At 40.2% G+C, this 426,023-nt stretch overlaps 11 protein-coding genes across 42 annotated transcripts; 6 read left to right on the forward strand and 5 right to left on the reverse strand.

The window, feature by feature from the left end:
* Window positions 1-25,438: 25,438 nt before the first annotated feature.
* Window positions 25,439-28,932, forward strand: CXCR4 (C-X-C motif chemokine receptor 4). The gene is made up of 2 exons (XM_062005248.1): window positions 25,439-25,552; window positions 27,335-28,932. The coding sequence occupies exons 1-2, from the start codon at window positions 25,514-25,516 to the stop codon at window positions 28,394-28,396; spliced, it is 1,101 nt and encodes a 366-aa protein (XP_061861232.1). The 5' UTR covers window positions 25,439-25,513; the 3' UTR covers window positions 28,397-28,932.
* Window positions 28,933-70,613: 41,681 nt separating this feature from the next.
* Window positions 70,614-112,062, forward strand: DARS1 (aspartyl-tRNA synthetase 1). Its single transcript, XM_062004680.1, has 16 exons — window positions 70,614-70,741; window positions 72,008-72,065; window positions 77,222-77,314; window positions 81,887-81,989; window positions 90,218-90,320; window positions 91,578-91,658; window positions 92,133-92,192; window positions 101,889-102,000; window positions 103,940-104,074; window positions 105,149-105,296; window positions 106,267-106,413; window positions 106,949-106,991; window positions 107,638-107,718; window positions 108,345-108,456; window positions 109,706-109,777; window positions 111,420-112,062. The coding sequence occupies exons 1-16, from the start codon at window positions 70,670-70,672 to the stop codon at window positions 111,509-111,511; spliced, it is 1,512 nt and encodes a 503-aa protein (XP_061860664.1). The 5' UTR covers window positions 70,614-70,669; the 3' UTR covers window positions 111,512-112,062.
* Window positions 112,063-115,643: 3,581 nt separating this feature from the next.
* On the forward strand, window positions 115,644-130,772 carry MCM6 (minichromosome maintenance complex component 6). The gene is made up of 17 exons (XM_062004799.1): window positions 115,644-115,777; window positions 116,656-116,802; window positions 117,211-117,321; window positions 118,006-118,255; window positions 119,195-119,360; window positions 119,447-119,592; window positions 120,466-120,616; window positions 121,411-121,552; window positions 122,566-122,707; window positions 122,856-122,963; window positions 123,569-123,724; window positions 124,774-124,902; window positions 126,527-126,688; window positions 127,799-127,934; window positions 128,170-128,337; window positions 129,203-129,342; window positions 129,894-130,772. The coding sequence occupies exons 1-17, from the start codon at window positions 115,668-115,670 to the stop codon at window positions 130,005-130,007; spliced, it is 2,478 nt and encodes an 825-aa protein (XP_061860783.1). The 5' UTR covers window positions 115,644-115,667; the 3' UTR covers window positions 130,008-130,772.
* A 3,022-nt stretch (window positions 130,773-133,794) lies between these two features.
* LCT (lactase) lies at window positions 133,795-154,689 on the forward strand. The gene is made up of 17 exons (XM_062005242.1): window positions 133,795-134,446; window positions 136,818-136,897; window positions 139,595-139,678; window positions 140,205-140,307; window positions 140,948-141,026; window positions 141,746-142,433; window positions 142,784-143,429; window positions 144,711-146,267; window positions 146,575-146,843; window positions 147,275-147,565; window positions 148,280-148,478; window positions 149,046-149,248; window positions 149,595-149,704; window positions 150,855-150,989; window positions 151,870-152,093; window positions 153,626-153,862; window positions 154,481-154,689. The coding sequence occupies exons 1-17, from the start codon at window positions 133,795-133,797 to the stop codon at window positions 154,687-154,689; spliced, it is 5,766 nt and encodes a 1,921-aa protein (XP_061861226.1).
* A 618-nt stretch (window positions 154,690-155,307) lies between these two features.
* On the reverse strand, window positions 155,308-170,904 carry UBXN4 (UBX domain protein 4). 4 transcript variants are annotated; one of them, XM_062005244.1, is made up of 14 exons: window positions 170,764-170,852; window positions 166,348-166,425; window positions 164,286-164,388; window positions 163,418-163,446; window positions 162,448-162,566; window positions 161,678-161,840; window positions 161,140-161,242; window positions 159,510-159,564; window positions 159,198-159,362; window positions 158,299-158,426; window positions 157,457-157,559; window positions 157,017-157,148; window positions 156,618-156,826; window positions 155,308-155,944 (listed from the first exon to the last, which is right to left on the reverse strand). In XM_062005244.1, the coding sequence occupies exons 3-14, from the start codon at window positions 164,363-164,365 to the stop codon at window positions 155,806-155,808; spliced, it is 1,425 nt and encodes a 474-aa protein (XP_061861228.1). In that variant the 5' UTR covers window positions 164,366-164,388; window positions 166,348-166,425; window positions 170,764-170,852; the 3' UTR covers window positions 155,308-155,805. The 4 variants fall into 4 exon arrangements, with proteins under 4 accessions (XP_061861228.1, XP_061861231.1, XP_061861227.1 ...); XM_062005247.1 differs by lacking the exon at window positions 166,348-166,425 and having other exon boundaries at window positions 156,618-156,688; window positions 170,764-170,904; XM_062005243.1 differs by lacking the exon at window positions 166,348-166,425 and having other exon boundaries at window positions 170,764-170,904.
* Window positions 170,905-175,738: 4,834 nt separating this feature from the next.
* Window positions 175,739-260,172, reverse strand: R3HDM1 (R3H domain containing 1). 10 transcript variants are annotated; one of them, XM_062004451.1, is made up of 28 exons: window positions 259,887-260,172; window positions 227,357-227,565; window positions 226,285-226,492; window positions 218,511-218,552; window positions 217,967-218,056; window positions 212,496-212,610; window positions 210,094-210,172; window positions 208,534-208,593; window positions 208,311-208,451; window positions 205,679-205,787; window positions 205,486-205,581; window positions 204,083-204,120; window positions 203,950-204,000; window positions 203,580-203,806; window positions 200,939-201,193; window positions 197,556-197,710; window positions 196,013-196,114; window positions 193,231-193,491; window positions 192,649-192,769; window positions 187,747-187,901; window positions 187,049-187,197; window positions 185,286-185,389; window positions 184,853-185,020; window positions 181,035-181,204; window positions 180,701-180,851; window positions 179,166-179,248; window positions 178,310-178,394; window positions 175,739-177,191 (listed from the first exon to the last, which is right to left on the reverse strand). In XM_062004451.1, the coding sequence occupies exons 3-28, from the start codon at window positions 226,450-226,452 to the stop codon at window positions 176,824-176,826; spliced, it is 3,543 nt and encodes a 1,180-aa protein (XP_061860435.1). In that variant the 5' UTR covers window positions 226,453-226,492; window positions 227,357-227,565; window positions 259,887-260,172; the 3' UTR covers window positions 175,739-176,823. The 10 variants fall into 10 exon arrangements, with proteins under 10 accessions (XP_061860435.1, XP_061860425.1, XP_061860424.1 ...); XM_062004441.1 differs by lacking the exon at window positions 200,939-201,193 and having other exon boundaries at window positions 181,035-181,201; window positions 259,887-260,166; XM_062004440.1 differs by lacking the exon at window positions 200,939-201,193 and having other exon boundaries at window positions 259,887-260,164.
* Window positions 260,173-260,560: 388 nt separating this feature from the next.
* ZRANB3 (zinc finger RANBP2-type containing 3) lies at window positions 260,561-310,553 on the forward strand. 9 transcript variants are annotated; one of them, XR_009819476.1, is made up of 24 exons: window positions 260,561-260,698; window positions 266,057-266,200; window positions 266,794-266,952; window positions 281,722-281,740; window positions 284,754-284,932; window positions 287,820-288,051; window positions 289,725-289,810; window positions 292,235-292,406; window positions 293,072-293,200; window positions 294,544-294,663; window positions 295,351-295,470; window positions 296,486-296,665; window positions 298,085-298,237; window positions 298,857-299,325; window positions 300,321-300,524; window positions 301,054-301,145; window positions 302,652-302,753; window positions 304,701-304,843; window positions 306,449-306,592; window positions 306,894-306,971; window positions 307,400-307,793; window positions 309,054-309,185; window positions 309,695-309,942; window positions 310,074-310,553. XR_009819476.1 is itself a non-coding variant. In XM_062005177.1 (23 exons), the coding sequence occupies exons 1-23, from the start codon at window positions 260,694-260,696 to the stop codon at window positions 309,791-309,793; spliced, it is 3,555 nt and encodes a 1,184-aa protein (XP_061861161.1). In that variant the 5' UTR covers window positions 260,561-260,693; the 3' UTR covers window positions 309,794-310,553. The 9 variants fall into 9 exon arrangements, 8 of the variants coding, with proteins under 8 accessions (XP_061861161.1, XP_061861162.1, XP_061861163.1 ...); XM_062005177.1 differs by having other exon boundaries at window positions 309,695-310,553; XM_062005178.1 differs by having other exon boundaries at window positions 298,920-299,325; window positions 309,695-310,553.
* An 855-nt stretch (window positions 310,554-311,408) lies between these two features.
* RAB3GAP1 (RAB3 GTPase activating protein catalytic subunit 1) lies at window positions 311,409-337,913 on the reverse strand. 5 transcript variants are annotated; one of them, XM_062005187.1, is made up of 24 exons: window positions 335,839-335,938; window positions 335,700-335,755; window positions 334,813-334,888; window positions 333,389-333,521; window positions 333,087-333,165; window positions 332,308-332,427; window positions 331,121-331,286; window positions 330,313-330,412; window positions 327,342-327,423; window positions 326,497-326,565; window positions 325,716-325,789; window positions 325,108-325,200; window positions 323,625-323,794; window positions 323,196-323,294; window positions 322,651-322,823; window positions 321,502-321,556; window positions 320,884-321,240; window positions 319,678-319,815; window positions 317,915-318,142; window positions 317,320-317,416; window positions 317,127-317,230; window positions 316,906-317,021; window positions 315,224-315,326; window positions 311,409-312,528 (listed from the first exon to the last, which is right to left on the reverse strand). In XM_062005187.1, the coding sequence occupies exons 1-24, from the start codon at window positions 335,854-335,856 to the stop codon at window positions 312,286-312,288; spliced, it is 2,949 nt and encodes a 982-aa protein (XP_061861171.1). In that variant the 5' UTR covers window positions 335,857-335,938; the 3' UTR covers window positions 311,409-312,285. The 5 variants fall into 5 exon arrangements, with proteins under 5 accessions (XP_061861171.1, XP_061861170.1, XP_061861175.1 ...); XM_062005186.1 differs by lacking the exons at window positions 333,389-333,521; window positions 334,813-334,888 and adding an exon at window positions 337,852-337,913 and having other exon boundaries at window positions 335,839-336,364; XM_062005191.1 differs by lacking the exons at window positions 334,813-334,888; window positions 335,839-335,938 and having other exon boundaries at window positions 335,700-335,766.
* A 568-nt stretch (window positions 337,914-338,481) lies between these two features.
* MAP3K19 (mitogen-activated protein kinase kinase kinase 19) lies at window positions 338,482-349,011 on the forward strand. Its single transcript, XM_062005151.1, has 8 exons — window positions 338,482-338,641; window positions 339,139-339,223; window positions 340,232-340,473; window positions 341,096-341,139; window positions 342,585-345,023; window positions 346,229-346,378; window positions 347,094-347,791; window positions 348,895-349,011. Exons 1-8 carry the CDS (start codon window positions 338,482-338,484, stop codon window positions 348,980-348,982), a joined length of 3,906 nt encoding a protein of 1,301 aa, XP_061861135.1. The 3' UTR covers window positions 348,983-349,011.
* Window positions 349,012-352,984: 3,973 nt separating this feature from the next.
* On the reverse strand, window positions 352,985-377,425 carry CCNT2 (cyclin T2). 8 transcript variants are annotated; one of them, XM_062004530.1, is made up of 10 exons: window positions 377,204-377,406; window positions 376,328-376,409; window positions 369,950-370,078; window positions 368,813-368,873; window positions 367,671-367,733; window positions 361,254-361,299; window positions 359,754-359,917; window positions 357,789-357,859; window positions 356,436-357,564; window positions 356,179-356,337 (listed from the first exon to the last, which is right to left on the reverse strand). In XM_062004530.1, exons 1-10 carry the CDS (start codon window positions 377,401-377,403, stop codon window positions 356,273-356,275), a joined length of 2,010 nt encoding a protein of 669 aa, XP_061860514.1. In that variant the 5' UTR covers window positions 377,404-377,406; the 3' UTR covers window positions 356,179-356,272. The 8 variants fall into 8 exon arrangements, 7 of the variants coding, with proteins under 7 accessions (XP_061860521.1, XP_061860518.1, XP_061860519.1 ...); XM_062004537.1 differs by having other exon boundaries at window positions 352,985-357,564; window positions 377,204-377,425; XM_062004534.1 differs by lacking the exons at window positions 367,671-367,733; window positions 368,813-368,873; window positions 369,950-370,078; window positions 376,328-376,409; window positions 377,204-377,406 and adding exons at window positions 362,088-362,195; window positions 362,954-363,009; window positions 364,140-367,660 and having other exon boundaries at window positions 352,985-357,564.
* Window positions 377,426-381,041: 3,616 nt separating this feature from the next.
* ACMSD (aminocarboxymuconate semialdehyde decarboxylase) lies at window positions 381,042-406,107 on the reverse strand. The gene is made up of 10 exons (XM_010201325.2): window positions 406,051-406,107; window positions 402,572-402,616; window positions 397,967-398,063; window positions 394,485-394,534; window positions 392,939-393,175; window positions 390,310-390,403; window positions 388,653-388,748; window positions 387,508-387,680; window positions 381,329-381,427; window positions 381,042-381,113 (listed from the first exon to the last, which is right to left on the reverse strand). Exons 1-10 carry the CDS (start codon window positions 406,105-406,107, stop codon window positions 381,051-381,053), a joined length of 1,011 nt encoding a protein of 336 aa, XP_010199627.2. The 3' UTR covers window positions 381,042-381,050.
* Window positions 406,108-426,023: the final 19,916 nt, after the last annotated feature.

A 426,023-nucleotide genomic window follows, 5' to 3' on the forward strand; every position in this document is an offset into this window, starting at 1 on the left:
AAAACAGATCTCCCCAGAGGAAGCAGGAGATGGCAAAACTAAAAAACAAGTGATGACTGGCAGAATATCCTTTTTTTTTCTGGGATTGATATTATTTATTATACAGTTGAACAGCTGAAAACCCTGTCTGTGTAACAACAGTTAGGAGTACCTAAAAGCACCAGCCAGAGTCCATATGACAATCCTCATAAGAGAGCACGAAAGGCTGAGGCATGGCTAGGGACAGTGCAGAGGCAAGGACCAAGGTCAGGCTGGGACATCATCCCACTGGTGGACCTTGCTCAGTGGTGCCCAAGGCCAGGCAGGACAGGGCTGTGGTGAGCACCTGACAGTGTTACCAATGCAGGGACTGATGGTCCCAGGGGAGATGGAGTCCTGTGCCATAAGTGGGGTGGCAGAGGTCTGGTGGTGGCTGGTAAGTGCCTTTCAAAGGGCTGTTAGTGGCCCTGTACCCTGACAGAAAGTCAGTAAGACCGACCTACTGAAGCAAAAAATACAGTAACGTTCACTTTCACCAACAAATTTCTATGGTAAAGAGGAGTCAGCAGTGGACAGATATAACCATTATGAGAAGATCTGTTTTGATACACCTGGTCTTGGGAAAGTTGTAACATGCTTGTTTTTTTATTTTGGAGTAAAGTGATTTAGAGGGAATTAAGCCTGGGCAGATCCTACAGCCCCACTGGAACCTGGGCATAAATGAGAACCTTGAAAAAGCTGAAACGAAAGGAATCAAAAAGCTATTTAATGTATCACTAAACAAATTAAATTGCCTCTTTTCATGGGTTTTCTCAATTAAAAAATATTCCTAGAACTTCTCTCCCTTATTAAGTCTACTCAATTCAGTAAAGTCACTGTAAATTTAAACCCATCTAAGACAGAAATGAGACATTAGTGCAAATGTTCTTGCTCTGTAAATCCGTAAATTTCCCCATCTACTAAAAGTGAGATTTCACAGTCAATTTAAGCTGATCTAAGACTGCACTGCTCCTGAACAGGGCAATCCAACTTCCTTTTATCTCCAGCTGCGTGTTCCCACCACTTCCCTTGTGTGGGCTCTAGAGATCATACAGCCAAAGGATAAACAAGATCAGCTCACTGATCCTACTGAAAACTAACACTTGAAAATACTTAGTTTTCAGCCAGTTTCTAAAGGGCTGAAAGCACCCCTTTCTGTGACAATCCACTGTTAAACCTCAGCGTTAGACAGACAACAAATTGAAAAAATATAACTCTCAATACCTGAGCAAGAAGTGAGTGCAAAAAGTCTGGCAGTCTGCTACAGACAACTACAATATTCTGAGAGATCTACCTTTTATTCTGGTTTAGAAAAAGGCCTAGTCTTCACAGGTCCTAATGTATCAGAAGTGAATAGTTAAAATGAAATAAACTACAGTAAAACACTCATTTTGAGAAATGTATTTGAAATCTACAAATCACATGAAAAACATAATCCAAGGAAAAAAAATCATCATTAAAATGCTGACACTTTCCTTCTTATTTTTCTTTATTATTTTTCTTGTCTGTTTAAAATTTCTATGTGTTTTTAACCTGGCTTCAGAGGTTATAATTTGTCATTTTTTTATCAGATATTTTTTGCTAACCCTGCTTGTAAAGCAATTAGGAAGATCTTCTTTCCCCTTTTCCAGTCTTTCATGTTTGTTAGATTTTATCTGTGTGGTACTGTGATAATAACCATACTGTTCCTTTCTGATGTTTATCTTTTGCTGCTTCTGGTTTTATCTGTCATCTAATGTGTCTTGTAACAAGAGAAAGTGCACCTTTTATGGCAGCTAATGATACAGCAATAGAATAATGTGGAAAAAATAGGTTCCTCTAATTAACTTACACCATTATCAAGAGGTTTAATGTTTACATTAGTGAACAGAGAGGTAATACAGAAAACTAACATCATCCTACAAAAAAAATCATTAATAATATTAAAATACTTGTCTGCACTCTGAGTTTTCAAAAAACATCAGGCTCATAAGTGTAATAACCAGCTTTGCCTCTGTTCTGATGCTTGCATTTTACACACATACATTTTTTTAAACCAAAGCAGACTGTTTATAAGGATTTGATGATGATAATGATGATGATCTATGTGCAGATGGAAGCCCCAAAAAAAGAGTTATTAAGAGTTTCCAAGTCTCCATGTGCAGTCTCTGGTAAATTAAGGGCATCTATGAAGTCTGCTAAGACACTATTTTTATTGCAGTGATAATTTGCATTATGTAGGCATATTAATTAAGACAAGTAAATATCTTTATCAATCAAACAGTAACATTTGGTTGATAGAGACCTGAACTTGATTTGAATTTGGGACTTCAAGGCCTTAGACAGTCTATCCCATTACTAATCTCTGTAATATTTGACTTCTTAAACTGTAATTATTTTGTAGTGTTATTAGCTGGATTAGTATCAAGTGCTCATATGTGTAGCTTTACCTAAGTGCACTGATTTGTATTTTTAATACATTAGCACCCATCCACAGATTTCAAAAGTCACCCAGTACATATAGATTATAGAAGTTCTGTGCAGGAAGCAGCAGATAAGAGTGGCTCAACATCAGTAGGAGTTGTATGCCTAAACCCTATTTAAACATTAAGTTTTGCAGGGTACCCTCCCAAATCAGCCACTGGGAAAGAAAAAACAAAAAGGTGACTCTCTTAAAAACAAGCAACAGTTATCTGCACACAAGCAGGTTACATTACTGAAAAAGGGATGAGCCTTCTTTTAGGCTAATTATGGCCAGATTGGGTTCTTGGAGATTACCCAGTGACTCAGTAAAGTCACTAAATGTGACAAGATGCTAAAACGCTAATGGTTTCTATTCTGACCTTCTCTACTCTTTATCTTTTTGTCTGGTTTTTTTATCATGTAACCTCTTAGGGAAGGAAATATTGCCTTCTTTTAAGTTGGGAAATTGCCCAGAACATTGCAGACACTACCCAAACACAGGGTAACTATAATAATAACAAAAATAAGAGGAGTAGGTTGACTTGACCTCATACCAACAGTCCCCTAAAGTCCACTTGTCAAACTCAATGGAATTGTAACCTGGCTTATTGCTTAAGTAAAATTGACCATAGTTAATTGCACCAACATAATTAATGCTATCAAAATTTACAACAGAAAGGATGCACTGCTATGCAATCAAGAGATAACTGAAATTATTTTTTAAAGAGTTTCAGATGATATTTAATGTAGCCACTTAAAAATATATAAACACATACCTTCTGGGTTGTCCTGAGATGGAGTCAGACATCTAGAGCTTCCTCTCAATTCTGCTCATGACTCCATAATCTTCAATAGTGAGCTGTTAGGTAAATCTCTGTATCTCCATCTCATAACCTGTAAAACAGAGATCATGGTTTTCTTCTAAAGCATTTGGATATATACAAATAAAATGCTACATAAGAGTTCAATACCATTAATACACTTTGATTCCACTGAATAAGGTCTCAAAGCAAAAACCTTTCCCTTTGATCTTATTTGCTGCAAGATGCCCTCTGCCAGTCCTCCACAACACACTTTAAGTAGTGTATGATAAAAAGGTCGATGTAATGAAATAAAATCTGCAAATACCTCATTTTCCCTAGATTTAATTATGATGAATCTTCTCTACTGTGATAACATTTTTTAACCTTTATAATTTAACAAAGTGCCTGTACCAGATTCTGTTAGTCCTTCGTATTTCATGATATGTAGTTCCATTTATCTCCCCCATCTATGAAATACAGCATGAGCATGACATTTCATATTTTAGAAACTTGCAGTACTACACAGGGAACACTGCCTTCCTGTATCATTAATACCAACATTATGATTCAGACCTGTGTCTTCTAAGTCTTTCTTTTAGCTTAATTTATTGCAGTAATAAACCAATTTCTTTGCTTGCTTCTAGTATTTTATATGAATATAAAGATTCAAAAAGCATATCAAGGCTTCAGTTATCCTTAAAATTCTGTTAGTACTTCCATGGTTTTACATACATAATATTGCCATCAGCTATGAAAACAGCAGCCCTGTGAGTACTGGTAGGGCACCCCACTGAAGTTTGTTTCATTTTTGTTGTTCTTTATAGATATTTGGTATACCGGATAGAAAAAGAATCTTTTTCATAGTTATCAGAATCTCTCCTCCTTAATTAAGAGGGATCTTGCTATATGTCACATAGAAAATATGTACTGCAAAAGAACATAGTCTTTACAGAAAAAAAAGAAGCTGTAAGCATAAAGAGGGAATATGTGTTAAATAAGCAATCACTACTGAAAATACTGTCATAAATTAGCAAGTAGATGCAATGCTATCTTTGGCCAAGGCTGTATTTGTAGCTCTGTTAGTGGTCTGTGGATCTCTCTCACCTCCTGCTATCCATAGAACTCTTCTTGGGGAAAATTGTCTTCATAGTTCAGCACTTAAGTATGTTTTTCATTTAGGGCCTGGGAAAAAGAGATTTGACTTCACATGACTGTTTCTCCCACGAGCCAGCTTTCAGTTTCATTTCTGCCTCTGGACAGTACCAATAACTAAAGTTTTAAAACTCTCTTAAACTAAGTGAAAGTTCCTTTGTTATAGTTGATATTTTTCTAGCTGAAAAATACTAACATTTCAAGCATGTCTCAGAAAATATAGTACTACTATAATATCATAATATAATACTAATGTTAACAATTCTAATTGCCCATATGCAGAAAATTTGAGAACAAGTTTCTCACATGAGATCAAAATCCTTGAAAGCTTCTCCTATTCAATTGGCACTGATTCAGGCTATGATATGTATGGATTTGAGCTACTGAAACATCATTTTTGTTACAAATTGTGACCTTATAGGACAATCAAGATCTGTAGCTTTAGTGATAATAATAAATGCAATTCTGAAGTCTTTAGTTGAAAATATAGTTGAATTCGGAATTACTTTGTGTTGAGCATGTTCAGCAGCAATTTTGCCTTCGTAAAGCTATCAAAAGAGGCTTAAAAAGCTGATTTTCGAAACAGAAGAAATCAGTGGAGTTTTATTCCCCAAATGATTCATTAGATAGAAGCCTTGATTAAATGAAAGTTAGTTAACGACTGCCAAAATCTCTTTCAAGAAAATACTGAGTCCATAATGAAATAACCTGGAAAGTTCCTGAGAAATTTAACCTGTGGAAAACTCAGACAAAGGCCTATGGATAGATGAAGGCCTACGGATAGATGAAGATTTCTCAATCACTCCAGTAGCACAGAAACTAGAAGCAGAACTACTAAGGAAGGAGACATTTGAAGGGCATTTGCATCTCTTCTTTACCATTAAGCTAGAGAATTATTGTTTTGTTTGACAGACATAACTTCTAAGACAAGAAATGAATGTGTTCATGTACCACGTACAGGCCATTTGGCTACCAAGGCATCTTGCTGCTTTTCTTAGTAGCCTATTTGGTTCGATGCATTAGCAATTTAAGGACTGTTTGTAACTATGCATCCATGAAGACAATTCAGTTGATGTCTGGGAAATGTTCTGGGGAAATGTCATGCCAAAGAGACTGCAGGACTAGTTTAGAAATGAAATTTTAAAATGTAGATCAAGAGCTGGAAACAGGTTTCCAAACTAAAGCATTCTGTAACACTGTGAAACTTGTGGTAAACGATATTTATAAGCACAATATAATGAAAACACAAATCATAGAATCATAGAGTCATAGAATCATAGAATGAATAATGCATTTCTATTCAGATAAAGCTATTCCACAGATGCAAGTGTATAAGTACATTCACCTAAAAAAATCTAGCTGCAGTTCCTGGGAATTCAGTCCCCTAGGCATTCTCACTTTGAGCATAGTTAATGCGTGGAAGACTGTACCTCTTTGCATTGTTTTAATGTTTGAGACAGTTGCAAGCAACTAAACTAAATATCACCTCATCAAAATGGTTAAAAAGAATGCAAAGTTTGTAAATCAAAAGAACTCAACATTTTTATTATATGTTGGAAAAAATCTAGAAAAGAAAGATGGCTCATGATACTGGATTTGTTTTTAATACCATTCTCCCACCCATTGTACTCCACTCCTGTCCATTAAAAAAACCCAACTAATATTTATGGGATCATCTATAACCTTAAGGTCATCATACAGAAATGCTGTTGTGTGGAACCTTGTAAAACTGTTGTCAGCAGTACCTCTACTGCACTCTATACTTGGCATTTCTGCCTGTCCTTTCTGCAATTAATAGCCACAGTAATAAGATTTTGGAGTTTAAATCTCTTTAAAGGAAAAAAAAAGCTGCTTTTTCATCCCTTTCTCTAAGCATACAATATGATTGGCAAAGTATCAGGAATAATAAGACAACTGGTTGACGTAAACCCAGGAGGAACAGAGCAGCTTTTGTTCTGAGCTCTCATCAAAATCTTGGAAATCTTGCAAAAGTAAATGTTGCTGGAATGTAGGTTCTTATTCAGGGTCCTGACAAGTTAGGCCTGCAGTATCTGAAATCTCCTACCTAATTCACTAATTCATTACTGTACACCATCCCATTTGCTGCCTGTATCTGGAACTGCTATAAGTTAACTATTCAAAATTTTCTGGGTGCAAAAAAATACACATTTCATTCTCCATTAATCATCTTCCTTCTTGTCCCACTGGTGCTACTATTCTGATTGTTAATGCAATAATTGCTAAAAAGCATGCAATACATGATGCAATCATCAATGCTATAGCTCATAGAACAAATGCCTTAAAAAGAAAGTGTAGCTTGAAGCACTGTACACAAGAAGAATACAGTTCCTAAACTGTATGTTACATGTAATGTTAAATGTAAAGAAGCCTTCTATAGATTAAAAATGAAGGTTGTAAAGTCAACATTGCCAAGTCAGAAGAAGTAAGACTATCGTTCAAAAAGCTGTACTATATCTACCACATAGCCGAGCTGAGTTCATAGAATCATAGAATGGTAGGGGTTGGAAGGGACCTTTAGAGATCATCTAGTCCAACCCCTCTGCAGAAGCAGGGTCACCTAGATCAGGTTGCATAAGAACATGTCCAGGCGTGTCTTGAAGACCTCCAAGGAAGGAGCTTCCACAACCCCTCTGCGCAGCCTTAATCTGAGTTATCTTAAGCTTTTAAAAAATATATGGCAATGACTTCATAAGAAAAGAAACATAACAGAAAACCATACCATTGGTTCTAAAGCCCAAACATTTGCTCCAAACACAAAGCTCTGGTAGGAATACAGAAGTTTTTCTAAAACTTGACATTTAAAAAAGTTGTCAGTTATGTAAGGATCAGTGTCACCTCTTGAATTTAATTTCTTCTTTAAATAAGAGAGAAAAAGAGAGATTTGCTTGTGGAGGTTGCATCAGATGTATACTTTGCTATGTAAGTACTCTCATCAAATCTGGTTGTAAATGTGCATTGTCATGTAGTTCAAGATCTCTAGACTTGAGTTACTTCCTTCTAATCAATATAGTAGCTTAAAGGAGAGTACTCACTCCATAAAAACTACTTGAATGGCTCTGTTTTTATTCACACTGAATCCACTTATACATGATGCTAAGATTTCTGGGAACATTTCTCACAGGTATGAAATCAGGTGTTTTGTGCAAGATGGTGTCTGCTACTTACAGCCACTCTGAAGGAACTCTAAATAAAGTACCAATCCATTCAGGTTGAAAACAAAGTTGATGAAAGCACTAGTTATCATGTAAGTTAGCTTTTTTATGTATATTCATCACTGAAATTCTACAGGAACCGAAAGGGATCAATGAATCCACTTCCCTCCTCTGTAGTCTCCATGCCAGTAAAGATGAGGCTATAGCTCAAAATATCTGCTATGACCATACAGACATGTAATTTGGTACAAAGCATTCCTAGGTAGAGTGGGGCAGGAAGGCAATATACAGTGAGGAGACTGAGCTGGGTGTGTTCTTGTAAGGAAGCAGATTGGTTTTGACTAGATGCCTCATGTCTTTGAAAAACAGAGGCAAAAAAAAGCATAGCTTTTTGGAAGAGGAAATATTATTTTAACAAAGATTTCCCTTACAGAGAACTGATGGCATGAAATTTGCTTCTACTATTGTTCAGAGAAAAAAGATTAATTTAAATACAAATTATACTGAGAAATACTCAGTTCAATGGGTAAGTCCAAATCAGTTTTCATATAAAGTCGAAACTAAACATAAGAAAGCCTAAAAGTAAGAACCAAAACAAGTAGTAGGTGTGCAGGAGGTTTGGGATCAGCTGATGTCACCAACCACCTTTTGGTTACCTCAATGAAGAAATGATGCTCCTCAGGAACCACAGAAACTGGGGTGCTGTCTGTAGCACATTGATGGGATTTTCTCCTCTCCTGGCAGACCATGTTAACACTCTGTTTTCAGAGATGAGCAAAGTCTATGGTCTGCAATTGCTAAGGACAGGAAAGTAGGACCTGCTCACTGCAGCTCTCTCTATCTTTCAAATCTCTGCTTTCAAGAATGTAACAGACCCTTTAGCAAGACAATAGCTTAAAGTTATGTCAAAGATCAGAATTATTAACTTGTATGTTTACAAAATCCAACATACTATCTACATTCTTGTCAGATGTTACTTATTTTTGTTCCATTTTAACTGTGCTCTCATTTCCGATTTGATTTACAACCTCTTAAGTTAGAAAGGTAAGATACGAGCCACCTCTCATGACTGGTGATCTGTTGTATTCAAGTTGCAGAACATTCATTAAATGGTCTTTGGTCGCATGTGGTGTGACCTTTCAAATAAAGTAACTCTCCATTACAAAATGTGCTTATGAACATCACACTCTAAAGTGTTAGTACAGGCTTCTGAGAGATACAAACACAGAAACATCACAAACAAAAGAAAACTTTGGTGTGACTCATTTCCATATTAAAAAAATCCATTTAACAATGTAGATTTATTTACTAATTACAGGAGTTTAAAAAGCATTTTGATGTAATGCATAGTTCCTTCTGCTTTCAGAATGAAACATTAAGTGGAAGGGGATTTTTCAGGACGGAGGACTGAGTAGGAGGAAGGAGGGGAGAAACAGGGGGTTTATTGTGGAGCTGCAGTGTCGGGTATTTAATGGTAGGTGGATATTGCTTTGCAGAGAAATCTTGAGCTTTGCAGCTATAGCAAGAGGAAAAGGAAAATTACTCAAAACATCAATTTCACTTCTGCGTTTTCATTCTGTTCACCCAAACCTGTACCTGCAACACCGATTCACTGATTTCAGCTTAGACTTATTGCTTTAGCCAAGAGCTCTCAGTTAAACACAGAGAGAAACATTGTATAAATAAAAGTCAGTTAAACTGTCCTCCAAATTAACTGGAGCTGTGTAGCCCAAGGCTATAAAAAATCTTGACTGGGCCAGCAAACTTTCAATCCTGCATCCTGCCTATCTTCCTGCCTCAGGGAGCCTTTGTGTAAGGCTCATTGTTACACAAAGCAGCTACTTCAGCAAAGGAATCACTTCAGGAATTTAAGCTTTATTTGAGAGGATTATCAGAAGTCATTGTTTTGATGTTTCTTAATTTTCAGGGTTTAAGAGAAGAGACATGCTAACCCATAGTCCAGTTCGTCAAACTATATTCTGAATTCATTGCTATTCACGTCAAGATAATTTACCATAACTGTAAAATGAAGTTCTATAGAGTGTATTCATTCATGCAGTGAAAATTTCCCAAGATCATTTACCCTCTGTTTAAATATAATCTCCTCTGCATCTGGGACTCATTAAGCATTCTAAATATCATCATAAATGCCTAAAGATCTGAATATTGATACCAAATATTTATTTCTAGTACTTAACTAACCACAATATATCAGAACGAGTTACAGGTTTCAGGTAAGTGAATTCAAAGTCAAGATCTCTTACTGCTTTCCCTGACTGCTGACAGCTTCTGGGAAGTGTTAAGTCTATGCACAGCAGTTACCCTGGATGACTGACATACAGTTCTAAATTCCTGTGTCAATTCATGCCAGTTAAAAACTCTCACTCTGTTTATTAGTCCTCAGGATTTTTGAATTAATTTCCATTTTCCAGCTAATAGTCCATGTTTCTTTTTAGTGAGAAGCTTCAGAATTTTCCCCTCACCGACTGATAGTTAACTCCTTTTGCAGACAGCTGCAGATGAGCACTATTAATACTGAAGTCATTCAGTTTGGATGTACACTGCAAAAAAAGGGAGTTTCTGCCTAAGCTACAAATTTATTCCCTGCTAGGTTGTTAACTTAGTGCAGGCAAACATTCCTTCAAACCCCAGATTGCAGAGTTATATACCAAAATCAAAATACAAACCTAAGCAAAAGGTGTAGTGTGTCCTATCTTTGAATTCATGGCTAGTAAAACCTCTTCAAACTTGATCACTGAAAGAATTGTTCTTCATCAATTCATTACAACTTTACTATAGAAATTCATATTTAATGACCTGAGGAGTCCAATTTTCTGTGCCTATATGTGTAATCAGTGCTCAGAATTATATTTAATTAGATCTTCAAACCAGTGCAAAGCACTGAAAGGCCTACATCATCTGTATGTTCAGTCCTCTTCACTCCTCTCATCAGTGGCATTCAGTTAGGTTAAATTTTTTTCTCCAAAACTTTCCTTCAGTGTCTTTTAAACGAGGCACCATTTCATGCTGTGTGATCTCAGTTTCCCTTGATGACAGCTCTATCCTACTGGAACTATGAAACTGTCAACATCAAGAGCAAAATTTAGATGTGCAGAAGACAGAAATGGCTCAGCAGCTATCCCACAAACTCTCTCAACAGAGGTCAACAGCCATCTATGGGGAAAACTGCAAAACTCAGTATTTCCATCAAACAGCCGAAAATAATACTGCTGGAAGTTTCTTGCTGGTTGGAAGTAAAAGAAAACTATTTTGTACATGTTACACTTTCAGAAAAGGAGTAGATAGTACCGTGACAGATATGGAATAAGGCAACAAATCACCTTGATTTAGCAGAGGTTCATGGTCAGTCTTTGGGGAGTCATGCCTTGTAGTAAACGTGAAGTAATATAAGGCAAGTTTGCATCTGTGACAGATGGCCAAGCAGGCCACACTAATATAGTTTCTCCTCCTTTCTTAAGTGTAGCACTGTCACAGTCAATGTAAGGTCATTTGAGGCCACCTTTACAACAGATTAAAACCAAAATTGGTTTGTTTTTTTATAAAAAGACACCCAACCTAACAATCTAACTTAAGAAATATTAACTTACCATGCTTATCTCCTAACCTGATCCATATGATATGAGATCATCTAATATACAAGCTTTTCTTAGATTCAAGTACACACACTGTTATCTTCCTTTTAAAAAGCATTAAGCTGACCAGTGGCAGTTAAATGGTTTGCCTGGAATCATCCAGCACATGAAGAATAGAGCCATTAAGAAAACCCTGGAGTCTCAACTGGCAAGTTCTATGTAGCAAGGATTAGAGTGTAGTTCCTCTCTAGGTAAAATAAAATGTTGTGGTTTGTGTCAATAGCAATATGGGAAATTCCACACTGCGTTAGACCCCAGCGCATATTACTCACTATCCTTCCTTTGGCAGTCACTAGCAGCAAAAAATGCAACTCCCCCTCTGCCCTGTCAACAATGTTTTGCTTTTCCATGCATGCCAGCCATTATGTTTTCCACAGACCTCTAAAAATGCTTTTTCCCATTGTTGGTAAGAAGATCTAATGGCTTGTTCCACTAATGTCAGTCTTGATCCTGGCGATATAATCCCACCACTTCCCTTGTATGGGCTCCACTTCCACAATGAACCGATTTAGGGAACTAAAACATCAAAACGTTAACCCTACCAGAAAACAAAATGGAATAGTCATCTATCCCTTTTCTGCCTGAAATGCATTACTATGGAAATAGATGTTGCTGATTGTAACAGCTCTGGATATATATCATATTCATACCAGTATTTTCTCCTTTCTGGAGTCTTTGTACATTTTTAGCTTCGGTGACCTGAAAATTGTAGCAGCACACACAACACGTCTGGCCAGTGACCTCGCTTTGCTACTGGTACTCAGGCACACCAGCTGTGTGGCTTCCTCAGCCAAAGGAGCAATAGGTCACCACTATTTTAAGTTCATTGACTGTCCCCTTATTTAAGTCTTGTAAAATTAGAAGACAATAAGCTCCTCCTCTGTTTTCTCTATGCCATTCATTATTTCATAATTTATGCCTCTTGTTATTCATGTTTGTTCAAAACCTAACAGTGTCAGTCTTTTTTTTGCCCATGCTCTTGCCATGAAACAGTCTCATTACACAGTTCTGGGTGCCTCCCCTGACAGGAATAACCAAAGAAATATTAATGGTATGTCAAAATGCACTGCATTTACACTTAGCATTTTCACTCATTTTCGTAACTGCAAATATGCACTCCAAGAGTTTGATTCTGTGTCACTTTCCTGTTCAGGAGTTAATTTAATTGTATGTAAAGTTGATACAAAACATAATTGTTCTTACTAAGTGGTATTTTACATCTGTTTTTTCCTGATATAAATGTCAATATCAAATAAACTGGAAAGGCAAATTCGGCCTAGAAAAAAAACGAGCATATTAATTAAAACATACTGTCTGTTCCTTACTAAATTATACATTTCTCAATCTTTTAGAAGCATGCCTTTCCAAACAACTCAGGGGATTTGCAGCTGCCTATCAAGCTTTCATTTCTAGGTCACTTGTTAAATACACCCCAGGTCAGCAATGACTTAAAATTATTACTGTCTGGCAGCTGTTTTGTAGTCTACATAAAATGAATTAGTGGTTTCGTTCCACTTCCTAATGGACAAGTGGCCCCATCTTACACTTCGACCTAAATGACACCCAGTTGAGTACTGCAAGGAAAGAACTAAAGAAACTCTTTTTATTCTGTAGGTAGGTCCTCATGGTTAGGATTGAGTCTGGTAGGACCCTCAGGGCTGCTCTACCAAACATAAAGACTTCCATCTATGGAATTTCTGTCATAAGAACAGATAAAATGCTATTTTGATGAGCTGTTGTGGTTATTATTTTGGTCCTCAGAGGATCTTTGTGATGTGGTTTAGTGCAAAATATGCTACAGGTTGTCCACTGTTGCAATTAAAAAGAAACTTCATACCATTTCACGTTCCAAGTGCAGAGAATGTGTGCATAACTGTATGGGTGCATGTCAACTTGCATACGCATGCAAGAAACCAGAAGAATAATCCACAAAAGCTTCCTATTTAATTGTAGTATAAAGAAAATTGCTATTTAATAGAGAAAAAACACATTCTGAATCTTTTAATAACAACATGGTGAACAAACAGATGAAGAGATTTGCTGTTTAACAGCGAGGTGGAAATTGTAACGTGAGCCGTATTTAACTTCTGCTTGTTGTGCTCTACTTGCATTAGGAATAAACCAGGTTTTCCTGCCCTGAAAGAGTCCAGTCTTATATTTTCACAAGTATTGCCTTCCTTTCTTTTTAGAGTAGGCACATGCACAAATGCAGCAACATGTATTACTGAATAACTTTCTGTCTGCCCATCTATATTTAAAATATTTCTCACAGAAATAAAGTTTAAGTCAGTCCATTATTTTGTCTACTTTCTCACATCTTTTTTATCTTGTATGACAAATAAGAGTCTGTGAACCTGGTACTATCCCTGCCCTTACTGAGTTAGGACAGATTTCCCCTAAGGCCTCCATTTTCCCCTGCATTTTCATCTGTCATTCTGCTCAGCCTGTAGCAATTCAGACCTGCTCCTTGGCAGAGAAATCTTCACCTCTTCCTATCCACCAGCATAAAGTTGCTTTTCTGTGGCTTTATGATGACTGAAAATAAAAAAGAGGGGCTACCAACTTCATCTGTCATCATCTTTTCACACTTTTGTCCTTCAATGACTCTACTGTCTCTTTTCCTATTCATTGCCTTTTCTGAACTTACTGTTCATCTTTCCTTCTCTGCTCCCCCTTGTTCTCTTCACTGTTTAACCTATTTTTCTCAAAGCAGCCCTCATTCCACAAATAAAAAGTGCTTCACTTCAAGGTGATTTCTCCACCTTGAACAACACCAGGATCCATACTCCTTTCATAATTCATCACATTACGTCTTTGAAAAGCCAAATGCATAAGTTAGACTGCTCCTAGGGACACGACAGTTCTGTTACCAGCACTTGCAACGAAATAATTGAGCTGATATTAACCCTTCTGTTATTTCATGTAAGGTATTTTTTGTTGGACAAGCTATTCTTGTACATAAGACTTTCATTTTTACATGTACAAGTATTGTCTGTGCACTCTTATTGTTACATGTTTCTCTTTTACCCTTTACCTCTAAGTTAAATGTTTTTGAAGTTTTATTCTGTGGGCCCTGCTCACAAGCTGTCTCTCTGAGAAGGAAGTTACCTGTATGGAAAGTGGTTTCCATGCAATGAGTATCACAAAGAATCATAGGCAGACTTGCCAGTGTTTTGTTACCCAGAACTAAGAGTCATTTCAGGGACCTTAGAACAAAGAATGGGCACGAGGCCAGTTAATCACTCACTGCCATTTCTTTCTATCTGTTGCCGATTGAAGTGTACAAAGCTGGGCACGTTTTCCTTTTATATCAACTAAACATTTTCTAGAAGCAGAGACAACCTGTTGTTCTTTCATATCTCTTTTTCATTGTGTATATGCCATTTGTAAGAACAGACACAAACAAGTTCAAATTCTACACAGCATTTAACACTAAAAGATATACTCTGTTAGCGTCCAAGCTACCAGTCTAACCAGTAACAAAAGCAACTTTCCAATGGATTGTGGTTGTGGTTGTATTCCCTAATATCTAACATAATGCACTCAAAGTATTTGCTGTTTAGACTGAAGCCTTTCCCTCAGTAGGGTACTAGTTTTAAAAAAATCAAAGTCTAAGAACACAATTAAACTTAGCTTTTACCATGACAGGCACTGACCTCCTCTTAACCCCTCAATTCTGGCTCTGTATGTTTACATTTTGCTTTTTACTTGCCTCTTCTTGCCTTTGATTGCTACCTTCCTTACAGAAAACTACCTTCCTTACAGAAAACCACCTTCCACTGGCAGTAAGACAGAGAGATGACGAAAAGGCCCTTTTGTCTCTGCTCGTAAGATGTGAATTCTGTTTGACTATTCAAAGACTAACACTCTGGTTATGACTGGTCAGTCTGGAATCTTCTCCACAAGAGTGGTTCTGACATAGTCAGTCAGCAACGATCAAATTAATGATTGTGGTTTTGTGATAAACAGCAGTACAGAACATGACTGACTTTATATGCTACTCTGTATTTTTAAGGTACAAAGACTCGACACAAGCAGTACAGTTGCTGTATTAGTCAACAGAGACTTGCTGACCAGCTCTGGCACAGATTCATGACTTGGACACTAAAATCTGACATTTGTGTCTGAAAATTGCTTCTCTCTTAGAGCAAAATCAGGATTTTATGAACTACTCAATATTATTTTGTCTTTAGGCTCCAGAAGGGTACTTTCTCAGCAGTTATTTCCATCTCACAAAAAATTGATCTTGATACCCTAATAGCACCTGAAATCCTAAAGAAAGAGACATAAATTCTTTTGAATTTAAGAAAGAAGCACAATATAAAAGTTGTACAAATGCTTAGATTCTGGGATCATCAGGTATGTGATATTTTAACCTTCACAGACATTGCAGCTATCAAATGAACAGAATTTCAAATCAGAATCTAGGATGATGGGACTGAACTAGGGTCAATAAATCTGTCAAAGCAGTCAATTGCTTAAAATTCTCTTGTATTGGGAAACTTCCTAGAGCTTGTTCCTCTGACAGTTGGAAACCTTTTCATGTTCTTTACAATGTGTATTCACCATGAAATTACATTGTCATTTGTGTGTTAATATACAAGTGTTTTTTTCTTTTCCAGATGTCTACTGTCCTGCTTCTTTGCCTCTTCCAACACTCATTTTGTGAACTAAGAAGCCCTTTCAGTCTTCTCTTACATGATTCTTCTCTGCACCTACTCCATTTGAATTCATTTTTCTTGTTAAGAATTACAAAAATATTTCAGAAAACCCCTTTCCAGTGCTCTGTATGGCAGCAATAGCACTTCTTTCACCCTTCAGTATACCTTATTCATAAATCCAATACTCAATGCCATTTCTTTCTCAGCTGTATATGAGAAATTCAGATTCATCATGCAACCGGCTAATCTAGTTATGTTTTTCTCTCTTCTGTCATGTCTGAGGATATCCCAGTTTCAACAGTGACACATTTTCCACTACCAGTGAATTTCAATACCTTACTACTTTTTGTCACAAAGACAGTGCTAAACAGTAACAGTAACTGGTTCCAACAATGTATCTTGACGAGCCCTACTCACATTACCTCCCTCCAGCCTACTATTTCCCTTTCAGTGTCATCATTGTTATTTCCCTTTACAAACTTCCTCATTCACATTAGATATAGTAATTCCCAGAGTCTAGCTTAACAAACTAAGTTCATCAACACTCAAATAGCATCTACTCTATTTCCTTTTCTTAGAAAACTAGTTATCAATGCAAGTTCTTAAGTAACCCTACTACAATATACCTTTATAAATTCAACTTCTTTTTCTTCTATTTTCCATTTAGTTCCACACTTTAAAATACTCTTCCCACCAGAGGCAGATCTCCAGCTTTGCATGTTAATAGGACAGCTAAAGCAACAGTAGCCCATGTTATTAAACACAGGTTATGCATTTGTCATTCCATAGTCACATGACTTTGTCCCATTTTTGACAGATTTATTAAAAACAAACTGTTTCAGGGCTTCTCATTTAACATAGTTCTTTCAGAATTTGATGGAGCTGATATGGTTCTTCTGATCTGATCACATGGCACTTTGTAAGCTTTGCTTCCACGTCCAGTGGGTCAGCTTCCATTTCTATATCCTAATTTATATTAGGTATCTTTGTCTCTGTCCACTTATTCACCACTCCCAATATTTTTGAAAGGTGAGGAGAATCTATAATTAGTTTCTCCCCTCAGATGAATAACACTACTCCTACAACAGGACTTAGATCCTTTGTAGATGTATATCAAAGCAGTGGAGGACTGATGGGCCACTTCATGGAAAATAAGTATTCTGCTTGTCACCAAAATGCATTTAGAAATCTTTCTAAGACTGGCTTGTAAGGTACAGGTTAAAAACAGATCAAATCTTTTCTAATTCCTAGGTGGATTTTGAAAAATTCCAGGAACTGGATAATGTCTTTCCAAATTCAGTAAAATGTTACATAGTTTACATTGAAGATGACGCTAGAGCAAAGTGGTTTCTTAGTATGGTTTCAGTTTCAAATCGCACAACAATCAATCCTTCCCAAAAGACTTCATTTTGGTGGAATAATTCTTATCAAGCAGCTTTGCTTTAACTTTTTTTTTTTTTGCTTAAAAAAGAAGAGGGAATAAAAAACACAGCTTTCAAACCACAGAGCAACCGTTGAACACTTAAAACCACAATACTCAAGAACAGACTGAGCCTATGATTACCTAACACAAAATGTGGTTTAAACTGGGCATCATACCAAGTTTTTCACAGAAACTCAAGAGGAAAATGGAGTATAAGTATCCATGGTTACAGTGACCCTTGCTTGGCACCTGAAGAGATCTTTCTAGAAAAAGACAGGTAGAAACGTTTATCAGGGTCTTCAGAAGTAGAAAGGCTTCTTCCTGTTTTTATAAGTTAAAAAAAAAGAGATAAAACAGCACTTAGTACAAACTGTCCTGAACACAGACTGTAACCTAGAAATATTTTTAGAATTCCCCTCCTGTATGTTTTTCACAATATTCACTCACCACTGAAAAATAACTGCAGAAATATAGAACCATCTACTTAAAATAATGGCAAATTCCAAGAATTACAAACTCATTTTTTATATAGTGAGTATTTCAAAACTGAATCTTTCTACTCATATTTAGTTGTACTGAATGCATGACTGAAAGAATAGGATCAAAGGCTACAGTTTTTAATGGGAAAAAAAATGAAGTGTAAATGAGGCTTAATTGGAACCATTGCTGCTAAGTATTGAAACTTCTGCATTCTCTGTACTTCTGCTCAGCTACACCTTGCAGGGTAATGACACAGCTAAACACTGACAACACTTTGCTGGAATGGCATTTTTTTCACTGATGTTTACTCACTTGTTCTCTGTTGTTTATATGTACATTTAGGGAAGATTCTTTTTTAAATGCATGCTGATGAATAATTAGGAACACTAAAGCATGAACGTGTGAACAAATAGTCATGACAACTGTTTTTCTAGATGCTTCTCCCATATGTGCAACAATCTGATGAGACAGTGAAGAAAGAGATGAACTGAGTTGGAATGGTAAGTTCCTCTCACCCTCCTGGCAGGGATGAACACAGCTATTGCACATTAAGGTCCATGTAGAAGCCAAATGCAGTTCTCCTTTTTGTGAAAAAGGAAAGGGCAGAAAGAGATTTTTAATGCCCTTTACTTTCTAGGATGCTCATCTTCTATTCTCTATGCTCCTTAGGGATTCTGCCTCACCTTCTGGCTCCACAGTTCCTCATAACAGACTGTTGCTTGATCACCCAACTGTATAGATCTGATCTGGATCAGGCATTAGCTTGCTCTTACTTTTCTGTCAAATCAGCTAGAGCAGATGCCAGGATGTTTGTAAAGTCTTTGTTCCAGCCATTATGGAAAAAATGTGGATGATGCATGGTTCAGCAGAAAGTTTGCCCAAAGTTGACAGTTTCACTTTCTAAACATGAATGTGAACCAGTAAGATGAAAGTCTAGTAAGTACAGTTACAAGAGTTTAGCTCTTTATACCATGTGGCTGGAGCACTCCTTATGCAGCAAGAGATACTCTGAAAATTAGGTTTACCTCCCCATTAAATCAAAACCAGAGGCTCAACATCCCAATCATTTCTTCAAGCTGTCATAAAGGTTGGTCACCTAATGACTGAGAGGAAATCATACTGTGTGACTTGAGTGATTATTTACAAAGATTAAGTCCCAAATCCTACCTATGAAATTTCCAAAACAGCAAATGTCAGTATTCATAACCAACCAGCTCAAAAATAACTGTGTGATATCATGCTCATTGCACTGGTAATTAAAGAACAGGGAAATAAACATAGCTGTCATAAATATTCCTACAGCTCTCTGTCTATATCTTTAACTATAAATAAATTGATATAGCAGGCTATGTATGTGTATTTACTCATGGTATTTAAGCAAGTACTGTATATAAAGAGCTTGATTGCAGCACTGAAAATTTGGCAGAGATCTTTTGGCTGCTTTAGAGTTGTTGTTGTTGTGTCATGTTTTCAAGAGACACCAAGCTGATGGATAGTTACTAAGTATATTACCTCGGTATATTGACTCAAAAATGGAAATTCAGTCTTACTTCTGCACCTCCTCATAGCCAAAAAGCCATATCTCAATGGCCTATGGCAAATGTGGCTTCCAGTAGTAAAAAATGCTTGGAACTCTAAGGTGAATTTACAAGGAAATAGTGGGAGGACAGATCCAAAAGAAAAAAGCCAAACCAATGGGGAATGGACACCATTGAATTTGGGTGGCCTCCCTACTTGCTGAACAACAGATTCAGTCACCAATTTTGAGAGGAAGCAGAGACAGGAGCAATCCCTGGCATGCAGATTCAAAAACAAGTATCCAAGCTGAGGTTCAGCAACCTCATTTACAGACTTTACTTCAAAGCTGTTGCAATAAAACTAAAACATTTGTGAGCTACAGACTGCTAAACTGAGCTAAACAGGAACAGTTGCTGTTCCTACTCTGCTTTCAGTGTCACTTCTTAGACACAAAATAAGTGGGAAAATGAGCTAAAGAAATTCTGTCAATAAGCAAGATCACAATACGTGAAAAAAATTGATACTTCACCACCACACTCAAAGAAAGGAATTATAAGAAATGTGTGGAAATTATAAAGAAAATGTGGCACACGCTTGCACACTTTGTTACATCTTAAGCAGATCATTCCACTGACATAATTTCAACAGAAGATTGAACAAAAACTGACAGGGTGGAAATACAACACCAAAATGCTATTTCCATTGTGTAAACAGGCTTAATGTATGCAAACTAAGTGGCTGCATTTTGATCCAGGTAACTCTGGGCACTGCAAGTAGCAGAGGTATGAGGACAATGATCAAACAGACCTGGTTTGAGTCATAGAATAGTTCAGTTTGAAAGGAACCTCTTGATTCAAAGCTAGACCAGGTCACTCAGGGCCCTGTTCAGTCTGTTAGTCTCTGAGTAGCTGTGTTGGAACTGTATCTCTAAAGCTATGTGCTAAAAAATCATGGTACTGTGAAACTGCATAGATGTATATGAGAGTGTCTGAACTAGATTTTCTAATTGTATCCATATGCTGTTAAGACAGGAATACAGCATGCTCTTATCATGGATCCACAGAACTAAATCCTGTCCTTAGTAATCCAAACTGAACTGCAAGCAAGCTTCTAATGGAATTTTACAAGATAAAAGAACATCGTAAGAAACGCACCTCATAGCTAAACAGGAATCTATCTGAATGCTATGGAAGTTAAAATCCTACTGGGCCATGGTAAAGAAGTGACTTGTGATATAATTAGGTAGGTTTTAATTTGTTTTCATAATTCTGATCTGACTGCATTTCTGGAAAAACCCAAAAACAAAACCACTTCAACATGTGTCCAGAACTGTTCTGCTATATAATCATCAAAGATAAAACCTTCAGCTTCAGTGATATGCAAATGAAGAGGCTTGTGAAAGGGATTAACAAAGTTGTTCAAAGCATGTTTTTAGTCTACTCTGCTTCCAAACAAACAATAAACTGTCCTCATGCAGTGAGATTTGCTAACCCATAAACATAACCAAATGGAGGAAGAAGATCAGAACCTTAATTAGTTTGGTCCCCTTTGAATTTTAGCTGATCAGTGTCACCAATAATTTCAACAGGCTCTAAAATAAGCACTTTCTGTCTTCAAAGTGCCTTGCAAACACCGACCAATTAATCCCTACAACTCTCCTCTGAGGTAGGTAACTAGGTATTGTTATCCCCATTTTACAGCTGAGCGAACACAGTCAGAAGGGTTAAGCGATTTGCTGCAGGCCACAGATGGAGGTGGGACTGAAACACAAGAGTGACTATGATTCCTTTTAGAGGACAGCATTTCTTTTTCCTGCTGACTTTTCTGTGCTGACTTTAGACATCTTGGCAGTACTTAAAGGAAACAAAATAAATTCTCCTTGTTAAAAGCAAGTAACCGTTTTCTTAGACTGATGTAAGGCTTTTCTTTTAATTTTGTTCTGATAATCAAGTATCATTCCTGTCATACAGAGATTTATACCTGTGGTAATGTATCTTGCAATCAGATGAAAGATATGTCCTGCTCCTTTGCAGATGTTATTTTGTCTTTCTGCCTTCAAATCAGTACATTTAGGTGGCACTCTGCCCCTAAGGTGGGCAGATACTCTCCTTCCAGGATCAGGGTAACAGTTGGTAGGCTGTTACGCTGCAGCACAGACAGAAAGAAATGAAGACAGGGAGCTTTGAGAACCAAGAGCAAACAAAGCCATTAACTGAAACCCAACTCCAGCAAGCTGCTTGTAACTGTTCTAACAGGCGTAAGATTGATACCTTTCCCACTTCAACAGAAAGATCAGATGGAAAAGGCAGAGGATATCCTTCCCCCCTCTATGTATACAACTTTGGACCACTTGAAGACCCATTTGTCATGAAGTCAATCCAGTGTATGGTAATAAACATTCCAGTTTTATAAGGAAACCACTTTTCATCTTCTGGCAATCAAGATCACAACATCAGTTCCCTAGAGTATTTTTTAGAACAGAAAAATCCACTACTAAAAGCTAACATCTTGCAAATCCTGTGCACATTTTCTGTTGGTTTGGTTTGGTTTGTTTCAGAAGACACTCCTCCCACTTTTAGAAGGCTTCCAGTAGAGGAATTGACATATACAGAGAAAATCAGTGAATATTCACTCCCTACTACATAGTACAGTAATATCAGTCATATTGCTGCTTATGTATTTTTAAGACACAATCACCTTTGTGTCCTGAAAGGACAGCTCCATTAATGTTAAAAAATAAGGAATAGTTTACTAATACATCATTGTAATTAACACACAGTGGTATTCATATATTGCATAAACCAGGCATCATGTCTCATTTGTGTTAGATGTTGCCCACTGACAATGGTGTTGTCAAAGTTTTATTAGCTAGAAGTTTGTTTTGTTAAAGATCCTTCCAATTAAGTCATTTAACACAGTTAAATAAAATGCAAATTATTTTTCTACTTCTATGGATCCTGCATGAAAAGGGTATTTGTCCCATTAGAAAGGTTTATTAGAATCTATTTTGCTCTTGCATGACCAGAACTTATGTCTCTTTTTAGAAGACAAAAAAATAGGTTAATGATTCACAACCTGAGGATAACACAACAGTGTAAGAACATTTTGAATCTTAGAGGGCATGCTTTCAGTAACAAAAATATGTATTACATGGGTTAGGAAGGGGCTGATTTCCACAGTAATTCTGTGACCAGCAAAACATATAATGCAAAACATAAGCTTGGAAATTGCTATTTGCTAGCTCTGTCTTAAGAAGATTTGTAGCTAACTCTGAATTACATGCTTGGCAGAAACAGCTCCTTTCTTTTATCACTTTGGAAATCATTAACTTGCCCTCGATGGTCCTCTGTGCAACAAAGGAAGTTTTCACATGGATTTTCTGATAGGAGAAACAAAAGAGATCACAGATAACAAAATAGCAGTGTGAATGATGGTTTTAGAGGGCCTTCATCCAAATATCTCATCAGATAGGCTATCAGTCCTCAAATTTCCCACCACTTAGAATTGCCATGCTTCAGGGCTAATCCATGGAACTAGATCATTCCCCAGTTCCGAATTTCTTACATTATCTATGAACACAAATAACTGAGTCATTGTCCCATATCCCATTCATTAACAGAATCAATTTTCACGTAATAGGCTTTGCTGCTGCAGGTCTGTCTGCACAGTAAAGTGGTGCTGTGGTAACACTTGCCTACTTGTGCTGTAATTGCATTTTGCCATTCTGTTCATTGATACTCCCACATGTCAATGCACTGCATGCTATCCACCCCAATAAATAACCAAACAGCTCTCCAAGTTGTCATACAGCTCTAGAGTTTGTGTACATATATATACAGATATATTTGCTCATCTGCAACCATTGCCACAAGCCACCCGCGCTACAAGCTTATTTAATGCCCTGCACTGCATACACACAGGAGGAGCAGCCTTTAATCTTCTATGCTCCTTTGAGATGAGAATATGTTCTTCATAAAAATACATCTGGCACCCGTATGAATTTCTGGCAAGGTAGGATCCAATTTTTCCTAAAAGTTTCTCTCCCCTGCATGCAGCTGTGTCTCGATCAGTTTTTAGCACCTGTTCAATATGCTTATTTCAGAAAATCTGGTCCACGTGTTTGCAAGTTCAGTAGGCTGGGGCAGCGTCCCCCTGCTGAAAACTGCTCAGCAATTGCTAGTGTCATGAGCTGGACATTCTCCACAAATGAAAAACTGAAAGAAGATTATGTAGACATGATCCTACTCATCCATACATAAAAACCCCTCATCTGCTCATTTATCTGCATGGCCATCTAACACTGGGCCGTAGATTACTTGGGGCATGTATCTTCCTATTTCTATGACTAGAAAGTGTTGAACATGTTCTATGGAAAATGTGGAACAAATATTGATAATTAAAATGCTGTCACAGTTATCTTTAAGTTCAGCACGGTAGTTATGGTGAGAAAAGTTTAGAATTAGTATCTAAAAATGGAGATTTGGTAGATTTTTTATTTCTATAGAATTCTAGTATGACCCTTCTCATTTTTTTTGCTGGATATAAACTCAAAGTCGATTGTGAGTTTTCTGAAAACTGCCAACTCCTGAGTTATAACAAAGCTTGCTTTTAATGCAACTTCTATGTGATATTTCAGACTTGCTAATAAAATGTGAACTACTATCAAATTATGATGCAGTTGAAGTACATAATTACATTATAGGTCATACCTTACCCAAAATGTTTCCAACAAAAAGATGATCAGTGTTCTTAATCATCACCAAACTCATACTTATGTATGAGAAGATGTTCTAAGAACTTTTAGAGGAAGAGTACAAGAGTGATGCTTGTCAAATACCTGGAAATAATCTTTCTATCTAGAACTGGTGGCTAACTTGGGGCATGTAAAACTGCTAATAGGGGCATTTAAGAATAAGGCTTTTGTCAGACTTTCATTTTATTCATCCCTTGAGGCTACCAGGGTAATTCGAGTACATTGTTATTACATTAAAAAATGCCCTTCTTCTTTCCACGCCAAATTCCAACTGTAAAGAGTAAATCTATATGACTGAATCAATTATTCCTAATATAGTTACTCACTGTGGTGTGAGTTGTGAAACTGAGGGGAGAGGACATGACAACACACTATTCTAATAAAAACCCTCTCTGCAAATTAGTTTATTCACAAGAATATCAACAGTACTGAGATCCCAGAGACAACTGTAAAGGAAATCTATGGTTTTGTTTTATTCTGCTTCTCTTTGGGTTGTTTTTCCCTTGCAAACCTATTTTATGACTGGTATTTTTATCCTACATATACAATTTCACCTTCACATTAGAGGAATTTACCAAGCCTCAGATGAAGGAGAAAGACAAGGGGCATTCTTGATATTAGTGGGCAAATAAAGAGTTCACCTTTGGCTATTATTTTTAGATTACGAGACACTGAGGATACAAATTGTTATAAATGTGGTCAGCATCATTATTTTAACAACATCTTAGTTTCTTTCTATCGTTTCCTTAACACATTTCTTGGATGTCTCAAAGCTTTTTGGCATGCTGAACCATCAGACATGCTGACAAAGCATCTGCAGCTTCTCATTAGACTTCTCACCCCAAACTGCAGACATCCAAGGGGTTCAGCAGGTAACCTATAGCCCAGTCACCCTGCAGTCCCTGAAAGGTCTGCAGAACCTCTCATCCCACAGTAAAGACATCCATCCCCTCACTCCCTGTCTCTCCCAGTACAATCTCTCCTCAGCAGGGATGAGAGACAACTCTGAGGATTGAGTTGATTGTATTTTAAAGGGTATGCAGGACCTCTCCTTTTCCCCCTCCATCGCGATTCCTGGACCTGTGACTTCACCCGGAGCCCGCTTGTACGAACACATCAATCAGGTGGCAAATGCCCCTGCGGAGCGCAACGCCCCCGCGGGCACTCGGGGCAAGTGCAGTCCCCGGGTCCGGGTGCTGCAAGACAAAGAGCGGTGCGAGGCGCCCGGCCGGAGCCCGGGGCGGCGGTGACACCCGCCGGGGAGGAGCCAGACGCGGGCTGCCCCGGGGGCGGGGGGCGGGGGGGGCAGCAGGGGAACTTATAAGAGCCGCGTCCCGCCAAAGAGCCGAGGCGTGCGTTTGGTGCAGCTGCGAGTGGTGGAGCTGAGTAAGGTGCGGCGGCAACAACTACCACAACCCGAGAGTCCAGAACCGTTGGATGGCTCAGAGCATGGACAGCAGCCTGGACAGCCTGGATGTAAGTGCGGAGAGCTGAACTGAACTGAGCCGGCCGGCGGGGCCGCCGCTGTCCCGCGGCGTGGGGCGGTACCGGCTGCTCGACGCCGCGGCTCCGCGGCAGCGGGACAGCGGCGGGACAGGAGCCCTCGCTCCCCGCCGCGCTCGCACATGTGCGCACTGTTTGCAAACAAAGGTGCCCTCGGCGGAGGCGGCGGGCGGGGATGGCCCCGAGCCGCGGGAGAGCGGGGCTGCGGGCAAGGCGCGGGATGCGGAGCTGGGCGCCGCGCCGCCTCCCGCTTCCTAACCCGCGGAACTGCCGGAGTCTGTGGGGCGAAAACGGGCAGGGCTCGGCTTCGACCTCCTGTCGCTGCTGCGTTTGGCTGCAGCGCTCCGGACCCTGCTACAGCCGCAGCCGCTTCTTCCCTCGGGCTTTGCTGCTTGGGCGGCAGTTGAAGTGACATGTGGCGCCTTTTTTGGGCGCCGGTAGAGCAGTTAAGAGCCACGGGAGTGATGAGGGAGGACACAAGTAAGAAAGTTTTGGAGTGATCCGATGCGCATCCCTCTGCTCCGGCGCCCGCCCTAACCATGGGCTGCCGATGTGCCGGAGCGCGGGGGCGGCCGTGCGGCCCCGACCCCGCGCATGGTGGGACCGGGAGCAGTGGGGAGCGGCGGCAGCGCCCAGCCCTCCCGTCCTGCCGAAACCCGTCGGGATCCCGATCTTCCGAGGGCCGCTCTTATGACACGGGGGTTTTAGAGCAGTTAAGAACAAAACAGAGATCCCGCGCAAAGTTCTGAACGCGAGCCACAGTTCATTCCCGCGTGGAGACGGTGCGTCCGCGTGGGAAGCGCCGCAAGGATCCTCAGGGCACATCCTGCGGGGAGGTGGAGGTCATGGGACACAGGGCACGCAAACTGGGCTCCGAAAATCCCAGGAATTGCGCAGAGCCAGGTGGCACCCTCCCGCCTGCATTGCTCTTCAGTGTGGTGCCCAAAACCGTTGGTGGTTTCCTGATGTGCTTTCATGCCCTCACCAGAATTTCGCTTCCTTTTTCCACTGCTGTACTCGGTTCAGTGTCTGGCTCCAGCCCAGCACCAGCCAGCGGCCCCGCAACCGCAGAGGGCGGGGAACAAAGGGAGGGGAACGTGCCTGGTGGTGTGATGACCCTCCATGGGGTTTGAGTTCACCTCTTTTCTTTATGGGATTTGGGTGGTATTTTTTTTTTTCTCCTGCCTCTGTGTGTGGAGCTGTCAATTGCTTCCCAGCAGGGAATTCTTGCTATTATTTATTCCTTTATTACATCAGCCATGGCTACCTTCTCTGTTTCTCCTTGACCCCATCCCCTTAACCAGAAGGGACTGTGGAGCAGCAGCATTTCTGTCTAGGCTTTTTTTTTAATATAGCTCTCTGTTGTAATATTTAAATGCCATGGGTAGGTCTGTGCAGACTAAACTCTTGCATCCTGCACTTCTGGGCTATTCCATTTGTAGTATGCATCCAATTAGAGCACTGAAGGGCCTAGAACCAACAGTATCTCTGGGAGCAGCCATTATCTTTCTTTTCATCCCCTGCCATTAGTTACAAGATCTTATTCCTCAGGGCAAAACAAAGGAAGGTTTTAAACTTGTTCTTATTTGCTGTATATTTTATATATGTATATTTGAAATGTGTATTTTTCCATCTAGTTTTCAGAAAGTTTGCATCATTCATGATGATGCAGCCTGTTTGGGCAACTCTTAACATACTGTCATATAGGGTGAGCTTTTGCAGAGGAGATAACATCTAATATATTTTTTCTTTCAGCTGTCCTCTGGGTTAATCATTGAATTTTCTGATAATGGCACGGATGAGATTGGTTCAGGTGACTATGGAGACTACGGAGAGCCATGCTTTCTGCAGGAGAATGCCGACTTCAACCGTATCTTCTTGCCAACAATCTACTCCATCATCTTCCTGACTGGAATAATCGGCAATGGATTGGTTATTGTTGTTATGGGCTACCAGAAGAAGCAAAGAAGCATGACTGATAAATACAGGCTGCATCTCTCCGTGGCTGACCTCCTTTTCGTCATCACCTTGCCATTCTGGTCTGTAGATGCGGCCATAAACTGGTACTTTGGAAATGTTCTGTGTAAGGCGGTTCATGTCATTTACACTGTCAACCTTTATAGCAGTGTCTTGATTTTGGCCTTCATCAGTCTAGACCGTTACCTGGCAATAGTCCATGCTACCAACAGCCAGCGACCACGAAAGCTGTTGGCTGAGAAAGTGGTGTATGTAGGTGTGTGGCTACCAGCTGTGCTTTTGACGGTGCCTGATATCATTTTTGCTGGTACTAGTGAAGTAGAAGGGAAGTATCTATGTGATCGCATGTACCCTCATGAGAACTGGCTGATTTCTTTCAGATTTCAGCATATCTTGGTAGGGCTTGTCTTGCCTGGTCTAATAATCCTGACATGCTACTGCATTATAATATCTAAGCTGTCGCACTCAAAAGGCACGCAGAAACGCAAAGCCTTGAAGACAACGGTTATCCTCATCCTCGCCTTCTTTGCCTGCTGGCTGCCATATTACATCGGTATCAGTATCGACACGTTCATGCTGCTAGGAGTCATCAGACATAGTTGCAGCTTGAACACGATCGTGCATAAATGGATCTCCATTACTGAAGCCCTGGCTTTCTTCCACTGTTGCCTGAATCCGATTCTGTATGCCTTCCTGGGTGCCAAATTCAAAAAATCCGCACAAAATGCTTTCACGTCAGTTAGCAGAGGATCAAGCCTCAAGATTCTTTCAAAAAGCAAACGTGGGGGACATTCTTCTGTTTCTACAGAGTCCGAGTCTTCAAGTTTCCATTCCAGCTAACACTGCTCCTTGCCATCATTGTATAAACAGACACTTTTAAATTGTGCAAGACTTCAGAAAAATGAGACTGACCGTAATGTACAGATTTATTTACAGTGGGAATTTTATATTGTTTCTTTTAGTCTCTGTGAACTTTAATTGACTTATTTATATAAAGAAACTTTCGTATTGATGACAAAACTGTCTAGGCAGGTCCTGTGGACAAGTGGTTACTTCACAAAAGTTTTAGTGCTTGTTGGTATGTATAGATATGTGAACTAAACAATTTGAGGTCGTAGCAAAGTGACTGTTGAAAGTTTAGGAAATATTTCTCTGTTGTCTATATGTAAATGTTTTCAGTGTTTCTGTTAAATTTGGCTGGAGATTTTTACCTTACTACAACATGTTTGGTTTACAATAGCTTCACTCTGCTGTAGAAATGGCACTTATAACCAAAGCCTCCTCTGTTACACGCTAGAGTTTTTTTTTCCTCATTCTCAGTAATTAATGGTTTGCCAAATTTTCTGTTCAAGGTAAATAAAACTATGACAAAATAATTATTTTGAGTGGTATTTTTGTTTCTGGCTAAATGTTCTCCTTAATGCCTTTATTTATAATTCACAATGCACAATACTTGCTTTAAAAAGTGCATGGCTCTTGTATGAAAAGCTGGAAAGAGTTTCAGTACACTCTTATTATTCATTTGACACCTGTGAGTTCTCCTTTGTTGGTTTTTTTTTCAGCAGAGTACATTTACTCCAGTTCACATTATCTTCACAATGACTTAAACTGTCACTTCAAACATAGAACTTTTTGATGCCAAAATATCAATGAATGAAGATTTATTTATTTAAGCAATTGCTGAAGTTTATAGCCTCTTAGGAGCCCATGACTGACATTTATGTCATGAGTATGAAGTCAACCCTATGTTCCTTCTGCCTTTTGCTATTCTTCTAAGTTTAGTTTCACATATTAATAGTAATCAAGAGTTAGCTAAATCAAAGCCATTTTGCTATTTGACATTGTGTTTGGACTAGAAGTAAAGTTATTGGTGTATATATATATATATATGTCCTCATTGGAAGAGAAGCGTGCTTTCTCTATGGAGCTTCCCCTATCCTGTCTACATCCATATTTTCTTGAGATAATATACAATCTTAACATTCTTTTTAGAAATCCAGGTTGTGTACCAGCTCTTCTGAAAAAATACTTTTTACTTGGAACCAGACAGACTAGAGCATTTCCAGTAACTTGTTGAAATCTCACTTTCCTAAGTCATCTTCGTGTTAGTGGAGTGCATTCAAAAGTAATGAATACCCAAGAGAACAGAGCCATTGAGACTATTTGTATGTTCCTACATTAAGAAAACAAACACATCTGTTACTGATCTACACATAATTAACAGTTTGGAAGTGAAAAAATAAACAATTCCCACTAGTCACACAGAACTGAAATAAGCAACATAGATACTGCAATAATATTAACCAGAAAGAAAGTGTTTTCACAAGCATAGCACCCTAGTGACTGTGGAGCATGTACCACTATGCTCAACTAGACATTAGATTGCATGTTTCACTTGAGGTATTTTCATAAATACAAGATCTTTCTGTTTTCAGCTTTCCCCCTCTCCAGTCAGGAGGCTGCAACCTTGGCTGCATTGTGCACTATTTTTCCCTTCCAATGACAGCAGTAGTCATCTGATTCTATGTTGAGCTGATTCAGTTTGCTGAACCAGCAACAAAACTAACCTGGCAGAAAAAGAAAATAATTTTCCAGCAATTTACTGAATTGAATGAGCTTAGTGAGGAATCCCAACAAGCACTACAAAAGTCCAAGACCCTGTAACCATGAGCTAGGCACAGGGAGATAAAAGTGAGATAAAAGAAAGAAGCAGCAAGTCCTCCCTTTGAGCAACTAAACTTTTAGATCAGTTCAATGTGTACCTTAACATAAATTAATAAGAGAAAAAGATTTGTCTCAAGGAAAAAAAGTTTTTCTGTCAACAGGTACTTCCTTATTAACAGAGTTGAGAAATGAGGAAAACGTGGTTTAGGAGCAGAACTTCTTAAATGGTTTGTTTTTGTTGGTCATTTGTGTGTTTTCTTAATTTAGTGAGGGTTTCCCTGTGAAGAATTTGTTGTTCTAAATGATTCTGTTTTCCACCCCAGCTCAATCAATCACTGTGATTTAATTGCACTTATAAAATACTTACTGGCTATCAACACAGTACTGCTTATTTGTCGAGGATATGTTTAGAGCCCTCTAGCATTAACTTAGATTATTCTCATTATACTCCACAGCCAGCTAACTGTTACCTCAAACAGAGAATTAGCAGGAAAAAGGGTGCAAGACAGAATGAACTCAGCAGTCCATGTTACTGCCAAAGACCACTAAAAGGACACTTTAAACAAACAACAGAAAGCATTTGTGTAGAAGATGAATTAGCAAAATTAAAACATAACCTATGCCCCAGAGGGATGAGACCTACACTGGCTGTATAAAACTGTCATTGTTTTCAGTAGAATTAGTGAAACTATGGAAAGAAGGAAAATCTTGAAAAGGTGTTGCCAGATCACTGAGGTTTTGCTCCAGCAAGGAAAACAAAGTGCCCCACATATTTATTTTAAAGTAACTTTATGTATCTATAAATATGAATATAACAAATATTTGTACTGTGGCAAATATTTTCAAATTGAACAAAGTTGTCATGAGGAAACATCTTAAAAAATGATGAATCCAATTCTATCAGAATCACAGAATTACAGAATGGTAGGGCTTGGCAGGGACCTCTAAAGATCATCTAGTCCAATCCCCTGCTAAAGCAGGTCTACCTAGATCAGATCACAAGGTCACCTCTAAGTCAGCAAAGTTTCTCACAAAGCCATAGAGCTATTCCAAATATATCATGCTGGTAATAAATATTAATTTATTCCCTTTTAAAACAAAATCACCTTTAAGTTGATTGTTATTGAGACTATGAGTTTTTTACATCTTTGTCAAGCCAAAGTAGTCTCAGTTACTGCATCACTTCAAAGTGTAAATTCAGTGACAAAGCCGAATAGACCAAATTTTGTGATTTATACATTGTGTGAGTCCGCAGATATCAAGAACTTCCCAAAGTTTTTAAAGACACTTTCCAAGTCTTTTTTCAAATTATTCATCTCATACTAGACAGGAATACAGAGCACTACAGAATAATCATAACAACATTCTTCAAGACATTCACGTAGCATTTTCTTGATATAAAGTAATAGCTGCACCCAAGTCATCTTAGATATGCAACTCAAGAAATGGAACAGAAAACAAATGTGAGTACCTGTGAGTACTGGTTACAAACCAGCTAAAAATGTTACATAGTAATTTAAAAGACTTAAATTAACTAAGACATTAAATACTATCTTTACAAAGAGTCTTCACAAAGATTCTTTCCACAGAATTCAGGCACTAAGCATTTTGCTATGGTTATTACAATGTGCTAAAAGCAACACTGGACTAAAACATGGATATTCAACTAATACTGTAACGTGCCAGTTTTGAGCCCTTAAGATTAGTTAGAAATCCTTTGGATCATGCAAGGCTAAGCCAAGAGCAGAACACATACACAAACTTAACTTTTGCTTGCTCTGAAAAGCTGTTTGGAAGTAAAGTTGGAATACTTAAAGCGGTAGGATAAAATTATGCTAGAATCCATTATTTGTGTGCTGTATTTTCACTCTGTCTAACCAGATTGCACAGAGTTCACATTAGAGGGGCATGTGAAAAGATGAGCAGTGGTAGTGACAGTGTCAGAGCTAATGAACTTGGGCTCTTCAGGGCAGTGGGTAAAGTGGAGTTTCTTAGTTTTTCTTGCCTAGTTTTATGACATAATCAGTATACAAGGGGGTTCAACTTCTATGCGTGTACATAAATCAAGACAAAATCACCATGAAAATAAAAAGGAAGCAGCAGTAATAACATGGAGCCATTCATACAAGTGAATGGTTTATCTTATGATGGTTGAGCTCTAGTTGGACAATGTACAAAGTGACCACCTCTAGATGTTTGGTTGAAAAGGCCATTTTTTATATTGTTTGGGAAAGGAAACAGCATGACGAGGAAGTACTTCCTTGATCCAGGCATGCCTCCAAAATCCTCTAACAATGAAGCATTCTCATATTCTCAGAGTGCTGAAACTTAGGAAACACTTAAGCAGATAGGGCACCAGGGTTTTTGCTCAAAGGATGCCACTCCCTCACTTTATGTTTTGAAAGAGCTATATAGACTCTTTTTCACAGACATAAATCATGTGTCAATTGAAATTACATCAGCACTGGGATTTTTTCTTATAAAGAAGGCACAGGTTTCTTAAATTGTTTTCTCTTTAGGCAACACATTTTCTGTCACTTTGACTATTCTCTGAAAACCTTTAAACAGAATGAAGTTTAAGGAACATTTGTTTTAACATCAACTCTGTTACAATCTTCCCACCATTCTTGTTCTAACAGGACATGCAATAAAACAATGCTATGCTTATTGGTTTTGAATACATATTTTAATAGCAATTGATTATAGGCATACTTTATGTACATATGCAATACACTTATATATATACATAAAACTATATAGATTATAAGCACATTTTCAATTGTTGACAGAAGTGATCCGAGCTTCAGCATAGCTCCTACCAATTTAAGAGGAGTCACGATTCATTACAGATGTAGTTGGCATTGGTTAAAATTACTATTTTCTTAAAAGGACAGGCAGCCTCAGTGCCAAAATACCATTGAATTCAAAGAAAGCAGGGTACCCGAAGAATTGTTTCCCGAAGTGGATAACTTTATAGACCAAATCAATTACAAATGAAGATTAAAAGTTCCTCTCATTTCAGCTGCAGTCAGAGATCTACAAGAAAGGAAATCTTTCAGCATGGAGCAGGTGGAATTGTTCTTCTGAATAGAAGGGAAATAAATTTTCAGCAAAATGGTTGTCTCCTACTGAAGACATGCAAGCTTTGCATACCCAGCTATCAACAGTGTGATAGCAATTTGTCTTCAGTGGCACAGTGTTTGAAAGAAATAGGTCAATATTTTAAATAACCTTATCTTTTGGAGTTCACAACAGGAACAGACTCTCACCATACAAACGTGTCAAACCAAGTAGAAATTATGAGGGACTTTATTTAAAGGGTTACATTGTGAAGAGTTTCTTTTTTGCTTCTGTTTCTGTTTGGTTTGGGTTTTTTTTTTTTGCTGTTGATGCTGCCTTTTGTTTTTACTATCCTCTTCTCACAGTTTCTATTCTACTTAACTTTTCCTTTAAAAATATACAACATTTTTAATGGCTTTGTTCTTTTAAGACTACACGCAATATCCTGGACAAGTAAGAAAAAATAAAGTTGCCTTCTCACATGCATTTCCCTTCCAACATCTGCTTTTCTTTAGTCAGAAGATAAATTACTTCTATAGCACATTAAAAGCTTAAACTCCAAGGTTGGTTTTATTCTCAAGTTCCTTACAATGCAATCACAGTACACATTTCTTCACTGTCTTGGTTCTTTCCTATTCAGTACTCTGTAATCGGGCAAATCTCTCAAAGGGGTCTGGGTAAGAGAGGTGAGGAGGTCCCTTACCTGCTTGTCAGTGTCATCACTGATGCCAACATAACTACAAGAACATGGGCTGTCTATAAATTTGCTCTCATTGTTGATGCACTCTGTCTGCAAGGCTACAATAAGACAGCAATAATTATCACTGGTAATACTCCTAATGTATCACCATGCCAAAGGTGAGCATGACACTCCTCAATAGACATCGTGCAAAATAAACCTGAAAAGTTAAAATAGAACTATTTTGTAAAGTTCTTTTTCAAATAATCATTCCTTAACTCTCCTTTCATAACCACTTGACCTTTTATTGGTTGTCCCACTTGTCACCTTTCTTGCAGTTACTCCTTTTCAATACTGCCCCACCTTAGGCTGGTATTTGCTTTCTATTCCTTGGGGAAAATATCTAAAATGTAAAGTATTTTTAGAAATACTTATTCTACCAAGTCTGTCTACATGTCTCTGCCAAAAAGAGAAATGTGTGTATGCTTGATAGTAGAAGATGAAACTGGGACTCCAGTTTCTGCAAATCAACTCTTTACCTAAAATCTGTGAAAAGAATAATTCTGGGTTTTTTACAGACATGTTGTAATATGACAGCAATAGATGTGTCTTGTCAATAATAGATTCATTGGAAGCCTTAAATCTAGAATTCCTGCCCTTTGGGGGAGGAATTACGTCTCTTATACATGTGTTAAGTGCACTGTTGGAAGTCAGAACAGGAATGCATTGCTGAGAGAAGTTAGAGTCCCTTAACACAAATAAAGGGAAGAAGAGATTATTGTACAAGGGCACAGTTTCATGTTGGATTTAACTTGACAGAGAAGTACATTTAATTTAGTAGATTTTTACCTTATCCCTCAGCGTTGACTACCTCCCTTTCAGTAGCGTTTCAGGTCATGCTTCCCAACTCTCTTTGCTTGCTATCTTTCTCCCCATCACCATTGAGGTGATTCCTGCATCTGGGTACTGGGTACTAATAATGTGCTGACACAAGACAACTTGGCTGATCTACTAATCAGCAGGACCAAAGAGGATAGTCTCACACCTCACAGTCCCCTTTCTTCTTTAAAGATTGTGCATACCCCTCAAACTCTGCTGCTCAAGTCCTTGGCAAGCAAGTTCAGCCTTGAAGACTGGAGCTTCACAGGAATTTGAAGCAATCTAACAAGCTCTACTGGGAAGCTCTCCAGCCTTCTTCCCTCCCTCTTCTAATCCTTTCATTTGGTATCTTCAATACTCACTGATTCTTAGTCCCGTGGACTTGTCTGCTACTATGCATTTTCTATTGAATCAGTTGTATTTTCTTTTGAACAGACTTAATTCTCTAAATAGACAGTATCTATTTTTTTCCTAATTTGCTTTATACCATATTAATGAAGAGGGCTGACTACATTCCAGATAAAACAAAAAGCAGTCGGGCACGTGGCTCAGCAAAGAAAGAGAAGTAGTAACACAAACATTTTTTGCACTTTTTCTTTCAGCACCACTAAGCTCTTAATTTGACTATATATTCGTGAAGCCCACCCACCACAGAAAGTGATCAAAGTGAATAGGTTTCAGACAGCACAGTGAACTGAACTGGCTCCCTAATAAGTCAAAACCGAGAGCAAATGCAAGAGTTAGGGTGGAATCATACACCTGGGAGCTGTGGGGGGAGCAAAGAAGTGGGACCTTGTGTTTTGGGAGCAGCAATTTGTTAGACTGCTTCAGCTATCTTGTCAAAACTTCCTTAAGTAAATAACCAAATGGTCAAACAAATATAAACAAGTTTTCAGGTAGAGGGGAAGAGGTTAGAAAAGTACAGAGAGAACAGATGCCCCTCTTTAAGCAAAGTGAGCCCTGCTTCCTTCATAACTAAAATATGATTATCTATTGTCTACAGGACTATGGTAATGCAGAGGGCTTTTCCCTGAAACAAGGCTCAAGAAGCAGGTCTTGAATAGCAGTACTTTAAAAGAGATCTGTAATAGTGTGATTAATCTTGTTCTTGATTATAATCTGTATTGTTTATCAGATTTAATGTAGCTATTTGTTGAGACACACTGTAAATCTGCATTCTTATATATAGTCCACAGAGCTTTTTGAACATGAAAGGTGTTTGTAGGATTTTTAAAAGCAGTGGAAAGTGAAAAGTGGAGAGCATTTTTTTTCCTATTGGTAGAAAATCTGCTCAGGAAAACACGTTAGATCCCTGCCTCAAATGCAAACTTAGCTCTAATGTAGAATCCTAGTCAGCCCAGTTATGTTAGAGCTGGACTACATATGCTCAGATCGTACAGTGTGAATATATGGAGCTATATGGTTCCTTTAATACTGCAGTCGAGAGCCTGGCAACTGCATGAATGTTCATTTCAACATACACCAACCCAACAGCCTAACCACACTTCAGCTCAGAGAATAAAGTCGATGGAGCCATGAATCCTTGAACCTACTCACTCTCACTTCTTCCTACAAGCCAATATGGAGGGAGTATTAAGAAACTTAGCCCCGTCATCAAGAACTTTGTGGGGATTCTGTAATAAAAGCTGAGACAGATGAGCGATACAAGATCCTTTGTCTGTGATATTCAAGAACCACTCAGCTACCCAGGTGTTTGAATGAGATCCTGTTCATTCACTCACCAGTTTCAGTAACAATAAAAAATCAGAACAAAGATTTTTTGCTCTCTGTAGAATATTTTCGGTTTCTAAAGGTAATCCATTTTAAAATCCTCTGTTCTTACTACCACACACTTTACATGTACTTTTTCAGTTGCCAGCCAAACTTGGAGCCATTATGCCCTCTACAAACCATGCTCTGCAAAGGAAATGAGAGTTTATCTACTTGAACTGGAACATGCAATTGAAATGCTGAGGTTACTGTGACTGAGCTGACAGAGCCACTGTTTGGTGATATTAACAGAGTTCAGAAATCAATGCAGCCAGAGAAGCAGCTGTGATTACCTGTCCCTTTATCCATCTTGGCTGTCCGGACTGCTGGACTATAGAATTAGTCTCTCTCTGACTCAGTGAATATTTATTTATGCAAAATCAAACATTTTCAAAAGGACACACAACACAAAAGCACCCCACCAAACACAATAGCGTAGCGACCAAGCACTCTCCCAGGAGAGAGCAGCTCTCTCAGGCTGCAGGGAAACTTGAGCTTTGGCACCGATGTCCCTTGACAAGAGACATTGTTTTTGCAAGAGGGCTCCTCCTCCTGCTCTTCAACCTTTTGTATAGGATTAAGTGTGCTTTTAAAAATGTACCTATAGGAGTAAGCAGCGTCCTTTGTAAAAAAGCTGAGAAGTGCTTTGTTTATGACTTCTGCTGGAGGTTAGGCAGATTGTACTTGTCATTTGAGCTATGAAGCCTAAACCAGTACATTACTTGAATAATAATTGTTGTGTACATTAGCAGCAGCAGATATTTAGGTAGTCAGATCTGCTAGAAATCGACAAAAGCTTCTTAAGATTTCTGTTTAGATTTAAGTGTCTGTATCATTTATAGAAATGTAAGTTTCTCTTGTAAATCTAGCTGTCAATAAGTGGAGTCTAGAACACTGCAGAACTCTGTCCCACATTAACATAACAGAGCTGTAGATGACAGTCCTACACCAGGAATTCAAATTCTACACCAGATATAGTACAGCTACAATATGTTTTCCTCCTTACTCGTCACAAACTCCAGAAACGAACAGACAGCTCATCGTAATTAGCTCTTCAGCCACTGAGGTACACTTAATCCTGAATCAGCAAAACTGATAATAACTCTCAGCTGCTTGAAATGGAATTATTTTCTGATGACTGGATTTAATCCAACCAAAGGTCAGAAGAAATAAAAAATGACGTCAGCTCAGGACTTAATGATATATTCTTACCTCTGTAGGCCCATAATTTCTTTAGATACCTCAGAGGTCATGTCAATCCTAATGTCTCCCAATTTTATGAATGCAACCATAAGCCTCTTTTAAATCAGATTACAAATGATTATTATAACTCTAAATCAAGAGAAGGGCCCATCATTTTCTCTAATTGAAAAGACTAATTTAATTACAATTATTTTCTTTCCAGATGCTTTGTATTTCTCCCATTACATTACAATAGATAGTCAAGGTTTATGGGAAAGGAATAGTTAATTGTTTATGATTTGGAAAGGATGAGAAATTAGTTCACATGTGCTAGTATAGCCACACTTCAGCCACATTTCTATTGTTTTTCAACTGCAGGTATCTTCATATGCAGTACATGATGGCTTTGCTTATCATTTCAAGCAGCTGAGAAGACTGTAACTGGATAGCTTATGCAGTTCTAAAGTTTTTTGAAGATTTTTCATCTAAAATAGGCAACTGATAAAATTATCAGAAGTAAAAAGATAACAATTCAAGAGTTACAAGTCAGTGGGCACAAAGTGGAAAAGGTTAATATATTCGATATTCCAGTGTGGCTTTGCACTGAATTTACATAAATCAAGATAGCCTCTAAAGTGAATTTTGTCAAGAAGCTTATTTTGCCTTATTAAAATCACTATTTTATCTAAATTATTTTTGTTTGTAAAAAATAAGTAGCTTTCCAAATACTAAATAGGCCAAATCTATATTCTGTATAGTTTTGCTGAATCCAATGTTTAATTATTTATTAGACATCAAATGCATAACATCTGTGTAGGAAGGCTGACATATGTTAGGACCTTTGACTTTGATATACAAAAACTCTGCTGAGTTAGGAATCTCTCTATAAATGAATTAGATAAACATGAATATAGCATGTATATTCTTCTAAGTCTCTTCTTCCCTAGAGATGAGAATAATGCTTATATAAAGAACACAAGACCAAATGCATGAATGGATCCCTTTTGTCTTTGAATTAACAAAGTTACACTTCATGCCTTCTTAACTTTTTAGTGGATGGCTTTCACTCTGTAAGGATTTTACAGTCTAAAGGTTAATTCTTCTCTCTTAAGCAGTTTCTGAGTCTCTGTCAATATTACAGAAAATTACACCAGTATACCTACCTAGGTTTTGTTTCATTGGTATGAATTTTGTAGGCAAGGCCTCAAGTAAGAACATTCCTCTGGAAAGATATATTGTTTGCCTTCTTCATTCACACATGCAAGCACACACTCACACATGCATAAATCCAACTGACTGTATTTCGGGTCATAATCTTATATTCTGATAGGAAAATTTCATTTATCTCCAATGCTGTGCTTTTGAGTTGGAACCCTTCTAAAACTTGCTTCTCCAGTTGCTTGTTATTCCACTATATAATAAAAAATCCTTTTGCCTAACACTCCCTAGAAAGCAGAGCCTACTGCCTGTACTGGGGCATTTCCTTTTTCTCAGCTAGATAGGAAATGTGGTATTTTGTCAAGGGAAGAATCACAGTTGATCTTCTAGTGAAAGTGCAGAGCCTTCTTTCCACAGTATCTTTTTTCCCTCTAGACATTCCTCAGTAGAGATCAAGTTTTTGTGATTTATGATTTAAGTTTCAACTTTGCAGTAGAAAAGGAGTAGTTTATAGCGAAGTATGCAGAATCATAACTTGTGCCCATTCTCACTACTGAAAAGGTATAATCTTGTTCCAAATAAGGCTGCATATAGCAATATATCTAAGGAAACTAGAGAAGTAGACATGTGCCAAGAGCATCAAATAGTGTTCCTTGCCTCAGTAGGGTCCATAGTGACATGCATGCAAAAGAACTCTTGGTTTTGCAAAAAGCAATCCTGAATAAAAACTCTTCTCATTCAAGATAGAGGCCTTAAGGAACATCCTGCATGTTAACAAACATCTTCAGATAATGCCTAGCTTGATGCTCATTTCCTAGTTATTCACAGACTCTCTTAAATGGAGCTCTTTCACTTCTGCAGCTTAGCCTAAGGAAATCCTGCAAGAACAATGTGCGACTGAAATACACACAGGTTTCCCAAATGGTAGCAAGACCCATTGATGCTGCTTCAGATAGCATCAACATAGCAAGTTATAATACAGGCTAAACAAGGAAGGGTCTTGCTTGTATAGGACTGATGTGGGTTCAAGCTTTCTTCCTTTCAATTAGCAATATATTATGTAAAGTGTCCTCCAGTGAAGATATTTAGCTGCCAAAGTACATTACCTTTCCTCAAGTATTTCAGTAGACAGAATTTCAAGACCACCTATGCAATTACTCTCCAAGTAAGCATTCCTGTTTACTCTTCTTAGTAAAGTAGCCTGAAATCTTGCAGATGATGAAGGTCTGATAACAGAAAGAGAACACTTAAATACTCTGTTTTTAGAATCAGATACCATGCCAACAGCAAGGTTTTATTAATTAAGGTTGTTTTTTGCTGTAGAAGATTCCCAGTTTGATGCTCCTGGAGCACTGAGAATGATACAACTTTCCTGAGACAACCTCTGTAGACAAGGGAAAATCTTCAGTACCCCTAGATTATCCAGCTTTCCTCCTGAAGTTATCAACAGGGTATAACTGATTCCAGTATATGGACACCTTTTCATTGTACGATACATTTAGCCCACTAATTTATTTCACGACAGTTAACAACTGACAGGTAGGTTTCAATTACTTCTAATACTGATTACTATTGGATCTGAAAGAGAAATAGGTCTTCATCCCATTACAAAATTTCTGAGACAAACAATTTTCCCTCTCCTTCATTTCTAAGGCATTATCTAGTGTCTTCTCCAGTCACAGTCTAGTTGAAGCTGTTGCTAGTACTTTTTCTAGTCAGAGCATCCCTAATGAGTTTTTATGCTATTGCATTTCTTGTGTTTTTATTGCCCTTCCTGCACAGTTTCCTGAACACAATACTTTTGTATTCACAGCAGGTATTGCACCTTACACAGCACTACATATGTGTTAGTGGCTACATCTGATTACCTGTCTTCACCAGAATATGGTATTGATCAGCCAAGCGACTCCTAAAACACCATAAAGTCTAGATTACTTTTCCCATTTTATTTGTGAAAATACATTATTTTGTTGTTGAGACACTTAATTCACATAGTTCTAGGAAAGCTGTATTTACTGAAGGAAAGACAGGAAGCAGAGCATGCCTAATATATACAAAAAATAGACATAGGAAAACAAAACTGAATAAATTTTCAACCAAAAAAAATCTTTTTTTTAAACTATATGATTTATGACACTAGCAACAAAGAAAAGAAAAACAGTCCATCCAATTACTGATTTCAGGGGTTTTATATACAGGCAAATACTGTTATAGATTCAGATATGATCTCAAATTTAGAAGCAAAAATAGGGTATAACAAATATTATATACATAAAATATATCCTATTATAACTTTTTTCACTAAAATGATTTATATTCAAGCTTTTGAGATAGAACAGTATGGTCCAAGGAAAGTATCACTTCCCATCAATCTCTAATGTAAGTACATTGTATGGTGTTTCCCTCTAGCAAATATTACCATACCAAATCATCCCAGCTACTGTACTCACACACACTTTTAAACAGAAATTAAGCACATTAGATTAGAACTTTATTCAAACACCTGCTAAAATCAGTGCAGACTCTCACTGGACTGATATGCTTTGGATCAGGACACTAACTCAAGGTCTGTCTCACACATTGACTTTATCCATTCTTTTCTACTACCATCACAGCTACCTAAGGAATTCAGATTAATTTTTGTGTCAGATAGTCAGGGCTTTTCAGAAGTCACTACAGTGGGCCCTGTGTGGTTAACCGATGTGCTGAGTAAGAGTGATATACTGCAAAGGGAAGCATTAGGCTGGAAAGCTAAAATAATGAGCTACTCACAAAACAGTTGAAATACACCATGTTTGTTCTTTGCCTTTTTATACATAAAAAATGCTTTTGAGCATATTTGTTCAAACATTAAAATGTATCCAGCTATAAATGCAACATCAAAATCTCACATTGCCAGTTGTAAGCCAGTTATATTTACAAAAAGCAACGCTCGTTTATCCATCGGGCACTTCTAAGCACATCTTTGGATGTTGTTGCTGTTGTTTTATTTATATAGTTGAGCTATTTGTCTTAAGTAAAAAAGTGGCATCTGTATGTAATTTCCATGCTTGCTTGGCATCACTACCTCCTTTTGATGACAGTCTGCACTGTTTCCCTTTCTTCTTCCAGTCACTCCAGCTGCAGGACCCAGATGTCAAACTCAGGAATGTATTTTTTCCCGGCAGTGATATCTGATTCTGTTGTTGGCACTTCTGGTGGTGGCTGTTCTGAAGCTGCCTGTGTGCAGCTTTGTAAGTGTAAACTGCAGGCAGTGCTTTTTTATTTATATGCTAAAATCTTTTCAGTTGCCTTAATTATGGGAACTGAATATCAAATATACAAACATACAGATTGCATTATTTATTATGTTGGTTTCATGAGAACTGTCATGCTTCTGTAACCAGAAACTGGGAAGCAAGAAGAAAGCTTCCAGAAGTGCTAATGAGATATCAAAAGTAGCTGCTTACTTTGAGTAAGCATCCAAACAAAGAAAAGGCAAATAAAAAGCAATCGAAGGCTGAATGAGGAAAGTAAAGAAAAAGGTAGAAAAGAAAAGGTCAGTAAAGAAATGCATCGAAAAGAGATGAACAGTAAAGAGAAAAGGGAGGAATAAAATGTTAGAACTGTCTAAAAACATTCTGCCACATCTCTTAAAAGCAAAGTTTTAAAAACAGAACCAAGGGAAAAATTTCTTTCCAATTAATATCTTTCCATAATTTCCTGTTTTTCCATCTCCTAGCTCCATGTTTCTTGGGGAACTTTTTGGTGCAGTATTTGACACTCCATCACCTACACAAGGTATTTGTCTCTGAGGGGCTTTGCTGTAGCTTACTCATGTACAGTGACTGGTCTGAATGAGTCAAGCAGCTTGCATCCTCCTACAAGAGCCAGAGAGCATCTGGGTGCTTACTCTGCTGTAAACTATGTGACAAATTAATTTTCCTATTTACAGATCCCTCAAAGAAAGCACATTCCCCTCCTGCTGCATTAATTCCTTTGTGTAATAAACATAAATTTGGGACAGCTTCTTACACAAATAAATGTTACCAGTTGCTTTATACTGATGCACATATAGTCATAACAGCTTATGGAGACAAAAGAGTGGCACATTAACAAACTGCTTAGTCAAGAAACTAACCAATCTCACAGATTAAGAGAAGGGAGGGTAATGACTGAATCCATTAATGAGATAAAGGAGTGGTAAGTGGTGAGTAATCCCAGTCGGGTAGATTGATAAAACAGAAAGTTCAGAGATAATACTTTATCAATACTCAGCAAAATTTGTATTGAGAGCCTGATTTCTGTCTCAAGATATGTGTTGGTTGTTGAACACTGAAGTGATAAACTGCATGTAATTAACATTTTACAAATTAAAGAACTATGAACAAAAAAAAAAGATTAAAATAAAAAGAATTAGCTTGAAATCTAGAAATGTAAAATGTTTACCAGGATTCAGCCATTCAATCAATTAATAGATTATATTTATTTGCTATTTTGTCTTGCAAGATGTCAACAATGTGACATCTATGGATGTAAATCCATTTTATTTTCACATTGAGAATCCACAATCAGAATATTAAGAATTTATAGGCATTTCAGGAAGGAAGAAAACAGACTATTCATCTTTAGGAAGACACATGGTAGAAAAAGCTGGCTAGCCAACCAGCTTATGGAGATTCTCCCTATTTTTCAACGTCAGAAAATCATCCATAATTATGTGGACCAGAGTCCTTGGCTGAGACTCCATATTAAGAATACATCCCTCTGGGAATATATGTCTATCAGATAGCCTTTGGAATAGCTGAAAGGAGTCTAGGTCTTACCAGAGAAGAAACAGCATGCACCAAACCTAAGAACAATTGGCATATAGCCTTTGGGTGCAGGTGGAGATGACGTGAAAGCAAGTCTGGAAACTGAGAAGAGATTTTGCATGCCTCCTCTAAGAGCTGGAACAAATTCAGGAAGAGAACAGCTTGGGTCCACCCTAGTTTATTGTAATTACTTTTCTTGCATTGTGCTTTATCTTCCAGATGATCATCAGGCAGAGATGAAGACAGAAGAAACTTTACTCCTCAGCAGCTGGAATATGCACAAGAAATCAGAAGACTGTCTGAGTCTGCCAAAGAAAAGAGTGGCTTTTCTTTTAGGTCCCAAAGGGAAGGAGATAATTTTCAAGGTACTTGCAAATCCTGGAAGAGGACTCAGAGAATTGCTCCACAGCTCTCTTTTGTAATTCATCAGACTTCAGTAGCACAAGTTGTACAGTAATATGTCTTAAACACTTGAACGGGAGAGAACAGTCAAGTCAGCTGGGTATTGAACAAGCCAGTTTCAATTTCAGAACATTTACAGGCAGAGAAGAAGGGATGCCATGCTATTTTTATAAGTTGATGCAAAATGCATCAGTAGTACTATCTGCTGTTACTATTATAACCCCTGGTGAAAAGGAGAAAAGTATTACAAATTTCATAAACTGCTGTATGTAGATTGCTGTCTTCAGGACAGACCTCGTTCCAGACTGTCCAAATGCCAGAGCCAAGAGAAGTGCACACAACTGATGACCTAGACAGTGATTGAAGATAACAGAACATTCCCTTTTAAACACTGTTTGGGTTTTTCTACTATCTAATGAAAAATTTGACTAGTCCTAGAGACTTTGTGCTCATCATGTCCATTGAAGTCATATATATATATGATAGGAATGAAAAATGTCAAGGGAAGGGAATGGTTCCCAAAGCTAAGTGGGTCTTCTGCAACCTGAAAGAACAAGCTTCCATCTTTTGAAGGACAGATCCTAACATTTGGAATTGATTCCAGGCACATAAGATGTGGTAGAAATAAGATCAAAGTGGGTTGTTACATAGACATCATAGTCTGCCCTTCAGAAGAGACTGACTGTGAGCCTTAAAGAGTTTAGAAGTACAAAATAGACTACGGAGTTTATGAAACATTACACCTGCCAGCTACCAAGGTAAGGACAGAAGATGACTTAGTATGAGCAACTGCCACTGCAAGATTCTTTGATGTTGACTCACAAGGAAAGAGAAAGATTGGACTGCACAATCCTGTAAAAACAGTGGTACCAGGCTGCAACAAGGTGAAGAAATTTCCTGTGAAATGGATTAGAATGTGGAAATAAATTGAGAGAAAACTAAATTAATTCTTTGAAATAATGGTATTATTACCACCATAATCATCATCCTGAGCTTGAATTTGACAATAAAAGCAGATAACAAAAGTCTGAGATGGATGTCTAGCCTCTCCTCTCTTTTTTTTTTCATTTTTGATACTAGAAATGAAAACTGCAGAATTTCTTTTCTCTGATATGAAAGAGAAGACTATTTGTGGCTCCTAGATTAAGTGAGCAGCTACTTATTTAGAAGGTCTATTGTGAAGGCAACAGCCGTGGAGTACACAGATTCAAATAAATACAGTGGAAAAAAGAGGCTATGTTTTAAGTATCTTACCTGAGACAGTGGAAGAAATCACGACAGTTCAGGCTACAAATGTATCCTTTCAAAATTCTATACAGTATTTTTTTAGAATTTGAACTTTGATGAGACTGTCCTAGCAAAAGCATTTTGGCACAGGAAAATCTGACTGGGTAGAACAAAACGGGAAAGGGAGAAAATTAAGTACTTTATCACAAACAGTGTTTTACCTACAATTAAAAAAATGGAAATGGCTGGAATTGCCTAAAAGAGAAAAAGAAAAGGGATACAAAATTTCCCAGTATTGCTGTATTTTTCTTTTCTTTTATTATGCTCTTGGAAAAGATTACCCAAGCACTTTTTCTGCTGACAGTCAAGCACTATATAATTAGAGATAGTCAAGTAAATTTGATATGCAAGAATACAATGAGATTTTCTTCCTATTTCAGCAACTTCTTCCAGCCAATTAAATACCCACATTGAAGAAAGAATACTGCATATTGCTAATATGCACAGATTGTAGGTCTGAATGTCTATTTCTGTCCACTAAGTTAGAACTGTGAAGACCTGCACATCTTTAACTCCAAAACTGGATACGTACTGCCACGTAATTCACAACGTGTTACTTGATGAATTTGAAATAGAAGTAGAACTGATAAGCTCATAACTCATTTTACACAGCTTTCAAAATCATCAGTATATTAGTAGTCCATATAATAGAAATATAAAATTATGATATCAGTAATCATCAGCTAGTCAATATTCAGAGAATGAAGGAATATTCTTTATTATCAATGTTCAGAATTTAAATCTTCTTGCAACATCTTTGTGACAATGGCTCCTTGCCAATGAGAAACAATTCTTGTTGTTTCATAGAATCTTTAAGACATTACAACCTAGGGATGAGTTGCACTTGGTAAAACGTACAACTGATAGAGAATTAAGACAAATGAACACTTGTTAGCTTGAGAGAAATCTTAGTGAACATGACACAATTTATGGTTTTATTTAAATTAGTAGGTCAAATATAATGAGAGAAAAACTCTGTGGAAACCACAAACTGATTTATGTCGATGAAGATTCTGTCTATCGCTGACACTAACTTTAGACCCTTTGGGCAATGAAAAACAGCATCTGTAGGGCATATGTCTGGTCGAAACAGAGACAAAAGCAATATGATAGAAGCAATCATGCCAGATGTCCAGACCAAGCAACTATTCAAAATAAAATTAATTAATAGGAGATCCAAATCTTAAGGTATTGGTTACCTTCAGCCATTTACATCCCAGCAATACTGACAGACATGAGACTATTGTGAACCATAAAAGTTAAATCTATCATGTAGGTCAATAGCTGTCCTCTCACAAAAACTAGTTTACAGCAATCACTCAAAAGGTTGCTATATCTGAGTGGCAGTTGACCAGAAAACCTGTCTACATAGAAATGTTCATAGTTTTCCTCAAAAGGTCAATCTCTTCAACATAAGAAAAAAATTAAGTTTATGCTCAAAATCCAGTATTACAGTTTTTTGGACTGTCAGTTGTTTTTTCACTGTGAAGGTGGTAACAAAAGGGAACGGTCTGAATACCTCCATACTTGGAGATATTCAAAACACAGCTGGACACAGCCCTGAGCAACTGTCCTAGTTGACTCTGTTTTGAGAAGAGACTTTGGACCTGACAATCTCAAGAGATTCCTTCCAGCATCAGCTACTCTGTGATTCCGTGAACCAGTGTTTAGGAGTTTTCTGGAATCTCCCTGTATTATCATTTCTTTTTCAACAGCACCAGATTTCTAAATATCATCTCCATATCTTGTTCGAAATTATGCTAGTTTTGATTTCCAAACATTTCTGTTTCCTCGTTTTGAAGTCATGCTGTAATTTTGATCTTACTATACTCTAAATTGCCTTATTTATGCTCTCAGCATCCTACCCTTTCTTTCCCTCCTTAAATTTCCAGAGAACAGAACTATTCTAATTTCTAGCATCTTTAATGTGGAACAGAACTGAGTTGGAGGCCTGTGACCAGTGGAGTTCCACAGGGATCGGTTCTGGGGCCAGTCTTGTTCAACATCTTCATCAATGACCTGGGTAAGGGGACAGAGCGTACCCTCAGCAAGTTCCCTGATGACACCAAACTGGGAGCACTGGCTGATTCCCCAGAGGCTGTGCTGCCATTCAACGGGATCTCAATTGGCTTGAGAGTTGGGCAGAGAGGAACCTCATGAGGCTCAATAAGGACAAGTGCAGAGTCCTGCATCTGGGAAGGAACAACCCCATGCACCAGTACAGGCTGGGGATTGACCTGCTGGAGAGCAGCTCTGCAGAGAGAGACCTGGAAGTCCTGACTGATAATAAACTAACCATGAGCCAGCAATGTGCCCTTGTGGCCAAGAAGGCCAATGGCATTCTGGGATGCATCAAGAAGAGTGTGGCCAGCAGGTCAAGGGAGGTTCTTCTGCCCCTCTATTCTGCCCTGGTGAGGTCTCATCTGGCGTCCTGTGTCCAGTTCTGGGCTGCAGCTCAAGAGGGACAGGGAACTTCTGGAGACAGTCCAGTGCAGGGCCACCAAGATGATCAGGGGACTGGAGCATCTTTCATACGAGGAAAGGCTGCGGGAACTGGGGCTGTTTAGTCTGGAGAAGAGGAGATTGAGAGGAGATCTTATTAACATTTATAAATATCTAAATGGTGGGTGTCAGGAGGTTCGGACATCACTTTTTCCTATAGTAGCTAGTAACAGGACAATGGGTAATGGGATGAAGCTGGAACACAAAAAGTTCCTTCCAAATTGGTAAGATAATTTTTTTCAGTCATTTTTTTGTAAAACTTTACTGCACATTTTATCCTAAGCACTTCTCTATGTTCTTCTTTAAAAACCACAATTACTTACAGAAATGTATATTTCACTGCTTAGAATCAAAGATGATTAGTATTTTATACCTTTTAAAAAACTGCTGTGGTTAAGGAACAGGTAGTTCAAGTATCACCTTATTCAGAAGAATACTGTTTATTCACAAGAAATTGGTTTTCAAACATGCACACAAAAAGCTTACATTTCCATTCTTGAATGTCTACTGTAAACTCAGTACATTCCATATCCAGTGTTACGAGTTTATTAAACATATAACCCTTTTATTTTCACAGAAATGCTTAAGGAATTAACAGTGCACAATTCTTACTGTCCCCACCTCCTGCTGATATTAGAAGTACTGAGCTACATAAGGAGTTGTCTTTTTAAATTATCTCCCTGAATATTTATATATTAAACCTCTTTTTCAGGTCCAGGTATGATTAGGTCACATAATTTTTTGTCTTTGCATGTGTAATTGTGCTGCATCTAAACGCTAGCACTCAATCATAATTGCCACTTCAAAAAATACTTTAGGTGTTTGGCTCTATGTTATAGTATATAATTGTCAAATAAGACCAATATTTGTCATTCTATCAATTTCATAATAAAATGTATAGTATCAGTAATGTGAGATATAACTTCTTGGAAGCGGATTTTCAGTGGCATTTTTGCTGTAATAAGTGAACAATACTAACCATAAGCCTTGTTCTCTGCTTCATAGCACAGCTGTATTCCGTTTTGGTAGGACACTTCAGGGGCAAAAAGAGAAGTTTTGTAAACATCTACATTCATTATTACTAAAAATAAAATGTATACACTAACAAAGGCATTTAATAACACTTGAGAATCATATTGTTACAGGAAACACTTCAGTAAGACTCCAACCATGTCTTTTTTTGAAATGCTACAAGATACCTTCCCTTGAAAGTATTTCAGATAAACTTGTTACGGAACAAGAAGTATTCATAATAGCAAACAACAAACTTTCTACAAAGTTCACATAACTGAGTCTTTTTAAAAATGAAGCATGTACTTTCTCTAATGTATGACAGTCACTGAATTTTTACGATAATGTAAATGCAATCAAAGCATGTTTAGCTTCATTTTGCTTTGTTAGAACTACAAAAGAAGAAGGAAGAAACAGCAATTTGCAAGGAGATGGAAAACAAGGCAATATAAATAGAAAAAAAATAGTTACACTTAATGAGATTTGTTTTCATTGGAACTGCTGCTGGGTTTCACTTTCAAACTACAGACTTATCTACTTTCATTTGATTAGAGACAATGCTATGCAATCTCTCTGAGTTGCTTTGATTCTCTCACCAAATGAAAGAACAAGTGTATCACACTTAAAGAGAGAAAACATTTAATTTAAGGAAATGAAAGAACAATGAAAGAACCTAGTTACTTTTAAATGCAAACGTGAAGACAATTACATTAAAGATAGTAAATCCCAGTCTGGCAAGGGTGCTGGTGCAGAAATTCTGTTCTGACACAAACCCACAAGGAATTACTAAAATTCACAGGGTTACTTTGGAACAGCATAGTTGTGGTTTTGTTTATACTAAACTCTCAATCTCAATAGATTAGATATTTTCTTTTTAGTACTGGCTTCTAAACTTTCCCTTTATTGTAGTTTTCCATCATCATCCTTCAGTCTCCTTGTGACTAATGACTTTTCCATCTCTCCCTGTGCCATAGCAGCACTTGCCACCTTTTCTTCTTCGCACTGTTTAACATAATTAAGTAATTTAAATCATCAAAGCAATTATTCCCAAATGCAATACAGTTTGACATTCGGTGCTTCTACTTTATGTCTCTTTCTGTCTTGCATTCTCAAAAGCTCATTGATTTCTCCACTGATACAATAAGAATATGCCTCTTCTTAGAAGCCTTGCTTTGCTGTGTTTCTACTACCAACTATGGATGTGCTTGTACTATCCATATGTTGCATCACATTATTGCATCCTTAAACAGGCATTCCTGCACCACCTAATTATTACCCATGTCTTAGAAAAAAATGTCACTTCCAATAACAAAGTCATATGTATTACACATTATAAAAGAGTAACTGGCACTACAGAGTTGCATTGCTTTAAATACCTTAGTAAGCAATGACAAAATCTAAAGCACTCTGAGATAGTAAGCCAGATGGCAAAAACCGGTACAGACAGTATGTTCTCGCTAGACTTCATGATTCAACACAACTGCTCATTCAGCCTAAATGAGGGAGTCAATTCTGTATTGGAAAAGATTGCCAGGGAACACCATTAATCTTACCATGTCTTAGAAAACTACAGAAATAGGATTTAAGACCTTATTAAAGCCTCCAGAACAGGGTTCAAAATATCAAATATTAATCATAATTGGTGCTTCCCCTTTGTGAAGACTACAAATTGTGACTTAAAACTATATCAACTTATCAAGGGTTCAGCCTTGGAGGAAAAATGTTCAGCTGTAGACTATAGCAGCAAAGTCTCCAGGAACAGTCTCTAGCAAACACTGTGACCGCAAATATGGAACATATCTAAATGAATCTGATGGTAATTCTATACAAGCTGCATCTAAGGATCTCTGTCTCAAAGCATACCACTTCTAACTCGATTGCATGGCATGTGGAACAACTATTGACTCTACGCTTTTTGCACATCAGAGTTCCCTCCCAGAAGCCACTGGCATCACCTTGTGAGGCAGAATGGAGGTTAACTAGGGAAAAAAAGCTCTTTTCATGAATATATTGTTTCTAGTAGCAACGATGCCGCAACTGTGGTAGTCTGTGCATATAACTGATTTAAGCTGTATAGCAACAGTTAATATTTTTACTAGACAGAACAATATATTCAGTAGTTGCTTTACTTCAGGCCTAAATAACAGCTTATACCCCAGAAAGTCCAGCTGTTATTTCACTTAGGTAATTTGTCTAGAAAAAAGATATTACTACTTCATGCAAGCCTTGATTTTATGTTCTCTTAGTTGCTGTTTCCAACTGTCATAAATTAACAGAGTCCACATGTTAGAAGCGTGGTTACTTTTAATACACTGAAAGATAGGTTGTTGATTTAATCTTTTATTTCACTTTTGTGTACATTATTTTTTACTGTACCTTCTGCTTTTTTAATACTTAAATACTTCAATCTCTTTGGTTTGCTAACAAAGGAAGACTACTGTCAGTGATAACATGTTAATTCAAGTACATGTTTTAATAGGATTCCCAGGCCCTAATAACCATTACTTCCTGCATTCATAATAAAACCAGTGTGAGCTGGCTATGTTCTCACATATCAAACAAAACTTCAAGACAACCCAGTTAAATGACTTGCCAACACAGAATTTGATATAGTATTAGCAATTTTTTAAGTCCTTATCAATTATTCACATGCCTGTTTAGCACATACCAGGTTAAACGCTAATCAACACTGCTGAAGTGTTTGATTTAAATCACTTCTTCCATGTTTTGAGATAACTTTGGTAAACTTAAAATAAGAGGTTGAAAGATACAAAGTATTTTTTTAAACAGTTTGCCAAACCTTAATGTGTTTCTTTACACCAACATATGGTATAGTCATTATTTAAAGGCAGGTTCTGGGCAGTATACATCTTTCACTATAGGGATTGAAACTGGGGACCCATCTGCTCCTATTTATTAAACTCTCAATACAATTTCAAACAGTTGCTGAACTGATGACACTTTCAAATATGGTAGGATTTTTATAACATAGGTGAATAATAAGAACACGATTTCACATTAACCAAAATCATCCTAAATTGTTGTCAGAGAAAAGAAAAAAGGAATAAACAGCTGCAGTACTGAATCACTTTAAACACAATGACAGGGCTGTGTAATACAGGCTCCATGTTATAAAGCTTTCTTTTTTTCCCTTAAACTAAGGAATGTGCAAATGGTAATCACAGTAACTCAACAGAAAAACACTTTACAGCACACCCAAAAACATGGAGGTGATCTCTTTTATTGGGGCAACTAAAAATATAAAGAAGTCTTTAAGAAATCTTATTTTAATTTGCTTTATCAGAGCTTGTGAGCAGTAAAAAAAAGAAAATCAAAGCGTTGCCCTGTGTGGTGCCTCTTGGTAAAATAATCAGCTTTGAAGTTATCCTTTGGACAACAGAAGACACTGGGTTAAGCAAGGGGCACCTCCTTAGGATTTACTCCCATTTGACAGCAGTACTGCCAAACATATGTAAATTTTATACCAAACTAAATGTGAAAACATGTATTATACTAAACAACCCTATAAACACTATGTTTGCTCCCTAAAAAAACCACTTTGTAGCTGAGAAAAAGCCAGAGGAAAACACATAAGAGTAACACTAAGGAAAATGTAGAGAGGAGGAAGTTACAAAATGAAAGAAACACTGAACCATTGATCCATCAATATTCTTACACTGACTGCTCCCCAGCTGGAGTAATATATCACAGTTCAACAAGTCATCAGCTATGACAACTTATACAACAAAGGATCTGTACCTATATCCAGAATAAAACAAATCCGATTTGTTCTTAATCTGATAGTCATAATATTTTGCCAGATAATTATGTTAAAGAATCACATTCCAATTCATAATTAAACTGTTTGTTATGACTGAAAATCTGTTAGTTGTTATTTGTTTCTTCAATCTGTTAATTCACTCATTTTTGTCTAAAATTGAAAATAGAGGGGGCAAGAGAAAGAAACAAACAGAAAAAAAAAGATAGACAGTAAAATGTGACAAAATACAGAGCTCCTCACAGCAGTAGTATCTGGAGTACAGTATTACAAACACACATACAACCCCAGACTTTTCTACAGAATTTTTCAATATTGTCTACCTTGTACAATAGCTTTCCATAGCAACTTGCAATAAAAACCTGCATGTACTGGAATGGCATCTTGAGAAAAGCTATGGCCTTGCCTAAACTTGCTCATACAAATAATATGCAATACATGCTCAAAGCACAACAAATTTTTAAAAAATCCCCAAATCCAAACCCTTTATGTATGGACATTCTTATTCCAGAATAAAACTATCCAAGAATGACAGTAGCAAGAAAATCCTTGCAAATTGTTTTAATACAGATATATGTCTGAACCTTATGAAAAAACATCACAGCTTCTCCTATACTGTTCAGATAGCTCAATGAACACTACATATTTTTGTTCATTGATCATTTGAAGGCATGGAACATTTGCAAAAGGTGTGACTTTTTGGTGCTGGTATGGTCATGACAGTTTCCTCCTGGTACCTCCACACAACCTCATTATTGGAGTTACCAAACTGTAGCTTTTGCTTGACATGTATTTATTACCAGTTGACTCTTTTTTATCATCACAATATACTTACTGGCTGAATATATTAAATATGTTTCTTGAGATCAAATACCATAGGAAAAAAAACATTGAAAAGAATGATTTACATTCCTGATGATATTTTGCCACTGGATTATGGTCCAGCAGTTTGAATACAGCATTGCTTTTGAGTAAAGTAATCTCAGGCAAGATGGCATGAATTTCCTCAAATTAATCTAGGTGATTCTTAAATGCCATGTAAGAATGATACCATGTCAAAATGAAGGCAAGCATAAGAGGGAGTCAAGAAAGAAAAAAAATCTAGCTGTCAAATAATATTTGTGGAATCCATGAAAGCCTCATCAAAGTGAGTAAGATTTGTATCAAAGGCATTTTTTGTGGTGTTCAAGTGAAACTGAGTAAATGTGCTTGGAAATCTACATCTGAACTAAACTAGCAACAGGACAAGGGGTAATGGGATGAAGCTGTTCCACTTAAATATAAGAAAAAACTATTTCACTGTGAGGGTGAGGGAGCCCTGGCACAGGCTGCCCAGAGGGGACCTTCCTTGGAGGTCTTCAAGACCCACCTGGACATGTTCCTATGTGATCTGATCTAGGTGAACCTGATTTTGAAGGGGGGGTTGCACTAGATGATCTCTAAAGGTCCCTTCCAACCCCCGCCATTCTATGATTCTATGATTCTATGAAATAGCTCAATGTGGGTCTCTAAAAGTTAGACTAACAATTGACAATTCAGTCTTTAAATGAGGTACTCAAGCTGTCATATATAACAGGATGATCAGAGGAGGTTTGTAAAGGGCGAAGAATTTCAGAACTGAACATAGGCTCTCAGCTTTGGATGTTGTCATCAAAGAAAAAAACCACTGATGCATTAAAACATACAGCAGTAAGTATTGCAACTAATTCATTCATTCATTTTGATATTGGCTGGGCTTATCAAGATGGAGCAGATCACTGAGGAATCATTTTGTAGAATAAAGATCATATCACAGCAGTAAAAGTTTTAGGATACTTTCAGTCCTCAGCCACAGACCCTTCATCTTTTGACAATGTTCTGCTTGTTGAGTGAAGATTTTAATGAAAGCTGTATTTCAGAACTTCCTCCCTTTGTGAGTATATGTCCTCACCTTAACCTTATTTTAACATTGTTTTTTGTGTGGGCGTTTATTGTATTGTAGAATATGGTAAATCCGATAAGAGAAAAGCAAAGACTGAGTTCAGTCATTGTATCAGAATGGCTGAAATAATCACATATCCTGGAAAAGCTGGGAATTTCTGATCCTACTTTCAGACACAGAATGGATACACGGTTTTTGATTACAGAAAATTCTCTTGCAGTCAAACACAAAGCTAAACTTCAGTTGTATTCTCTGATGAACAATCAACATGGCTCATTTCCTGGGCTTTCGGAGAAAAACTGTTTCTTGCACAGTCTAGTGAACTGAGAATAATAGGAATGATATGCTTGATGACAGCTGTAACACAGAATCTGAAAAAGACCCCAGAAGACTGCACGTTTGAATTAAAATATGAATGTCACAGGGACAGTACATAAGATGTTTGATCCCAAAAGACTTTCTTCTTTCAGTGCCAGATAAGCTACAGTTGTAACTGTGAAATGTGAGAACCACCCATTAACAGGATAGTTAACTCTCCGCAGACATTCTAACTTGTTTCTAAAAACATCAAAACAGTTATTAAAAGACAACCCAAAACCCCATGTTAATCTACATTCTGGTTCCCAAAGGAAACAAAATTATGTCCTTTATCTGTGTTTTATTTCATTATAGTTTCATGTCTTATGATGCAAAAAAGTGTAATTGTCTGGGTTTGCTACCTCATAGGACAGAATTTTTCAGATATAATGAAAATATTATTCCCAGTTCTTTGCAAATAGAGTTTCCTAATCTCTGCTCTCACCATAAATCACCAACTAATTATGTAACTGAGAGAAGATCTATGCTAAGTCTGTTAGTATCATTCCTGAAACTCAAGAATTGTTGACTGCTGCAGAACAGTGGCCTTCACACAACACGACAGTATGACAGCATATCTCTGTTCTCAAAGGGTATATTCAACACAGTCTCATGTACAATAATGACTGTCAAATTAATCTGAAGGTATTATTCACATTCAAGCTACTTGCTGGATTCCTACAAATACCTAGAAGAAAGCCAAAGAAGAATGAACACCTTAGTATGAGCAGAGGTCCTGGCAGCATGTACCATAGAAATTGTTCACTGTAGGGAATTAATTCAAACTTATAATGGATGCACTTGTCCATAGGGACTTAGAGCTCTTCTAGAGTTCTTACAATGACACCTCTCATATTGACATATAATTTCTTTAAACTTTACATTAAAAGAATAATCCTATCATCAATAGCTTTTGGTTTGAAAGAGGTTTTCTTTACAGGCAATCTTTTTCAAAATTATTCACAGTATCCTCGCTGGTGCTTCTGCTAACTGTCAGAAATTGGCATCATATCAGATGGAACAGTGATCTGATTTAATATAGCATTTCCTGTTTGGATATTTAACTAATTCCAATATTTTCTCCAGGGCTTGAGTTTTCACCAAGAAAGCATACTGTAACAGCCTCCAGGGAAGACCTTTTCAGTGCTAATTTCCTGAATCTGATCTTGATTTCTGAATTAACCATTTAGTTAACCATTAGTGAGCTGCTAACTCTTAAAACGGTCAAGATGTTCATCTTCACAACTACTTACTTTGTAATCCTGACAATAGAATTTAGTTGGAATCATTCAAAACTTGTTCCATAGGAACAAGGACTCAAAATTTCCAAATGTCAATAACTAAAATTATTTGTTAATATTTCTGCATGTAAAAATGAAAAGGAGACTTGCACAACAAACAATAAATGTAAGCTCCTTGGAAAACAGTAAGGCTTCTTAAGACTCAGCTCATTAATTTTCCCTAGGAGATATGCAATTGTAATTCATCAGGAGTTAAACACTTGACTCCCTTAGGTTCTTTACAATCCCAGATGAAGTCATATTTGACTAATTCCCACACTAATAGAAATTAGTCATTTGGCATAACGATTCAATCTAATTGTTGGTCATTATAATAGATTCAGTCCCCAGCAAAGCATTTAATGACGTCATTATAGGAGCTCACATGTCCTGTCCTGCTGAGCTCACAGCAGATGAGTTTAGTGGCCTGAAAGCCCAGTCACCTGGCATGCAATACAAAGGAAACAGTTGCATGGGAGGATGCCTCTCATTACCTGCCATAAGGTTGTGTTATGTGCATTCAGCTTTCCACAGTTTTGCTTTTCAGCAGCATACATATTCTACATACTAGAAGTAGTATGTTCTTTCGGTATGACCTTGCTCATGTGTTCTATGTATAAGTGACATTAGAACTCTCTGACACGTATGAAATAAAATTAGACATCTCCGGAGAGACTTATTCTTGAACAGCAAGCGTTTTCCTTCCTAGTTTGTTTTCCTTCTTTTATTCTTCATGTCCTGCCTTTGCTGCCAGAAATTTCTAAACTGGTGAGCTCACTCTCCCCCCTTTTCTCTCTTCTTTTCTCTACTTGCTTCTGCCCGCCGGTGGGTTTCAATGGGCTCCTGCAGTTACTCAGGCGGACAGCATTCCGTTGCCAGGCAACTCCCTGAAAAGAAGCACATGCTGCTGCTGCACAGACAGAGCTGGCCCGTCTGCTCCAGGGATGCTGTGGCCTATTTTCTGCCTCTGTTGTGTTAGATACAAAAGGGAACATCTCCAGAGTAGAGGGTTAGGGAGTACTGAATTATCTGCACTTTTTTGTTGTTTGTTTTTTCCCCCCACTCTCCTCATCGGGTGCATCCCCTTCCATCTCAGGGCCTCCAGCAGTCATGCATGTCTAATCTGCATGCATGAGTTTGGGACTGTTCCCTGGGCTTTGCAGAATACTGACAATTTTCTGTTAGCTTTTGGCTGAGTTAATAGTATTTATAGAGTTAAGCTTTCCTGTAGCTCTCCAGTATGGGCAGTTTTGCACGTAAATTCTCAAGGCCATTCATCTTCTCCTACCTGACTCTTTATTGCCCGAGTGTTTGGGGGTTTTTTAAAGCCCTCTTTAAGAATGCAAGCATAGCTTCTCTTGTTTTCCCTCCTTTCACTGTGCTTTCCTGAGAACAAAGAATAGCAAACTAAGAAATTCCTTTGGTTTTTCCACTGCCTGGAGAAAGATCACTGCTTTATCCTTGGATTTGGTTTTGGATTGCCTAATCTTCTCAAAAGACAGGCCCATACAGATTCAGATTTTGTGGTTTGAAGTCAACTCTGCAGTCACAATCCTTCACTGTCTGTTACAAACAAACAGTATTATCATTAGATGACAAACCGAAGACAGAAGCAGCAGTAAGTTGCCTTACATTTATTGCTAGTTTTCTTAAATTTGCTAGCACATTTTTAATACAAAGGTTGTTGATATTAGTTCCCTTTTGTCAGTCCTGGTACCAGCTCAGCAGCTCACTCAACCTGCAAGCAAATGTGAGCCTCGGAGAGAAGCCACACTGTATTCAGCCTGACAGAGTCCAATATTGCTCTGGTGCTCTGGGTATTCCTCCAACTCTCCTCTTACTTCTGGACCGTGTCTGAACTCCCAGTCCTAATCTACAAATCCCTAATTTGGTTAGTGCACATCTACTTTAAGGGTAGCCAAGAATCTTCATCCACTGATCCCCAGAGTCAGCACTACACATTTCTGCCAGCATAGCTATGTCAAGACAAACTGTGAAAAACATATAACCTCCCTCTGACACTGCCGCACCAGTAATGCCTGGTTCAGACTTGTTTATGACATCAGGGCAGCACATTTGTCAGCTTAGTTTGTGCTTTCAGAAATGTACTATAACTAAACAGGCAAAACCCTCAGTGGCATGGAAAAACATGAAAATTGCAGGTGCCCCGCAATGGGCAGGACCAGTGCCAGTGTCTGTGGACACATTACAAGGAAGACCATGAGACACTGAGATCCAATAGCTCTGCAGAAGAAGAGTCCCAGCTCATTATGTTCCAATTCTTCTCTGTGGCATGGTATTTATGAGACTGCAGCCACTTTTCATTCCAGTGTACTTCATGTGCATAGTGGTGTGGATAAGATTCTGCCTATCTTTTCCACAACTTTTGCTTACCTCCTCCATAAAGGATCAGAGCTCTTCAACTTTGTGCTAGCCACGGCTCTGTAACACTAAACACAAATGGAGTGCTGAAGTCTTATGCCTTTGGAGCAAAAGGATATTTCAGTCCCTAAGTGTTTGAGTCCTTGAGTGTTTCACATGCTAGGCAATCATCACATTATTTGCATAATGTTTTGAGACCTTCTGGAAAGAGAGGTGCTATATAGAGGCAGAACAATAGTTAGCACATGCATGAGTCACACATGCACAAGTTCCAGTATTGTTCAACACCTCAAACATCCTTCCTCCCCAAACATATTCTGTGTAAGATGAAACATGTCAGGTTTTTCTCACCCAAAACCACAATTTAATAGCACTAAAGAAATAACAAAATGTCTTAACATTACATTAAAAATTCACATTCTCATTCAGATTCACTCTAAAAGTGAAAACAAGGTCCCAGAACTGCTTCTGGCCATTGCAAAGCCAGTAAAAAAAATAATGACATGACCCCTGACAAACAGGTAAAGAATTGAAGAATAACAACATAAGCCAATTTGCCATATGGATACCGATTTCCTACTCACTGTCCAGAGGCAAAGTGTTTCTATCCATATTTTCGGGTCTTGCATCAACTCAAGATGACACTACAGTTTGGCCCACAGCCAGAAAGTGGCAAGTGAAATAATGTTCCAGTACTTGCACTGTGAATACACAGCTGGCTTCAAAGGGAAATGGACTAATCCTACTTCATTTCCCTTCTTCACTATGTGTTTAAAGAGCTTTGGTGCACTGAAGGAAATCAACCAGAATTCATTAGTTCCCTTCTGATTCAGCTCATTGCTGTTAGAAAGGGAAACAGTTCAGGATGGCAGAATCCTACTCCATTTCCTTTTGAAGCACATTTTTAGCCAAATCTGCTCTCAGTTGTACTCACAGATCTTCACTAATGATGTATAGATTTAAATGCAATACCTCTCCAAGCTGGCTAAAACATATCAAGACTATGAAGGGAAAAATAAATATTAAATAATATTAAAAATATATATATATAATCTATTTAACTTTGTACCCAGGAACTTTTACCTGAGAGCATTCCTGAGAAACAAACTCAAAAATTAAGAGGAACTTCTAAAAAGAGACACAGGAAAAGAGAAAGGGGAAAAAAACCCAAATGAGACTAGGAAAAGGTCACAATGAAGGAAAAAAGAATACTACTTTCAGAAACATATCATATATATTATCTGCTATTCAATGGAAAATTACAGCAAACAAAAATACTGATTATAACAGCTAAAGTAAATCCTAGGGATCATCTTGATCTTGTTTGGAGGTGGTTTTGGAAATTGAGACATTAATCTTAATTTCTTGCTCTGGAGAAAATGGTTTTCTTCCCATTCACAAATCTTTCCATTTCTTTCTTCAGAGCTCATGTTATATGTTTTTATGAGTCTTCTCAAGGTTAGTGGAAGCAATAAGATTTCAAATGATTCCAGGCTATATCCTGTTCAGTTTAAAGCCACTGCTTTTGAAACAATAAGCCAGAGCCAATAGCCTTCCAAAGCAAATGTGCAATTAACCACCTAAGCAGAAAGTGGCTTGTGACAAAGCAGAACAGAAAACTACAGAGCTCATGACAGGACCATGACTTCACTTGAATTGAATAAGCACAGCATGTAAAAATCACTTTGTGTAACAGTAGTGAAGGCATAGTATTATTGCTGTAATGAACTGCCTCTTAATCTTGAACTGTGATACGATATTATTTTCCTTGGCTATTCTATGTCAACCTCAATTCACAGCTTTAACTTTTATCACTAGACCATAACTTAATATATTATTCAACCTACTCTAGAAAAAGTTATACAACATCTAAAACTTGTAAAAGCTAAACACTTCAAGTGCTGGAATAGACACAGCAATAACATAGACAATCTATTCTCTTTGTATCTACAACTTAATTTTCTCACTCCAAAGGCAAAGGTTAAATGTCTCACCCTTCTTAAATTGTAGTGAATGGATTTTGTACAGGAAGAAATCAGTCACCACTTGTAGATAACATCACAAACAAATATATGAAACAAAGGCATTTCACAGCTCAGACATTCAAAGTCAAAACTAGTTTATTAGGCCTTTTTCCCATTTTTGTTTAATTCAAAGGACAAGACAGTAAATGATACAAAGACAATTATAGTTGAATCAGCTCAGCAAGTATAACTAACAACATTCAAACAATGCTTTCTTGTTTGATGCATTTATGTCTCTGTCTTTGTTGTTAGCTACATTGATTACACAAAAGGTTTTTCTTTTCCATCTCCTTTACAAAATTTGCCTTTGCCTTCTTCCTACCTGCTCAGTTCCAGTCTCTCATAAAGAATCACTTCCTGTTTTTATGTTGCTCACACATGACTCAAATGTCACATGATGTCACCTCAGAATTTGAATTTCCCTCCAATTTGAGATAAATTATTCCAGATAAAACAGTATTCTAAATATATCTAAGCCCTTGACAAAGATGAGAAATTCGGTTTTACTGTCAGAAACATTTCAGTCTGCAAAATGCAATCCAGAAAAACTTTCCCTTGATTCCTAATGTAAAGAGCCATAGGTTGCTTTTCTGAAAATAAAAGTGAAGTGTAGAATAAGAAATGTAGTTCAATAACCTAACCAACCATGGAGACAGAGTTACTACTTAGAAATGGGAGCTGGTGTATGCAAGAATTGGGCTCTTGAAGACATAACAGGAAAAGAAAACATCCTTTGATTTACATCAGAGATGCCTCTTAGACTTCAAATGGGAGGCAGTGAAATACTGAGGGAGAGGGATTTAATACTGTGTCAAGAGGCAGAAGACAGTGACAGAGGAACACCTGCCCCTACTCTCATTCTTTGGCAGGTACCAAATGACCGTGTTCGTCTGCAAGCAAGATTAAATACACTGTGGAGGCTGACAGAGGCTGCCCAGTGGAGGAACAAAAGCAAAAGAAAAGCAATCAGAGAGCCAGGAAATATGGAGACCTCCCATTATGTACTGCACAGAGTGCAAATGCTCGTGCAGACCACCCTGGACAACAAAGGCACTGCATGTTGTTTGAGCACCTTATCCTAGTTATGCACAACTGGGAAAGGAGGTACAGGGAATATGAATGCCACATAACCTTCCAGTGACCTTGGTAATAGGTACTCTTAACATGTATGATGGTTACTTCAAATATAGACACAGATATACCACCTGTATTCATTAACCATACCTCCTACTCCTAACACCTTGCTTAGACAACACATACTAATAAGGTTTAGATTTGATATCTACAAACTTCTTCTCACTAAGAGGTTTAAGCTATGACTTGTCAGTATTACCCCATCTCCTCGATTCTTCAAATAGAAAATGACGCAAACCACAAGTAATTAAATATTCCCTCTAAACAATACAGTCTCCCAAGCATAAGGTTCAACCTTTTGACATGTAAAAAATCCATATATTTTTAAATTCATTGACAAATGTGCTTGCTCTAGTAATTGTGCTCAAACCAAGAAAAAGGAGAGGGTCTCTTTTAACAGAAAGCCCATAGAGAAACTCTAAGTGAAGAAAGGATGTATTAAAATCTTCTGTTCAACCTTGGATTAAGCAGCTGTCTATTTACCAGGGATTTAGGAAGACTACAAATAGAACCCAGCCTATTATTATGCATTAAAAAGTGAGCTTTCTGTATGAGAATGTCCTTACTTTGTTTCACTGCACCAGTTCGAAATACATGATGTGTAGCTACTGAGAAATGTGGAGCAGTCAATCCGCTACAACTATTAGAAAATGTTGTGTTTATTACTAACCGGTCCAGCTGGCTTCTTTGCTTTCTCAACAGCCTTTGTAGTTTCCTTGAGATATTTTCTAAGGTCTTCCTTTGGTAGTCATGTTTACAACACTAGGGGAGGAAGAAACAAAGCAATTGTAAGACTTGTTAAGAAGTAGTTCATGTACTATTAAAGGTGACCTTCCCACTTCCAGTTCTATTTATTCTTCTTCCTCTCCAAGAGGGTCAAATCTTTCAATTTAAAACCTGAGCACTCTTCAACAGTCAGGTCTCTGAGAAAGGCATTGAAAGCTAAGTCCTGACATGTCCTGACCTTATGGAAAGCTTAGAGACCCGTTCTAAGAAAGTGACAAAGAATCACTCCATAGCAGGTTGAAATCTACTGACATATCAGAATACAACAGCACTCTTAAGCAGCCTTCATACTAGATAAAGTAAGTCACAGTAGTGCAGTAGGCATAGTGGTAGTCTCCAAATGCAAAAACCCCAAGATGCACATCTTCTCAGAACGATTCACACTACAGACAAACATGCCTTCACAAACAGCTGTACCATACAAGCTACAGCCCACTGGCTCTTTCTCAGTTGTTCATCATGCTACACTTGGGTGGAAATCACTAACCCTTATCTAGGCTGTCTGTTCATGAGAGTATTTCCCATTCTGTTTCACACAAGGTCACCCAGGTTAGAGTAAACACATGGCAGAGCTTTACTAACCTGGGTGACTTTGCCTGAAATGGACAGAAGTGCATTTCTAGAGGTAGTTCAGTCTGAGGATGTGTCTTCACAGTGAACTACATTTGGTGTATATGCATGTTACTACAGCATCTAACCTTTAAGACAATACTGAGGACAGACAGTCTCGATAAGCCCTCTGGTAGCAATAACTACTGTCCCTGGCTTGCTGTTAAATATTCATTAGTGAAAATTTGCAGATCCTTAGATTCTTCATCCACATAATCTTTTCTTTTTTTCTATAGCTTGATCCTTCAAGTGATTAAACCTTGCACTCAGTTCTTGAGTCTAATGCTCAACTTTGTCAACCTTTCCTTCTCAAGGAAGGCAGCTCAGGGTTTGGCTTTGTCCTAGTGTCTATCTTGACAGTCAAATTGAGCACCTCAGTCTTTATTAGATGAGCAACTACAACAAAGGCAAACCTACTGCAAACACAGGTAACTGATACAGGTATTGAAAGATGTACATTTTAAGTATACTTTGCAAGGTGTAACTTAGTATCTTTCATATCTTGTTTGCTGGTTAGATGAGTTCAAGTCTACAGATCACAGAATCTGGAATGTAGCACAAAAATCTTAAAAACTAACAGAGCGAGCTTGAAAGCCACATATTTTATCATAAACAGCAATCAAGTAAAATTAACAAGAATATCCTCAGCAAAAAAGGGTTTTCTATCAAGGTCTGGGAAACAGAATCTTCATGGGAAAAAAAACCCCACCCTGTTGTCAATTAATGCATTTAATCATTCTGAATGAAGGACAGTTAAACCAAAAACCTGTTATCATGGAGATTTGCATTTTCATTTGTAAAAAGGAGATGGGATGCGCCAGGTTCATCACCCTGATTATCTGTTTCTCTGGTACCAGCTGTGAACCATGTACTTACCATTTTATGTCTTACAAAAAGCAGCAAAATATCCAGAGGAAACCCCCACAGCAGGATAAAGAAAAAAAACCAGCAGCTTTGTATGCACTCTTCACAATTCTCAGCACCCTAAGGTTTATAAATGCCTCCAAGTCTTGCTCAATAGAAGCAAGGGGAAAGAAAATACAGTGGCGAAAATCAGGTACAGTTTGCATAGTGTGCATGTCACACTGGTGTCCCCAGATTGTACCTGGCTGTAGGTAGGCATATCACTTAATCACATTAGTTGCTCAGAGTTGAAAACTGGCATCTTATTCTTCTTACTCCCTCTAGAAGAAATTATCAAAACACATTCCTAGAACTCAGGACTGCATAACATAAAACCACGACACGTTAGGTTTGCAATGTGAGGTGTTCAACATGAAGGCCCAGATCGTAGGGAGATGTGATAATCTTGACACTGTATGTAATCCCACTACCTGAAAATCAGAGGAACTTGAATTTCTAGTTATTTAGACCATTCTGCAAATACCACTTTAATTCTGTAGAAACTAAGAAACACTGACCCCAAATGCTACACTTATTCTGTTCTGATCAAATTTAAGATTTATACTGCTTCTCACTGACATGTGGGAAGTGCCCATAAACGACCAGAAGTACAGCCATTTAAATGATAAAAGCATTTTGGTTTTTTCTCCCCAAAATGAAAATGACCATCTTTGTCTTGTTCAAAACTCAGGAAAAATACCTATAAGCTGAGAACAAATATAAGCAAAGAAAAAAATCTCCCCAAATGAAATGTTAACAATTAAAAGAAATCTAGAAGAGTATAACCTTTATAATAGAATTGTCTGAATATCTCTGTCAAAATCCTCTGTCACATGAATTTTGATTTTTCTTATGATGGTGAACGCAAAGGCTGAAGTCATACCTAATTCAAATTGCACCACTCCAGTGAGATGGAATTATCTCTGATTACAGGTGGAGTGCTTGATGCTATTGGTGTTTGTCTGAAGCTCTTAGGCAGAGAATAGTTTGAGCTATAATGACAGAGTGTGCAGAATGACCCATATCACCTTTTGGCTAAGTGCTACTTTAAGCAGGGTTTAGTAGTTTATCATCACTATATGTTAATGATGACTTTTCTTAGACACAAAGAATTATGTTTTTTATCAATGGTTCATGTCAAATCCAGGTCCTTAAAAGAAATCAGCCCAAAGCAGGTGCACAGAGCTGTCAGACCTTGAAATTTGTTTTGAAACCAACCACCTGTTAGTGTAATTGTGTAGCTGTTTTTCCTGGCTTATGGGATTTTAGTTCAGCTGTTGTTCTCATGCTAACGCTTATTTCCTCTAGGAATCAGTCTGTCCATTTACGCTAACCTACAAACTTCTCTGTGACTATCTTCCCGGTCTGATTCAATGTATACATGCAGAATGTCTGGTGTAGTACCCTTAATCAGTAACACAGTTTACAAAATAGCTCATGACTGCTGTAGGAAAATGTCTGAAAAATAGTATTTAACATCCTCTGTGTCACATTTAATCATTCAGATGACTCGTCTGTTTCTTGTTTGTTTCCTACAGTAACAAAGAACATTTACTCTTAATGGATGATTTCAAAGATCAGATTTACTGTTGGTGCCTGACTCACATTCTACTGATAACAGAACACTGTTCCTGCCACTGAAATGAAGTCTGACTCAGGATTCCCACTAAAACCTTCTGTTTCTAAAGGTTTATAACTTCACTACAAGCTGACTCTAGGTTAGAGGTTAGCAAAGATACACTCAGTTCACAGGAACACTTGATTGAAAAAATACAAAAGAAAAAACCTGCCTCTGTGTGAGATAAAAGTGTAAAATTTATCATTGGAAGGACAATGGCTTAAGATGCATGTTGTAAATGAGAAATGGCACGTAAGAAACAGCAACATGCTTGCACTTAAGGGCAACTGCACTTAAGGCAGAACTGCAGTCCCTTTACTCTCCAGATTGCTGTTTTCAATATCCTTTGGATATAAGCCACCCCAGAAAAAGAACTAGATGCTTGGGCAAGAACAATAAAACTGTTCATGAGATGTGCCCTGCAACAGTCAGTCTCGATAACCCTGCAGCTCCACACTGCCCTCCAAGGAGGGCCATCAACAAGGTTACAACTCTTCCCTCAGTTTACCTCTGACTGGAGGGTACTAGTCCTTGGGACTAAACACAGAAAGCAAGTAAGAAAAATATAGCTGACATAAACATGAACATCTTTATATTTCATGACTTAAAAATCGTAAAAGATAAATTACAAAGATTAAATATTCCATGTGTTCTTATTCATGCACAGATAGCTGCTATCGAAATGCCTTTTTCAAGCATCATTTAAAGGAAACAATAAACAATTTATGGGTAATAGTTCATAAATATATGCAGTACTATATGTCCGATGGGCACAGATATTTCATTGTGTAAGACATGATTACCAGGTTTATGCACGAGATGAAATGCGAGTTGTCTGCTGCTATTTAAATCACTTTGGGATAGAATAAACTGTTGACAAGATACATCCTATTTAAACGGATTGCCCATCCCTGACTGCAGAGCATGTTGTCTTGTGTTTATCAGAAAGAACACTTCTCAAATGCATTGAGAAACTCAATTGTTATCATTGTCTTAACTTAAAAAGACTACACCTTTGTATAGAGTTCTGTTAAAAGAAATCCTGCTGCTTATCATAAGCACGTACTTCCTCAAAGTTCCTGTTTTTTTAGAAGTTTTATTAATTGCAAACGTTGTTTACTAGAGGAAAACCAGGATTGAAGCTCTAAAACAAAGGGAATAGTTGTAACTTTAATCCTTTCAATAAGCCTTTGTTTCCCATTGACTAAAAACTTCCTAAAGGAAGTAGAGCTGCGAAAATCCAGGAAGGAATTAGATTTGCCAAATTCTGTTCCTACTTGGATTTAGATGCAAAGGATTTGTTATTCATTGTACAAATGTTTGAGTAAAAAAAAGAATGATCAATTACAAAAATACATTTTTGACAAGGTTGAAAATTATTATTAGATCTTTCCCTAGCACAGAAGGCACACCATGAACTCACATGACTTTAAAAATAAATAATATATTATTTTTTTAGCCACTCCTGCATTTTTTTCAGTGTAGAATTTGTTTTGTTTTGTTTTTCTCTTCTTGTTATCTAAGAGAAACTTGGATATCAGCCTGAAAATCACCCAAGAACCTAGATAAGTAAACAAATATGGAAAGGAAAAATCAAATGAAACTTCTTACTTAAATTAAGCATGCTTTGCAGCATCCAAAATAAGAGAAATCTTCAAAATCCCTTTCCATGACAACGAGTAATTGCACACTCGAAAGCGTACTATTGTGGCAATAAAGCTGAATTCCCTGCAGACCTTTCAGAGGCATTACCAATTTGTTTTGTTTTGTTTTCCACATGCTCCTTTTAACTCTGTACCACTTCATGCTCTCCAGGTTTTAACTAGCCAAACATGTATAGACTAAGTAACTATATTCGCACTTATTCCACAGGCCAGAGGTCTTTTTAATTTAATTTTTAAGTATTTTAACTGTTAATTTCTTGATCAATAGTACACTGGAAGATTAAAGAATATTTGAGGCACCATTTTCGTAAAGTGCTCCATAAGGATAGATTACAGAAGGTGCTAGCTACTTTCAACTTCACCTAGTTTAAGTGGAAGCATTGTTTATCACACTGTGGCACCCAACATTTAAGTATGACCAGCACTGTATTTTAACAAATGTCACAGGTTTGGCTAAGCTTAGCTGGACCACTGAGTTGAAAAAGCTATGCTACAAGTTCCAGTAGTCAACAGCAGGCAATGAAATGCAGTGGCCAACATCATATCGAGCCTCTGTGTCTTGCTAGCCCAAATCATCCAGGAGAGAGGCTGACTGGGCGTGATCTTCAGCCTAAGCAAAAGCAAATGCCTCTGGATTCCTAATGAAACATATTTATGACTCTGCTATGGAAACACACAAACATGAATACACATATGACTAAATTCTGGAATAGCTTCAGTTTAGGATATTACAGGTACTAACGCCTAAGTTTCAAGGATATATTGGATATCATTATTCACAGCTTAAAACTCACTCTAAGATTTTCCTATATGTTAATAGAGATATATGGAGTACATCCCCCAAATCACTAAAAAGTGTTTTCATTAGATCAAATTGTAACAGGAGGAGACCCAGATTTCTGTATTCCACTTTTCATCACAATAGTTGATAACCCCCTCCCTCCCTTTAAGATGGAAAAGCCAGTTTTAATTTAAACTACAAACTGTTGACCAGGCCTCAGCTTGGCTTTGCAATTCACTATATGCCTGAGGGATAAATTATTTAGCATTAGCACATGGTATGTCATGTCTTGTTACTTAAGTGGAATATGGCTTCCATCCAGCTGTCCCCCCGGGGCCCCCCAATTGGCTGCGGGTGATGTCATTTCCATTTGGTAATCCTTCAGCAAGGCCCAGGGGATAGTGCTGGCCGCCCCATAGCTCTCCCAGCCCCTCCACCTCCCACCCGGGCCCAGCACTGCCTTTGCTCCTACTTATCACTACAAGGTTCACTGCAGGTACTGCCTCAATTACATGATCTTCAATAATAGCTCAACGAAACAGAAGGTGCAGCAGATGAGCTGCATCATCTGCACATAGTGTTTTGTCTTCTTACAACTGAAGATTCATAAAAAATGGAAGATATGGAAAAGTAAATTTTTGCTGCAGACTCAAACAGGGAATTCTGAGGGGTTTATTTAACCAAACATGAAATGAAGTGTCGATAATTTTTGCTAAAATGAAATTAATGTTTCTGTTTTCCATGTATTGTAGAATTTTGTTCAGAAAAGCCTGTTTCCATATTGCAGGACAAAGGGATTCTTCACAAATTACCTGAGAGCATGAGCGCTGGAAACTTCTTCAGCTGAAAGACTGGCAATGCAATAATTAGCTATAGTGCCCTTCAAATGGTCATATTTTGTTTTCAGTTAACACCTCCATTATAGTAAAAGAGTTTTCCCTTCAGAACTACCTTCAGGTTATTTGCCCCAGAGGAAATACTCATTATGCTATTCACTACTGGAAGACTCCCAGCATAAAAACAAAGGCTACAGGGTTGGTTTGTTTTGACTCAATTTTGTAGTAAAGTCAGTGAAATGCTGAGAATTACAGAGCACTCTGTTGTACAGATGGTACTGTCTGCTCCCTGGCAAGTCACGAGATTTGCATCTGTCTGTCAGTTAAGGTTCCGCAGCGGTTCTGCTCAGCCTTGTGTTCTAATTGACAGGTAACAGAAAAGACCCAACGGATATACTGTAAGAAATCCACGTGTTCTTTTACTGTTACATTAGCTTTTGAGTACACTACATACCTTACTATCAGAACTTTGTTTCTTGTGGTGAGGAGGTATGAAAACCAACTGTGGTTTTCCTTCTGTTACTGGATCTTAATTCTTTGCATGAGTGTTTTACATGAGAAGAAAGGATTTCGTGAAAGCTACGCAGTCTTATGATGAAGTGCACAATTCTCTGACAGGGACAGAGGGGGAACTTTGCAAGGGGATTCCCACGAGAAGAGATGCTGAACTGACACAGGACTAAGTGCTGTAAACCAAACAACTGTAGGACAGGAAATGAAGAACCCTAATTGATACCACAAGAAAGATTAGTTAGTCAAATGTGAAAATTCAAACCTGCAGTTTAAATCAGTACAGCTAACTCCCTGTCCTGCACAAAATAAACAATCAACAGCTGTTTGCAACTTTGATTTCTGCCGTTTGAAAGCTGGCACCTGCAGCAAGCCCCAGCCTCTATACTGTATCGTTGATTTAAGCACTCAGCTGGAGGGAAACACCTGGATTTGCAGTAATGTTCATTCTCCCAAAACTACCAGACCTAGTTTGGGGTTTAGTTAACTACTAATAAACAGTGGGATTAGCAGGGGGGGTAGGAGACATAACTGTTATCAGGGTAAGCACTGGCAGTGAGACAGAACAAAAATGCACTTCAGTTCGGCTACCACACTGAGCCAAGTGCCTCAGACACTTCACAGTCTAACACGTTACATCAGGCCGTAACGTGCCACACTGTTAGGCAGAGTGAGAACCAAACCCCCCGCTGGCCTCAGAGCCATGTCTCACATCAGCACGGCAGCTTTCGCCTCGGCCTCAGAGCAGCGATGGAGACACTAAACCTCCTCAACACGGTACCAGTTTCGCGAAAATGACCGTTTCGGCGGCTGCTCGAAGCGACTCCTCCCTCAGCCCTGAGGCGGCTACGACGGGAGAGGTCGGGCGGGAACAGGGAAGCGCCCGCCCTGAGGGCAGCTCGCGCCCCGCCCCACCCCGCTCCGCCCCGCGGCGGCGGCGACCGTTGGGCGCGCGCGAGCCGCCCGCCTTTCGTGCACGGCCACGAGGCGACGGCTCAGCTCTCGCGATAGGACGGCTGGCGCGGGGCAGGCGCGGGCGCTCTCGCGTTGCTGCTGCGGCTCTCGCGAGAGGCAGGCGCGCGGAAGCGGTGTGGCGTGCGGGGCCGAGCCGTGCCGTGTCGTGCAGTGAGGGGCTGCAGCGAGATGCCGAGCGCCGCCAGCCGCGGCCAAGGCCAGGATCGCCGCACGGAGAGCCAAGAGTCGTCGGCGGCCGATGTGGGTCTCCGCAGGGAGGGTCGGGCGTGGTGCCGAGGCTGTCTGTCCGGAGAGGGGGAAGGGGCCTAACGCGGGGCTGGAGCCGCCCGAGGGGCTGGCGCTGAGGGAACAGGCGGCTGCGGCTCCTGCGGCGTGGGGAGACCGCGCCCGAGACGGGGTGAATGGCCAGGCCCGAGGGCAGAGCTGCCTTTTGCTTTTAGCTGGCCTTCCCACCTCCCCTTTCGCCAGGCCCCGTCAGTGCGTGAGTCGGTGAAGAGCTGTGCCCCTCTCCGATCTGCTTAGCCCCGCTGGAGGCCCGTTTCTGCGCCTGCGGGTGGAGGAAGGCCCTGCATGAGCCCTGAGAAACATCTCAGCCCTGCCCAGCCTCAGTGCCCTTTTCCCGCTGCACTTTCCTACAGAAACATCTGTGCTACTGCCCCACAGCAGGGCACTTCTGCAGGGCCAATGATGGCTCCTGCTGGCTTGGCAGGTGTTGCTGTCATGTACTTGAAGATTACAGATCAGTGCTAAAATGTGGGACAATATTCAACAGGGGGGAAAAAAAGGATTAATAACGAGTGTCAATGCATTTTGTGATAAAGTCAATTTTACTCCCTGCTGAAAGACCAAAAATGCATCAACAGTAAGGGATTCTGAGTGTAAGTGGCTTCCCTCAACTTATAGATGGGCTGTAATTCATCAAAAGTAGAGAAACAAAGACCATTCCCAAATAAAGTATTTAGAATGAACTTGAGTTCATGATATTGAATAGCATAAAACAAATAAACCAAGTGTTTTTTTTTTTAATTGGAAATGAGTGGGCTTAGTTGGGAAACTAGAATTGTGACGTTTTTGATGAAAAGGCCACATACTCCTGTGTGTTACCTAACAGATTTTGTTGGTCAGCCAAGCTTGCTTTGTCCATGCCATTTGTCATAATGACACATGATCTGTTGGATTTCTTAGTGTGCCTGAATAGGAGAGGACATATTCAGCAATGACCCTGCTTCTGTAGGACTCAAATATTTCTTTCAAGAATAAGCTCTTTATAGAGGTTTTCACCCTAAACTTCTGTGTAGCAAATAATGATGCTGGTGCATGTTTGTTGTTGGAAAATTTATTTTCCTAGAGGTCACAATTACCATCTCTCACTTGTGTATCTCTTAAGAGTCTAAACCACAGTTCTTAATATAGCTAATTATTTTGTATAACCTCAGTTAACTCTAATGATTTTGTTCCTCCTTTTATATATTCTTCTTTGATATGTGTTTCTCACCTCCATTTTAGGACTATGCTAAGGAAAGATATGGAGTGTCACCAATGATACAATCCCAAGAGAAACCAGGTCAGTTAAAAAAACCAGTTTTTAATAAAGAAAAGGGGGAAAAGAAGGAGAAAAAAAGAAATTATGTACTTGACATCTTCAGTATTTGTTTGAGAAATCATTTACCAAACTTTTTCATTCCAATCCTGCTGCCATTCTTTCCCTTTACTTGAATACATTTGGCACTTGTGAGGTTGCATTTGGAGTGCTGTGTCCAGTTTTGGGCTCTCCAGTGCAAGGAAGACATTTTGAAGCCAGTCCAATGGAGAGCTGCCAAATTGCTCAGGCAACTGCAGCACAGGATCTGTGAGGAGAGGCCCAGGGAGCTGGGCTTGTTCAGCCTGGAGAAGAGAAAGCTGTGGGGTTATCTTATTATTTCTTAAAGCTACTTAATGGGAGAGTGGAGAGAAGATAAAGACAGACTCTTGAAGGTGTGTTGTGATTGGACAGGAGGGCATGGGCACAAGTTGGAATACAGGGAGATCTGGTTAAATAGAAGGAAAAAACTCAGGAGTGTTGTTGGATATTTGAGCTAGGTCCAGAGAGGTTATGGAATCTCAGTCTTTGGCCTTGCCTGACCATGACCTACACAGCTTGTCAGTTTTTGTCTCCGTTCATCACTGTAGGCTTCGCTTTTAGGGGATTAAATTATTCTTTCTAATGTACCGAATCTTGACATGTCAGGCTTTTTTCTTTAGAGTAACTTCTGTTATGGCTTGCTGACACATTGCTGTCTCTCTCTGAGTAGGATATCTGTCTGCTTATGCAGCCTTCATTATTCCTGCATATGAGCACGAAATCCATTAATATTACATATTAATATTTATAGGTTTTATCAGTATTAATACCACTGTGAATTCAGGAAATCCTCATTTTCTACTGATGGGGAATTGGGAGTCAGAAAGACTTGTCAGCTAGAGAACAATCTCCCAGGCCAATATCCCAAGAAATATTAATCCTCATATTGTTCAGTGAATGAAACAGGAACGAGGGAAGGTAATATGCTGGCTTCTCATAACTTCTTTATAGCAAAATGTAAAATAGGAACATCATTTGTGATTTGGTGATTTTTCTCCTGTGAATGGTTGTTTTGGTTGACCTCCCTTAGGAAGGGAAATCCAGAATGTAGGGAAGAGAAGGAACCACAAAAGCAATCATAATTTGAAACCAACTGAAGCAGGACATCATGTTAAGAGTATAACAAGACAAGAAAGTCACCAGAGAGTGTATTAACAGTCATTATCAAATAAAATACATGCTAGCTGTCAAAAAGTTTCAACCAGGGTATGGAAAAGATTGAGTAGGTTTTCCATTGAGCTTAAAATACAGCTTAAAAGGCTCCTCCTGCTCCATTTTTTAGGGAGTGGTTATCCAGAATACCAAAATCAGGTAACAATAAGCCCCAAAAATGTCTATAATAAAAAAAATTTCAAGATCAGCCTAGTTTCTTCATTGAGACTAATGGCCTCTTATTTAAAAATTCAGTAGTTCTTGCCAAGGAGAGCTCTTACAAAGGAGTCGTGAGAGCGTGAAGTCATCACTCAGCATCAGTAGTGCATATCTGCTTTTCCCCGAAGTATTCTGCTTGTGCTGTGTGTCTTGGAGGAACTACTGCTTGGGGCAGAGAGTGGTGGGAAGGCACAAAGGAGCGTGTTCCTGTCTTTCTGCTCTGTTTTAATTCTGTTTGTTTCTGAATTCTGTGTGGGGACACACCATTTCTAAGTCAGAACAACAAATTGTGTGACATATACAGGTCTACATACCCTCTGGTAGCTGGAGAAAACAGTCAATAGAGACAACAAACGGGTAGGAGCCCAGTTGGGCACTTGCAATACTGTTACTCTGAGGCTTGCTGTAGTAGCTGCACTGTCCTGAGGACTCTGTCTGAACATGGGAAGTTAAAAAGCTTAGAGGGGTCATTGCAAATGATTCTCCCTTTCTGAGGCATAGGCTCACCGTCCTTATGCCATACTCACAGATTCTTTGTAGGCAAATTAAAACTCTTTTTCCACGTGTTCACAAAGTTGTCGCATAGATGCTCCACCCTACTCTATTGATCTCTCACATACTTGTGCCTCCTTCATTCTTGGCCTGCTTCAGCCTTCTGCCACTGTTGGCTGCCCTGGCTATCTGGTGTTCTCAATTCCTGTTACTTCATGTCTTTTCCGCCTGCTATGATTGCTAGTAAAGCCCCATTTGCCTTTCCATTTTAATCATTTTAGCCTTGTTTCTTTAATCTTCTCTCCCTGTAACCTGCTTTCATCTTACACTGCTTTTGGCTTTCAGGTTTGGAGGTTTTTATTAAACTTACCTTCTCTTTTTCAAAGTTATCCAGCATTGTAAAGATACTGGCACTTCAAAGAGACAGCAGAAATTTTGATCATACTGTTCAAAACTCTATGATGCAAGATCAATGAACTTACTAAACAGGCTGATGTGACAAGCAGGGAATGGAGTTCTGGGAGTGGAAAAGTGATTTTGTCTGCTGTAACCCTAACAGCTTTTTGTGGTTTTATCCTCTCCCATATTTAGAAGTTATTAGTCTGAGAGTAAGATAAGGATATTTCATGTGTTGAAAAGAGGAGATTGTGCTGTACATGAAATAAATGAAAAAATACAGTTTCCCCTTAAATATTATTCAAAATGTCACTGAAGGTGAGATAGTGTGAATGTTGAATTGGGACTGGCAGTATAATTTCAGACTTATGGAGTGTTTTGTTTGAACTTAGTTTAAAATCTTTATTCTCATGTCTATACTGAAACTGTAGCACAGTTTAAAAATATGTTTCATTTTTGCATTATTCAATTGTAAGCATTTATGGGGCAAAAAACCCTAGAAAATATGAGGTTGCATTTGTGAAAGGAAAAGTAGGTGATGGTCTGAAGAGTATGGTGGTGGTGTGTTGAAGGTGATAGCAAGAAGCTTCATTTTAGTGATGGAAGAGAGGTAAATTAATTGAGGAATTTCAGGTGAAGTGATAATGTGAGAGTACAGAGGGATGATTTGTGCTACAATATGTTGGTTGAAGGAGAGAAAATGACAAAGACAAATGATTGGTTACAGTAACAAATTTAGATACCATAAATTACTGGCATTTTAGAAATGAGAAGAAAAGAAGACTGGATTTGGTAAATGTTGATGGAGGAAAACAAAATGACATAACAATTGCTAAATCTAGCTCTTTTCAGCACAGCACATTGACATAGGCACAGTGAGAAACACAGGAGGTTTCCTCTGAACATCAAGAAATAGTTTTTTACTGTGAAGGTGACCAAGCACTGTCACAGGTCGCCAAGGGAGATTGTGGAGTTTCCCTCTGTGGGGATATTAAAAAACATCAGAGCACCATCTTGGACATCTGGCTGTAGGTGGCCCTGCTTGAGCAAGGGTTTGGACCAGGTGACGTCCAGAGGTCTCTTCTAACTCCAGCCATGCTGTGATTGTGTGATCTGCTGTTAGAAAAAAATGAAATGATGATCTCTCTCTTTGGATATTCTTTTATTACTCTTTTAATGAAAGGTGAGATAGTTCTTAGTAATTCATACCATATAAATTTTTTTGTGTTAAATGTGCCTTGTTTAGTGTTGATGGAACATGAACCATTATGTATCCAAAAGACTTTTTATGATATTTATCTAATACAGATGGTTCCTGAAACACTTAAGGATCTATAAAGAGGGTAACACCTCATTCTATCTTTACACTTGTGCCTGGAAAATGTTTTCATTTTCCAACAATACACTTTAAGTTAACTGAGATAATTTTAACTGTCTTGAGTATCAAACTCTTAGAAATACTAAAGGTTATTGATTGTGCTGGTTGCAAGTTTCTTATAGTACTATACTGATAAAGTTTCAATGTCTGAAGTTGCTGCAAGTGATAACATCTTTATCCCCCTTTGTCAGTTCCCCAGTGCAAGCATGCACACATAGACACACATTAATATATTTGAGTCACTTTCCAATCACATTTCTCTTGTGCATTTATTTCTGTTCTGGTTCTAATGTGTGTCTGTGAAGAAAAAACTGCATTGCCCTAAGCATAAGATAATGAACATTTCCCCCTGCCTAAAATTCCCAGTGCAGATTAATAGGCTTGCAGGGCAAGCTGTGGCTGGTATTCAGAGATGGAAGGAAGGGGTCCAGAACAGCAGATGGTAAGCTGGGGTAGGCAAACTTTGGAGAAATTCTGGCAGGAAAAGTTCACAGTTGAAGTGTCTTAGTAAATTTATTTTCAAACAAGAGAGACATCTGTGATGAAAGGCAGAGAGAGTGAATTTGCTTGTCTTACATATTTTAAAGTCATAGAATATCTCAACTTGGAAGAGACCCATAAGGATCAATATCTCCCTGGAATGTTTCTTTTTCATCTCATAAGGGGTGTTTTTAACCACATACAAATTGTACACGAGTAAACGTTACAACTGTAGCGGTTCTGTACAATGCTAAGTACATCCTCAAAGTGATTTTCGATACTACAAGAAATAAGTTTGAGACCATGCAAAAATGCATTAGGGAAAAAGCCTTAGGAAAAACACAATTAAGTACCTTCCAAGGAACAGTGATGTGCAGGCAGCAGTTGGCAGTTCATCATGGTTGGATACAATTTTAAGTCCTGATTTATTTAAAAATATTTTCCCTGATTTTTTTTTTTCCTTCAGTATCCAAAAATCTGTCTTTTCCAAACCACACATTCCCATTGTCATTTACCTTTCTTGAGTGCATAGAATTTGAAGGGTTCAACATGCTAAGTTTCATGTTAGTGGAACAGGGCAGACATCCTTTAGTTAGCAGAAGTTCAGACTAATAAGTGCAGGTGGTACAGTGCAGCACAGCAAAGTCCTATCAAAAATAGTGTAGTCATGCTGAGTTCTGCCATCTGTGAACTACAGTAAGCCTTGCCTTTGTTTTAGTGCGTTTGACCCTGCTATATAAGTCAAACAATAAGCTTGATTTTAGCTTTAAAACTGCTTGATCAAATGCAGTTCACTGAGAAAGGAAATGAGATCTTGTGTATTTTCTGTAGATCTATTACGCTGTTGATAGAAAAATAATGTTTTGGATTTATTATCAATTTCAGCAATGATAGAAAATGTGCATGGAGTTTAAAGTGAAAACTGTGTGCTTCAAAAAGACCAAACCCATTTTAAAATGTGGGGCTTTTTCCTGTATTTCAGATAGAGTTTTGACTCGAATAAAAGACTTGACAGCGGAGAAGGCTGATGAAGTGGTTTGGGTTCGTGGCAGAATTCATACAAGCAGAGCTAAAGGTGAGATGCCTCCAGGGTTTTTATTTTTATTTCCTCATATTGGTAGTATAACCCAAATGTTAGTCTTGCATGCAATGAAAATATAAAGAAAACTTTACCATATGGTTGACTGGTGTTCACTCCCTGTTCACTTTGACTGGTTGTCTTCTCTTTTTTCCACCTAAGACGGGAAAAGGAAACTTTGTTTTCCTCTGAGTGGAAATCATGTTTCTTACATGTAGTAGAAGTGAACTTTGGTTTTATCATATTACTAATGTGTGGACAATTGTAACTAATAGAAATTTTAAAATATTGTTATCCTTTGGATGTTCACAGTTGTGAGATAAAAGAAGCTCCTACTGTAAAATGTACTGTTATTGTAAATGTATCAGTTGTCAGATGGGTTATCTTTATTCTGCTGTGTGTGACTATCTTAACTAAAATTTTTTCTTCAACTGGAAACAAAAATCTGTCTTCAGATTTTTTAATTCCAGTTACCAGTATATGATTGTATCAATTTGAACTTAAAATTAGAAACATCATATTTCTTCAAGACAAAGGAAAAATCCTTTTCTAGGTTCTCGGTAGTGTGGGCTGTCATACTTGGCTGTCTGACAGCCATATTTCTTCCCTGGATTCAGGAGTTCTCTCTGGAGATCAGATTTGCCATATGCAAACTTAAATAGGCTTTGGCCTTTTTCAGTTGCCATCAGGTGCTGACAACTGTTGTTCTAGTTTCAGTTAGGTTTGACAGCTCTGTAGTGAGATATAAATACTTTGTCTTCCCAAGAGTTTAAATAAAAGAGCATAAAGAAATTATCTTCACAAATGAAACTTAAGAGTAGACTTAAGAATTGGTAATAATTCAAATTAGAGGCAAGAATCCAGTACAGAATATTGTCACAAATACCAGATTAATTTCCCTCTTTGAGGCTTAATTTTCTTTAAAAATATCCATTCTAATGAGGGACTGACTGTACTGCAGTCAATTAAAATAAGGAATTGCATGTAAATGTATACATATAATGCTCATTTTGATTTGTATTAGAGTCTTTAAGTTTAGGGAGTTGTCTGTGATTTCCTCAGTAGTTCAGTAGTGTAGTCTTACCTGGAGAACTCACTTTACTATATATAGAAATTGCCAACCCCAAATGCCTTGCTCATTGCAACTTGAACTTCTTCAGACAAGAGAAACATATCAATTAACAAGTAATAATATCCTTATGGTCTTTTTCAGTTTTAGGAAGAGTTCAGACTATGAACAGAATTTAATATGTTAAAGATAGGTGTCTGTGCAGACCTTTAAAACAACATAAAGTTCAATGGTTGTTACTGTTTCTATATTGCATTTATTTACAATATCTTGCATGGTGCTTCAGTCAGTAAGGTATATATAACATGGCAACATTAACTTAAAAGAAACTGTCATCCTTCACCTTGGAACTCAAGAAAAACTATAGTTTTTCATTAAATAACAGTGCTTATTTTCTAAACTTTTTAACACAACCTGAGGAATGAAAGGAAAAGGAGTTGATGATGCTCATGAAGCATTCTCAATTTATTGATTGTGCTTCTTGTTCCCTCTTGGTCTGACAACACAGAACAATTCTGACATTCAGGGAATGCTGCTACGGAATGCTATGTGCTTGTTTGCTTAAGCTTTGGGGTAAAGAATCTTACAAGACAAGCAAATGTTTAAGAGTAAAAAGTAATATTAGCCTTTCCCACACACATCGTGGCGCTATTCCTACCATTATGGAAAGGAAAATATTGCAGGAAACGGGAAAATCTTGCACAAAAATAGCTTTAGTTTTTCTCAGAAGCTCAAATTTGACTCCTAAATAATGAACATATCCTTTATTTAACCCCGTCTGGTTCTGACCAATAAACCAAAAAAAAGAATGTGAACAACTGCAGAATCCAGCTGTCTCAGATAGCAGGCCACTCATGAAGTCTGATAGAAATTAAACTGAGGATGTGTAAAGAATAGTGTTGGGAATTTCTGTGGGTTATGCTAAAATTAAAGTGCTTGAGGCCCTGTGGTTTTTATTGTAGATTGAATAAATGTTGATTCTGGCCTTAGTATAAAGGCAGCCTAAGCTACTGATCACTTTTATAATTGAAAAAGCAGTTGGGAAGTCAGTCTGGGCTCTGTCACGCATCTGGGACTTGTGCAGTTAGGCCTGAACTTGGTTTTTGTTTGTAAATGCAGAGGTTTATAAATCATTAAAATAGTATATCTGAAAATAAGAGCACTACCAAGAGCAATTTAAGTACTGGACCAAATTTTATAATAAACTATATACATTTTTCTCTTTGCTGGCAGATGTCTGTAACTAGTAATATATTAATTTATATGGCCAAACATTTTTTACTCTTTATACACTTTCCTTCCTTAAATCCTTTTCTCTCATAAAGTCTCATGTCAGCTGGTACTTACATCTAAGGAATCTGGCTGGTTTTATGTACATACTTTTGATGGCATTCTTTATGTGGTCTCTTATTTGTTCAGTGACTAAAAGTTTCTTGCATTAGACTGAGTCAGACCTTTTTAACCAAATTTGTTTAGAAACTTTTCATCTTCTTAAGCATTCTTGTGGGACACAGTGTTGGTTTGTTTTATAGAAACTTAGAGTAGTTTACCGTTGAAAGTGAGTAAAGTTGGTCTTAAATACTATGTAAATGTTTTTGGACACATGGAGAACATCCTATAATGCCACTGTTTTCTCACTGATACTTGTTTTTTCCCATCTCTTGATCTGAAAAGGCATCTAATCATGAACTTGATTTGATTGTGTCTTGTCTTTTTGATACTTTGTATACGCCTTTGTCTCTTTTGGGAAAAGTTCTGTTTCCTCCTACAATGTAACTGATGTTTTTTAGCATTCCTGTCAGTGAGGTTTGTTTGATCACTTATCTTCTGTGTGATTAGAAATTATTATATTCTACAAAACATCCTCTTTCCTCATGAAAACAACTACTGTAACTCATGACAAAAAGATTTGAGTCCTTTTATAATACAGATATTGATCAGAGTTCTAATGTTTGAGATTAAGTACAACTGACAAACTTTTGATTCTGGTTAGTATGGTAGCAGATCCCTTGGCTTCTTGGACTGTCTCCTCCTTAAACATTTACTAGTTGAGTGACTTTGTTGCTATCTTCAGCTTTGTATTTTTTGTTTGAACCTTAACACATCATTATGAAAGTTCAATCATATTTTGCTAACCCGTGGCTTAATGTTTGCCTGCACGAAGTATTTACATGCAGACTATATTAGCTTCTTTACTTGGATATTGCAGCCTCTGGAATATTAAAATAGTTGTACTCTTCTTTCTGAAAATATGGAATTGATTTGCTGGATTTCTGAAGTCACAATTGTAAGACAAAGTTAGTTATTTCCAATAACTATAATGTTAATGTTTAATGGTATTTAGTACTAGTTTGGTATGTTTGGGTTTATATCCATCAGATTGCATATCAAGTATTCTGCATTTATCTTCTGACACTCTTTAAATTATCTGCAGCTACGTGTAGGATTGACAGTCCACATAATTACAAATGAAGACTGCAACTGGCTTTTTAGTGTCTGTTCAAGTTATGTACGTGTTGATTTTAAGGTTTCATAGTCTAAGTCAACAGTAACTGAGAAGTAGCTATCTGTAACAAAGCTCTGGCTTCTTCTCACCATTTAAATGGAAATGTTATATTAGAACTTGGAATTAAAATTACATTGATGCTTTTTTTTCAGATACTGCTGAAGAAGCATTTAAAGTCACCATATTTCCTTAAGTCTAAGTTAAGGAGTAAATGATCATTAGACATGTAAGGAGAAATATGAAATGATTGTTACTGTCAGATACACAGATTAGAAGCAGCTTTTTATGCCTTGGAAATACTCATTTTAAGAGTCAACAAAGTGTATTATGTCCTTTGTAAAGTATTATTAATTCCTATTAACTTTATTTTCCCTGAGCTGTTCATGAATAAATTGCTCTTACAGGAATTTTTACTTGGGTCTTCTAGGTTCTTATCATTCACCAGAATCAATACTCCCTTTGTTCCCCTTCATTCTGAATGTGTATTATGGAATGAACATTGTTGGTTTAGTCCCTGTGGTGCAAAATCAAGCCCATTTCTCTCAGAGCAGCTTTCTAAAGTGAACTCTACACTTTGAGAGTTTGAGAAAAAACTTCTTTTAAAACAATGTAGACTTGACGTAGTTGTGAGCAAAGCAAGAAGGAAAAGTATGATTAACTTTTTGTGACTGAAGAACCATAGAACCTTAAAAAGTTATGATTTCTAGGTTTTATTTTGTCTACATAGTGTCTATCTTGAAAGTTATTTTTAGAAAAAGTCCCTTCAAGTGTTTGTAGATATGAGGCAGAATTATTTATCTCAGTGTTTGAGGAGTGTGTATATACATGCAGAGCTGACTAGTATAATGTAGCCGTATGAGAGAGGGAGAGGCACACAAACCCACCCTTAAAAGCTCTGCTTTAATATTAAAAGTAGGAAAGCATTTTTTCTCATTCACAAAGACCTCGAGTAACTTGTCCTTAATACACCTGTGTTGTTTTTCTTTGTATTCAGGGAAGCAGTGTTTCTTAGTCCTGCGTCAGCAGCAGTTTAATATCCAGGCTCTCGTGGCTGTGGGACAGCATGCAAGCAAGCAGATGGTAAAGTTTGCTGCCAAGTAAGTAAGCAATTATATCCTGTTGTCAGAGTAAACAATGGTGGGAACCAGGACTCCCAGGGGTTGAGACCATTTTCACACATTAACATCAATGCTTCGTTTGTTTTAAAATGTAGTTATTTAAATTGTCAGCTCACTATTGCCTTGAATACATTACACTGACAAAAGATAAAATAGAGAACAGGCTTGAAATTCATTCTGAACTGCTGAAGCAGCATTCTCTCGCCACAGACAACCTACATTTACTTTCAAGCTGGCTAACAAAAAGTCTGGCAAGCCAAGCTTAGTGGGACACTTCATCTTGTGTGTGGTGTTTGTGTCTGGCTGCATATGTTCAGGGTTTTTCTTCTAAGAGACTCATAGTGTAGCAATACATTTTATAGCTGAAACTGATGTGAAGAAGTTCTATATTGTATGTGAGATGAAGAAAGTGAAAGTTGCTTCTGTACACTGAATTAATCTTTACACCATATTTTTGGCACTAAAATGTTTAATGAGGGATTTAAGTTACTTTTAAAAGTATTTTTTGAGGAGTTAATAGTTAGACTTTCAATTCAACAATTGTTTGTTGCAACAATTGAAAGTCAGTTATTTGTTTGATTTTCTTATTAAAAATTCCTATGCTACTTGCCTCAAGATTGTGCTTTTAGGTTGTCCAGTACTAAATATGCTTGCATGACAAACATGTTTTTGTAGTAGACCTTTTAATCGTGTATATCTACTTGTTCCCAAATAGAAATGTGAATCAGTTTGGTGCAATAATATGGTTAACATGTGGCACTTGAGTTGCTTCTGTGAAGTTCTTGGCACTACTCTCATGCCTGGGAAGGGAGCCCCCACTAATGAGCTGCAAAAGTGCTACTGTCTTCAACCTTCAATATGTCAGGGAGAGGAGGGGATTCATTGTAGTGTAGACTTCCAGAAGCCAAGTTAAGAAGGTTAGGATAATGCTTTTGCTGATGAGGTTCAAGGCAGCGGGAAAACAGAACCAGCAGTGTTTGTTGTTTGGCGGTGCTTAGTGTTGGCAGTACTACTGTGAACCATGCTGTTTACAGGTGTTTATAAGCCAAAGTGAAGTGTTCTGTTTCTTCGTGAAATAGTTTGTTCTCTGGTGCTTAGAATCTTTGAAAAGAATGAAATTTATAATCCACTTGTTCCCCCATTCATCTCTCTTACCTAACAGTTTGCCTGTACTGTCGACAAAATTGCACTAAAGAACAGTGAAACAACTCTTGGAGTGCTCACTCTCCTGTTCTCCAGTTCTCTCCAACATCTCTCTTTGTCAGTGTTCCTTGTGGTACTTTACAACTGAATTTCTTATGTTTCACGAGTGACAGAATTCAGTAGCCTACTAAGGAGCTCCTAAGACGGCAGTTGGTCCTCACTCTTTTCTTCTATGTGCTGACCCTGCCACTTGTAAGCCTACAAAAGACTACTCTTTTTTTTATCCACTAATCTTTTCACTGGGTTAGTTTTCTGCCAGGTTAGTGATTTAAACTAGGTCATGGAGGTCTAGATTTAAAAAGGAGTGGTAAATGGTGTAAAAAGATATCTAGAAAGTGTAGAATGCAAAGCTCCTGTCTCTTCTAGCAGCAGTGAGCTGTTGAATCAGATGGAATCTCATCCTTAGGTTCTTTCCAACTCCCTGTCATCTCTCTGCTTTTCTTGACATGACTACTCTCTGAGTAGTCAAACTCATGGTGTGTGTACTGCTTTGACTTTCATTCTGCTCCTTTTGTGACAGCATTTGCTAAGTCCTGATACTTCAGTAGCATGCATGTTCTACTCATCATTTGTGCTTCTGAAATGCTTACATGCTTATCATCATGTTCTTTGATAGAACTTTCTCTGTTACAGCCTTCTGGGTTTTATTTTGGGGGGTTTGCTTTTGTTTAACAAAACCCCAAAAGTAGAAATCATCTTCTCATGATTCCTTCCCACCAATCAAACTATTTAATTAATATCCTGCCTATTCTCTCACTTTTTCCAGTGTTTTATCTTCTATAGTTTTGTCTGACGTTTCCATTGCAGCTGCTGCAGTTCCCTGGCTTGTAAGTGCACTTGTGGTCACTGTGCCAGTGACACCTGAAGCACAGCAACAGTACGTGCCTTGTTTTCAGTCACTTCCCTCCTTGTTTTCACCTGCTGTGGAATGATGCCATTATTACTGGCAGATGAGGCTGTTCTTAGGTGTCTAAAAATAACTTACACTGTTTCTCTGCCTTTCTCAGTGTCATCTCCTCTTGTCTTTGTCATCTCCTCTTGTTTCCTACACAGTGAATGAGGAAATACACGTTTATTGAAGAAAACATTTAACTGAAATACCTTCCAATTCAATTAGGTTTTTAAACTAATCTTTTTTACTGGTATTACATAAACTTTATTTTTCATGTGCTACTTCCTCATGTTTTTATACTGTGTCCAAAATTTCTTTAAAATAGGTTGTGAAATTCCAGATCTTGAATTTTTAATGAGAGCTCATCAAATAATGAGCATTTTTTTGGTACAAATTTTCATAAATAATAAACAAATCAATTCCTCTTTTAAATATTGGCACGTGGAAACCAAGAACTTTCATAAGCTTCTGTAGTCTAGCAACATTCTTAATCCTTTTGGTGAAAGATACTTAATATTGGTTTAACTCAGTTTTACAAAGAAAATTCTGTGAGTTAAACTATAAAACGTTTCTAGTTGAACTTTGAAAACATGCATAGTCAACAGCATAGAGATACTGGGTTTGCAGCTGTGAAATTCTTATGTTTTTCATCAGAAATAAGAATCAGCCTCCTCCTGCAGAGATGTTGTATGAGAGAAAGAGTTAATTGTCTTTTTCAGCCAGCAGAGGTGCCAAGTGGTGCGATTACTAATTTATCAACCCCACTTTTTTTTACATGAAGTATTGGGTGTGGTTGGTTTTGGTTTTCTTTCTCTGTTTTTAATCAGCACTAAGCCTTCCCCTGCTGCCCTCGCTACCATAGTGACATAATATGATATGGCAGTTGGGAGAGGTGGTTAACAGATTCTAATTTAGGTGCCCAAACAGTGTGCTCAGGAAGGAACACTGTGGCTGTTCATAGCAGGCTTGAGAATCCAGAAAAGAAATTAAAAATAGGAGAAAGTCCTTCACAATGTAGAAAAATATCTATAAGCTCATAACTTGGTAATACCAGGAAAACTGCTGGATATTGCAGAACTATTTTCAATATCTATTTCTGTTTAATTATTCTATCAATGATCTGTAACAAAATGTCAAACTGCAGCTGATGCAATTTGACATTTTGTGCAATTGCGGTGCAATTGCAGCTGGTGACACAGAAATTGGAATGGTAAAGTAGAGGCCAGGAGTATATAGTAACCAGAGTTCATTTAGAGTCATCACTTTGATGCTTGTCAGTGTAAATTTGTACCTTTGTGACCATTAGTCTTATGTTTAGACTTAATATGTAGAAAAGTTATGAGAAATATGAGATTGTGATAGCTAAGTGACTTAACATGCAGTTCTCTTACCTGCTATGCTAGGAGATCTCTAGACTTTTCAAAAAGAAGAATGAAATACCAGTAATGTAATATCAGTCATTAGACTATTTCTGGAATATTTTATCTGCTGTTTTCATCTTTGTGTGTGAATATATGTCAAATTGGAAAAGGCTGATGGTGAAGCTTTAAGATGAGATGATATGCAGTCAGTCAAATCTGCCTTCCTGTGAGACTGAAGAAAGTTCTGAATTCTATCCAACAGAAATTAAGTAGTCTAAATCCCAGTCTGATGGTACCTATGCAAGAAGATTTTTTGCCAATAGAGGGTTCTTTACTTTGGAGATACAGAAGTATGAGAAGATGCAGTGAACAGATGGTGAATTCAGAAGGGAAATGAAGTGGATTTTTTTCAGTGAAAATGATTAGAAATATGTAGTGGATTTTGTTACTTAAAAGCTTTAAAAGAAGGTAGGCTTCCCCTCCCCCCCAGAAGATACCCAGGTTCATCCAGGTGTTAAAATTATTATTATATTTTTAGAATTAAGAGAATAAGAGTAGGTGTCTACCTGACCTTCATGTATACAATGTCAATTAACTCCTCTTTCAGGAGGGCATAATGGATAGTCACTATTTGTGCAGACAGTATTACAGTTGCTGTTATTGAATTGGGTAAAAAATGCGTATACTCTTCAGCTGTTTACAAAGGGAACTCATTTTTTCAAAGTAAACACTATTGTCTTCAGCCATTATTGACATTGATAAAGGATCATTGAGTTCTGTGTTTTATGTCAGTTATTTCTTTTTGTTTTCATAATGTGTTACTACAATAATTTGTGCAGTCTGCTCACAGAAAATAGTGTTGAAGAAAAAGCAAGACAATATCTGAACAAGTACAGATGCTTCCATTAAGTAAAACATTTTCTATTTAAAGTGTATAAATAACCAAATTTCTTTCAATTCTTCAGACTTTTGATCAAGAAGATGTTGATTGTGATTCACTTAGGGAGGCCTGCATAGGGTTCAGCTTGCAACATGAAGCTGTTGATGAAAGATGTTGTCGTACAGACTGCAGTAATGCAATCCTGTGGTTAAAAGAGAAAGTCTTGGCTAATAGACATGCAGATAATTAAGAGCGACATAAGGCATCTAGTGGACATTTTAGTAATTATAGTATGGACTTCTTTGGAAGGAAAATGACATATGAAGAAGTAGTTTGCTATAAAGAGGAGTTTTTTAATGTTGAGTTTTATGACTGTTACTCAAATAGCTTCTTTAAAAATTAAACAATATAAAGATGCCATCTGTCTTTTAATGCATCGTACATCCTAATTTAGTTTCTAGTAATATTAAATACTTTGTAATATTAATTACAGATAGAAACATTGTTGTCTTTAATGGAAATGGTGGTGGCTGTGGCATGCTTTGCTGCTGCTTGTTCACTTTTTTTGGTAAGTTTGGGGTTTTTTGTTACCCAGGGGATTTTTATCAAGAAATCACCTAGATGACTTAGTGCTGCTGCTGCAGAGAACACTTTGTTGTAGTTACTGGCATTTAATTAAGGCATCTTGTTTCTTGTTCTAACTGGAACTGAAATTACCATTTCAGTAGCATTCTTGGAATTGCTTATTGGGATCAAAGCAGCACCTTACAATTTTCTGTAGTTTACACAGTAGATGCACAACATTAGGGACTTCAGATTCTTTCAGCAATAGGTCTTGCTGAGCATATTTCAAACAGAACACAAAACACAAGCTTTTACTTCCATATTAGATTAGATATGTAGTCTGCATTAGCAAAAGCATATTCTGTAATTATCAAATGAAAGTTTGGAGTAGAGGAGGAATGTTTTTAAATACAAAGATGGTCATATGCAGTAGAAAACATGATATTGCTGTTGTGTGTCCAGGGCATTCTATGCATATCTGGGTACAGGGATCTATATAGGTAGGAACTGAGTTAAAATTATGGCAAATTTAATGGCTAAGGGATGTTTCAGTTTCCAAGTGTAGTCCAGGCCAAAAAACATATTATTTTAATTGCAACTCCAGTTTAAAGAGAACTAAACCCACATTTAATCACAAGTGCAAAGTTAAAAGTTCTGTTGTGCAAGTTTGCAGAGCAGTATTACAATGACAGTGATGTAAAAGTCAGCTTCCTCCTATATTTTCAAACTGGTACCGTTTTGCACGTCTTGAATTCTGAGCATGTTCTGATCGAAGCTCAGTTCACTAACACCAATTCTCAGCCTTGGGATCAGTGATTCGATTACAAATCCATCATGCAACACATTTACGTTTAACTATTATTTTCTTCTTCACAGAGCAGAGAATTTTCTTTAAGAAGTTTAAAACAATGTTTTTGTTTGCAGTTATTAATGAAAGAGCTTTTATTCAGCAGATTAGAAACTTAGATTGGCAATGAAGACACTGCTATTTGTGTCATTAGTAGTGTATTCTGGGCATCTGCCAAAATGTTGACATGAAAAAGGAAGAGGAGAACTGTTTAGGAAAAAAAAGAGTTTGCACAAGACTAAAACTTTTATTCTTTTAAACATTCACTTAGTTGAAAAGGGAATTTCTAGTTATGCCTAATGCTATGTTGGCACGATACAGTCTCTCTGTATTTCTTACCATCACATTCTCCTTCATCTGAAGTGTTGCATTGCTGCCTCAGTCTTTTGAAGGAGTTTTAAACAGAACCATTTGTAGGACAGTGTACTTCTAAGCACTTAGGGTCATTTCTCCTTGTCTTTCTTGAATTTGTTGCCTCTGCTTAAATAATAGAGATGAATGGAGGCTCACCCTTAACTAGATGAATTCCTATTTAAAGCCTACCATTGGCCTCTGCTTTGTACAAATGTAGCAATTTGTTCATTGTACTAATTTGAGCAACTGTAGTTCTTTTGAAGTGGAAGTGTACCAGAAAAACATACTATTCACAAACTTTATGCAGTATGTGGAATGACCCAATGATAAGCAAGGCAAGCATATGAAGCACTATGGCCTGTGTAACTTTTAGAGCAGCTGCCAGTGTGTTCTAGCACCTGAAAGTGCTACCATCACAGAAAGAGTGTCATCAACTACAATACTCAAATTTGGCTGTTTGAGTTACTTGTAATTTCTTTATAGTGATGCTGTTAGGTTTTGAGAATTTTGATGCTTGAATTTTCCACTGTTACTTTAATCAGAGTTTTCAAAGCTTTGATAATTTTATTTAAAAAATCTGATGGCAGACTTTAGTTTGAATTCGTCTTTATAACATTAAAAAGCTTGTCCCAGATTAGACCAAAGATCTATCTAGCTTTTCTTAGGTCTGATTGGGATGCTTCAGAAGTAAGAGAAAACAGGGCAAGCAAGCAGTTGTGGTTGGCAACACTTGGCAATTTGTATCTTAGCTGCTTCTGAGTCACACCACTCACTCAGGCTTTATCAGAGGAGAAAGCTAAGTTTCCCATATCAACTAAAAAGATAAAACTTCATTGTTTAGCTGAGCAAATCCTACTTGAAAAACATGAGAGTGACTTATTCCAAACCTACATGTTTTGAAATATGAACTTCTCAATCCTAGGAAGTTTCTCGTGGTTTTACTGTAGCTGTACAAAAAGACTGTAGGACTGGAGTTACCTAGATTTTGTTCACAGCTTCGATACAGGTACAAGTGATTACAGCTAGTTACCATCAACAGTAGCTTGTACCTTCTTGTACTCTTGGTAACACCTCCTGTGCATAGAAATATTTGTCTCGCCACCCTCCAACTTAGTTACATAGGTTTTGTGGGTTGTTTTAGAGGGAGCATGTAGAGGGATCTTAATTTAAAAAAACCCCAGTGTTGTAAACTTGAACATTATTAATTTTGCTTTACTGAGATCAGTAGTTGCCAGCTTGATCAATGACATCCTTGCTCAACTCTTCTTATTTGCAGTCAAATTGTGGACACACTACTTCCTGCTTTCTGAGAGCTCCCTGCTTTCTGAAGGAAAGAAGTATTTTCTGATATTTGGCCTTCTGTAAGCAGGCTAGCAAAGAGACAGAGTGAAAATGTATTTCCAGTGGGAGTGAGAGTAACTGTAGAGAATTACCAGTTGAAAGTCTAGTGCTTTAAATACCTCAATAAAAGCTGCTCATAAAAATTGTTTTCTCACCTATGACTTTTAGGCTTTTATTATTGTTTGTTTGTAACACATAAACTTTATATCATATTTTTGGAAGACTTTCAATCTGTTATGTGGTGTTTTACTGTACTATTAATGACTGTTAGCAGAGAGTAATTAAGATATCCCCTGTCCCAGAAGAATGACTTACAAGCATCTTACGTTTTTCAGTACCAAGTCATGTAGTTTAAACAAGCTCAGTGAGTTTTGATTTTTCCTCTCCAGATCTAGGACTTCCTTTCAGTTTGTTGTTGTGCTGCTTAAGACACATCTTTCATCAGCTAACACATATAAGAGTGTATTTGGCCTAGAGCTATGCAGCTTGTCAGTTTATCCACACTAAAAGAACAAGCAAGCACTAAGCTTAAGCATAATTCTTTCTCTCCCTAAGCTTCCATCCCAGTTTTAATTTGTTGTGATTGGGAATATTTTAGCAAAGTCTTTAATTATTATATATATAATAAGTAACTACCTAAATCCTGAACTCTGTTTTGTTGTTCCAGCAGTCCACAGAGGATGTGAACATCCTAGTGCTTAGTACTAAGTCTGGTTCAGTGTGCAGCGAAATTTAATAAGCTTCCTATCCTACCTTTATTGACAGCATCAATAAAGAAAGCATTGTGGATGTTGAAGGCATTGTGAGGAAGGCATATCAGAAAATTGGAGGCTGTACTCAGCAAGATGTGGAGCTTCATGTTCAAAAGGTAAATTTTTTTATCAAATGGAGCACTGGTTAATTGTTTGAGGTTATCTGTGTAGGCTGTCTGTCTACAACATATATAAACTTTGCCAGTAAGCAGTACTATACTAGAGAAGTAAACCACTTTAAGCCACAAATTAGCAGTGTGTCATATGTAAACATGAAACATTTCTGGTTTGAAGAGATTTCATTTTTAGAATTTCATATTTTTATCTTCCTATTTTGTTTTGAATTACAGTATCAAGGAAAGTATCTCAATAGAATAATTTGATAGGTATGCTTGTAATTCTAGTTCTTGATTCTTAACTGCAGCAGGTACTGTAATGAGAAGTCTGCTTATTTTTAAGTGCGAGTTTCTTCTTTATCTGAAAGTTACAATCTTCCCCTTAGTACAATGGAATGGAATACATAGCTCTCAGCAATGTAAAGCACTGGCTTAACAGTATAGAAGCTCTTGAAATTGGAAATTCCTGTAGCTTCTGCAGTAGGGCTGGAGGAAGTGCAACTTTATAATTTGTTTAAATAGAAAGTATATTTAAACCTTGATGTAATACCCTTTTCTTATAAAGGTTTGACCCTAAACTGCATTCTTACAGTATAAACACAGTCACCTCAGGAGCAGAGTACAATGGCTATTATAGTTGTAGCAGTGAGATAAAGTTTAGCTATCAGTGTTGGGGGAAATCTGCAAACTTTGAAGGAACATATTTTAAAATGTGCAGATTACCATATGGTTGATTTTTTTTGAAAGAATATTGAATTCATGCACCTATGACTAGACTGTAAGACAAGGCAAGGTGTTTTTCATTCTCTGGTTGTATTTTAGGTATCTCATAAATTTTCAACCTGAAATAGCTTTCAGATGTAGTCAGATGGTAAATAAAATCATACATTAATAATGAGAAGAACAGGAGTTTGCTGGAATCAGAATGTAAACCTCTGTGAAATCTAGTAGTTTCAGACCTGGCGTTCATGCCAGTCCACACTTCCCTCCTGGCAGTGTGTAGTTGTTCAACTCAGTGCTTCCCAGAAGAGGAAAAGCTACTTTTAATCTTTCAAAAGGAAAATAAGAACTAAACACCTCCAGTATTGTCATGAGAATGCACCCATGTATCTCATGTTATTTGAATAAAATCACAGTCTTAATAGCTAACAGCCTATGCAAACACTGTTTCATGTTAATGCCAGAAATATCCTTCTGTAAATCACACCTCATTTTCAGCTGAGTCTCATGCTATTTCTGTTCCTGTCTCAATTTCAGATCTACGTGATCAGTGTAGCTGAACCCCGACTGCCCTTACAGCTGGATGATGCTGTTCGGCCAGAAGTGGAAGGAGAGGAGGTGAACCCTTGGAATCCTCAAATACTTTTCATTGTCTTTGTAACTGTACAAAAGCATGAGAGCCTGGCAGCTTCCTTAATGCAGTGATTTTGGGGGTTTGTTAGGCTTGTATTTTAGTTCCTTTTTATTACCCAGAACTGTGTTAGAAATCTCTATAGCTTTGATGTGTGTTGAACTACAGCAGAAGGTCAAAACCAGCAGGTTTGCAGTTTTGTATATGTGTATTCTGGATCGTCATAGTTGGATTCTGCCTGTAACCTCTGTGAGAAGTTACACCTTAAACTTTGTTATGCTGCCAATTTGTTGTATATTCTTTCTAGAATGATCTAGAAATTCTATTGAGCTTGGAAGTAGCTCTGGGCTTTTATACAAAGGAGATTTTTCTCTACTGAATTTATTTTGTTGGAGTTTGGTTGTTTGGGGAGAGTTTTGGAGGTGTATGTATTCATTATGTATTTTTGCACAACTGTTTAGGATGGAAGAGCTACTGTAAACCAAGACACAAGACTGGACAACAGAGTCATTGATCTGAGGGTAAGGAACATGATGTGTTGCATGCTTGCCTGCAAGTGTTTTTTCTTCACCTTTCTAATCCACAAAGCAATAGAAGTCATGGATTTGATGGAAGTGTATTGTTGGCCAGAGGAAAAATAAATAACATGTTTTTCTGTTTGTGAGTGGCATTGTGAAAACACAGGGCTTTTTAATTCTAAATGTTCACCTTTCCTGACATAAATCAAAGAACACATATTAGTAGTTTCAAGGTGAACATTTAGGATTTGACACGTGGCCATGTACATTTAGCTGTTTTTATTTACAGAAGTCAAAAGGGACTGAATAGGGACAATTTAGACACAACACTACTTCTAAGATGTAGTCTTTGATAGCCCAAAACTGTAGCAAGAGCTCAGTTTTGAAATGTAAGATGAAAGTTTTGAGTTTTAACATGTAATTGAGGTGCTTTAATGCATGTCTAGCAAGTGAAGTTGTACCAGACCATAATACCAATTTCATTCGATTTCTTTCTTCCTCACTCTGATTCTATTTGTTTCTTCCATAGCATTCATATATTTCTGGTGGTTTTTTCTAAGATATCTTTCTTCATGCAGATCATACAGACACAGCCTTCTATGAATTCATGTATCTCCCAAATATTTACACTTCCTGATCAGCAGCAAAAAAAATTAATCACAGAACTTTTCTTCTGTTTTTAGTGTAACAGCAACTAACTAGCTTGTATGTAAATAACCACTAACATGAGGTTTTCTTGTCATTTCCCATATTTGGCTCTCCACAATAAAATTTTAATTAAGTTCTCATTGACTGAAGAGTGAGCTTAGCTCATTTTTATGGTATACCTAGTACTGCCTTCAAAGTTCTGAGAATGGCAGTTTCTCGGTAAATCAATCTGTGGACCTGGGAAATAAAAAACTCAGTTATTTATTGGAAGATTTGGAAAAGTTCTGGCACTGAGATGCTTAAAGCATTTGAACATCTGATCTCCTTATTTCAGTAAAACTGCTTGTGCAAATTATTTTACTTGGACCAAAGTTAATTGCTTTTCACTTGACCTTATGTATAATACTGAGCAACTTCAATTTGTGATTACTTTTCATGATATTTTATATCTCATCATATTGGTCTCTTCTTCTGTGTCTTAAATTAAGGCTTTGATGAAAGAATTCTATGCTAACATTTGAAAGTGAAAATCATTTAAAGAATCATCATCTTATGGTAGTGGTAAGGCTGTGTGCTAAATTGAAGGGAGAACTCTGGGATGCTCCAAGTCCAAATTTTACTCGAACTTATGATGATGAAGAAAAAAACTCGAGTGCTACAGAGAAACTTAAGAAAATCCATTACATTAACAAAATGCCTGTAGAATCAACTAGAGGGAGCCAGGAACCCCAAAGAGAACAGAGAAGTAATACAAATGGAAATAACAGGTAAAAATACTAGCTGAAAATAATTGCATGAAAGTATCTTTGGTGATAATTCAAATTAAGGTATCTGCAGAGTAAAACCTAAGAAGGTATATGGAGCATAATTTTTTTCTGTTGTATCCAGTGACAGGACAAAGGGTAATGGAAAGAAGCTGGGACACAAAAAAATGAATTGAAACATGAAGGAAAATGTTTTCACTGTGAGGATGAGGGAGCCCTGGCACAGGCTGCCCAGGGAGGATGTGGAGTCTCCTCTGGAGGTTTTGAAAACCTGCCTCCTGTGTGACCTGATCTAGGTGGACCTGCTTTAGCAGTGGGGTTGGACTAGATGATCTCTAAAGGTCCCTTCCAACCCACACCCTTCTATGATTCTATATAGTAATGGAAAAGAAAGAAGACTGTAGTGCCAGAGTAAACAAGAGATGGAACAGAAAGGAATGGGATAAAATTCTCCTGTCCCAGTACACATTCATGAGTACAACAGGACTCTTCCAGTACTTATATCTCTCTTACAGTATAGTAGTAGAACATTATTTGTCAGTATTCTGCTTGGAGGGTACAGCTGGTGAGCTGCATGGATGCTACTGTAACCTTTTCTAACTTGTATATCCAACCATGGTCAGTACACCATTTGTTCAGCAACGTTTGGCACCTTGTTTTGAGGTCTGAACCTTAACTCTGCCTTCCACAGAAGTTGTTTGTCTCCTTAGCTCCAACAGCTGCTGCAGCATGATGCTGAATGGGAATAATTCAGGTTAACGTTCTACAGAATTGATGGAAGGGTGAAATGTGAAATCTCAGTACTTCGGTGCCTTATGTCTCATGCTCTGCATACACCTGTGGCTGAATGTGATCCACAGCTTTCCCTTCATTAGGCTTAGGTATCTTGCCTTCCTCCTATGTACAGGAAGAATTTCTGTGTGTGTGTCACATTTCTGTGTGTCTTTCTGTTGCACACTTCATTATTTGTTTCAGAACAAAAGCAGATTATTTTGGAACAGTAGGTTCATAAGTTTGCTTTGTGTGTTCTGCAGGAGCTTTGCTTGTGCAAAAGAAGATTCTAAATAATTATGTGTTACTTTGACCTGTTTTTTAAAAGGGAGAGCTGAATGAGCAGAAAAGGTGTTTAACACATAAAGAGGAAATCCCAGCAAGAATACCTGTGCTTATGTATGTGTACTCATCCTAAGCACTGTAGGCAGTGGAATCACAAGAGCAGGGACATGAAGGCAGATCATCCTTCAAAATAACTGAAGCACGCCCCCCCAGAAAGTAGTAATGAATTTTAAGTGATTTGGTTGCACAGACTGAAGCTGTAGTACAAATGGGACTTCGAAGAGCCCCCAGTGTTTCGGATGCTTTGCGTAAGCAGGCAAGGAAGACACAATGTGTTAAAATCTGAGAGATACCCGAAACCACTGTAGCCACTGGTCTCCTATACCTCTTCATTCTAGGAAACAAAATTATGGGCAGCAGAGAGGAAATATTAATAGAATAGTTTTAACAGAGGTGCTGTGATGATCTGTTCCTACAAGTATGGGAGGAAGTCCAACCACAGGTACCTGTACCATGTAGTTCTGGTTTCCTCAGTGCCCCAGTTTTTTAAGGAAGAAGGAGGTCATTGAACATACTTTTTATCTGAGAAAGATTTAACAACCTAAATGCATAGATCTTGGCTCAACTCAGAGGAAAGAAGTCTGTAGTATGGAACTAAAATGATTTTTATCCATTTAAATACAGTCTTTAAAGTAGTTAAAGTATTGATTAACCAATGAGTACATTGAATAGGGCCAAATAGTGGTAAAGTGGAGCTGTGGAATTCCTGTTATTGCATGAATGAAAGGGACTGGATTTCCAAAAATAGCATCACTCCATCTAGCTGTGATATATATCAAGGAGAGTTCGATTATAACAGAATAGAAAGAGTGCAATTAATAATCTGGAAATTACATTTGTGGAGTTGTAGTGTGCAAAGTATTCTACAAAGACTGAGAGACTTCCATTCTTGTGTACATGTGAAAGTAGGCTGAGTAGTGCACTGTATTTTAGCCTTGCATTTTGTTTGTTGACTGATATCTCCCAGATGTGTCTGGTAGGGGTTTTTTTTGAGGTTAGGAATGGGAACTAAATGCCAAGATTCTAAGGTGTTGCTTTAGTTGTTATTCTGATGCATGGAGGGAAAACAGTGATTATTTAAGGTGGAGGGGTTTTAAAAATCTTTTCCAAGGAATGATGTCTGAGGAGGAATTAATCTCGTCCTGACGGGTTAACTCATAAAATAGAGATCACATACTCGGGGAGACGAAAAATAGGGGCTGTAGAGACAAGAGAGCTGCTAAGAAGGAAGAGTCCTCGTATACACCAGATTTTCTTTCACGTAACCATAGGTGGTCCTGGAGAAACCACTGTTGACCTACTTATCTATTTTTCATGATAGCTTAATGAAAGTCTAACCAGTTGATTTTAGAGATGTTTGATTTACCATTCGTTTATCAGAAAAAATAAAAAAGGCAAATTGGAACACTGATTATGTTTTTAATTCTTTACCTTCCTGCCATCCTTGAGTTTAACTGAAGTATTCAGTCTCTAAAAATGCCTACAGAAACCATATTTCATGAACATGGATGGTAGATGAAAAACAATCAAGAAAAGATTTGTGAAACACTGATTTTGGGGGTTCATCTCTTGCTTTATCTTCCTCTGAAGAAAAAATTATTTCAGGTTCATCCAGTTTTGACAGTGGGTCTGATTGATATCTTTACTCTGGCTTAATTTTGATGTTCAGCAGGGTTTTTATCTTAATAGGATCTGTCCAAATTTGACTTGAATTAGACACATTTTGCAGTCCTGATGCCATAATTGCATCTGCTAATGCACAGCTCATTGAAACCAAAGCGTAGTCTTTTTAGAGTCAATATTATCCTTTTTAAACTACTCAGGGTAAAGGATAAACAGTAAACTGTATGTTTAATGTCAGACTATGACATATGATAATCCAGCTGTACACTGATCTTAATGCAGGTTTTTCTAAATACCTGAATACTGCAAGCTTGATTTCATTGTGTTGAATTCAATTTACTTGTTGCAAAAACTATTGTTTTTCCTGCCTGAATTGAAGCTGTAATGAGCAAGCAGATACAGAGGGAGGTTTTTGTGGGTTGTGATTTGGTAGTGAAGACATAACACAGTCCCAATCATTTAGACAGTAAACTTCATTCATGTCTTCTCCTTATACCATAAGTAATATTGAAATTTAAATAGAAGTGTCCTTCAGTCACTTTGGGGGTTAGCAAACTGTTATTTAACATAAATCCTGTTTCCTAGCAAAACCTTAATTCCTCATGTGTATAGTAGAAGAATTGCAAAGTTATTTATATTGTTTAAAATGACATTATTTTCCCTTTGCATTTAGCCAACTTTATGTATTTAGTGACTGTTCATGATGGAAGATAGGTAGTTACAGCAGGCAAACACAAAAGCAAAACTAAGGTGGGAGATGAACAAATTCTACAGCTGACATGAGAAGAAAAAGATAAGTTTACAACTTTGCAGGTCTGTGCCTCAGTCGCACCTCTTTGGGATGTGGTCACACAAGGTGTTGAGTGCCCCCAATTCCATTGAAACACATTTGTTGCTCTCTGCAACTTGCATGGCTATTATTGTAACACTGCAGCTTGTGCTGAATTACATGTGGTAATTGTTGTTATAATCCTCTAGTGTTAAAATATGCTCTGTTCTATTAGTATTTTTGTTTTGTGGCATTTAACTAATAAACACACTGGTGAAATTAGAGTGAGGTTATGACTGAAACTGCTGTTTCAGCATTATTAACTAAACATTTTTTCTGCTGCCTTTAACAAAGGGGATTTTAAAAAGAATGAGTTTTCCTGTAAAATCAATTCTGCAGACATGTTAAAACATTAACACTGTTAACTGCAACAGCATTTAGACTGTGTAAGTTTGCTTCTGTTTCTGCATAACTTTTGAGGAAATATTTACTGTCTTTGCCATAGTCTCAGGTAAATTTGTCAATATTTATATGAAAGAGTTCATATTAGAGTAAACACTACTGGAAAAGAATATCATGGCAAAGAATACCTTTTTAAGGCAAAGGTAAAAATCAATTCAACAGATGTTTCTGTCTTTAGTTTGCTGTGTTGTACCTAAGTGTGGTAGCTCAAATGGTAACTGTTACCTACCATTGTACCAAACATAGTAATATACCTTCTAGCATCTCAGCTAAAGAGAGCTTGAATTATTTCCTTCAGATAAATTCACAAAATCACAGAGTCTTAAGGGTGGGAAGGGATCTTGAAAGGTCATCTAGTCCAACCCCCCTGCCAGAGCAGGATCACCTAGAGTAGGTCACACAGGAACTGGTCAGGTGGGTTTGGAATGTCTGCAAAAAAGGAGCCTCCACAACCCATCTGGAGAGCTCGTTCTAGTGCTCCCTCACAGTAAAGAAGTTTTTCCTCAACATTATGCCAGTGCAAACGAGACAAATCTGAAAAATTTTACTCCAAATGTAGATAAAGAAGAATCTCCAAAATCTTTGGAAGGTTGTAGTGGCACATAAAACTTGTGAGGTCATCATTTGATTCCACTGCACGTTGACAGTTGCAGTTCTTTAGAAGCTTATCTCAAATGTCTTGTTGGCTGTTTAATTCTTACAAGGAGACTGCAGTATCACAAATTCCCAACAGTTACCCTTGTTGGCAGTCTCTGAATTGAGCAGGCACTGAAACTCATATGCCTTTGGTAGAGAGAAGAGTGGTCTTGTCAGATCTAATTTGAGGTTTGGAGAATTGCTGCTTGTTCTTTTCCTTGGTCTGAGGTTAAATAAAAAACTTCAGTGTCCAGATCTGTGAATTTAGGTGCTTTCATAAATACTATTTTTTAAGCATAATTTATTATTATAGATGGGATTAGGAAGACAAAGTCTTTGCTTTGCATCCTCACTAAAGCCAGGAGGAGTTTAATGTACTGCTTTGGTGTACTGTTCTTAGCTGAGAACTCTGTTAGTTATTGACTGGTTGTGTTTCTGTGCAGACTTTCAAGTCAGACCAAATAATTGCTTTCACATTGGGTTTAGCAACCATTTTTCTAGGACTGTATGACTTAGGACTGTACTTACCTGCTCTGGCATGAAACTGGTGTTGGTTTCATCAGAAGGATATAAGATGCATTGTTACTATCCTACTTTAGATAAATGTAACACCTTTTGGCTCTTAGCATTTTTAGAAATTTGTCTAGTTTATCAAAAACTGTATCAGCAAACCCAGATGTGACTGTTGAAATTGTCTTCTCTTCAAAAATCTCCTTCATCTCTCCATCGTCTTCCATAAGTCATGGAGAACAGGAGAGATGCCTCAGGACTAGAGGAAAACAAATGTCACTCCAATCTTCAAAAAGGCAAGGAGGAGCCAGGTAATAACAGACTGGTCAGCCTCATCTTCATCCCTGGAAGGGTGACGGAACGACTTATTCTGGGTACTGTCTCCAGGCATTTAAAGGACAAGAGAGTGATTAGGAGCAGTCAGCTTGGCTTTAGCAAGGGGAAGTCATGTTTGACCACCCTTGTAGCGTTTTATGAAGATGTAACCAGGTGGATAGATGGTGATAGTGCGGTGGATGTGGTTTTATCTCAATTTCAGGAAAGCGTTTTACACCGTCTCCCACAGCATCCTGGCAGCAAAACTGAGAAAGAATGGGCTAGATTATCAGGTACTGAGGTGGATTGTTAACTGGTTGAAGGGAAGAAGGCAGAGAGTAGTGATCAATGGGGCAGGGTCTAGTCTGAGGCCTGTGTCTAGCAGAGTCTCTCAGGGGTCAGTGCTGGGACCAGTACTATTCAATATATTCATTAATGACCTTGATGAGGGAACAGAGGCACTGTCAGCAAGTTTGCTGATGATACTAAACTGAGGGGAATGACTGACACCCCAGAAGGCTGTGCTGCCATTCAGCGAGACCTGGACAGGCCGGAGAGTTGGGCAGGGAGAAATCTAATGAAATACAACAAGGCCAAGTGTAGAGTCTTGCATCTGGGAAATAATAACTCCATGTACCAGTACAGGTTGGGGAAAGAATGCTTAGAGAGTAGTGTAGGGGAAAGAGACCTGGGGGTCGTGGTGGACAGCAGGATGAGCATGAGCCAGCAATGTGCCCTCACAGCCAAGATGGCCAATGGCATCCTGGGGTGGATTAGAAGGGCTGTCTGTGGGCAGCAGGTTAAGAGAGGTTCTCCTCCCCTCTACTCTGCCCTTGTGAGACTGCATCTGGAATATTGTGTCCAGTTCTGGGCCTCTGAGTTTGAGAAGGACAGGGAGCTGCTGGAGAGAGTTCAGCACAGGGCCACCAAGACGATGGAGTAGGACATCTCCCTTCTGATGAAAGGCTGAGGGAGCTGCGGCTCTTCAGTGTGGAGGAGATTGAGGGGTGACCTCATGAATGTTTACAAATATGTAAAGGATGGGTTCCAGGAGGATGGAGCCAGGCTTTTCTCAGTAATGGCCAATGATAGGAGAAGGGGCAACGGGTATAAACTGGAACACAAGAGGTTCCAAAGAAATACAAGGAAGAATTTCTTCACTGTTCAGGTGAGGGAGCACTGGCAGGGGCTGCCCAGATGGGTTGTGGAGTCTCTGTCTCTGGGGACATTCCAAACCCACCTGGATGAGTTCCTGTGTGACCTGCTCTAGGTGGTCCTGCTCTGGCAGGGGAGTTGGACTGAATGATCTTTCGAGGTCCCTTCCAGCCCTTAAGATTCTGTGAAAATGACTTTTACCTTCAAAGTACGGGATGGTTAAGAAAAAAAATCCCTTTGAATAACCTGGTCCTTTGATGTAACACTGCCAAATTATGCCCAGAACCCTGGCAAAGTCTTAGTATATATCTGGTTCAGGCAGACTGGTGTAAAAGAGGTGAAAATGTTTGAGGGTACTTTTGTAACTGTTGCTCAAAACCTCATTTCCTTCATTTTGAAAGTGGTGGGAGTAGAGGCTGTGGTTAGCGCTATCAGACAGTGAGAGCTGCTGGCTGTTATTTACTAGTCTCAGCACTTACACTCCTGAGACGTTTCATTGGTCAGCTAAAATTGTAAATAACTCCAAATGACTACAGGTCTGCAGTATTATCACAGTCTTCTTGTTTGGTTTTTCAGTCAGGTGATATCTTTACCTTGCAGACATGATGGATACAGCTTTATTTCAACACGTACCGCCTGACAGTCTGAATTTCAATGCCTATGTCATTTGTTTTGGTTGGGCTTTTTTTTTTTTGTCTTGTGGTTTGGTAGGAGTCATGTGAAAAAGCCCACAAGGTTCTTCTTAGCCTAACTGAGAAGTTGGGTACCTTTCAGAAAGAAGTAAACAGTGCTGTGACGCAGATTGTCGTAAAGAACTCTTCTCTTAGTTGTTTGCAAGAGTTCGTTAGGTTTTATATACACTTCTAAGTTGGTAACTGTCACGTTTTAAACGCTGCAGGCACAAAATCAGATATGGGTTCAGTGTTGACGTGTTGCAGTGTTTTCAGCCTTCACTGAGGTGGTTTTGTTTCTTCACGCTGAAGCCCGAGAGTGTTACAAGAACATTTAGTGTAGGTATTTGCTAACCAGATCAGTACCTTAACCGTGTCATCATGCATGTAAACAAAAAGAAGATGATCAATTCAGCTAAATCTACTTTTTGAGTAAATTTTAAAAGACAGAGAACTGCAATTAGTATGGTCAGGTGTTATGTGGACTGTTTTAAATGCTGGGAGTTTAGACCTTGGTTTTGGGATATCTTTGTGGCAGTGTTGTACATGGGTAACTTGTGGCTGTGTATATACATGAAAAATGTTGTATTTGGTAGGCTTTAATGGACACACACATTTCTAAGTCATCGAGGGCTTTGCTTTTATCATGCACTGCATATTACTGCAGCTGTTCTAGTTCAATGTGCTGAAAGCTTTTTAATAGGTTTAGTGGTTTTAATCAATTTCTTACTATAAAGCCTTTATTTGCAGAAGCACATTGCATAAATCAGTGATTCTTTCAATGCGGAATTGACCACAGTGCCTCCTTTATAACTGAGTATGTCATAAATTGAAATGAGAGTTTCTCTTGTTTCCTTTGCTATTTCTTTTTGTATAATAAACAATTACCCATTTGCACTTTTCACTGTTTAGGCAAATACAATAACAAAATGTTGCTAAGAGAAGAGATTCATCCCTCCAGCTGTCCAGAAAAAGTAACAGAGTCAGGAAAAACTAACTTAGGATTCATTATGTTATCTTCTTCTTATAGACCTCCACTAGTCAGGCAATCTTCTGCCTTCAGTCTGGTATTTGTCAGCTTTTCCGAGAAACTCTTACTCGCAAGGGATTTGTGGAAATTCAGACTCCCAAAATAATTTCAGGTATTGTATATGTGATCCAGCAGCCACAGGTCTGCATCTTTTACAGTTTCTCAGTGTACCTATCTGCCAAAAATGTAGTAAGTCTTTATGTAACCAAAAAAGCTAAAGTTCTAGTTGAGATGTGACATAGCAAACATCTTCTAGCAGCTATCAAAGTTCTTTGCTTTTCTCCTTACTTTGGATGTTAAATAATGACCAGTCAAATGTTAAATATACCTGATTTATGGCCTCTGCAGTGCATTTAAAGTTTGAATTTGGTTAAATACAGATGTCTGATCATATGTATTGTTCTTCAAATCAGTGTTCTCAGTATTGAGCACTGCCAGTTTCATTCCCAGTATCAAAAAAAACCCCTCACCTTTCTAATTTAGGTTAAGAGCAGCTTCCATCATAAACAAGTTGCAACAAACATATTATGGTATAAAAGATAATGCCATTATATACAAGATGTCACTTCTGTAGCAATGAGTATATGGCCAAATAGGAGGTAGCAGATGTTTTTCTGAAATTGTGGCATAACAGCTTCATCCCAACAAAAATTCCATAAATGTACATACATTTTGCTTCTAGCTCTGTTGTTGATTTGCTGCATTGTCTCCAAAAGTCAAATTACTTCATTTACTGATGGATGTTTTTCTTCCATGTTATCAGTGTTCTTGAGGTTTTGTTGATGTTGCTGTGACATGGGGTATGGAAAGTGTAGGGCAGAGCATTTGTATTATCCTCACTGTATGTGCGTTCATTATATGCATACATTTTGCCTGGAGAATTTTGTCCTCTATTTTTGAAGACTGTTCTTGAGGTTAAAAAAGAGCTTTTTAACAAAACAAATGTAAGCAACTATTCTTTCAAGATGGAAAGTGTCATTGAACTATAAGATTAGATAACTTTTTCCTACAAAGACTGTTGAAACATGGAGTACTAAAGGCTCCCAAGCAGTTTATTTATGTAGAACCTTTGAGGAAGTGTGCTATTCTTAATGTGCAGTGTACCATGGCAAGCAAGCAAGCAAGCATCCTATTGTTTGAATGAGGGTATATTTTGTAAAAATAACCAAGTCGATGCAATCTTTACTAAACTTCAAATTTAAAGATCATAAATGTTGTCAGATTTGAGATTTTAAAAGTGACATGTATCTAAAAATAAATACAAACTGAAACTATTCAAGTGGGGGTAATGGTAATAAAAGCAAAGAAACATTAATGTCAGTGGAATGGTTAATAATAACAATTTAGTACTTTACCTGGAGCTGCCTTAACATTAGAACTTTCAAAGATAATTAATCTTTCACTCTGGCATGCTTTTGTAAGTGTGTTAGGGAACTATAACTCTCATATCACACACTGGGAAATGAAAAGGTAAAGTGAATCAGCTGATAGTTTTGGTAGGCAGTTTGCAGTAAGGGGTTCAAATGAATGCGTTCTTGGTTCCTGTTCTCTCAAGAAAACTGCCTCAAACTGAGAAAAGCTTTATACCTTTGGCAGATGCCCTCTGGTAAATCTGATTTTGTCTCTGAGAGACACAGTCAGTTAGAGAGGATGGTCCTGGCAAAACAGAATATGCACTTTCATCTCAGTCTCTGCAGTTAACCCCTGGAAGCCTATGTCACTGATAAAAGACTGTTTTCCACAGAAATGGTGGGCTGCAAGTAGATGTGGTGGTACAAGCAGGCATTGTCTGCTGCCCTCAGTCTAAGGTGAAGGGTAGCTGGGAATAGTAATGTTTTAAACTACCCCAACTAAACATGCAGGGCAATGTGTGACAGCCCTGAGCTGTAAAAGTTCCCATAGCATTAATAGATGCAAATAGATTTTTTTTTTCCTCTAATACCCTTTGAAGAAAAATCTTCTGATCTCTAAATGTAAGACCAGTAGTCTTATCATTCTGGTTTAGTTTTTACATTTTATTTTAATAATGACTGAAAGCATTTGCTTTTCAGCTGCCAGTGAAGGAGGAGCCAATGTATTTACTGTGTCATACTTCAAAAGCAGTGCCTACCTGGCTCAGTCCCCACAGCTGTACAAGCAGATGTGTATATGTGCTGACTTTGAAAAGGTTTTCTGCATTGGGCCAGGTAAGAAAAGCATTGGTTTGTCCAAAGTTTGAAGTGTGCACTGATGGCTTCTAGCAGCTGTGGTACAAATAAGAGCACACACACACTGGAAACTTCAAATGGTTTCACTTAATGTATAGTTTCACTTACCAAACACAAATTTCAGTTGGGATGACTAATTTAGAGTAAAGTTGACAAAGAGGTTGCTGCAACAAAACTAAAATGCTGAAATAAAGGTGAAGTACTGCTGTTCTGTGAGGAGGAAGAATAGAGTTACATTGGAAATTGATAACATGATGAAGTTAGTAAAAAGTGGAGCAACACTGTTGTTACTGAAGCTATAGTTTCCTGTTAACTATGAGCAGTAGTTGCCTTTAGTTGCCCAGCAGTAAGCAGTTAAAATGGGTAAACTAGGTTTTATGTACTTCAGATTGCATATTAGTATGTATTTATCCTTTGCTTTTGTATATGTAGTAAACAACCTTACTTATAAAATGCACACTTTAAACTAAGGTGTCAGTAAGTAACAATCAAACTATTATTTTCCAGTCTCACAATATCTCTTCTCAGAAGCTGCTACGAAACAGCCTCTTTAGGTGGTAAAACAGGGGTAATAAAAAAAGATGCAAAGAATTCAGAAGGTCCTAAATTTCTTGTTACTTACTAACAAATGAGTCACAGTTTATCAGAAGACATGTTGATATTAGTCATAAGTCTGAAAAAAAACAAAGCCCAGAACACACACACACACGTGCACAAGTCCATTTCCTCTGAAAAAGACAGTTTTCAAATCTGAAACGGCTTGTCTGTTTTTTCCCCCCTCTGTCTGTTGGTCTAACAAGAGTTGGTGCCTTTCTGCAAGTCTTGTCTGTCTTGTATCCTTTGAGTACCACAACTACAATAATGCTGTCACTGTTGTTACAAATTATGCTCTGAGGCAGTTAGTTTTCTTTTTGTTTTTGAATGAAAACTGTCATGTCTAAAGACAGCATTGTCTGCCTGATCCAAATGCTGATGTGATTGATTGTCGGTGTTATTTGCCAAATGAAATGATAATCACAGATCAGCTAGAATTTCTGTTGTTTAATTTTACAGTATTTAGAGCTGAGGACTCCAATACACACAGACACCTGACTGAATTTGTTGGTCTGGATATTGAAATGGCTTTTAACTATCACTATCATGAAGTGGTAGATGAGATTGCAGATACCTTGGTACAGATATTCAAGGGACTTCAGGAAAGGTAATGAACCATTTCCCATTTCATGAGCATCTTCATACGTTATAGATCTCTTGCACTGTGGTATGAAATGGGTAAGCATTTTGTCCTCAGTTTCTCAGGTAATCTTTGGTAATCTGATTAACAATAGAACTTCAAAACAAACATTTTTGTTTTGCTCTCAACCATGTCTTTGTAAATGTAAATGTCTTTGTGCCTGTCTTTTAAAGTTCACTTAAGCTGTAAGTCAGTAAACTCTTTTTTTAGGCTGAGTTCCATCTCTAGACTATGCTAGCTTGCACCAAGAAGACTTTTTGTTTATTGTTGAAGGGACTTCTTGACAGAAATGCTCCATTATCAATTTAAAACATCCTTCTTTTTGTGCCAGGACAGGTAGACTGATTGTTCTACTTTGAAATTAATGTTTACTATCTAAGAAAGTTTTTCTGAATCAAGTTTATTGTGACAGCCTGCATCTCTGCCATGGAAACAGCAAGGATTATTTTCCATTTTTCACAGTTTAACTCATTAAAAAGCCAGGCTAGAAGTTTAGGCAGTGGTTTTCATTTGCTTACAAAATAGACTGTCTTGCCTGGAGAAGTGAAAATGTTTTCATCTATCTAGAAGGAAATTTCTCTTTTATAGTTGAAGTAGGATATTACTCAAATCAAAGAAGACCCCAGGTAAATATTACAAATCAAAGAGATGATTTCTTGATGTCTTTACAGTGGAAATTTGACCTAGTCAATTATTTCTTATGAAAGGAGTAAAAGAGAAGTAAGAGTAAAATAGTAACATGTATGTCATTGAAGTAGATGCACTAACTTACACATAGTATTTCCTAAGGACTGTACAGAATTTCTCCAGTGCCTTTGGAAGTTTTTTATGTTGCAAGAGGGACCTCTTGTGGCAAAACTGTATTGTCATTGCAAAACTATTGTACATTTCTTGATTGTTCTGTATTTTGCTTCTTTTCTTGATTCTTAATCTGTAGATTCCAAACTGAAATTCAGACGGTGAATAAACAGTTCGCATGTGAGCCATTTAAGTTTTTGGAGCCAACTCTGCGACTGGAATACTGTGAAGCTGTGGCCATGCTTAGACAGGCTGGTGTTGAGATGGGTGATGAAGAAGATCTGAGGTACTTTGGCAGCACGCAAAGGAGCCAGAGTCTCGTGAAAGTAGTAGTAAAGTGTCAGTTTTGTACTGTGCAACTGACAGCCCTCAAGAAAGAACCACAGACTTTTAGAGGAATAAACAGTACTCATATCCAGGTCTCTTGACAAATGAATGGATAAGAAAACGGTCCTTTCTTTTAAAATAGACTATAAGAAGAGATGTCTGCAAAAGGGATATGCCAATAGGAAATAGACTGCAGTTCTTCAGTAATCAGAATGTGGTGACTAGGGAATAGTTGTATTAAGAGCAAGAATATCTTCAGGTATCAGTTAATGTAAGGGATTTCTAGGACCAATACAAAATAATTAGAAAAATAAGTAAATATACTTTATTTCTGAAATTTCTATCTGCACAGTCAAAACACTCAGAAACACGAAGTCAGTCTTCTCAAGGGCAGGGTGCAGCAGGTCTGTAGCTGGAAATGTTTTTAGCTTCGTGAAGTATATAATCAGTTCAGGTTGAAATCACTGAATTTTAATGGTGATAATCTTTTTCAGCACACCTAATGAAAAGCTCCTGGGACGCCTGGTAAAGGAGAAGGTAACAATTATGTTAGAATAAAGAAATTTGTCCTTGCATCTGAAACCTGATGTCAAGGAGTCACTGGATTGGTATAAATGCCTGCTTTTTACACAGTGATTGAGAATATGTATCTTGGAACTTGCAGAAGCTGTGAAGAGTTTGTGATTAGCAGAAGCATTTTTAAGTGTCTGACTGCATTCTCATTTTGACACTGCTTATTTAATCTGCTGACAGTCTTTGTTGTTAATAACCTGGTTCAAACCATTTTGAATCTTTTCTATTTCTTTCTGGCATCTGTTATACCAAATGTACCAAACAGGATAGTACTAGGATAACTTAAAAAACCACCAAACCAGATTTTAACTAAATCTCTATGAGGAGATGAGATCTTTTGCAAAAAAGAAATCACCTTTTACTACAGCAAGACATTTTACTGCTAATCCTTTGTGATTTTACACTAGAAGTAGTGTTGGGAAACTGAAAAATAAGATACCACTTTTAGTCATAACTATGATTTTTTAAAGGATAATACTGTAAAATTTGTGAAAAGGTATCGGAAAGTCTTATTTTCTTTCAAAGATTCACTGATTGTGTATTCCTCTTGGAATTAGTTCTTTGACATCATTTTCTCTTGTACTAACTGTTTTAAATTGCCTTCTTTCAGTATGACACGGACTTCTATATTCTTGACAAATATCCTCTTGCTGTGAGGCCTTTTTATACAATGCCAGACCCAGTAAACCCTGTAAGTAAAATTCTTTGTTGTTGTCAGTGGGTTTTTGTTTTTGGTTTAAACTGTGGGCATAACATGGCAAAATACAGAAAGTACATTTATATGAGCTGCTGTTAGAAGTGAAATTTAGGTCAGTGTTACATGACTTGTAAAACGTTTACAGTTACTCTTCACTGCTGAAAACACACCAGAAAGAAACAAATCTATCTAAAATTGGGAGAGCTTTATGAAGAGATATCCATGGTCAGAGCACTGCTGCCATCACTGAAAAGAGGCAAAAACATTCTTCCAGGGCAACAGACCCTGTGACAGAAAATATGCTCTTTGACATTGTTAGAAATTTCCCCATTTTATTCCCAAGTCCAGGATAAATATCTTTAGAGCATCTTTTGCTGGGATAACTACATGCAAGTGTAATGTTTTTTCAGAGAGCGTGTGGATGAACTTCAGCTTTTTAGACTCCAGTCTAATGAGAGCAGTCAAAGGGCTGTTATTCCTGGGCAGCCTCCAAGTGCATTGTCCTCTCACTGCACGACTTTGGATCTCATAAGTGAAGTTACTGGGAGGTGCATATTTGCCACCTAAGGATGGAGCAACTGTAAGGAGGAAATAAACTCATCTTTGGTTTTTTTTTCCAGAAAAACTCTAACTCTTATGATATGTTCATGAGAGGGGAAGAGATCTTGTCTGGAGCTCAGAGAATTCACGATCCTCAGCTGCTGACAGAAAGAGCTCAGCATCACGGCATCGGTAACAAGTCCAAAAAACCACGGAGCTGGATTTAAAAGAATAAATAATGATTTGATTTGTTTCTTTTAGAGGAAGAATTTGGGGTAGAATTTATTATGTGACAAGTAGTGCTAAAATCACAGAATCTCAAGGGCTGGAGGGGACCTCGAAAGCTCATCTAGTCTAACCCCTCTGCCAGAGCAGGACCCACAGAGTAGGTCACACAGGAACTCATCCAGATGGGTTTTGAATATCTCCAGAGAAGGAGACTCCACAGCCCATCTGGGCAGCCCCTTCCAGTGCTCCCTCACCTCACACTGAAGAAATTCTTCCATGTGTTTCTTTGGAACTCTTAATGTTCCAGCTTGTACCCATTGCCCCTTGTCCTATCATTGGCCATCACTGAGAACAGCCTGGCTCCATCCTCCTGACACCTACTCTTTATGTATTTGTACATTCATGAGATCACCCCTCAGTCTGCTATCACAGTACTGTTTCATTCTTAATCCATTTAATTCTGTCTAACCATTTTAATCTAGAGTGGTGGTGTTAAGAAACGGCAATTCCTTGATGAAAAGGAATTGTTTTTGAGGACTTAGAATTTAATGCAGGAAATACTTTCAAGAGAAGGAGGGTAGACAAACAAGTCCTGTTCGATTGTGCCTTTATACTCTCACAAACTTTTCACAGAGTACTCTTGCAGTCTCGCTTGGCTGTCCTTTTTTAAATCTTGAACTAAGCAAATCATCAAGAAGTGTCCATTTGGGAAATGAAAAAAATCCCAACAGATTCAGCAATGACAAGGCCAGCCAATAGTAGAAGAGTAAAAAAGGAAATGGGGTGGAGATCAAAAGAGTAAAATGTAGACTAAAATTACGCTTTCAGTGAATGTCAAAGTGAAGTGACAAATAGGCAGTAGCCAAAAAAGAGTCGCTCCCATTGTAGCAAGATGGAAAAATCGTTGTTAAATCTTTGCTTTCTCACTGCAGTTTTTTCAAGTCACCACTTTCTGTGAGTTACAATGAATACTTGGGATAACTTCCTCAGTTCTGGAATTCCTTCCCTGTTTAAGTTATTAACAGAAGTACAAAACAACATTGTTAGAATTTCAGGAAAGTCCTGGATAATCGATATGTTTAATGAGTTAAACCCCACTGTTAGTTTGTAAGTTCAGTTGCTAAATTTTCTGTTGGCAGTCTTCTAGTCTCTTGTATGTTTGGCTTGGAATTCTTTGAGCAGATGAGAAACATAGACCTTTTTTTCTCTCTAGATTTGGAGAAAATAAAGGCTTATATCGATTCCTTTCGCTTTGGTGCACCTCCACATGCAGGTGGTGGGATAGGTAAGTACCTGTTGGGGTTTTTTTGTTGTGTATCAGCCTAAGCTAATTTTAACTGCTCAGTCTGAAGCAGAGTTCAATGTGAAATTCAGAATAGTACCCTTGTTAGCTAAATGTGTGAGGCTGTTTATCCTGGAGGATTTAAGGAGAGCAGCTAAAATGTTAGTATCATCATAACATAAACAGGAAAATATTGGTAGCACGGTCTAGCAAGTTTAAAAAGTAGATGATCACAAGAAAAAAAATGGTGATTTATTCGCCACACACATCAAATGTGACCAGTGAGGAAAACTTAAGCAAGAAAATACTGTATTATCTATGGATTTATCATGGCCTACTGTACCAGGAGCCACCTGTCTCTTATTGCATTTGATGAAGCTGTTCTGCAGTAAGGAGAAATAAGTGATCCTGTCTAGCTTATTCAGTGATTAGACTGAATGTCACTGATCAGTTTGGCTGATGCTAATTGTTTCAGCAGAGATTGAGGCTTCATGTCGTGGGTGTGAGTGTTTTACATCTTGAAAAAAAAAGATCTATTTTAGACATCTTAATAACAATTTACAGTATGCACATGGCTTTCATTAGTAGCATGAAGTCAGTTCATGCATATGGAAATAGGATGTTTTGTAGGTCCTGATCAATAGACACAATTTCTTTGATTCAGTCTTTCTGCGTTTGCTTTACCTTTTTAAAGTATATTTATTACATTCTCATCATGTTCTCAGAACAACTTAAGTATGCCTTCAGAAAATGCATATGATCTGTGATATACTATTGAGACAACTGTTCCGAAATACCTACATCAATGATCATTCAGTACTTGTGAGCAGAGGCGATGCAGCATTTGCAGATGATCCAAAATCATGTAGGCCAGTCAGAACTGAAATCAAGGAAGCTGAAGCTACATGTCTTCTGCAGCATAAATACTCCTCATGGTACATCCCAAAGGTCAGGCCAAGTACCAGCCAAAGAGGAGATGCTGTGAGAATTAAGAGTGGTTTCTAGCTGTTTCAGATGGAAACCCTAATAGGAGGGCAGTGTGTGAAAACTAGTATGCATCTGAGTTTCACCTGGGCATGGCTGGGGTGTGTAGGTAGCCCTGTGGATTAGGAAATCCTTTCATGTTCCATGGTGCACACATAACCTCTAGGAATTCAGGAAGAAAGAACACAATGAGCAGTGAAATATTTATTATCAAGATATCGGCAGATAGTTACATGGGTGTGTATTGCTGAGTCTGCATTTTTGTACTGCGGAGGGTTTGGATTAAACTTCCCCAATTGTAGGTTTTTACTGCAGTTGCTGATGGCACTCTTGTCTCTTACCCTGAAGTTGTTAATGTATTTGAGACACAGTTCTCCCCATTACCCACCTCCCATTTCAGCTTTCTACACCATCTTTCTTGAAAGTCCAAAGTGGTTCAGAAAAGGGTCTGCAGTACCATTGCTTATTGGTCCAGGTTCCAAATGAAGCAGAAGACACTGTGTGTAACGTCCCATTTTTGGTTCTAGCTCCTTTCTGTAGTAGGGACACGCTCAAGCACAACATCTCAGTCTTTGCTCACAGCACTGTGTGCGACTGCCTTTAGCTTCTCAGGAGTTCCCAACAAAAGACTTGACTAGACTGATGGTCTTTTTTGTTGTAGGGCTGGAAAGAGTAACCATGCTGTACCTCGGGCTGCATAACGTTCGGCAGACCTCCATGTTCCCACGGGATCCCAAACGACTGACACCCTGAGCTGCTTTGGGAAGTCTGAGATCATTTGCAGATATGATACAATTGCAAGCATATCCCCTGCTACTGATGAACCTGTATTGATCTGAGCATTATAGTATGCAAGTAAAAAACACCACAAAAGATCTCATGTACTGAAGTGCCACAATGATTTTTTTTTTTATCCTTAGCTTTTTATTCAAAAGAAACTATATTAACAGATCAAGACTCTTTGTATTGGCAGCTGTGGATATTTTTAATGAAAATGTGATACTTGGAGTTAGTGTTCCAGTGTCACATTGAATTGTATCATGTTTCTAAACATTTTAATAAATTATGCAATAAAAATTCTGCATTTTTAACTTCTGTCAGCAAGATGGAATATTCTGAAATACAGAACTGGCTGAAAGCTAAAATAACTGGATGCATGCAATTTAAAAACCAGGAGGAAACCAGCCAGTTGTTAATTTACATGAGTGTCAGGTAGTGAAGCAGGTGAGAAAAACAACATTCTTAACAAATGTCTTCATATGAAATTGTGAAAATAGACTGCAATAAATCTCACAAAGTAAAACAGATGCAATATCTGTCTTTTTGGTTTGTGATACCCTCCATAAGGATTGGTTTGGGGTTTATTTTTAATGATGCAATAACTGCCTAAAGTTTAAACTTTTCTGTCTTCTTCCTTTTTTTTTTCTTGGAAGTTGTATACAAGCCATAGGCCTGTTCTTTATGTAATGTTACTATTTGAGAATGGCTAGAAGGTTACACACACACATGGAATACACAAGGGATATATGTCATACCTGTAGAAAATAATGCCAGTGAAAGAAAAGCAAATCATGTACAGTGACCTATTTCAAGGTTGGTTTTTATTTAATTTATAAATGCTGTGAACAGCCCAGCTGTGGCACATTTAGAGAAATTAAGTGCTTCTGTAATTCAAAGTACTTCTAAAATTCTTACTAGACATCCCTTTTCTCAAATGAATCACTCACTTGAACCTCCTCAACTGGCACCGCTGCGCAAAGCTACTTCTGTTCCCCCACCTCCCACCCCAAAGGATGTTCCTTGCATGTGGAGAGGAACCAGTGTTTCTGAAACTTCCTTTTACAGACTGCATCTAATAGTTGTTTTTCAAATTTAAAACACTTCTCTAAGTGCAAAGGATTAAATTCCTTACTTGGGCTGTGCAATAGGGTTACTCTACCACTTATACATCTTTAATTCCTGACTTAATTTTTATTAGCATATTACATGATAAAGCTTTCAATAGGAGGTATAGTTTAGACAGTCTGTGTTATTGTTGCTACCTTGGTTTTTAAATGTCAGGGAAGTCACATATCGGTTTGGCTACAAAAAGGTCAGTGAGGCTGAGTAGAAATTGTGTAGAATTCCACAAAAGGGCAAATCATCCTTTGCAGCTGCCATTGAACAAGACTTGATTTTAATGTTTTGTGACAAGCGTTCTCCATTAGAAAACAATCACACTAAAGGTCAGTTAGGGAAAGTACTGGAAATGTGAAAGTTAAACTTTGTTCAGAAGTCACACCATTGGAGGAATAACATACTTTGCATCTTTGCTTCTGAGTCTGTAGTAATTAGTTTACACCGTGGAATCTTCCCCAAATTATTCACTTTAAAATCTTAGTGTACCCAGTTGTACTTAACAAAGCTAAGTGGATGATAAACACAGCTTACCATCACAGACTTCGTACTGATGAATCCAACTTTCAAAACAGTTGTTTATTCAGCTAAGCTCAATTGGAATTAATTGCCTTTGTTCATATGGAACTACTAATGTACTCTACATCAGAAGTGCATCTTTCTAACAAGGGGCAAAATTACTGGCTTGCATTTTAAGCCAACAAAAAATACTCCAAGAATTATGTTTCTTGGTCTAGATGTAGCAGCAAATAAATGCTTGTAACAACTGTGCTTATCCCACTTCTGAAGAGTTACTCAAGCTCATGTTGTAGTTTAATTTTTTCACAATAGCTGCACAAGAACAAGAATTCAGATGGAGCCCCGATTCCTTTGCATGCAGAGACCTTTGATGGAGTTCTTCTTAGATAACTGAAAATGATTACAATCATAAATCAAAATGCATTTGTCCTGAGTGTAAACTTAACAGGATACTTTGGTGGGAGCTGCACACTGTAAAAACTGATTTTGAACGTAGCAAACAGTAATTTCAGAACTTGGTTGCTTTGAATAGGTAGCAACTCTGCTTTGGTAGTTCTGGAAAAGTAAACCTGTATAGTCCTTTCTTTTCAGTAACTTGCTGGAAATTGAGCATTTCACATGGAGTACACATTGCTGCTTCTCCACGAGTCAAAATGGTTTTATTTCCTTTCATAATATACAGATGGTAATTAGAAGTGTTTAATGTTTTAAAAGGAAGCTTAAAGGATACAGGTAAGGAATAGCCAGGGAGTCATCTGCTCAAAACAAACATAAAGCTTCATTTTGCTTCTGAAGTTTAACTACAGCATTTCCCTGTGAAAACCCATCTGTGCTCCCTGAGCTGTCCAAATCTGCCCAGCAGGAAAGGAGGACTCAGGCTGTTCTTTTGGAAGTCCAGGACAGTTTCCCCATGGCTGCACACACGGTCAGGGTGAAGCCCAGTGAGCAGCTGAACACCACAAAGCTGCTTGCTCCTTGCCCAGTGGGCCAGGGGAAAAAAGTAAAAGCAGGAATACTTTGTGCCAGGCCAGTCGATTCCAGGTGTGCTGGACTCTCCTCCACATGAAAGCAAACTGTGGCCTGCACTCCGTTGCCAAAGGGAACGGGGAGAAGGCATGGGCAATATCTGTTGTGGCACAGCACTTGGCTGTCTTGGACTCCAGTTCATACTGGGGTCCCACCACAAACCATATGTTGGCATGACTACTCTAGCCACGAGAGTTCCCTATTAATCTCCACCCCATACACCCTGCAGCCAGGAGCATATTCCTGTGTGCCAAAAAGAGAAAGCCTGGCAAAAGGAGAGACAGCACTCAAAAAACTTTTTAACTATGTGCCAAAACACAGTCATCTGCATTAAAATACCACCAGTTTTCAGACTAACACAGCTAGAACCTGTACTCTGACCTCTACAGTAAAAAGTGAGCAAACGGTGTAGTGTTGAATCTTATTACACCCAAAAGCCCCAAATTCCTGGGCAGCCTCTACCAATTTGCAATTAAGACTGGTCTCTATCCAGGACACGGCAAGTGCACCGTAACATGAAGTAACAGTACTGCAGGATGCTTGTGCTGCTATTTAGAAGTGTTTCAGAACTGAAAAAGAGCTCTTAGCTGCCTTAATTTCAACAAAAGTGCTACTTTAGACAGAGATTAATGACTTTGCAGGTGACAGGGCAATGCTAAGCAATTTTTCATAGACACTGAAACGGTTCCTGCTGACTGGCAGTAACGGCTGTCAGCCATGGCATCCCTTGGCAAACATTACCGCCTACCATCCAGAAACGAAATGGTACAAACACATAGCCAAGTGTCTAAACTAAAGCCTGACTCTCACCTGGTTTAATTTACACCCTTTTCACCTGAGACTTGTCTTTTTGCAGCTGGAGGTGCAGTCTGCATCTACTCACCACTCGCTCAGCAGCTCCCCGGAGCTGTTTTAACTCCAGTTACTGCAGCTGCTCTGTTTCTCCGGGAAACCAGGTAGAGCTGCAGCGAGAGACTGTGCTGAGTCAACCCACAGCAGACACCTCCATGCTTACGAGGCACATTAAGTTCTCCTCAGCATTTACAAGCTTACTGACAAAACCAGTCCACCAAGCTAAGCACAAGGCCGAGGAGCGCCGCGCTGCCAGCAGCGGCCAGGGCTAGTCCCGACGCGGCCCGATACTTCCCGGCTGCCTTCAAGGCGAGTGGGGAACCTCCCCCGCCCCGCTACCCCCTCCCTCACGGGGTCCCGCAGCAGCCTCCCCTGCGTGGGCCGGGAACGCGCCTCTTGCCGCGGCACCGCGCGCCCGCCGGCGCCACGAGCCCCGCCCCCAACCTTTGGCGCGAAAATGCCCGCGAGGGAGGCGGGAGGACGAGCGGCGGCGGGGCGGGGCCCGGCGGGCGGCGGCCGCTGATTGGGCGGCGCGGCGCCACGGCTGCGCACGTGGGGCGCGCTGTGGCGCGAACCGGTCGGGGGCCGGTGAGGCGGCGGTTGGGAGGCGGCCGGCATGGACCTGGCGGTGGCAACGGGGGACGCGGGCGCATCCCAGCAGCACCAGCAGCTCCGCGATGAAGTGGCCGAGAAGTGTCAGAAGCTGTTCCAGGACTTCCTAGAGGAGTGAGTGAGAGGGGCTGGGCTTGGCGGCGAGCGGGCAGGGCCTTCAGGAGGCGGCGGGCCGCGAGCGCCTCACAGAAGGGGCCGCCATTTGGCGAGGCCGAGATCCTGTCAGAGCCTGTCGCCTCGGACCTTCTGCTGCAGTCAAAATAGCCCTCCTTATCGTTTGAGCCTACCGCTGAGGCACTGCTGTGCCGAGAGGTCTGTGCCTCTCCAGGGGCGTAGGGAGGTAGCGTGGTGCTCCCTTGGTTAGCAAAACGGGGAGAAACTTCTTTGCTATGAGGGTGAGGGAGCCTTGGCACAGGCCGCCCGGGAAGGCCCTGGAGGCTCCTTCTCGGGAGGGTTTCAAACCCACTTGGGCACGCACCTGTGCCTCCTCATCGAGGGGAACCTGCTTTGGGCTGTATGATCTCTAGAGGTCCTTTCCAACCCCCACTCTTCTGTGGGTCTGTGAAAATCGTTCCCAAGCAGTTGTCGATGGGACTTTCATTAGGTGCATCTGGCCCCTTTTAACAGAGCTTTGTAACAGCCCGGTTGAAAATCCCATCAGCAGTTTTGTTGTTATTCTTCAGTACCAACCCCCTGCAAAGAAGGAAACCCTTAACGTCACCCTGAGGAGCATGAAACAAAACCCATTTTACTGGTGCAGTCATTGTTAGACTGTGAATAAAGTGTGTGGCAAGCTGGCTGTATGACATGCAGATACAGTGCGTCTGTGCTGAGCTGTTGGGAGAACACATGTAGGAAGGGGGACAGAGGGAGAAATACTGTTGGAAAAGACATTTGCAAGGGACTTTGGGATGCTGGTGTCCTGCTGAATTCAGAAGTATTCATTTGCAGCCTGATGTGTAACTGAAACGTTTTCCTGAATCGCTTGTCAGGTTCCAGAACAGCGACGGGGAGGTCAGGTACTTGCGCGATGCCGAAGAGCTGATCCGGCCGGAGCGGAACACGTTGGTCGTAAGCTTTGCAGATTTGGAGCAGTTCAATCAGCAGCTCTCTACCACTATTCAGGAAGAATTTTACAGGTAAAACTGTAGAGATTGCCTGAGAGCTGAGGTCTTAGGCCTGTGATGTTTTACATGTTATGTAAAACACAAGAGGGTTATCTGCTTTCTGTAGCCTAACAACACATTTAAGAATTGTTTGTTGCGTTTTTAATGCATTTTATTGCATGAAGTAATTTCTGAGTGGAAAGCCATGGGTTAACTGGGCAATTGCATTTATTCTGGTAAAGAAGTAGATAGTATGGGAATGCAGAATAAACTCTAAAACTTGCCCTGAAAACATTTTATTGAGCCAGTGGCTTATTTTGAGCATTTACTTCTCGATATAGGGTTAAAAGTGTCACAAAAATGAGTAGTTTGATGTAGTCTAAAGCAAAGAAGGCATTTTGCTAGCTTCTGTGAAATTAGAGCTGATTTTCTGTATTTCAGGGTATACCCTTACCTGTGCCGAGCAGTAAAGACTTTTGCCAGAGACCATGGAAATGTTCCTTCAAACAAAGACTTTTATGTTGCATTCCAAGATCTACCTACCAGACACAAGTAAGATGATAATTAATCCCAGAAGCTTGTGCATTCTTACTACTTGCAAGAAGCCTCTGAGCATAGAATCACGGAATGGTAAGGGTTGGAAGGGACTCTGAGATCATCCAGTCCAACCCCCCTGCAGCTACTGTAAACGTTTTGGTTGTATAGTGTGAAATGCACAGTTGACCGTATAATTGTGAAGAAGTTTCTGTGTGCAGGATGTTGTTTTAATCAGCTTTTTGTTTGTTGATCAGAGACACTTGCATCCATCATATTCCACAAATAAATGTGACTTGGCTGATTAAAAGAAAAATGATTTAGAGTATGTTGCTTTGGAGGTCTTCAAGACCCACCTGGATGTGTTCCTGTGTGACCTGATCTAGGTGGACCTGCTTTAGCAGGGGGGTTGGACTGGATGATCTCTGAAGGTCCCTTCCAACCCCTACCATTCTATGATTCTATGAGGTACCAGTGGAGGAAGTTGTGCCTTGCTTTTGAGTTTTAGTATTAATCTATGAGTTTATGCAGAGTCACAAAATGAGAATGTATTGTGGTAACTTTGTTTCTTTTGTCTGTTTCAGCTGTTCTTTAGTCACTGATTGAATCAAACTAGGTTATGTCTTAGTACTTGGGTAGTACCCTGGGTCTACAAGTATCCACTAAACAATTTAATCCTTATCCATCTCTGGATTTTAACAGAATTCGAGAGCTGACATCAGCAAAAATTGGCTCACTGATGCGTATCAGTGGGCAGGTGGTACGTACCCACCCAGTCCACCCGGAGCTTGTCAGTGGAACCTTCCTGTGCCTCGACTGCCAGACGGTCATTAAGGATGTGGAACAGCAGTTCAAATACACGCAGCCAAACATCTGCAGAAACCCAGTGTGTGCCAATAGGAGGAGATTCCTGCTGGACACAAACAAGTCAAGATTTGTTGACTTCCAAAAGGTACAGTGGTGAGGCTGGGGGACGGTGACAAATAGCCATGTTCCTGTGGTAGCTGAGAGGTGGTGTTTGTGTTCCTATGGTTATGTCAGCATTAAGAAAAGCCACTGGAATTTGACATCCCTTTTTTCTATGATATCTAGCAACAGGACAAGGGGTGATGGGATGAAGCTGGAATACAAAGAGTTCTACTTAAACATAAGAAAAAACTCTTTCAGTGTGAGGTGAGGGAGCCCTGGCACAGGCTGCCCAGAGGGGCTGTGGAGACTCCTTCCTTGGAGGTCTTCAAAACCCACCTGGACACATTTCTGTGTGACCTGATCTAGGTGGACCTGCTTTGGCAGGGGTGTTGGACTGGATGATCTCTAAAGGTCCCTTCCAACCCCTACCATTCTGTGATTTATAAAAATAATTTCTGTGTGCTCATGTTTATGTGTGGGAAATGATGAATAGTATCAAAGCAGTGTTGTTGCATGGTGTTTATTGTCTTAAGTAAGCCACTGAAAAGCCACTTTCATGAGCCATTGTTAGGCTGCTGTTGCAGTTATGTCATGTGTAGTTGTTCTGTACGAGTATGAGAAGAGATGTCTTTCACTGTCTGCAGCGTTTTGCTCTTCTGGATTGATTAACTCTGACAAATCTTCAGCACTTGACATCCTGCAGTAACATTTTGTGTCAGCCACATTAACTGATCTCTTCAAGCTGCTTTTTCTAGACCTCAGAGTTGTCATTGTGGCCCCTCTTTAAGTTTCTCCAAGTCTCTGTAGACACTGACTAGTGAAGGGATTTTTGATCGATTGTCTTGTCCTAAGAGGAATTTCACGCTTGACGTGGATGGCAGCAATCAAACGCTACTTTCTGTGCTGATTAGCAGCTTATCTTTAGAATCAGTTTCAAAGTGGGTGACATCTGCTGAGTGCTTGGTGTCCTTTACCCACCCAGGTTCGGATCCAGGAGACGCAGGCGGAGCTGCCTCGTGGCAGCATCCCTCGCAGCGTGGAGGTCATCTTGCGTGCCGAAGCGGTCGAGTCTGCCCAGGCAGGTGACAAATGTGACTTCACGGGGTCGCTGATTGTCGTGCCTGACGTGTCTCAGCTCTCAACACCAGGTTCGTTGCTGCCACTGTTGGCCTCAGTGACACATCCCTGCTGCTGGCTCTGGGAGCTGCGGCTCTGACTCCCACTCTCACTGCAGGGGTGCGTGCAGAAACCGGCTCACGTGTGAGCGGGACGGAGGGCTATGAAACCGAAGGCATCCGAGGACTTCGTGCCCTTGGGGTCAGAGAGCTGGCATATAAGCTCGTCTTTCTGGCTTGTTACGTTGCACCAACAAATCCACGGGTGAGTCTGGAAAGAGAATAGATTTAAAGCTATCAGTGATTCCTATTCTGTGTGGTTTTACCTCAGATTAAGGAGCGGGACTGGGTAAAGCTTTAAATACGTGTGTAACGCCTTGACTGGTTTTATGTGCTGTTTGGATTTATCTAGCAAGAGGGTTTTTTCTTGTTTGTATTGTTTATAGCAGTTTCCACAAATGTGATTATTTACCAGTGTTACCAGTTTATTCTAAGAGCTAACTGGTCCATTTATTTCCATTCAGCCTTTATCCATCTCTGCAGCACTTCCTGTTGTTTCATGTCACATGGAAAACAGTGATCCCACTTCTGGCCTCTGGTTGATCACATACCATCTTGGGATGTTACTGCAACACAGCAGCAATGCTGGGTTGCAGCATATAGTCAGCAATGTTGCAGCATAGTCAGCAATGCTGACTATGGCTGGGTTTAGCATAGTGTGGTATTTTAATGTGTAATTCTGCAAGCAGCTTCACCATCACATAGGATAAAAATAGCATCTGTTACTTTCTGGGTGTAGAAGTTTCCTGCCTCATTCCAGAGCAGTGCAAAACCTTGTAAAGTCCACTTCATGAAGAATGCTTACAAAGGCAGATTTTAGCCAAAGGAAGCCATACTGGCTTACTTTAATCTCTGGACAAGCATCTCTCCTGGGTTTTTGCTCACCAAAGTTACATTCCATTGATTAGTCTCCTTAGGAAACTGTGTGTTGGGTTTTAGAGCTATAAGGTTGGGCTTTCTTAGCCTGAGATCACATTTTTTGAACGTGTTCCTCCTGGTTTTTTGTAACCTCCTGCCTGCAGTGCTCACATTCAGCAGTGACCATATTATAACTTTCATTGCTCTTTCTGTTGTCTAGTTTGGTGGAAAAGAGCTCCGAGATGAAGAACAGACTGCAGAAAGCATTAAAAACCAAATGTCCGTGAAAGAGTGGGAAAAGGTTTTTGAAATGAGCCAAGATAAAAACCTTTACCATAATCTGTGCACCAGCCTCTTCCCCACTATCCATGGTAAGACTCCAGTTGTTGCCTCAGAGAGGGACAGATTTCCCTTGTGAATATATTAATTCTTGCTCTCTGTGTTGTGCCATTTTTGGAAAGCTTGAAGGCCAGCTACCACAAACTGCCCTCCTGCAATCCTGTTAGAAAAGGACAATCTGTTTTCTGAGTACTTGTTGTGTTTAATCATTAAGGCCTACAAGACTAGTCACAGAATCATAGAATCTTAAGAATTGGAAGGGACCTTAAAAGCTCATCCAGTCCAGCCCCCTGCCAGAGCGGGACCACCTAGAGTAGGTCACACAGGAACTCATCCAGGTGGGTTTTGAGCATCTCCAGAGAAGGATATATTGTCAAAATGGTTGGTTTGGCTATTGGGGTATCTGCTGCTAAACCCTACAGCTGACAGTTGGATATAAGCTCTATTTTATATGGGCTTTCTCCAAGTATTTGTATGCTTTTGTACATGCCTCTGTGTGTGTGTGTATGTGTATACATTTGCAGTTGTTTCTGCCTCAGAGTCAGTTCAGGGACTTCTGTTGGTTACATATTAAAAACTTTGATCAACTGAATTTAGTCCATATTCTGAACCCCTGTGGCATAAAGGAATTCAACTGCTTTCAAGTCATTCTTCCCTGAAACTGTATCAAGCACATAAGTGCAGTTTTAGTGGATGTTTAGCAAACAGATATAGGCTGAGTGGATGTGCCCAAACACTTACAATTCTAGTGGGTTCAAAGGGGATTTTTAATAGCAGAAAAGTAAACATCCTTTGAATTTTCAGTTGAGTGTCTTTTCTTGGGTAGGTAATGATGAAGTGAAACGTGGGGTCTTGCTGATGCTTTTTGGAGGAGTTCCTAAGACCACATCAGAAGGCACCTCATTGCGTGGGGACATCAATGTTTGTGTCGTTGGTGATCCGAGTACAGCCAAGAGTCAATTTCTAAAGTAAGTATGTCACTAAAACTCAGTATTTCAATGTTGTCCAGTTTCCCTAGAGTTGTAAATGTGTACTTTGCCTTTCCTGTGATCAACAGAGGAAAGGGAAGTCAAATATTTTAAGAATATTGTCCAGGAATTGTTTGGATGTGGTTGAAGTATTTGACCAGGGCTGAAGCAAACTCTGATAGCACCTGTGGTAATAAAAAGGAATGAATTAAGGCTTTTTTTGTGTTATTTAGGTAGTTATTAAAGTTTGACTCTCCAAATATTTTCCAAAGACGTTGAATAATAACAAAAATACAAAAAGTTCTTGCACATCTTAGATGTCAGGGATAGGTGAAATAATGATGTGTTTTCTTCTGATTTTAGCTTGGTGTAAATTGGTACAACACTTTGGACTACTCTTAGCCCTGAAAAATAATGATGAGATAGTTACATTTTCTGCTCCATCTTATACTATAATGCTTTCTAATTGGAAGTTCTGTTTAATAGGGTTTTATTTTACCATAGTGTTCATTTATCTCTGCATCGCTCTCCATGAGGCTGAGGTGCATTCAGCACATGGTGCAGAGGCACCACAAAAGCTGCCTTAGGCTGCCTGTGGTCAGTCTCACTGCTTCCTGCTGTGAAGGAAGCATATGAAGGAGGCATTCCTGTGCTGTGAAGCCCATAGCCCATAGTTCTCTTGCTCTGACATCTACCTGACCTGTAAGGAGCTGTGTTAGCTTGTGGAATCAGCAGAAAACTTGTGGGAAGAGGATTGGGTTTTTTTCTGCTGGTGTAACCATGAGAGAATAACAGACCTGTGATAGACTGCAGTTAGATCAGGATGTCTTTCCAAGGCTTGCTTAAACATTATTGAGGGTAGGAGGACTTACTTAAGTATCAGTTGCTACCTGAAGGAAGGAACAAGTCCTGGCCCCAGAGGTTAAAAGCAGCACTGTATTACAGTTACCTTGTTTCTGCAGGTTTTGATCTGACTTTTCAAGTTTGTTCCTCACTGTTCCATCTCTCCACAGGCACGTGGATGAGTTCAGTCCTCGTGCTGTATACACCAGTGGAAAAGCCTCCAGTGCTGCTGGTCTAACTGCAGCTGTTGTGAAAGATGAAGAGTCTCATGAATTTGTCATTGAAGCTGGAGCACTGATGCTGGCAGATAACGTGAGTCCAGGAGTCAGAGAGGTTCCTACATCTCTGGAATGGTTTTGATTTAACAACAAAGAACCCCCAATTGTCTTAATGGTGTTGTTTTTTCCCCCCAAAGTGATTGGATTTGGGTGACTTCTTCTTTTTTATTCTTGCACTGCAGGGAGTTTGTTGCATTGATGAGTTTGACAAAATGGATGTGCGGGATCAAGTAGCCATTCATGAAGCAATGGAGCAGCAGACTATATCCATCACTAAAGCAGGAGTGAAGGTAGCTTACACTGTTCCTCTGCTTGTGTGCTCTGTACAATTAATTAACTGCCTGTTTGTCACACGTACTGATCTCGTGTCATCTGGCAGGTTTTCATGTCAGCTCTGCAGCAGCCTCGCTGTGGCAGGACAGAGATCACTTGAAAAGTTTTTGTGCCACATACCCAAAAAGGATGAGGAGACCTTACTGAAAGGGAAAAAGCTAGTGGACAGGAAACAGAAAATGGGGAAACCCTAACCTTGAGGTAACCCCTAGGCAGGGTGTAGGTTTCTGTGTGTTTGCAGAAGCAAAGCTCGTGTTTGAACTGTTTAAAAACAAGGTGTTGTGTAAAGCACTTTTAAGGGCTTGTTTCATTATTGTTGGCAAGAATGTGGCAATGTTAAACTATTGATTGATCAAACAGTGTGTTGTGGCAGAGATCTGGTTAGAAAGGGCTGGCTTAGAAGAGTTTGGGCTCTTTTGAGGAGTGATTCTTGTAACAACCCCGCTGAAACTCCATCCAAAAGATGTTATGCTGACCCATTTGAATTGAATGAGTTGGTTTAGCAAGTGAGCACAGACATAGTTCTTCTCTTTTTGAATGACTCATTTTTTTCCCTTGTCAGGCTACCCTGAATGCCAGGACATCCATTTTGGCTGCAGCAAACCCAGTTGGCGGGCGCTATGACAGATCCAAGTCACTGAAACAGAATATAAACTTGTCAGCTCCCATCATGTCTCGCTTTGATCTCTTCTTCATCCTTGTGGATGAATGTAATGAGGTAATTTTAAGGAGTTCTACAATAATTTAAGTCAGAAAAGAACTCTGGAGGTCTCTAGTCTGACCTTATGCTCAAAGCAGATTGTTGAGAACAAGACCTTGACCTGGTGAGTTTTGATTATCTCCAAGGATGGAGATTCTTCAGCCTCTCTAGGCCCCTACTGCAATGTCTGACAACTCTCAGGTGTTTTAAAAGTAATAATAACTTTTGTATCTAATCAGTGTTTCCCATGGTTCAGTTTGTGTCAGTTGCCTTATGTCAATCTGTACTTCTAAGAAAAATCTAGCTTCATCACATCTTTTCTTGCCAGGCAGGCAGTTGCTTTCTCTTGAAGCTGAATAGACCTAGCTCTTCCAGCTTCTCATGCATTGTTCTGCCCTCTGACCATCTTGGTGGCCCTCTGAAACCTTAGGGGAAACTGATCTCATGAGACAGTCTGGCATCTGCTTTGCATCTCTCTGTGAAGTCAGGAGCTGGCAGTACAAATTTGAACATGCTCTGCTGAGTACAAGGACACTGCCTTTTCATCCTGTAGTGATTTGACCTGCAAACTTAACACCATTAGTCATTTTTACAAATTGCTGGTCACTAAGGCTGAGGCTGCTACCACCTGACTGTGTGGTGTTTGCCTTGGGAACACATGAGGTACAGAGATTAATGTTGCTTTGGTGATACTGGTTTGCACAGAGTGATTTCCCAACTGGGAAGGGATGGATGAAGGAGACAATGTAGGCTGAAAAGGAGGAAAGCAATTCCCACGCTGAAAAGTGCTGCTTTCTGCCTGTTCTTTGGCTAACTTGTAACCCAGGAGAGTTCCAAGAGGTTATAAATCCTAGAACTGCCTTTTGTCTCTTCTCTGCAATGTTCCCCTGTACTAAAAACCTCTGGGGCATTCTCCTGGATCTTCTGGCAGAGACTTTGGCTTCTGGAAAGGCTAGCTCTGCCAAGAGGAGTGCAAGGGAGGGAAAGGAACGGGAAGGAAAAATGTAGCTGTTGTTTTGATACTTGGCTGATGTTGTGAGAGTGATCTGACATCGATACTGTCTCAGGTTACAGACTATGCCATTGCCAGGCGCATAGTGGATCTGCACTCCAGAGTAGAAGAATCTGTTGATCGTGTCTATTCATTAGATGATATCAGAAGATACCTGCTGTTTGCAAGACAGTTTAAACCCAAGGTAATTAATTCTACATCCTTGTACAAGTTGTTCTGTATGAGCAGGTACAAAGGAATCCTCACTCTCTATCATGGTTTTCCCCCAGCAAATACAAAGACCCTTTAGTGCAGCATTCTCTCAAGTGAGCAGCCATAAACTCATTACTTAGAAACAGCATATTTTGGAACCATGTACTCTCTTTGGTTTTTGAACTCCAGAAACCCAGCCAGCCCAGCTGAGACTCATGTTACAATCAGCAGTGTTAACTGCTTTGGTGGCAGTTCTTAACCCCTGGAATGATGGAGGGGTCATTTATATTTTTCTCATACCTCAAGGTCATGGGTTATTCATGGCTGCTGCAGAGATATTTGGGTTTTATGACTGACTTGTTGATCAAGAAGTGTGTTTTGTCTTTCTTTTAAAAGGGTATTTTTCCTCATTATTACTTTGCCTTCCTTGTGGTAAAACACATGGGAAACTGCTCTGAAGTACACATTTTGTGGTCTGTCCAAATAGCAGCCTGGCTGGTCCATTTCTTACGTGTTTCAGAAGTTCTCCTAACAGACCTCTCACATGGAAAGAGAGGACACCTTTACAGAGCTTTGAAAGCTGTTTCAGTTCCATTTGCTGGGGAGTTTGTTTTCCAGCTGGATCTGTGTATGTGCAGATAGACTCAGGTTACACAAAGCATGTACACAAAGCTGGAGTAAGTGTTAGGATGTGGAGTGTATGCTTGTGTGTGTGCACTTGCATGCAGAATGGAAGGTAAATAAACATAGAGCATTCTCATAGGGATATGCATGAATTATGCCTGAAGCATGGAAAAGAAAAATAGACATGTTAAAACAATTATGTGTTAATGCACTTCTTGTATCGCTGTAATTATTACAATGTCATTATAACGTGATTGTCATTATGTTTATGTGTAGTATGTGTGCTAGGACAGAATATTTCAGAGAACAGCAGTAGCTTGTAGAAAAAAGTCTTGGAACTGCTCACTCAATGTAAGAAGCATAAACTCCAATGGAATCATAGAATCACAGAATGGTAGGGGTTGGAAGGGACCTTTAGAGATCATCCAGTCCAATCCCCCTGCAGAAGCAGGTTCACCTAGATCAGGTTGCATAGGAACATGTCCAGGTGGGTCTTGAAGACCTCCAAGGAAGGAGCCTCCACACCGCCTCTGGGCAGCCTGTGCCAGGGCTCCCTCGCCTCAACAGTGAAGAAGTTTTTGCTTAAGTTTAAGTTGAACTTTTTGTGTTCCAGCTTCATCCCATTACCCCTTGTCCTGTTGCTAGATACCATTGAAAAAAAAAGGGATGTCCCAACCTCCTGACACCCACCACATATATACTTGTAAATATGAATAATATCCCCACTCAGTCTCCTCTTCTCCAGACTAAACAGCCCCAACTCCTGCAGCCTTTCCTTATATGAAAGATGTTCTATACCCCTGATCATTTTGGTGCCCCTGCACTGGACTCTCTCCAGCACTTCCCTGTCCCTCTTGAGCTGAGGAGCCCAGAACTGGACACAGGACTCCAGATGAGGCCTCACCAGGGCAGAGTAGAGGGGGAGAAGAACCTCCCTTGACCACACTCTTCTTTCAACGTGGCTAACTGTCACAGTGTCTTCTGTCACACAGATATCTAAGGAGTCTGAGGACTTTATAGTGGAGCAGTATAAGCGGCTACGGCAGCGCGACGGCTCTGGAGTGACAAAGTCATCCTGGAGAATCACGGTGCGGCAGCTGGAAAGCATGATTCGGCTCTCTGAAGCCATGGCCCGTATGCACTGCTGTGATGAGGTATCAGGCTTTGGGTCAAACTTTGTAGACATGTTGATGTAAATGTTGTGGGGGTTCAGGCTTTGCTCTTTGGCTGTGGTGATGTATGTGTTTAAATCTAGTGGGTGAGGAGGAGAGCTTGGATGGTGTTTTCACTTGGGATGTGGTCACACTCCAACTCAATTTGTATGCCAGAAGTACTGGTTTTAAGGTGTGTCTTGTAAAACTGGGATCAGCTGGCCCAGACTGCAAACATGCATGTTTTTGTGTTACAGTTGTGTCAGCACTCTCATCCTGTTATGTGGCAAATCATGACAAAGAGGAAGAACAGGCATTTATTAGTATCAGCCAGGGCTGTTGGTAGTTTCTCTCCTAATCTCATATAGTTTGTAATCTCACAGTTGTCTTCCATCTGCAGTTGAAAAAGCCAAAGCTCATCAAAGTATCTGAACCTCCCTGAGAACAGCTGTATTTGTGGTCTGAGCTCCTCCTCATATCAACCAGTGTTGAAATGTATATTGTGCTATGGCTGTTAACTGTAGTATGACTCCTACCCACCAGATCCCTGCTTTAAAACCCAGCAGGCCCTTTGAAATGTTGATCAGGAGTGATGTCACTGACACACACAGTGGTAGAAACTTGCTCCCTGGTTGTGTAAGAAGGACACCTGTTGGGTTTTCCTCAATTAAATTCAACTTGTATAAAGACACAGATAACTTTTAGCTCAGCTAGAGATGATTTTTCCAGTTCTTGCCTTTCAGTTCCAGAGAGGAATCTCGTTAATCACATCTATCTCTCTTTTTTCCATAGTGTTTCTGTTCAAGACCCTTTTATTTCATGTTCCTTGCTCTACTGATCATTCTTCAAAATATTCTTGGCTTAAGCAAAAATTGTATCAACTCCACATGATTCCTAAAGCCTGAAAGGTTCATCAGACTGCTTATTCTTTCTATAACCTTGTGTGAGCTCACAATACTTGCAGTAGTAGACTTGCAGAGTCTTTACCACTTAGAATTAATCAGGCAAGATGGATAAAAAAGCCCTTTGTCAGGTCAGATTCTGGAGCTGTTGTGGGGAAAAAAAGCTTCGGACACTAAGAGCCACCATGCCTCTTTTTCAAATCTTCCCCAGGTTCACCCCAAACACGTGAAGGAAGCTTTCAGGCTTTTAAATAAGTCCATCATTAGAGTTGAGACTCCTGACATCAATTTAGACCAAGATGATGAGCAGCAAATGGAGGATCAAGAGGACCAAGATGGAGTCAATGGTAAATTACTTGTGGAGAATTTTTTCAAAGGGGGAAGTGCTTTAGAGCTTACCTTGTTGGAGTATATGCTTCAGTTTCTCACCTGTTTCTCATCTAATAAGGCACCTTGAGTCCTGTTCTTAACTCTCTTACTTCTTAAGCCTCCTTTGTGGGTCCGCACACCTGGTCGGTCAGTGCATCACTTTTGGTAGCTCAGAGTATTAAGCAGATTTAACCTGGGTATCTGTCCAAACAGGTGAGGCAGAAGCTCCAGCTGGGGTCAATGGTCTTGTCAATGGGATCAATGGCCATTCTGAGGACACAAACAAGGATGCTGCACCCAAAGCTTCTCTGAGACTGGGCTTCTCTGAGTATCGGAGGATTTCTAATCTCCTGGTGCTGCACCTCAGGAAAGCAGAGGAAGGTGAGGATTTGTGTGTTGGAAAGATAACAGAGCTTAAGTTTGGAGAGCAACTGTTACTACATCTGTTGCACTTGGGATTTTCACTCCTGCTGACACAACAAACTTACTAGGCTGGGTGTGAGTCTGTACACTGTGGCTTTGCTACGTCTGACGATACAGGTATGACTTCTCAGACTTTATAGCTCTGTATCTTAGACATTTGTCAGAACTCAGTAAGTCAAAGAGCATGTTCTATGATTCTATGTAAAGGCAGCAAATCCAGAAAAGGATTTGTAGCATAAGTTGGTTCAACCTAGCTAGAAGTCAGCAGTAATGAAAACTGTAGCGAGAGCTTGAACATGTACCAGCAACCACAGCCTGAAGTGTAGAGTATGTGCCAAATAGCTGGCACCATTTCTTGGGGAGATGTTTCAGTAGCAATGAGGTTACCCCACTAATGAAATACAGCAGTTACAGCATATACCAATGCTATGGTGTTTTTGGAAGGGTGTGGAGACTACAGTGTCTGTTCAAAATGCTGAGTACATCTAGAAGGATGACTACTTCAGCTTTCTGTGACAGTGGTTTTCTTTTGCCCTTGCTAGAGGAAAGTTGTGTGAGTCCTTACAACTGCTTTTTCTTAAAGCTGAAGGCTGATGTGATTGCCAGGCTGCTCATTTAATTTGCAAGCCACTGCATAAAACTGAAAGCTTCAGTTGTCAATCTAAACATGTCCAATATGTAAACCATGATACAACAGCTTCCTGTGCAAAACATGGTGGTTTAAGAAGACATCTTTCTGTCTTCAGCATTGTGTATCCTTTTCTCTCACTGTTTGAATGGTGTCTTACTGCTGCTGTGTTAATGCAAACTGTTTTCTTTGCAGAAGAGGACGATTCATCATTAAAGAGGAGTGAACTTATTAATTGGTATCTAAAGGAGATTGAATCTGAAATAGAATCTGAAGAAGAACTAATAAATAAGAAGAGGATCATAGAGAAAGTCATTCAGCGCCTTACACATTATGTACGTATAGAGATGTGTGGTAGTGGAACAGGGTTTTAGCTGACAGCATGCAGTGATTTGGTTTTCATAGGATATATTTCTGATGAGAGAAATATCTTTGTGCTTGTTCTTGACTGATGCAGTACAAATGCCTTCCTTGCTTAGTGCCTGTTAAAGGTAATTATAGAGAAAACACTGAAGTGAATCAGAGCTGTGTGTGAGTGAAAGTTCAAAATGATGTTTTGTGTCCCTGTAGAAGTGTAAGTGAGATTTTGCTGTGGTTTTGTAGTTTTAGTTATATATTAGGGTACAGAAATACTTTAGTCAAAGGAGCACTATGGTGATTTGGAGGAAAAAGATTGAATAGTTCCCAGAAAACATATGACATATGACATCTCCACTGAGAGTAATTGTTAGGCTTAGAAACCTGTTAAAGAGGAACCCATTTAGAATTAAAAGGGTAAAACAACTCATCAGTAAGAGGTGCTACCAGTATGAAAAGGGAATGCCTTTCAAAAAGTAGAAACAAACCTTTCTGTTCTTGTTTGAACACATTTTTTTGTGTGTTGCAGGACCACATCCTGATAGAACTATCCCAGTCAGGACTGAGAGGATCCAGAGAAGAAGAGACTTTTGATGAAGATCCATACCTGGTTGTCAACCCAAACTACCTGCTGGAAGACTAAGGGCTGACTGTAAAGCTGACCAGTTACACATTGGAAAACACATTCTTCTCTTGCCAGGATTGTTGTGTAGCCAACATCTTAAGTTCCTACAAGTGCTTTGCTGTGGGACATGCCAGTGTGCCAATGTTAGTAGTATATGATTGCTCATTGGCACTGAGCGTGCCTGGGAAGCTTTTAAACAACAGACTTGTGTATTAGTTTGGTTGTTAATTCTGGGTTTCAGTGCCATCAGGCAGATGCAGAGGAGAATCAATTCAATAGCTCTTTTCATCATCAAGCTATGTAGATGCTTCTGTGAGAGGGATTTTGCATTGTTCTGTTGTATTTAGTGAACTTCTTATGCGACAGGTTTTCACTGGTTTTCTTAGTAACATAAAATAAAAGATCATTAAATGTTTGGAGATGCCTGGGGGTGGATTTGTTGTCACTTGGATGTGGAATTGCTATTTTCTATGCCTGTGCTTTTGAGGCTGAAAAAAATAGTGCTCTAAATACTCAATGTCTCAAAGCTTACATTTCCTGGATGACAGATGCTAGTTTTTAAGAAGCCTTTTTAACTTCCAGTAATGGATATTGAGAAACTCTGACTGCTTCTCTTTCTTTTTAGATGGACTAAAGATGTGTATGCCTCTCTGCATGTGTAACATAGAAAATAGCCAAGCCCAAGGCAAGGCTTTAAGTCAGGAGGTCAGACACACACATGCTGATGAAAGTCTAGACTTGTAAGTGGATTGAAAACTGCCATCATTTGTGAGAGATTTTTAAGACTGTATTTGTAAACTTGTTTATAGATTTTTCTATAAGGAAATTTCACTCACATTTCTATTCTCAATTATTTGCTGTATGCTATGGGATTATTAAATAATCTAGTAAGAATTGAAAATACTTGAATGTTTTTCTTGTCAGCCTGAGAGCAGCATTTGTAAAAACATGAAAGATACCTAAGGTATGTATTTTAAGTTTAAATAGTGGGAAATAACTGTTTCCAAAGTAGGTCCAGAAATCTAGTTGGTTTGTAAGACAGTTGTTTTGTTTTCTTAGTCTCTCCCACCTTTGGAGAGATATGCCCTTGGTCTGACTAAGCATATCATTAAGGATAACAGATTTAAGGAATGGAAGGAATCATAATAACATCACCACACCACTGGACACTAACTTGAGCTGCAGCAGCTGCTCTCCACAAATTTTTACTGAACAGCATAACCAGTGGCTGGATGAGGGGAGAGCAGCGGATGTCATCTACCCTGACTTCAGCAAGGCTTTTGACACTGTCTCCCACAGCATCCTCATCAGAAAGCTCAGGCAGTGTGGCTTGGATGAGTGGACAGTGAGGTGGATCGAGAGCTGGCTGAATGACAGAGCCCAGAGGGTGGTGATCAATGGCACAGAGTCGAGATGGAGGCCTGTGGCCAGTGGAGTTCCACAGGGATCGATTCTGGGGCCAGTCTTGTTCAACATCTTCATCAGCCACCTGGATGAGGGGACAGAGTGTACCCTCAGCAAGTTCCCTGATGACACCAAACTGGGAGCACTGGCTGATTCCCCAGAGGCTGTGCTGCCATTCAACGGGATCTCAACCGGCCTGAGAGTTGGGCAGAGAGGAACCTCATGAGGTTCAACAAGGACAAGTGCAGAGTCCTGCATCTGGGAAGGAACAACCCCATGCACCAGGACAGGCTGGGGATTGACCTGCTGGAGAGCAGCCCTGCAGAGAGAGACCTGGGAGTGTTGGTTGGTAATAAACTAACCATGAGCCAGCAATGTGCCCTCGTGGCCAAGAAGGCCAATGGCATCCTGGGATGCATCAAGAAGAGTGTGGGCAGCAGGTCGAGGGAGGTTCTTCTCCCTGTCTACTCTGCTCTGGTGAGGCCACATCTGGAGTCCTGTGTCCAGTTCTGGGCTGCAGCTCAAGAGGGACAGGGAACTTCTGGAGAGAGTCCGGCACAGGGCCACCAAGATGATCAGGGGACTGGAGCATCTTCCTTATGAGGAAAGGCTGCGGGAACTGGGGCTGTTTAGTCTGGAGGAGACTGAGGGGGATCTCATTAATAGTTACAAATATCTAAATGGTGAGTATCAGGAGGTTGAGGCAGCACTTTTTTCTGTAGTAGCTAAGCAACAGGACAAGGGGTAATGGGATGAAGCTGGAACACAAGAAGTTCCACTTAAACATAAGAAAGAGCTATTTCACCGTTGAGGTGAGGGAGCCCTGGCACAGGCTGCCCAGAGGGGTTGTGGAGCCTCCTTCCTTGGAGGTCTTCAAAACCCGCCTGGACACATTTCTGTGTGACCTGATCTAGGTGAACCTGCTTCTGCAGGGGGGTTGGACTGGATGATCTCTAAAGGTCCCTCCCAACCCCTACCATTCTATGATTCTAACATTTCATTAAAAACTGCCACCCACCTGTGACAACAGTCTCATGTTACTCCATGTCATTCATTTACTTTCAAAATAAGGACAGGAAGATGTTTATACTTCATTGTGTTTCCCCCCCCCCCCCAACCTTTGGTTTGATAATATTCTTTTTATTGGAGAAAGTATTTGTTTTGTTCTCTGCTTCCCTTTCCCTGGTTCTGTCAGCTTCATGGGCTCAGAAAGGTGTTTGCCTGTGGAGTTAACACTGCTCTACTGAAAAATAAGCAGGAGGTGGTGCTGTAAAGTTTCTCTTCAAACAGCAGGAGAAAGAAAACAAAAGTTGTTCAGAACAGTAAGCACAGTGTTTCTGCAGGATTTTCACAGCTTCCTAGAAAGAAATTGGTCACTTGGGAATCAAGCAAGGTCAAAGTACACAAATTACAATCCCTGTGGAAGCTGTGAGATTCTTTGAATAACAGCAAACGTTGCAAAGGCATTTTGTACTGTAACTTGATGTTGCTTGACAGAGCAGTAGATTACTCAGGTGATTCCAGGGCTGTCTCAGACAAAAAAGCTGGTTGTTACAGCATATAAACTCAGAGATGAAACAGATTTTTCCATGTAGTTGTGTAGAGTTTTGTGTTTAGTTGATTTAAACGTGTTCTATATTTAGGCAACAAATGTTCTCAGCTCTTTAGTTTTGCTGTGTTTGAATGTGGAAGAGTTGAATTCTCTCTTCCCTGCAGCAGTTCAGGTGATCTGTATGTGTTCACCCTGCTGAGAGAGCATGTATTTTCAAGGCTGAAGGAAGGAGTACATTGGAAAGCAATAAGATTATATTCAAATTCCTTGATGTTATCAGAAATGAGGACTCAGATTGTTCCTGCTGCTGCCTGAATTCATGACATGGCTACTTTTCCAAGTGGGTAAGATGCCAGAATTCAGATTTCCTTTATGCACCCAAGAAATGGAGCACAAATGTGCCTCTAGCTGTCCTGCATACCTTGAACTATGGTGGCACCCAGCCCTAGCAATGCAGATAATTGCTCTTATTTTGTGCATCCATAGCTCTGCCGGGTTTCCTCTTAAGCCAAAGTAAAAGGCCGAGAGGAAATGAAAAGCATTGTCCACTTCTTTTATCTTCCTCTGAAATAAAGACAGTATCAGTAAATGTCAGTTGATGTCCAAGCATAAAGGGAAACCTGAGCATCTTAGAAAATGTTTCCACAAGACCTTTTTCCAGCTAATTGAGTGGTTTTTGTGTTTGTCTCTTTGTTTGTTCATCTGTTGATTGCAAGTCCTCGTTTGTTATCATCCTAGTGTCAGCCAGTTCTGGGTATGTTTATCTGTGTAATAGATAATTTCAGTTAAATATTACTTCTACTGCAATATAAGTAGCATGGATTAGCTGTTTGAGAAGCCAGGCCAGAAATGGAGCTGATTTCCAAGACAATCATCTACTCTCTGTTGGTCTTCCCAAGCCTTGGGGTACATGGGGAATTTGCTCAGGGTTTTATCACCATTGCTGGACCTCTCCCCAGCAAGTTAATAGATAGATTGCATCTGCAGAACCAAGTCTTGCCAAGGGAAGGTGAGGGCCCTGCCGTGGCTGAAGCTCATGATTACCTGTGCCAACACCATGTGGTGCCTCCTGAGCTGCCCCAGTACTTCTCCCACCTTCGTGAGATCGGGGTGACGCATTACAAGGTCTTCCTGCCCTGGGCACGTGTTCTGCCAGAGGGGAATGCCAGCAAGCCAGATGAAGCTCAAGTGCAGTGCTACCAGGAGCTGCTCAAGACCCTGGTTGCTGCAGCCCTCAAGCCAGTGGTAGTTCTGCATCACCAGCATGTCCCCAGTGCCGTGGCCACACGGGCCGTGGGTGGCAAAGCTGACGCTTTTGCTGACCTTTTTGTGGAATATGCAGAGTTCAGCTTCCGAGTTTTTGGGGATCTGGTTGATGTGTGGCTCACTTTCAGTGACCTGCCAGGAGTCCTAAGAAGTCTGCCCCGAGCTGAGCCCCAGGCCCTAGCTGCTGCTCACCAAAGGGCCTACACCACCTACCACGAGAGATACTCACCGGCGGGTAAGGAGAACGGGGAGGGGGATTGGGTTTGATGTGACTTTTTCACTAGTGTTTTGTGATGGGATTCACACAGATGCTTCAGTGTGAGTATGCTGTCAGTGCTCTCTGAATTAGACAGGAGCTTGTTACTCAAGGATTTCTTCTAATCCCTTATTTTCATCAGTTTTATAATTTACTGGTGATCCCGTTTGACTTGATGATGGAACTAGTTGGGGATAATACATATGTGTATGTGGGCAGGTTTGGATTTAGCCTTTTAGCCATCAGCCTGCAGTTAATCTGAGCATCAGAAACTAGTACTTCAAAATCAAATAAAAGGCTTTTGTATACTTTTTCTCTAAGGGCCATTATCTGTATTATCCCACTGTTAGTTCATCAGATGCCCCTGATGAACCTTAGTCTCATGTTGTTCATACACTAAGCCTTAAATGTAGTTTTAATAGAGAGTAAAAAGAGGAACCTTTGATTCCTGCCCAGACTTCTCATTTACAAAGCCTTATTCCTTACTTCAGTGTCATTGAAAACTGGGACTGCAGTTGCTGTAAGTTTAGTTAAGAGAGGAAGACAATGCCATCAGTCAGTGGCTGTGCAGGCGTTTTCATTAAGGCATGATGATGATGGGACTGAAATACCTCTTATGAGGAAAGGCTGTGAGACATGAGGCTGTTTAGCCTAGAAAGGGGAAGAAGACTGACCTCATCAATGCTTGTAAATGCCTAAAGGGAGGGCGCCAAGAGGATGGGGCCAGTCTTGTAGCGACAGGACAAGGGGCAACAGGCACAAGCCTGGAACACAGAATGTTCCACTGGAACATAAGCAGAAGCTTCCTTGGTGTTGAGGTGAGGGAGCCCTGGCACAGGCTGCCCAGGGAGGGTGTGGATGCTCCATCTCTGAAGGTTTCCAAACCCACCTGGACATGTTCTTGTGTGACCTGATTGAGTGAAACCTGCTTTAGCAAGGGGTTGGACTAGATGATCTCTAGAGGTCCCTTCCAACCCCTACCATTCTGTGATTCTGTGCTCTCAAGGAATATGGCTTTGGAGGTGCAGATCTAGCTGAAGAATCAGGTCAAATTCAACTCTCACCTTTCCATCCAAAAGGTGGAAATCTCTGAAAATGTCTTTTAAAAAGCTGCTTGAAACTTGTGGTTTGAAATGACATTTCTCATTTAACCAAAGTAAAATGATTTAACTTAAATAAACTAACATGAAACAAAATATCAATCCAACTTCATTATCTCTATCAGTTACAAATTACTTTAAAAATTACTCAATCCAGTCTTAGTCTGTTTTTCTTCCTGTGTGCCATGACAGTCATAATCATCAAGCTATTTTGTAGATAATAGTCCTCCTGACCAACAGAGGAAAGAGTAAAAACTTCCTGAAATGTACTTGAAACTGTGAAGAGACAAGGCACAAGAAGCCTCCTGAGACATAATAGTGTGAGGAATTCTGCAGTGTCCTTTGTTTGACTTTCCTCATTGCAGACACTGGGATTTTTAAGTAATTAAACCTTAACTCTACCTGTGTTACACAGACAAAAGAGAATTTCCCCTCTTATAATGATGGGTTTTCTAAGCAGCTGTCCTCATGGGTCTGCCTTGTCTGGAATTCATCTCTCAGGCAGACAACTAGTAGAGCTGGCTGAGTTCAGAGGGGTGTTTTTGCCAATTTTTTAACCTACCTGTGTCAGAAATGTTTGGCAGTACAGTTCACACTTTAGAAGCTGCTCAGCTTCCCTCACACATAACCTGGCCCCCCAAACCTCTGGCATTTCTGCAGCATCCAGCAGAGAATGGATTTCAAAACTTAACCACTGTAGAAACACCGCTTTTGGAGCACATTTCATAGGAGGAACGGCTGAGAGATCTGGGGCTGTGTAGCCTGGAGAAAAGAAGGCTCAGGGGAGACCTTCTGGCTCTCTACAACTACCTGGAAGGAAGTTGCAGTGAGGTGAGGTTGGTCTGTTCTCCCCAGTAACAAGCAATAGAACAAGAGGAAACAGCTTCAAGTTGCACCAGGGGAGGTTCAGGCTGGATCTGAGGAGGAATTTCTTTGCTGAGAGGGTTGTCAGGCATTGGGCTGCCCAGGGAGGTGCTGGAGTCACCACACCTGGAGGGGTTTAAGAGAAGGGTAGATGTTGCACTTAGGGAAATGGTCTAGTGGTTGATAGGGCTGGAACAAAGGCTTGATATGATAAAGGTCTCTTCCAGCTGAAACTATTGTATGCTTCTGCAAACAGCTACCTAGGGCTCTATCTGATGATCCACAGCTTCAAAAATGTTCAACTGACTTTAAAAATAACTGCAATAAACTAATTTTTTTTGGTCCTTCATTCCCTACTAATAGACTGCCTATTTCTTGTTCTCAAGGTGGAAAGCTGTCCATTGCTTTAGGAGTGGGTCACATCTTGGATAGTGCTTCATCAGAATCACTTTTGGTTTCTCTTCAGGTAACTCCTTACTAGAAATTATTTCATGGGTTTGGTGTGATTAGCCTGATTTTTATGTGCAGGTTCTATAAAGCTTTATTTGATTAGTTTGATCATGTGAAGCTGACAGACTTTTAAAAATTGCTCCAGTATCCCTTCCTGGCTGGGAGGCACTGATTAGGATGGGTAGAGACATCTTTGCTCTCACCACTGGCAGTTTTAACAGTATACTTGCTTAAATGACCTTCAAAAGGTGCCTGCAAAAAGGAGTAGCCATTGTTATTTTCTTTGCAAGTCTACTTCAAGCACCGCCCAAGAAACAGATACTTTATTTGCACAGAATCACAGAATGGTGGGGGTTGGAAGGGACCTCTAGACATCATCCAGCCCAGCTCCCTGCAGAAGCAGGTTCCCCTAGATCAGGTCACACAGGAACGTGTCCAGGTGAGTTTGGAAACCTCCTGAAAAGAAGCCTCCACACTCTCCCTGACCAGCCTGTGCCAGGGCTCCCTCACTTTCACAGCAAAGAAGCTTCTGCTCATGTTCCAGTGGAACCTCCTGTATTCCAGCTTGTGCCTGTTGCCTCTTGTCCTGTCACTGGGCACTACAGAAAAGGGCCTGGCCCCATTCTCTCAACAACCACCCTTTAGGTATTTACAAGCACTGATGAGGTCTTCTCCAGGCTAAACAGCCCCAGATCCCACAGCCTTTCCTCATCAGAACAGTGCTTCAGTCCCCTCATCAACTTTGTAGCCCTTTGTTGGACTCTCTTCAGCAATTCTGTGTCTCTCTTGAACTGGGGAGCCCAGAACTGGACACAGGACTCCAGATGTGGCCATTTATTAGTTTTAAATAACTGCTTATTAGCTGCTTATCAAGGATGTTCTTATTACGTTAAAACACACAACTATGCTGCAAATGATCTAGTTGCACAGGGATGGTACCACAGGAGGAGAATATAATCTCAACAAAGATTATGGCATCTTTTGTGTTAAAGCCAAGCCCTCTATTAGTGGTTGTCTTCACCTGGAGGATGTTGATGTAGGATGTACTGAACAAATGAGAGTGCAGGTTTTATGCTTGGATTCACAAGCCTTCAACATTTAGTGGCAGTGTAAGAAATGCTGCAGGCCTGGCATTCAAGAATATAAGCGAGGTGTGGTTTGTAGGGAGAGGAAAGATGTTGTGTTAGATAAGCTGACTAAACTAGAAGAAAACCTTGGACTGAAAAATAAGCTGAAAGCTGATGAGGCTTTTTTCAGCTTCATCATCTGGTTTAATAGAAGAGTGCAATCTATTCTCTTGAGCTTGAGCACTTCCAGGGGGATAACACAAGTCGTTTGGAATGATTAAAGATTGCTGAGGTGGACACTCCTCAAAGGGTTTATTGATAAAGGCCTACCTGAACCACGTAGTTGCAAAGGTTCCTCTGATTAATCATAGACTTCTTCAGTCTTACTAGTTAAAAGGTCATCTGTTAGTCATAAGTATTAAATTCATAAAATACTCCTCCAATTTCCTTTAGCTATTAAAATCTTTGTTTAGAAGGAGAGATACAAAATGCATCTTCCCTTACAGGATCCAGTTTCTGTTCATTATATCATCCAGGGGTCCTGTATGGCTGTATGACTTTGTCCTCCAGCAATGGATCTTACTCAGTGTCATGGTTTAGCAAGGAGCAGCTTTTGCTTAGTAACAGGGGGAGGGGGTTGCAGTGAAGACCCGGTAAAGAGTTTTTGGACTCTTCCCCTGGCTCCTGGGTTCAGACCCACCTCCGGCCCGGTTGGGCCAATCTGTTGCCTCTGCCAGCACTATTTGGGGAGGGGAATTTGAAGTGCTGGCTGGAGGTGTAGGAGTGATACAAGATGGAGGCGACCACGCGGATCCTACAGCCAGAGGAGGAAGGAAGGAGAAGCAATAGACCAGAGACCCCTCTGCAAGCCGTGGCGAGAATGCAGCTGTATCCCTGCAACCCCAGCAGGGCCATGGCAGGGCTGAGAGCCACCAGCAGCTCCGTGTGAGTGAGCCCGGACGGGCGAGGCACTGTGTGGGGAGACGGCCATGACCCAGGCTGTGTTGGAGCCTGCGGGCCCAGAGCAGCCCCTCATGAGAGGCAGAGAGGAGCTGCAGCCTTGGGATGAACGCAGGTCAGAGCAGCCCGGGCAGGGCTGTGTGTGTGTGTGAGGGACCCCACGGGCTTGCAGAGCCACCTGTCCTGAGGAGGGACAAACGGCAGAAGCTATCAGGAATAGACTGCCTGAAACCCCCACTGCCTGCCCCCATGGGCCGTTCAGGGGGGAGGAGGCAAAAACCCCGGGATCAGGGCTCTGAGTCCGGGCAGAGGGGAGGGGTGGCAAGAAGGTGTTCTTAAAAGGGCTGGTTGGACTCTTCATTGTTGTACCACTCTGTGTTGTTTCATTTTGGTTATGTTTGGGCTTTTAAGGTTATGTTTTAGTTGATGTTGCATTAAATTAGTCTCTGTTTTCTTCCCCAAACCGAGTAGCCTGGTCTGTTTTGTCCTGAACCTTCAGCGGCAATTAAGCCCTCCCTGCCCTTGAGCAATTCTCAGCCTCTTCGGTACTCGAGGCTAATCGTGGTCTTTTGTTCCCTGATGGGCCTAAACCAATCAAACAGTTCAGTTTTACATACTTGTAATCAAAGACCTGCAAAAAAAAAGAGAGTACATTGTACTTCAGATGGTTCTTCTCCTGTTTCCAGGACTCGTTAGGCTTCCTGTCACTCAGCCTTCAGTACTGCTGTGGAAATGAAACAGTGTTCTACCACGAACTGAGTGAACTCCAGGTAATTTAAATGCACAGCGTTAAAATTAGAGCAGCAGACAACAGACCATAAATGGAAGGGGAATTTCATGTTTCTTGATTTTGATTTTTCAGCTCTGATTTTGCCGTGAGAGCTCTGGCAACAGCTACAGTAGGAAACAGCTGCACACTGCTCACTTCTCTGATGTTATTCTCACTTGAAAACAGGTGTTTGAAAGTGCTGGAAAGCCTCATTTTGGTCAATGCTCATTGCTGATGTCAGAACAACTGCAATGGCATCATTCTTTTGTCCAGCGCTGCAAGACCTTCTCTTTCACATCTTAAGTCAACCTTAAGCTGTCGAGCTAATCACTTGGCATTAGAAAAATAGTGGGTGGTATTTAGTGCTTACTCCGTTGATTTGTGATTTTAACTTTGAATTTTATCACCAATTCTCATTCTTCTAGCTGTTTCCTATCCTCTGTTAAAAGCAACAAATGCCAAGAGTGTGTTCTTCCTAGATGGCTGATGTTTCTTTTTAATGAAGTCTCTGACCTCTGGTTTTGCAGAATGTCTGGAAGCACACAGACATCTTGATTTTCAGTCTAAAGTTCCTTGACTGTGGTTCCATGGAGGAGAACCTTTTCACACCAGTAGCTGCCATTATCACAGGTGAGTGACTTATTTCAAGAAGGAGGAGAGTTTTTTAGCTGAGCTCTGTGTGGCAAATTACAGAGGGTGTTCAAGATTGCCCAGTCCAGACCACTGCTGTTAGATGAAATAACTTTATGGTTTCTTTCATAGCCTTCTTGGAAAATTATGGGAGGATGGTGTGTGTTGAGGGAGAGGATGAAGGAAGTCTTCCCCCAAAGCTTTTTGTCATTTTCCTCAGCTTCAAATTGGACCAGGGGAGGTTTAGATGGATATTGGGAAAAATTTCTTCACCAAAAGGGTTGTCAAGCACTGGCACAGGCTGTTCAGGGAAGTGATGGAGTCCCCATCCATGGAAGGATTTAAAAGCCACATAGATGCGAGGCTGAGGGATGTGTGTAGATGTGACAGTACTGGGTTAGTGGTTGTACTCAATGATCTCAAAAAACCTTTTCCAACTTTAATGTTACTGTGATCATTTTTAACATGAAATTGTAAATATCTAATAAAACCCCAACCTGTTTGATCTGAGCAAAACAGCTATTGGTTATGAAATTCACCTTGTTTCTAAAGGGGTAATTGCATGTACAAGTTGTGTCATGCAATTCCTGGCAGCTAAGCTGGAACTAAGTCCCATCACTTGCAACTTGTTTATTTTCAGCTCTTAATAAAGAAGAGACACGTGTCATTGGGTATGATGTTAATGAGCTCTTGGACTTCTCATCATCTCATGTTTTAAGGTACAGTTTTGGTCCCTTATATACTTAGATACTGTCATAAAATGGTGTCCTCTAGAAATTTATGTGCAGGTGGACACAAGACAGTTTCAGTGGTAAAGTCTGGTGTTACTTCCTGAAAGGAATACCTAGTCTCTTGCTATTACAGATAAGCCTTTAACCTGCTCTTACAGGCAATGTAATCCTCTTCCACTCTCTCATCCTTGGTTGCTGAGACTGCACCTTCAAGCCAACAGTAACAAGTACATTTTCCAAGAGCAAGACGGTTAAAAATACATGAAATAGAGACTTTTGTAGGAGAGAAGCCAGTTGTGCCTACAGAAATACAGATGTCATTGTGCAGGGAGATGCTAAGGATTACAGAAGCAGAGTTGAGTAGTTTTAGCTTTATCCCATGGAAAGCCATGAGAGCAGTTGTAGCATGTGAAACTGCTACACACTGCAAGGTCTTTGCAGCTTTGAGCTAGCTGTAATGAAGTATGAGAATCTACCTGCCAAGAAGTGCATCTTGTGCTGCTCTGCAGTTAGTTCATTGCACTCTCCCTTTGTCAGCTAGCTGGATGGCAGTAGGTTGGACTGATCTGGTGACAAAGGAACTGTACCCTAAGCAGCTTATGTCAGCTGAGTGGGAAGCAAACGATTCTTTCATCCTCTGAGTTTGTAAGTTGTGTGGCACTGGGATCTGCCTGGCAGGTTGTAACTTCTTTTTGTTCTGTTTCCAGCAAAACAAACACTCTCCAGGAGAACCCAGATGCTGTTCTTGCCCCTCGCTCCTCCTATCAAACAGTCTGGGAAATGTTTGCCAAACAGCCTGAATCAGAGAGGGATTCTTTTCTGCAAGATGTCTTCCCAAGTGGCTTCCTCTGGGGCACGTCCACTGCTGCCTTTAACATTGAAGGGGCTTGGGCAGAGGATGGGAAAGGAGAGAGCATCTGGGATCAGTTTGGGCACACGAGTCATGTCTACATGAACCAAACAGCAGATGTGGCATGTGACAGCTACTATAAAACCAGCTATGACCTCTACCTGCTTAGGGGGCTTCATCCCCAACTGTACAAGTTTTCTGTATCCTGGCCTAGAATTTTCCCTGCTGGCACCAATGAGACCATCAGCTCCAAGGGTGTTGATTATTACAACCAATTAATTAACCAGTTGCTAGAGTCTAACATTGAGCCCGTGGTGACTCTGTTCCACTGGGACCTCCCCCAGGCTCTTCAGGTTCTTGGTGGCTGGCAGAATGACAGTATCATTGACGCTTTTGTGAACTATGCAGACTTCTGCTTTAGCACTTTTGGGGATCGAGTCAAGACCTGGATTACTTTCCACGAGCCTTGGGTTATCAGCTACGCTGGCTACGGCACCGGAGAGCATCCTCCAGGCATCACTGACCCAGGAGTAGCATCCTACAAGGTAGGGACACAGCAATAAATAAGATCCTGCAGCTGCCATTGTTGTGTTGTTTTCCTCTAATGGGGCTTCTGAGACAACTTGTTTGCTTGTTGGGTTTATGATACTTGCAAAAAAAGATGGAGGAGTTGATGGATGCTACATGCCTTTGTTTTATTTTCCTGTTCTGAAACCTGGTGTTGAGGGACAGTCAGATTCTTTTGCTTAACCCAAAACCTGCTGCACTCTGGCTATGATGTTGTGTTTTGTCAAGATTTCTCCCTTTGGATGGGGATGACATTCTCACACGGCATTAACGTCGATGCTTCAGGGTTCTTGTGTGTGACACTTACTGCTCTGCTTGCTGTCTCCAGGTGGCTCACACCATTCTCAAGGCTCATGCCAAGGTCTGGCACCTGTACAATGACAGATACCGCTCTCAGCAGCTGGGCAAAGTGGGGCTGGTGCTGAACTCGGACTGGGCTGAACCCAAGACTCCCACCAGCTCTGAGGACGTGAGGGCAGCTGAGAGGTACCTGCAGTTCATGCTCGGCTGGTTTGCTCACCCTATATTTGTTAATGGTGATTACCCAGATATCCTGAAGGCTCAGATCTGGGAAGCAAACCAGCAGTGCTCCACAACAGTGGCCCAGCTGCCTCTGTTTACAGAGGAGGAGAAGTCATGGGTGAAAGGGACTGCTGATTTCTTTGGCCTTTCCCACTACACGTCCCGCCTGGTCAGTGCCGTGGCTAACGGGACCTGCACGCCCAGCTACGGGAGCATCGGGAACTTCTCCTGGCACGTGGATCCTTCCTGGCCACAGACAGCCTCTTCTTGGATCCACGTGGTCCCTTGGGGATTAAGGAGGCTGCTGAAGTTCGTGTCCCAGGAATATACAGGGACAGAGATCCCAATTTACATAGCAGGAAGCGGTGTGCCGACGGAAGGCGCCGGGCACCCCGCTAACGACACCCTGCGAGTGGATTATCTCCGCCGATACATCAATGAGGCTCTCAAAGGTACAGAGGCATTGTTAATTAGGTCTCTTTAATAATGGCAATTAGTTGTGCTGTCACTTTCAGGGTGATTAAGTTTAAAACATCACCACTTGCATAGGGGTACGAGGTCAGCTGCCTGTTGTGTACGTAGTGAGACGTTGGATAGCTCAGCCTGTCTGATGTCCAAAGATGGAACTCTCCATTCTGGTTAGATATGGGAATGGGTTTTTCATAGATACAGTTCAATGCAGCCTGGGCCTTAATATCATTCCCTCTGAGAGAACAGTGTCTGTGTAATTCAACTCCCCTGAAGGTGATTTCCCAGGGGGCAGGCTTTTGCCTGCAGAGATCTCATAGATCAGGACTGAATGATGTCTACACTGATGAAGCAGATCTGATGACATCCTGTACCATTTCAGGTTAGAATTGTTAGGGAGATATTTATATCTGGATCGTTTTGGGCAAGGTTCAAGGTCTGCTTGTATCTTTGCAAACTGTGTTATCGACTGACGTAGAAATAATCATAGTGAATGAGGTTCCAGACAGCTACAGAGGTTTGAGGTTTCAGATACAGACTTGACTGATGCTCTTGAGATACACAAATCAATACTTTAAGGAAAACTTTATTACATATACTATATTAAATAGCTGGGTCATCAGTGTACAGCATTTGATCCTCTTGACCTAGTTCTCAATATTCTGATAGGAGTGTTAAAAGACCTGCAGAAAACACCATTTAGCATTGCTGTTATGCCTCAGCAGAAGATGGACTGCATTTGGGAAGGCAACTTTTCTGGAATGAAAGAGATTTAATGCTTTTTTTGTAGGCAGAGTGAGGAAGGATGCTGGACTTGCCTCTGCTGGTATTGACTGTACTGTACTGCTGAGTGAAACGCTCCTGTGCTCAGGGAAGATAGGCAAGCACTAAATCCATGTAATGTCTCACTTTAACTGGAGCTTTAAATCTAAAACTGCACCATATGCCTAAATTGATGAATTATGCTTGAAAACAAGAACACTGGGAAAAAGATACCAGTGGCACAAGTATCCTGTACCCAAATACCTCTCGACTAATACTTCTTTCCTCATGCTTTTTTATCCCCAGGCATTTGACCGGCTCCTATTACAGCACTGAGCGCTTTTCTTGCCAGATACTCCCATTATATGGGGGCTTTTTTGCCTGAAAGCCCAGGCATAGGTGTTTGGCTTATCACACTGTTACCCTCAGTTGTGGTGCTCGTGTTGTGCAGCGTTCAGGAAATGTTCAGATGAGTAACAGTGTCTGTTCTGTTCCTGTGACAGCTGTAAAACTGGACACGGTGGATGTCCGGTCGTATATTGTTCGATCCCTGGTAGATGGCTTCGAAGGCCCAGAGGGGTACAGCCTAAAATTTGGGCTGCATCATGTGGATTTTGAAGATAGCAGCAGACCAAGGACTCCCAAGGCATCTGCTTATTTCTATTCCAGTGTTATTGAAAAAAATGGCTTCCCATCCAAGGTCTTGGACGGGTTTTCTGCACCGGCAGCATTTGACCTCCCCGTGCCATACAAGCTGCCAAGTTTACCAGCATCAGAAGTTCCCTCCAAGGCAAAGGTTGTCTGGCAGAAGTTCTCATCTCAAACAGACTTTGAAAGGGACATGTACTTTTATGGGACGTTCCCAGAGGACTTTACATGGGGCGTGTCTTCTTCTGCCTACCAGGTAGAGGGAGGTTGGGATGCTGATGGCAAAGGACCCAGCATTTGGGATAACTTCACCCACGTCCCAGGGAATATAAAGAATAACGATACAGGAGATACAGCTTGTGATAGCTACAACAAGGTGGAGGAAGATATTTACCTGCTGAGAGCCTTAGGGGTAAAGAATTATCGTTTCTCCCTGTCCTGGTCCCGGATTTTCCCCAGCGGAAGGAACGACTCGATAAACAGTCACGGAGTTGACTACTACAACCGCCTCATCAATGGGCTGCTTGCAAACAACATCACTCCATTTGTCACCCTGTACCACTGGGACCTGCCACAGGCTCTGCAGGATGTTGGTGGCTGGGAGAGCAGTGTGCTCATTGACCTGTTTGACAGCTTTGCGGACTTCTGCTTCCAGACCTTTGGGGACAGGGTGAAGTTCTGGGTAACGTTCAACGAACCCCAAGTGATTGCTTGGGCCGGCTATGGCTCTGGGGAGTTCCCACCCAATGTCAAGGACCCTGGCAGCGCTCCCTACAGGGTTGCCCACATCTTGCTGAAAGCTCACGCCAGGGTCTACCACACGTACGACCGCAAGTACAGAGCGAGTCAGGGAGGGGTCATCGCTCTGTGCCCCAACATCGACTGGGCTGAGCCAAAGACACCGAGCGACCCCAGGGACGTAGAAGCTGCAGACAGGTACCTGCAGTTTTTGGTGGGGTGGTTTGCACACCCCATTTTCAAAAATGGGGACTACCCTGAGGTGATGAAGTGGAAAGTGGGGAACAGGAGTGAGCTCCAGAACTTGCCGTCGTCTCGCCTGCCGGTGTTCACGGCGGAGGAGCGCGAGTACATCAGGGGCACGGCGGACGTCTTCTGCTTCAACTCCTACACCTCCAACATCGTGACCCACGCAACGACCCGCCTGAGGCCCTTCTCCTATGAGCATGACAGGGAGGTTTCAGTAGAGGTTGACAGCTCCTGGCCTTCCTCAGCTGTTGCTGCCCACAGGGCTGTGGCCTGGGGGCTGAGGAGGGTTCTGAACTGGGTTAAAGAAGAATATGGCAATCCCCCCATCTACATACTTGAGAATGGGGTGGGGACAAAGACATCAGATGTTGATGACAACAGCAGGATATTTTACTACAAAACATACATCGATGAAGCTTTAAAAGGTATCAGTGTTTGCTTGTGTCCTGTTGGGGGTGTCCCTCTCCTCTCTGCATTTCTGGTGACTTTATTCCTCTGAAGAGTAGATTTTAAAAGTAGCTGATATCAGCCTTTAGATATTCTGAACACAGTATAAACACAGGGTTTCTTTTTGTGACCTCCTTTGCATGGCCACTTGTACTTCATATCCTCTAGCTCTGAAGAGTCTCACTGATCTTAGCTGAGCAGCTCAGGCGTGCTGGCATGTGCATTCCTTCACTTCACATGTGATTCTACCACTGGGGCTCTAGCATTTGTTTTCTGGTCTTTCAGCATACAAGTTGGATGGTGTTAATCTGAGAGGATACAACGCTTGGTCTTTAATGGACAGCTTTGAATGGTTGAACGGTTACGACCCGAGGTTTGGGCTGCACCAGGTTGATTTTGACAACGCCAGCAGGCCGAGAACCCCGAGGCGCTCAGCTGTGTACTATGCAGAAATCATCCACAACAATGGCATCCCACTGCCAAAAGAAGATGGATTTTTGTATGGAGAGTTTCCAAAGAACTTCTGCTGGAGTGTAGCAACCTCAGCATATCAGGTTAGCAAACAGAGATGTACCCTTACGGCGTCTGCAGGCAGCTGATTCGTTTTGGATGAGACAGCTACAGCTTTTGTAACGTTAGATTTTACTGTAATCAAGGGTTGATGTAATGACTGCTCTGTAAGGAAGGAACTTGGAGGTACTGAAGGGCATGGTTAGGAATTGAGGGAGCAGCATGGGCTTCACAAGAGCCAGCCAATGTGGAGCTGCAGGTGAACTGACCAGGGCCACTGTGACACTGTGCTTTCCTAATACATCTCACCTTGATTCCCAGGAGGTCTCGCTAGCTTGGCACAGCAAAAACATTGCTCTTTTTAGTCTTAAGCTGATAAGACAAAATATTGTCACCACAAAGACTAAGTGGCTGAATTCTTTGCCCTAAATTTGGGATTTAACTAACAATTCTCCCCCTCCATCTTCAATTACAGATCGAGGGAGGATGGAGAGCAGATGGGAAAGGACTCAGCATTTGGGATCAGTATTCTCACACTCCCCTGAAAATCAGCAATGATGCCACTGGAGATGTAGCTTGTGACAGCTACCACAAGATCCAGGAGGATGTGGCAATGCTGAAAAGCCTCAAGGTGTCTCATTATCGCTTTTCAATCTCCTGGTCCCGCGTCCTCCCAGATGGGACCACCAGGTACATCAATGAAGTGGGACTGAACTACTACGAGAGGCTTATTGATGCTCTCCTGGCAGCTAACATTATGCCTCAGGTAAGTAAAAACAGTTACATTTCAGGCAATTAAAAAAGAGCAGGACCCAAGGCTGATGCCCAGAGCACATGTGTGTGTTTCCATCCGTGCCCTGCTTGCCAGAGAAGTTGTCCTTGTGTTCTACAGGGAGTCGTGTTTGTTGCTCCTTCAGCACTGGGGAGTGAATCTGACCTGTCTCCATAGACTTCTGGTTCTGCCTGTTGCTTCCCCACTGCTGACTGTCTCTGTCCTCCCCAAACTGCTGGTACACCAGACAGGGGGCAATCCAGGAGCAGCTACACAAGCATCAGATAGTGCCTGAGCAAAGCTGTGCCTTCCTGACCTTGCTGTAGGCTGGCCCAAGTGCTGTACCAGCCCAGAGAGGTGTCCTGTTAGACTGCAGTTACAGCTGAGAGGCAGTGCAGGTGCAGCAGTTCTGCACTGAGGAGTTCTTGCTATCACAAAGTTGTGGTTTCTGGTAAAAGCTTCATCTTCACCATCAGGCAGTCCCTAGAGTTCATTTCCCCACGTCCTGAAGCTACTCAAACACTGGCAAAAAGGTATTTTGCTTGAGTGCATGGGTGATTGCTACGAACTCAAACACCATTAGGAACAGGTAGCTGTAGATTAAAGCATATTTTATTTCTGTTCATAAATGAGGCTGGGTTTACTGTCCTTGTTTCTGCAAGTCAGAGTGACTGGCTGAGTCCTTTCTCTTGCTGGCTTTCCCCACAGGTAACTCTCTACCACTGGGACCTCCCACAGGCACTGCAGAACCTCGGTGGGTGGGAGAATGATACTATAGTTGAGAGGTTTAAGGAATATGCTGAGCTCCTTTTCCAGAGACTGGGAGATAAAGTGAAATTCTGGATAACCGTCAATGAACCCTACAACACTGCATATTGTGGCTATGGTGTGGGCACAGCAGCTCCAGGTAAGATGGCTGGGTGTAACCACAGAGCCTTCACAGAGCTGTGGGCACAACTCTTGTTCTATGCTGCAGCAGAGCTGATGCTAGGGGGTTGTAAAGGCAGAGCAAGGGAGACAGTATGGCAGGGATAAATGGGATTTGGACTGTTGTGATGTGAGGAACAGGTCCTTCTTTCACTTTGCCTGTTGCATCCTTCCACTCCTGTAATCCACCCCTCCTCTGCAACCCCCAGATTACACTTGCTGTCTGTAACAGGCCCCTTTTCCAGCTTGGCTCCAGGGACAGTGGAGAAGGGTTAGGGCTGGAGGAAAGCCAGGAGGAGTTCAGCTATAGGGTAGGTGCAAGAGAAGGGGAAGGCTGGGAGCTGATCACACAACTTTCTGCTCTCCATGCTGGCAGCAGCAACCTGCTGTGGGGCAGAGGCTGAGGGGCAGTGTGGGATCAGGCTGCAGCACGTTATCCACTGAGGGGATAGTTCTGAGTGTCCTGGGAGTGTGTCAGCCCTGGAAGGGGCTGGTGAGAGGGCTGAGAGCTGCTGCCCCAGGCCCTGAGCTGCCCCTGTCCCCGCAGGCATCGGCGCTCGGCCGGGGAGAGCCCCATACAGGGTGGGACACAACTTGCTAAAGGCCCACGCCGAAGCCTGGCACCTCTACAACGAGACCTACCGGGCAAAACAAGGAGGATCCATCTCTATCACCATCAACTCTGACTGGGCAGAGCCAAGGAACCCACACAAGCAGGAGGACATCGAGGCTGCCAGACGATACCTGCAGGTACAGGACGACCGGTCACAGGTTTGCCCTCCGGCATCCCCTCTCTGGGTGCTGGGGATGCGCAGAACACAGCTCAGCACCTCACTGAAAGAAAAGGATGAGCCAGAGGCATCATCACCCTTTTCTGGTGGCTGATCAACTGTAGGATAGAAATGAGACAAAAGATGGTTGCAGTGACAAAAGCTTATCAAATGTCCTGGCATTTTGGGGCCATCCCTGGGTATCTCCACCTGCCCATTCATTGTAAATTCAGGTACTACCTATAAAGCAGCACATGGAGGAGAAGTGGTTAAATCCCTCAGGTTTGATCCCTAATTTATCCTTCTCCCTTCCTTTCCTGGCTTAGTTTCTTCTAGGTTGGTTTGCTCATCCCATTTTCAAGAATGGCGATTACAGCGAAGTGATGAAGAGGAGGATTCGGGAGCGCAGCGTGGCTCAGGGCCTCAGCCAGTCCCGGTAAGAGCCCCAGCACCTGCCTGCTTTTGCTTCACTTGCTATGTGTGCTCAAACCTGCTTTGCTCATTGAAGTGTTAAATTGCAGGCATTCTGTTGCAATGTTACTGTAAAAATGTTAACTGTGTCCTCACAGAAAAGCTCTACTTTGCCTGTTCCTGCCTTTGCCTCTCTTGCAAACTCAATCCACTAATGTAACAAGCCAGTAAGTTGGCAGCTCAGAGTGACATAGTAAAATGTGTTAGACAGGGTGCTTTACCTGATAGCCACAGCTCATGTGGTTCTTCTTAAAACTATGTATTGAACTCAAGCACTGAGAACTCATTGGTCCTTCTGAAGTGATGCTCTTGTGGGATCGAGGGGCTGAGACAGGTCACTCACAGACACTGGAGCCCTGGGTCTCCACAGGGCTGTCAAGGTACAAAGATTTGGAGCTGACATCACCTAGAATCATAGAATGGTAGGGGTTGGAAGGGACCTTTAGAGATCATCTAGTCCAACCCCACTGCAGAAGCAGGTTCACCTAGATCAGGTCACACAGGAACATGTCCAGGCAGGTCTTGAAGACCTCCAAGGAAGGAGCCTCCACACTGTCCCTGGGCAGCCTGTGCCAGGGCTCCCTCACCTCACACTGAAATAGTTTTTTCTTATATTTAAGTGGAACTTTTTGTGTTCCAGCTTCATCCCATTACTCCTTGTCCTGTTACTAGATACCATAGAAAAAAGGGCTGTCCCAACCTCCTGACACCCACCCTTTAGATATTTGTAAATGTTAATAAGATCCCCCCTCAGTCTCCTCTTCTCCAGACTAAACAGCCCCAGTTCCCGCAGCCTTTCCTCAGCCATTGTTGATTTAAGCAGCATGACAACTAAAATGATGGTCACTGGTTCCTCCTCACGTGTTCCTGACTGGACAAATGCTGTTTCTTGTCACATAAAGCAGGGTGATGGTCAGGCTTCTTGTTTGACCATAAGCAGGACAGGACCTCTAGCCATCATGTCTCTTTTTCTGGACATTGGAGCAGGCAGCAGGAGTTACATATTCTAGCACAAGCTGTTTATACACCAGCACTGAGGAGGGGGAGAAGCAAAAGAAGGGGAAATCCTGAGAACACTGATGTTCTGAGGGGTTTGTGTTTGTTTTCTATTGCAGGCTTCCAGAATTCACTGAAAGTGAAAAGCAAAGAATTAAAGGCACATATGACTACTTTGGCCTCAATCACTACACTACAGTTTTAACATACAACTTAAACTATCCTGTGGGTGTCCTGTCGTATGACTCTGACAGGTAAGAGATGAATGCAAATCATTGCTCAAGTAAAAGGTGCCTGGGCCAACTGAGCAGCCAATACAGCCATGAAATGGGTACTGTGAGCCATTATAACCCATTGTGGGGAAAATATCCCCAAACAGTACCTGTGGTGCTGTTATTCTCACAGAAATACAGCAATAGCCTTTTTAATTACAGGCCTGGGGATAAATGTGAATGGTTAAAACAGGACAAAGACAATTAGAGAGGGATCTACTAAAGGAAGGAATGTGCAGGGAAGGAGGTGACTCCCAGTGGCTTGGGAGCAGCTGTAGACAGAATTTATTGCATTTAGTGCCCCCAGGCTAATGAAATTCAACAAGGGCAAGTGTAGAGTCTTGCATGTGGGAAAGAATCACCCCATGTACCAGTACAGGTTGGGAATGAATGCTTAGAGAGTGGTGAAAGGGACCTGGGGGTCTCGGTGGGCAGCAGGATGAGTGTGAGCCAGCAATGTGCCCTCGTGGCCAAGAAGGCCAGTGGCATCCTGGGGTGGATTAGAAGGGCTGTGGGCAGCAGGTTGAGAGAGGTTCTTCTCCCCTTCTGCTCTGCCCTTGTGAGACTGCATCTGGAATATTGTGTCCAGTTCTGGGCCCCTCAGTTCAAGCTGCTGGAGAGGTTACACGTTCAACAGTAGAAATGGTGTCAAAGATTTGGAGCTGACATCACATCCATCCCCTGCCGTTGTTGAAAGCAGCATGTGATTGTAAAGCAAAGTAGGACACAGGTGTGAGATCCAGCCACACCTGCTGTGCTTTCACCAGCTTCTGTGCTACAGGGTCATCCCTGGGGCAGGCAGTGAGGGGCAGGGCTGTGGGAGCTGGAACTGGTCCCTTGATCAGTGTGTGCTCCTCCACAGGGGTGTAGCCTCGGTGGCCGACCGCAGCTGGCTGGGCTCTGGATCCCTCTGGCTAAAAGTGGCACCCTTTGGCTTCCGAAAGCTCCTCAAGTGGATAAAGGAAGAGTACAACAACCCTCCCATTTTTGTGACTGAAAATGGCATCTCAGAAAGGGGAGACTTGGACTTGAATGACACCTGGAGAACACATTACCACCGGAGCTACATCAACCAAGCGCTGAAAGGTAAGAGTGATTATTAAGTCTGGTCATATGGATCTCTAGAGAGCAGCAGTGTGTCACCACAAGACTGATGTGTATGAAGCAAGCTGTGAAGAGCTGGAACCTCTTCCAGTTCTTGCTAAAGGTGGTTCTCCTTGATCAGGGGGCAGAGGAATGCATCCAGGTGGGTTTGGGAACTTCCAAAGGAGGAGACTCCACACCCTACCTGGGCAGCCTCAACAGGAAAGGTTTTCCTCATATTTAAGTGGAATTTTCTGTGTTCCAGCTTATGTCCCTTACCCTCAGTCCTGTTGTTGGACACTACAGAAAAAAATGTCATTCCATCCTCCTGACACCCACCCTTTAGGTACTTACAAGTGATGATGAGGTCCCCCCCTCAGTCTCCTCCAGGCTAAACAGCCCTAGATCCCACAGCCTTTCCTCATAAGAAAGATGCTCCAGTCCCCTGATCATCTTGGTAGCCTTTGGGTTTACTCTGTGTCCATTTCTGAGAGCCTCTGGGTTTAACAGGAAACCCATGGATAGCCACAGCTTTGGAGGAAAAGGTGCTGTAAAGGAAGGACAAACCCTGGGCTCAGTAGAACTGCAGCTTCACTGTGTAGCTGATTCTGACAAGAGAAGGTACTACTGCTTGCTGAATACCTAGTTTGACTGCTAGTTTGACTACTGCTGTGTCTAAAAGCTGCAGCTTTTTCAAAAACAGAAGAAAAGCAAACCCCAGGCTGGCTTCAGTGGCAGCACGGGGTCAAGCGACATGGCGGAAGGGCTTTTTCAGTTTGCTTTGCTGGCTGGGACCTGGCAGCCAGAGTTGAGACAGTGCTCATTTCCTGCCTTTTGGCAGCCAGACCCTGCAGAACTTGCTTAAGCATTGGTTGTGTGTTGCTGGTTTTCTTCTGTTTCTAAATCCTTTGCTTATTGGACAAAAGCTGTGGTGTTTGGAGCTGAGGAAGGCAGTGTGCTCAGCTACCCTGGGTGCTCATTAGCTGTAACTCAGCAGCTGCCCTCCCTCAAAGCAATGAGAGACATGGGAACAGGGGCATGGCAAAACCAATGAGGCCAAAGTGGCAATGACCTGCCTGCTGTGCCCCTGAGCATCTTCAGGCCAGTGCTGATGCCTCCTCAGCTGGGGCTCTTTCTTTAGCTTGGAGGAGACTGAGGGGTGCCCTCATTAATGTTTACAAGTACATAAAAGGTGAGTGTCAGGAGGATGGAGCCAGGCTGTTCTCAGTGATGGCCAATGGTAGGACAAGGAGCAACAGGTACAAGCTAGAACATAAGAGGTTCCAAAGAAACACAAGGAAGAATTTCTTCACTGTTCAGGTGAGGGAGCACTGGAAGGGGCTGCCCAGAGGGGCTGTGGAGTCTCCTCTGGGGACATTCAAACCCACCTGGATGAGTTCCTGTGTGCCCTACTCTAGGTGGTCCTGCTTTGGCAGGGGGGTTGCACTGGATAAGCCTTTGAGGTCCCTTCCAGCCTTTTTGATTCCGTGATCTGTGACCACACCCCCAACCTCTTCTGTCTGGTCCCCCAACAGCTGTTGTGCTCGATGGCGTCGACTTACGAGGCTACACGGCGTGGACGCTGATGGACAACTTCGAGTGGGCAGTGGGCTTTGAGGAGAGGTTTGGCTTCTACAACGTGAACTTCACTGACCCCAGCTTGCCCCGGAGCCCCAAGGCCTCTGCCAGGGCTTACTCACAGATCATCAGCTGCAATGGCTTTCCAGACCCAGCGACGGGCCCCCATCCCTGTCAGCAAGTGGAGCCTGAAGGTAAGTGATGTGTTGGAAATCGCGTGTGCACCAGACTCTAATGCCAAAAGCTTTCTGTCAGCCACGGTCTTTACAGACACCACCCTTCTCTGCAGCACACTGAAGGACAGTAGTGCACTGACTGTTCCTGTTAACAGACTGACAGGCTGGTAGAGCTGAAGACACTCCTGGGGAATGATGGCACTTGTGTATGCAGAACCAGCATGACTAAACCTTGTGTGATAGCACCTCAGTAACTGTCTCCAAAAGGCAGCAGAGGGAAATTATTCCATTCTCCTTTCCTCTGATGAACAGAGCTGCCTCAGGCGGTTTACAAACCACACACCTTAAAAAAGCCAATAGTGTGGGAATACTGAAATACCTTTGAATGTTTTATACAAATGAGGGGTTAGGAAATACCAATTCTTTTTGTCATTTACCTGTTCTAAAGCAGAGGAGCAGGCCAAGCAGCAGCCACGGGTACTGTGGGCTTTTGGGGATGATCACAGTCCCTGGTCCCACACTGTTACAGCAACCCCCACAGTAACAAACCTGGAAAGCTGTGCAGTGGGAGGAAGGGACAACACACAGAGAAGATCTCACATAGCTCCTGCTTTCTTCTTGTTTTCCCTTGGGCAGTGCCAGCCCCGGAGCCCAGGCCAGAGGCAGGTACCAGCGTGCACTTCCTGGGATTACAGTTGACATCACAAAGTGCAGAAACAGCTCTCTACATCCTTTTTGCTCTTCTGGGAGTTGGAGTGTTGGTCTTGGCTCTTTTGGCATACACATATGGGAAATTATCCAAAAGATCCCCTAAACAACCACATGTGGAACTCAGCAAACTGTAAGTCTGCGCTTGCTAAAGTGGTCCTGTGGGCTTTTTACTGGAAGAGGAACGCAGTGCTTTTGCTCCTGCCACTTTATGGCTGCCCTTAGAGCTTGTGCTGTTTGCTTACCAGCTTCAAAATGTGAAGGGAGCTGTCTCTTCTCCCCAGGCATTAGTGACTTGACTGCTTTCAAGTAAAAGTGCTTGTTCCCATCTGCACAAAGATTCTGAACTTCACCTTGCTCCTGCTTCATCATCTCATCTCCCCCTGGATGTTGCAGGTCTCCAAGGGATGGGAGAGCAGCTCCAAGGGCTCTGCTGCTTTAGTGCTTTTAAGATTGGTGTCTATACTGCTGAAAACCGAGCTAGGAGAGCCCCCTGCTCTGGTGCAGCTGCTGCACAGCTGGAACACCTCCCGGGCTCTGGAGCTGCACCACGCTGCTATGAACATTATCACAGAAAGTGGCAGAGACCCGTTGTTTTTCTTCCTGTCCCACTCTTTCCCATGTGTTGTACCAGATTTTGATGTGGGATGCTCCCAGATGAGGTCGTTTCAACTGGAACAAATGTGTCTGCTACATTTTCACCCCTTGCTTCCTTGTGGCACAGGAGGCCTTCAGAGGGACAGGAGACATTGTGTTTTCTGTAAAATAGTTTATTGAGTGCTCAGGGAATTAAAAACTACAAGGTTTTGCTTGCAGTTGCAGAAGCAAGAAAAAAAAAAGTTAAACATAAATTAGTAACCTAATTTGCTACTTACAGTGCTTCTGAAACCCTCCTTTGAATCAGTCATTGCCTACCACGACCTTTACATGAATACCTGGCCTTTATATTTATGTAGCAGAGTATTTATAGATTAAAAAGTGCCTTTCTATGGCAGTAGGGTAAAGATTATGAAAGCTGATGGAGATTTTCAGTCCTTTTTAACTCTTTGCTTCTAGGCCTCAGCTACACCCTGCTCCAGTTTTCTGACTTAGGTGACTTTATTCCATAACTCCACTGTAGGAATAAGAATGAAGTCGGTGTAAAATAAACCCCACTTTTGTCCAGAAGCTTCAATGGACTTAGATCAAATCAGGAAAAAGAAAAAACCCCACAACCCAAAAGCCAGAGAGTGATTACTGCAGTTAACTCCAAACTACATTTGCTGTGTAGAATTTCCATTCCATGTATTGTTTTCATCTTCTCCATCATCCTGAGTCCTCAGTCTATAGATTTTGCCTTCTTTTTTGAAGTCATCCCCTCGCTTTTCCACCGCTCGTTTCCTCACGGCTTGCCTGAGGGCACAAAGGACAGGGAGGTTTGAGGACAGAGCCCTGGTAAGTGAATGCAATCGATGCAAATCATGCATCCTTCCTTCCTTCCCTTAGCCCCAGTAATAGTCTTCTTCAGCCCTGTGTCAGGCAGGAGCCAGACAAACTGAGGGAATCTGCTTTCCCCTGGAGAAGCTGTTCCCGTTGGAGCAGCCCAGGGCTCTCCTGCTACAGGGGATCCCATTCCCTAGGCAATGCAAAACCTTCCCTGTCAAAATCAAGACTTCAGCTGCTTGAGGTTCTTGTACAACCACACCAATTTGACATACAGATTTTGAAAACTAGATATCTTCCAAACAATATCAGCTGAAAGGAAACCCATGTGTGGAGTCACAGCTGAATTCCCTGTTCATAGCTGACAGGGAGACAATGCTCTTTCTACCCTGTAACTAGAAAGTGAAGCCAACAACAGGCAGCTTGCTCCATCACACATATAAAAGCCAAGAAATGCTAGTTAGGCTGCCATGCAGTTTACTAGCCACCAGGTTAACTCTTTAAAGCAGATGGAAGGGTGGGGGCTAAAAACTATGAGGAGAGGGCAGCCATGAAAAGACAGACACAGTTCCGTTCCCCACGGCGAGAGCAAAACCCCAGCAAAGCAGTCTGAGAAATCATGGCAGTAGAGAGTTCTGGTTACCTGCTCTGCTCCACGCTGCTGGATGCTGAGGGACTTGGATGGTCTGGCTGGTGAGCTGTTCTCACAGGAGGCTGTGAGGGGGGAGGGCTCGTAAACAGGAAGTTGCTGATAAATCTCCAAACCGCTAAGAGAGGATAAAGTATTGTGCCCAAGAACTTCCACAGGTCCCCTCCTGAAGCCTGAACAACAGAAGTGGCAGGTCTTCCCGCCTGGGCATGGACACAGAGAGCAAGCCTGTCAGGTATTCCTGTCACCCCAAATCATTTTGCAAACTGTCTTAGAGGAAAAGACCAAAGTTCAAGCCAAATATCGTCATGGCTGAGTGACGGCAAATACCCAGCTGCAGTACTGCCGTTTGCAAGCAAAGGAGAAGCAAAGCAAGCCAGAGCCAATACCTACCGGCAGCAGCACTACTGAGGCACTGGGGGCTAACTCCAGGTCCAGTAACTTCTTTCCATAATCTTCTTTGGTGAACTCCCTTCTGGGAAACATTGTGGCCAGAGAAAAGTTGCCATAAGCGTTACCAACCGTCTGGGAAAAGGGGAAGAGAAGGTTTTCTTTGTAACTGCTCCCTTTCAAACCACCACAGCTGTCTCTGTTCATCGGGTCATAGCGACCCAAGAGCTCTACATCCAATCATCAGTCACCTTCAGGAGGAGAAATGAAGCATTTTTCATGTCTCTCTCTCTTAAGTAGGGCTACACTGCAGTGATGATACTGCAAGGGCAGTAAGAAACTAAACACACATAAAGGAAAGCAGCTGATGACAATTCCCCCACCATCAGCATCTAGGGGATGCTACACCAGCACCAAGCTGAGAAAACAAAGCAGCCCTTTACCTGTGCAGCAAACTGCCTTGCTTCTTCCAGCCGTGCTTCAGATGGGAACTGGTTAGTGAAGGAAGATCCATCTGGGAGGCGGAACTGAATCCTGGCTATTGCACTGCAGGACACGGATGGGGGTCAGTCAGCACAGCAACAGTTACACATGCTCCCAGGGATTGAGCTTAGTGGTATGGAAACATGGAAGAGGAACAGCCACCTTACTTATGGCAGTGCAGAGGGGTTGTATGTTTGATAACCACTTGCTCATGTATGTTGGTGCCTCTCCTGTTTTTCACCTGAGCCCACGACCCATCGCCATTCAAGCAAGATATTTCCATTAGTAGTACAAGAAATGAGTGAATGAAACATAAACCACAGTTCTTTGGTGTAGCCTCTACTACTTCCGTTCATCTTCTCAAGAATTCACACTATGAGGGCACAGGCATTGGAGCTGGTTTGGCAAGTAATTCCATACTCAGCACACCCAGGCTGTCTGGTGCCCTTGCTGTCAGGCTTTACTTGAGCAGCAACCCATGCAGTTCTGACATTAGCTGTCACATTCTCACCTCAGCTAATTCCCTACCTACCTCCATTATATGTGGTATTTAAATCAAAGATCAGAGAGAAAAAGCTCTTCTCTAACTAAAGTAACACACAAGGGAGGGTGACTAGTGTTTCATGATTGGGAACAGCCAAGAGCTTGTTCACTTCAGTACCAAAGCCATCCAACTTATGTCACTGTTTAAACACTCCAACACGGCACCAATTAGTAAATTAGGATCTCTTGTAAATCTCTTAGAAATACAAGCTTCTTCTCTCCCCAGAAACATTAGGCTTCTTCCTCTACAGCAACTCACCTTCGCTCCCGTTGGGAGGCCTCTTTCCTGGCCTCCATTTCAGCCTGTTTGGCCTGAAGAGCTGCAGCTTTTGCTGCTTCTGCTTCTTCCTTCGATTTTGCAAAGCGAGCTGCTCTCTCAGCACGATCCTGAGAAAGGACCAAACAGAAACCTTCCTTTTTACCACAAATTGCAAGTTAATAGGCATCAAAAGACTCAACACCCAACTCCACAGACGTGACCAGGCTATCTGGAGAAAAGGCAGCAGCGCTGCACAGAATTATTCACTGCCAAACTGCTGTGCCTCGTGTCATTAGCCAAGATGACACTTTTCATGAGTCACTCCCCACAAATAGTTGTTAATAGAGGATCTTCCCTTGCAAGTGTTAAAAGGAATAACTTCATGACAAGTCACACGATTGCAGTTCTCAATGTCCTAGCCCAAAACCTCATCATGAGGGATTTCAGTTGTTAGAAACTGTTTAGGTCCACAGATGCAGACCTATATATACAAAGAGAAAATAATCCTCACTCCCATGTGGAGATCAGTGCTCTTCTGCATGCCCCACAATGAAACAGTCCCTATGTTTCTGTTCCAGAGCTATGCTTAAACTGCAGTTACTTTGTTTAAATGGCAATTCTCCACTGGACTCAAGCAATGTGACAGAAAACTTGGCATGTTTGTTGAGATAGGGAAGATCACCACCAATATGGAAGCAGAAGCTCCATGTTGTACACAGGAAATGCTCCCTGAACCCCAAACAAATTGTTGCACCACTAGGCCCAGGGATTCCAAACAGACAACCAGGCAACCTGTCACAGTTTCACCGCATGGGAGTGTAGCCATGAAGTACAGTGGTGGCCTCTAGGAGAGAGAGAGACAGAGAAGCAGCAACTATCTTCCCAAATGAAACATGTACCATTGCAATCTGCTGCCTGATCCGCTCCCTGGCAGCCTTCTCTTCTGCCTTTTCTCTGTTCCTTTCCTCCAACATCCGTTTCGTCAGTTCCTCTTCCTGCCGCCTTTTGTACTCCAACATTTCTTTGCCAGTTTTCCTCCGTTCGATTTCTTTCTTAATTTCTTTCTGAATAAACAAGAGACACACAAAAATGAGACCAAGCATACTGCCTTGGATAAGAGGAAGACAAGACTGAAGTACATTTGAACAAAGAAGGGATTTACTTCAAGTAGGGATGGGAAAGTTAGAAGCGGTTTTGCATCTGTGCGTTACCTGCTCTTCCTCTTTCCTCTTCTCTTCTCGTCTTTCTTCAAGCTTTTTTGTTATCCTAAATGTAAGAATGAATTAAAAACAAAAAGCCTTAAAACTGCAGTGTCTTGTTATTAGCATTTTAGAGTTGTAATGAAGCATTTGCAAATCCCTGAAGAAGGGAACGTGTAACAAGGAACACGAACAGCGCCAGCACCCCGTGTAACAGCCACCATGCGTTCACACGCGGGGGCACCACCCACAAAAAGAGTTTCCAGCTAACAGGGTTTTAACCTATTCCTTCTCTCCTTTTGCCCTCAGTAAATGAAGAATCTTACATCTTACTGTCGAACCAACTGGTAAGAAGTACAATAAGCAATTACTATTTATGATCTGTGGTAACAGAAACACTGCGGTTCTATCTCTGAGCTATTTAAGCCATCTGGTTTCTTCCGCACATCACTTCCAAAAATGGAAAGCAAATAATATATAGCCCTGACGTGGATGCACATGCATCTGCCTCATCTATCCAGAAAGGTGCCTTAGAATCAGGATTGACATAAAAAAATCCTACAGTCATTTACACTGTATTTTAAATCTGGGGAAAAGGGCAGGCATGGCCAAACAACATGAGAAATCAGAGCACCAGAAGCATTTTGTTTGCCTGGTGGCTGTTCTGCCTTTTGAAAGAGAAACTGCTGATTATCACAGAACTTGTTTGAGCAGGGGAGTTGGACTGGATGGTTTTTAGAGGTCCCTTCCAACCCCTACCAGTCTGTGGTTCTGTAAATGAGCTTTGTCTCTCTTCTCCCCTGATAGAGATGCTGTAGAAAGATGCAAATATGGTTATCATTGCTGCTGGATGCACATTTCACAGAACTTTGCTATTTCTCAAATGCTGACTGCATTTTCTTACCAGCACTATGTAAAATTGATACTTATTATGCAACACCTTTCAAAGAAAACTGCCATAAATGTGATAAAAAATGGCTTTTAGCAGTATAAATCATCCTATTTACTGAGAATGTGTTACTGGTTTGAGGTAGGATATGACAAATAGTATCAGTCTTATGGATGCTGAAAAACAATGTGATGCACAAAATCTTGTACTTCAAACCCATCCATGTAATGAATGAACCGTGTACTGAATCAGATGCCTCTGCTCACCACTCTTTACCTGAACTCATCAGACCTCAGCACTGATCACTGATCAAACAAGAGTCTCAGAATAGGATTCCTTTGGCTTGAAATGTCTAGGCTACAGTCACCAAATAGACACAAAAAAATGACACAGCCTCTCTGTGCCAAACCTCCATTAGCACCTTATTACCCCAGTTTCAAGTGCTTTCAGTCCAGTGTTCAAAAATTTGCAGCAGATTGTCTCTAAGTGATCTCAAAGATTTCTAGTTTTCCAGGTGACCCTTTTCTTTCAGAGTATGTGAAAAATGAGATGAATTTAAAAGACAGTTTTGTATGAACCCAAGTGTTGTCACAGACAGCTACACAAAAATACCACATAAACGTTTGCCGGGTGCTAAAATAAAGCACCAGAATCCTGCCATTATGCCTGTTTGTTCAAAGAACCCCAAACCATCACAGAACAAAGCTGCCTCCTGAGAAATACAACACATTAGGAAGGCTACAGAAGACTTACCTTTCGACTTTGAGCGCGAGATCATTCGCGGGCTGAGAATCCCTCACTTGTTCATCTAAACAATTAGCTGCTTCCTGGCTTGCATGACCTGGATTTCCTCCATCTCCAAGCGATTTACAAGTAAAAGAATGCAGAAGAGAAAAATAAGAGGTGTATTTCTTATGCTAAAAAACCAAACTATGCTCATTGTCAGCCATCATCAAGGAGGACATCTGAAGAGAGAGAAGAGGTTCTGCTATATGGGCTTCCCCCCACAGCAGTTTGGTTTCAGGTTACTGGCTCCAAGAAACTTTTAAAATGAAATCCTGTTTCAGTGTGCCCAATTTTCTTTTGTGCCATAAAGCCACAGATTTCTCACTCATCAGAACTGAGCAGAATGACAAGTTCTGTTTCCTTCTGGCAGGGAGGATTCTGGGATACTTGAGTTTTACCTGAAAAAGTCCACTCGGTACATTGCATTTTATGTGGCATCAGACAACACTTCCAGAAAACAAAACCCATTTCAAGAGCAACTTAGCATTGTGCAACAATACATTACCAGCAGAAGGTCGTATTGTCTCAGACAGAACAGACTGGGGAGAGTCAGAACATGCTGCTGCGCTGGACTGTGTGTTTTCTGGAGCAGCGTCAGGTTGAGAGGAGGGGCAGGGAGCAGATGACTGACTGCCATTTTCCAAAGGCTGTCCTTTTACTGTGTGCATCTAAGAAAATAGGGGAAAAAAAACCCCAAGACTATGAAACTTCAAATACTTTCCACAGGTTTGAAGGTCAAGACTGAACTATTTTTGGAGAATCACAGAATGGCAGGGGTTGGAAGGGACCTGAGTCCTATTAAACAGATCAAAGTGCAATTACCTCGTGCTGCTGAGTGTGATGCAATCATACCTTCTCTGTATTTCCCAGTTTTAGTCTTACACTTGAAGCCAAACTATCTACCTCCATCTCAAGCTCTGCAGTATCATTTTATACATCTACATTACCAGAGAATGTTACAAAACCACGTATGAACTTTACTGACGGAGTGACTGAATGCCATTCCAGCCTAGAGTTCTTCACGTATTTCCTCAGTGTAGGTGTTACACAGATGACCTAAAACAATCTGTGAAACAAAACAGTAGCAGAGCACTTCCACACAGTGCTTTCCAACCTGTACAGTTCGTGTCCTGAATTGAAGTTAGCTGATTTTGTTGCTGGAAGGACACAGAACTGGTAATCTGTACTACCCCCAAGGCACGTTCTAAGGGCCAGGGACATCACGTGAGCACGCTCAGCTCCCTCTGAAAGGTGCAATCTGTCAGCAAGCATTACCTGTTTCACCTTCTGGATTCTGGTAACAAGCTCTTCGACAGAAACGCTGCCAGCGATTACTTCCAAAGGGATTCCATTGTCTCCTATAAAAAAACTCGATGGGACACACACGACAGGATCTGCACAGCAACCGTTAAGGGCCACAAACAACAAAAGCTCACAAAGGAACTTAAAGGATAAGCACAAGCCCTTCCTACAGAACCTTCTGGCCCAATATTCTATCTCCACCTGGTTGCCACTAGTCACTGTCAAGGAAGGAAGGGAAAAAACCCAAGACACTAACAAAACTGCAGGGCAACATTACATACACCTGATGAGCATTGCTTCTCCTCTCTGGAATGGTTAAAGCCAAAACATTCTCCTCCAACACAGGTGTGTGTGACAAGTGATTGTGCTCAGATTTGAAGATTTCATTTTAGTGTGAGAAACAGGTCATTCAGACAATCCTGAATTCCTCACAGCATTAAGGCAATCCGAGTCAGGGCACCAAATTCCCTTTTCAGCACCATCCAGAGTCCCTGAGCTACAGGCAGCGACCTGCTTCAGGAAGGGCAGATGCTTACCCAGCTTCATACCTGTGTCCCTGATAGAACGCAATCCACTACTTTTTCTTCCTCCTTTGCAAGTCTCGACTCCAGCTAGTAATTTAGAGCACTGCTCCTGTGCTCTCTGATGATGATTAGTAATACCAACGAGTTCTTTTGTTCACATAAAGCTTTGGATAATCCTCTATTTGCAGAGTAATGTAGGAGTAACGTTAAAAACCCGACTCGTTCACCTCTAAGAGCTGACAGTAAGTTGGATTCCTAGATGGTATCTTTAAACTACACAGTTTATTGCACGTTTTTGTGCCCCAAGGAGTACTTTTAATAACATTGCTTGTAGATACTTTTCCTAATAACAGTGTTAACTTGTAAAGAGCAATTGTGTGTAACCATAACGTGGCATCTAAAGTGATCTCAAAGGATACAAATTTGAGAAAACTGCAGGCACGCTTCGCTGTTAGGAAGAAAAGATTGGTTTAGGAGCAATCATCCCACAGCAACTTTAGGTTAAGTCTTTATCATAAAAATAACTGTCCTACTACCACACACCAAACTATTTAGATCCTTGAGAGAACACTGAAAGCAAATTTGCACCGCATCTTCTCATTAACATTTTGCATAAGTGTTGATATGGTGACAATCCCTAGTTAGCACAGTTGATGGCATTAAGATTTAGGGAAACAGTGCTAAGAAGCAGTTCAGGGAAAAGATATCCACTCTCGAGTGCAAATATATACTCTATATATATATAATATCCTAATGAAATGTCTCTAAAGCATTTCAAAATCATACCCTTGTGGGAAATGCACTTTCTGCACACCGACTGGACCCTTACACAGAACAGTTGAGTGATTTACCCAGGAACTTCATTGCTTCTCTATGCTGGGTGTTACACAACAAACACATTTTCTCTGGGGCTTTACAGGTTTTTAGCTCTCTGAATTCATGAGAGTTTGAAAAATGTGTTATGTAACTTGGCAAATCAAGAACTGCCTCAAGAGTAGTTGCATCTTGATTCCAGCTTTTTTAATGTAACTTTTGTGGCTCTTCCTGTTGAAAATGGACAACCTCGGTCATTCTTTTACACAGCCTGAAATATGCAATGAATATTCTGCAGAATACAAGAGGAAATTTTCTCAGGCTCTAGTGGCTTCAGGAGTACTGAACCCACTTATGTGCTGGAACCTTGTTTTTAGACTACCTCCAAATCAGGGCGAGGACTTCAAAAGCCTCTGACTCTCCTCACCATCAGTGAAAGGTTGTATATGAGACAGAATTAGAACAACAACAAACCTTTTGGTGTCGATTTTAATAGCAACAAAACCATCTGAGGCAGCTTCAGTCACCTTCTCATCTTCCCACCTTGCAGCCATCTCAGTAGATTGTTCATCCTCACCTGCAAGGCACAGCACACATGTGAAACTAAACACACCATAAACTGCTGCCTCTGGTTTGATTTCAACTTTGCTTCAAATGCTTGAAATTACCTTTGAAAGCCACGTTTGTGATTATTTTCAAGTTAAGGTTCTGGGTTTGGGGGGGTTCTTTTTGTAACCTGGAGACAATTCACTCCAGTTGATTTGCTGGCTCTTGAGAGCAGAAGGGACTGGACCACACAGATGGAACAGAGGCAGAGGAATTGGAGGAGATGGCGAGTCCAACGACAGGCTTGATTGCATCAGTAATTGCACAGCCACCAAAGGGCCTCACATTCACGTCACTGGGAGCATGCTTGTGCTTCACTATTGTGCTTACACTCATAATACAGAAGCAGATTCTGCAGCACAGTCAGAAGGAACCATTGCTTCTCCCTGGCACTGAGCCTGACCTGCTAACATGCTGAAACGATCCACTGCTTATCCCTCCTTATAAGTTTAATTACATATTGGTATACCTAGCTGCTAATAGGTAGAACTATAATTTCCACCCCAGACAAAGTTTCACAGTGTGATGGTGTTAAGAAAACCCAACAAACCAAAAAGCACTGATCTGCAGGATTATTTGTCACTTAGTTTTGTATTCCAGTTCCTGCACCTGAAGAGTAATAGTAGGAAGGGAGGAGGAGGCATAGGGAGCACACAGGAACATGAATAGCAGTAGAAGAGGAGCCACCTAAGGGAACCTGAAAAGGTGTTCCAGGGCCACAGATTCAGAAGTGTTATGTCAATCAGAAGAAACAACATCAATCACACTTTTATGTTCCAAAGCACTAGTTTAGCGAGGATTTGGGTTAATAAACACGTTTTGATGATTATTAACCATCTTTCAACAAGTAAACTGGCCTCCAACTGCTTGTTTATCTGCAGTCTGTGTTACCTCCTAGCAGCTTGGAATTGACTGTGCTCTTGATGAAAAAACTTGAGTCACAAGTATAGAAGCACAGTAGTCCTTTATCCCACAACAACAAATCACTCGTTTGTTTTATCCCAGTTGTCATTTCATGCAGTACTTCTCACTTATTAAAGATCAGGAGTTATGTGCCCTCCCCTGGTGAAGCTCTGCTGCCTCAAGGCCATGTCTGTCTGGCCCACAACATGCTTCTCAGAGAGATAAGGACCAAAAATGTACCAGTTTTGGAAGTGTGTTTTCCAACCACATGTATTGGTTTTTCCCTCGGAAGTACTGGAGCAAGTAATAGAGAAGAATACTTTATTAGTCTACACAGACAAGCATTTAGGGTATTTTAGGTAGGACTCTCTCCTCTTCCTTTAACTGCAGTACTGCCAACTGTGGTTGGTGGCTGCAGCTGTTCTGCCCAGGGCGGCCGGGCCTCCTCCCCCGTTCCCCAACGCTCACAGACAGCTGCTTCACCACACGCCTCTTCTAAAGGCCATTGCTCATCCGATTAGGCTACTAAAAATATCTCACCACTTGCCTAACTCTAACTTTTCCATACAAACAACTGCTGCAGACAAAGAATGCTGAGAGACACCAAGAGGTCAGAGACTGTTCCCAGCACAGGCTCTGCGAGACGCGACCCGTCGATGAAAACGCGGGTCACTCGCATTTTATAAAGCCCTGTACCGTGCAGCACAGTTCAATCTGAGACTACCCACAGAACAGTTGCTTCTATCTTTTTGTTTTGATAACCCTTAGGTTCACTTACTACAGTTTGGTAGTAGTAATTATATCCCGAAATGAAAACTACCGGGTCACAGCATCAAGACAAGAGGTTGAGCTGAACTTCTCTTAGTGGAAAGATCTACATACAATCCACAGCCCCACTTGCTCAAACTTGGTCAGGCCAATTTAGATATCTATGTAGGGAGAACATCTCCATCATTTCTCAAGTAAATCAGACAGCTGGAAGAGCCTCTTCTTCTGCAATGATTTATTTCCTATACGAGGAACTTACCCCAAAGTCATCAAAGGTTGTGAAAGGACTTTAATTCCCCTGTTCCTCAGCACACAGTCATCAAGGAATAGTGTTCTCCTGTCAGAAGAAGGATAAGCCCATCTGACTTACCAATGTCCAACATTCCATAACTACTCAGTAAGAGGAAGGATTGTCCATTCTGGAAGTGCCAGAAACCCAGGACACTAAGCTGTTCACTTTTTCCTTTGCATCACCTCATGTATTTCTCTTGGAAAGTGCTTTGACACAGCTTGGCTACAAAATACTAACAAACAGCTCGACGGCTGCAAATCAGTGCTTTGTTAGAAAAGAATCTAAAAATCAAGTTATGAACAAAAGAAGGAGTGTTTCTACAAATGTTACCAAAAAGAAACACAAACATTTTAGCTTGAAGTATTTTCTTTCCTCCCCCCCTTCATTTTTTTCCCTTCTGGAAAGCACTTTTTATGAGTGGCTTGGTATTTTCACGTCCAACTTTGGGAAAGAATAATCTTTAACATCTCAATCGATACAGAGGTGGTATCTGAGGAGATTTCACATCAAATGAGCAATTAACTTTAGATTAATAACTCAAGAGCAGAACAGCTACAAATAAGACACCAGAAATTCACCAGCATCCTGTTTCAGTACCAGCAACACTTTGTGTAGCAGAAGAACCCAGTAGCATTTTCTTGATAACACAAAGTAACCTGTCTGGTCCCCGAAGCAGCCTCTTTGCTTTGTGTGTACAGAAGCCTCTAATCACACATCTCACCTAACATTTAAAATGGAAGTTTTGTAAGGCAGACATGCTTCACCTCATGCTCCTGAAAAAGTATGCAACTTGCCATAAATGCCACAGGATCCTGAACACTCTTACACAGCTGCATCAGCAGGGTATGCTGGGAGGGTTTTAAAACCTGAACTAGAAAATGTTGGGGTTATGGCTTCAAACAAAAACGTTGAAGAAAAAACCAAAACTGGTTGAACAACATGCAACTGCAGTCATGAACACCACCTCATTGTTAAGATAAATAGCCACATTATCCCTTGCTTGACTGGAAAATATTCTAGAATCAGAGAGAATAATCCAGTTCTTCATTTTCTAGTGCTTGTTTAGACAAGTGCAGTGGAGAGGGAGAGGACAGACAGTAGCACGAACCAGAGACGAACCCACCAGAGTCCAGTCATTTTTGTCAAGGCTGTATCTAAGAGCTGTCCTCTGCAGTGGCCACACCAAAATCACAGTTCGTTCAGATGTTTAATTTCTCTCACCAATTGTTTTCCTTTATTAATTCTCTGTTCCCACATCCCTAATTGACAAAGCACACAGAACAAACCAGGACGCTTCTGGTGGTGTGTCTTCCTGCTCAGAGCACTGCTTTCCAATGCTTGTCTCTGGTGTCTGTGGGCAACTACGTGTGGTGCAAAGACTCAACGACACCATCACCACCAGCTGTGAGGTTTTAAACGGGGATTGACCCAAACAACAAACCCCATCACTACTAGCATAAAAACAGACTATTCCTTCAGCATCTTTCAGACACATCCTTGGTGAGAATCTTGGGCTTCTCAATTCCCCTTTCCAGGAGGCATAACAGAACTGCTTCTCCATCAGCTCCACCACAGATCAGCTGCCCCAATCCCACTGCTCCTGGGGTAGATCAGCACTCCCCAGCTCTTTCATTTTGGACATAAGCCTGCCCAAAGTAACACTTCTCCCTTTCTCAGGGCTCATAAGAACAAGTGTCCCGGGTTTTGGCTGGGACAGTCCATTTTCTCCCTGGCAGCTGTACAGCCTGTGTGTTGGATTACCCTGAGAAAAACGTTGATAACAGGGATGTTTTGGTTACTGCCCAGCAGTGCTCACACAGCATCAAGGCCTTTTGTGCTTCCCACCCTGCCCTGCCAGTGTGGAAGCAGGGGACCCAGAGAGTGAGCATGGCCAGGACAGCTGACTCCAACTAGCCACAGGGCTACTCCTCACCACAGAATGTCATGCCCAGTATTAAACTGGGGGGAGCTGGAGGAGAGGGGCAGATCCCCGCTCAGGCATCAGTCAGTAAGCAACTGCATTGTGCACCACAGAATCACCCCTTGGTTTTCTTTCTTTCCATCCATTTCTATTACTACTGTCATTACATTTCATGTCATTTTAGTTAGTAAACTGCTCTTACCTCAACCTAGGAGTTTTACTTTCTTCTCCTCACTGGGCTGGCAGGGGAGGCAAGCAAAGAGCAGCATGGTGCTGAGCTGCTGGCTAGTGTCAAGCCACCACAACAAGCAAAACGAAGCAAGCCAAACCCTCACAGCATGCTACAATGTCAAAACTCAGTTACAACCCTGCAATCATAAATTTGCCACCACTCTGTATATCTACATCCAGCTCACCAACATCCACATCTAAAAGAAACGGCCAGTTTTGGGTACGATATTAGTTTCAGATAAAGACACTGCAAATAAGTTACAACGTGCACTTTTCAACCCCTGATACATGTGGATCAAGTTCAAAATACTCAGAGGTACTCAGTTACTACTAACAAATATTTGTGGTGGGTTAACTTTAACCAGATGATGCCAGGTGCCCACCAAAGGCTCTCTATCATATCCCTCTTCAACTGGACAAGGGACAGAAAACATAATGAAAGGCTTGTGGGTCAAGATGAGATCTCTCAGTAATTACTATCATGGGCTTCCCACAGGGTCACAGCTCCTTTGGGCATCCCCCTGCTCCAGCGTGGGGTCCCCTGGGGCTGCAGGTGGGTCTCTGCTCCCCTGTGGCCTCCACAGCTGCAGGGCCCATCCTGCCTCACCATGGGCTGCACCACGGGCTGCAGGGGAACCTTTGCTCCAGGCCTGGAGGACCTCCTCCCTTTCCTCCTCCTCCTCTGCCCTGGGTGTCTGCACAGCTCTCACTCTCACTATTCCCTCTCCTCTCTCTGCAGTTGCTGTTGTGCAGGTTTTCCCCTTCTTATCTCTGCTCTCCCAGAGGCGCTGCCACCGTCACCAATGGGCTCGGCCTCGCCCAGCGGCAGGTCCGGCTGGGAGCCGGTTGGTGGTGGCTCTGTCAGACACTGGGCAGCTTCTGGCAGCTTCTCACAGAAGCCACCCCTGTAGCACCTCACCACTCCCTGCCAAATCTTGCCATGCAAACCCAATGCAGAGCATTTGAAACACCCAAGACATTTGGCAGAGAACTTGTAGCCCTGAGTAGCAAGTTGTGGCACACCTTGTGCTTCACAGGTGAAGATGTCAAGTGCTGAAAACACCCCTCAGGAAGTTTCTTGTTGCTTACCACCTGGCTCCCCATTTCATTTTATGCACATGCTATGATCAACTCATTACTGACTCGGAAGGCAGAGACACACTGCAGGTAAACACACTCAAGTAGGTTTATATATATCAAACAATCCAACAGTAAAAAGCTTTCCCACCATCACAGCACCCACCTGCCATCATCATCTGGGGGCTACCCCATTCCTCCCACCAACACAACACACTGTGGGCTAAGAGGACCTTGGTTTCTAGCAGTATGTTTAATATCAAGTAGAAAATGCTGTTCCTCAAGTATAAGGAGCGTTGTGTCAACAAAAGAACCAGTTTGCTCTCTGTTCACGTCCCCTTTGGGACTGCTCTTTTCCTTGCAACTAAGCAAATCCCACAGGTCAATAATCCTCACGGGATCAACACGAGCCACACGTTTAACGTGGGGTTGGGGTTTTCTTTCTGCATGAGGCACCTGAAAATCTTTAAGCCACAAGCACTTAAAGCAATAGTCACACCAAAAGAAACAACACACACAAAAACACAGGAAAAGAGATAAAAAGCCCATCTGATGTCCTCCTTTCCCTCATTTTTCCAGACAGAAAGGCAATGTACACAAGGAGTTTCTATGGGTTTCAGTTACCATGCTGTTACAGAACGGATGGTATAGGCAGGTCGAAAGAAAAAGGGCACGGGAACACACACAGCTGTGTAAGTTCCAGCAGCAACTGAATGCGGGCTTACGCAAGGACACAAGGCAGGGGGAACACCGAAGGGCAGCGCGTAGCCCAGCGGTGCGCCGTAAGCAGGGCCGGGCCGGGCTGGCGGCGGGGCCCCGGGCTGACACAGCAGAAATCCCCCCGCGGCGGGAGCGGGAGGCGGCGAAGCAGCAGCTGCCGGAGGCGCCGCGAGGCCTCCGGCGCGCTCCGCCCCGGGGCCGAGCGAACGGGCAGCGCCGGGCTGCCGGGGCCGCGGGCGGCCGGGCTCGGCCGGGGGAGCGGCGGCACGTCCCGGGGCCGCGGGGACACCGCCGGAGCCCGGGGCAGGGCTGCCCGACGGCGGGCTCGGGAGCGGCCGAGCGGCGGGCCGCTCCGGGTCGGTCCCGTGCCCCGCGCGGGGGCGGCCGGGGCCCGGCGCCCAGCACCGCTCCCCGCTCCCCGGACGCGGCCGTACCTGACACGAACACGACGAAGACCGAGCTCCGCTGCTTGGCGGCGGCGATGGCGGCCGGGATGGAGCCGCCGAACCACATCATGGTGCCGCCGGCCCCGGCCGCCGCCACACGCCGCCCCCCGCGCCTGCGCCGCCACCGCCCCCCTCAGCGGCGGCCCGTCCCGCGCCTGCCCGCGCGGCGCCTCCCGATTGGCGCCCCGAGCGCCGCCAGGTCCGCCTCAGCCCGGCGCCATCTTGCTGCCTCGGGCAGTTGGAGCGCCCGCCCGCCGCTGCCTTGGCCCTGGGCAGCGGCCCGACGCGAAACGGCTGCGGCGGCAGCGTTGGGGGCTGTGGGTTAACTGGCCCCAGCATCCACCTCGGGAAGGTCAAGGGTGCGACAGAGGGGAAAAGCGATGGAGGAAGTAACAGTTTGACAGAAAATAATGCAAAATGTGTAAAAAGCAGGCAGAGATCCTCCGTGAGAGGCAGGAGGGGAGGCCAGCACTGTGCTGCCCGGTGCGCCAGGCTGCCTGTGGCACTGGGACGGCCTTTACGGCTGCAGCCAGCAGAGACAGGCTCGCTGAGGGACACCTCACAGAACGAAGGCAGGACAGGTTCTTTCAGGTGCTCTCATGGCAGAATGACGAAAGAATGCTGGACTTAAGCTGTGGTGAAACACAATTAGGACTCTGTTCTGTTGCTGTGGCAGGATACTGACAAACATTTGAAGGACAGAAGTGAAACAGTTACTCAGTCTAGAAAATGCAGTTTCTCAGCCTGTTGTACTTTGTGTAACCGGGAGTTTAGTTATAAAAGTCACTGGATAATAAAAAAAACCCTACAAAGCTCTAGTGAAAAGAGGCAAATAAAACGTAACAAAAATACACAAGAATGGTTTTACTTCTGTCAAGTTGCAATGTGTGGAAAATGTGTCACAGTAATCCTGCTCCCTGGGCCAGCTTTGCATGCAAGTACTGTGCTTCTGCAGGGCCCTTAAAGAAGTAACTGTCAGAACACTGTAGCTGTCTTCTGAGTTGTTTTCTCATAGATTCGTAGAATAAGGTGGGGGTTGGAAGGGACTTCTAGAGCTCATCCAGCCCAACCCCCCTGCTAAAGCAGGTTCCCCTAGATCAGGTCACAGAGGAATGCATCCAGGCGGGTTTGGAAACCTCCAGAGCAGGAGACTCCACACCCTCCCTGGGCAGCCTGTGCCAGGGCTCCCTCACCCTTACACTAAAATGTTTCTCCTTATGTTTAAGTGGAAGTTAATAACTTGTTTTTAATTGCGCTGTTGCTTCACACTAATCAATGGTTCATTAACAAATTAAGTTTTATCAGTTTAAGACAAGTAAAAAGGACCACAAAGACAAGCTCTGGTGTATTTCCTACTATGTGTTAATGTGGTGGACTATTACAGCTGTTTCTTAGAGTAACTGGAAGCCATAAGACGGGTGTACCAATCTCCCTCATTAATCCTCCAGCTAGTGCAAAAGTTAGGATATAAGAAAGAAGCACAGTGCCAGTGTCTCCCTTCTCAAGTTCAAACTGAGGTCCTCCATAATTCAAGTATGATGTGCAATGCTGCTTTTTCTTTCCTTTTTCTTAAGTTAGCTGTCAAGTAATTTTGGGAATTTATGGGTGACTAACCACTTAGGGCTAAAGCTGACCCATACTGCAGCCAGCTTTGAGCACAGCTTCCACCTCTGTGGCACCTGCCTCTGAAAAATGTCACTGCTGTCAGCACGGGGTATTCTCATCAGTCCTTAGGCCAATTCAGATTCTCAGTTAACAAGGGCATGGGACCTGAACTAAGAATAAACCTCGCTGTTAAGCGTTATCCACAGCAGCACGGTTTATCATTGCTACTGGTTTCAAAAGCACACAACAATCAGCAACATATGGATTTCCCTATATAGTTCTTTGGTTTATGGCACTAGTCTTATCTGACAGCCAGGTTTCTCTTCCAAGTCCCTTGCAGTTGCATGCATCCCAGATAACAACCAAGCTTATGTGCTTTACCAGATTAAGACTGCAAAATGGGAAAAAAAAAGCAGCAAACACTAAAGTGTTTGTGCCCCGGACCAAATATTAATGCTTAATCATCTCTTCAGCAAGATCCACTTTTAACAAACAGCAAACATCTCAAAACATCAGGCAGTCACAAGGAAGAGAAACAATCAGCCTAATTAAGGGCTGCCAAAGAGAGTCATGTCTGAACCGCAGCCCTGCCAGCCTGAGCACACAAGGCAGGCACTGAACTAAAAGGAGTCTCGAAGACCCTGGGCTAGGAACATGATTGGCAACATTTCCAAGTCAACTTGGTTGATGTGGAACCTTACAGCTGAAGTTTTCAGATGGGAATGGTGACTTTGCTCTCAGGTCTTGTTTTATCTCAGGTCTCTTATTCTCCAGAAGAAGAGAAATTAAAGAGACTTGATTTTCAAAACATTCTAGAAATTAGTCCTTTCTAAGGATCCTGGTCTACACCTAAGAAATCAGGCTTCCAAAATGAAGCCACATTGACACGGTGCACTTCCAGTTTATACCTCTAACATAAAAGTAGTTTCATCAGTTTTCTGGTCACACCTTATACCAGCACAGTCCTGCTGAAACACGAGGCACATGAGGCTGCGAGTGGATTCGCTCTCCCTCAGCCCAACCCCAGGTCCACGTGGTTTTGAGTATTCCCAGAACACAGAGCTCAAATGTGGTTTAATTCTGAGTGCTCCTTTTCACTGCAGTATCACAAACAACACTGAATCCCTTCACAGTTCAGGGATGCATTTGACACAGTTCTATTACTGTATTAATTAAAAATGAGAGAAATAGTAGCCCTGGGTGGAGTAAGTAACAGCCACATTTGTTCTGCTTTCCTGGCTATTGTCCCAGAGCTTTTTCCTCAGCTTTACAAGTTATGGAACATTCCCAACCAAATCAAATGCATTAAGTTACTGCAATGGCATTTAAGTCCCCAGTTCATCCCTTTTGCCACCATTTGCTTTAAAAACGGCTGTGACAGGAAGCTCCAGCACAGCAGGGCGGCAGCAGACTTGTGAACGCTGAGGATTGCTCATTTTACACACAGCCTGTTTGGTGCGTAGATTTGCTTTCTAGAACATGATCCAAAGCCCCAGAATCAATCCAGCTCAGGGGTTTGTACAGTCTGCAGTGTGTTTAGAGGAAGCAAAAGGAGGCACAAGTGTAGAAGGCAAGAAGATGCTGTTGGTTAGATGAGCTTGCAGTCTGCCTACTACACAGTATGGAACAGCACAAAGCGAGCAAGGAGCAAGCCTAAGGAACAACTGTACAGCTGAAATACTTGAATTCTCTGCCCACTCTGGACACTGGAGGCCTCTGACACTTCCAAAGTCCTGCTAATGGTTCCTGCATGGGCATGTCCACACCAAAAAACATCACTGCCCTACTTAACACCAGGGAAAACACAGTTGGAGGGAGTGACACACCTGTAGTGATAGAGGTTAGGTATCAGATTCAGGATTAGAACACAACTCCAGTAAATGTTCTCTGTTCTAATTCTAGGGCAATTTGTGCTCAAGTTGACAACTTACTTGAGAAGAACTAAGTATTTGCTGGGCCTTGTTCCTAACCAGCGTATCCTTCCCTTAAATGGTTTGATTTGGTGTTGGATTTAATTCTTGGGTCACTCAGAACAGAGGGAAGCTCTGGGCTAGCAACTTCTCTGTATCTATGAAAGAACTTGTCCTGGAAGGCATTAGGCCCAGGAGGCAGCTGTCTCTAGGGGGCTGACACACCCTTTGGTGCAGACCTTTGATCCCCTCTGACAGGATTAACACTGGAAAGGGGTGAGAGGCAGTGAGGGAACCTGGGCCTTGGTCACATTCTCTGTGCGTCCAGGAGAGCAGTATTAGTCTGCCTAAATAGGGCTCTCACTGCTGCAGGCTTTGGGTGCAGTGGACTACAGCGATTCAGCTCACGGAGGAAGAAATACACCCCCCCATTCTAGCAGCATATTCCCTCTGCTCAGTAACCTGAACAGCAACTACCACCACACTTTTGGAAAAGGAGGGTGAGGGGATAAGGAGACTGGATGATCTCTAGAGGTCCTTTCCAACCCCCACCATTCTCTTCTTCTGTCTTTTGGCTAGGGGCTTGAAGCAGAGCCTTTTCCCCTGTTTTAGGGGGGCAGCTGAGGCAAAGTTGACCTTCAGTCACACAAACACCTGTTGCTGCAGCATTTTGCAGAACAGAGTCCCACATACCCAATTTATTAGGCTGCTTATTAGGGCACTTTTCTTCCAAGTACTTTGCTTCATCACGTGAAGAATTGAACATGCAGAGGACTCCCGCTGTTCCACGTGTTTATGTTTGGCTACTTAGGGACAGGATTTTTTGTATACAAGATGAAAATGAATGTTGGTTTAAGGCACCTTAATTTTTCACTTCTCTCTAAAATATGTTTTTAAACCTAAGTTTTACCTTGAGTTTCCACTTACAGAAGTTACAAATGTACCTTTCACAAAGGCTTAAGAATCATAGAATGGTAGGGGTTGGATGGGACCTTTAGAGATCATCTAGTCCAAGCCCCCTGCAGAAGCAGGGTCACCTAGATCAGGTCACACAGGAACATGTCGAGGTGGTGCTTGAAGACCTCCGAGGAAGGAGACTCCACAACCCCTCTGGGCAGCCTGTACCAGGGCTCCCTCATCCTCACAGTGAAATAGTTTTTTCTTATAGAAGGGAACAAGCAGTTGCTCATCTACAGAGCAAATCTGTGCCTGTGCTCAAAGTAAAAACCCAAGAGCAGCCCCTCACGGGGTCTCTCCCTCTTTCTACTTACACAGGGAAATATTTAAAAATGATCAAGAAACGCTTCAAGAACGACAGAGTGAGTGCTGCTTTGAGGAGTTCCAATCCTTGTGATATTCTGAAGTCCTTCTCTCGCATTTGAAGGGATCCAGGTATGCAGGCAGCATTCAGAAGGCTCCTAGAAGTTTAAACAGGCACACTGAAAACGTTTGTGTTTGTAAACATTTATTTTCTTGAACTGAAAAAGGCTTGCATCAGCACACATTGTACAGCCTTGCAAATTACACAAATTGAAAAAGGTTTGTTTCATTTATGTGCAATGAATCTTTTAAATGTCCAGTGAGCATCTGCAAATGAGGAAAAACTTAAACCATTAGGAAGGTTTCCAGCACTTATCAAACACAATTATCTTAGCGTGAAAAGGAAGAGAAAGAGATCCATACTGGTGGGAACACAATTAAAGTGCAAACATTTTGTCACTTGTGAAGATCCTGTTTAGTTTCTTCATACTTTTGCTAAAAAAGGAAGAAATATTAATGTGATTCAGTGAACATTCTTTGTAACCCATTCATCTTCCCCTTTTAAATCATTAAACTTTTGATCAGAAACAAATCCTTCAAGGGTACAACCGACTTGTAATTTCCTTTGACATTTCCTGAAGGAACCTCAAAAGAAAATGACCATCTAAGGAGTTAGTTGCAAAACTTACAGAGACTTTTTTTCCTTTTACTTCTTTTTCTTTTTTTTCTTTTTTAAAAACAAGACAAACAAAACCCATCAGGGACAAAGAACAGGTTCACTTGAAGCTTTGGGGTAGTTTGCTAGAAAATGAGTGTAATTCCTCGAAAATGGCTCTCTTTTTCCCCTCCACCAATCCTCAGGTTCCTGCCTTGGAATGGACAGCTGTGTGCTGGCTGTGAAAAGGGATTATAAAATACAAATCTGGATATGGATTTTTAGGAAGGTTTGCTGTACAATAGAACTTTGGATCTGATACAAGAATTCAAAAATATAAAACAAAACTACTATAAAAGTAGGGGGCATTTCAACAGCGTTCCTTGCAGAAAGCTGCCTGTCTCACAGATGGTTCCTTGCTTTGTCTGGGATTAACTCTGTATACTTTTTTCTTCATCTTGCTGGGTTCTCTGGGCTATTTATTCTTCAATAGCTAATGTCACATGAGAAAACATCCCAGGAGGCTCTATGAAGAGAACAGAAACCCCGTAACATCGAGCCGATCACAGAGAGGAGAACATGGAAGTAGTAAAGGCTGAGCGTCCACTGACGCGACTGCTACTGAGAACTCGCCCTTTCCAGAACGTGGAAGTCGTAGTGCTTCTTGCTTGTTCTCAGCCTGAACTTGTTCACTGAGGTACTACTTTGTTTCTTCAAAGCATTCTGAGCAGCTGACATCGTAGGGAACGTAGCTAGAACCGTGTAGGTGGAAGCCAAGTCACTGGGTTTGGATGGCTCGGTGTTCCCGCCACCGTCCCCGCTGCCGCAGTAGCGCCGCTGCTGCTGCTGCTGTGTCTGCAGACACTGCGAGTCCCTCAGCCACCGGATCTTGGCACCAACCTTTAAAAGTTCTCCAAAGAGTTTTTCGGCTTCCATGCGAGTGATGCCTTCTGGCAGCTCAGTAATTTCTAGAACCTTTCCCACAACTGAAACAAGAGAAACAGGGAATCAAAATTGGTCACTGCACTTAGCATGGAGCAAACCACAGAAGTTTACTCATTTCATACTTGCAACTGCAGTTGGCTGATTTTGTCCAGTGACAGGACTAGGGGTAACAGGCACAAGCTGGAACACAAGAAGTTCCACTTAAATACAAGGAAAAATTTGTTTGGTGCTGAGGTGAGGGAGCCCTGGCACAGGCTGCCCAAGGAGGGTGTGGAGGCTCCTTCTCTGGAGGTTTTCAAACCCGCCTGGACACATTCCTGTGCCTCCTGATCAAGGGGAACCTGCTTTAGCAAGCAGTTGGGCTGGATGACCTCTAGAGGTCCCTTCCAACCCTCAACATTCTGTGGTTCTATACCAAACACACAGACACTCCCTGTCTGGTACTGTAGAGAGCCTTTTGCTTTTCTCCCTATAGCATCTCATTGGCTCTGCCTGTTAACTCTTCACACGTTACCATGCTAAAAAACTAGTCTGTCTCTTCTCAAAAAATCCTCTCTGGTAAATTGTGATAAAAAAGCTCATTTCTCTGTAACTTCCTGCAATGAGTTGATGGTACGTAACACTTGCCACAAAAATTCTTTCCAGTAAAGAGAGGAAGATGGACACTGGCAGGTTCTATCTGGATGCCATCTTTACCAGCTCCAAGGAGTTAACTTGTAGATCTCCCAATACATCCCTAACTCCACATGCTTACTTACATTAGAAGAATTAAAAGAAAAAGAGTACAAACTAACTTGTTTGCATGTTCAATTTCACATGTCATGCAAATAAAAGGAGGCAGGGGTATGTATATTTAATATAACAGTATTTAATGAAACAATATAAGAGAACTTACATCCAGTAAAGTGATAAACTTGCTTTTTCTTTTTGTCCTGTGTAATCCTGATCTCTGGGCTTTTCTCCAGCCTTCAAAACTTTTCCCCTTTCCCCTCTCCAAGTCTTGCTCTCCATCCTTACATTTCCAGTGTTTGCTGTGTCCCTTTCTGTCCCTTTCCCCTTTGTTCCGGCCCTCTTCTCACGTGTGCTTTTCTTGTTACATTCCCAAACCATCACCATAAGGCACTTTTCTGGAAGCCCACGTCAATCAGCAATTCTATACCTGGTTCTCCTGCACCAAGATCTGCTGAGGCAGCCTTCTTTGCTGGTTTCTTTCCCCTGTTTCCGTGTCTGTTTCCAGGCTGACACTGGAAAGATTGACAGAAATGATGTACTTTAATGACCACGCACCAGCATCTGAAGATTTCTAAGTTAGCTCAGTGAAAAATGGTGCAGAGGAATGTCTGTGCTACCATGGCACAGAAAAGATTTTCAAGTTTAGCAATCTTGCAGTCAGGCACATTCAATCCTGGGCTTCAGAAGAAAGGGAGGAAACAACTAAAACCAAAATCGCTTTACGCCTGTCTTGGAGGAACAGCCCGCACCTCCCACCCCAAGCCATCAAATCTGGCTGATCAGGGGTAGATCCGGGCAGTGCAGTGGTAGGGCTTCTGTGTGCCTGATCCCAAAAATGAAACATGGCAAAACTTCATAGCTTTGCTAACTCTGATATTTTGGCTTTGCTTTTCTTACAAGAAACCAACTCGCTCTCGGCTTAGAAATATCCAGGTGCATTTTCCATTTTCTTATGAAAAACTGTGACTCCAATAAAATAAAACCCTTTTAGCAAGCATTCTGTGATTTTTGGGACTGCTGGTGAATTACTTTACAAAAACCCCAACTATAACCCACACTGTGCATAAAGCTACATTTCAGGAAAATGTTTCTTGCTTTTCTTTTTAACAGCACAAACAAGAACAACAGGAATTATCAGCACAGAATAAAACCATCACTGCAAAGCAAGCACTGTTCTCCCCGTTGCCTTTCCAATGCAACCCCATAGTCCCCTATCCATGTGTTACAACAGCTGTCCTGAGCTGTTCTTTGCAGCATGGCCATGAGATTGTTCTCTTTAATACCTGTTGGCTCGTTACTTGTCCACGTAACAAAGACGGTGGGTTGTACTGCAGGGGTTGGCCAAGCAATGGGTATCTGGCATCTCCTTAAAGAGAAAGGTAGTTAGAAGGGCTTGTCTGGTATATAAAATCTTCCTCCAAGTTCCTCTTTCGATGTGTTTCTTACATGGGAGAGAAAGCAGAACAACTGTGCACAGTGTATTGGGCTACAGGCTAACAAAATCAGGCTTGGCAGGATGAAATAAAGGCTAAGTCAGTCATACACTGATCACAAGGTGCAAAGGCACAGGCTTCCTTCCATTTAACAATTATGCTGAAAAAGACACGAAGACTCTTTCTTTGTTGCAGTCTTCTCTAAATCCTCTCATTCCAAAGTGAGTTTAAGGCCAAAGCTCCTCTCAGTCTACTAACTGAATAATTTCTGTGGTTCTGCTCCTAACTAGTGCCAGGTACATCTTCACATTCCTACTTGCTCCAAGGATCTACACAGTCAATGGAATGGAAGTTTTTGGCGATCATGAAAGACTAAGCTATGCTTCACAACAAACAAACTGGGATTTTTACAACCACCTCAAAACACAAAGCAATGACATAAAGGTGCAGAAGATGAGACAGACAAGAAAATGAGGTTTTCTTTATCAATAACAAAGATATATAGAATATTCTTTAAGTGTTGCTGTAATGTAAGTAATTCTGTGAAAGAGTTTGGGATCTATACCAGGGCATCTCTGCTCACTGAAAAATGGGGTTGTCTTAATCATTTGGCTTATAAATGTTATCAGCTATCATGTCTCAGTGAAAACTCCCTATTTTCTGGGTTTTTTTCTGTCAATGTGGCAGCAGAGGACTGAAATTCTTCTACAAGGAAGCTTTTCTATCTTTGGGTGAGAACTGTCTGAAATACTAATTGAAGCAGCAACAGTATTGGTTAGAGGCTCCAGACTCATCATGCTACTTTAGAGTATTTCTACAAAGGGATGAAGAATTCTCCCTTAGGCAGTGGTTTGATTCAGTGCATCATCCACAAATGAGTGAGCTTGGCAGAACATTCAGCTCAACACTGCATTTCTATATCCTTTATCCCTAAAGGAAAATATGTCCGCTTAATGTATGGAGATCAGCTAGCCCCACATGATTGATTTTATCTTTGCAGCTCTGCAATGATCTCTTTTGTGACTGTGCCAGCTAAGGTCCAAATTGATGGTTAAAATGTGAAGTTACATTATACTAAACATTTTATTAGCTTTTTCAGTGGTGAAGTGGGGATTTTCACATATGATAGAGCTGGGGGGTTATAGGAGCTCTCACAATAACAAGATGATCAAAAGCTTTTAAAAGAGAATACAGGGGCAATACCATTGCAGAGACAAGGGGAAATTTGACATGATGCTTGAGGGGATAACTTTCATCATTCTGCTTCAATGGCATTACTCTAAAGTGAGCCACAGTTCATCAGAAAATCCTCATGTAACTTGTATTTTAGAACATTCCAATAGAAAACATACACATATTTTAGTTAACTAAGAAAAAAACCATACCTTGTCCAGGGACAAAAGGTCTAGAAAATGGGGACACAATGGAGAGAGGTGTTACTGTGGGACGGACGTTCTTCATGTTTGCCAGCTGAGCTGGTGCTGGTGACTGGGCCGGTGAGGTGACAGGACTACCTAGTTGAGGACTATGCTGCAACTGGAAAAATGACAAGTTATTGTTTTAAAAACCACCTGGTTGAACATGCTAAACACCCCCTACAGCATTCAAAGACTGAAGTTAAGATTTTATTTCCCCACAAAGAACTTTTGAGGAAACATGCCACGATGCAATTCATGCCAATCTTAAGACCTCCTGGCAAACACAACCAAGCCCTCGTACCTGTGCAGCACTGTCTAAAGTGCTAAGTTCCGTGGACTTCTGCCCCCGTTGGTGCTCACAGTAATACTTGTTCTGCTTCCACTGTGGAGGTGAATGGTTGCGGGGCTGCGGGGTGTTGGGGATGTTCAGCTGCATCATGACCATCCCCCCGGCTGGCGGGGGGGCTACTGCTGCAAGGCAAAGCCAGCACCATACAGTTACTTCAGCACATGTCTCAGTTCTTATTTTAGCACAACAGACATGAATTTAAATGGAGGGGAAAAAAAAGAAGGGGGAAATAAAATAATGAATGTTTTGCTAAATGAGCTGTTGAAGCCTAGAAAACTAGGGCAGCATCTTCTGTATAATCACATTTCCACTCTGGTATATGTGTGAGATAGGGAACCACTGAAACCCCTTATGGAGAATATTTCTGAAAGAAATCATTCCATTTAATAGCAGCTGGAAGTATCCAACTGGCAGTGTGGTTACTGTCAGAGCTTCATTTCAAACCAGAAGTTATCCAGTTAGCTTTCCATGGTATGCAGCAATAGGGGCTCAAAGGGTTATCTCTGAGCTGATGGCTACATCAGAAACACCCAGAATCAGTCATAGACTCATAGAATGGTAGGGGTTGGGAGGGACCTTTAGAGATCATCTAGTCCAATCCCCCTGCAGAAGCAGGGTCACCTAGATCAGGTCACATAGGAACATGTCCAGGTGGGTCTTGAAGACCTCCAAGGAAGGAGCCTCCACAACCCCTCTGGGCAGCCTGTGCCAGGGCTCCCTCACCTCAACAGTGACATAGTTTTTTCTTATGTTTAAGTGGAACTTGTGTTCCAGCTTCATCCCATTACCCCTTGTCCTGTTACTAGCTACAATAGAGGGATGTCCCAACCTCCTGACACCCACCCTTTAGATATTTATAAATGTTAATAAGATCTCCCCTCAATCTCCTCTTCTCCAGACTAAACAGCCCCAGTTCCCGCAGCCTTTCCTCATATGAAAAATGTTCCATTCCCCTGATCATCTTGGTGGCCCTGCACTGGACTCTCTTCAGCAGTTCCCTGTCCCTCTTGAGCTGAGAAGCCCAGAACTGGACACAGTACTCCAGATGAGGCCTCACCAGGGCAGAGTAGAGGGGGAGAAGAACCTCCCTCGACCTGCTGGCCACACTCTTATTGAGTCTGTAACCTGAGGCAAAGTAACTCTCATTTACAAGTTCTATATAGGAATGCTTGTCTGGGCAGAGACTGCAAATGGATCCCCCTACAGAAATGCCAGTCAGGGGAGAAGAGCCCTCTGCCACTGCTGTGACCAGAGGCTGCCCCAGAGAGGACTTGTCCTTCCCTCAGACCTGCCTCAGTCCCACAGTCACTTGCAAATGGCTGTTTGCCATTTCCTCCTCTGCTTTGCTACTGCTACAGCATTTCTCAGAAACCATGAGTAAAACACATGGTTCAAACAGCATTTAGTCACCCACCTTTAAAGAAGGCATCTACAATCTACACTCTCAAATGAGTACCTACGCCACAGCATTGGTTAGGAGCAGTCAGATATAGACTACAGAATGCATTCATCCTGTCTCTTAAAATGGGCTTTTGTTTTCACTACCCCTGGGCTCCACAAAAAGAAACAGACTACTTTGAAAAGCATACTAAATAATGATCTAATAGTATTACAACTGTATTAGCTTTTGTAAACTCTGATGTATTTGGTCTATTGATATTGACAAGAATAAATCAAGTAATGTTAGCAATATTTTCACATCCAAACATTCTAACGGCAGAAAGTTCTGCTCGTGTGTTAGAGATGGAAACAGAAGCATCAGATGTCTGTCCAACTTTAGCAGAGAAATTTAAGAGTCCATGCTTTGTCCCTGTAAGAGCCACATTGTGCAAGCAAAATAAAACAAACCAAAATTGTTTGAGTGTCTACCATATAACCAGAATAATATATAACGTGACAGCTTTCAAGTGGTAAAGCCACCAAAGTGTGTTAATCCCTATATAGAAACCTGAGAGGTACCAGACAAACATCAGGGTAATTGGTTAATTTCAATATTTATGCATATATTTACAAAAGCTAAAAATTACCTAATTTCATCTTACTGTTTTCTAATACCATAGTATTTTATTCTGCAGCACCCTAGTGTACCTATTGTTTATCTGTGCTCTGTGGGAACTGAACACCCGACAAAAACACACTTGTCTTTCCAAACCATCTACAGCATCACTTCTAAACACGTGTCACGATTTGCAAGTACCATTTAAACTGAAGAAGAAAACTTTGTACAGACAGAAAGACTTGGTTTCTCTACTACTACAAGTTCCAGAGCATTTCAGTAAATGAAAATAAATGGAATTCTTTTCCTGAACAAGCCTCCTGACAAAATGAAGTTAAGTCAGTTTGCAGACACTTCATCACCTGTCAAAACCTTGAGAAGGGAAATGCAGATCAAATGTTTCAAAGGCTTCCCAGATTCAGTCTGGTCCTCTCTAACTTTTTGAAATGAAAACACAACCCTAATATCACTTACTCAACTCATAATTTATCCTTCCTATGTCATAGACATAAACCTCCTTAAACTGCAGTTGAACAGGCTTGACCCAGGCCTTCAAAATTGCCTAAGCAATTTTTCTATCTTCCAGGATCGAAAAGGAACACAGAAGAACAAACTAGCATCAAACTGATTTCAGACATCCCAAAATAACAGTCTTTCAGAATTAAAGCCAAACTCGCTCAAAGCAAAATGTAAACAAGCCCAAACCTGCCCATGAACTAGAACACACTCCTAGCTAACCCAGCTGCCTGGCCACGTCACTGTATGTTTTGTATTTACTCATAAATAGCCTCTAAAAATATCTCAGAAGAGAAATCTTTTTATGAAACATCAGATCAATAACAGAATCTGGGGCACTGACCTGGGGTTGTTTCATCTATTGCTTGCTTCCAAACACCCCTTTCTGATCACTCAAACCTCTAAAGGTGCCAGATTCCCTATCAGTAAAACACAGACAGTACTGCTGTGATGAGACGATTGCTGTATAACCCACTGTTTGCAGGCTAACCCCAGTGCTCTTCATTTCCTCATCAGTCCATCAGTTTCATCCTTGGGAATTCAGGGTTTTTCAAGTGTTTGAATATTAACATTGATAAACATTTCATGGCTACCACAAGCACACTCTCACCAATGTTTTGACAGGCATTGAGGCTGCTATTCATCCACCTTACAAAAATTACCCAAACATTTTGCAGATCAAAACATTAATAGAATGGTAGGGGTTGGAATGGACCTTTAGAGATCATCTAGTCCAATCCCCCTGCAGAAGCAGGGTCACCTAGATCAGGTCACATAGGAACATGTCCAGGTGGGTCTTGAAGACCTCCAAGGAAGGAGCCTCCACATCCTCCCTGGGCAGCCTGTGCCAGGGCTCCCTCACCTCACAGTAGTTTTTTCTTATATTTAAATGGAACTTTTTGTGTTCCAGCTTCATCCCATTACCCCTTGTCCTGTTGCTAGCTACTATAGAAAAAAGGGATGTCCCAACCTCCTGACATCCACCCTTTAGATACTTGTAAATGTTAATGAGATCCCCCCTCATTTAAGTGCTTCTGCTGACACTTCCTGTGAAACCAGCTGTTGCTTCACTCAAGCTCCAAATGATCACTTAAAAAGTTACATTAACAACAACTCAGATGAAGAAATATGAAAAAAGGGTCTGCAGAGACGGCACTCGTGTTGCAGTTGTTCTAGCAGTGAGCCATGAAACCAATCTGATCATGTACAACAGATTTCTAGACAGAATGGCTGAGATGAAAACCCCAATAAAATATACCTTTCATCGGCTGCATGATGGAAAGACCAGTGGGCGAACTTTTACATGATGAGGGTGAAGACACTATGCTGTAGTGCACAATGGAAGCAGCCTGGTGTGGCTTTGACTTTGATGAAGGTGGCAATAATGTAGGTGGTGATGGCTTCTGACTTGAATGGTTGCTATAAACTACGGAAGTAAAAGCAGTAAATAAGGCCACTATAAAAACCAAACACAAGTACCCCGACAGAGCTTCGGGGTATTTCACTTCAGGTCAGTTTTGAGATGTCAAGTTCACCTGCCTCTCACATAACTTCACAAATGGAACACAGAAGGAAATATAATACAGTTGTTAATTTTGCATCAAAGCCTTAATGACAAATATCCCAATCACTTGGCACAATCATCAATAGACAGTTTTGAAGTCTTTCGTTAAAAACTTGATTCCCCCAACCTGCACACTGCTGTCCTTGAAGCTGCTGCGAGTTGCACGGTGATGATGTCCTAGGAAACTGTATCTGCTCTGATCCAGGAGGCTGCAAATATCCTACTGATGCGCTGTAATAATAATAATAATGAAGAAAACATGACTAAGAGGCATTTGGGCTGCACTCTGTGATGTAACCGTGGCTGCTGCCTTTGCCATCCACACAGACTGCAAATCACCGAGATCGTGGCAATTTAAAAGTCATTCTTTTCCCACCTACCCCCAAACCTACTCGTTCTTCAGAAGACTGATGTTTCACGTCTCTTCCTTGGCAAAAAACCCATGCCCTGCATTCATTAAGAAGGTTTACTAATTCATCTATTTTGAGATGCTATTTTTGGGTCAATAATACTGTCAGTACAAAGACACATAGAGCAACAACAGACTCAGTCTCAGTGAAATGACGACTGCAGAACCTGCCACGAGGCTGAGCAGCTCCCAGAGCACACCAAGCCAGCACACCTCTGCTGCAGCCCCAAGGAACACAGCTCAGAGAGATGGCTGCCTTCCCACAGCTTTACCAAATGGGCTGTGGGACAAAAGAGGACCCAAGGAGAGAAACAACTTTCCCTTTGTTTGTAATATAAGGAAAGAGATAAAAGTTTATTATGTCAGGGATTTTTCAGGGCTTTCAGGGGAAAAATCAGCAAAGTAACAGACATAGGCAAATTCTACCCTACCACTAACTGCTCATCCTGCCAGAGCCAGAACATCCAGTTGGGAGACCATAATCAGAATGGTGCCAGTAGAACCCTGTACTTAAAACTTCTGTACTAACAGATAAAGAGAAATGCACTGAGAGAATGAGAAGAGAGTAGTTTATTACTTCAAATAGTGGAAAAAACCCAGCAGTTGTAATCCTGTCACACTTACCATTTCTAGCTATGTCATCACAAGAAGTTTGTTCCATCCTTTGTCCCACAGGTCAACTATGTAATTCTAATGTAAAGATTCCCTTCCATCAAAGCAGACAAAACCCAACGAAACCTAAACCAGAGGGGTTAATATCTGCATGGCACATGTGCTCTCACTCAGCCTCCCATCTGTCTGCTGATGACAGCTTTCAATAGCGACCTGGAGGTTTGAGACCATTCAACTCTTGCAGAACTAACTTCTGTTTTCCTTGTCCAAGTGCTGCAACATAACTACTTTGATCAAAGCAAGATGCTGTCAGTAGTTGCTGTCTGCTCCAAACTCCTAATGAATGTTACTCGGTTCAAAACCGAGGGACATTCTAACTGATGCAAAAGATCAATCAAGAAAACTTTCTTCAAAAGAAGTCTGGGATTATATCTACCTGTGACTTCACTGGACCCCAAATATAACTACAGAAGAAAAGGACAAAAAAAATCCCTTCAGATACAAAGAATAAGAACTCTACTTCTCTTCACTACACCTTATTGAAGTAGGATCTTAGCCAAAACCAGTGAATATGGATAGTCAACTGAAATGTCACTGCAGAAAGGCACTGCTGCTGTTTGGTGTGTGAAGAAAGGAATGCAGAAAACTCAACATGTGGAACTGTAGTAAAGTATTGCTGAAAGTGATGTGGAAACAATGTTTCCCAGTCTAACAAGTGTGTCCCAAGTGCCAAAGAGCAAAAATAAGTAATAAAGTAAGTGTCTAAGTCTCCCTCAAATACATTTTTATACACACAATACCATAGCAGATCCTGTCAGTTATTACATGGCACTTAAGCCCACTGGCTGAGAAATCAGAGTCCAACTCACCTTAAATTAGTCTGTTGACTTGATGGAATGACACTGTAGTAAACTGGCATTCCTGTTGTGGGCAATCCTTGATTTGACTGACTGGGAATGATGACAGGCTGTTGATATGTCTGCTGGGGCACTGCTTGCGAACCTTGAGGCACCGAAACCTGCAATTGAGAACACATTAAAGATTCCCTTCTGCAGGCATTTCTCTTTCTGCCTCTTGACCATCACTTAGTTTACAGAGGAAATAATAATGATAAAAAATCAATCAAAAGCAGAAATGGAAAGATCTGTTGTTTTCTAAATCTAGAAGACTAGTGATAACAGTAGTTGAAATAATAATGCTCTATTAAAAGCACGACTTTTTACCTTCTTCCTCCAGAATGGAAATGTTGATTCCAGGGGACTCCATCAATTAACAAGAGAGATTTTTCTCTACAATACCAAGAGGGGTGGTGGGGAGGGAAATCTCATGAGCTTTTTCTTCCCTGTCCTCTGAGTCACAATTAACACAGCACTTGGCTTTCAACAGGACTAGAACTTGTACACATTTGTGACAGATTTTCTTCTCACTTCAGCTGTGAGGGTTTTTAATTTCTGTCCCTAAAGTCTCCTTTGACACCTGCTTGCAGCTTCCTACCACTTACAAAGCAATGCACTCAAAACCCAAACACACAGAAGAGTGACTGGAGAGTTATGAACAAGTTACCCACCTGATAAGATGGCACTGAAGGATATGGAACAATCACACCTTGAATTTGATTCCCAACGTTGTTGTGTTGGCCACTGACTAGATTTTGATTCTGAGACTGCTGAACTCCAACTAAACCCTGGTAGTTTTGCTGCTGGTTAGGCAAAACCTGGTAACCTGAAATTACACATTTAAATCTTACTTTGAAATAATGAACACATTTTATACACAGTTACAGTTTCCAATGGCTTTTAAAATCTGACAGCTTCATAAGAATTGAACTTCCCATGTGTATAAAAAGCCAACATTGAAATGAACTGATTTATTCATTTGAATCCAGCAGAAATACTATACATACTACTTGCAATGCTGCTCTCACATGCTTGCAATGTTTCTTTATGCTCAGTAGCATGCATTAACGTACTCATTTGACAGGTGAAAGCTGAAAGCACGTGAACAAAGCATGCTAGATCATGTCAAAACCAATTAATTGCCTATTATTACAGACAAGGCCATTCTAGGTACTTTAGCTTTGAAATCCTAGTTATGCTCAATTCTCCTAGCAGCTCAAGTGCTCTAAAGGATGAGAGCACCTTGACTGGGATTAAAAACCAGATCACACTGCAAGGAGATTTGTGGCAGGCATGTATGCAATTCTTTTTAAAAAGGGCTATTTCTACTGAAATCTGTAATGTTAAAAACCTGGGAACTGAGAACAAGCTTCCAGGTAAAAGCCACGTTGGTGTACAATGGGAGACATTTTATATTCAAAGCTATCTTGAGGGGAAAAAAAAGATTTTCATATTTATCCCTCTATAGTACCTCTACAATAATTTATTATTGCTGATACTGGCATCCTTTGCTACCTTTCAAAAATGGCCAAAACCACCTCCAAACCAACACCAACCAAGCACGAGTCCCAGACAGCACATCTGTGCGTTTATTAGGCCCAAACTGAACTCCTGCCTCCTTTTTGTGTTAAAGCCTGTCAAGTTAACTGCTGCCATGACCCAAACACATGCAGAACACAAGGAAGGTTCTTTTTGTCAGATTCTGTTATACAGGTACATGCTACTTACCACGGCAGCAAAAGCCCACAACTATCCCTGAGTCTGACACAAAGCCAGTTATCGCTCCAGAGTAACAAAACTGGGCCTGTCGAGACGCACTGACAGCAAGAAGAGTCTGTATTTAACTTGGGTATGTTCACATCCTATTTGCCATTCCCCACACTCCCTACTTGGGTATGGAACTATAATAATGCAAATCCAGCTGCAAAAACTCACTTTGAGGGGTTTCTTTTAATTGGTGTTCAAAATGTTGCATGGTCTGTTTTGAAAATCATTCAGTAACGCTGTTTTTTAAACAAACCCCACCAATGTTCATTGTTCATACAACAAACATTGGGAAGGAACAGTCTCAGCTGGCTGTCACTAGAGAAATTGCAACAGTGAAGAGTAAAACTAGGCTGTTAATAGGATCAAATGTTGCTTCAGAAAATTAAAGGGAAGAAGGTTCAAGCTTGTTAAAACCAAGAGAGTAACCCAAGAGAAACACAGAAGACACTCTAGTTTCAGAGTACTATACAAAACTTCAGAACAAGGCATGCTTGAATTAAGATTAGTAATTAGATCTTCAAATAACTCCTAAGTTGGAACTGTGCACAAAAATCCATCTCATATCTGTAATAAACCAAGTGCTTACATGTACTTCATTACAAAATGATCTGTGGCACGTGAAGAGCAGCAGAATGTGAAGCTGAGGTGTATGACAGATAACAATAAATACATCTGCAAGCTAAACCCTTCATTTCCCAGACACTGCAGTGTAGCTGTGAATATTTTTCAGCTTTTTCTGGCACTTCCAGACAGACATGATCAATTTTGCAAGCAGAGAGAACTGGAACAATATAGATTGACTGCCAAGAAGGTTCCCCACAGCGTTCCAAAGAATGCTCTATTTTTAGCTTCACAATTTCACCTCTGCAGAGAGAGTGGTCTGACAGAAATGCAGCACTCAGCAGAAAACCCACACCTGCCACAGCAGATTGTCTCATTACACAGAAAGACTCTGAAACAGCAGATGAAAAGAGAAGCACGCTGCTTAATATTGACAGAATGTAAAAGAAACCACTGTTAAGAAAAGTTAATTTACAGAACATAGCAATACATCTTCTGAGTAACACATTAAGAGTGAGAAACAGCCTTTATTCCAGAACAGAGAAGCAAGTACCATTAGTTTGTTAAGAAGCTTTGAGCATTGCTTGGTTACAACTGCTACAACTACAGCTACTGTTACAACTATAATAGTTTAATCACCTGTGTGAGGCAGAAGCCAGTTGAAGCCCAGCTGACGTTTCCACAGTAATTATACCTCAGAAAAGACTTTTAAGGCTCATGGTAACCGGGCCCTTGGTATCACAGCAACTAGTAATATCTTTTTCTTAAAGAGAGTTTTCTTCTCCCAACATCTTTTGGGCAACCAAAGCATTTTTATTGAAAGCGAATCCCTCAAGTATTTCACCTGAAACCCCTTTAAAAAGGAAGCCAGGAAGCAGCTGAAAAAGAGACCGGTTCACTGTGAGAAATGTAAACCTCTCAGACAGTGTTACGGCCCCGAATCCAACCGCTCATACAGTCAGTCAGGCCACTCCAGAGCACTGAACCACAAGTGGCTTCAGTTGCCACACTCCCAGAAGCTGTCAGCCTTTATCTGAGTTCATGTTTGGAAAATTATTTCATAGTTAGCAACTACTTCATAAGATGAACAACACCCATGGCTTTTATGGAACGCAAGACTTGTCGATTCTCATCTTTGACCAGACACATTGCTATGTTAATTAACCAAGTAACATGCTGCCTTTTGTCTCAAAAACAGCTGTAGCTAACAGGCATCAACTACTTTGGATGTAGCTTTGTGTCAAATTAACACAAATATTTACAGCTTAAAATAAATCTACAAGAGAGAAACTTTGTGAGCATTAACAGAAAATCGGCCTACAAAGCAGTAAATGGCTGTGGAGATTGAGTTAAAAACTGCTTATGTAGTTGCTAGTAAAAGACTACCATTAGTGTTAGTAAACACCAAGTAATCAAGGATTGAATGGAAGTATTGGCTGGAGCACCCTTCACTCCTTAAGCAACATCCCTCAATGTCAGGGTTGTAAGTACAAGGTACATTATCAAAGCAGTGAAGTAGCTGTCTGCACAGCTTCCTTATTTTATGTCTTTGAGGACATGGGGAGATTTCATCTGCTGATGCTTCCCATCCTGTCCATATTACAGGCAGTGAAATTCAGTTAGAGCAAAGAGCCAAAAGCATTCCAGAAACTTACTTACCAACAGCAATTGACTCCTGCCTTTGCCCCTTGGTGCTTTCACACCAGCACCTCCAGCTTGCCAGTTCAGATTGATTTTACCTACAGACACACACTGGGTTCTCTCCCATTCTCAGGGTTTGGTGCTACTCACATAGGGCATCCCCATAAAGGAGGCAGTAACTCCAGGTGAGCCTCAGATTTTTTGCTACTGAGTAGTCTAAATATCAAAAACTCTGAGGAAGGAAAGCAGGTTGTGTGGCACAGTTGGATAACACAGCTTTAAAAGCAGTCACACAAGGGACTGATTTGTTTTCCTTTGAAAAAAATATCAATACACTACCACATCTGAAAAGTGCTGACCAATTTTACAGTAAGCAGGTACTATTTTAAAATGATCTGACAACCCTGCCATAAGTGGGCATCACATCTTGATCATTCTATGCGACCTGATCTAGGTGAACCTGCTGCTGCATGGGGGTTGGACTAGAAGATATCTACAGGTCCCTTCCAACCCCTATGATTTTATGATTCTGCAACAAAGTAATGCCCTGTAAATTTGTGAACTGAACCCTGAGTAACAACTTCAAATCTTGCTATTGGAGCACTTCCAAGAAGGGCTGCAGCTCTCACAGGCCACTACATGGAACAGCTATAAAGAAATCCAGTTAATATTTGTAAACAGCTGATCTTCCATCCTAGTTCTGTAAAGCAATACACAGTTGGGGGAAGGGGATGAATTAAAAAAATCCTTCCTCCTGAAGGAAACTCAGAAGGACACTGAGTCTAAAGTATTCAACTAAGACATGGCACAGAAGTCTGCTTTTAGGTCTGGTGTTTAAGATTCTCTTGCCTCCAAAGATCACAACTTACTTAAAGTTTTGACAACCAGTCAAGATGTTATTCAGAAGTAATTTTGTTTCAGGAATACAAATCTTATTGAAGAAGTTGCAACTATTGTTAAGAAGAGATTATCAGAATAACAGTAGCTACAGCTAGAATTCCTAAGGGAAGAAAAATGAGAGGAAAGAAAGGAGACAGAAATACAGCTTGAAAACATGGATAGAAATGTAACTCAAACAGGTGAAAAGTGTTTACTAAAACTAGGAGGAGCAGAAAACTAATGCTAAACACTGAAGACTCAGTCTATATTCTATGCAATACGCAGATGCCCTTAACCTCAGGAAAGACAGACAAAGCAGTACCATCAGTATCTTGTGTATAGCATGATCTTCATGCCACAACACCTAAAATTAGTATCTTTTGTTTAGAGCTCTCAGTTATGGTGCATCTCTGCAGTGTTATACCATTTAAAGCTACTAATTCATCTTCCTTGGTAACTAACTTTGGAATAACTTGCAAGGTTTTTAGAATTTTTCAGTCTTGACCTTAAAAAAAAATCATCCTACGATTAAAGTTACAGCATGAGCCACTCCCAGCAATGGCTCAATTCTCAAGTTTCATCAACAACTGACTTGTTTTTTTCCACATTAGCTTAGTTACACTTTACATCCCGTGGCTTGAAATTTCACAGCAAAGTAAGCTCAAGAAGCCAAACCAGGAGAAAAGGCATAGGAGGTGTGAAATGTTGAAAGAATCCAAACCAACCTGTCTGCTGTCCAGGCTGTGCCAAAGGTTGGTTTTGCTGCGTGTTGTAGTGGACAGGAACAGGTCGGTACTGTTGACTGGAGTGTGGGTACTGATTGGGGGCACAATAACAAGCTGACATCTAAAACCAAACAATTAGAGAGATTCAGTACCAGCAGGTTTATGGAAGGCAGACATCTACATGCAAAACCAATCACATCAGAAAAGAAAGATGCAAAACTTATTAAAAAGGTGTAAAGGTTCAATAGTTTTCCTTCTGCTACACGAAGTCCCTCTTTAGCAGCCCACTTCTACTCTTACTGTAGAAGTAATAGCTCCCAATTTCCAGAAAGAAGCATCTGAGACACTAGAAAACTATACAGAATGTAACTTTTACCACCCATCACCATGGGTGATGATTGCTCCTCATGTAAACTGAAGTAATTGATTTCAAAACACATAAGCCAGAAAAAACCCACCCCCAGAATAAATGCCCTGGGCTGCAATCTAACAGGCAGCCCCACACCTTTTAGGAAGCTCATGAACAGAACAGCATGACCAGTTTGTAAATACAGCTTGGAGGAGGGAGGGAACAGATGGTACCTGTGGCACAGGTTGCTGCATATATCCTTGCTGCTGGAGTACTTGCTGGTTGACAGGGTGGCTGGATGTCGAGTAGCCTGGAGCAGAAACTGGTTGCCCAGAGGGTGGTGGAGGTGGAGCAGCTGCAATGATATAGCCAGGCTGCTGTGGGGGCTGGAGGACCACAGTGGACTGGAACATGGCAGCATGAGGTTCAGCAGGCTCGGTAGGCGGCTGGCGGGCAAGACTCATATGGCTAAACTGGGATCCCAGGTTGTCTTGCTGTAGCATGTAAAAGAGGAAAAATTACATTCACAAATGTACATTCAAGGGGAAAAAAAGAATAGGCAAATCTCTCAGTAAGTTTCAAGTAAGCAGGTCTCAAGTTACTGTGCATTAGCAACATCAGCCAAAGAATAAGAGGAAAGAGCAAGATGAGACACAGTAGCAAACGATCGTCAGGGGTGACGGCAGAAGGGGACACCAGTCAGAAACTTCACTCATCTCACTACAAATACTCAACTTTTGGACTACATCTGCCTCTATTAGATGTAAGAATACACTTGTCAAAGATGACTTCAGAATTTGTGTCACTAACATTTTTTGACTGGACTGCAAAGCTTGAGTGAAAACATCTAACCCCAGGTAAAACAGCAGAAGGCAGCAGTATTGCTAAAGTAACTCTTGGTGTTAAGAGCTTAAGTTAATGAAGCTCTAATCCTGAATAACAAGGTACATTCCTCTAACTTGGTATTATACTACATGCAAGGATTAATTATTTTTAGCCTGAAATCAAGTAACAGCTGTAAGAAATATATTCTAGTGGTTATCTAACTATCTGCATTTCGTTAACATCTGAAACTAGGATGCTGATTGCACTGAGACTGCAGGAGCCCTGTAACATCTCAACCTCCTATTACTGTAACCCCACGCTCCTTTTCTTTAAAACCAATTCAGTATCAAATTATTAACATCCCAGAAATTGGAAGTGATCACTAGTATTATATTTTTTGTTTTGCTAAACAGGAAGACTTGATTCCTACTTGAGAAGTGGACTCTCTGAACACTACAAATATTTTAAGACCACTCGATCTTCTCTTAAATGATCCTGAAGAAGACAGGAGTTAATCAAGAAAGAGTAAGTGCAAGCTCTTTTTTACTGATTAGCTACATTTACATTTTATGATGAACTTTTATAGTTCTGAGGCTAAAGGTATTCTTAATTAACACTGGAAATACAAATTTGTACCTACAACGTTATTTAGAATACTTTTACAGTTTAAAAAGGCCTGTTTCCATGAATCTAACTTTGCTTTTGGCATTTCCTTCTTTAGTGATGTATTAACACAACTGTATATGCTTTTTATATTGGATTTTACATTCTGCTTTTGTTAATACCCAGTTTAGAGCAGACATACTGGTATTTAGTTATGGGTTCATATGACCTCCACATCTGTGCAAAGGACAAACCCAAGCAATATGTGTTTACTTTTGATGCACTACCAAGAGGAGTAAATTCTGATCTGGTCAGTTAGTCCTACAGTGATACAGATTAACCACTGAAATGTGGCATTACCAATAAACCATCCAGGAACTTCCCTGGTACCAACCACAGATGATGAATTTTGCCTTTAGATCCTGAAAGTAGAGCAGTACTCCTTTTTACTCTGTTACTGAAGTTCCCATCAGTAGGAATACATTTTTGAAACTTAATATTGGAACTCATTTCCTAAACATGAAATACTCTGCAATGATTATAAACCTGGAAGGAGTTTCATTCTCTGCTTTAACCACCATATGCCTAATAATGATGGTGAACCACAGCATGAGACACCTGAACTGGCTGCTGCTAACAGCAATTCAGTCACTTGCTAAACTTGCTCAGGTTGGTTAATTAACCCTTCTCATTTCATTACTAAGGGGGTGAGTTATACTGACTGCAGTCCACACAAGCTCAAACTCTAAAATAACCTGAGAAACAACATTGCCAAGAACAGAACAGCCTCCACCAAGTGCACTTCCTATTACAATTGATATCTGAAGTACAGGTAACAGTACAAAGCTGTATTATTGGAAGACACTTTGATTAAGTTGAAAATAACAAAATAAAAACTCTGAATACATGCTAAAATCATGACTGTGTGACACTGTGAGGTGCTGACCAAGTCGTTCTTGGAGCTGCCTGAAATTGGCTCTGTCCAACATAGGGGCAGCTCCTGGTTTCTTCTCCCAGAAGCTACCCCTCTCCTCCCTATCCTAACAATGGGTTTGCCATACAAACCCATCACAAACGTATTCATTCAAGTATCAGAGCAGTTTGGGAAGCCTCAATTTTTGACCTGGTCTCTAGTTCAGATTCTGCCCTGGATCTCCTCTCCTTTACTAGGTTTCAGTTTCAATTTGTGTGTTTTTTGGCTTTATTTGGTTTGTATTTGTTCAGCAGAAGAAAGAGCAGACAAGGAAACAAGAAGAAAGGATGGAAAGAGGTTAATTCAGAGACAGAAAAAAACTACTGACTGGCTAACAAAACAATCACACTGAAAGGTGGTTTCTTGACCAAGGGAAATAATATGTAGCTAAATATAGAGACAAAGCCTTAATTGCACATGTTTCTGCCAAACTTGAAAGAAACACATAAAAACCCTCAGAAAGTGTTTCCCCCCCTCAGGTAATGTTTTACTGTGACTGAAAAGCTAGCCAGTCATTACACTGCTATCACACACCACTTACAACCAACCAAGCAAAGGTCAGCACTCACTAAAGATTAACCCATGCAAGAGGAGATGAACAGAAGATATAATACCACAGAATATTGCTGTGTAGAGGAGACTGGCAGGAGCGGGGGTGGATAAGAGACTGCAGAGTACTGGACAGGCTGGGAAGAAGGCTGCAAAGGCCGCAGAGGCTGAAGGAATAACAGGTTTATAAATATGGTTAACATCAGAACAAGAGAAGTGAAAACAAAGTCAGTCTTTTGTAACACTAAAAAAAGCATCTATGCTCCATTACCAGAAAGAGAATGGATATTTCTTTGCAGTCTTGAGCTTAAAGAAAAGTATCAAAGCAGATGGAGTTTTCAATATGTCTCCCAGCAAAAATACCTTCATTTGTTACACATGGTATTAGCTGTAAGTCAACAAATCTCTTCCCTTTAGGACTTACTGTTTCTTTTAGAGAGTTTTTTTAATGACAGAAACTACATATGCATTCTAAATACAAGCTGTCTCAAAGTACCTAAAGACAGAATAAATTTACTGCTAACCACAGATTTGCTTCTATTCAACAGTACTAAAGTATTTTCTCTAGACTCTGGTTATCTGAACATCAGACAGGTGTCATTGCTGATAACAGTTTGGGCAGGTTCAACTCCAGTATTCACTGAAAAGGCAATCATAAAAGTTCTAGCCTGCTTCTCAAATTCTTTACAAATACCACACACACACACTTGGGTAAACTAAACCGGGAGCAAGAGTACAAATGAGCCTTTTCCAAAACAGGCCATCTCTACTGTGGCATACATGGGTATCCTGAACAGGAGAGTTCAACTGGGAAAGGGAACAAAGATAAAGGTTTAGGTCTGAAAAATAACTTGAATGAAATTTGAGGAAAATGTGAAAATGCCACAGGAGTCTGTAGCCAGTAGTGTGGTACCTGAAAGAGCTGCTGTGAAAAGAGGGTAGAACCCTCTCTTCTCCTGCCCATACACACTCTGCTTTGCTTTTCTTCAAGGGCTGAGGCCATCTTTAATCTGGTCTGTTTTACTAAGTTCCTCTCACGTAAGACAAGGCTAAAACACATTCCCTATTTCAGTGGGCACTTTTGTGACAAGAATAAGCCAAAGGACTATTAATGAGGTGTTCATACCCTACTCATCCTAAGCTACCTCTTTTGAGCCATTACTACTGCTTTGTGCATTACAGCCCTGGTTGAAAAAGTAACTTTAAGGCAAGGAAACAAAGACTTTGGTGGGCTTAACTCCCTTCCCAGATTGCTGACTACATTACCGTCAGTGCCAAGGGTCACCACACACTGTGACTACTGATGCAGGCAGAGTCTCTTTTCCAGAGCAATCGAGATTTGGTTTGCTCTTGGCACAATAACATTTTCATACCAAAATATCACTTATACTTTTAAGAAAAGGCTGCCTATCATGTTCAGTTATTAGCAGAACCGACAGTTCTGAGGACTGGGGGTGGCAGGGGGAAAGTCCAGTTTCCCATACTTGCGTAGCTCCTGCTTCCTCAATCTATACTTCAAGAGATCACACCTACTGTTTCCTTGTTATCAGACAGCAATATATGACAGAATCGGGCATCACTAGAGCATCATGTGTTTGACATGTGCACCTGTGAGAGGATGTGGTTAGCTGCTGGCTGCTGCTGGGATGCTGTGGGAAGAGGTGGCTGTTGCGGAGGTCCAGGCACTTGGGTCCTAACAGGTTGCTGAGGCATAGGAGGATTGTACACAACTGGAGTGCCATCTGGATTAAGGAATGGCTGACCTGAAAAGGGGAAAGAGAACAAATACAACCAAGTGCCAGTCAGTTACCAACATCTTACTTTGGAGAAAATAAAGACACATCTATTTACAGTAGGCAAAATGAATAAACTCATACACTTTGAAAGTCAGTCACCCTGTTTTACATGATAGATTTAGGCCAAATCCCCACAGCACTACACTTATGACAGCAAAGGCTAAACAGGCCTCATTTGACAAACTACAGGCAGTTAAAAATGAAAATGTGTAAGGTAAACAATGACACCTCTGTCTCCACTCAGTGAACACAGATAAGTATTTGCTGTGTCCTACTTGTCCTCAACTCATATTTAATGAAATGGATTGAAGTGATAAAGGAAAACCCTACTAAAAATACTAGTGTAAAGTTCTTTAAAAAACAATTAAATGAATTCCCTTTTAATCAGTTTGAACACCAATCAGAACACAGGACAGCTTAAAAGCAAACACTTAAAAAACATATATATATACATATATATAAAGCAGTAGCTGCAATGGTATTCCCATAACTGCTACTGAGATCACTGTTAAAAGGACTCCCTTCCCCTATTCACAGATGAATTGGCCTTTAGCTTTCAAATGACAATGTAGTACTATTCCCCTGTTTAGTCATTTGCAACTTCCATATTCCAGCAGTGGATTAACTCAACTACTTAGAATCAAATTATGTACAAGCTAGCTGCTTAACAGCATGTTTTGCTTTGGTTTATTTTGATGCTTAAGGTCCAAATACCTACGTAATTTTTCATCCAATGGAAACATTTTCTCATCTAAGATTCTTTCCAGAAATGTATAAACTGAGACTAAAGCCTTTGCACTCTAGCCAGTTAAAGTAGACTCTTTCAGACTTCTTTATCCAAATCATATTTAAATGCAAGTGTCCAATATAAAAGTGTAAAAATTACTGAAGGCTGAGGCAATTAATGCAAGAGAGAGAGAGGAAGCATGAACAGATGTGCAAAAATAAGCTACATATTATGCAGGTGGACTGCAGGACATCAAGCTGTATTCAGTTTAGCTTAATTGATTTCTTTTTAATGCTCAAGATAAAGGAATGTTCACACAAATAGAGAGTCATAATTCCTTATTTATTTCCTTCTAATGCTTTCTCATAATCACAGGAGGTTAACCTATTTCATGGAGTGGCTGAATAAGAACTATCTTTTCCTGATTATTGCCTTCAGCTACTGAGAAGAATGGCTCTGTTGACCTTAGGTCACAAGATCCTCTGTCAGAATGCTGAGGAACTAACAGATTTTTGAACTCTTGGCTGTTATTTGGAACACTAAAGGCAGAACAACTAACAGAATATGATGAATGGAACACATTGTAAGTAGAAAATGTATCTGAGTTTTGTTTTGGAAACATACTTTCTCTTCCATTGGGTGCTCATTAGACATTAACATAATATTTGCTTATGAATTACTATTAATGACTAGTTTAAATTCATTAATTCATTAAAATGTAGGAAGAATCCCTTTTTGGAAATCAAGCTAACTTTAATGAATATCAAGCCAAGCCTACAGTTCTGCTGCCTTTTCTGAGTAGGGTACAAGATGTTTGCAGATGAAAAACTTCCACAACCACATTTATTTCTCTGCTCTTTCCTGTTGCTATGCCCAAGTCCCACTGACAAGAAAAGGAAAGCCATCACCAATACAAGGGGAAGGTGTTGACACTCATCACATGTAAAATATTGACACACAACTGAAATGAAGATGACTCAAAGCCTGCTATTATTTAAATAACAAAAGTGTACCATGATTTACACGAAATCACTTTCAAGCTGATGGTTCTGTTTTGGTGCCTGCAGTATCTGTTTTGCTTGTGCAGTAACTCAATATTTTAGCACGGTGATGCTAGAAACTCACAATGTGAAAAATGACAGCCAACATTCTTCATATTTCATTGTAGTATCTCAAGTACTCTGCTTACAAACACTAAACACACTTATTTTGGAAGCAAAACTTATTTGCCGATTATCACGTTTGCCTTCAGATGGCCAATGGACACAATGGAAAACTGCTGAGTAAGATGTACAACTATCACATTAGAACTAGAAAAACTAATAGACAGTGTCTAGAACACCTAGATCTAAGAGGGCAAACACATCCTCCTCTAAATCCAATGGCTCTTAGAAAATTAAGAGCTATAGCCCTAATTTGTAACCAACTTTTTAGCAGGCTTGGCTTAAACCATTTATAGAGTAGGGCATTTAAGAGCAACCTCAGACAGCATATCATTATGTGGAAACATTAATTAAAAAACCCCTAATTTTCAATGCAACCACAAATGATTTAGATTAAGGAAAAAGAGAAGTAATTTAAGAATTGACCATTTTAGTGATTCAAATGAGAGAAAATTAGTTGAAAATACCAGGTGCATTTTACATTCAAACATAATAAAGTCCACCTACAGAATGATAGGAAATACTTCCTGAAGTATTTTCTTTTTTACAAGAAAAATAGATCCTTAAACTAAAAAATCATTTAAAAGCACAATGTGTTACATAAAAGGTATTAAAAAAAAATATGTCAGGACGTTTCAACAATGAATTTGTGCCCAGAGAATGCTAACTACTCATTTAATCCAGAGAATGCTAACCAGTCATTTAACCCACACAAGCAGTTTCATGGCTCCTGGTATGTATATTTTGTACTACTTCTTTAAATATTGTATTGGCCAATTGCAATAACACTGATTTCATCCTGTTTTGAACAGGCAAACACAAGTTCAGAAATATCATGTCACCTCATGCTTATTTCTTTCACTTGTGTTAGGTCAGTTGTGACAAACGAAATGAAGGATGATAAACTCTTTCAAGTACTTCTTCAGGCTCTCTCCCCTTACTGAAACTGGTTTGTAGTAGCACCAGAGAAGACTTTTCCCTCTCTCCAAAACAGTCAAAGCAATTAGTGTTATTCTGTGTTCTGAGTAATAAATCATAGGTAATATTTTATGCAAATTGCTCATTAAAATTTTACATACAAGCTAAAACCCTAGTAGAGAAAACCAAGTGAGTTCTCTTATCCCTTTGATCCTAGAATCATGCTTTCTTTTTAAATTAAGCACACTGAACAAACACAACCACAGAAAAGAAACCACAAGGAGAAAAAGAAAGGACAACATTGACAGGCAGCCTGATGTAAATATTCATGCATTTCCCTCCACAGTTCTCAATTGTTAACAAAAACATCCACAAGCATGTACCAACCTGTTTGAGGGTTGATCAGAACACTGCCAGGTGGTATGCCTGCAGCTTCCAAGGGAAGCAAAAAGAAGCTACTGCTAGTAGGTGCCACTTGCCCACTTATGCCACCATCAAAGGAAAGAGAGTTACTAGTGCTGACAGTTGGATAGCCGGCAGGCGTGCCGTGAGCAGGCTGGCTTAGAGCTGGCACTGGAAGAGGCTGCTGGGTGTGAGAAAGAGAACCCGTGGATGACCCTACACTACTAGAAGACTCTGAACCTAGGAAAGGAGTAATGAGAAATTGTTTTTACCTAGAGACAGAAACATCATGCTCACTTAAAATAAATATTTGTAAATGCTTACTCTTAAAGCTCTGCATTAAGCACATCATTAAACAGCAGCCTTTTCAACCAGATCCCCCTTCAGCTCCCCTGGAATACCGTTACAAGATTCTTTCTGTGAACCAAGGGTCAACTCAGCACTGCTTTGCACCGTGAAGTGAGGTTTTCAGATCTAGCTCTCATTTTCTGGCCAGGAAATACACGCCTGTACACATGCACATCTGATGCTCACTTCATCCACAATTCACTGAAGTGACTGGTCACTTACTCCAAAGGGATGCGTGCACGTGGCATGGATTGGACAGGCCATGTGCACAGGCCATGGAGCCTGCTGACTGAATGCCATCGGCATTACACAGGTATCAATGACTAGAAACATTGCAAGGCAGTGCAGAACCAGACCCTGAGCTTCCTGAAAGCCAATGCATGCAGCTGAAAGCAACACTCTAGAAGTCCAATATGGAGAAGTGTGTAGAACTGCACTGTTCCTAGATCTCTAGGTATACAGCTTGTCATACTTATGTATCATCCTATGATACTTGTAGTACTCTGAAACAGAATGTAGCTGTTTAAATTTAAGAACTCTTCATTAGCAGTCTCTATACAATCTAGAAGAGGAAGCAAGGCTCAAAAAGGGCTGTGACAAAGTTTGTTTACTGTTTGAAGTCACTTTGCTGTCCTTGACAAAAATTCCTAATTGTAACCCTTTTCCTTGTGTGTATAGCTTGAAGTATTTGCTGATGCTGACTATTAACCTTTTTTCTCTTGCTAGATGAAGTGAAATACAAAATACAATTGCTATTTATTGTAAACTGGGAAAAATAGCATATCCCAACTCTGTAAAGCAACCTTCACCTGATCAGAGCGATTGGGATTAGATTTGTTTATCAGTATATCCACTTCTAGATTATGTAGAGAGATTGGGCTGAGGCCATCATAATTAAAGCCATCTACATCCTTCACCAAAATGAACACACAAAACCAGTCTCAACACATGCAAAATCATCACAACCAGCAACTGCAGTAAAGCAATAACCATCAAGACAGGCATTCTGAACTTTAAGTGTTAACTCTTAGAATAGCAAAATAAAGTTTCCAGCCAAATTTCAAGAACTCATTTATGTTCTTGCAATTCAGAGTAAGAGTTATAAGGATATATTTTATCTCTACACCATTGTAAGATTTTAGATCCTTTTCAAGCTATGCCAAATAGCATCACAACATTGGTGACTGAAATAACTTGATGTGAGGGCACAGTGTCACAGCATATGCAGAAGCACCCTGGAATGTATTTTTTTTAATACAAGTACACAATGTACAGCAGAATTTGTAACTGTTTTACTGCAATAAGGTACAAAAGCATAGTGATATACCTATAAGGTAGTGGTGGTTTAAGGGAAAGCAAAAAACATAAAACAGATCATTAGAAACAAGTTTTATAAACCAAACATAGAACAGGTAAGCAATAATACTCTTTTCAAGTTCTGCTTCAAATTGTCACGTAATGCATCCATAAAACTTATCCATGACAAGCCTCAATGTTCTCCATAACTATCTATTGGATCAAATCACACTGTCATTTGGAATACAAACATTTACTAAATTACATTTTTGACCCACAGAAGATCTATATCTGTATTTTCTGAGATTTCATTTTGACATCAGTCACAAGCTAACACACTTTTGAAACCCAGACATTTATGTTTTCCCTCCCAATAGTTCTGAACCTTAAAATTTAACCACACACTTTGTTCCACTGATCTGATTTTTCAGCAGTCGAAGAATTAAGTAAGCTTTTTAGCCATATTCATTTTTAACAGGGGAACTGAAAGACAACACAATATATAGAACTATCAGTTCATAGGCTTTAATGCTGGGCTTTTCCCCAGCTATAAGGGATAGCAGTGCAGAGTTCCCTGAGACTGCACAGTGTAGCTTTGCCACACTGAAACTGAAGCATTGAACTCTGAGCTTTTATTTTGTATGAAGTACTTATGTTGATAAATGCTATTAAATCCTTTGTACAAGAATAAATGCACTTAGCTTAAAGCCATCTCTAATGCCCTTTCAACTCCTACTTCCAAAGTCAAAAGCCTTCATATAATTTGTTATCTGAAGTCTAGATCTCAAAGGCAGTTCTGCCCTACAGGTCTGTAGTGCTTCTATATATGCAGCACTCACTGCATGCAGAGGGAGCTGTATGCACGGGGCAGCTATGAGAAGGAGGCCTCTATGTATGTACACATCTGCAACACGCATCGAGTATCAAACCATCAGGTACTTCACTGCTATGTAACTATGTATGTGTACAGATTTTATTATACCTGTCTTCGACAGCCTGCCTGTGCTTTTGCTGCTTCCAGAGCTATCTCCTCTTGTCAGAACTGATATCCCACTGAAGCTGCTGGCTTTCGTCACAGCTGGCTTCAGATTGCGGATGGAGCTATCAGAGTCGGTGCTGCTCCAGGGACGGGGTTCACAATACTTCAGCTCATTCTCAGTACTGCTCTGATGGCTGTTGGCTGATCTCCCTGATGCTTCCTTATTGATTCTGTAAGTTACAAACTAAACTTTTAGCACAAGCATCAATTGCAAAATAAGGAAAAATAAAAAAGGAAAAAACAGAAAGAAAAAGTAAAATGCATGCAGAATACTTTGGGAGGTTTTTGGTTGGTTAAAGAAAGCATCAAATACCTAAGTATCTGTCGTCTTTGTTGTGTACTATTAGTTTCTTCCTCCTGGATTCTGTTGACATTTTAATAAGATAGCTTAATATTTATTAAGAAAATAGGAAAATGAAACAGAATTAAATGGCAAATTTTCTTACCTTTTATCAGTGAAATAATTCTCTTGGGGACACAGAGACTGAGGGACAAAGAAGTGTAGAAATTAATATGAATGGCATCTAAACCTCCCACTACAGCGCAGTAACAAACACACTGCAGCTGGGAGACTTTTGTACTATTACACATAGACTTTTACAGCATCCTCTTTATATTAAGCTTCCTGAAGGTTTAACCTCTTTGGTGGATAATTTCCAAAAAGAAAGAAGACAATATAAAGAGGCTCATCTGCAGGAAACAAAAGTTAGCATTAGCATAGTGACAGTGCTGATCATTTTTGTTTTATCAGTGTTTTTCTGAAGTTACAAATCCTCCATTTGGCCTTGGCTGCATTATCTAAAGCTTCCAGCTGAGGTGTGACTTCCCAAGTTTGGTAACACCACCTGAGTGGCCTCATCTTCAGCTTCAAAGTGCACGGTAGAAGACGATGCTGGCTACTGCACTAATTGCACTGTATGTGCATACGCTAAAAAGCAGACAGAACATATAATCAAAAAGGCTATTATTGACTTCAGTTACTTTGTCCTGGACTGTGGCTTCTAACATTTGGTTCAGCTTCTAGTGGTACAATACATAGCAAAATGAGTATGCAAAAGAAAAGGTCATTTTATATCCATATGTCCATTCTTCTTGTTTGTAACCAAGGTGAACAAAAAAGCCTAGGGAAAATATGTGGATACAGCAAATTAGCCTCTCAGAGCTCATTACTCTTGCTTCAGGACAAGAATCTGGGTTTCGATGTGTGAGAGTTAAAGGTGAGGAAAAGTGCATGATTACAAGTAATGTGTCTTTCTGAAGACATATTAGCTCTGTTTCACTCAATATAATTAAATATAATTGCTACTTGTGATTTGATTATAGTTCACAATGTTGTCCTGCTTGATAACTCGGCTCAAGACAGACATAGACTTCTGACTGACATTTCACATAAGGGAATTAAACTCATTTTACTGTGACCAGCCATGAGACAGGCACAAGTGAGAAAACCCAACATTTTAGGGGTTGGTTTTGTTTGTTTTTTTCCCACTTCATCTTGTTTTTTTAAGTTATTATTGCTCTGAGCAAAAACTGAAATCACTGCAGTATCAACACTCTGTAAGTTAAATTTCAATAAGGTGCAAATTAATATCTTGAATTAAGTCATGTTAGACAATGCACCAAATAATTCCTGAAGGTTCCTCAAGTTTCACACAGTAGCTATTAGATAAAACAGAAAGTTTCTCAGTAACTTCAATATCATGTACAACTCCCTCAGGCCACATTCATCATCTGCTCAACTCCCTCCAGAAACAGAAAGTTTCCTGGAAAGAAGTATCCTTCAACATATGCGTGTGTGTGTGTGTGAAGTATTTACACAAAAGACCATAAGATTTTCTTTGATACATACATCTTGTGCAAATATTCTTTCTCTAGCTCTCTGATATTCTTCTTCACGTTCTTCTATGGATTTACTTCTTCTGTCATCTTTTAATCGTATTCTCATCTAAATTAAGTGATACAGTGTCAGCTTCTACAGGAAAACAGTATCAATACTCAGTCAAATGCAGCAAGTGGAAGGAAATAATCCATATGTATTTTACCTGGTTGTCATCTTTGTCTAAACTAGAGTTATCCCTTTTAAGGATGTACCGTTTCTGGAAATCATCACTCTTCTCATCCTTTATATGCTCACAAAACTTTTGGTCAGGTCTGTGAAAAGTTGTTAGAAAGAAAAGATTTATGTTTTTGTAAACATACACTTGACACAGTGGAACAATCTGGAATGTACTCAAGATTAATGTTAAACATACTTCACATTCTAACTGAAGTGACAGATTTTGCTTGTCCAGGCAATGGAAAAGGTACCAAAACCATAGGATGATGTGTATCCCCGACATGTCCTATTCCTGAGGCATAACAAACCTGCTTTTAAAATCTCTTCCTCCTTCAAAGTTTTTGCTTCAATTTCCAATTAGGGTGGAAAGCAAACCACATGCCCTTGGGGAATCAGAAGTGCTCTCAAATCCAGACTGGTGCCATGTAATGGATACTGGGCATGCATGGAAGTGAAGATAGGTGCTTTCTGCTAGAGCTGTAATACCTCAGAACTCATTTCAAGGGAAAACAGAAGATAAGAAGATAGAGGAGAAAGCACTGAAACTTCCAACACAAAGTTAAGTAGAAATAAGGAAAAGAAGAACAGTTCAATGCAGGCAAGCAGAGCTTCACAAGATCACAGAGAGAGGATGAAGCAATAGATTATGTATATTGTTTTGGTATTTTATCTATTTTGTGAAAAAAAAAATGAGATATTTTGCAAACTCTTGTTATTAAAAACAGATACAAATTACCTAGACAATAAAACTACTACTATTGCAAGAGTTCTCAGTCAATTCAGAAATATTGGTCTAATAAGAGACAAAACAGATGTATACTCCTCTCTATTTCTTTTTCTTTACTCATTACCCAGGACATCAGCATAGAGTCAGGAGATTGTTTTCTATAAACAACCAAAGAAACCCCTAACTATTAATTACTGGATGCCCAGACATAATTAGCAGGCATTTCAGAGAACCTTTAGACTGTCTTACCTCTTTCTTTTAAAGGTCCCTGAATTTACTGCCCTGCAATCACCAACTTCCCACTCCACTGAGACGTCCCAGTATGCACTGGGTTGTTGATGTCAGTAACATCACTGATCGGCGATGGAGCCGGGAATCTGCCTATGAGGAAAAGGTAAGTTTGGTTTTATTCAACATGGAGCATATCTCCAAGGTTTTCTTTCTAAATTCTTATTTTATATCCAAAGTGATTTAAAATAAGAATACTGAAAACACTAAGAAACTTAACGTCTGTAGGTTAGATGAAATGCCTGCTAATTAGTAACTACACCTATAGGGGGCTTCCAGAGGCCATAATCTATTTAAACATGTTCAAGAGGAAAAAAAAAAGCATTAAAAATGTAGAAATAATCTTTTAATAGTTCTTATTCCACACTTGAAGTGCTACACTGAAGCTTCAGTCTGGAGATGCTGGTGGATGCAAAGGGAACAGATTTGAAATGTATGGCTTTATAAGGCAATTTAGACAGAGAATGTCTACGGAAAGTCACATCCACGAGTACACAAGTTATTTAACATATTTAGGCTGTATGTATTTTTCTAGAAAGTCTTGAGGAAGAAACTGTTTACTTAAGTGAAAAGTCATTGTGACATTTTATTTCAGTCCAGCTGACTAATATTAGGGTGGATAATCAGACTCCTTTCTCTCAATGCTACGGAGAGTGAACACAGAGACTGGGACTTGGATGCAGGAGCTGTAAACTCCTATTTTCATGTTCAAATCAAAGTACTAAAAAACACCCAAACCACAACAAAACCCCAACCAAACAACACGGGTGTCAGGCAAACGTTCTATGTTAAACTAGAAATCAGGTGGCATAAACATGTTAATCCTTTGCCTCCCAGAGAGAAAATAAGAAGACAGAGTAAGTGCAGAGGACAGAGAGAACAGCTGGGTCCCTCACATGAAAACACCAACTACACGTGGGGTTTTTGAGTTGCTTTGGCCCCAGAGCTACTTTATTTTTGTAATACACATTTGCCTAATGGTTTTTCAAAAACATCCTCAGCCCTCACAGGAAAGTAGCATGCCATGACTTGTTAACCTGGTTGACACTTCCACTGATGAGATGTTGGTCTTTCCTGCCACGTTTATTTTGTAAGGGCACTTATTCCAACAAACAACTTCAGTGCCTGAATTTTCCCAGCAGATTTTTACAGTGCAAAAGCCAAAGTAGCGCAATTCTTGTCCCTTCCCTTTACCAAAACAGAAATTGTCCTGTTCCAAGTTAAGGGCTGGTTCTGCTTTCCGAGAGAAACAATGTACTTTGTACACTTTACTGGTAGAAATCTTTAAACAGATAAAATAGTTGATACAAATTCATAGTTCATGGAAAGAAAGTTAGCAATCCCTTTCTGTAAGAAAAGCAACAAAGTTTTTAAAACTCACAGATAATATCCTTTATTCTCCAAACAAGTCTGAACATGAAACATTGCACTATTAAACAGCATTGGAAGATGAAGAGTAAAAATCTTGCCACTACTTCTCCTTGTTGCATGGTTCTCAATGAGCAGACAGACTCCTGCTGCTATGAATGCACCACCATCACATAATATATCCCAGGTGTTAAATCTATGCATTAAAAAGTTTGTTAAAGACTTTTACACTTACATTCTTGTATTGCTAGTTTTGTTTACTATGACTGACTTCCCACTCTGGTCCACGTTGTGCTCTAATCCAAAGTAAGCAGCTACCCTGTGCAACAGCATTCTATGGTAAGATGTCATTGGGGGAAACTTTTTTCTTGGAACTCTGGAAAAAAAGAATAGGAGCTTTATTCAATCAACAGGAACACTCTTGAATTCTTTTTTTCCTATAGGAGTACAGTACTTACTCATTATTACCAATGAAATCTAAAATTTCCTGTTCTAATTTCAGCAGCGTCAATCTGTCCCTGAAAATAAAAACACAGCAACTCATATATGAGATACTCCAATAACTACAGTTGTATTCATCTCAAGAATGCACAGATAAGATCTGTGACCAAGGCATGAGGGCAGACTGTAAACAGGACCACCACAGATCAAATGCAGTGTTTTTAAGAAAAAAATATTCATTTTTCACTAAGTTATGCTGTATTGAACCCAACTAGTGAAACATACTGTTCTCATCTCAGAAATCAGAAGACAAAGATCTTTCAAGCAGTCTCTGCCCAGCAGGCTCAAGAGAAAGAACAGTCATTGAGACGACTGTCTCAAGAAGAAGGAAAAGCAGCAACTCAGTTGTTTCTTGTTGGTGAGTATGGGCAGTAACATTTACAGAGGCCTGAACTTGCCTTTAGATCATGAAGCACATCATAAGAACACTAAGATGCAGAGCAACAGCGTACTGATATAATGGGAGGCACTACTGCAATGTACCAACAACCAAGTGGTTAAGCACTGGCACATGCTGCAACGTGGTAAGATATTAGAAGAATATGAAGAAGCTAAAAAGCAAGGTGACAGAAGTGACAATTAGTCTGAAAAATGCTTATGTCAGTTCTAATAAATCACTGACATGCAATGAAATTAACTGTTGCACTGTTAATAAGGTTTACAAATCAGAACTAAGCTTCCTAGTTATTGCACATGTAAATCCTCAGCTGACTTCACCTACAGTTTCTTTTCTTATTTTCACTGGGATGCTTTATGGCTTCAGATAAGAAAACCACAAAAGTTTAGCAGGTCTGTGCTTTCTAATTTCACTCCATAGGATAAAATGGTGTCCCCTTTTAGCTCATTCTACATTTTCTGCCAATAAAATGGAAAAAAATTATGACACTGGAAATTGTAATACTAATATGAATAACAAAAAGCAGTGGAAGAGCTTTTGTGATTGACAGCAGCACAACTCCATCGAGTTAATTTCTTGCCTTGCACATGTAGCCACATGAAATCCCACTGGGGAAAAGAACATACAAGACAGAGAGCAACCTACTCAGAAAAACTCCACCACAAAACCATGGCATCTGTCTTGCTAACAAATGATTGCCTTGAATTAGATTCAAATCAGATTTGGCTCCTGACATGCAGAGTGAAGATGTCTTTGTCTAATTATGATTACATGGTACAGCTGAAAAAGTTTCCTTTGCCTACAAGTTCAGTGCAAGGAAGACTTAAAGTAAGAGAAGGCAGTTTAGTCTCTAAGGCAGAAACTAAGAGAGCACAAGTTTTATAGACATAGTATTAGAGTCTCCTCAGGGAGAAAACTGCACAAAGATAGATCTGTAAACATTAAAAGCATTTAAACCATTTCAATGTCCTAAACCTCAGTTTGTAGAACACATAAACCAGTGTTTACATTTAGGAGGGGGAAAAAAAGCCTGACACTCAACCAAAAAAACCCAAGTGTTATGACCCCTCAGGCAAAGAAGAAGAAAGAAAATCAGAAAGGTGATGTTACTGATGCTTACCTGGGATTGTTTTTTAATGTATTTACTAAAAACTCATGAAGATCTATACCAGTGGAATCTGTATACTCTTGGCTGGAATCTAGGGGTAAGAGGGAAAAGAGTAAAATTACACTTTGAAAAAAACACTGTTTTTTTCCCAACTACTGCTGAACACAGTATTTATGGATCAATACTATATAACTATCAGCCATGTTATTCCCAAAACCAAACACTCCCAGCTTCCACGGAAAAGGCTCATGAGTAAAAAACAAAATAGAAAAACCACAATCCCACCCCCAATCCCCTAACTGAAGCTATTACAAAAGCAACAGTATCAGCAACACTGCCAATCTGTTAACAAATTACTATTTTGAAGCACCGTAGTACCCCGAGTCACCTGATTCCCAGTTTTCTCAATGCACTACATTGCACTGTTGTATACACCTCTGTGAGCCAGCAGCTGATCTAAAGAGTTATTGGATGTTGACTGAAGAAATACTGTCATTTAGAATTTACCCTTCATAAGGGTTATTTTGCATTACCAAAAATCCTTGTTTTGTTGGGCTTTGTCTCACCGAAACCAGAAAGGAGGCAGAAGGTTGAGAGCTCTTTTTAAAAGCTTCTAAACGTTACGTGAAAACAAAGTATTCAAAGTTACATTTTGTTCTCTAAAATTTGTCACTGAAAGAAAGGGCTTAACACCAAATCTTCCCCATATGGGAGGCATCTGACAGAGTTCCAGGTCTTAGAATTCAAAGCTATAGGTGTTTGTAAGAGCAAGTGAGCTTCTATTAGCAACACGGTAACTCAAGCACAAAGGGTAGGATTCAAGTGGAGACAGAACCTACGTAAGCTACGATCAGAAGTAGCAGTGGCAGAGCAGACTCTTGGCATAGTGGGAAACTGGGTGAGCCAAATGTCCAGGCTTCAAAAATGAGACTGAAATTTTCCTAGAGAAGATCCCTGAGAACAAGGAATGTCTGCTTCCCTAAAGGCGAACAATAGTGGGCTCCTTATTTGAAGAGCCTGTTGTGCTATCAAACCTGCACACTTATTATCAAGAGAGTATAAATTAAACCAAGCAAGTTTGAGTGCTTAGGGTTTGAGATTGCTTTTGATTCAGGGTGGGGTGAAGAAGGGTAAAAAACTTTTAAGGTTGAATAATTATTTTCATTTTCTTCATTTGCAAGTGAGCAATGATTTAGTTATAATTACTAGAAGCCATCATTTTCTATTTTAGCACATCCTGAACCGAGAACAAATTAGTGGGCGAGTTTAGAACAGCTACCTCTATCTTAAGCATTTTGTCACTTTGCTCTCAACTCCTCTCCTCATCATTACCTAACACTTTGGGTATTTTTTTTTAAGGAGTGGGGTGTGGTTTTTTTTTTCCTCCTGTTCTTAATTTTAGAAGGTGGGCATGTACTTTAAAGGCTGAGCAAGTCAGCTCTGAAAAAACGTGCTATTTAAGGCATCAATTTGAAGACTGAGATTTATAAATGCAGTGAAGGTCTCCACCCCAGTGCCTTTTTTTTTTTTTCCCCATAAAAACTTGTCTGCCAGTTGAGGCAAGATGCACTGAAATGCCCCTTAAGGAAGATACTATGAGATTGAGGGACACAGGATCTCAGAATCTCAAAGGCTGAAAAGGACTTTGGAAGATCACCTATTCCAACTCCCCTGCCAGAGCAGGACCACCAGAGTAGGTCATGCAGGAACTCATCCAGGTGGGTTTTGAATGTCTCCAGAGGAGGAGACTCCACAAGCCATCTGGACAACTTGTTTCAGCGCTCCCTCACCTTCATAGTGAAAAAATTCTTCCTTGTCTTAAAGGGTTGGATTTGCTTTTCATCATTGTACCACTCTGCATTGTTTTCTGTTCATTATATTTTGGGGTTTTATGTTTTTCATTGGTGGTAGATTGAATTAACCCCCATTTTCTTCCCCAAGTTGAGCAGTATTGTCTGTTTTGCCTGGGCCCATAAGTGCTAACTGAGCCCTTCCTGTCCTCAGGGCTTTCCAAAGGCCCTCCCTTACTTATGGTTGATCATGGTCCTTTGTTCCTAGTATGGGTCTAAACCAAGACATCCTGTAACAACAAAGTCTAAGAATAAGGTAATAAGTTCTACTGGCTAATAAAGTCACTTGGACACATCCAGGCAACACAATTGCACTTATGCTGGTCTGGATAGCTAAATGGGTGAGAAAGGAAAAGCATTTGCTGGAATACATGTGTTCGACAAGTCTCAAAAGCACAGTATTCTCTGGGACCAATTCCTTCTCCAGCTCAGAGACATCTGACCTATTTGCTTCAAGAAAACCAAGCATTGTTTATGCAATGATGACCTGGAAGCAAACTGTATTTTCTCTAAATATTCTTTCTCTCCACAATACATTTAAAAGCACAGTGACAGATAGCAAACCTCTTGATAACATTTTTCTGGACAGCTTATCGCTGGATTTTTCCTTTTCTGTTTCATCTCTTGCAGGCTTTTCTTCTGTTTCAAAAGACTGTGACAACTGGATCTGAATTTTCTCCTGTCAAAAGTAAAGATCAGTCATCACGGAAATTATTCAAACAATACCGGCAGCAGAACTGGTTTGTACTATGTTACCTGCAAAATAAAGAAGTAACAAGGAAAATAATTGTTTTCTGATTTATATATTTTCCTTCTGACCTCATGTGTAGTTTATGTGACCACAATATGACATTATTTATCAGTAAATCAAAAAGGCTTAGGAAGTACCACACACATTTTAGCATTTAGGTACACTTACAGACCCTGAATGCTATTTCAAAATGAAACCAAAGTATCTTATTTGATACACATGAAAACATTCCAGTTTTTAAGGCATATAAAAACTTAGAAGCTGTATGAAGTAATGTATCATCCATCTTGCTTTTTTCCCTCCCATTCTTCACAGTTCTTGACTATTAAAGCTTGTTTCTAGTTTCAATTTGGTCTATACTAGTAAAAAGAAATGAAACCAAGTATTTAAATCCAAGAAAGACCAGCATGCCTGGATGCACAAAAAAGGGAAATATTTTAAGTACAATATAAATTTGCAAACCTTATTGCCATGAAGGCTTAGACCCTTACATTCCTGTGTATTTTGACAGAGTAGCTTTGTGTGCAATCATCTCAACATCCATGGTTTTATAGAAATAGGTGAACTATCATAAAAAACGTTTCCCAAACACAGCAAATAAGAGCTTTCCTTTCAAATTAGTGACACACTGGCTCTATAAACAGTGGAAGATTTTAACTAGTTTTTCATACCTCTTTAATCTGCAAGAATATTGTCAGACATATTTCAGACAGCAAAGACAGGAGGTGGGGGAAATGGAGACACTATGTGTCTGAAGAGCTCCAGGAGAATGAGTGGTAAAGTTCTATAAGATTCCTCCGCCACTTGACCCTCCCATAAATGTCAGTTTTGCTCCCCTAGATGCTAATTGAGTTAATGCTCTCCCCCCCCCCAAACATCTGATCCTTCCCAAGCCAAAGAATCTACCCCATATCCAACTCTTGCCCATCCCTGTCCTGCACCTAATCCTTTCCCATGCAATTCCTCACTCTTCTTTCAAACCCATTGTTACCCACATAGGTACCTGCTCTAAGCTTCCCCTCACGTGTCATTCCACAGACTTGATCTCACTCACGTAAGCTGGCCAGAGTTAAATATAGGCAGGATTCACCAGGCTAAAGGCTGTTTCACACGCGAACACATCCTTGCACAACCTGCAGCAATGCTCCTCCCTGTCGTAGCACACCATACTGCTCTCTCTCCTTTGGTCCCTTCAGAGCTGGGCAATGGGAACCCTATACTAATGAACTTACAGCTAAAAACTCCTTTCAATACGTATTTTTAGAGTAGCAACTTTTTCAAATGAGAAAAACAGTTTAGCTGATAAAACTATCAGCTCTCTCTTTCATTATGATTTCCCCCTTACATTAAATGTTCTAATTAAACTCATTAATTCCCAAACATCCTGTAAAACAGCATTACAAGTGTGAAGACTTCTAAGCCTTTATGAGATAATCTATAATCAATTCTGATAAAAAGCATTACCAATAATAATGAACTTGACAATTCATTTGGCTACTAACTTTAGAGTCCCAAATAAATCTTTGCATTTCTCACCTCATGAACTTGAATATAATTCAAATGAGCAATTTATTTGTCATTTATTCATCACTGTTCACCTAAGAGCTGTATAGCAGTTCTTTAAAAGACAAAGAAACACATTTATGTCTTCTTAAGAAATTATTTCTGACTTGGATCCACCAATAGTTTTCACAGTCTAATGTTCCTTCAGTAGAAAATTGATTGACTGCATATCCTAAATTCATCTGAGGTAAGAGCATACAGCAATAGTTTAGTCAAAGGATTTCAGCAAGTAATCATTTTCATACTTTCCCCCAAGGAAAGCTAAAAAAAGGAATAACCATCTGAACAGCCAGTTCTTCTACTACCACCAATTCTACTTCAAAGTGTGATATGACAGAACTGTGCACCAAAGGGCACTTGCTTGTGATTTCATGCTATAAAAACTGTAGCATCTAATTAAATATGACCTACTTGACTGAAAAGCTGCTGAAAAATCCTTTCACTTCTCTTCCCTAACATTCTTTTAATGCCACCCTGTTTGCAGTGAGTGTCTGCTGGCATACCAATTCAACAGATTCTTCTCTGCAACTGAGATGACCCATCCCAAGTCTTCATAGCTGCAGAAGGAATTGTCACCAAATCCTGATTAAACAAGTCAAACAAAACCCCAAACCTCTAAAATCATCAAAACTTGATAAATTCCTCCAGCTTTAAACACCTGAGAAAAAGCTAAGAGTGAGGAAATGTTATAGAGTATTACATCAAGGCCCTGTGTCGTGGGATCTTGGCTTTTTACCAGCAATCTCTAAAACCAACAATAACTTGAATTTACACAGGACAGTATAAACTAACTTTAATGCTCTTGGTCTTCTCCCTCCACCCTCTCTCCTTTGGATTGCTTTATTTTGTAAAAGAAAAAAAAGTTCACTCTTTTGAAGGTTTATATACTTGTTACCCATAATAACTATCATTCATATCAGAACAGCTCTTCCTTTAAAAAAAAAAAAAGGTGAAATGGATCGTCTTTCCCTATTGTTCACACTTCATATTAGAATATCTAGAAGAAAAACAACTCCAGTATCTAAGATTCTGACAAAGGACAGCAAGAGAATAAATAGTTAGGGTATTTACAAAGATAAAACATCAAATAAATCAGTTATCTTTTTCCTCCTGCAATAAATTGATAAGCTTGTACTTTCATAGTCCCTTTTCATTAATAGGCTGCCAGTGCCTGTTTTAAGCCTTTAACAATCAAGGCTTAAAAATCTGTTAAGCTCTTACCTAGGTTTCTCAGTAAGGAGTAGTATCTATATTATGTTGCAATTGCTTGATCAAAAATAAACAAGTATATCAGAAAATAAAAGCATCTGCTTGTGACAACTTGTCTGGTCTGTCAACTCCTTTTATTGTATCCTTCTGAGTAGATGTAGTTAGAGGCAGCAGTAACTTGCTAAGTGACTTCTACACCTGGAGTTTCACCTTGCTAAGAGCTGCTGTACACACTAGTGTGGATGGTGTGACTGAAACTGTCACAGGTAAGACTACAGTTATCCCAAAACTCACACCAATTCATAGTTGAATAAGTATATTTACTATCCCATCAATGCTAACACTTTCTAACCATTAAAAATTGGGATTCTTCAAATATTACCAGCAACTTCATCCTGAATTTTATTCTTAACTCTTAAAGTCAATCATAAATACAAACACAAAACTGGATGCCATTTTTCAGTAGCAATCACTGAATACAACTGAGCAGTGACTTTTCCAGCAAGGGAAATCACTCACAGAGGTTATTCTTTTGCTGCCAGAGAGGGATGTGCAAGACAGTCTCTCACATCACCCAGACATTAGGCCTCCCACACGTCCCAAGCACAATTAACATATACACATCATGCTTCGAAGTGTGGGGCTTAAGGTGGCCAGCAGCCAGTTGGTGCTTACAGAAATCTTCTATGCCATTCCCAAAAGTTCTTTGTAAAAGAATACAAAATGGGTGAAGAAATTGGTAGTACGAGTTGTTCCAGAACATTCATGCCCCACAGGATGTGCACTCCAGCATCAGAACTTGGAACAAACCCCTATTTTTGACTCCTCTCTTGAACAAACATTTCTGCACTCTACAGGGAAGAATCAAATTTGTTTTCTCAAATCATTTGCCCAGTTATTGAGATTCATAAAGCCTTTTTTTTTCTAGGATGCTGTTTCTAAAGAAAACTCATTGCTAGATCTAATTTTATTTCTTAATAGGCAATCTGGTTTAAGGTATTCCTTTCCTACAAGCTTTGATTATCACAACATTCAACTCATTCTGCAGAACTGCCCTTTACATTTCTTCTCCTGCTGCAATAATTCCTTTCAAGAACCTTGCAGTACCCATCTAAAGATAGATTCCCAGAGGACATAATAACAAATGCTGTCTGAGGAGAACGCTTATTATACATGTCTGACTTGAAATCATTAAATACATGGTGTCGTATAGTGCAGGAGGTTTGAAAAATCCTAACATCTCTTATGTTTGTAACAGACTGTGGATGAACCACCCATCAAATTAGGATGCTCTTATCCTGTAATTAGACACAACGACTGAAAAATCTAAAGTCTTTGCTTCAGACTGAACAACTAAGCCTGAACTAGACCTCTCAGGTAATTTTGTTAATTTTATGCAAAATATTTCAACAAGGTTTGTACATCATTGCAAACAGCATTAGCCTTTTTGTTGTCTTTTAATCTCTTAACTCTGCAGTCTACACCAATCTAAGACTAGAACACGTCAGAAGGCCTAGTTTCAAACTTTCTCTAGTCATCTCTTCAAATATTGGTATGTTAGTGAAGGACTATGAAAAATACTATTTTCTATTTTTCCAAGGAAAAAAGATCAAAAACCTAGACACTTTGTGGTTCAATCTTATAAAACTTTAATTAGCTTCACAAATACCTTCATGAATTCTCAATCTCTCTCCTTCCCCAAAACCAAATTACCACTCCCCAAGCAAACCCCTTCGCATCCCACTCTTCCACAGGTTCCTTCTTAAGAAACACGAGACTTCTCACAAAAAGACAGCTTAGAAGCTTTTAAATAACAGCAAAAGAAATCAAAATGCTCTATGAGTGAGCCACTAAGAATCATTTCAGTTTTGTTAGGGGTGAAAAAGAAGAAAAGCATTTTGACACCTCTCATTCATACCTAGAGCTAAAATCAGTATTTTAAAGAACATCAGGCTGGTTTAAAGGTAAGGGCAGAAAGGTAGATTCTGTTTTAAATTCTGAGGTATTTTAACGTCTTTTGTCCAGCATTTAGGAACTTAAGCGTGTTATAACATCTGAATAGATTATTTTTCAGACATACCTCAGCCATAAGTTAATGGAACTATTAGCAGTTATGACTAATATGCAGGAATTCAGGTAAAACATCAGAACTTACAACTGTCTACATTTTTCTGAATATAAGAAGCCAGTAAGCTACAGTGCATAATATCATTTACTGTGTTACGGATAGCAGATGGCACCTAAGCAGTTTAAGGGTACCTCAATTGCACTGTAACACTAGAAAATTCAAACAAACCCCCTCCTCTTCCTGTTCCACAGCCATTAACCATTATAGTTCAGAAAAACAAAGTGGCAGTTTGTTCATCTGATATTACCACCTCTATTAAAGCTGTGTTAAAAACCCTTTAAGATAAGATGGCATCTGCACATTTAGAGAGCACCCAAAAAGATTTCCTTTTGAACAACAAATTACTTGAAATTGTTTCAGAAACTTCAGTAACATGATTTTTACCTGGAGGTCCCGTGATATTTCAGCTGTGGGAAGTGGTGGGTATTCTTCACATACAGCAAGGCTCCGAACTAACTTTAACTTTGTGTTTGACTAAAGGAAAGTATGTAAAATTAAAAACTATGGCTTATTAAAAAGTTATATAAATATACCACGAGCCATTATTTTTTCCATTCACTTTACATTAAACAAAATGGCTGAAAATTGCATTTGAAATCTTTTCAGCAGAATAAATTACTTCCTTTAGGATGAAAATACCCAAGCAATCGCAGCTTTTGAAGGCACTGTCAGCACAAGAGAGCACATCTAATGAAAAGTAAATAAAATCTTTGGGAAAGTGTTTCTCTCTAGAACAATAAAAAGCCACCAAAAATTATAAAGGCAAACCACAGAAGCAGACAACTAGGCAAGACAAAAATCCAACAGAATAAAACAAAGCTTCAATGCCAAAAAGAAAAGGAAAACTAAAGGCACTTTTCACAAAGTAACAAAGCTTCATCAAGCATGAAGGGCTTCCTTAGCATGCCAGCACACAAGTCTACTGTACCTTCGACCTTTTTGCTGTCTGTCCAAAAGACTGCACTGGCTGCTGAATGACAGGCACAACAGAAAAGGTTTATATTAAACTTCGTAGTACAATTTGATCAATACACAAGTCTGTACAAGAGAAAGCTTTAGCAGTAGTTACTGAGATGACGGTCAGATCTATGAAAGCAACAGCAGGTGCTTTTGGCTGGAAGACTATATGCTCTCCCTATTTCATTGTGCTTGCCCTTGACTTCTCTTCATTTAGCAACTATAGATACTACAGGAATTTAACAGGAAACAAGCATTATTCTTGTTCAGTAAGATCCAAGCAGTTTACTCTCTCGCTCAGCTTCAACATCTTAAATTCTCATGTCCTGAATTCCCTGGCAACATGGTATGTTTGCTATAAATTTTCTTCCTATTCCTGAAACCTACTTGGAAAAATAATGTAAAAAAAGGGAAAAGGAGGAAAAATAAGCATTGCCTTTACAGGGAAATGGACGGTGATCTACCATAAGTAGGTTAAAACATATGGGTTCCTTCTTTCATCTTAGGATCTATGAAGATGGACTATAAAATGGGCCATTTCCCCCTCCCCAATTTAGGAACTTACTATGTAATAATTTGCCTTTTCTTCTCCTAGATCCCTCCCCTTCTATTACTATTGCTCCTTCAAGGAAAATAAAAACCATTACCAGAATTTTCCTACAGGATAGATGATTGAAGGGTACATCTGAATCAACAGAAGTGTTTAACAATTTCTTTACTGCATAGTTTAAAACTAACTGAATCCTTTCTGACAGTTCTACAAGAATAGAAGTACTTCCAGGTGGTGTAAGAATTGGTTTCACTGTACAACTAAAACCGATGAATAAACAAGCCTTTAACAGAACTAGTTTTACCCAGCACAGGCCTAATATTTGTAAGAAAAAAGTAACCTTGCCAATACATTTTGAAATGTTGCTTAAAAGACAACATCTCCTCCTTTTTAAAAAGGAAACAAAATGAAATCTCTATCTGAAAACTACACAAAGATAGCTCTCTGCTCTATGCTCATAGGCACACCTTAGTATCTTAACAGAAAACACATGTTGCTAAACGGAACACCTAACCAAAAGTAAAGTGTTCTACCACATAAAGACCCCCTCTCTCACTTTCCTCAAATCCCAAATGTATTTTTTGGATGTTGTGTCAGCTTTGCTGAAGATCAGCAGAAGGAGAGATTATTTAAGCTCATTTCACTGTATAACAGCATTTTAAATAGCAGCACTGGTAACTAACTGAACTCATCATCAGTTTTTTAAAGGAAGCTCGCTGAGATTTTGAGCAGTAAAGACTGTTCAAACGTTCTCATACCTGGAACAACACAGAGACTGAGTTTTGCTGCTACTTGCAAGATATTTTTTCTTGCAATCAGCTATGCTGAAAGCTGGCACTCAGCATATCTCTGGTATAACAGAAACTTTGCCAAGCTACTTGGCTTTCAAGAACTGGATAATTTCCCAGCTCATATCAATCACAACCACATCAATTATCTTGGGTGGGTTCAACTCAACTAGTGTGAACTTAAAATCAAATCAGCATTGCCAGCAAAGCCCTCAGTTCACTGTCAAAACCAGAAAAGACTCTATATTTGGGCAATTGCTTATCTTTTGCAAAATTCTGGGAGCTTTGAAGCCAGTACATAACTGAAAAGACTATATGGAAGATCCAAGGGGCATTGGAGGAAATCAGCATAGTTATACAGGAGATAAGAAATGTAATTAAATTAGCCAAAAAGCTTCTGACACTCTTAACCAAAACTTTACATATTAGGTATGCCATATATATATTTTAACTGTTTTAAAAAGTGTTTAAAAAAAGAGAGAAGAGATGGTTGTTGGGAAGCAGGTATTACATCATCATTAGATTTCATTAAGATCTGTACAAAGCACGTATCTTCTCTTCACCTCGCCTCAGTGAAGTCTAGGTAATCCACTGCAGCTAAACTGAAGTACATTTGTTCATGCCAGAAAATGAAACAAATTCCTCAAAGTTTAATTGAGATATTGAAACTGAAATGATCTGGTACCAAATCTGAATGCTTTGTAAGAAGGTTTAAAATTAACGTGTTTTCTGGATTTCCATCACGACAGGACAAGTTTGATGGTACATTCATAGAATTATAGAATGGTAGGGGTTGGAAGAGACCTTTAGGGATCATCTAGTCCAACCACCCTGCAGAAGCAGATTCACATATTTCACGTGTGCTGTACATCATGTTCCACTTTGCTTACAGAATTATAGTTCTGTTTCCAGGCTGGAAAGCTAACTCAATGGACACTGTCAATTATGCTGCATTTAAAGATTTTTCAGTCTAGGTGTTTGTAATCTATGGGGAATAAGTTTATCAAAGCAATATAGGATATTCAGAATAGAAAACTAAGGTATTTGAATACTGTGGTGTTCAATTTCATGAGCACCTGACAATTTGTAGGGACCAAACCAACACCAATATCATTAGGAAAAACACTGTACAGGGAGATTCCCCCTAGATTGAAATGACTCCAAACTCAAAGTTACATAGATGAGTATCATCCCACCCATATTAAGGCTTGTCATCTAGAAATAACTGCCTTTGATAGGTATGGATTCTTTGTTTTCCTGCATGACTTTAATGATGTCAAAACCTGCAACACAAGCCCCCATATACAGCTGTAACTGAGGACTAAGCAGCACACACTTGGCAGCTAAGAAGCACTGAAATACATCTGGCTATGGTTGGACGGCAGGCCTGTGACATAAAATCTATGTCTGTAAGAACAAAACAAAGTCTTGTGGTATCAACAGTAACTGCACCCACAGAACTTGAAGCTGAGTAAGGATACCATGTTTCCACTGGAACTCCAGGACAAGAAGAGGTCAATACATTTTGTAGCCATTAATGCACATTTTCAGGTTTCTGCTCTGTGAATTTAAGTTCTGTCCTGTTTTCTCTGCACTTAGTAGGTTTTGTTCCTACACAACATCTTTATGTTCCCCACTTATGAAAATCAATTATAGGTACTCTAGAACGTGTAATCCTTAGTGAGAGCAAATTAAGCAATTTCTCTCTATTTGCAGCTCTCAAAGACATTTGGACTTGAGAAAACATTTGTTAATGAAAGCATGATTAAAAATAAATTCACACCCCATTGCAAGTCATTAAGGGCATGATTTCAAGACAGTGTTTAAAAGCAAGTGTTTCAAACAACTGCATAATGAAAATAATGATGAGGTTTTTGTCTTCAAAAAAACACCAAATGAATAAACTCTTAAAGTTAACTGCTATCCTTTATTTCCAAGTACAAAATAAAAAGAGAGTTAAGATATTTACCAAATACACAATCATATAGGTCCAGGTTTTCAGTAGGAGTACTTGCTTGTTTTATTTTTTCCTAATTCTCCCCACAAATCACGTATACTAAACACAAAGTAAAGATCTGGAGCTGCGAAACACCTTCCTCTATCATCACTATGCTGTCTAAACGAGTTGGGTAAAAACAGGTCAGGGACAAGATGGCAAACTTGGAAGTGTGAAAGGTTTTGTGAAAAGGTACTACATCTATTTCTGAAGTACCATTTGGACATTTCAGAGGACAAGCATGACATGACAGACCTGAACAAAGAGTGTTCCAAGGACAGTCAGTTTTTCACCGTTCTTCTAAATTAAGTCTCAATTTTAAATCCAGTTAAGGGCTACCTAAGTCCTATCAAGCACAGAAAGCTTTGTAATACTCAAGGAAAGAACAGTGTGGTCTATGGTTACTTGCTGCTCTGTGTTAGGGAGTAGTGACAGAAATTTTCTGACAGAGTATGACTGATGGAAAAACAGTTCCACTGGACACAAAGGCATTTTCAACAGTTCAAAAGTAACACAACAGAATCTGCCTGAGCATTTATCTCTTAACAAGTATTACATTACATGTTTTTGAGACAAAGACAGATAAATCCTGCAAGACAAAAACAGCTGGGGAGGAGGCAAAGAAAAGTCTCAGAGAACTCAAGCTGTGAAACAGAGAAAACAAAGGTTTGTATGGAGGGAAGAAACTTGGGAGGAGCATGTATACGTGCTAAATAGAAAAATTAATCCCTCCAATGGACAAGAATATCTACTTAAGTGGCACTTCAGGACATGTTTTTTTCCATCCAAAACCATTCTATGATTCTACTCTCTAAGTGTAATTAGCATAAATCCAAAACAGAATTCTACTCAACACCGTTTGTCTTGCCCAGATCATACAGTGGATGCATGAAACTCCTGCAGTCACACACCAGTCTCCTACCTTCTGTGAGGCTTCTTTTGGTGGTGACATTTTGATTTTACCCTCCATGGTTTCCAAGTGCTTTTTCCGATAGGTGGTAACATGCAGCTTGCTCTCTTAGTCTTTCACTGCCTTGGCAATCATCATCCCATCAAGGATCTTCTATCTATTTATTAATGGTTATTTTTCAGTGCAGAGGTATTTAAAATTCTTCTTCCCCCACTCATTGTAACACCTGGATTGTAGACTATCCCACAAGAGAAATCCAGGCTCTTGTCAGCATTTCCTGACACATTAACTTTCTAACAACAGTTCTTACAGTGGATGAAGTATTGTCTGTCTTTCCACCCAGTGACTAAGGCAACAAACTTCAGACCCTGCATTCTAGCTAATTGTGAATTAGTGTATTGTCACCTGACCTGAATAAGATTAACAAGTGGGAGACAGAAGTGACTAGTGAACCAAAACCTTTGATCACAAAAGCTACTGTAGTGCTGACATGCACATGACTTCTGTAAAAGCACTTTTCATGAGTGCCTCGTTTCCACTTCCATTTAAATGTTATTTGATGGTCAGCTGAAAAGAGGACAATTCAGTGTTGCATAGATTCGTACTGTCACATTCAAAAATCTTCCTTAATAATTTTTATAACTATCATGCTGCTTTAAGATTGCCACAGTTACATTCCCAAATATAAACACCAATTTCTGGAACTGCGAAGGTCCAGAAACATAAAGTCAAATCATGACAGGTTTAGACAGAGAAAAGATCATGGCTTGTTTCTCATTTGGCTGTAAAGAAGTTTAAAACCAAGTAGCAACTGTAACCAAGCATATTACGGTAGTTTGACAACAAGCTTGAAACCTATTAAGCAGTTAAATACTATCTGGGAAGTCCAAAGCCAAGTCCCATACAACTCTAACTCCACAAACTGTCCTCTTATGTACTCCATTAGTAACCTAAAGAACAGACTAAATCTGATAATCTCTAACATTTCCCTGCAAATCCTTTACTCTTTTTCCCCACCACTACAATAACTTTTAATCTGCACTTAGAGAAGCACATCCAGGGAATTGTCCCTAGTTAGACTATTTAATTATCCATTAGTTAAAAACTTGCTGACTCCCCTAGTTTTCTCAGAAGTGGTGTTTACTATGGACATGCCGATATTTTTTGTTTGTGTTTTAGCAGAAAACACGCTTTCCACAAAAAAGGCCCAAATATATAACATATTTGCACTAGCAGATACCACAATACAAATGACATTAACTTTGTCATTTGTCCCACCTTGTCTTCCTACCACTCTGGAAATCAGCATCCTCAACCTACAAACTCAGTTTTTAATTACAGTAACACTTATGCTGAGATTCTGACTTTGACAGAAAACTCACTTTAACACTAAATGAAGGTGACAGTAAAGCTGCCTCCATCAAACAGCCTTTGTTATCCAGTTGTTCAGTTCATCTTTCACATGGCAGATCAAGCATTTCAGCCACCAACTATTACTCCTGTACAAGAACAAAACCAGGCAACCAAGTCCCTTGCCAAACCCCTCCCCATACATCGATGGCACCAAAAGATTTTCTCTAGATGAGGTCTGACTATGCAGTAACATCTGTTTGCATGAGGAAAGCTTTGCCACTTGTGTCTCATAGAAGTTTCCACAGTAACTTGTTAAATGAGATGCACTGAATGAGGGAAATGGGAACGAGATTTTTTTTTTCCAAAGTTATTGAACTGTATGAAAATAAATGAACCTTAAAATTAATTTTTAAGGCTGCTACTAGCATATGCCATTGATTCAAGAAAATACCAGTTCAGCTATAATATCTACCAGCTTTTCAGCTGCAGTTCTCTCTTGTGTTACAGGAGAAGTATTTCATTTTAAGGATTTCTTTTTTCCATAACATTATCTATTTACACTGATGCCAGTCTTAATAAAGCCAGCAGATATTGAAGTGTAAAACTGTATTGTTATTACAGTGGTCTACAAGATTTATTTGGAAGCAATTTAACACAGCAGATAGAGCTTACTTCACTCAGTGGAATACCAAATTGTTAGTCTCCAACAACATAACTCCCAAAAGAAGCTTTTAATCAAATTCTCAATAAAAAGAATCTAATAAGCCACTGTCTTGGTTTTCCTACCCACATGAGAATGCTGTCATACCCCATATCCCAATCAGGATTTTTATCAGAGAACTGTTTATTATTAACCCATTGTTTCCTACAGAAAACTATGTTTTTTGAAATGCAAGCTTCTGTGTTTTCTCTTAGACATGTGACTAGTTTTCTAGCTTGTGCCAGAAAATTTCAGTTGCTTTGCTTAACTCCTCACCTCATCTAAGACAGTTACAGTCTTCAATGACCAAGTGGGAAGCCTCATCCAGGAGTTAGCTAGTTTGTTCCATGTGAAAGAGACCCATCTTTCAAGGACCATCTTTTAAGGTTCTTGAGCATAAACACCAGCTCGCACAACTAAACATTTAAGATATTACATTTGCTGCCATAAAATTCTTAATCCATCCTTATTTGATGTGTTCTTCTTTACAAATAAGGTATTTTTATTCTATTTCCTCTGCCTCCTTTTCACTAGAAATTTGATGCCACAATTCCCTTACAGGAAAGGTTGCTCATTTATATGCACGGATTCTTCAGTGTATGCATGAGGACTGCTTAAGCTTTCCTGCCTAACAAAGCACATGCCAAAATTGTCAAGCAGCAAAAAGCAGAGGAAAAGGGAAGGTAACGGGAGTAACTGGATAGCAGCCAAGATGGGATCACAGCTCAGCAGTTTGCTCCGTCATGGATGCAGGTAGAAAGGCTGAACCTTCTGCTGGTGGCTAAGGCAGGACTCAGACCTACTGGCCTCAGGAGCTCTGCTGACTTGATTCCTCTGACACTTGGGGGTTGGGATTACCTACATAAGATTACTTTAGCCTTATGCTTTACAGCTCTGCTGTAAAAGTTACACCTGAGCCACTTGTACATTGCACACAGCTCAAGAATCCTAGATGGGTCACTCTTACCCAGGACAAACATGCTTAGCCATGGTGCAGTGCTTTGTTCATACAAGCAATACTCAACATCTAACTACACTATTACTATATATATTATTCTTAACGCTGTCCAGGAACTCTTAAACTCTGTCAGGGTTCAGCAACAGTCAAACACAGCTTGAGTGCAGAGTTTGTCCCTTGTCCTACTACAATGAAAAGACTGAACATCACATGTGCACTCAAGAAAACACAAATGCGGACAAGTTGCCTGGATCCCATGAAAACTGCTCAACTACTCCTAACAGTTAAAAATGATTGACACATATTTACATAAATATAAACACAGAAGTGGGACACAGAAAGAGAGAGGAAGCAATAATTACTTTACTTGCAATCCTTAACACTGATCAAGTCATCCTGATCTGTATCAAAGAAACATGTTAAAAGATCACGAGAAAGGGAGACGAACGAGATACAGATTTAGTGAAATACAAAGTGAAAAGCTTCTTACCGGCATACTGTTTGTATCAGGACAATTTTCATCCTTTTCCACTTGAATCTGCTCCTGACTTCCTGATTTTACAAGATTTTCAATGGGGTCTGTATCTTTAAGTTCATCTTCCGAACCCTTCATTGCATCAGTTTCATCTTTTACAATGAGAATATCAGACATCCTCATTAGAAAAGGTTATTTTAAAATTCTACAGGAAATTCGGAACCTTTAGGACAAAGAAAAAGTAGATGACTGAGTAAATTTAAATTGCTAAAACCAAAATACATGCCTAAACAGTACTCAAAATAAACATGATTTTCCTGCAACAAGGATTACTCCTCCTAAAACTTTTTCCTGTCTTGTCTCAGAGGAAAAGACTGACCATTTTTCTGTCAACCACTTTTATCAAGAGGCTTATAGTAACAGACATCTCTACAAACAAGAACCAAGAGCTACACTATAGGATAATGCTTGTAGGTTTTCCCTTCCATATTTTCAAATAACCATTTAGATACTCCAAATCAAACCAGGTTCCAAACAAAAGAAGGCAAGCTTTTCTCTTTTGGAAGGAAGAGAGAATTATGTATGGATGTATTTTGAAAATGGTTGAAAGCATGTCAATGAAGCATAATGTATCAAATGTGAAATTATTCTTAAACTTCATTAAAACTTTAAAGTCTCTTAGTTACAACTGCAACAAGTTCCTCATGTGGGAACTACGTTACCTACTAAATATTGCAAACCAAATCTTAATGAAATTAATCACTCTCTCAAAAGCAACAAAGGAGAAAAAGACAGTTTGGGTAATGAGGATAATAACAGTTATCAGTAACTATAATTTATAATAATAATTTTAAATACTATATAAAGATAACTAATGATTACAGCTGTCATAGAACCACCCCAAATTTCCCCTAAGAACTGTAAGTTCTTGTCATTACTCAGCTACAGTCCAAGATGTAAAGCCAAGAATTTTCCATTTCTTTAAAAAAGCAAAGAATGAGATCTGAACGCTTAAAACTCCTTCACAGGAAACAAATAACAACCAGTTATCATTATGGAAAGTCTAAGCAAGTATCTGATTTAGTACCTGGTATGTCCTACAGTTTGGGGATTGTGGTCTCCCACAAAAATAAAATAAAATAATCCAAAGTTCCTTTTCACAGTTGTCAACCAAGATGTCAGTTGTAATGAACCATCTGGAATCTGGCAGGAGGAGTCCCATGTCCTTATCCCCAGTGTAGAGTCCTGGACAGAATTATGTTGTCTTGAATCAGCAAGAACATCCCTTTCGAATGCCTAAAAATCAACAAAGAAAAGACATGACGCTTTTCTTTAGGAACACAATGACACCCAGAACCTTAAGTCATTTCAATTTAAAAAAAGCATGGAAGAAATCAGCATTTGTCATATCTACTTATTCTACATGCTTTATGTAGCAGTCATCAGGTTTTTCTTTAAACTTCCAAGATATTTCTGTATTACAGATTTAAGTAGCCGCCACAATAAACATTTCTTTGGCATTCCCAGCCAAACTCTACTTCTATAAACAAGTATCTTCCAGAGCAGTCTGAAAAGACGGTATGAAATAGGCAGCCCTCCAGGGGTGGAGGACTAATAAGCCATGAAAGGTCACAAATCCCCCTTAATACAACAGTATTTTTCTCTTTGTCATAATGATCTACAAGCACAATACATAAACTGTATTTTGGGCAACTTATGTTACAGAAGAAAATTTAATTTTACTCAGTAATCATTCTTGAATGAGGATTTACAAAATTTTACAGAACTGGCACATGTTCAGTCTTCCCTCTTTTTCAAATCTGCTTTTCTGAGAAGTAAGTCATGTCACCACTCACAAGAAAGCATGCATTTGAAGTGGCAGGAAACAACAGACATCTAACAACAACCAAAACTTAACTCTGAGGAGAACACCTCATCGTGCCCAACTACACTCTCAGTACAACAGAGAAGACTGTAAATGGCATGAAACAGCAGCACAATGTCCCATGGACTTCCAGGTTTCCTTGTAGGTAAGATTAAAGATTGGCTACAATTACTTTTCTAGATCTGAAGAAACATACAGATTGACAAGAGATATGAGATACTACAGACATTTTGACTTCATAAATCTTGCTGCAAAGATGTGTGGGAAAGAAACATAAAAGATAGGCTGTGATTCATGCCTGTAAGAGACCCTCTTCACTGAATCTAATGGAGGGGAAAGATGAAAGAACAAATTGTAAATAAAAAGGTGCAGAAATGCAACAAAGGATATGCAGTACTGTTTGGTTGTTGAGTTAGTTTTTCCAGACAATCCAGATGGTCATTTAAGATTTTCGAAGAAGCTCATATTAATGACCTCTCCTGTAAAAAGGACTTGAACAGAGATGATGTTTGATTTTGTTGACTGACGTATGGTTTATACTGTATTTACATAAATGTTAAAAAAGATTACAGACTGAGGACATAAAAAGGCTTCCACTTATGTCCAGCTGCAAACATAATATTGGAAACTAAGTGTATTTTATTGCTACTCCCCACACAAATCACAGAAGTAGTAACTGTAATCAACATCTTGAACTTTTGTTAATTCTATCAAATTCACTAAAGCTCCTGGCCCTTTGCAACACCATTAAAAAAAACCAGTACTATCAGCATACTCACTTAGCAAAACTCATGGTGCAAACATTTACATGCCTATGCCAATCCAGAAAACTGTTGCACAAGAAACAATTCCTTATATTTTCTTTGACAACCTAACTGCAAATCAGCTCATAACTTGTTATGAATATATTTTTCACCTGCAGACAGACTTGAAGCCTCCAGATTTTATGCTATGCAACCTACAGTAATAGGGATATAATTGAATAAAAGCTCTATAGTTTCAATTCACAATAAATATTTTTGTTTTATAGAACGCAGTTATTTTCAGCTCTATGCTTCAGATTTAGAGCAAAACACATAAAAAAGGAAGATGAATCTTGGCTTATCTGAAAAAGAATTTTTAGCACTAACAGACAGATTCACTGAAATTGGTAATGCAACTGGTTTGTGACCCACCATCACAAGCTATAATGGATAACATTCCAGCCCTGAAGTTTCCTCTAATGCAAAAAATGTTCATAGCTGAGATAATATGGTTCTAGTTCCTAAATTTGCACAGACTGGATTAAAAAGGACTTAAGGAATTATACGTGCTGCAGACTTGAAGGGGGAGCAGGGCAGATCACAGGCCACCCTTATGAATCCCATCTCGTTCACTTTCCCACATAAGAAACTCAATAAGTTGATTTACACCAAATCCCAACAATGGCTATAGGCTGGATAATATCAACCAATATAGGCTGGTAGATTTTAGTAAGAGGGCCGTGATACCTCTGCTCCAAAGTTACCCAAAGAGTTCAAAGGACTGAATATTAGAGATAGAACATTACCTGGTTTTGCACTTAAAAATTTAAATGGCCAGTAAGGGGTCTTATGAAAAAAGCCTTTCAGTTTTATACCTCCTTTTATAGGTAACAACAACAGGCATCTACTTTACTAGAGAGAAAGTATGTAAGAGTGGAGGATAACATGCCATATCTATCTTCTTTAACCTTTAGAAATGCTGTTCCTATCTAAACACTTATTACCAAGCTAGTAAAGGATTTGGAGCATGTCTCATATGAAGAACGGCTGAGAGATCTGGGGCTGTTCATCCAGGAGAAAAGAAGGCTCGGGGAGATCTTATCATTCTCTACAACTGCCTGAAAGGAAGTTGCAGTGAGGTGAGGTTGGTCTGTTCTCCCCAGTAATAAGCAATAGAACAAGAGGAAACAGCCTCAAGTTGCACCAGGGGAGGTTCACACTGGATTTGAGGAGGATTTTTTTTTGCTGAAAGGGTTGTCGGGCATTGGAACAGGCTGCCCAAGGCGGTGCTGAAGTCACTGTCCCTGGAGGGGTTTAAGAGATGGGTGGATGCTGCACTTAGGGAAATGGTCTAGTGATTGATAGGGCTGGGACAAAGGCTGGACTCAATGATCTTAAAGGTCTCTTCCAGCTGAAATGATTCTATGATTCTATGAAATGTATGTTCTTCCCCTTGATTGTCGTATTGGTAAGACTATATCACCACCATTCACCCTAAATTGTATTCTCTTCCTGAAGAGTGGTGACCACTTTGTCTAGACAACTACTCTGAATGTGCCCTTTTTCAGAGGGAAAATTATTAGTACTATGTAGTACTTCTTTGCTCTAGTACTATGTAGCCATATACTTCCCAGTCAGAAGATCATAAAAGTCATCAACTCTGTACTCTTACTGCTTTATTTTGCACAATCTACAGGACAAGTGATAAAGAAGACATCAGGAAAAGCCAGTCTCAAGTTCTACGACATAAGTCTCCTGGATTGTGATACATGAAAAACTACTGGGTCTTTTGTTTCAGGTTCCAACTTGAAAATCATCCTGTGCAAGTCAGCTAAATGGACTTGTAATGAGTGAGGGTATTTCTGGGAACAGGATCTACTCAACTTAATCCAATTTCTTTAATAGGCATCAAGACTTCCATCTCTTTCTTGTTGGCAACAGAGATGGAGATAAGAAGCTGGGCTCTGCCCATAACAGAAAAAATCCATTATTTTTCTTCTAAAAAGAAGGTACAAGATAGAAGGGGATTGTTTTTCTTTTTTGTTGAAGTTGTTATTGATACTATTGTTGTTAGAAGACCTCACGAAGAGCTGCCATAATAACTAGTATTAATTAAACTCAGAGCAGGAAATTGGATTAGAAGGCTGGAGATGAAAAATCTACATTCAACATGCAAAGTGGATACACTGCCTATGGAAAGGCAAACAAAAATTTGTTTCTTAAAAAGGCTTCAGTACATCAAATAATTCAACAGAATTCTCACACAGAACATAATCCTCTGTAGTGGACAATATCCACCTATCTCATTTTTACTGTGAGCAGTTTACTCCTTAACCTCACAGTCAAAAAAATCAGTCAGTGCTCAATTCCCAGTGAGGCTTGTTGCAAATGATTCAGAAATCTCCAGACTGCTTGTAGCACCTTCTCTTAGCTCTCAATACTTGCTTTCCTCTTTTTCTTTATTATCTGGGCAGTAAAAGCTGGAATTCAATTATCTATCTGTACAGTACAGAGAAAGCCATATTTGCTTGTACTGTGTATCTATGTTAGTGTTTAAAAGAAGAGAAAGAAAAAAATAACCAATGTGCTAAAATTTGAAGGAGGAAGCGGCAATACTTGAGTTGACTGTCCCAGCACCAGAAGACCAGCAACCACAAGAACGACTGAGAAGATACAGAACCAAAACAGCAGCTAAGGTGAGGGGAAGTATACATTACACCAGAGACAGGCAGTAAGAAAGACTGATATTCATCCAAGTTTTTAACATGTGAAACATTTGTGTAATTGCTACTCAATTACATGTTAAATGTGGGAAAAGACACAGACTGAAACTGTTTCTCTCTGGTACCTCTAGATTTCCTGTAAGCATTTCTGAAACACCTCGTACTTCCAAAGTCTTTCACACCTTTCAGAGAAGTAATGCTAGGGAAGAGGAAGACAGGATACATACACTACAGAAGATTTCTGACCAGGAATTCTCTATTCACAGCTACAAGCACCATGTTCATAATCAAATTAAGTGAAAAGGCTGGGAATACGCTCAAAACAGTGGGGATGGAGTTGAGAATAAACTGTATTAATCTAATAAAAGATATCTACAATAATGCATTTATGCCCTTGGTTTGCTCTTGCTACATTTTATTTCTTAATTCTCCCAGCTTGGAATCACAGAGCTGACAGGTCCTCTGCTTACAAGAAAGACCCCTTTATGCATGTACACATACTCTGAGGAATCACAGCAGTGAGTTATTATTTATGCTGTATTCCATTAAACTGAGAACAATCAATGTTGGGTTTACTTACTTCTATTCTCTTTGAAGCAGGATTATAAGGATAATCTTCTCTAGAGAGGAACTATCAGGAAGGGGAAAAATGCATAAAAGATGTTCTGCACTAAACAACAATTATCTTCACTACAAAAAGACTAGACTAGTATTATCCTTGTCAGAAGCCATACTGCCTACTTAAGGGGAATTCACAAATTAACCTGGTTTTTCCTTTGGGAGACTTGAGCTGTTTAAGACCCATGTTATTTCAAAAACTCTCGTGTAGAAGTCATTACATGAGAAAACAACAAAACTATAAAGATTGGCCTCATACCACAACTTATATAGCAGATTCATGTAACAACTTCCTCCACAGCTTCAGTGGAAGAACTGATTGATCAGTAGAGCAAAACCTCTGCAAAGACTCTTGCCCACTCTAGCATGCTGGTGATACAAGCCTTCTTTGGGTGTGGAAACACTAATTTTGGGGCTTTTTTTTGTGAAAGGTCAAGATCTTCCCTGGGAAAAAAAGATCTGTGAGAAGACTCTTGTATAAAGACTTGTTACAAAAGCTTCTCCAGCTATTTTTCACCTCAACTATTTTAGGCATCATTTAAACAATATAAACATATTAGTACTAGCATCATAACCTCAGGGTTCCTGTGATTAGAACAAACACCAACCCTTCCACCCAACCAAAAACACTCACAAATATCTTTGTTAGGATGAAAGGGGAAAAGCTTTATGCTTGAAGCAGAAAGATACCCATCAAAATTATCTCATTCTTACATTAACAAAAACTATGTACAGAACTAACAGAGAATTATTGCATCCAGCTACTGCTTACTTTGAAAGCGGCACCTACACACAGTTCCTGGAAACAATTATTTTTGGCACATTCAACCAATGTCTCAGACAGCTAAATCAACAGAGAACTCACTGCTGTCAAAAAGGGAAGGTCTTCCTTCTCCCTGTGCTCCTGAAGTGTGGTCCTACCTCCACCTTTGCATCAGCTCTGGTGTTTGCTGAACTTGCAGATGGTGTGATTCAAAAAGAAGAGACTGAGACCCACAAGCTCTGTGTCTTGAGTAGTTTTCTGCTGGGCTACTGAGCTGTGGTGCACATGAAATTTAAGTGAGCACTAGCCAGCACGAAGAAAGCAACAAGAGAAACAGAGCAACAGCTGTTCATCCATCTTTTCACAGGTGGTGACTTCTAGATCAGCTCTGCCCTGGTTAAGTCAACTAACCATACCCTTGAACAGCACCAGCTGAACTAAAATAAAGCTATGTGAAGATGCAGATAAATACTGGGGAAAAAAGTTTCTATTAACTGACAGCCTGTAGATTAATCCTTAGACAAAAGATAGACACCCACATTTGAAGCAGGTGAGTCCCTTGTGGAAAACTTTCCCCATGTGAGGGGTGGGAAAAGGCTGGAGGAAACTGCCTCAGGTGATAAAGGAAGAGGAAAAACACCACCAAATCAAAACCCTCACACAATCTTTAAAATCCTGACTTGGAGAACACGGGGAAGATTCCAGAAGGAGTAACAATTCTCCTGCCCATCAGCAGAATCACAAAATGGTAGAGATTGAAAGGGACCTCTAGACATCACCTAGTCCAACCCTCCTGCTCAAGCAGGTCCACCTAGATCAGGTCACACAGGAACATGTCCAGGTGGGTTTTGAAAACCACTAGAGAGTTTTCAAAGCTACAGACCATGTAATGGACCAAGCTACACTCACAAATGCTCCGAGACCCATAAGCCAGGTCTGCAACCAAAGTTTCTCTCACCCTCTCTCAGTTAGTGCTTTACTTACCTCTGTGGCCTAGGGATATAGATTTTTGAAGTCTATCATGCAGCTTCAAAAAAAATGTAGCATCTGAAGATTACCATTCACTTAACAGAAAATTCAAAACAGCCCTGTACAATTATGAGAGAGAAACCCAAATCATGCAGACACAGCTGTACCTTTTTTCCAAAGGAGCCAGCACACACAACTACTGTGCACATGCTTTCTGCTTTGAGACCCATTAGACAACTAACTAGAGAACAAAGAAACCCAGCCTCCCTACTAAACTATGATATTTTGCAGGTCTCATCTTAATAATAAATAGTATTTCAATGAGAAATTTGTCCATTTTTGATGCATGACTAAAAAAAAAAAATCTTGATTTTGTTTATTTCCAAATAATGGAAAAAGTTGTACAAAGGAATCCATGTGGCACTGACTTAAATCCAAGATTTATGCCTTTCCTAACGATACTATCTACCCAGGCTTCGAATCTATACATTAAGCAGTTAACAACTGATTAGCATCAGAAGTTAATTTTTATTTGATACAATTTAACAAGCTATTTAGTAATCAGATTTTCAAAGAAACAGTACGATGATAATTCAGAATATGAATGCATAATGTGCAGTTATTCTCTCTCCTCCAGAATCAATTAAGTACTGAATACATTCCACTGTCTATACAAGTTACATCCTACTACCGAGTGAAGACATCATCAAGAAATTAACTGGACAGAAATACCACAAAAAACAGTTCTACCATAGGACATTTGCAGACTTTCTTGAGAAAAGTCCCTCCAAAGGAAATTCAGAAGACATACCACAACTGTGAACCTGACAGAAGGCTTACATAGGTATGCTCTAGTTCATCTTGCTGCACTGATTATACAAAGTCACCTGCTCTCTTATTTATCTGTCCTGTCCTTCTCTCTGAGGTACTACTAAGGCAGCAGAGAACATGTTTACACATCAACTTGGTCTGGTGTCTAAGCTCACACAGATCTTCACTGATTGCATACAGCAAGATACAGGGTTTGGCACTTGTGTGACCAAGACACCACCATACTGGTAGAAAGCCAATAGCCTTCACAGAAGAGAGAAAGACAGAAAGGGACATTTGCCTCAAAGCATGACAGCAAGATTCACCAGAACCTCTCTGTCAAGCATCTACTCCAAATCTATACATATGTTACCAGCACCATATTTTCTGCACAATAATAATGCTATCAGAAAAAAATTGTAATTTGCCTTCAGTCTTGTAGTTCATTATACTTAAAGCCTTCCTTTTCTTTCCTGAGGAGGTCTGACTATTACAATCTTTCAAACAATTCTATAAAAAACAACAAAGTGCCCCTTTTTCTCATACAGAGGCTATAAGCCAGGGCACTGTCATTGCTCATTAGCAGACAGGCTTTTAAAGACAATGCCTTTCACAGCAACAGGCATCTGAGAAGACAAGATGTATTATTAGTAACTATCCCTCCTCCTTTTTTAATATTTTACATTCTGAGCAATAATCTAAGGCTCTTAAACCCTGCATCACCTTCTCCTCTGAGTCCACTACCAAATGCAATAGAAATGCTTAGCTGATGGTGACAAAGAATAACAAGATAACACCTTCAGGGGGTTATATTCAGGAATATAATTTAATTTAACACTCAGCAAGTCTAGAGACACCTTTGTTCTACATATTAATGGGAAACTATGGTAGTAAAGTATTCACGGAGATCAGTGGGAGTTTGTTGTTGGCATTTGTTATCCATAAACTTAAATTCTGTCCTAGAAAACTTTCCTTTCTGCACAGGACACTGTCCTCCTCTCATTTGTTCTCCTCTTGGACTTCACCTTTGACTTTTAGGATACAATCAGAGTAAAGTATATCAAAGGAAATAAACAACTGTCTGGTTTCCTCAGAGCAAATGAAGCAGTCTTCAGGATAAGCCCCCTGCTACAATGCTACAAAGGGCTTCTGCTAAGGTGCTTCCAGCTTATTATTAAACGTAGCAGGCTTCAGGCATTTTTCTTTTTGTATGGTACCAAAATATGCACTTTTGATTTAAAAAAAAGAAAGAAAAAAGAAGAGCTAATTTAACCATTTCAGGAAAAGGAATGGGTTGTCATACTAGGATACTACCCACAGAAAAAAAAACCACTACAACCCCCATTTTGACTGGAAGAACTATACAACGTGAAGAACAATGAAATGACAGATCAGGAATGTTCATTCCACATGTTTCAACAGGCTCAGGTTCCCCAATGAAATTGTTCTTTCTTGAACAATCCATGTTGGATGAAAATCAACTTGGCTAGCCTATGCATACTGCTATAAAACTCAACTCTGTGGCTGGTCCAACCTCACTAGGGTAACTGAAATGAACCTAAATGGTGTGTATACTGTTTAAAGTTGTAGCTCCATTAGGATCTGTTCTCACTTTCATTTTTCTTTTTAGATGAAAAGGGAGAGGGAAATAAAATAATTTCTGAAATAGACTTCAAAGGCAATTAACCAAAAAGCATTTATATCATTGTCTCACTGGCAAACATCTGCACAGAATGATGTATATTGGCAGGCAAAAAAAATTATCCTGTACACTATTAAAGCATCAACCTTTGAAAAATGATATCCCTCAAACCGCAAAGCATTACATTAGTGGAAAATACAGATGTTGAATGACTAAGCCCCTCCTCCCCCAAAGAAAATGCATGTCTAATGGCGAAAGGAAAGAATCATTTAGAAATGGTTATGAGAGAAAACATGGCATATATTTAGTATTTGCTAGCATAGTTCTGTTGGCTTGGGAGGCGAAAAATAAATGCCCTTCTCACATGACATTGCTGTAGCAGCAAAAGCTCTGTAGAGACAACTATGCTGACAGAAGATTTTGTTAGCTTAGCTTACATCATTCTGAGAAATATAACTGACAGCAGAAAAGCTCTGCCTGTCTCTTAACAATTTCTACTCTGGAAACTAGGACAGATGTACATAAGGTTGTGTATCAAGGTCCTCACATCAACACCCTCCCACATCTTCAAGCCATTTCACCTTTCAAGCAATCCCCAACTCTTCCCTTTACATTCTTATTTAATTTATGCTACATGCTCAACCATCATCCTTTATCAGCTCTTAGTATCACTATGCATCTTTTTTTCCCTACAAAATCCCCACTCATTTTCACCTATATATCTGAAGAGCCTTCAAAAACTCCATGAAACACACTTTGTAACACCACATATAACAAGACTCTGCATCAACATAAAAATACTGTGGTTTATCTATTTAATACCTTTAGGTCACAGAGTCACTCAGATCAAGGACTCAAAAGTGAAGCATCTACTCTTATAAAAGTGAAGAAAAATCACCTGTTACTACATTATTCCCTGAAGTGATATTTCTAGTGTTAAGGTCATAAAATGAAACAGAAAGAGTCATAGTACGTTTTTCCTGTGTCCACTGGAAATAAAAATAGCTGGTTTGGGAAAAAAATAGCTGGTTTTCCCTTTATGCTGTTATCAATGTTTAGCAATATTTTCTAGCACAATACAGTGTAGCCTGAGCTGTTTTAGGGTGCTTTATTAAAAAAAAGTTACAAGAGATGAAAAACTTTGTATATATTACAAAACTGTAAACTAACCCAAAGGAATCTTCAAGGGTCTCTTCACCTCAGCATTAATATATATCAGAAAACAAGACAGAAATAAAAAATGCAGAATCAGTTAAAAAAATCTTGTTGCTCAAAACATGTTACAAAATACATGCAGAAAACATGTAATGTTTTTAAGTTTAAGCACAGCCCATGTACGTGTCCCCAGATTATACAGAACTGAACTAAAACCTCAAAATGGTGAAAAATGGGGTTTTTTTGCCCCCAGTTATTTGAAGTAGATAAACTGAAATATTGCCTGTGATTACTTTCAGTGGATATTCTTTTAAAAAGCAGCTTTCTTAAAAAATAATGCACCCAGATCTGCAGCCACCAACTAACAATTTTTTATACAGAATTCAGGTTTAATTCTTAGAATATATGTTAACATTTTCTCCTTTGGCATTTCCATCACTAACAACAGTTAAAAAATGGGCCTCTATAATAGTCAAATTTCAACAGTGGATGATAGTAACGGATGCCCAGTCCAGATTAAAGATCCTATTTAAGGCCCTACATACTCAAGATTATGAAATGGGCTTGGTTTTCAAAGAAGTTCTGAAGTATCAAATACAACTGGCACTTATTTTCCCTTGTATAACAAGAAGCACTGACTTGGTGAATTATCTCACTGCTATGCTCTTTCCCCACATAAAGTAAATTAAAGATAGAACACACCAAAGCAAACAAAAGGTGACAAAACTTTCCACGGGGTACTATCAATATTCTCACCAATGTATTGTTTCTACAACTTCACAAAATACTACATCACATAAACAAAATACATACAGACATCATTTGGTAGCTTAGAAATCTGTTCATTACAAACATCATGGAACACCACATCAGAATTTTAAAACCATCTACCTAACAACCATTAATGCTTTAGCAGTGTATTTTTGTTCAGTTTGTAACAAAGCCAGAGCAGTTCTGTTGTCTGTTTTGCTCGTGTAGAAACTTGAAAAATTAAGTCGCCGTTGATCTTTGTGAAATCAAGTGTCACGATTTTTAGTAGCCACCCAAAAATACTTGTCATCTCAACAAAAGGAGATTTGATCCACAATTCAATAGAGAGATCAACATCTTTATGGAGCTTCCTGTAAATACTCTAGCTATTTTGATCTGAAATCTACTTTTCAGTTCAAAAAAACTTATCATTACAAAAATTCATCTTAATTATAGTTTACCATTAGAGCTGAGAAAAAGAACATATTTCCCTCATTTTTGCCCCCTTGGGAGATTGTCTTGTTTCAGCAGACATTTGGAATGTTTTTCCAATCAAGCACAAGTAGAATATCCAGTAAATAAAAATTAATAAGAATGCTGTTAGAGAAAGAGATGATAGAAGAAAAAAAGTCTTTTTAAAGGTGATAAAGAAATAAAAGATTCAGGGCTGCTGATGATGTCTGTTAATTGATCAGGCCTAAATCAGCTTTTGTGAAGGAAAACCAAATGCCAGTTGTAATTTGTCTACAGACATTTTACTCTTCACCTTCCAGACAGTGGTCAAATATGCTATTTCAGAACACACATACCTGCATCATATTGGCATTTTGCTTCATTATGCAGCTACTGAAGACGTGCTCTCCATAATACCTTACACAGGGCTCTGCATGTGCCTTTAGGGAGCGTGCTGAACAGACAGGCTTAGCTGATGGCTCAGCAGCCAGAGCCCGTGCTGAAGCAGTCCTTGCTGAAGCAGTCTGCTGTTGAGGCACTTGCTGGAGCCTCTGAGACAATAGAAAAATCAACAGCTGGGCACTGTGCTGTCAGTGACACCCAGCCAGCCCCTAAGCTGAGCCACCAAACTGCGCAGAGCCTATATTGAGCTCCTCATTAGTAATGCACAAGCAACCGATGCAAAAGCCTTTGGAAGCTGTGCATGTACTTTAAAATGGCTGTACAGATTCTAATCACTTTCATCATTAACAGACTACTCTCAAAATGAAAGTTTATACCGCATTAAAAGAAATCTGGATGCGACACAAGTAGGATAAAAACATTCATACTGTAAAGATAATAATTTCCATTCTGAACATTTTTATTTCCTCAGTTTGGCATTGTGAATCCAACTTTAAAAAAACATCACTAAGTTCACAAGGGCAGCAGATAAACACAGTTGTCATCTGCAGTGTGAAAGCCGTGATCTTTTTTTTCTGGACCTGCATATAATCACTCTCAGAACCCAGATAAGGAAGCAGCCAGTTATGATGTGCTAATTATAATATTTCCAAAAATCAATATCCAGACCAGAGGTCTATCAATTTTTTCACTTACAAGAAATTGCTGTCCCATCTGTAATATTACCACAGTGCTCAATCGCACTGCTGCAGAATGATAATCTCCCTTCTGTGCTTTTCTTGCCACCACTCTGAAGAATCCTGTATACCAAGTAAAACTGGAAGGAAAACAGAGCAGTATGTTTAATTTGGGGGCTCCAGAGAGTGGAGGTGCAATCTTGGGAGGCTCTAATTCCTTCCCAACATGACATGAGGACTATTTTCTTAATTGATTTAAAAAAAAAAAATCTATATACATATATCTATACACACAGAAACACGTATTTCTAGACTATAACAAAGCACAGGCAATTTAAATAAGAAAAAACAACCATAGCAAGATTTAGTCCTGTCATAGACTGCAGTAGTCTCAGTACCAGACCATCTTTTCACACATATAAACAAAAAATACATAAAAATGTCTTTTAGTATTGATATTGCTAGCCTGTGACAGGTTTAAAACCTTTCTATGCTTGTTGTTCCCCTCTTCTGCTACTTCTGTGCTCCATCTTTAAAGCCTCCCCTCTCACTGGCTGCAAACAGCAGTGGTGCACGCTCCAGGCACCTCCGCTGCCCATCCTTCACCAGTAGGATCATATAAAAGGAAAAAAAAAAGGCAAGCCTTTTTCCTCTAGCTGAAGATGGCAACTCTTAGAATGTAGGTAGGTGCTGGTTATCCCTCGTCCTTACTCAGGTTACTTCCTTATCCTAGCACACAAGCTTGGTACTCCTGTCTTCTACCTTAGGCTAGGGCTTCAGGTATGCAGGCAACAGCTCTTTTGATCTAGATAAGCTGCACCATCTCACACCTGCTGCCTCAGCAGCACATCCAATTAGCTATCAAAAGACAAGTCTCTAACAACTCTAAGAAAATACACACAAAAGGCATAGTGCTGGAAGGCACTTCATAATTTCACAGAGATATCACCTCTTCTCTTTTGGAAACATGATTTATCATGGTACAAACTCCTTTAGCAGAACCATAGAATCTTAAGGGTTAGAAGGGACCTTGCAAAATCATCCAGTCCAACTCCTCTGCCAGAGCAGGATCATCTAGAGTAGGTCACACAGGAACTCATCCAGGTGGGTTTTGAATGTCTCCAGAGGAGACTCCACAACCCATCCAGGCAGCCCCTTACAGTGCTCCTTCACACTCACTGTGAGGAAGTTTTCCTTGTGTTTCTTTGGAATCTCTTATTCCAGCTTGTACCTGTTGCCCCTTGTCCTATCATTGGACATCATTGAGAAATGGCCTAGCTCCATCCTCTTGACACCCACCCTTTATGTATTTGTAAACATTCATGAGACCACTCCTCAGTCTCCTCCAAGCCAAAGAGCCGCAGCTCCCTCAGCCTTTCATCAGAAGGGAGATGCTCCACTCCATCATTGTGGCCTTGCACTGAACTCTCTCCAGTAGCTCCCTGTCCTTCTCAAACTCAGAGGCCCAGAACTGGACACAATATTCCAGATGCAGTCTCACAAGGGCAGAGTAGAAGAGAAGGAGAACCTCTCTCGACCTGCTGCCCACAGCCCTTCTAATCCACCCCAGGATGCCACTGGCCTTCTTGGCCACAAGGGCACATTGCTGGCTCACGCTCATCCTGCTGCCCACCATGGCCCCCAGGTCCCTTTCCCCTACACTACTCTCCAATAGTTCATTCCCCAGTCTGTACTGGTACATGGGGTGATTCCCTCCCAGATGAGATGAAAATTCCTTAAAAAAAAAAAAAAATCATATAATGAATTATGTGCAGATGAACATCCATGTGGCACAAATCAGTCATTGCAAGAACTGTACTTTGAATGCTGCCAAGAGAACAGTTTTAAATTTTTGGACACTTTATTCAGACTACATTAACTTCAGAATAATCTTTTGTGTCCTTAAACAACACTGGGAAAACGTTATCTGTGTACACTTGTGTATCCAACTACTGTTATAGTCAGATTTGTTATTCACATATATAGAATACATTGAATATATGTGAATATATTCTATATATCTAGGGACAGGATAACTTCCTCACACAGTTGATTAGTGAACTGACCAGGGAGGGTGCCCTGCTAGATCTCTTGTTTGTGAACAGAGGTCTTGTGGAGGATGTGGCAGTCGGAGGTCATCTGGGGAACAGCAACCATGAAATTGTTCTCTATTCACAGAGATGTTAGGAGGCAGGGCAGAAAAAATTCCACTTTGGGCTTTGAAGGGCAGACTGCCTTGTTTAGGAGGTTACTTGATAGAAGTCCTTAAGAGTCAGTTTTGAAGGGTACAGAGTCCAGGAAGCCCGGACATTTCTTAAGAAGGAAACCTTAAAGGCCTAGGAACAGGCCATCCCCACATGCCATAAGATGAGCCAGAGGCAAAGAAGACCAGCCTGGCTGAATAGGGAGATTTGGCTTAAAATCATGGAGAAAAAGAGAGTTTATGGCCTCTGGAAGAAGGGGCAGATCACTCACCAGAAGTACAGGAACATTAGGTTATGTAGGGAGATAATTATAAGGTCAAAAGCCCAGCTACAAGTCAAACTGGCTTTAGAGGTAAAGAGTAATAAGAAAAGTTTCTATAAACAATAAAAGAAAGACCAGGGAGAGCCTCCATCCCCTATAATATTCTGAAGGAAATTTGGTATTAAAAGATGAGGATAAGACTGAGGTGCTTAATGTTTTCTTTGCCTCAGTCTTTAGTAATAGGAGCACAGGGGAAAGTCAGCCCCCTCAAGCCAAGAGACAGAAGCAATTCAGGAGAAGATGGTCAGTGACCTGCTGCTCCATGTTGATGTGCACAAATCTACGGGGCCAGATAGAGTACATCCTGGAGTGCTGAGTGCTTGCCAAGCCACTGTCCATCACTTATCAGCAGTCCTGGCTGACTGAGGAGGTCCCATCTGATTGGAAGTCAGCCGGTGTAACACCCATATATAAGAAGGGACAGAGGGATGATCCAGGAAATTACAGGCCCGTCAGTTTGACTTCAGTGCTCAGGAAGCTGATGGAGCAGATCATCCTAAGTTCTATTATGCAGCACATGCAGGACAACCAGGTGATCAGGCCCAGTCAGCATGGGTTTATGAAGGCCACAATAAACCACTAATGCCTACAACAACCAAGGTTTTCCATAAGAGGTGAGAAATAATTCTTAGCGTAACATTAAAATAGTTTTCAGGGCTTCTGTGCTTAACATTAAAAAAGAAAAGAGAATTTTGACAGGAAACAACAGTTACCTGAAATGTACTGTATAAAAACTCATTTGGTGTTGAGTCTACAGCTCAATTAATGTCTTCATATAGAGATTATGCCAAATGCAACTATGTGTAAATTTACATAGAAATAACATATTAATATATCAGAATATTGCCAAAATAGTGCCTTAACATTTCTATTAAATGAGACAAGACATAGAATTAATATACTTAGGTAAAACCTTATACCCTGGAATTAGAAGTCGGAGCACAGAGGACTAGTTTCTAATTGCATTAACAACCCCAACTTAGCTGATCTTGAACTCTGAACACACATAAAATGCACCTCTCTTATCAAACACATTTGCTGAAATACAAACAGAATAGGCATTATAAACTCAGAAGCAGATAATATACACATTTTCAATTCAATTTAAATTTCAAAGCAATACCACATACAAGACAGATATTCAAGAGATGAAGGAAAATACAGTCTAGAAAGTAAATAGACGATTGTTACAGGACGAAGGATTCTCTTAAGTTTGAGGCAAAAGTGGAGATATGCAACACAACCACTTCAAAACCAGTTCCCCGACTAAACAATCCCCTCTGTGATAGTGGTACTGGAAATCTCAATACAAATAAGAGATTATGGAAATGAATATCTTCACTTTCTTCTTAACTCATAACAAAAGTACACTATTTGGCAGCAGCTAAAGTACAGTACTAAGTGCTTCCAAACAAGCACCTGACTCACAGAATAGAGGAGATGCAAACAAAATCCTTCTTTAAAACATGAACAGAGGTACATAGACAGAAATCCAAACTGATTTAAAAAGAAAAAAAAAAATAGCCTGCACTTATATAGGATACACTTGGGGAGCAGGTGTTACTGGCTCTGCAATAAGCAATCACTTGAAGCACAAGGGTCCTATATTCCCCCAAAACAACTCACAGTAAGATTTACAAGCCTGCACATTTTCAAGGCAGAAAAGGTAGGATACAAACTCCTGGAGGGCAAAGCATACAGCTAACAACGTGAAATGTTCCAACAGCAGCCTTACTTTTGTTCTTTCTCCTAAAAAGAAAGAGAAATGAAAATAGTTTTTTGAAGACTCAAAGAAAAAGCTAAAAAGCAAGCCTCTGGACCAAACAAAAGATATTGAAGAAAAAGCTTAAAAAGGACTAGAATGAGATGTTTTGTGTCAACTACTAATCACAATTCCAAAGTGGAGTTTATCTAGAAACCTAAAGGAAAAAGAGCACTTTTTCTTACCTATGTGAGAAAGGGAGATACTTAATATAAGCAGTGGTTAACCTGGCTACATGGACTTAACAGAAGTGCCACATGAAGCCACCTTCTGATCACACAGTATTTCATCCACTTGACTGATACTCAGTTTGTCTCTGTGAACTGCAATCAAGTGTTTAAGACTGATTAGAACAGAAAAACATTTACCTCTACTCTTACAGAAATTACAGAACTCCAGACTGGTCATGAATGTCTAGTCTGTATTTAGCTTTTACAATCTCCTTATAAAAACCCCTCACTTCCAAGGAGGCACAAACTCTCAAGCACTACAATTGCATTCCTTTGCACCCTAAGCACAGTTCAGACAGCCTAGTGATGAAGCTAAAATAAACATCTTTCTCTGGTGGTTTTGTGTTCCAAGAAGTGAAATGTATCCTCACTCTTAGTCATATAAGTGAAACGATTTTACTGCTATTACTAGATAATGACAGTATCATTCTGGTCTAAATACATTAGACTTTAAGCTAAACCCCTAAATTTAAACAATTCCAAACACTGACTGTGCAAAGCTAGTCTTAAAGACTAAATGCAATTACATGTCAAATGCCTTCTGCACAACAGATAACAAATGGGCATGTACCTGTCTGTAAGGCTGATTGATGATGACAGACTATTTTATTAACTAATAAGTCTAGAGTAACAGGACAAAAACAGCTGAAAAAATACTTATTCACAGAATTCAAGACTAAAAAAAAATCTTTACAAATATTTATAACAATCTAGTAGAACAATATCTCTGGGTATATAACACTTCTAGTGTTTTGTGGAGTACAGAAATCCTAAATAATCGAGTATGAGTAACATTCACATATGAACAGACTTTTCAAAGAAGAAAACCCAACCAAACCAACCTGGCATCTCTCAAAGTCAATAAAAGGTATTACTAATAATGTGGATGGGACATTTTCAAGATCAAGTAGAGAATCTGAAAGACTTATTCTATCCAGTTCTCTCTTGAACCAAGAGACTCTAATCTCTTGTTTATTCAAGATGCGAGGAAGACTTAACAGCAAGCAAATACTAACAGAAAATGATCATATAGTTATTCAAGTAGTTATCCACTTTATTATGATCCTTGAAGTCATGCTTAGTGAAGACAAAATTCCTACCCCAAACCATAAGACCCAGCCTTTCTTTTCCTCTAGAAAGAAAATTAGAACACATTTTAATAGGCCCTATTTGTCATTTTCTGAGAGCTAGATACCACATCTTACAAGGGAGGTGAAAGAGATTCCCATTAAAAGCTCTAGCCTGTCTCCATGATCTGGAATAAGAACAACTCAGATCACATTCAACCACAGATTGTTTTTTGACATCCAGAGAAAACACTGCTGCTTAATAAACTAAAAGTATGGTCTCTGTAGTTTAAGCAAACAACTGAGAAATGCCTCATGCTAAACCAAGAGATGAATATATCAAAGCCAGACTAAAGATCAGTTAATTAGTTTAGTCGGGTATCTGTTTTATCACTGTATTCCCTGTCCTACTACTGAACATTCTGATTCACTGTTACTTCTAAAAAACCCATCTATAACCCTTTCAAGACTGTCATATTTTCTTAACAAATGACCTAGCCTACTTCATTGTTTATAAAAAGAAAAATGTAAAGGAATTGTAAACAGTCTCAAGATGATAAATTCATGAAAACCCAATGAACACACTATGTCTATAGCTTTGAATTTACATCTTGGTATTCACTTTTTCCTGAACGGTAGTTCTAGACATTCTGCTTTTACACAGTCTCATCCAAATGTCAGGCACTAGCTAAGCAGAAAATTATGCTACTGGCTTGCAGCTTGAAGTTTAAGGTCATCCTAATTTTTGCCTGAAAGCAAAAATTGCAGTAACTTCTCAACCACATGAGACTCATTGCAGTTTGGATTCTTTTAATGAAAAAGCAACACTCGGAACGAAAAATAACCTGACACATTTTCTCTAGGCTTCCCCGTAAGTGATCCACTAAGTAGACTGACATGGTGGGCAATGCATAGGAAGGTATCAGATGCTCAACAGAAAATTTTTTTAATCATAGTATCACTTGGACCCTGTAAAGTATTTGATATGCAAATCATTGTTTTTCAGAATGTACTGATTTTGAAGCCATGGTGCCTAAAGGCCAGGAGCAAGTCATACAGAGCTCTCACACTAGGCAGGGCAGAAGAAAGTTGAATGGGTGTGAAATCAAGGGGGTTTTTTTTGTGTAAAGAAACTATTCAACAACCAATTAAGCTAAATTTTTGTCTGTTCCAGAAAAAAAGTCACAATGATCAGAAGTTTCGTGAATACTGAAATGAGAAAAAGAGAACTGTAAGGAAGAGAATTGTTTATACCAAACCAGGGTCACTTTCTACAAAGAGACAGCTGAAATAGAAGTTCCCAAATAATAACTCCTACCTCAAAATCCAAACAACAAACCTTTTCTCATGTTGGTAAGATTCAATGTTTGGATTTACACAGATTATATTATCATCCCAAAGAATTTTAAACAACTATGAACAGGGCTTCAGTGTGTCTAAAAGCAAGAACAGACAAGAGCAGGGAAGGTTTCAGCTAAAATCATAATGAGCAATTCATTTGTAATCCCACATTTGTCACTTACTTCAGTTGTTCCTCGTCCTTCCTCACAACTTCACAATGTTGCTAGTCACTCACTGCCTAGATTAAACACCTTTAAGATCAGTATAAGCCAAAACCACACAGTTCTTGAAAATACCGATTTTACTCCAGCCTCTGGAAAGCTTGTGATTTGTCAGAAGTCCTTTTGGTCTGTATTCTCTCTCTCTCTCTGTAGTTCCATATACTCTTAATATATTGCAAATTGGTAGTAACAGCTGATGGCATACTTTCATGTGATGAAGGCAGTACAAGCAAATCCATAAGAGATCACAACATGCCTCACCTCATCAATTCCAATCCTTTAATACTCAGAGGCAAAAAACTAAGGAATGCATTACTTCAAATCAAGGGAGACAGAAGAGTCGGGGCAAGTAAGTATTTTTCTAGAGTGATGTTTGACTACAGCTTGCTAATTCTGCAGAAATGTTTATTCTCTGCAGAAGTAAAGGCTCTGAAAAATCAACAGGTCAAATAAGACAAGAATGGCAAGTTTCCTCAGAGGAGGTATGTGTTACTTTCTACCCATGTAGAATGGATGAGAGTAACTGTAGGGGTGAACCACACAAATGACAATAAAATATGGGAGGAGAATCTGAACCAGATACAAAAGAGGAGCTAGGGAATGGCTTGCATATTTTCCCTTGCTCCAAGACAATGTAAAGGATTTGGGAAGTCTGTTATTTTAAAGTTTTAAAATTTATTTTCATCTCTTGAAAAAATAAAATTGAGGCTATCAGCTTCATTCCTCCATTTTGTTCTAGAAGTAAATGGTGTTGGTATATCTTGAAATAAATATGTTCATGCTAAAACAGTGAGAGATAGAAGTTGTGGGAGACTTCTGTTAGCTGTGGTATTAGCAGTTTCAAGGACTTTGTTAAGACTGCTCCTGTTCCCGCCTCAAATTTGGCTCATGTCAACTCCCTCAGCACAAAGAAACATCTTTTTAAATTACAGAGTTGTTTAAGGTTAAACAAGATCTGACTTTTCATGTAAAAGTCAACAGAGGGAGAGAAAAAAGAAGGATAAAACAGATGGGTAGAAGAGACCGAGAGGGATCCTAAGAATATCAAGAGTCAACATGTGACTGTTACTGTCTTACATATCTGTACAGTCAAGCATCTTTACTCAGATAATATAATGGCCCTACCAGACCCTAAAGGGATTTTAAGGAAAGTCAGCATAATGTTTAGTACCTATGACTAACTTTGGGTTAGTGTGGGTTTGGGTTTTCTTCCTTATAAGAACAATTTTTAATTAATACCACATAAAAGGATATTACTTTTTTTTTTTAACAACTAGGGCTGGGACCTAGAGCCACCACTTGAGATGGATCTTGCAGTAATACAGATGGGATAGGGAGCTTTGCTAGAGAAACAAAAGCTTTTTCATAGATGCAACACTAATTTTCAGAATGTTGCTAGGGCAACAGCAGACTGTAACAAGAATTTCTGAATAATGAGCAGGTGGCAATATACGAAGATTTTAGACTCCTGACTGAATTATTCATATCTAGTCCTGAACAGTGAGATGTATAAAAGCAATAGCCTTCTTCCACCAGCACAAATGGAAATACTATATATCCCATCTAGAATACTTATTAGTGTTCTAAACATGCATCTCTTGCTTTAACATGGTTTCATAAGGCAAGATCACTAGCTTGAACAAAAAAGTCTCACGGCTCTAGCAAAGATACGTAAGGAGTTCTTTTGCATAAAACACTGTTACAACGTCTAAAAGAATAGTTTTTAGAAGCCACAGCTAAATCTCATTTTCTGTCCAAGATTCTCCTTGTATTGATACAATGATTGTTGCATTTCTTGGCAATTAGGAAGTAAGGACCAGATCCAGAAATGGATACACTTTTTCTATCCATCATGCACATCCAGGAATAAATAGATAAAATGCTATGGGAGGGGTAGCCTTACGCACAGCTTCAAGGTAACCTATTACTGCACTTGAAAAGCAATGGCAGTAAGACCTTGCAAGAATTCTGTTAATTCAATATTTTCAACTCTGGTAAATCAATAAACCACTAAAACTTCATAACTAACAAACTCCTTCATTCAGTTTTCCAACAGTCTCTGATTAGCTGGTCAGCAATGATTTAAGTATCTCAACAACTAACATTCTTCTGCTGAATGTGACAGAAGATACCTATTTTAACGTATTCTAGGACTGTGCTGTTCCTCTCTTTGAGCTCACTGATAGGCTGTAACGATATACAAAAAAAACCAGCAAACAACCTGTCCCACCTTCTGGGGCTTTCTGGCACAGATCTCAGAACTCTGCTTAAACACCAATAGAATAGTAAAATTTGTAGTTATTTTAAATGAAGTTCTCAGTTCCTGGAGATTAACATGGTCTATGAATTGAGATATTCATTCATATGCTATAAGGTAACTGCATATTAATGTTTGTTACTACAAAGCTGTTTAACAAATCAGTAACCAAAAGAGTTGAAAACACACAGCAAAAAGTGAATAATCTAATTATTTGGTAATGTTTTGACAAATACACTTTAATTGCCTATGAACTATCTCTATTTATTAAGTTTAATTGTTTCAGTTTAGCTGGTTCTCAATTGAGGTGTGCTCATTTAAGAAAAAGCCACACATTAAGCTGACTTATGTGAGACAACTGTACAGATCTGAATACCTCCCCAGACAGCTAGAACTAGTTTTGTCACTGAAGTTAATCCACTGAACAACAAGTTGACCAGCAAGGTCTTCCATGTCAGCAAAGCTTCTTAAGTTGAGTTATAGCGACATTAGTTTTCTGTGGATTTCCCAATTCAAGAATAATATTCAGTGGAGACAGCCTAAGTTGCAGAAGATTAAAGTATCTGATTCTTACAGCTAGTCTTCCTGCATTGTTTACAAATGAGCTACTGTCTTCTGCAGCAGCTTCAGTCTAAATGGGTTTAAGATCCAGTGCTGAGCAGTGCCCTGCATTGCAGCTGAATCTTGCAAATTCCTTTGTTCAACTGATCTCTCTCAAACAGAGAGAAGACAATGCCTCAATAATACGATGGTCTCACCAACAGCTGTTTTAGTGTGATTTTGTATCTCTAAACTGAAAATCCTGGTAACAAAGGAAAGTAGTGTAAAATCAGCATCTTGCTACTTGCTGACAAAGACTTCTGAAAGCACATCATCACCCAAACAGCAGCGTAGTTCATCTGAACCCAAGCACAAAAGAGACTGAGAACTGATTCCTCCTTCCCCCAACTGAAAAAAACATGGAGCAGCATTTTCTGCCATCTTGGTACTCATATCTTCCAAATGTATTTCATCTTTTTAAGAAGTAAAGGGTTCAGTCAAGGAGCCTGCTAACACTTACATGGAATACAAGTATTTTTTCTGATGGCATATCCTTCTCTTTCATGGTATAATCACTGAAACAAAAGGCTACCCATTAAAGATCAAATACTGTATCTCTCCCAAGAGGGGGGAAAGAAAAGTAAACTTCATTATTTTTTTTTTAACACCAAGATGGACTTTTTTAAAATTAAAAAAAATAAAAGTACGGCCATGGGACAAATACTGAGATGAAAAGTTCATATTCTGAAAGATCTCTGTAATGCACCTTAAAGTCTGGATGAGAAACTAATACTATGGCATTAGACCGCAATAAATGCATTTCGAAAGTGTTCTGGAAAACTAGTTTAGAGACAATTGTAAAGGCATGAAGGAAATGAAAAATAAACATCACTGTTTTCTTAAAAAAATACCTCAACAATTGCATGACCAATCCATTGCAAAATTGATAGGACCAAAAAACCCCACACCCTGAAATGGCAAATACCAAATGCACCTTTCCCTAGCTGAACACAGGCATACACCCCCAAATTTGGGAGCAGCAAGGTTTTCAAAGCTTAAAAGAACAAGAAAGAAAATCTTGCTGCAAATAAGACTTCTCACATTTTAAGGGTGTTTATCTGCAACATATATTATGCTTTGTCTAACATATTCAGGAAGTGCAACCAGACCAGGTGAGTTCTACAGCTATTCTCCATTATACCAAACATGGGATGAGGAAAGGAGATGGTTTAAAGAGACAGCAAACCTTAACACTGCTCTAAGTCAATCCTTCAGAATCTTATTCATATAGTCAGAATATTCAAGCAAAGACTTATTAATATTTAACAGAATAGCTATTAATAATTCTTAGAAATAGGGATCTCTTTCACCAAAAGGCTTTACTTTGTATCAGAGTCCCTGTCCTGGGCTTCCTATAATCTCAGGCTACAGCAATCCAGGGATTGAGGATAATCAGGCTGTCCATGTCATTTCCTTATACAGATATACAATATAGAGTTATAATAATATATAAGATTTTGATTATTTTTATGTAGTATTTAAACATTACTCAATAGATTACTCAAAGAATCTTCTCTAAAATACCTATGAAACTTGCCCTCACTACAGATCCTCTAAGGCTGTGTGAGAATGGGTTGAGAAGAGTGGAGAGCCCTTTAAAAGGAATGGTCTGTATGAGTAAATGCAGATGAAGCAAACAATCAAACCAATCAACCTACTCAGAGAAATAAAATCATCCCAAAAAAGTCTGATCAGCCAAAAGGTATGCTTGGAAGTCCAGAACAAGTTACCAGTCTGTGTCAGAATTTGCTAACAAAAAAAATCATTATCAATATAAAAAGATGATGATCATAGCATATATGAAAAGGATTTTGAAAGAGTGCATTAGAAGGAAAAAACAAGATTCATTAAGTAAATGTTGAAGACAGCATACCTGCAAACCACAGAAAATTAGAATAACTACCTCATCAGTTGAGAAGTCTCAAAGAAGAGATTTCTTTTGCAACAGTACAATACACATGATGGTATCATTTGATGTTAGAATGACAAGCACAGAACTAAATATAAGAGAAAAATAACCACATGCCTGGCTTTTGAAAAGATTTTAAAGGAAAGCAAAGTCAACAGAAAATGACTTGACAGAAAACCACATGTAACAGACTGTGCCAAACAGCTCTATTTAATAAAGTAATATTTCTTAGGAAAAAATATATTAAGTAGAACTAATCTATTTGAATTATATGTGACATTACATAGGAAGTTGATAGAGATGATGGTGATGAACAAAAATTATTTCAGTAATTAGAAGGTTTACTAACAAAAGGTATTATAACATCGATTAGATTAAAAGAGGGCAAGAAAATGGGCAAGAGGGTTAGCAATGGAGCTTTGCTTTATTTCAGTCCTACTACATGACACACAATACTAATATCTTGGACCACAAATGCAAGAAGTACCAGCAGAGTCAAAAAAAAGTGATCTTAAGGATACTGATGACAGAGCTGACTGTTAGCAATTACAGAAATTCTTAAACCAAGCAGTTATCCAACAGAATCAAGATGGAAGACGAATGGGTCACCAAGGCTGAGTACTGATTTTGTGACTAAACTCACAATGTAGCCTTGGTAAATGTAAATGCAGTAAGAGGTACCTACCATTCAAGTTATTTTCAGAAAAGCTACAGAGGCATAAATGCTGTCCTGAACAGCTCTGGTGAGACTTTCTATGGAGGATCATATTTCCACTGGTAAAAACTTGAACGGAAAAGATAATTTCATTAAAAAAACAATGTACTTGAAGAAGAGACCGAAAACCACTATCAAGCTTAGTCAAAACACAGACTGAACAGAACAGGTCTGTACTGGATGGCACATGTGGCTGTAAGAGATAACTAGGTACTTAATCTAGAGGAAAATGTTGCCACAAAACCATGTGTCTATAAATTTGCTGCAGTCAGAGGAAGCCAGGAGACATCACAGAAGCAGATTTTACAATTGCTATCCAGCAAGAAAGACAACGAGCAATTTAATTAACACGAAGACAGAAGTTTGACACAGTTATGAAAGGATGTTTCCTGTAATAAGAAGAGACTGCTCTAAATGACCCACAGAGCCTCTCCTTTCAGTTTTCAAGCACATCTATGAAGTGTACAGTGCATTAAGCTGCACTTGTCCACAATTGATAATTACTGCTATTTAATACCAGGGTACCTGGATGGCCTAGATTCAGTGGGAATCAACTGAAAAATTTTCTTCATTCAACTTTACTTTCAATTAGCTGATAAGAGGCCTTCTTGGGGTCAGCAAGAATTCTTCGTTTCAACTAAAAGAAGCTGCAAAATCTACATACTTGTAACTTTATTTCTAAAAATTTCAAAGAACAGATGAAAATCAATTTTTTGTCCTCCAGTATTTTCTATGGAAGTCTGTTATAACATTAAATGTGAGAGAATCCATCCTCCTTCCAGTAGTCACTCCTACCTTTGACCTATATATAGTACAAAGGCATTCTGAATTCAAATATAATGCAAAAGTTTTAGAATCACTACCATTATATCCACGTAACCACAGCACATGCAGACACAAATAAAATAGGATTTCAGAAAACATCTACTGATATTGCAAACATATAATCCCAAGGTTAATACGTTTTGAGCAATATTAAAGTTGAATGCCTGTTGACTTCATGCCTGAGCACTTTCTTACTTGTTGCATCAAGAGCTAGTTAGCTGCCCAGATACAGACATCTAGTGTGGGTGGATATGACAGATCTACAGGAGACTCTGCTCTCTCAGGAGCAGTATGGGGAGACAAGATCTTTAGCTGGACAACTAAGAACCCCATCAGATCACTCTCATCTCTGTGAAGCAACACACTTTAGAATTGTCACCACTGATCTAAAACACGCCTGAATTCACACATTGTCTGATCAGAACCAGAAAAAGTATTTTCAAGGTTTCCCACCCTTAATTTTCTCACATGTTAAAAATGGGCAAAATGGTTTCCTCATAAAAATATCTTATATTTGTCTACATATTGGAAGATGGGTCAAGAAAAAGGGATACTAACAATACTTCCACATCTGCTTTATTTCAATGGAACACTGCGATTTTAAGCCTTCACACTGCTATAGACCAAGGAAGACAGATACAAAAATCCAGTTTCTAACACTGTCCAATATCTGAACAGAAAAGCCCAGATAAAAAGCTGGCAGACCTGCTTTAGCAGGGGGTTGGACTAGATGATCTTTATAGGTCCCTTCCAACCACTACCATTCTATGATTCTAAGATGGTATTCCAGGCAAGTCTTAATAAGGACTACTGCTCTTCGGGCTTTTCAAATTAAACTTGACAGTGCCAGTAAAAGCAAGATTAAGTAGTCACCAATGGGATGTCATCATGCCTAACAATGACGAGACAACTATTACAAGTATCTTCCATTGCAATAATTGGGTTAGTCCAGTAACATCATTTATTCTGTTCATACTACTGCTTTAAGAATTTATTCTAAAGGTACCAATCAGAGCTCAGGAATCTGAGTCAAAACATGGTATTACTTATTACAATGAACAAAGGTTCTTCTGTATTTAAACCATTACTAGCTAAGCTCAGTCTGAACCCAGTTGCTTCTCTCAGTAACAAAGATGTTAACATAAACACAGGTGTTCCTCTCTAGAAGCCATTATTTTAAAAAAAAGGAAACAGGGTCTGTGTAGTGTTACCACATCAAGCATTATGATGAAAATCATAACATTTTTTGTAATTTAACATAGTAGTTTGCGTGAAAGATTCACATTCATTTACTACATCATAACTCTAACCAGAGGGCATTAGTATTCCCAAGGCAGTCTCTATAAAGTGACTTAATAGCTTTGCAGGTTGTCTTGTTCCTCTCAGTTCATACCACAAGGATGACACCTCAGAGCAATACTGGTATGCTGGTTTGTGATACAGCTTTCAACCCTTGAAAGAGCAGTTAATTTTTCGATGACAATAATGCAATATGCAAGGAAACACACATCTAGAATCCTTTTCAGATATTATTTGCAATGAAAATACATTAAAGATCACTTTGATGCGCTTAAAACAAAAGAAACCACAACATCTAAACTAGAAAACATTAATCATTCATAATCTTCATTGCAAGTAAAAATCAAAGACTTGTTACTGTCAATTCTAACAGAACTACTCCCAGCTGTTATTAGTAGCAACCAATTATCCATTTTACCACAGTTTCTTCTGTTGAAGTATATGCAACAGTCATTAACACATAAAAAAAAATTAGCCAGTTTACCTTGGTTTTCCCTTGGAGAGCCATTAGGCAAAAGTTCTTGTTCAGGAATATTCTGACTTCCCAAGTGTAAGAAAGATAAGGATGTATCAACTCAAAAAGACCAGCCAGGTTTTATTTTTGAGTCAAGGCACTGACATTCTGTGTAGCTCTGCTAACCAACCATGTTACTTTTGAGAGAAGACATAAAAATTGGCAAGGGTTCGGTTCTAACTTGAAGTTATGGAAGAGATTCAATAGATTATAAAAGAAACACAGAAAAAGAATCTAATCCTGGCAGCAAGTTTTACCCTTTAAACACAATAAACCTGAAACGTAGCACCTCATCCAAAAGACAGAGGAAAGGAAATATATATTTCACTGCACCTTCTAGTGAAATGTCCCAAATCACACTCTGATAACATCTACCAGAATTTCCCCACAACCTGAGTTACTAATTTTGCTACTGTATCATCTGGAGGCAAAAACTGAACAACTGATGAAAGCCTAAGTTGTAAGGGTCAGTCATTTTCCAACGCCTCTCAAAACTCCTACTCTATCTCCACTTAAAAACACAGAATTCTTCTGAGCTCACTTAGATTATGAAAACAGATGGAAATTTTCTTGTGGATCCAGTATGCTGGTCAATGATGCAACTGCTCTCAGCTCCTCACCACCAGCAGGAGAGTTTTATACCCAAAGCTCTGACATCAAAAATGACTCTGAGAACACTCCTCAATCTGCTGTTGGCAGAAGCATTCAAATTAGTTCAACCTCCACTCAACAGATGCACACCAACAGCCTTTTCTAGACTCAGCTGCACTACAGAAGTCACTGATCTCACTTCCAGCCACCATTTCCTCCATCTGCCAGTTAAACTGCTCCTGTTAGCCTCCCTATACATGTTTCAATTTGATAGAATAAGAAACCTACATCTCACACAGCTAGAAGTGCAAAGTTTAGAAATTCCTCACAATAACAGCTCATTTAACAGATCAGAGAGGGTGACAGAGGGTTTGAACAAAAAGCTAAGGATACGTCAATAGGATGGCCTCTTTGACAAAGGCAGATATTTGCAAGGAGCACATCTATGTATATCCAAGATAAAGAAGACAAAAGAAACCCTTGAATAAGCATTTGACATTAGCTCTACAGCAAATCTGTAGTTTGCTTCAGCAGCCTGGAAACCAACATACAATAGCTAAATATAATATTCATGGAAATTTAATTCTATATATGGGACAAAGGTTCATATCATAAAACGACACATTGACAGGATTCTCATAATACATACATTAAACTGCAGGAGACTAACTTACACACAAGAGTAGCTGTGGAGGCTGTTTGTAATTAAAGCTGCTGAGCTTTCATAAATCTGGTTTCAGACATTATTTCCACTAAAGCACTCCTTCAAGATGTTATGAAATCACAATAAGATTATAGGCAAGCTGAAAGTACAATTTTCTCAACAATGTTTAATCATAATCTGTTGCTGATTTACGATCTCCTAGAAACGGAGCTTTCCAATACTGCCTTCAAACATCTCTTAACATTGTTATACAGCAAATCAGTCCACCACCACTTCAAAGAAAAGCCAAAGAAATACATGAAACCAACTTCAATAGTCTTGCATAGATTCTACCTATCATCCACAGTAAGCATGATATTGATGCATTCACATAGATTCCTCTTGCCCATGCGAATGACCTTATTCAGGTCTTGTATTGCCCAAAGGATTCATCATTCCATTACTAAAAGGCTTGATTTTGAATGCTTTAACAAAAGCCTCCAGGCCATTCCTATCTAGATGGGATATATATAGGAAAACTACCACTAAGTGCTTAAGGGGGCTCCCAAACCCCAGCTTTCCTGCACTCTCTCTCCAATCTCATGGTGCCAGGATTACAGGAAATTCAACCATTTCTATCAAAGCTCCTTTGATCCTCACAGTTACCATTTACATTATTGTATATTTGCTATTTACCCTCTCCATATCTATGAAATAAGAATTAAAAGTATGCTGGAAAAATTCAGAATCTATATATTTTAATAGTAAATTTAATAGCTGTCCCTAATCGGGACATCCAAAGTTGTTGCTATTTTTACACAGGTAGTAAAAGTTACAGCATCAAGCTGACTAGCTCACCAAAACTGAACAATGCTGTCAATATAATGGAATGTGTGCTACATTGCAGTCAATTAAAAGTTTATATTGCTCCATTAACTGATAACCCACTGCCTATGAATGTCTTAGCATGAGTCCTATTTTTCCTGAGTCCCCAAAAAAGTAACTGTATCAAGTACTTTCAAAAGCCTAAAACATAGTACCTTGAAACTTTAAACGTATCATTGCATTTAAAAAGATGAAGCGTGACATTTCTTAGCCAAATTAACTCTATCAAAAACTAAATCTGTGAGAATTAAAACAAAGACATAAGTTAAACCAGGCTACTGGAGCAAACTCACAGCACCTTTCAACTGAAAAAAACTCAAACTCATGGTATTTGTATTTCATACCCAGAACTATACCTCATGCACTTCATCCACAGTGTCCAGCCAGTTTGAAGCAGTTTCACCAAAAGACTTAAAACAAGTACTATAAAATAAGTAAGACAATGAATATCAGGAAAATATACTGAAATGTGAGATGAAATTAAAACAAAAAAACCTTATTACAAGTTAAAGGAAGAAAAGAAAGCACAGAATTATGCTTAAGAAAGAGGAAGGTAGTAGTTAGTATCTGGCTCCTCAGAATTTTCTTCCTTACTCCTCCATATACATAACCAAAATTTAAACAGAGGACTACTGCAATAGATTTGAGTAATTCATCCTTCACAAATCTTTAACAAATAGTTCCTAGGAAACTGCTAACAAACCTAATCCAGTACATTACTTAAAATTACTGGTAGTCAAAGTAATTTTTTACTCATGAGAAAAGGAGCAGTCCATCTTGATAGCAATTACAGCACTGAAAAGTAAAATGGGCTAGCAATGCAGTCACAAGTACTACATTTCTGACCTTACAAGACTTAAAAGACACAACAAGTCTTTATATTATGTTCACCATCAGGGCTTTTTTTTTTTTAAACTGAGGAGTATAAGGTACACCTTACAGATTTTCCACAAAACAGTCAAGCTCTCGATATCACAGAATTTACTGTGAAACAATATTAGCTGCCTGCCTATAATATGATCATTTATTACAAGCAAATAGAAGATTGGCAAAGAAAACACGTTTTCACTAAAAGGTGTTTGAATAAAACCTTCTGAAAAATTATTTCAGTACTTCATTTTTGTTGCTTTCACTTTAACAACAAACACATATTCCTAACCAAACATTCACAAGAAATACTGTAAGATTGTTGTGATCATGTCTTCTGCTCAATATTCAACGAAAAAGCAAGTCTGAAATACAACATATTCCTTGTGGAAGACACGAGAAAGCAATCCTGTCGAAAATTTTCAGGTTAGTGCATCAATGCAAAAAGGCTAATGTCAAACACCCTGCAGGACAAAAAAAACCCACCACCAATGTATTCCATATTCTGCATTAGGCACAGAAGAGTTCTCTAATTGCAGGCTAATGAAAAAAAGGCATCAATATTTAAAATTTAAACAATTTTAAAACCACTCCAAAGCACCACATGCTTTTGTACACAATATTATCTGACAATCCACTCTAACCAAAGTACCCATTTCTCATTTAGGTTTTTCTTTCCCATCACCTTCCTATAGAGATCACACTAATCCACCAACACATATCTTGTACTGGAGGCTTAATTACAAAAGATAAAATTTGTGTAAATCACTTGGGATGAATAAACTGAATTCTTAAGACTTGGTGTAAGAAACTGTAATGTCTTCTTTTTCTGTCTCAGTCATAAAGTGAAACCCTTCTTCAGTGCTGAAAACCCATTTAAAAAGGTTATTAAAAGAGACTGTAAAAAACTAGGCTGTGACACTGCTTGCTCTCACTTCTACTTACACTTTGGATTACAGTATGATAGATACATCCACATGCAGGATTGCCCAACATGCAACAGAAAAAAAAAAACCTAGGCTGTAATAGATTAACAACGTTCTTCTTACACTATCATAGGCAACACGAATGTAACATTCTCCCCCTCCCGAGACAATATAAAGGCAGTACTAGATGGGAATCCACAGTAGCCGACACGAGCCCAGCACATTTGCAAACAACTACTACTAACCCGAGAGGCTAACCCTGAAAAACTCACCCCTGCAACGCTCGCCACCCCTAAAGCCCACCGCCTGATGGGATCGGAGAGCTCTAAAGGCCGCCAACATGCTCCCTACTCCGCAGCTACTGGACAGACAACTTGTCCAGAGACCAACATCCTCCAACAAGTAACGGCGTCAACGCTGCCGGGTCAGATCCCACCCCGGGGTGGCTCAGGGCTGCAACAGGCCACAGGCACAGCCCCGGGACCGACCGGCGGCCCTATGGCGGGGCGGTGCGGGAGCGCAACGCCAGGCCGGGCCCCGCTCCGCCGGCTAGCACTGCCTATATTAGGGAAGGGAAACGGGGCCAGAATAGCCCCACCGGACTAGAGACTCCCCCTGCCCCCAGGACGTGCAGGTGCAGCCGGGCCTCGCCGCCAGCCGGCCCCACCGCGCCCCTCCCCCCGCGCAGGCCCGCCCGCCTCCCTCAGCGGCTGCCCCCCGCTCTCCGCACTGCGGGCGCGGCCGACCGCTCCCCCCCCCGCCTTCCCCCGTTCTCCTCAGCATAGTGCGGGCCCTTACGGCCCGTCGCCCACACGAGGGCTTTCCCCGGCGGGGCGACGGGCTCCTTACCGCAGTAACGCGGCCGGCGGGCTGGGGCCGGCGCGGCGCTGGCGGCACACTCACGCACGAGGGGCGCTTAACCCCATCGCAAGCCCCGACAGCCGCCTGGGTTCCTCCTGCTGCCGCGGCGGGGAGAAAGGCCCGCCCCGCCGCGCCACCGCCGCCAATAGCCGCGCGGAACGCTGATGATTAACGGCCGCGCGGGCCACTGACCGGCCTGGGGCCCTCCCTCGCCGCTGTCTCTGGGCTCTTACGCGGGCGCGAACCCGCCCAAAAGCCAGAAACCGATCGGAGCGCGCCGCTGCCCTGACGGATGGGTGCGACCACCAATTACAGCCCTGTCGTGACGCGGACACCGGCACCGCAACGCCCGCCCACTGTGGGCAGCCGACGAGCGCTGGCAACGCAGCGGCGCGCAGGGGACTGTTCCCGCCGCTAGTAACAGTCCGCCTGTCCGCACTGGCTCCCTTTCCCTGTGTGGCGGCCAGCCCCCCTGGGGGTAACGCGCCACAGCATGTCCGCCGTTGCCCGGCCAAGCCCGCGGGGTGCGCGCCGCAAGTCCTCCCAGCAGGCGCACGGTGAGGCTGCACCTCCGGCGGGGCCGGCGGAGGGCAGGATGGGAGCTGTAGTTCCGGCCTAGCCGCGCGCCCATTCGCCCTCAAGGCTCTTCGTGCCGGCGCCAGCCCCCAGCGGCCCTTTCCACCGGTTTCTAGAGCCAGCAGCACTGCTTGGGGCTCCTTGTCCCGCGAGGGACACGGCTCTTGGCACCATGCCGGCGCCTGCCGCCCTCTTTTCCCTCTCGGAGCGGCCTCTGCTATGAGGTAACCGCACCGTTTTCCTTCTCTCTTTTCCCGTTCTCCAGCTCGCTCAGCCCTCCCTCTCTTCCTTGCGAAGCAGGGACCAACGAGGCAGAGCCAGGCAGGCACATGCCGTTGAACCCGCTCCCGGGAAAGCGGAGCGGGGACGGAAGGTGTAAGAGGCCCCCGGCTGCCAGCGCGCAGGGGAGCTTGCGTTCGCGCTCCTCACCCGCACCGGCCACTCGCCTCTTCTTTGGGGCGAGCGTCATTTCCGGGCGGCGGCGGTTTGAGCCCAGAGCCCGCGAAGGCACAAGGTGGCGGCGGCCGGAGCCGTGAGGTGGCGCGGCGGGGATCGACACGGCCTGGCGGCCATCACCCGAGAGCGGGAAGGCGGAGGGGCCGCCTCCAGCCCCTTCCCTGCGGCTGTGCTGCGGTCCGCGGCGGCCCTGAGGGGAAGTGGGGGAGCGGTTGCGAGGCGCGGCCTGGGTCCCGCGCAGTGTGAGGCGCTGAGCGGCCCACCTGAGAGGTGTCCCAGCTGGGACTCGCCCGTGGTAAAGGGACGAGCTTCCAGGTGACTCTTCTTAGCGCGTGTTTCTGCCAGAAGCTCTGTCTGCTGCTGCTGAGCTATCACAGCACGTGCTCAGGTAGTTCTGCTCTTGCAGGATGCTACTGTGCGCAAGGAATGGTGTAAATAGCAATAATAATAAATCTACCCCTTGACAGATATTAAGGTGTCAGTTTTCCTCAAGCCTAGTGCTCTGGCCTATGGAAAGACCATTGTGTGTGCTGCAGAGCTTTCGTCTGTCTGATCGTGTTTTCTTGTAATGATTTTTAAAACACTGTGTTCTGACTTGGGTAACCTTTCAAGTGTGTATTCCACTGGCGGAAAAATGGTTGATGAGTCAATCAGATAAGGTCTCATCGTTTGCTTTGAGTTTTAGATTCCCTGTTAATTTTTATTGAACTTAAAGTTGTGGAGCAGTTAAGCCCATCAAGAGGAAATGTATGAAGCAAACATTTGATGGAAATAGTGATTTGGTTTAGATGTTTGCTAGTGAGCTGCATGAAAAGCCAATATGTAGTGGCTTGTGAAAATAAATAGTGGGCTCGTGTTATTATATCAGCTTGTATGAGCGAAGGGTTATTGCAAAACTTAATCTGTGAGGTTCTCCTCAGTCTTTCACCCAGCCTTCCAATAAAGAAACATGTCACTTGGGTAGTATCCTTAACAAATTGGGTTTTAATATATACTTCTGAAAGGATGTGTGTAGTGAAATGCAGTGTAGCAGCAACAGTGACAGAAAGAATTCCAGGTTTATTTTATTAGTATTTGCGTTGCCCTTATCACTCAGTGGTTGCTTACTTTTCGAGTTAAATTATGAATTTGTTGAACACAACAGGAGTTACAGTGGATTCCTTTGAAGTGTTGCTGATGTTTCTGTCCTGTATGAACAGTCTACTTGCTTGTATTTGAAAAAATGTTGGTACAACGTCTTTACGTGACAGCTCCGTTTTCTGAAAAGTTTGAGGGACTTTCTCAAAAGTTGTATTGGAAATTGTAATTATTGTACAAATATGTTCATAAAACTTACTGTTTTAATTTGGTTATTTTTTATAGATACACTGTTGTACGTCCCTTTCCAAAAAACTTCAGCAGACTTGAAAGATAAGACTTACCTTTACAATAGACATGTTGACTCCCACCAGTTCATTGCATTTATCTTGGTGTTCACAAGTTCTGCACTTCACTTTTTTTTTACTGATTTTTTTATGCTTTATAAATGAATCATGCTGTAGTTCCATGAATCTTCCCTGTTTCTGTTTTTAAAAAGTTGGAATCATTTACTACTAGCTAGTCCTGAGATACTAAAGCAATTTTAGATTAAAAGGTTAATAACTCGGCTATTTCATAATTGGCTTTTTAAAACATTTGAGAAAATTTCTTACCCATAAAACTTCTGTAGCTGAGTGAATTATCTGCGTGAAATGTTGGGTCACTACATTAAACCTTTTGGATCTATTTTGCTGGAGAAAGCCAAAGTTCCATAGCTGTGATCTAGAGATATGGGAAGGTTGAAGGGATGTGTATTACTGCATTTTAAGGACACAGAAACAAATGAAAAATTGTAGTTAAGAGAAAACATAGAATCATAGAATGGTAGGGGTTGGAAGGGACCTTTAGAGATCATCTAATCCAAGCTCTCTGCAGAAGGAGGTCCACCTAGATCAGATTGCATAAGAATATGTACTAGTCTTTCTCTTCTTAGAGCTTCTGAACCTGCAGTGGGTAGAAAACAGATACAGACTGATCTTCTTCTACACTGACTTTTTTTTTTTGTTAAAAGGACTTAAAATCTGTTGACATTATTCCAGTGATGTACACAATTGACCAGTGTCAAAATAAAATATAAATGACCTTCTCTGCCAAAGTCATCATACCCAAGTAAGGGTTTGATTTTTGGTATGATTACTGCTTTAGCAAACCAGTACAAGGCAATTTGGTGGAATGACTTTCTTTCTCTGTCTTGTTTCATTGCTGTTCATTCTTACTTTATACACAATGAAAATAAACCTTTCACTGGGTCAGTATACCCTCCATAGCTTTGATTATCATAAAATAGTGCTGCAGGTATGAATACAGACTGAAGAGGGATTTTTGTCACTGCTGTTTAGTCAGAAATCACGACAGATCTTTGAATCTTCAGGGTATGTTTTTTTGTACTATCATTAAAAGGTACATGTTTGCAATAATTGAAGTAAACTTCAGTTTGGAGGAGTACAAAGATGTGTTGCTTTTAAAAAAGAGTGCGCTTTAGTTATCTTAAGTTCTTAAAACTTCATTCTGAACATGTTCTCATATCTCAAGCATCAAATGTTTTACCTGAGATATTTTTTGTACTTACCATGAACTCCATAGTAATCAGCTGTGAGAGTGGTAGGTTACGTACACACAGAGATGGCAAAGGGCACCTTGGAAACCTTGTAGTCCTTGTAGTAAAAGATAAGGTAAATTCAAGGGACTGGAGCATAAAGTTGGTAATTAGGAGATTTAATGTTATGCACACTGCTTTGCCTTTCTGAGGAGTGAGGTGTGAAAGATTTAGCAATGCACAAATAATACTGCTCTCTCATCTTGTGCTTTGGCTAGTCATTGTATATGATTTTATAATAGTCATTGTTCACTGCATGCCAACTTCTGTAATTATTCTGTAATTATTCACCATTTGTTTCTTTAATTATTCACCTAGAGAAAAAAACAAACACAACAACTTGTACACATCTAGTAGTTAGTGTTTTCTGTGTTACTGTTTTTAAGATAGATCTGCAAAGTCAGTCTTAACCTTATTACTGACTGATGCAGAAACATTTTTTTATGGTAGTATTAGTGTGTACTGATGAATCATATGTGCCTTTTCTAATTCAGGTTTATGCTTCTGAAACTGCTTAGGTTTTATTCAATGTTTCAGTGAAAGAATCTTGTCATAATCTAGTTCAACAGAAAGTTAATTATGTTAACATTTCATTCTCATAGTGTCACTCACAACAAGCTATGTAGCAGGCTGATCAGAAGTATATAATTTTCTCTGTTTTTATGGAATAGAAAATCATCACAGAAAATGAGTCAGAAATTTCTTTTAGGAGTGAATCACAGAACTGAGTGTTGAACGGGTCTATTGTGTCCACTAATCCTACAGCATACTTGTTTAAGGTTGGCTTTACAGAAATGTTTGGTGTTTGGGTGGAGTTTTTTTTTACCATCAGTCTTGAAGTACCTTAATCAGCTTTTAAAGAAAAAACTACTCCGTAGAAAATATTGTGATAGAACTATTGAAGTGATTATGATTATGATTGCTTTCCCAACAGTTAGAGCTGAAACATCTCTGTTTGCTCAACAGAGGGATGAAGTGGGTACTTACCAGAGTTTTATGACTTCTGTAAAATGCATCTCTTGTGTATACAGGGCAAGGCAGCGGCTTTCCTTCTGTTGAGTAAAGTTCAGTGATGGACATGCATCAAAGAGCCTTCATATTGAACATAGTACTTTTATCTGCCGTTGGCTGTTCCAGGGGACCAAGATACAGCTATGTTGTATCTTTAAAGATACAAGAGAGATTCAACTTATAAAAATGAAAAATAAAAATTAAAAAAGCCATAATCAGTAGTGCAATCAAACTTAGATGACACAAAATGTCTGGTTTGCAAAAGATATCCAATTTTCCTTTCTCTTTAACTGGCTGTTTCACTGACATTCAAAAGTTGTCCATCTGTTAATTTTGGACAGGTTCTGTTCTAGACGGTCTTTGGCCAGAAGTCTGTATCAGAAGGAGGTTTAGCAGCACTGTGCTGTCTCTTGTTAAGTTAGCACCTTGGGTGCATGGACTGACATGGATCTAGGGAGAAAAGATCCTGTCTTTCTACTGGTGCTACCAGACTTACTTGAAAGCTGGGCTTTCTGTACCTTGATCATGCCACTGGAAGCACAGCAGCAGCCTTTGTCCAGCTGTAGACTTCTCATTGCTCTATGAATCACTTGCACTCAACCAGTGAACTACAGCTGTTCATACCATTGAATTCCATGTTTTTGAGACCAGGTTGAAACCATGTTATACAGAAGTCCTTAAATGTGCATATATACATGCATGCACATGTCTGTGATTCCAGGTAGGATTGTTGTTTTCATACATGTGCAATAATACTTCTATGGCTTTATATGTGGGGTAAAGAAGAATATGCTCCTTAAGATAGACTGACTGTCTAGCAAGCAAAGTAATTTAGTACAAAATAGAACAAAATCCACAGCAAAGGTAAATACAAACCTTATGTCTCAACCTTGAGTGTTGCTCAGTATTTTAAATTTACTTTTTCTCCTCTTACTGTCTAGCAGAATGGTATGTCCAAATATCTGTTGTTACACACTGCTTCATTGTGGAAGTGGTAACAGACACCTGAGAAGGTTTGCACAGAAGTTCTCTAGTGTTACTCTGTTCATTACTTTCACAATGACGGTCTCATGGAACTTGACTGTAGGCTTGTCTGCAGCATTTTCTTTCCAGTTCTCTGAGTCTGTGATGTTTCTTCCTAGACATGTCTATAATTCCTCATATAACGCAAAAAAAGTATTTGCTCATTTTCTATCTGAATGTCGTTAGTCTGACTAGTCATGCCAGTGACAGTTGCTTCAAAGAACGTTTTTATTTTCTTTGAGATCTGCAACAGTTGAGTGGATTTCCATAACAATTGTGTCCTTTTGCGGGATGGGCGAAGGGGGAGGTGGGGAGGGATGATGATCCTTTTTTGATTTGATTTGGGCTCTTTTTTGTGCAGATAGAGACATTTTTGTCAGCAGTACTGACAGTGCCGATTTTTTCCTTTTCACTCCAGAAAAAGTGGCAAATTCCCGACAGGAGATTTTTGCAGCGCTGTGTCTCTGCGGTGTGCAGCAGAAGGGCAGCGAGTGCCATCCCGCACATCCACCCGTACCTCGCAGCACCACGGCCAGGGGCTGCGGGCGCCGCCGCCACCGGGGTAAGCACCATGGAGAGGGGCTCTCGGGGGCTGGGGGCTGCCCTCGGCCTTGGAAGGCTCCCTGTAGTAATCTTCCCACCCATCCCGGTAGAAGGATTTCTCACTTTTAGTACACTGTAGGCCAGTGGAAGATGTAGTGTGAGAAGCTGTGGTGGAACAAAAGCCCTGGCTCTTTCAGCTTGGGCTACGGATGGATACATAGAGTGGTTATAGCTAGATTCTGTTCACTGAAGAGTATGTAACTTCAGCTGAAAGAGTGTAGAATCATAGTGTACATCAAGTTTTGTAGGTAAAATTTCATTAATAGAGTTCATTATAAATAGAGATGCTATTCTTTTATTATGGAATAGAGTTGCATCTAAATCAATTTGTTTGTTTTACCTCCTCACCTGTATTTGGTGCTTTGATACAGAGGTGATGGGCTCTTCCTCTATCATCTCCAGTATTTTATGCTTTCCTGGGAGAAGTCTCAAGACTTGAAAAAAAATTGTGTAGGTATTGAATATTTCAAAAGGAGTGAAGGTTCATTCTGTAATGTATTGCAGACATGTCTTTTAAGAAAGACATGTTTTGTTTTATTTTGTTTCCCCTAGGTTCAACATGTCTAGTACCATCCAGGAAACACCTACACTTGAAGATTCTTATTCAGAAAACATTGATGCTAAGCTGTCCTTTCTACCTGAAAGACTGAGAAAGAAGCTACTTCCTTTTCAGGAGAAAGGCATCATATTTGCACTTCAGAGAAGTGGCAGGTAAAATCCTTGCTGTATCATATACTAAAAATAATTATTTTAGGTAAACATAAATTAGTTTCTACAAGGGCCATGCAATAGCAGCAGCTTGTAGGTGAGTTATATTACAAACATCTTTCATGAACTCTAAGAGAAAGTGATCTAAAATGAGGGGCTATTTTTTTTTTCCACAGAGGATGAAGAAATTTGTAATACTGCATTATGTGAAAGAAGGTTGTAGTATCAAAGATCTCATGTAAGTGGAGGCTGACATCAGTAGGACCATCCCTTTTATCATGTTAATAGAGAAATCTTAAAATAATTCACATTTGTTTCTTTAGCTCTTAATGGCGTGGTAGAGCTGTTAAGAGAATGACTAACAGATCTCAATGCATCTGTGTGGTGTTCTATTTTAAACTTGGTACAATTCTGGCATGTAATCTGGGTGTTCTGGAGCTTGCTGAGCTGTAACAGCAGAGCAGAATAAGCCTTGCAGTGTACTCCCTTAGGAAGTGCAGCAAATGATAGAGAAGACCAAGCTTATGTGAAACAGTGCAGAGGAAGCCATACTTACCATAGAATCGTAGGATGGTAGGGGTTTGAAGGGATCTTTAGAGATCATCTCGTCCAGCCCCCCTGCAGAAGCAGGTTCATCTACTTGCTTGTACCATGTATCTATGTTAGTGTTGAAAAGAAAGCAAAACCAATCTAAGTATTAAAATTTGAAGGAGGAAAGCAGTAGTACTTGAGTTGTTTGACTGTCCCAGCACCAGAAAGCCAGCAACCACAGTAAACACAGGAGAGATCCAGAACCAAGAAGCATCTGGGAGGTGCTATATATTCTGTATATTAGTTCTTTCAATTATATGTAACTTTTGAGCAATTAAAATTTCCTCTGGTTTTAGATTTAATTCTGTTAATTTAGCAAAAAAAACCTGTGGTGATTTTAACATAACTGTTTTCAGGGAATGAAGCAAGCCATCTATTTTATGCTACCAGGCTAGGTAACAGTGTAGAAAGATGAGCCCAGTCATTCATGTGTAAGCCTGAGATGTAAAAAGCTTTCTGCTTTATTGGCATTAACTTCTCTGTAATCACTGCTCATGTTAGGCACTTTCCAGCTCCACAGTGTGACACTGAGGAGGAATGCGTACATTTTTAATGGATTACAAAGACTTTGATAGAATATTCAGCAAAGTCTACATTAGAGTTGAATTTAAGAAATCCAAAGGCCTTGGCTACCATGTCTCAGCAAATCAGACTCTAATAAGGGAAATGAGGTTTATATTGTATGGAATTGAGGTGTATTTGTTTATACAAATAGTGAAATAACAGAAGATATTAAATCTGTATAGCTTCTTTAATGTTAATTGTTGGATACTAGTAGATCAAGAGTAGCATAATCTTTTGCAATGTGTTATAGAATCTATAGGTTCCTTAGATGGCAACTTAACTGTGAGACTAGATAAGAAAACTTGCAATAAGAATCTAAAAAGAATTAGAGTATCTAGGCTAATGTCTCTGTCAAGGAGGGAATTGTATTATTTTCAGGAAGGTTGTGGTTTCAGGAAGCTTTATGGTGTTTTCTTCTCTTGAAACCCTTCATTGACTGAACACTGTTGAGTGATGTGACACTGGTGGTTTTCCTGTGACATGCATTTTCATCATGGCTGCAAGAAATCTTATTCCTTGGCATAGCAAATTCCATGTGTTAGCTGGGTCAAATTGAGCAATTGTGTGCACACTCTGAGCCAGCCTATATATAAAATAAAATGTCTTTTCAAACTTTCCTGATGAGCATTTTTAAAATTTACTTAGGCAAGTTTAATTTTCTTTCTGTCCCGAAACAGAGAACAAGGACCTTTGCTGCTTGTAGCTAAATTTTCTTATTAGTCTCTCAGCCAATGGCTCACACAAGTCTTTCCCTTTTATATATACTCTGCAACGACTTAGGCCTTCAGTCAGTATTCCCAGTGATATATTTTAGCAGGGTCTGGTACTTTTCCATAGAAATATCCTTTCTAGTTTTAAAAATACATAACAATCGGACTTGAAGCAAGCAGTATGTGCATCTCTAGCTCTTCTTTCTTTTCTCCCTCAGGCTATGCACTCCCTTTGCAGTCATCTCTTAGTCCATGCTTTGCTGTAGTGACAGAAAGCTGGTGGAGAGAAAGTGCTCAGTTGTGGGCTGAAGAGATTCAATCAATATTATTTTAGGTTAGACAAGCATCCAGTGTGAAAAGGGACTTATTATCAGAACAAACTTTTATTCCTTTCATGGAAGGGGCTGGGAGTAAACTGTTAGTTCTCTTGTCTTTTCCTGGAGCATAAAATAAACATGCTGTTGTGATTTCTGCTTTTGATTCGTTAGTAACTGATTCAAAGGCTTTTTCAGTAGATGAAGCAAAGGCATCCTTCTAGACTGACAGAAGCTGCCTAACACTTCCCCAGGAAATAATAATTCTAGAGCTAACAACACAGTGTATGTCATAGAATCACAGAATGGTAGGGGTTGGAAGGGACCTTTAGAGATCATCTAGTCCAACCCCCCTGCAGAAGCAGGTCCACCTAGATCAGGTCACCTATGCTAAGATACATTTTAGCTCTCAGACACGCCTTAAAGGTAAATCACTGCATCATTGCTTGTTCCTTACTACACATTATTCTTCAGAAGTGCACTTGGGAATTGGTAACTCGACATGGAAGCTATGTTTCATCCTGATTTATCACCTCAAACATTAACCTGCAGAGAAGATGAGTGCCCACAAATTCTTGAAATAGTCCTTAAAAACGATTTTGTTTTTATACTTTTGTTCAGGAGAAGTGCAAGTTGCTTTTAAAAACATTTATTTATTTAGATGTGCATGAAACTATCTCTTAAACAGAAAGCAACTAACTTATCCCTTCCAGGAATGTAAACTCTTAGCAATAAGCTTAGGAAACAGGATTTTTAGTTAGTTGTGTGTACAGTCTTGGGAAGTGGAGGTGAGCAATTCTGTTTGCTCTTAGCTGGCTATTAGTCATAACTTGGGCAGATGGGGATAAAACCCTATTTCCTAGGAGCTCAAGATAACCTGATCACAAGTGAAGAGGCATAAACTGAAAACCTTAAAGATGTCATCTTGCTTATTGGATTCAGTTGTTCTGAGCAGCAGAGTGTAATTGTCAGACCTAATGTTTTTTCTTCCATTTGGAATCTATGAAGTATGCAGGAGTTTGATATGAGAATGAAGGCCTAAATAGTATTGAAAAGTGACCAGCCAGTGGTCAGGTGTTAGTGAAGGGAAGGTGGCAGTGTCAAAGCACAGTAGTCTGGAAAAGGTGTTAAAAGTTCAGGCAAAATATCTCAAGATGCAGAGAAATAAAGGCAAATGGATTGATTGTGCTGATAAGGATTGTATTCAGTCTCTTCTGAGCCCTCATCTCTTTTTGAATATTAATGATTTTTACTGTTACTGTTCACTAAAATAGCACTTGGAAGCTTACAATGTCCTTCTACCATGTATTCTTGTTTTATATTCTTTTTATAGAAGTGTGTGATGTCTGAATTATATTACAATGTGCTCAGCTGTGAATGTACTGTAAAAGTCAGGCATCCTATTGTTTCAAAGTTAGCTCTCTTGCTAAATATTGGAATGTTTATTGATACATTTACCAGGATGGGTATTTTACCCCAGTGTTGATATATGATGGTACATATATAATGTTTAGAGGTAATGATGCATCTGATTCTTGGTTCACCATACATGCTGGCTTAATGTTGTTTATTTGCTATAGACACAGTGATGAAGAGGTGACAATGGGTGGCAGTGACATGATATGCAGAGTTCATATCTGGCATTAAAAGCTCACTTTTAATGAGGGAGTATTTTTGTTAGGCAGTCATATTCTAGAGTAAGAAAAAAGTTGTATAGTGTTTAATGTTGCTTTGGGTAGTAGGTTACAGAGAATCATTATGATACTGAGCTCATTAGAGAATACAGTGTGAGTGTCCCTTAGTATAATGAGTCAGTTGCTTGCACTTCAAAATGGTACTTTTGGGGTTTTTTTCACTGACTGTGTCTCTGATCTCTAGCAAGCTACACAGGAGAAACATGTAGTTAATTCTTTATTAATTATTTCAAAGACTATCAGTCTTCACAGAAATTATATCCCCCCTCCCATCCTCAAAGGAAACCAGAAAACAGACTCAAATCAAAATTTCCTTGAAGCTTATGAACACAGCTAAAAGGTTCTAGCTCCAGTAATTCACTGGAAAGACAGAAAATATACAGTCTGCTGAGGCTTCAGTAGTTTAATCATAGAAATTAAAGTTCTTGGTCAAGATAAATAAAAAAGCAGACAAGATTAATCATAATCTCTTTTGGGAGATCTACACATTCTCTGGTTTTGTCACAGTGACTTTGATAGATGCCAGTTTAATTAAATTTGCATGTTAGAAAATGAGATTCCTTTCACATTTGAGTGGGTTTTTTGGTCATGTTTAAAGAATATTTCTATGAATGTTTCATTTTTGTTTTACTTTGCACTTAGTGACTTGCAGCATCAGGTACCATCAACAAGTGTCTCCATTTTTTGTAGCTCTTCAGAGAATGGAGTATAAAAAGAATTGTAACTTTGTAATGTGATTTCTGTTTCTAGTCTCAGTAGATTGTGGTTAGACAGTCTGAAAGAAATGTTTGAAACCACACAAAAGTATCTTGCTAGAGTGAGAAAGAAATCTTTTATTCCCACATATTCAGCAACTCATTTTAGATATGTGAAATCGTTGTAATTTTATGATAAATCTGAGTCTTTAAACCCTTCATAATAGTAGGTGAGCAGTTGTTCCCAGTCTTACAGAACAAAACTGAAGAATAATCCTTGGGGAAAAAGACTGGAATGGATATTGTAGAGGATCAAACAGTTAATTTAATGCATTTGAGCAATTAAATGTGGAATTGGCTCTGTGAGTACTGGGTTTTTAAAGAAAGGTTGTTTTGTTTTTTTTTTTTTTAAGATGGTTTGTAATGTTTCAGAGTACATTTCACATCTGAGAAGTGCCAAAGGAGGGAGAGAGAGATGATTAAATGAAGATGCTAAGCTCTCAGAATGATGTTCAGGAAGTATGAATGAGAAATTGAGCCAAATTCTGCACAGCTTTCGTAGCCAGGGAGGCATGTTTGGAAGTGATGCTGGAGGATCTGGGAAGCAATTCAAATGGAACAAAAAATGCATTGTCATTAAGTGAATGCAGAATGTCTCTCAGGAGAGTAATCATGTGGGCTTAAAAACAAAAGATTTAAGACAGAAAAAAACCCAATGGTAGTAATCTGGAAGTTACCTGGGCTTAAATGTGGGCTTTTAGAGCAGGAATACAGAAGAAAGCACAGATTTTTTAGAAATGCAGGGCACGATTTGTTAGAATGGAAGAGAATCACCAAGTGAGATAAAGACTACAAGTGTAGGTAATAGCATGTCAACGGTGATGGAGAGAGGGAAATGCATGTGGTGTTGGCTGTGTGCAATGAAAGTTTGCAGCAGGAGAATCCACAATGCGAAACTGATGTGGTTAGCTGGAAGCATCAGGGAGAGGGCAGAATGAAAGCCATCAGTTGTGAGTCTGTGACACAAGCTGCTTGAACGTGACTGAGAGAAGGTAAGGTCTTAAACAAGGAGGAGTCAAATTCTGACCAACTTAATGGATGTTAGAGAGGAAGACCGTGGGCAGAAAACTATCTCAAAGGTAGCTTGGTAAGCAGTTTAAATCCCCATGCTTTGTGGTGTCTTTGTATTGTGTTGAAAACGGGAAAATTTAGACTTTATGTAAATCGATGTAGAAAAAAAGCATCAGAGTTGCTTTGTTCAGAGACATAGGTCATAAAAGAAGTGAATTATTCTGTCAGCAGTTGAGTGGATGGTTGGTTTTGAAGGCTTTGGAAGGTGCAAAAGTGTACACTGGTTTTGAAAGCTTGGAGTACTGGGGGGGAAAAGACATTGAACTGTTGAAAACAGAGAGACTAGTGATGATACATTTTTCTAGGTAATTATTTTCCCTGTTGCCTAGTTCAGCTAACTTAAAAGGAGGAAGACATGAAGAGAGTAGTTCTGCAGCTCTTGTGGTGCAGATCACTGCAGGGGAGGGTCACTTGGGAAAGCAGAGTTTATTGGAAAAGTAAAGATAAGTACCTATATTTCTTTGAAAGTCTTTAGGTTACATAAATAAGAAGAGCTACCATTGAAGGTATTTCAGTCCTGCCAATTAATACCAAGGTTAAGGTTGGTAGCCTACATTGTCTCTAGATGAAATTAGGTTATGTTGTTCCAACTATTCCAATTAACTGAAGTAAGTTTTTTCTTTCATTGAGTCAGCTGGTGAACCAATTTGTATCTGAAGCCAGCAACTGAATAGGTAAAGAACTTTCACTATCATTATTAGGTGTCTTCTTGACTAGCATTTTTATCAGTTAACAGTTCAATTAATATCTTTGGAAAACCTGCTGAGTGTCTGATCTTAATCTTCAACTTGACCACTTTGATATGTGTATTCCGTATGTCTTTGTCAAAGCAAAACTATTAGAATATCTTGACAAACATCCTCTTGTAGCTTTCAGGCCTTAAAAGAACAGCTCAGGTGTGTTTTTTCAGTGACATGTAGAGGAGGTGATAAAGCCTAAGAGCACTTTGTGAATCATTAACCCTGCAGGTGTGGCAATTCAATGCACTTTCCATTAGACTGAGGATTGATTTTTATTATGTATGGTTTTTTTCAAAATACCTAAGTGTAGTGCAAGAGCAAGGGTATAATGTAGCTGAAATCTTTTGGGGGTCTATATTTGGTGAAACGACCTTGATTATTTTTACAAGGAAGTCATCTGGCTTTGTTCTAGTTTTAGGACTGTGTGCTGTGATTACTGACACACAAACGTCCCGGTTGCTTGCGCAGTTTCATATAAAAATGTACTAAGTTCAGGTTCCTTAAATAACCCTTGGTTAAGATGTTAGTGCTAAAGTGTTGGCTTGTGAGTAGGAGGTAAATTATATGTTGTAGCGTTATATAAAACTGAGTCACATGAGTAGGTGAGAATCCCAAGAATATCAGGACACCCACACTAGTGAGGGAGAGATGCGAGCTTCCTCTGTACAACATGTTCCAAAGACTGCATTAACAAAAGCAGCTTTAATTTGTTTGAGTAGTAACAAAATTTTTCAGTGTTTCAAGAAATGGAAGTGCCACTGCTTTGACTGTTTGTCCTGAAAAATGCATTTGAAAGTGAATGAATTTGTTCTCAAGAAATTACTTGTGATTCTAACTTTTTTTTTTCCTGGACAAATAGCTGTTAAAAATTAACCAGGAAGCTACATTAACCCCACAAGCAAGCAATCATGTATTGGACTGCTATACCCCTTGAGCTTTTAATCTTCCATGTAAGGAAGAAGAACTGTCTGGTTTAGAGAGGATATTATTGCTAAATATTTCTGTAGTTTGCTAGCACTGACTGTATGAGTTAGTAGGATTCTTGGTTATGTAGACCTTAGATATATGCCATTGTGATGTTAATCGGTATTCTTGCAAGAGCAAAGTTTCAAATGAGATTCTTTGTCTTTGCAAGGATACCTTCCTGAAGTAGCCATAATTACTATAAGAAACTTTTCACCCAACTGTTTGCTTGGATAATATTGCTAACACTTTAAAAGGAGTGACCTGAATGTAACCCAGACACACAGAAATAGAAATTTTAAAGTACTTTTTCCTTCCCTGAAACTCATTTTGTGACACTTTCAGTATTAACCTCTTTCTGATGCAGACTGTTTTTGTGTGCTATGTATGCCACTCGAGCTTAGCCTCAATTTCCTTCTGCTCCTCCAATCAACTCATCTGCATAAAATTTGAAAGATCTACTCTTCCTTCTGCTTTGCTAAGTTGGTTCTAATCTCCTTGCCATCAACACAAGCAGGAGCTTTCTGTGCTCTTAAAGGTCTGAAAAATCCTGCTTTTTGACCTTCCAGAGGCTGACCAGAGCTTTCATAGGGGTAGAGCATGGGTTTCTTTCTCAGTTCTTTCACCTATTTTTCACTGACTTCTGGTTTCTCTCCAGGGTTTACTGTAGTGAAACTTTCTAAGTGCACTTTTCCTTGGTGCTTGATACCTTTACAAGACTGTTCTGACAGTGCATTCTAACTCACAAATGTCTAGTTCTTGGGGATTCTTGATTCTTCCAGCTTTGTGTGGTCCCTTAAGTGATACAGTTCTTTACATCTAGAAGAAAGCTTCAAACACGGTGATGGGTCTGTGTGTAACCTCAGGTGCTTGCATTTGTTCTCTTTTGTGTGGGGATCAACAGCAAGGTCTTACACTTATGTGCATCTGAGGTGAATCAACAAAATAGAAGTCTTGCTCTCTTCTCTGCATCCATATTCAGTTAGCAGGATGCATTCTCACACAGAGCTTCCTAGATTGTTCTTTATATTTGGAAAGTGTAGTTTTATTTTAAAGCTAATGCATCTTGAAATGAAAGAGTTGTTAAATCCTAGTGGAGACCAGATTATTTGTTTCTCTTCTATTTATGAGAGCTAGTCCTGTGCCCAAAGCCCACTGCTAACTCTACAACTGCAGAAGGGTTATGATAGTAGGAATATCATAGCAGCGTCTGCAATGCATCCCAATGAGATTTTCATCCTTCCTGTTGGGAATAAATAGCACATTTCCTTGACAAATGGGACAGATATTGAAATTGTAACTGCAAGATCACTATGAAGAAGGGAAACATTTTAAAAGGGGAAAGAACCTGAAAGAATTTACCATTAACTCTGGTGCTCTTTGCATGGTTGGTCTTTGCTGCTGAGAGTAACTGAGACATCTAAAATGAATTTTTTTTTCCCCCCTCCCCCTGCTTTTCTGAAACTTTTGACCATGTGGGCTGAGCTTATGACAGGATATGAAACTGCGTATCACAGCTCTGATTTATATTCTTGGATAGAGCTATTATTAAGGTGTCATATGAACAGATGGCATATGAATGATGCAGCTCGGATTGGGTAACTACCAGTTGAGAGGAAATGACTAATTGAACTTCAGAGAACAAGAAGTCTGTCTTCTTGCAGACAAAATACGTGAAACAGAAATACGCATTTGTCCCTTCGGTGTAGCTGAAGATCTGTTTCTTCTGCTTTGACAGCATGGAACGTTTATGTTCATGTTGGCAGCTTCTCTGACTGCAATGATATAGAAGATACTGAAGTTTGTTATAAATAGAGGCTGCATATTTTTAAGATTATATAAAGCAGAATGTCAAGAATTGCTTTTTAGCAGCTTAATGCAACTGTTACATATAAGTCCTGGGTGATCTGGGCTATAGTGATGAGTATGCTCCGTACATTTCAAATCCAATTGTTAGGATTATAAACTGGAAACACTTGATGAAAATCCAATGAAATTCAACAAGGGCAAGTGTAGAGTCTTGCATCTGGGAAAGAATAACCCCATGTACCAGTACAGGTCGGGGAATGATCTCTTAGAGAGTAGTATAGGGGAAAGGGAACTGGGGTCATGGACAGGATGAGCATGAGCCAGCAATGTGCCCTCATGGCCAAGAAGGCCAATGGCATCCTGGGGTATATTAGAAGGGCTGTGGGCAGCAGAGAACTTCTCCTCCCCTTCTACTCTGCCCTTGTGAGACCACGTCTGGAATATTGTATCCAGATTTGGGCCTCTGAGTTTGAGAAGGACAGGGAGCTGCTGGAGAGAGTTCAGTGCAAGGCCACAAAGATGATGGAGTGGAGCATCTCCCTTCTGATGAAAGGCTGAGGGAGCTGGGGCTCTTTAGCTTGGAGGAGACTGAGGGGTGATCTCATTAATGTTTACAAATATATAAAAGGTGAGTGTCAGGAGGATGGAGCCAGGCTGTTCTCAGTGATGGCCAATGGTAGGATAAGGGGCAACAGGTACAAGCTGGAATACGAGGCTCCAAAGAAGTACAAATGAAATCTTCATGGTGAGTGTGAAGGAGCACTGTAAGGGGCTGCCCAGATGGGTTGTGGAGTCTCCTTATCTGGAGATGTTCAAAACTCACCTGGACAAGTTCCTGTGTGACCTACTCTAGGTGGTTCTGCTCTGGCAGGGGAGTTGAACTACATGATCTTTTGAGATCCCTTCCAGCCTTGAGATTCTGTGATGATTTCCCTCTCAGTGAGATAAGCTAATTTCCACTGCCCTAGCGTCTAATGAAAACATTTTGAATTTCTCATGTTGTATAACTCCATTAAGCAGGCATCTTCAGTGTTCTTATTCTAAACTGGGAAAGCTACAGAGGATGAATGCTCTAAAATGCATTAACTCAAAATAATTTTAATATCCTCAGTTTCCACTTAGATGAGTTTTATTCTACCTGCATCATAAACTCATCGGATGTGTCACGTCAAAATTTTTATCAAGTGTAGGTGTCAGTAAGATTAATTGGCATAAATCCACAGTTCTAAAACTGAGCACGTCAGGAACTTGAGTTGAGCAGTATGGATCAAAACAGTGATTCTTTTTGATAACTAGATCATAACAGAGGATGTAACACATTCTGATGCTCTAACTAGAACTTTAAAAACAATTTTGTGCACCTGATTCACATCAATCTGTGATGCCTAGTCAAATACTTACATGACTAACAAAATGTGTGGGTTGCAAGCATAGGAAGAAAATCCAAACTACTTATGACAAAGCTATTGCATCATTAGGTGGGAGATTAGAATGACTACCTAACAAATTAGCAAAATGTCACTGTAGATAGGTAACTTTTAATCATGTGGTTGTTTCTATGGGATCTATTTGTATTGGTACTGCAGAAACAAGGAAGCTAAAACTGTGATGATCGCTTTACCATGATTGTCTTTTAAGAATGGTTATGTTATGGATAAAATAGTGGCAGTTGTTTTGTATTTCCATTACTTTTACCAGAAACAAAATGATGAGTTTCTATAAGTATTTAAAAGTCATCAGCTTGGTTGGTGCTAGAGAAGTTTAACTTTTTGTTTATTAAATGGAAATTAATAGACATGGAAACAGAAGATACTCTATAGCAGCAAAGATTCTATGAGCACAATTTGAAACTAAATGCAAATAGGAAAACAGAACCACTACTTGTTCTTCGACAGATACTCAAATCATCCAAGTTTAAGTGGCTACAGTTCACTCTTAATGAAAAAAAACCTGTTTTATGGGGAAAAACCATCCATTCCTGGTTGATGTGTTTTTAATACTTTTTATTTTAATTACTATTCAGCTTCTAATTGTCACAGCAATTTGTAAACCACTGAATTTCATCATTTTAGCTTATTATTCTGAAAAACAGGATGAGAGTCTAAGGAGTTCACATATGGCAAAGAGCAGTGCAATAGGATATTATGTGTTCTCACTTTAAGTGTGTCAACTGTCATGATTAAAATTTCATTATTTATGCAAAATTCTATTAAACTCTAAGTTGATATGCTGAGAAATACTGTATTTATCAACACAAATTGGCAAGAAATATTTCTATTCCTATCCTCTTTACCACGTTTCCTTACTACCAGATGCTAGTTGGATGGCATATACTCTCTGTGATTCCTGTATTTGTACATTTGTTCTGATATCCTTATATTAAATACATTACTGTTGAAGAAGGCCTTTGGTTTATTCTTGAGATGCATCTGCTCTGTAGCTAATTACAGAATTACAGAATGTTAAGGGTTAGAAGGGGCCTCAAAAGATCATTCAGTCCAACTCCCTTGCCAGAGCAGGACCACCTAGAGTAGGTCACACAGGAACTCATCCAGGTGGGTTTGGAATGTCCCCAGAGAAGGAGACTCCACAACCCATCTGGGCAGCCTGTTCCAGTGCTCCCTCACCTCACACAGAAGAAATTCTTCCATGTATATCTTTGGAACTTCTTATGTTCCAGCTTATACCCATTGCCCCTTGTCCTATCATTGGACATCAATTGCTGTAGTCTTACTTGTTTTCTGTATTTGGGTGAGGAGTTTGGAAAGCCCTGCAACACTGGATTGTTTGATTTCAGGCTTCAAACTGTTTTTAGAAAAACATGATTAATGTGCTGAAAGCAGTTTGCCTGTGAAAGAATCTGTGAAAGGAAAGACTTGTTTTGTAAACTTCAGTTCAAGCAATTAACAATGAGTATTAAATTAAAAAAACAAAACAGTCTTTGAAGTGAGCAAAACCTGACATTATTTAAAAATTAGAATTGTGCACTGGTTGTCTGCAATTAAATGTCTTTGCCTAGCTGCAAATCACAGGCATTAAGGTCCCATAATTCTGAGTCGCCACTGAAAAGAATTCTCTTCATGCCTTTTTTCCTTTGCAGATCCCTGCAGACTTCAGGGCTTTCTTTTATGTTTTCTTCCTTCATTGTTATTGGTCCATCCTAACAACATAGAGGGGAGTGTGTTTACAAAGCTATCACAAGTAGATAGTTTGTTACTTATAAAAAGTTATGTGAGGTATATTTTGAATTCTTTTAAATGTTAGTTGAAAGAAACTGATGAAATTGGTACATGTTGCAGTGTGCACTGGCAGATGGAGTGAGTGAACAACAGTATACCAGTCTCAGACATCTGTCTTGCACCTCGTATCTGACAATTACCAGTGTATATTTTTTTGCCGGGATTTCTATTTTGACCACATAAATGTCCATTTTGACCCCATGGGGGAATGCGTGTTTTCAGACAGTATGACGGCTCTAAGTTGATGGTGCTGCAACAAACATTAATCATTAGTGTAAAGTGGCTGAGTTTTGTCCAGAAAAGAAGACTTCTCTTGTGGTTTTGAGTAGCCACACTACTTCAGAGTACCTCACACTAAAAAAAGAAAGGTCTGTATTACTTTACAATATTTTCAGTATCAAAACACACAACATTTACATCTTGGTGTGCTACATTTTATTAGAGACCTGGGAGCTCTTTTCCATTTTTTCATGGAAGGAACATTGCATTTGAGTTACATGGTGCAGTGAGTGAACATCTAGTTACATGGTATAGGAGTAAGAGAAGTTTCAGTTTTCTTTAGAAGATGCAGTGGCTGGGGACAGACTGTGAAGAGGAATTCATCTAGACTAGTTTCTGTCCATGACTTAAAGCTACCAGAGATAGGAAGTGAAAAGCACAAGACAGGATAGTTGAGTCAGGAGGAAAACGAGCAGAATAGCCTGTCAAGTTCATTCCTTTCCAGAGCTTGAAATATTTCATCATTTCTGAGACTTGGCAGTGGTTTTTTTCTGTCAACAAGCATTTATAAGTCCTCAAGCAAAATGATGGGCTGCATAGAGCTGTCAGTCTGTTGTGTCAGTTCAACCAACAGCATCCACTGCTGTCTTTCTCAATCAATGGTTTCACTAAACCCATACCCTCTGTGTGCCACTATGGTACTGACTAGTGTGAATTATTCTTCCAGTTTGCTTTTTCTGACGGTTTAGAAAGCTTGAAAAACTTCCCAAGTTACTTAATAACTGAAGAATTCATCTATTTGCCAGTTATTTACCTGCAGCCCAAGTAGGCATTGCTATCAAACTTACACTTTCTACCTGTTCTGATCTTGCCTTGGAGTTCCTGGCCTTGCTTCTGGTCAGAAGATACTTAATAAATCTTTATCTTAATGCAGTCCAAGGTTACTGTAGGAGAAGAGGGAACTTAAAGTCATCACCTTCCTGTAAGACTTAAAGGGAGAGATTTGTCTCCTACATTTTTCTTACATTCACCATTTTTTGCTGGGACTTGTGCTTTCCTCTACATTTAATAGTGTGTATGAATTTAATACATGTATTTTGTCTACTTATTACTAGAGGCAGAACCAGCCCTTGTAATTCTTTAGGTTATGCTTTTGAATTTGAGATACTTGTTGACTGAATTTTGGAGAAGAGAGGTTGTCTGTTTTGTGATGTTTCTTTTCCAGCTTAAAAGATTGTGAAATAGTTAAGATATGAGTTTGGAAAACAGCTGAGGTTACACTTTTGGAAGGATACAGCATCATAGTTTTAGTAGCTTAACTAAATGTCTATCAAATAATTTCTTTTGCCTAGTATCAAAGATTGGATGAAGAAGCTTGTGTGAGCTAGAAACATTTAAGTTCCCTAAACCCTGTTTGATATAAGAAAATATGTACTAAACAACTCAAATAACCTAAGTAACTTAAAATACCTGTAAGCAATTCATATTAAAGGTAGCATTTAATGTTTAAAAAATGAAGGTATGCTGAACAGAACTTACAAGTATTGACTGGGGACCTGGAGTTCTCATTTTTACATGGAGTTGCATTAACTGAGTCCAATGGGAAAAAAACAAGTTAATTTTCTAATACTTTGGCTTGTACAGTTGGTGGGAGAGAGAGTGTGTCTGTTTCTATTTCAAAACAAATGTGACTCTGTGACAACAGCTTTTTAAAATCAGACTGACATGTAAATAATTCTTAATCACGAAGCAGCAAAAATGTCACTGTTTCTGAAAGGCAAAAAAGAATTGAAGAGGCACTTCTTGCTTTGATAATGTCTCAATTAACCAAAACAGCATTTCAGTTTTACAATGGAAGTTCTTCAGTAATGCTACCAAAGTGGACAGACATTTTTAGAACAATTGACATAAAACTCATCCCAAATTTACTTTGTGCAGGTGATATATGTAGGAAATTAAGTCCACCTTTTTTACTTTCATTGATTCTATCAATCTATAGCTTAAATGTATAGCAAGCAATTTGTAAGTATTGGTTAATATGTTATATTTATTGTTGACTTTGCTCTTTTGTTTTTTTCCCCTTTCTTCCTGTTTCTTATTTAGGTGCATGATTGCTGATGAGGTAAGTGATGTTGTTCTTACAGCCTTTTATTGTTGTTTTAGTGTACTTCATGCAGATGTGACTTTTTTTGAGAGATGTGGGCAGAAAGATTGGTAATAAGAGAAGCCTCATTCCTCTGATATTCATCAGATATTCTGAAAATATCTAAGAGCAGGGAAAAGATGAAAGGTGACAAACTTAAAAGAGTCTTTGAGAAAACTTAGGTTACTTTTAGTTGTCTTTAGGTAAGTTAAATCTTCTGTATTATTAAATCTTTAAATATTAACTTACTGGAAAAAAAAAGCACTTTATGATAGCATAGTTAGCTATTTTTAATGGATTAGGAGATTTAGGCCCAAAGAGGTGGATTTTGACCAGCTATGCCTTCCAAAGGCATAATCTGTTCTTAAATGAACTGATCAAGTAATAATTGGGAAATAGATTACTTGCATACGTTTGAAAATGTATCTTTTCTTTCATATTGAGGAAATTTGAGTCCAGTACTTCTTCCCACAGATAAAACCCTTTGTAGTAAAAGTATAATGTTCTTCATGTGTTGTCAGCATAAAACCTTACTGGAAAAAAGATAATATTTGGGGACTGATAGTCTCCCAACTGTAACTTGGGTTTTCTTGAAACACAGAGGAGCAGAGGAGTGGGGGGAGAGAGATGGATTACTGGGATTAAAGTATCTCCTCATAGTATAAACATCTCATTACAGCTGAAGATAAGCTGTTTTGTTAAATTTCTGGGAATTGTAGAGAATATAAAAGTGCTCAGGGAAAGAGAAAAGGGAAGCTTGGGGAAAAGTGGAGGATCAGCAAGTAGCTATTTGTTTATTAAAACAAAATTTTTTTTTCCTTCCTTGAATGAGAATATCAACTGTGTAATTATGTTAGCAATAAGAAGTACTGCAAGATATATTTATTACCCAGTAAATCCTGCATATTTCATAATGGCAATAGGTCTGACACTGGAGGAAATACTGTGGAGTGGTGTGGGAATTGCTCTTGTTGACATACAAACAGGAAGAAATGTTGGTAAAATTGTTGTGAACTTATATACAAAAGCAAGCTGTGTGTGAAAACTAGAGATCATGTAATTGCTGGATATATACCTGGATTATGTAAGGATTAAAGTACAATAATAATAGTATCTTTTTGAAAGATATTCTAAAAACACCCTGCTGTTTTCTTTTGGAGTAGGACAGACAACATTTTTCTCCCAAAATTTCAAGTTTCCCATGTCATCCATTTCCATGACTGAGAAAGATGTCTTTAAATCATAACCTAAGACAGTAGCATTTTCTACACTTTGTCTTTCCTCTGGCATTCTTCTGCTCTAGACTGGGATCAGCTATGTGGGATTCAGTTATGGGTGTTACTGCCAAGGTACCTGCCTCTTTTTTCTCTGCTTATTTCCACTCAGTTGAGAAGACTGAGGGGGGATCTCATTAATATTTACAAATATCTAAAGGGTGGGTGTCAGGAGGTTGGGAAATCACTATTTTCTGTTGTGTCCAGTGACAGGACAGGGGGTAATGGGATGAAGCTGCAACAAAAAAGTTCCATTTAAACATAACGAAAAACTATTTTACTATTGAGATGAGAGAGCCTTGGCACAGGCTGCCCAGTGAGGGTGTGGAGGCTCCTTCTCTGGAGGTCTTCAAGACCCGTCTGGACCCATTTCTGTGTGACCTGATTTAGGTGGACCTGCTTCTGCAGGGGGGTTGATCTCTAAAGGTCCCTTCCCACCCTTACCATTCTGTGATTCTAAGATTATCATCAATGCCCCAGTGACTGGGCAGTCTGAGTTAGGGAGACAACTGGGGCAAAAAAAAAAGAAAAATAGTAAGTTTTGGGTTTTTTTAAATACTTGGCTTTGTTTTCAGCAGGCTTGAACACTACTGGTGACACAAAGGGGAAGCAGTTTTCAAAGAACTTAGTATCTGAGTAGTTCTCTGATTATTTTATTTATTATTTATTTATTATTATTCTTTCTACTATCAGTAGAAATGTTCATAATATTCTTTTCTGTACCTGGGAAATCTTCTTGTGAAACTGAGACATCAGTGCATTTAAACCCAACACTGAGGTTATAAGGACGTTGTTCTTTTATGTCTGTATGTGAGCAGTTAGATAGCAAATAAACTCAAATATCCATGGGACTCTGAAAACCTGAACAGAATATTTTAAGGCCAGACACTGCTTTAGTGCTTAACAGGAGTCTGGAACTATCTCTAACCATGTGAAGTAGATAAAACAGTTGTGTTCTTTGATAAAATCTTGGGATTTTTATTTTTTAAACAACCCCCTCAATTCTGGATCTTATATTCAGCTATTGCTATCTAACCCATTAGATGGGAGCATTCCTGCCTCCACAAGATGAAGCAAGTACCTTCTTGTGAAATGTGCATCTATGTATTGTATCTTTACTCTTTGCCTTGTCTGTAAATCTGTATCCTCCGCTAGGTGGACTTCCTCTTCTGTGGTACAGAATAAAGAGAAACTATTAGCTACAGGGAATGAAAACACTAGCTGCTTTTCATTGACCTTCTGGGTCAGAAGCTGTGTTCTTTGTTTAGATCTTCCTTTGTTCTTCAGTTGCCAATGCAATTTAGGACAAAGTTACCATTTTTATGTTAAGAAGACATCCCATATTTTGATTTCCTTTGCATAATCTTTTAAAAATGCTTTTGGTAGATTAACAAGTTAGAGAGTTTGATCTTTAAAGCCTACCCTACTAAGGCCCTGAGCAGAAAATCTTCTGAAATGAATGGAAATGCTTCTTCTAGCTTTAATGATTTAACCAGATGTAACACAGGTATGAGTCCTTTTAAAGAGGAATATCTTCTTTCATAAAAGATGATATGTGGTAACAAGTTGACAATGAAATAGACACTCTGTGACTAGCTCTTTGGCTTTGTTTCCTTTGTCTGGCTCTGGCTTTGCAAAATATTTTTGTCTCTTCTGAGTGGAATATGCTTTCTGAGCAGACACTTCTGATTTGATTTGTTTTTCTTTTCTTTTCCCAGATGGGGCTAGGTAAAACGATTCAAGCAATTGCTGTTTCCTACTACTATAAACATGAGTGGCCTCTCTTAATTGTAGTGCCATCATCTCTGAGATACCCTTGGGTTGATGAGATGGAGAAGTGGATTCCAGAACTCTCTCCAGATGATATTAGCATAATTCAGAACAAAACTGATACGGGGTGAGTAGATTTTATTCTTTTTCTATAGAAAAATTTGTTCAGCCCCCCATCCCTGCTCAAGCAGGATCACCTGGGGTGAGTTTCCCAGGATTATGTCCATAGGTTTTTTAGTATCTCTAAGGACAGAGACTCCAGCAGCTCTCTGGGCAACCTGTGCCAGTGCTTAGTCAGCTCTGCCATAAAAAAATAGTGTTTCCTGATTTTCAGAGGGAACCTCCTGTGTTCCAGTTTGTGCCCATTGCTTCTGGTCCTGTTACTGGGCACCACAGAAATGAGCCTGGCTCTGTCCTTCCTTCAGGTATTTGTATACATTCAAAAGACCCCTCAATAGCCGTAAGATCACTAGGTGTAACAGTCCCAGTCAGCCTTTCCTCATAGGAGAGGTGCTCTAGTCCTTTAGTCATCTACATTGCCCTTGGTTTTTCTCTTTCTAATATGCCCATGTATCTCTTGTACCGAGAAGGCCAGAACTGGAAACAGCACCTTGAGTAGAAAGGAAGTATCACCTCCTTTAACCTACTGGCAATAGCTTATCTAATGCAGCTGAGGGCATCATTCACCTGTTTCTTCTGCAAAGGCACAGTGTTGGCTCTTGTTAACTTGGTAACCACCAGGACCCTCAGGTCGTTTTCTGCTAAGCTGCTTTCAAAGCTGGCGGGCCCCCAGCATATATTGGTACCTAGGGTTGTTATTCCCTGGGTGCAGGGATGTGTGCTTCTCCTTGGTGAACTTCATAAGGTTCATGTCAGACCATTTCTCCAGCCTGTGAAGGTCCTTCTGGATGACAGTGTGACCCTCTGGTGTATCAGCCACTTCTTCCAGATTGTATTATTACGTTATGGTGGTTACTCATCTCCTTTGAAATTGAGAGGTCTGGGTTTTGTGAAGTAGCAATTGCTTGTCTGGTGAAAATTAGATTACTTCAGTGTGTCTCATACTGAATTTATGCAGTTGTCTCATGAACTAGCTTGTGTTCATTAGTGTCTGTAAAACATTTAGAACACATTCTTTAGAACTTCTGGTACATGTTAAAAATAAGGAAGTAATTACTGTTGAAATTCTATTTAGCATACTGAGAAAATTTGTAAGTTAGAATAAGGATTCTCTAAATAACTGAAAAAGGTCACTATGACCTAGGCTTTCTATCTTTAGATTTAATAGGGTAAATTCATCAGAGAGAGAGACTAAAGTCTTAAATGCTGTTCTAACAACTTGCCTATTGCACTGAATTATAGGGGTATTTTTTAGTCTACTTTACCATGAAATCAACCAAATCATTTACAGTAATGTGTAAATGTTGTTCTGAAACTTGGGGATAAGGGAGGCTGATCTTCATCTTCTCTGGGAAGTATCAAAAACGTACAGATGAGACAGTAGCTTAGAACCTTCTTTGTGGTAACAAGACTGCAACTGAAAATGCATTTTAAAGGCTAAATTAAGGGATGGTTACTGCTGATAGTCAAAATGTAAGTTTAACACGGGAACTGAAATAAGGACCCAATGGTGTTTGGTTGGGTTTTTTTATGTAGCTAAAAGGTACCCAAGTTTAATACTGAATGTGCTGAATGCAGAAAGGAGAAATGTGGAATAAGGGAAATGATGGCAAAAGTAAATGGCAAACAGAATTCCTTAACCTTTATCACTTACTTTTATTCAACAGCAAGGGAAGAGGAAAACTTGGCTTTCTGCTTGTTTAACTCCCAGGAGGCTTCCTTAGCTATAAGTAAAGTAGCTGCTGAAGTAATTAATATTTTAACATTAAAAATTGTTTAGGTTCTTATAATGTCTAACTAAATTTGAAGTTGGATGTTTCTTGAATAAATTGCTTCCACTAAGAAGAGATAATTTTATTTGTAATAGTTTTATCCATCCTTCACAAAGGGGTAGGGGAAATTCTTGTGTTTCTGGTTGCTACATTTCTCTGTAAAGTAACAGCTAGAGTCTCAGTGCATTGGCCACAGCACCAGTGCTCTAACCATTGCCTCCCCTTCCATATCCAAAAGCATCAATGTGCACATGCACATACATTCGTCCTCTTAAATACTCAAGGAAACTTCAACTTAATTGAGTTTTTTGGATCTGATACTACTGTAGAACAAAGAGAAATCATGCCAGAAGACCAGTAGTGTCTGACATGGGTAGGCCAGCTATTGCTCTCATTCTGGTGATTTGTCTGACAGCTTTAGGAGTTCCTGTGATGCTCAAAGGCTCCTGAAGGGCCACAGTGCTCTCTAGTGATTTTTAAATCTCTTTGTGTCTTGAGCCTACATATATCTTTAATTTTAGTCTAAGAAGTTCCTTCCCAACTAAATACCATTTTTTTCATCTTGTGTCTTACTGATCAAGTTTTTACTTTCAAGTTTTTGTTTCTTCATATTCAGTTTGAGCAAAAGAGCTGCATGGACAGCTTTGATCCAAATAGTTTATTCAGCCCAGACTGTACTGTTACAGTACCCAAATACTCAAGAGATAGTGTAGTTACCTTAGGCTGCTGGTTAGGTTAGTTCAGGGGTTTGGATGCTTTTTATAGCATGTTCATAACGATCCAACTCATGTATGTAACTTTTTGTCTAGAAGTGGATTTGTCTGATACAGTGCCCCTGGAAAGGAGCACACATTGAAGGAATGCAACTAGACTGATGAACTTCTTTTGAAATGCAATGCATGTCCTCTGAAAGTGGTTGTGAAATGTGTGTGATTTAGAAGTGGGAGATGCTAGAATGTTTTCAACAGCAAAGGCTGTTGTTATTAGCCTGAGAGCCCACTGATTAATCTAAAAGGAGTCATACATACCTTCTTAAAAAAACAGCTTGGTATTATTTCTCTGCTATATTAGTTTTCTTACAGTGAAAATTTACTGAGATGACTTCTGTCTTTTCTCTTTTAGGAGAATATCAAGCAGCAAAGTAACAATTCTGGGGTATGGCCTGTTAACTTCTGATGCACAGACTTTAGTAGACACTTTGTACAGGCAGAACTTTAAGGTAGTTGTGATTGATGAATCACACTACATGAAATCCAGAAATGCCACTCGCAGCAAGATTTTGTTGCCAATTGTACAGAAAGCCCACAGAGCTATTCTTCTTACTGGAACTCCTGCTCTAGGAAGACCTGAAGAGGTATTTGACTTATTGTGGTTCGGTTGGTTTGTTTTTTAAGTATAGTATCAGTAATGAATGAACAATTTAGTAGTTTTCTTGGATACATACCGTTACATGTGTTATGACATCAGTGTACCAGCTGCTTTGGGAAGCACAAGTATAAGAAGCTAAATTAGTTTCTTTTGGTTTGTATTGATTTATATTGATGTTTTACAAAGCTGTTTCAACCTCACATAGAGATGATTTGAGACATTGTTCCTTATAAGAAATTAGATTTGCCTGAAACAGAGTGACTGTTGGGTGAATAGAAAATCCAGAGCCCATTTGTTTCTGCTGTGTAGGAGAGTCCTTGGGAGACTTGAATTAAATCTTCTGCTTTATCTGTTGTAGTCTTTTGTTTATTGTATGAAATAGAACTTGAGTGCTTGCTTAAAAGTTTAAGACAAATATTTGTATGTATAGGTGTGGATAAGTATGAAACTTCCTGCATGGGTACCAAAGACATTGCAACCAACCCTGGAAGAAGAGTTGAAGTTAGAAAGTGTTATAATTTTATACAGTGCATTGATACCAAGACCATTAAGCAAGCTTGCTAAAGGTCTTCAAAAGAAATTCTGTACAAGTTGTCTTGGATCACAGAAATTGAGTAAAAATTCATGACCAAATGGAATACAATTTGAGACATTTTTATAGTGATAACAAAGTTCTGCCATGGTTTATAGGGCAGAGTATAAAAACCATTACATCTTTTTAACCAGTTTTGTGTCCTAAGAAGGATCTTTCTATGTAGTCCTAACATGGAATATGTGTATAAAACAAAAAGCATTATTCATTTGTATTTTTCTACATTTATAGCAAGTAATTACAGGCATTTCCTTGTTTGACCCAGATCTATGTCAAATTACCAGCTCTTCACTTGGGTGAATAAATTAGTTATGTTGGGTTTTTTTCCTTAACACTGCTTTGCAGTTCTTGAACTCCTGCCTTGAAGGAAGCCTGTGAAGAACAAAATTCGGCTGTTTCTAATTTTCTTCTTGAGAGATGCCACTGGTGTGTGATTATGTAATGTGAAGGCTTAATGGCAGAAGTGATGTACAGTAGACTTAAGAGGATAGCAGGGAAATGCATTTAGGAGAGAATGTGTCTTGGATCTAGTGGTGATCTTTGGATTCAGAAAGCTTTTACAGTAAAACAGCTTGTAAGATAGGGTTCTTTGTGGCTTAAGTTATCTAAACTGATGTTTAGCTCCTATTGCTTAACCAGGAAGAAAGGCATGAAATTTCTGATATGTGTTTTTTGTAGTGAAGCTTAAGAATGAGAAGGCTTTTCATGTGTTTTAAGAAGCAGACCATTTGTGGAATACTCCCACTGAAGTTTTGCAGAAGTTCGTGTACCTGATGAATGACAAAAGTTGTGTTATTAGGAAAAACATCTCATCCATGTTTTCGTGTCTCTTCTGAGTCATCAGCACTGTATTATGGTGTTCAGGGTACTCTGTTCTTTGAGGGCTTCCTGCAACTGGCCTGTCTCAAGACACAGGTGTCTTCTGGGGAACATCTTTTGTGTGTGTGCTAAGCTGGATGTTCTTTGTGCAGCTATTCAATGTAAAGACACAATTGTCATGTAATAATTATTCCTGAGCAGTCTTATATTTGCAGGTGGTTTTTAACTAGTGCTATTTCTTTATACAGCTTTTTATGCAGATTGAGGCATTGTTTCCAGGAAGATTTGGAACTTGGAGTGAATATGCCAAAAAATACTGCAATGCTCGTGTCAGGTATTACTGTACTTGCTCATTTATTTTCCTGTGAGTGTCCTTTTGATTTTTCTTGTCACTTGAAGTGAGTGAATCAGTAAGTAGTGCCTCTCTTGCTGTATCATGCCACCTTGTTTGGAAACCCAGGGTTGGATACCATCTACTCCGTCCAAGACAATTGGGAAAAGGATTAAATTGGCTGGAGACTTTATTTAAGGACAAAATTAGAAGCTGTTAAACTTAGAAATGAAGTTTAAGTGACAGCATTTTGTTAAGTGAAATTTTGTCCTAGTTTACTGTCATATGTTTTACCTTTAGAGATGGAGTTTTAGCTACAGCTAAACTTCAGAGTTTCTGACCTCAGTCTTGTGTTCACGTCCTGTAATAATTTACATCTCTCTCTATTATGGGATCCAGTCTTTTTTGCTGTCCCACCATACTTGGGTGAGGCAAGGAGTCCAATACTTGTCTCTTTTATACAAATTGACTGAGTAAAAGAAAAGGTGTAAAACTCCCAAAAGCACAGTTCTGTGTTCATAATATTGGCATTGTAAGTTCTCGTCCACAACTTTGCCACAAATTTGCCAGCATATTCCTCACTACAGGTATTTCCACATCTGTGCCTAATGAATGGAAAACCATTTTTATCCCTTGAATCTTTCATGAATTTTCATGTTTCATGTCCTTTACGTAATTAACTTAAGGAGGATTCATCTAGTTCTGACTTGCTTCCCTCAGCTTTAATGTAACAGTCGCTATAGTTACATCTTAAAATAGAGAGGACAGAAGAAGCTCTGATTTAAAATGCTCAGTTTTACCTATCTGAATCTATTGCAATCTGGAAAGAAAGAAGGGAAGAACCTTTACACATTTCTTAGCTAAAAAATTGCTTGGCTACAACTTTGCACATATTCAAACCGATCGATTTTGTCAGCTAAATTAACTCGCATTTAGATATAACTTTTACAGTAATAATTACATGGCTTCATTTTAATGGAACTTGGTTTTCCCCATCGTATGGATTTTATCAGTGTTTCACTTCAAATAACACCGAGGAGTGCAGTCTAGTTTTCAGGCAGAGAAAGGCTATTTTTTCCCCAGTGTTTTGACTGAATGCGTCTGTAATTTTCACACCGCCAGTGTGCGTGGGTACAGCACGGTTAGCTACTCAATCATAGATGATTATCTTATTTTTGGCATACCATAAATGTAATAAAAATCAAGTTCAGGGTTTGGCAAGCTTTCAGTAAATAACTTTGTCTTCATGATTTGGCTCAAACAAAACATCCTACGGTGTTAAATGTGATGAGATGATTTTATGCAGCACTTGCTGTGAAAATGTCATGAGGCTTCTTGCTTAGGTTTTCATAGACACCTGTTTCTCAAGACAAGGTCCAAAGTATTTCTGTGAGGTTCTGCCTACCATTTTTTATATATCCCAAATGTTCACTCTGGAGGAAGGAAACCTTTGTATGGATAGCCACATAAATAGACTAAAGAAGGGGTATGAGCAAAGGGTGTTGCTATCTTCTATCTATGTAGTGTTCTGAGTGTGTTATGCCAATACTTCACCAGTGTACAAGTGAGTCCCTCAGCCCCTTTCTTGAATGGGCTAGAGCACTGTTGATAAGCTCAGTAAGGCTTAAAACTCTCTAAACAATAATTTCTTAAAAATATAAACAATAACATTACCAGGAAAATCACATACTTGCACCATCCTCTCCTGGCCTTGGAAAATGCTCCCTGGGCTTTTCTCCAAAGACAGCAAAATCTGTTGTGTGCATTATTTTGTTATCCCTTGGCAGTGTTGACAGAGAAAAGCTGCTGTTCCTGCTGCAATGCTTCCTAATAACAAGAAAGCAAAGAAAGAATAAGGAGGACTAGTTAGCAAATTCTTTCTTTTTGGCTTTTTAACCTTAAACCTACTTCCTCTATTGAAATTTCTCATTAAATAGTATTATGTTTAAAGACGATACCTTAAACTTTAAATCCTGTCTCTGGCTGTAACTAGGAGGGAATTTTGGGGGAGGAAAAGAGAGGAATATTAATGTTGGTGTTTGGAACTTGCATGATAACTCCCCTGTCAGTTGTTCCCCTCTATAATATAATGAAGAGTGTTTTCATGGTGGTATGTTGTTGTCATTAATCCACTGAAACGAGTTATAAAATTATAAGTGAAACTTCTGCTTCCTGCAGAAAGGAAAGTGTGGCTGGGCTGATGTAGAGGACTGCATACATCTTATGGGTAGTAATGTCTGCAGGCAGCAGTCTCTGCTGGGAAGTGGAAACAGCTCTGACTTCAGCCTTGGAAGGGATCAGACAGAAAGCAATCATCTCTGTGGTGTAAACAGGCTGACCAAGTGTTGTTATCCAGCACACTCCATATCTAATAGCACGGTTTAAAATTCAGAGTTTTTGCCCTCAGTGTTGATGTTTCATTTTCAGGTTTTTTGGTAGAAGAACTATGTGGGACTGTAGAGGAGCTTCAAATTTAGAAGAACTACATCAACTTTTAAGTGAAATAATGATCAGAAGACTGAAGAATGATGTTCTGACTCAATTACCTCCCAAAGTTAGGCAACGTATCCCGTTTGACCTCCCACAAGCTGCAGCTAAGGTAGATTTTCCACTTCTGCTAGAAACTCATTTGTTAGCAAATAGTAATGTCTGCGTATTCATTTTCTCTGTAGTGTCCAGTGACAGGACAAGGGGTAATGAGATGAAGCTGGAACACAAAATGTTCCATTTAAACCTAAGGGAAAAACTATGTCACTGTTAAGGTGAGGGAGCCCTGGCACAGGCTGCCCAGGGAGGATGTGGAGGCTCCTTCTCTGGAGGTTTTCAAAACCCACCTGGACACGTTCTTGTGTGACCTGATCTAGGTGGATCTGCTTTGGCAAGGAGTTGGACTTAGATGATCTCTAGAGGTCCCTTCCAACCCCTATGGTTCTGTATTTATAGGTATGCATGTGTATTATATGCAGTTAAAAAGAATGTGTGAACATGCAGCACAGCATCTCTGGGATTCTTCTTTTTAAAATATAACACAAAGAACATGAACATAGCAATTTTTTTGCATCAGATGATGATGAAATTTACTCTAATTTTAGTATAATCTTCTTCCTTTCTGTCTTCCTTTCCCTTAAATTTTGAACCCAACAGATACTCCTAGGCAAATTTGGTAGTGTTCTCAAAAGTACTCGGTCCCTAAACATCTCATGCTTGAAATACACATTGAAGGAGAACATGTGTATCTAACCACTGATCTCTTCTTCCAATTAGAATTTGAATGCCACTTTTGCAGAGTGGGAGAAATTAATGAGAAATTTGAATTCAGATGCCACTGAAAGCCAGTTTTCTCAAGTCATGAATCTAATCACACGCATGTATAAAGAAACAGCCGTTGCCAAGGTAAGTGTGAAAGTGCTTTCTTAGTATGTTTAAAATACTGAATGTGTTTTTAACTTAATAAAAGCAGATGTAGTGGCCTGAATAATAGATGAAGTTGGTTGGTTTGTTTTATAATTGCAATGTGAAGAAATGCTGTTTTATCACTGTAATGACCTGAGCTAAATTTTAAAGCTGTTACTGCTTAGATATCCCCCAGGCTGGCTGGGACTATCCACATGTAGTCTCCCAACAGAACTCAATGCATCTTTCAGACTCAGGGATATACCGAAAATGGCTTCTTCACACGTTATCCTGGGTGTCAGTAGCTACTGCAGCTGACTCTGGATGCTGCTGATGCAGCTCTTAACCTGTTAGTACTGGTTCTCGTCATACATAAATGTTCAAGAACAATCCTTTCTAGCTGGTTTCTCTTTTATCAAGTGAGACTCCATGTTCTATATTTCCACCTACAGTACTGCAACCTAAGATGTAAGGAAAACCAAACCAACATCTTTTACATGCCTACTTTTTACCCTGTTATCAGGCTTCACTATGGTGACCTGCCTTCAGAAAGGACTAGGGGGAAAAAAGAGTTTAGAAGGCTGCTGGAGCTGTAAGAGTTGAGAATCTGACTGACTCCTTTTCTCCTTGTCTTAAAAGTATCACTGTGATTCTGTTGATATTTCTTCCTCACTTTCTAGTCTCTCCCTTCTATTTATCTGGAGAGACAAAGAAAAAGATAGAAAAAAGAAATCTGAGGACTGCTGGAAACTGTTACTTTAATAGTTTTTGCAAAAGATATAGAAAATTATATCTGACACCCAAGAAAATCTATGCATGCTTAAATAGGGCAATATTTTATGATTCCAGTATCATGAAGTATCAAAATTGTTCTTTCAGTTTTGATCTATGGCTTTATGTGGGCACAGATACAGAAGTCCTGATTAAACAGTGTCTTGTACATTTGAAATATGTCTCAGAAGCAATCAGTTTTGGGTTTTTTTTACATGTGGTTTAAAAACATCAGATAATGATGTTGTAACAAAGAAGGGGTTTATCTCCACCGTAATCTGAAAGAAGTGCCACGTAATTATGTGATGTATTGAGGATAAATGTGAGTTTCTTTCTCTGAAGCAGCGAGACAGATTTCTTAAAGACATAAAGTTGTGGTATTCATTTAAACAAAAGTACTTCAAATAATTTTATGCTTAATAATGGTAGAGTTTGATAAAGCCTGAAGTGGGTAACAGATAGCAGGGACATTTACCTTTTAGTATTACAAGAAATTGAAAGACATTAAAATATTAACTGTCTTTTTGTACATTTTCTATGTCTAACTATGAAAATATGTTCTCTTACTCCAGGCAGGAGCAGTAAAGGACTATATCAAAATGATGCTTGAAAATGACAAACTGAAGTTTCTAGTTTTTGCTCACCATTTAAGCATGCTTCAAGCCTGTACAGAGGCAGTTATAGAAAATAAGGTAATGATTTAAGAAATGTGCACACAGATTAAACTTCAGACTCTACAAATACGTGTGAGCTGTGTTTGAATTCAGTAGAGCTACCCATGTGTACAGGAGCTTCAGATGGGTGCCGCTGGATTAAAAGCGATCGTGTTTGTATTAAAGGATAATGCAAGCATTTGTCTCATATGATTCTTTATTATTATTGAATCAATGCTCTAGGCAGTTGCTTCCCAAGTTTCTCTACCAATGTGCTTCTGTCTACTTTTTTTTGTACAGAACACTGTTGTCTGACCTGAGTGTTTAATTGAAAGCAGTAAAATTAAAAAACAACCTTTTTATTATTATTTTGACCATGGACTCTCAATCCTTGTTAGGAAATGGTGGCTAATTTTGCTATTTCACATTGTTATTACTTTGCAAATGCTTGGAATTTTAATAAATCATGTCAGGAGAATGGCAGTCTTCTGCAGAGTGTTCCATTTTAAGATCCCATGTTCTTTCTGTCTTCTCCTTTTGTGAACAGGGAATGCTAAATTTACGCTTCTCTAGATAGAGGCTTAACTGTAAACAAAGGGCAGAAGAGTTCTGATGGATCCTTGTCCCCATGATAGGAACAGAACTGATGTTTTTATGTTTATTGGGAGATAGAGGGTGTCCAAAAATGGACAGTGCTAACCTCATTTTGCCTCTGCTGTGCTGTAGGTTCGCTACATCCGAATAGATGGCAGTGTTCCTTCTGTGGAAAGAACCCGTCTCGTTAATCAGTTCCAGAAGGACCCTGATACCCGGGTTGCTATTTTGAGTATTCAGGCAGCTGGTCAGGTAGGACAAAAAAAAAAATAAGGTAGATGAAATAAGAATCACAGAATGGTGGGATTGGTAGGGACCTTTAGACATCATCCAGTCCAACTGCCCTGCCAAAGCAGATCCACCTAGATCAGGTCACACAGGAATGTGTCCAGGTGGGTTTTGAAAACTTCCAGAGAAGGAGACTCCACACCCTCCCTGGGCAGCCTGTGCCAGGGCTCCCTCACCTCAACAGTCAAATAGTTTTTCCTTATGTTCCAATGGAACTTCTTGTGTTCCAGCTTTATCTCATTACCCCTTGTCCTGTCACTGGATACAACAGAAAATAGTGATGTCCCAACCTCCTAACATCCACTATTTAGATATTTGTAAATATTAATAAGATCCCCCCTCAGTCTCCTCCAGACTAAACAGCCCCAGCTCCCGCAGCCTTTCCTCATAAGGAAGATGTTCCAGTCCCCTGATCATCTTGGTGGCCCTGTGCTGGACTCTCTCCAGAAGTTCCCTGTCCTTCTTGGGCTAGGGAACTGAAAGGCTAGGGAACTTGGGCCCAAAACTGAAGTTATTGGTGACCAAAGTGGTTTACTGAAAGCCATTTATCTTCATGCAATATGTCTTTTGTAGACTCAAGTGTTCTCTTTTCTCTTTGCACTAATCATGTTAACTGTTGTAAGCCTCTATTGAAATTTCTTAAGTAAAATCAAGATAAGCAGGAGAAGCTCATTCTTGAATAATTAGTAAAAACTCCATTTCTCTGAAAGTACCAGCTTAATAAGAAACAAAGGTTTCTTCCATAATGAAAAGCAGTGTGCAGACTTTGCACAATCTTGAAGTATATTTTGAATCTTTCTTACATCTATCTGAGGCCCAAGGAAGAAGTCAGTTTAACAGGCTCATCTGCTGTCAAGGTGGTTCCTCTTATTTCTGTATAAAAATGTCCTGTACAACCTTTAACTTTTCTTACTTCAGTTATCCAGTTGTTTGTGGATGGAATCTGGTTTTCTAAAATGCATCTACCTCTTTGGTTTAGGGTTTAACTTTCACTGCTGCTACTCATGTCGTGTTTGCTGAATTATATTGGGATCCAGGCCATATTAAGCAAGCAGAAGACAGAGCACACCGAATTGGACAGTGCAGCTCTGTCAACATTCACTTCCTGATTGCAAAAGGGACGATGGATACTCTGATGTGGGCGATGCTGAATCGTAAGGTACGTGTGGGATAGAACCAAACGAACAAGAACTCCCCATGGTTCATGTGCCAGATCACATTCTTACTGATCTGGAGCACTCTCCTACTCTGAGACAAATTTATACAACTAGAGCTGCTAATCATTAAAATGCCCATGTCTGTCTCAAATCAGTCTTTTCCAGCTTTTTGCTATCTCCATTTAAGATCCAAAGATAAACGAGGTGACTCTTTGCCAAGATGAATGAGATGGATCACATCTACAGGAGACGGTTGCTTTATCTTCTAGTATTTTATTGCTCTGGTTGGTCAGTTTACAACTTCAGGGGGTTTTTTGTACAATAATAACAGCTAGAGTTTGTTGGCTTTGCTTTATGAATGCTGTGCCTTACTAAGCTTAATTTCTACTCCTATCAAAGACTGGGTAATGGTTGAGACAAATGGCAGCAAGGTAAGATTACTGTAACTTAGGATCTAATGAGGAAGAATTGTTTGAGAATGCTTCTGCGTCTCAGTCCTGTGAACTCTTAAAGGTCTTTCAAGTAAGGAAAGAAAGACATCATTTCTAAGAAAAATAATTTGGCTGGCTTGCTTTTTTGTCCTTTTTGTAGCCTTTGATACCACTCGTTAGTGCCTTATTCTGTTAACTGAGGTGTGTTTGTATTGTTAGCCCTTGTTTTCTGACATTTCCAGAAGTGCCAATGTAGAAAGAACTGCTTCTTAAACTCTAGTTGTTAGAATTGTTTGAGCTTATGGTTATACAAGGGTTTCTTCTGATGCAAGTGCTGACCTGTAGTGGTCATTCCTGCCTTTAGTTACGTTTAGTCCTGTGTTGCAGTGGTGCTATTATTTGTGTTCTTACTGTCAGGAGAGAAACTGATAATCATTTTTTTTCCCAATATATTTCTTTCCTGCTGAAAAGTAATCCCAGCTTCAAGAATCTAGGTACTGTGAAGTGTCTTAAATACTCAGTTGTGGAATGAATCTTAGTATCTCAGTCAGTCTAATACATTAAGAGTCCCGTTAAACATGGCACAGGTGTGTCTCAGTAATTCACCAGTTCAAGAGTTCTATCACTAAACTGCTTCTGTCAATTAATTCTACCTTGGCTTGTTTCTACAAGCCAAGCACAAAGTGTAAAGACTGTAAGAGATGTACACAATGTATATATTCTCTTTTAACTTCAATAATTACTGACATATTGTATACAACTTCTCAAGTCCTAGTGTGCTAGATACACTGTTTACTGTTACTCTTGCAGAAGTGGATGCTGGAAGAGGAATATTTCCAATCACTTAAGTTATTTTTATTGACAACAGAGTTTCTTACTTTGTAGATGCTGAATTCAGTTTGCAAGGGAAGCAAATTGAGTCAATATATGTAAATTTGTTCCAATATGCGTTGGAACCTTGGGAATTTTACGCATGTCTTCTTTCTGCAGTCCAAAGTTACAGGCAGCACCTTGAATGGCAAGAAAGAGAAAATGCAAGCTGAAGAAGGTGATAAGGAGAAATGGGATTTTTTGAGCTTTGCTGAGACCTGGACCCCAAATGAAAGTCTAGAAGATTCCAAAAGTGATCTTTTATTTACACATGTAAGACTCTTCAGTCTTTCTGTTTTCTTTCATTTAAAAAAAATATAACCACTGTTATAAACCAAAGCTTAAGCACTGCAGAGAAACAGCAAGCAAGTGGGGGGAAAAAGTAGTGTGAATCCCATTTTAAATCATGGTCAAGTTGAAAGTGCTCTGCTAGGTGTGACCATCATCTACAAGCTTCCAGTGGATCCTTATGGTGACTGACCCACCCTCAGAGTCAGATGCCACCACACAGTTTCTGTTTAAGTTGAGGCTTTAGCAGCTGTCCTGAATTTAATTGGCTGCTATTTTAAAAATCACATTTAAAACCTTTCCTTGTAATAGGTATCATCACAAAAGGCACGTAGCAGACCACTTCTCTCTGTTTGTGTTCTGATAGTGCTGCTTCAGATTTTTCATGCAGATTGCAAATACTTTTGACAAAGCAGAAGAGGAATGTTGAAGCTTTTGCTGTTAGCTGTTTGTTCTTAAAGGAAGATACATTTTGTTTCCAACTCCAAAGTAAAAATAGCTGCTTCTATTAGAGAGTAATATGAGTGGAGAAAAATCATCATTTTACCAGCTTCTGCTGCAGTAATTAGGAGTGGGGTTTACATATTTCTTTCCTCTTTCCTAGTTTGAAAAGGAAAGACAGCACGATATTCGTTCTTTCTTTTCCCCCAAATCCTCTACTGAGAAGAAACGCAAAGTAATTTCTGATAATGAAACATTGCAAAAGGATTCAGAATCCTCTGAAGTCACCAAAGAGGAGGATGTGGAGAAAAGCAATGAAAACCTGGGTTCCACGAGAAGTAGTGATGAGGATACAATCTGTCATGATAGTACCTGTGAACGTGAGGCTAAAAGAGCAAGAAGCGTAAGTGGATCTACTCCAGTCAACTCCAGTAAGAAGAAGAAAACATCTTTAACTGGAAAAAAACTCTCTTTGTTTCCAGAAAAAGTCAATGAAGTCCTTCCTTGTGGTTTAAATACCTCAAGTAAAAGTACAGCTTTGAATCATGTTTGGCACTGTGGCATTTGCACTTACAGTAATAGTGAATTGCTCCCTTACTGTGAGATGTGCAATTGTCCTCGGAGCACTAATGGTAAGTAACGTGTGCTGCAGAGAAAAGTAGGCATCTTTTGTTGCTCTTGTTATTAGTTTGAGGAAAATGCACTGTTTTGGAATAGATGGCTGTACACAAATCCAGGCAAAATATCAACAGTGGTGGCTCTACAGAAACAGATACCTGTTAAGTGATCCTCCTGAGTTTTGCTTTCCCCAAGGATCTTTTGCATGATTCTAATTTGAACCAAATGGAAGAATCACATGAACGTTAACAGGATCTAAATTCTGTGAGGAAGGACGCACACTCAGTTTTCTGTGCAGCAAATGTAGCTCTTCCAGCTTTCCCTGAGGTTTCTGGTTATTATAAATCCAATGAAATGGCATTTTTGTCTTTGCCGCTCAAAATGAAATGTTGGGATATAGATGGTTTATTCACTTGGCTGTTGTAGATTGGTTGTGAGAGACATCACCTGGAACATATGGCATTTCTTGCTCCAACAGGTCAGAGTAGATGTCTTTTTAGTAAATTCATTTAATCTGTCTTTAAGCTTAATGAAACTTTTTCATAAATCTATCCCCATATTTGCCATTTCAGTTGCAAAAGAAGAACTAAGGTGGTTCTTCCCTTATTTTTTAAAGTTTTTATTTAAGTCTCTGTGCTTGTTGCAAGTAAGGAAAACTTCTGAATTTCACAGGCATAGCTCAATGCCTGGAAAACTACTTGGTGTGTTCATGGTATACAATAACTGTATATAATATAGACTTGATAACTGTATACCTTATTGCATATATTTTGACATTAATCTGGGTGAATGAGCTTGCATAAATGTAAGACTTTGTTCCAATTAGTTTTTCTCCTAATACTAAAGTTAGCTCTAGTTTCCTAAGTGGTCACAACATAATAATATCAGAACATGAAACTCGTTTTCTTTGTATTTGAGCTGCATAGTCCTGTGTCCAGGTGTGTATTGATTAGATATTTGTTTGTACAGGTAGCATAAATAATCACTTGTCTTGTTTCTTTGTCTGTAGTAGAGAAAAACTGTGAAGCTCCCATGAGCCAAACTGAGGCAGGTGTGTCAGAGGACTCTGGGAGAAGTGAAGAGAAAGCAGAATGCAACGCTGAAGACAGAAGAGAAGACTTGGGGGAAATGGTGACCCAGCAATATGTCACACTCAGCAAACAGGAAAGTGTTGAAATTGAAAATGAAGAAAGTGAAAAAAAGTGTGGAGAAGGTAAAGTGGGACTCCTATGAAGGAAAGATTATATCCCCTTGTGAAACTGTATTAAATGCCCCTGGCATGAAAAATAACATGTAAAGAAACACCTACATATTGGAAAGCTAGACAGAAATACCTACAGTAGCACGTGACATTCTTGTTTTGGCCTGGGGTGTTTATTGATCTTTGATGATGGATAAACCCAGCCTTTCCATACAACTCTTGAAGCAATACAGAGGTTTGGGCTGACTTAAGAACTGTGTCAAACTAGCAGCTGTGAACCTCGGTAGTTTTATTGAAACTTATAATGGCATTTCCTTGTGTTCAGTGCAGCCACAGGCAAAACAGATGAAAAGTAATTCAGGAGAAGCCAAAAAAGTCAAGTACACTATTACCTTAATAGCTTGCTGCTTGAGCTGTGTGTCCTATGATGTTGTTCTGGAATTAGATACATGTGGAATGTTTTTAATACCTGAGTAGATGGAATGCAATGAAGGAAGAAGGAAATTCCTTTTAAGGTTAACATTTTTTCTTCTCTTTCCAGGAGACATAGATGAGTCAGACACATTTGAAATATATGATGGGCTTATGTTTTGTGCAAGCAGGAATACTGACAGAATTCATCTCTATACAAAGGTAAAGCTGAAATGTGTATGGTTATTACCCTTTTAAAATGACAAAGTAAAACGTTGCCCTAGGAGATGTGTATGTACACCTCCATTTGTTATCCTTAAATAAAAAGACTAGTATCTTTGTATTGGCTGAAATGTACAAAAATTAGATAGTTTATCATTCTAGTTGTTCTTCTCAGTGGAATTAAGCAACAATTCCCTAGATATATGACTTCCAACACTTGTCTTAGCTTACACAATGGGGCTGATACATTAGATGTATGCTCAGGTCATCTGTTAGAAACGCAAGTGATGGCTGTTGAAGATTCCTTTTTTTATTAGAGTGTCTTATCACAACGTGTTTTTAATAGAAGAAGGTTAAAGATTAATATGACAGAGAATCCTGACATACCAAGTAAGTAAATAAAGTATTGTCACCACATCTTCAGGAAGCTGGACATTGATGCTGTGTGTAAGTCAGTAACTTCACAAATACAATACATTATCATCTGCAGTGGTAGTAGGAGCACAGGAACTAGTAGGTGGTAATTTTTCAGGTCATTTTTCAAGGGGGAGTCAGGAATTTCCAATTCCTTCTTTTAAGCTATCGAGAAGTTCACTGAGAAGATTTTTTTCAAAGCTGCTGCACAAGTCAATGTATTCAGGGGCAAATGTAAAGCATCTCAAGTAACTGAGTGCAAGTCTTTGAGATAATATATACTTATTAGGCTGATACAGCTGGGGAGAAGTCAAAAAACTTCAGTCTACTTAAAGTATATGCTGCTGCCAAGTTCACACATTTTATTCAAAGCTGAAGATGGTATTTTAGATGGTATTTGGGCAACTGTATATTGCTCTGGGTTGGTTTTGGCTTGGATTAGAGTTTCATTGTGCCAGATGCTGCACAAAATCTTTCTGCCAAACAACAAAACACTGGGGAATTTTCCTTTGATTCCTTCTCTTGAATGTTTGTGAATCCTTACTAAGTTCTTGGGTCATATGTACCCACTGGGATCAGTTGTCGCCTAAAAATTAAGTGGAGGAGACCTTGCTTATACATTTTTTAAAAGAGAGAGTTAAGCAGGGGAGTTGGACTGGATGATCTTTCGAGGTCCCTTCCAACCCTTAAGATTCTGTGAAATATAATAAACAATGCTCTAAGAGTCTGATTTTAATCGTGACAAAGTGACATTCTGCAGTCTCTGGCCATTTGTTTCCCTCGTGAATTCAGTCAAGAGGATTGTAATTTCAGTTTCTTAATGTAAGGCAGTTTGTGTGTCTGAACTGTGGCAAATTCAGACATATTCCAAGTTAGAGTTTTCATCCTGTTTACTTTTTAGATATATTGATGTGAATCCTATTCTTTGTGCTGTTATCACACATCTGTGGCTTGTTGGGTTTTTCTGGAAAAGTCTTACCTTGAGGGACTAAATTTAGTAGGAAGAGAGAGTGGTTCATTTGAAAGAGAGAAACTTCTTTTTTCTAGATTGTGCCACATGGCATCTGTAAACAAAACTGTTTGCTTGTGTAGGATGGTGAACCACTGAATCATAACTTCATTCCGTTGGACATACAGCTGGATAACTGGGAGGACTTACCAGAGGCTTTCCAGCACAAACCCAATCGTTCCTCGGTAAGAACAAACTCTACTGGCACAGGGATATTTAATACAGAGGGGGGCTTTGACTTATTTTTTTGAAGGAATGCAGAACACTTCCAAGCCTTTGGGATCTAGGCACAGTTTCATCAGTGCAAGCAGATCTTATAAATGGGGATGTGAATATTAATTACGCAGTCTGTTACTTTGGCAAATTATCATGCCTCCTGTTCACATTTCAGTAGAGTCAACCAGGCATCATTTAACTTCTCACTTACAGGATTAGTAACTAACATTCGTAAGTCAACAAAATAGCTTGTTAAAGGTTATGAATTAAACAGGGCACATGATGAATAAGAAGGTGCTAGATGGTTTCGGAGCTGCAGTTCTTCAGCAGGCCTCCACTCTCATTTCTTTCTTTGGTCTTCTAACAATTTTCAGAGCAGTATAGGACACAGCTTCATTGAGACATGCAGCTCCAGTCAGCTCAGTAACAAAGATCACATTCATCATGCTGTTTGAGGAGAATGTTCACACTTGGAACCCCAAGTACTGGAGTAAGGAAACAGAATTCAAATTGGATGTGCAATGTTATCTGCTTAACATGGTTTTCTTAAGTGTTTTCTCCATTTAAAGGGAAATAGAGTTTGGAAAATCAGATTGTGTCGTGGTAGAGTCTTATCAGATTCTTTCTGTTAGGGTCTCCAGCAAGGTTGGAACTTAAATTCCTAAGACAGATACCTGACTGATTCAGCCACAAGTTTTGTGAAGCAGCTAATGAGTGGGTAATGCAGATACTGCCAGAATCCCATGTTTGTGGGCAGGGGGTGGCATTTTCTATTCCTCAGCCTTCTCATCTAGATCAAAAGATTCATATTAGTAAATCCTCTCCCCCAAAATCAAGGAAATACCCTCATGTTTTTATTTCCATTACACCCTGCCATTTCATTGACTTCTTGCTTGCTGCTCTAATTATGGGCAAGTGAGACTCATCTGTACACTTCTACATTTGCCACATCAAAGTGCTACAAGGAAAGAAGATAAAATCATTGTCATGTTGTAATCTTGAAGTGTGGAAGTTTGTTCCTGGATAAAGGTGAAACCACAATGAGTTTATTCTTCCCACAGTCCGTGTTCAGAAGCAGTGTGATACTGAGTGCTGTACATAGAGTCTCCATTTCCATTCTGAAGTACTTTGGGAAACAGTTAATCGGTTTCTCCCCAGGATCCTGTGGTTGTGTCAATTTTGGATGACTGTGAAAGCAGAGGAAAGATGGGTTAAACTACTCAAAACTGTTGTCCTTTGACTGTTTTAGTGGAAACCATGTCTCTAATTGCTAGTCACATCATAGTGTGTTATGCTGCAATGCCCCAGAAAAGAGGATAGCAGCATCACCATAAAAACCAAATGTGTTAGCAAGATGACTTGGTGATCTGCTTTCTCACAAAATCACAGAATGGTAGGGGTTCATACTGACTGTACTCCACAGATTGTTAATCCAGTGTCAAGTGTGTATCAGAAGGTTAGAGAAAAGAAGTTGTCTGTAAACCCAATTATAAATGCTGCTCAAGTAATGAAAGTGACCTTTCCTCTTCTGAGAGACTGGCTGCAACAGGAAGGTGGCTGCTGTAAGAGGGAGACTCCTTTCCATGTCCCTTCTTCCCATCAGCAGAGTCTTGCTCATGCAAACAATGTTTTCCTGAGGCTTTTTCAAGAAACTCTTCTATTTCTATACCTGAGCCATTTCTGGCCTTATTTTCTTCCTTCTGGGTCAACACATGCTGCAAAACCTTTCTTGTAGGCAATGCCAAAGCTGTCAGTGCTTCTGCAGGTGAGGGTGGAACAGGGTGGGGAGTTCCACCTTGGGACCATCTCTGATCATACAGCAGTTCCAAACCTACATATTCATGGCCCTCCTTCACAGTAATTGCAGAGCTCTGTGCCATGTCTGTCCTGCTGCTGACACTGCCATTCTCCCCCAGATACTGAGGTTTGTGAAGGAATGGAGTCACCTAACAGCAATGAAACAGAAGATGGTCAGAAAAAGCGGTCAGATATTTTGTAGTCCTCTCCATGCTGCAGAGGAGCTGTCTAAAAAGCAGCCAGTGGTCAGCAGCACTAAAAGGTACGTGGGTTTGCATTGTAATTCTTCTAACTAATTGCTGCAGGAAGTTGGATGTATTTAATGTAACTTCCAGTGGAATGATGCTGAGACTAAGCTGATGTTCGAGGGTTGTTTGTGCCATGGTTAGAGGTGTGTAGGCAGCGGAGCGTGTGTGTGTGCATCTGCTGGGATGCAGCCTGTGCTCCCTGCCCTGCCCTGCAGGGCTAAACAGCTGGAACTTGCCAGAGACTTTTAAGGGAAAATTCCTATCTCAGGGACTCAAGAGAAAAGTAAGGTCAAAGAATCTTGTTATTTTCCTCACCTAGAAGCAGAAATAGATCAGGAGTTGCCACAGGTGATACAATGTTTTATCCATAATTCCCAGCCTACTCTTACTCCTCCTTGTTAAAATCTAAATTTACCTGTTTTTCCCCTTTCTTTTTCTGCTACACTGTCCTCCCTTCCAGACATTTGCAGCTTCAACGTTGTCATTGCTCTCCTCAAGACTTCACATGTGTGCAGGTTCACTCACCAAGCTGCCTCTGCAAACTATCCAAAACATTTTTCTTCCCTCAGTCCCTACTGTGCCATTGTCCAGGGTGATTGTATGTTGGCTGTAGGTAAGAATTCAGGGGGAAAAAATGGAGTTTGTAATTCCAGTAATACAGGGAGAAGCAACAGGTAGTAGGTGCTTTTTTAACCTGTTGCCTGATTGCATCCTTCCATAAAATGTAGGCAAGAGCTATGAACTTGCCCAGGTATTGATGAATGTCTAGTACAGAGAGATGTGCTAAGGAGTTGTCTGAGTCATGGTTTGTAGAAGAAGGATCAGAGTGAAGAGATTTGAAAAGTTTTACCCAAGAGCAATGGTCTTTTGTATGTTTTCACATTAAAATGAAGTAAGTTCAAATGTAACTAATGGAGCAAGGAAGCTTACAGAGCTGGGAAAGCTTTCTCAGTCATCCAGAATGGCAGGGAGACTTCAGCCAGCTGAAACAAAGCAGCTTTCAGATTTCATGGTCAGATGAATGGCTTTGAGATTTTTAAAATTTCATTGTTCATGATGAAACAACTTCTGTGGTTAGAGCTGAACTTGGCTTTAGAGAAAGATACCTTATTTAATGTGGAAGGATTACAGGGGAGCAAGTTTTCCCAAGCTTTACTCTTATCCAGGAAATGAGGGGTGTTTTAAGAGACTACAGAATCACAGAATCTTAAGAGTTGGAAGGGAACTTGAAAGATCATCTAATCCAACTCCCCTGCCAGAGCAGGACCACCTAGAGTAGGTCACACAGGAACTCATCCAGGTGGGTTTGGAATGTCCCCAGAGAAGGAGACTCCACAACCCATCTGGGCAGCCCCTTCCAATGCTCCCTCACCTCAACAGGGAATAAATTCTTCCTGGTGTTTCTTTGGAACCTCTTATGTTCCAGGTTATACCTTGTCTTATCATTGGCCATCACTGAGAACAGCCTGGCTCCATCCTGACACCCGCCCTTTACGTATTTGTAAACAATAAGACCACCCCTCAATTGCAGTGCAACTCTGGCTGCAGCCAAGAGGGAATGTTCTTTGAGAGAGATCGTTCTCTTGGCAGTGGAGTGACAGAATTTGTGGTTATTTTAGGTATGTGACCAAGGAGGATGTAGCAGCAGCCTCTCTTACCAAGGCCCACAGCAGCGGGGGCAGCGTCCGCCTCATCTCCAGAGCCAGTGGAGTTTGTCTGCAGAAGGCAAATGCTTCACCTAAACAATTGGGTCATGCCACAAAGTAAGTTTGTTCATGCAATGAGCTGACTAAGCTCTTCCTCCACAGATTTTTTTGGTTTTTTCAGTTGTTTGCTGTGAGTGCCAACCTTGCTGAAGTACAGTGTTTAGATAAGAAGCGTGCTGTAGTGTAGGGCTGGTTTATTTCTCCAGGAGTTTGGATGACATCTGTTGTCTGCTGACACAGCTGCTAAGTAAAACCATGTCTGATGAAAGTGAAACAAGAAAATAGTGACAGGATTCAGTTAAGGGGGGAAAAAAGGATATGGACACCACATTTTCTTCTATTTTGCCTCCAAATTTAGGAAGAAGGGAGACAAGAACATGAGAACTATAGACAGAAAATGCCCTTTTACAAGAAGCAATGTGTATCCTGCCTGGGGGTAAGCCTTGTTTGGAGCAGGAAATGGCTAAGTAGCCATGAAGGTTGTGTAGAGACAGTAGCATGTTTCCTTGGACATTTTTAGTTGTTAAAGAGGAGGCTGGAGCATTTTACATTCACACACAAACATGGCTGATAGAAACCATCATTTCTTTACAAATACAGCATTATTTCAGCTAATAATTCAATGTACGTGTGTAAATGGGGTTAGAAAATAGCTGTCTGTTGTCTTGTCAAACTTGGTTTAAATGGAAATGAAAACTGAGGAGATGATTTGCACTGTGCAGGTGTCAGTCTGAGCGAGGTATTATTTCAACTAGAATTGGCATTTCACAGCATAAAAGATGGCAACTGGAAATACACCGAGCGTGAACCTGCTGCTGAGCTCTGTGGCTGAACTAACAGCTCTTCTTGCATCTCTGCAAACAGGTTGCTGTCAGAAAATGGAAAAGGTCCCTCAGCTCTTCCCTCAGAGCTGACTGAAGCTGAAGGCCCCTCCCTGTCCCAGGGCTACCTGCAAGCCTTGGACAGCCAAGGGAACCCGCTGTGCCTCAGCTGCCAGCAGCCCACGGCTCGGCTGGAGCCGGGCTGCCAGGTGCGTGCCTGGGACACACGCTTCTGCTCCCACACCTGCCAGGAGGACTTCTCCATTCGCTCAAGCCAGAGCTACCTCAGGACTAAAGTGTTTGAAATTGAACATGGTGTTTGCCAGTTCTGTCATCAGAACGCTCAGGAGCTTTATCTCAGCGTCAGGGATGCACCCAAGAGTCAGCGGAAGGAACTTCTGGAGAGTTCTTGGATGTCTCATCTTCCCCTTGGGCAGGTAACAGTACTGGGGTTTGAGCAGTAACAACTCAGCTGTGTACTCCTGCAGCAGAGTGCAGAGCAATCCAAAATGTTCTTCTTAGAGGTTTAAGACAGAAGGTTAACCTAGCACTTATTAATGACCTTTATAGTGATGAAGACTGGATGCAGTCCAGCAGTACCAGGTTGTTCTACTTTGCAGAATGTTTGGTAGGAACTTACCAAAAGCCAATTGTCACAGCTCCTCTCAGTACATCACAGAGTAACAGGATTGTTGAGGTCAGAAAAGACCTTCAAGATCTAATCCAACAATTAACACTGCCACATCCACCTCTAAACCACGTACCTCGGCCCTACAGCTACCTGGCTTTTGAATCCCTCCAGGGATGGTGACCACCACCTCCCTGGGCAGCCTGTGCCAGTGCTTGGCAGACCTTTTGGTGAAGCAGTTTTTCCCCAATCTTCAATCTAAACCTTCCCTGGCGTGATAAACTACCACCCTTCTCCCACAGTTGTGATTGCTTCCTTGCACACTCAAAGGCAACAGAGCAGAGAGGGAGAACATTCCTATGGGAAGCCATGTTTTTCATTTAGAACCTAAATGCTGTTTCATTTTCTGCTGCAAAGTTAAAATTGTGCTTCAGAAGTTACTGGTTCTGAGTGGTTTAAGTCAATTCTGCAGCCACCCACTCAAACTTGAAAAAGGAATTTACTGTCACAGGTCATATGCATGAGATCAGCTTTTGAAAATAAGGTGGTGTACAAGTCAAGGGCTGAGAGAAGTCAGGAGGGAGGGCTGGGGGCTTCTTACAGCCTTCTCACTTAACAGCACTTGGTGTGTTTTGTCACCTTTTGAAAGCTGCCACAGGGCTCCATCACCTAAACTTTCACCAGGCTCCTCGTTACAGTTCCCGCTGCCTCAATCAAAACCTTCACTGACAAACACCTCATCAGAATCCACTTTAAGCTGTTACATGTTTTTAATTGTATATATTTGTTTTTACTATTAGCACTTGATGATAAATGGCACTGGAGATGACTTATCATACCAGTCAAGGAAACAGACCCTTTCATTCCCTCTTCCCTTGGCTGGCCAGGATGTGCTTCACACGCTGCAGCTGCGTGACAATACACCAACTAGAATGACACCTCTTTGCTTGTCCAGTGTGGGCAACAAAATGCTAATTCCTTGCTCTCTCTTGATGAAACTATGCATGATTTTCTTCTTAGGGCAGAAGATGTGTGTAGGAATAGCTAATGTGTCCTTGGTTCCCTGCAGCTGAATGAAATGATCACCAACCCAACAGAAGGGCAGTTCTGGCAGGCAGACCACATCCGGCCCGTTTACAGCGGCGGCGGCCAGTGCTCCCTGGAGAACCTGCAGACGCTGTGCACAGCCTGCCACAGAGAGGTCAGTGGGCATGGCCACACCCCTGCAGCACTTCTCATCACAGGAGGGGCTGGGGCAGAGGGATGGGCAGAGGTGTGGCAGCCTGGCCCCAACTGGGAGCAGAGCCCTCAGCCCAGCTCTGCCCCACGAGGGCCCAGGACGAATCCTCTGCCCGTGTCCTTCAGGAACACTCTGGGCTGGTTCTGGCAGTGCTGCCTTGTGCCCTGGGGAGGGAAGGCCTGGCTCCTGTACCTCTTGCCCCAGCAGCTGCTGCCATTACACCCTTCCTGAGGCCTCCTCTCTCCTGCTGAGCAGCCCCTGTGCTCACTGCCTCCATCCCTACGGTGAGGATGGAAAGATGGAGCGTTAATCAGTTCCCACACAACAGTCTCCTTAGGATTTGGGAAAATGTCACCTTAATAAACACTTGTGTTTCACTGTTGCCCGCTGCAAAATGAGACTGAAGTTGAGCTGTGGGCTGTTGCTTGCCCTGGAGTGTGACTGACCAGACCCACCTTGCTCTTTTGCAGAGAACAGCCCAACAGGCCAAGGAGAGGAGTCAGCTGAAGAGACGTTCTTTGGCTACCAAGTATGGCTGCGATATCACCAAATTCTTTGTGAAGATGTGAAATGCACAAGCTACTCAGTTACATTCTAACTCAGAAACCACTAGAGTTGCACAGTTCTCCTCACAGTGATTTTTAAAAAGAAATCCTTATTGTGGAGCACAGTGTTGGTAGAGGGAAGGAAATACAGGCTTCAACCCAAGGAATCATTGGTAAGGGTAAATGGCAGAGGGCTGGGGGTGGCTGCAGCCTGGGTACTTGATCATGGTTGTATTTTTATGACCCTGTGGTTTAAAGCTCAGTTTCTGTGTGGAACCCTTACTGCTGTGCATTGTTTTCCTAGTACACTCTAGATACAGCTGCAAGAATTCCAAGTGCTCTTGAAACTTCTCGTGGTCTTACAGGGTTCAGTTCTATTGGGGACAGCTTGGTCCAAGAAGGTATCTTCAGTTTAAATTTTATTCTTTGTTCACATACCAAAACTGCTGGAGAAAACACAGGCTCTGCTATCTGCTATGGCAAAAATAGCATGAGTGATTTGTCTCTTCAAAGCCCGTCTCCCATGGTTCTGACCAGCATGAGGGCCCCCGGGCACTGAGCCTGACTTGCAGCCCTTTGGCACTTACAATTAATGGCTAGTGCTGTCTGTTTTTCCTTGAACCAGCTTGTATTAAGAACTTATTCATGCTGCAGAAGCAGAGCTATTACCAATGACCTCAGCAACGGGAATTCCTTAGAAATGCTATTTGCAGAAATGCTGGTTAGTTTGAGCTCTTTATGTGGCTTTTGTTCTTTATGGTTACTTCAAATAAATCCATTTCTCTTTTCCTGACGACTTTTTTTTATGCTTTCTCAGTCTCTTCTCTACCCCTTGAATGCTGTAAGGCAGCAGCAAGTTCAAAAAGCACAGCTGCTTCTAGAAGTACCTGACCAGTACATCTAGTTCAATTGGCTGAAAAGCTGTCTGGAAGAGCCTGGTGAGAAACATGCTTGGTTTTGAACATTCATTTCCTCAGACCAGGTAGGGATGTGAGTGCACCATTTTCTGCAGGGGGGAGCTAACTGGCCTTCTCCAGCAAAGGCGCCTTTAGGGAAGGGGTCTGAAAAAGTGATCTCTGAGTGTGACAAAAGGAATCATCTCTGCAGTGGGGTAGAAGCCCAAGAGCAGCCCCATAACCCACGGAGGGATTTCCAAGCTTAGGCAGCTTTTAGGAGAGGCCACATGTTAATGTAAGCCAGCACAGCAGGAGAGGATGAAACCCAGAGCAGCAGTGCAGAGGCTGAAGGTAAAGATCACTTGTTCAGCAAGGGGCCTTGTGCCAGTGCTTGTGGCAAAGCTGGAATGTTAAACACCACCTACATTGGTCCTTGTCTTCCACATCCCTTTTGTTAGAGGAATTTGCCTCAGGTAAAGTAACAGCCTGGAGACCAAATGCTGTGAGAAGCCTTTTCTCCACACGTTGGGTAAGGAAAAAATAACTCTTCTTTATCCTGAAAAATTAACTTCCCCTTGCCTCCAACTTTATGTGAGGGAAACACTGCAGCCCCTGCCCCCTCAGAAGGTTGAGGGTAACATGTGGACCCAACACTTTGAGACAGAAGTGTACTTAATGTACTCACAGTCCTGAACATCCTCTTTCTGTGTCAAATCATGCAAAAACCATTCTGACACGTCCTCTTCTGGTACCCAGAGCAGTCAGAGCGCTGAGAGTAAGCTCAGATTTATTGAGTAACATCAACAACACTGAAGCCATTTTTGCATTTCCTTCTGGAAAGTAACACAGTGTTTGCTGATTCTCTACAAACACAGAAAGATCACAGGAAAGCAACATTGGCACATAGACATTAGTGTTCAGGTACTGGGGACAGTTTACAGCAGTGGAGAGGAGTTGTTGGCCCCTGCTTTGCACCATGCTCATGACAGACAGCATCCACCCTCTCAGTGAGCCCTGGTAGGGAGCAGGTTTACTGCCCACCTGCAGCCCCCCATACCTCACACCCTTGTCCCAAGCAGAAATAAGATGTTGTAGGACAAGTGCTGCCACGCCAGAAGCTGTCAACGTGAACTAGAGTGTACTGAGTACTTTCAATTAAAAAAGGTACAACTATTTGCAACTTTGTGATTAACCAAAAAATACTGGGCTGGGTAGTGATGATTAGCAATAAATACAAATCCCTTCAGCTTTGCACATCCATTTAAGCAGAGTAAGGGCAGCTGATAAAGTCTGATTAAGAACTATAAAGCAGCGGTATGTTGTGCATGAATTTGCAGCAGCAGCCTTTGCATACAGCCCATCACAGCCCTCAGGAACCACGCTAATGCAAAAACAAAGGACCAGGCCCTTGGGTGAGAGAAGAGGGACACTGCCGAACCTTCTTCACTACAGTTCCTTCCAACGAAGACTCGTGGCAAAGCCGTTCCCCAGCTGCTGCAGGCATCCTGCTCGGCCAGTTCAGCTCCGTCCTTGGGAACACGTCACCATCGCCAGCGCCAGGCCCTGGCCAACACGGCCTGCCCCCGAGGGAAACCAACACTTGTGGGGCCGGGGGTGGGGTCAGAAGAAGGTTGTGTCTGCGGAGAAGGCCCCTGCCAGGCGGAAGTCTTCCTTGGTGAGGACGCTGTACATGCGCTGGGGCAGGGCCTTGGAGTACGGTGCGGGGCGGGGGGCGCAGGCGCGCAGGATCACCTCCCGGCCCGTGGGCGGTGGGAAATCCGCCACGGCGCCCGGCAGCGGCTTCCGCTCCTCCGCGGCGCCCGCCCGCTTCGGCTCCTCGTCTGGCGCCGGCACCGCTGCCACCTGCAACGACAGCAGACGTGTCACTGCAGCCACAGCTGCTGCCGAGGAAGGGCCAGACACACCCAGGGGCTTTATGTGCACACAGAGCGAGACACTCATGGGATGTCAAGGAACCGACTGCGCACAATCAAATGGAAGAACCTTCACGTGCGGGTGGGGAAGCTCAGCCCAAGCTCCTGATGCAGCATCACGCCCTGCCTGAGCAGGGCTCCCTCCTCAGCTCTCTGTGGCAACACAAGGCCACACCAGCCTCCTCTTAAATTAACCAGGGCCACTACTGGACTCGTGCAAGAAGGCACCTGCCTTTTCCTTCTTGCCACACCTGCTTCCTGTGGCCAGCAGCCTGCCCAAATGACACTGTAGAGCAAGGGAGAAGCTGTACAGGCCCCAGAGATGCTCACTGCCTTAAGAGCCACAGCAAGCAGCAGTGCTGAAGCCTGACTAGGGGCAGAAGGGCTGCTGTGTTCTATTCAGCCCAATGAATATTGCCTAATTACATACATATCCACATACACCCCTCCATAACCCTAGAGGCTCCTAATTCAAGTGTACACAAACTTACCCAGGTCACTGAGGTGTGGCAGAAGCCACTGGCCAACCATCATGGCCCCTCACAGCTGCCCCCTTGCACCTCTGCTCCCACCTCTCTGCCCACACGTTGCCCAGGAGCAGGGGCCTGGCCCCCCTCATCACTGCAGCCTGAGCTACAGGAGAAGGCACCAGGGACTAGTGCCGCTTGTTCTCACAAGGACAGCTACACTTCCTCACACACCTACCCCAGTTCCTTCCCACACCTCTATCTCTGTCCAAAATGTTCAGTACATGCACTAAGTGCTGATATCCAGACTGCAACACTGAGGTACCATCCCTCTCTCCTTAACCCCCGACCAGCTCCATAGCCAGCACTGTGACAGCAACAGAGAAGACAAGAAAGGCAAGGCCACATATTCCAGCATCAGAAGATGTTAATGTTCACTTGAAGAAATGGTCTGGTTTGGAGTTTGTGTAGGTTTCTTTAGAGATATCTCTCCCTTTTCACTAGGTGTTTAGGCTCTACACATGAAGTCTGAGAATGAGGAAAAAAAAACCATTCTGGAAACACGGAATTATGCTCAATGTGTGCACAACAGTACAAACTGAATCAGGCTGCTGTACTGTGGCTACCAAAAAGTTCAACTCTATGCAGCTAGGGAAGATGAGTGGGAAACGAGGGACAAAGTTGGTTACCTCATCAGAAGACTCAGTCAGCTTGGAAAGGGATGAGAAAAGAACCAGTGGTGAAAGATAGAAACAAAGGCAAGTCAGAGGCGACTTACAAGAGGACAGGAGGAGATTGTAGGTTTAAAGAGACATCATGCACTCTGCTTCCAAGAACATGCATTTGCTATCACCATTTTCCTGAGAACACTGGAGAACATAACACCACATTTTACACAACTCAGAGAGGAGTCCAGGGTGAAAAGGTAACAAACAGTCATTTGACTTCTATTTACCAAATGGCTCTCCACTGAAATACGTGGCAAACTATACATGAGGGGGTTGAGTAGCAAGGCAGCTCCTAAGAAGTTAACAGTGACCAGGTACTAGTGGGCAATGGTCTGGAACCCAGCTTTAGTTACTGATGGTTCAATAGACACAAAACCCTAGAAATCCACCCCCACCTTTAGCAAACCTGGACACAAGAAGCTCTCACTTGCCTTTTAAAACACAAGGCCTCGATATCGGAAGGGCACATTCACATGTGTGCCCCCCTCCCAGGGCCCAGCAGCCCAGCTGACACCCTGAGATTGACAGCCAGGTTCTCCCTAGACAGTAGTAGGGGTAAAAGATATGTTCTGACTTCCATTTCTCAGAATAACCACAGTCTGTTTTCAGAATGGTCCTTTTTATGCTTAGTTGCAAAATACAGATTATTAGAAAAGCATCCAGATTGTCCAAATGTTGCATTGCCAATCACAACACTTTGGCAGCAGTGATTGCCAAACAGGATTTCAGGCAGTACTATGCTACCTTGTTAAAGCTGCAGTTCCATTTTAAGTTAGACAATTTGATGCTCTGAATAGGTGTAATTCTGGCAGAAACTGAAGGCTGACAGCAGTCCAAGGAGGTTGGAAATCGATACTTTAAGGCCAATTATTACAAAGACTGCTCAAGAGAAAAAGGCAATATTGCTACCAACATAGGCTGGGGAGGGGTTTCCAGAGAACAAATGCAACAGTGGCAGTAAGCTGAAAGCAGAGGTGTATTGGGAAGGGATGGAAACACTTCCTAAGCATGCTAGTTTCCATAGAAAACATCTCCACTATGAGCCTCAGTCTAAGAAGTTTGTCCTTTGAAAATATTTAATATTACAACATGTTTCTCTGTATTCCCATGTGAAAGGGTCAACAGGCTTGGCTGTTGTTGCTGTGATGTTGCATATGCCATGCAACTGGAAGCAAGCAGAGATTTGTGCCACAACAGCTTTACTCATGTTACCATTGGAAGTAAATTAAACACTAATGCCAACTCCCTCTGCTCCGATGGGTTTAATTGTTTCACGTCCCAGGTCACCTACTCTTCCTTCCTCTGTTCTGTTCTTGCCAAAATCATGTTGAACATCACACCAAAAAACAACCCCTCAAGCACATTTATGACAATACATGCCTCTATGCAGACAAAGTAAACTGCAAAGCAGTCACAAGCGCTCTCTTACCCTCTGAGCGTTCAGGAACAGCTTGTGAATAATGCTACCAGCAGGTCCTCTTCCTGCACCCACAACCGACACTTCTGGCTGCTCCAGGAGACAGTTTACAAATCTGGTGGCACAAGTTATTGAGAAGGAAAAAAAAGGATTGTTTAATTCTCAGCAGTATCCAGGCTGCTAATCTAAAACCAGAATTGTTTCCTGTGAGGAGGTCTCCATCTAGCAGCATTCACACAGAGCCAGAACTGGCAGGCACTCAAGGAGTTCTCTGTTGTACAAGTTAAAGGAAAAACCTCTGGGATTGCTCAGATCCCACTGAATATCATCACCTCTTCAATTCCTTTACCCTAAATACTAAACACCCTTTAGCCTTCAGCTGTTCCCTCCTACCTTTGCAGATAAGGCAGGTCAGAGTGAAGCTGAACACAGCTGCCTCCCACCCACAGTCAGAGGCAGAACCACACAGCTGCAGCTCTAGCAGCAGAGCCAATTAACACCTCCCTTGCAACTGAGGCTCTGAAGGGCCCCACTGCTCTCAATTAACTGTAAATGGAGGCCAGGCTCTTAATGCAGATGTATGAGTTCAACACAGAAAGCCTTTATGGTGTTGGCCACACAGCAGAAGCAGCGATCCCACAACTGTTTTGAGCCCAAAGATCTGGGGTTGTTTGGGAAGTGTCACCTCTCAGCACAGCAGCAAGAGGTCACTAATTGGGCAGGAGGTAGAGAAGCAATGAAACATGGCTGGTCCTTTATCATTCGGAGACATGATCACTCTCTACAAGCAACCTGAAGGGGAGCTGTAGTGAGCTGGGGGCTGATCTCTCCAGTAATGAATGATAGAACATGAGGAAATGGGCTCAATCCCAGGGGAGGTTTAGGTTGGACATAAGGAAGCACTTTTTCACCAAGAGAGTTACTAAGCATTGGAAGGGGCTGCCCAGGGAGGTGGTGGCATCACCATCCCTGGAGATATTCAAAAGACATGTAGATGAGGTGCTGAGGGACATGGTTTAGTTCAGTGCTGGGCCTGGCTGTGTGAGGTGAGTGGTTGGACTTGATATCTTAAAGGTCTTTTCCAACCATAACGATTCAGTGATTCTGTGATTCGTTCCTATGGCTCCTCAGGAAGAGGTTTCAAAATAGCCAGACTAAAAGAAGAAAATGTTCCTTTGGGGGGGTATTTCATTGCACGTTAGTTACAGGAAATAGCGAGCACACAGTCCTCATTCTGCCTCTGCTCTACCAACGTTTGCCAAAGGTGCCTTTTACACGCATGGAAAAAATAAATGAAGTCCCCAGTACTAAGATCACCACAAACACCATTCAAATATCCTGTATCAGGTGTTTGCAAAGAGATGGTCACTTAGAGGAGCATTTTGGGTGCCCAGATCCCCAGTACTGTCAAGATCACCACAAACACCATTCAAATATCCTGTATCAGGTGTTTGCAAAGAGATGGTCACTTAGAGGAGCATTTTGGGTGCCCAGATGTAACGTGGCCAGTCAGGCAGCCCAGGGACAGGGACACCTCATGGCTACAGCTACCAAATGTGATCCCTCAGCAGTTCGGCATCATCCCCACTTCCCACTGTCCCAAAGCAAAACTACAAAAAAAGGGCATCAGAGGAAAACCAAAACAACACAGAGGGAAGAAAAAAAGAATAATGATACAAAATAAAATCAGTCACCTTTGTAGATCTTCTTTCTCCTCCTCATTTTCACATTTCTCTACCCCGAACTTGGCTTTCAGAGACCTGGCCCTGGCGATCATAGCTTCCACACTCATGATCTGAGCTATGATCTCCTGCAGGGGTTTAACCAAAATTCAAATTCATAAGATGCTCTTTTAGCACTGCCATAAACAGTGCAAGAGTCCATTAAGTTCTATGAAGTTTTTTTAAACCCTTACTTCCAACTTCTTGTCCTCTGGGTTGGGGAATCGTAGAACTTTACTGGAATGGGATATGATCTGCTTTATAATCTTCTTAACTGAAGATATCTCTTCTAGTGCTTCTAGTTGGAAGAAAAGAAATGATAAAGATATAATTATTGCATCAGTGGTCACCCTAAAAGATGTCAGTAATTCATTAAATGTTATTTACCTTCTTCCTTTACCTTGAGTACAGCTGCATGGATGACACAAGGCAAGAGATGCCTTGCAAGGTCAGCTGGTTTCTGAATTGCAAGGTAGTGAAGCACCTGTAACAGAAGAAAATCAGATCTGTTAGTGACCAAAACTACTGCCCAGAGCCAAGGTTACCTCCAAAAGATGAGCACCTACACTGAAGAACTCACAAGAAGGTGCAGTGTTGGAGGACAGCACTCAACAGGTAGTTTTACACAAATCCTCAGGGACAGCTTACAGTCCCAACAGGTTAGAATGGAACTAAGAATAAGTCTGGTTGAGGAACAGTTCCATTTCCTAACACATGCAGGCAGATAAAGCTCTGAATTAAGTAAAACAGAAACATCTAAGTAGTGCAGCCTGTGAAGTCACAGTCCCCACTCTAATTGGTTTAGATACCTCAAACACACTGTTGTAGGGCAGCAAGAATTTCTGCTTAACCCTAAGCCACGTACAACCATTTTAATAACTCCATGAATACACTGCAGCGATATGTCCATGGTTAATCCTGCAGGAGGAAGAAGGAAGGGCTGCTGTAAGCATTACAAGTCGGACTATCATCAGCTTTTTACCTTCTCTGCCTCTCTTGTGTCATCAAAGAGTCTCTTCTGCCTGCGGGCTGGGACTGGCTTTGCTGTCTCCCAGGCCTCTACCCACATGTTGCTGGGAATCCTCATCCGGGCACTCAGTCCCCCCTTGATTACCACATTCCCCTTTTCATCAACCACCTCCTCTTCGATGTAATCCCGAGGGGAGTACCACCTCACAAAATCCTCAAGACAACAGCCAGGGTTAGCTGCCTGCAAGGAAGAGGAGAGAAATTTGTGCCCAAAATATCCTATAAAGCCATGATAAGCTGGGCAGGAAGGCAACGGGGCTTAGTGGGTGGACAACAGGCTAGGAGCAGAAACCTGGGGAACTCTGTTGTACACTGGGAAAGACAGTGAGGAGGGTGAAGGAATAAAGCCTAGACCAAGACAATAGCAAGGGGTAAAACCCACACTGTCAACAAAGACATTTCCTCATTGCCCCAAAACAGTACATTCATTAGTTCAGGCAGGCTCAAAAATCATACTGTGAAAGCCTCTGTCTGGTACCTGACACATGCAATAAACATGAACTTTCATTAATTGTTTTAGGAGAAGCTGACACCATTCAACACTTAATATCCCAAGCCTATAAGAATCATTAGGCTACACAAAAATGCTTTCAGCACTGGCTGGCCATCTTTTAACATTTCAGTCACAAAAGTCACCTTTTATTCTTCCCTTAAAAAGGAACTTAAAAAAGACACATCTCCCCCAAGGAAAAACGTCATTTTTCATTGATGCAATACCACCCCAAATAAATACACCATAGGTCTAGAAGACAGAAGGAAACTCAGTTTTCTATTTGCTGTAACTACCAAGAGTGCACATCTGCTGCAAGTTATGGTTCCACATTCTTACTTTTGACTGTTTAGATCACTTAGACCATAGAAACAAAGCTGGTACATATATTGCACATGTAGCCAGTGAACTGACAGTTGATCTAAGTGCTCTCACTCTACAGTACAGCTCTATCCTTACATTACAAAGTCACATTGCAATAACATATAACAGATATAGCTATTTCACGATAGACTCTCCCTTCTCCTTAGTTTTGAGATCTTTGATGACAGCACTGGATGTGCTCTTAGCTCCCCCTGCAGGGCGCAGAAAACAAATCACCCAAACCCACAGCTAGTCCAGTCCCAAACTGACGGACAGCTGCGTAAGGCTTGTAAATAGTGGTAATTTATCCATCCTACTGAAGGAAAAACATCTTCACCTACACATCAAAATTACATCCACTTCCCCAAAGTCCAAATATAGAATTGTGAACACATTAGACTTGTTTTTTTTACACCACCTTTACATTTTATCCTGATTAAAGGTGCATTTCACAGTGCAAAGAGAGATACTGCCTAAAAGCTCCAGAGGGGAAACGTAGTTTTGAATCTCAGTTGAATCTCTTCGATGCTCAGTTTTCTTCTGACACAATTTTGTGTGGGCTTATCTGAGCTCGAGTTCTCATTGTATCAATTTATTTGGGGGATTTTTTCCCCTCTCACAGATATGGTGCAAAGTTTCTGCGATGTTACAGCACAACAGACTGCAGAGTCACAGACCTTGACATGTTCTAAGAGTTTTGATCAACAGGTTTTTAGTTTCAATTTGAAACTATTTTCAAACAGTTTTGTGGAGGCAAAACCCAGAAACTTGCCAGAAAAACCTTCACAATTGCTCAACACAAGCAAAAGGGATAGTTGAATTAAGAAGAAAACAGTGTCTCGGAATTCTTTAAGTAGTACTACCTTAAAAGACTCCATATCTGAGAGCAAGCAGGCACTCTGCATGCGTGCCCGGAGATGAGCCCCTTCTGCTGATGTCCCCAGTTTCGCCAGGACCTCAGACTGTTCTTCCAGCAAATCTTCAGTCATGGGTGCTGGTTCCTGCAACAAGGCAAAAGACAAGCTTACAAACAGCCTCTCCTAGACTTAGACCTTACCAAGAAAGGAGAAGTGGAAAGCTCCCTGCCACCCACAGTTCAGTCTACTCTGTTTGTACTCAAAGGAAATACTCTTTAACTTTCAAGTGCTTGAATTCTTTAAGCCTAAAAGTGTGCAGCTGAAGAAAACACTAACAAACTAAAAAGAAAACAACCAGAAAATGAAGTAGCAATATGAAGACATCTTATTAAAAAGCCAAAAGGCCAGGGGAAGCCCAGGAAGTGTTTGACTGACACTATTTTGTTGAGATGGATGAAAATCCACCTACAGCAACGCAGAAGTTTTGCTGTCGACACTGTCAGCACATAATTAATTGCTCATATCTTTTACCCAAACAAAGCAACATTCATTCAAAATCATTTCCCTCAAGTGAACGAAAAAATACAGTATTCTCCATGCATGGCTGATTTCCAACTACTTCCTCTGACACCACTGCTTTCCTTTTCACCCCTAGGCACTCTGCAAGAAGCGTCAGGTCACATTTCTAGTTGTTTGATGACAAGCCTGCTTTAGATATTGGTACCAAAAACTGATGGCCTTGTAGATATGAGTTGAGAAATGGGGGGTTTTAAGAAAAAAGGGAGGGGAAAAACAAAGTAGCAAAACTGATCCAGTACTCTGGTCAGTCAGATAACAATTGTTATGGTGGAAGGACCACAGCAGTTTCTACTTTACAGGGAAGAAAGGAAGGAGGGGATGGATGGAAGATGCCTCAAGAGCTGGCAATAAAAAGAACCCCAAATTTAAGGTAGGCAACATAGTTTTATTCTTCTATTAAAAAAATAGCTGGTTTGAGTGAAATGTGGTGAGGAGACACACTCAAGGTAAACAAAGAGCGTGTGAGATTCCAGTTTAACAGTCTCCTCAAGTTTGAAACCAGGGTCTTAGGCCAAAACCATTTAGCAACAGATAAGGCTATAACCTGCAAACTGCACAGGAATGTCACAATCCTTGCATGAGCCACACTGCATGAGGCTTGTATTGCACACGTCTCAGCTCTTGCCACCTGACCTGTGTGATGGGAATGTAGAGAGGCTCTCCGGGGTGCAGCAGCGTCAGCTTTCCGTGGGGATGCAGGCGACCTTCTGGTTTCAAGTTGGCAGGCTCTTTGGTGCCTTCTTTTACTCCTCCTTTCTTTCCATTTTCCTGCCCATTTCCTTTAAGGTCCTCTGTGTCACTCAGACATTCAAAAAATTCCTCTTCACTGTCACTCCACGATTCCCAAGACTTGCCAACTTCTTTTTCCCTGTCAGGGTTGTCTCCAGAGTGCTCTGCTGCTTTTCCAGGATCGCCAGGTGAACGATCAGATGTGCTCCCCCTTTTCCCCTCATCTCTTGCTTTCTTCCTTTCTATGCAACAATTTAACATCTAACAAGTTAAAGGAGGGGGAAAATTAGTTAGCAATGACTTCTCTTACAGAAAAAGAGAGTCACCAGAAGTCTCTTTATAATTCTAAAAGATAATTGCATTGAATTTGTTGCTGTAGCAAAGAGCTTCCCAAGAAATGAAGTCCTGACCCAGTAACACAAGCACAACTACATTTACAAAACCAGTAAATTCAGCTAATAATTGACATAATTTTGACAGTTTCATTAGGAGAAAAATCATTCTTAAATATGGGATATTTACCTGAAGTTTCTGATGCAATAAACAGCATCTCAGATCTGGAGGGCCATTAGCTAATCTAACAAAAGGCAGAAGTGTAATCATTATCAATTAGGAAGTTGAAGCTTTCACACACACATGGTCAAATCTTTCACACACACGAGGGGCAAATAGCCACATCAAACCCACTCCCATCCTTTCAACTATGTCCATAGAATCATAGACTGGTAGGGGTTGGAAGGGACCTTTAGAGATCATCTAGTCCAACCCCCCTGCAGAAGCAGGGTCACTTAGATCAGGTCGCATAGGAACATGTCCAGGCAGGTCTTGAAGACCTCCAAGGAAGGAGGCTCAACTGAACAAGCCCAGAAGTTAAAAAACATTTATTTCCCAGAGGTCATTTTTGAAGCTATGAGATCACTCACAGTAGTAAAACCCAGACACACCCTGTATTTCTTGGCGAGTTTTCCATCTGGATGTTAAAAGGTTAACTGTTTCCAAACAAAACTTCAGCACCTTTGACATTACTGGTACAATGGTGTGATCTCTGTACATCTTAAGCTACATTTTGTTTTGTTCAAGTTGCATTTAATTTTGTTGGTAACCATTTGAAAGTACAAACTAGTCCCTAAATGGACAGTCCATACCATTTATATAAAAAGAAAGAAGACAATTTTGCTGTACACTGACACCAGACTCTTCATCTGGTCTGCAACAAGCTCTGCTGAAGCAGACATAACCTGGAAGGGCTGCAATGCTTTCATTAGCTGCCTGAAAAGGTTGTTACACCAGCAGGAACCTGGAACAAGCTCCCTTGGAACAGTGGTGAAACTACAGCACAAAGCAAAAGGTGTTTCTCCCTTTATCAGCTCCTTCCTTTTTATCTAAACTGGAAGCAAAGGATTCACAGAAGCTTTATTTTTCAGTCATAGAGTGAAGTGCTCTTTAACTTGAGCTTCCTTCAGGCATCTTGAGGTTTTCAAAGGAGGGCACAGATGCTTCTCCCCACTCCCTACCCTTTCTTGCATAAAGGAAGCAGGGTCATAAACCAAGAGAACAGTACTTGCAATTTAATAACAACAGTGAGTTTCAAAGTCATGCTGAACCCCCATGTCCCTGAAACAACCAATATTTTCTATGACAAAGCAACACCGACCACCAACAGGCTCTTACCCTGGGATCAGGTAGTTGTTCTCCCATCTGTAGCGCATTTCCAACACAAATTCTTGCCAGAGGTGTGCCACCCCTTTCACTCCTCCGTGGTAGAAGTTTATCATACAAAGACATAGAGCTAGTTTGTAGGTCAGACTATCAGAAGGAGCAGATTTAAACTGACTGAAGAGATTCTATGTTAGAAACAAGAGAAAGGATGACATACAGGAACAATGGCGTTATTTCCCAAACCCTGTCATCACTTTCCTGTTTGATAGGTGACTAAATAACATCTTAAGATTTTAAGTATAAGCTACAAAAGAGTCTTCAAGAGACAGAAAAAAAGCTTAGAAGGGCGAAAAATACCCCACCACACCACAAACCCAAACCCCTCAAAAGAAACAAACAAACATAAATTGCTGCTTCTACCTGGAGATTCTACAAAGGTAACCCTATCTTTTTCTTGAAAGATCTGCTACAAGACACAAGGCAATCCCAGTGAAGTCTGTATGAGCACACACCCTAAATTGCTCTCTCTCTCACAAGTGTCAATCAGTAAGACTTACATAATCTTCATTTTCTGGAGGAAGATTGTTTCCTGCTGAAGTGTTAGCTCTGCTTTCAAATCCATCTGCCAGTTTTTCAGCAGCATCAGGAAATAAGAACTTCAAGAAAGAAAAAAGGAGTAAATCCCAACCTGCTTCACTATGTTTTTCCTGCTATTCCTACTTTCTCCCTAAAGCAACTGCTGGTTACATACCAGCAATCCCTAGAATTTAAACTGTTAGCAGAGTTCAGAGTTCATTTCCAGTCTACTTATATTGTAGAGACTTGCAACAGCTTCAGAAAGCTGATAAATGCAATTCAAATAACACAACTGACCATCATGCACCTCTGTTTATAGTTCTATCATCAACTACAAACCAAATGCACCAGCGGAAGCATGAAATACGTGTTGTACACGCACTTAAAATGTGCACAGACAGCTCCCTCACCAGCAGAATGGTGTTCAGAACTTCGTTGTTCAAAGGTGACTCATCTACACCTCTGTGCTTGCGGATTTTCTTCTTTGCACTGTGAACCATATTTGTGACTGATAATTTATGGATGGGGACTGGCGCTGGCTCCGTGAGCTTGGACAGAGCATGGCTAATATCAGCAACCTCTGTGAAATACAGCAAAAAGAATTCAAACAGAACAAAAATAACACTCACAACACACCATCTCTTTATCAAGTTCCCCTGTCCAATTCAGTCTGTTTATCTTGTACTGACCCCGTTAACCAAAGCTAAACCTGCTCTTAGCCACAAAGATAAAGCAGCAGAACCAGATCACAAAGGAGTCACAGACTGTCCTTGGTTTCATTTACTGTCTAGACTGGGTTGCTTGGCTGTAGATAGTGCCTGCCACCTACTGTAGCAGTACTGCATAAGGCAGAGGACCAGCAAAAAGCTGCTGAAGGAAACTTTGTTTATATGTGAAACCAACAAAAACATTGTAGATAAGAAAGACTGTTGGCAGGGCTTTAAATAAGCCTGAAACAAATCAGTGTTATCAATGTATATATGACCTTACACCCTGTAAGCACTATTCTCTTTTAGAGTCCTCAGGTAAACAGTTCAAATCAAAAGATTTACTCCCAGAATTGTTTCTGGTAAACTTTAGAGCCTCTCTTACAATAAAATGAATTAATATTGTTAAAAAGAGGACAGGCAACTTTAAGTGAATAATTACCAGCAGCCTGAGAAACCTCATCTTGGCAAACATGAATTACAAATATTTAAGGAAGACTAAAGAGACTGTGCCAAGCAGTAAGTGTAACACATACCCTACTCAGTCTGACACCTTTTGAAGCAGCTTGCTAGTTAGCTTAACAACCAAGTATAACCAAGGAAAACACATTGATACAGGCCGTATTTATGGGAAAAGGTGACAAGAGGCAGGGAAGAAGGGACTGTTCACCATATACAGCAAGGAAAGCGAAATAAAGGGACAGAGACATCAAAAACATGGCAGTGTCTATACTGCTGGGATCAAATCTGACCTCTTGGTCAGATAATTTTAGTTTGTTTTGATGATTTGGTTTGGTGGGGTTTGGTTTTGGGTTCTTTTTGGGGAGGACAACAGCAAAGCCTCTCAGATTATAGACTCTTGAAGTTGCCTGTTAAAACATGCACTACAGTAGTACTTCAAAATGCAGAAAAAGTACAAAAATACATTAAAATAGGCAGACAGATCTGATGTTTGCTCAAACACAATTCTTGTACATGCTAGCCCAATTTTAAACTCTTGCTTTCCAGTGAACAAAACACAACTATAACAGCAGCAACCGTCCTCTGGGACTCTGGGAGCTAAGCTTGCCTACAGTTCATGGGAAATCAAACCACAAAGCACTGACCAGAAAATTCCTAGGACTACTACAGAAAATACCTAACAATTAAAACCAAACAACACAAATCATCAAGACTTTAGTTTTACCTTTTCCTTCCTCTTCAAATGCAGACCTTCCGAGAATCTCATCAGTTGACTCCTTCCGGCGGCAAAGCTTGAAGAATTCCGTAAGAAAGTCACCTGTAAGAGAGAGAAACAAAGTTCCTCAACAACTACTCAAATAACACCTCACTGAACAATAAGCTAAATCTCAAAGTGATTCCTAAGGGGCAGTAAATTCTGTTTGTCTGAAAGAACATGATCATTCATTCTGAAGCAGAAACGTTCATCTGTTTTCGTTCTGAAGCCTTTTTCCCCGCTAGCTCGAAGGTGAGGGCAGCCAATAGCTCAGCTCTCCAGGCATACCAGTCCTGCCTGTCAGACACATTGATTCAACTAAGGAAATGGATATATGCAGGAGGCACTTAAGAAAATGTAAAACCTAAAATTGTCACAGAATAAATTGCTTATTCTGTGGAACCTGGTAAAGTAAGCACAGCAATGAAGTCCATGGTACACGGATGTAAAATAACCTACAACTGTCTACTCCAAAAAGAAAGAGTAAGGAAACAGGTCAACAGATAACAGACAATTCAATCCTAACTTCACAACTTAATAGCTTAAAAGTTATAAGATGGGGAATCCTGGTGTCTTACCCAAGAGACACTGAGGGTTATCTGCTTTTCTGACTCTCACAGACCATTGGGGTGCTTGAATAGGATCCAGGTCCCTTAAAAATCAAAGCAACAAGTGTTGTGCTGTCACCATAAGTACACAGAGATGAGCATCAAGTTCTCCATAAATGCAGTGTCACAGCCAGTTAGGCCACAGGAGCCACATTAGACTGGGGAACATGGCAAACAGTCTAAAACACAAGCAAGAGCCCCTGCTCTCATGCACATACATAACATGAAAAGGAGACACACAAGAACAACTCAGTCACAACAGAACTAAATTGTCTTCTTTTAAAGTGAACTATGTTGAAAAGTAATTTCTGGCTTAATTAAAGCAATAAACCACTTCTTGTTTCTTCTTGAGTATCAGTACACACTGTTCTCCCTCTTAGGAGGCTTAGCAGAAAACCTGGATGATGTTATTTGGGAGAGGGAAGTCACCATTTAACTCTTTTTGCTTCCCACATTCCATTATAGTATTTCCCAAGAACTATGCAACACACAAAACTGCAGTCTAGCATGACAACAGGCCCAAAAATGGAGGTATGTGTTGTTAAGGTGACAATACAATAATCTCTTCTCACACAGAAATGCATTTCAAAAGAAGGTGTTTCCCCAAATGAGACGTTCTATCAACTGACCTTAGCATTGCTCAAAATGGGTTCTCTCCACACACAAAGCCACGTTTTAGATGTCACCAAAACACAGCAGCTAATGAATAAAGAACAATTCTCTAGATCTGTAATTCAGAGAAAATACTTACGAATAAACATCATTGTCGACAACTATACCTTCCGTTAGGTGAGGCCACGTGGTAGCTAAATGAAGCTCACTGAAAGAGAACAACATTTACATCTTTAACAGCTTCCAGCAAGTGTTCTCTCCATCATAGTTAAGACCTTGAAAAGTATTTGTGATAGTATTTTGCAGCTCCATCCTGAAACGTGCATGTACTCCAGGAATTATCTCACTGCATGCAGTCCATTGGTTACTCGACAGCATGTTGCCCAGTACTGCACCCAACCAGCACCTGGTGTGCAGGGCTCTCTCAAGTCCTCTCTTCAAAAGGAGAGGCTGTGCATTGTATGTTAGGTAGCCAGGGACAGAGGAAAGCACTGTCACGAATGTCCTACAGCATTAAACAGTCTTATACATTACAATGATTCCCAGATGTGCTGAGTGATGATGAAGCATTCAGAAGAACACACAGAGAGATTGTAGTAACTCAGTTTTACAGACCCTTCTCAGTTTAAGTCTACAAATGTCAAAGTAACAGATGCGAGCGAGTCCAGCCCTTGAAGGAAGGCACACCATTTGTAAAGGTTACCTCCAGTTAAGGTGTACTTCCACATAACGGTTTCCAAGATAAATGGAGTACTCCAGAAGTTTATGATGAAAGACTGTAAGCTAGAACTCTGACTATCATTAGACAGGTTTGCAAGTGCTCTCGTTTGCTATCACTTTTCACAGATTTTTCCTATGTACTTGAATAATTCCCTACCTGCTAGGGACACACCAAGTGATAGGCAGGCAGAGCTAAGACTTGAGATAACATATCTTTAAGTACTCCATTAAGGAAGGACAGAGTTTTCTGAACTGCCAGCTTACCTGATAGGATCCTCACAGGCACCAAACGGTAACTTCCCAAACTCAAGGCCTCCAACTTCTCCCCCAACTAGAGCATCTATATCTGAAGACAGATCAATACATTTTTCCACACAGAATTTAAGCAGCATATCATCTTGAGTAAAAAGACAGTAGCATGCAGGATGACCAGAGAATAGCTGAGCAGCTAAGGTGACAGAGCTACAAAAAAACACAACCCTAGCATACAGTCAAAGTAATTGTTTCCTGCAGAAAGTGGAAAAGCAATAAGACATTCAAGAAGACAGATAAAGTTCTTGCAATCCATATTGAGGGAAGGTTAATCCCTTTATATAGGCAAAGATGACAGCTATAAAGGCAGCCTTAAAGAGTCAGTGTTGACACAAGAACAAATAGACAGGAATTTGCCATAAAAATACATAGGCAGGAAATCAGTTCTAAGCAGAAAAGGAAGACTCCATAAGAGCCACTCTGCAGAGTGGAAACCCAACCACTTTTAACAGGTTGATAGTTTTCTAGAAAGAGTGACATGTTGTGTCTCCTACAGTTAAAGGCTCAACCCAGTTATCTGGGAAATTTGTTGTCATCCCAAGTAACCTAGAAATGCCTGCCAGCATCCTCAGCCACTTCCCACCTTCAAACATATAAACCAAAACCAGATTGCCTTCACCAAACAAAATCATTTAAATGGGTAATAATGTACTGTAGTGCCATTATAGTAATGCTATTACAGCATCTGAGCCTTCATTTTCATCTGGCAAACTGTTTACCTTCAAAACAAGTGAAGCATTAGAATGGATTATGTAATTAAGTTATCCAAACAGTTATTTTCTTCTTCAGAGAAGGTAAAAGGCACATTTAAATTCTTTGGATTGAGTTGAGAAGAGATAATGGAGTGAGGGTAATAAAGCACAGGTCTAGTTCTTCATAAGGAACATAAGACGACAACAGAACAGCAACAGCAGTGAAAATGAAGTGGCTTAACTGCAGTTTCTGCAATACATTGTGCTCCCTTGACCAGAATCCTCTAAAAGAGTAGAGTTTATGCAAACTGCTCCAATCAAGAGATATGCTCAGTGGTACAACCCATCCATCACAAACCAGTGACCCTGACTTACTATAATGAGGCGGAGAGAGACTACAGAAAACATTGATTTCTGTGTCTGCAGAAATAACCTGTACAACTAGCTTCACAAGTTCTTCAGCTAAACTTGAGTTATCTAGAAAGTGAAACTATATCACTTAAAAGGCACAGATTTTCTCTGACCCTAGAGCACGATTCTCTTGAAACATATTTTCCACATTGCTGAGGTACAAAGCACACAGGATCGGCTTCAGTACAGACTTCTTCAAGGCACACCTTTGATTACTGTAAGACTATATTTTTTTAAAGCAAAGGATAGACAAACAATTAGGTAACCAGAGCAAGGTCACACAGGTTCTGTCTCTTTAAACACATACCCTAAATACATTAACCTCGTTATGTAAAACTACTACCAAGTCAGAAATAGAACAGGGCATTTTACTTGTTCCACTACCTTGTACCTAAAATACCACATCACTAAAAAAGTATGTTAAGAAGGAACTAATGTCTCTCTTTTTCCTATAGATTTGTTTACCTTTGAGACAGGAGAAGTTTACCATTTATTTTCTGATGCTACCTATACAGAAATAGGTCTGTTAAAAACAAATCCTTGACACCCAAGGATGAAAGTGTTACCACCGAACAAGAATTCATTGTGAGAGCATCAAGCCAGCAAACTCACTGTTCTTCCTGAACAGCATCACATGGCATAAATCCAGTCTGCCATACATACTTCAGATTCAAGACTTTTCCCCTCACACAAAGCTACTATAATAAAAGGCTTGATCTTTCCTGCATTAAAAACAACAGTAAATCAATGGCTTGGCTTATTTACCACACCGTAATCAACAACAAAAATCCAAACCTTTACCTCAAGTGAGGTCCATGTAATATTTTCTCCTTTTCCCATTGTTAATGCACTTAAACAGTGAGGTATTGAAACCACTTACTTTATGGCAACAATGGACAGATACTTCTGTGAAGTATTAGCACCTTGTAGAACCTGAAATCTAATGTTTCCCTGAGGAATTTGGGGCAGAATTCTTTACAGATCCATGGTTAGTCAGCTTTTTCTCTCCGAACAGATACTGCCACTTCAGTATCACTACATCTCTAAATGCTACTAAGAAACACATTTCTAGGCACAGTCCTAACCAAATACCTGTCCCAACCATAAGCCACATTTTTATGTATCTTTACTGTCACTGTGTATGATTTAAGTTCTACCCTATATGCACATTGGCTTTCTCAGTCTGTTATATATTGATTTTGAGTTTTCACCATCAGCGTGCCAAATATTTAGGGTACCACCAAAACTGTCAATAACTGAAAGCCCAATACTTTATTGCATATGGGTCTCAGATATAGAACTCTACTTTCAGGTCAACATATTCAAATTGCACATGAGGATCAAGTGCTGCTGGAGCTGTCTCATCTATTTCAAGTCACTTTCTCTAGGACACAAAAACTGCCTCAAACCTATCACTTGATTTTTATGGTATTAGAGCAATACAATGGAGAATCCAGGTTTGTAAGGAACCACAGAAGAGGAAACAACAGACAGTTCTGAGATTTGGACATTTTCCCCAGTAGGATTTTTAAAAGCTGTTACTAAAAATCACCTCTTGAGTTTTTGAACAATCTAACACATGCTTTTGAAATCCCCTTGCATTTAAACAAATCTACAGCAACTTAGATCACTCTTTTATCCAGAGTAGTTTTCACCTTGCCAGCCTACCATAGGGAGTGGGATGCTATTTGGTTGTAACCAAAGGCTCCCCTAGTAATGTAGAAAGTGTTTTAATTCTTCTGAAAAGATACACAACCATTTTTGTCTTAAGACAAACAGTCAATGCTAAATAAGTTACTCTGAGGACAAAAATCTCCTACCTGGTGGCTGCTGCGGCCAGAAATACTGCTGCCAGTCTTGAAGCACGTATGTAAGCCGGATAGCCATGCTAACTGGGGGCAGTGGTGTTAAAGGGCATCCCTGGGAAAAATATTAGGGACAAAATTCAATGTAAAGACTACATCTTGTCAAACACCCCAGGCCCTGAACGTCACTTAGTTACAATGGGTTGTATTAGAGCTAATTGAACTGCAACTCTCCAAGCATTACTAGGAATGCCACTGTTCAACAAGGCACTCACAGGAAAAAGTAAGCACATAAGCTTCCTAAAATGCATCAGATGTTCATGTGCTGCATTTAACTGGCAATTCAGAAGTACCTCTGACCCACAGCGCATTAGGATTTTATTAATGATTGGTGACTACCACCAGTAGCTGTGAAGTGTTGCAGTCAGCCATACCACTCCACAAGCAGTCCACTCAGATTCCTCATGATGTCCTTCACTCTTAACTTACCTGGGGGAGCTGTAAAATACAGGAATACAAACCTACCCCAATCCTCCCTTCTCGTTTTAAATAGGAAAATAGTTAGTTCTGGGAAGGGGAAGAGAGGGTTGTTACAAGGAGACTGTAAAACCGATTCATTGAAAATATATATGGCAGAAGGTGGTAACACCAAGGAACAAAACTCATACCAAATTTCACTCTTTATTGATAGATTCTGGTGACACCTGGAAAAAAGCTTTGTTCCCAAAAGAAAAATCCCTCCAAGACAGAAATGAATCCACAAGCAACCAGGTAATACAATAATTACTCCTACTATCAGTTCTGTACACTCAGCTGCACTCACAATCTTGGATTTGAAGATATCCAGCAGCCCTGATAAATGGATGTACTGACTGGGCACTTTGCGAAGGTGAACCATCTCGAAGTCGGTGCGAACTCCCGGCCCCTGACACTCTCCCATGTACATCCGTCGCCATTTGTGGTGGATCTGCACAAACAGTGGCACCTGACTACAACACAGGAATATCGCAGGTTATTTTCAATGGCACGCCGTCTTTAAAGCTGGATCAATGTTTGAACATCGTTTCAACATCATTTCCTATTCTTTTGCACATATTTTCTTAGTGGAACACAGTTTATAACACTTGACAGGAATCAAACAGAAATACGGTTGACTTCACCACTAAACAGAAGCACAGGCCTACCCGTGACTTCAGTCACCTACTTCTCACTCTGAACATTTTTTGAGGAAGATCACAAAGTTACCACATACAGGGAAGAAAAATCCTCTCCCAGAAGTAGTATTTTGTACACCAGTTACTGACAGAATCACAGAATCTTAAGGGAAGATCGTCTAGTTCAACCAGAGCAGGACCACCTACAGTAGGTCACACGGGAACTCATCCAGGTGGGTTGTTGAGTCTCCTTCTCTGGAGACATTCAAAACCCACCTGGGCAGCCTGTGCCAACAACTTCGAATCACAGGACTGTGTTAGACAGGACTGTCTAAGATCAAGTCCAAACACTCACCTCATGCTGTCAAGCTCACCACTAAACCATGTCCCTCAGCACCTCATCTATGTGTCTTTGCAATATCTCCAGAGATGGTGATTCCACCACCTCCCTGGGCAGCCCTTTCCAGTGTCTAACAACCTTTTGAGTTAAAAAGTTCTTCCTGATCTCCAATCTAAACCTCCCTTGGTGCAGCTTGAGGCCATTTCCTCTTGTCTTATCACTCATTACCTAGTAGAAGAGACCAACCCCTGCCTATAACCTCCTGTCAGGAGTTGCTTCTAGCTGCTTTTAAAAGCCTTGAAGGCTTTAAAACAGTAACAAATGTAAACATCACACTGAACCAATGCTTTCAAAGTTTCCATGGGAACTGTGGTTTTAAATCTTCCCATACGATACCATGGTGTAGTTATAACAAATTCTGTATGCATCTTGCTGACAGTTTAATACTTTTTCCTCACAGTAGCAGTACACTAAAGTTTTACTTGGAGAGACACAAAGGTTTGTGCTTTCACCTACCAGCCAGTGTTCCCCAATGCAATGGAAATGGAACTCAGCAAAAGGTTACATTTGGATTCGCTGAGAATTGCATCGTTATTTGCAGCCGGGGCAAGAACCACAAACTCCCGTAAGCCATACCTTCAGAGACAGAGAAGAAAGAGCACGTTTCTGGTTTTAAACAAGCCAGCTGAAACTGTGGATTTTGGGCAGTACTGTAACCTGAACAATTTAGAGAGATCAAGAACTGAGTGGGCACGGAGTGCTGCGGGTTCTCAAATCACAAACTAGGGGAGCTTAACAGCGTTCAAACGCTGCACTCCAGATAACACGAGGACTTCCAGCTCTGTCAGTACTGAGGCTTCTTACTGTATCTTAATAACAACTGGAACCATTTAAACACACAAAGAATCTCTCCAGAACAATGCTGTAATCACAGAATCTTAAGGGTTGGAAGGAACCTCGAGTAATGTGACAGAGGTTTGCCCTACTAAGGACACGGCGGTTGTTGTTTATTGAGGTGATGCAGCTTTCCTTTATAAGAACACATCTAAATATTATAAACAACAAAGCTTGGTTAGACTGCAATTCTGAAAAAGACAAACATTTTGGGGAAAAACTGTAAAGATGAGCCCACTATGGTGGGCTTTTTTTTTGCACTCCTTTCCCGTGTCCAGTACAAAGAATGGTTTTACTTAAGCTTCTTGATAGAAAAAGAAGATACAAGTGATTGTGCCAGCATCAAAGATTTTTCAACTGCTCTGCTTATTTGTGTTAAAGACGAGTGACAGTGTACATACCATCTTACCAGACAGTGAGCTCTGGGAGGAAAGTCATTGTTCATGCACAGCAAGTCCTGCATAGGCAGAGGAAGGGCATCTGTGGAAAAAAATGATACAGAGCATCAGCACCCATTGTGCTGACTTACAATTGACTTATATCAGCAATTTGTTGGATGCAAAGCGTACCAAAATCAACCTCAGATCATACCCATCAGACCCAAGAAAATCTCACACAGAAGCAAATCAACTCGCTGTGAATTACATATTCTGAAACTGTCTTTTCCCACATCCTACAGGCACGGAAGGGAACTATCAGCTACCTTCTACCAGTTCTTCTTTCCCATCTTTGTCACTGGCTTCTTGTACAAGATAATGATGGGTAATTGAGAACCTGAAGTCTGCAAATGAAATTTCATCTGATTTCTCTTCCCATGTTCCTGTGGTGAATACACCCTGCATATAAAAAAAAAAGAGACTATTTGATCACATAAATTTAGGTTAACATTCACAAGCTTTACAAAGTCTGCTGCCTACACAATCTATCATGCTTACTCCTCTGTTTCTAGAATCATAGAATGGTAGGGGTTGGAAGGGACCTTTAGAGATCATCTAGTCCCAACCCCTGCAGAAGCAGGGTCACCTAGATCAGGAGCAGTTTCTACTACTAAGCATGATGTAACTTCAAAAAAACAATCCACTTCACTAGAAAGGTAGATGAATGCTAACATCCATTTTGCCAATAACCATGTTCATTTCAAGGATCAGGTATCCCCCTGAGAAGTCTCCAGAGTCATAAATATGCAGCTACACATATTAAGTGTGTGCACCTTCAACTTTGCAGAAACACAGGAAAAAGTTTCCCACCTGGGATGTTATCTACATCTGCTCCAGTAAATGGAAATGCCACCTCGATATTTACTTCGGATGTGCTTGTTGGATAAATGACTTGCTATCTATCGTTTGCAAAACTGTGTGTAGGGATAATTAATTGTTAAACAAAAGTACAGCATAGGAAAGTTTCTGGGAAAAAATCAACATCAGTGTACAGAATTGTGTGCTGCTACTGAAAGAAAGCAGCTGGGACAGCTCAATGAATATCTTCTTACTAGAGATCAAAGAGAGTTCTGGACTAGAAAAATGACATGCAGGAATACACTGACAGCTAAGGCTGAAATCTAGTTAATTAACAGAAGTTTTAGTTCTGATTACTCTGTACCTTGTATAAAATTAAGAATTATAAAATTCATCTGGAATCACAGCAGCCATCCAATTCTGACCATCTGAATTTATTCACACTAGTATGCAGAAGGACTCAGCAATTTCCTCTGCATTTTACAGGCTCTTATGAGACTTTGGCAAAAAAATCTGAGTCACAAGTACTAAAGCAAACCTCAACCATAAGTATGTGAGGTGGGACAAAGGCACAAAGGAGGGCAAAAAGAAACTCCTTGAGAATTTAGAGCAGGTTCAACCACGTTTCCAGATGCAAAAGTGAGGACAAAAACAACAATAATAAAATCACTAAGGCCTATATGAAGAACCAACTCTATCAGGGAAACAGCCTGTCTGGAAGACAGCCAAACATCATTAAATTTACAGGAACTGTTTGTCAAATTGCCACTCCTACAAGTGAAATTTGCAAACCATTATCTGCCACATCTCCAAAAAATGGCAATACGTATAACATTATGTGTGTCTTACTGGCTAGTAATTCACATCCTTAAAAGACAATTCGGTGACTGACCTTTTCTAGAGGTTTGCCTGAAGAAACTCCAATAAGTTTCCAGTCATTCAATACTTCTTCTACTTTGGAAATAAATCTATTAGGGAAGGGGAAAGGCGTTAATGTTTGCTGAACACTAAGCTTGGATTATAACACAGCTCCCTAAAAGCAGGCAGTATGATGTCCTACTTTGCAATTTCTTTTAAAGAAAAACCCAAACAAACACAAAACCCAAGTAAACAACAAAACCTCCAGGTATCTCAGTAAGAACAGAACACATGCTTCCTTGGACAAATAAAATGCTCCTCCTATGTTGACAGACAATAGCTACCTCTGGCATAGAGCACTGTTTACAGAAAAACAGGCATTTGACATGAAATTATGAACTCAGGTTTTAAAAACAGCTTTGTCTCCTCCTGTCATAGACGCTGTCAGCAGAAAAGGGCATTTTAAAGAACGATACATGAAGAACACAAGAGCATTCGTCACCATAAGGCTTCTTGGGCGTTGTTCTACTAACTTTTAAAAGACTTCAGCTGTGAGATGACTATTTTGCTAATCGAGCAGCTACTTCAGAAACACGTAAGCCTCCTGGATGTTTATTCTAATCCCCTGCAAACAGGCGTTACACCAGACCTTTCACTAAGTTCGGAAACAGCTTCGCTGGATCCTCTTAACCAACCCATCAGCTACGGCCTGAGCCTGCGCCGCACACACACGCCGGGCTTCCCGGAACAGCCAGGGGCAGGCTCCGGGTGCCACCGGGCTCCGGCCAACGCGGCCTCCCGGCTAGCGAGCCCGGCTCCGGCGCGGGGGCCCGGCGGCGCGGGGCAGGAGCGGGGCAGGAGCGGGCCGCGGCGGAGCCCCCCGCGCTGACGGGAGCGGGGAGGGCGGCAGCACCACCTTACCTCTCCCACTCGGAGGCGGTGGTGAAGTCCGTGATCTCAAACACCTCCGACTCGGGCTGCGGGGAGAGAGCGGGAGAAGCAGTGAGCGGGGACACGGCCGCGGCGGAGAGCGCGGGGGAGGACGGGGGCAGCCACTCACTTCGCTCTCCGCGGCCATCTTGCGCCGCTCCCGGGCCACACCGCACAGCCCCCCGGGAAGCCAGCGAAGGGCGGTGCGAGCCGTCCCGCCCCGGGGCCGGGCGCCGTCTCCTCGCAGCTCGCCCTGGCCCGCCAGCCGGGTTCCTCGCAGCCAGGTTCGGTCACGCAGCCCTCGGCGAGCGGCGGTGCTGGGGCGGCCGCCCCGCGCGGGGCGGGCTGAGGCGCCTCACGAGGCCCTGCGTCGAAACGCCGCTTCACGTTGCCTCGTGGCGCTGCGGAGCTGAGGCACGGGTTGCTGCCAGACACTGTCCGGCTCCCACGGGGACTGCCCGAGCGGGTGAACGAAGTGAGGCCGGTTGTGCCGGGGTCATGCAAACGCCGATGAGCAGCAGTCCCCTGGCAGCCAGCCGGGAGCTGAGGTGGCCGCCGGGCCTGGAGGCCCTGGTACAACCTCTCGCTTGTGCAACCCTCCAGCCCTGTCCCGGGGACAGTGTCCAAATCCTTCTGGCATCCAACAGAACATTTCCCTGCAAAACCCCTTCGGGTCTGTTTGAGCCCGGCCATACCGCTTTTATCCCTTCTCCCCCCAGCACAGTCTTTTGATTAAAAACCAATATAAAATATCCTTGAGGCCTATTGTTGGAGGCTGCCTGAAAGGAGATGGAGAACTACTCGCGAGTAGTGGGGAGTGCTTCGGTGAAGAGATTGAAAGCAGAGTTAAAATTATGTTGAAAGAGATGGCACGAACGGAGAGTAAACAGAAGAGAGAAATACATTTTGCTTTGGGTGCTTAGAGCTTAAAATGCCACCGTTTAGTTCAACAGTGTGTGTTTATAGAGGTCACTACTGCTCTTTCAATTAAAACTCCTCCAAGCAAATGCCGCCGGGGCGGGGAGTTGCCTCGGCAACATGGTGTAAACTCAACAGCCTGGTGTGTAGCAGGAGCTGCTTGAGGGACTTGCCTGCAGAACAGCCGGGCTCAGAAGAGCTACCTGCTCCCTGGTCAGAAAACCAGGCTGAAAACAAAACCAAAGTGTATATAAAGACTGTTTGCGTTCCTTGCCGCCCAGCGAAGGAAAACAGCTGTGAACTAAAAATGCTTTATGACTTCTCTTTGGGTTGCTGTATCTCTTTCACACTTGGCTCCTGAAGCACCAGGTAAGATGATGTTTGTGCCTTTTTACAGGACCTTTTCAGTTATTTCGAAGGGTATTTACTTTTGTGTATTAAAAGATGCAAAGTTTGGGAAAGTTCACCATCTAATATGCCTCTTAACAAACTAATATAATGGGATAAACTTCTTAATGGATTGCCTGGTGTTTAGCGTAAGAATGAGAAATCCAGAGTGCTGCCTTCTATAGCTACTTTTGCACAGTTCATTGGATGACCTTGGCCGTCAGCTATAGGTCATTCAGTTTTTTTGTGTTTCCTCTTTTGTAACCTAAGGAGGATTCTCTGGTGTCTGGCTGCTACATAGTCATAAAATAAGGCACATTCCTCAGATAAAAAGTGTCATATAAAATTGCTATAAATAAAATTGCTGTAAATAATTAATTCAATCTAGGCTAAATGTGTGAGTCTCTTGGGAAGGCTGCTGCATGCTTTCAAGTGTATTTTTTTGCTGATAGAACAGTAAGTAAAGCTTAATTTGTTTCCTGACTAGCAGCACTGAGTCGTAAAATAAACTGAAACTGACAAAAACCACGTTGTCTCTTCATTTCCACTAACCTCTGCAGTGACTTTAGTGTGTTCTAAACCAGCTTAATTTGGTACCATGTCACCCTCCTGGTTAATATATGTGTGGGCAATATTGATCCTAACACTCTTCCTCAATATGGTAAATGCAGTGTGAGTTGTTTCACAGTTAGGAAAACATCAACTCTCTAAGATTAAACTCAAAGATGAACAATACCAAAAGGTGACAGCATCATAAACAACACCCAACAACCACAAGACACTTACAGAAGAAACATGAGAGAGTGAAGTCAAAGGGTTTGAAGAGTTTAATGTGTACCTGTCAGTGTCAGTGACATTTCTCTTCATGTTTTCAGTCAAATCAGTGTCAACACGCTGGCTCTGTAAAAGAAAAATGCCCAACGAAGTTTGAACGTGTGTTTAAAACTAGACTGTAGTATGGGACAACTAATAATCAAGATACTGAAAAATTCTTTACAAAGTAAATCACATACTCCTCTGAAATTTCTGGAGGAATCCCAGGTGATTTCACATTTCTTTGGAATAAGCTGCCAAAGGGATTTGTCCAGACTGGAGCGTACAAGCTATTCTGTGCTCAGAGAGTTTTGGATGTTGAACTTCTGCTGAGAGGTACTTTTGATCAAGTAGAGAAAGAAAGATTTAATTCAGATTTGCTTTCTCAGTAGTATGTTAAAAATGTAATGTTTATGTCATATGTGAAGTGTCAACTTTCTGGTCCAACAGTAAGGCTGTTATCAGTAAAATAAGGCTGACAGCTTTCATGTCTAATTTGCCATAGGGTGTGTTGAGTTTTTGGCAGTAAAAGCTCTCTCTGGACTGTTTAGTCCATAGAGTGTGTTGAGTTTTTGGCAGTAAAAACTCTGTCTGGACAGGACATTGGATGCTAAGTTAAATTATAACACTTTTATTAATTGCAAGTACTTTAAAAATGTTGCTTTTGTCTTGTGGCTCTGAAATAACGGTGTATTTGCCTTGTACATGTGAATGGGAAATCGATGAACAAATCATTTTTTTCAGGTTTCCAGACCTTCAAACGTCTAAGGACAGGATGTCTGACAACAAACAAAACAAGAGGAGAAGCAAAGAAGGTAGTCTAAACAAAGTTTATAGGAATAAAATGTAACGTGTGGGATCTGTAAGAGAAAAAAGCCAGCGTTAACCTGAAATCTGGCTACTTATCAAAACCAAACAACCCCCCCGCCAATAAAACAAAATCAAACTCAGAGTTATTTTCCACCTTGGAAAAGCCTTGGGATTTGTTTTGGGTTTCACAGCTTTCCTGTTTTTAAATGTTCTACTTGTGTAGAGCTTCTCTCAATACTTTTCTTATGTTTCTCTTCTGCTGAAATAAAAGCTATGACTGGAAATCTTTTACATGTTTCGTGCTTTTATAGTACACTGAATTAATCAGCTTACCTAAGAAACACTGAACATGATTTGAATTTATGCATTTATTTTTCTCTGATGGTTATTTCTTGTATTCCTTTGTAATAATATTTTCATGCCCAAAAATAAGTGCATTTGCAGGCTGTTGCTGGTCAGTGAATGATATTGCTGTTATGTAAACACTAATGTGTTGCTGCAGGTTGTGGAAATGTTGTTGCTCTTCAGAATGCAGATCAGATGGTGAAAGAAATGCATCAGTCACACAAGGCTGTAGGAAAAACCAGGTAAGTAGTATTAATATTTAATTTGCTGTTGGATATGCAAAAATGGAGGTAAAGCAGTTAGTGTAGTCTATGAGTAAGAAAAGGTTTCCTTAGTGCCAGATGTTATATACAGTTGTATATGTTGTGTAGTGTTTCAGTGTTCCCAATAGCAATTATAAGCCATGGCTGGCAGCAGGGTATTGCACTAGGTGAACAAATTATTTGATACAGGAGGAAAAAAACATATGGCATAGGGTTTTACATCAGCATTTGGCTTATTAAAAGCAGAAAATTTTCTTGCAGAGAGCTTTAAGATTAACTTAAGACTATGGTTTTGTACCTCTTCTCAGTCAAAGGCTTTATCTTTTTCCATATTTGAATTTTTCACTCTTCAGAACATTTCTGCAGGAACCCGAGGTTTGCTGGCACAGCCTCTATTCCTTCTGACAGGCCATAGCCTACTTCATAAATCACAGAGGCACATCTGGTCTTCACGATCCTGCTGACACTCTTTCCTGGTGATTCATAAAAAATTCATACTGCAAGCAATCAGTTTTTGTCAAGAAGGGGAAGGTGGATGATGTTTTTCCACTTGTATTGTTGCTTGGCTTACATGGTTTGTCACTCGGTTCTCAGTTGTCCATATGTGAGGGTGAGGGAGCCCTGGCACAGGCTGCCCAGAGGGGTTGTGGAAGCTCCTTCCTTGGAGGTCTTCAAGACCCGCCTGGACACGTTCCTGTGTGACCTGACCTAGGTGAACCTGCTTCTGCAGGGGAGATAGACTAGATGATCTCTAAAGGCCCCTTCCAACCCTACCATTCTGGATTCTGTACATGGCATCACACTTGGACACTTCCAGGGAGAGCCACAACTTCCCAGAGGGATGAAAAAAGAAAACAGACTTTGGCATTCCTGCATCTTACAAACTTTTTGTTCACGTTATTCTCCAGTCACATGATTATGTGAACTGAATGGGCTCCCTCCACTTATTTTCATGCTGTATTTTGGGGTTTTGGTTTTACCTTTCAGCCAAATAGCACCAACATCCAGACCGTGGCCAGATGAACAAGTGGCATGTTTTCCCAGTACAAAGGAGTTAGCATTACAGATCAGACATTGTACCTCTTCACCTTTCTTCTCGAAGAAAGAGAACACAGTTCATGGCTTTGACTTCACCTTTCTGCTGCAAGCCTCGTGCCTGGAATCTGACATTCCAAAGTCATTCATGGATTTGGATGCTTTTGAGGTGATAGAGGCACAAACACAAGAAAGTAAGTTCAGTTTTAACAGCCACAAATTGAAATACAGTTATCTATTTATTACCAAATTAGGTGGCAAAGCCTTAGAAGTACTTTTTCTTTAAGTTGTCTTATGAAGTAGACTTCAGCCACGTTGACCCTCTTCTTTAATTACATACGTGTGTGGATTTGCAGAGTGAAGGAGGGAAAGAGAAGTAGTGGCAGACTTCACCATTCCAGTTACTCTCTGTAATGAAACAGAGGCCACAAAATGTGCAGTGTAATCCTCTGCAGCTGGAGTGGAGCCATGACGGCATCTCTTTTACTTTTCCCCCCTCATACTGGCAATACTGGTTAGCCACAGACTGAATTTAGCAAACATTTGAACTTGAGGAGAAATATTTGCTTCAATTAATAGAGTCAAAGTATTTTGATATTATCATACTGTCCAGTTTTCTATGGAAAATGGAATTGTAAAGTCCAGGATCACAATTAAATTTCCATTTACAACTTTTTTCTCCATAGCACAGTCCTCCAACCACACATCAGATCCCTGACGCCCAGAACCATAGGTTTTAGAATGAATTTGTAAATGAAACTGTAGTCTGTTGAAGAAGATGAAATCAACATTTCATTTGTCCATTTATTTTTAAAGGGTTAAATGGAACAATGCTAAAAGCCAGGAACCAGAGATCTGAGGTAAGATGGCATTATGTGTAAAACCGAACACTGTTAGGAGAATTAGATGCTTTCAAAACCTTAACAAGAGAAATACAGGAGAAGTTTAGTAGTTTCCTCTGCTTACTCTTCATTTGTTTAACAAACATGAAACCTTTTTCCATTTATTTTATAAATATATACGTGTGAGTGTGTCTGTATGTCAGCAAACCTTCAAGTGAGTATCAACAATTTGTCAGTGAAGTGTTAGATTGGGGATTTTGGGGGAGGGGGGAAGGTTTGGTAGTTCAAAAATGCACAACTCCCTTAAAATGGAAATGTGTAATTTAACTGAAAGTATGCACATTCTATATTTAAACACATGAGATTCCTGTTTTTTCTATATATATATAATTAAAACAAAACCCAAACAATTTTGTTGTATTGAGTGGTAACTTAAGGTTGAAACCAGATTAAAGAACATCTTTGATATCAGACGATTGCTGAAACTTACTGTGTTAGCAAATAGAAAATAAGGCCTTGGGATTAAAAGTGTTTGACATGAAATTTTGTGGTAGGTGTAAATAAGATTCCTGACACAACTTTGGTGCTTACAAACAAGCTGGCAGTTTTACACATCAGTGCTTCACAAAAGATCAAACATAGTGTATTTGGAAAAGAGGTAATTTGGTCTTTATGGATAGGAATTAACAGCCTGGCTCTGTAGTCAGCTGGATGCTTTAGTGAACCCTCCACAGAATGCAACAACGTTCACAGGAAAACAACTGAAGTGTAGAAGTAGTAGCAGGAGTTGTGATGGGAGACTGTGGAGAAAGCATTTCAAATGGAGGGAAATGTCTAAGAAAAACAATTCAGCTGACCTCAGTGTGCTTTGGTACAGCTTTATTTCTTGTCTTAGGCTCTGATGATTTCTAGAGGCATATCCTTTGGGATAAGCTCAGCATTCCTATGGATGCCATGTAGACTAGACAAAGGCTTCAGAACTGTCAATTTCAAACCAGCACACGTTGCTTTTCCTGGCACATCCAAACCTCAGGTTGCCCTTGGAATGCAAACAAAAATTTCTTGCAGATTGCAAAGTGATGTTGAATTTAGACATGCAAATGAGCACTCAGAGCATATGACTGTGTGATTATTTCTATTGCATTCATTAGCATGAAAATATACAGCATATTCAAGCTTATTTTTTTTCTCCTTTTCCCATAAAATAAAGATAATGTTCAGAAAATTCTTATTAATCACAAGAAAGTACTTTGATTCTCAGGTCTGTACTGGTACAAAGATATATGGTACCTTTCAACTAATGGGATGGGAAGAGAAGGGAGGAATAATAAAAAATATTAGGTTAAATATGGGAATATATAAAATAGTCACTTTTTTCTTAGTGTACTTGGTTCTCAGTGATTAGATTTCACCTGTTATCTGTTGTGTAGCACATTTAATAATGGCTTTCATGGAAATTACAGTTTCATTTGCCACCAGTGACATTGCAACCTGTAAGAACAATTCATCTGGCTCCTCTAGAGGATAATGTTGTCAATGAAAGCACCAACATCAGAAATATTTGGAATGTTATGAACGCCATTCCTCAGCCTATAAAACCAGTCACTCAATTTTGTCATTATGGGTTAGACAGTCTATTAAAAAAGTACACTGAGCAGTCATCAGACAAGGCTGTGGCCACTATCTCGGATAAGTTCACTCCAGTGAAAGACCTGTACTGCTTCAGTGAGAGTAACTGTTGTAGGTACCCTAGCAACAAGAAGGAAGAAATTCAAAGCAATTTAAAATGGAGGGAAGGTGATGTAGCTACCAATACTGAAAAGAATGACCAGGTAAAGCACCAGTATTCAGCGGCTTGTAAGAACGTAGATCTTATGAGCCAAGCCAGTTTCTGTGATGATAATCCCAGCTGCTTGAGCTCAAGTAATGCTCTGATAAACTGTGGAATGTTTACAGCTCAGACAGCATTTACAATGTCAAGCACTGGAGATGCCCAGAGAGCTGGCAATAAGGAAAGGAAAGCAGAGGATTGCGGTAGAAGTGGTCTAGAAGAAAGAAGTGCTACAGAGATGACACTGGATCGTAGACCACGTGACAGTGCTGAGAGTGGGAACTTTGTGCTTGACAGTCATGACTTGGCTTCTTCCTGTAAAAATGAAGTGCTAGAGGCCTACCATGCCTTAGAAGATAATTCTGTAGCTACAGTAACTCCCAGAGCAGAAGTGCAAGATGCTGCTGGAAAGCAAACAGAACATAATGTTTGCCTCTCTGAATTTGAGATGGAAAAGGAAGCACTGTCAGAAGCAGCTCCGAAAGACCAAAGTGAGCTTGTACCTGTTGTTGGTGTTTCGTTGTCTGAACAAGAAGCAGCCAAGGAACCCCACATTGCTAGGCCACCTGCCACAAAAGCGAGTGCCATTCATAGCCTGCCTCCTTGTGTTACTCAGAGCCCCAACGGTCTTGCTCGCAAAGAAGACACCAAAAGGAAGATAAAGATGAATAGAAATAAACATTCATCAAAATCTAAACCGAGTAGCAAGATGAAGGTATCTGAAGACCTAATCATTTCCACACAATGTAATGCCAAGAGGCAGATCTTTCCATCTCTGGAACTGCCACACATGGAATCTGAGACTTCCCTGAAGCGTCACAAAAAAAAGGCAGACAGAGGCCGCTTTGCTCAGAGTGCTCAGAAACCTAAACAGCAAAGTTTCTCCTGCAGTTGCAAAAATTCAGCTGTCTTAAAGGAAACTGTTACTTCACTTTCTCCACCACATGCACAGCCTGCTTCAGGTTTTGTAGATCTGAAATACAGTGACATGTTCAAGAAAATAAATGCAAGTGACAAAGGGCCAGGTATTTATGAAATGTTTGGAACTCCCGTCTATTCCAACACGCGTGAGCTCGATCACTGTGAGAACAGATTGTGCAGAGATGTTTGTTCTGCTCCACCCAGGAGATGCACTCCCAGCACCTGCAGATCTACCTGCAGGAAAGGGAGCAGCCAGGTAAGAAACACTCCAAAGCAAAAGTATTCTAAGCCAAAGAAGACCACACCTGGCACTAAACGAAAGCAGAAAGGTTTCATTACGAAGGATGGGAACACTGAGATGAAGGACAGCAACACAGAGCAAGATAATATGATAACTTCTGATACAGAGTGTCAAATAAACACTTCAAGGAGCCAGACACTGGTTCATGAAGACACAGATCACCACCTTAGGTTTTTAGAAGAGCTTTCACAACCAGCTAAACAAAGTGACCTTTTTTCAGATTCAGTCTTATCAACTGTTAAAGAAGTTTCTTTGGAGAGGTCTTTAGTCAGGCAGGATACATCCAGCCATCAGAGAGATGCTGCCTGTAGCCAGTATCTTCTTCAGTTCAGTGATAAAGACTACAGAGAATGTGCTGCTCTGAGTAGCAGCCTGCTAACAACAGAGCAGAACGTTTGTGTGCCCCAGTGCAGGGTGGATATGGATGGCTGCAAAGGTCTGCAATCAGACTGGGCCTCCTTCAAGTCTATAAAGAAATGTGAAGCATTGTCCTTTTCAGGTAGACTGGAGTGTCAGTCCCCTATGAAACAATTGCATCACAGCTGGGCACACTCACCTGAAAGCAGTGCTGTGTGGAGAGAAATGACTCAGCCTTCAGTCATCCAGACAAAAAATGTTACAAAGCCCAGTTTCCAGCCAAGTCAAAAAGTTTTGTCCTGGGCAACTAATAAGGATGTGACTGATGAGCTGCTTCGTTGCCTGGCTGAAGAATTGCTAATGCTTGAAGAAAAAGATACCAGCTCTTCAAGAACAAAAAATACAGGTTCTGAAATACAAAATACACATACTGAAGAAGGAGAAAATACGGTGAATGGAGATGGAGCCACGGTAAACAGTGCCCTAGAGAAGGTAAAAGTAATTCCTTGTAACTTGCTAGCTGCTTTGAGTGATGCTTCAACAGGAGTTTGGATGAGAACTAGGAAATATGTTTGCATTAATGAGCAAGCCTCTTTCTCCTTGGGCCATCTGCTCACTGATTGTTCCAGTGCTCAGTTGAGAGTGCCCACGTTAGAGGCTGTGTGTCAGGACACATGCCAGATGGTACTGAGGCAGGTCAGGAAGAACTGATGGGTCAAGGTAAAGTGAGAAATTGTATGGAGTGAAAAGGAGAGAGAGGCTGTTTTAACTGCAGGCATGTATAAAAAGGTGGTAGGGCAAGGCAAAAGCAATCTTGACACCTAAGGAATATGAAAAAATATTACAAATGGTTCTTTTATATCCAAAAGGGCAATTTCCTTGAATCTGAGTGCTAACAGATACTTTTCTAGCTATGAAATAGAAGTAATTGGCTTATCCAACAGACTTAGGCTTCTTCATTAATGTTTAATCAAAACTTCAAGCTCAGAAGTCTTAGATTCTGGCCCCCAAGTCAGTTAAGAACCTCCACCTACCAGCACTGCTTCTCCTTGGCCCTGTTAACTTTTTGTCTATTTAAAGTATAAATTTATAAGGAAATTTTGCTCGTTACCTGTCGATACACTTCCTTATGCTTCTGCAGACACAGGTGCCACATACCTCTCTCTCACTTCTCCTAAGGAGGTCCATGGCTAGATGGAGTATTGATCACCATCTTTCTGACACAGTCTCTTCTTCCTGTGAAGTCATGTCCAAATTGTTTTCATCTGACTTGAGTCATGTACGTTACCTAGAGCAAGGTGATAGTCACAGTCGCCCTTCAGCTTAGTAAATTACCTATGGGACAAAGAAAAGGTAGTAAGCAGATACACATCCTGTTCTTTTATGTGTACCTTCTGTCTGGCTTCCTGTAGAAAAAGATGACATGCTATAATCTTCTGGTTCTGCACTGTTGTGATATATACTTGAAAATGTTTACAGCCTTACTTCATATAGCAGTTTTGTTGATGGGCTGGGCAATGAGTATCTGTATCTGTATAGAGAGTATCTGTACTAGTATAGAGAGTATCTATAGCTAAATCCATAGAGATGAATCATGACAGGTAAAAATACCTCCTTAAGAAAAAATGTTTGGATAATATGCAGCCTTTCTTTGTCCCCCTGCTTTCTCCCTACACTGACCATCACCATTCAAGCAGAGTTACAGTAAAGCCCTTCTGGCATCAAATGAAGACAGTGACTTGCCAAAGGTTGAGGAATCTATTAAATTACCAGGAAGCAGTTTAACTAACAGAGATCCCATCATGTGGACAAGAGGTGAAGTCCTTGGCAAGGGAGCCTATGGCACAGTAAGTTAATGTCAGAATGTGTTATGAGACCTCATAACTGCTTGTTGTCCTATCCAACAGATAACTTACTGTTTTGAGATACAGTGTGCCCAGCAGGAGCAGGGCAGTGATTGTCCCCCTGCACTGGGCACTGGTGAGGCTGCACCTTGAGTGCTGTGTTCAGTTCTGGGCCCCTCACTGCCAGAGGGATGCTGAGGGGCTGGAGCATGTCCAGAGATGGGCAATAAAGCTGGGGAAGAGTCTGGAGAACAAGTCTGATGAGGAGCGGCTGAGGGAACTGGGGGTGTTTAGTCTGGAGGAGGCTGAGGGGAGATCACTCTCCACAACTACGTGACAGGAGGCTGTAGCGAGGTGGGGGTTGCTCTCTTCTCCCTAATAACAGTCATAGGACAAGAGGAAATGGGCTCTAATTGCTCCGGGGGGGTTCAGATTGGAGAACTTTTTCCCTGAGAGTTGTTAGACACTGGCACAAGCTGCCCAGGGAGGCGCTGGAGTCCTTATCCCTGGAGATACTTAAAAGCTGTGTAGCTGAGGTGCTGAGGTTGAAGGGTGGGCTTGGCAGTGGGGGGTGACAGGTTGAATTCCACCTTAAAATTCTTTTCCAACCAAACAGCTCTATGGTTCTATGAGCCATGGAACATGACAAAGGTACTACTTGAACCAAGTGGATACTTTATTTCCTGTTTCATTTGAATGAATGCCCCTTTCATCACAGGTATACTGTGGTCTGACAAGCCAGGGGCAATTGATAGCTGTAAAACAAGTTGCTTTGGCTACATCAGATCAGCTCACTACAGAAAAGGAGTATCAGGAGTTTCATGAGGAAGTCGAACTTTTAAAGACACTGAAGCACGTCAATATTGTGACTTACTTAGGCACTTGCCTGGAGGACAACATTTTAAGCATTTTCATGGAGTTTGTCCCCGGCGGCTCCATTTCCAGCGTTATCAACCGCTTCGGTCCCTTGCCAGAAACTGTCCTTTGCAACTACACAAAGCAGATCCTCCAGGGCGTCGCGTATCTACACGCCAACTGCGTGGTCCACAGAGATATCAAAGGCAACAACGTGCTGCTGATGCCCACGGGGGTAGTGAAGCTGATCGACTTCGGGTGCGCCAGGCGGCTGGCCCGGGCGAGCCCCAGCGGCACGCGGAGCCAGGTGCTGCGCTCCGCCCGTGGCACGCCGTACTGGATGGCACCAGAGGTTATCAGCGAGTCTGGCTACGGAAGGAAATCCGACATCTGGAGCCTGGGCTGCACCGTGTTTGAGATGGCGACGGGCAAACCGCCCCTGGCTTCCATGGATAGGATCGCAGCCATGTTCTACATCGGGGCCCACAGGGGGCTGATGCCTTCGCTGCCCACTGGGTTCTCCGGCGCTGCCGTGGATTTTGTGCACGCCTGCTTAACCAGGTGGGTGGGTGTTGGGCTGGAGAGCGAAGGGGGAAATGCAGGCAGTTTGTGGCAGAGGCTGGTGATGGGAGCTTAGGTTGCCTCGTGTGACGGTGTTGTTCCAGCACCCCAGGAACACCTGTAAATAATAGAACACGTAAAAGGGCTTTACTCTTTTACTAGAAAAGCCTCTTTTTTGCAAGCCTCATACTCATTTACTTTCCCTTAATTACCAGGCAGAAACATGTCACTATTGGGTTTTGGACAAATGTTTGAGAACTGTCTTTGATGTACTGTTCCAGTACCACATGGGCTGAGTCTGGCCTATGTCAGGCAAGTTGTTTTGAGGTCAATAATCTGGAAAAATGAGCTTTCACTGAATCCTTACTTTCTGCATTAGAAACATCTATCGTCACTGCCAGCCCAGAAAGTACATCCTGATTTGAAACATGGAGTTCTCGATATAAAAGACTCAAACCACTCACTTGCACTCACTATAAGAATTATTTTTGTGGTGTTTGCTTTGTTTTAGACATCAGCTTTGTCCCAGGTGGTTAAATGGGCTATCAATGTCTAGAGCTAAGTTCCTGACCTCTACGAGTAGTCTTCAGAAAATCAAAAGCAGCCTTTTACATATCTCTAAAGACCAGATTTGGGTACTAGAGAGAAGTATGTTATTTAGTAGGTATGGCAGGAAACCTGGTTTCTAATCCCTGGATTGGAGTTGTTACGGTGTGGTCATGGTTCCTGTGGGCCTTATAACAACCAGAAAACACTGTGGACTGTGCATAGCGACATCAGATATACTTGATTCAGAGAAAACAGTGTTTAAAAGGTAGAAAGAATTGTTAAGTAGAAGGAAAGATCCAGCTATAGAGCATTTCTCTTTTCCAATAAAGTAGTTAACTTTTCCAAAGTCGGGATGCAGCTGTGGTAGCAAAGTTCTAATGTTTGATCTCACCACGTCCTAAACATAAACCTCCCATACCCCATCTTCCCCAGTGGTTTATTACTCCTTTCCTTGGGTTGTTTGGGTTTTTGCTTTCCCAATAAAGGATTAAAAAAGCTCAAAGCCCTTGGCTCTAGCAAGTCAGTGTGGTAATTGCAGGTCTGTACTTCCATAGGGGCTCCTTACCATGCATGACATTGATTGGAGATGACAGCGCAGCCTGGTTGCCACGGGATCAAACAAATCATTGTCACCCTCCTTAAATACTTTTTGGTGCACCTGAAACAGCCACAACAGCAGAATTATTTACAAGGAATTCAGAGCAATAAAGAATGACTTCTGTAATAATAAAATATTTCAGTCTTAAGATTCATGAATGGCACCAGTCCCTTCCCTGTAAATCCTGCCTTCCTTTCTACCAGCTTAACCCTAAAAATGAGTGATGCATTTCGATGTTACAGGCAGTTAAACCCCAGGCAGGCCTATTTGTTTCATGTACTCATCTTTCAAACCCCCAATGCAGGGATCAACACAAACGCCCTTCTGCTCTGCAGCTGCTGGACCATCCCTTTGTGAAAGGAAGACAGTGAGTGTTTCAAAGCCCTTGCCAAAGGAGTGTACGTTTCCCATGTTAAGGGATCTCCACTTGTAAAAAGCTCAGAAGGAACTGGACTTTGAAGGGGCAGCAGGAATTCCTAGCAAGGAGCTGTGCTACGATGAAGGTAACATTGGTTGCAATGTCTGTACTCGCTGGAGTGGCCATTCCTCCGCTGTGGACACTCGGCCACCTTTGGCTGTGTTATGAAAAAACTTTTAAGAGCAACACCCCTCCCCTTGGCCATCACCAGCATGTGTCAGCCAGGTAAGCTGGCACAACAGCTGGTCTGTGGTCTGTGCAGCCCTGTGGGCCATGTGCTGCTGGCAGCATTGCAGGCGCTGAACCCTCTGGGAAGCTCTGCAGGAAGCGCTACTTAGGCTTGTTGAGGAGTGGTTAAGTGTGCCAGGGCCCCAAACCAGATAACACAGTGGCATAGAACCTGCTGAGCTTTTATGTAGCTGCAGAGGCCCTTGAATTTTTACCTGGTGTAAAAAAAACCCCAAACTAGTTTTTGGATACACATTATCAGTCATTTGTTACTGAGGAACCACATCCTGATGAGATGCTGCAGTGACAGTGACAAGAGGTACCCAGGGTTGCAGCGTATGTGCAGCTTTACTGAGCTTTTACTTCAAGATCCTTTCCTAGTCTGGCTACAGTTGTGAATCTAAACCTTGTGCCTGTCTTTTCCCAATGAAGTGGTTCATTTTATGGACAGTTCCAGGTCACAGAATGGTTGAGGTTGGAGAGGCCTCTGGAGATGCTGCAGTCCAAGCCCACTGCTCAGTGCAGGGCTGACTGGAGCAGCTGCTCAGGCCCTTGTCCTGTTGCCTTTGAGTATCTCCAAGGACAGGGACTCCACAGCCTGTCTGGGCAATATGGTCCAGTTTTCAACACCTTTGTAGTAGGAATGTTTTGGTGTTTGAACAGACTGCCTACTGCAATTTTTCAATATCCTTATCCTTAAAAGCTCATCCAGTCCAACCCCCCTACCAGAGCAGGACACCTAGAGTAGGTCACAGAGAAACTCGTCCAGGTGTGTTTGGAATGCTCCCAGAGAAGGAGACTCCACAACCCACCTGAGCAGCCCCTTCCAGTGCCCCCTCACCTCACACTGAAGAAATTCTTCCTTGTATTCCTTTGGAACTTCTTATGTTCCAGCTTATACCCATTGCCCCTTGTCCTGTCACATAACAGTCTCCATCTGCATTGCAAAAGTAATTTTTACAGTTAGTAAAACTATCTACTGGGCAAAAATAACTAACATTTGAAGAACATGATGATATGTGAATAAAAGAAACCCTTACCAGGTAATGGTGTTTAGGTTGTCCTCTGTCTGAGAAGGCTTCATCCCAAGTCTTTTTCAAATTGAGAATTTCAGGGGAATGAGCCACTGTTAGAAACCAAAAATGGGTTTAAACTTTATAAAAGCAAAGAGAAATCTATACTTCTAGAAAAGTCTTTTAGTAATAGTTTCTGTGGGTATGATGTCATGTAACAGTGACAGAATATGATGTCAGTGTAAGAGAAGTCCTACCATCTGTCATCTTCAAAGTTCCAGCAGTTAACAGTCCCATTTTTGAGGAACACCAGCTCGTCCCGGTGCCAACAATCCATGGCAGCTTTACGTTCAAATATCTTCAAGTTCAAGCCCTTTGCAGGATAAAGGGCAGAGCCCTGGCACGTGAACTCAAGCAGGATGCACGTAATTCCATGCTGTATATTAGCTCTTCTCAGGTTAAGGCAGTATCCCCAACAGAGCTGCAAAGGAAAGACGAGGTTTTATTGAGCGTGAAATGAGGGTCATAAGCAGAGAAGAACTGGAAATGCTTTTAGGACACAGAGTTAATTAAAGCACATCAGAATTACACTCTTCCCCCTCATCCACGTGTCTAGTAAGCAAAGCTAACATCTTTTGTTAAATCTCCCTTCTCCAATATTAAGGTTATTATGTGTCATTTCAGTGTAATGTTTGATCTGGTGAGTTACACTAATATTAGTCTACAACTAAAAGGTCTGTAAAATGTGAACCTGAGCTCGGAATCAAACTGTGAAAGCACATTTCTGCTGTTGTTTAACCAGACTCAGACAATGTGGTGGGTGGTGAAGGGCAGCGCTGGCAGGGAAGGCTCTTCAGCTTACTCTGTGCTGGAACCAAGGGGAGCTGCAGCAGCATCCCAGCCCCACGTGGCCTTGGAGCTGAGCCCAGGCTAGCAGAACATCCCAAAACCAAGCCTAACACTGCCTATTTCTTACTTGATGAGATCATCATCCAGATAATTCAGATGCCTGCAGTAAGGTATCTAATGTATTAAGGAGAAAGGGTGAGAAACCTTTAGAAAATCCCCTTTGTTTTCAATGGGAAGGAGCTCAGTGAGGAGGGTCACGCTTGCTCAGCTGTCGCAGTGTTCCAGGAGGGCAGCCCTTCCTGCTTAAAGCACAGCCTTCATTCCTAAGGGCAGTGAAGAGCCTGTCACAAAGCCTGCAGGCTCCCAGGCCACGTGGCTCTGATGCCAGCTTCTCTCAAGAATATGTTAATAGTCAAAGCTCCGAGCTACTGCTGACATCTCAGGCAAAGGGTGGGGGCTCAGGCGCCCCACTCCAGCTGTTTTACACTAGTCTGGAAACTGCAACAACACCATGTAAAAATGTGTCTCAAAAGACACGCACCAGCCTTGTCCCAAGGAAGCACACAGAGCCCAGAAAATCCCATCTGGAGGTTACGTGGGTTCAAAATGAGTGCTTTTCCCACAAAGTTTGGCAGAAACTGATGCTGTTTTCTAGAACCCTCCTCTCAAAGCTTTTGTCCTTGCAGAAAACACGAAGGAGCTGGAGGTGTCCTGCAGAAGGGCTTCCCTCAGGCACAGCACAGTGACTTTCCTCTCCCCCTTTCCACAGCCCAGGGCAACCCGAGGCAGCTTCAGCCAGGGAATGCGACAGGGGTGGGCAAGAAGCACACGCTGAACTCTGGTAAGAACACAGGTGTCAGTATGTGTGCAGCAATAGGTTTGACACTTTCAAGCTTAGAAAATTGATTGGGTTTGCTACATCCCCCCAGTCAGTGTCAATGCCAGCAGCAGCGAGAGAGAACGCTCCTGCCAGTCATTAGCTGTATTTCTTACAGGTGTAAGGAGTTAAACCTTTTGGAGGAAGAATTAATTAGCCACTGCAGCTTGGCATAAGCTAAGCCATGTATTTTTAGAACTGCTTAGGGGAACGTGTATTTACATCCTAATTAAAGAAAGCAAAGTGTTTGCTCCATCTCCTTCACTCCAAACCTGGGATGAGGAACCTTTCCCTCATGGTCTGACACGGAGCCTCCGTTTAATTCTTGTCACCCACCTCCTCACCCCTTCCCTCCACTCTCAAAAGAAATAATTAAAACAAATTTCAACTCACTCACGTCCAACCACTCTACTAAATACAGGCCCTCTGCCCCAGGTAGAGGGAGGGAATGGCCTAAGAGGGCATAAAATTTCTAGGATACGTTTCAGGTATCAAATCCCTGATCACCACGATGTCAAGGCAACGAGCGAGGCTTCAGACTTGCCAGCAAACCCCCCTTTGCTTGGTGGGATGAAACTGGCCACGTGGGGCCAGTGACAGAAAAGGGATCTTCTTTGTGTTTACAAACAAAGCTGGACAACTGACCATAGGAAAATGGGCTCGTTTCTGCACAATAGAGGTGAGGTAGGGAATTTTATTGAAAAACGTTTGTTTTTACAAGTTCTTAGAAATAAAGTTGTTGGTTTTTTTCTCTTTCTAATCTCACACAAATGGCTGTACCTCAAAAATCCAACTATGCTAATATGAAACATTTCTATTTACAGTTAGCCAAAAGAATGTACAGAACTGCCATTGTATGCAAATAGCCAAGTACCAGGTCACAGTGAGATACACGACTTCAGCACTCCCACCCTCAGGAACCCAGCGAGATGCAACATACCCAAGAATCTCACTACCCTACAGCCTCCTAGCTCACACACAGGGGAGAGTCCAAGCAAGGTCTCACTACAGCACCCTTTTACAAGTTACACACTGCATGTGTTCCAACCGACAGCCACGGCATCTGTAATCAAAGTGATGAGGAGAGCAGTGGTGTTGTCCGTGAGCCTCTGAGTGCAGTTATTCAGTCACTGGCTTGCGAGGCCGGCGCCAGGCCCAGTCATTGTCATCGGATCCAACCCCTGGGCCAGGGCTGCGATTCACACACAGTTCACCAGTTCCCAGTGGGGTCAGGCAGGGAGAACCAGTGGCAGGTGTTGCACATCCTCTCTCCCTCCTCACAGCCCTACTATCCCAGCCTTGAACTTCATTTCAGACACAGACAGTTCCACGTGTTTGCAGTCACATTGAAACCCCGACCCAGCGAGTCTCACGGACACCCCGTACAGAGACACCGTAAACCCCTGTTTGCCTCTCAATGCAGCATAGCAACTTTTAGTCCACAACAAGTCACAGTTTCCTGCAATCGCCACAGGAAAGATTTCTTTTGAAACAGCACCTTAATGATGAGGACCCTACGCTCCTCTCCCATCCATAGCAGACAGGCACTAGTTACCAGGCAGACAGTTGAACTGGGATCGCTCTATTTACAGTACAATATATTGCTTATCCAAAGTGGCCGTCTAAAGATGCATTTCATGGCACGACTATTTAAACAGACTCAAGAAAAGAAAGTACTGTAGTGCTTCGAAGACAAATTAAGACAATTCACTGCTATTTCATCTGCCTGCCCACACTATGGTTCAGGACAGCGTCTAACACGGATGACATTTGTTAAAAATCAGAGCCAAGAGCAGTGCCGAGGTTGAAAGGAAACAGGCTATAAAAGGATAGAAAATATTCCACAACGCAGAAGTAGGTAACAAGAAGTTACATTGCAAACATAGAAAAATAACCGAGTCGATAGGAGGGAGACAGCTTTGGGGTCTGTACATGGGCCAAGGTTTAAGCTCAGACTCAGCAGAAAACGCAACCAGGTTTCCATTTACATATTTCTTACGTGTAAAAAAAATGCATCCATAGTTCAAATAAAACTTATTCAAGTAATTACAAGCGTTTGCATTACTGGAAACAGAGTATTACATAGTAATTGATATACCTGTAGTTACCTGACACAGCAACTACCGACCGGGCAGAGATCTTGAACACTTTCATCGTTTCAAGCACACGTGAGGAAGGAGGGAAGGGGCCGAGCTCCAGACGTAACGTCAGAGACGTAGAGAGTACACGAGCACCGAGGGGAGGAGGCGGCTTGGCAAAAGGTTACTTCACATCATGTTCCCTTCCAAGTCAAGTCACTGAAAACTGGCTGTTGCTACCGTAGCCAAGTTTGTGCTGAGGTACTTCAGAGCTTATGAGTAAGTTTGAGTCACAACCCAGAGAGTCAGTTCAGCGCCGTCCGGCCGGCCGCTGCTGCGGAATTGGCTTTGAGCACGCGAGGACACTGACGCCTTCTGAAGTCACTCCTGAAGAGCAAACGTCCCTGGAGGAGCGCACCAGCTCTCTCACTGAGGCTGGCTCGCAGGCAAAACCCATGCTAGTGGCTTAACTGGCAGACTGGTTTGGTTTTAACCCCCACAGAGCTGGAAAAACAGAACAAGTACCTTCCAGTTTGGTAACTGATGACAAGTACAATGCACAGAATCAATGATAACTGTTTTATTGTTGGAATATAAAGTTGGGTTACCGATAGTTTTATTCTTATTTACTGTGAAGACTGCATTCACCTGTAAAAGCAATATGGCATCACACACAAGTACACTTTTTGGGCTCCAGAGCGTGGGTGTTGTTCTGAAATGGTGCTGGAAACAGCGACCCCTGTTTGCTATTAAAATAAATTATGACTTTCTTTTAAAAAATGATGATTTTTTTCCCCCACGCTGACAGTTCTGAATTGCAGTTCAGTCACGTTAATCTACATAACCATTATTAACAGCTCTGTGTCTATTTTACTGCATCAAGCCAATAAACATTTAAATGCACTTCACATCGGAAAGATTATGTAAACTTTTATTTCAGTTCCTTTCTCCTTCAGAAAATCAGGGACACGTGCGAGGCGTGGCCATGAGGAGCGAGCAGAGGCCTCCCCCACCTCCTGCCTCCCAGGTAATACTGTCAGCAGGGACCCTACCCGGCCCGGGATGCCTTCTCTAGCCAAGCGTCCCTTTTGAGCGGCTTCCAATAAGGCCTACAGTTTAAAGATAAACAAGACAAAGTGCCATCTGTGTTCGGGTAACTGATGGACTCTGGCAAGATAAAATAAAGTTATGTGTATTTCTTTTTTGTTATACTTACAAGCAGCTCCAATCCTGAGTATTTATGGTTATATCTAAACATACAAAAATGTATGTACATTTTTCTCCACTTTCTTGTAAACAGTTGTCAGCATACTGTTTTTCATCCCTTTCTCTTCGAAACATGCAAATCATACATACAGTATAAATACACGAGGAAACAATTACACTCATCCAGAAACTAGGCAACAAAAGAAAAGAGAGAGAGTCGTGGCTGCAGGATTCAAACTCATAAATAATCAATGCTGGAGGCGCCCTACACACCTAGAAGCGGACGTTCATTCTACTGCTCTTAGCTGCAGTTGTAGAAATACTGAGATTGTTTTGCACCTTCCATGCTAGTACAGTATTTATAACACTATCGTATGTGGAGATAAAGACTTGGTTACTATACCTCTTCTTTTCAGAGTGAAGGATAAAGCAGCACTTACATATACCGAAACCACGGCAGCAACCAGCTGGTGTTGCTGCTGCTCTAGTAGGAAGTTTTCCATCCTAGCAATTCTTAAATTAAAAAAAACCCCCAAAAAGTAAAGAAAAACAACCTAAGATTTGACTACATGTTCATTCCTTGGGCACTTAACAGCGAATCCAGCATGTCGAATGTATCTTTGTAGTCCATATGCTGGCTGTTTGTACTGTACTGGTGATTGGCATCAGGACCGTTCTCCACTGGTTTCTTGTCCAGTTTCACGAGGGTGCTGAGATGTCCGTAGCCCACCTGGTATGTGACAGGGGGAGGAGGGGGTAAGGGAAGGTTAAAAACAGAGCTGTGAGAGGATACATACTGCTTAACAGAGGAAGAACTAGATGAACTACCTGAACTTTTGGAACTTTTGCTCATTTTGGAGTGGTGGTTGTGAGAGGCATCGTTGCTGTGCAACTTCTTCCTGGAGGAGGCGGAGGCAGAGGCGCTGCCCTCGCTGCCCAGGCCGGCGGGGCTCCTGAGGGCGGGCGGCGCCGGGCCCTCGGTGCCGTGCTTCCCGCCGCCGTGCGAGTGCTTGTGCCCGACGCCGTGGTGGCGGTTGAACGAGTGCTCTTTGTGTTTCTCCTTATGCTCTTTGCTGACGTGGGGGCTCGAGTGTTTGCTTTTGCCGCTGCTCTCGTCCGACGAGCTGTGCCTTTCCGAGGAAGACACTTTGATTTTCATCTTGAGCTCCTCCTTGCTGGCACCCTTCTCCGTGGGTGGGATGGGGATGCGGAGCTTGAGCGAGCCGCCTTTCTCTTTCTTATCAGACAGGTGCTTTTCGGGCTTCTCCGCGTTCGCGACGGGGAGCTTCATTTTAATGGGAGATGTGACGGAAGAGCTGCCGCCCGTCTGTGGCTGCACGTGCTTTTTATGCTGCTGCTCACCCGGGGTCGCTACGTAGTGTTCTCTCACGTCCAGTTCGAGGGTTTCTAGCTTGCGCTTCTCTCTGTACTTATCCAAAGACATTTTCTGAGGGATTATTACAGGAGCAGCGACTTGTCCGTGGTGTTTGTTCCCCGACTTATGAGAATACTCTTGTTTGCCAGCAGAGTGCTCGGCGAGTTTGTCAGGTCTGTGATGTACTCCCGAGTGCAGCTGCACGGACGTCCCCGGCTGGAAGTTCATGTTGTACTGGCTCGCAGGTAACGCCTCCTGTTTCTGAGAGTATATTTGTTCTGTCCTTGTTTGTTCTTGATGCTGAGGCCATTCCTGGTGTGATGCCAAACTATATGAGGTACTTGGCATTCCTGTAGCTAATATTGCCAAATTTTCGGGTGCGTGACTGTCTGGAACAGAAATGCTTCCTGAGGTCAGCGGTACCGGCGCAGGAAACGACGTCGATGGCTTTTGGAAACTCGCGTTTGCGGCCACACCGGTAACTGTATCCACCAAAATGGAGTTCTGGACCAGAGACGAGCCAAGAAGCGAGTTCTCGGATACCTGGCCATCACCTTTAGGTTTCTTAGCAGCCTGATTAGCCTAAGCAAAAAAGAACAAGTGAGGAAATGCACGGCTCACAGTACAGAACGTTCTAATTCAGCTCAAAGGTGAGCGGAAAAGCTGACTCGGGGCTTCACCCCCTCCCAACCCAGCTGCAGCAATGAAGAGCAAATCAGATGTAACTAAACCTTTTTCCCTTGGCTCATAATTAGCCTAGGAGTTGGCTTCTTTTTGCTGGGCACTGTTACAGGAAGGTTTCTTACCCGCCAGTTTCTAATTCTCTTGAGCCTGCTAGGCGTTTTCTCCAGTATCTGCAGAAACTCGTGAGTTAGCTCTGGGTAGGAAAAAGAGGAAAAAAGCCATTTTTACATCTGATTCTGTAGGAAGTAGGTGAAACGTTGAGCATTTTTCTAGGCTAACGGCATACAGCTTTTGCAGGCTGCACATGATTTGAAGTTAATGTGTATCAGAAGTGTTAACAAAGCAGGCTCCAGCACTTTGGTGGGACAGACTTCTGCCAGCCTGAAAAACGGGCTTGAATTGAAGATTTGGTTTTTACTGTTGCAGAATCTGGATTCATTAGACCAAAAAATGTCATGAGTGATCTGTACAAACAACAGCTCCTAAAATATACTTGCCCTTCAGCTTGGGCATTTCCTGTGGGAAGTTAAGTTTTCCTTAAACTTCTAAGTTACTCTTTCAGTCATTTCACCAAACTTCAGAAACAACCAGTAACAGCTCTGAAGAAAGCCACAGATCCTTTGAAGCACCCTGTTCTAAACAGCTTTGGATTGCTCTGTGTTCAAGGCAAAGTAGCTGGCTGGGTTAGAAACCCAAAGACCCTTGCCCTTAGTGTGTCCATAAGGAGACAGAGGCCTCCATGCTTGGCAGCTGCAAATAAGGATACCTTCCACTGAAATTTCATTGCACTCACAAGCCAAAAATAATTAGGTACAGTAAGATTTAAATGCAAAAGTAGATCTCTTGCGGGTCTGGAAGAACTGGCTTCTCCAGAACTCTGTAAGCAAGTTATAAACCAAGCTGCTCCCAAGCACAAAACTGCCTCAGCCCTTTGGTCTGCCCGAGTCTGACACAGGCCAGCTCCATCAACGCTTGAATGGTGTTCACCTTGAGCTCACAGAACACACCTTGGGGGACGTGAAAGGTCAAAACTCTGAGCAGTTACCAAACACACCAAACCAACAGACGGGTGAGAAGGAAGGCAGGGAGGTATTCAAGACAATAGATACAACTTAGAGAAGCCTATTAAGCAGAGACATTTGAATTTGCCATCTCAAGCTCATCCTGGTTCAGCATGTCACATGACAGCTCAAGTGTTCACTTTAAAAAGAAGTAACACTGCTACTACAAAACAGAAGCTCAGCAGGGGAAAGCAGGTGGCCACGGGCAGCTTCATGGGGTCACACCAAGCCCAGAGGCCTTGCCACTACTCTGAAACAGACATTGGCTCTAGAACTAACAGCAAAGGCTAAGACAGCCCCCGGAGCTGCCACCTCTGCTACAGTTAGTGGATTAGTGGATGTAGGCCTAAATTCAGACTCCACTGTAACAAGTACTACTTCAAAAACCAATAAACTTCTAGGTATGTGGTCTTATAGGTACATGCTTGCTTCTGGAAAGAAGCTGTTTAACAAGAACGAAGGTATTTTGCAGGAGTTTGAGATATGAGATGCTTGATCAAATTATTAATATAGAACTACCTTCCTAAACAGCGCTGGATGAGTTCCTGTGTGACCTGATCTAGGTGAGCCTGCTTCTGCAGGGGGTTGGACTGGATGATCTCTAAAGGCCCCTTCCAACCCCTACCATTCTATGGTTCTATGATTTTATGTATAGCTTAAGAACAGTTGTTATACTGACAGTGAAGCCATAATTTGGACCAGCGATGTAATGAAGTGATCAGGACTGCACAACTTGAACTGGCAGATATCCCTCTCTTTCTCAATTTTTAGAAGCCACTAACCTGTACCTAGTGCAAAAAGTACGTGGATACCCCAGCCCACAGGATGAAATAAAAAGGGTCTCAAAACTAAGTCTGTCCTCCAAAGCTCTCCCCTCTCCTATACCTTTCCCTCACCTAAGGATCTGATACCTGAAGTCAGTGAGACTCACGTTAGGTTTAAAGCTATACTCTCATTACACTATGCTGTACACTAGACATTAAGCAACCCTGGAATTTCAGCAAGTGAAAAGGCAGTACTACTTACCATCTAGTAATTCTAGAGTAACTGAAGGATCTACATATTCCCACCAGTGTTTTCCATCAGTCGATACTGGTATCTCCCAGTTGGACCACTTGCAGGCCAAGTGGATGCACACACATGCTATCACTGTCGGCTTGTACTGAAGACAGAACGTAGTAAGGTGAAGGCTGTTGCACAAATTTCGTAATGAGGAACCAAAGGAAATCAACCATGTAAAACAGAAAACCCAGACAAATCGACCATTAACATACAGAAACAAGGTAACTTGTCAAGCAACAGCAGTTAAACAGCAGTTCATGGAACATCTTTCTGATTACGTTCACCAGGTATCTTATTGCCTTCAGAAAACAAAGGGCAGGGCATTTGTCTGCTAGAAAAGTTCAACTGGTTTTTGCTAGAGAAAGCACGATGAACAGTAAGTAAATTTACCAGTTATTTAACTGTACTGAAGTACTCAAACCAAAGAAGGATAAAATGGTCAATGAAAACTCTTCAGTACAGGCCATACAGCTCTTGGGCAGTCTCTCAAAGAGACAGTTCGCAGAAGGTTCCCAGTGATTCCACAGGAGCCAAGCGAATCCCTTTCGGGCTTTGCTTTCACCAGGCCCAGATCTGTGGTATTTGGGACCTCGCCTTCAGCTTCCAGCTGGCAGTAGCACAAAGACACTGGCTCAGTTTCACTGCTTTATCACCACTTCTCTTAACACAGCTCTTTCAAATAAAGAACCCTGCCCATCAAGGAACCACCAAGAAATATTTGCTTGGAAGAGCTGTAATAAGCAGCAGATGCTGCTTAAAAACTATCTACAAGTAATGCAATCCTTAAATAAAGCTCAACATTGATTTGCAAGCAGTAAACTGAAGTAACAGGGATATCAAAACTAAAGCCTGCTCTCTAATTCCATCTTTCTCCAACAGGCTCTGTACACACAGTCCCCGTTTGGAATTCTAGAACTTCAAATTTATGCAAGTACTTAAGTTTTAAAACTATATATTAAGACTGAAGGGCTGCTTCTGAAAGGAAGAACATTGGGCTACTACTAGTCTATCTGAAAAGAATAAATGGCTAGCTGAAAAGATCACAGGCCCACTACAATTTTATCAGTTAAGATTGGATCAAAATATTTAAAGTTAAGAGAAAACTGCCATTAACTACAAGTGTAAACTCAAAATAGTTTTGTACTTACCAAGATGCTCGAATTTCTAGGTTAAGTTTAGCTCTTTGTAATCTTTAGCTGCTATTCAGGCTACCAATTTTAGACTTATGCACTCACAATCGAGAAAATGTCATCAGAAAGCACCACTACACTTCTCATTGTGCATTTAACCCCTTTGTGCCATCAGGCCCTTGTACAATACACCGCACTGCAAACAGGAAGGTACCACCACTGGAGATGGCCCAGTCTCCTGTTGCAACAAGGGTAAGACACATGGAGGGGGCCCTGCAGTAAAGGAAGCTATAGTGTGCTACAACAGTGCAACAAAGAGGTTCAGGATAACAACCTGTTGGTAGCCATGAAATAGGATGTCTGTGCCAAATCCTTGCTTGCTGTAAGAGAAGAAAGAGAGAGAGATTAAAGACCTGCACTAACTTGCCAGGTTCATGCCAAAATTAAAGCAGCTGTAGCTTTCAAAAGCACCACTTGGTGTTTCCACAGCACTGATGTGCATTTAGCTAACGAGCCTTTAAAACTATCTTTCCTGAGATCCGGAAGAGGCCGCTACATCCCGTAACTGGTGACGGATCAGCCAGCCCATTCAGCGACCCTCCCCCTGTACAGCCCCCAGCACAGCTTCCCTCTGCCATTCTGCCCCTCAGATGCCTCGCACAGGAGCTCTCTCCTGGGAACACCTGCTTCCCACCCTCACTGAGAGCCATCCCCAGCAGCACCCTGGACTGCAGAGTAAGGCAGTCGGGAAAAGCCAAGTCATGGCACAGCGCAAGTTCTGCTCTTGGAGAGGAGCGTGGCAGGATAGCTGTAGAACACCCCTCCCGCTCCCCAGCACCTCCCCAAAACCAGCCACATCTCTCCCCAAGCCCTACAACACAGCAAGCTCCCAAACTAGATGGCAAAAAAATTGAACAAGTCTTCTGCTCCCTCCAATTAAGAGCCCCGTACTCATCGCGCTTTGCTCCGCGTTTGCTAAACCGATGACAAAACTTTGATAGGAAGTAAATGACTTCATTTTAGTTACAGTCAGGGGGAAAAAAACCAACCCACACAAGACTGCAACATGGCAGAAGTGAAAAGCTCATGACATAGGCTGTTACAGCCATCTTGCACCAACCCCTACTGCTGCAACCCCAAGGCTCCTCACTCAAGTAAGAGAACTTACTGTCACATGCATATAATGGAATAGCTGGGCACAATGGCTTTAACTGAAGATTGAATGCAGCCTTCATTGAATTCTTACTGTGACACTACCACTTGAAATCAGTGCTACCTGCAGAAAGTGTATTGTTGAATTGCATGTCAAAGGGAATACCGAGCAACTTATTTTAATAATAATCTTTCCATAAAGTTTGAGAGAGACTGCAACAGCTTTTAAAATGTCATCTTAAAAAGCATATCAATTCTGTGATTTAACTCAGCTTCTAATGATTGGCGCAGAGCAGAAATCAGATTTGTCTTTATGCTGCACAGCCAGGCAGTGCCATTATCTGACAAGAACATGGAAGGTAACAGGATCCGTTTCTACACACAAATTCATAACAAAAGGTGAACTGACAATGGGACAGTGTTAAACTAATACTTAGTTGGCACGCTATAGTGGTAGTTGCATGACAGACAACCACAGAGTTCAACATTTCCCACTCCTTCTCATCAAAGAAAACGTTACCAAAAGAGAACAAAGTGCAATGGGACTATCGTAACAACACAAATGAAAATACAGAATGGTTGGATAAGACTGAAACAGATAGCTTGTCCTTCATTTTTCAAAGTAATGTTTAAAGGATCTTCAATGACTTCTATATTCTGCAAAGTTACAGCATGTTTGAATTAAGGGACTGGACCAAGGAGCATCTCTGCTCTCACTGAAATGTCCCGTTTGAACAAGGAAGAAAAGCAGATGCCAGTAAACTTCTACTTAACATCAGCTCGAAAGTTGAGTAAATCAAAACACATACCTGGAAGGAAAGAATCACATCTTAAGACACACATTTTAGCCTCAGTCAAACACTAATGTGCTAAATATCTTACCTATGCCACAGGCAGCATGATTCTGTTTCCACTTATTTACAGCTAAACAGTCACCACTGTCAAAAACAGCCAGAAATTTCAGCTCATCACCAAGGTCTGTAGTAACATAAGGCACAACTGAAAACAAACTCATCTCCTACGTTTAGGACAGCTTTTGTCTAGCAGAATCCACCACTAAAATGAAAGCTAATGAACGCTGGCTGCTGTATTTTGGTGTGTTATTTCCTTTACAGTAGTGGAAAGTGCATCTCCAAACCAAAATGATCTTGAAGCAGAGGCTGAAAAGAGCCAGCAGAGCATCTGATAGAACTCACAAGTCACAGGACACCAGCAGCTCTTAGGCATCAGTTTTCTACTTTATCATTCAGGAGTGATTTAAAACCCCCACCCTGCCTCACTGCTGCAGAAGCAACCATAAGGCAGGGGACTATCTACAAAAAGACTTTGAAACAGGTCCTACTGTCCAACACACCTTCTGAAAGGCTCCTCTCTAAGAAATTCCCAACTGGCAATCAAAATGCTTTTTATTGGGCATAGCCACATGGATTCAATTCCAAGATACCCGAGTCTTTCCTTCAAAATGAGGTTATCTTGGATCTTGAGATAATCATGAGAAAGTGACTCTCAAGACACTCTTAGGAGGATAGTAGCTGGCTCTGCCTGGGACCCTGACAACATCTGCAAGGATTCCCTGAGAAGAGGAGACTGCAGACAAGCCAGTCAGTAGCAGAAGATAGAAAGCTTGCTGAAGTCCTTCTGGGCAAAAGGAAAAAGGCCCCAGGCTCTGAAATGGAGATATGTTGGTGGATGCCTGTGGTACCTGGAGACCGCTGGAGGAGGCCATGGTGTAGGCATTCAGGCCTGAGCAGTCCTGGTGGCTTCACTTTCTTGACAGTCTTTAGACCTTGGGAACAGGCCTGACAAAGCCTGAGGTGAAGAATGTGCAAGCTGCCCATAGCAGTGCTGGAGCACAGCTGGTGTTTAAGACCTTCCCACACCACTTAATAAGCCAAGATTTAATTTTTCCCTCTGAAAAAGCCGATTGATTTTCATTTCCCCTTCTGCTGACTTTATCAGCTTGATTTAACCAATGGCCCCATGGCACACAAATGCTATGGGGCATTTGAAGAATTTGACAGTGCACTTTCCACAAAGGACTGGTACAGATCATGGCTGGTCAAGATACCTGATAACCTGCAGAGGTGCCAGAACCACCACAGAAACCATGGGATCCAGCCTTCACTTCCACAACAGAAAAAGGAATGACTGAAGACTTCCCAAGGTGGAGAGGAGGACACAGATTCCTCCCCTTCAAGTTCCACCAGAAGCAGGAACAGACTGATTTTGCACCAGAGATTAAGACGAACATGTCATGGTCTCAGTGGCAGGGCAGTTTCACTGCTGATCATTCGACTCACATTCAGTACAGGTATTTGACACCAGAAGTTTTTGCTGGTGGTTTTTTTGGTGGTTAGGGAATTGAGGGTTGGGTTTTTTTCCTTCTCTTTTTTTTTCCTTGTATCTTTTCTTCTCTCTTCAGTACTGGAACATCCTGAACAGGCATTGAAGCTTGCTGACAGCCCTTCCCAGATCCACCGCCTTCAGATTCCTTAGAGGACTTGCAGGATCCTAAGGAATGATGGTCCCTTCTCCTCTTCTCAGTCTCTTGACACTGAGGAAGAATGGTGCAGAAAAGAGACTGAGCCCACACCATTTTCCTTGTCTACTACACTGACCAAACTGTAAAGATGGAATGATTTCATCAACCCACTGATCTTTGAAAACCAGAAGGAATTATTAGATACTTTGGTGCCTGAACATCATGAATCATTACGTGTCCATCCACCCCTGATCTACAATGCTCTGTGTAGTCTAATACCTTCAGAAAAGCTTTAAAACTTAGACATGAAGAATTCAACTGTTTCATTACTTGCATGTTGAAGTAATTACATTTATTTGCACCACTTCCCACTTACTAGTCACCTTGAGCTTCCAGCAATTGCTTCAGGCACGTCACCAAGAGACTGGACAGTCTTCTGACAAAGGACTTGGCTGAATCTTTTGAGTATCATCAACAGAACCTCTTTGGGGTTTTGGTGGTTTGGATTTTTAGGTTTCTGTTTGTTTGGCTGGCTTTTTTAGCAGGTTGTGGTGGTTGCTTGTGGTTTTTTGTCGTGGTGTTTTTTTTCCATTTTGTTTTTAAAGGGGGCAGCTTACAGATTAATACAGGTCACTGACAGCATAAAGCACATTAGCCTGCACACAAGACAACAGAAAGTGATCGTAGAGAATCAACCACCCTCTTGTCACTTCAGTTCAACCAGCAAAATGGCATCTTCTCACCAGTTGGCAATTCAGCACACACATTAAATTAAAAGTGTAAATACACTTGCATACTTCAGCTAACTTCATTGCTTCTCTTTTGATAGTCACCCACATCACATTCCTTTCTTCCTTCTCTGCCCAAAGGAGGAGAGGAAAAGCATTCAAGACTACATCTCCTTGGGGGGAGAAGGTAATCACTTTTAATACAAAGGGTATCTCTGCCTTCTGAAACATTGCTTTTTGTCCAAGATACGTCACTAGAACTGGATGAAGCAAACTTGCATTTCTTTAACTTGTCAGTCAATCCCTTTAGCATTAAAGGCTTAACACTGGCAAGTCTTAGATAATATCTGTTCTGAAAGGTTTCAGACTCGCTATCCTGGTGCTCACAGAGCCACATTAAAACACCACACTGTCCAATAAATACATGTTAAGAGATAGAGAACTAAAATCATACCAGTACATCTCTGAAGATGCATCACTGTCCCCAAAAGCCCATCTCTTTATTCACTCAATACACAAGACCAATGCTCCACAGCAGCTTGCTTGACTTGCAGGCATGACTAGAGATTCCACACTCTATGTTTTTAATTTATAGATTAATTTGTTGGGTTTTTGTTTGTTTATTTTAATATAAGGTACTTGAGTCTTGTGTCCACAGCCTATACCACCCCTAGGAGGGGCATGTGCTGACAAGAATTCTGTTTGCACAGACACACACCAAGGAGAACACCTACTCCAGGGAGCAGATTTGCAAGAATCTGATTATTACATTCACTTTGTGCCAGTCGTTGAACTACGTGGACGGATGTTCAGCCCTCACTGGAGCCTTTGGATGTCAAGACTTGGTATAATTTTAGAATTCTAAATATTTTGTTAAACTGTTCTGACACCAAATAGCAGCTATAAAACAAAATGAAACAAAAATTAGCATGTACCTTCAATGTATGAATTTGGTCAGAACACAAAAGCAGCATCCAAAATGCAAAGGAAAAAGCTGAATTGTCTTAAGAGCAGTATGTGTCCTTGACTCAAAGAAATTAAGTCTGTGTAGCAACAGGCCTTTCTTCTTGCAGGCTCAAGTCAAACTTGCTAATATGGAAAACATGATGCAGCTACAATACTGCAGCTGCCACTCCTCCCCACAGCCCCAAACACTGAGCAGAGGTGCAGGGGCTCACACAAAACAGGGAAACACTCTCCCATTTATCCTGATCGACAGCTAGAAAAATCCAAAGCAAAAGCAAAGCTACTGATGTAGACTACTGAGACTGCAGGTGCAATTAGGCTTATGCATCAAGTCACAAACAAATCTGGACAAAGAAAAGAGTTATTATCTTACAGCAGGAATAGTAGTAAAGTTGGTTTATATGCAATTAAGTCACAGCACCAGTCCTACTTGGAATCAAACTGAAGACGCTGTACCAATAAGCTACTTTAAAATAGGAGAGATACTTTTTATTCTAGAGTTACTACAAAACAGATTTAGTTCATATGATTAAGTTACACCTAACTCTTACAATTTATAGAGGAAAAAAAAAAAAACAAAACACCCAAAAACTTGAAGCACTCTGCATTTTTCACTACAAAACCACTTGATGACTCAGGACTAACCACCATGGTCCAATCATTTCCAAACACTTAAAGAATATAATTAGAGTTTATTTTAGGTGCTTTTACAACTGCTTTTTTTTTTTCCATCTTCCATCTCGTGAGAGTATTTAAATTGTTATAAATATCCAAAGGAAAGCAATTAAAGAATTAAAGAAGGTGTGCCAAAATCCAACAACAAAAAGATATTAACCAGGTTTCTAGCCAGAGTCACATTCATGAGCTGCACATAAGTTAGAGGATATGATTAACAAAATGTTTGGGGTTTTGTGCTACTATCCAAAACAAGTAAGTACACACTGCTCCAGAAAAACAATTAGTCACATGTTGAAGTATTTGCATGTGATAGCAGTCCTGCTATGCACTCTTTATCTTTCAGTTCGTTACCTAAAAAGATTTGCTAGGACAGAAATCTAGCATTAGGCACCAACATGCAGACTAAGCTTCACTTGGTAAAACTGCTTCAGAGTGAATATAATCAACCCAGAACGATACTAAGTACTTGGCTATTCAGTTTTCAACTAGTAACTGCTTCTGGTCATTTGAGAAAACATGGAACAGACATTATCAAGAATCAAGGCTAACAGGAAAGCAATAAAAATGGACAGAACTGGAGTTGCTATCAGCCTCTAAAGGTTAAGATAAAGCTTTTAGTAATTAGCTTTAAAAAACTCTTTGGATAACATAATTGGTGAAAATCATTATTAGACAAATAACATCACCTTAAATTTTAGTAGAAAGGTAAAAAAAGGACTTACAGAAGCGGTTAAAAGTCACTGACCTCTCACTAATTGCGTACATTTCACAACATCTGTGTGTGGGTGTTCAATGGTAATCTCAAAACCTGAAGAGTTATGAACACATTTTACAATTATACATTTGCATCTGTAAAATAAAACAAACTCACAATCCCCTTTTGTGCCCCCACAGACCTGAAACACTTGCTAAACTTTTGCACTACAGGTCAAACAAAGCTGTTTAACTATCTTTCATTACACACCTTTTCATGCTTTTGAATGGTAGATGGTATAGTCACTTCAAGATCAATTAGCAAAACATTCCTTCAGTGACCTCAGGTCCTATTTATACATAAACCTAAGAAGTTACTGTATTTTAAGGCTGAATGCACCTGAGCAGTTTCTAGTACATTAATAAGTCAGTAAAGGCAGTACCACAGACACTGAAATACATGTGTGTACACACTTTATTCATTGACTTCCGGGACTTAAACACGTTGCATCCATGCAATTACAAATTAAGCCAATTTGTAGGTCAGTGACTTCAGAAACCTCCCTTTGTTTATGACACTATTTTAAGAATTAGGTCACCACAATATACTCCGAGTGGTTTTAAGAATATCTGAGGAAGTCAGTGTTCTCAAGCCTCCTTGCTGTAATTGTCTCTATGTTAATACTTAAAGTCATAAGAATTTCTTATCAGAGCATCCCATTTTGAATCTTGGAACTAACTCAAACGTTTACACTGCAAGTTGTGGTATTCAGAGGTAGTAAACCTGCCCAATGACATAGTGTTCTTCTGTTGCAAGACAAATTGGGAAGAGCACTTGTTATCAAGCTCTTCCAAATTGCTTTAGAACGCATGCACTGCTAATCTAATAAAACCTGTTACCTTATATGAAGAAATATAAATGCAGTTACTACTCTGGGGCAAAATTCCTTTGAGAGGGTACACAGTTCTACCTCATCAAACTGTCAGAAATATTTATTTCCACAGGTATAGATATGCCTTTTTACCTCCAAAATAAACACAACAGAGCTGCTAACACAAATTTCACATGCCAGAAGTTGTACACAAGTAACAAAATTCTAGTGTACCAATAGCACATAAAAAAACCCAGTTACTTGAGCCTCATTACATCTTCACAGTAGGGTGGCTGCACAGGACAGATGTAGAAACACATACCTAAAGTTTGAAGCATTATTGTTTCAAGTATAACCAGCTCTTGGGCTTGCTGAAGGTATGCCTGGAACAAATAAGCAAACAGGTCAAGATGTAGCTATTGTCTCAGAATTTTCACCTCACACTTCCTATTTGAATACTGATACAAGCAACACAAGTTAAGACCATTACCCCAGCCAGTTGGAACTGACAACTCAGAACATTTCATTGTGGCATTCTTCTACCAGGATAAATATTACTGTGAATTCAGTTAGCCTAACCATCCTTCCCAGTAAGATTTACTTAGCCTGGATCTCATATCTATTGCAGCAAGGCATTTTTGGGAGAAGGGGAGGTAATGCTATAGGAATTAAAGGCTTGCCAGTACAAACCAGCTGAAGTATCTCCAGATGGGTCATCCATTTTATGAGTACTTTAAAATACAGCTGGAGACACTCAGTTGGCCTGTGTTAAGTTAGCCTAAGCTTGTGGGCTCAAACACACGTATGTGTGTAGGTACATATATACACATATACATACACACACATCTCCACATGCTATTCCAAGAACTGGGAGCACAGCAAAGATGTTCAAGTAGTTTTATACTTCTGCTGAGGTCCAGCAGGGACCTGGCTCAGCCTGACCTTCAGGCAGAACAACTCCAGTGTGTTTCTACCATATTTCCTCTTATGTTTGGTTTCAGGAAGACTCATCTCAGGAAACAAAACGTGAACTATAAAGTAAGTGGAAGCTGTACAGACTTTGGCAAATGAGAAGACAACCAATGCATAGCAGAGGCAGCAGCTGACAACTTTATCACATCTTGTAAAACAGAGCATACACAATGATGCTCAGAGAAGGCAACACACACAGTGTCCTGAATGACTGTGTGCAAACAGTGTAACTTAGGGAATCATGCATAAAATCTCTTTATTTAACATTTAACTTTAAAATAATGCAAGTTCAAGACAGATCAACCTCTTCACGTTTCACAACAGAAACATTTGAGTCTCTAACAAATTATGATACGTAACACAAGACTTAAATGGTATCAAACCAAAAGTCTATCTCTAGTTTGCAGACAGCAATAGTCCAGTCAACACAATATAACAGATCACTCAGTGTCATCTGATTATATTTAAAACCACGACTTCTACCTACATCACTTTTTGTATCCAGTTGTGGCTCTTGAGGATGAAGACAGGCATGTGCTACTTTAATAACATGTTCAAGTTTCCGTGGCTGCTCTTCCACTTTTGCAGCCAAAAACAATGCTGTAGGAGATATTATCTGAAGAAGAAAAACATACAGATACAATTTTTTTTCACTTTTAACAAGTAGGACTGGGATTTGTGTGGAGAGTCTAAACTGGCAAATAGGTTTAGGAAGTTGGGTTTCTTTGTAGGTTGGGTTTTTTAAACAGTTCTGAAACCATGCAGGGCAAAAATAAAAACCCCTTTATTTTAAATCTGATGTCATCAGCACAGGGCAGGAATAGCATAAATGCTAATTTACATTTGTGAGTAAGATGTCTGAGGTCAAACTAATTCCAATTCAGCATAAAAAGAATAGATTTGGTCCAGGAGATTTAGTCACACGGGAACAGGTTGTTTCAAATTAAATATACTTCATGAGAAAGTTCATCCAATTTTTTTGCACAGTAATGACCCATTACACCACTCAGTAAAAGAAAAAACAGCTGATCACAAGTTGTGCTAGCATTTGATTCTCTTAAAAAGCAAGAAACTTGCAGAGAACTTTAATAAAAACAGCTTGTTACATAAATAGGTTGGATAAGAACACTCTTAGAAACTTTCCTATATAGCCCAGCACCACCTGGTGAACAAAGAACACTATTCACAAAACAAAATGCAAATGTTAATACAAACTTCAAATTGTGATTAAAAATTATATTTGTACCAAAGCTCTAGGTGTTGTAAGCTGGCAACCAAGCACACATCCACAGTTCAGTATTACTTAGGAGTTAGCTATGAAGGAGAGTTCTGATGTCTAGTTGTAAGCTAAAATGAGTGAGTCTACATACAGAACACAGCTAACCACAAGTGACTTAGAATCAGAGACTTCTGTATGGAAAAGTTGCCCATGCTAAACAGGAATTAAAATGACAGTAGAAATCTTCATGTAGACATGAATAGGTTGAAGTGGTTAAATCAAAGCCAGTATAAAGCATTTATTCAGAGACTGGAATAGCTGCCTGTGGAGTATTTAATTAATGCACAAGGCAAGCAATGCAGGTATTGGATTTCTCATTCAATGCCCAAGTACAGCTATACTGGATCAACTGATTAGCAGCAATACTCCCCCTCTAAAGAGAGGTTTGCCCTTTTTTTTGGTCAGTAAGCAGCCCTTTGCTATGCCAAAAAAGCAGCATTTGGTATAAAAGTTCACAATACATGAAAAACTACAAGAAGATAATTAGAATGAAACGTTTCAGTGATTACCCATTAGATTCCAGGAGCTTTCTAGTGTTCTGAGGGAGTACTTTTTGCCTCCTTAAATCACTTTGAAATGTCCACATGAAGTAAAACCTGCAAGTCGTGGGACTTGTGGGAAATGGACACCCTGGGAAGGTAATACCCCCTTTGATGCACAGAAATGGCCCATGAAGAAAGCCAGTATTCCTAAAAAACCCCAAATCACCCAAAACAAGTCACGGGTAGCCAATTCTTCCACAATGAACTACTCTCTTTTTAAGAAGCCTGTAACTTAAGCCTTACAAATGAATGAAAAACCTGAAGCAGGTGTTCATGAACAAGGTCATCTTAACACTGTCATTTAAGACTTCAGATAATTGTTGATAAGCTACTACACACATAGCTTGAAGTACTTATTTGAAATTCTGGAAGAAAATCCCTTTATGAGGGACATACTAGTTGAAATATGCCTTGCTTTAGCTGGGAGAACAACTTTTAAGTACCAATTGTAAAGGGGAAGACTTTCTGGAGTTCAGAAAGCTAGAGTATCAATGGCTTTAAAGTTCCAGAAGCTGTACAGCAGCATACACACGTATAACCCAACATATGCATGCCACAGAGATTTTATACAGCAGACAAACCATGCTCCTGCCCAGTAATGCATGAACCCAGGCAGACCTCTCTCACCTACTGATCCATATAAGCTGTGTGCTAACCTCTCCCCAGTGTGCTTCAGGGGTTTATGGCAGGGACAACTACAGAAGGCATCTGACACTGACATCTTCCACACCAGGATTCATCAGAAATCTATGGACACTCCAACTATCTACTTCCTTACAAGTGAAGTGTGGGCTTCTGGCCCCAGCATTTCAGGTCTTTTTCTTGTCTACAGCTAGGGTTCTCATTCCCAGTTTAGAGTTGGTCAGTATTTGTGTCTTCCTTGGTATTAACTCAGGAAAATTTCAGACTTGGCTTGCCTACAGTCTTAAGTGAAGACAACACACCCCACTAAGTCTGTGACTGCCAAAGTTACTCAAATGCTTTCATTCATTTCCAATTCTCAAAAATAACAGAAAAAGCAACATAGAACAAAAAAGCAAAGAGCATAATACACAAGTTTTATTTAAGTGTGGTACTGGGCCTTTTTCACTTAAAAGTACAAGACATACTACAAAAACAGTGCTCCTACAATGAAGGCACTTGGAATAATCTCAGAATACATCTGTATTGTGCATGTAGCTTCCCAAGAACTCTCTCTTCCTTTTAATGTTTTTTAGACTTGATACAAATTAGCTGAAGATGTTACATACTTTCAGTCTATATGAGGGTTTTAAAGCAAGAAAAGGAAGAGCTGCAAGTATTTTTTTACTATAACCAGGAGCTCCCATTGCATAAAAATCAGGAAATGCATTTAATTGCAAGATTAAAAACAGAACTGGAGCATCCAAAATAGCCTCACTAAAGCTTGGGGCGTATTATGAAAGTTTCAAGAACTCTGCACAACTGCAAAGTCAACTGTTTAATACTGCAATGTGAATGGGGCACAAGAGACAGGAAGGGAATACAGAGGGACAGGAAACAAAAAACCTTCCACACAACTCACCCACCTTTCACTGCAGAGGAAAAATAAAATCCTCCTGCAGCTTCCCTTAAGCACTTTAAGTTCCACTGCATGACACAAAAAACCTTAACATCAAGTATGTTTTCAACTGCTTGTTTCCTAATCCAAATGGCAAGGATTCTGCTTAAAAACAGAGCTTCCATTTGCATGCCTTACCTCTCATTTCCAGCATACCAAGGATTTTTCCCCTTCTCTGTTCTTCAAATCAGAGTGTACTGAAGAATAAGCCTCTAAAAGTGGTATTTGCTGTACAATAATACTGTACACACTAAGTACTAAAGAAACAGTATTTCCAGAAGTTTTCAAGGTGTGTATATATACACACACACACCCCACTTAAAGCTGGGCTAATAATTCCTAGTAAAAGCCTCTCCCAATATCAGCATTGACTAACTTTACACACAGCAGACCAAAGCTACTACGCCCTGGGTTAACAGTAACATTGAAAAAAATCTGTACTACCACTGAGCAAGATTCAGCAGTTCCTGAAGTGTCATTTGCATGACTAGGGAAAATTAGTTGCCAGGGCATTTCCACCCTACTCCTGGGGTACAGCAACCTTTCAAGTTCTTAACTTGATTTGACTGTAACATCAAAACCCTAACATGCTCCTCTTTGTGACTTAAATGTACATGCTTTCAGACAATCCACAGCAATTCACTAGTGACTTGCTAGCCCACAGTAACTGCCAAAATAGGGCTATTTGGTCATTAGAGCAGTAAATGTAACAAGAAAAATGAAACAAGATTCCATTATCTGGTACAGACCCCCGTGGCTTTGTAGATTGAAGATCTTGTTGGGAATTTTGTTTCCTATTTGCAATTGACTCAAAATCTTGAAAGCCTATAAAATTGTTTAGCAGTAACTTCTATTGAGGAAAAAATCCTGAGACCTAAGACAACAGCTAATCAGTAAATGTGCTGCCACTAGAAGACCTGTTTGTTACCAATAACATGCATGTGACTCACATGCAAGGCATACATGTGTATTTGTGTGACCCAGCAATTACATGTGACAGTAATACTTGACTAAAACATTAACTTAACCAATCAAGCCAGAAAACAAAGGCTACACTTTTTTCAGCTGGAGATCATAAGACATTCTGACTAATGGCCACCTAATTTTCTAGCCTCAGTCTTCAGATTCCCTCCTGTCACAGATAAACATCAGTACGTACACATAACAAAAACATCAGGGATCTGCTCCCTGTACTGTGGAAAATGATAGCTAGGTCTCAGCTTCAAGACTACCAGTACCTTCCTATTTAATTTCTAAGGGTTAGTTTCATCTTGCTGTGGATTAATATTACATTTTTTTAGCTTAGCAAGTACTCTGGAGATCTGATATTAAGTATTTATTACAGTCCTCAGCTTTTGCTTTCTCTACAGAGAACCTGACAGATGGTGCGGGAGTATTTCAGGAGTGACACAAATTCACTTTGAGACCATCCCTTTTACCCTACAGGAAAAAACAGTAAGAAAATGTGTTTACCTGTCAGTACACACACAAAGCTGCTGGCTGGCCTTACACTTTTTCAGAACTACAGAAAGCAATTCAGCAGGAACCAATACCACTGACTGCTAACTGGCAGTGCCCTTGCCTTTAACTTTTATTTCAATGCTATTGCCTGAGAACTGATTTAACAATACACTTTCCCCTCTCCTGTAACAGTTGCAGTTTCTACAGCATTCAGCCCTTACATAGTTTACTTCTGAACTTCAAGATTTATAAATATAACTTAAGGCATAGCTTTCCTAACAAGGGCACTACACATCCAAGTACTATTGTGCTTCCAGTTCCAAGCTAAAGCTTCTTGCTTTCTGAATCCACCCAAGATTACGGATTGATTTACAAGCGGTAATCTGTCAGACAGTGTATGTAACAAACCCCAGGTATAGCAGCTCTGCACAAAGTGATCTCTCCATCCCAAGCAGCTCTGCCTGGTTTATCAAGTTTGCAAATCACCCACAGTCACAGAAAACTCTGATCACCTCAGCAGTTCTTCTGCTGGCTACAGGTTACTGCTACACAGGCAGGTACGTGGAGGGTAGAAAGATGGACAACTGTTTTGCTGTCTTCACTTGATATAGTACAGAAACTATAAGGATATATTCCACCACAAAGCCTTCTGGAGCTTTGATTCTCATATTATTCTTGCTCTAAAATTAGAAGTGTTTTAAGGAAGTGCATTTTGACTTGAATGTATATCCATTCAATATATAGCTCTCTATCACTACATAACGAAACCTACATTATTTCTGCCAGTTAAAGTGTTTCAAGGCTCAGGCACGCTTAGCTCAGGTTGTACTTTAATACTCAGCTTTTATTGCATAGTGACCTGTAACATTACAGTTTTGGTAGCAAGTTTGATGGAAATTTGAATTTGCCTCAATTTTTTGCACAAAAAAATAATTAAACACATTTCTGAAGTGTACCTACAAACTAATTTGTATTTCCTGATGAATCAGCCAAATGAGTTGCCCATATGTGCAGACAACAAGAGTAACACTGTAACCCAAAGTGTACCTGCCCAAACTTCAAACAGCGCAAGGTATCCAAGATTCTACCCCTTGGTAGACAGTCTGCTCTTGTCTACACCATCACATTGGTCACAGTCTCCATCTGTTTATTCTGTCATGAAAAGTCAAGATTGGAGAAAAACTCATCCTCATCACGCAGTGACATACCACCATCACTATTAACTCTTATTGCAAAATTAGTATGAAATGTTGATGAAAAGTACTAAAAAACTCACAGCTACAATACATAGAATATTCTTCTTCTTCCAGCTATGGCATTTGATACTGGACATTAAAAAAAAGCCCTGAAATTTTCAGGATGGCATCTCAGATTCCACACCTGTTACAAAATCCCTCTGTTAAAGGCAGCATTTTTACTGAAGAATTCAGTTCTTTATAACATTCTGTATTCAGATTCAGTATATTCAGTTGATCAGCTAAAACAAGAGAGCTGGCATTTTCTCACCAGCTGCAGAGATTTTTCTTGTCTAATACGATTTATCACACTGCTTAAGACTAGACTAGTTAAATGAATTTACAGTGTTTTTCAAGAACAGATCCATAATCCATCTGGATACACACATAACCATAATTGTCAGACACACTACGCTACCACTACCACTGTCTTCATTAAGAAAAATGTGTGTTCCTACACATCAGCCTTTCAAACTACAGCACATAACCACTTGCCAGATTCAAAACATCTAAATGCATTCTTCACGTATCTGAAATGTGTTTGCTGATGGTGCTCCTCTTTTAATTTTGATGGCAGAAAATAAAATCTAATTGCCACTGGATAAAATAATTCAAAGTTGAAAAGAAGTATTGTTATTGCTTCTAAGCCACTGATCCGAAGCTAAAATTCCTATAACAAGGACAAACTTTATAACCTAGCAAAGAAAACTTGTCAGTCAGACTGCCAAAATTATGGGCATATTATTACTGCATATAAAATTATACTTACATTTCGATTAAATTTAGTGAAGGAATGATGCATATAAAATCTGTGCATGTAAACAATGGCAGTATTTATTGTAAGCTGAGATCTGGAAGGTTACATTAAGGAAGCACTACATATTAAGAAAATTGTTTACAAGACTTGAGATGCATTCTTTCTAGATCAATCACTGCTTTCAACATACTGCCTTCGGTTGAAAACGAACTAAGAATGTGACACTTCAGACCGCAACCGATATTAACACATACGTAACCGATATTAACACATATCTTTCCCATCTGCTTCTCAGACAACGTGGAGGTTCCTACACCAGACTAGCCGCATCTCACCCATTGACTGAGAACGCCTCAATGGGCCACGCACGCTGGGGTATTGTCTCAAGTGCTTTTGTTTTGCTCTAGGTCAGCTATTTCAGTAGGGGATTGGAGGTTTCAGTCTTGCTCCGATTTAAAAAACAGCCAACACAAAACGAGGTCAAATTAAAGAACGCCTAACAAGATGCCCGTTCCAACGGATGAGCGACTGCCAACAACTGCAATCTACTTGAAAAGTGTCCCAACCCGCAGCAGCCGGCACGAAGGCGGCCGAGGGCTGCGTGGGAGACCCGAGGCGTCCCCGGCTCGGCCCCGAGCCCGCGCCTCTCCCACACGCCGACAAAGGCGGCGGAGCGGGGGCTTGGCGAGGCTCCTCCTCCCATTCTGTGCCTCAAGGCCACGGCTCCATCCCCCGGAGGAGCGGGAACAGTCCCAGGGAGGGTGCCCGCAGGGCGAGGGGAAGGCAGGCGCTCCCGCAGCCCGGCCCCGATCGTCCCACGGGCCCTTCGCCTCCCTCCGCCTCCGTCTCCCGCCCGGCCCCGCCGCCCCACAGGCCTGGCTCGGATACACGTTGAGGCGCTGGCCCATATCTTGAATGAGGTTGGCCGCCTGCTGCCGGTACGAGAGCTCCTTGTCGGCCTCCACGCCGCAGCGCCGCGAGGGCGTGTTCTCCAGCTGCTCCCGGCTGAAGAACCAGCGCGAAGCCGTCGAGGAGCCGCCGCCGCCGCGCGTCGAGGAGCCCGCGCCTGAGCCCGCCACCGCCGCCATGACACTTCCTCCTCCTCCTCCCCCTCCCACCCGGCCCGGCCCCGCCCGCCGCCGGCAGCGCCGCGCGCGGCCCCTCCCCCCCGCGCTCCGCGGCTCCTCTCGCGAGACCCGGCGGCCCGGCGCGCGCGCGGCGGCGCAGTAAGAGCGGCCGCGCGGGAGGGGCAGGGTCACGTGGCGGGGGAGGGGGCCCATCGCTGCCGCGGGCACGTGACGCCAGAGCGCCTCCGGAGCGCGGAAGCGCCGTCCCGCGGGCACGTCTGTGCGTGCGCTGCCGGCCGGCGCCGATTGGCCGCCGCGGCGGGGGCCGGTGACGCAGCGCGCATAAAGCCGCGTGGCTGCGGCCCGCTCCTCAGCTGCCGGCGGCGAGGGGGAAGTGACGGGCGGGCGGAGGAGCTGGGATCAGCTGTGGGGGGATGAGAACGGCTGTTGTGTGGCCGTGCGGTCCTGCTGAAGCTCGGAAGTGGGCTCTGAGTGTGGCTCAGAGCCGTTGGATGTTTGTAGGCACGGCTACGGCTGTCCTGTGGCGTGCTGGCCCACGCCTCGGCCCTGGCCCCGCCTGCCTGCACAGCTGAGGAGATGGACAGGTTGAGGTAAATAGCCTCTCACCACTGACGACTCCCTTGTTTCAGCGGAGACTCCTAGATCGTTTCAAGCTCAGTTCAAGTGACCCCACATTGTGCCTACCACATAACGTACAGCAGCACGAACTAAGGGGCAGAAGCTGTGGTACATAGACAGGAGGGTCCAGCCAGGGTGTGAACTGAGAATTTTTAACTTAAGGAGCTTTGACAGATAAAGAATTCCTCCTCCTGAAGCTACAGACTGTCATGGGTGATCATAGAATCACAGAAGGGCCTGGAAAGGACCTCTGGAGATCATGCAGTCCAACCCTCTGCTAAAGCAGGTTCCCCTTGATCAGATCACACGAAATGCATCAGGCAGGTTTGGAAATCTCCAGAGAAGGAGGCTCCACAAAGATATATAGGCATGACACCGAGTGATGTGACTCAATGGTCGATGTGGCAGGGTTGGGTTCAATGATCAGGTTGGTATTTCCAACCTGAGCAATTCTGTGATCTGGTTCTGAACTTGGCAAATGATTCTCAGGATTTAGCAGCCCCTTTCTCCTTAAAACTGAGTGAATCTCAGTCTCACAGCATGAATATCACACAAGAAAATACATAGCCCTCTGACATTTCCTTACACCTCAAGCAGAGCTTACTCTGCATTTATTTAGATTTGAACACCTGATATAATGCAGCTTGCAGATAGTTCTCACTCAGCTACAGATCAGCTGTGGATTTTTAGCAGAGATCCTGGGTTCAGAGTTGAAAGAGGACAAAGAAAGTACTGTACTTCTCTTTAAAGTTCTGGTCAAAATGAGGTCTCTAAGCATTTCTGTTCAGCTTATGTCACTAGTTCCCCTAAAAGTTATAGTACAACTAGTTCTTTTACAACCTCACTGCAAGTTTTATATGAGCAGCTACAATTTTATAACTAAACCCACCAGGATACTAAGGAAGCATACACATGTGACAGGCAGGAATTACTTGCCTGATCTTCCCAACTGTAAATCATCTTTAAGACTTTGAAAGTGCAGAGGGAATTTAGCTACAAAGCCTTCTGTTGTAATTGGGAGCTGATCTTTGCCTTAATATTTTTGTGCCTTTAAAAATCTTAAAAGTGCAATGTTTATTGTTTAAATTGTATAAAATTCATGGAGTTTGGGTGTTCAACTTCCTTTTTTTATTCCTTCAATAATTGGCAGAGTATTAAGAATGTTCTCGTCTGACTGTAATTAGAATGTTACATTAGCTTTGTTAATGAAAAAAAGAGAAAGATGTAAGGAAGATTATATATAACCCTGTCTGAAAAATCTTAACACATTGAGAATAAGTAGAATACCATTAAATAATGACAGTGCATAATGAATACGATTTATGCAGGGTATGCACATTAATTAATTGCCATGCAGAGGGCTGCAATCACCCATTCAGTCACAGGTTAAGGTAATTAAATATTGTTCTTGCTGTTGGAGAGGTTCCAGACCTTAGTCCCCAAAGGTGTAACATTGCATTCCCACTAACTTAACTGGTTTCATTAATAAAAACATTGAAGAATTAATCCAATTAAAATGCGTTGGAGGAATCACAATGCATTTTGCCCTTAAATTCATTTAAACACCTGTGAAAAATATACTGAAGGGAAATCATATTATATGAGAATGAAGTGGCCTTTCTTCTACTTTGAAATACGTTTAAAACAATATGATTGATAAATCATATCTTTAAGAAGCTCGATGCTTGCATGCAGATTTCTAAATAAAAAAGGTCAATGGAAGTCTGAGGACAATAAATGCTGTTAAAGCTATTTTATCAAGGTCCTCTTTTATATGAAAACCTGACATTTCCAGGGCCTAAACCTGTGAGCTGCTATCCACTTCAGCTTCTGATGTCCAGTAGTCTTTTATGGAATGTACTTGTAGAAGCCAAACAGTAAAGATCCAAACACAATAGCTGGGAAAACGTAATTAACCTGCACAAACCAGTTCTTGGCTTGTGTTTTGACATTGTGAAGAGGACAAAGCCTTTTTTGTAGATCAACAGAGGCTGCTGAGAGCAGGAACTGCTGATGTTCAATATCCTTCAGGTTCAGTCTGTGACATGAGGAAAGTCATGGACACAGCTACACACCCAAATTCTGTCTAATACTGTTTTTCTTGAAGTGTTTTAAGACTAAAAGGAAAAATGGTGACACCACACATAGCCAACAAATGATCCCCTGAGAATGGAGACTGTAGGTACTCATCAGCATTTCTCTGACTAGTATAAAGATCCTCTCAGGAAGAGAATGTCTGTGCATTCACCAAATAATCATGAAAAGCCATTTCAATCAATAGTCTGTAAAGTAAACCATCTTTCCATTTCTACAGCAGGACTTAAACTACAGAGAGCATTAATATCTTCACATTTAAAGTATCCAAGCTTACTTTAGGAAGTATTTTTTTAAGGAACAGAACATTAAACCATACTGTTTTTAAACATTTATTTTGACAGTGACAGGCAAAGTCTTACCACCTAAGTACATTATTTCTGCACCTACAGTCATATTGTTCAAATTCTTTCTGATAGGTAAGTTGCCAGTGGTGTAGGTGGCAGTGAAAAAATACAAGTCCTCAGATAGACCTTTTCCATCCTATCATAACATATACAAAGTGCCAGTGCATATCTTTGCAGTGCTGAGCTGAAGTGTGGTTATGCTGCAGTTTCAGTCAGTGGATAAAGGCAAATGCTGCCTCTTATTGAGCATCAACTGTTTTAAGATTCTTTTAAATTCTGTTTACTAAGCATAACAAAGACTGAAATGTAATGGATACAAGTCATAATTTTCTCAGTTCTTTCTTCTTGAGAATCGAGTCCTAATAAGATGACATTGATTATCCTTCAGAGATTCTTATTACATCTTCAAAAGCATCCTAAATCCTCCAGTGCACAGAAATACCTGTACATACTCATCTCCGGTGCTTTTGCTTTTGTTTTGGAAATACCAATAGACTACAATAGACTTGTCAAGCTTATTTTTCATCTGTATAATTGCACATGCCAACAGAAGCAGCCCTAAGTTTGGTCTCTTTAGTGTGTTCATAATTATTCAAATTGTTTTCTGCTAAGACCCAAAAATTCCAGTGCGTTGCCAGCCTTGAGTTTATCCTGTAAAAACAAAACACATGTATATCTTTGTGTGTGCTTAACTCATATTTTACTCAAATGCTTTTACTCATGCTTTAAAATGAACTACTAAAGGGCCTTTTTTAGTCTCTGCAGATGTCTGTGTAGTACACTGATTTTTCAGTGTTTCATCTCAGCTGTAAAACCAGAGGCTCAAAAAGGAGGGCAAAAAAACCCCCAAAATGTAAAGATTGTACCTTCAGTTTATTGTCAAAATCTTCCATGGAATCAATCAATTTCCCAGGTTCCAGCTCCCCAAGTGGAAAAGGGTAATCTGTGCCCAAAATAACTTTGTCCTGGTAATACAAAAACCATGTTGTACATTTTGTAGTAACATTAAACAATACAGCTGCACATGCTTTCTGGTATTCATAATAAACCACAGGAGATTATGTGTGTCTGTTGGACTGATTAATTGCAAAAGTGAATATGAAGATACCCTTTGCGTTGCAATCAAAGCCTGAAAGCAATGACTCAAGTTTATTGGGTGAGTTCAATTTTGAAAAAGTCCAGGTTATTTGTTGTTTTTGTGGTGTCTGACTAAAGTTTGGTATATTTTTCTTCTGATACACAGGAAGTTCAAAATGCAAATCCCAGGCCCATGGGAATGAGTGTGTATTGCTCAGGTGAATGCAACACAAATGGTAATTTCCTGCTCAGATTGATTTTCTGCACTGTGGTGCTGGTTTGAAATCTAGCAGAAAGGCATCTATTATTCTCCTACACTACTCTTACTGCTTCTGCAAGTAGTTTGCCTAAAATGCAGTGATTAATCTTGGTTAAGTGTTACCATAATGAAATGACCAATAGGGGTTACATGGAATTTTTCCTTCCCTTTTTTGACCGACTTTTTGTTTCTTTTTCATGCTCACTGCATGCTCTGCACTGTTGTGTGCAGTCCAAAATGAGTATGAGAGTTTATGACACGTTTCTTTCAGAATCTCAGGAAGTTCTCCACCATACTCAGAAAAGATGCTTGGACTTGCATTCCTGAATTTGAAATTCTTGACTACACACACACAAACTTAAAATCATATATGTGTCCAAAGAACACGTAATAAATAATAAAAAGCAATCAAAATGATCTTTCATGTGATTCTTTAAAAGCTGTGATAATTGCAACTTAAAGCATGGTTCAGTGTCAAATTACTACAAACATTTACATTAAAATAAGAAGGCTTTGATTTAATTTAACTAGTATCCAGCTTCAGATATCAAACCCAAAATCTCATTTACAAACTTTTCTGTATTTTGGGCAGTCTGTATATTTTTTTTAACTGGGATTGTCTTTAACTGGGATTGGATATTAGCTGCACATTTGACAGATGTATCTGACAATATAAGTGACATGATATGATTTGTTTCTGAAAGCAAGTCAGTGAAAAGAAAATTCAATAACAATCTGTATGCATCATTCCTGTTGTCAGAGATGAAAGGAAACAGGCCAATCCTCAACAGGTCCACATTGCTAGAGCTTCATTTTCACACTGGAATGATATTTCCCCATTTTATCTGCCTTTGAGAGCACATACTGCCAACTCACTCGATTTTATCAAAAGTCTATTTTCCTCTAAGCCTCGTCTCCTGTTGACATGAATATTTGAAACCCACAGTTTTCATTAAAAATAGATGTTTTTATATTTCTCATGAATTTGAAGTCAAGCTCATGAATTTGTGGTATTTGTTATAACATTTTAACTAAGATACCTATAGTGAAATAGGATGAAGAAAACATAATTCAGTTATTTTATAAAATGGTTTTTCTTATTTATGAAATGCTTATTTTTATTTTTTATCTCCAGTAGATGTCACCCCAGAGTCTCTGACAGAACCTGTACAAAACCTTACATGAAATCCAAGCAGAGGATGCCCATTCTATTGTTCTGTCCTATATTGTTGCTATAATTTATTACAGAAGTGTTGCTATAAAATTAGAATGGGAGAATTTATACCTTATGTCTATTAAATCAGGTTTTGGGTATAGATGAAACAAAATGTATTTGGATGTGTGTACTTTTAAGCAGCTAAATACATTCGTTTATTTGTAACACTCAACCTGAGACCAAGACATTTTTTTCTTCAGGTACAAAACCTAAATATATTTTATATACAAAACAACTCCTCAACCAATAAACAACTGGTTTTATATGAGAAAATGGAGTTCTAAGTAAAGGAGAAGGAAATGCAGTGTTTGCCTAGCTATTCATTAATTAAGGTTAACTAAGCCAGGATGGTTGGTACCTTTTTGTTTTACAGCTCCTATGTACTAAAGCAGAAAGAAATCCTATGCCCTCATTGGAATAACATATATATATTATTTCTATTCTGTTTTTCTTTCCCTCTAAAGTGTTTCTCAGCTAATCTGTGATCTATTAAGAACTACAAAATTAATAAGAAAAATTTGGAATCAGCATCATTGCTCTGCTGCTAGTGATGTTAGGTTATTCCTTTACATTCTCTGAGCTTCAGTTTTGTACTCATCTATAAAATGGGGCTTGCGATACCTGTACTTAGAAACCAGCCTCAGAGGAATCCTATGAAGTCTCTGCAGGCAAATAATACTCCATGCATATTATTATATTACGCCAAAGTACACTGACAAAGTCAGTTTTCCCTAGAGGACTTTAGCTGGATACCTCAATTAGCAGATCTCTCCTTTTAGGAAGGTGCGTGTGGGTAATGATTAACCTCAGTGGACCCTTTTACTCAATGGAACTTTTTGCATAGCAATGACCTGAATCTTAAAATGAATCTCAAAGGACATCAAGCATGAGTTTGTCGTCTTATATTGGTAAAAACCGGATCTGCCTTCTATCTCACTTTCTTTCCTACTGTCAGGATACGTTTCAAAATAAGGCCAGATTGCTATAGTCAGTTCAGCTCCACTTTACCTTTGGGTGATCGCTCTTGAAGAATCACGTGGGGTTTTTGCAGATAAACTAAATCATTAAATCACCTGTCAACCCAGTTCTTCACTTTTTATAGCCAGCATCATTAGGGATTATGTGTTTACTTATATTCACTTCATGCTACCTCATCATGGAGGGAGGAAAGGACTGCAGCAATTTTGCAGTCTTACAGAATTCCCTCAGAAACATGTTTCTGCTCCCTGTAGCTGGGACAGACTCCAATTAACCTGCACCCAAAACTAAGAAGGGATGAAGTTAAATGTACGTGACTCATCACAGCTGTCACTGGATTTTAATATTCATAAGCACAAAGCCAACACATGCCAGATAGTGGCTGTTCCCTAAGGACTCAAAGCCATGTCTAAGCACATCTTCACACACATTGATGCCCTTCCTGCACAGCTCTTAGCTGTACTCTAGAGAGCTGTCCTATTTCAGACCATCAGCTTGCAGAGTTACAGTGTCATCCTCAAGACCCGATCATGTTGGTTTTAGCCCAGCATTTATTCATCTTATGTGTGTTATTCTGCAAACACACAATTGCACTGAAAACACTGAGATATTTGGGTTTTTTTTAGCATGTGACTCACGTAGTGGTATTATGTGAGAATACCAACTTTAATTGGAAACCTCATTTTCACGTTTATAAAGTTTGAAAGTATGATGTGAATGTTTTTTTCAAGGATAAGATGCCTCAAGCTTTGAAAAAGAAGAAGAAAATGCACTTTTTTTTTTTTTTTTTTATTAATCTCAAGTACTCCCAAGTGTTAAAAGCATTAAAGTTTTTGGGATTACTTTACTTAGTCAAATCATTACTTTTCAGCACTGGGGTTCCACCTGATGTCACATTGCTTGAGCTCACAATAGAGGAGAATTAAAGAAGACACCAACATCCCATGCAGTACACTGGTCAAATTTATTACATTATGAAACTGCATTTCAGAAATGTGTGGACAAAATAAAGGAGATACCAGAGAGACTACTGCTGAGTGAATTCTAAATTACCAAATTACAATCCGTGACCTCTCTCTCCTCAAGCTAAATTTCAGTTGCAAAGACTAATCACAATCAGGGGCCAGTCTATGTCTCACTTTTTAGGAAAAAAAAATGAAGTTACAGCTGAAATGTGATGCAAAGACAGCAGCTTTCCCACAACTTAGCTTAGAGCAACCTAGAGATGCAAAATAAACTTGTTACTCTAAGGCAGAACTGCCCTGAGACATGTTCTATAGAAGTTATAACAGAAAACGTTGTCAGTACTGGATTAAGTGTCCTCTCATAATTTCTCTCCTGTTTTGGTCTTGACATCTACACTTCAACTTAACAAAATCAGACCTGAAGAAGAATCTGTGAGTCTCAGCCATGTTGAGTCACACAGCTTCTAATCTACCAAGGTCTTTCTAACAGTGGCAAAACATGTCTCCCAACATTTTAAACAGGAGAAAAAGAAGCAAGCAAATGATCTTTGTTTCCCTGGCAGTAAAAACTGGAACCTGACCACCTAAACACGGCAATTTAAAATTCAAAAGCCAGATTCCTCCCTCAATACTGTAACTGCATGTAGGATGAGAATATACTTTGGATGAACATGGTCTAGTTTTGGGGAGACTTCTCAGAGAAAGAGGTAACTGAAGGAAAGTGCTGAACTGTTACTCCATAAGCCTTTGGATGTCTCGTGGATGGAAGGGGATATCACATCCAGTAAAATTTTATCATCTATTGTATAAGCTACTTACAGGCACTTGATTATTGTAAGTTACACTTAGATTCAAAAGATAATGCATAGTAAAAAGTCCTGGGCTGTCGATCATGATATATTTACTATTTAGAGGCTGGTAAAAGACATTAAATGAATATTGGGCTGGAGCCATAGTATTTTGTTAGTAACCATCTGGTGCCTAAAATTTCATCCCTCACAAAGGAGATGTCTCCATCAGCATTCACTAGGACTAACAGTGCCAAAATAAAAGGTTATGACATGTCTAGATGTATAGAAAGAACTTAGCAAATGCCACCTGAGTTGATACCCACTGATGTAAGAACTTCCCAATACTAACAGCTTATTAGCTGATTTTTTTGACAAGTAAACTGACCTGGGTTTTAACTTACTTGTTTCTAAGAGAACTAGGCTGCATAGTAGTTTCTTTGCACATTTTATGGGGCTCCTGTTGTAAGTCTATTTTTGCTTCATGGTGAATTTAAGAAAGAGGCATTCTCTCTCCTTAGAGCCATAGAGTTATTGTATGTGAGCATACACACACACACTTTACAAAAGCTTTCTATGGTACTGTTTCAAGCTGTAGTTGTGCTGGCTACAGTGTTGACTTTTTCATCAATCTTCCAAAGGAGAGTTTTCCTAAAAGGCACGAGTATTGTAGGGGAGCTGCAGGCAAAACTCCAGTCTCAAATCTGCAGATTTCCTATGCAGCACAGACTGAGAACCCATAAATTTCAAAGGGCTGAGACCTGGGCTCAGAGTACCACGATAAAGGACGCAATAGTTATGCATTATTATTTCTGGCTGGCCTAGACAAGTCACTTCTGTACCAGTTCTAGTACCTGTTAGAGATGAAGATGGGAAATCAACAGTATCTTTTCTGTACAAAGGAAACATTCAGCTTAGCTGTCTTTGTGAACTTTGGTCATATGAGAGGCCTGATGACAGCAACAGCCCCATATATGAGAAAATATGATGTGACTCTAGAAACTAATGTACAGGAAACAAGAATACAGACATTGAGAGAAGACAGTCAATGCCAGAGCTTGCATTTCTGGTTTTAACATCTGGTAGGTATCTGCCTGCTAGCTGCAAAAACTCCATTAAGTCCAGAGATCAAGACATAAATGCAGGCCTCTTGTTGATTTGTAGTAATCCACTGGGAGTTGGCATGACTGATGCCATCTTCAACCCCTTCCTGAGCATTCAAACCTGAATGGTTTTGGCTTTTTCTGTCCCATGCTGTACCTGATTTAAACAGATTACTAAACTACAAAGACTTCTTTATTCTCTTAACAAAATATTTTGGCAAGCCCGTGATATTCAAAGTGCTCTCCAGGATCCTCACAAAACCTCTCTTGGTTATTGACTTTTTTTCTGCCTATAACTCCCTCAGTGGAAACACAATTTGATTTCTTCAAGTATACAGTTGAATTTGAAAATTAAGCTGGTTAAAACAAGGCTCCAGATGTAGCAGTCTTTGCTTGCAGTCACATCCTGATCAACCTTGCACAAGGAGCTAGTCTCACTGAACTAAGGTGGACAGTGCATGATTTCCTGCATTAAAACCACCACTTCATTAACTTGTAAAACCACTATCAACATGGCAGACACCCATCAGTTTGTAATAGCTCAGGTTCTGATTTTACTGTGTGAATATGCTGTCTTCTACCTGCTTTCTTCTTCTCTTTTGCTGTTTCATAGAGAATTAAATAATGACTCACCTGCTTGTGGAAGCATTAAAACTCACCTCTCCTATTACATTTGTTAGCAGCTTTAGTGCATTTTGATCATGGACAAGAGAGTCTGTGTAAAATGAACCAAGATATTTTCTTGGATCCACTTTATTATCCACTGCACATAAATCAGGGCGCATGTTGAATCCATGGGAGATTCGTCCCACTGTGTATGGAAAAGCTCCACCTGCAAGAACAAATTTTTAATAACAGTAGCTGAAAATATGCAGGAGGAATAAAAGCCATAATATCAACCCAGATCTGTGTTTTACTGTTAGATATTTAGAAAGAAAGTGCCCTGCACCAGCAATTTGTAATGCGTTCTTTAGTTTCTTTTTCTATTTTCCCCACTTTTTCAGTACTGTGATGTCCATGTTCCTTGTGTTGCTTCTTTAACCTTTTCCCCAAACTATCTCCTGTCTCCTCTTCCTCTTCCTTTTTCTTAAAGGCTATTGTAACATTTCAAGCACTGGCTGAAACAGTCTAGAGAGTGTTTGTACAAGCAGCCAATCTGGCAGATTGCCTTCTTTGGCGTATAGTACTCAGCTGGTGGCAGGCCTAGAGTGGTAACCCTGTTAGCTGGCATACCAGACAATACTTGTGAGACCGCATCTGGAATACTGTGTCCAGTTCAGGAGCCCTCAGTTCAAGGACAGGGAGCTGCTGGAGAGAGTTCAGTGCAGGGTCACCAAGATGATGAAGGAAGTGCAGCATCTCCCTTCTGATGAAAGGCTGAGGGAGCTGGGGCTCTTTAGCTTGGAGGAGACTGAGGGGTGACCTCATGAATGTTTACAAATATGTAAAGGGTGGGTGTCAGGAGGATGGAGCCAGGCTGTTCTCAGTGATGGCCAATGATAGGAGAAGGGGCAACAGGTACGAGCTGGAACATAAGAGGTTCCAAAGAAATACAAGGAAGACTTTCTTCAGTGTGAGGTGAGGGAGCACTGGAAGGGGCTGCCTGGATGGGTTGTGGAGTCTCCTCTGGAGACATTGCGAACCCACCTGGATGAGTTCCTGTGTAACCTACTCTAGGTGGTCCTGCTCTGGCAGGGGGATGGGACTGGATGATCTTTCGAGGTCCCTTCCAGCCCTTCCAGATTCTGTGATTCTGTACCATGCTCAATGAAAGAATGGGTGCTTTGTGTGGTGTGTTGCTTACCTCCATGTGCAAAGCAAACTTTCAGCTTAGGGAATTTTTCAAAAATTCCTCCCATAATCATGGAGCAAATGGCCATGGTTGTTTCTGCTGGCATGCCTAAGAACAAAAATACAACCCCTTTATTTGTAAGGATTTTGTTTTTTATTTTCCTCTTTGAGTTTTAAACATGATCTTAATTTCCTTCAATTAGCCTTGAGCCTACTGAAAAAATAATACTTACAGAGCAGCTGCCAAAGGTTATGCATTGCTTCTGTTAAAGGAACATGGAGCTGAACGTTAACTGAAATGAGGCCATGGGACTGGAAGCTAAGATCTTCTGAATTTCTAAGCCCCTTTTTTATCCCATGCCATTAGGGTAGCTGAGAGGCATGTTGGGTTTGTCCTGAACTTCACAGTGCAGGCTCGATTCCCCAGTTATCCTAGCTCAAACACAACTCTGGAATACACCATGCTCTATTCTGTCCTATGCTTTTGGGTTTCTTTTAAGTGGAAAGTGGGGCAGATGTGTTGGTGGATATTCCAACACAGATTTGGGGTTTAGTTATGACATAGTACCAGTTCCTAAGTTAAAAAGTAACCTGTACCTCTCAGCCACAGGGTAACTAGAACATAACAGCAATTTAGGTTCCTACATCAGGGTCCAGTTTCTGAGCCCACTTAACATATTTAGAATATCATGCCATTTAGATGCCTAACTTCAGACATCCAGATTGAAATTAGGAACTGATTTCCCCTTATCTGTGGGGGAAGCAATACCTACCCAGCTCAAAAGGTGGTCCTTCGTTATGTTTTACCATATGCTCAAATAAAGAGCCTTAATAGGCTTAGTAGGAAAATCATTTAATTGTACTTTGTTAAGCAAATGCAATCATTTTAGTCTGTCTTCAATTCTGTATTGTTGAGCCTGTTCTGACTAAGACTAATTGATATTGTTTTAAGAGAATGGATTGGTGATTGGAACACTAAGATTTTTCCAGTGTATGTGGTAGAACATATATTATATATATATATTGTTTTTCAGAACACCTCTGTCAAAGGCAGTGCAAAGCTGCACAAACCTAAACAGTGCAAAACAGAACAAGGTAGGGTGGAGTCAGGTCTAAGCATTTCTAAGTAGCACTGTAACCTACCTCCTCTTATTTACCTAGCAGATGGAGAACAAAACAGAAAATAGATAATTCTCTACATCTATGGGGAGCTTCCAAAGTACATGTTGTTTCAGTATAGATGATATGAACTTATATTTATTTCCTCTCTGAACAACTCATTTCTAGGAAACAGCCCAAGAAATTCTAGGAAAGAATGTTTGGATTTGCTTACTCCTTCCTTTATTCATGTTCGTTTTGAGAAGCTCAATTCAGAGAGAATTCATTTTTCCCTAGTCTTCTGCTCTTTGTATTTAGGACAAAAGACAATACTAGATTCTGTTGCTGTTGTGAATAATTTTAATTCTAAGTATTTGTTAGACAAACTAAACAAGCTTAAGAACAAATGTCCACTGAATTTACACAACAGATCTCATTGTAGTATTTGATTTTTAAAGAACTGGTACAAAATTCATGTAGGTTTTCTTTGTATTAGTATCTTTGCAACAATTTTCTGGCTGTAACCCAATGACAGTCATAATGTATATTAAGTAAAGTGAATAGGCACTCACCTATTAGCCAGGGAAACCAATACTTAGACATTCTTCCATCTGTATGCATGTCCCAGGGATGCACAAAGAGACAGCAGTTTAATTGTTCAGCAGCCTGCAGTAAAAAGAAATCTAAATCTTCACTAATCATACCAAAATGCAGCTTAGATCTTAGCCACCATTTAAAGATTACCTGCACAACTGTACTGAGCATTAGTACTAGTAATGAAAATAGACCCAGCAGTAAGAATGACAAGCAAGAGTTGGTTATATTTACTCCTCTGGGCCATATCCTGAAGTCTTCCTCAGTTTCAAAGTTCTTTTTGAGACGACAGTGTTGATGATAACACCGTTGTGGTAAGCCAGTGTTCATCATATTAATGTGGTATGAACATGCTTTAATAGCTGTGTTTGTCAGTCATCCTGCAGTATAAAACTAGTTCAAACTAACATTCTTTTGGTTTCATTACACATGAGGATGAATTTCATAATTTTTATAGAACCATTTTAGGATGGTTCTGCAGAATCCTTCCAGCTGCATCCAGGAATTTTCATTGTTGTTGCACTACATTTATCCTCTTTGGCCCTCTGTCTGGCTTAAAGAAAAAGTTAAAACTTTCCTAATCCACCATCAAGACTTCAAAATCTAGCTGTGTCCTGATCAATAATCCACCTCCACTCAAGTAGATATTTGTATATTTCCTTTCCTTTGGAAAGGAAAGCAGAACTACCATACAGGATGCTGATTGTGACTGAATAAGTTAACTATGTGCTTACATTTAAATATATAATCATCAGAGTCATTCAGATGCGTAACCAGGACTTAACAGCTTTGTTTTGTCAGATGTATTTCTGGACCTCCTCTTGTTGCTAAGGAGATTATCACACATTTGAAAAATTTGGGTTTATTTACCCATACATACATAAATAAAGCTGCAGCTTTTGGATTGAAGGGAGTAATTGCCATCTACATTTGTAAACTAAAAATAGCAATTCAATAACTGTCTTGGTATATTGCTAAAGTTCATTATCAATATAGCTTAATTTCACATTCTTTATTATCCAGGAATGTTTCTAAAAGTGATAGAGGTTGTTCCCTACATTTGTTAAACACAAACTGAAGAATGTACAGTATAAGGGAGAGCTCCTAGAACAAGAGAGGGATCTCAGTACAAGAGAGACATGGAGCTACTGGACAGAATCCACAGATGATGAAGGGATTGGAGCATCTCTCCTGTAAGCAAATGCTGAGAGAGCTGGGACTGTTTAGCCTCAAGAGGAGAAGGTTCAGTGGGGATTTCGTCAATGTATATAAATACCTGAAGGGAGGATGTAAAGAACATGGACTCAAGCTCAGTTCTGTGGTCCTCAGTGACAGGACCAGAGGTGCTGGACACAAACTGAAACACAGGAGGTTCCTCTGAACATGAGGAAACACTTTTTTACTGTGAGAGGGTCTGAGACCTGGCACAGGTTGCTCAGAGGTTGTGGAGTTTCCATCCTCGGAGATATTCAAAAGCCATCTTGGCATGGTCCTGGGCATCTGGCTGCAGGTGGCCCTGTTTGAGCAAGGAGTTGGACCAGATGACCTCCAGAGGTCCCTTCCAACCCCAGCCATGCTATGATTCTGTGAATGCATGCATCTCCAAGAGTAGAATTTGAAAACTGACTGTATATGACCATAGAAACAGATAGTCCAGATGCTGCAGTAACAGAATTCTTGAATAGCTTGAGCATTCTGAAAAATAACCTCTATTTCAAGCTGACAGCTATAATAACCTGTGAAACATATACTGAAAGAATATTGATTAAACCTCAATTTAGACAAATGACCATCCTCATCTAGGCCTCAGGCTATTTAAGAAATGCAATCTGTAAATTCAGTTTATAATCAACGTATTCAGTTTGGAACTTTTGGCCTCACTGGTGTCGTTCTGTATGATATTTCAGCTCTATGGGTATTTCTGAAAATATCTAAAGACTTTATCAGTTACCTCAATAGGATTGGATACAGTAACTTGAACCTAAGAGCAAATAGTACAAAAATGCTTTATTTGATGCTGCACTTAGGCCTACAAACCAAGAAGGCAACTCTACAGTAAGAACTCATACCATAAGATTTTGTTATTAATTTTTATAAGGTACGTTTCAGAATGTTTTATATTGTATAATTACCATTACATCTCATAAGGAATTATCATGTAGAATCATAGAATTGAAGGAGTTAGAAGGGACCTCTAGAGATCATCCAGCCCAACCCCCCTGCTAAAGCAGGATTAGCTAGATCGGGTCACACAGGGACACATCCAGATGGGTTTGGAAACCTCCAGAGAAGGAGACTCCAAGGAAGTCTCCTTGGAAGATTGGGCAGCCTGTGCCAGGGCTCCCTCACCCTTACAATAAAGTAGTTTTTACTCATGTTTAAGAGGAATTTTTTGTGTCCAGCTTATGCCCATTACCCCTAGTCCAATTTATATTGGATAAATATATAATTAAAGCTGAATTTTTCTGATCACTAAGCAGATTAGAAGGTTCAATTGTTCTAATATATCTATAAATTTAGTTGATGACTGAATGTATCACAGGGTATTTTGAGACAGAATTCCATATCACAGAATGCTCCAAAACAAGGAAAGAAACAGTTACTCACAGCATAAATACTGTAGAGTTCTGGTTCATTCAGGTCCCATTCATTGATATGAGATCCTATTTGTACTCCAGGAAATCCAAGTTCATTCACGCAGCGATGCATTTCCTTCACAGCCAGGTCTGGAGCTTGCAAAGGTAACGTACCCAAGCCAATAAACCTCTTGGGGTACTTTTTTACTGTAGCAGCTAAGTCATTATTTAATATCTGGGCTAGATCTAAAGTATCCTGAGGTTTGGCCTGGTAAGATATTAAGCAGAATAGTACATTAAAATATAGTTCTCAAATGTTATCACCTTTGGAAGATATTGGATAAATGTCACAGAAAACAATTCAGAGACAAGGTTTGAACCTAAAATTTACTTTACAGTTCTGAATAGCTGCAAACCACTAGAGCTAAATTCTGCCTCATTTTAAAACCTCTGGGTGAAGTTCTGCTTCTTGTCTTGAATATTTTATCAACTGCTGTTGCCTTTGCTGCTCACAATGAGTATAATAAAGCCCAGGCTGTTGGTTCACCGGAGTATCTAGTCTTTTGTGTAAACCAGTCCTCTGTTTTTGTTTATCTCAATGCAAAAACCTCAGCATACATTTTTTAAACATAGCAGTGAACACTTACTCTCCTATTATCGAAGAGATAAACATAAGAAATGTGAGATGCTAGAGCATGAGAATTCTACAGAGAAAACTTGAGCAAACCTCTGCAACATTTTAAGGAGATAACAGACATAATTCTAACTGCAATATCCATACAATGTTTCCCTGTTTTCTCCTCCAATACATATTTATTGGAAAAATCATTGCCATAAATACCAGAATAAAATTATAAAGAAATATCACCCAACAAGACAGTCTGAAGACTGGTGCAACTACTTACATATGGGCCTAACACGACGATTTTTAGAGTAGCGTATGTGTTGACAGATAACAACTCAACTTGTCCACACGGCTAAATAGTCAAATTGAGAATGTATTTATAACGGCATTTTGCAGTGATTTATCTTCTCTGACCATTTTCATTTCTTTGATGCATTCACCGTGCAGGGAACATATTAAATTTGCTACTGAATTGTAAGATTCAAAGCATTCTAGGTCAGCCAGTCCCATGCCACATATAAAAGAAACTGGGGCAAGATCACAAATACATTGTTTGCTTCTTTTCTTCATGAGAAAATACAGACTGATGTCTAGCTTTCATGGAATCTGTACATACATGTCTACCTGCTAACACTGGATTCATGCTGTGTAAATTCTCTCTCAGTTCCCTCTCCCTGTTTCCAGCTACCCCTGTAAGGTACCCAGAAGAAAATCAGATGCTGTCTCATTCTTACTTACTGAGTGTGGTCCAGAGTGGAGCTTTGCCAGGACACTCTGCTGGGTGTCCCGATACCTGGACCATCTTTTTGTCTTTTGTTTTTCACAGCAGAACAATTCCCCGCTTATTCAGTGCTCTTGTGACTACTTCAATCACCTAATTTATGGGAAGATGCATTTATCTTTCAAAAATTTGGCAAGATGTGAATTACAAAATATGCTGGTAGGAACTTACCCAGTAGCTGAACATTACAGGGACTGTGGAAAGCACTTGGACCGTGACTCCTGAGTAAGAAAAAGCAGTGATTACTGTTTCTCTTTTCTTTTGGCAATACATTAGAAACATGAAGGCATGTTGGTTTGAAAGGTAGAAGGTAAAAGCTTAAATGGTAACAAAGACTGATTTAACAGTGATGTAGATATAACCTCTTTTTTTTTGCTAATTAAGGATCATGGTAATAAATGTTGTAGCATATCAGGTTATTAGGATTGAAATAATTTTGCTAAGTAGAAAGCAAAAACCCCACTTTTATACTAGATCTTTTGTGAAATTAAGTGTTTTGATTTTGGAAGTATTTGGTATGCCTATGTAGAATTAATTAAAACTGCAATTTAATGTTACTCTCCCATAATGTGACATTAAACCAACAGAATACAGAATCTTAAGTTTACTGTGAGGTCATATTTATGATGTATATTTAATAAATATGTAAGTTAGTTCAAAGATAAACAATATTATGTTAACAATGGTGGTTAAACAATGTTTTCCTAAGTGTTCCCCAAAGCTGTATTGTGTCAGGTTTCATTCATCTTGTGCTTGGACTACTGAGCTTGCAAGGATAAGAAAATCTGTTTTATAAAAGTAACTTTGATGTTAGCAATAAAGAGAATTAATTCTGTGTTGTCTGGTTTCTGTTCAAACATAAATCTATACCCTAACTTTGTGTGTGACAGGTTACAGGAATGAACACAGCAAAGCCAGCAGATTAACAAGAGAAGAGACAATAACCAACAATTAGAACTTCATTAAACAGTTACATGCAAAACTGGTTTGTTGTTTCCTTGGGTTTGTTATTTATTTTAGGTCTGATTGTAATATTTATGCACATATTTTGTCATGCTTCAAAAAATTTCACTTTATTGTCAGTACTCCTAGCACAAAGGATGGCAGAAAAAACCTGGGAGAATTTCCTCTAAGACCTTGCAAAAGCACTGGAATATTCAACAAAAGGATTTAACCTCCTTCTCAGTATTTTAAGTAGGAAACAAGAGGGAAAACTAACTCTGGCACCTCTCTTACAAGACCCGATTATTACTGTGTACAGCAGAAGTGGTTTGAGGTGAAGGATTAGGTCTACAAAATTATATATATATGAAAGCACAGCCTAGAGTTGTATTCTCCACCAATATGCTACTGACACTTGATTAGTATGTTAGAGAATATCCATCGTGTTTTCCACAATGAGCATTTTATCTGGTTTCAATCTATTTTTACACTTCTGAGCAAATTTAACACAACCCTTAAAGGCAGATGTCTAAGCTGCACATTCCTAGACACTAGCTCGAGGAAGAAGAATCAGCAGAGAGAATCCTCTAATTTATACTCTCTTCAGAGGACTTTAGAGAGGAGAAAATAGTAAGAAAAGGTAGTTAGGATTAACTACAAGATTTTCTCCAACAAAATTGTGATGATTGACGTCACAGACAGCGATGTTAATTACTGCTACAGCTTGGTGTATTGAGTGGGTCAAGATGCAGGTTTGTATACCAAGCAGACCTAGGACATATGACAATGAGAACTAATTTAGTCTCTTTGGTACATTGGCTACCATTTCTTACTACTGGCAAGATTTCTTGGGCATTACACAAACCAAGCCTTTTAGCAATCAAGCTGTCAGTTCTTTCTCTGAGTTAATACCTTACAGTGACAGATACTACTTTTGTTCTGTTGGGAGGCTCCTTGCATCTTTGTTCCTAAATGATACCACGGTTAGAGATTCCATTTTTTGACATAATCTATCTTGGTCTGTGTTGCAGGAAATGGTCTTTGAACTAAGTAGCTACAGCTTTGTAAACTGAAAAAAAAGTAAGTGTGGTCCATAGTCTTTATCATTAGGTCAATAGTAAGAATGAAAACCATTAAGACATGTTTTTCACACTAAATTGGCTGATGCCTGTATCTCTGGAGTGCTGTTATAAAAGGGGACATTTTTATGGCACAGGGCACCAGATGGTGCTGTAACATGCTGGTTTTGATTTTTTTTTTTGATTTTTTTTTTCCAATCAAGACAGCACTATTCACTCTGTAGAGAAATATTGTGGTGTTTGTTGGCTTTAGGATACATTTTGTTTTCTGGAGAGCTGTTGCAAACGTTTGGAAATAAATGTTACTGTGTTTTCTCTTTGTCTGCAGCAAATAGATGGGGTAGAACTGTTTTGTAGAAACTTGCCATCAGTGTTGAGGGAAACAGCTGAAAGGGAAAGATGTCCAAAGGCTATTTATGATGCACACTGTCGTTGAATGACACGGTAATCCCCCAAATCCCTGAGCTAACTCAGGGGATGATCACAGTCTAGTCAAGGCAACATATTTCAGAAAGGTTGCAAAGGCATTCTAGGATTCCCATAAAATGTCTAATGGTTGGAGTTTGAAATGCAGCTTCTCCAGGGTGAAAATAAGTTATTAGAAAACTATCTAAATTGTTTTTAAATAAATTGCCTGCAAGCCCTTGAGTTCCCAGATTGGCCTATGTTACCTGTCACAGTAAACCTCCATGAGGAGAATGACTCAAAGTATCTGCTATCATGCCATCCCACAAAAGAAAGAAACAATAAAGATGCTACTTATAAAATAGCTGCTCTTTGAAGTAACTCAGATGTTTATTCCATCTGGAAAGCTCGAGGAGAGATTCAAGTTATGTTTACTGAGAAACAGATGCAGGGAATTATTCAGGCCTCAATCTAAAGAAAAAATAATCTTTAGCAACATAGTATTTCTCTCATGGAAGTAATTAGGAATTACAGTGTTAATAAGAAGTAAAAAAAATAACTGATCAGACTAAGAGATCCTTCTCTCATCTTCAGTCTCTCATCTTATAAATCTTGTTTAGAGGCATGTAGGTAACTTGATGGAAAATAAATTTGCAAATCTGACATTTGGTTAAGTTTTTTTCTAATTCAGGAGAACTCTCTGACAAAGGATTTGTACCAGTTCTCTGGGCTCAGAGTCCTCTAGCAAAAACACAGAACAAAGTTGCAAGATCTAAGCAGAAAAAAAATACTAGAAAAGGAAACCATCATATAAAAATTCCTGCGAGTAAACAGAACCTTGGTAACATTTGGAACAAAAGTGAAAGGGCTTTCACTTTTACATAAATCAGTTCTATACCTGGAATGTATGTTGCCTTTTCAAGTCCCGAGTCTGTCATCCTTACTTATCTCCACTTGTTTCTTACTACCTTAAAAATCACAACAAAAATAATGAGCCCCTGTGGGAAAGAAATTGCTACTTAAAATGAGGAAAGGTACGGGAACACATCCCACTCGAGTCTTGACTATAAAGCATTTAAGTTTTCACTGACTTTCAACAGAGTAAAGCTAATGAATCAGCATACTAAACCTTTTGATATCATTCTTAAGCACTTTCAGATATATTAACAGTGAAGTTGCTGTTATTCTAGATGAGATATAATGATTTGAATTACTTTATGGAGGTACCTGATAGGTCCATCTCTTTAATCCGTACTTCTGGATCCCAACAGTTGTCTTGAATAACTCTAAAAACCTTTCCATCCTTCATCATCTTTGCCTGTCCCTGTGAAATGACATTTTCATATATTATAAATGTGACAAAGTAGTACACGATAATTTACAGTCACTTGAGTATATTATGCTCCCTACAGAAATTTAGAGACAGAATTGTATTAATTTATTTTTATCCAGTAGGTATTTTGAACCAGTGAATGTTTAAAAATGGTTATTAGTAAAACAGTACTTTATAGTTCAGATTTAATTCTTCATAATTTAAAATTTCCCCTTCTTTAGCAATGTATATCACTCTACATTTGTTTGTAAAAGATATCAGGTACCATACTCCAAATTTATCCTCAAACCAAATTTTGACTTTGAAACAATGCTCTAATTAAATCTGTGCTAAATTTTCCCCTTGGGTATATGTGTGTTCTTTTAAAGTCAATAGCATCACAATGGTTCCAGTAAGTACAGAAATAACTGTGCAGCTCTGTTAGCTTCAGACCAGCTGCTTCACATCACCAGTGATACTGAGACAAATTTGAGAAAAAATATGTTATCTTCGGATTATGTTTTCTCCTTGGGAAAAAAAGAATTCTTGAAGAATTTGTATTTGAGAAAAACAAACAAAATCTATACACAGTGTAAAACCATTACCTGAATCAGTGTAATAACTCCCCCATATCCCACCAATTCCTGAACTTACAAAGTTCATAATAGTACCAAGGTTATGAAATTAAACACTATTAGTTAAACAATGACTATGGAAACTTCCTTTTTAAACTTGGTCTTTGGTTGAATAGTCTGTTGTCCAAAGAGAGTGAGTAGGCACCCTGTCATCAGATTAAGGAAAGTAAATGGTCTGTTCCAGTTGCAGATAACCACGTGCTTCTATAGACTTTTAAAGACAGACAAAGCAGTCTGTTGGCTCACACTTGTGCAAATCGATGCAATAAAATTCAGCAATACTTGCAAGGCCTGAGTATTTCTTGGTTGCTTGAAGCTGTTACAGGGGTAAATGGAAATGGATGAAAGTCAGAAGATCCACATGACCCTATGGATTTGGGGTGGGTAAATGTGTTCATGCAGCAGATGCACTGGACAGAGAACATGCTGCATCTGCTGTTGAAAATGTAAAGCCACGTCAGAAAATGCAGCAGGTATTCCTTCACCTTGACAGTAAATAGAAGCAAAGCACAGGGAGGTCTTCTGACCCTTATGGAAAGGGAACTCTCCTTACCCAACAGCCACTTCATTTTTCCTCACAAAATTGGTTTTTTTAGGGTCTTGTATTTTTCTAAATAAAACACCTGTTAAATCAGAGTATTTGTTACTAGTATGCTAAACCAGAATTAAATCATAAAATATCGCTACTTCCCACAAAGGTGGGTTTCAGTCCCCTCCTTCTGAGAAGTCAGGCTGTTCTTAACCTTGAATTTGTTATTAACTTCATCCATCATTCACAAATCTACCAGCCTAATGAATATTTTAAAGCTCTCTTCAACAAATCTAACTGTGCTACCTTGGCAAACTGTCAAGTTACTTGTTAGCTGTATCACAGGCTGTGAAAACTACCTGAAATATTACAGTCACTAATAACAACTACATAGTCCTGATCCTTTAGTAAAATACTTTGGGTTCTTGTGAAATTGATTTTCCTACCTGAGAGAAAGCTTTAACTATATTCTGTAATACACTGAAAAAAAGATCAGTGCCCTGCTGCAAATTGCCCAATAACCAGAAAGATATTTGAGGTGTGAGTGGAGAAAAAGGAATAGAACTGAACATTCCGTCACATATCAATAGCTCATGTGGATTTTACTGGATTACCATTGGGAGTATTTCTGGGAACCCAGGGGACAATTCTTTCCTCAGACACAGCTAAGGCATAGCAGTTGATCTGATCATGTATCTTTTCTTCTGCTAATACTGAAAAAAATATCTCAGATGGACAGGACTTTTACTAGCAACATTGACAGTGCTCATAACTAATTGTTGAGATAAACCTGCATCAGGGTTTGCAAAAAGGAAAGGTTTCTAATAAGCCATGTGCTGTTCTCATTGGAGAAGTAGAGAACAGTTTGTTTTTTTAATTTGCACTAACTGATTCTTTGTGACCATGCTACAGGTCAAGGCTGAGCTGATGGCATTGTACGTTGGCAGCAGCAAACTTGATTATGCAGGAAAGCAAAACACTATCGTCTGAACACATCCATGCTTGTGTATGTAAGGAAAGAAAGATCTAGTCCAGCAACACTGTGACTGGAAAATGAGTTATACTGTTATAGTCTCTAGGCAGTGCCACTAACCTCCACCTCATCTGTTTAAAATGAGAAATTATGCAACACTACACCTGGAAAACAATTGTCAGAGGTTGTTTCAGTAGTAGGAATCGACAATGGATTAGGAAAAAAAAAAATCAGGTTCTAAAGCAACAAATACAGTGCTGAAAATATCATAAAAGACATGAGACTTTTGTTTGCAAGGTTAAGGATTCTAATCCATTCTATTCCATCCCATCCCATTCTATCCCATCTTATCCCATTCAGTAATATGATATTTCAGGTTTTAATTAATTGATGTGGGAATTGAGAGATATTTAAGAATTAAATCCAGCAGGCTACATTTAAAATTATCTCATCACTTAACTACTTGGTCACATCCCAAATTGCAGTTCTTTAAAAATGCATTTAATTATTTTCATCTTCACAGAATAAGAAGCTTTTACTTTGTTTTAATCTGAAGAGTTAACTTCCCCAGCTCCATGTCTGTGAGCAGTATTTTATTTTGCCATGCACTTTTTTCATTCCTTTTTTTTTTCAGACAGAAGTAGGCTAGACAGAATTCTCTGCAGGGTGTATGAGGCTATTATTGACTTGCCACACAGTTCCTTTGCAAACTATTTTTAGCAAGGAGTTTTAGCATCAGACCTGTAAGAAACAGCTAAGCTGCTAAAAAAGTCTCCAACAATTCTCTCCTTCCTGCAGCTACCACGTATCTCTGAAGGTGTGCTGTCCACGCTTTGGTTCAGCAGGTGGCTTGTTCTCCCATCCTATGCCTGCTCAGGCTCTGATCTGAAATTTCAGCATAATATCTGTTTGCTTCTCATTCTCAGTCCTAACCTTCCTGTTGTTTGGTCCCTTTTCATAAAGAGTTGTTAAGCATTTGACAGCATAGCTCTGCATATTATAGAATGGCAACAGTGTGTATTTCATTAGGTTGCAATAAATAGGCACAGCATTCTATCCATTTTTCATCTGTTGTATGCAAGGATCAGCTTTTTTCTGTTAATATAAGCACATACTGTGTCTGTACAACTCACAATGTTCCTGTGGTAGGCAAGTGCAGACAAAGTTTATTAAGTTAGAAAAGGTACATATGAAGTGAGGTGGAAAGTGAACTGAGGTCTCCTGAGACCTCTTTTTAATGCCACCTTTCTGATGTTCCTCTTTCCAGAGGCCCATGCATTTTCCCAGGAGTGAGGAGCTGACAGGTCACAGGAGGAAGGTGGCTTCCTGTGACAGAGTTTGACATAAGGATAGCCAACTGTCAAACTTACGATATGGTAACTGAACAAAACATCTTCAAAACTAGCTGGTACAGTTAACCTATGTAGTACTGTACAAAGGGAATTGTTTTGCCATATCAGCCTTACCTCTCTCAGGTCCTTGTGCCCTCCTGTAAAAAAATGCACTAATACTGGTAATTTCTCTATGCTCTTATCAAATGATAAAGTGCAACATTTGAATCTTGCTTTCAGAAGTTTTACATTGTTGTGACACTGTGAATGTCACTCAAATTCCTGATGATTTGCTCTACTTTGAATGAGATCAGAATTGAGAAGCCAGTTCTGCCCTCATGGTAGTAAATGTATGTATTCTGCTAAGTTCAGTACCAGCAAGATGGGTTCTGAATGTTAGCAGAGACTCATGGCACCTGGAGGCCTGTTGTTCCAGTTGTACCTAATGTAGCTTGGAAGTGCCTTTGCAAAATTAAGAGTGGACAGTGATAAAAATTAGACCCCTTCTGCCTTTTACTTGCCAATAAACCTCACGCTCCTACTTTCCTACATAATAGTCCCCAAATTATAGATTCCCCTTACTGCTCTGCTACTTGTTCTCCTTCTCATGAAGTTACAGAAATTACTCTTTCCCTTTCACTCAGATGGGAAGATACTTTCCCCTATTTAACTTTTATTAAAATGCCAGTTCCTTTGGGTTTGCTTCTCAGATAGATGGCTGCAGTTAGCTAAAAACAAGCTACATGTAATCTGGTTTAGGTTGACATATCTTATTCAAAAGAATTCCTCAGAGCTATCTTTTCTGAGTCTTCAAATGAGATGGTGATAAAAAACGGGTACTAGTTCATACGAGAGGATTTGAGTTTCATCTCTCAGGGAAAAAGTTCTGCTGAGGTGTATTAGGGCTAGGAGTTATATTACTTCATAGAAAATAGACCTCTAGAGAAATCCATTTCAAAGACATAGCCAATCTTATTGTCACTTTGCTTTCTAGTATATTCGCTGTTAGTATTCCTGATGATAACATAGCTTAGAGTACTAACAGCACAAACCTTGCAGTGATGATCCAGCTGTACCCATCCACCATACCCGTATCTCTGTAAAAGAAAAGAAGAAAAAGCCAGTGCTGCTTATCACTCTGCAATAAGAGTAAAAAATCTCAGGTCTTACAACCAGCATTACCTCATTCAGGAGAAACACACATAGGCTCATCTCTGAGCCTATGAGTAGCCCCACTGACTTCAGCAGAAGCACTGAAGTTTAGCTGGACCAGACTAACAGTGTTTGCAGGTGTGAACTTTTAGCTCCCACTTTAAAGGCATTTTTAAAGAAGACCTACAACTCATTTCAAAGTATGTGAAATTGCTTACTAGTTTGAGGTTTTAACTGGAACAATTTTCATGTGGAAAAATTAAATCAAACATGTGGCAATACAAAAATTGAGCTGACAATTTTCCAATCTGTGATCAGTTAATCATTAGCACAAAGACGTATTGATTCCACTTTTCAGCTTCCATGACTCACCAGCAGGACTGAAGGTCAGCCTCTTGTCTATTAATATTTAAACAGCCAAGAGAAGCTAAAAAGGAGAAGCTTAGATGCTCATTGATTCTCTCAGAGAGATACAAAATTGTTTATGCAAAAAAAAAAGCCCAAACCTACAAAAGATGTTGATTTCCTTTTACTTTCTTATCAGATTAGAAAGAAATTAAACCTTGAAAGATCATAATAGAGTGAAAACAGTGCTCAGAATTCCCATTTTTCTGGGAACTGGTTAAAACCAGGCATTTCTTTCACTGAAGTGTAAACCATTTGCATACAGTCCTGAACCTCCTGTGGCAACAAATCATTGCATAATGCCACTGCAAGCTTTCTTAACATAGGTGTGCAGAGCCAAGCCTCCTGACTTCAGCCAGTCAGAGATGCTAATGACTCAAGCTACCTGTGTTTTATTTAGCTATGTTTAGTTATGTAGCTTTGGATATTTTATTTACTTTTATAAATTTATAGGTTTATATATAAAAAAGTATTAAATGTAGGGAAAATTTTGTGAGTGACATCTAATGAGAACTTTATATTTTCACTAGCTCCATGCTAATTGCAACTGTAAGCTGTGCAGAAAACAAGTACCTTAAAGGTGCTCAAGGAGCATTCAGGCAGTAGAGAAACTCATGGATCTGTTTTTGAACTTATTTTCTTCTTTCTTCCTCTCAGCTACTGGCTGGATTTATTGACAGTCCTTATTTTATTTCTTTATGTGAATTTTTTCTACTTATAATGAGTTCCTAAGCTATTAAATGAGTATCTTGACAATAGAATTTTCTAAGTTCAGCATTCAGTATTTATAAGGCTGGGAAAAAAAATGTTTGGCACTATGTGTGCCTGTTAGGATTGCCTCATTGTTTTTCCATGCATGAGATGTAGAGAACTATGTTAATGGACTGAATTTTTAGAAGACTCCAGGGAATTCTGAGAATTGTTTCCTATTCTGGGCCCATTTATAGACCATTGAATCACTCAGACTTTAGAACAGAGGAAAAAAATAATTAGCAGGTGGAAATGAACTTTAAAAAATTTGGTATTTGCCTCTTTATTGGTGTTTAAATAAATTCAACACTGGCCTAAAGGGTCTAACAGAAGTGAATTCAGTCTCGGTGTACATTTTGACTATCAAGGGATCCTTGGGATGATTTTATCTCAGTGAATTTATGGCCCTTTTAAAGCATATGTAGATTTCCCAGGATAAGGGAATCTTATAGGTGTTTTTATAGGGTTATTGCACAAACAAGGAGTACAGAATCTGAAACAAGCAAGAGTAACCTGTCTTTGAAGCCTGGATATTTAAACTCCTATCCATTGAAAACAGATGTAATTGTTTTAAAAAGTATCTGTCAACTCACCCGCATTACCCAGTGTACATGTGTCTTTAACTGAGGAACTCTTACTATTACAAATAGGAAGTTCAAACAGATGTTTGAAAAGACCTTCCTAGATAAACAAGGAAACAAATATTCCTTTCCAGGTTTTATGACCATGATGATATTTTTCACCACTAACAGAGAAACAATCCAATGAATGTTCTTCATGCCAGGTTCCCTTGTGATGTTTTTCTAATATACTGTTTACATTTTTCAGCTGTTCTCTGGCCAGTATTTAACTGATACTGGACTGTCAAATTTAAAATGACAGAAAAACAGAGTGAATATATATGAAACACCTGAGAATTTGCCATCGTCAACCTCAAAATAATTAAGGGAAAGAAATGTACAGTATAAAACAGAGTTTCAAGTACTGTGTCAGATGCCAAAAAGCATGGCTGAAATAATGGTATTGTCTTTGTTGTCAAAGACAGGCACAATGAAATCAAATGTATCCATACTACTGACAGACATGCAAAATGTTCATTCAAATTACAACCAACACAGAACTACAATAAGGAAAGAAACAATAATGCAGGTTTTCTCTTTTCTACTCTGATTTTTTAAAAATCATGAATGGAAACATTAAAGATTTACAAAAATAACTATCCTGGAAAACTGATTGCAATTTTGAATTGCAAATGATTTTATGTACGTGTGTATAAACTATATGTAAATATATATTCATGTGAGCTTTTCCAGTAGTCTTGGTAACATTGGACATGTGATCCCTTACGAGTTAAAAAGTGATTAGACACTTCTATTGAATTGTGATTTTAATTATTTAGGCAATAACTCTAAAACCTAAATCAGGATGGGATGATTACATGGATTTTGATAATCATACATAAGAAAAGATATTAGATTTACTGCACAAAAACCTAAATACCACTTTCCATTCCCAAATGCTTATCACAGGATCACAGAAATTATTACTGACAAGAATAAATTTATGTCATCAAATAGTAATAATAATACCACACAAAGATTCACAGTTAAGACAAGTTGACTTATAGATGTAGTGTTCTGACAATTGAGATTTTGTATTTTTAACACAATATGCTGCTTCTTTCCAGTTACTGAAAAAATGGCAGATACTATTAAAATTATCATTGTCATCATCATCAATTAATTGTACGTGGAGCGATCCCATTCCTATTGAAGTTCATGACTTTCATGCCTGTGGGTATAAGACAGGAATGACTTTTGGCTTAGGTAACATCCACCTTGCTTATCATTTGCTTATTTCTCTTATTTAAAACAAAAGTGAACACCATTTTGGAACCTCACAGCCGTGGTTTTATCAAGAAAGCAGAATTTACACCTCATCATTTGCCAATTTTGGGTCTCACGAGAAACCAAGAAAAATATAAGAATTGCTTCAGACTAAACAAAGAGTGGGGAACAGAGCCCAGTTTTCCATCCCTGTCTTACTGGGAATCTTGCTTTGCAAAGTAATCCAACACAAATATATCTGAAAAAAAAAAAGTCAGATTAGACAAAAACTGAGAGATATTTGTAAGAAAACCCTTCATTCATTGTTCTTTCAAAAATTACATTGCCAGAAATGGTTGCTGATAACATAAGGCACTGAATATCTAAACTCTTATTACCTTTTTTAGGTCAGGCCATTCCTTAGGTAGAATGTGGCTATGAATATCAATTTTCATTTTTGAAGTATCAAAGGAGAAATACTCCTTCAGTGAAAATGTTTTCTGTGTAATTCCTACTATCCTTCCTGTCCCTGGCTCAGCAAGTTATTAACTTTGCTGCTGAGATCCACCTGCTGTTGTATCAGGAGACCTAGGTACAGTGGCCAACCAGGGAGCCGAAATCCCAGAGGAGTGGCTCTCCAAAAGAACAAAGGCTTCTATCAGAAAGTCCCTGTTAATGCATAAACTACAGCTGAATGAGGGCAAAGGGAAAATGTATCCTTATGCTGGCACTATCAAGATATTTTTACACAGAACCTAAAAGTGCAAACTTGCTTACAGCTGAAAATCATTCATTGATTTAGAATAAATGTATTAAACGTGCTGACTTGAATTTCATCTTTTCTCCATTGTCGATTCTGAAACACTTTGTGGAGTACATATGATATATCCATAGTAGACAGTTCTACCTCCTCATCTACTCTATTTTCCTTCAATTTTTTTTTACAGTTACGTAAAAAAAACAAACAAAGAAATACTGAACTGTAGCCAGAAATACTGAACTGTCTATGCCCTTTATTTCCCCCTTCTCTTTTATTGGTTTACTTAGGGTATTTACACATGCTACTGCATAACTTACAGTTTCTAAATCTGGCTCGAGATCCGGCAGGAGAACGGCTCAGATTGCCTTAGTAATTAATGCTAGTGGAGTTCACTAGCTAATATAGCACACAGTTCTTGCATCCTAAGTTAAGCGTAACTGGAGCTAGCTCAGATTTTCTGTGAAACTACATCTCACATTTTGCCCTTAATTCAATTTAGAATTACATTTCTTTCCTCAAGATACCCTTGCATTTTATCTGTGCCATATTCTTCTCTGTAATTCATTTCCCCTATAGTTTTATTTCAATGTATGCTACTCACATGGTGTCTTCTTGGAAAGGCTGGTTAGCCATTTCCTGATTAATTTGTTTCTAGTGAAAAATCCAGATTTGTTAAAAACTAAATGCTGTTGTGAATCTTGCAACTTGACAACAAGCAACTTGCAAATCAAGTGAAACTTGAAAATCCATTTTGTTTCACATGATGAAATGGGCTAAACAGAGAAAATATGATCACTCTAAACAACTACCTGAAAAGGAAGTTGTAGTGAGGTGGGGGTCAATCTCTTCTCTCCAGTAATGAATGACAGGACATGAGGAAATGGGTTCAAACTGCACCATAGGAGGTTTAGATTAGACATTAGGAAGAACTTTTTCACCAGGGAGGTGGTGGAGTTACCATCCCTAGAGATATTCAAAAGTCATATAGATGAGGTGCTGAGGATATGGTTTAGCTAGTGGCGGCTTTGGCAGAGTGAGGTAAATAGTTGGACTTGATCTTAAAGGTCTTTTTCAACTATAACAATTCTGTGATTCTTTGATATTTTTTCTGACTTTGATTTGACTTGAAAAAAAAACAAACCTCAAACTCCTGTATTTCCCTGCTTGTTCACCCATTAAGCAACTCTGCTTTTCATTTGGTCAGTTAACCTCTTCAGTTACTCTTCAAGTCAGCTCCTTGGAACAGGGTTGGTTGTTCACCTCATGGTGTGCCCCTCTGCAATGGGAGATCACTGATGACTGAATGTTCAAAAGCAAAAGCAAGCAGCAGCTTTGGGAGAGTATTCCCTAGAAAAAGCAGGACAGCCAATAATTCACTTTACAGATGAAAACTATGGGATTGAAAATAGCAATTATTTCCATCTCTTCATGACCAGGCTGCCAGGTTAAGCAGTAAACTTGCTCTCTTGCTCTCAAATGTGACAACTACGTTGTATGATCTAGCACTACAGTGTCAGCATGTTGGCAAGCAGTGTTCTTGCAGATACAGCAGCAGAGATAAGAAAGGAGTATTGATTTATCTGGGGGAATTCTGTGTCATGACGTCAAGCAAAGAGTTGAGTCCTTCAATAAAGAGATGTCTGGAAGACAATTCCCTATTTAAGCATAGAAAGCCAAAATACTAGCAAAGGAGAGAGGCAGGAAGAGATTTGTGCATCTGAATAGTCACCATAGCTGCAGGCTACTATGCAGAGATCAGCAGCATTTCTTCAACACTCTGCTTTACTTTTCTCAGCTCTAAAAAAAGATGGAGTTGTTGCTGCTCCCGAGACATAGCTTAGCTTGCAAACAGTGCAGTACTCCCACACTGCATTTCATTTAACAAAATCCATCATCTGGAAAACTTATCAAAGGCAAACTTTGTATCCATTTCACTTGATCAAAGCGTCAGTAAGACACCTCTCTATGCCAGATATGATCCATTGGATCAGCAGCAGAAAGACCACCAGTGGCTAGAAACAAAAGAATCTTCAGCTACCCAGGTACCTTTCCTACTATGAGTGTGTGGGTACGAAAAACAGGACACTTTCACTGATGTTATGGACAATCTCCTTGATAACAGTGAGTGACTTATGCCTGTCAGGCTCATTGTTGAGTTTGTGTCCTAGTGCAACATGATGGCTTTTAGCATGGCCTTTGCTATCTGTCTCCACCTGGTTGACACTTTCTAGAGTGCAACACAGAGGTGTAAGAATTGGCTACAGCAGCCTGGAAGATCTGCAGTTGTGTCAGATGGCCCTACACAGACAGGACTGAGCTTAAATTCACTGTGCTATCTGTCAGACAGGAGTATATGACCAGATGGAAACTTTCACAAGCACAATGTCTGGGGCAACAGAAAGTTCCATTTGGCCATTTGTGGGCCCATACAAGACCTGAACTGTCGCCATTCTTGGGCTACAAATCATTTACGTCCTTGAGCATTTGGATGAGATCACAAAGCTGGTCAGGAAAAAATAAAAGGGATCAGTCATTGAATGTACTTGCTACATCTGCTAGGGAGAAGAACTAAAATGCATATAGTATTCTTCCCAGCTAAAAGTAGCCTCCTCCAGATGTTAAGATAGCACATACATCAAGATGGCATGCCCCACCTGTCTCAGTACACTTATACATGGCATATCCATCTTTATAGGCAATAAAACATGCAGTTATGGCCATCAGACACCAAACTACATTCTGGGTTTTGATCAACCTCCTTTCATAGTTTGGGCTTTTTTGGGGGTTGGGTTTTTTTTAGGCATTATCTGATTTCTATTAGTGTGGTTTTAGGCTCTGAAACACGATGAGCAACTCCTTCATGACAATTTAGCTCCTTCAAGACTGTTTGAGCCAGGACTGATTTCAGATATGCAGACACCAGTCTAGCAGAACTACAGGATTTAATTTCACTATAGTGACAAGTACTACAGTGAAAGTGGTGTTGGATGTGGAGCATTAAAAGCTCTTTTCCAAAGCTATTTAACTGCTTTTCTGAAATAGTCACAGAATTTGACATTTGGAGTCTTCAGGCTGGAAAGTGAAGGGTCCAGTTCTCGTCTTTGTTTCCCAGGGAGAAGGTATTTTTTTTATCAGTGGGAAAAAAATGTCAGAGCATTCTTCAAAAGAGGGTGCATCAACAAACATCAGAAAACTCTGCAAGCAGTTCTGCCACATGCATGCTATCAAGGCAGCCCATTTTCAAGTAGGACAAACACAGAAAGCAAGAGGCAAAATCAGGATACAGATGTTAGAAAGGGCTAAAATACCTGTGCCAGTTTTTCAAACCTTCAGTTTAGCATGTTCTTCGCTGGCACCCGCTCTTTAAATTGCACATTAGTTTTTGCACACTGGCTACCTTCAACATGTGCACAGCTCTGCACAAACAAGTGGAAACCTCTGTGCTCAGCAGCTAGGATGAAGTATTTAAAGACTATGTCCCTTTCCAAATGAAATAAATGTTGAGCAGCACACTTATATTGGTTGCTTAGCAACAGGTTGTCCTTTGGCTGTGCTGGGGACTGCACAGGTCCTCTGAGACTGCCATTACAGACCTGCTTGGAAATGTCACATTTGAAAAGGATCCAAAAGTCAGTAATTCTGGCTTTTTGTGTGATATCAAATAATTAAGCCTCTCCTATTAAATTAGCCTAATCACAGATCTTAATCCTCTTCCGAGACTCGAGGGAACACAGGCTTTAGTGGAAGTGGTACTGTTTCCCTTTTACAGGAAATAATAACAATAGTTAGTTTCCCTCCTAATAAGGAATAAAATTATGCAGTTCCCATGTAGCATTTTCTGTATGTAAATCTCAAGTGCTTTACAGTGGATGCTATTTTTGATAGGGACACATTAGTATATCCAGCATAGCTCCATCAGGAAGGTGTATCCAGTTCCAGTTACACCAGTAAGGTCCTTAACGAAGATGTACCTCAGACAATGGGAGGCATTATGATCCCCCATTCTTAAGTGCTCTGTACCAAACACTCCAGCACGACTGTCTAACCTCCTGATGGCTTGCATAGTTAGCTGGATTGCCATGTCTGCCTTTCATTTAGATACATTTACGGAATGCTACAGGAAAAAAACCCACACATCTCCAATCTAGAGCCAACTACATAATTCCAAGATGGCAGCATTGTAGCTGTATTCATCATTAAATACTGAAGACAAGTAGATTAGACTTTTCATTTTGTTATTCAATAGCCTTTTCAGAAAATAAACAACTGAATGAGCCTCTGTTTAGACAAACGTCAGAGCTGATGCTGCTGATGCTGGTCTGTCTCTGAGTCAGCTTAGCCTTGCAGAGAAATCGGGCTTTTTAGCTCAGATGTGATACTGTACTGATGCCTCCCCAGTGCTTCCAAGATTTAAGCAATCAAATTTGCGTAGTGATGCTTCATGGTTGTACAAGCTCAGGATGATGCTCAGCAGGTGGTCTCTCTATTAGACCTGCCACAGCCACCACAGTTGTGTCACTACAAGTTACAGTAACCAAGCTCGCTGACGCCTTTGGCAGCACACCACGCTGCTTTGCGACTACCAGCCTAGCAAGAGTCCTGATGAATCACACAGTGGTGAAAGCAAATGACATGTCCTGTGCCAAATTCCTGACCATTACTATGTTCTCTGCTGTGGAAGTTAAGCTGTAATAAATCCTCCTTAATTTTTTGATTTCTGGAAAACAGCCCTTTGCTGAAACTCAACTAGTGTGCTAAACAAAAACATACCTTTATTTTTCAAACAATATAATGATTTTCTTAATACAATTGCAATTCTGCAATTTACAATTACTGTTTATCTTGCATAGAAATGTTCTATCAAAAATGATCATTAAATACCTATTTCCAAAAATGTGAATACAATAGAATACAGAATTTTAATTTCTTATGTGTAGACACAAACAAATAAAAAAAGACTTTATTTAAGCATGTATCAGGCCAAGCATCACTCTTGTGCAATGGGAGAAACCAGATACTGGTAGCACAAATGTGGGGCAGAAGAAGAACAGATGGAATGAAGCTTACAGATATTGATATTGGAAAGTCATACTTTTCCAGTTAATATCACATAGTAAACATCTGAGAGGTTGCAATTGTTTAGAAGGTTGGTGTGAAAAATAGGTAAAAACTGTTGCCAAACATTGTCTAACTTCTTTTTTTCCTGTGTGCTAGATATTCAAATCCCTACCTTTACCTCCTTGCAGAGGAGTGTCTTTGTGACACTGTTTGGGAGCATCTGAACTTTGGGGATGTGAATGCTCTTAGAGCTTTTACTGCATTAGAAAGGAAGCTAGGAAACCAACAGAAAAACTTAGTATCTGAACTTGTTCAGCTGCTTAAAAAACCCCTACACCTGCCTCTAGAACTCTGCAGAAGTATGCTTATGCCTCCTCTGTGCTACTAGGACTGGGCTAATGAAACAGGCTTATTCCTGGCTTCCTAAGGTCTGCTTGAGCATGAAGGTTTATGTTCCATTATTTCTGTGTAGCTGTAAATCACTGCCACCAAAGAGATGCTCTGCAAGGGACTTGAGATGAAACCCTGAGTCCCAGTTATGTGCTGTGCAAGTGGTTAGCCCTGGCTTTAGACTGATGCCTTTACTGAGTGTCTGAGAGGCAGCAGTACTGATATTTGCAGATTACAGCAGTGAGTGCCAAAGCAAAGACCTTTCCAATGATGCAGATGTTTACAATGTAAATGTTTAGAGTTTAGTACTGCAGCTGCATTTATTCATTCACCAGGAGGAGGAGGCTTGGCAGAGAAACCCCCACAGAGGGTTTCTGAAGTCTGCTTTCATGTGTTGAGTTCAGATAGAAATATTTTTCTGTCTTTAAGTTCATTTTCCCACATGTATTAATTATAAGATAGGATTTATGCTTCAATATTGTTTCTTTCAAAATCAATAAAGTATTAAAATTAAGGACCAGAGTGAGAATACAGTTCAGATTATCACAGGAATTTAGAAAGATCCAAATACTGAAGCTTTCTGCAGGACTGACCACTCTCAACTCTCATAGAATCACAGAATGGTAGGGGTTGAAAGGGACCTTTAGAGATCATCTAATCCAACCCCCTGTTCTACTTCTTCTACTTTACACTTACTTTCACCCATTCTACTTCCTCTATAGAACCACATCATCAATTGGAGCAAATTTTTGGCCTAATGATTCCAACCATAATGCAAACAACTCACAGAAAGTGCTATTTGCTGGAAAAAACACTGACTGTTGCTGGGAAACTCTAAGGAGACAGTCACGATACTTTTGCTCTCCCACTGGTGTTATCCCTTAGCAGAAGAGTACCACTACGGAAAATTACACTTGATGGTTAGTATTACTTTAAGCAAATCTAATATGAATGCTGCTGTAAGTATTGCTGTGTTGTCTGGTCACAATTTACAGTTGAATCAGAAGGTGTTGCTACAGGTCAGACTACATTTCTGTAATGCTCAAGAGGCCATCTCTATCCCCCACAGGCTCAGAACTGTCATTCAGTGAGGGTTTACAGAATATCATACTAGCAGTTCATTGTATTAAGATAACAGTTAATGAATAACTGTTCAACACAAATAAAGTATTACTAGCTAAAACAAGTTCCCTAGCAATTTCACTGAAAAGTGATACGCAAACTGCAAAATCCTGACTACTAAGTGTCAACCAGACAGCAAAATTGATACCTATTTTCTTTGCAAATTATCTGATCTTTTCTTTCCTCTTCAGCCAAAGTGACAAATGCTTAGATTTTGATGTGAATGATGTGACAGAATCGTACAATTGTTTATGTTGGAAAAGACCTTTAAGATTATCAAGCCCAACTATTAACTCAGCACTGCCACATCCACTACTAAACCACGTCCCCTCAGTGCCATATCTACACGGTTTTTTAGTATCTTCAGGGATGATGACTCCACCACTTCTCTGAGTAGCCCATTACAATGCTTGACAACTGTTTTAGAGAAGAAATGTTTCCTAATGTTTCCAATCTATCACTAACCCTTTGCCTGAAAGTTGTGTCCCATCATTACTAGATGTAGCTCTCGACTCATCAGATGAATCTCAACAGATGAATGTATTTTTTTTCACTCTACAAGTCTTATAAAGAAAAGCTCAGTATAAATGATAACTTGGTCCACAAATGAAAACTCCATTCCAAAATACAAAAATCAAATTAGTAATCTTTCAAAATGCTTTATGCATTTCAACCTGCTCTTGACAACCAAGAAATTTGGACATATTCAGTAAGACATTTATATAACAGGTAAATAAGCACAGTTAAATATATGGTTGACATGCCCACTTAGTTCAAACCCTAGCATGACATTAGGCTGGGACTTTGATTAATTCAGTAAACCAGCCATATCCAGCAATGTAAGACTGTGCATGAATACCACTGAATACCTCCAGAAATAGCTTCAGCTAAAAGAAAAGTTTTGCAAATTCCAGTTACTGTTACACATATCTGTTATCCCAAAGCCAAATCCATCACTGACTACAAAAAACAATGAATTCAATAGGCTTATACCATGACTGAATTCAGTCACTCAGCTCCAATCACTTTATTTGAGCCTGTGAGTTCCAAGAGTGGACTAGGAAGGAATATTACCTGTTGTATTGGCTTTTCTCCTTTAGAAGGCTACCCATTAATGTTTTTATGATGGCTTTTAAGAAAGATTTTTTGTTTCCCCAATAAGATACCTTCAGGCTGACTCTCCTGGGGAGAGTTCCACTCCAAATGGAAATGTGTTTTGATCCATATTCCCCAATAAATATTTGCATTCATGCTTAATTTTGAAACACAGTAGGACCACTGGAACTGGTAGCACTACCGAGTTAAGCAAATGCTAATCACTGTATTTATACCTCAGTGTTCACCTCATTTCTGCCTATATTTACATGCAACAAGCTCTACTAACAATTATACACACACACATAGAGAGCACAGAAAGAACTATAGAACTCAAGAATTATACAGAAAGCACCATGGACTGTGTCTGGACCACCAACTCAGAGACTCCACCGAGGAGTCATTTTGGTTCCATATGCTCTAGCAAGCATAAAAGCTCCACCAAATTACAGTCCTAAAATGTACGTTTTCAAAAGTGATTTAGTAAATTTACACTAAACTCACAGCTAAACAATATTATCCATATAAATAAGCAAACTTCGCTGAGAAGCAAGATGCACTTTGATTTACAATGTGTGCCATGCTAAATCCATACAAAAGACTTAATCCAATGCAACTGCTGATGTATGTAGAACTAACATTACAATTTGAGTTACTTTCTCAACTATCATACTGAGTTTTCCTCTTGGGAAAAGGCAGGTACAATCTTCTTTTTTTAATTGCAACACTTGGAATTTAACAAGATCCTGTCAAGATAAACAACCTTCTTTGCAATTCCTAAAACAAAAGAGTCCACGACTTCCTGGCTGTGTTTAAGTGTGCTTTAGTAAGCACTCAAAAAGATTAAGAGCTTTGCACTTTATTGGTCACACTTACAGACAGGACTGTACTACAGGTACACCAAAACATCTATTTTCCTTTCTGAGTGTAAAGGTCATAAACAAAGCCACTTCCTAAACAAGACACATTTTCCTCTTTGGGACATTGTCACTCATCTTAGTATTTCATATTTTTTTTTAATGATCTAAAAATATTGCAGATGTTCCAGAAGTACTCTATTGTAATCAATAATTTTGAATCCAACAGCAAGCCCCCTGAAATCACCAGGAAATCCAGTCATTTCAGAAGAGATCTATCAAGTAATGCTTCAAAAACTGGTTTTCAACCACTGGAAAGATAGGTAAACTTTGCCTAGAGTTCAGTAATTAAATGCAAGGGCAGTTTAGAGTGCTAGCTTTGTATTATGTGTGATTGCCCATGTCAGTATGGTGCCTTCAAAAAAAAAGAGAACTGCATTATAAATCACAAATTTGTTAATAATGTTTGTGCAGCTCAAAATGAATACTACAGGTTGCAATTTGTAGTGCATTAAGTGGGGCACCAAACAGTGATTGCAATATATACATAGAACACTTATTTCATATTGATTGGAATGGATTTTGCCTGTGGTAAGTGATGCAAGCTTGTGCTGTCTGATCTTGTGGCTGACACTGCAATGTCAAAGTACAACTGGGTTGAACTGTTGCAAAGTAGGGTGGATTTGTAATGAATGTTTTACATATTTACATAATTCATTGGCTGGTGAACAGGACTTTTGAACAATTCCTTTGTCTCTAGACATACAGCATTTTTAGGAACAGAAAGAAAATACATGCTTTCAAATATCTCTTTTTCTAACAGACTTGCTCACCTCTGCCGTATGTTCTTAAACAGCTGGGTATATTAAAAACTCCTGAGGGCTTGGAGCACTACCATTTGGATCACAATGTAAAATACATGTTTCAAATACTAGGGTTTGTATGTTGATTTTCAGTAAATGCTCACCACTCACCAAATAATAAAGGAAGTCCTTGTCACTAACTTTTTTCATATGAAAATATGACAATTAGTAATAAGATTGGGTACCATTTGTGAAGCTCTCAAGTTTTGGACCCTAGTAATAAAATACACATGCTTGTAAAAACTAAACAATAATTAACAATAATTCTTTTCTAAAATTACCAACCAACTAAAACCTACGTTCAGTCTCTTTGTCTCAAGTGACAAAAGGAAGCCAGTTGCTCCAGTTCAGCAGAACTATATCCTAGTTAATAGTAGCTTGTTGGCTCTTCAACAATGTAACTGTTACATTACTTCAGTTAAATGACTTCTTAAATAATATATTTGATATGTTTCTCTTATTTCACTCAAAAGCTCAGAATTTGTTTCATTCTCACCTGTATTACCATACTTTGTGTGCACTGCCTCTTTCAAACACTCATCTGGTTGCAAGGTTGCTAGCCAGGAAATTGCAAAGGTAGGCTGTCACAGCAAGATGGACCCTCTGCCATCTTCCCATGAAGGCTTCAGGTTTAATTATGATGTTGGTTTACAGAGTTTTTCTTTGTGGACAATTAAAATTATAGTGTCTTAAAGATCAGGACGTAGCACAACCAGAAGTTTTAAACAGAAAATACAAATAGTTTAACAGCCTGAATTTATGGCAATGTTCTTGGTGAGATTTTGCAAGTGCCATTGGTACATTCTCTTCACAAAAACTCAATTCAGAGACAACTTTAAGAAAAAGTTTAATTATTTTTTTATTACATGTTTGACCACCGTGAGAATTTAAAACACCTGTTTAATAGTAAGCTAGTATTTACATTATTTTTTTGGCCTTGTGTGCTTTCCCATTAGTGGTTCAGGCTAATTGAACTGGTTCATCCAACTTGAATTCTATACCTCCTCCTAAACATTATATTAGATGACCCCTTGCCAGCCTGGAGCCTTTTACATTCTACACAAAGAATCAAGAAAAAAAAGCCAGTTTAGAATATGGAATGCACCAAAGTGTACCCTAGATTATATGTATCTGATAAGCAATTCGATGAGCCCTCTACTGTGAATATCATCTCTAATTCTGGAAGACAAGTTTAAAACAAAGGACCACTTCTTCTCTTTCACCCCAGTACACAGAATTAAACTGAACACCCATGTACCTAAACACACTAGCACACTTAAAAAAATCGTGATTCTTGGCATGAAAAATTTGGATCTTCCTGTCACCACATTCTTCTCCCTCTGCCCACCTCCTGCCCGGGTTTTCCTATCTGTCCCTGTTTCATTTCCTCCTTCTTCATGCCCAAGCTACTGCTGCTTCCTTGCTTCTTACTTACCAAATCCTTGACATTGATGATTTCTCCTTGTCTAGTCACCACATTTTTGGGATTGAAGCAACAAAAAAATCCCACTAGCCTGTTCTTTTGAAGGTATTAGACCTTTGCTTCACATCAGATGGTACTTCACCGGTCAGGACCCTAAGTTCTAGAAACCTCACTCTTGAGCACCACATAATTTTGTAAGGGATTGCTAATAGCTTATTTCATCTGGATGGAAGAAACAACAGAATATCTATATTTAAACTTGCAGCAATAAATTATTCTGATAATATATCCCGAATCAGCCACTAAATAAAAAAAAAGAAGTTCATATGAGGCTCTTTATTTAAAAGCAATTTTCATTGTAGCTCTACTTAGGACACTTCCTATCACTCCAGTTGAAGCCATGTAGCCAGAAAGGAAGCAATTTGCAGCACTAAGTCATTCCTTAAACATTACATGCAGAAAAGGTTGGAAGGGTTTTACTCTAAAAGCCACACTGCACACAGGATCAGATATTGTTGCCATGGCTGACATCCTTTATTGCTTTGAGTGAATCCATATTTGATGCATTAAGGATGGATTGGGTTACTGTTTGGTAGAAGTAGGTCAAATGGTTTTTAAGCCACAGTTCTTTCACTGTTGCATAGAATAAGAGCAAGAACAATACATTATTTCTTATTTTTTACATCTTTAGATATGCAATTAAACTAAAAAATTAACTTGCAGTTAATGCATAATGCCATCTAGTGGAAAAATCAACATGTATGGATGCAACAACTCTTGTCTAGATATCCCATGCAACATGAATCTAGTTAATGTTGCAGCCACTTGACAGTTTTAATACTTTAATACTGAATTGAATTTAAAGCAAGAGAACTATAACTTAATTTTCAAAACCACCATGAAAAAAGACCTTCACAAAAATTAAGTATCTTCCAGAGATATTTTATCCTCACAGTTAAAACATATAAAACAATTTCAGTGAACCTGAATGTGTAACGATGGTAGGATGTGAGATAGACCTTGGAAGGCTCTTGGTTTTCATTCCTAATTAGATTTCATTTAGAAATTGAATTTTTTGGTCAACAGAATTATGCACACTTCAAGCTGATAAAGAAGATAATTCAAAGAAGTTTACTGATACATCAGACAGAACAACCTATAATTCTGTAGAGTTTCAGAATGAATGCTCTTCATCTTGATAACGATGAGGTCATTTTTCTATACCCTTACATAAAAAAGGAAATGGCGAAAAAAAAGAGCCTAAAATCGAAAACTATATAAGGTAAAGGAAAAAGGCTTGTCATAAAAAGATTAGAGTAGAATAAGGGGCCTAGAGAGACTATCTGTATCAGGTATGTAATATACTCCATCAATAACCCTTCTAAAATCAACAGAAAAGGAACGGTCTAAGAGGAGTAAGTCATCAGAATGTTATCCTTCATAAAAACAGCACTTGCACTTTATTGGTGAATTAACCTGCTCTTAGGCCTGAATTAGCACTGTCTAAACCTCTGCACATTTCGTAGCAACCTATTTTGATATTAATTTACCATTTACTAGGTCAAACGTTGCAGTTACATACCTCCAATGTTCATATTGGTTGAATCATGAAAGTGTGGACCTGAAGGACCCAACGGAGATCAGTTAGTTCAACTCTCTTTTCGGAAAAGGACTAAAAGCACCACTATACCAGCTGTGGTTACCTGTAGCTTTTTTTGCTAGCTGGATTGAGAAATCTTTCAAGGGGGCAGATTCCACCACTTCTCTCAGAAACCTCTTCTAATGCTGCACTAATATCATAGTCAAGAATATTTTCCTAATGTGCTATCAGAAACTCTCAAGACACAGTTTGTGACCACTGGCTCAGGCTATCCATTCTTATCATTCTGTTTAGTCTTCCTCTTCAGTTTCAAAAAGAGAAGAACAACAGGCAATTCTACTGAAGAAGTAAACCAGACTTTGGACAGAAGAATAATGGAAAAATCCTATCTTATGGACATGAATTCATTATATGTATTCAAGTTCTCAAGCTTCACGTAAACCTCAAATAAATTAACAAAGATAGTGCTGATGCACAGCAAAGCTGGAGAAGAATAAGTTAAGAACCAAGAAACAAAAAGTCAGGTCTGGTTTAGAACTAAATAGTAACTATATTGAAGCACTAATAAGCTCTGACAAATATTGCCTGACATAAGAAGTACTTTTGGCTGCTCCCTGAGCAGAAATTGCGCTCCTCTTGAAATGTGCTGTCTGTAAGAATATTTTAGTAGTAGAAATGACACAGTGAGGCCTTTATCTTCTTAACACGTCTATGCTATAATATTAGCCTACTCGTTAAAAGTCCAGCTAACTAAAAAACAGGTCATCTTACCCTTTTGCATCTTGATCACACTTTCATCTGCTGACATGGATGGCATGAAGTATAGATGTGGACAAGGCACAGACTCTCTACTGCAATTGCAGACTTGAGCTACCAAAACTCATAATTAAGCTGCAACATCAACCTTATCAGTTCTAGCAGTCAAAATCATTGACTGATAATCACCACCAAAAGTGATGCAGAAGACCATACATCCACCTGCAATGTCAAGCAGAACCATCAAGCCTCATAGAATGAGCAAAGGCCCCAGGCAAATGCACTCCTGACCAGTACTGTCCTGCAATCAAGTCTGTATTTCCCAGACTTAGAACATACTGCCATGGTAAACTGCCCCTTTGGGAGCCACAGCTATGGAATTCAGCTTGCCAGTCACCACTGACCAGAGCAAGACATAGTAGTGGTACACAGCATTCTTAAGACAGAAACTAAACACTTCTTTCTAAGCCATGAGCTGAGACTCAAATGAAGAGTTACACTTGTAGAACTTACTAAAGTGAAACTGAGGAGATTCTGGGAACTGAAATAAAACCCAAACTTGAGTGTTCTTGCTTATTTTCCTAAATCCTAAATATGACAAAACCCAGACATATGAAATGAAGACCATTATAAAGAGAAGACAAACTCTACAGACATCTTTTAAAAATTAAACCAACAGGTAAAAAAAAAGCAGGCATTTTTGGACACACAAACCATTCCTGAAGTCATAAAGGCTGTACACCTAGCTACATTTTCTGACCATGTTAGTTGGAAATGGTAAGTACAGCTATACCTAATCTCTTACTCCAGTGACAGCTGTGATAGTTAATGGATGAAGTAAAATGAATCCAAGTATATAAACTTTATCACTAAAATAAAACCTCTTAAAATACACCATTTTTTAAATAAAACAATGTGAACATTAAGATAAATTTCTGTGGCTATCAATCCCTGTACCTCAGTACTGAATATATGTGTAGCCTTGATGGTGGAGAGAAAGCTGTCTGCACTACTGTGTGACTGCTTGTCTCATAGAATGGTAGGGATTGGAAGGGACCTTTAGAGATCATCTAGTCCAACCCCCCTGAAGAAGCAGGTTCACCTAGATCAGGTCACATAGGAACATGTCCAGGTGGGTCTTGAAGATCTCCAAGGAAGGAGACTCCACAACCCCTCTGGGCAGCTCCGTCACCCTCACAGTGAAATAGTTTTTTCTTATGTTTAAGTGGGATTTTTTGTGTTCCAGCTTCATCCCACTATCCCCTGTCATTACTTTTTAGGCACCATCAACAGCTTTAGGGAAAATTTGAAGGAGGCAATAATTTAATTTTATCATAATCTGATTAAACTATATAATTGACACCTCCCTCTTCCTTTTTTTGGTTACCAGACAATTTTATTGCAGCAGAGGTTCAAAATGTCACTGACATTTTGAACTCCAGATTTCAATTGCCTTTAAATTTGAATTTTACTGTTTGCTTAAAAAAGGTATACATAGGTGAAGTGTGTTTAACTGTCTTCATTCTACAGAGAAAAGCGCTTCTTCAGTTCCCTAAGGATACTGCTCTTCCTTGTAAAATTAGCAAATGCCAATAGCCATGTGCAATGTTATACCACTGCTAAATGTAATATAAATGTTTTAGTAGACTTACTAACCAGCTACCCTATCCATCTTATATAAATCCAAATCAGATAGCATTCACTATGGATAGATAAATGTCAATATTCACAGTGTATTACATTATGCTAGATCAAATACAGATCCATAGCTTTTGCTACTGCTGCATACAGAGGAAGACTTGTCTGCACTAGAGAAGAAATTTTTGGGGTTGAATTCCACAAATGGTTCCCGTTTCTTTTTACAAGAAGAATGCTGTGAATTATATGATTCATTCTCTTAAAACTACAAAAGAGATTGTCACCATCTCCTATTTTTCCCATTACTCACTGAATTTTTCACCTAAAAGAATGAGAAATAAGGAGTGTATAATGAGAATAAAAGATGCAGAAATCTCTTAAAACTGCTCTGTATGTTGTTGACATTGTTTTTCCCTAACTTGTTTTTGCCTCTTCCAAAAACTGTTATCTGAAGAATTTAATGATTTTACCTGCAGCATATCCCATTAAAATGAAGTATTCAAGGTCAAATTGCATGCCAGGACTCAGGAAACTAATTCCACTTCCTCCAGCAAAAAAGAAAAAACAAAACCAACCAAATAAAAACCATTACGTGGGTAACAGATTCCACTAGGTACTCAAGAATTTGCTGTCCATTAAAACCTAGAAGAGTTAAATGATTTAAAGTGTCAAACATCTGCTTGAGCAGATGTGAAAAAAACCCACCCAAACTGGCACACAATGGAACAAGTATAGTTTTGTGGTTATGAAGAATGTGTTTTGTAAAACATTCATGTTGGCTGTGCTTATCATTCTTTTTTCCAAACTCTTCTATAATTATCCTAGCTAAATACTCATAGGAATATACAGAGCCTTAGTTACAATTCACTTGGCATAAGAAAAGGATACAATATATTTTTTCCAATTCACTAAACAATGTGGATTGGCTTTTCAAAACAATACTTAAATATTACTGTATCATACAGTTTATCAAGCAAATCTCAGCAAAAGTGAACTGTGGAGTACTTGCTCACCAGTAGAGTAGAAGCAATATAAATATTATTACTATAGATCAGTAGAGAGGTCATTGCCTCAAATAGTTATGCATGGTCTTTTAGTAAAAGATAAAAATACATCAAGATTAAAAAAAAAGAAATCACTCTTTTGCAGATGACACTGATTGCCAAGGAATAAAATATTAACACAAATCACAAATTAGAGTTTAAAATAATTTAAGAGAAAAATATATGAGTCGAGTGCTATTCCCTATAAAACACACATTTCTTTTCTGATACAGGCAAATCCCATAAGGAAATGCAACCAGTCCCTTTTCCCATTAAATCTTTACCTTCAAAGTAGAGACTCTTAATTTTTTTTTAATGCATAAGGTTAAATTTATAAACTATAAATCTTTCATAAATTCATGAGTCTAACTTGACTAGGAAACAAATGTATGTCTACAACTGCACACAGCCTTCTTAACAAACCTTAGGTGTGACATGGTGGGGAAAAGCCTTGGTAGACAGGCACACCAAAAGGAACGGGCATAGGCTTGGAATAGGAAAAGTGACCCAATTTCTATAGAATTAAAAGAATGTTTTGTTGTGATTTCTGTACTTCATCTCATAGTTAATCATATAAACTTAATGGAAAATTGTTTCTCAGTTTTGCAAATAGATAGGAGACAACATGAAGTTAAGCAAACACGTCACAAGGGTCTAGTTGTTAAGATGCTTCTGTATAGAAAATATAGTCAAGTAATTATAAGTTTATAATTGGATAAGTTTATTACAAAATTATACTGACTTCTGCTTCCTAGGAATTTCCTGGCTATCTTTTGTTCTTTTATAAGTGAATGAAATCTCAGATGCTTAAATCTACATCATCTATGTGGCTACGGTTAGAGTCTCATTGAACAACAAAATATCTTTCCACGTAGCATGGGGAGCATGGTATTCATTTTCTCTTCCACTCATCTTCAATAATTGTGAATATTACCAATGAAATAAAGCTTCTGTCAGTTTTACTTGGTAAGGTAAAAACTGGAAACAAAATATCTTCAGTGATATAAAGAAGTAACATTGTTTGGAATAGAGGCATGTAGTCTTGCATGACTGCATAATGTTTCTGTGAGCAAAATACTAAGTTCAGGTTCTGTGGGTAAACATTTGGTTTCCCATATTTACATATCAATTTTAACTCAAAACCAGTGTTTTAAATAGTTTTAAGACGGAAAATGCTCACTGTGAAGAATCTTTTTCAAGATCTTCTGCTCACTTTAAGATAACGTATTTTTACATTTTGTTTTTATTCCTCCTCTGTTGCCACAATGGAATTTATCAATGCTTGTGGTTCTTGCTAGCTTTGCCATTTTTTGCTAATATGATCCTGCAACAACATCATGTAGAGAAAGAGTAGGTGCTTATGTGAGGTGTCATCAGTTACTTACCAAGGTCACTGCATGCTGTCTTCTCTGGAAATCACATTATAGACACTCTCTCACAGCCTGAAGGAAAAGATATTGAATAATCATATTCTTTTCTCAAAATAAATTCTGATTATTTTTGACTCAAGTTAATATTCAGTCTAAAGATGCCAAGGAGAGAAATGATTTCAAGTTAAACTCTATGTAACTTAGTGCATGACCAGTAAATGACCTACATACACGGGATAATAATTTAAGCGTGCTCTGTTAATGTAACATTTTTGGACTGACATCATCATTATTGTTTGATTATAAGTTTAAAAATAGAGTGAGTAACACTTGGCTGAGAAGTATATATAGAACGAGTTAAACGAATCTAGTGGAGAATTCCTCCTCTGGTTAACCACTGAACATGCTGTGGGACTAAAGCTGATCTACACAACAGTAAAATATAGATCTGCCTCTGCCTGTGTGCCAGCAAATAATAAAACAGTTTTAAAACATCCTACAAGATGTAACCTAATTTGTTTTTGTAACAGAATACTATTGCACAAGACAGTCAAGGGACTGTTAAAAGAAAAGATCAGGTTCATTAAAAAATGGTGTGATATGCAGGATATAGATGTTTCCATCACTGAAGAGACTTTTTAGCTATTAAATTCAGCAGAGGACATGTCTAAATGGCAAAGAATGATCTGAAATATCTTCCCATCTCATCCACACAACAGGCACAAAAGAGTAGCTGTAGTGCAAACTGTCAGAGCATTTAAACAGAATAAATACTTACGCAACAACATTGCCTTTAGGGGAAAATTAGTCTAAGACTTTGATCCTAGATGAGTAATGCTGAAAATTATCTACAGGAATGACCTTTACAGGACTGATGTCTGCCCATCCATTTAGAACTGGATTGGTACTAGGTTTTGTTTCAGATGTGTCTCCAATAAAACAGAATGAGGATGCCATCACCTCCTGTTGTAGTTCCATGAAAGGCATATTGATGGAAGTAAGAAGTGAGTATTTTCTTTTCAATGTCAGTGATGAGATGCCAACAGAACAAATTAAGACAACATCCTGTCTTATATGAGCACTCTCTCATACTGCAATATAATGCCAGTGACTAATGTAGTATTTAGTTGCCAGAAAAAGGCAGGTTTGTGTTTAGTATGAAATGCAACCCTGCAAACAAAATGGTGAGTGGTGACAGTATCATTTATTTTGCTCTCATGCCTTTCAACATACTGAAAAGTTAGCACTTGGCTAGCTGACTAACTCTTGCCAAATATGCAAGAGTGCCCTTAAATTAAGTGATGTACTTAAGATGATGGTCAATAGCAAACATTGACTAGTTAACTTCAATGAAATCAAGCAAACTTCCTTCTCAGGTGCCTCTGAATGCACTACTGTGTTCTGCTAACTCAAGTGAAAACATTCCAGTCAGTAGCTCTAAAAAGAAAAGGAAAACCAGAAAGTCCAGAATAGATGTAGCTCTCATGTTTAGAATGACAAATGAACATATAATGCTAACATATCCAGACTTGCTTAAAGTGAAAACAGATTTATTTCAACTCCACAAAGACTGAAGAGGAATAACAAATCTTTTGCACTTATACAGTGACTGCTGTCTCACTGAGGGACCGGGATGTTTTGCAATTGTCACCCATTGTTTCTTCTTTCACTCTACATGAGTGAAATAGCCCCATATTCTCTCTGCTGTTTTGTACCATGCTACTTTTTTGTCACTCCATAATGGATGCTGATGGTAGTAAGGGAAGAATATTTAAGTGAAACAAAGGGACTATAACTTAGGAAAGTAGGCCAACCTACTCTGCCCAGAGATTGCTTATTACCTCAGGAAAATGCCTGCCTTGAAAAAGAATAAAATGATGGACCTAATCCAATTTTCATCTAATATAATTGAAGTTCTTCGTCTGACTTTGCTGAGAGTTAGGGGGACCTGGAGGAAGAATCTCAAATCTGACTGATATTTTTTCATTTATTCAATAGAAGGAAGGAAAAGGGGAAGAAAAGAACCACAGCAAACACAGACCACAGACAATCCTGATGAAACAAAACAAGAGAAATTCTCTTTGCTGCTTCTGGTTGCTGTGGTACAAGTGACCTCCATCCTTTTTGGAACCATCTTCCTCTGGAAGTCAAAATATTATGCAAATTACAAGTAGTTCCAGCTGAGAACAAAGTTCTGCAAGAATGTGTTAATCTTGCAGCAGAATACGGGATGGCATTGATCTATTTAGATTGAATCCAGAGATGTGGCTTTTTGGTTTCAGGGGCTGGTTTTTAATTGGTTTTGGCTTCTCCTTAATCATATCCAACAAAGGAAGAATTGAGGGGACAAGAAATAAAATAATACAATAATACAGCTATTAGGGTCAGGTCTTTTT

Source organism: Colius striatus, chromosome 11, assembly GCF_028858725.1.
Source record: "Colius striatus isolate bColStr4 chromosome 11, bColStr4.1.hap1, whole genome shotgun sequence".
Taxonomy (NCBI): domain Eukaryota; kingdom Metazoa; phylum Chordata; class Aves; order Coliiformes; family Coliidae; genus Colius; species Colius striatus.

Bases quoted from the DNA above. Each gene is read 5' to 3' on its own strand.
- CCNT2 (XM_062004537.1), bottom strand. From the start codon at position 377,403: ATGGCGGCGGTGGCGGGCTCAGGCGCGGGCTCCTCGACGCGCGGCGGC. The intron at 370,079-376,327 runs GTAAGTATAATT...TTTCTTCTTCAG, and splicing joins TCACTAAATTTAATCGAAAT to ATAATATCTCCTACAGCATT. The intron at 361,300-367,670 runs GTCAGTGACTTT...CTTCTCTTACAG, and splicing joins ATGTACGCAATTAGTGAGAG to CAAGCAAGGATTTGGCACAG.
- RAB3GAP1 (XM_062005186.1), bottom strand. The intron at 317,417-317,914 runs GTAAAAAGCTGA...CTTCTGTTACAG, and splicing joins ACACAAGAGAGGCAGAGAAG to GTGCTTCACTACCTTGCAAT. The intron at 312,529-315,223 runs GTAAGAGAGCGC...CTGTCGTTGCAG, and splicing joins TGTTCCTGAACGCTCAGAGG to GTGGCAGCGGTGCCGGCGCC.
- DARS1 (XM_062004680.1), top strand. From the start codon at position 70,670: ATGCCGAGCGCCGCCAGCCGCGGCCAAGGCCAGGATCGCCGCACGGAG. The intron at 90,321-91,577 runs GTAAATTTTTTT...TCTCAATTTCAG, and splicing joins TGGAGCTTCATGTTCAAAAG to ATCTACGTGATCAGTGTAGC. The intron at 104,075-105,148 runs GTAAGAAAAGCA...TTAATTTTACAG, and splicing joins GGTTTTCTGCATTGGGCCAG to TATTTAGAGCTGAGGACTCC.
- ACMSD (XM_010201325.2), bottom strand. From the start codon at position 406,107: ATGAAAATTGATATTCATAGCCACATTCTACCTAAGGAATGGCCTGAC. The intron at 388,749-390,309 runs GTGAGTGCCTAT...TTTTGTTCTTAG, and splicing joins TTGGTTTCCCTGGCTAATAG to GCATGCCAGCAGAAACAACC. The intron at 381,114-381,328 runs GTACAATCTTTA...TTGTTTTTACAG, and splicing joins ATTTTGACAATAAACTGAAG to GATAAACTCAAGGCTGGCAA.
- CXCR4 (XM_062005248.1), top strand. From the start codon at position 25,514: ATGGCTCAGAGCATGGACAGCAGCCTGGACAGCCTGGAT. The intron at 25,553-27,334 runs GTAAGTGCGGAG...TTTTTCTTTCAG, and splicing joins GCAGCCTGGACAGCCTGGAT to CTGTCCTCTGGGTTAATCAT.
- LCT (XM_062005242.1), top strand. From the start codon at position 133,795: ATGGAGCTGATTTCCAAGACAATCATCTACTCTCTGTTGGTCTTCCCA. The intron at 146,844-147,274 runs GTTAGCAAACAG...CTTCAATTACAG, and splicing joins TAGCAACCTCAGCATATCAG to ATCGAGGGAGGATGGAGAGC. The intron at 153,863-154,480 runs GTAAGTGATGTG...TCCCTTGGGCAG, and splicing joins TCAGCAAGTGGAGCCTGAAG to TGCCAGCCCCGGAGCCCAGG.
- MAP3K19 (XM_062005151.1), top strand. From the start codon at position 338,482: ATGTTGCTTTTGTCTTGTGGCTCTGAAATAACGGTGTATTTGCCTTGT. The intron at 340,474-341,095 runs GTAAGTTCAGTT...TTATTTTTAAAG, and splicing joins AGAGGCACAAACACAAGAAA to GGTTAAATGGAACAATGCTA. The intron at 341,140-342,584 runs GTAAGATGGCAT...TGGAAATTACAG, and splicing joins CCAGGAACCAGAGATCTGAG to TTTCATTTGCCACCAGTGAC.
- MCM6 (XM_062004799.1), top strand. From the start codon at position 115,668: ATGGACCTGGCGGTGGCAACGGGGGACGCGGGCGCATCCCAGCAGCAC. The intron at 123,725-124,773 runs GTAATTTTAAGG...ATACTGTCTCAG, and splicing joins TTGTGGATGAATGTAATGAG to GTTACAGACTATGCCATTGC. The intron at 127,935-128,169 runs GTAAATTACTTG...CTGTCCAAACAG, and splicing joins GGACCAAGATGGAGTCAATG to GTGAGGCAGAAGCTCCAGCT.
- R3HDM1 (XM_062004451.1), bottom strand. From the start codon at position 226,452: ATGAGGATGTCTGATATTCTCATTGTAAAAGATGAAACTGATGCAATG. The intron at 178,395-179,165 runs GTATTAAAGAGA...CAATCTTTCCAG, and splicing joins GACAAGTAACGAGCCAACAG to TGTCAGCCTGGAAACAGACA. The intron at 177,192-178,309 runs GTATAGAATTGC...CTCTTGTTTCAG, and splicing joins TCTTGGTGCAGGAGAACCAG to TTGTGGGAAAGGTTCTAGAA.
- UBXN4 (XM_062005243.1), bottom strand. From the start codon at position 170,845: ATGATGTGGTTCGGCGGCTCCATCCCGGCCGCCATCGCCGCCGCCAAG. The intron at 159,363-159,509 runs GTAACGCACAGA...TTGTTTATTCAG, and splicing joins AGAGGAAAGAGGAAGAGCAG to AAAGAAATTAAGAAAGAAAT. The intron at 155,945-156,617 runs GTAACCAGAACT...TTGTGCCCTCAG, and splicing joins AGCAGCGTGGAGCAGAGCAG to GCAAGCCGTGAGGAAACGAG.
- ZRANB3 (XM_062005177.1), top strand. The intron at 301,146-302,651 runs GTAAAGCTGAAA...TTGCTTGTGTAG, and splicing joins GAATTCATCTCTATACAAAG to GATGGTGAACCACTGAATCA. The intron at 306,972-307,399 runs GTAAGCCTTGTT...CTCTGCAAACAG, and splicing joins AATGTGTATCCTGCCTGGGG to GTTGCTGTCAGAAAATGGAA.